At 38.8% G+C, this 576,716-nt stretch overlaps 2 protein-coding genes across 30 annotated transcripts; both read right to left on the bottom strand.

The window, feature by feature from the left end:
• Window positions 1-1,623: 1,623 nt before the first annotated feature.
• LOC149190439 (uncharacterized) lies at window positions 1,624-5,615 on the bottom strand. Its single transcript, XM_089410514.1, has 4 exons — window positions 4,781-5,615; window positions 2,651-4,420; window positions 2,355-2,479; window positions 1,624-2,142 (listed from the first exon to the last, which is right to left on the bottom strand). The coding sequence occupies exons 1-4, from the start codon at window positions 5,613-5,615 to the stop codon at window positions 1,624-1,626; spliced, it is 3,249 nt and encodes a 1,082-aa protein (XP_089266640.1).
• A 160,977-nt stretch (window positions 5,616-166,592) lies between these two features.
• Window positions 166,593-528,755, bottom strand: LOC149190438 (uncharacterized). Of its 29 annotated transcripts, none has more exons than XM_089412153.1 (8): window positions 528,454-528,755; window positions 527,761-528,085; window positions 503,410-505,229; window positions 416,696-417,787; window positions 339,290-339,515; window positions 338,597-338,737; window positions 335,954-336,164; window positions 278,564-278,928 (listed from the first exon to the last, which is right to left on the bottom strand). In XM_089412153.1, exons 3-7 carry the CDS (start codon window positions 504,280-504,282, stop codon window positions 336,004-336,006), a joined length of 2,493 nt encoding a protein of 830 aa, XP_089268279.1. In that variant the 5' UTR covers window positions 504,283-505,229; window positions 527,761-528,085; window positions 528,454-528,755; the 3' UTR covers window positions 278,564-278,928; window positions 335,954-336,003. The 29 variants fall into 29 exon arrangements, with proteins under 29 accessions (XP_089268305.1, XP_089268285.1, XP_089268296.1 ...); XM_089412163.1 differs by lacking the exons at window positions 335,954-336,164; window positions 527,761-528,085 and adding an exon at window positions 338,839-338,905 and having other exon boundaries at window positions 278,564-278,623; window positions 278,815-278,928; window positions 338,597-338,716; window positions 528,454-528,754; XM_089412159.1 differs by lacking the exons at window positions 335,954-336,164; window positions 527,761-528,085 and adding an exon at window positions 166,597-166,847 and having other exon boundaries at window positions 278,815-278,928; window positions 528,454-528,754.
• Between the last annotated feature and the right edge of the window lie 47,961 nt (window positions 528,756-576,716).

Below are 576,716 nucleotides of genomic sequence, written 5' to 3'. Positions count from 1 at the left end.
CTTGGTATATTTAAATGCAGGAGCTAATGACATAGGCCCTAATAGTGCCTAGTAAGGCACGCGAACCACACAAGACATGTTAGAGAATCATTACTATTCCTAGGTGACTAGAAGGCCACCAAGAGATGATGTGTGTTTTTTCAATCATTGTTATTTTCCTTGGATATCTACAAGGCTTTTTTAGGGATTAAGATATAAGTTTTCACATGTGGTCACGTTTAAGGCCTCAAAAACCATAACTAGTTCTCAAGACATCCAAATGGTGCCAAAATACCCATTGGGAGGACAATGGTATCCTTAGGGGTTCACATGTGTTGGTTAAATGAATCTCAATATTGATGTGTAAATCAAGTTGGTACCTATAAACTCTATAGGATTAGTTATTGCCTAATAAGTATATATTATTAATTTTCTCTACCTTTGACCATGATATGTTTACCTTTATTCATTCTTAAATATATAAATATATCACTATATCTTATGCATTCTTATGTTATGTGAACATGTTTCCATTGTAATGCTTCACCCCTCCCTCCCATAGCTATCATATGAAGGGCCCAAACATAATAAAATTTAGAATTTGAGCTTTTGGCAAAATCATTAAAGATCAATATATTGTGCACATTAGTGTTTTCACTAAATCCTTGGCTATCATGACCAATGATTCTACTTGTTGTTCAACCTAACCTTGGATCTCCACACTTATTTTATGCATTTTGTTAAGCCCTACATAAATACCTATGTTAAGTCCTATATTAATCCCTAGATATTGAATATTTTCCAAGCTTTCTTCTCCTCAATCATTGGGATGACCCATTTGGAACATAAATCCTAAGCATGTGCCACAATAAATTCATTTTTCATTTCCTTATTAGGAAGTTTAATTTTTTCCATGTAACCATGCATACCACCCTCCAACTCAAAGACAGGGCTAAAATTTTCTTCAAGGCTCAAGGTCATTCAACAAGAAGGCTTGAAGTCATTACAACAATATACTCAATATGAACTCAAAATGTTAGTTGTGAGAATTGACCTTGGGACGGTAGAATAACAATAATTCCTCTCAACTACCTATGATAAACCCAATTTTCTCTATATTAGGAAGATTATACCATCATATACAATGAAAATATTTTCATGAGTGCTTCAATACCTTAGTATTTCTTATTGTGCATGGTCAAAAATCTTTGCCTAAAGGTTGAACCCTCAAATCTAGATCCTCCTAGTTGACTTTTCCAGTCGTTTTACTAATTTCTCTCCCACTAATCTATCTATCATTTTCAGTGATGATATTCTCTCCCATTGACCTATCTAATTCTCTCAATGATGGTATTCTCTCCAACTAATTTCTTTCTTTTTTTTGTGTAAATAAGCTTTTGTATTAACAAGTAAAACATATAGTACAAAACTTCTGCCGAGGCAGATTGCTGGCTGCATGGCAAGCCTTACTCAGTAGCAACAGATTGAAAAAGGAAGAGAGAGCTATAGAAGACATAGAGAGAACTAGAGCTGCCTAGAATAACACCACGCAGGGTGACTTGGTCCCAAAAAAACTGATTATCACATATCTGAAAAACACAGTAACAGAAAATATAGCAGAGTCCCGCAAAGGGACAGGGAAGACTAATCATGGTTGTTGGGAGGGGTTGCATGCGCCTCTCTGTGCCTGGGGGCCTGGGCCTGGTGGATGCACGACGGACCTCCCTTCGGCGAATCAGCGGGCTTGCTATCCTTCTCAATGGATTTCTGGAGGAGCTTGATCAGAACAGAGAGCTTTTTGCTGATGGAATCCATCTCCTGATGCAGAGCGCAGAGTTTAAATTCGCTGCTTTCGACCACAGCTCTGTGTTCCTTTGTCATCTGGGCTGCAAACTGTTGGAGGGTGCGAAGTTGCTCCACCTGTTCCCCCTGAACGTCCATGGCTTTTGCCAAGATGGTCTTTATCCGCCATGCTTCGGCTTGAGTGCGGACAAATTGAGTTGCTCTGGTGCTGGGCGTACTAGGGTCCTGCAACCAGTCCACTTCCTGGCTGAGCTGGTGATCTGAGAGCTTTGCTTCCTCTTCTTGAGCAGAGGCCTCCAAGTCTATAATTTTTCTCTTATTCCTCTGAGAAGTTCTCCGTTCAAACAATTCTCGGGCCGTCTGCAGATCTTTGTTTGTCGACTGATTTCAGCTGCTATTGCCCGCCATGAGAAACCTTTCGTGACTGATTCCCTCCTGGATGCAAATGGGAAAATTGAGACTCTGCCTTCTGAGCGCATGAAACATGATGCTCCAATGGAGAGCAGGAGCAAATATATAGAAATTGGAGGGGAGGTTTCGGGCTGGGGAGTGGAGTGCGGTGTGATCCTTGCCTGTCCGATCACCATAAATGCTATTGTGCGAAAAATTGGAGGGGTTTTCCATTGATTGGGAATGTTTGCCTTTGCCGCCTCGTGCACGATCTTGAGTGTGCCACGTGTCCCTCCGTCCAGCGCTTCTGCGTCGGGCTATGTCATCCTGGATCATGTTTATGTACAAATCCCTGTAATCTGCTATATTCATGAATGCCCTTAACCGGCTTGTCCTGCGGTAGTTGTTAGGAGTTGATGGCCCCAATCCCGTCGGCCTATCCATGTACCTGTGTAAGATTATTAAACGGAATGCTGACCTGCCCTTTCCGCAGCCACTAAATCTAAGCGAGCGAGTTGAGAGCATCGGTCTTTTAAATGATGATTTTCCACCATTTGCCAACAGCTGTCCACCATTTTAGCTGGGTATTTGATCCCGTGGTTAGCCAAGTGGTCGGCGACCGTATTTTCCTTTCTCCTTACCGCTTGGAAGACGAGGCCTTTCATTCTTCCAAGCAAATTCCCAATATTGTTTGTGACCATGGATAGGCGCCAGTGCTTCGTTACTTTGCTTATTGGAGTGCCCCTGTAAATTTTCTTGGCCACTGCTATGGCTATCTCAGAGTCGCCCTCAATTACTGCGTTTTCTGTGTGATTTCTATGAAGGATTTTTAACCCCTTTTCCATTGCTGCGAATTCCATTTCGTTGTTGGTGCCCTCACCCAGAGCTGTGCTGTAAATATGGAGTATTTCGCCTGAATGGTTTCGGATTATGCCTCCTATACCAGCTGGGCCCGGGTTTCCTTTCGAGGCTCCGTCGAAATTTAACTTCAGAAAACCTTCAGGGGGCCGAGTCCATCCTTTTAGCGTGCTGTTAATGTTCTTCTGTTTGGCCTGGGGGACGAGACTTTGGCCGGTGCAAATGTTGAAAGCGTTTAGGATTCGCTGTTCCTCAGGAGAGATTCGCCTGGCAGGGTCGGCTTTACTTTTTACCAGAATTAATTGGCGGATGTTCTGGAATAAGGTAATTCTCAAATGTTCCATATTCCTGTGTTCGCTTTGAAAAATCCTTCTGTTTCTTTCTTTCCACAAAGTCCAAGTAATAAAACCTGGTAGAGCTTTCCAGATATTGTTGATTTGAGGATTTTCTGAATAATTGCTTGGCCAATTGTTAATAGTGTTGTGTATGGAGTCTAAATCTCTGCTGTTTTGCTGCATAATTGCTTCTATCTCTTGCCAAATGAGGTTCGCCCACTCACATGTATTGAATAAGTGGTTCATGGTTTCAGCGGCTTGGTTGCACATAGGGCAAAAGGAAGGGCCTTCAAAACCCTTTTTCTGCAGGTTTTCCCAAGTTAGGGTCTTTCGCCGCATGAGAAGCCAAAGAAAAGTTTGAATTTTTTGCCAGAAGAGGGGGTCCCAAACCTTGATGTACCAAGATGCGTCCTCCCTCTGCTCTGTGAATTCCATCTGCCTTCTGGCTTCTTTGAGATTGAAGTTGCCATTGCCCTTCAGCCCCCATCTCAACTTGTCCTCATCTGCGGTTATTCTGATTTTTCTTTTGTTTAGGATTAGAAGCAGGTTTTGAAGGTTAATATTTTCTTCATTAGGGTTTGCTGCGGCTGGGAGGGCCCATTCTCTCCATTCCTGATCCTGGCTATCAGGGTTCCAGTAGTGATGGACGGAGTGCTTTCCACTGTTCTGACAGTTAATTTTGTACGCTGCAAGATCTGGGTTTTCAAGCTTTGGGTGCTGCTGCCAGGAGTCTTCCCAAAAGAGGGCAGATTTCCCATTCCGGATCTCCCAAAAACTGTGTTCTTGGATTAGATTTTTATTCTTTTTTGCCAAATTCCAAATTGGGGAACCTTCTGGCAAAGCCTGAAGTCTTATGAGGTCCTGGTCTCTGCAGTTGGGAGTGTATTTCTCTTTCCAATGTCTGGCCCAGGGGAGGTTAGTCTCCTTCAGCCAGCGCCACCACAGCTTCACTCCACCAGTATTGTTGCTAGTGTCGGGGTCGATTAGGTTTAAACCTCCAGCTAGTTTTGATTTACAGACCTTGTCCCAGGCCACGAGAGTCCATTTCCTTTTCTCTGCGTTGCCACTCCATAGGAAGGATCTTTGAATGGATCGGATTTTCTACAGGATCGCTTTAGGCGCCGGGAGGATGGAAAGCATATATTGAGGTATGGCCTGAAGAATAGCTTTAGTTAAAACTAGGCGTCCCGCAAAATTTAGTGCCCTGTGAGTCCAATGCTTGCATCTTTTTTCCATGTTTGCTATGAGCCTTTCCCAGTGAAGCTTTTGCCAAGGCTTAGTGGTGAGCGGAGCTCCCAAATACTTCGAGGGAAGAGAACCTTTTCGAAAGCCTAGGATGCTGGTAAGATGGTTCTGAATTGAAACATGAGTATTAAAGAAAAATATAGTCGATTTGGAGTGGTTTATGTCCATACCTGATGCCTTGCTAAATTTAGATAAGATGGATTTGAAAGCCTTGGCATCTTTGATCGTTGGAGAGCCATGCAGCATGGTATCATCGACAAACTGCTGATGGGTGGTTGTAGGGGTGGAGGGGAAAGGGCGCAATCCATTGATTTTTCCTTCCGCTTTGGCTTTGTGAATATATCTGCTGAGCCCTTCCATGACTATCACAAAAAGGAAGGGGGACAGTGGGTCTCCTTGCCTTATGCCGTGGGTAGGAGAGAAGGGGGCCGAAGGGGAACCATTAACCAGAATAGAGAAATTTGTTGACTTGACAAGGGCGAGGATCCAGTTGATCCACCAAATGTCGAATCCAAAAGCACTTAAGGTGGCCTCCAGGAAATTCCAATTTACTTTGTTGAAAGCTTTTGAAAGGTCGAGTTGAATCATCATACCAGGGATTTTTCTGGATTGTAAAGTATGTATCATCTCCTGAGCCAAGAGGATGTTGTCCAGAATTTGTCTGCCTTCCACGAAGCCTGATTGCTCCTCTGAGATGATGTCAGGGAGGATTGGTTTAAGCCTGTTAGCAATGACCTTAGAAATAATTTTATAAATCACGTTGCACAGAGCTATGGGGCGAAACTTTTCCGGAGTTCTGGATTCCTCTTCTTTGGGGATTAGGGCTAGGAATGTAGAGTTTAGGGCTTTAAGAATTGAGCCAGATCGTCTTGAATCTTCAACTACTTCCCATATCTCTGTTCTGACAGTTTTCCAACAAGCTTTGAAGAAGTTTATAGTAAAACCATCAGGTCCCGGGGCTTTATCATTTGGCATGTCCTTTACAGCCTCATCCACCTCCTCCATAGAGATCTTTCTCCAACTAATTTCTTTCTATGGCCCTATTTAGAAAAATATATTGGAAAGGCCTCAACCTCTAAACATTGTTTTCATTATATTTTTATATTACTATTATTAGCAAGACCCTTTCACTATAATTGAACCATTTGTCTCCTATATATACCAAGGCAAGCTAGTTTTAAAAATCATCTCTTATTATACATTTGTCCTATTGTAAAGGAGATTCTCCCTCAAGGAGACTTCACATTCATTCATATCCCTTATTATCAAGGCATGAATTCACTTATATTTCTATTCTTATGCTATTTGGGTGTTTGGTGCTTAACATTTGATTTCAGAGCATATGATCCTAAGGCTTTGCTCCTTCAAACAACTCACCTTAGAATTTTTTCTATATATCTTTTTTGTGAGAAGTTTTAAATCACAATTTTTTCAAGAGAATAAGAAAACATATCAAGGTACTTGTGAAAAAATGGTCAATTTTCAATTCTCTATAATTTCATAGTTGTAGCCTATGGAAGTTATTACTAGTCCTAAAATTAGTCTCAAGTAAGTGTTCTTGGTAAAATAATCATAGATTTTTTGGGGTGATATATCAAACGAAAATTTTTAATAAACAAAGGAAACATGGCATGTACCATGTCATAACAATTTAAGATTCTAAGTCTTTATACTTTCAGGTTACAAACTATGGAAGTTAGGGTTTTCTACTAGTCTCAAACAAGTGTTCCAAGCAAACCAATCATATCTTATTCTAGAAATATACAATTTGAGTGCCACTAGTTTAATTGGAATTAGGACAAACCATAATATTTCAAGACCAAATTTCATAATTATATTATAAATATTAGAAATGCGGCTTTCCATAAAAATTTACTCTAAAAAGGCCTACGAATCAACAAGTTTGGGGAAAGTTAATATAACTTTCACATGACACATCAAACTTTGGTCAAACCTCTAACATTGCAAAGAAGACATACTACATGCTGAAATTTTAGACTCAAAAGGGTCAAAATTTTCTATGATAAATAAGAAAAAGGTTGGCTAATAAGACAATTTCCAAATCAAGATTTTAAAGGTAATGTAACTTACAATTGGCATAACCCTTGATTGGAAGATCTATTTTTAGTGATTTTAAAAACTGTTAAAAGGTATTAGTGTTGTCATTCTCTCACACGTCAAAGGTTTTTCAAGAATTTATATTCCTACTAAACCACCAAATAAGTCACACACAACATCTATAGAAAGTGAAGACTTCAAAGACAAGGTATCCTAATTGAAGAACCAAGTTAATGAAATGAATGGTTGTATGTTGAAATTTGAATGGATTTCTCACATTCGTGGGAAATCATTTAAAGGGAAATATGAGATCAAATGGAAAAGTTTATGGACCAAAAGATGGAATGATTACAAATTCCATTGAAACCATCCTCTCACAAAGGTTCTGTAAAAGGGATATTATGATCCAAGGAAATCATGAAAATATGGGGAAAATAGTGTTGAACCTCAGTCACATATGGGGAATAGTTTAACACATTTAAAGAGAATGAATATTCAATACAATAGTCGTGATCATTCATTTCTCTAAGATCCACATCATCAAGGGCTCAAATCAGGATCAAGGAACTACTTAACAATCCTAAGCCCAGTATGAAGATTCAACTTGATTATCAATATCTTATAACATGGATAGTCTAGACAGAGTAATTATTTGGTCTACACTTGGTGCCAACTTTACAAAAGGTAACTTTTACATATTTGTATAAATTAGAACTTGATTAATTTGTCTAGTATCAATGGATTTGTGAACGAAAAAAGGATTCTATCATATCTTGGTCCATTTTCAAATATGAATTCATAGCACATTATGTGAATATTAAGAGAAACACATTCCACTAACAAATATATACAATACCATGTTCCTATTCTAACCTCACTCAAACTACAAGGTTGACATCTCAAAAAATGAATAAAAAAAGACCAAAGGGAGTATGCTCAGTGTGAATGGTTGGAGTTGGGTTACACTTTTTGGGGAGAAATGGAGCGTTTGGGTGGAAAAATGATGGATCGATTGAGCCATTTAAGCGCTTGATCAAGCCTTTTTAAGCGCTCGATCGAGATCTTTGACCGCTAAAAAACATCTCAATCGAGCATTAAAACTAACTCTCGATCGAGCTCTTGTGTAACCCCAGGTTCGGAGCTCGATCGAGCCCTAAAGCTCCATACCTTAAAGATGGAAATTTTAAAATTTATGTAAATATCAATAATGATATGCAAACTTTAAAATTGTAAGTTTTTGATGGTTAAAAAAACTAAAAATAAATTAAATTACTAATTAAATTTGAATAGGTAATTAACAATGGTGTGGATTCATTTCTCATTACATTTCTAACTTTTTGGTGTATAAATTTGAAAAAGGATTCTATTCCACTTGCAGTTGAGATTGTAATATTCTTATATTTATAATTTGGTAACCTAAAAATTAGTTTTTAATATGATTTAAATTTTATAATTTAAATAATAAATTGATTAAACATAAGAAAATTTATCAAATTGATTTAATAAATATTATAATTTTTTATATGAATAAGTGTAACTCAAAAATGTGAATTTGACGTTGCTGGAAATGTATATTTTATAAAATTCACTAAAGAGTTAATAAACATGATTCCCTCAGTCATAATCATATCTATTAAAATCCAACTTATATATATTTGTTGAAGAAAAGAAATAGTGCAATAATAATTAACATACTTGTAAGTTATAATTAATATAGTTGTAATGGATGCAATGGTATATGTGGTTATAAATCTCTCTCAACTTGTAAAATGTGATTGCACTCAATTTTTTCCTTAGTTTGCACAAGTGTGAAGTATATATAGAAATTTTTACTTGTGACTTAGGTTTGCAATATTTTTAAAATAATGAAAATATAAGGAAATCATAAATTTTAAAACAGTGTTTGATTAATTTGAAATTGAGTAATCTTGATTTAAATGTTATGAAATTATTTTTAAAATAATAATATTATAAAATTTAGTTTAGTTTAGTTTGTTGTTTTATTTATTATTATAATTTGATTTATTTTTATTGAAAATTTCTACATAAAAAAATTATAAAATGATTAATTATAAAAATATGTTATATTTAAAATCAAAACAATAAACAAATTATAATTTTTAAGAATTTCAAAATTAAAAAAGCAAAGTTAATTTTTTTATAGAAAGTTATCTATATGTTATTATAAAAAAAAAAATTTGTAAGCTTGGCAGGACTACATCTTCATCATGTCCAATGTATCACCCCGATCAAGGCAGAGAATTGAACCGATGACTTCACATCAAGGGGTGCTTTAACAGAGCACCCGATCATTGTCTATCCAAGACCCCGTGGACATCTATATGTTATTATAATTATTTTCTTGGTAAAATAAAATAAAATTTGGATTTATAATTAAGGAAAATTAGAGTTTGGAATATATTTGAATATTTATAAAAATTATTTTTGTGGAATAAATAAATTTTATAATTCGCTTATAGACAAGTATTGAGAGGCTTCGTTTCTTTTTTATTTTTTCTTTAAGATAATTATGATAGCTCAATCTAGCTATAGGCTCGATCCATCCTATAGCTCGATTGAGCCTCTATTTAACCATGTTAAGGGCTCGATCGAGGGTTTATTAAACCCTTGATCGAGCAATTTAAGCGCTCAATCGAGCTGTTGAGGGCCTAAAACATAGAGTTTTAGCTCCTCTTTTGCATATTTCTCTACAACACCATTTTGTACCCTAGCGGACTCTAAGAAAAAATTGTCTTTAAGTGGCAAAGTTGATCATGTTAGATTCGGGAAGGAACCCTCTATCCAATGACATATGAGTTTGACATGTTTGAATTCATAAGATTTTTTTTTTATCTAATTTCTTTTAAATATAATGTTTGAATTTTTTTTGAACAGTTTTAAAGAGTTTGAATAAAAAATCAGTATCATACAATATACACAATGATTTTTTTTCAAAAATACCACTATCTTCGTTTACAAGTCCTCTTCAAAAGCGTAGTTTTAGTTTTTTCAATTTATTTAAATAGTTGAAAAAATCTTACGTGAACACATGTGTCTGCAAAATGCAATTGATATATTACTTTGCCAACTTCGAAAAATAATAAAAATTATAATTTTACATGAAAAAAGAAAATAATATGAAAAACTTACCTCTCTCTGTGTAGATCATGCTTATATATATATATATATATATATATATATATATATATATATATATATATATATATATATATATATATATATATATATATATATATAATTACACATTGTAGACTAAGTTATGCTATGTGAGCACACACATACCTCTTAAGATGTGTGAAAATTTGCAAGGACAAGCATTTCATTTAATGAAAAATTGACATACTATATGAAACTAAATATTTTTGCAAAACATATCATTAGGATAACATCATAATTCTCCACAATTTTTCTTTTTACTCTGAATCAAAATTCATAATGCTTATATGAATTTTGAGGGCTTTAATTCGATAAAAGAGGAAAAAATTGAAATTTCATTGCTACATTTGGCCCAAAAGTGTAACCCAACCTCATGATTTCACCCGTTAGTTCTAATATAAAATACAATATAAGGCATGAATGTAGTACGAACAAATTATTACAGACAATCTGCGAAGACAAAAAATATCAAGAGTCAAAACCATCACAAGATATAAAACTATAAGAGACTACTCCAACCATATCTTGGCATGCATTGATTGAAAACAATACTCAACAAACCCTCAAGATAAAATGATATATCAAAAAGAAAAAGGTAATAGTCTTTTTGATTTCAGGGAAGTGCCATGGTATAAAGCTTAATATGGAGGAGCATGTATTGGATTATTCCATGCTTGCAATCCAAATGGGTGGTGTTAATGTTGTATTAGAGGTCCAATGGTTACAATCATTGGCAATACCAACTCTTAAATTTTAGAAACATTTCATGAGATTTGCCTAACAAGGAAAATAAATTGAACTCAAAGGTATCCAATGGAAATCCTATAAAGTGATCATCTCTAACATGAAAAATTTACTCAAAAAGGGACACCATGGTTTAATTACACAATTGTTCTCACTAGATGTTCAAACATATAGACCCTCTTCTTTAGAAGATCTCCAAAAATTTATCATCAATCATTCCAGGATATTTGGAGAGATACCTAAGGGTCTTCCAACTAGTCAAGATCATCACCATCTATTCATTTCCATCCAAGAAGTGTACCACCTAACATTAGGCCTTACAAGTACACATATGCATAAAAGAGTGAGATTAAACATATAGTTCAAGAATGCTAGAGGTTGGCATCGTTGAACCTACCCAAAGTGATTTCTTTTAATTAGTGGTGACAGTTCAAAAAGAGGAAATTGTTCATATCATATGTGTCCAGGTTATAGATAGCTCAACAACATGAGGATTAAAGAAAATTTACATATACATGTCAATGATGAATTACAAGATGTATTACAAGGATAAATTGTGTTTACCAAGTCATATATTCATCTAGATATCATCGAATTAGAATGAGGCAAGAAGGCATACCAAAAATAGCCTTTAAAATGCTTGAATGCCATTATAAGTTTTTGGTGATGTCATTTGCCCTTACTAATACACCTTCAACTTTTCAAAGCCTTATGAATTGTATTTCCAAACTCTTTCTTAGAAAACTTTTGTTACTATTTTTCGATGATATACTAATCTAGATCAAATCTTTAGAAGAGCATGTAGAACATGTTGATATGATGATAAAAATAGTGGAAGAGAAACAACTATGTGCAAAGCTTTCTAATTGTTCCTTTAGAGTCCAATAATTGGAATATTTGGGACATATTGTATCTCATGAAAGTATCAAAGTGGACCCTAGGAAAATTGAAGCTATGATGGAATGATCAATTCCCCAAACCTTAATGAATCTTAGAGGATTCTTAGGATTGACAAGTTATTACCACAAATTTTACAAGAAATATGGCCAAATAATAACACCTCTAATATGATTATTAAAAAGGAGGAATTTTTTTGGACTTAAAATACAACCAAAGATTTAAACAACTTAAGGAGGCTATGTGTACAACTTCTACCATGGCCATGCATGACTTAACAAAAATCTTTATTGTGGAGTGTAATCCTTAGGGTGTGTTATTAATGCAATTTTGAAGCAAGAAGGAAGGCTTGTTTCCTTTGAAAACAAATACCATAAATCAAAGAGCTTACTCAAACCTGTTTATGGAAAGGAAACGTTGTTCAGATTACATGCAGTTAAGAAATGACACCCTTACATAATAGGAAGGCACTTCAAAGTAAAACAAATAATTAAAATTTGGAATACTTCTTGCAACAATGATTATCTTCATAAAAACAACAAAAATGGGTTACAAAGATGATAGGTTATTTGAAATTATTTGCAGTAAAGGAAAATAAAATATGTTGGCATTGCATTTTCAAGGAAATATGAAGACATAAAGGGCTTACTTGTGTTATTTCAATTTCGTAATCTAATTGGATGGAAGAATCAAGGAAAAAATGGAAGAAATATCATTCAACAACTACAAAATGACCCAATTGCATATATAAATTTGTGTGGAATAATGATTCACTATAGTATCAATATTGCCTATATTTATGTAAGAATTCCAAACTCAAGTAGAGGATCCTTTTGAAATTGGACACTTCTTCTATAGGAGGATATTCAAAGTTCTTGAAAACTTGCCACATGATTACGAAGGATTTTTATGGGACAATATTAAAGTTGATATTCAAAATTTTGTTGTTCAATATGTGATCTACCAATAGAACAAGGGAGAGACAATCAAGACCCCAAGTCCCCTAAAATCATTGGCCATACCAAGTCAATGTTGGGAAGACATTTCAATGGATTTTATTACATGTATACCCAAGTCTAAAGGAATGAATTTCATTATGGTAGTGGTGTATTGACTCACAAAGTATTCCCATTTTTACTATATTTCTCATCCTTTTAAAGCAATTACAATGGCCAAAACATTCATGGAAGGAATCCATAAACTACTTGGAATCCCGAATATTATTATAACTAATAGATATCCATTTTTCATTGATAATTTTGGACTAAATAATATTCTTGTTCAAGTACTCAATTAGCTCGTAGCTCCTCTTACCATCCTCAATTCAATGGGAAAACTAAGGTTGGGAATAAATGTCTAGAAGGGTATCCTTGTTGCTTTGCATATGATAAATAAGCACAATGCATCAAGTGGTTTCCCTTTGTAGAATGGTGGCAAAACACATCATTTTATACTTCATAAAGGATTGTTCCCATTTATTTCACTTTGTGGATATCATCCTCGATCCATCACATCACCTTTAAGAGGGAAAGTAAAGGTTAATGCAGTGGAAGACCACATATACCACCAACAAGAGGTTCTCAAACTATTGAAGCACAACTTAATTACAACACAAAATAGGATGAAACAACAAGAAAATCAACATTGCAATGAAATAAAATTTGAAGTGGGATATTGGGTATTCTAAGGCTACAACTCTACAAATAGATGCCCTTCTAGCAACAAAAGGACAATCAATTAGGACTCAGCCAATATGGTCCGTATAAGATGTTGTAGAGGATTAAAAGTATGGATTTCAAATTGGAGTTTCCCCCATATTCAATATACATTAAGTATTCCATTTTTATTTCTTAAGAAGGTAATAAATGATAAGATCTCATTTCAAACTAGTTTACTAGATTAATGAAAAAGGGAAAAACATACTAGAACAAAAAAAAAAAATCTTTGAAACAAGGATTGATTATATATGAAATTAAGTAATTATTAAGTACATCATCATGTAGAAGAACCTACCAGTAGAAGAGGTGACGTCAAAAAATGAGTTTTTCATGCGAAAACATTTGTAGCTAATAAAGTGTCGAGGGAAACACTTGTTTGAAGGGGAAGCATAGGTTCTCATTCCAGTTATGTTAGCCTCAAAATTGCAGATACATGTGTCTTGTAGAGGAAACCACAGTTCAAATAATGGTTGGTCTAGTTAGCCATGCAAATAAAAAAGAGAGTGATTGATTTGGTGGACCCATGCAAATTGGAAATAAGCGACATTTCCACAGTAACCGTGCTTAATATTTTTCCTTTGGGTTCATATGATATATTGATTGACATGAATTGGATGGAAGCCCACAAGACCAAAGTTGATTGTTCTAGTAAATCATTGGAATGCATCAATGATGAAGGGGAGGAAAAGGTATTGTAGGGAATAAGAAATATTTTTTTAGTAAGGAAAATTTCAACATTTCAAGTGAAGAAATGCAACTGAAAAGGTTGTGCCTTGTTTATGATCCAAGTGACTAGTGTAATAGAGGGAAACTAACTCATAATTGAATATCACCCATGTTATCTCCCTATAATACTAGTGTATTCCCTTATTATTATTTTTATTGTAGCCCCTTATTGTTATTGTTGTGCCCTTACATTATTATTGTTATGTCGGCTCTGATTATATTGTGACCCCTTAGACTCATATATATAGAAAGGAGGTTTTGTCATTTGTATCATCCAAGAATTTTTCATTTGTGTAACGTAAAGGATGTTCACCCCTTGAATAGGCTACTTTCGAAGTCATTTATCTATCTCTTTCTTATATTTTGTGAGTTGGTTGCGTAACAATTAGTATCAAAGCTTTGGATTATAGGGTTTCGTTGCTTCAAATAGGTCATCGTGGAATTTTTGCTATAATTTTTTATTTTTTATTTTTATTTTTATTTTTATTTTTTTATTTTTATTTTCATTTTTTTTAAATTTTTTATTTTATTTTATTTATTATAATTTTTTATTATTTATTATTTTATTTTTTATTTATTTATTTATTTTTATTATTTATTTATTTATTTTTATTTTTATTTATTTATTTTATTTAATTTTATTTATTTTTTATTTATTTATTTATTTTTATTTTTATTTTTATTTTTATTTTTATTTATTTATTTATTTTATTTTTATTTTTATTTTTATTTATTTTTATTTTATTTTTATTTTTATTTTTATTTTTATTTTTTATATTTTTTATTTATTTTTTATTTTTTTATTTTTTCTGCAAAGCTTCAAAAGAGGAAATTAAAACCCATTTGAGACGAAATAGTTATGAACCTACTGACTAAATTTCATATGTTTTATCGCAACATGTTAGGAGATATGAACTAAGGAAGTTAGGGTTTTTGCAAGATCCTGAATTCGATTTCAAACGGGTCACCTTGGGAAAATTATCATAAATTTCTCTCTGAGCATCAGATTCAAATTTCGTAAAAATTAAAAGAAAGAGGACAGATTGTAGTTTGTTCGATACCATTTCAGAGCTGAAGATTGAAACAATGACATGTGGCACATCGTACAAGTTAACTCTACTAAGCTAGTCTATAATTAGGTCATCGCGGGAGATTGGTCATAACTCTTTCTTGGAAAATCAAATCGCGATTAGAATTGTGGGGTCAGAAAGAGGACTCAAAGTGCTATAACATGCCAACATTTCAAAACTTGGAGATCTGAAATTACATAGTTACAGTCATTTCAAGATCGAGCTCATACAAAACGGGAAAAAGAGTGTGTAGTTTTTGAAAATTTGCATAAGTTTTGTTTGAGAAAGTAGTTTTAAGTGATTCAAAGGGAATTGTGAAGCATAATTATCATTCATTGATGCCCTGAAGAAAGAAAATGGAAACACCTAGTAAGTAGCCTGGAATCTCTACTATGACACATGAAGAAGAGGAAGAAATGCAACATGATATATCAAAATTATGAGACCAAGTGCAACAAATTTCGCTCTCACAAAAAGTAACTGAAGCTAAGATGGATGGTTTAAAAAATGGAATGGAAGCTAATATGGATGTCATAGAAGAAAAACTTAAAGGAAACATGGAAGATTTTAAGATAGATTTGACAAAGTTGCTACAAGAAATGCTTACTAATGGCTAAATGGTAGTAAAGGAAACTCATGATGAGAACAAAATAAATGTTAGTCATGATTTCATAGACTCTAACATTGGATTGAAGACCCACGATGTTCCAAAGATTGATATGAGGAATTTTTATGGCAAGGGTCCCGTAACATGGATACTACAGATGGAGCAATATTTTGATCTCCATAATGTGCAAAACACACAAAAGGTATGCATTGTAACTTTATATTTGGAACCCAATTAGTTTGTATGGTATCGATTGCTTTTTTCTTGTAAACAAATTGTCACTTGGGCAATTTTTACGGAAGAAATGATAACACATTATGAAGATACAAAAAGCAACACCTTTTTAAACCAATTGATAAATCTCAAACAAAAAGGTGAATAGTGGAGCACATTGAGGACTTCCAAAATTTGAATAGAATGGTAAAAGATAATCCAAAGGAGCATAGGATTGATGTGTTGATAGGGAATTTAAAGGATAACATACAACATGAGGTTCGCCTTTGGGAACCTGATTCATTGGAGAAGGCATTCAGGTTGGCAAGAAAAATTGAAAGCAAAATTACGGAAACAAGGAAGCCTACCACTCACAGCTATAAAGATGGAAGTGTTGTTGCCCTTAGCCTTCCACAACCTACAAGGTTGACACCACAAAAATTGGAAGAAAAAAGAGAAAAAGGGCTTTGTCATAGTTGTGATAGCAAATACACTAAAGGTCATAAATGTGTTCAGAAGAAATTATTTTACATAGATTGTGAAGAGGAGGAAGAAAAGGAACAATAAACATCAAAAGAAGAGGATACACAACAAGAACAAGCCCTAGAGAAAGAAGAAATGAATCTGACCATATCTTGTAATGCATTGGCCAGAATTATAACTCCTCAAACTATCAAGGTAGAAGGACATATCACGAAGAAAAAGGTAAGAGTGTTGATTGATTCGGGCAGTGCCCATAATTTTATTCATTGTAAGATAGCCAAGGAATTGAATTGCTTCCTATACCCGGCACCAAAGTGTCAAGTGATGGTTGCAAATGTAGGAACCATAAATTTCTCTCGAAAGTGCCATAATATCAAGCTATCCATGGGAGAATATGTGTTGAATAGTCCAATGCTTTCCATTCCAATGGGTGATGTTGATGTTGTATTAGGAGTCCAATGGCTACAATATTTGGGTACGATAGCTTTTATTTTTCAAGAACTTTTCCTGAAATTTTTTTCGAAAGGAAAGGAAGTTGAATTAAGGGGTATCGCAAAGAAACTGGGAAATATAATCAGCTCTAACGACATGACAAAGCTTCTAAAGAATGAACAACGAGGTGTAATTGCACCATTATGTTCGCTAGAGGTTCCCACATCGAAATCATCCATTTCTCCAGATCTCCAAAAAGTATTGGACAATCATTCCAAGGTGTTTGAGACTCCCAAAGTCCTCCCACCTATTCGTGATCATGATCATGCTATTCATTTGATTCTGGGAAGTGTTCCTCCAAACATTAGGCCTTACAGATATCCCTATGCCCAAAAGAGTGAAATTGAACGTATGGTTACAAAAATTCTAGAGGCTAGTATAATTCAACCTAGTCAAAGTTCTTTCTCTGTTCCAGTAGTATTGGTGCACAAGAAGGATGGATCATGGTGCATGTGTCCAGATTATAGGGAGCTCAACAAGCTCACTATTGAAGATAAATTTCCCATTCCTGTCATTGATGAATTATTTGATGAATTGCATGGAGCAATTTACTTCACCAAGTTGGACCTTTGTTCAGGATATCATCAAATCAGAATGAAGATTGAAGACATTCCAAAAAAAGCATTTAGAACTCATGAGGGTCATTATGAATTTTTGGTCATGCCTTTTGGCCTTACCAATGCACCTTCTACATTTCAAGGTTTGATGGATTCCATTTTCAAACCCTTCCTTAGAAAATTTTTGTTAGTATTTTTTGATGATATACTAATCTACAACAAGTCTTGGAAGGATCATGTTCAACATGTTGACAGAGTGCTAAAACTATTGGAGGAGAAACAATTATATGCAAAAACCTCCAAATGCTTCTTTGGAGGACAAGAGGTGGAATACTTGGGTCATATTGTATCTCATGAAGGTGTTAAGGTAGACCCTAGAAAAATTAAATCCATTAAGGAATGGAAAATCCCCATATCCATAAAGCATCTGTGAGGATTTCTCGAGTTGATATGGTATTATCGCAAATTTGTTAAGAATTATGGGAGAATAGCAGCACCTCTGACAACATTACTGAAGAAAGATACATTTTATTGGACTTCAAAAACAATGAAGGCCTCTGAACATCTTAAAGAGGCAATGCGCCAAGCACCGGTCTTAGCTACGCCAGACTTGACAAAAACCTTTATTGTGGAATGTGATGCGTGCATGAAATGGAATTGGTGTTGTTTTAATGTAAGAAGAAAGACCCATTGCTTTCAAAAGTCATCCAATCAGAGGAAAGCATTTAAACAAAGCTATTTATGAGAAGGAAATGTTGGAAATACTACATGCACTTAAGAAATGGCGACCTTACCTAATGGGAAGACACTTCAAGGTAAAAATAGATCATTATAGTATTAAATACATTTTAGAACAAATATTATCTTCAGAACAACAACAAAAATGGGTCACAAAGATGTTGGGTTATGACTTTGAAATCATCTACAAATAATGGAAGCAAAATGTTATTGCAGATGCACTCTCAACAAAGGATGAGGATGTGAAAGCATTTCTTTGTTCCATTTCTATTATCCAACCAGATTGGATAAATGAAGTAGGGAATGAATGGAATAATGACGAAGAACTGTGGGCAGTCATTCAAAAGTTGCAGCAATATCCCAGTACATATGATACATTTAGCTTGAAAAATTATTCGTTATGGTACAAATATCACTTATACCTCTGTAAGAATTCCCAACTCAAACAAGATTCTTCTAGAATTGCACACCTCTCCCTTAGGAGGGCATTCAGGATTTTTAAAAACTTACCATGGGGTTAAGAAGGATTTTTTTTTGGGATGGCCTTAAATCTGATATTCAAAAGTTTGTGGCAAAATGTATGGTTTTCCAACAAAATAAATTTGAGATAATTAAGACCCCAGGTCTATTACAACCTTTATCCATTCCAAGTTAATGTTGGGAGGAGGTTTCAATGGATTTTATCACAGGTTTATTCAAGTATGAAGGAAGGAGTGTCATAATGGTGGTAGTTGATATACTTACCAAGTATGCACACTTTTGTGCATTATCTCATCCATTTAAAGCTAGTACAGTTGCTACTGCATTTATGGAAACAATTCAAAAGCTACATGGAAACCCAAAGATTATTGTAACCGACAGAGATCCTATTTTCTTTGGAAATTTTTGGACATAAATATTTTCTTGTCTGGGTACTCAGTTAGATCATAGCTCATCTTATCATCCTCAATCTGATGGGAAAATTGAGATAGTGAACAAATGTTTGGAAGGATATCTCTATTGCTTTGTATCTTATAAATAGACATAATGGGTCAAATGGTTACCTTTGGATGAATGGTGGTATAACACTTCCTTCCATAATGTAGCAAAAATGACTCCATTTATGGCACTTTGTGGATATCATCCACTGTCCATCACATCATATTTAAGAGAAAATTCTATGGTTCAAGCATAGGAAGATCACATCGAGCATCAAAAAAAATTTCTCCAACTCTTAAAGGATAACCTCACTTTGGCACAAAATAGAATGAAAAAACAGGTAGATCAACATCACAATGAAAGAAGTTTTCATATAGGTGACTAGGTATTTTTATGACTACATCCATACAAACAAATGTACCTCAAGCAAGACAATAAGGATAATAAATTATCACCAAAGTATTATGGTTTATACAACATAGTTCAAAACATTGGTACTATGGAATACAAATTGGAACTTCCTGCATCTTCCCGAGTGCACCTAGCTTTCCATGTTTCATGCTTAAACAAGGTTATAGGTGATGGATCTCAGTTCAAACATTACTGCCAAAACTTGACGAGGAAGGAAAAATCATAGTGGAACCTGAAGCAGTCACAAAAACAAGAACTTGACAACTACAAAATAAATCAAATTCAGAGTATCTCATTAAGTGGAAGAACTGCTTGAACTGAGGAGGTCTTTTCATTGGAGATTCAGTCCTGCGTAGGCTGAATATAACCCTAAGAATTTGGCCATTTTCACCCCTCTTTTTATATATATAGCGCGGAGGTTTTTCAAGATTCCCCTCAATTTACTTATTGGGTGGGGGGGCTTATGGTCGAGCACCTAAAGGTCCTATTATTTCATTTTCAGGAGATATCAGAGACGGGGCATATATCCTAGTTCTTTTCATTGTCATTATCATTCCATCATCATCATTGTCGTCACTGTCACCGTAAGCCGATTGCATCAGTTTCATAGGCCTTGCATTTGACTCTGGTCATTGCACACCGTCCACTCAGCTGGACCCTTAGAACTCTTTTGGAGACACATCATCAGTGCACACTATCCACATCAGCCTTGCTCAGCAGGAATTTTCACCTGGGTCACCCACTGAAATGAGGAATGAAGTTAGTTAGTTACCTGCTAAAGATTCCACATGGGAGGATGAGAATTTTATATAGAAGCATCCAAAACTACTCCAGTGTTGAGGACAACACTTTTTTGAAGGAGAGGGGCATGTTAGGTCCCTATAATACTAGTGTATTCCCTTATTATTATTGTCATTGTATCCCCTTATTGTTATTGTTATGCCCTTACATTATTATTGTTATGTCGGCTCTGATTATATTGTGACCCCCTAGACTCCTATATATAGAAAGGAGGTCTTGTCATTTGTATCATCCAAGAATTGTTCATGTGTGTAATGTAAAGGAGGTTTCCCCCTCGAAGATGCTACTTTTGAATTTGTTGATCTATCTCTTTCTTCTATTTTGTGAGCTGGTTGAATAACAACCCCATTATGAGATAATACAACAGTGTGTTCCCTGAGGAAGTGTTGGGATTGCAATTAGGAGAGAAATCAATTTATCCATTGAATTAATTCTTGGTTATGTACCAATTTCTAAATCCCCATGTCACATGAGCATGCCAAATTTGGTGGAAAACTACAACTAAAATAAATTTTGGATAAAGGATACATCAAACCCATTGTATCACCCTAGAGAGACTCGATGTTGTTTGTAAAGAATAAGGATGGAGCACTACGACTATCCATTAATTACATGTCGTTAAATAAAGCTATAGTGAAGAATAGATACCCATTGCACAGAGTCAATGATCTATCTGATCAACTTAGAGGAGCCATAATGTTTTCAAAGATAGATTTGAGATCTAGCTATTGTCAAGTTATAATTAAAGATGAAGACATTCACAAGACATCTTTCAGAATAAGATATGAGCACTATGAGTTTGTGGTGGTACCATTGAGCTCACAAATGGCCTATGCACATTCATGTGTTGGACGAAAAATGTCCTTCACCAGTATTTGGACAAGTTCATGTTAGTTTTTGTTGATGATATTTTGGTTTACTAAGAAGCCAAAGAAGAACATGAATAGAACTTGAAGATGGTGTTGCAATTACCATGGGAACATAATTTGCATGCCAAACTTAACAAATGTGATTTCTTCCAAACACAAGTACAATATTTGGGACATGTCATCAAAGGAAGGAGTATTTGTGGATCCAGAAAAGACGAAGGCCATAATATAGTGGCCCACTCTCCAAAATGTTATAGAGGTCGGATTCTTCATGGGATTGGCCAAATATTACCAACAATTCAATTAATGTTTTTCCAAGATTGGGCATCCAATCACATAGTTACAGAAGAAAAGAGTAAAATTTAAATGGACATCAAAGTGCACATCTAGCTTTGAGCAACTTAACTACTTGCTCACACATGAACCTATTTTAAGAATAAAATACCCAAAAAAATGTTTCTTAGTTTGCATAGATGTTTGCAAGGAAGGACTAGGTGGAGTTCTAATGCAAGGACATGTAATCTGCTACGAATTTAAGAAATTGAATGGGCATGAGATTAAGCATGTTACTCATGACTTTGAGCTATAAGAATTTGTGCATGCACTAAAGATGTGTAGGCACTACTTTCTTTGGATGAGGTTTGTGTTGATCTCAAACCATGGAAAAATGCGATATTTGTTTGATCAACCTAAGCTAAATACTAGGCAAGCCATATTGTTGGATTTAACTAGTGAATTTGATCTTGAAATCAAACATATTAAAGGCAAGGAAACCTAGTTAGAAAATGTACTTAGTGGAAATGTACAAGTAGCTCACTTGGAAGCCATGACCACTCGTGAAATTGACACCAAAGAAAAGATTAAAGAAGTGTTGTTAGATTATGAGAATTTTTAGTATGTGCAGGAATTTTTATATCAGGAACCAAAGGGAACAATAAGAAAGAATTACAAGATAATCAATGATGATATGTTGATGTTCAAAGACATATGTTATGTACCCTATATGATAGACTTGAAGAAACTCGTAATGGATGAGTTTCATAAAATAACTTATTCAAGTCATCCTGTTTAATAGAAAATGATAATAGCCATAAAGAAATTATATTATTGGCCAAGAATGAAGAAGGAATAGTTGAATACATTGTCAGGTTCCTGGAACACCAACAATTCAAAGTAGAATGCAAACATTCAATGAGATTATTACAACCAATTCCAATTCCTGAGTGGAAATTAGAAGTCATATCCATGGACTTCATCAAGATTTTATCGAAGACATCTAAAAAACATGATGCCATTATAGTGGTAGTGGAAAAATTAAGCAAGAAAACTCACTTCATAACTATTAAGTCCACCCAAAAAGCTATTGACATAGCTCAGGTTTTTATGAAGGAAATATTAAAATTGCATGGAATATCTAAGAAGATCATTTTATATTGGAATGCCAAGTTTAGTTCAATTTTTTGGAAAGCAATGTTTGCAGGCTTTGGCACTTAACTAGTTTTTAGCATAACCTACCATTTTTAGATAGATGGTCAAACTAAAATAGTATGAAGAATTGCAGAAGAAATGCTAAGGATGTATATCATGCATTATCCAAAGAGGTGGGAAAAATTCCTACCATTAATTGAATTTGCATACAACAATGAGTACCAAGAGTCACTAATTATGAGTCCTTTTGAGGCGATGTATAGTAAAAAATGCAATACTCCCATTGGTTGGGATGACTCAATGAACAAAGTGGTACTTGGACCTGATATGCTAAGAGAAATGGATCAAGAAGTGATTAATATCAAGAAAACGTTGAAAGCATCCCATGATATGAAAAAGAGTTATGAAAACCAAGACAGAATGCACAAAGAATTCCAAGTGAGAGAACATGTATATCTCCATATCAGACTAAGGAAAATCTCACTAAAAGTGGGGTCATGTACTAAATTACCACCCAAATTTTGTGGAACATTTTAGATTTTGGAAAGAGTGGGACCAATAGCTCATAGACTGGCCTTTCCACCCACAATGAAAGCACATGATGTATTTCATATTTATTTTCTTAAAAATTATGTATATGATACTAATCATGTGATTGTTTGGAGTATTATATAGGTGGAATCTAAGGGCGAATTCCAACTTGAACCATTATGCATCTTGGATCAGAGACAGGCCACGCTCCAAAATCAATAGAGTAGGTCAATGTGCAATGGAAGCACTTTGGACCTAGTGAACCACTTGGGAATTTGAAGACCAAATGATGGAGACTACCTATTTTTTGTTTAATGTACAGACTAATGGAACATCTATTAATTATAAAGTTTTGTTTTTTTCGGTTTATAGAAGATTGGGGACAGTGTTCCTTAAAGGGGGTGGGATTTCTTGCTTGGTTTCTTGAAAGATGATGAAACACTACCTGCATGCTATTATTGAAGTTAATGAGCCATTAGTTGGAAACTATTAACGAGCTACTAGCTAACAAGCACATTATGTGATGTGATTGGGAGTGAGCTAGTGGATAATAAGAAAATAATGAGAGGTGATTAGAGGTGATGACAAGAGGACAATTCCCATTCCCCTAGTAGATCAAGGAGATTAGTTGTTGCCTCTCTAACATAGGATGAAGCATTGAGAAGAATGATATGAGCATATAACTGAAGGGAACCAGCTCCCTAATTGGTTGGTTGACTCTCTCTCTCACTTAGGCATTGGAAAATTTTTAACGTTGGATATCTAAGGCGAAAGAGCATTTTGGCTCTTGTTTTAGATCATTGAAACATGAAATTTATTTGGAAATTAACAGTAGAAGACATAGTGATGTCTAAGTTATTTTCATAACCCTTTGTAAGATTTAAACCTCTATGAACCTTTTTCAAATTCTTGTGAACTGTGTGAGGCCATTGGAATTTGTTTTCTAAGTTTGTGTGGTTAGTGGGAAGCTCAGTGGATGACTAAATCACTACGGCACTTGTTGTATACTTGATAAACCACTTAGACAAAGAATTTTGGGTTGCGGTGGTGCTTGTTGAGTAGCTAATAGACCACCTGGACAATGGATGTCAGACCCCAGTGGTGCTTTCTATGAAAATGTAGGTGATAAACCACATAAAAAGTGGATGTCAAACCCATGTGGTGCTTGCTATGAAAATACAACTAATAAACCACCCAAGCAGTGGATTCCAACTCTTGTGGCTAGGAAATACCTTATTTGAACCTTGTGTGAATCCCTGCAAATGAACTCAAAGGAAAGAGTGAGTCAATATGGTGCTTATAGACATGAATGGTTGATAAACCACCTTGATTCTTACTATAGGTACAAATGATAAATCACATTTGTTCTTACTGTTAAAGAGAAATTGATAAACGATGGGCTCCATATTCTAAATGTTTAACTAAGCCTTTGGTGTGAATTCCTTGAGAAAGCATTCCTCAGACAATGGATCTAGCTAGGGGGTGTAAAGTTGCAAGAAATATGTAGTGTAGCTAGCCTATGGTTGGGTGGAGACAAAGTCCCTCCTTCATTTTCCAACTAGTTTGATACATACATATAAGTATATTTGCAAGTGTACAATGTTATGTTTGTGACTACTATGAGATCATATATGCCTGTGATTTTCTAATGAGTGTCTGGAATGTGTTGCTCAATGTTATGTTTACGGTTGAAATATGAACTTGTATGTTTATGTTTATTTAATTGATAAATCATATCCCTATGATAAAGTTTAACTAGTTTCCAAGAGGTCGGCAAGGTTTATTTGAAAGGTATCAATTCTCTTGTTGTGTTTATATAAAATTGTATGAATTCGATGTTTTGGGCCTAGCCCCTCTTTATCTCTTAAAGTGAATTTTGGTAAAGGGGCCCTATCCCTGTTGCTGGTCAATACTTAGGAAATTGGAGTTTTTGGGTTTCCCCTTTTGTTATAGAAATTCATTGAAATTTGAGGTTTCAAGACCTTGAGATTTTGTGCCTTAATACATAGATATTTTTGGATTTGGAGAAATCACCCTTTATTTTATAAAACCTTGAGCTTCAACTCATCTATTGGTCACCAGACTGGTGGAGCAGACGGGTGCAACATACATGTAAGTATAGGTAAATTCCTTGAAGTAATGTGATTCTACATAAAAAACATCAAATGGTATACTTGGATTAGTTTGTAGTATTTTAATTATGGTGTTTAATCAATGTTTAGCCAATTTTTTAAACTTACCATCCTGGTAATGCAATACCAGAAGAAACACAGTACTCGGGGAAAGAGATCTTGAGGGGTATGGTATCAGGGAAAGATACCCAAGGAGATATAGGCTTAGGTAGATATATACTGAGGTATGTAATCCCTAGGAACATGACACCATGGATATGGTAGCGAGGAAAATGTGATAACGAGGGATGTGGTCTTGGGGGTTACCAGACCAGGGAAAGGTTGTACCGGGAAACCATGATACCAGGGAGAAAAGCACATGTCAATATAGGTATGACATGTGTGCCATATGGATCCCCACGTGGTGGTGGTGTGGCACCATGTGGGTTAGTCATGGACACATGGGTGCCACACAACCTTCCCTGAATGACATTGCCTCTCAAATGGGCTAAATTTCTAAGGGAAATAATTTTCTACCCATAAATCAAATTGAGGTAAAATATATATTGTCTAAAATCTCTCGACGAGATTAACGTAATGGTGACATTAGTTTAAGGGTTTGAATATTTTGAGAAAAATATATTGATGTAACCCCATCTTCATAATAGGCCTTAGAGATCAGGTCAAATGAGTAACACTCCCACAACCTAAGATGATTTAAGGGGGTGGGAGGTGTCACTGAGTGGTATTGGAGCAAGATGGTAACACTTCCATAGCCCGATATGGCATAAGGGGGTTAGGAGGTGTTACAATAAATTTTGTGTATTGAATTTACATTGAAGTCATATTTTCAATGATTCCTTATTGACGGGTTATAAAGATTCAATATATATATTAAAGTGCACATGCTAATTTTTGAAGACCTATCTTATGATGAATTTTGGAGTTTAATTGGGTAATAATGGATCACTTGCATGGATTTGATGAGAAAAAATGTGGTAATAGTGAATTCAAAACACATTAAAAAATACATGGTTCTTTTATTGTAGCCTAGGTGCTTTCTGAATCATCGCGCAGGCCACCACAAAGTTTCTAAAAAAACATTCACAAGAGCATGCACACACTTTAGAAGGGTGCATGTGTGTTCCAAAATGCATGCATGTTACTTTTAGCACTGTGTGTGTGTGTGTAAAGATAGGAAGATAGATACATAGTAATTTTTCCATATCTCTTTACTTTGAATTTCATTTTGACATACATTAATTCATTAGGTAGATCTTAAAGGGCTTTGCAATATTTATGTTATGATATTTTTATGTTTTTACATAGAATGTTGCTTGTTTAAAAAAATATATAAATGAATTTTAAGGCCATGATTGATACTTAAAACCACCATATAGTCCCTTTAATGGATCTATTCGACTTCCCATGGTAATATTGGTGTTTTAAGGAGTTTTTGCACACAAGGGATGAAATTTGGGGATTTCACCATTGTAAGGGGATGAAAACAAGGGAATTCGGTTTTAAATTATGATCTTAGGGATAATAGTACTTGAATAAAGATTCAAAACACCACGTGGGCCCTATAAAGGAGATATTAGCCTCCAATGGGAACGTGATTTCTCCTATAACACATTGGATAGTAGGGATAGGTCTTAAGGACTTGCTAATGGGTATGTTTCTTTTCTTTTTTCTTTTTCTTTTTTGGTGGGGGGTGGGGGTGATAAGGACATTATATCTATATGGAGCAATTTAGGGAGAAAGGATCATGAATGAAGCCACAAACCATAAAACATTCCCTATAAATATGATATTCGTTCTTAGAGTGGAATATGGGTGCCACTAAAAGGTTTTGTGTAGTAGGAATGGGTCTTCCCTCCTTCACTATGGCTGGGGAAGAAATCAAAGGAATTATGTCCTAAATTAAAATTATTAAGCTAACAGACCATGATTAGGGTCTCAAATCATGACATAGACCCATTAAAGTGTATTTTTCATATAGGTGGGATATGGACATGACTAGTAATTTTGCATAGTAGGGATGGATTTTAGGACCTTAACCATAATCATTGGAGGAAAACAAGAAAATTTTACCATAAATGAATCAATAAGGTTAATTCACCATGAACATGACATCAAACTACAACATAAGACCCGTAGAGGAAATGTTTTTCCAATAAGTGGAATATGGGTACCATTGTGAAGTCTTGCATTCTAGGGATGAATGTGTTAAGCAATTGGCCATGGTAAAGGGAGGAAAGTAATTCCTTTGGATCGGAAATGAATCCTTTAGGTATTAGGGCCCACAAATGATCCCATAAACCACATATCATCTCCTATATGGGGCATGATTCTCCCTCGAGCGAGATATTGATACCATTATGACATTTTGTGCCTTAGGAATGGGTCTTGAGGCCTTAACTATAATTGAGAGTGATATCCAAAGAATTAGATGATAAATGAATATTATTGGGATAATGGGCCATGATCAAGGCCTTGAATTGTAACATAAGCCCTCTAAAATGAATTGTTTACATATGTATGGGATAGGGATACTATAAAGGGTTTTTTCTACAACATGATGGATTTCAAGGTCTTAGCCATGGTTGGGGGAGGAAAATAAGGTCCTTTACCCCTAAATTAATCTTATAGCTCTTATGAAACATGAAATATTCCTCAAAACACCATTGAAATTCTTTAGAGAGTAACATTTTCCTTAATTAGGATATGAGTAGTGTTGTGCCATAAAGTTTTCCCTACTCTAGGTGTTGCACCTTAGGTGTAGACTTTGGGTGATAACAAGTAGCATTAGGAGGTTTTTGATGCAAGAAATGGCTCATAAGCCTTTGCCCCAAAATGAAGTTTTTATATCCTTGTTCCTTGAACTAGGTTTAAAACCACCATAAGGACCTAAATAAGTGGCCTCCTGATGGCATGTGGGCATTATTATATTAATTTATATTAGGCATGGGTCTCAAGGCCTTGACCATGTTCCATGTAGGAAAAAAATGATAATATGATCTAAATTAGTTTTCTGAGGTTCGTAATATTTGGCATTTGAATGAAAAATGGGCACAATTAAAATGTTTTAGATACAATGGATGGGTCTTGAGACCTTGACCATTATCATGGGATAAACTAAAGGGTTTTATAACTTAAATTAATGAATATTTTAAACTCTAATGAGCCATGAACGAGTCCTCAAACCATGACAAATGCACTTTTAAGGGAATATTTGACCTCTAGTTAGGATGTGGGTGCTATTAAGAGGTTTTTTGCAGTAAGGATGTGTCACAAGGTCTTGACCATGGAAAGGAGAGGAAATAAAGGGCCTCAGTACATATATAAATCTTTTAAGAATTTGGTCCCTGCATGGCCTCAAAGAACCACACATGCCTTCTGAAAGGGATATGTTATTCCTAAGTGGAATATGGGGACCTATAGGAGGTTTTTCATGCTAAGGATGGATCATGGGGTCTTAAACATTGTTAAGCAAGTAAAATAAGGGTTATGTGACATAAATGAATATTCTAAGGTTCATGGGACAAAAGGAGGTCTTGAACCATTACACACCCTTTAGACATAAGCCATATAAAATTCATTTATGGAGTAAGGACTTCATTTTACTCCCCCAATCATGGTTATCATCTCGATACCCATTACTATTGCACAAAGCTCCTAATGTCAATATTATCCTACTTGTATGAAAATGATCTCTCTAACAGAGCACATGTTATAATTGAAGGCGTTAAGCATTTCCCATCAGACCAAGAATCCTCATTTATGATCTAATCCCTAGAATTCTCTCCAAATCATGGTTAAGGCCTTGAGACTCACCCTTGAAGCACAAAATCTCATAATGGTACCCATATCTCACTAGAAGGACAATAATCTCCTATAAAGGTCAAGTAATGTGGTTTATAGGTTTGTTTACTTCCATTGATCATAAAGGCTTCATATAAGGCCAAAGGTCTTATTTTCCTCCCTTAACCATGGCCAATGCTTTGAGACCCATTCATATGATGAAAGGCCTCATAATGGTACCCATGTTCCACTTGGATGCCAAAGATCAAGTCTAAAGGTTGTGTGTTGTGGTTTAAGGTCATATTCATGGCTAATCATTCTTAGAAATCCATTTATGATTTAAGACCCTTTTTTTTTATTCCTTGACTATGGTTATGGCCTTGAGACACATCTCCACTACATAAAAACTCTTGGTCGCTTCCATATCCCACTTGTATGCCATCTATCCACTTTAAAGAGTCTATGTTGTGGTTTGAGGCCTTGATCATCGCCCCTTAACTCAAGAATATTAATTTAGAGCCTAATCCCCTCAATTTCTCCCTAAATCATGGTTTGAGACTCATCCCTAGTGGATGAAAAGCTCATATTAGCATCCCTATCCCACTCTAAGGACAATGACCTCCTATTCAGGGCTTATTTTGTGGTTTATGGCTTTATTCATACCAATTGATCCCTAGATTCTTCATCTATGACATAAGCACCTTATTTTTTCTCTTGCTCCTTTTAGCGAAGCCTCGAGACCCATCCCTACTATCCAAGGCATTAAAGGTACATCTATATTCCACTTGGAGGAAAAATGTTTGATCAAAATTTATGAAGGAATGAAATGAAATATAGATTCAAACAAAGGCACAAAGATACAACAAAACTAAACTTTAATTAATAAATAGAAAATATGGAAAAATGTTTACATGGATAATTAAAGCAAACTAAATCGGGTAGTGGTAGCTTATCTCTGAGAATATATGTGACGGATACATGCCTTCTCAACTATTTTATAATGAAGCTTTGAAGCCTTTCTATTATGAAGAAACAATGAGAAACCCTAAAAATCCAAAAACGTAACCCTAGGAGAGGAAGTGTCAAAAGCTTATGGGCCCCGATGGTGTTAGTTGGGACGTCCCTTTCCCAAGGTCGTAAATTTGGCATACGATCTCTATTTGGCACACACAATAGCCCATTATAAAGGTCTATCGGAGGACAACATTTTTTGACTACAAACATTTTATTTGAATTATGTTTTCCCGTTTCCGCAAAAAACGTCGTTTAGGGCCTCAAAACGGCTCCAGAAGTTGAGGACTTGAAAACTACCAAAAATAGAAAAATTTCGTAATAAGAAATTGTGCTAAAAAATAGGAAACTAATAGGAAATAGTGCCAAGAGTCCAAGTGGAATAGGCGGGTTGTCACCAATATCAACTTGGATCAATGTCCCATTTAGAGGGCCTTTGTGGTGTTTTGGAGCCTTCTTGCTAGCCCATGAGCCCTAAAAATTACATTTAGAGCCCAATTCCCTTGTTTTTATCCCCTTATAATGGTGAAGTCCCCAAACACATCCTTCATGAGCTAAACCTCTTAAGAGCATCATATTACCATTAGAGGCCAAATCTCGTTGCCAAAGGGACTATGTGGTGATTATAGGTATTCATCATGGTGTAGACATAAACACAAAAATATCGTAACATAAACCTTCTATAAGTAGATATTTTCAAGGACCTTTCAACTAACTAAGAAAGGAAAAAAAATCAAATGTCAAATTATAAAGTTATGAACAATTTCCTAATTTTTTTGTTGTTGTTGTTAAAAGTAACGTGGAAAAATTACTAAAATAAATATTTAATGTTCAAAATATTGTGTGTTATTAGTGTTTGAGTTATAATATTCGTTAAAAATAATTCTAATGTGATTATTTCTACTCATGAAAGTGTTTTGTAACTTGGTTTCTTCAAACTTGGCTTTAGTATGATCATCCTAGTGGTTCAAAGTGCAAAAACAACAAAAACTCTTTTCTTCAAAAAGTCTTTCAATATGTCCATATTTACATTGCTTTTAGGTAGGATACACAAATTCATCACAGATACAACTACAACTACATATAGTTCTCACTATACAAATTCGAAACATATGATTTTAAAATATAATAATTTTTTTAAATATAAATTTTGAAAATATTTATAAGTCAAAGTATTTTTAAAAATTTATATAAAAATAAAAATTAATTAAAGAATATTGAGCATATATTAATGTATCTATAGAAAATCCTGTAGATTCACAAGATCATGCAATTTACTAAATCACACGACAGGAATCTACTTCTACTTTCAACGAGTGGAAGCCAATAGATCGATGAAAACAATAAGAAGAAGAAGAAGATAAATCAATGGCACATAACACAATATGTATGTGGGGAAAGACACTGCTCAAAACCTCTCTCTCTATATTGCAGATATCAGAAATATGAGTGAAGATACAAAGCTTGTTCTCACTAGAACAATTCCGCACAAATATGCTCAACTCTCTTAGCTCACAAGCAAGCTCAAGCTAAATCCTTAGCATATTCTGCAACTCTCTAAGCCCCTATTTCCTTGCGCAATTCCTATGGTTGAATAGCCCATATTAATGGGAATCCAGTGCTTCCAAAATTGTGCAATGCAAACTAGGTCCAGTTCCTGATTGCATGCATGATCTATACAACTGATAGTACACTATCCCTGCACTCTAGTCTCAACTGGGTCTTTCTATGAACTGACATGAATAAGTTTATCATGTGTAAATCTTTAGTTAACTAGAATAGCACTAGTGGATGCATTAGTGCACCAATTGACGGTTAGTCCTCTATTATTTCCAAAAGCAATTTAGAACTATTTTAACTGAACTTAACTCAGTAAACTGAGTGATCTAATTTCCAACTCAATTTAAATTCATACTCGACCCCTAAAACTTAGGGAGAACATGTACATGACTACGAAAAGACTTCCAACTTGAAATTCCTAAGCTAATTAAGTTAATTAAAATTAATTAACTATTTACAAGTTGCCATGAGAATAGAATTTGATTTTAATTCTCAGTTTAATTCAAGGACAAATTATATTGGAATTTCTTGCCATTTCTCAACACTCCCTCTCAAAAAGAAAGGGATTATCAACTACCATGATCCTGTCTCTGTGAAACTCGAATTTACATCTTGATAATGCCTTTATCAAAATGTCAGCATCTTGCTCCTCCATGTGAATGTACTCTAACAACATAATCCGCCTCAATACACAATCTCTGAGATGATGATATCGGATATCAATAGGCTTGGACAGATCATGAAAAACTAGATTTTCAAAGAGTTTGATACAACTATAATTATCGGAGTAAATCACAGTTGGATCCATCTGCTGACCAAACAAACCAACCAGGATCTTCCTCATCCATATGGTCTCACATGCTGCCTGACTCATAGCCATGTACTCTGCCTTTGCTGAACTGAGTGCAATCGATCTATGCTTCCTGTTGTACCAAAAAACTACCACTGACCCAATACTGAAGATCCCTCCTAATGTGCTCTTCTTGTCGGATGGACTCCTTGCCAAATCTGCATCGGTGAAGCCTTGAAGCTTCACTCCCTCTGTTTGTATGTACCATAATCCATACTGAGAAGTGCCCCTGAGGTATCTCAACACATGATTTTCTGCCTTCCAATACATCTTGGTAGGCCTAACCATCACTTGACTAAGATGGTTAACTGCATAGCACATATATGGTCGTGTGTTCACCAAGTACATGAGTGAACCCACAAGATGCTTGTAAACAATAGCTTCCACTACTTCCCCTGAAGTAGCATCCTCCTTCCTCCAGTTACCTGCTAGAGGAGTCTCCATGGGTTTTCTTCTCTCCATGTGGAATCTCCTGAGTATCTCATTGGCATAATTACCCTGAGACACAAACAACTCCCCATCTCCCTGCCATACCTCCATGCTAATAAAGTAATGCATGAGCCCCATGTCCTTCATCTCAAACTCTCTTGCAAGGTCCTCCTTGAAAGATTTGATCAGTTGATCATCCCCTGCTAGTATGAGATCATCAACATAAATTACAATCATCAACAATTTACCTTCCACCACTATGTGGTACAGGTTTGCATCTGCTTCACTCTTCGTGAAGCCCAACCTGGTGAACTAGCTATATATCTTGGTGTACTAAGCACAAGGTGCTTGCTTCAACCCATACAACGCTCTCTTGAGCCGACACACATGCGACTCATGGTCAAAGGTTTCAAAACCTTCAGGCTTCTTTATGTACACCTCTTCCTCAATCATGCCATTAAGGAAGTCTGGCTTCACATCCATCTGATGTATCTTCCAACCCATCTATGCTGATAGTGCCAATATAGATCTGATTGATGAGTACCTTACAACAGGAGCAAAGGTCTCATCATAGTCAATCCCCTCTACCTGTGAAAATCCACGAGCCACAAATCTAGCCTTATGCTTCTCCACACTACCATTTGCAGCTTTCTTTACCTTGTAAAGCCAACGAGATCTCACCACTGACTTGTCCTCTGGTCTCGGGACCACATCGCAAACACTATTACGAACTATGGAGCCATACTCCTCCACCATGGCATCAACCCAAAATGGTTGTTGCACTGCTTCCTTAAAGGAAGATGGCTCTGTCACAACACATTCTGCCATAAGAGCCAAGTATCCAGTGTACTTCTCAGGTGACCTCCTCTGCTTGCGCTGAGAAGTGGGTGCTCCCACATTCTCCTGTGCATCATCCAACAATTTATCAGCCTCTTTGGTGTACTTTCTTCCCTCTCTAGAAGACTCAGCTTGAGTGGATGTCTCCACTCCCAGATCCTTTGCATGTGGTTGCTCCACATCAATCTGAGGCTCCTCAACCTTAGGAGCTAAAAACTCCTCATTTGCATGTAGCTTAAGCTCCCTCTCAAGGGAAACTCACATGGCCTTCTCCTTATCGAATATGACATCCCTGTGAACCACTGTCATCATGTTGGTTGACAAGTACAACCAATAGTTGTGAGGTGTATCAGTGTACCCCACAAATATCCGAAGATCCACTGTCAGCTCAAGCTTGTTCTGTGCATCTTGGTGAGATGGCAATATATCAATGACCCAAAAATATTGAAGTGACCAACATCTGGCCTCTTACCGGAAAAAGCCTCCTCTGGTGTCTTCATCTCAAGTATCTGATGTGGGATATGGTTCTGAACATAAACCGTTGTGTTGCATGCCTTAGCCCACAAGTGTAGTGGTAGGCCCTGATCATGAAACATTGCCCTCGCTGCCCCTACTATGCTTTTGTTCTTCCTCTCAGCCAACCCATTTTGCTGAGGGTTACGGGGTGTCATCAACTCCTATTTAATCCCTTATACTGCACAAAAGTTCTTAAACTCGTTTGGGACATACTCACCACCATTATCAATCCATATAGCTTTAACCTTCTTGCCTGACTCTTTCTCCACCAATTCTTTAAACTCACAAAACTTTGTGAAAGTTTGATCATTTTTCTACATGAAAAATATCCAGCATTTACGAGAATAGTCATCAAAAAATATAACATAATACTTGTGTTTGGTCGTGGATGCTGTCGATAACGGTCCACACACATCTGAATAGAATCTTTCTAGAATAGCCTCTGCTCGACTGTCTTTGTCGTGAAAGGAAGAGTATTTTCCTAAAGTACACCCCTTGCATGTATCAACTTGCTCAAGTGTACCTTTGGGACGACTGGTAGAGATCTGCTGCGATATCTTCAAAGCTCCATGATGCGAGTGGCCCAATCGCCTGTGCCACAACTCACCAACGTCTCGTCTCTACACCCTTTCTTCTTTTGTGCTCAAAGAAACACACTCCTCTACCTTCAACTTATAGATATTATTCACCTGAACCCCTATCTTCTTTACTTGACCCATGGCTATGTGTCGAAGGAACGCCTTTCCTTTCGAGAAGATCACATCATAGCCTCTATCCTCAAGCATGGAAACAAATACCAAGTTCTTCTTTAGCCTGGTCACATACAAAAAATTCTTCAAGGTTAGTGGAGCCCCCTGCTCCCTCTGAAAAGTAATCATGCCCAATCTAGTAACACTATACTTCATGTCGTCACCCACCTCGATATGCATCTAGAGATCTTTTTCCTCCAGGTCACTAAATAACTCTTTATTGCCAATCATGTGGAATGAAGCTCCACTGTCTAAGTACCATAAACTTCCCATAATTGATGACACCATGCATGCAATGAGGGAAAATTCCAATTCGAATTGAGAGGCCAAAGCCTCACCCACCACTCCTCCTGAGGACTTCTTCTTGGACTTCTTGAGTGGACAATTTGTAGAAAAATGACCCAGCTCATGACAATGAAAGCACTTAACTTTCTTCATGTCTTTCTTCTTACCTCCATGATAAGAATCCAATTTGGAATGGGAATCTTTCCCTTTCCCCTTCTTCGCCTTAATCGCTAAGGCACAATTCTCTTCATCATCAGTCTTTGATGAAGATCCATCCCTGGTGTTCCTCCTAATCTCCTCCTGCATCAAATCCAACCACAGTCGTTCCAAATTTGGTAACTTCTCCTGACCATTGACAGAGTCCTGATAACTATGCCAACTCTTTGGGAGTCCTAGAAGAGCAAGACTCACCATATCATCCTCGACAACTGTGATTCCAACACTTCCAAGTTCATCATGACATTGAGTGAACTTGGTCAAGTATTTTGAAATAGTCTCACCTTTCTCCATTTTGATTTTTCGAAGTTTGTCCTTCAATGCCAATTTCCTTTGGTCACTGATGTTTTGATACAAGTTCTTCAATGCTTTCCACATAGCATACGAATTTTCCTTGCCATAGAGACTCAAGACAATGTGGTATCGAACTCCCTCAAGGATTATCTGCCTTGCCTTTGCCACACTTCTTCCATTCGGCCAAAATCTATTCATCTGATGCTACTGGCTTAGGAATTTCTTGATCAACGAATTCCTTCAAACCATTATCCTCTTGCACAACTTCCATTTTGTCCCTCTAGGTTATAAAATTTGAGTTGCCTTCCAAGGCATACTCGAGCCACAAACCGTAGAATGCAATCTGCCGATCCTGAAGTATGTATTAGAAATTCGAATTTCACCTGTAACCCAAAGCTCAAAACTTCGAAATATCCTCTAGTATATTTTTCTCAACTCCGATACCAAGTAGAAAATCCTGTAGATTCACAAGATCATGCAATTTACTAAAGCACATGACAAGAATCCACTTCTACTTTCAACCAAAAAAGCCAATAGATCGATGAAAACAACAAGAACAAGAAGAAGATAAATCAATGGCACATAACACAAGATGTATCTGGGGAAATCCACTACTCAAAACCCTGCTATATGTATTGCATATATCAAAAATATGAGTGAAGATACAAAGCTTGTTCTCACTAGAACTATTCCGCACAAGTATGCTCAACTCTGTTAGCTCACAAGCAAGCTCAAGCTAAATCCTTAGCTTATTTTGTAGCTCTCCAATCCCCTATTTCCTTGCACAATTCTTATGGCTAAATAACCCATATTAATGGGAATCCAATGCTTCCAAAACTGCACAATCCAAACTAGGTCTAGTTCCTGATTGCATGCATGATTTATACAACTCAATAAATCATATAATTGATAGTACTATGTCCCTGCACTCTAGTCTTAACTAGGTCTTTCTATGAACTGACATGCATGAGTTTCTCATGAGGAAATATTTAGTTAACTGGAGTAGCACTAGTGGATGGATTAGTGCACCAACTCATTGTTAATCCTCTATTATTTCCAAAAACAATTTAGAACTAATTTAACTTAACTTAACTCAATAAAATGAGTGATCTAATTTCCAACTCAATTTAAACTCATACTAGACCCCTAAAACTTAGGGAGAACATATACATGACTAAATAAAGACTTCCAACTCAAAATTCCTAAGATAATTAAGTTAATTAAACTTAATTAACTATTTACAAGTTGCTATGAGAATAGAATTCGATTTTAATTCTGAGTTTAATTCAAGGACAAATTAAACTGGAATTTATTGTTTCCATTTCTCAACAATATCTACATATACCAAAGTAAATTTGTCTTAACTCACATCATTTAACATTAATTTTGTATCTTAATTTCTTTTTTATCCATTTGGACAATTAATAAATATAGAGTTAAGATGAATCTATGGTAGGAGGTTAATGGAAAAAAAATCATTTTTACAACATTCCAATGACATAAACTTACATATGAAAAGATCGAATACAACTCATCCATTATCAATAATGGTAATACAATAAAACATCAATCATGTATTTGTATATTCAAATTTGTCGAGTCTTCTAAGCAAAAGGAAAAAACCAGTGTTCCAAAATTCTCTGTACAACGAACTATTCAAGTGGTCCTTCAATTGATGGTACCTTACTTTAGCTTATTTAGTTTCATCTAGTAGCAAGGTTATTTCCATGGAAAAATTTAGGGGCTAATATTCATAGGTGGGCTAATTTTCCATGATTTTTCCAGAAAAAAAAGATTCGTCAATTTAAATTTTTTATAAAAATGATTTGCCCAAATTTTACAATATAAAATTATTTTAACTTAAAAATCATCAACATTATATAGAGTACATATAAAATCATTATAAATTTTAATAATTTTACAAATACGTCAATAAACATTTTATAGTTTGCATATTAGGGACTAGTGAGATTCGTCGATGTTTTTAAACTTTAAGATAATTTTCCATCCTTAAATTTTGCCCTCGTTATCGCTTCTACACTGTTTTTATTTCCTTTTATCCTTTCTAAATTTTCCATTATGTTTGAACAACTATACATTCTTATTTTTTAAAGTGTTTTCAAAGTGAAAACACTCTTTGACAATATCTTCAATGCTTGGCATTCAATTGTTGGGAATAATACTGAGATGGGGGAGGGGGGATGAATCAATATTTATAAATCAATAACTTTTTCAATTCACAATCAAATTTATATACGCTACTTGAATGAAGGGAACTCACGTATGCACGCAACTGTTCTTAACGAAACCAACATATATCTAGTGGACTTATGATTTAGTTAATTCATCATATGTTGATATTTAATCAGTGCATCAGTACTTTTTTAAACATTAAACAGTAACCATGTGCAGTAATAATAGAATAAACCATCACACATAAGCAACACACATGAACACCAAGATTTAGGGTGGAAACCCAATGCGGGAGAAAAACCACCTGCTACTGTTGTCTCTATCTTCTTTTAATATAAGAAAAACCTGCTTACAATCTTGTATTGGTGCAGACTCATACCAGTATGCAGGCACCCACCTGTAGAAGGCTACAACCTTCTCTCGTTCTCAAGCTTCTAATGGAAGGGAGCTACAACCGCCTAGCTCTTGTACTAGCTGATATGTTTACTAGTACGTAGGCACCAACCTACAGAAGGCTCCAACCTTCACTCTTTCTCTAGCTGCTACTGAAGGGAGCTCCAAGCCCCTGGCTCTTGTACCGGCTGATATGTTTACCAGTACGTAGGTGCCAACCTACAGAAGGCTACGACCTTCTCTCTTTCTCCAGGGACCACATTTCATAAATTTTTAGATTGGATACTCCTGGTACTCAACAACACAATATGTAGGCCATATTTCATCCAATTTTCATACTGGACCCATCAGTAACATTGAAGCTCAAAATCATTCACCATTGCAATACAACCAATCACTAAAACCCATCAACAATGAAGCAAATCACAATCAATCAATCTGAACAATCATATCATTGTCACCAAAACACAGAGCTGAACCCAGAACTCTGCATCAACAACCAACACCAACTGCAAATTCAAAAACATATGTCATAATGTATATGCTACTTCGAAGTGTCGAACCAGCGTGTATACGTGCCTTCACCAAGGCAAACCCAAAAATATATTGGCAAATAATAATTCATAACTTCACATCTATTCCAGACTTCAGACATACTCAGATCATAACATTTACAGGATAAAACATGCATTAGAACTCAGATCTAGCCGATCCATTATTAGATCACATAATGATAATTCATTCTAGGTCTCATGGTCCTTATCCATCATTGGATCTCATCCATCATGAAACAATCAGGTGCATACTTAGTTCAGATAAAGCAAAGCATAAACAACCCATAACATGCATATTTTCTTTTCATCTAACTCTTCATAAGATACATTACTTGCACACTTATCCCTTTTATCTTCTCCTTCTTATATACTTAGATCCTTTTTCAATACCTTAGACCAAAACCATAGTTATGCTATCAATATTCTTTGATGGTATCAATATTCTTTTCCACGCTCATTACCATGGGTCAAAACCATGGTAGGAACCCCTGGTATTCATTAACCTTAATTTTCGATCCCATACATGCTTTTCCTTCTGTGAAAGTGTGTGCATACGTATATTCTCTTTTTGTTCAATGAACCCACTTATATACTCTACTTCGACTAGATGAACTTGCGTATACTTCTTAAAACATTCTATTTCTTCAGTCTCTAGAGTTTGATCTATAATCCTTTGTTGTTACTTCTGAATTGACCTGTTTTACTGTGAACTGCCATCATACATCACTAATTCATTCTTGGTATCATATATGTGATTTTCCATCAAGGACAACACCTGTATCATAATGCCAAAAATCTCCCCCTTTGGACTTGATGGCGTCCATATTGGTTTTTATTACGTCAAGCTGTAGAACCTGTTAGATATATCAAACAACAACAAGATACTCTCCCCCTTTGAAATCAAGGGTAAATGGTGGACCAAGATATTCCCCCCCTGTCCATTCTCCCCCTTTGCACATGCAGAGTCCGCAGAGATAATTTTCAAAAGAATAACATGTCTCTATAACTCAACTACGTGAGTATGACCTTCCTATCACCAATGGCTCATACATACATCAATCACCCAACCAAGTGGGGATATACCAAGTGTGACATGATCTCAAAAGTCCTTACATGACTGAATATAAAAAATTATTACATCATAGGTCTTTACATGTCCTTTACATTAAATGATATACATGACATTTATAACAAAGACCAATGATCTAAACAAGACCATGATAGTCATTAGCAACTATCATACACCATATATGATCTGAACCATAAGCATATGTCAACAACGTTAAGATTAACCACTTGTATATGTCCATCATCAAAAGAGTCAACTGAATCAAAACAACTATGTGGATCAAGCAATATAAGTATCATCTGATATTTCATCATAGGCCACCTCTGTCTTCAGCATAGTATGATGCAACATTTCAACAACATAAGAATCATTATGTACCAAGGTCTTCTAAAGCAAAACATAATGCCAACAATGCATTATTAGAAGCATAGCATATTCTCCCCCTGAACCTGTGCCAACTGTTCACTGTCAGATTTGATCATTGCATTTTTCGGTAAGAGTCATCAGGATGTCATCATCAACCAGTTATTCATCAAGTCATTAATAACTTATGAAGGCCAAAATAACTTCTACATATCATCAATAGGATGTAATCATCATCAATCATAACATTAAAATATAATTGACTAAACCATATCAGACCCCTTTTCTTGAGTCAATCCCACTGCTTCTTCATCAAACCAACATATACGCTATTGTGCAGCTTATAACTTGCATATATACGTGACTTGTCTTCATGATAACTACGTATAAGAATTAGAACACCGAAATCACATATTTTAAGTTCCTCCGGAGTCTATTATGTCTATATATTGAGCTATGCCACATCTTTATTACCGTAATTCCTTCATCTTCCATACCTTGGAGTGTGATGATGTTTGCTCCTTTTGGTATGTTGGCTGAAATTTTCTCCTGCATTCCTTTGCTATATGCCCAAACTTGTTACAATCATAAAATATTATATGTTTCATATCCCTTCTATGGCAATCAATGGATTTGTGACCAAACATATTGCAAGAAAAACAATATCCCTTAAAGTATTTGGAAGTTGATGATCTTTCTGTGAGATAGTTATTAGCTTGAAACATTCTACTTTTGCATCTAGCTGCAAAATGTCCAAAATTATGACATCTAAAACATTCAACACTATTTATTTTATTAACTCTTCCATAGTTAGGAGTAAATTATTTTCATTGAATACTTTCTTTCCTTGGTTGTTGATGGGGTTGACCTCTTATCTCCTGGTTGAGCATATTAAAGTTCCTTGCCTCATCTTGTGAGTTATATTCACCTTCAACAGTTTCATGAAAACCAAGACCCGTTTTGATGGTAGGAGACCTTTGACTACTAAGAGTATTATCCAAAATCTTAGTACTATCTTGAAATCATAACAATTTATCCTTTTCTTCTAATTTACCTTTTAAGATATTTACCTCAACCTAATATTTCTCTTCCTTTTCCAAATATCACTTCCTTACTTTGTTTCCTTCCTCCAACTGAGCTTTTTATCTGGTAACTTCTTCTTTGAAGGTACACTCCCTTTTGTTAAATAGATCTTGTTGATCTCTAATTTTATCTGTGAGTCTTTTAACTTCTGCCTCTATATTTCTTTCACTATCACTTTCAATATCTTCAACATGGCATGAACGGAGAAAAGTATCACTAGAAGACCAAAAATTTGTTGGGTTGTGTTATATTCTTTCCACGACTAGCCCACTTAGTTAACCGGGGGGTTAGAGGGGGGGTGGAGCCCCCCCCTTCATTGCACCGATTGTGTAGCAGGGGGTCACAGGGGGTTTGAGGGGTGCAGGTAACCCCCCTCTATGGGGTTCGAGGCAGCGCCCCAGAAAATTTTGTTTTTTGGACCCTTATATATTAGGTTGGGCGGACCTACCTATGGTTTTGTGCATGATTTTCGCACATGGTTTTGGACGCGATGGTTTTCCGTCCATGGTATTTGATGCTTCGACATGTATAAATATGTATTGTAACATTAAAAGGAACATAATGAAAAATCAAGCTGGTAGTCCTGGTTTTGGGATCCAGGGGAAAATCTCTGTGTATATGTGTTTTATGTGTTATGCTCTCGCATTGTTTATTTTCTCTGTTTTAGAATTCGTATGGAGGTAATTTCTGTACGGGGCTAAAACCTACATTTGGTATCTGAGTTGTTTTGGCTTCAAGGGGACGCCTTTGTTACTGAGGGGTTTCACTTGGGCCTGTGGTAGACCTTGTTCAGTGGGAGATCTGTGAGATCGATTCTGGTGGTGAAAGAAGATGGTGAGCAGTGGAAAGATAGAGATCAAGAAATTTAATGGTTAGAGTTTTGAGTTGTGGAAACTCAAGATAAAGGATCTGTTGGTGGATAAAGATCAGTGGATCGTGGTAGATCCGGGTACTAAACCAACGGGAGTGTCCGATGAAGAATGGAAGAAGTTGATTCAGAAGGCAAAGAGAACAGTACGATTGCGTGTCTCAGATTCATGAAGCTACGACGAAGGCTTTGTGGGACAAGTTAGGGACTTTGTACCAATCTAAGTCTCTGGTGAATAAACTATTCTTGCGGAAAAAGTTGTGTAACATGAGGATGAAAGATGGAGACTCGGTGACAGAGCATCTAAATGCATTTAATACTGTGGTAAGTCAGTTATTATCTATTGATATTAAAATTTCAGATGAAGATAAGAGCATCAGTGGTTGTGTTCTCTACCAGATTCATGGGATAGTCTGGTTATTAAAATAGGTATTAATACAACTGCCTTGTAGTTTGATGAAATGGTCTCATCCTTGCTAATGGAGGCAATGAGATGGAAAAATATGGAGAGCTAGAATGGTGATGCCTTGTCTGTATGAGGATGGTCCTAGAACAAAAAAATAAATAAATCATCAAGTGGGATGTCTAAATCTAGAGAGAGATTTAAATCTCCAGGAAAACATGTAAAGGTGGTGTGCTGGAAATGCATAAAGGAAGGGCACTACAAAAGGGACTATAAATCTAAAGCTCCTGATAAAGGAAAGGGATTTGACGATGCTCCTTCTGTAGAGGTGAAAACCACCTCAGATGAAGGTGGGGATGCGTACTTGGCTTCTTTAAGTACACATGTAGATCATGAGGCATGCTTGATTGACTCAGGTGCATCCTTTCACTTCACTCCCTATAGAGAGTGGTTCTGCGAGTATGAGAGATACGATGGTGGTGATGTCTTCTTAGGGGATGATAGGAAGGCTAGAATCATTGGTCGCGGAAAAGTAAAGTTGAAGTTGCAAGGTGGAAGGGTTAGAACACTTCCGGGTGTTATATATATTCCTGCATTGGCCAGAAATATAATTTTGTAAGCAAGCTGGATGATGCAGGTGTAAAAATAGTGTTCGAGAATGATACCTGCAAGATGGTTTGAGAAGCACTGATATTGATGCGGGGAGTTTGAATTGGAATTCTGTACAAGTTGCAAGGTAGCACTGTTGTTGATGGGTGCAACAGTTCTGTGGTTCCTGAAAGTGGAGCAGAAAATCTAGTGGTCTCTGGAGAGAAGACCATGTTGTGGCATCAAAGGCTTGGACATATTGGATAGAAGGGTCTTCGAATACTTCATAGTAAAGGTATGGTAGAAGGTATGAGTAATAGCTCTCTGGATTTTTATTTTGTGAAAATTGTGTATATGGGAAGAAGAATCAGGTGAGTTTCCCCTCTGGTGGTAAGAGGGCGAAACAGATATTAGAACTTGTGCACAGTGATGGGTTTGGACCCGTGAATGTTCCATCACTAGGTAATTCTGTGTACTATGTATCATTTATAAATGACTTCTCAAGGAATATATGGATATATTTCCTTAAGAAGAAATCTGAAGTCTTTGACAGGTTTAAAGAATTTAAGGCTCTGGTGGAAAACTAGACAGAGAAGAAGATAAAGGTGTTGAGGATAGATAACGGTGGAGAGTTTTGCAGTAAGGAATTTGGAGAATTCTGTAAGAAGTGTGGTATAGCACGACATAAGACTACTCCATACAAACCTGAGCAAAATGGAGTTGTAGAAAGAATGAACAAGACATTGATGGAAAGGGCAAGAAGCATGTTCAGTGGTGTCAGGTTAGGACATGAATTCTGAGGAGAGGCGGTGGAGACAACATGTTACCTGGTCAATAGATCACCTTCATTAGCGTTGGAGGATAAGACTCCACAAGATGTATGGACTGGTAAGAAACCCTCTCTTTCACATCTGAAGGTATTTGGATGTGATGCATATGTACATGTTCCAAAGGAGAAAAGAACCAAGTTGGATAGTAAATCTGAAAAGTGCATCTTTATTGGGTATAAGGATGGTTTAAAGGGTTATAAGATTTGGAATCCAGTAACAAGGAAGGTTGTGTAAAGTTGAGATGTGGTGTTCAGAGAGGTGAAAAATGTTATTAAACATGAAGTCCAACCAAAGGAACCTGAGAAGATAGAGTTTGAGCTTAAGGAGGAAGAATAAGACTCTACAGCAGAGGAGGAATCAGAATATGAAGAGCCAAAAACTCCGTGTGTGAGAAGATCAGTTCGAGAAAGAAGGTAGCCAGAAAGGTATAGTCCATCTGCTTGTTCAAATTTTTCTTTATCTGTTACTGATGATGATCCTAGAACTATGAAGGAAGCAGTAGATTCAGAGGATGGAAAACTCTAGAAAGAGGCCATGGTTGATGAAATGGCATCTTTGCATAAAAATGAGGCTTGGGATCTGGTGGAGTTGCCGGCTGGAAGGAAACCCATTGGCAGCAAATGGGTGTTCAAGAAGAAGACAAATGCAGAAGGAAAGGTGGAGAAATACAAAGCTTGGTTGGTAGCAAAAGGTTATTCCTAGGTCCCAGGAATTGATTTTGGTGATATTTTTTCTTCTGTTGCCAAGGTAGCTTCTATTAGATTACTTTTATCTGTTCCTGCTGCTTTTGATTTTGAGGTAGAACAAATGGATGTGAAGACAACATTTCTTCATGGGGATTTGGAAGAGGAGATCTACATGAAGCATCCTAAAGGTTTTTCGGTGAAGGGTAAGAAAGAAATGGTATGCAAGTTAAAGAAGTGTTTGTATGGGTTAAACTAGTCACCAAGGATGTGGTATCAGAAATTTGATACATTTATATAGGGACTTGGCTTCACCAGAAACAAAGCAGATCACTGTGTGTATTTTAAATTAATTGTGACCATGTTATTTATCTGGTCTTGTATATGGATGATATGTTGCTGGTTGGAAATGACAAAGAAATTATCCAGGATTTGAATACCCAATTGTCCTCCAAATTCGACATGAAAGATCTTGGTGCTGAAAACTATATTTTGGGCATGGAAATTAAAAGAGATCGAGAAAAGAAGAAGCTCTGGTTAAACCGGAGGAAGTATGCTGAGACAATACTGCAGAGGTTTAATATGCAGGATAGTAAACTAGTGAAGGTTCCTATTCCTATAGGTGTGAGGTTATTTAATGAACCGTTTCCCAAGACACAAGAAGAGGAAGAGGACATGTCCCGTGTTCCATATGCAAGTGAAGTCGGTAGCTTGATGTATGCAATGGTCTGTACTAGACCAGACATTGCACATGCAGTGGGAGTATTGAGCAGGTTTATGTCAAAACCAGGGAAGGAGCACTGGACAATAGTGAAGGATGTTTTTAGGTATTTGCATGGCACTAGTGATTATGGTTTGTGCTACCAAGGAAGACCAGGATTGGACAAAGTGTTGGATATTCGTGGCTTTGTTGATGTAGATTGGGCTGGAGATATGGATCAGAGAAGATCTACAAGTGGGTATGTGTTTAACCTATTTGGAGATGCAGTCAATTGGATGAGTAAGAAACAATCTGTAGTGGCACTATTAACTACAGAGGCAGAATACATGGTAGCCACTCATGCAAGCAAGGATGCAGTTTGGTTGCAGAGATTGTGTTCAAGTATCGGGTTAGTACAGGGAGCTATAAGGATAGACTGTGACAACCAAAGTGTAATTTTCTTGGCAAAGAACCTTGCATATCATTCAAATAAAAAGCACATTGATGTTTAGTATCACTTTGTGATGGATATGATAGAAGAAAAAAAGGTGTTGTTGGTAAAGGTGGACACTTTGAAGAATACTGCAGATGCATTGACAAAATCTGTGAGCTCTGAGAAGTTCTCTTCGTGTAGAGAAACAATGGTCATTGCAGGGCTGGATAAATGACTAATCTCTCTTGTGGCCCCTTGTGGAAAGAAAACAACAAGTGGGAGAATGTTGGGTTGTGTTATATTCTTTCCACGACTAGCCCACGTAGTTAATTGGGGGGTTAGAGGGGGGGTGGAGCACCCCCTTCGTTATGCCTATTCTGTAGCGGGGGGGTCACAGGGGGTTTGAGGGGTGTAGGTAACCCCCTCTATGGGGTTTGGGGCAGCGCCCTTGAAAATTTTGTTTTTTGGACCCTATATTAGGTTGGGCAGACCTGTCTATGGTTTTGTGCATGATTTTCACACATGGTTTTGGATGCGATGGTTTTTGGTCCATGGTATCGGATGCTTCGGTATGTGGTGGGCTCCAGTATTGTAGCAATAATGCTGCAACTCTTGGGACTCCCTTCTTTACTTTTATCAACCCGATGGTTCGTAACAATCTTGGAAATGACGGTGCTGTATGCACAAGTACTAGCTCTTGCCGCAGCTGTCACTTGGTGAGCTGGCACAAGTCCGCTAGGGGCTTAAGCCAACTTCTATGAGCTCTTAGAAGAAGATTTTTAATCATGGATGAAAGCTAACTCAAAGGAAGATAATCTACTTGCGGAAAGAAATTGAAAGCCAAAAAGTAACGCAAACCCTAGCAAACCCTAATTCTACCAGCTAGTCCTACTGATGCAAAGGAGAGAATTCAAACTACTGGAAGGGATGCCATTACTTCTATGAAGGTAAAATACATGTGTCTAGGCTACCTCTACCTGAAGAAAACATCTTTTTGTATTTTTGAATAAGTTATTAGAATTATCATGCATGTGCTTTTAATTTGCTTTTTACTGTGCAGGGGTGGATCAAGTAGGAGAAATGCTTGGAAAAGGTTGGGAAGGTTCAAAGAGGGTCTAAGGAGACCCTAACATCCTTCCGGAGAGTTTCACAAAGTTTGGCTATCAAGAAACCTCATTTCTGAGCTTCTACAGGAAGTCTGCAGGGGTTCTACAGGATGTTCAGAGATTTCTACAGGATGTTCAGAAGTTTCTACAGGATGTTTAAAAAGTGGATTTTAGAGGATGGGTGAGTGAGGGAAGATGCATGAATGGATAGGGAGGTAGGATAGGGGCTTGGAGTGACCCAGGGACTGGTGGATGGAATGCTGAGAGGGTGTATAAGGCTGACTTGGCTTAAAGAAGGCTAAGACAATGATGGAGCAAGAAGGTAGGGTTACGTGGGCAAAAGGACAGGTGTGAGACGAGGAACCTAGCTAGGAGATGGAACAACTGGCTCTGACGAAGCTTAGGCGGATGAGAGAGTGGTAGAGATGCCCTGCACGGTGTACATTTAACCGAATCAAAAAAGTCATACAAATAATCAAAGTCCTAGCTAATCTAATGTAACTGTCAATAAAACGAATGAACAACAGCTTTATTTGGAAAGAAAACCATGTACATCAATCATGCAAAGAAACATTTCAGAGATTTGAACCCATAACTAACTTCTGCAAATGAAAATAGTACAATAAGGATTGCATGGTCAAGCAAACTAGTGTTTTTGTTGGGGCAGCACTATTTCTTCAATTCCAGCCCCTGATCCAATAAGGATGAGGTGAAACTGAGAGTGTTGTTGACCATTTTCTTGGAGCTTCTTTTCCTGTTATTATCCTACCAATCTATTTTAAACATCTGAAGCAATTCTATTCATAAACAATGACCTATTTAACCAACATAACTAAATCTACCCAACAGAAATACGTTTCAAATGCATAAAAGGAAAACAACGATGCATAAGGGAAAGGTAACAGTACAAAAAGGAAGCCCTAGGCTCTCAGGTTGGGCCCAACCCTGAGAGCTATGGCTCCTATAGAAAACTCAGAGTTGATATAAAATCAGACTGCTTCTCATTATCAAAAAATAGTCATAAGTCAAGAGTTATGCCAAAATGGCTACAAGAGAACAAAGTAAAGCTAACAGCACTGTAGTGCAAAATATGCAATGGTTTCAAAAGTCCCTTATGAAGGCTGAGGCCTTAACATTTATACACCATGAGGGCCCTAGCTGGCCTCCTAAATCTATGGGACTTGGCTGTCCAAACTGTGAGTAGACAACCCCTTCCAAAATCTGCTTGGCTGCCTTCTAGATCCGGTTTTGGTGGCCTTTGGAGCTCAGAGTTGGGGGTGAAGATCCCGAGGAAGGGCTATTTAATGCCATAGACAACCCCCCTACGAATCCTCACCTCAAGCTTGGTTGTCTTCTAGCCCATGATTGCTCAGTTTTGCTCCAACATGTGTCAAAAAACCTGAAATGAGCACGTGTTAGCCACCTAGGAAGAGTGACTACCCTTATTCGTACAAATGACATAAACATACTGAAAAATAATGCATAAGCTATGAAAAATGAAGGATTGAACAAGGACTGAACAAGGATAATTAGGCCAAATGAGCCCAACAAGTTACCAAATTTAGGGCTCATCATCACCCCCCTGCTAAAAGGGTTGCTCATCCTCTGAGCAACTAGTCCAACTCCTCATCTTTCATTGCTTTAATCGCCACCCTCACATCCCAGGCTTCTGAAGTAGTATCCTCCTCACTGTCATGGAATTTGGCCTTCCTTTCCACCTCTTCCCACTGCTTATGCTCTTTTTCTTCTGTGCCTCCTTCTAACAATCCCAAAAGCAAAGGTGGACTTAGCTTGAGGCCTATCCAGCTGGCCTGGAGGTTCTACATAGCCTTCTTGTAGAGAGGCACTCGTGCCAAGGCCTCCCTCATTCTAGTTGGAGTGTGATATTCCCTGATTTTGAGGCTGTGGGATAATGTGTTCCACCTATGGGTGCAAGCATGAACACAATTGTCCCCTAATAATCGCTCCATATCCTTGAAGTGTGCTATGGCCTGAGCCTGCCGATCCATGTACTCTAATAAAGCCTGAGAGTTGGTTGCTAGGTGCTGGTGAGCGGATATCAATGCTGTGGGGTCCCCTGGCTCTGCTCTAATCAGCAGTGGTTCATGTAGTTCTCGGTCCATGACATTTCTGACCTCTACCGCTCTCTTTTCTTCGTGGTTTAACCATGAGGTCATTGCCATCAGCTGCATGTCCCCTACTGTTGTGTTGGGGTCCCACGAGGTTATGTTTGGAAGGGCCAAATTATGAAGGTAAAACTCTAAAAGCTTAGCCTTATCTTCCGATGAACTGTTGTTACATAAATCCATGAATTGCTGGGGGTTTTGGATTTGGGAGATACCCCTTTGTGCCAATGTGTTGATTTGGAATTACAACCATTGATCCCTTAGGTATAGGCCATAGGATTTGGCCGGCTGCCTACATCACAGAACTTCCATTTCCCAACTAGCCATGCAAGCCAGTTGTGCCTCCTTTTCTTGCATCTGCTGTTTTAGAGATTGTATCTCTATGCCTGCCTGCAATTCCCTTTCCTATAGTTGTCGATTTAGTTCCTCAAGTTCAGCTTGCATTCCTTCTTTTTCTTGAGGTTCTGTTGTGGTTTCCTTGGCTGTTGTGTCCTCTTCTTTCCTCTGTCCCTATAGCTGTAGCTGATGTTTAAGCAGCTCATTCTCTTCTCTTAACTTGGCCTATTGGGAGCTTTCCACATGTCGTACTCTTGCCAACTCCCTTTGTGTTTCCTTGAGCCTTTCCTCTAGAGGCCCTATATCTGCTACCCCCTTGGATTTAGCGATCCTCATCCAAGTGTGGGTTCGTACTCTTTCTTCCTCTAGTGCTAGAAACAGTGGCACTGTGAATTTTTGAGGAATAATTTTGCCGGCCTCCAAAAAGTTATAATAAGAGCCCAGGCTGGGCTGGGGGCTTGGTTCCATGATGACATCGGTCTTCTCCTCCTCCTGTGGTGACTTGGCTGCTCTTTCCTCCATCTGCTCAGTTTCCTTCAGCCTAGCCAAAGTTTCCTGTAGAACCACCTCAGCATCCTGTAGAGAGGCTTCCGAGTTCAATTTCTCCATCCTTTCCCTCCATGAGGATGTTTTCGGGCTCCCCCGCTCATAAGTAATGGATGCCTTGGAGGGGGACCTATCCCTTGGTGTGGTAGGGGTATCCACAATTGTGATTGGCTCTTTTGATGGAGGCTGGGGTCTGCCAGTCTTAATTCTCACACTCCTTCTTGCTTTAAAATACAGAGGAGTCTCCCTCTTTCATTTTTCCTTTGGCTTGGGAGAGGTACCTAGGGTGGCCAGCACAGCTGCTACCTCCCTAGCTAGAATTTCGGCCGATTTCTCCTTCTGTTTTCCTTTTTCCAGACTTCCTGTAGAAATTCCTGTAGTGGCTGGTTTCTGGCTTCCTGTAGAAGCCGTTTTTAAACTTCCTGTAGAAATAGCCTTCTGGTTTTCCTATAGAAGCATATGGCACCATTTTAGCCTGCTTGGCTGAGGGTGCTTTTCCTTTAGCTTGGCTGAGGCTACCTTAGGGGTGCCCTCACTGGCTTGGACTTTCTCAGTCCTTTCTACCCTGCTTTGTAGTCTTTTCTCCCTGGGTGTTGGTGTAATTTTACCAGCCCCTGTTTTGGCAGCTTGGCCTTTTTCTTGTGTTCCTTTCTATTCTTTCTTTGGTGTTTTTCCCGGGGGTTTCTTGTCCTTTAGCTTTCTTCTCTGCCTGAGTGTGCTCCTTCTCCTCGCTGCTAGAGGAAGTGAGCCCCTCAGCCAAAATTCGGATGTCATCATCCTTAGACATATTCTGAAAAATTTCCCAGGAGAGAGGGATAGTGTAAGTGTGGAGTGCATCTTCCACGAGGAGCTTGATAAGCCCATGATGGGCTAGCTGGTCTGGTGTCCCCTCTCTCAGTTTGGTGGCACACTCAATCATGGATTGCAGGAGGAAGTAAGGAATGCTCAATTTTTGTTCTGAGGGTAGGTCCATTTGGTGCCTGAGTTCTGTGAGCAACCGGAAATGATAGCCATACACGATGCTAAATCGCCCCTCACATGTAATATACTTCATAATTTGGAGGTTGACTTCACTCCAAAATGGTTGTAGGCTAGTTCTTTGAACTCCATTCTTGTCCTTTGAAAATTGTTCCTCTGACAAGAAGAACTCTTTTTTAGCTTTCTGACCCAATTTTCTCTCCTCCTTATCCCAGGGTACCCCCATCGGTAGATCAGTTACTCTGCTAATGAGCTGTGGGGTGAGTTTGAGGGTCAATCCTCTGAAGTTGACAACGGCCAATGTCTTTGACTTCGGCTTCAAGGACCTTAGGAATTCTTTTGTAATTTCGTCATCGTGACCTTGAAGCTTGTCACAGAATGACATCCAGTGTGCACGGGAAAACAAGTCCACCACCTCAGGGGTTTCCCGTAATTTCTTGGAGTCCGAAGGTTCTTTTCTAATGAACCCTCCCGGCATGGTAAAAACTCTGTTTTTGTTGTTCTGAACTTGCCTGCTCGTGTACAGAAGGAGGACTTCGGGATTTCTCTACATAGAGCACAGAGCTACGTCTCCGTTATGCACACAGTCATATAAAGTTCACAATCTTTCACCGGTGAGCCTTGACAGTGTCTCAATTTTTCTACAGGAGGGAATTTAATTCAAGACCCTGGAGAAAATCTCGCATGCAGACTACGAAGACAATTTCATGCAGCGATAAGAAAACGACTTTTGAATTCATAGACAGACTTGCATTCACATTTTCCCTACCCCCTCAACACGTCGAATTCACCACCTTTTGAATTATTTGCATGGGAAAGTTATGTTCAGGCCTACCTCACTGAGAATTGCCACCCTCGATGTGAACAGTCCAAGCTTCTTTGTAATGCCGAGCTCCCTGTAGCGCAGCTTCCTGTAGAAATCGTACACGGATTCTGGAGGACATTACGGTGGTTCTGGCTGAGTCTGAGCAGCAGTAGGACGTTGGAACAGACCGAGAACTCGGGCTAACAATTTGAAGAGGAGGAGGACACGTACTCAGCTGCAAAACGGTTGTGAGTGTAAATGACTGCAGTGTATCATAAGTTATTCAACCAACTGATTTTGAATTGCTGCGGAATTCATGGCGCGGGGGTGAGCTGTCCCGGTCGATCCGTTGGCCGACGTCACAACCATCATTCCTCGGCGTGTCCCTGACCGCCGAATTCTTCCCTCTGCATTCACCGTCGCCATTCCTGTCATACTGCCGCTTCTCCCCGACTGGACACTTCCCACGTGTCAATTGCCCATCTTTTCGGCATAACCAAGCCCATTCGGATCCTACGAGGCCGTCTGACTGGTTGTGGTGGCCAGTTGAATGGCTACCAGACTTGTTCAATCCATCCATTCTCACAGTCATGCACATTTAGAGTATAGCTTATGTAATTTGATGAAATAAGGTTAGGCACTTACCTGTGCGGCCGTGGACGTGGTTTTTTCAGGTTTCGGGACGAGGAATGTTGGATCTGCTTGCTACTGCTTTGTGCACGGGTGCTGGAGCTCCTTTTCATTGGCTGCTACTGGCTACGAGACCTTAGACCCGATTCCCTGGTGGTGAATGTTGCATGCAACGGATTCAGGAGCTGCTGGTGTCTCCATGGTATGTGCTCCAGCCGGATCAGCTGCTACAGGATTCCTGTAGGACATCCTGTAGCCGTTTCTCCTCCTGGGGTGCATGCTGAAATAAATGAGTCGCGTTCACAGGTGCAGGGTCCTGAGGTCGCCTTGACAGGTAAAGTGTGCGAGCCTCTGCATGCTTTATTTCCCACTTAAAAAAAAATTTATCTGAGAAAACAGGGTTCTGGTATGACTGTGCAGGTATATTCGACCAGATGGCAGCAATGGTGGTGAAAGGAGGTGAAACAAGTGGAGGATGGAAGAAAAGAGTGGTTGCATGCCTCCTCAATGGACTTCAAGCTTCAAATCCTTCTCCATAATCGATCCTGGCCCGCCCAAAGGCTCTACAGGATGTTTCCTGTAGAAATACAGAACTTCCTGTAGAAAGTCCTATAGCTTCCTGTAGAAGGCTAAACCATGACCAGATTGTGTCCAAACCTTGGAAAAAATGAGTGTTCATGGAGGGAGTGTATGTGAGGTTGCCTGGTAGCTTGGTAGGGACCCTTGTCCTTGAGTTGAGAGGCCTCCTTTTTGCATTGTGTTCCTACAACCTGCAACAATTTCCAGAGATTAAACTTGTTTTTTTTTTTTTTGTTTCTTCCTTCTTCTTCTCTTTTCTTTTTATTTCTTTTTGTTTTGTTTTGTTTTTTTTTTAAGAGATAGCAGGGGCGCCTCAATGAGATTTTCACCCCTACTATCTGCCTTGGGCGCCTCAGAGAGGTTTTCACCCAAGGATCATTTTATTCCAATTCTTTTTTCAGAGAGACAGCAGGGGCGCCTCAATGAGGTTTTCACCCCTACCATCTGCCTTGGGTGCCTCAGAAAGGTTTTCACCCAAGGATCTTTTTTTATTGCTTTTTTTTTTATATATATATATATAATGATGCTCAGGGTGTGCCCAAAACAGAGGCAGAACCCTTCTCTATGACCAGCACTGATTTTTCCACAGTTTTGATGAACTCTTGCCTCGAAAGAGGTTTCCTGTAGATCTTTAGTCGATGCCCATTGACGAGCATGGGGATGGCTTCTTCATCAATGGTCCGGATAAGGACAGAACCATTGTCATTACACTTCTCCACTGCATATGGTCCTAGCCATCTTGTCCTCAGCTTCCCCTTGAAATCCTTATGTCTGGAATCATACAGCAGCGCCCAATCTCCCGACTGGAATTGTTTGTCATTGAGGTGTCGGTCATGCCATATCTTCCTCTGAAGTTGAACCACTTCTAAGTGGAGGAGGGCCTACATTCGGTGTTCATCTAACCCATTCAGCTGCAATAACCTTTCTTGTTGAGCATGGCTGAGATCTAGGTCCAGCTGAGCTGCCATCCTCAATGTGTTGTACTCAAACTCGATTGATAGCAAATCTCTCTTCCCATAGACCAGCTCATAAGGTGTGAAACTGGTTGTGGTCTTCCAAGTGGTGTTGTAGGCCCAAGTGGCCTCAACCAGGCGATCTACCCAATCCTTTCTGCTGCTGCTCACCACCTTAGTCAAAATCCCTTCTAATGCTCTATTGGTGACTTCCACCTGCCCATTTGCTTGAGGATGATATGGGGTGGAAGTCCTATGCTTGATCTTGTGATGAGCGAGCAATTCTTCAATTAAGTTGGGGGTGAACTGGCTTCCTTGATCGGTGACTAACTCTCTTGGGTAGGCAAATTTGTAGAAGATGTTTTCTCTTAAAAACTTAGCCACCTTTTCTTCTGTTGCTGCTTATTTCCTTGGTTTCCGCCCATTTTTTCAGATAGTCTATGCACACAATGATGTAAGACCTTTTCCTTGAAGGAGGGTTGATAGGACCCACAAAATCCATACCCCACTTCTCAAATGGCTCAAGAGTCACTTGAGGTTGGAGAGGCGTTTCGTCCCTTGGAGTCAGTTTCCCCATCCTTTGGCATCGGTCACATTGGCTGATATGTCTTCTGACATCTTGATGAAGAGTGGGCCAATAGTAGCCTGCTTGTAGAATTTTGAAGGCAGTCCTCTTGGCTGCAAAATTTCCTCCACAAGGCCCATCGTGACAGGTTAGGAGGATGTCAAAGACTTCCTCCTCCCTTACACAATGCCTTAAGATCTGATTGTGGCCAAGTTTGAACAGGTTGCCCCCGATCTAAGTGAATGAGGCACTCTTCCTCACGATTCTGATCTTCTCCTTTGAGGATAGATGCAGAGGGAACTATGCTGAGACCAGATAGTTTGCTATATCAGCAAACCACGGAGAGAGTACTGAGATAGCAAATAGATGCTCATCTGGCATCTGGTCATCCACTGTTCCTTCTTCACCTGCAGGCAAATCCAATCTAGACAAGAAGTCAACAACAACATTTTCTTTCCCTGGTTTGTCAACGGTAGTCAAATCAAACTACTGCAACAAAAGTAACCATATAATAATACGAGCATTCACATCAGGCTTATTCATTAAATATCTAATTGCAGCATGGTCAGTATGTACAAATGTTTGATAGCCAGTGATGTAGTGTCGGAAATTGTTCAGGGAATGGACCACGGCGAGGAACTCTTTCTCAGTTACAGTATAATTCATTTTTGCCCTGGATAAGTTTTTGCTGACAAAGTATATGACATATGGAAGATTTTCTTCAACTTGTCCTAAGGCTGCCCCTATGGCGTTGTTCGAGGAATCAGTGTGGATGTGGAAAGGTAGGGTCCAGTTTGGGCCTCTCAAAATTGGGGCAGACACCAACTTATCCTTTAATTCATTCAGAGCCCTCTGTCAGTCGTCCGTCCATTTAAACTCAACATATTTTGCTAAGAGGGCAAACAATGGCGAGGCTAGCTTACTGAAGTCTTTAATGAATCTTCTATAATATCCCGCTAAGCCTAAGAAACTCCGAACATCTCTTACCTTCTGAGGAGGTGGAACCTTTTTGATGATAGCAATTTTATTAGGATCCACCTGTAATCCTTGGCGAGAAATGGTATGACCTAACACAGTCCCTTCAGTCATCAGGAATTCACATTTTTCAGGGCTGAGGGACAGGTTCATCTCAATGCACTTGCTTAAAACTTTTCCCAGGTTGGACAAGGCTTCTTGGAAGCTAGACCCGTAAGGAGTAAAGTCATCCATATAGATTTCCACCGAATCATGAACCAACTTGGCAAAGACACTCAATACAGCTCTCTGGAAAGTGGCAGGGGCATTGCATAGCCCAAAGGGAAGGAATTGGTAGGAAAAGGTACCCCATGGACAAGTGAAGGTGGTGTTATCTTAGTCCTCCGGGCTGATTTGGATCTGATTATACCCGTTGAACCCATCTAGGAAAGAGAAAAACTTCTTTCCTGCCAATCCATCCAACACTTGATCTATGAAAGGAAGAGGGAAGTGGTCTTTCTTGGTGGATTTGTTCAGTTCTCTGTAGTCCATATAGATTCTCCACTTCCCATTTTTCTTGGGTACCAACACCAGAGGGGAAACCCATTCGCTGTCTGATATGGGGTAGATGAATCCTGCATCCAACAATTTTTGCACTTCTTCTTTAACAATGTCCTTAAGGGCTAGATTCATTCTCCTCTGAGGTTGCCTGACTGGTTTGCAATCCTCCTTAATGTAAATATGATGGGTACAGACCGAGGGATGGATTCCTTTCATTTCCTTGTAGCTCCAGGCAAAAGCCTCCAAATGGTGGGTCAAGAGGCTACATAGCTCCTTTTCCTGAGAGGGAGAGAGAGAGGAGCTGATCTTTAAAGTTCTTTCAGAGAAAAACTCCACATTCTTAACTCTAGGAGTGGTCGGATCAGTCGCACATAGGTCCACTAAAGCATTGGCTTGGGTATCTTCCACCAACTCTTCCAAGGATAGTGCACCAGGGGGAGGATTTTGGATTAAGTTCTCAATCAAATCATCCTCGGTTTGAGGACCTCCCCTGGTGGCCTCTACTGTGCATAATGGTGCAGAGTAGACCTCATCCTCTTCTCCTTCTTCCAACCAGAGGGGTAAGTCATGTTATAGCAGAGGTTGGGCAGGAGGGTATAGGACCAACTGTTTGGAAATAGGCCCATTTTTTATGGTCATGCTTCCTGCTTGACAACTGATGTAAGCATCCGCAGTAGCTAGCCAAGGCCTTCCCAAAATGAGGGGATATCCTGTGAGTTTTTCCTTTGGCTGAAGGACCAAAAAGTCCACAGGGTACTCCCAGGAGTCGACAAAGACCAAGACATCTTTCACAATCCCTTCGGGAGTCACAGTGGAGTGGTCTGCCAATTGCAGCACTGTCGAGGTCTTCCTTAAGGAACTCTGAAGGTTGAGTTTAAACATGGTGTCCCTGGTCATCACATTAATGGCGGCCCCTAGATCAATCAAGGTGTGGGGTATGATGATTCCATTGATGTGGACATCAACTACAAGACTCCCAGGGTCCAAATACTTTGGACAGATTACTTGCCCCAACATGAGATCAAACAGTTGTCCTATGACATTGATGGTTGAGGCATCTCTCTTTCGCTTGCCTAGGTGCCTGAAACACTTCTCCTTAATCAATTTGTTGTATATCGGTACATCTTTTATGGCCTGGAGAAGTGATATTTTCACACACTACTGCTTGAGTTCTCCCAGAAGCTCATTCTCTTCTGGTTTGGGTTGTGTGGTTACTGTGAGTCGCTCAGGAAAGGGTGGAATTGCTTGGGGTTCACTTTCCTGTTTCTCTTCCTCCTCCTATAGGGGAGGAGGTTGGCGCTCTGGAAGGACCTTCCCAGATTGCAGGTTGATCTCCTGGATCTCCACAACATAGGTAGGGCATGTTGTCTCCCCGATATATACCTGCTGGGCCAATCTGTTGTTGGGGTTCGGGTTCAGTTGAGTAGGCATCTGGGGTTGTCTTGGAGGAGCAAGAGGTAATGGTTGTGTTTGAGCTGGTGGTGGAGGCAAAATGGCGGGAGGAGTGTTGTACTGGGGCCTCCACCCCGGTTGAGGTGCATTCCACTGAGGTTGTGGCTGGGCATGTGAGTGAAACGAATGAGAAGGAGGTTGAGTATGGTATGGAGATGGATAAGACCACGGAGGAGGTGTGGACCAGGAAGGATGAGCAGGGGGGCCCAAGAAGGTATATGAGCGGATTGGTTGGGGTTATAATAAGCTTGGGATGTCCCTTACATCCCCTGCTGGTAAGGTCTGGGTCCATGTGGCCTCCTCTGGTTGAGGAAGTAGAGAGGTTCAGTAGCCACCTCAGCCCCTAGATACATGGCTTTAAATCTAGGTAAGGTAGGGCATTGGTTGGTGGGGTGGTCTTCCTCACAAACAAAACATACCTCTACTGAGTGCAATGGGCACTCATTCTTGGGATGCTTCCTCGTGCATCTAGGACAAAAAATAGCCAAAGCCCTCTCAGCTTCTTCTTTCTTTTGCTGAATTCGGAAGGTATCAATTTGCATGGCAATAGTCTGTCTCATCTCACTCTTGAGGTCTTCCATCTAGTTAGCAAACTCATGCTTGGAGAAGGTGGTACTAGCTGAAAGATGATTCCCCTACCTCTCTTCCGGGCCGCCCTAGAATGGTTTCTAAACACGGTCTTTATGTCCTCATAAGGTAATTGGTAGATGTCTCCTCCAGTAAACATGTTAAGGATGTCCAGAAGGTCTTCAGGGACTCCTCAGAGCAGAACCAGCGTCAGAGATTCCCGGTCAAGTGTGCACCTGGCCCGTTTATAACTGAGTTGGAACCTTTCCTCATAGTCTTCTAAAGATTCATCGCTTCCCATGGTCATCTGGAAGATTTCTCCCTTAGTTTCCATGGATCTACAGTAGTCCCGGTATTTGGCATTGAAATCTTGCTGCATCTGAGCCCAAGTGGTGATATTGTTTCCAGGTAACCCCATGAACCAGCGTAATGCTATGTCCTTGAGGGTAGAGGGAAAGAGTTTCAACTTTTGCTCATCCTCAGCATAGTCATAAGTTCGACAAAGGACAACAAACTCAAACAGGAAGGTATCAGGGTCTTCAGTAGTCAATCCATGGAAGTGAGGTAAAGCGGAGGGGCTTATGTTTTTCATTTTCATGTCTCCATTGGTCTCTCGGATGGGAAAGGCACCTTATATTCTCTCATCTTCTCTTCTACCATTTCGTTTTTCAGCCATGGCTTCAGATGGAGTGTTCTCTAACTCTTCTTCTGTTATAGAATCTTTGTATATCTCAGGAAGTTCACCTATAGGGTTCTTCTAGCTCACTGTCACTAGAGAAGAGAGAAGGTTGACTCAGTGATGTGGTGGGGGTGTTGGGTAAGAATTTGCTGGTTTTATCTCTGTTCCTACGAGGCATGAAATGGAAAGACTTTTGATTGCTTTTGTTTTTTTTTTCTTCTAGTACCTGCAAAACTAAAATATATTGAACTGCAACTAACTATCTTGCTGAAATGAAAATGTGGAATTGAAATGAAAGCACGAAAGGACTAATCTATCTTGCTGAAATGAAATTGCAAGAATTAAATGCTATTCTATGCTTGCTGAATTGAAACGCTAATCTACACTTGCAGAATTGAAATTGCGGAATTGAAATGCTAATCTATGAAAGAAGGAAATATCTACTCTACTTTTGCGGAAATGAAATGAAATAAACTACTTAGTAGAAGGTTGTAGGATAACAATCACCAATACTCTGACGCTTCCCCGGTAACGGCGCCAAAACGATGGTGGGCTCCAGTATTGTAGCAATAATGCTGCAACTCCTGGGACTCCCTTCTTTACTTTTATCAACCCGGTAGTTCGTAACAAACTTGGAAGCGATGGTGCTGTATGCACAAGTACTAGCTCTTGCCGTAGTTGTCACTTGGTTAGCTGGCACAAGTCCGCTAGGGGCTTAAACCAAATTCTATGAGCTCTTAGAAGAAACTTTTTAACTGATGGATGAAAGCTAACTCAAAGGAAGCTAATCTACTTGCGGAAAGAAACTGAAAGCCAAAAAGTAACGCAAACCCTAGCAAACCCTAATTCTACCAGCTAGTCCTACTGATGCAAAGGAGAGAATGCAAACTACTGGAAGGGATGCCATTACTTCTATGAAGGTAAAATACATGTGTCTAGACTACCTCTACCTAAAGAAAACATCTTTTTGTATTTTTGAATAAGTTATTAGAATTATCATGCATGTGCTTTTAACTGGCTTTTTACTGTGCAGGGGTGGATCAAGTAGGAGAAATGCTTGGAAAAGGTTGGGAAGGTTTAGAGAGGGTCTAAGGAGTCCCTAACACCCTTCCAGAGATTTTCACAAAGTTTTCCTATCAAGAAACCTCATTTGTGAGCTTCTATAGGAAGTCTGCAGGGGTTCTACAGGATGTTCAGAGATTTCTACAGGATGTTCATAAATTTCTACAGGATGTTTAAAAAGTGGATTTTAGAGGATGGGTGAGTGAGGGAAGATGCATGAATGGATAGGGAGGTAGGATAGGGGCCTGGAGTGACCCAGGGACTGGTGGATGGAGTGGTGAGAGGGTGTAGAAAGCTGACTTGGCTTAAAGAAGGCTAAGACAATGATGGAGCAAGAAGGTAGGGTTACGTGGGCAAAAGGACAGGTGTGAGACGAGGAACCTAGCTAGGATATGGAACAACTGGCTTTAATGAAGCTTAGGTGGATGATAGAGAGTGGTAGAGATGCCCTGCACAGTGTACATTTAACTGAATCAACAAAGTCTTACAAATAATCAAAGTCCTAGCTAATCTAATTTAACTGTCAATAAAACGAATGAACAACAGCTTTATTTGGAAAGAAAACCATGTACATCAATCATGCAAAGAAACATTTCAGAGATCTGAACCCATAACTAACTTCTGCAAATGAAAATAGTACACTAAGGATTGCATGGTCAAGCAAACTAGTGTTTTTGTTGGGGCAACACTGTTTCTTCAATTCCAGCCCCTGATACAATAATGATGAGGTGAAACTGAGAGTGTTGTTGACCCTTTTCTTGGACCTTTTTTTCCTATTATTATCCTACCAATCTATTTTAAACATCTGAAGCAATTCTATTCATAAACAGTGACCTATTTAACCAACACAACTAAATCTGCCCAACAGAAATACGTTTCAAATGCATAAAAGGAAAACAACGATGCATAAGGGAAAGGTAACAGTACAAAAAGGAAGCCCTAGGCTCTCAAGTTGGGCCCAACCCTGAGAGCTATGGCTCCTATAGAAAACTCAGAGTTGATATAAAATCGGACTGCTTCTCATTATCAAAAAATAGTCATAAGTCAAGAGTTATGCCAAAATGGCTACAAGAGAACAAAGTAAAGCTAACAGCACTATAGTGCAAAATATGCAATGGTTTCAAAAGTATCTTACGAAAGCTGAGGCCTTAACATTTATACACCACGAGGGCCCTAGCTGGCCTCCTAAATCTATGGGACTTGGCTGTCCAAACTGTGAGTAGACAGCCCCTTCCAAAATCTGCTTGGTTGCCTTCTAGATCCGGTTTTGGTTGCATTTGGAGCTCGGAGTTGGGGGTGAAGATCTCGAGGAAGGGCTATTTAATGCCATAGACAACCCCCCGACGAATCCTCACCTCAAGTTTGGCTGTCTTCTAGCCCATGATTGCTCGGTTTTTCTCCAACATGTGTCAAAAAACCTGAAATGAGCACGTGTTAGCCACCTAGGAAGAGTGACTACCCTTATTCGTACAAATGACATAAACATACTGAAAAATAATGCATAAGCTATGAAAAATGAAGGATTGAACAAGGACTGAACAAGGATAATTAGGCCAAATGAGCCCAACAAGTTACCAAATTTGGGGCTCATCAGTATGTATAAATATGTATTGTAACATTGAAAGGAACATAATCAAAAATCAAGATGGTAGTCCCGATTTTGGGATCCAGGGGAAAATCTCTGTCTATATGTGTTTTGTGTTATTCTCTCACATTGTTTATTTTCTGTGTTTTAGAATTCGTATGCATGTAATTTTTGTACGGGCTTAAATGTTGGAAATAATACTGAGAGGGGGGGTGAATCAGTATTATCAGAAAAACTTTTTCATTTTATGCTTAGAAACATATACGCTACTTCAGTTAAGTGAAACAACGTGTACACGCTACTGTGTCTAAAGAAACCAGCGTATAACAAGAAAACTTATGATTCAGTAGCTTATCTTTAGTAAATGCATCAGGACATTATTAACCATGATAGTAAAACAGGTGCAGTATAACAGAACAGATCATCACACAGAAAACACACACATGAACACCATGATATAAGGTGGAAACCCAATGTGGGTGAAAATCACCTGCTGCAAGTCGTCTCTATCTTTCTTTAATATGAAACTTTAGTTTACAATCTTTTGTACTGGTGCAGCCTTATACCAGTACGCAGGCTACAACCTGCTGAAGGCTTCAACCTTCTCTCGTTCTCCAAACTTCCTTGGAAGGGAGCTCCAACCCCCTTTGCTCTTGTACTAGCTAAGATACTAGTACGTAGGTGCTGGCCCACAATCTTCTTTCCTTCAGGTACCACTTTTCATACATTTTCAGACTGGATATTCCTGAAGCACAACATTACAACCTGAAGACCACAATTCATTCAACTTTCATAACGGATCATTGAAGCACAAAACAACCAATACTAGCATCATCAATCTTTGAATCACTGAACCACTGAAACCCTGTCAACACCAGTCACCAGAACACAGAGCAGACTACAGAACTCTGCAATAGCAGTCAGACCCAACTGCAACCCCAAAAATCAACCTTCAAAAGATATACGCTACTTCAATGAGAGAAACCCGCGTATACACGCGCTTTTACCAAAGACAACCTGTGTACAGATCTAAAAATAAATTCTCTTAACTTGCAGCTGTACCAGACATCAGTTAGTCCCAGAACATAACATTGCGTCAGTATGCAGATCTAGAAATAGGCATAATCAACCATATCATAATAGTGCATTTCAAACCATTAGATCTCGATCTGTCCTTAGATCTAGTCTTCCATCAACCGGTGTGATCTCTCCTTAGCTTAGATCAAGCAACCCAGAACCTGCATACCAGATCTCTTTCTTTTTTCAGATCGCGTATACGCTGGTTCACTATATACCAAGAGCCAAAACCATAGAAATCCAATACCATCAACTTCAAAACTAGGGATCAACACGTCCGTCGAGACACCATGGTCCAAAACCATAGGCACAAATTCCAAGGAATAACCGCCACGGACCAAAGATAAGTTTTCCACATACACGCTCTTTTACTGAAGCCAACCTGCGTGTACACGTGACTTGGTATATAGCGAACCTGCGTATACGCGACTTGGTATATAGTGAACCTGCTTGTATACGTGACTTGGTATATAGTGAACCAGCGTGTATATATTTTCTCTTCATACTTGTAGTCTGATCATCAATTCCTTGCTGCTATCCTTCTGCACTATGATTTGTCATCAGTGAGATTTGCCATCAAGGCCAACACTTGTCTCATAATGCCAACATTAAAACCTACAAAATTTGTACTTGATACTTCTTTTTCTTGTTCATCTTCAATCTGAGGTGATTATGAATCTGAATACTTACTTCCACCTAATGGCCAATTGTCTCTCCTATTGTCACTGTTCCTTTGAGATGTCTTCTTCTTCTAAGGTGCTTTCTTCTTTTGCTTCTTTCCCATTTTCTCAACAGATCTCCTTCAAGCAATCAAGATTTTGCCAAAGGACCACCTCTAATACCAATTTTTGGGAATAATACTGAGAGGGGGGGTGAATCAGTATTTACAAATCAATAACTTTTTCATTTCATAATCAGATTTATATACGCCACTTCAGTGAAGGGAACTCATGTATGCATGCAATTGTTCTTAAGGAAACCAACGTATATCCAGTGAAATTATGATTTAATTAATTCATTATATGTTGATTTTTAATCAGTGCATCAACACTTTATTAAACATTAAATAGTAACCATGTGCAGTAATAACAGACTAAACCATCACACATATGCAACACACATGAACACCAAGATTCAAGGTGGAAACCCAGTGTAGGAGAAAAGCCACCTGTTGCTATCGTCTCTGTCTTATTTTAATATAAGAAAAACTTGTTTACAATATTGTATTGATGCAGACTCATACCAGTACACCGGAACCCACCTGTAGAAGGCTACAACCTTCTCTCATTCTCCATCTTCTACGAGAAGGGAGCTACAACACCCTAGCTCTTGTACAAGCCGATATGTTTACCAGTACATAGGCGCCAGCCTACAGAAGGCTCCAACCTTCACTCATTCTCCAGCTGCTACTGGAAGGGAGCTCCAACCCCCTGGCTCTTGTACTGGTTAATATATTTACCAGTATGTAGGTGTCAGCCTACAAAAGGCTACGACCTTCTCTCTTCCTCCAGGGACCATGTTTCATAAATTTTCAGACTGGATACTCCTGGTACACAACAACACAATATGTAGGCCATGTTTCATCCAATTTTCATACTGGACCCATCAGTAACATTGAAGCTCAAAATCAATCACCACTGCAATACAACCAATCACTGAAACCCATTAACACTGAAGCAAATCACAACCAATCAATCTGAACAATTAGATCACTATCACCAAAACACAGAGTTGAACCCAGAACTTTGCATTAACAACTAGCACCAACTACAACTTCAAAAACATATGTCATAATGTATACACTACTTCGAAGTGTCAAACTAGCATGTATACGCGCCTTCACTAATGCGAACTAGTGTATATATCTGCAAATAATAGTTCATAACTTCACATCTATTCCAGACTTCAGACATACTCAGATGATAACATTTAAAGGATAAAACATGCATTAGCACTTATATCTAGCCTATCCATTATCAGATCACATAATGATAAGTCATTTTAGGTCTCATGATCCTGATCCATCATTGGATCTCATCCATCATCAAACACTCAGGTACATACTTAGTTTAGATCAAGAAAAGCATAAAAAACCCATAACATGCATATTTTCTTTTCATCTAACTCTCCATAAGATATTCATTACTTTTACACTTAGCCCTTTGATCTTCTCCTTCTTATATACTTAGATCCTTTTTCAATACCTTGGACCAAAACCATAGTTATGCTACTAGTATTCTTTGATGGTATCAATATTCTTTGTTGCGCTCATTACCATGGGTCAATACCATGGTAGTAACCCCTAGTATTCATTAACCTTAATTTTCAATCCCATGTGCGCTTTTCCTTCTATGAAAGTGCGTGCATACGTATACGCTCTTTTTGTTCAGTGAACCCACTTGTATACGCTACTTCGACTAGGTGAACTTGCGTATACTTCTTAAAACATTCTCTTTCTTCAATCTCTAGAGTCTGATCTATAATCCTTTGTTGTTACCTCTGAATTGACCTGTTGCACTATGAACTGCCATCATACATCACTGATTCATTTCTGGGTACCATATATGTGAATTGTCATCAAGGACAACACCTATATCATAATGCCAACAATCTCCCCCTTTGGACTTGATGGAAACCATATTGGTGTCTATTACGTCAAGCTGTAGAAATTGTTAGATATATCAAACAACACCAAGATACTCTCCCCCTTTGACATCAAGGGAAAAGGGCGGACCAAGATATTCTCCCCTTGTCCATGCTTCCCCTTAGCACATGCAGAGTCTGTAGAGATAATTTTCAAAAGAATAACATGACTCTATATCTCAACTACGTGAGTATGACCTTCCTATCACCAATGATTCATACATACATCAACCACCCAACCAAGTGGGGATATATCAAGTGTGACATGATCTCAAAAGTCCTTACATGACTGAATATAACAATTATTACATCATAGGTCTTTACATGTCCTGTACATTAAATGATATATATGACATTTATAACAAATACCAATGATCTAAAAAAGACCATGATAGTCATCAACAACTATCATACACCATATATGATTTGCACCATAAGCATTTGTCAACAACATTAAGATCAACCACCTGTATATGTCCATCATTAAAAGAGTCAACTGAATCAAAACAACTATGTGGCTCAAGCAATATAAGTATCATCTGAGATTTCATCATAGGCCACCTCTGTCTTCAGCATAGTATGATGCAACATTTTAGTAACATAAGAATCATTATGTACCAAGGTATTCTAAATAAAAACATAATGCCAAAATTGCATTATTAGAAGCATAGAATATGCTCCCCCTGAACCTGTGCCAAATGTTCACTGCCAGATTTGATCATTACATTTGTCAGTAAGAGTCATCAGGGCATCATCATCAACCAATTATTCATAAAGTCATTAATAACTTATGAAGGGCAAAAGAAATTTGACATATCATCAACAGACTGTAATCATCATCATTAGAATAGGAAAAGATAATTGACTAAACCATATCAGACCCCTTTTCTTGAGTCTATCCCACTGCTTCATCAAACCAACATATACATGACTGTGCAGCTTATAACTCGCGTATATACGTGACTTGTCTTCTTGATAACTACGTATGAGAATTAGAACACTGAAATCGCATACTTTCAGTTCCTTATGAGCCTATTCTGTCTATATACTAAGCTATGCCACATCTTTCTGTCTATAATTCCTTCTTCTTCCATACCTTGGAGTGTGATGATGTTTTCTCCTTTTGGTATGTTGGTTGAAATTTGCTCTTTCATTCCTTTGCTATATGCCCAAACTTGTTACAAACATAAAATATTATATGTTTCATATTCCTTCTATAGAAATCAATCGATTTGTGACCAAACATATTGCAAGAAAAACAATATTCCTTAAAGTACGTGGAAGTTGATGATCTTTCTGTGAGACGACTATTAGCTTGAAACATTCTACTCCCACATCTCGCTACAACATGTCCAAAATTATGACATCTAAAACACTCAACATTATTTATTTGATTAACACTTCCATAGTTAGGAGTAAATTATTTTATTTGAATACTTTCTTTCCTTGGTTGTTGATGGGGTTGAACTCTTATCCCGTGGTTGAGCATATTAGAGTTCCTTGCCTCATCTTGTGAGCTAGATTCACCTTCAAAAGTTTCATGAAAAACAAGACCAGTTTTGATGGTAGGAGACCTCTGACTACTAAGAATATTATCCAAAATCTTAGTACTATCTTGAAATCGTAACAATTTATCCCTTTCTTCTAATTTACCTTTTAAGATATTTACCTCAACCTAATATTTCTCTTCCTTTTCCAGATATCACTTCCTTACTTTGTTTCCTTCCTCCAACTGAGCTTTTAATCTGGTAACTTCTTCTTTGAAGGTACATTCCCTTTTGTTAAATATATCTTGTTGATCTCTAATTTTATCTATGAGTATTTTAACTTCTACCTCTATATTTCTTTCATTATCACTTTCAATATCTTCAACATTGCATGAATAGAGAAAAGTATCACAAGAATACCAAAAATTTGTACTTGATACTTCTTTTGCTTATTCATCTTCAATCTGAGGTGATTCTGAATCTGAATAATTGCTTCCACCTAATGGCCAATTGTCTCTCATGCTGTCACTGCTCCTTTGAGATGTATTCTTATTCTGAGGTGCTTTCTTCTTTTGCTTCTTTCCAATTTTCTCGACAGATCTCCTTCAAGCGATCAAGATTCTGCCAACAGACCAAGTCTGATACTAATTGTTGGGAATAAAACTGAGGGGGGGGTGTGAATCAATATTTACAAATCAAAAACATTTTCATTTCATAATTAGATTTATATACACCACTTCCACTAAGGGAACTCGTGTATGCATGCAACTATTCTTAAGGAAACCAACGTATATCCAATGAACTTATGATTCAATTAATTCATCATATGTTGATCTTTAATCAATGCATCAGTACTTTATTAAACATTAAACAGTAACCATGTGCAGTGATAACACAATAAACCATCACACATAAAAAACACCCATGAACACCAAGATTTAAGGCGGAAACCCAATGCAGGATAAAAACCACCTGTTGTGTCATCTCTGTCCTCTTTTAATATAAGAAAAACCTGTTTACAATCTTCTACTGACACAAACTCATACCAGTACGCCGGCACCCTCCTGCAGAAGGCTACAACCTTCTCTCATTCTCCAACATCTACTGGAAGGGAGCTACAATCCCCTAGCTCTTGTGCTAGCCGATATGTTTACCAGTACGTAGGCGCCGACCTATAGAAGGCTCCAACCTTCACTTGTTCTCCAACTGCTACTGGAAGGGAGCTCCAACCCCCTGTCTCTTGTCTGGATGATATATTTACCAGTATGTAGGCATCAACCTACAGAAGGCTATGACCTTCTCTCTTCCTCCAGGGACCAAGTTTCATAAATTTTCAGAATGGATACTCCTGGTACTCAACAACACAATATGTAGGCCACGTTTCATCCAATTTTCATACTGGACCCATCAGTAACATTGAAACTCAAAATCAATCACCACTACAATACAACCAATCAATGAAACCCATCAACACTGAAGCAAATCATAACCAATCAATCTGAACAATTAGATCATGGTCACCAGAACACAGAGTTGAACCCAGAACTTTGCATCAACAACCATCACCAACCGCAACTTCAAAAACACATGTCATAATGTATACGCTACTTCAAAGTGTTGAACCAGCGTGTATACACGCCTTCACTAAGGAGAACCAGCATATATATCTGCAAATAATAATTCATAACTTCGCATCTATTCCAAACTTTAGACATACTCAGATCATAACATTTAAAGGGTAAAACATGCGTTAGCACTTAGATCTAGCCTATCCATTATCAGATCACATAATGATAAGTCATTTCAGGTCTCATGATCCTGATCCATCATTGGATCTCATCCATCATCAAACACTCAGGTGCATACTTAGTTCAGGTCAAGCAAAGCATCAAAAAACCATAACATGCATATTTTCTTTTCATATAACTCTTCATAAGATAACTTGCACACTTAGCCCTTTGATCTTCTCCTTCTTATATACTTAGATCCTTTTTCAATACCTCGAACCAAAACCATAGTTATTCTTCTGGTATTCTTTGATGGTATCAATATTCTTTGTTGCACTCATTACCATGGGTCAATACCATGGTAGGAACCCCTGGTATTCATTAACCTTAATTTTCAATCCCATGCGCGTTTTTCCTTATATGAAAGTGTGTGCATACGTATATGCTCTTTTTATTCAGTGAACCTGCTTGTATATGCTACTTCGACTAGGCGAACTTGCGTATACTTCTTAAAACATTCTCTTTCTTCAATCTATGGAGTCTGATTTGTAATCCTTTGTTGTTACCTCTGAATTGACTTGTTGCACTGTGAACTGCCATCATACATCACTGATTCATTTCTGGGTATCATATATGTGATTTTCCATCAAGGACAACACCTGTATCATAATGCCAACATCAATGATTGTAAATATGGTAATGGAAGCCATTTCTCTAGTTTCTATTTTAGGAAATTGCTCTAAATTTTATATTTCAACAAGTGAAAGTATTTCTAACAAAGAAAATGCAGCTATATTTCCAAATTCCTCAGAAAAAATCTAAACTTGGAACTTTTAAATATCTGTAATGTCTTAGACTTTTGAGTTGGTGTAAATGTGAAAGTTCTTCTAACAATAACAATGATATTTTTGAAATTACAAAAGGTAAATTCTCTATTTTAACCAAATGAGAACATTCCAATGAGAACATTCTCAACTCTAACATATTAGTCATATCACGTGGGAGACTTTGCATGTTTGTGAGTGTTAAATCAAGGAAGTCCATTTGAATCAATGTCCCCAATTTGCCCTTAGGAAAAATTTCTTGATTGTTTGTGAGTAGTAATATTTTAGGTTGCTTTAAATTGGAAAAATTGTTAATGGAGGCCAATTTTTTGGATATTTTGTGCATTCATTCTCTTTTAAAAAGAGTTTCACTTCCATACATCAACAAATATTGCAAAGAAGTAAGCCTTGAGATAGCGTAGGGTAGGTATTATAAATATTCACAATGGTTGAGTCACAGAAACTTCATGGTTCTCAACTTATAAAGTTCACATGGTATTTGTTAATGCTAGAACAAGCAAGATCAAGGATCTCTAGGTTTATAAGTTTTGTAAGAGATGCAGTTAGTCTCTTGATGGGCATGCTTCTTAACCTAAGGAAAAAAGGTTGTTTCAAATACACAATGCTCTCTAGAATTGAATACATTGGCGTGCAACTCAAATCCAAAACCTTAAGAGAGATCATACTTACAAGAACCCTCTTTCAAATTTTGGTTGAATTGTGTTGGTGTATATGCACATTAACACAACATAAATCACACTTAGCTTTAGTCGATTTAGTTCTTTCATGTGGTGTACATGCACACTAACATAGCATAAATCACACTTAGGTTTAGTTAGCTTTAGTTAGCTCTAGTGCTTGCATGTAGTTAAACTTAACTTAGTTGCTTTATGTATTGATTATTTTCTCACTAGTAAATATGGCATACTTCATTCCCTCTTCCATTTTTTCTTAATTCTTGCAATTTTATGCAATTATTCTCTAGCTAAGTCCTTACCTATGCAGACCCTAATAATTTAACATGGTATCAAAGTAGCGAGGGGCCTAGAGAAGGTGCATGAATATTTTTTTTCATATTTTAAGATCAAAGCATTGGAAATTATTAGGATATTGAAAGTGCCAGAATTTTCCACAAATTGAAAGTGTCGAAAATTGTTGGAGAATTGAATTGGTGAAAGAATGGAATTCCCAACTTCCATCATTCTCACTCCATACAATTACTATGAATGGAATCCGATGACTTTGCTTCATCTTAGGAGCAAACTATATAGTCATGGGAATTGCAATGAAACCAATGTCAGAGGACGGAAAGTTTGATTGGATTAACAAATATGTCATGGCTTATGGATGATTGCGTCTATCTATGTCTCCTCATATTCTTTATCAGATCATAGATATTGAATTTCCACATGAAATATCTACTACATTGAAAGGATTGTGGTGATGAAGGTGATCTAGAAGAACACCATTTGGAGACAGAGAGCTCTATCTATCATAGTCGTCAAGAAACCAATGAATACTTCTTCAACAACGTGGACAAATAATATCGAGACAATGTTGAACATGAATACTTTTCTTCTTCTATTGTTGATGAGGTTTTTGCAGATGGAAATTTTATATTGTCCAATAATGAAGATGTTACACATGAGGAAATCTCTTCCTCCACTAGTGATGAAGATTCTACTATAGATGAGATACTTCTTTTGAAAACATAGGAGAGGACTTTGATTCCTCTACTATTGATTATGTTGACGATGTATATATGACGAGGTTTTAATTTTATGAGGCCCCACATGCACTCTCAGCCACAGAGCCATGCATGCCCATGCATGCATCCAAGGAGGCATCTATAACACCATGCATGCACAATCACATAACATTATTCTTCATTATAGTATGAGAAAAATGATCATTGTTTTGATTTCATCACTCGACATCTACAATACTCTGATTTGGTTGTCATTGCCCAAATTCAAGATCTAGTCACTAATTTCGAGCAGATGACAACAACGGTGGAAGCTCACTTGGCTTCAACATTAATGAGTCCTGCAACCACAGCCTAATCTGGTGCTCATGCTCCAAGGGGCACTGTAAGGATGAAGTTGATCGAGGAACCCTTTATAGTGGGATAATATAAGGTCGTTGCAAATCTAGACAAGTTGGTTATAAAAAATGTAGAGGCCACGAACATTGGAGTTCTTAGTAAGGGTGGATCTAGAAAAACTTTTCTTCTCAAAAAACTCTTCAACGGCCCAAAGCTACACAATCATTTCAGCCACACTTTATTTCTTTCGCTCACTGTCTCTGAAAATTTGTTCCTTACAAGTCTTAGGGAGGAACTCCGTGCACAAATAACCATACAAAAGAATGGAAATTTGGGGCGAAATATGGATGAAGAAGATTTGAAAATATGGTTGAATGAAATGGTTTAGTAGAGTAGAAGTTTTAAATTATTTTTAGATCATGTATGGAAAGGGAATGCTGCAAAATTGTTGGAGGGGTTAGGCATACTATGGCCTTTAGGAAATCACTCCAATTCCAAAGTTATTGTGAGTTCCAGGAATCAGAGCGCACTATTAAAAATAAAAGTGGTGGTTAGACACAACAACAATGGAGGACTTAATTGAAGATGGTGATTGGAAGTTATTTATTATAACCATCGAAGGAAGGTTATATTGTTTTTTATTTTGGTCAAAATTTTTTGACTTTCTATTAATTCTAAAAAATTTAAGCAGATTCTATGAATTTTAATAAACTTTTGCAAAAAATAAATATTAAGGTCAATATTTTGAAAACTATTTTTTTTTCCAAAATGTAAACTACTTTTTTCTAATTGGTTGATGACTAATTTTAGGTGGTCTGAAATTTAATTGTGAGATATAAAAATTATATTAAAAAAAAGTCTAAAAAACGTTTCTATTTGTCAAGTGTCATAATAATGATTGTTATTGCATTCTTTGCACAAAACAATGCCATATGGATAGCTTCCAACCATAATTTAAGCAAGTAGTTACATAAAAAATGGATAGGAAGAAGATGTAAAAAAGTGTAATATGAAGTTTATTAAGCTCTTATTATATTGAATTTTTATATTAGTTTTTAATATTTTTTTTCCCAGGAAAAAAGCGTAATTTTCATTAAATAAATTAAGAAAATTACATGTTGAATCTCTAGCATGTATGAGATGCATTCACTTATAGTCAGAACAGACAGTGTTCAGATACAATTACAGATATCAACTTGATATTACAAAAATTGTCATAACTATAATAAACCATATAGTCCATAATAACTATAATTTAAGCAAAAAAAAGGAATGATCATAAAGATCATTCTGATAGGTTTCCATCCCAATCGATGAAAGGACGATGGAAGAACTAGAAGAAAACCCCATCCTTGAATTCCTGAATCAACCAATGTGCTCTGTTCAGTTGCGCGACCTCTTTGGATAGCAGATCAAAGACTTCATTCCTTTCCTTGTATATGTGAGAGCATACAATAAAATCAAATTGTGATTTTAAAGAGAGTGCATCCTCCAATAAATCCCTGAGTGTGTGCAAGTGACAGTGATAAACAACATTGATTTAATTTATAACAAGATGTGAGTCCCTAAATATTTGAATCTTGTGGCAGTTTTGTTCCAGAGAAAAAATGAGAAGGCGTCTTAAGCTGTCTAACTCTGCAAAGTTGTTAGTGCCCCTCCCAAGACCCACTTTGATTTTGAAACAAAGGGATTCATTAACGTGGAGAAAAACACCCCCCCACAGCCCTCTGCTTACACCAAACCATCAAAGTAAGCTGAGGGGATGCTTTTGTCAATAACGTCAGGAGAGATGAGCCTGTTGCTGTGGCGGGCATAATCCTCAAGAATCAGGTTGTAAATGGCAAGAACGTGGTTACATGTGACAGACCAGTGAATCGAGGTCTCATGAGAAATAAGGTGGTTCCTGTTCAGCCAGATTCCTTAGCAAACGATCAGAGGCAGAGTCCTGTGTTTTTGGGAGGCTGCCACCATCCACCAACGTAGCCAGGCTTCACCTATATTTTGGCCCTCCCATTTTTATCTATGTTGAGAGGTGCTGTAATGAAAGACCAAACTTTGGCCAAAACCGAGCATTGGAGAAATAAGTGGTCTATATCCTCTGCTTTAGATTTACATAGACAACATCTGGAGGGACCTTGGAAAGTACGTTTGCTTAGATTTGATTCTGTAGGGACTTTATTTTAGAGGATGCACCACATGAAGAGCTGACTCTTGTGTGGGGCTTTTAGTTTCCATAAGTGACACCACCACCAACATCCCACACCCAATGCCAGAGCCTCCATGATGGCAGAAAAAAATTCTTTTGGGGTGTACCTGCCTTTAGGTGCATTGGCCCAGATGAACTCATCCTCCTGGTCTAAGATTCTGATGTTGGCTACCTCCAGGGTCCTAACAAACCTATGCTAGAACCTGCGCCATTTTTCTGCTAAACTTAGAGTCCCAAATTCCAACCATTGCAGCCTAGGCTAGTTAGGGCGCCCCACAGCCGAAATGTGTGCTATCTGGGTGAAGCCAACCTCCGACAAGCAAAGACACATTTCCATGGGAGAATATGCGCATTCGCTTCTAGCCCAAGAATCCATGCCAATTCTAACCTACTCGCCATTTCCAATTTTCCAAACTAATACATACTTGATAATGGTTAGGGATTGGGAGATGGCTTTTCAAATGATCAATGCACTTGGTATATTTTGACAGGGCCTTCAGATCCAATCTATAATAGATAAGGGGTGGATGTAATTATTATAGATCACCTCCTTCTAGAGAATCTCAAAGATGATGATTTGACAACCCATCTTAGCCTCCAGGGCTTTAGCAAAAACTTGGGGTTCCTTTAGCCCCCATCCACCCCACTTTTTTGGTTTTGCAATCTTGTCCCAATGAACCCAGGCAAAAGTACACCTCGTGTTTTGAACCCACCAAAGGAAGTGGAAACAAATATGTTGAATCCTGCTAAGAATACCCTTTGGGATCTAGGCAAGGGACATCCAATATAAAAGGATGGTCTCCAACATTGCTTTTATCGAAGTAAGCCTTCCAGCTCTGGAGAGCCATATTTGCTGCCAGATGTTAATTTGACTTTCAATTTTTTCTATAAGCTATGACTAGTCTACAATATGGTAACCATTTTGCTTCAACCTAAATCCTAGATATTTGAATCCAGAATCTAGCTCTTTCCTGATGAAAGAGAAATTTTGTGAAGCATATCTTTGCTCACTTTGTAGACATGAATTGAATCTGATGGTAGATTTGTCATAATTTGGCTCCATACCTGTCACTTTACAAAACAGTGATAGAATGATATTGAAACAAGAGGAATCACGGTATGAACCATTTAAAAAAATAAATACATCATCTACAAATAATAGATGTGAGAGGGCGGTCTTGTCAGAAATCGAAACCCCTCCCAGGGCTCCAGTTGAGAGAGCATTTTTTAACAATCTACTTAAACCTTCCATGATCAAAAGAAAAAGCAATGGGGACAGAGGGCATCCGTAGCTCATCCCACGTTCTGCATGGAAGAAACTAGATGCAACCCCATTTATAAGAATACTAAAGGAGGCAGAGGTGAAACAACACATGATCCAATTTATGAAGAGATGGGGGAAACCAATATGTGTGAGAATGAGTTGAAGGTAGGACCAACTCTCACGGTCATACGCTTTGAATAGGTCAATCTTGAGGACAATATCATTTTTGAAGAGAGATTTGATCGAGTGTAAGCCTTCTTGAGCGGTTCCAATGGCTTCATGGATCTGACGGCGACGGAGGAAGGAAAATTGCTCCTTGGAAATAATCCTGGATAGGATAGGCTTAATATGTAAGGCTATAATTTTTGAAATGAGCTTATAAATACAATTGCAGAGTGATATGGGGCAAAAAACATCAAAGGAAAGGAGCTTGTCAACCTTTGGGATGAGGGCCAGGAAAGTTGAGTTGAAACCCTCATACGTCTTGCTAGAAGTTCTGTACTCTTCAATGGCCAAAACAAGATCCAACCTAATGAGGTCAAAGAAGAAGATGTAGAATTCCATGGGTCAACCATCCGGCCCTGGTTTATTGTCCGTGTTGAAACATTTCATAGCTGCTTCCATTTCCTCCATTGAAACTGGCATGTTTAGAACCTCCACTTCTTCCTCCTCAACAAATCTAGGAAGGACCTCAACAATGCAAAGAATCTCAGTGATGGAGGACCCCCTCAGAGCCTTGTAGATATTTGAGAAGTGTCGCATTTCCATGCCAGCTAGTTGATTGAAAGAACTGGCCTCCCTACCAGAATGGTCTCTCAGCTCCCAAATGGTATTAATATATTTCCTTCCCCTGGCATAATGCTAAAAGAATTTTGTGTTCTCATCACCCGCCTTTAGCCAAGTCGCTCTACTTTTCAAGCGCCATGTCTCCTCTTTCTGTCACAAAATCCTGATCTTCTCTCTTTCCAATTGAATTAATTGGTCCTTTGTATCCGAGGATGCATAGCTGGATAGCCCAGTTTCTTCCAACTATTTGACAACCCCTTCAATTCTTTTTCACTCCTCCCCGTATTTATTATGTTTGATCCTAGCCCAGATGATGGTTTTCGACTTTAAACGCACTAGGTTATTGGCAATAACAACGACCGATGAGGGATGAATGTCCAGGCTGTAATGATTCCAATTCTCTCTGATAATTTCATGGAAATCGACTTCAACAAGCCATGTCACATTGAACTTGAAGGGAAAGTGGGGTTTGTGGTTGGAATCCTTAATCTCCAAGAAGATTGGGGAATGATTAGAGTAACCACCCGATCCCACCTATTAACGAATGTGGTCCATCAAGGCTAGCAGGGGAGCTCTAATGAGGAAACGATCCAACCTTCTAGCTAATGCATCCACCCCAGTCCTATGATTCCTCCATGTCGGCATGATTCTTTTTGAGTCAATGTTTAGCAGGTTATGATCGTCCAACAAACCCTCAAAGGAACCACTTAAACTGTCTGTCTGGGCTCTCTGACCCCAAGATTCTTCTAACCCAAGTGAGAAGTTAAGATCTCCTCCAATAATCAAATTCTTAGATTGCATAAAATCGGCTTGCAGAAGGTTTTCCCAATAAATCTCTTTGTTATGGCAACGCCCATAGATGTTTATGATTCTCAAGGGGATGTCGATGTCCGATGAGGTAATATTCGCCCCCAAGAAACCCTCACCACCCCATGCATTTTCCAATATTATCAATCTATTGTTAAACCCCAGTGCACAACCACCCGTTCTCCCTCTAACATCCAAAAATAAGAAATCCCAATTCGGATTAAAATTCTTGAGTACTTTATTGATATGGTTCCCATCTCCTAGATTTTCTTACGGAAAAATAACATCCAATCTCTCCGGCTTGCACAATCTTTGAAGCGCCAATTTTTTTATCCGAGCTGGCCAGACCTCTATAGTTAAACGAAAGGTACTTCATGGAAACCTTTGCAGGGTTCCCCTTTGCTCTAAGGACCTGATCGATTGGAGTCTAGATGCTCGAAGCCACTTGAATGGTAGCCCTATTAATGGATTTTGACAAGTGAGATTGTCTGCCCTTGGGGGGCTTCAGATGTAAGGATGGGTGAGGGTAATCATCTAGGCTAAAGGAAGAGTGCAAGGAAGGGGGTAGAGAACGCAGGTTGTACCAGTGAGCTGCACTAGAGGCAGGAATCTCCCTAGAAACCAGGGAATGGACATCCTGATCAATGGCTTGGGTGGGGAGTGCAGAGGGAAGGAGAAGGAGCGGATGCCACAGGACAGATTATGGGACACATTTTTCCAACCCCATAACCCAGACCCGAAAAACACACAGAAGTAGATGCTACAGAAAACTGACAATCATTTGAAAACAGAGGAGAGGGAGGAATTATACCCGAGAACAGAGCAGAGTCTCTGGAGCGAGATCTGGTGACCAGTGCCATAGAGGTCCCAGAGTCCGTCCTAGGAAGCTCCCCCCCAGCAACACCCTGGTCATGTACTGCCGCAACAGGAAGGGCTGGTTGTGAGGATACCTCCATCTCCACCATTTGGGTGCTTGTTGAAGCAAAGGATTTCAGGGGACTCGGCCGCCGACCAATTATTAGGGGGCAATTTTTGAATAGATGGCCAACCTCATGACAATGCCTACACCTAAACGGGATACCTTCATAGTCCAAATCCTGCCATCTGATGATCTCACCCATTTGAAAGTGGTAGCTCTCAACTAATCCTTCTTGGGTATCCAAATGCAGAAGGATTCTGGCCATTGCCAGGCAGCCAGTGTCCTAGTATGATATATCATGATCCAGGTAAACTCCCAAGTCATCCCCAATACACCTAAAAATTTCCTCCACTCAGAACTGAAGCAGGAGTCTAAGGAGGCATACCCATATCAACCCGACCCCAAATTTTCCTTTTCTGGATCAAAAAGAGGCAACCAATGCTTTAGTAGTACGAGAGTCATCTCTATGTAACAATATCACGTCAACAGTCCACCGGCACCGACAAGGGAAAAATAAGTGCAAACTAGCTCCGAGACATGGTTAGAATTGCTGGACGTTTCTCCATAACATTTCCCCAAACCTCTACTTTCCATTTTTTCAACCACCCCAGGGAGTAGTTCCTACCACGAACCCTGCCCACTAGCACCGTGCTTTCTGTTAGGGTTGCTTGCTCCACACCTATGCCTGCCCCAAAAACCAGCAGCCTACCACATTCCCTTGTCTTCGATATCTTTGACTTCTTTCCCTCCCTAGGGCTAGAGTGCAGAGCTTCACTTTGTTGAGGACCTTCTACTAGTGGGTTCTCATTTGAGTCAAAAACCCTTATCTCTTTCGGCTCTGAATCCCTTAGCGCAATGCCATTAAAAAACCCCGAGAGGTAAGTATTGCAGGCGGAAACCGAGTTTGGGAAACCTTTTGTGTAAGCCTCTAAATCTCTGAAGGGATTGTTCGAGGAGTCCTCAAGGCCCAAAACCATTCCACTTGTCCCCGCAATTGAAACCTTCGTACTTCCTAGAATCTCCTCTGCACTCTGTTAGTGGTTTGTCCAGGTCTGAAGGTCAGAAAGCAACAAAATAGAAAGGAAAGGTGAGGCCGACCCTTCACCAATGTTTAACAACCCCTCCATCACCACCGATGCTGGTTGAGAAAGACATAAACCCTGCAATGTCACCTCCATGTCATCCATTATTGATGAGAGAACAACAACCTGCACTTCCGGCAAAGGAGGTGTTTCTAGTTTGTGCCTAGAACATGACATGGGTCTATATTCCACCCAAATGTCTAAACGAGTCAAGCTATTTAAGGAATAACAAATTAATTCCTCCCCCTCCATACATAAAACAAACTAACACAGGAAATGACATCATGATGCCGTGGGTAGTTCCCAAGAACCCCGGTCAAAACCCCACCGTAACTGACCCTTGTTGATTCTTGTGAAAACAATGATACCACCTCTGATAAACTGTCTAAAACCGCCATGGATAACCTCAGAGACCCCAAGAAAGATGAGGGTCGTTCAAACCACACCCAAAATGAAACCGGAAAATATTAGAAAACTGCCAGACGATTTGTCAGGTTAAACCAAACTTCACCATAGCTCTGTTAGAAAATTATATATTACGGAGCAATGGAACACATAAAATATTGCAGAAATATAAACATAGAAAACACACAAAACAAGAGAGACACAGATATACGTGGTTCACCCAGTTTGGGCTACGTCCACCCCGAACAGCCATTCCTTCCTTTCTATTATCCAGCAAAATGAAGAGACACAACCTACAGCAAATCCGCTGTAATATCCTCTGTTTTCTCTCACAGTCTCACCTCTCTGTCTCTCGCTCACAGAATACACATCTATTTCACAGCCTCAAATACAATACCCTCATACAAATGGAGGGGTTTCCTTCTAGGGCAAAAAACCCTAAAATAAACATAATTTCTACCGTCAGATCATCCGCTAATGAACAGACTAGATTGAATAGAAATTACTATACTTTTACAAGGCAATTTTACATTTGTTTTTAGCTCCGGGGGCGTTTCCCCCGAGCCCCCGCCGGGGGACCGCTGGCCCTCGGACCCCCCAGCCGGGGGATCGGCCCCCCCGGACCCTCGGCGAGGGACATGTCCCCCCCACACCCCCCTCGTGGAGGGGTGTACAAGACTTCCTGGGGTATACATCCGACTGAAACAAAGACCTTTGAAGAATCATGCTCCACACACAACAAGCTCCATTATAAAAACCCCATGTGAGCACGAGGAAGCAAAGAGTTACTCTCTGTGGAAGCCTCCATCCTGACACAACCCTTCAAAGAAAAACCATTAAGAAAACCTAGACCCAACTTCGAAACCTGCGACCATTTTCGAAAATCGTCGGAGCTCCTCCATAACTCATCGTAATTTGCTTTGAAGCTTCTAGTTTTTAATATTATATTAGTTCAAAATTATATATATATATATATATATATATATATATATATATATATATATATATATATATATATAATTTTGTATATATACATATATATATACATACATATATACAAAATTATATATATATATATATATATATATATATATATATAAAATTATTAATTACTTTTTGCATAAGAGGAAGGTTCTAAGTAGAAATGTTGCATATTTTTTTGAATCTATGAAGAATTACATCAAATTTTTTCAAAATTATATTTATCACCAAATAAATAATTATGATAAAAAAATCATTAATAAACACATTACAATAAAAATGGGCTAAAATAATATATAAATTAAAAAAATAATATATATATATATATATATATATATATATATATATATATATATATATATATAGTATGCAAGTTAAGAACTTCATATTAGCAAAAATGATATACAGAATTTACAGAGCCATAGTGATGTTGGTGTGATCAAGTTTGGGACCAAGTGCCCATCATGGGGAAACCAGAAGGTCCATGAGTGAAAACATGAGTCCAAGAAAACTTACTCCTTATACAGAGCCAAAGAAAGTAACAAACATAATTAGTGACCAAAATACAAAAAATATTGTTATGATTTTCCTAAGAGTTGAGCATAGGAGCCATTAAGAAAGATAGATTAAACAATTTTCTTGCCTCTATAGGTCACAGAGCCATCTAACACATTGCTAGTCTGCCTTTGAGAAACAATGTCTTCCAGTTGTTCCTCAATAATGAGACATCCATATGGACTTGAAACTTGCTAAGTCAGAGCCTGTTCTTCTTCCCCGCTCACTTGACCATGTTTTTGTGCATCTTCTACCCAGAAAGATGGGGAGGGAGAGGTGGGTGAGATGGATAGGGATCCATTTCCATCTTCAGATTTGTAAGAGGAAGGGGAGCGCTAGGACAGGCGAGAAGGAGACACTGAAGTAGTGGGATAGTTGATGTAGGGACTGGTGGAGGTGGTTGACCTAGGCATTGGCCTCAGAAACCTTCCTCGTTTCAACGTATTTGGCCTATTGATACTTCCATAAGTCTCTAGCTAGTAAATTTTTGAGGGCCTAGTGCCCATTTCCAAGGCGCATGCTTTCATCAACTTCCAGATAAACCACATTGTGTCAAATTCTCATTGGAATATTTAGGTTGGAAATAATAGAGTTCTCATCAAAACCTATAGCACGAGGGGGGCGCCCACTACCACATCCACAACCTCCACACCTGACACATACGTGCTTGTGAACCATACTAGCGAGTTGGAGAATGAGGAAGGGAAAAGCAGAGTCACAGGGGGAATGACAATGGTTCTCCAAGTAGGTGAGTAGAGTGTAGTTGTATAAGAGATAGAGGCATATCATGAAGAATTTGGCCAGGAAGGGGTCAGATAGCCAAAATGTTTGTCATCGTCGGGGAAGGGGATTGTAGAGTAAATGAGGTGTGAGCTCCAAGTACAGGGATATCGCACAGAGGATATGGAGCACCGGATCAAACTTCATCGGGTTCGATGGATATGCAAGTTAGGAGGGAGAATCAAAGGCATTGGATAACCACTTGTGGTGCACTTGAATGAAGGCCATCAATGCAATCAAGATAGTCATTGATAGATGCCACCTACATCTGAGGTTTAAATAAAATAATATTAATTACAATATCCTTATAAAATTTATTAATAATAAAATTTCTTTTAAATTATTTCGATAATCTCTTTCACACGTACATAATGGATAATATATAGGGTAGTATAATATAGAGTTACTATATTAAAAAAGCATGGAACATTTAGTTAATTAAAATTATCACCTACATGCTCATGGGCATATAATAGACAGTGACATGTGTTCTTTTTAATTTATGAAGAGAAATGAACCACATGCCACATGAATATGGAATACAACATTTTTCCCATCTAATTTCTACTAATACCGTCCATGAATTTTAAACCCCAAATCTTCACTATTTCTTACCAAACCCTAGTGTTATTGGTTCTTCATAGCATATGTTGTATACATTTCAACAAGGAATATTAGAATGAGAATTTGAAATGACCAAATATTCTTTAAAAAATGAGGGCTAACAGTCATATATGTGTGTGTGTGTGTGTGTGTGTGTGTGCACGCGTGTGTGTGCGTTAGGTCCCTATAATACTAGAGTGTTCCCCTTATTGTTATCATTGGTGTAGCCCCCTACTATTATTGTTGTGCCCATGCATCCCCTGTGTTGTTACTTTTGTGCCACATACAATCCCACTAGTGTTATTGTTGTTCCCTTACATTATTATTGTTATGTAGGCTCTGATTATATTGTGACCCCTTCGAATCCTATATATACCAAGGAGGTATTATCATATGTATCATCCAAGATTTTTTCATTTATGTAATGTAAAAGAGGTTTCCCCCTCGAAGAGGCTAATTTTTAAGTCGTTTATCTATATTTCCTTTTATTTTTTGAGTTGGTTGCATAGAATTTGGTATTAGAGCTTTGGATTCTAGGGTTTTTCTTCTTCAAACGGGCCATCTTGGCATTTTCGCTATAAATTTTTTCATATGAGGCTTTAGAAGTTGAAATTTCAACCACATGAAGACAAAATATTGATGAAATTTTGTTTGAATTTCATATCTCGGTTTGCTATATTTTTCGGAGATATGATCCAAGGACGTTATGGTTTTTGCAGGCTCCATAATTACATCTCAAACAAGTGACCTAGGGACATTGTCATAACTTTCTCTCTAAGAATCATATTTGAATTTCATAAAAAATGACTAAAATTGTGCGGACTGTAGTTTTTGGAGTATCACTTTTAGGGCCAAAGGTTTAAACAGTGACACATGGCACTTCACACAAATTCACTCTACTGAACTAGTCTATAATCAAGTCATCGTGGGAGATAGGGAATAAATCTTTCTTGAAGAATCCAATCTCAGTCTGACTTGTGGGGTTAGAAATAAGACTTAGAGGGATACCATAAGATTAAATTTCAGACATCAAAGATCTAAAATTACATAGATATAATAGTTATAATATCGAGCTCCTAAAAAGCAAGAAAAATGTGTGTATTTTTTATTAAAAATTAAACAACTTTTATTTGAAAAATCAGTTTGAAGTGATTCAAAGGGCATAGTGAAGTATAGATATTATTTTTTGATTTCAAAATTCCTCGAAGAAAAAAAATGGACACACCTAGTAAGAAGCCAGAAATCTCTACTATGACGCATGAAGAAGAGGAAGAAATGCAACAAATTTCACTCTCGCAAAGAGTATCCAAAAATGAAACAGAAGCTAAGATGGATGGTTTGAAGAATGATTTAAAATCAAACATGGAAGGTTTTAAGGATGGATTAAAAACAAACACAGAAGCTAATATGGATGGTTTGAAAGTATACATGCGAGGTTTGAAGGAAGGTTTAACAAAGTTGCTACAAGATATGCTCCCTAATGGAAAAAATATATTCCATGAAACTCATGAGGAGAACAAAAGGAATGTTAATCATGATTTTAGAGACTCTGAATTTGGATTGAATACCAACCACGTTCCAAATATTGATATGAGGAAGTTTGATAGCAAGGATCTGGTATCATGGATACCACAGATGGAGCAATATTTTGATCTCCATGATGTGCAACAAACATAAAAGGTACACATTGCATATTTACATTTATAACCCAATTATTTTGTATGGTATCGATGAATTATTTCTCATAAAACACTTGCCACTTAGTCAATTTTTACAGAGGAAATGATAGCACATTATGATGATACCAAGAGAAACACCTTCTTTAGCCAATTGATAAATCTCAAACAAAAGGGTTCAATGGTGGAGCACATTGAGGACTTCCAAAAATTGAATATCAAGGTAACTTCTATTCCATAGGAGCATAGAATTTATGTCTTCATAGGGACTTTGAAGGATAACATCCAACATGAGGTTCGCCTTTGAGAACCTGATTCACTAGAGAAGGCATTCAGGGTGGCAAGAAAATTTGAAAGCGAAATTATGGAAACAAGGAAGTCTACCACTCACAACTATAAAGATGGAAGTGTTATTTCTCTTATTATTCCACAACTGATCTGAAATGGAGAAGATTAGTAATGTTTTGCTAATTCCCCATTCAGAATAAAACTCAAGATGCTTATAATTTTCTTATAAAGTGCTTGAGGATTCAATAATTTTGCTTAATTAACTGATTCCCATGAGTTTCTTATGTAAATGTTATAAAAAATTTAACATAGAAATATATACTTAAAAAATAACAAAAGAATAAAAAAAACATCAAAATATAACACACAACAAGCACATGATAAAGGAGTTCACCCCTCCTGGGCTACGTCTCCTTGGTCCAACTTCTAATTTCTTGGGCCTCTCTATTATGCTCAAATTACAACAAAAGTGTTTTTATAATGCTCAAATCCCTGTGCAACCTGTCTCAATGAGTTCAGAATACCTAAAAATGGCCATCTAGCCTCATTTTTCATCCAATTTGGATAAGAACTGAAGAAGTTATGACTTCTCCCAATTCCTCCACTATTTGTTCCACAAATTACTCTAAAACCAACCGAAAACCCCATTTCCGCTCCAAAATATGCTAATGGAGCAAGGAATTCACCGTTTGGCAGACTATACCCTGTTGGCCTTATCGCAATCACAATCGTGAACTTTTGCGAGCTCTCAATACAGCAAAGTGTTGCGATTGCAGTATTGCGGACCCGTTGGGGTATTAAATTGCAATGTATAAGAGTATCACGTTTGGAACCTCCCTCTTATTGTAATCGGCGAAGTTCAACAATTGAAGGTTTTGTTAACACAAAAACACTGTGATTGCGGTATTGCAGACCCGTCGGGGTAATAAACTGTGATATATAAAGTTCCCGCGTTCGAGTGTTATCGCAATCGACTGCGGAAACATAACCAGTGTGATATGATGGACCCACCAGTACATTAAACTGTAGCATAAAAAACTATCGCATCCAGGGTCTATCACATTTCGGAAACCAAATTGCGTTGGGGTCGATTCTTGTTGCTGTTGTGATTGCGATAAGCGATCGCATCGCATCTCCTAACCTTGTTGGGGCCAAAACCGAACTGACCTACATCCTTAGTTTTTCCCCTATATGCGATATGCGGGACCCAGTGGCAGATTCCTGTGTTTTTTGGAGGCTTCCACCATCCACCAACGTAGCCAGGCTTCAACTATATTTTGGCCGTCCCATTTTTGTCTATGTTGAGAGGTGTTGTAATGAAAGACCAAACTTCGGCCAAAACCGAGAATTGGAGAAATAATTGGTCTATATCCTCGGCTTTAGATTTACAGAGACAACATCTGGAGGGACCCTGGAAAGTACGTTTACTTAGATTTACTTCTGTAGGGACTTTATTTGAGAGGATGCACCACATGAAGAGCTGAGTCTTGTGCGGGGCTTTTAGTTTCCATAAGTGACACCACCACTAACATCCCAAACCCAATGCTAGAGCCTCCATGATGGCAAAAAAACATTCTTTTGGGGTGTACCTGCCTTTAGGTGCATTGGCCCAGATGAGGTCATCGTCCCGGTTTGAGATTTTGATGTTGGCTACCTCCAAGGCCCCAACGAACCTATGCCAGACCCTGCATCGTCTTTTTGCTAAACCTAGAGTCCCAAATTCCAACCATTGCGGCCTAGGCCAATTAGGGCGCCCCATAGCCGAAATGTGTGCTATCTAGGTGAAGCCAGCCTCTGACAAGAAAAGAAACATTTCCCGTAGGAGAATATGTGCATTTTCTTCCAGCCCAAGAATCCATGCCAATTTTAACCTACTTGCCATTTCCAATCCGTCAGGATAATCCATCCTTGATAATGCTTAGGGATTTGGAGATGTCTTTCCAAATGATTGATGTGCTTGGTATATTTTGAGAGGGCCTTTGGATCCAATCTATAACAGATAAGGGGTGGATGTAATTATTATAAATCACCTCCTTCCAGAGAATCTCAGAGATGATGACTTGCTAACCCATCTTAGCCGTCAGGGCTTTAGCAAAAACCTGGGTTCCTTTAGCCCCCATCAACCCCACTTTTTTGGTTTTGCAATCTTGTCCCAGTGAACCCAAGCAAAATTACGCCTTGTGTTTTGACCCCGCCAATGGAAGTGGAAACAAATATGTTGAATCTTGCTGAGAATACCCTTTGGGATCCATGCAAGTGACATCTAATATACCAGGATGGTCTCTAGCATTGTTTTTATCAGAGTGAGCCTACCAGCTCTAGAGAGCCATATTTTCTGCCAGATGTTAATTCAACTTTCAATTTTTTCTATAAGCTATGACCAGTCTACAATATGGTAACAATTCGACTTCAACCTGAATCCTAGATATTTGAATCCAGAATCCAGCTCTTTCCTGACGAAAGATAAATTTTGTGAAGCATATCTTTACTCATTTTGTAGACATGAATTGAATCTGATGGTAGATTTGTCATAATTTGGCTCCATACTTGCCGCTTTACAAAACAGTGATATAATGATCTTGAAACAAGAGGAATCATGATATGAACCATTTTAAAAAATAAGTACATCATCTACAAATAATAGATGTGAGAGGGTGGTCCTGTCAGAAATCGAGACCCCTCCCAGGGCTCCAGTTGAGCGAGCATTTTTGAACAATCTACTTAAAACTTCCATGATCAAAATAAAAAGAAATGGGGATATAGGGCATCCCTAGCTCATCCCACGTTCCGCATGGAAGAAACTAGATGCAGTCCCATTTATGATAATACTAAAGGAGGGAGAGGTGAAACAACACATGATCCAATTTATGAATAAATGGGGGAAACCAATATGTGTGAGAATGAGTTGAAGGTAGGACCAACTCGCACGGTCATATGCTTTGGATAGGTCAATCTGGAGGATAATATCCTTTTTGGAGAGAGATTTGATCGAGTGTGGGCCTTCTTCAGCGATTCCAATGGCTTCATGGATCTGACGGTGATGGAGGAAGGAAAATTGCTCCTTGGAAATCATCCTGGATATGATAGGCTTAATATGAAAGGCTATAATTTTTGAAATGAGTTTGTAAATACAATTGTAGAGTGAGATGGGACAAAAACCATCAAAGGAAAGGAGCTTGTCAACCTTTGGGATGAGAGCTAGGAAAGTTGAGTTGAAACCCTCATACATATTTCCAGAAGTTTTGCACTCTTCAATGGCCAAAAGAAGATCCGACCCAATGAGGTCAAAGAAGAAGATGTGGAATTCCATAAGCCAACCATCCGGCCCTAGGTTCTTGTCCCTGCTAAAACATTTCAGAGCAGCTTCCAATTCCCCATTGAAACTGGCATGTTTAGAACCTCCACTTCTTCCTCCTCAACAAATCTAGGAAGGACCTCAACAATGCAGAGACTCTAGGTGACGGAGGTCCCCCTCGGAGCCTTGTAAATATTTGAGAAGCGTCGCATTCCCATGTCAGCTAGTTGATTGAAATAACTAGCCTCCCTGCCAGAATGGTCTCTCAACTCCCAAATGGTATTAATATATTTCCTTCCTTTGGCATAATGCTAAAAGAATTTTGTGTTCTCATCACTCGCCTTTAGCCAAGTCGATCTACTTTTCAAGTGCCATGTCTCCTCTTTTTTTCACAAAATCCTGATCTTCTCTCTTTCCAATTGAATTAATTGGACCTTTGTATCCGAGGATGCATAGCTGGATAGCCCAGTTTCTTCCAATTATTTGACAACCCCTTCAATCCTTTTTAACTCCTCCCTGTATTTATTATGTTTGATCCTAGCCCAGATGATGGTTTTCGACTTTAAACACTCTAGGTTATTAGAAATAACAACGATCGACGAGGGATGAATGTCCAGGCTGTAGTGATTCCAATTCTCTCTAACAAATTCATGGAAATCGACTTCAGCAAGCCATGTCGCATTGAACTTGAAGGGCAAGTGGGGTTTGTGGTTGGAATCCTTAATCTCCAAGAAGATTGGGGAATGATCAGACTAACCCCCCGATCCCACCTATTGACGAATGTGGCCCATCAAGGCTAGCAGGGGAGCTCTAATGAGGAAACGATCCAACCTTCTAGCCAATGCATCCACCCCAGTCCTATGATTCCTCCATGTCGGCATGATTCTTTTCGAGTCAATGTTTAGCAGGTTATGATCATCCAAAAAACCCTCAAAGAAACCACTTAAACTGTCTATCTGGGCTCTGTGACCCCAAGATTCCACTAACCCAAGTGAGAAGTTAAGATCTCCTCCAATAATTAAATTCTCAGATTGCATAAAATCGGTTTGCAGAAGGTTTTCCCAACAAATCCCTCTGTTATGGCAAGGCCCATAAATGTTTATGATCGTCAAGGGGATGTCGATGTCTGATGAGGTAATATCTGCCTCCAAGAAACCCTCACCACCCCATGAATTTTCCAATCTTATCGATCTATTGTTAAACCCTAGAGCACAACCATCTGATCTCCCTCTAACATCTAGAAATAAGAAATCTCAATTCGGAATAAAATTCTTGAGTACTTTGTTGATATGGTTCTTGTTATCACCCTAAAATTTTTGCTTCTAAACTTTGCAAAGTTCACCTTGTTTCTAGTCATAGTCTTATCATAGGTTTTGAATCATCTCATATCAATAGTGTCATTCTCTTTTCCAAATAAAGTTTGACAACCTCATTCCATGTCCTAGAAGCCTCACCATGTGTTTAAATGTCATATCTCACACCATTTTGAAGAAATTTTGAAATTAGCTACGAATCCACATTTTCGTAGTGCAGACAGTGTAAAAAGCCTATTTTGCACTATGAAATCACTGAACTAGGAGTTTTTGTAGCGAGCTACGAAACCCCTGAAAAAGCCTGTTTCAGCATAAAAAACTCTGTTTTCTACTTTTACTAGTCAACTTCTAGAAGGGTTTTTGAGCACCGGAGAACTAAATTTTGAAAACTGAAAGAGGCTTTTCTTCCTAACATACTGAAATACAAAAACCTCTTTCATTTTCTTCAAAAACATTCTGAGGTTGGAGTAATTTATGGTTAAACTTGCGCTACGAAACTGCTGAAATTCAAGCTTTGTCTTCTGTTTGAGCAGTCTTTTTCAAGATCAGTTTCTGGTCACAAGAAAAGGTATTTTGAAATTTTTAAGGATGTTTCTATTCATAAACTCTCCAGATACGATAACCTATCTCACTTTCTTCATAAGTGTTTTCACTTGGGAGATACTAAGCTTTTTTTGAAACCCTAATTTCAGAGAACAAATTTTTCCTGTTTTACACGTGTTTTTCAAGGATAGATTCTGGACAGTTGGAGAAGTGTTTTAAAAAACCAAGAGAGGTTTTTGTTCTAGATAGCATGGAATACAAAAACCTCATTCATTTTTGTAAAATATGTCATGGATGAGAAGATAAAGGCTCTATCCCACGTGCCAATTTTCAAGGATCTTAAACCTAAAACAAAGAAACATGTTCCCTAATTTCTAGGGTTTATCATCAGCAGTAAGGTGACAATGTGGGAGGCTTCATCAAATTAGACCTCATGAGGTTGCAGCTGTCAAATAATGCTTTCAATGTTTAGATAAGGTTGTTGTAATCATAATAAGGAGTTACATTCCTAGTTATATTAGGTCACTAGCACTGCTAGTTAACAACTAGTTCTAATTAATGGTTTGCTTTATGGCTAGAATAGGTGTCACTCATAGCAAATTCGAATTCTATTGATGAGGGATGAAGAATACATGTTGTAAATGCTATATATAAAGCAAGAGGTCGAATTAGCAAAGGGTTGGAGACTTTTTGACCCAGCTGCTACTTTATGTGAAGATATACAATCAGTAATGCAGAGAGGTTTTCTTGAACAAAACTGAGTTTAGATAGAGTTTAATCCTTTCTTGACCTATATGTTATTTTAATTTTTTGTAGTAGATCTAATTGTTAATACTCAGAATTCATAATCTAATTCTCTGTTTTCCTTTAACAATAAGATGACTGTGTTTTATATTTGAACCACCAGCACTAGATTACATTGCTATTGTTCAGAATTCACAAGCATGTGCTTTGATTTCTTTTAGTAATGGAATGATTGTGTTGAGCAGTAGATCTCATTGCTATTACTCAGAATTCATAATCTTATGCTCTGACTTCCTTTAGTAATGAGATGACTGTGTCTTTTCATAATATTGTGAGTAACCACCTTTGAACCATCAGCAGTAGATTTCATTACTATTACTCAGAATTCATAATCCTATGCTCTGACTTCCTTTAGTAATGGAATGACTCTTTTGGCCTATGTTATTGAGTGAACTGTCTTTGTTTAAGAACCTTATTTGTCTCAGCTTTCATGTCAAGAAACCTTGCCACTAAATTTATTGACTTGTTGAATCCATAGCCTAATGGTAGCAAGCCTTCATCTTTTCAACCTACAAACACACAAAACCAAGATAGAGCTAGCCATCTATCCATATCTTTAATCAATATCATTGACCCTTTGAGAGAGCCCTCTCAGGTTGAGGAGGCTAAGCCTCAGCCAAAAGATTGGTTTGAAATAGTTACACTGAGATAATCTAATCAGCAGCCTATCAGGGACCTATTTTGGTGTTAACAGTTCCCATCTCCTAGAGTTTCTTGTAGAAAAATAACATCCAATCTCTCCGACTTGCACAATCTTTGAAGCGCAATTTTTTTATCTAGGTTGGCCAAACCCCTGCAATTAAAAGAAAGACACTTCATGGAAACCTTTGTAGGGTTCCCTCTTGCTCTAAGGACCTGATCGATGGGAGTCTGGATGCCCGAAGCCACTTCAATGATATCCCTCTTAATGGATTTTGACAGGTGAGATTGTCTACCCATGGGGGGCTTCATATGTAAGGATGGGTGAGGGTCCTCATCCAGGCTGAAGGAAGAGTGCAAGGAAGGGGGTAGAGAACGCAAGTTGTACCGGTGAGCTGCACCAGAGGAAGGACTCTCCCTGGAATCCAGGGAATGGACATCCTGATCAATGGCTTGGGGGTGGAGAGGGAAGGAGAAGGAGCGGATGCCACAGGACACAGTTTTCCAACCTGTTGTGGTAAAAACACAACCCCCCATTTTTTGACTTGCTCAACTCAAATAATGGGGACCCTTTCTATAAAAATTTGGCTAAACACCTTTTTGGATTTTTATTTAGTTGATTGCCCTATGCTTTTGGTTAATTTTTCATTTTCTTTGGATTCTTGTTTTGATTTCTTCGTTAAAATCGATTTTTTATAAGCTTTCCATTGACGCTTGTTTTGCCTCATTTGGTCAACTGGTTTGAAAATGGTACTCTTTTGAAGTCTCATCATTTATCTAGCATGGGCTAAAAATGCATAAAATGTACAATATATCATTTTGTAAATAAATTAGTTCAATAATGCATTTATTTTAAATACCAACACTTAGTGAGTTTTTACTAACATTTTTCATTTTCCATTTTTACTTAAGCAGCCAAATTATTAAGCATCGGGATTTAAGAAATTTACTCCAATTTCCAAAACAATTACTAATCTTAAAAAACCCATAATATCCAAGTGGTTGTAGTTTATTTTTATTTATTTTCCAAGTGGCTGTAGTTTAGATAATTTCATAACTAAATTTCATTAAAATAAAATTAAAACAAAACATTAATTTTATATATTAAATCTCAAATTAATTAAATTAATTATTATATAAAATATAATTAATTAAATTAAATTAAAATTTAATATATAAAATTAATATATATATATAATAAATTTAATCGCATCAGGGATTTTGTATTGTGACAAGTTTAAGAACCTCGATACCCTCCCGACGCCGATTGCCGATTTGCTTTACATCGCATCGGGGACTTTGGCATTGTGACAAGTTTGAGAGCCTCCATACCCCGATTCTCCGATTGCAAAAGTCAAACCATGGTGCATTAACCAAAGGGGCATTAAGGCATAAGTATTATAACATGCATTTGTTTGAATTTCAAAACTCACTCATACGATGAGTGAATGAGTGAGGAAAGGTAAGTGAAGTAAGATAGTGTAGGGTTAATTTAATATTATAAATAATATTTATTAGTTTAAATATTAATATTTAAATTAATTAATATATGTAATATAATTAATTTAAATAAATTAAAATGTAATTATTATTTAAGATTAATATTATATAGTTTGTAAATAATTAATTATATATTAGTTAGTGAGATTAATATTAATTAATTAATTAGTTTAGTTTATGATTAATAATTAAATTAGGATTAATTAAAATTCTAATTTAGGATTAGATTTTTAACTAAAATTCTGATTTTTAGCCTAGCAATAGAATTTCCAGATTTATGCCAAATTTGATCCATCAACTTTAGAGGCTCATAGATTGAGTTATACTTGGCCAAATGAAGCCCAGGATGGCTCATTGGAAAGATAAAATCAAGGAGAATATTTTTGAGGAGGTTTCACTAACAGATTTGGTCATTTATTGGGTCAAAAATCAAGCAGAAGATCAAGCTACGAATTTTTAAAACAAAATCAATTTTCTGAGTTTTATTTTCTGCATTTTCATTTGTTCAAGCCTCTTCTCAATGCAGATCCATTCGTCAATAATATCCTTGGCCAATCAAACCATCCCATGCATCAATAGAAAGCTTATATTTTATTTTCAATTATTGATTTAAATAGAATTCGATCGGATTTGATTTAAATGCCAACAATGCCATTTTGATTTTATCGTTGCATTTTAATTTATTTTGATTTCTTCTTGCAGAAAAACAATAGAAGAGATATGGAGAAAATGATTTCAATCAATGAGAATGCTCCAACAATTAAAGATTGAAATTTTGAACAAATAAAATTGTATTTGGCAGATTTCTCTTTAACGAACTCTCCTTTCCAAAATTTATTTGCAAATAATATAAATAATAGATTGCAGAATGTAATAAAGAGCTGCTCTCCTCTGCAATTCTAGACTTCTAAAAGCACTACTGTAATAGGAATTTAGAGTGGTAGGAGAGAGGAAAGAAAATCTCAGATCTAGGGATTATTGAGGATTTTTCCTTTTTATCTTGAATTATACATGAAGGGCAAAGTTTGCACTATTGTGGCTTTAGCTTTGAAAGTAGAAGTTCAAGCAATGTAAAGAGCTGTTGGAGACCAGGGACAGGGAGATGGATGCAATAAATTGATATTTCTAATACTACTGTTTCAAATATCAATTTTATTTTTATGGTAACAGAAGTGTGTCATTTTATTCATGTTTGTGCACTATTGTCAATATGGGTAATTTGTCTCAATCTTATTATTATGTATCTCTGTTTTTATAGATTAATTTCCCATTTTTGAGTAACTACTTACTCAGGAATTTGTCTTATAAAACTGATTTATTGAATGGTAATGTGTTGTGAACTATTTCCACATATCATTATTCAATTATTGGATTTACTGATTTGATAATTAATATCATTTTTGTGAACTACTTCCTGAATGTTGTTGGTTTATTATTTCAGTTAAGATGTCTCAATAGGGTGTGTTTTGGTAACCATAATATCAGTTAATTGAACTACTTCATTAACTTGATATTTATTATAAACAAGACATATTTAAATCCCAATACTTTAATTATTTTGCTTTTAGTTGGGTTAGATCTATATCTGTCTAATTAAGATAGGATTTAGATTAGTTTCTTTTGCTTTCATCATAGAATAAGCTTGCATTTAGAGTAAATTCTACATTCTTTTAAGTCCTCTCCTCAAAGAGGCAAAATTTTAGTTGTGGCTTGGCTGAACCCAAATTAGCTTAAGGGTCATTCTCTTGCTTGATCAGCAAGAAGAAGTGATCTAATATCCCTGTCTATTGGTAGGAAATGATACATCATAAACCAATAACAATAGGGAGAAGGTAACTAGACCAGTCGGAGCCACCACACCAAATGGAAAAGGAGTTACTTTAAGGTCCGGACCGGGTGGTTATCCTCCATTGTTGTTGCAGCAATTTTCGAGGCATCAACATTTTTGGCGCTAGAAGGAGGGCCTGAGACTTTTTTCTGTTGGAGTTTTTTCAATTTTAACATTTTATTTATTGTGATGGCTCCTCTTAAGTTTCCAATTTGGAGTTGTATTCATGGACGTGCATCTTCCAATACTCCACCCGAAGTGGTAAGACTCTTGTCTCAGGTAAAATTCAATGGTAAGAGAAATTCCTCTATTTTTAATCATGTCCTTCAATTTATTCAAAATGTTTCAAATTATGATTTTCAAGGAATTGATAAAGGCATCTTATTCAAAATTTTTACTCTAACATTTGCGGCAAAAGCCAAAAACTGGTGTAGAATTCTTCCAGTTACTTCAATTCATACCTGGGATCAATTTGTTACAATTTTCATTTCTAAATTAGATGGCTATGATTATGAATAGGTATGTGATGAAATTGAATATCTACGAAAGTTTGAAAATGAATCTGTTAATGATTTTAATATTTGAATTCACTTGAATAGAAGAATTATTAGATTGGTTTGAATATATTTGTTCTCTTCCAACCATTTCCAATCCATATGAAATTAATTCAAGCTTTGTTCCATCCCCTTCCAATATAAATGAGAATCCCAATTTGGATGTGCAAATAAATTGTGATGAAGTGGTTTCACAAAGCTTAAAAGATATTTCTAATCAAATGAAAGAAGACAACAACAACAATTTTGAAGAAAGAGCTGCCTTGGAATCTGAAAATTACTCTGCAGTTAATTCAGAAAATCAGATTGTAAATCAACAAGTATAAGCAGCAATCAAAGTAAATAAAATGCAAACTGCTGTACAATTTTCTGAATTTCATCATGACGAGTAAATGCCGAAGTCACAGCAGCAAAGTAGCATTCTTCAAGAAAGCATGAGCATACAAAGGAATGATTTAGAATCTGAAATTTACAATAAGCATAATGCACAAGAGTTCTCAAACAGAGACAATTTTAGATACATTATTTCAGGTTCACATGTTTCCCTTTATCTTGATATTTTTAATGATGGTAATTTTCTCCCTCTTGGTATTAATGATATTTCAGAAATTAAAAAGGCTGATCTAAATAAATTACCATTAAGTTTTTATCAAGATAGAGAAGCAATTAATGATCATTCTTTTGTCATTAATGAACATGAAATTCTTGTTCCTCCTTGTCTGGATATATTGGATGAGATTGAAGGGAATTTTAAAGAATCTTGTAAAGTCATTTATGATAATTACTCTGATATTGAGGATTTTGATTTCTATTCTTCTCAAGAGAATCCTCATGAGAAAATTCAAATAACCTCTATGAATGAGGAACGTTTCAATTTAGAAATTATTCCAACTTATCCTCATTTTAGAGTAGCAAATTATCTTCATGATTTCACCATTCAAGAAAACATTGCAGTTTATGATTCATATCATGATCAAGCTCTCATTCCTACTCATAATTATAATTCGTTTTCTAATTCACAAGTTGGAATTCGAAATTACTCAAATTCCATAATTTTGGCCAATCCTTGTGGAAAAGAAATCATTTCAAAACGATCCCAATTGTGCTGTAACATTAGTTGTAAAAATAGTGATTTCATTTTATTTTGGTTTCCTTACTTCTTTTGTTTGAAATCAGATTTTATTTCTAATGTTATTTTAAATATTTTTGATACTTTACGCTGGCATATTGAACACTTTACTATCAAACATTCAATTGATGCATTGTCCTATTGGAAAATTGAAATTTCATATTATAATGATGAGCATCAAAAGCTATTTCAACTTTAATTTCAATCAATGATAATGTTTCATCAAAAGCTTCTATCTTTTCAAAGACAATATCAACAAGAGAATGTATTTTTACAATCTGGCCAGCAATCCAATTCAATTAATAATTTTCCATTTTATTTGAAAGATTTCCATTCATTTTTCGTTGACTCATTTGAAAAATATTTAGAAGTTTTTCCTTTAAAGAAGATTGTTAATAATTTAACATTTGTACATAACACTAACAATTTTTTCCAGGCCTTTGAATTGAAAAGCTCATCTTCACAATCTGGCCTATTATCTCCTCTTCTAAACATTTCTCAATTATTAATAGAAATCCATCCAGATTTCTATGATCCAATTGGTATCCAATTGGAAAGGAAAATTCAAGAGAAAAAGATTTTAAATAAGTTACTAACAATAACAATAACTGTACATTCTGATTTCATATTTAATTTTCTTAGTTCAATAAGATTTCTATTTTTATTACTAACATTTGAACTGTACATACATGCAGGAATTAAAATGAGAAAATGGTTACACTGGAAATATGACTATACCTAGTCATGTTCATGTATATGGTTAGAATAAGAGTAGAATAAATTTTAGTTAGTTTGTTTTATGTAGTTAATTTATTTTCAATAGTTTTGTAGATATAAATAAAACAAAGCAATCAGCCCTTCTCATTCATGTTCAGTGAAAACATTTTCTTCCTATCAAAAAGTTTTATTTTTGTTTTCCTTTTTAAATCAAAATTTCTTACAACAATGCCTCTACCCATGAATACATCTCTGCCTATTTCGAATAATGTATTAACAAAATTTAATTGAATATGCACCTGACACACATTTAAATCTGTGTTGATATTTTTCTACAGTTAGTGGCTTTATCCCATTCTAATCTTTAGTTTATTATTTGATGCTGCAAAACACCTCATATTTATTTACTGAAGGCATTATTGAACAGTGACTATAACAATACATATTTTTCTCAAAATTATTCATAATAAGCGGGGGTAATAAATTGTTGTTTCAATTCAAAAGGGAAGTCTATTTTTATATTTATTTCTGATAAATTATATATTTCTTGAACATGAATAATTGATTTCCTTTAGCTTGATTGCCCACTCTAATTTAGAATAAATAATGAGATGATTTTGAACAAAGTTAAAATTGTAATCGAAGGAAGGATTCAAAGATTTATGAGGTAAAATCTGCAGACAATTTCCTTCCAGGTACGCGTTTACAAGTTCGTTCTCATCTCTTATTAGTTTCTATTTTTCTTAGTTTATTTTTAATTCGTGCTCTGTTTTATTTGCAAGTTTTTATTTCTTTTCAAAACATAAAGTAAGCAGTAAACCCATTTCAAATTTGCAACAGGTTCAGGGAAATTTTGTTTGTGTTTCATTAGAATTTAAGCATTTTTTAACTTTTCTTTTATTCACTTAGAAAACCCAATTGAAATTTCAAGGAATATCATAAGACCATTCACATCATAAGATTTCATTGGAAGTAGTTCTTAGCATTTCTTTTGATAACAAATTGTTCATCAAAGACCTCCGATGTATTATCTTACTCATATGCCATATCACATTTCGCATATCGGAGCTTTGCAATTGAAGTATATTTCCATTATCGTGAATCACCGATCTCTGATAATCGACTTTACCGATATTGCGATGACCACATAATTCCAGACCTGATACGAAATTCAAATCAAATTCATAAAAAATATCGCGTCTGTTCAATCGCAATAAAAATAAGGGCATAATTTTAAAAGGCCGATGTCTTAGATCCGATATGTTATTAAATTTTTATCATAAAATTATTGGGTCCACTCTTCATCGCATATCGGCATCGCAAGAAACATATTTGTTACATCAGATGCTTAAGATTGTCGATCGCTGATTAGTTATGTCATTCATCGCATCACCAATATCGCAATTGTCTCCTCGCATTTTTATTTATAGCCATACCATTATTCCGAATATGTGATGCGCAATGTACAAAATACAAATCGCGAGATGCAATGTGCGATATAAGAATTGCAGCATGACTGTCCCCGATTCACAATATAACAACTCTTCAATAGTGTGATCACTACATCTCATCGCACATATTTTCTTCGCATGATCTCATATCTACAAGTTGATATTTCAACCACCGATGCAATAACTTCCAATACATGCTTTTGAACCATTAACATTTAATTGATATATGGCATATCAACAAAGGTGAAGTCTTGCAAATTAAACTTTAAGCATGGTGAAGAAACATGTTATGTGAATCATCCAATACGACGATGTGTTATTTTAAAAGTGAGCTTGGGTAACCACTATGGGAAAAAAGCAATTGATGATAAATTTGCAGCATACAAAAATCATTTCAATTTCTCATATATTTTAGTTTTAAATATATAATTCCATAATTAAAAATGGAATTCAAGACCTCTCTATCTTCATATTTAAATTTTATTATCTTGGATTTGGTCTTGATTCTAGACAATTTATAAAATCATGGAGTTTATATGAAACTTATAATATTTTGAGAAACAGTCATTACTGCAAATTCTCATTCTCATTTCTGATGCATTTGTTTTAATTTCGATTCCCTTGAACATAAAGCATTCCCTTTTTACATTTTACTGCTTGCTTTAGTGTAAATAAAATAAATAATGATTTTGGGTTACAAGATTTTGGTTAGTTTAACTTCTTCATGTTTTTAATTGTTAATTAAAATAAGAAGTCAGCTAGCTTGGAGAAACTGATACCTTTCAGGTAAGATCAAAATCAATTATCCAATGCTCTTCATAAAAAGCTTCCAACTTTCTGCTGGATCATATTTTCAAAGTCCTATACTCTTTTCTTGACTTTATTTCAAGAAGCAGTGATAATCTTCATTGAAACAGCTACATCAGGAAGTTTCTGAATTTTTAGTTTGTTTCTTTAAGCATTCCTTTTATTAGAAAATGATCAAGATGATGCTTTGAAACAAGAAGATTGATATCAGACAGAAAGTTTTCATTGTGGCTGAGTTTTATCGTCACTGTTATCCAAAAAACCTAAAACACTTACAACCCTGCAAGATATGATTTTTCTAAATCTCAACATAAGAAGGAATGATTACATGCTTATTTTCTTTTTCTTCATATTGTTGAAGAGATTGGTATAAACATTCTTGTTGGAGTTTATCTTTTGAAACTTGGATTTTCCTTCATTTTTCAAATTTCTTCATCTTTATTTTTGTTTGTTGATTTCTTTTTCACTTTAGCATAAGAATTCTTTTCTTTTGGTTTTCAGTGTTGATTTTGGTGACTTTGCCATGATTTATATGGAAGGCCTACTTGTTACCTAACAATGGTCAGCATACATAGAGAAGGATAGTTAATAGTCACCTATTAGCTTTTTCTAAAATATCTTAGTAATGTTTAATTTTCTTATTAAAAAAGTCGACATATTTAAGGAAGAGATTACCAATCAAGAGAAGTTGGCAAAGTATCATAAAATCTGATTTTTTTTTTTTTTTTATCAAATTGTAATCATTTTGAGATTTCAAAATTTCATTAGGATCTTTCAAAGTTCTATTATTAGTCAAGAAAAGTTATTTTTAACCAAGTAAAGACACTTTATAGCAAAACACCTTTAACTCTAAAATTGTCACTCTTAACTCTTAAGGAGTCAATGATTCTCCCTGTCCGAAAGAGTCTTATTTTTCTAGAATATAATCTAGAAATATATTTAAACTTAAAAGATAAGAGGTCTCATCATGAGCTTGCTTACCATGATCATAGGGGAAAAATAGGCTGACATTACCAACACTGCTAAACAAACCAGGGTAATGGCTTATTATTGCCAACAATTATAAGACAAGGGATCTCATCACGAACCAACTTGTTCAATCCAATTATAACCAGTGAATGACATTGTCAACTATCTGGCTACCAAACCAGGATAATGGCTTTTAAGAACTAAAAAAATAAAATAAAAAAATAAAAATAAAAAATAATAATAAACATATATAATGGATTTATCTCTAGGTCAATAATTCTTAAAAAAGATGAGATTCTGAATCATTGATGATTAAAAGGTAACCCTGTCAAGACTATAGATGTTTGCCGGCAGTAGTGGCTCTACCTGTGACAAATGAGTATATTTTAAAAGCTAAGCTGTAAAGTGACCCCTGCTTTATCTCTACAACTAATTAAGGATTGATATAGAGTTTTGAAATATTTTAATTCATGAGAAATTTTGAGAAAAATTACAGTTAGATGATTCTTGTTTTTATTCAGATTAATGAACCTAGTCAAGCATTTCAAGCATAATTCTCTCTTCTTTAATTATTTTTACTTTGATTTTAGGAAAGTCTTATTTATATCAAACAGAGATAACTGGTTCTTCTCCCGTGTGTCGCCATTGTTGTGGTAAAAACACAACCCCCCATTTTTTGACTTGCTCAACTCAAATAATGGGGACCCTTTCTATAAAAATTTGGCTAAACACCTTTTTGGATTTTTATTTAGTTGATTACCCTATGCTTTTGGTTAATTTTTCATTTTTTCTTTATTATTGTTTTGATTTCTTCGTTAAAATCATTTTTTTATAAGCTTTCCATTGACACTTGTTTTGTCTCATTTGGTCAACTGGTTTGAAAATGGTACTCTTTTGAAGTCTCATCATTTATCTAGCATGGGCTAAAAATGCATAAAATGTACAATATATCATTTTGTAAATAAATTAGTTCAATAATGCATTTATTTTAAATACCAACACTTAGTGAGTTTTTACTAACATTTTTCATTTTCCATTTTTACTTAAGCAGCCAAATTATTAAGCATCGGGATTTAAGAAATTTACTCCAATTTCCAAAACAATTACTAATCTTAAAAAACCCATAATATCCAAGTGGCTGTAGTTTATTTTTATTCTTTTTATTTATTTTCCAAGTGGCTGTAGTTTAGATAATTTCATAACTAAATTTCATTAAAATAAAATTAAAACAAAACATTAATTTTATATATTAAATCTCAAATTAATTAAATTAATTATTATATAAAATATAATTAATTAAATTAAATTAAAATTTAATATATAAAATTAATATATATATATATATATATATATAAAATAAATTTAATCGCATCGGGAGTTTACATCGCATCGGGGATTTTGTATTGTGACAAGTTTAAGAACCTCGATACCCTCCCGACGCCGATTGCCGATTTGCTTTACATCGCATGGGGGACTTTAGCATTGTGACAAGTTTGAGAGCCTCCATACCCCCGATTCTCCGATTGCAAAAGTCAAACCATGGTGCATTAACCAAAGGGGCATTAAGGCATAAGTATTATAACATGCATTTGTTTGAATTTCAAAACTCACTCATACGATGAGTGAATAAGTGAGGAAAAGTAAGTGAAGTAAAATAATGTAAGGTTAATTTAATATTATAAATAATATTTATTATTTTAAATATTAATATTTAAACTAATTAATATATGTAATATAATTAATTTAAATAAATTAAAATATAATTATTATTTAATATTAATATTATATAGTTTGTAAATAATTAATTATATATTAGTTAGTGAGATTAATATTAATTAATTAATTAATTAGTTTAGTTTATGATTAATAATTAAATTAAGATTAATTAAAATTCTAATTTAGGATTAGATTTTTAACTAAAATTTTGATTTTTAGCCCAGCAACAGAATTTCCAGATTTATGCCAGATTTGATCCATCAACTTTGGAGGCTCATAGATTGAGTTATACTTGGCCAAATGAGGCCCAAGATGGCTCATTGGAAAGATAAAATCAAGAAGAATATTTCTGAGGAGGTTTCATTATCAGATTTGGTCATTTATTGTGTCAAAAATCAAGCAGAAGATCAAGCTACGAATTTCTAAAACAAAATCAATTTTTTGAGTTTTATTTTCTGCAATTTCATTTGTTCAAGTCTCTTCTCAATGCAGATCCATTCGTCGATAATATCCTTGGCCAATCAAACCATCTCATGCATCAATAGAAAGCTTATATTTTATTTTCAATTATTGATTTAAATAGAATTCGATCGGATTTGATTTAAATGCCAGCAATGCCATTTTGATTTTATTGTTGCATTTTAATTTATTTTGATTTCTTCTTGCAGAAAAACAGTAGAAGAGATATGGAGAAAATGATTTCAATCAATGAGAATGCTCCAACAATTAAAGATTGGAATTTTGAACAAATAAAATTGTATTTGGCAGATTTCTCTTCAACAAACTCTCCTCTCCAAAATTCCTTTGCAAATAGTATAAATAATAGATTGCAGAATGTAATAAAGGGCTGCTCTCCTCTGCAATTCTAGACTTCTAAAAGCACTACTGTAATAGGAATTTAGAGTTGTAGGAGAGAGGAGAGAAAATCTCAGATCTGGGGATTATTGAGGATTTTCCCTTTGTATCTTGAATTATACATGAAGGGCAAAGTTTGCACTATTGTGGCTTTAGCTTTGAAAGTAGAAGTTCAAGCAATGTAAAGAGTTGTTGGAGACCAGGGATAGAGAGATGGATGCAATAAATTGGTATTTCTAATACTATTGTTTCAAATATCAGTTTTATGTTTATGGTAACAGGAATGTCTCATTTTATTCATGTTTGTGCACTATTGTCAATATGGGTAATTTGTCTCAATCTTGTTATTATGTATCTTTATTTTTATGGATTAATTTCTCATTTTTGAGTAACTACTTACTCAGGAATCTGTCTTATAAAACTGATTTACTGAATGGTAATGTGTTGTGAACTATTTCCACATATCATTATTCAATTATTGGATTTACTGATTTGATAATTAATATCATTTTTGTGAACTACTTCCTGAATGTTGTTGGTTTATTATTTCAGTTAAGAGGTCTCAATAGGATGTGTTTTGGTAACCATAATATCAGTTAATTGAACTACTTCATTAACTTGATATTCATTATAAAAAAGACATATTTAAATCCCAATACTTTAATTATCTTGCTCTTAGTTGGGTTAGATCTATATCTGCCTAATTAAGATAGGATTTAGATTAGTTTCTTTTGCTTGCATCATAGAATAAGCTTGCATTTAGAGTAAATTCTACATTCTTTTAAGTCCTCTCCTCAAAGAGGCAAAATTTTAGTTGTGGCTTGGCTGAACCCAAATCAGCTTAAGGGTCATTCTCTTGCCTGATCAGCAAGAAGAAGTGATCTAATATCCCTGTCTATTGGTAGGTTAAGATACATCATAAACCAATAGCAATAGGGAGAAGGTAACTGGACCTAGTTAAACCAGTCGGAACCACCACACCAAACGGAAAAGGAGCTGCTTTAAGGTCCAGACCGGGTAGTTATCCCCCATTGTTGTTGCAGCGATTTTCGAGGCATCAACACAACCCGAGAACCCAGACCCAAAAAACACATAGAATTAGATGCTACAGAAAACTGACAATCATTTAAAAACATAGGAGATGGATGAATTGTACCTGAGAACAAAGTAGAGTCTCTGGAGCGAGATCTGGTGACCGGTGCTGCAGAGGTCCCAGAGTCCGTCTTAGGAAGCGCCCCTCCAGCAACAACTTGGTCATGTACTGCCGCAACAAGAAGGGTTGGTTGTGAGGATACCTCCATCTCCACCGTTTTGGTGCCTTCCGAAGAAAATGATTTCGGGGAACTCGGCCGCCAACCAATTATCAGGGAGAATTTTTTGAATAGATGGCCAACCTCGTGATAATGCCTACACCTGAACAGGATACCTTCATAGTCCAAATCCTGCCATCTGATGATCTCACCCATTTGAAAGTGGTAGCTCTCAACTAATCCTTCTCAGGTATCCAAATGCTTAGGGATTTTGTCCATTGCCAGGCAGCGAGTGTCTTGGTATGATCTATCGTGATCCAGGTAAACTCCCAAGTCGTCCCTAATACACCTGAAAATGTCCTCTGCTTAGAACTGAAGCGGGAGTCTAAGAAGGCATACCCATATCAGCCTGGCCCCCAAATTTTCCTTTTCTAGATCAAAAAGAGGCAACCATTGCTTTAGCAGTACGAGAGTCATCTTTATGTGCCAATATCGTGTCAACACCCAGTCCACTGGCTCCGACAAGGGAAAAATAAGTGCAAACCAGCCCTGGGACATGGTTAGAACTGCTGGAAGTTGCTCCATAACATTTCCCCAAACCTCTACTATCCATTCTTTCTATCACCCCGAGGAGTAGTTCCTACCACGGACCCTGCCCACTAGCATCGTTCTTTCAGTTAGGGTTGCTTGCTCCATACCTATGCCTACCCCAAAAAGCAGCGGCCTACCATGTTCCCTTGTCTTTGATGTCTTTGACTTATTTCCCTCCCTAGGGCCAGAGTGTAGAGCTTCACTTTGTTGAGGACATTCCACCAATGGGTTCTCATCTGAGTCAGAAACCCTTATTTCTTCCGGCTCTGAATCCCTTCACGCAATGGCATTAAAAAACCCCGAGAGGTAAGTATTGCAGGTAGAAACCAAGTTTCGAAAACCTTTTGTGTAAGCCTCTGAATCTCTGAAGGGATTGTTCAAGGAGTCCTCAAGGCCCAGAAGCATTCCACTTGTCCCCGTAATTGAAACCTTCGTACTTCCCAGAATCTCATCTGCTCTGTTGGTGGGCTTGTCGAGGTCTAAAGGTCAAAAGGCGAGAAAATAGAGAGAAAAGGTGAGCCCGAGCATTCACCCAGGTTTAAAAACCCCTTTGTCACCACCAATGCTAGTTGAGAAAGACCTAAACCCTGCAATTTCACCTCCATGTCATCCATTATTGACGAGAGAACAATATTTTGCACTTTCGATAAAGGAGGTGTTTCCAGTTTGTGCCCAGAACATGACATGGGTCTATATTCCACCCAAATGTCTGAACGGGTCAAGCTGTTTGAGGAATAATCAATTAACTCCTCCCCCTCCATACATAAAACAAACTAACACATGAAACGACGTCATGTTGCCGTGGGTAGCTTCGAAGAACCCGGGTCAAAACCCCACTGTAAAAGACCCTTGTTGATTCTTGTGAAAACAATGAGACCACCTCTGGTAAATAGTCTGAAACCACCACGGATAACCTCAGAGACCCCAAGAAAGATGAGGGTTGTTCAAACCACACTCAAAACGAAACTGAAAAATATTAGAAAACTATCAGATGATTTGTCAGGTTAAACCAAACCTCACCATAGCTCCCTTATAAAAACCCTATGTGAGCATGAGGAAGCAAAGAGCTACTCTCCATGGAAGCCTCCATCCTGACATAGCCCTACGAAGAAAAAACATTAAGAAACCCTAGACCCAACTTCGAAACCCGCAACGATTTTCGAAAATCGTCAGAGCTCCTCCAGAACTCATCATAATTTGCTTTGAAGCTTCTAGTTTTTAATATTATATTAGTTGAAAATTATATATATATATATATATATATATATACTTTTTGCATAATAGGAAGGTACAAAGTAGAAATGTTGCATATTTTTTTGAATCTATGAAGAATTACATCAATTTTTTTTCAAAAATATATAAATTTATCACCAAATAAATAATTATGATAAAAAAATCATTAATTAACACATTTCAATAAAAATGGGCTAAAATAATATATAAATTTTAAAATAAAATAAAATCATATATATATTTTATCAATAATATGATATGTATATATAATTTTTTGGCGAATCTCTCACCAGGCATGGCGAATATTTTACTCAATTATAAAATCTTGTTTAAGATCTTGGCGAGTCTTTCACTAAATAATAAAACTTTGTAAAGTCCTAGTGAATCTTAGCATAGGCTACATGATGGTTTAATTCCCCCATTTAAATAGGCTACATTCCAGGTGAATACCATGGGTCAATACCATGTGCCATTTTGGTGAATACCATGGGTCAATACCATGTGCAATTTTTATTTTTATTAATTCTAATATTAGGGTTAATAATGGTATTTTGGCCATAAGTTTCACCTAAATATAACCCATTTTTTGAGTGTTCGTAAATATAAGGTGACTTATGGAGTAAATATAAAAAAAAAGTTTTATTTGTTTACCATACCTCTCGTTTATTTATATTTTTATTAATTTACCATACCTCTTTTACAAATATGGTATTTACGATACGTCTAGTTTATTTATATTTTTATTTATTTACCATACCTTTTGAGTAAGTATAAAAAGACGTTTTATTTATTTACCATACCTCCACTTTACATATATTTTTATTTGTTTACACCCTTACATGTATATAAGGTGACTTATGGAGTAAATATAAAAAATGTTTTATTTATTTACCATACCTCTCATTTATTTATATTTTTATTAATTTACCATACCTCTTTTATAAATATGGTATTTGGCCCATAGGATTCACTTAAATAAAACCTATTCTTGAAAATGGGCGAATGGATTCACTTAAATAAAACCTATTCTTGAAAATGGGCGAATGGAAGGTTGTAAGTCCTAATTTCAAGGGCTAAATTTACCTTTTTTACCCTCTCCTTTAAAATAAGGTGGACTATTTGAGGTGATTTGTAAAAATGTACTATGATACAAAATATTCGCCCACTAAAAATTTAAAACCCCTTAATTTCGCCAAAGGGCGAAGATTCGCCCCTAAAATGATCCTTGATATATATATATATAGTATGCAAGTCAAGAACTTCATATTAGCAAGAATGATATACATAATTTGCAGAGCCATTGTGATGTTGGTGTGATCAAGTTTGGGACCAAGTGCCCATCATGGGGAAACCAGAAGGTCCACGAGTGAAAACAGGAGTCCAAGAAAACTTAGTCCTTATACAGAGCCAAAGAAAGTAACAAACATAATTAGTGACGAAAATACAAAAATTATTGTTATGATTTTCCTAAGAGTTGAGCATAGGAGCCATTAAGAAAGATAGATTAAAAAATTTTCTTGCCTTTGTAGGTCACAAATCCATCTAACACATTGTTAGTTTTCCTTTGAGAAATAATGTCTTCGAGTTGTTCCTCAATGATGAGACATCCATATGGACTTGAAACTTTTTGAGTCAGAGCTTGTTTTTCTTCCCCGCTTGCTTGACCATGTCTTGGTGCATCTTCTACCCGAAAAGATGGGGAGGGATCCATTGCCATATTCAGATTTGGAAGAGGAAGGGGAGCGCTGGGATATGCGAGAAGGAGACACTGAAGTAGTGGGATAGTTGACGTAGGGACTGGTGGAGGTGGTTGACCTAGGCATTGGCCTCAGAAACCTTCCTCGTGGCAACCTATTTGGCCTATTGATACTTCCATAAGTCTCTAGCTAGTAAATTTTTGAGGGCCTAGTACCCATTTACAAGGCGCATGCTTTCATCAACTTCCAGATAAGCCACATTGTGTCAAATTCTCATTGGAATATTTAGGTTGGAAATAATAGAGTTCTCATCAAAACTTGTAGCACGAGGGGGGCGCCCACTACCACATCCACAACCTCTACACCTGACAAATATGTGCTTGTGAACCATAGTAGCGGGTTGGAGAATGAGGAAGGGAAAAGCAGAGTCACAAGGGAATGACAATGGTTCTCCAGGTAGGAGAATAGAGTGTAGTTGTATAAGAGATAGAGGCGTATCATGAAAAATTTGTCCAGGAAGGAGTCAGATATAAAAAAATGTTTGTCATCATCATGGAAGGGCATTGCAGAGTAAATGAGGTGTGAGCTCCAAGTAAAGGGAGATCGCGCATAGGATATGGAGCACTGGATCAAACTTCATTGGGGTCGATGGATATGCAAGTTAGGAGGGGGAATCAAAGGCGTTGGATAACCACTTGTAGTGTGCTTGAATGAAGGCCATTAATGCAATCAAGACAATCGTTGATAGATGCCACCTACATCTAAGGTTTAAATAAAATAATATTAATTACAATATCCTTTTAAAATTTATTAATAATAAAATATATTTTAAATTATTTCCATAATCTCTTTCACACGTGCATAATGGATAATATATAGGGTAGTATAATATAGAGTTACTATATTAAAAAAGCATGGAACATTCAGTTAATTAAAATTATCACCTACATGCTCATGAACATATAATAGACAGCGACATGTGTTATGTTAATGAACTTTGTGGCCAAAAAATTAACAAATATTTTTTAATTTATGAAGAGAAATGAACCACATGCCACATGAATATGGAATACAACATTTTTCCCATCTAATTGCTACTAATACCGTCCATGAATTTTAAATCCCAAATCTTCACTATTTCTTACAAAACCCTAGTGTTATCGGTTTTTAATAGCATATGTTGTATACATTTCAACAAGGAATATTAGAATGAGAATTTGAAATGACCAAATATTCTTTAAAAAATTAGGGCTAACAGTCATATAAATATGTGTGTATGTGTGTGTGTTAGGTCCCTATAATACTAGTGTATTCCCCTTATTGTTATTGTTGGTGTAGCCCTCTATTGTTATTGTTGTGCCCATGCATCCCCTGTGTTGTTATTGTTGTGCGCCATACAAGCCCACTAGTGTTATTGTTGTTCCCTTACATTATTATTGTTATGTAGGCTCTGATTATATTGTGACCCCTTAGACTCCTATATATACCAAGGAGGTATTATCATATGTATCATCCAATATTTGTTCATTTATGTAAAATAGGTTTCCCCCTCGAAGAGGCTAATTTTAAAGTCGTTGATTTATCTTTCCTTTTATTTTGTGATTTGGTTGCATAGACTTTGGTATCAGAGCTTTGGATTCTAGGGTTTTCTTCTTCAAACAGGTCATCTTGGCATTTTCACTATAAAGTTTTTTATATGAGGCTTTAGAAGTTGAAATTGAAACCACATGGAGACAAAATATTGATGAACTTTGTGTTTGAATTCCATATCTCGGTTCGCTATATTTTTCAAAGATATGATCTAAGGACGTTATGGTTTTTGCAGGATCCATAATTCCATCTCAAACAGGTGACCTAGGGACGTTGTCATAACTTTCTCTCTGAGCATCATATTTGAATTTCATAAAACATGACTGAAATTGCGCGGAGTGTAGTTTTTTGGGTATCACTTTTAGGGCCAAAGGTTTAAACAGTGACACATGGCACTTTGTACAAGTTCACTATACTGAACTAATCTATAATCAGGTCATCATGGGAGATTGGGAATAAATCTTTCTTGAAGAATCCAATCTCATTATGACTTGTGGGGTTAAAAAAAATACTTAGAGGGATACTATAAGACTAAATTTCAGACATCAAAGATCTAAAATTACATAGATATAATAGTTACAATATCGAGCTCCTAAAAAGCAAGAAAAATGTGTGTATTTTTTAAAACAATTGCACAACTTTTGTTTGAAAAATCAGTTTGAAGTGATTAAAAGGGCATAGTGAAATATAGATATTATTGTTTGATTCCAAAATTCCTCGAAGAAAAAAAATGGACACACCTAGTAAGCAGCGAGAAATCTCTACTATGACTCATGAAGAAGAGGAAGAAATGCAACATGATATATCAAAATTACGCAACCAAGTGAAACAAATTTCACTCTTGCAAAGAGTATCCAAAAATGAAATGAAAGCTAAGATGGATGGTTTGAGGAATGATTTAAAATCAGACATGGAAGGTTTGAAGGATGGATTAAAAATAGACATGGAAGTTAATATGGATAGTTTGAAAACAGACATGCAAGGTTTGAAGGAAGGTTTGACAAAGTTGCTACAAGAAATGCTCCCTAATGGAAAAAATATATTCCATGAAACTCATGATGAGAACAAAAGGAATGTTAATCATGATTTTAGAGACTCTTACTTTGGATTGAATACCAACCACATTCCAAATATCGATATGAGGAATTTTGATGGCAAGGATCTGGTATCATGGATACCACAGATGGAGCAATATTTTGATCTCCATGATGTGCAACAAACATAAAAAGTACACATTGCATCTTTACATTTAGAACCCAATTATTTTGTATGGTATCGATGACTTTTTTCTCGTAAAACACTTGCCACTTAATCAATTTTTACAGAGGAAATGATAGCACATTATGAGGATACCAAGAGAAACACCTTCTTTAGCCAATTGATAAATCTCAAACAAAAGGGTTCAATGGCGGAACACATTGAGGACTTCCAAAAATTGAATATCAAGGTAACTTCTATTCCATAGGAGCATATGATTGATGTCTTCATATGGAATTTGAAGGATAACATCCAACATAAGGTTCGCCTTGGGGAACCTAGAGAAGGCATTCAAGGTGGCAAGAAAATTTGAAAGCGGAATTATGGAAACAAGGAAGTCTACCACTCATAACTATAAAGATGGAAGTGTTGTTTCTCCTGTTCTTCCACAACTGATCTGAAATGGAGAAGATTAATAATTTTGGGTTAATTCCCCATTCAGAATAAAACCCAATATGCTTATAATTTTCTTATAAAGTGCTTAAGGATTCAATACTTTTGTTTAATTAATCGATTCCAATGAGTTTCTTATGTAAATTTTATAAACAATTTAACATAAAAATATATACTGAACAATAAAAAAAGAATTAAAAAAAACATCAAAATATAACACACGACAAACACATGATAAAGAAGTTCACCCTTCCTGGGCTACGTCTCCTTGGTCAAGCTTCTAATTGCTTGGGCTTCTCTATTATGCTCAAAATACAACAAAAGTGTGTTTATAATGCTCAAATGCCTCTGCAACTTGTCTCAATGAGTTCAGAATACCTAAAAATGGCCATCTAGCCTCATTTTGCATCCAATTTGGATAAGAACTAAAGAAGTTATGACTTCTCCCAGTTCCTCCACTATTTGTTCCACAAGTTGCTCTAAAACCAACCAAAAACCCCATTTCTGCTCCAAAATCTACTAATGGAGCAAGAAATTCACCGTTTGGTGGGGTATATCTTGTTGGCCTTATCGCAATTGTCAAGTTTTGTGGGCTCTCAACATAACAAAATGTTGCGATTGCGGTATTGCAGACCCGTTGGGGTATTAAGCTATGACGTATAAGAGTATCGTGTCCAAAACCTCCCTCTTATCGCAATCAGTGAAGTTCAATGATTGAAGGTTTTGTTAACACGAAGACACTGTGATTGCAGCATTGCGGACCCGTCGGGGTAATAAACTGTGATATATAAAGTTACCGCGTCCAAGTCTTATCGCAATCGGCAATCGGCTACGGAAACATAACTAGTGTGATATGATGGACCCACCAGTACATTAAACTGTAGCATAAAAAAACATCAGATCCAGGGTCTATCACATTTTGGAAACCAAATTGTGTTGACACCGATTCTTGTTGCTGCTGCGATTGCGATAAGCGATTGCATTGCATCTCCTAACCTTGTCGGGGCCAGAACTGAACTGATCTGCATCCTTAGTTTTTCCCCAATATGCGATATGCGGGAGCCAGTGGAAACCTGCCACTTGGTGCTTCCCCATTCGCTGGGACTCTTTCCATGTCATCCAATCTTGCCACATAGACAAGTCAAACTTGAACTTTGTCTTGCATTATCTTCTGCATACAAACTTGGATTTGAATGCCATTTACACCATTGGATTCAGAATGATGAGATATTCAATCTGAAGCTAAGTTTGACAAGATTATGGCACTTTTAATTTTTTAGCATAATTCTGAGCACCTGATCACTCCTCCCCGTTGGAAGCCTTTTGGACCCCAAAAGATTTATATTAAGTTATTGAACAAATGAGGGTATCATTCCCTCACCTTCCCCACTTCAATCCATTTGGACTTTGATGGATGTGTACCTTTGAGACCCACCTAAAGATAGTCAATACTTCCCCTTTTAGTTATCCTTGTCCTTCTGTCAAGTATAGTGTCTTGCTGAAGCACATCAATGAATTCTGGAGAAAAGTCTTCAATAGATGGAATTTGAAAATTTTCTCCTTGATCTTGAATCAAATGAGGTTCATACAATCTCAAATTTTCAACATTAACAATGGAATAGATTTGCATATATGAAGGCAAATCAAGCTTGAAAGCATTATTACCAATCTTTTCCAGAATTTTAAATGGACTGTAACGAATTGGTTTCAACTTTTTACCTTCACCTTGAAGCCTTTCCTTGCTAATGTATAGCCAAACTTCATCAGCTACTTGAAACTTATGATCCACACGATGCTTATCATGCCTTGCCTTATACTTGCATTGACTCTTTTCTAATTGTTGTTGAACTGTTTGGTGAATCAACTGAATTTGTTCAATGAATTTCTTTGCTATGTCTATGTCACTGTGCCCATCTACAGCTACATCTTTCTCAAAGATGAAATCCAAAGGTGATTTAGGCAAATAACTAAGACATGCCTCCAAAGGTGAAGTTAGAGTAGAAGAGTGTTTTCCTTGGTTGTAAGCATGCTGAATATAATGCAACTGTTCATCCCACAACTTAGGATGTTTGCAGCAATATCCTCTTAAAAAATGAATAATTGTCCTATTAACCACTTCAGTTTGACCATCTGTTTCCGGATGAAAGGTTGTACTTTTCTTCAACTTGGTGTCCATCAAGTTCCATAAACTTGACCAATAATTCCCAACAAATCAAGAATCACGGTCACTTACAATAGAAGTGGGCAATCCAAAATGAACCCATACATTTTGAAAGAAAAGTTGAGCTAATTGTTCAGCTGTAATTTTCCTTTTACAAGACATTAATATGCCCATCTTGTTGAACCTATCCACAACTACATACAAATAATCATGACGTTTCCTTGATAAAAGGAAGACCTCCTACAAAATCCATAGAAACACTTTCCCATGGCCATGAAGGCACTGGAAGTGGTGTGTACAATCCTAGTTTCCTATTTCTAGGCTTACTGACTACACACAATGAACAACCTCTGATAAAACGTGACACACTTTCAAGCATACGAGGCCAATAAAAATACCTCTAAAGATTTTCCACTATTTTACTTACACTGAAATGTACATCAATAAGAGAAGTGTGCACTTCCCTTGTGACATTTACTCTCTCTTCCTATGGAATACAAAGTTTTCCCAAATGATACAACAGATTATCATGAACATGGTAGTCTAATTCCTCTACTTGGTGGCCTTGACTCAAGTTTAAATATACCTCTTGAAAGTCAACATCCTGTGCATATTGTTCAACATAGCTTTTAGGCATAACAGAATGGTTCTCAAGTAGAATGGCTACATTAATAATTGGTCTATAAAGCATATCAACAACTTTGTTTTAAATACCTTTCTTGTACCTAATTACTGTGGTGAAGGCAAAATTCTAAGTGTGGACACAAACAATTCCTCTAGCTTGAGAGCGGGCCTAGCCACAAACAAGACATTATATGGAGGATTTCCTTAGGTTAGAACCAATTAAGAGGGCCTACCTCTTAGTGCGCTATCTGTTTGATGATGACATTGCTTCCTTGCTCCAGCTATCTTCCATTTCTTCTTGTGAACACCTGAAACAAGTAGACAACAACAGACAACAACCATGATAATATACAAATTGTATTCATCCTACTTAACAAGTCAAGAAACATTAAGCCATAAACATGTGAAATGACATCTTATGTAGGAAATCAATCGATAGTTGCATCTTTATTAAATTAAGAAGAGATTACAACCAGTGCCTTGACGTTCTTGTTCTCCTCTGACAAATCTGGGTTCCCGCACACTTCTGCTAGCATTCCATGGATGGCCCCAACAATGATGGTCTCAAGGCTCTTCCCTTTAGGCTTGACACCAAACTAACTCACAATTCTCCCTTAAACACAAACTAGAGAGCTACAAAGTATGGATAACTTGTTGATTACTCCAAACATACATTAATTAGCACTAGCACACACACACTCGCTTGTGCTTGGAAAACATGGAGGTTTATATAGCTTGAATGGATGGGATATGGTTCCTCTTCTCATGGGAGAAGGTCTTATTTCTTGAGGTAGTTACATCCTAGTAGGGGAAAGGAGCCCAATTTGACCTCCTCGGCTCCATCTAGCCTGACCATTTACCAGAATTCTGTTACGAAGCTTCTAGAGCTGGAAGCTTTGGCTCCAAATTTAAAAAAACTTTCCAAAAGAGGATCGGTGTGCCTGAGAAAAGGATCATTCACTCCTATCGGCACGAGGGATAGTTGTAATCCCTGCATATTGTCACGGGGAGGACACAGGTCATTAGCGTCGGTCTTGTAAACTGGGAAAAACAAAAGATTTTGGGAAAATTATTCAAAGGGGAATTTTTCTACTCATGAAGAGGGACACAATGGGAGTTTCTTCATGATGGGAAAACATAAAGGGTTCACTATAGAGGTCCTCTAGGATCAATGAATTGGGAGTATAGGGACAATGACAAAATGCTATGTGACAATTACCATGTGGAATTGATGTAAAAATCCCATCCAACGAAAGTGCCTTGACTACTGCAATTTACCTTGAGATGGTAGATATTGCAAAGGGTGATGATCAGTGTGAATATTGGTTTCTTTTCCCATCAAATAATGCTTCCATTTCTTCACACTTTGTACCAATGCATAAAGCTATTTATCATACATAGGATAATTAATAACAACACCATTAAAAATCTCAGAATGAAATGAAATGGGCTTACCATGTTGTAAAAGAACTGCACCAATGGCGTAGTCACTTGCATATGTTTGTATTTCAAATGGTTTTTTCAAATCTAGCAATGCTAAAATTGGGGCTGAACTGATCTTTTGTTTCAAAGCATCGAATGCTTTTTGTTTTTTTCCTCCCCACTAGAAGACAACCTTCACGCTAGTCAAAGCATGTAGTGGAGCTGCTATGGAAGAGAAATTAGCAATAAAATTCCTCCCGTACTGCGTTGCTCCTAGAAAATTCCTTACTTTTGTGACTGATTTTGGTATTGGCCAATTCACAATGACCAAAAATTTAGAGGGCTCAATCTTCAACTCACATCCTCCAACTATGTGGCCCAAATACACTAAGGAAGTTTTCTCGAATTCACATTTAGACATCTTTAGAAATAATTGTTATTTTCTCAAGACATCCAACACTTTCGTAACATGATTGACATGCTCTTCTCATGATTTGTTGATTATCAAAATATCATCTAAATGGACAATTACAAACTTATCAAGAAATGATTTTAAAACATCATTCATAACTCTCATGAATGTAGTTGGAGCATTGCAAAGACCGAAAGGCATAACCAGCCACTCCAACAATCCTTGTTTGGTTTTAAAAAAAGTCTTCCAAATATCCTCCTCATCTATTCTTACTTGATGATATCCACTTCTCAAGTATAATTTAGTGAAATATTTTTCATTTTTTAATTGATCTAGCAAATCATCTATTCTGGGCAGTGGGTATCGATTCTTTATTGTAATATTATTCAAAGCTTGATAATATACACACATGTGCCAGGTTACATCTTTCTTGGGTACCAAAACAATTGGTGAACCACATGGTGAAGTAGAGGGATGAAGTACTCCTTTACTTAACAATTCTTGGACTTGTTTCTTAATTTCTAAACTTTCCAGAATTGACATTCGACACATACTGATGTTTGGGAGTGGACAGTCCTGTCGTAGCTGAATTCTGTGTTGAATTCCTCTTTTTGATGGCAATCCTTTTGGTTCTTGAAACATGTCTCCATATTAATTGACCACATCAACCAATTCAACTTTTAGCTTCATATCACAGCCTGCAAAGGGTTCCTGCTCCGTGCCATTCTTCTGCTTGATCATAAGGAGCATAAGACTCTTGCTAGAGTTGACCAGTCGCTTTATTTTCCCTGCACTTGCTAAAGTCAAACTAAGTTTTCTACGATGGGCTCTCACAATATTCCCCACTCCATCTCTGGAAAAATGATATTTTTCTCAAATCTGTGGAAAACGGCTTTCCTATCATACAAATATGGGCTTCCCAATACAATCCCATAAATATCCAATGGCACAACGTCTAATTCAACTTCATCAATGAAATTGGCAGTGATCAAAAAACTGAAAACACATTTCCATGTGACCTACAAATTGGTATCCTTAGTTATCCAACCCAATGGATATGGTTTATGATGAGGCATGGTTTCCATATTCAACTTCTTGACCAAGTCTGTAGAAATTGAATTTTCCTGAGATCCATTGTCAAACAGCATATCAATCTTGGTGTGTTTGGAAATAACTCTGATATGGAACAACTCAATTCTATTTTCCTCATTTGAAGCATTATTGGAGTTATTTTATACGCTAGTGCTTGCCACGGCTTCCTCTTTTCTTGCTTTTTCCATGACTTTTCCCGTAGTGACTGTGGCTACAATCTTGGTTTCATCTCCTAAGTCAGAACCTAATTCTTGTTGTGCAACACCATTTGTCCTCTATTTCGCTTTATTGTTAAATTTCTTTGGTCTTAATTCTGGATGAATCTTCTAGCAATGTGCTTCATCATGGCCCTCTTTGGAACAATTCTTGCACATGGGTTTCTCCCCTTCTTTCTTAGCAGGAGCATTTTTCTTCTTCTTTCCTTTAAATTTCTTCCCTTTTTCACTACTCTAAAATGGCTTCTTTTTACCTTCTTCTTGTACATTTTTCCCTCTTGCTTCGAGGTGTGTTGTTTAAACACAAACTTCATCAAGATTCGTGGGACTAAACATAAGAATGGTATGTCAAAGATAGCTATGCAAATCTACTATGTATTTCAATAAGATATCTTGTGACTGTAAGTCTACTCCTAGCATAAGAGCTATTTTCCTAAACTCTTGAGTATACTCTTGCACATTTTGACCTTTTAACTGTCTAAAATTTTGCCAATTCATGATAGCTTTTTGCATATGGGCTAAAGGGCAGAACTTTCTTTTTATAGCAGTAATGAGATCATTCCAAGAAATAGAGATCTTACCATGTTTTTTGATCTCATCTTGAACCCTTGATTCCCACCATACAAGTGTTGCACCCTCCATTCTCAATGAAGCCAACTGAATTTTGATATCATCCTCTTTAAGGTTCTAAATTATACAATACAACTCCAACTGACGAATCCAGTTATCCATCTTCTCTGCATTAACTTCACCATTGTACATAGGAAACTCGAATTTAACATCAAGATTTAAAAAAGGTGATTTACTAGTTCCTTTCAAAGAATGATTATGAGTATGATTAGCGGTGAGTAGTGGTGGTATTAGTGGAAGAGGGTGAAGATGCTTTCAAAGAAGAAGATGAAGTAGATGGTGGAGATGGTGGAGGCTTGCCTCCATTCCCATTACCTCCTTTTCCTTTATCTTCTTTTCCATTACCTCCTGAGTCCTAAAGAGTCTTCTCCATTGGGAGGCTTGGAACTTCCTCCTTGCAACCTGCTATTCCTCTCTTCACAGAGGACCTTAACCATCTCTGTCATATGAAACAAAGCCTTTCTGAAGGTCTTCTCATCTTCTGTCATGATAGGTTATCCTTCATGGGACATAATCTCTGGAGACTCAACTACAACTTCTGCAACTTGAGGATTTACTAGTGTAGAAGACTTTGGCAACCTTACTCTTCTTCCCCTTTACCCAATTTCAGGGCTTTCAACCAGCTTCCCTTATCCTGTTTTGAGTTTTAACCTTGTAAGCATGACATAAACTTGCAAACAATTAAATCCTTCTTTCACTAAGAAAATCTAATAAGCAAAAACCAGTGTTATGATACGAACTTGATATGAAATGGAGCAAATTAGTAATGTTGTGCTAATTCCCCATTTAGAATAAAACCCAATATTCTTATCATTTTCTTATAAAGTGCTTTAGGATTCAATACTTTTTCTTAGTTAACTGATTCCCATGATAGTTTCTTATGTAAATGTTATAAACAATTTAACATAAAAATATATATTGAATAACAGCAAAGAACATCAAAATATAACACACAACAAGCACATGATAAAGGAGTTCACCCTCTTGGGCTATGTCTCCTTGGTCCAACTTCCAATGGCTTGGGCCTCCATATTATGCTCAAATTACAACAAAAGTGTGTTTACAATGCTCAAATGCCTCTGAAACCTGTCTGAATGCCCAAAATGGCCATCTAGCCTCTTTTTGCATCCAATTTGGATAATAACTGAAGAAGTTATGACTTCTCCCAGTTCCTCCACTATTTGTTCCACAAATTGCTCTAAAACCGACCAAAAACCCCAATTCTGCTCCAAAATCGCTAATGGAGCGAGAAATTTTCCATTCGGTGGGCTATATCTTGTCGGCCTTATCACAATCGCAATTGGCAAGTTCTGCGGGCTCTCAACACAACAAAATGTTGCAATTGTGGTATTGCGAACCCACTGGGGTATTAAACTGCAACATATAAGAGTATCACATCCGGAACCTCCCGCTTATCGCAATAGGTGAAGTTCAATGGTTGAATGTTTTTTTAACATAGAAACACTAGGATTGCGGTATTGCAGATCTGCAGGGGTAATAAATTGTGATATATAAAGTTCCCACATCTGGGTCCTATTGCAATCGACAATCGGCTATGGAAACATAACTAGTGCGATAAGGCGGAACCGTTGGTACATTAAACTGTATCATAAAAAACCATCGTGTCTGGGGTCTATTGCATTTCGGAAACCAAACTGCATCAGGGTCGATTCTTGTTGTCGTAGCGATTACGATATGCAATCGCATTGCATCTCCTAACCTTGTCGGGGTCGGGACCACCTTTGACTTGCATCCTTGGTTTTTTCCTGACATGCGATATGTGGGACCCATTGGCAACCTTCCACTTGGTGCTTCCCCTTTCGCTGGGACCCTTGCCATGTCCTCCAATCCTGCCACATAGACATGTCAAACTTGAACTTTGACTTGCTCTATCTTCTACATAAAAACTCGGATTTGAGTGTCATTTTCACCGTTGGATTCATAATGACGAGCTCTTCAATCTGAAGCTGAGTTTGAAAATATTCTGACACTTTGATTTTTTTTAGCATAATTTTGAGCACCTGATCAACAACCTACAACGTTAACGCCACAAAAATTGGAGGAAAAAGGAGCAAAAGGGCTTTGTTACAGTTGTGATATAAAGTACACTAAAGGTTATAAGTGTGCTAAGAAGAAATTATTCTACATAGATTGTGAAGATGAGGAAGAAAAGGGACAAGAAACATCAAAAGAGGAGGATATACACTAGGAGGCAACCCCAAAGAAAAAATAAATGAATCAAACCATATCGTGTAATGCATTGGTAAGAATTACCACTCCTCAAAATCTCAAAATTTAAGGATATATCAAGAATAAAAAGGTAATAGTGTTGATTGATTCGGGTAGTACCCATAATTTTATTCATTGTAAGATAGCCAAGGAATTGAATTTCTTCCTATATCTAGCACCAAAGTGTCAACTGACGGTTTCAAATGGAGGAACTATAAATTGCTTTGGAAAGTGCCATAATATCAAGCTGACCATGAGGGAATATGTATTGAATAGTCCAATGCTTTCCATTCTAATGGGTGGTGTTGATGTTGTATGAAGAATCCAATGATTACAATATTTGGGGAAGATAGATTTTAATTTTCAAGAACTTTTCTTGAAATTGTTTGGGGAAGGAAAGGAAGTTGAATTAAGGGGTATCGCATGGAAACCGGGAAATATAATCATCTCTAATAGCATGAAAAATCTTTTGAAGAAAGAACAATGGGGCATAATTGCACAATTATGCTCACGAGAGGTATTTGAGACTCCCAAAGGCCTCCCACTATTTGTGATCATGATCATGCTATTCATCTGAATCCAGGAAGTGTGCCTCCAAACATCAGACCTTATAGATATCCCTATGCCAAAAAACGTGAAATTGAACATATGGTTGTAGAAATGCTAGAGGCTAGTATAATTTAACCTAGTCAAATTTATTTCTCTGCTCTAGTAGTATTGGTGCAAAAAAAGGATATATCAGTTGTATGTGTCCGGATTATAGGGAACTCAAAAAGTTCACTATTAATGAATTACATGGAGAAATTTACTTCACTAAGTTGGATCTTCGTTCCGGATATAATCAAATTAGAATGAATACTGAATACATTTCGAAAACAACATTCAGAACTCATGGGGGTCATTATGAATTCTTGGTCATGCCTTTTGGCCTTACTAATGCACCTTCCACATTTCAAGGTTTGATGAATTCTATTTTCAAACACTTAGAAAATTTGTGTTAGTATTTTTTGATGATATACTAATCTACATCAAGTCTTGGAAGGATCATCTTTAACGTGTTGACAAGGTGCTCAAACTATTGGAGGAGAAACAATTATATGCAAAAACCTCCAAATGTTTCTTTGGAGTATAGGAGGTGGAATATTTGGGTCATATTATATCTCATGAGGGTGTTAAGGTAGACCCTAACAGAATTAAAGCCATTATAGAATGGAAAATCCCCACAACCATAAATCATCTTTGAAGATTTCTTGGGTTGATAGGGTATTATCACAAAGTTTTTAAGAATTATGGGAGAATAACAACACCTCTAATAACATTATTGAAGAAAGATGCATTTTCCTAGACTCCATAAGCAACTAAGGCCTTTGAACATCTTAAAGAGGCAATGTGCCAAGCACCATTATTAGTTATGTCAAACTTCACAAAAACTTTTATAGTGAAATGTGATTCCTCAAGAAATGGAATTGGTGTTTTTTTAATGCAAGAAGGAAGACCCATTTCTTTTGAAAGTCATCCAATCAAAGGAAAGTATTTACACAAACCTATTTATGAGAAGTAAATGTCGGCAATACTACATGCACTAAAGAAATGGATACCTTACCTAATGGGAAGAAACTTCAAGGTAAAAATAGATCATGATAGTCTTAAATACTTTTTGGAAAAAATATTATCTTTAGAAGAACAACAAAAATGGGTCACAAAGATGTTGGGTTATGACTTTGAAATCATCTGCAGAGAAGGGAAACAAAATGTTTTTACAGGTGCATTCTCAAGAAAGGATGGGGATGTGGAAGCATTTCTTTTTCCCATTTCTATTATCCAACCTGATTAGATAACCAAAGCTAGGGATGAATGCAAGAATGATGAAGAAGTGTGGACACTCATTCAAAAGTTGCAGAAAGATTGTAGTACATCTGATACATTTAGCTGGAAAAATGATTCATTATGGTACAAATATCGCTTATATCTTTGTAAGAATTCCTAACTCAAGCAACAGATTCTTTTGGAATTTCACACCTCCCCCTTAGGAGGGCACTCAAGATTTTTTAAAACTTACCATAGGGTCAAGAAGGATTTTTTTTGGGATGGCCTTAAATATGATATTTAGGAGTTTTTGGTAGAATGTTTGTTTTGCCAACAAAATAAAGTTGAGACAATCAAAACCCTAGGCCTGTTACAAACTTTAGATATTCCAAGTTAGTGTTGGGAGGATGTCTCAATGGATTTTATCAAAGGTTTACCCAAGTCTGAAGGAAAGAGTGTCATCATGGTGGTAGTTGATAGAATTACCAAGTATGCACACTTTTGTGCATTATCTCGTCCTTTTAAAGTCAGTACAGTTGCTACTACATTTATGGAAATAATTCAAAAGCTATGGAAACCCAAATATAATTGTAAGTGATGGAGATTCCATTTTCACTGGAAATTTTTGGATGGAATTATTTTCTTGTCTTGGTACTCAATTAGCTCATATCTCATCTTATCATCTTCAATTTCAGGGGAAAACTGAGATAGTGAACAAATGTTTGGAAGGATATCTTCGTTGCTTTGTATTTTATAAACAAACACAATGGGTCGAGTGGTTACCTCTAGTTGAATGGAGGTATAACACTTCCTTCCATACTGCATCAAAAATGACCCCATTTATGGCACTTTATGGATATCATCCGCCATCCATCACATCATATTTAAGAGAAAATTCTATAGTTGAAGAAGTAGAAGATCACATCAAGCATCGACAACAAGTTATCCAACTCTTAAAGGATAACCTCACTTTGGCGCAAAATCGAATGGAACAACAAGAAGATCAACATCGTAGTGAAAGAAATTTTGACATAGGCAACTGGGTATTTTTACAGCTACAACCATACAAATAAATTTCCCTCAAGCACGCTAAGAAGGATAATAAATTATCACCCAAGTACTATGGTCCTTACGATGTGTTGCAAAATATTGGTACTATTGCATACAAATTGGAGTTTCCTGCATCTTCGCTAGTACACCCAGTTTTCCACGTTTCATGTTTAACGAAGTTTATCAGTGACAAGATCTTAGTTCAAAGTGTGTTTCCATAACGTGACGAAGAAGGAAAAACCATATTTGAGCTTGAAGCAGTCACGAAAACAAGAACCTGACAGCTATGTAATTGAATAATTTATGAGTGTCTCATTAAGTGGAAGAACTTACCTACTGAAGATTCCACATGAGGATGAAAATTTTATACAAAAGCATCCAAAACTACTCAAGTTTTGAGGACAACACTTTTTTGAAGGAGATGGGAATTTTAGGTCCTTATAATACTATTGTATTCCCCTTATTGTTATTATTAGTGTAGCCCCCTATTGTTATTGGTGTTCCCATGTATCCCCCATGTTGTTATTGTTGTGCCCCATAGAAGCCCATTATTGTTATTGTTGTGGCCTTATGTTATTATTGTTATGTAGGCTCTGATTATATTGTGACCCATTAGACTCCTATAAATACCAAGGAGGTCTTATCATTTTTATCATCCAATAATTTTTCATGTATGTAACGTAAAGGAGGTTGCCCCCTCGAAGAGGCTAATTTTTGATTCGTTGATCTATCTTTTCTTCTATTTTGTGAGTTGGTTGCATACACACACACACACACACACACAATAAATGAGAATTTTGTTTGCATAGACAGGCACATGCATTTATTTTAAAAATGATATATATTTAAAATAAATGAAAATTTTCATTTTTTATAAACATTACTTATACTAATTTATAATGTTTATTAGTTTAGTAGGTATGTTATTAAAGTTATTTATTTTTATAGTATGGAAGAGTTGTTTATGAAATGCCTTTGTTGTCTAGGCATAGCAAGGAATAATACTTATCAACGTTTTGTAAATAGGGTAACAAGTTAAGAGGACTTTACTCTAGGGGAAATCACTATGGTTAAACATGTTTGAATTAAAGTTGTATCAAGATAGTTGACCTTCACAAAAATTCATGGTTATTAAGTGAAAGTGTCGTAGGTGATAATTATTGCTATGTTGTTCATTTTGTCAATTTCAATCTCACTTATTTACCTTCTAAACTTTATGTGAGATAATAAATATTAAATAAAAAATACAAGGAAAACACATTCTAAGAGAGGCTTTTTTAAATATTTATACTCTTAAAAGATTGGACAAAATGATCCAAAATAACCCCACCATTGATACTAAAAGTTTTACTGATTTTTACTATAACTAGAAAATCTAAGAAAATTCTAGCAGAGGTTTTTTCCATAGTGTGCTTCAATTGGTAGTACTTATGTTTATATTAACGCACAAGTGAGTAAGGTACTAATATGCACTAGTGCTTTAAAATACCAACAATGAGCGCCAATAGTAGTATTATTTTTATCTTAATTACAATAACTTATGTTATCAATTACTTTCTACATAAGAGGTAGGTACTAAGTAGCAACCCTGCATATTACACATGTTTGTCATGATTTTTCCTATAATAATGAGAATTTTCCCTCAAACATTGATGAGGAAAAGGCCACGTTTTCCTATCACAAGTGTGGAGGACTTCCCCTTGCAATCAAAGTTGTAGGCAATGCCACGACGGGTAGTACTTATCAGCAACAATGGGAATGGGCTACACAGAGCCCACCAAATGTTGACAATGTCCATGATTTCCTAAGGTTAAGTTATGATCCACTCTAGAACGAGGATATTCATATGTGATTTTTCTTTCTCTACATAGTTGCAACCTTCTTAGAATATCAAATTATTCACCTTGAGTGGGTGGTTCCTTTGTGGGTAGGATAAATACTATTTGCCAAGAACATGATGCAACGTCACCATCAAATTCCTTATGACCCATTTGAGATGGCAAGGATTTATGTCTATCTTTTGGCCAATCATTTTTTGACTGAACCCATAAGGTGGGACATTGATGGCCATGTCTACTTGTTCAAGAATCATGATGTCCTACATGATATGGGAATCTGAATTGCAGAGGAGGAAGAAAATTTCTACTGTCATGTGGGATCTAGTTTGAAAGACTTAAACAAAAATTAATGCTCTGCGTGCACTTGTATTTTCTTGATGGCCAACCAAGTGAGTTCACTTCCTATCTCATTCAAAGCTCCAAAAATTTTCTCATTGTATTTCAATGATGTCAATTTCAGAGAGAGTGGGGTGTTTGAAACAACTCGTATGCCTTAGGTTAAGAAACATGCCCATCAAGAGACTTCCAACATCTCTTATAAACCTAGAGATCCTTGATCTCAGTTTATTTAGCATGAGAGAATTAACATCTAACCTTTATAAGTTGAGATCCATGAAGTTTCTATGTCTCAACCATTTTGAATATTTACAGTATCTACAGCACCATAGTAAGGCTTACTTATTGAGAGTATTTGTTGATGTATGGAACTGAAACTCTCTGTAAAAGAGAAACAGAGAACAAAATATCCAAAATAATTTCCTCCATTAACAATTTGGCCAGTTTGAAACAACTTAAAAAATTACTGCTAACAAACAATGAGGACACTTTTCTTGAGGGCATATTCAGGAGCATCCTTGGGTCATTTGCAAATTCCTGGAATATTCTAGAATCCACAATGACTTAAGCTTAGGGAATCTTGGGGCTATGACTCAAATGGACTTCCTGGACTTGACACTCACAAATATGAAAAGTCTCCCACGTGATATGACAAATATGTTAAAGTTTAAAAGGTTTTCCTTAGAATGTTCTCAGTTGGTCAAAATAGGTAACACTTTTTGTAAAATTCAAAACATTATTTTTCTTAAATTATTCGAGTGTGAAATGTTAGAAGAACTTTCACATTTTAAAAAACTCAAGCATTTAAGAGAGTTACATATATTTAAAAGTTCCAAGTTAAGAAAGCTCTATGAGTAATTTGGTGATAAATGACCATTCTCTTCGTTAGGAATACTTTCACTTGTTGAATTACAAAATTTAGAGGAATTTTCAAAAACAAAGAACACAACAATGTCTTCTCTTACCGTATTTACAATTATGGAATGCCAGGAATTGAATATATTGCCAAAGATTGTTTTCACTTTGAAAACACTTCAAAGAAAAAGAATTTATAGTTGTATAAATGTAATGGATAATTTAGAAAGGGTAAAGGGAAATAACAACTGTGTAGAAGTAATAACCTTGTCAATGGAGGATATAGTAAGGAAGCTAAAATAAGGTACCTTCAATTGAAGGGTCAGTTGAAGAGTTGGTTTTATGGAGAATTTTGGAGCAATGAATTTTTCCTTTTTATTAGAAGCCTTAACAAATTTTAATATAGAAATACATGATTGATGTTTTAATGGTTAGCATTGAATTTTCATTATTAACAATGGATGAGCAGTTGTATTTGATCTTTTCATATGTAAGTTTATGTCATTAGAATGTTGTAAAAATGATTTTTTTCTCCATTAACCTATTAGCATAGATTCATATTAACTCTATATTTATTAAACATCCAAATAGATAAGAAAGAAATTAAGATACAAACTTCATGTTAAATGATTTAAGTTAATATAAATTTACCTTGGTGTGTATATATATTAATAAATGCTTAATGTTCTTTTATTAGATTTTCTTTTTTATATTAAATTTCTCGCTTTTTTTTATCTTTTAACTTATAAATATTTTAGAACTTTATTCCTTAAAAAAAACCAATAATTATTATTATTATTTTAAAATCATATATTTGGAATTTGCATAGGGAGAACTATATAGGAACTTAGCTTGAGTGGTATGACACATGTTTCAAAACCCAACTGAGTGGGTTCAAGTCTCCGAAGACATGTTGGAAGCTAGCCCTTGTGGCCTTTATGAAACAATTGTTCTACTTGGTGAAGAACTTAATCTCTAAAATGTTTATGTTATGATCTTGTTTTTGTTTATGTCTAGCCCATGATCAATACCTTTAACCACCACATAGCCCCTCTAACAAGGAGACTTGACCTCTAATGGTAATATGGTGCTCTTAAGAGGTTTCACTCATGAGGGATGGGTTTGGGGACTTTACCATTGTGAGGGGAGGAAAATAATGGAATTATGACCTAAATGTAATTTTAGGGTTCATGGGTCATGAGCAAGTCTTCAAAATACCACAAATTCCCTCTAAATGGGATATTTTGCCTCCAAGTGGAATATGGTTGTTTTCTTAATTCCTGAGATAGTAGGGATGGTTATCAAGGCTTTGCTAATAGGAAAAAGAGAAAATGTAAGGCCCTTAGGTTCTAAATGGAGAATCTAAGGACCAATTTCTATGAATAGAGTCATAAACCACAAAAGAATCCCTATATAGGATACCATTTTCCTTAGAGTGGGATATGGGTGTTAACATGACCTTTTGATGCTCTAGGGATGGGTCTTAAACCATGGTTTTGGGAGAAATTGAGGGGATTATGCTCTAAATTAATATTATTGAGCTATTGGGCCATGATCAAGGCCTCAAACCATATCATAGACTCATTAAAGTGGATATATGTCATATAGGTGGGATATTTAAGTGACCAATAGTTTTTGTGTAGTGGGTATGGGTCTTAAGGCCTTAACCACAGTCAAGGAAGGAAAAGGAGGACCTTACATCATAAATGGATTTCTAGGGATGATTAGCCATGAAGGATAAACAAAGCATCAAACCACAACATATGACCTTTAGAGTTGATCTTTGGCATCCAAGTGGAACATGGGTACCATTATGAGGCCTTGCATGCTAGAGATGGATCTTAAGGAATTGGTCATGGTTAAGGGATGAAAATGAGACCTTTATACATATATGAAGCCTTTATGTTAAAGGAAAGTACAAAACCCCATAAAACACATTACATGTCCTTTATAGGGAATCATTGTCCTTCGAGTGAGATATGGGTACCATTATGACATTTTATGCACTAAGGATGGGTATCAAGGCCTTAACCATGGATGGAAGAGAAGTTTAAGGAATTATATCCTAAATGAATATTATTGGGCTAATATGCAATGTTTAAGACCTTGAATTGCAACATGGACCCACTAAAAGATATCATTTGTGTACAAGTAGGATAATGGTGACATTAGGTGTGTTTATGCAATAGTGATTGGTCTCAAGGACTTAACCATGATTGGAGGGGGGAATAAAGTCCTCAATATATAAATGAATGTTATATGTCTCATTGAACATGAAATATTCCACAAACCACCATAAAAAAAAAAAAAACATTTAATAACTTTATTTTTTTCTTTGAGTAGGGTATGAGTACCATTAGGATGTTTTGTACGTAAGTGATGGCTCTTAGGATTTTGGCCCAAAATAAAGCTTCAATGGTGCCATTTCCTTAAATAGGCTTGAAAGTCACCACACAAACCTATATTATTGGCCTATTGGTGGGATATGAGCATCATTAAGATAATTTACGTACCAAACATGGGTATGGAGGCCTTTACCATGGTGGATGAAGGGAAAAAGGGTTGTAGAATATAAATAAATATTTTAAAGGGTGTTATGACCTAGATGAAGTCATGATTGAGTCCCTAAACCACTAAAGAGACCATTTCTAGGGGATCGTTTACCTCTTATTGGGATATAGAAGCCATTATGAGGTTTTGTGAACTAAGGATGGGTATCAGTGTCTTGACCATTGTAAGGGGAGAAACTAAAGGGCCTCAATTCATATATAAATATTTCAAGGATCTATTCCATGAATGTAGGGCCTCAAAGCACCACATATGCCTTTTGAAATGTGATATTTTACCTTTAAGTGGAATATGGGTAGGGCACTTGCAAGATGATGATGGCCTCATAGGTGGCAATTGGGCCATCATAAATGTGCTAATGTAGGAATGAGTGTGCATTCTTAAAAATGTGCATGAATTCCTAATCATATAACCTTAGTGATCCCTGAATCACCACATGTGCTTAATATAATGGAATTTTTAGGAACAAGTGTGCATTTTTAAATGTGTGGATGCACTTTCAAGAATGCATATGTATTTTGAAAAGTGTCTGCAAACATTTAAAGGATGCGCACATTCCTGAAATCACATGCATGCTTTTATCGTTATAATCTCTGAGAGTGAGAAAGGGAGGGAGAGAGAGACAAATTCGAGGATGGTTGTTATAAATGAGTAGCTAAGGGAGGGAGGGATATAGAAATAAAGGAAGGGTGGAGAGAATGAGGAAGAGAGAGAGATAGGAGGGGATGAGGTGGGTAGATGGAGAGAGAGGGGGGGTAGATGGAGAGAGGGGGGGGGTTTGGGGAGATAGTTAGTAAGCATGAAAGAGAGAGAGAAAGGGAGGGAGATAAAGAGAGAGTGAGAGTGGAAGGATATGGAGGGGGAGAGAAGGAGGGAGGTGAGAGGGGGGAGCACAGAAGGGATAGAGGGATAAAGAGGTAAAGAGAAAGAATGTTTGTGTGTGGAGAGAAAAAGAGAGAGGGAGGATGAGAGGGGGTTTTGTTTAGTGAGAGAGAGAGAGAGCAGTGAAGGGAGATACACCCTCAACCCTTCTCCCCCTCTCCCTCTCTCTCATCACTCTATATCTCTCTCTTCTTCCCCCTATATTTTTCTTTTCTTCTCTCTCTCCCCCCCAACTCCATATTTATCGTCCTCCCTCTCTCCTTCTCTCTCCCCCTCTCCCTCCTCCCCCTGTGTCTCTCTCCATCTCTCCTACCTCCATCTTTGTCTCTATCTCCCTCCTTCTCTCCTTCTCTCTCTCTCCCTCACCCCCTCTTTCGCCCCACCTCCCTCTCTTACCCCATCTCTGTCTCTATCTCACTCCCTCTCTTCTTCTCTCTCACTCTCCCTCACTCCCTCCCTATCTCCCATTATATTCACCCCTTCCCTTGTCACTTTATTTATCTCTCACTCTTCCTCTCTCTCCCTCTCTTACGAGCGCCAATATTGTAGCAAAGATGCTGCAACTCCTGGGCTACCGACTTTACTTATCAACCCGGGGTTCGTACAAACTTGGAGGTGACAGTGTTGTATGCACAAGTAAAAGTGAAGGTCCTGCCTATTATCATTGTTCGTCTTGCGAGAGACCCTAGGGGTTCCAATCCAGACTTCTATAGAGTCAGAAGAAGCTTGATTATTTGATGGAAGAACAACAAATCTACTCTAAGAGAGCTACTCTACTGCAGTAATGAAGAAAACTAATGCTAAATTACACCATATCTTAATTAACCATTTAAACAATTATGCTAAGCAGAATTGCTAAATCAACACTAAACAAATGCTACTATCTAATTTTTAGAAGTAAAGAGCATCAAACCATACTAGTGTGTAAGCAAAAAACTAAACTAAATCTGTTTTCACCTTTTTGTTTTTTAGGCAAAATATAGTATGCAAATTAATTGTTCTTGTGGATGTGATAGGTGAATGGAAGGTGATGGAGGATGGCTAGAAGGTTTATGGAGTGGTTGGATGGTGTGGAAGGGTCCTAGGAGGCTTTGTGTGACTTCCTAGAGGTTTCCCATCAATTCGGCCTCAAAACAGGCCGTTTCAGGAAAACCTACAGGATGATCCTGTAGGAATTACAAGAAACCTACAGGATACAACTGAGAGATAATTGTGAGGTGTTGGAGGTGTTGGGAAGCTTTGGAAAGGTGTATGATGAGTGGAATGGGGTGTTAGAAAGTCTAGGAGCACTCAGGAGTCAATATCCAAGATAAGAGATGGCTAGATTCTCTCAATGTATCTAGGGGAATTTTAATGAAAAATGATAAAAAAATAAACTAGTGAGGGTGATGGTGGAACAAGAGATGGCTAAGGTGGATGAAGTGGAAGGTGGCTGCTGGTGATGAAGTCTGGGTCTCCTCCTGAAGTACCTGCTTTTCTTAAAACATGTGTGTCTTCCAAGAACTATGCAACAAGATACATTTTCATAAACTAGAAAAGCATGAATCAATTTCCTATATTATGCATGAAGAAAGTTGTTGAAGGGAATGAAAGAACGAGTGAGATATTGTTGTAGAAATGGAGATTGGAAAAAGATGACAATGAAATGTGCGTTGCAACATGAACCAAATACTGAATCAAAGACAACGGACTCCAAATCTCATGCAAGAACTAGAAATCTGTGTTTTTGGGGCTGTTGAAGGGTCCCTTCCTCAAGTCATGATCCCAGAGGGAGGAAGTGAGGCTGAGACACCTACTGACAACCTTATGGTGATCCCTTTCCCCCCTTTCTAGCCAGCTACTTGAAAGAAGGCACAAATGGAAGAAAACTATCACACAACCAATCTAATCTACACTGTTGTAATGGAAATGCATCTACTAAGCAAATGAACAATTAAACTATGAATCTATACTAGCATACATGTACAATAAAGAGGATCCTTGGCTGCTAGGGTTGGGCCCTAACCCAAGAGCTTCAGCCCTCTGAGTTAACTCAGTGTTGGCTCAAAGAAAAACTCATTCTTATTACCAAAACAATGGATTACATCAAAAACAGTCACAAGTCTTGCAGCTCAAAAATAGAGTAGAGTTTTACAATAAAAAATCTGAATCCTACTAAGGTCCTAGGCCTCTCTACTTATACATCTGAAGTCTCTAATGACTTCCTTAAAATTAGGGAGGCTCGGCTCCCAAACTCGAGATAAACTGGTGCTTTGTCTTTCACTTGCTCGGCTGCCTTCTAGTCCTCTTGATTTGGCTGTTTGCACTCCGAGCTGATGGAGGAATATTTGAATGGAGGGGTAGTAAATGAGGACAATTTACCTCCTATAATTCCTCTCCCATGTCCCATTTGAGTTTTTACCATGGTCTTTGCAAAAATTCCTTGCTTTTATCCTTTAATCTTGCATTAAATGCACATTAGACCACAAAGCAAAATATCCAACTCTAGCTCATCTCATAAACAAAATATAATCAAAAGTATGCAATAAGTTATGAGAATAATTGGTTTGACTAAGCTAGGAGGTGAATTAAGGTCCATATAATTACCCAATGATGAGGATCATCACTCCCTCACTTATTCTCTCTCACTCTCCCTCACTCACTCCCCATCTCCCATTCTCTTCACCCCTCCCCTTGTAACTTTCTCTATCTATCACTCTTTCTCTCTCTCCCTCCCTCTCTCCCTCACTCTCTCATTCAAAACAACACCCCATCCAACTGTCTCTCTCTCTCTCTCTCTCTCTCTCTCTCTCTCTCTCTCTCTGTGTGTGTGTGTGTGCGTAATGACCCCATTCATATTGCAAGTAGGTAGGGGTTGTGTTAATGGTAATAGTCATGGTACATTCATGTATGTAATGCAAATATTGTTTTGATGAAGTTTCATTTGTAGAGTCATTGTAATTATTTAGTTTTCAGTGTATACATATGGAAATATAATAAACAAACCTATCCATATATGTGTGTGTGAACATGCTTAAATGTGTAGTTTTTAATTGGAAATAATGTAAATATATATAAAGGCATGTACATGGATTTTGTAAACCCTACATGTCTATTTCAAGAAAATGTATACATTTGTTTACTTTAGATTTTACAAGTGGCTAATGTGAATACATTTGGTTACTTCAGATTCTACATGGCTAATGTGAATGTATGAATATATCTATACATGTGTTACCATTGTAAATTTCAAGAAGATAATTGCACTTAGCTATTGAAGACTTCATTTGGCTATGGGATTTTTATGCGAGATGGTTGGGTTGGCCGTAACGACGAAGGAACCTTAACTAACCAATAAATTTTGATTCGATTGGTAGAAAGGAAAGGAAGTTAGACAAGGAGGACACAAAGAGAGAGAAGGAAACAGTGGAGAAAAAAGGAAGGCATTCGAGAAGAAGAACTGAAACAAGGAGTGCAAGAGGGAAAACACATTGGCAACAAAATTAGGTGTACTATGATACGAAGAAGGAAGGGTGAACTAGCTTCACCTCAATAGGGTCTTGCGTTGAAGTTTATTCATTATGCTTTGCTTGTAATCTATGCCAAACAACTTAATTCTTTGTTCTTCACCATCGAAGATATCAGTTTTAGTGTGCATCAAGTAGGCAGGATATGTGTGGAGTAAGCTTGATAGAAGGTCATTTCATAACTTGTGATTCATTTTATGTTGTTACTTCAATCTCTATGTTGCCTTGATTCTGGGGGCACTCAAACAAATTATTATTATTTCATTGCTTTGTCCTATAGGAGGCATGATTGAAAAACAAGCTTGTCGGGGTTTCAATGCCCCAAACCCCTCTTTCCATCTTTAATTATGTGATTGTGGTCTGCAAGTTGCTATTTTACATGTTTCCCAACAAGAAAATGATTGTGACTTCCATGTCTGTGAGTGTGGGAATAATGAATTCAATAGGGTGTTAGTTAAGGCAGCGCCTGTTTTCCATGGTGCGGGTGGCCTTATTGGGCAATACAAGTTTGGGGCTAGGAATGGGGCATTTGTAGTATTTCTTGATTTATGTGAAATCCTAAGTTAGTTTTGTGTGTAATTAAATTAGTTATTATTGCATTGTTTTTGTTTCCTTTTGAAGGCATCACTGGAATACAAAACCGTAGAGCTAGACAACTGTATAACATGCTTACTGTAGAAACTGGGATATTAGGCTATTACTATGTGCTTTGATTTGAAATGAGGAAATTTGATTTATTTTCATTATCATATCTATTGGAGTGAATTTTTAGTTATCAAAGTGACTACACCTCCTAGTTTGAGTACAACTTGTTGAACTAGGGTTGGTTAACTTATGATTAATGGATTTGTAGACATGGAAGTGATTGAGGGTGGAGGCCTTACTTATAGACCTCCTCGTTGGCTAATGGGTGGAGGCCTTTGGCTACCTTGAATTAGCCTTCCTTTACGAGTACTCAAACTTCAATAGACTCTGGACACTACAAGTAGGGTGGAGTTTCTACTACAGGTAGGGTGGAGTTACTACTACAGTAAACCTAAGGAAGGATGGTTTTGCATTTGGAGCCAATTAACGATGGATGGGTGTAGGAGGTTTAACTCTGGAGTACCTGTACAAGCTTGTAGTTGATTACCTTTATGCAGGGTGGAGGTGGAATAGACCTCTGGATTCCTTGGTTTGTTCATTGAGACAAGTTTTTCAAGCTAGGGGGTGACAACTACATGTTGAAATATTGTTAGTGGTTGGGAGGAAAATTACTGGCCTTATTCCATACCCATTTCTAAGTCACACTATGTTGAGCATTTAATTGTGATACTCATATATGTTGGGTTATGTTATATTCTTTCAGGACTAGCAAGGGGGTCACAGGGGGGGCGGTAGCCCACCTGTTAGGGGTATGCAGGGGTCTCCCTTGCATGGGGTCCAGGGGCTGTGCCCTAGGAATGGGGTATGTAGGGGTCTCCCCTGCACGGGGTCCAAGGGGCAGCGCCCTTTTTTTTTTTTTTACACTATATTACCTATGGTTTTGTGCATGGATTTCTCACATGGTTTTGGGCGCGATGGTTTTCGGTCCATGGTATTATGTAGATCCGTTCAAGGGAACTACAGTTATATTCTAATCCAAGGTTAATGGATTAGGTTTTATGGATGCTTTGGCATGTATATATATGTATTGTAACATTGAAAGGAAAATAATGAAAAATCAATCTGGTAGTCTTGGGTTTTGGATCTATGGGAAAATCTTTGTGTATATTTGTTTTATGTGTTATGCTCTCCCTATTATTTATTTTCTGTTTTTACAATTCATATGTAGGTAATTTCTGTATGGGGTTAAAACCTACAATATATGTATACCTGTCTGCACAAGGTCACGTGATTGTAGTGTTGTGTGTGAATTTAGATTTCATTGTAAAAGTTGATAGACTAATGGATATAAGCTTGTCAATATGATATGGACTAATGAATATGAACATGTAAACATGACTTACAAGCTAAATTTATATGCTTCTGATTAGTATTAATCTAATGTTGATTTGTAGTTAACCATGAAGAATGTGGATCTTCGTTTGTCTTAAAACTGATCCACCAATAATGACTAAATATTCAAGAGTTTTTTTCTTAGTAATTGCTTGGCATTCAATCCCTTGTTTTAAGCCATATGAAATTTGGATTGAAATATAGTGGGGGCACTTGGACTGTCCACAATTTACTTGCATGTGCATGATCATAATATCGATGTGTTATGTGTAACCTCTAATGATACCAATATGGAGTCATGGATGTGTTTTACGAATTCTATGTAGTTATTCCAGGAAAAGTAAACCATTATATATTTATACCCTATTGATGGACAATATCACTCCTAAGCATGATGTAAGCTTCATATTCCTTGAGGCCATTATTACAATGAATATTTGACATATTAGAAGGACCCGTACTTGCGTGATTTCATTACTCCAATATGATATCATGGTGTTAGAGGAGCTAAAAAATTTCCATTGAATAAAACACGGGAATGTTATATATTATTCAATGGAAGTTTAATTAACATTTCTTATTTCATACATCAAAACTAAACTCATGACAGGTACTATGTGATCATAGGCCTACTATTCCCCCTATTCGTAATAATTTATGTGGATACTCATTCAAGCTTTCATACATATATATAGATATAGATAGATAGATATATTTGTATGAATGTTAAATACTATATAACTGTAAGAAATTTGTTCGTGATGTATGGTAATGTCAGTATATAGAATGATGTATATAACTGTAAGAATTGTTACCTACTTATAATCTAGCAATGTGTTGTCTCCATGCATAGGCATACAATATGTGTGAATAATCTCGTTGGAAAAACACTGTATTATTACTACATGTTGTCATGTGGACAACCTAATGCACAATATGACACAATAATACAACATAATGTCATTTGTAAATGTAAGCTCATCACAAGCATATGGATATAATAATGTGTACCAACAATCCCATAAACCATACTCTAAATGCATGGTTTGAGAGTTATATACTACTAGAAAATGTGTTGTTAATTCAAACACAACCAAGACCCAAAAATTGTATCTACCTCTTTAAACTTTATGAGTAGAAGTTAAGATGGTTATGTGCAGATAAAGAAACACATTTGCTAGGTTGTGATATGGGTACATATCGCCTTCTTGAAAGACTACAACATTTTTATTAAATAGACATTTGGCCTGGTGCATTAGGCGATCCTTGTCTAAGATATATTTTGGGCTCCGTGACTTTTACCATATGTGTCACTAAGTTTTAAGGGTCTTGTCACATAAAATTTTAAAGTCAATTACCCTAGGGCTATTCCTCAAGTTCTGAGACCTATTTTGTTCCTTTCGCTTATATGAATGAACATTCTCCCTACCTTTTTTCAAGATGAGATCAGAACAATAGTGGAAGCAAAGAATGACACAAATTAAGTGTATTTTTATTTCAATAAAACTACAACCCCAATTCTATAACTCTACGCTCCTGCTAGACGAGAGAGTTCTGGACTAGTGTGCTTTTTAATGTCACTTGAACCATTGTTAATATATGTCAAGCATATTTTTTTTGTTTGTCTTATCTTAAACTGCCTCAAACTAATCTAAGCATCACATTATTGACCATGTTTATTTAGTCTTGTAAGTAGGTGTGTTACAAGTGGTATTAGAGCCCAGGTTCCAACACTGGGTCTCGGGGTGAGAATAATAAATAAATATGTTATCGCATTAAAATGATCATGTATATGTGTGTGTGTGTGTGTGTGTGTGTTATTTGTTGTTAACAATTATGACAGTTGTACGATGTGCCACTATCTAATGTATTGATAGTTGCATGCCTTGATGTCAAAACATCACGACACTAACGGGACAAGGGAATGGAAAAAAATATGGTTGAGTACAACTCTGATAGATCCCAACATGAGCTAGAAGAAGGATCAGTTGGATGGAAGAAGTCAACTAAGCAGCAAGGAGAAGGAGGCTCTCATAATTGGGTAGACACATTGAGGAGTCTGAAGGTCGAATAGAGAAGCTACAAAACTGATAATGAAAGATTGGTCAAGGCCAAAGAAAGGCAAGTAGAAGTCAATGTTGTTATTCTACAATTCCTTTCATAATTTCAAAGGCAAGGGAAATATGGACCGAGAGCCAGTCCCATAAATAAATAGAGACATGTGGAAGTGGAGGAAGAGACAAATGGATCAGATGGAAGTCAATCCAGGAAGAAACACAGATTGAAAAGTGATGATACAATGAGAGGAGATACTCTAGTAAGTACTCCCGAGAGGGGAGATAGTACACAAAGACAACATTTTGATTCCCTCCTTAGAAGGTTTCATTCTTAGAACAGGAAGGAGGAAGGTTATGTTCCAGAAGAATTCAAGAAGGCTAAACCCCCTACCTTCGACAAAGAAATGAGGAAATCTGAAGATGCAAAAAATTGGTTGCTAGGAATGAAGAAGCTCTTCATAATTCACAATTATTATGAGAACATGAAGGTGAGGGTAGCCACGTTTAGCTTAAATGGAAAGGCTAATATATGGTGGGAAGAGATGAAATATGTGAAAAACATATAGGAAGACGATTTTACTTGGGGCGAATTCAAGGAACTATTTTAGAAAATTTACATGTCAAAGAGATATTTTGATAGCAGAGCTAAGGGATTTTATGATATTGGGATGGGATAAATGATAGATGATGAGTACTTCACCAAATATCTTGAGCTATTGCGATATCTACCCTACCTTAAGGACGAGAAAAAAAATTCAAAGGTTTATCAGTGGGTTACCCTAGACTTTCAAGCATCATATTGAATTTAACGAGCCTCAGACATTAGAAGTTTCCATCAAAAAATTGAAGCATTGATTTGAGTAGTCAAAACGTAGGTCAGAATCCATGGGTGGTTGGAAGCCAGAAGATAGTAGGAAGATTAAAGAAATATGGCATAAGAAAGGAAGGAAAATGCAAACCACAGGTAAAAAGGAAGGTTTAGCCTCAGCCAATACAAGACAACCTCAACAAAAGCTCGAACCAATTGAGAAAGGGCATGTGACCAACCTCTAGGAGGACTGAATAGATCGGATGATAAGAAACCATTAAAATATTGGAAATGTGGAAGAAACCACCATAAGATATATTGCTCATAGTGGAAGGATTCCAACCCACAAATTTACAACATACAAGAATCTCGCACTGTGGAGGATGTACCCCACAGTATAACTAGAATATATGTCGTTGTGGAAAAAAAACAAGTTAACCAACAGGCATCCATAATTGAAATGGAAGGTAAATTTTGTAATCAAAATGTATCTATTCTAATTGACCTTGGCTCCAATTATAGTTATATTAGCCCTGAGCTAGTAGATCACTGCCAACTAGCCAAATAAACCCATGGAAAATCATGGCTGGTCCAACTAGCCATTGGGACTAAAAGAAGAATAAACCAATGGGTAAAATCATGTGCATTTGAAGTCAATGGAATGGAAAATATAGAAAAACTTAATATGCTTCCCTTGGGTGCATATAATATGCTACTGGGTATGGATTGGTTGTATGCCCATCAGACAAAAGTAGATTGTTACGAGAAGGCTATTGAATGCCTAAATGAGACTAGGGAAAGAAGAATACTACAAGGCAAATGAAAACCTACTTTAGTGGGAACAACCATGGAGAAGAAATATAAGCATAGCCACAGAAAAGGGTGTACCCTATTTGCAGTACACATTTCTAGTAATGCAAAAGCTAACAACAATGAAGGAAAAGAAGACATTGAAGTCCTAGATAGATATCATGTTCCACATTGTTATCGGGATGTATTTCCTCTAGACATCCCTATTTTTCCCCCTCATAGGGAGGTATACTTTTCTATTGAGCTAGTTAATTCCAAGAACAACACTGACATCCAAGGAACCCTATAGGATGAGTACTCCTGAGTTGGTAGAACTAAAATTACAATTAAAGGAGATGCTTGATAAGGGCTACATAAGACCAAGTGTGTCTCTGTGGGGAGCACTAGTATTATTTGTAAAGAAAAAGGATGGCATGCTTATACTGCGCATTTATTACATGCAATTAAATAAGGTAACCATCAAAAATATATACCCCTTTCCATGAATTGATGATTTATTCGATCAGCTAAGAGGAGCGGCAGACTTCTCCAAAATTTATCTGACATTAGGATATCATCAGGTGTGCATCAAAGAATAAGACATCCTTTCAAACAAGGTACGATAATTATGAGTTTTTGGTGGTGCCATTCGGGCTTACGAATGCCCCTACCACTTTTATGTGCCTAATGAACAATGTGATGTGTCCTTATCTGGATAAATTTATGATTGTCTTTGTCAACAACATACTGGAATATTCAAAAAATAAGGAGGAAGATGAATATGACTTAGCAGAAGTACTACAACTACTAAGGGAACATAAGATTTATGTAAAATTGAGCAAGTGTGATTTCTTCCAATCCCAGATCCATTATTTAGGACACATAGTTTCAAAGATGGGATAGTTATGGATCCTAAAAATACCAAATCCATTAGGGAGTGTCCAATACCAAAAAATGTATTATAGGTTAGATCATTCATGGGATTGGTTGGCTAATATAGGTGCTTTATTAAAAGTTTCTCTAAGGTAGGCCATCCAATCACCGCCTTATATAAAAAGGGGAAGAAGTTCGAGTGGATGGCTGAATGTGCAACAAGTTTTGATCAGTTGAAGTAGTTTCTCACCAAGATACCAATTTTAAGGATCACTAGATATATACAAGGACTTTGTATTGTGCATTGATGTCTGTAAAGAAGGGGTCGATGGGGTATTAATGCAAGATGGTCAATTAGTTTGTTATGAGCCACGAAAGTTAAATGAGAATGAGCTAAATAATGTGACCCGTGACCTTGAGTTAGCTTCCATTATCCATGCATTAAAAAGTGGAGGCACCATCTCCTCGGCAGGAAATTTACCTTAATTACAGATCATGGGGGGATGAAATACTTGTTTGATCAACCTAAATTGCATGCAAGGAAAGGTAGGTGGTTGGAAACACTTAGTGAATTTGAATTTGAGATCAAATATATAAAGGGCAAGGAAAACAGCTTTGTCGATGCCCTTAGCAGAAAAGTTCAAGAAAACCACCTAACAACCATTAGTTATTATGGAACTAATTTGGAAGAAAAATTATAAATGCAAGATAATATGACAAACAATATCAACAGATAAAGGAAAATTTACAACAAGTGGGCAAGGGGGAAAGGAGTGAGTAATATCACCTCACAAAAGAGGGCTTGATCTTCAAAAATAGAATCTATGTACCCAACAACAATAAATTGAATGAGCTCATACTCAAGGAATTCCATGCCAAGGCATATTCCAGCCATCCAAGATATCATAAGACCCTCACAACCATAAAAAATGTTTTACTACTAGCCTAATTTTAAGAAAGAGGTAGCAAACTTTGTCGTGAAATGTATGGAATTCCAACAAGTAAAGGATGAATTCAAGCCCCTAGTAGGATTATTATAGCATATTCCCATTATGAAATTGATATGGGAAGTGATATCCATGGATTTTATTACAAGGTTGCTAAGGACATCCAAAGAAAACAATGAAACTATGGTGGTAATTGACAAATTGAGAAAGGTGGCTCACTTTGTAGCAGTCAAGTCCACCAATTCATCCAGCGAAGTAGCCAAAATATTCATCTGATAGATTATGAGATTGCATGGAATCCCCAAGAAAATCATCTAAAATACAGATTCTAAGTTCACCTCAAGATTTTGGAAAGAACTCTCTGCATGTCTGGGGACAGAGTTAGCCTTCAGTACAACTTATCATCTACAAACCAATGGAAAAATGGAGAGAACAAATAGGATCCTCGAGGATATGTTGAGGATGTATGTGATGCATCAGCCAAATAAATTGGAAGAGTACCTACCATTGGTAGAGTTCACATATAATAATGGGTACCAGGAATCCTTGAAGATGATCCATTTTGAGGTATTATAGAGGAGGTGTTGTAACACTCCTATTAGCTGGAGCAATCCAGTAAATAGGGTCTTAATTGGACCTGAAATGTTGAAAGAAATGGAACAAGAAATGCAGACCATTAAGAAAAATTTGAAGGTGGCACAGGACCAGAAAAAGAGTTACGTGGATCAACATAGAATGCATAAGGAGTTACAAGTTGGGGAACATGTATATATATGCATTAAACCAAAGAAAATATCCCTAAAGATTGGTCATGTGCCAGGTTGGCACCACGATTTTGCAGACCTTTAGAAGTATTGGAAAGGATTGAACCAGTGGCATACGAATTAGCTTTACCTCCTTCAGTAAAGATTCATGATGTTTTCCATGTGTCCTTGCCTAAGAGATATGTGTGATATACTAATGATGTCATTGATTGGTTTGTTCTACACGTGGAATCAGAGGGGGAATTCCAGCTCAAGCCATTACACATCCTAGAGAAGGGAGAGCTCACCCTCATGAACCAAACAATAGGGAAAGTTAAAGTACATTCGAAACACTTCAGACCCGAGGAAGCTACGCGGGAAATCACTGAGAAAATGCAGGAAACCTATCCATCTTTATTTGTTAGATAAATAAAATGTGAAAGACAATGTCAATATTCCATAAAACTATAACAAATGCATTGCATGTTTTGTTTTATTATATATGGTATTAGAGCATCGAGGGCAGTGTTCCACTCAAGGGGGAGAGGTTGTAATGAGCCCCGTCATCTTGCAACTAAGTAGAGATTGTGTTAGTGGTCTTAGTCATGGTACATTTATGTATATAATGCAAAAATTGATTTAACCACCTTGCATTTGTAGAGTCATTGTAATTATTTAGTTGTTAGTGTATACATATGGAACGATAATAAACATTCTTATCCATAAATGTGTGTATGAACATGCTTAGATGTGTAGTGGTTAATTGGAAATAATGTAAATATATATAAAGGCATGTACTTGGATTTTGTAAACCCTATATGGCTATTTCAAGAAAATGTATGCAATTGGTTACTTTAGATTTTATAATGTGAATTCATTTGGTTACTTTAGATTCTACATGGATAATGTGAATGCATTTGGATTTTATTTGGCTAATGTGAATGTATGAATATATCTATACGTGTGTGACCATTGTAAATTTCAAGAAGATAATTGGACTTGGCTATTGAAGACTTCATTTGGATACGAGATTTATATGTGAGATGGTTGGGTTGGCCCTAACTACCTAGGAACCCTAACTAACAAAGAAATATTTATTAGAGTAGTATAAAGGAAAGGAATTCATATGAGGAGGACATAGATAGAGAAGAAGGAAACATTGGAGAAAGAAGGAAGGCGTTGGAGAAGAAGGTCTGAAACAAGTAGTATGGGAGGAAAAACGCATTGACAACAGAATCGGGCATACTGTGTCATGAATAAGGAAGGATGAACTAACTTCACCTCAAGGGGGCCTTGCACTGAAGGTTAGTCATTATGCTTTGCCTATAACCTATTCCAAACAACTTAATTCTTTGTTTTACACCATCGAAGATATCAATCGTAGCGTACATGGAGCAAGTAGGATATGTGTAGTGTAAGCTTGACAGAGGGTCATTTCATAACTTTTGATATCAATTTATGTTGTTACTTCAATATCTATGTTGCCTTGATTTTGTGTGCACTTAAACCAATTATTATTGTTGCATTGTTTTTTCCTATAAGAGGAATGATTGCAAAACAAGCTTGTTAAGATTGCAATGCCCCAAACCCCTCTTTCCATCTTTAATTCTGTGATTTTTGACTACAAGTTGCTATTAGACATGTTTCCCAACAAGGAAGTGACTACGAATTCTATGTCTGTAGTGTGGGCATAATGAATTCAACAAGGTGTTAGTTAGGGAAACTCTTGTTTGCCATGGTGTAGGTGGCATTGTTGGGAAATACAAGTTTGGGGCTAGGAATGGGGCATCTGTAGACTTTCTTGATTTAGGAAGCCAACTAGTGAAATCCTAAGTTATTTTTTATTGCACTCAAATTGATTATTATTGCGTTATTTTTGTTCCCTTTTGGAGGCATCGTTGGAATACAGAACCATAGAGCCAGACAACTATATAACCTACTCACCATAGTAGTTGTGATATTAAGATATTACTATGTGATCTGATATCAAATGAGGAAAATTGATTGATTTTCATTATTGTATTTAAGGGAGTGAATGTTTAGTTATCATAGTGACTACACGTCCTAATCTGAGTACAACTTGTTGAATAGGGTTGGTTAACTTATGATTAGTGGATTAGTAGATCTGAAACTAATTGAGGGTGGAGGCCTTACCTCTATAACCCTTCATTGGACAATGGGTGGAGGCCTTTGGCTACCCTAAATTAGTCTTCCTTGACGAGTAGTTATACTTCAGTAGAATTTGGATTCCCTATGTAGGGTGGAATTGCTACTGCAGTAAACCTAAGGGTGGAGGGTTTTACCTCTGGAGCCCCTTAACATTGGATGGGGGGAGGAGGTTTACCTCTGGAGTCCCTGTATGAGCTTGTAGTTGGTTACCTTTATGCAGGGTGGATGTGGAATACACCTCTAGATTACTTGGTTTGTTCATTGGGACAATTGTTTCAAGATAATGGGTGACAACTACATGTTGAGAGACTGTCAGTGGTTGGGAGAAAAATTACTGACCTTGACCCAATACCCATTTCTGAGTCACACAATGTTGAACATTTAACTTTGATACTCATATATGTCTACCTATCTGCAGAATATTACGGGATTGTAGTGTTGTGTGTGAATTTAAATTGCATTGTAAAAGTTGATGGACTAATGGATATAAGCTTGTCAATATGATATGGACTAATGAATATGAACATGTCAACATGACTTACAAGCTATATTTACATACTTCTAATTAGTATTAATCTAATTTTGATCTATAGTTGACCATGAAGAATGTGGATCTATGATTGTATTAAAATTGAGCCACCAATAATGACTAAATATTCAAGAGTTTATTGCTTATTAATTTCTTGGTATTCAATCCCTTGTTTCAATCTGGATGCATTTTGGATTGAAATATGGTAGGGGCACTCAGAATGTCCACAAATTACTTGTCTACGCATGAGCATAATATTGATGTATTGTGTGTAACCTCTAATGATACCAATATGGAATCATGGATGTGTTTTACAAATTGTATAGTTATTCCATGCTAAATAAAACATTGTATATTTAGACCCTGTTGATGGACAATATTACTCCTAGGCATGATGTAATCTTCTTATTCTTTAAGTCTAGTATTATGATGAAGATTTGACATCTTAAAAGGACCCGCACTTGCATGATTTCATTACTCCAATATGGTATCATGGTGTTAGAGGAATTAAATGTTGTCTATTAAATAAAATTGTTATCTATTATTCGATAGCAATTTAATTAACATTGCTTGTTTCATGCTTCAAAACTAAATTCACGATAGATACTATGTGATCATAGGCCTACTATGTCCCCTGTTCGTAATACATTTTGTGGATAACTGTTTAAGATTTCATATATATTTGTATGAATTTTAAATACCCTATAACTGTAAGGAATTTATTTGTGATGTATGATAATGGCCGTATATAGAATTTTGTATATAACTGTAAGAATTGTTACCTACTTTTAATCTAGAAATGTGTTGTCTCCATGCACATGCATACCATATGTGTGAACAAGCTTGTTGGACAAACACAATGTATTATTACTACATATTGTCATGTGGACTACTCAATGTACAATATGATACATTAATACAACATAATGTTATTTGTAATTATAAACTCATCACAAGCATGGCATATGGATATAATAATATGTGCCAACAATCCCCTAAACCATACTCTAAATGCATGGTTTAAAAGCTATATACTACCAGGAAATGTGTTGTTAAATTTGAACATAACCATGACCCCAAAGGTCGTGGAGGCAGCGTAGTGGTAAAGTCGACCTCATCATGACGGACCAGTCTTGTGTTCGATCCCGAGAAAGGTCGTAGCTCGTCATGCGAGTAGTAACCGAACCAGGCCAAGCCCACTACCTTCAGGCGATTTTTGAACTGGAGCTCCTGCGCTTGCCTTCTGCGTCCTTGACAGGCCTCCCGTGGGCCCCTTGCCTGGCAGCCCTGCTGCTGGGCCCTCTCCTGCTCCTGCTGGCCTGCCTGGGCCCCTTTCTCATAGCTCTTCTTTGCCTCCTGTGGTCTCTTTCGGGCCTCCTGCTCGGCCCCAGCTGTGGGGCCTTTCCCCCTGCGTTCTTTCCAGCTATCGACCCTTTCTCCCTCCGGTCAGCGGTGAATCTGGCCTCCCTCCGTTCTCATGGCTGGGACTGACTCCACCCCGCAGCAAGACAATGAAGATCAGGCAGAAATTTTCGCTTCTCTCATTCCAGAAAATCCTACCTCAAGAATCCGTCCTTCAGCATCAAAGTTTGTCAAGAAGCTGGCTGACATTCCTGAAGTCTCTCTCCCTCCCAGTCTCCCGAGGAAGGCAACGATCTCTTTGGCTGAGCGGGGCCTTGTAGGTCAGTTTACTGGCCTCTAGCCTTCTCCCAGAGCGGTCCAGAAATGGGTAGAACGTAACTGGAATGCGATCATTCAAGGGAAAATCGCCATTAGATTCTGCGGAAGGGGCTTCTATACCTTCCTCTTCGAAACAAAAGAAGACCGAAACCTCATCTTTAGAAATGGTCCCTACTTCATGGATTTGAGAGGCCTCTACCTGAATAGATGGTCCCCTAATTTCGACCCGGAAATGGATATCCCAAATGTTGTTCCGGTCTGGGTTCGCCTACCTCACCTCCCTCTGCATTACTGGGGGGATGAATCTGTTAAAGCTATTGGGAATGTTGTGGGAAAATACATTGACAGATGTGAACCAAAGGAAAACATGCATGCTTGTGCAAGGATTTGCATTGAAGTCGACTTAGGGAAAGGCCTACCGGAAGCCATCAAGATCAAAGTGGACCAATGGACTCATATTCAGCAGCTGGACTACGAACAAATACCATTCAAATGCAAGGTATGCCATGAATATGGTCATTTCGCTAATAGATGTAGTAAGATAAAAGTAAATGAACTGAATGAAAATGCTGAAACCTCTGAAGGCACATGGGAGCAAGTTAAAAAAAAGAAATCAAACCCTACCCAGCAAGGCCCTAACCTTAAGCCCCACCCGGAATCCCAAGCCGCTCCCCCCCCCCATATCGACCCAGCCTTTCCTCTCCTCCTCCAATCCTTTTGAATCCTTGGTGGAAGAAGATCCCTCCTCCCCCCCTTCCTCTCCCTCAGCCACTGCTCTAGCAGTCATCCCTTCCCCCTCGCTGCCCCTCCCCTCCCCTCCTCCTACCATAGAGCATATTCTAACAAGAAACAAACTCAAAGAAGCAAGCTACACCTCTGAACCACTGAGAAAAGCAGGCAGGAAGTCAAATAAAGAAATAAGAGATGAAACAGCAGCAAAAGAAATGGCCACGGGCACACAACAGCCGATGGACTCATTCTTGGACAAGCAAAAAGGAAGCGGGGAAAAGACAAAGGAGAAGAGCGGGGCTCACCAAAAAATTAGTAAGTAATGATATTGGTCTCTTGGAATTGTAGGGGGCTGGGCTCCTCTCTAAAATCCAATGCAGCCCAGGATTTAATCATTCATGAGCAGCCAAACCTTTTCCTAATCCAGGAGACCAAAATGTCTAACCAAGACTTTCAAACATTCACAAAAAGACACAAAAGCTTTGCAGGTACAACAACATATTCCGTGGGCACCTCAGGAGGAATAGGTACACTATGGAATAAGAGAAAATGGGACCTCATCAGCCAAAACTAACCGGTGGGTTAGAACTGACCTCAAAAATAAAATCACAAAAGAAGAATATATTGTTCTTAACATTTATGCCCCAAATCACTACAGGGATAAAGCATATTGCTGGGACTCTATCAATTCAGAGCTGCAGGTCTGTCAAAATAGGAACACAATCATGGGAGGTGACCTAAACCTAATCAGGAACATTGAAGAAAAAATAGGAGGGAAATTCCTTGTTGATCCTTCAAGAGATACTCTGGAAACAATAATAGAAACTCACAAACTCATTGACATCCCCCCTAACAATGGTAAATTTACATGGAGCAATAAGAGAGCAGGAATTCACAACATCAAAGAGAGACTCGATAGGATATTAATTCATGAAAGAATAGTTACAGGTTTCTCCTCAGTTAAAAGTAAGATAGTCCATGCCACAACTTCAGATCACAAGCCTGTGGTCTTGATTCTTGACAATGTAAGAAATCTCGGCCCTATCCCTTTCAAATACAATAAAATTTGGGATAGCAAGGAGGGCTTCCGAAAACTCATCAAAGATCATTGGGAGATGGAAGTCATCGGTTCACCTCACTATGTATGGGAATCAAAATTAAAATCCTTAAGAGCAGCAATCAAACAGTGGGCCAAAGAGAATGCAATATTGGAAAAAAAAAAGAATAGAGCTACACCGACAATTGGAGCAATGGAATCAGGAGAAAGAGGATTAACAAATCTCAAAGGAAGAATAATCACAGGAAACTGAAATGTTTAAGGAACTCTACAGGCAGAACAAAGAAGAGGAAGAGGAGCAGAGACAGAAATCACCTCTTTCTTTCATAATAACCTTAAGATCAGAAGAGTTACTATTGAGGAAAGGAACTAAGTGAACAAGAGGAAATCAAAGAAGCTGCACACAGTCACTTCAAATCCCTCTTATCTGCAAACCCCCAGTACATGGATAGCGTGGATTTCCTACAACCAGTCGAGTGCAAAATCAACGTGCATCAAAATAGTGAGTTGGATCAGGATGTTTTGAAGGAGGAAATAAGGGTGGCAGTGTTTAGTATGTAGCCGGATAAGGCCCTTGGACCTGACGGCTTCACTTTTTCCTTCTTCAGGAACCACTGAGATATAATAAAGAAAGACTATGTAAGGATGGTTAAAAATATCTTCAAAAAAAATAAGATGGGCGAAAACACTAAAACCTCCCATCTGGCGCTTATTCCCAAGGATCCCAACCCCCTCTCCTTTGATCGCTTCAGACCTATCTCTCTTTGCAATGTCTCCTACAAAATAGTAACCAAAATCCTGGAAAATAGACTGAAAAAGCTTCTGCCTTCCCTTATATCAGAGAACCAAGGAGGATTCGTTCCTAAAAGACAAATAACGGACAATGTCATCTTGATCCAAGAGGAAATCCATAGCAGCATTAATAGAAAGGAAAGAGGTATGATCATAAAACTCGACATGGAAAATGCCTTCGACAGGGTCAATCATCAATTCCTAGCTGAGGTTCTCCGGAAGTTTGGAATATCCAACAAATTTATAAGCATCATTATGGAATGCATCTCAAACCCTTGGACAGCCCCCCTAATCAATGGTAGGCCCAACCGTTCCTTCGGAAGCTCTAGAGGATTGAGACAAGGCTACCCCCTCTCTCCCTTCCTATACATCATCATGGCAGAAACCTTGAGCATACACTTGGAAAATCTTTGAAAGCAAAAGGAGATCACAAGGATCAGCATAGTGAGAGGGATAAAAGAAATTAATCACTCGCTATTTGCAGATGACACCCTTTTAAATGGGGGAGCCTCAAGCTTAATGGCAAGAAGATTTAAGAGAAAATTGGACACCTTCCTGGTAGTCTCAGGGGGATTGCTAAACAACAATAAGTGAAAAATCTATACTTGGAATGTCCCTCTCCAAATCATGCAAAGAATCTCTCTGATCATGGACATCCCAATTCAAAGAAACTGGAGCCACTTTACATATCTTGGTCTTCCCTTGGCAAAAGAAGTTGTCAAGTCTGAGATTTGGAACAAGCAGATCGAAAAAATGAGAGGGCTTCTCCACAGTTGGGGGTTGTCATGGCTAAATCTGGCGGGCAGGACCACCCTCATAAAGGCTCTCCTCTCAGCTCTCCCCATATACCAATATGCTGTCACTCTAGCCCCTGCCAGCACTCACAAGCACTTGGAGTTAATCATGAGAATCTTCCTCTGGCAGGGAGGGAAGCAAAATTCAAAAAAATTTAGTCTGGTCAAATGGGATCAAGTCACCCTTCCTTTTGAAAAAGGGGGCATAGCAATCAAAATCCCAAGCCTCACCAACAAAGCGATGGGCTTCAAACTAGTGTGGAGAATGCTAATGGGAAAAGGTTCCTGGTGGGTTGAGTCTCTTGAAAGAAAATACCTCAACAGGCTGCACTCCAATGTCGTCACTGATGTAATAGTGGAAAGGCCTTGCACTCCAATTTGGAAACTTATCAAGAAAGTCCTCCCCCAAATTAAAAATCATATCTCTAAGTCGCCTGGAAATGGCAAAGAAATAAATATCTGGACTGACAGAATTATGGGATCGGAACCAAGAAACCTCCTTCAGCAGTTCAGTAATTTGAAATTATGGATGGAGGCCAAAAATTTGCATTCTTTATTTGACATTTCAGTTTGGGATCACAACAGTTGGTTAGCTTGGAGGGATCTCCCCCTCTCAAATAATCTCAGGAAACAATGGGCAGACCTCAAGATTTCTCTGACGGGATCAGCTCCTTTAAACAAAGATGCTTGTGATAGCTTCATCTGGGACCCCAGCGGAGGCCATTTCACTGTTAAAGATGGGTATAAACTCCTCCAGTCCAGCCCCACTCTAGGTAACTGGAATCTTTGGTCAGCTGTGTGGAACACTGAATGCCTTCCAAAGATCAAATTCTTCACTTGGACCCTCCTTAAAGGAAAGATTCTCACTACCGAGAATCTCAAAAAAAGAGGGATTCATGGTCCCTCAATTTGCTGCCTCTGCTGCGCAGAGGAGGAGAGCAGTCAACACCTCTTCATAGACTGTCCTTTTGCTCAAAACTGCTGGAATCAAATCATCAGTCCTCTGAGACCCAGAGAAACCTTCGACCAGCTCTCAACCCTCAACAAAAATTGGGAGAAAAGCTACCCCCACACAAGAAAAGGCAAGACTACCATCACTCGCTTGTGGAAATGTATCCCTTCAGCTCTCAGTTGGAAAATATGGCTCACCAGGAACAACTGCATCTTTAAAAATCAAAAACCAAACCCAGCTCGCACCCTGGCCAAAACTATGGGCCTAGTTGTTGAAATGATAAGTGCCAACTCTGTTTCTCAACCTGATCGATCCAGTTGGCAGAAGGAAGAGGAAGAGTGGTATAATAAATTCCACTTAAACTATGTCAAGAATATGCAACCTCCATCAATCGCAGGCAAGGGGGGGAATAATTGGAAACTCAGGGGATCACAAGAAGACATTGAACAATGGATACAAGAGCAAAAGAAAATTACTCTCTAGTTCGATGGTGCATCCAAAAACAACCCGGGGCAAGCAGGGGCAGGGGGAATAATCAAAGACCAGAATGGCAAAGTTATCATCACCTATGAATGGGGATTGGGTAACATGACGAACAATATGGTGGAGGCCTACAACCTTCTTCTAGGTATCTGCATTATGAAAAAACTGCAAGTCAAAAACCCAATCATAATCGGCGACTCGACAATTGTGATTGCTGCTATGGCTTCAGGGGGAGAATTCAAGAAACAGGCTCTCAACAGCATCAAGCACAGGATCAAGGACAACTCAAATCAGCTGGGGGACATCCTTTACAAGCACGTTATGAGAAATAACAACTCTAAGGCGGATTCACTAGCTAACAGGGCTGTCAACAGACCCACAGGACAGGTTCGTGAGAATGAACAAATCTATGACAAACCAATCCCATAAGTCGACTTTCTCCTCAGTCGAGCTCGTGAATCAAGACTACATCAGTCATCTCAACAATACTTCCGCCTTCCCTCACAATGCTGGCAACCAGACTGATGACTCCTCCCCTTCTGACAATGTACTTCATCATATCAAAGGTGCTGCCAATGAAATCTGCAGGGCTATGGGAAATCGGTACTGGATTATGGAATGGGATAGGTCTCGTGACAAAAATAAACAGAAGTTAGGCAACAGTCCTCTCATAATCCACATTGGCTGCACAAGAAATCCCCGAAATGACATCTGGGACAGGAAAATCTCTGAGCTGCCCGATCCGAATACTGAGGCCCAGCTCCTTGAGTTAGTATATATTCAGCATGATTCGTCTCAGTTCATCCAGCCCAGAGCTTCAGTCTCTCTCTGCCATAAGAGAAAAGATTCGTGTTTCAGTTGCGTTCCCTCCAGATCGTCTCAGGTGGTCATCAGCTCGAGTATCAGCCAGCCTAGATCGTGCCTAGTGCTCCTCAGCCGAAGAGGTGTACCAATCTCTGCATGGCACGGTAATGATCGTGTTTTTCGAGCATATTTTTTCTTTATCTCTAACAGTCTCTTTTTCTATTTGAAGCAGATTCTCCCTTCCTCGTCGGAACCCGCTCCTCAGAACTCTGTCTCTCCTTTTTATTGTCTCCACCCCCCCTTCTCTTTTGTCTCTCCCTGCAGCAGAAGTTGCTCTCCTGTCCCGGCTCCTCCCTGTTTTTCTTCTCTCTGTGGATCCTGTAATTTCTTCCTAATCAACACTCTTTCCATTCACCTGATCCGCCAGTCTTCTTCCTTCTTATCCTTTGACATCCCTTCATCCCACTTCTGTAATTCCTCTTTCAATCTCTGTCTCAAGATCCCCAAGTCTCCTCAAGGCCTGTCAGCAATGTCTGAGAACCCCCTCGAACGTGTTATTACCAATAACAGTTGCACTCTGTGTAAAGCTCATTGTTTCATGATCGCCCGTTTTGTCAAGCACTTCAATGATCTGAAGGAAGAAGTTTAGGCAGACAGCAAATCTAAGAGGAAAAAGTTGGAGAAACAGAGGGCAGAAATAGAAAGCCTTAAAGAAAAGTGCAATCACCTGGAAGAAGCTATCAATCACATAAAAACAATGACTCAAAGTATGCAAGGAGAGGCCTCTACAAAGATCAGTGAGAAAAAAGAGCCTCCGCTCGATGATTCAGTCAACCAATATATGTAAAACACCTTATGTTTTGTAAATACTGCTTTCTTTTAGGTCAGTTTATACGGCAATATAGCCGTTATCTCTTCCAAATCTCAAAACTCAAGTCTAATGATTCGGATCAAGGGTCTGCGCACCCATTTTGGATCCATTCTGCTTCGCTCCTCCCATCTTATGTAACAGGACTTGTTCCTCTCTTGAAGTTTTTATAATATAATAGTAATCGACCGTGTTAAAAAAAAAACCATGACCCCAAAATTGTATCTCTTTACACTTGATGAGCAGATGTTAAGATGGCTTTGTGCTAATAAAGAAACACATTTTCTAGGTTGTGATATGGGAACATATCGCCTTCTTGAAAGACTGGAACATTTTTATTAAATCGAAATTTGGCCTGATGCATTAGGTGATCCTTGTCAAAGCTATAGTTTGGACTCTGTGACCTTTACCACATGTGTCACTAAATTTTAAGGGTCTTGTCACAGAAAATTTTAAATTCAATTACCCTAGGACTATTCCTCTAGATCCATGACTTGTTTTGTTTCTTTCCCTTATATGAATAAATTTTCTCCCTACCTTGTTTCAATGTGAGATGGGAACAATATTGGAAGAAAAGAATGACACGTCTTAAGTGTATTTTATATCAATAAAATTGCAGCCCCAATCCTATAACTTTGATATAATGTTAGCCGAGAGAGTTCTAGACTAGTGCACTTGTTAATGTCACTTGAACCACTGTCAATATGTGTCAAGCATATTTTTTTGTTTTGTATTATCTTAAACTACCTCAAACTAATCTATGCATTGTATTAGTGACCATCTATGTTCAGTCTCGTAAGTAGGTGTATTACACTCCCTTTCTCTCCCACCCACTTTCTCTCACCATATCTATATTTGTCTATGACTCTCTTCCCCCCCCCTCACCCCGACTCCTCTCTCTCTCCCCCTATCACACACACACACACTCTCTACCTCTCCCTCTATCTTTGGTTTTATCTTCTTCCCTCTCTTCACCACCCCCCCCCCCCCCCCCACTCTCTCTCTCCAACCCACCCCACCACCCCATCCTCCCCCTCTCCCTCTTCCCTCTATATTTACCTCTCTCCCCCCTCTAGGCCTATCTCTATCTCCCTCCCTCTCTCATTATCTCTCTTGCTCCTTAAATATCACCCCCATCTCCCCCTACCTCTCTTTCTCTATCTCTCTCTTGCTTCCTAAATCCACTTCTATGAACATAGTAGGGTATGAATCTATAAAAATAGTTGATAATCAATTTCCACAGATGTTATTTCCTTCAATATTTCCTCAAAAATTTTTATAGACTCCTTCTGAATATCCTCTGTATTAGATACAATATCCCCATCTTCCATTTCAATTTTCCAATCGTATTGATTTTGCATCTGTGTGTGGTGAACTGTTGAAAAAAAAAATTGTATTCTTGTCACCACTAGAGATCCAAATGGGATGGATTTTTAGATGCCATGTGTCCTCTTGTATCTTAATAATACCTCTCTTTTTTATTTCTAGGGATTTTAACAAGCACAATTGATCTTGATTCAAACACTCAAGGTCCATCCGATCATGAATCTAGACCATTTCCTTTTCAATATGCATGAGGTCCTCTTTCATTTTTTTGTTTGTTCATTCTCTCCCATTTATTGACCTTCCTCTTCAGGTCTTGTAATTTGTCCATAACCAAAGACATCATTGAGTTGCCTCTATGGTTCTCATACACCTTCCAAGAATAATGGACAATATTACATAAACTTGGATCTTCCAACCATGTTCTATTAAACTTAAAGGAAGCCCTTGTCATGGCTTATCCCCCATCCACTATAAAATTATAAGCGCATGTTCAGAAAAACTAGATATTATTTGTGAAATATAGGTTTATTAATAGATTTAATCCACATTTGGAAGTACATTTCAAATCTAGATTTAATCTACATTTGGAAGGCCTATTAATTGTTTTCATTTTTTGTTAAAGAAAGAGAGAATAGAGTATTACAAGTATAGTAAGCCCTTGTACTTTGATTTAGTTTGTGTTTTCCTGAAGTCTATATTGTTTTATAGAAGTGTGAAGAAAGAATTGAGTGTTACCTTAAATTTATGGAATTTTGTTTTCTTTTTTTAAATTGGAGTTTGTAATTCATTGTAGTTTGTATTTTTTATATATTTAAATTTTAAGTTTCTTCTTACAAATATTTTTGTATTTAATTTTAAAAATTAGTTTATTTATAGTGAAACTATGCAATTTTGTAACTCTTTTCTTATTCTTTCCCATGTTTAAATTATTTGTGAAACATAGGCTTATTAATAGATTTAATATACATTTGGAAGTTGTTTTACCATTCCCATTATAGTGGTAACCATAGTTAGTATGATGTCTTAACATAAAAACACCCTAATCTTTAAAGGAGCTTTCCATTTCCAAATCAATTGATACCACCATTTCCTCTATACATCCTCATTGACTACAGTTAAGGCCTCATATTCTAATTTAGTTTCTAACATCCCTAGAGAGCAATTCCAATACCAAACTAGAGTATCAACCACATCTAACAAAGAGAGTCCAAATCTGGTAAGCCCACTAACAAATCCTTCCATTATGAAGCCAACACACTTACTAGCCCTACTTGAAGCCAAACCTATGAACCATCATTCCACACTCCAATATCTATGGAAGTATACAACCCACATTCTACATTTGATGTTGTTTTAGATTTGGAGAGAGCACCCATAATCACCCTTGTTCAATTTGTAGGACATATGGTTATTAAATCTCATCAATTTTATCACCGAAAATTTTACCTTGGAAATTTTATTGAATTCATTTTTTAAGGGGATCAGAAAAATCATTAAACATTGTCGAAAAATGGACATTATGTATTGAAGTTTCTTGTTATCCCAATCCAATACAAGCAGTGATTACATATGTGCTATACAATATTACGATGAACAAAGTCCTCCAAAGGAAAATGGATGTACCTGGAAGGAAAACAAATAATGAAGCATATTATATTGCACTTATAGAAGGCTTAGGAACAACTAGGGACTATGGATCCAATGGCATTGTAGTCTTCATCAATTTTGAACTTGTGTGCAACCAGATGAAAGGCGTGTACCAAGTCAAAAAGGAGAAGTTAAAACAACTACAAAGAGAAGAAAAAATTATTGCTAGTCAACTTCAATCATTTAGCATAAGTCATTGTGCAAATGCTAATAGGATGTCTAATGATATATTGCATGGGGCAATGCTAACTCAATATTTGTGTGTGAAAGATGAATTGGTATCAAGAACCACTCCATCAAAATTTATTGATGGACATTGTAAGATATCTTTGATATGTGTGTGTTTTTTAGTTATAAATGTGGTTTCTTTAATGACCATGTGGTTCTTTCAATATTATACTAAGTGTGCCCCCACTGTGTAATCACTACTTGGAGAATTATCAGATGAATTATCGGGGTGACAAGTTTAAGAAAATTTTGCATTTAATTCTCAAGATGTGCACTTTAGCATTTATGTTTTTAGTCTTGAGTATACTTGACTTGAAAATTTACATATTGAGTATTTACTTGTTGTTTATATCTATCTTGGGCCGAAGGGAACTATACACCAAATAATTTTGAAGAAACCCTTAAATAGCTTATTAATTTTTTGAATTCTTGATCTTTTTAAATAGTAATTTTAAATATTTTTAACTACATGAGGTAACTTTGGTTTTTTGAAAGATCATATATATATATATATATATATATATATATATATCCATCCATACATATGGATCAAGGGTTTGCATCATCGCATGAGCAATCACCACTTGGTTCTTTGAGGCATAAATAGGATAGAAAATCAAATGAGTCTCGAGCATTGACTCGAGCGCAACATACTATGAATGTTGACGAGATTGGTCGCAATTGAGGAGAGTATTTGACGAATCAGTGGAGGACCATCTTTCATTTCACATCATCGTGGTATATATAGATTTATGTGAAAAGTTACTTAAATGATATTGGTAGAATCATATGTACATACATTTTGAATTGATTTTTGTCAATTTATCTTTATTAATTTATAAATTCCATCTTTTTTAGAAGCATATCTCACTAGGTTGAGGAGAGTATCAAATGAATCAATGGAGAACCATCGTTCCTTACATTATCATCGTGGTATATATATGCTTATGTGTGAATTTCCTTTAATGATAAATTGGTAGAATCATATGTTCATACATATTGAATTGATTTTTGTCAATTTAACTTTATTATTTTATAATTTCCATATTTTTTAGAAGCATCTCTTGCTAGGTCATCGCGTAAGGGTGCTCAACCTTATCTCAATGGTAAACAAGCTCAATCAACTCATGTAGTTGGGCGTGATGGTGGTTGTGAATCTCAATCGGGTCATGTACCTCCATTTGGTAAATTATATAATTTAAATTTATTTATGTTAAAACAAATTTGTACGTAAATAAATTGTATGTACATATACATGTATGTTTATTTTGCATGTATATAAATATATTGAAATGTTTTAATATTTATGTAATTATTGAAGCAGGGGGTGAAAATGTCGAAGAAAGTCAACGTAGCTGAAGGATGGCGTTTCAAGAAGAAGACTATATGCTAAGTACCACCTATCTGTAAGATATTCGTGATGATCTTCCCTGGGAGACAAATATCCAACAGTGTACGTTACAAGGTGCACATCTCATTATTCAAAATTGAAGGATGTTCTTGGGAGGTTGGAGCTCCTTGCAGAGAGTTATCAAAACTTAGAAATAGTTTTGCACGCTCTAAGTACATTTCTTGATATTTACAAGAACCTTGGGCCAACAACTAATGGCTTTATAGATATGATGAGGCATCGTAAGGAAACAATGATGGGTCACGATAAATGGGCTAAGGTAAATAGGAGGGTTACTAAAGCACAAGCCAAATATATTTTTAATTTTAAAGAAGGGCCGAAAAGAAAGATGTTAAATGTGTAATATTTCAAGCACCCTGTAATAGCCCAATATTTGTATGACAGGTTCCTTGCAACATATGACAAGCTATAATGGAATGACGAGGTTCCACGTTATTTTTCCCAATACTTTTATGCATAGTTTTTTGATGGTATGAAACCTGATTATATCGACCTTTCGACCAAATATTATGGTACTGAAAAAGGTTAGACATGTGAGTGGAAGGGTGCATTTAGGAGTATTGAATTGCTTCATCTTCTGCCTCCTTTGGTATCTCAACCACTGCATCTAGTAACTTTGCGGTCAGAGATGGATGCCACTTCTCAGATTAGTCAAGAAGCAAGGGATGTTATTCTAGACAACATACATACTGCATTGACTAGAATTGAAGTTGGTTTAAATAAACAACGAGCACGAGTTGATGCACATGCTAATTTTGCATTTAAATCATATGTGCAATAGATAACATGAATATTGAAGAGCTTAGAGTGTACGCAAAGACTTGTCGTCATGGTTGGAAAGACCTAATTGGTTATGAGGAAGAGGGCATGGGATCGATATGTGTTAATGTTTAGGGTTGATGTTTTAATGTAATGTAATGTATGTGTTAATGTTTAGAAGAGATGTTTTAATGTTATTGTTTAGAAGAGGGAATTAAATTCACATACATTTTATAAATTCATTCAAATATAATTTAACACGAATGTTTCATATGTTTACCATTTGTAGTTAACTCGTTTGTTGAACGAAAATTTTTGATATAATATTATCGGGTTCTGGTTTAAATGAAGATATGTTGAGAGATGTTATTTTTTTTTAAGAACATGTCCACTAATAATTTACTTTTATTATATCGGTATTTTGAAGACATTTTTGTAAAAGAAATAATTACATAATTAAATGTTCACATATTTCCATTCCATTTGGCATTTTCGACACTACGCGACTCTCTTCCTCCCTATTAGGAGATGTGCCATAGATTGGCTTGTCATAAGTATTGAATATTTCAACTTTGTTTCGTTATAAATTGAAGCAAGTTTCGTTAAAAAACAAGATCTATCTTACAATTTTAAAATTTTCAAATTTTAGGTTTGTGAAGGCAATTTTCCTTCTCTAGGGACATTAGCAATGGAGTCAGCTATGGGGATTGGATCATCTAGACAATTTGAAAAAGTTGTTACAATTTTTTTAATATTACGAGTTCATGCATTTTCATGTGCAATTTTAAATTTTTAATATATACATGTACATGTGTTGTACCAGGCATTCACAAGGGCGAAATGCAAGGTGAACACCACGAGGTGTTACGTGGAATTTGAAACCTTTTATAATTTTGTTTTGATTACAAAATTCTCATTTAATTTTAATAAATTAAAATTTAATTTAAAAGTACACAATCTTATGTATATATGCATATTACACGTCGTGTAGGGCACCCATGAGGATGAGGATGATGATCGATCGTAGATGTGAGTGAGATTCTCATTGATGCATATTTGTTTTTAATAATCTTTTTATTATAAAATTTTATCATGATATAAATTTTGGACATATTTTTCATATAACTCTTTAATATGAATTGATCTTTAATTTAAAAAATTTGGAGTTTATACATTTTGCATGATGAATCTTATAATGTTGTAGAAGATACTATGGATGTGGGTTGATACTTAGGTTTTGTCAAGTTTTTCAATGAATATATATATATATATATATATATATATATATATATATATATATATATATATTGCAAATTATAAAACATGGCACATTTTGCATTCATGAATAGATTGCCATCTTTGTATAGAAGAGTTGCTAAGGATGTAGGTTGATATAAAACATGGTACATTTTGCATTCATGTATAGATTATCATCTTGTATAGAAGAGTTTCTAAGGATGTAGGTTGATACTTAAGTTGTAAAATCAAGTTCATGAATGTGAAGCAATGAAAGTAAATTTGCATTAAATAAATCGTGGTACACATTTTGCATGATGAATCTTATAATGTTGTAGAAAATATACTATGGATGTGGGTTGATACTTAGGTTTTATCAAGTTCAATGAATAAATTCAAAGCAATCATTTTACATTTGTGAATCAAATATCATGTTGTATAAGTCTAGAGCTACTGTGGATGTGGGTTGATACTTGGATTTTATCAAGTTCAATGAATAAATTCAAAGAAAACATTTTACATTCGTGAATCATCATGTTGTAGAATTATAGAGCTACTATGGATGTGGGTTGATACTTGGGTTTTATCAAGTCATTGCTAAATATTGAAAGCAATCATAACTTGAAATTGCATTATAAAACATGGTGTACATGTTGCATTCATGAATAGATTATCATCTTGTCTAGAAGAGCTACTATGGATGTGGGTTCATACTTAAATTTTAAAATAAAGTTGTTCAAAGCAAAGATACCATAAAATTGCATTATAAAACATGGTACATTTTGCATGATGGACGGTATGATACTTAAAGGTTTTACATTTAAGTTCATGAATATGAAGCAATGAAAGTAAATTTGCATTTAGTTGGTACTTTGTATGGCTCACATATGTAGAGTTTTAGAACCCAACTTTTGATATCCTTTATAATACTTACAACTTCCCCATTCCAACTTTGAGTGATTTTGTTTGAATTTAAATGATAAGTAGAATGCATCAAAATTGTGAACCAATGTAGTCACATATAAGTCATATTTTGAATGCCATTATTACCCACCAAATTTCTCATTGATCAACCTTTACTTGTGTTATATACCTAGGGGGGATAATATGGGGATAATAGGAGAAACATGTGGGTCTATTTCCTACTGGTATATCCTTATTGCAGGTTCATGGATTGATTAAGAAAGAGAAGATCATTGTTTCTATCAATCCTAGTTGTAAACATAATTTTATCAGTGTTAATTTGGCAAAAAAGTTGCAAGTTCCAACGAAACAAATTGAAAGTACACAGGTTGATGATGAGGTTGTTCAAATTTATAAGGATTTGAAACTTTCTATGGATAAGTATGTGTTTCATGGTGATTTTTATGCTTCAGATATGGATAACATGGATGTTGTTTTGGGATACCCTTGGATGGAATTAGTGGGTACTACCAATATTAATGTGCAGAAGAAATTCCTGAAGCTCTGGTATAAAAAGAAGAAAATTACATTGCAGGATATTTCCATTAATAAACAGGTAGAGCACATGGAGGCTGAAGCAGAAGATGTTCAAGGGACTGGCATATCAAATGATGAGCCCTTGATGATCAACAATTAAACAAAAACAGAGGCTGAAGAAGAAAAGGTTACAGGTGATGATACATCAGAGGAGGGCTCAGTGGTTGAAGTCATATTGAAAAAGAAGACACCACAACAGGCACCACAGTAGGGTGAAGTCCAGCAAAAGCCATCGGGGGTTAAAACTTCAACATATCATCACCCACATCACCCCGCAAGAAAACAACCAACAAGATGGCAACCAACTAGCCACAAGGACAACAACCCCCGTATGATAGATAGCAAGGAGCCTAGATCCACCTACTACACATCAACACAGAAGAGCTGCCATGGTCAACTTCCATCTCAAGCGAGCGAGGCACCAGCGAGATCGAGGGTTCACCTTTCTCTTGGATGGCTAGATGCACGTGCATGGTATCAGTGGACTACTCTTTTGAGTAGATCTTATTATTTGTGTTCTTCCCATGTTTCAGGGACGAGACATGCTTAGGGGGGTGGAATGTTATATACCTAGGGGGGATAATATGGGGTACCAAGGGAGGTACCCAAGGTAATAATGTAATAATGGGATGGGCCATAGTAATAAATAAGGTGGTTAACCCATGTCATGTAAGGGACCACAAGTAGTTAATAATAATGTAAAGGGCCCATGGTATTAGTTGATGGTATGAGGAAACCATGGTAATGATGCATGGTATTGTATGTAAGAGGCCTATATAGAGGCTAGAGACTCCACATGGAGAGATATGAAGAGAAGTACTATTGTATGAACAAGCATATGGCTTGTGGAGTGTTCTCCTTCCTTAAGGAGTGAATGTATGGTGTTGCCCTACCATAAGGGTTTTGATCAATAAAGAATCATTTCATCTTATTTCTGGGTTATTTGCATTATCTCATATTTTTATATCAGATCTATAGTATTTCTGGGTTAGATCTACAACAAGTGGTATCAGAGCTATATTTTTAGATCAGATCTACAACAACTTGGTTGCTCTAGTTAATTTCCAACTCTTTGTTTGACGTTAGGTTTCAAGTTATAGTTTGTGAGTTTAATAATTGTCTTTACTTAATTTTATTATGACATTTTTGGAAATCAAGTTATGCCCCAATCCTATACATTCCATTGATATACATTCTTGATCTAAATCCCATTCCTGAGATTGACGCCATTTGAAGTATGCACCATCCTAATTATCTAATCTCCTATCCATCTCGCATATTTAACGTAAACCCCTCGTAACCCTATCAAGATCTAATTATTAGTACATGACAAGACATTCATTTTCTTAGGTCTCTAGATCATAAATGCACCACCAACCCCCAATTGCATTAATGTGGTGTCATTAAAACTCTTCTATCAACTAACCCCTAAAGTGTGGTATTCAAATGCTAAGTTTTCCCTCTCAATGAGACTTGACCCTATGAAGACTCCCCTTGCTCTCCAATCCATTAGATTCATACTTCCTCATGTCATAACATCCAACCCATGTCCCATCCATATATCTCAACTCCTAGATACTTGATTATGTCTTAATTTGATTATAAGATATAATTGCCTTTTCAACCAGAAATTAAAGACATGTATACACCCTTTTATGACATGTCCACTTTTCACTTATTTACTTAATAAAACATGCAAAAAAAATAATCTTGGTTACAATAAAATCTTTTAATGCTTTCATAACCAATTTTTCTCACCCTTTGAACCTTTCATTAAGGTCTTCTACCTAATATAGTTGACACATCAAATTCTCATTATCCTCCTCCTTTTGTTAGAGGTAATGAAAAAATATAATGAATTTTGGTTACATTAGAATGATATTGACATTAATGGTTCATTCTTTAATTTATTAATTCTACTATGATATATTGAGTTGAGATGATCCCCATAGTAGGTGATCAAGAAGCACAAATGACAGGTAATTATGTGGTGGGATGTTACTGGGTGGTGGAAGCTTGTGCCACCTCCCAATTGGCATTGGCATGTACTAGACCCCCATGCATGTGATTGAGGGAAGAGGAAAATCACAGTAAGGGTTTGGTAGCCTGGAACGATGAACTCTTCATCATTATCTCGCAATTGTGAAGAAGGTATGTTTTTCCAGACAACTTTCGTGGTAGAGGAAGGGTTGCGAATTGGGAGAAATGGAACTCTTTGGAAGCCCATGTTAAGGAGTCCTCAAGGGTTTTGGTTAGTTGGATCTATATATATTTATTTTGGAAATCATTTTAGCATCTGAAATTATTTACTTTTCTAGATGTGTTTCTTATTTTAGCTTTACCGGATTTCTTCAGTTGGTAAAGTCTTTAGTTTTGGGATAATTCGTTTCCTTTATAGGGAGGTCCTTGCTAGACAGCTAGAACTAAGGCTACAATCTCAACTCTGTAGATAGGAATCTTAGGTTGTAAAGTCTTGGCAAGATTTAGTAGCTAGCACACTAATGTAATAAATTTTGATAGGTGAAAACCTCAGGGCGTATAATACCATGAACTAACCATACTGGCATCCTCTAGAAAAGTTTATTATGGGGTTCCATGTGGATTTAAATTAACTTTTAACAATGCTATCAACATAACAACAACTTTACCGTGTTTTCGTCTTTTTGTGGTCGCATCAAATCATGATTTTCATGCTAATTTTAAAAAGTGGTGATGCAACATCACCCTTTTTTACATTTCAGTGTTAAAATTCCAACATTTTTTAACCATGACATTAAAAACCAAATATCATGATTACGAAAAACATGAAAAATCACGTTGAAAAGCAAAAGTGGTAGTACAACATGAACCATTTTTTATTTAGAGTTAAAATTCAAACATTTTTCAATCATAGAATTAAAGACCAAATATCATCACTATGAAAGACATGAAATAACATGTTCAAATACAAAAGAAATGATGCAACATCACTCCATTTTTTTATGGTTTAAATTCAAACATTTCTCAACCATGGCTAAAGGAAAACCCTAAAACCCAATGCTTAAAGTTTGTCTACCTTTCTTTTCTTTTTTTCTAATAATGCTTGGCTTTTAAGTGCTTTTCAAATTTTTTTAGATTTTAATTTATTTTTGGTGTTAAAATTACAAATTAATTGACATTACAGCCTTGACCATTGGTACCATCAAAAAAATAAAACGTAAAATTGTCTTTGAATTTTTCTAGTTTTTATTTTATTTTTAGTGTTAAATTACAAATTAATTAACATTACAGCCTTGACCATTGGTACCATAAAAAAATAAAACATTAAATTGATTGTGAATCTAAACATGGCATTACATAATATTTGCTTAATTGTTAATTATTAATTATTTATTTTGCTAATAATTTACATTAAAAGAATTGAGAAAAAATTTGTGAATAATTTCTTTAATAAGGAAAATTAATTTTAAAAATAAAAAGTAATAAATCACCTTGTTATTTTAATAAATATTTGAAACTTTATTTTTTAATTAAAGGGAAAAAAATGAGTGGAAAAAAAAAACATTAATATGATTTTTAAAAATTATAATAAAAAACTAAAATAAATATTATAATATATATATATATATATATATATATATATATATATATATATATATATATATATATATAATATTAAATTAAAAAAAATAAAAATTAAAAAAAACCATTATAAAATTTAAATAAACAAATACTATATTGAATTTTAATACGGCGTTTTTCCAATATGTTTTTAACATGTAATTTTGTTTAAAACCTAGAGTTACTTCAATTAGTCGAGTTTTTGTCGTTAAAGCATTTTTCCTAATGAAACGTTATCGGATTAATTCTCTCGACACTTTCAGAGTTAGGCTTTGTGGTTGAGTCGAGATAGTGATCCCTTTGAATGGATCTGCCTAAAAATGTTATGTGGATATATTAGACATCGATCTCCAAAACCCATAAACCACATAAGGAAAAAAAATACAAAACTAAACCAAACAAAAGCAAAAACAACAACATACATTTTAAATAAATTTTATTTTTCTATTACATTTTTTAATTTCTTTGACCTTTATTTTTTTTGTTTTTTTAACTTTAATTTTTTTATTTTATTTTTTAATTTGTTTATTTTTATTTTTTTTATATTTAAAAAAATGATGTCTTCCTCAAAATATATATATATATATATATATATATATATATATATATAATTTATTTTATTTTATTTTGTATATAGGTTTTTTTGTCGTTCAACAAGATTCTATTAACTAATAAAAAAATTACATGAGATTTGCAATGAGGGATTTTCTCTATTGACCTCACTCCAACTAGATTTGTTGGCCAAGAGAGGTAAACTAAAACTGGTATCAAAATGCCAAAAATTGTAACGTGGCCATGTCATAAAAACACACAAGTTCCAAAAAACAACGAAAATTCATACTTAACCAACTTACATCAGAGATTACGAGGAGGGGTCGGGGCTTGCCCAACAATTACAGGATCAGGGGGTCGTGGACCCCTTGCACATGGAAATCCAAGTGATCTATCTTGTCCTCAATCCGGTCCAACCTCTCAACTAAGTGTCTTTGGCTCCTTCGGATCGAGTCCATTCTGTCTAGCATCACCCATTGAATGTCCTATAGATTTTTCATGAAAGAACTCATTTCATTCTTATCATCGTGCGTCTGTTGACACAATTCTATCAGGAGTGTCATTATACTATGCATTTGTTTGTCAAGCAACTCTAGTGAAGGTGGAGTCTCAACTAGGACGGACGCTGGAAAATGCTCGTGGGCTAATTCACCGTCGGAAGCCCCCTCAAACCCTCCCCCCCCCCTTGTCTCCGGCATCCCCAACACCTACCTTTCCTTCACACCCCAAAACATCACCATGGAGGGCCCCACCCCGGCAGTCCCAACCTCTTTGTCTCAACATATTCCATCCAAGAACTAACCACCAGAAAACAATAAAGAAAACCTATGGTAGTCCCTTGGTGCAAACAAAAACCACCACCATTACTCCCTCATATTTGTGCCCCTCCACTAGAGAGAATTCTCCCCCCATAGCCTAGGGGCTCAATTGAGGTAGCATCCCCTCCTCACCAGAGCCCCAAAAGAACAAGGAGAGACACAAAGAGCCCTATGACTCCAACCCGTCGTACAACAAGGAGACTAACAAACACCACATAAACCCAACCAAGCCTGCATAAAAATAGTTCCACCCTGACATGATTCCCAGGCTCTCAAAAGAAAAATCCCACCCAATACAATCTATCACCACCCCAAAAAAGCCAAATATGGAACAGAGTGAGAAGGTAAGAGTATACTGAAACTTACCAAATCCACAAAGACGAGCTCCCTTGTCTGAGTCACCACCGCCACTAAGCCACCCCTCATAGCTTTGCTCCACCTCACGCCTGGCCAACGTGTAAGGGATTCTTCACCTCTACTCTTGCCAGGGTTCCAAACCCTGCACCTCCTAGCTCGTGCGACACCCTTCTATCGAGCTACCTCAACACAATGCGCAAAATTCTAATGGATAGGCATGCACAGGCTAGCAACATGTGCATCGATGTTGATCGTTGCACCACCCTCCAAAACTCCCATAACTATCGTGAACCAACGTGATCAATTGTTGTATGAAGAACTCCCTCTACCCTTTAACGCTCTCCTGTCTCCTGAATTTTCTAGTCGACTAGGTAATTGGCCACAAATTGGCTCTAAGTATCATCATAGCTTGTCAAAGCTCCCTTGGGAGGCTCACCTCCCCATCACCTCCACTTAATGCATTGTGAATCATCCCCATCGGGGTTTTTTTATATATATTTTTAATTATGGTTTGGTTTTTGGACAATTTTTTAAATTCCTTTGTTTTTTTATTTTTTGTTATTAATTTTGTTTAAATTTTCATTTAAAATTACTTTAAAATTTTGGTTTTGATCATTTTTTATTAATTTAAAAATATATATAGATATATGTGGTTTGAAAAAAAAAATTTATTTAATTTGTTTACAAAATTTAATGTTTTTAATGAAAAAAATTAAAATTTTGGGTTACATCAATTGTATTTGTCATGATTTTCTGTACATTAATGATGATTTTATAAGTTATAGTTAAGAAAAAGTTACATTTTAGTGCCGCATTGAAAATGGATCAAGTTGTCTTAGGCTAGATTTCAAAAGAGCTATACTTTTAGACTTCCAAAAACAAATGGTCTAAGTAAAATACTCTTTGATTTAGGTCTTGATTTAAAATAAATAAATAAATAGTCGTGATCTTTGATTTATAATGTCATGGTTAATAATGTTGAAACTTTTATTTTTAATTTTTTTTAAAGATTAAAAAATTGTAATTTCATTCATTTGAATAAATGATAAAATTACGTTATGTACATGCACACCTTGAGTGCATTGATGAAGAGTTTTTGAAAGAAAAAAAAAATTGATGTGTAAACTCTTGAGCTTATTTAATATAGTTCGATATTTTGACCAAAATTTACTAAAAATATATATATATATATATATATATATATATATATCAGAAAATTACAACAAAAATGGAGTGAAATTTAGATATCCCCCGTGTTGGAAGGTGTCATTTAGAAGAATGTGATGCATGTAAAAAAATGTTCAACCAAAAGAAATTGTAGCAGAAGTTTTATGTCCTTATTGCCCCTGTAGAAAGACCCTTGTATGGCATGTGATAGAAAGAGAAAGAAGAGAAACCATCTGATTGTTCTATTATCTCCCAAGGGCCTTCTTCCATTGTCAGCACCTCTTTTGAGAGACGATCTACTTCCCTGTTTCGTTCCTTGTAGATGTGAGAACATGAAAAGAAATTAATAGTCTTTAAACTGGATTGTTTCTTCCAAAATAGGAAAGAGTGCGATATTTTTGCATGCTTGAGTATTGTTGAGCCAATTAATTATTAGCATGGAATCCTCAAATACTTGAATTTGTGTGCAACCTTTTTCTATAGCAAAGGGTAATAAATTTTTTCAAGCCAAAATTTCAACGTGATTGTTAGTCATTGTGCCAAAGCCCATTTTGATTTGAAAGAAAAGAGATTCTGAGAGAAAGAGAACAAATCTTCCTCCAGTAGACTACCATGTGTTACTTGAAGCTCCATCAAAAAATTCCCATGGCTTGGTATGATTTGGATTTTCTGTTATTATCACTCTAGGAGGGGCTACTCCTTTTTCCTATGGAAATTAGCCTAAGATAGCTAAAGCTTCAATGACTATGTGCTCAAGGGCTGAAAGTCTATCCTAGAAGATGACTTTGTTTCAGACCAACCACACCCCCCAACATATGATCATAGGGAATGCTTTTCATGCACAACACGATGGATTGGAGAGTCAGGCCCTCTAAGCCCCCTCCAAGTCCTCTCGTTCTCATACCCCTATATGACCTACAACATTTTTAGACACACTCCATACATGCTAATAGAATCAAAATATCATGAAGATATGCTTTGATGATTCATCATTGTTGTTGCACGGAGAACATCATCTTGGCCCGATCACTAATATTCTTTGAATGGAATCCCATGTGGGAACCTTCTTTTCCATCAGACACCACATGAATAGTTTCGAATTTGCAGGGCACTTAGATTTCCACACCACCTTCCACCACCAATTGGTTTTAGCAATGAATCTAACAACCATCTTATATATCGTTAATTAATATTTCAATACACATCAAATATTTGTCTCTAAAAAATATAATTTTTAACAGTTGACATAAAAATACACATTTTGAGACTTTTTTGCTAAATTGACATGTCCAATAAACAATTCTATAAGAAACTTTTAACAAAAAATGGTTAAAAATAGCATTTTTTATGAATTTCATCTCAAAAATGGTTAAAAGTAGCATTTTTTATGAATTTCATGTCAAAAAATAATAATAATCACATATTTTTTCAAAAAATAGTGATTCACAAAAAATTTAAAGTGAAAACCACAAATACTTATTCTTCTCATAAAATATCAAAGTCAAAACATTACAAGTATAACTAATTAATAGTTACAAAAAATGAACATGATTTCCAAACATAACTTAAATTTAATCAATAATATCATGTAATCCATACTCTTCGTCTTCTAGAGTTTTATCATTGTCTTCTTCCATAACATTTTTTGCTTCAGTTTGCTCATTTTCCTCTTCTGATGGATCTTTGATGTATGTGAATCTCCCAATGTATGACTTTCTAATCATTCCATCTAATGGTGGTTGAGGTTCATTTTTTTTTTTTGCCACAAGTGATTCATTAAAATCTCCTTTCCTCAAACCAACTTCTTGCATTGATTTTGGAAGAAATTGAAGAGCATTAATTCTTTGCTGAATAAATTTGCATTGTACTGAATCTTTTTCAATGGAAATGCAATTTCTTCCTTTTTGTAGGCAACATGCTAGTGTTGTACCTAATCATCAAGTACAAAAGAAATAATGAAGTAAATTAGTATAATCACATAAAAGTTAAAAAATTAAATATTGAAATCCAATTTTATATAATAAAACTTACCTGAGCCTGAGAATAAATCTAAAACACAATCTCCTTCATTTGAACATAAATCTACAAGATAGTTAATCAATGACTGTGGTTTTTGATAAATGTTAACTATATCTCATTTTGCTTCTTTATCTTCATATGTTAGTTTTTTTACAATAGCATCATGAATCAATATTTGGCTATGACTCTTTCCATCTATTTGATTCAGAAGCATAGGCTTAAAGCTATCATCTCTAGTCCAACTTTCAACATGGATGAACTCGCAATTACTTATAATTGGTTGATCTTTGTGGTTAATAAGTTTGACTTTTGCATGTAACATGAAATAGTAAAAGCTCAATTAACTTATACATAAATGATTTTTTTAACATTAATCAAACATACAATTTCAACGCCTTACCATGTAAGATGCATCCTTGAGTTTTATTTTCCCTTGAAGCTTGTCAATAACATTGCAAATTGTGTGTTTAAATGAAATGTCACAAATCTCCGTAATGGTGATGTTGTGACTTCTACAAATCCCACAACCACTTTACTAAGAGCTTGATAAGTATAAGTGTCACTATCATATTCAATGTTTGGGATATTTAAACCATGAGGAATACCTGCAATAACTAGGGAATAATCCATTTTAGGTATGAGTTTTGCAATGTCTTCACAATCACGTTGTATTATTTGATATTGGATAGTCTCGAGCCCATTCCAAATGAAATGAGTAACATTGGGATCAATTTCAACATTACTAAGACATTGATTTCTCAGCCTTTCCATCTTAATTTTTTCAATAAAGCTTCTGAAACTATCTGATGCTTCATTTGCATCCTTCTTCATCTTTAATGAAATAAACATATATATATATATATATATATATATATATATATATATATATATATATATATATATATATATATATATATATATATATATATATATATATAAGTATAAGTTATAAAATAAAAATAGTATACACATGAATAAAAATGAATGTATAAATCAATATACCTTTTTAAATGCAAGATAAAAATATTTTAGTGTTGATGTAGAACTTGAATCTGGGTAGTTGCGTACAACATCATCCCAGTTATATTCATCCAACAACTTAACCATTTGTTCTTGTATTCTCATGTAAACCTTGTGACTGAATAAATAAAGTAAAAAATGTTTATATAATGATATGTATAAAAAGTACTACCAACAACATGTTATATTTAAAAGAAACTTATAATCTAGAAATAAGTAAAAATAATTCAACAAACTTACTTTTGAAGTTCCTCACACATTTCGTCCAATGATAATTCCCCTGACTTCACACGAAATAATATTGTTTTGACAATTTTTTCATCTTTCACTCATTGCAATGATCTCCAAGGTGTGATAGTCATATCTTATGGAAGGAGCTTCATTTCAGGACTTGATTTACTGTTGCTACATATCAAAAGTTTAGACAGTTTGACCTTTCGGTTTTTAATGTCAATGTTCTGCCACATGTCGAAAATCTCATTAATCAATTTCCATATCTCTCTAGTTCTAAATGATAACTGGAAAATGTTATCCATACCTCTGAATGTATCAGAATTTATTTTGCTATCTTTTGAATTGATTTTAACTCAATTTGATAACATATTTCTATACAACACTCCTTCTGAAAGGCTATATTAATCTTTGTTTTATCCCCACCACATTTTTCTTCAAATTCATTATGAATAGATCTAACATTTTGGATCAAATTCATAGACATCCTATACTCATTATCTATACTATGATCCCATGCTAATAACTTTGCTCCCATATATGTTAAACTAGCATAGATGATACATTTCATTGTTTCAAAACACCGGTTATTGGGATATTCCTCCATCAATTGCCTTTGAGCTTCTATAAAATGGTTCCCACCAAGTACATAATATTTATATTCAAAACATTTTGACTTATCAAATTCTTCTTTGTTGGGAACTTGAATTAGATCAACAAGAAGAACATAATCAACCACATGAACATATGGATTGTACCTCATCAATGTATACAAGTTGTGAACATGCAAGTGGGGTGGCTTTCTAATATGATATTTAAATTGTCCTTCATTTGGCTTATAGATTTGGTTGACATTAAGTTGAAATGTACGACCACCCTCATGTTGGGTGTGGAGCTTGATTATCTTTGTTATTCAAAAGTATTGTCAAATTGGACCTCATTTCATAATGTGGCGACAACGCTGCTTGTTTTTGCGCATTTCCAGGGGGTCCAGGGGGAACCGACGGCGATTCTTTAGAGCCCCCCCCCCCCCTTGGCAGGGGATCGGGGGCACTGCCCCCGAAGCTAAAAATAGATGTCAAATTTCCTTGTAAAATGTTGTGATTTCGTAGTCAATCTGGGCCATTCGTTAGGCAGAAATCTGACGGTAAAATTTATGTTTAACTTAGGGTTTTTTGCCCTAGAAGGAAACCCCTCGCTATATATGAGGGAATTGTATTGTGGCTATGGAGACATGTATTCTGAGCGAGAAAGAGAGAGGAGATTGTATGAGAGCGAAGAGGGAATTACAACAGATCTATTGTCGATTGTATCTCTTCATTTTTCTAGATAATATAAAAGGAAGGACTGGTTGTTTCTCCATGGACATAGCCCAAATTGAATAAACTGCGTATATCTGTGTCTCTCTTGTTTTATGTGTTTTCTGTGTTTATATTTCTACAATATTTTATGTGCTCCATTAATCTATAATATATAATTTTCTAACACCTCAATTAACTTTGTCTTCGTCAACTAATGTCGAATGGAATTTTGTTTTGTTTTAATAATGCCATCCTCTAAATCATCTCCTTATGTAATGATTTCCTAGCTTGTAATTTCGTAGTCAATTTGGGTCGTTCATTAGGCGGAAATATGACGGTAGAAGTTATGTTTAATTTAGGGTTTTTTTGCCCTAGAAGGCAACCCCTCGCTATATATGAGACAATTGTATTGTAGCTATGGAGACGTGTATTCCAAGCGAGAAAGAGAGAGGAGACTGTGTGAGAGTGAAGAGGGAATTACAGTGGATCTGTTGTAGGTTATATCTCTTCATTTTGTTGGATAATATAAAAGGAAGGACTGACTGTTTCTCTGTGGATGTAGCCCAAATTGGGTGAACCACATATATCTGTGTCTCTCTTGTATTATGTCTTTTTTGTGTTTATATTTCTGCAATATTGTGTGTTCCATTACTCTGTAATATACAATTTTCTAACACTTCAATTAACTTTGTCTTCGTCAACTGATGTCAAATGGCATTTTGTTTTGTTTTAATAATGTCATTCTCTACATCACCTCCTTATCTAATGATTTCCCAGCTTCCTTTTGAGTTTTCAATAAGATCTTCGCTGTTGGCCATGATTTTTTGAGAATTATCAACTTTTAATTTCTTCCTCCTCTTGGTTACCATATTTTCTTCCACATAAGCAATCTCTTCATCATCAACTAAAAGGGAGATAATCTTGGGAATTTTTGTTGTCTTTTATGACTCTTCTCCTTTCTAAAATCAGTTCTAATCTCATCCTCAGCAATGGAAACATATTCTTCATCTTCAGCTTCCTCATCTTCAAAAGTAACATGTTTGGCTTTGCTAGATTTATCCACTATAGGAATTATTTGTCGATTATTTGGATGTAGTCATGTAGCATCATGAAGTACTTTTTTTGCTTGTTTGTCATATCTTCTCCTGACCCTAAGTAGAAACTGCAACAACATTCATAATATCTCACTCTATAAAATAAATTCCTCCCAACATAATTGAAAGACCTCCAGTAAAATTATGTCAAACAAAATATAATATGTCAATAAAAGCTAAGTTATAAAAAATATAATAATATAGTTACAATAATGCAAAACACATAAATATAAATATAAATACAAATACTTACGATATTTTGTGCAATGCCATTTATGATTTTTTTACATATCCTTGTATAATCATTCGTCATGTCATACATCGACAATGCAAACTGATATCTAATCTTGTCATGTGACTTGGGAAGTTTTGTAAGTACATAAACAACATCAATATCCAACATCAAACATATGTGTATTACTTTTCCCAACACCTCATAACTTCCACCATCGTAAATCATACCAGCATATCGATATATCTGCAAATCTTCTTCGCCTTCTCTATCTTTCACAAACCATGCAAAATGTGTATGCTTCACTTCTTGTGATTTCTTCCAGTAAGAAACCAACTTATTTTCCTTTGAGGAGCCACTTGCTAGATTTTTAGTCATTAGCTCAGGTCGAGTTCGTTCAACAATATTTTTTTAGGATCCACCTCTAGTTTTAGATGATGTAACTATTGTCTTTGGTCCAAAAAGATTCACAGAAACATTCCTTGATGTAATTTTCCTACAATATATATATATATATATATATATATATATATATATATATATATAAGTTACAAAAAACCAATATCTTAAGTAAACAAACAAAACAAAATGAAATCTAAAACCAAAAAAACACCAGAATCATGCACAACAAACCCCAGGACAAGTGGGTTGTTAGCTTCATCCAAGGTACCAAAAAAAAAACCATTTCTTAAAAAAAAAAATTACATTTGCCCTTCAGCCCCCTGGCAAGCCAGGGGCCGATTCTCATAATCGACCCCCTGGAAGGGAGGGGGTCAATTCCCAGAATTAGCCCCATGCCTGCCAGGGGGTCACTGTGTCGTAGACGGGCGCACCCGGCAATGCCTGTGCTTACCCAAGGCACAACACACCCATGGTACCACGGATGTGTTGTGCCTTGGGCGTGCCTACCCACGGCACAGCGAGCATGCAGTGTGTGCATGACTACATGCCCATTGTGTCGCGAGTGGTAACGCCCACAGTCAGGTAGCTTGTGCCATGGGTGGACGCGCCCAGTCTTGGGCGTGCTAGCCCATGGCACATTGGGCGTGCAAGCGCCCATTGTGCCACGGGAAGGCATGCCCACAACTGAGAGCGCCCACCCAAGGAATAGGTTGTGCCTATGCCTTGGGCAAGCGCACCCTCCTGCATCACAACAGTCATGTAGGAGACCGCTATGACGCGGGTGTGCCTAGTCATATGTTGGCATTATGATGCATGTGGTGTACTTAATGGAAACCCACTTGTAGCAGAACAAGTATATGGAAACTAGATGAATCTACAAGACAGATTAGAGGTGACAGAATGATGGAACAAAGATGAATCTACAGGTCAGAGGTGACAGAATGATGGAAGAGAATAATGGTCAAAGGTTTGATACAGGGAGATTGTTAGTGTGTGTTTTCCTTGATATTTGATGAATGAACTAATTGATAAAAGTATAAACAAGATGTGACAAAATGCATGGTAGTTGTGTTTACAAATGTGACAAAATGCAGGGCAGTTCAAAGAAATCAGTTCAGAAGTGATGTATGATGGAAAATCACATTATAACAAGTCAATTCAGAGGTAACAGGGAAATGGTATAGAAGAATAGGATGTTGGAACAAAGGACTACAGATCAGAATCAAGAAGTTGAAGAAAAATGATGTTTTCAGGTATGTTAAGTTGTATACGCGGGTTCATTGTACAAAAAGAGTGTATACACACGGGTTCACTGTACAAAAAGAGTGTATACGTATACATGCACTTTCACAAGAGGAAAAAGCACCTATGGGATGAAAAAATAAGGAAATTAAGGTGAAAGAATACCAAGGGTCCATACCATGGTATTAGCCCACAATATTGAGCGGAATAATGGTTACTTGATCTCGTCCACAAATACCACAAGTTTTAAGTGTTGTTTTGGTCCGAGGTATTGAGAAAGGCTAAATCTATATAAGGAGGAGAAGGTCAAAGGGCTAAGTGCACAAGTAATTAATATCTTATGAAGAGTTAGCTCAAAATAAAATTTGCATGTTATGGGTTTCTTATACTTTGCTTGATCTGGACTAAGAATGCACTTGAGTGTTTGATGATGGATGAGATCTAATGATGGATCAGGATCATAATAACTTATCATTATGCGATTTGATAATGGATAGGCTAGATCTGAGTGCTAACAAATGTTTTTTGCTTTAAATGCTATGAGATGGGTATATCTGAAGTCTAGAATAGCCGCGACGTTATAAGTTTTTATTTGCAGATCTATATGTTGGTTCGCCTTGGTGAAGACGCGTATACACAATGGTTCGGCACTTCCAAGTAGCATATGCAAATGAAAAGCTTGTTGTTCAAGGATGACTAATCTATTTGATCATTGTTTTCGTTTTACTGTTGTTTGTCAATGATGTCTTCATTAGATCTAAAAGTAAAATTGATTATATAAGGATATTGAGTCTAGTTGATTGAGAAAGAAGGGTGATCCTTGCTGCTATTTGTTTAGAACTTTGTAATATGACAGTAGATCTTCAGAATGTCATTGGTTGATACAATTTTGATTCAAAAGTTTTATGATTCGGTGTTTTTAGAGGTATATGCAGGTTGGGTTAAAGGAAGCAGCGTATACATGCAGTATGGCTTCATTAAAGTAGCGTATATATTCTAACACATGATTTTAGAGGTTACAGTTGGTTCTGAATGATGATGCAGGTTTCTGGGTTCAGCACAGTGCTCTGGTGACAGTGATATGACTGTTCAGATTGACTAATTGTTGGTTGATGCAGTTATTATTATAGAGTTTGAGCTTCAAAGTTTCTAATGGGTCCAACGTGAAAATTTGATGAAAGGTGGTCTTCATTTTGTATTGTTGTGTACCAGGAGTATCCAGTCTGAAAATTTATGAAACATGGTCCATGGAGAATACTGAGGGTTGGAGCCTTCAATGAGAAAGTCAAAGCTTCTTGCTAGTAGTGGTTAGTAATTAAATCTGGTGGTTCGATCTCCCTTCCAGTAGCAGCTGGAAAACGAGTGAAGGTTGGAGCCTTCTATAGGTCAGCGCCTACGTACTGGTAAACATATCGGCTAGTACAAGAGCTAGGGGGTTGTAGCTCCCTTCCAGTAGAATCTAGAGAGCAAGAGAAGGTTGTATCCTTCTGCAGGTGGGTGCCTGTGTATTGGTATGAGTCTGCGCCAGTACAATATTGTAAATAGGTTTTCTTTATATTAAAATGAGACATAGACGACATCAACAGGTGGTTTTTCTCCTACATTGGGTTTCCACCTTAAATATTGGTGTTCATGTGTGTTGCTTACGTGTGATGGTTTATTATGTTATTACTACACATGGCTACTGTTTAATGTTTAATAAAGTACTAATGCATTGATTAAATATCAACATATGATGAATTAACTGAATCATAAGTTCATTGGATTCACCCCCCCTCAATATTTTTCCCAACAATTGGTATCAGACGGGTCCTTTGGCAGAAGCTTGATCGCTTGAAGGAGATTCGTAGTAACAATGGGAAAAAAGCAAAAGAATAAAGCACCTCAAAAGAAGAAGACAACTCAAAGGAACTGTGACAGTGGAAGAGACGATTGGTTATTATGTGAAAGAAACTCTTCAAATTCAGAATCACCTTGGAATGAAGATGAACAAGAAAAAGAATTATTAGGTACAAATTTTTTGTCCTCTAGTGATACATTTCTCTGTTCATTTGAAGATAATGAATGTGACAACGAAACAACTGAATTTTCTCTTATGGGTGAAAGAGAAAGAAATCAAATAGAGGCAGAATTTAAAAATCTCACAGACACAATTAGAGATCAAAAAGATCTAATTGATAAGAGGAAATGTGCCTACAAAAAAGAAGTTACCAGATTAAAAGCTCAGTTGGAGGAAGGAAACAAAGTGAGGAAGCAGTACAAGGAAAAGGAAGATCAATGTCAAAGGTTATAGGATGAAGTGACATCATTGAGAAATGAAGTAAATGAAAAGGATACAACAATCAATAAACTTATAGAAAGATCCAGTTACTATAAAAGTCTTGAAGCTGAGATAGTCTCTCTAAAAGAAGATCTTGAAAATCAAATAGGCAGAATGAAGAACTACCTCAAGAAGACGAAGAACAAGAAAATGAGATTCTCAAATTAAAACAACGAGTGGAAGAAGGAAGAAAAGATGAAGAAATAATGAAGAAACGGTATCTTGAAAAGGAAGAGCAATATCAGGTAGAGGTAAATATCCTAAAAGGTAAATTAGAAAAAAATGATAAAATTTTACGATTTCAAGATAGTACTAAGATTTTGGATGATATTCTTAGTAGTCAAAGGTCTCCTGCCATCAAATTTGGTCTTGGTTTTCATGAAACTGTTAAAGGTGAATATAGGTAACAAACTAAAGCAAGGAACTCTAATGCAAAATCTGAAATGCTCAAAAAGGAGATAAGAGGTCAACCCCATCAACAACCAAGGAAAGAAAGTCTTCAAAGAAAATCATTTACTCCTAACCATGGAAGTGTTAATCGATTCATTCCTCTGATGAATAATGTTGAATGTCTTATATGTCATAATTTTGGACATGTTGCAGCAAGATGCAGAAGTAGAATGGTTCAAGCTAATAACGTCACAGAAATATCATCAGCTTCCAGGTACTTTAAGGGATATTGTTTTTCTTGCAATATGTTTGGTCACAAAGCCATTGATTGCTTTAGAAGGAATATGAAACATATAAGATGCTATGCTTGTAACAAGTTTAGGCATATAGCAAAAGAATGCAAGAGCAAATTCCAGCCAACATACCAAAAGGAGCAAACATCATCACACTCCAAGGTATGGAAGAAGAAGGAATCACAGTTACAAAAATGTGGCATAACTCAATATACAGACAAAACAGACTTAGGAGGAACTGAAATTATGAAATTTCAATGTTCTAATTCACATACGCAGTTATCATGAATACAAGTCGCGTATATACGTGAGTTAGAAGTTGCACAGTCGCGTATATGTTGGTTTGATGTAGAAGCAGTAAGACATACTCAAGAAAAGGGGTCTGATATGGTTCCTTCAATTATCAATTATCCTTTCTGTTATGATTGATGATGATTACAGTCCGTTGATGATATGTAGAAGTGACTTTGACCCTCATAGGTTGTTGATGACTTGATGTATAACTAGTTGATGATGATGCATTTATGATCCTTACTGATATATGCAATGATCAGATCTGACAGTGAACAGTCGACACAGGTTCAGGGGGAAAATATGATATGCTTCTAATAATGCATTGTTGGCATTATGTTTAGAAGTCTTTGGTACTTATGTTGTTGAAGTGTTTAAAAGATACATCATGCTATGTTGCAGTCATGAGTTGCCTATGATGAAATATCAGATCATACTTATATTGGTTGAGCCACATAGTTGTTATTCAGATAAGATTTATGGATGATTGTGGATGACTCTTTTGAAATTGCATACAGTACATATGGTATGTTGCTTACATGGTGATCCTCGTAAGGACAAGGAGAAGAATAAAGCTTGAGTACACAACTTCATTATTTGATAAGTGTCATTTCTTTTATGTTGTTGTCATCATGCCTTCAAAGATGCATAAACTTCATATGGTGCAGTTATGGATGAGGATTCCTATAGTTCTTGGTTCTCACATGGTTGAGGATTGTTGTTGTTGATGGTATCAAGAAAGCTTGAAAATGAATATGAGCTCATGGTTTGCTAGATACATATTTCTATCTCTTTGATGGACACACATTATGCTGGATACATGGCTTATTACTTAAGTTGAATATTGATAAATATTGTTGGTTGGCCAAGAGAATGGTGTTATTGCAGGTCTCATGAAGACATAGCTATTTGGAGACATGGATATAATGATGATGACTTCTTACTTTATGATGATAGGTTTGATACTCACATATGTTGATTATCATGGTTGATGCTTATCAGATGTGGGATGTTCCCTAGTGATGATACATGGTTGATATATTGAGGGTTCTGGTGGAAAGGTCATGCAGTTCTTGATGATGATGTTATGATCATAGAAGATGACTATGGTGTTTTCACATACATATGATATGATGTGAATGATTTTGTGTTACTGCTTGGAGATATGACATATGCCTAGTTGATTCATGGAAGTTTATGATAAGGCTCTTTCCACTAAGGAAACAAAGAAAGTTGATCTTGATGAGATCAAGAGGATGAGTTGATATTTATATGTGGCATACTTTGTCACAGGTTGATGATATTTACATTGTCATATATTGGGAACTGATGATGTAAATATATAGGTTGTTGGTCTGGATGTCGCTGACATATGCTTATGCTGCATATCATATATGGTGTATGATAGTTGTTGATGACTATCATGGTCTTGTTTAGATCTTTGGTCTTTGTTATAAATGACATGTATATCATTTGATGTAAAGTTCATGTAAAGACTTATGATGTAATAATTGTCATATTCAGTCATGTATGGAATTTTCAGATCATGTCAAATATGTAATCCCACTTGGTTGAGTGGTTGAGTCATTTGGTATATCCCTACTTGGTTGGGAGATTGATGTATGTACGAGTCATTGGTAATGGGAAAGTCATACTCACATAGTTGAGTTATAGAGTCATGTTATTCTTTGTTGACACCTAATCATCAGGATTGGGTGAATAACCAAAATTGATGTAAATAAATAATAGATAATATGAATAGTCAATGGGAGATGAAATGAACAGTCTCTCCCTCATGTATATAATAAAGACCAACCTGAACGAATATCAACGAATTGTTTTTAGGAGTTACTGCCTGGTCTGACATGGTATCAGAACCAGCGCCATTTTTGGCTTCTATCTGCCATTGTAACTCCTTCTGCCATTTTTTAGAAATCTGTTCTGCATTTCCTACAGTGTGCCATATTCTTCTCTGCGTGATAATCTAGGTCTGCCCTCTGCATGATAATCCGGGTCTTCCCTCTGCGTGATAATCTGGGTAACGCTTGGTATACCCATCGAAGACCTGCTCCTCATTGCAATTATCTCTCATCCAACGTTCAGCTTGTTGTTTTCATGAACTTCTCTTTTGGGCTGCAATCGTTAATGGTCTAGTCGCTTGATTTATGGAGGAAGTGAACAAATAATGGCGTCAATCTATATTACGCTACATCATAACTATTCATTCCTTTGCAACAATTTGAAAAGAATGCACTCTGAAATGTTCTGGTCTCTATGCCAATGTGGGGGAATGAGAAGATAGGGGAACCATTTGCCAGTCTTCGTTGCCTCTCTTCACTGTATTGCTCCTATAGTGCTGCTAGCGTTCCATTGCCAGACCTCCGTTGTCAAACCTCACGCTGCTCCCAACAATACGCATTGGTAATACGTAGACCTCCCCTCCTCTCTACTACCATACACAAGTTTTTCATTACCTTGAAGAAGTTCTGGTATTACACTGCCCCAGGGCTGTCTGTCCATTTGAATAATTAAATTCCGTGTTAATTGAATAATGGTGGTTGTTCATTGAATAATGAGTTGTTTCTTGGTGCGTGAGCATGGATATATCTCCTCGTGTGGTTATTTATATATGTGAATTGGTTTGAGCACTGAATGTTGCCTAACGTTGAGACAATGGTCAGCACCATCGGTTCAGAGAGGACCACATAACAACTCACGAGTTGTCAAGCACTAAACACCTGTCTGTTTGCATAACATAAAGAATCTTTATGTGGGTCAAAATTGCTGTGTGTTGGAGCTTCATCTGTCTCGTTATCTATATCTCACCTGCCTCGGCTTCATCATCTTTTCATTCGCCTGTCTGTGGTCAATGAAACTGTGACTTAATTGCTGCATTGAAACACTGCATTTGGTTCCCACGTTGTACCCACATACCACCATTAATTTCCTTTGTAAATACGTTGCGTTTGCAACTTCTCCCTCCATACGCTGCTCCATTCTGGTTTTATGGGGTTTTGAACAAAAACTCTAAGCTACAGGAGTCCTTTAAAGCCATGCTGGAAGATGATTTTTTTTACTAGAACTGCATTTTTATCAGTAATGCATTTTTTACCAAAACTGCATTCTTGATCAGAATTGCACTTTTTTTTCTTAAGAATATTGCTATTACAGTGTAGAAGTGAAAATATTTTATAGATTGGCAGCAGAAGTATTTTTTACAGCACTCAGATTTTACAATGCATTCAATCATATCCATTGTGGGAATAGTTCTCACTGCCAAGGAGAACTATCCTGAGTGGTCCCGGATGATAAAACACACCCTCATTTTCAATGAGTTGTGGAAAGGAGTGTGTATTGGAGACAGAGACAAAGAACCAGAACAACCTACCTCAGACAAAGGGTTCGCCATTTGGGAAAATAAGAACAACAAAGCCTATGAATTAATTGCAGCATCTGTAAGTGAAGAGGTGAGTTGCCATATTTCGCCATTTTCAACTGCTTTCGAAGCCTTACAAAAGCTTAAAGAACTCTATGACTCACATTCTGCACTTGAAGTTGTTCAACTCATGATTAAACTCTTCACTCTTGAATTACAAAATAATGATCTTCTTGCTCTTGCATCCGAAGTAAAATCTATTTTGCATGATATCAAAGCAACTAAGGTTGAATTGGATATTCCTCTTGTCGCTTTTCTCAAGGCACTCTATCCTACTTACTCCAATTATCTTGAGTCATTGCAAGCAAATGGAAATCTCAAAGATATTACCTTTGACTCTCTTGTGAAAAAATTTGTTGAAAGAGAGAAAACTTTTGGAAAGACGACATCCCCTGAATCTTCTGAAGAGGCTATGTGCCTTTCTTATAAAGAAAAGAATCTTACCCAAGATTCTTCCAGAGGAAGAGGTGGTCGAAGAGGAAGAGGAAGATATTTCAGAGGCAGAGAGGGCAGACACTCTCAAGGAGAAAAGTCAGAATTGCACTGCATACGCTGCAAAAGAAATGGATCACATGATGCCTCCACATGTAAGTTACCTTGGGACAAAATTGAGCAGTGAAGAAACCAACCCAAAGGTAAAACTAATGACACAGACAAAGGTAAAGCACCTGAATCTGCTCATTATGTTATGGCAAAATGTAATATCGGAGTAAATGAAGATTTATTTAATGCTTCACTTGCTTCTTGGAAAAATGATTGGTCGCTTGATTCAGGAGCAACTTGCCACATGACTCGTAGAAAATATTTTTTTGAAGAATTCACTGACAATGTTGATGGAGCAGTATACAATGCAAACCAATCAAAAATCAAGCCATCAAGGCTTGGCACAATCAGGCTCAAATTGCCTGGTCTTCCAGACTTTCTTTTGCATCATGTTCTATATCTCCCACAGCTTAAGAGAAACTTCTTGTCCTTGGTCCACATCCGCCAGCAATGTCACTCAATTCATATGTTTGATGGAAAGCTTGAGGTGAGAAAAGCATCTAACCACTCACTTGTCATGAGGGGAATAGAAGAAGAAAGGCTTCTCAAGTTGCAAGGTACCTCTGCTCGTGCACAACATTTCTCATACAATTCTCATTATGAAGAAGGTACACTTCCATCAAGTTTATTATGGCATGCTAGATTTGGACATTTGAACTATGACAGCCTCCGCTTGTTGAAGAAAAATGGTGTTGCTGGTTTGCCTACAATTCCTAGGAAACTTAAGCAATGTGATGCTTGCATTCTAGGAAAGCATAGAAAACAGTGTTATCATGATTCACATTCAAGAGCACATAGAAAAATCGAACTCATTCATTCAAATTTATGTGGTCCAAAACCTATTCCTTCTGCAAATAGAAATAAATATATGATGACATTTATTGATGACTACACCAGAATGTGTTGTGTTTATTTATTGAAGAACAAATCTGATGCTTTTCAAACATTCAAGAACTTTCATAAATGGATTGAAAATGATGCACAATCTCATATTGGCTCTATTCGCACTGATAATGGAAAAGAATACACTTCAAATGAATTTGAAAACTATCTTTACCAACATGGGATCAAACATCAAACGATTGTGCCTTATAATCCCCAACAAAACGGTGTAGCTGAAAGAATGAATAGGACAATCTTAAATATGGTGCGCTCCATGTTGTTTTTCAAAAATGTAAAATTGATGCTGCTGATATAGTTCTATGTGTTGTATATATAAAGAATAGATGTCCATCTAATGCTATCAGAAACAAGACTCCCTATGAAATGTGGTATGGGCACATTCCTTCGGTAAAGCATCTCAGGGTCTTTGGCTCCACCTGTTATGCCTTGATACCAAAGGTACATAGAAACAAACTTGGTGCAAGAAGTTGTAAGTGTATCTTCCTGGGGTATTCAAACACCTCCAAAGCATATCGTCTTTATGATGAAGTCAATAAAAAGTTTGTTGTATCCATAGATGTAATCTTTCTTGAAACATCCAAAACTGACAATGTTGTTGAGCGGCAACTTGATCGATTGGATAGATTTGCAAATGCAAAATCATTTCAAGAATTTGATAATCAGATTCCACATCTTGAAGGGGGGGATTCCTATACTAGATCAACCTGTGGAATCTTCTTCTGAAGCACTCTCTCCCTCGCATGAAACTCCAACAATGGATGATGCTTTAAGTGATGTGATTGATAGAATTGGGAGACTCAATCTTGATTTAGTCCCAACTCAATCAACGGAGCAGCCTGGACCATCTTAGAAAGGTCCCCCAAAGTAGTTGACAACGACACTTGAAAGTGTTCATCCTGACGAGGTTGGAAAGACAGGAACTAGAAATTCAAAACGAAAAAAATGGAAGTGATGTAGATGACTCTGATTCACCCGTTGATATGGATGTTTCTTATGATTGTGAATTGAATTTGTCTACAGATTTCGAACCAACTTCCTTCAAAGAAGCTGCTTCTCATGATGAATGGAAAGAATCAATCCAAAAGGAGTATGATGCCCTAATAAAGAATGGCACTTGGAAGCTGGTTGATCCTCCATTAGGAACCAAACCAATTGGCTGCAAGTGGGTCTACAAGAACAAGTATAAAGCTGATGGCTCACTTGACAAGCACAAATCTAGGCTTGTGGCAAAAGGTTTTTCATAGAAGGAAGGGGTATGAGGAGACTTTCCCCCACAACAAAATGGGCTACCATCCGGACACTCTTTTCCCTAGCAGCTCAGAACGATTGGAAAGTCCATCAAATGGATGTAAAAACTGCTTTCTTGAATGGAGATCTAAAAGAGAATGTTTTTATGTCCCAGCCTGAAGGATTTGCTGTGAAAGGACATGAACATAAAGTATGCAAACTTGTGAAATCCTTGTATGGCCTCAAACAAGCACCACGAGCCTGGTATGAAAAACTAACTGAGCATCTTCTGAAACTCAATTTCAAATATTATGATCTTGATGATGCAACTTTATTTGTCAAGAAAGTTGGTAAAATAGTTGTATATCTTGTGGTATATGTAGATGATCTTTTGATGGCAGGGAACAATGAAAGCTACATTGCATCCATAAAGAAGGAATTGAGGAAAGGTTTTGAAATGACTGATTTGAGCTATGCTCATTACTATCTTGGTATTGAAGTAACTCAACATCCGAAGTCGATATTTCTTTCACAAAATAAGTACATTGGAGATCTGTTGAACAAGTTTGGCATGACAGAATGCAATCCTCTTACTACTCCAATGGAACAAAACTTAAAGCTCACATCCATTAAAGGAAAAGAATTTGAGGATGCAAGAAAGTATAGACAGCTTGTAGGAAGTTTCAACTACCTAACTACTACCAGACCAAACATTTCGTTTGTTGTTGGAACCCTCTCCAGGTTTATGCAAAAGCCTTGTGAGGGACATTGGTCTGCTGCAAAAAGAGTTCTAAGGTACTTGAAGGGAACTCAAGACTTTGGAATCAAGTATACACAGGTGGACGATTTCAGCTTGATTGGATACGCTGATTCAGACTTCGATGGAGACAAAGAAACTGGGGTATCTAGTTCAGGATATGTTGTGAGTCTTGGATCAAGAGCTGTCTCCTGGAGATCACGCAAACAATCAGTTCCAGCAGATTCCACAACAGAAACAGAATATGTGGCAGTAGTTGAGGCAACAAAAGAAATTGTGTGGCTCAGGAAAATTCTTGAATATTTGCAGGTAAAATAAGTAAAATCAACTCCACTCATGATTAAAAATACCTCAGCAATAAAATTGGCCAAGAACCCAAAGTTCCATGATCGAATGAAGCACATCAATACTAAATATCATCTGATTGAGGCCAAAACAATCCATCTCTGCCATTGTTCCATTAATGAGCAAATTACAGACATCTTCACCAAAGCGCTTGGAAGAGAAAAGCTTGAAAGATTCAGAACGATGCTTGGACTCACCAACATCCCTTCAGATTAAGGGGGGGAATGTTGACACCTAATCATCAGGATTGGGTGAATAACTGAAATTGATGTAAATAAATAATAGAGAATATGAATAGTCACTGGGAGATGAAATGAACAGTCTCTCCCTCATGTATATAATAAAGACCAACCTGAATGAATATCAATGAATTGTTTTTGAGGAGTTACTGCTTGGTCTGACATTGTTTTGGAAAATATTTTTACAGACTCTACATATGCTCACGAGGAGCATGGATGGTATAGTGCATCTCAGCATGTACAAAGGGGGGGTTTAATCAGAGAATTCAACATGTACCTAGGGCGAGCATGATCAATGTTCATATTCAGTTGTTCAGATATGGAAGTCTTTCATTTAAACTTGGCCAGTCAGCGCTTTGCCCTTGATGTCAAAGGGGGAGAGTAGCTTGGTGTTTGGAAAGTGGTGTTTGGAGAGTAGCTTGATGTTATTTACAGGTTGTGGTGAGCAAACACCAAAGTGGTTTCCATCAAGTCCAATGGGGCACATTGTTGGCATTATGATCCATGTGTTGTGCTTGATGGAAACCCACTTGTAGCAGAACAAGTATATGGCAACTAGATGAATCTACAAGACAGATCAGAGGTGACAGAATGATGGAACAAAGATGAATCTACAGGTCAGAGGTGATAGAATGATGGAAGAGAATAATGGTCAAAGGTTTGATACAGGGAGATTGTTAGTGTGTGTTGTCCTTGATATTTGATGAATGAACTAATTGATAAAAGTATAAACAGGATGTGACAAAATGCATAGTAGTTGTGTTTACAAATGTGACAAAATGCAGGGTAGTTCAGAGAAATCAATTCAGAAGTGATGTATGATGGAAAATCACATTATAACAGGTCAATTCAAAGGTAACAAGGCAATGGTATCGTGAACCTGCATAGAACAAAGGTTAAGTTGTATACGTGGGTTCATTGTACAAAAGGAGCGTATACACACGGGTTCACTGTACAAAAAGAGTGTATACGTATGCACACACTTTCACAAGAGGAAAAACACGTATGGGATGAAAAATTAAGGAAATTAAGGTGAAAGAATACCAAGGGTCCATACCAAGGTATTAGCCCACAATATTCAGTGGAATAACAGTTACTTGATCCCGTCCACAAATACCATAGGTTCTAAGTGTTGTTTTGCTCCGAGGTATTGAGAAAGGCTAAATCTATATAAAGAGGAGAATATCAAAGGGTTAAGTGCACAAGTAATGAATATCTTATGAAGAGTTAGATCAAATGCATTATGATACTTTGCTTGATCTGGAATAAGTATGCACTTGAGTGTTTGATGATGGATGTGATCTAATGAAGGATGAGGATCATAATGACTTATCATTATGCGATATGATAATGGATAGGCTAGATTTGAGTGCTAACAAATGTTTTGTGCTTTAAATGCTATGATATGGGTATATCCGAAGTTTGGAATAGCTGCGAAGTTATAAGTTTTTATTTGCAAATCTATACATTGGTTCATCTTGGTGAAGACACATATACAAGTTGGTTCGACACTTCCAAGTAGCTTATGCAGAAGAAAAGCTTGCTGTTCAGGGATCACTGATCTATCTGATCATTGTTGTTGTTTTACTGATGTTTGTTAATGATGTCTTCATTAGATCTAAAAGTAAAATTGATTGTATAAGGAGATTGAGTCTGGTTGATTGATTGATTGAGAAAGAAGGGTGATCCTTGCTACTCTCTGTTTAGAAATCTGTAATATGACAGTAGATCTTCAGAATGTCAGCGGTTGGTAGAGTTTTGATTCAAAAGTTTTATGATTCAGTATTTTTAGAGGTATATGCGGGTTGCGTTAAAGGAAGTAGCGTATACATGTAGTATGGCTTCATTAAAGTAGTGTATACATTCTGACACATGATTTTTTAGGTTACAGTTGGTTCTGAATGATGATGCAGGTTTTCGAGTTCAACACAGTGTTCTAGTGACAGTGATCTGACTGTTCAAATTGACTAATTGTTGGTTGATGTAGTTATTATTATAGAGTTTGAGCTTCAAATTTTATGATGGGTCCAACGTGAAAATTTGATGAAATGTGGCCTTCATATTGTATTATTGTGCACCAGGAGTATCCAATCTGAAAATGTATGAAACGTGGTCCCTAGAGGATACTGAGGGTTGGAGCCTTCAGTGAGGATGTCAAAGCTTCCTACCAATAATGGCTAGTGATTAGATTAGGGGATTGGAGCTCCCTTCCAGTAGCATCTAGAGAACGAGTGAAGGTTGGAGCCTTTTGTAGTTCGGTGCCTATGTACTAGTAAACATATCGGCTAGTACAAGATCTAGCGGGTTGTAGCTCTCTTCTAGTAGACGTTGGAGAACGAGAGAATGTTGTAGCCTTCTGTAGGTGGATTCCTGCATACTGGTATGAGTCTGCACCAGTACAAGATTGTAAACAAGTTTTTCTTATATTAAAATAAGACAGAGATGACAACATCGGGTGGTTTTTCTCCCGCATTGGGTTTCCACCTTAAATCTTGGTGTTCATGTGTGTTGCTTATGTGTGATGGTTTATTCTATTATTACTGCACATGGTTACTGTTTAATGTTTAATAAAGTACTGATGCACTGATTAAAGATCAACATATGATGAATTAATTGAATCATAAGTTCACTGGATATACGATGGTTGCTGTAAGAACAGTTGTGCGGACACACAAGTTCCCTTCACTGAACTAGCGTATATAAATCTGATGATAAAATGAAAAAGTTATTGATTTGTAAATATTGATTCACCCCTTCCCCCCTCTCAGTGTTTTTCCCAACGTCATGCGTATGTCGGCGGCACAGCGAGTGTGCCTACCCACTGTGCCACAGGCGAGCATGCCAACAATCGGCCGCACCCGCCCAAGGCACAGGGGGCGTGCTCGTCCGTGGGAATTCCTGCTCACAGCACAACGCCCCCCTGGCCTCGCCTGCCAGGGGTCGATTCCCAGAATTGGGCACCGGCAGGCCAGGACTGTTAGGAGCCCATTCCCGAAATCGACCCCATGGCAAGCAGGGGTTGATTTTGAGAATCAACGCCCTGGCAAGAAGTGGGTCGATTCTGAGAACTGAACCCTGGCAGGCCAGGGGGCAATTCTCAAAATCAGATCCCCTGACCTGCTAGTGGATTCGATTCTCCGAATCAGCCCCCTGGCTTGCCAGGGGCCAATTCTCATCATTGTCCCTTAATTCCGAGAATCGTCCCCTGGTAGGCCAAGGGGATGATTCTTAGAGTCAACCCCCTAGCTTTTCAGGGGTCAATTCCCATAATCAGCGCTCGGTAGGCTAGGGGAGTAGATTCTCATAATCGTACCCCTAGCAGGCAGGGGCTGATTCTTAAAATCGGCCCCTTAGCAAGCAGGGGTTAATTCTTAAAATAGGCCCCCTCCCTACTGGGGGGTCGTTGTGCCACCAATGGGTGCGCCCACCCAGGGCACATTGGCCGCTTGCCTGCCAAAGGGTCGATTCAGAGAATCAACCCCTATTAGGCTAGGGGGTCAATTCTCAGAATCGACCCCCTACTTGCCAAGGGGCCGACCCGAGGCACATTGACCGCATGCCTGCCAAAGGGTCGATTCAGAGAATCAACCCCTATTAGGCCATCCCCTTCCTGCCAAGGGGCCGATTCTGAGAATCAGCCCCTAGTAGGCCAACGAGTCAATTCTCAGAATTGGAACCCTAGCTTGCTAGGGGCAGATTCTCAGAATCAGCCCCTGGTAGGCTAGGGGGTCGATTCTCATAATCGGCCCCTAGCTGAGAATTGGGCCCTTGCCTGCTAAGGATTTGATGTGCAGACCCCTTGGCCTTCTAGGGGTCAATTCTCCGAATCAACCCTTGTAGGCTAGGGAATCGGCCCCTGGCTTATAATCGGGCCCTAAGGGTTCGATGTGCTGTCAGTGGGTGTGCCCACAACACAACGGGCATGTCGGGCTACACACCCATTTTGTCGTGGGCGGGCACGCCCACGACCGAGCCTGATTTCCCCCTCCCTGCAAGGGGGGCGTTGTGTCACTGGTGGGCACACCTTCTCGGGCCACAACAACCCCCTAGCAAGGAGGGGGTCCCCCTAGCCTGCTAGGGACCTCAGAATCGACCCACTGGAAGGCAAGGGTTGATTCTCAAAAGGGGGTCGTTGTGCCCCAGGCAAGTACACCCATCAGCAACACAGCAGCCTCCTAGCAGGCAAGGGGTTGATTCTTATAATCAACCCCCTACTTGCTAGGGGGTCGATTCTCAGAATCAGCCCCTGGCAGGCCAGGGGGTTAGCTGGCCTACCAGGGGGTCAGCTGGCCTACCAGGGACTGATTCCTGGAATCAACCCCTTGCTTACCCGGGGTCGTTGTGCCACCAGTGGGACTACCCGCTCAGGGCACAGGGCCCTTGCCTACCAGGGGTCCGCCAGTGGGCACGTCCCCCCGGGGCATAGGACTCTTGTGCCTTAGGCGAGCGCACTCAACCATGGGCGTGCTCGCCCATTGTGCCACGGGTGGGCATGTCCATGTCCGAGCACACTCGCCCAAGTCACAAGAGGGCATGTCCCTTCCTGTGCCTTAAGCAACCGTGCCCGGCCATGGGCATGCCTGCCTGCACGTGCGTTGTGCCACGGGAAGGCGTGCCCGACCATGGGCATGCCCGCACGTAGCATAGCAAGTGTGCTTCCATGCCCACTGTGCATCTGGTGGAGACGCCCACGGCCAGGCGCGCCCACCCAAGGCACAGGTCCTATGCCCTGGCCGGGCACAGCAGGCGTGCTTGCACGCCCACTGTGCATCTGGCGAAGATGCCCACGGCCAGGCATGCCCACCCAAGGCATAAGCCTTGTGCCTTGGGCGGGTGTGCCCGCTCATGGCACAACAATCGTGCCTGGCATGCCCATTGTGCCGCGGGCAGGAACGCCCATGGCCAGACCTGTCGCGCACACCAGTGACACAGCGGCCCCCTGCCTGCCAGAGGGTCATTGGGCAAGCCTAGCCCATGTCAATTTTTTTTTTTGAGAAGGAACCTATGTTAACTAAATGTTAATTTTTTTTTAATAGAATGGGTTTTTTGTTTGGTATCCTGCATGAACATAACAACCCAGCTGAAATGTAAATACTAGTAAACCTATGGAGATTTAAGACCAGCACTCGATGGGATTTGAACTTAAGTCTACCTAGTTTCAAAATTTTCCTAAATTTTGAATTAATAAATTGAGTTGCTCCCCAAGAAAAGAAAATAAATTTAAAAAAAGAAAATGATTTGTCAACATCTAACAAACTATTTTCCCGAAATTCCTCATTGAATGGTCGAAATAAAAGGGAAACTAACCTTTGAAATGTGATAATCTCCCGTTGAATGTGTTGTTGATGACAATGTAGCTACTCCACAAAATCGCTCCAAGATTTTTAACGAAACCTCGAGAAGTCTTGATGTGATGTGAGGAATAGTGATAACGAAATTTATTATATAGTGGAAATTATGGAATTGTTTTATCGCTTCTTGAATGTGGTATATATATATATATATATATGATGATACATTAATTTATGTGACATGTGGGATAAAAATATAATAAAAATTAAAAAAAAAATCAATTGTCTAGTAAATGTTATATAATTTAAGTAAAATATCAAATTTAATTTTGAAGGAATGTATTAAACAAATTTTTTTGGAAATTTTGAATGGAAATTAGAGTCAAAATTTTCTCTTAATTTTGGAGGGAAATGCTTCAAACGAAATTGTTGAAGGAAAATTTTTTGGACGGAAATTTTCATTCTTTAAGCTATATATTATCATTAGGAGAGAGTGCATTTGTATCATTCAACCTCTTCTGTTTGAAATTCATGGATTCTTCTGATAGTGAAGTTTCACTTTGTGAAGCATCAACATCTTCGTCGCGTAACAACTCTATTCATATTGATGAATATAATGAAAATTATTTCACTATGAATAGAGAGTCAAATCTTCCACTTAGTCTTAATCCTAAGGACTATGAGAGCAGCACCAACGAAGGGTAGGATGAATAATTTCAAATAAATAGTCACATTTTCCACTTAGTCCTAATCCTATGGACTATGAGAACAACAGTGATGAAGGCCAGGATGAAGAATTTCCAATAAATCGAGAGTCACATTTTCCACTTAGTTCTAATCCTAAGGACTATGAGAGCAGTAGTGACGAAGGGCAAGATGAAGAATTTCCAGTAAATAGAGAGTCACATTTTCCACTTAGTCCTAATCCTAAGGACTATGAGAGCTATAGTAACGAAGGGCGAGATAAATAATTTTCAATAAATAGAGAGTCACATTTTCCACTTAGTCCTAATCATAAGGCCTATGAGAGTAGCAGTGACGAAGGGTAGGATGAAGAATTTCTAGTAAATAAAGAGTCATATTTTTCACATAGTCTTAATCCTAAGGATTATGAGAGCAGCACTGACAACGCACAGGATGAAGAATTTCCAGTAAATAAAGATTCATATTTTTCACGTAGTCTTAATCCTAAGAACTATGAGAGCAGCATTGACAACGCACAAGATGAAGAATATCCAGTAAATAAAGAATCAAATTTTCCATTTAGTCCTAATTCTAAGGACTATGAGGGTAGCACTGGCGAAGGGCAAGATCAAGATGATGAAGAATATCCTCCAAGTTAGTATTTCAAAAGCACAGATGATGGTAGTGAAAAATTTCCTGCAACTGAGGATGGTAATGAATATTTTTCAAACAATGATGGTGATGAATTTCCTAACTATGTTCAAAATTATCATAGTGATGATAATATTCCTCCTAATGATGATGAAAATGCTTATACAGATGATGATGAAATGATGGAGACATTTCCAGCAAATATTGTATCTAGGAGTAGGAGTAAACCTTTTTGTATCAATCCAAGATGTTCTAGTTATACAAGGGGTAGAGCAGAATATCTCATGAAAAGAAGCTCTAGCAGTGATCTCATTTCAATTGAATGTTGTCAAAAGGATTGCTTGAAACATATGGATTTCAAGTTTTCATTGGAGAAAAGGAAGAGATATTGTCAATGAATAAAAGCATGCAAAATTCATATTTAGTGGGGTGAATGCAATCTAGATTTTCAGGTTATGATTATCGTATTGGGTCTTTATTTATTTGTAGAAAGGATTTCAAAATGTCTCATTCAATTGGTATTTTTGTCTGTCAAGAATCCAAGAAAATTTGGAAAGAGATCTCACATTTTATTCAGAAGTACATCGTAAATGAGAGGTTGGGCCATTAGCAAATACTGCAATGTGATGGATGAAAGACTTATTTTCAAATCATGGAGAGTTTGTGCCAAATAGAGACACAATACATATTCCATATAATTTCTCAAGACAATAAATCTACAAATTATACAAAGAATATGCAGAAGGTGTTGAGGGAAATGGTCGTTTTATTACATATCAATATTTTGTGAAGATATGGAAGAAAGCATTCAACAATGTTTGTATTCCTAAGAAGACAAGGATAGGGGTTTGCAGTACATGTGCTTCTCTTAAATAAAAAAGGGATAAATGTCAAGGGGCAGAAAGAGGTAAACATTAGTAACATTATTTTCTTAAATTTTATAGTCATCAACTATGAAAACGTATTATTAATAGCTTTTTTTATGTTATGTGTAGATTCCATTGTCAAAGCACTTCAAGAGCATCTCAAACCGCAAACAAGTGAAAGGAAAAAGTTGTACAAGCATCAAAAGAAGTGTTATAATAATCCAAATAAATATTTGGGTTTGATAATTGATGGTATGGACCAGAAGAAAACACTTCTACCACATTTTGTTCACACACCCAAAAATTTACAAGAGGAAAATTTTATTCAATTTCACTTGGTCGGTCGTATGGTCTTCAATGGGAAAATGTTGCCCAAGGGTTTACTTCATAGCTCCAAACATCCATAATGATGCAAATCTGACAATAACCATAATTCATGATGTGCTTTCTCATTGGTCTGGTAATCTTCCTCAAGTTTTGTATCTACAATTGGACAACACTTGTCATGAAAACAAAAATCATATTGTTTTTGGATATCTAAACATGCTTGTAGAATTGAGAATTTTTCAGAAGGTAAAAGTTGGTTTCCTTCTTATTGGGAACACTCATGACCATATTAATCAGATGTTCAGTCATTTTTTAGTCACATTAAGGAGGAAGGATGTTGAGAGCTTGTCATCATTAATTAAATGTATTAAGAAATCATACATGCCAGAGGCTATTTTTCATGTGTTGGAAGAAATTGTTGACATGCGAAGGTTTATTCTGGGATCGCATGGTGAGGAGAAATGCATTGAACAACTTAATGGCATTAGCTTCCAACATTAATTATGTATCAAAAAAATTTATGGGAAAACACTAATGTGGGGCAAGACGTATTCAATCACTGCAGAATGGGTGTCGTCATCAGGTTTTGCATTTTTGAAGTTCATTCCAAATCATCCATTATTTGCATCAAATATATTGTTATTACAATCAATTGTTGAAGTTCATAATACACGAAGGCAGAAGAGAAAATATAAATTATTCTGATTGCTTGGAAGAAATTAAAAAATGTATTAGATATACATATGAGAACTTTGATGTTGTTGATTTACTTTGGTGGGAGTCTTTTTTCAATAATCAGAGTGATATCATTTCAAGGTCAACAAATGAAGATATATTTTTGAAGACTCCATTTATTTGGCCATAAAATGTGTCAAATGAACATGAGGAAAGAAACATTGTTGAACATCAACAACTTCACGGTATTATTAATTCTTCACATGTAGAGGAAAGAGAAATGTATATTGGTTCCAGAACATCCAATGCATAATCTGAAGCCATGAAATACCTTTTCAGGGGTTTAGTATAGGATATTAAAGAGGGTTGCATGATCACAGTGTTAGCAGATAGAGATGCACATGGCTATCCATTCTGGGTTGCCAAGGTTATAAAGGTCATTATAGAAAATGAAGATGTTACAAGTGTTGAAGTACATTGGTATGCCACAAATACACACCCATTCAATGGTGTGTACAAGCCAGAGATGGTAGTTGATAAACAAATTGGGGGAAAGAGAAAAAGAAAGGGTACAAAGATAAATCATCGCCACACGGACCTCTTAAAATTGGAGGATGTTGACATACTTGTTTATGACTTCAATTTAACAAAGAGAGGAACTCTTCGTTTTAGGATGATAGAGATTTTGAAGAGGTTGCTACTAGAAGAAACAGTGTTGATATGGGAGTCTGTTGAACCCATTCGTAGATCTAGAAGACTTTAGAAACCTGAAATGGTGGACATGCATGTTGACTCAGATGGGGCACTAGTTGATGAAAGAGAAGAATATGGAACATATTCATCTGCATCCAGTCATTCATTTGAAGATGTGAATTCTAATGGTGTGCAAGAAAATATGAGTGATTTTGAATAATTGTCTAAGATAGTTTATATGACAGATGTTTGCATGGTGACCCCAATCGGGGTGGCGAAAAGGGAATTGTACAGAGAAATTATGGTGGGCAGTGCACGGCAGCACAAGCCACATCTCAGGGTAATCATATCAAGGGATGCAATGATGGCATGCAGGAAAGGCCGAAACCCGAGACAAGGAACCGAGAGAATAATGGAGAAGGCAGGGGAGAAGAACGGCGGCGCTCAGTCGGTGGATTGCAGGATAGGTGGCGATAAATCAACAGGAGCAGGAGAAGGTAAGACAACTGATAAACCGAAGATTAGAAAGGTGGCGAAGGTTGAAGCTATCTGGCAAAGAAACCCTGGTTACCGTCTCAGAAGAGGGCAGGAGGCTATGGCGGAGGGAGGAAGGAAGGAAAGTGGAAACATTGGAGAGGATGGCAGATGGATGGAGCAGGGGAAGAACAAGCAGGAAGTCCGGAACGCGAGAAAGAATGCTAAGCAGCAGACAGAGGAGAAAGAAAGCTTGCAGGAGACTAAAAAACATCAGCTGTCCAAGGAAGGAGAGGTTAGGAACAAGAGGATGGAGCAGGAGCTGACGGAAGAAGAAGGAAATCACAGGGAAGGAGAAATGGAGACCGGGAAGGAAGAATGCATGGTGAAGGGGACTTTCGAGGTTGGTCAAGGAAGTCGGGGTAACACCAGAGGAAGACCATCCAGAAGAGGTAAGGGCAGAAGGCGCAGGGGTCGTGGGAGAATTTGGCAAGCTGAACGCTATGAAACTGAGACACCGCCTCCAAATCAACAGAAAAGAGGGCGTCGAACCACGGAGCAGATAGCTCAGGAAGCAGAACGAGCGTACTACGAAGGGACCAACGCGGAGATAAGAAGGATTATTGATGACTTGGAAAATAAAGTTCTGGAGGAGGCCTCTGATCCAGAAATGGAGGAATGGAGCTTTCTTATTCCGGACCCTGGGAACACAAGGGGACGCTTATCGCTGTATAAGCAGGCATTGCATGTTTATTGGGTTGTGAAGCGTCTATTAGCAAAAGCCATGGAACAGGTCGCCGAGGAGATGACAGAGATAGCTCAAGGATTCCCGAACTTGAAAAAGGAAATGAATAACCTGCAGATCACGCTCCTGAAGCAGGACAACGGACTAGAGGAAATTTGAATCATGCTGAAAGAGATAACCACCGCGCAGCGCGAGGAGGAGATCAAACATGAACTCATGGTAGATTGATTTGTTTTGCTCTGTTTTCAAATGAATTCTCAGCTAGGCCTAAGAGAATCAGTTTTGTGGGCAAGTTTTTGACCTGTAATAGCTGATAGGTATATAGAAATAGTTTGTTGATAGGGTGATGCTTATGGTTTAAACATGTTTCTGCACTTGCATAGGTTATAAGTTGACATTCTCAGACTTTGGTGACCAACAGACCCGGTTTCCCTTCGGGGCGGGTTGAGGTCACCAGCGACTGTACATATTTTATTTTGGATGTATATAATAGAAAAGATCCTGCCGTAGCTTACAAAAAATAAAACAGATGTTTGCATGGTATCTTGAAATAAAAAATTTAACTTCCATATGATGTTACATGAAGTTGAGTCATTTTTTATGTTTATTGGATTATATGTTTTAATTATGATGAATTTATTTGTTTAGAATATCCACAAGTCAACAATAACTTAGAGAAATCATTTATGTTTCATTCAATCTATAAGTATTGATATTTTGATTAATTTAGTCATATAATTTGTTCATAATGTCATGGTTGAAATATGTTGAAAACTTAAAGTTTTTTAATTCTATGGTTGAAAATTTGTCAAATTTTTTTATCTTTAATGTTATGGTTGAAAACAATTAGAATTTTAGTGATCTTTAGTGTCATGTTATTATATGTTTAACGACATGGATGAAAATTGTTGGAATTTTAATGTGTTTCGGATCCCATTATTTTATCTTTAACATCATTACTAAAAAATGTTGAAATTGTACCCGGAAAAGAAAAATGTTATTCTACCAACAACATTAGTGTGTTTTTTTCATTTATTTTGCACAAAAAAATTGGTTTTACTGCCATTTTTTTAAAATGTTGAAAATTAACCCTAAAAAAATAAAACATCATTCCAGAATACACACTTTTCGTTTTTGGGTTGTTTTTCATGTTTTTTGGGGGTTTTTTGGCTAGAGTTCTCGTTTTGAGTTTACAGTTCCCGTTTCAAAGTTTACAATGTTCTATCTAACAGGGGTATATGACTAGCTGATAGAGCATTCAAATAGCCACTCCATGCTTCTCATAACTCCTCGTCTAAGCCCAATTCATCAACAGAGTACTACCCTTGCCTTCATCAAGATGAGTTTGGTGGGTTGGAAATATGAGCTAGTTTGGATAGACCTTTATCTCTCAAGTAATCAATTAAAGGTTTGGGAAGAATATGTCCTTAACCACTGCCCAACTATGGTTCAAGGCCAATTCTCACCTTGTCCCCACTACCAACTTTTCATGCCAACCCATTGGTGATGAGTTCGAAGGAGTTTAGAACATCCATCCATATCACTTAGTTGTTTTCCCGCAACTTATCCACCCTTTTAATCCAATCTTCCAACGAACTTGAGGCTATATATTTTTGAGTAACTATCGCCAACCATAGACTTTGTGTTGAGATTAGTCTCCATCCACACTTGACAGATGGAGCTTTTGAGATCAAGAAGATATTCTTCAAGCCCCGTCCATCTAGGAGCTTTGGCAATGCTAATTTATGCCATTTGACTTAGGGGAGCACTCCATGTTCTAGCTTTCTCGACCAAAGGAAATCGAAGCAGATTATTCAGATTTTTTCCAGGATGCATTTTGGAATCCACACAAGAGACATCCAATATAAAAGGATGGCTTCTAATACTAACTTGATCAACACTAACTAGCCTGCGCTTGATAGCTCCCAAAAGCACCAGCTTTTCATTCTTTTCTGCACCTTGGAAATAATCCAATACTAGTCCTCCTTGCTATAACAATCTGGTTTGAGATTGAATCCCAAATACTTCAAACCCTCTTCCAGAGGCTTTATTCGAAAGGGAGAATTTGGTTTAAATGACGGATCTCCCCATCTTCTAAGTTGCATGGAGATTTTTGATTTTATGTTGTTTATAGTTGTTCTCGTGGCTTTCCCATATAGAGAGAGAATTTTCTTCAACATGTTCACTTCTCTAAGAGATCCATTACAGAAAATGAGGATGTCATTGACAAAGAGAAGATGTGTGATGGCCAGAGACCAAGCTATGAGACTTCCTTGGAAATCGCCACGTCTTTTTCCCTTTGCCAATAGATGACTAAGCCCTTTCGCTACTAGCAGAAACATGAGAAGGGAGAGGGGACACCCCTAGCGCAGTCCTCTTTGTGCATCAAAGAAAGGAGAGGTTGATCAATTTATTAATACTGCAAATGATATTGTTTGTATACAACTCATCACCCAGGAAATGACCTCTGGGTTGAAACCCACATGTGTCGTAAGAAGCCTTAAATAAATCTAGTTGACTTTGTCATAGGCTTTAGACAAGTAAATTTGATGACAACCCTTTTAGGTTTTGAATTTTTAGGTTGTGTAAGCCTTTTTGTGCCATGACTATTGCTTTTTTATTTGCCACCCCTGCAAAAATGCAAATTATTCTTTGGAAATTGATTTTGAAAGAATGGCCTTTGATTCTATAAGCAATTATTTTTGCAACTTCCTTATATATGACATTGCACAAAGAGATTGGGGGGAATCATCAAAGGATGCAAGATGTTCCACCTTGGGGATGAGAGATATGAAGGTCGAGTTGAAGGATGGAAACATTTTCCTCTCTTCTAGATTCTTCAATCAACACCAAGAGGTCGTTCTGAATAGTATCATACAACCGAAGGAAAAATTCAATAGCCTAACCATCTGGACCTGGGATCTTGTCTATCTGAAAACTGTGTAATATCATTTTTAGTTCTTCCTCTGAAACTTTGTCCATGATGGCCCTGTTCTCCTCAACAAGCCTTGGAAAAAGTTGTGCAATTCTAATAACTTATGCAATTGAGACATTCACTAATGCTCAAAGGAGGTTCTCGAAGTGACTCTTTCCCATTGTTGCTAATCTTTCAAAGTTCAATACCTCCCTACCATTTGGATCCTTGAGACTCCATATGGTGTTATGCATGTTCCTTCCCTAGGCATAGGCCTGGAATAATTTGGTGTTTCCATATCCACTTTCCAACCAAATGGCCCTATTTTTTAGGCGCCATTCCATCTTTCTTACTTCTAGGATCATTTTTTTCCTTCTTTTCTAGGTTTATGAGTGCCTCTCTAGATTCTAAAGAGTTGAACCCTTCCTCTTCTTGATTAGCAAGATCCTAAAGCTAATTTTTGGTCTCTACCAATTCATGAACTTCTGCCATCTTCTTCTTATTTTCCCATTCCTTTGTTTTATGTTTGATGAATTTTAAATTGGCCTTGAATTGGAAAGCCGCAGAGGAAACTTGATGGGGATCAAAATATTTCCAATGGGTGTTAACTAGGAATAGAAAATCCTCCTCTTTTAGATAGGCGAAGTTCATCTTGAAAGGGTTGGTCGGCTTCAGTGAGGCCCCTTTGATTTCTAGAAATATAGGGGAGTGATCTGATTCTCCCCCTACCCCTATCCATTGTTTGATCAGAGAAAATATTTCCACCAAAGCCTCTGAAAGTAAGAATCGATTAATTCTCTTAGCCACCCTATTTGTCCTAGTACAACAATTTTACCAAGAAGGAGCTTGTTTAGTTGGTTCCATATCCATCAATTTGCTACATTCAAGTTTATTCGAGAAGTAATCATCAAATGGATCCAACCTTTGCCTTGGACCCCAAGATTCAGATGCACCAAGGGAGAAGTTAAGGTCACCACCAAAAATTAGTGTTTGTGACTTTATTAAAGATTTTTCAAAGAGTTTATCCCAAAACTCCTTATGATTGAGAGAGGGCCCATATAGAATTAACATATTGATAGATGGATTGAGATCCTTAGAAAAGGCCTATACTCTTATATTAGAGTCCATGCTCCAGAAGTTTGGGACATAAATGTTCCTAGATTTCCAACTAATTGTTATCCCCCCGCCCCCCCCAAGATCGCTCGCTGGCATCTATGGCCATGAACCTCCAGCCATTCAAAAGAGATTCAAGACACTTGACTATAAAGTCACCTTCTCCTAAGGTTTCTTGAATAAATATCACATAAGGACAGGGACTTATATCAACCTTCTAAGAGCACGTTTTTTATGTGGACATGTTAGACCCCTACAGTTAAATGAGAGCAGATTCACTTGGAAACCCCTTCAAGGGAAAATAATGCTCTAAGGTCCCCTTGAATAAATTGTTGTTTTCTCGTAACTAAGTATTCTCGATCTTTTCTTTGGCCTCGGTCGGGTGTGATTTCTTGCCTCTTCCTCTCTCGTCGATAATGGAAAGGGAGAGCTTCCCAAGGCCCCAGGAATTGCTCTCCTTTTGGGGAAAAACTGACTGCGAGCGAAGATTATACACCGTAGCCCTTGCAACTGACTTCTCAGAGCGAGCTAGAGAGGGAGATGACCTAAGGGAAGAGAAAACGCTCAACATAAATGGGCATGAGCATACGGCCTGAGCTAAAGAAGGAAACCCGGAGAAGGGATAAGAGGAGGGAAGGGACATAGTGGTTTCCACAGAAGCCCCAGGACTCCTTTCGACTAGCTTAGGAAATTTTATTAAGCATTCATTAAAAACAGGGGGAAAAGATGAGGGAGGAACCAAGGAAGGGTGGGTAGAAGGAGGGGATATAGTAAATTCCAATAAAACCCCAGGACTTATATTGATAGACTGGTTATTTGAGCACACATTAGAAATAGGGGAAATAATTAAAGAGGGAGGAACCAGGGATTTACCTTCTTTAGTTTTCGCCAATCTTTTTGTCGTCGATGCTTCAACTGTATTGTCCTCCTACGTCCCTAGGATATCTTCTCTAGTGATTTCATGGCATCCCGACTTCGGTTGAGCGTTGAATTCCTCCAAGCCTTGTGTTGAGTCATTTCCCGTGGTACCAAATACAAGTTTATTGCTACTAATTATGTATGCCTTCTTGAATAGCAGGAGCTCATCATCTTTGACCAAATGCCCATACTTTATGACACCACTTACGTATGAAGGGGATGTCTTTGCAGTCTGGAGTCTATATTCTTTCCTCCCCTAACCTTATATCAATGTCATTTTCCATCCCTTCGGGAAGATCAATGTTTACCAAAATATGAGCAAGGGACATATTCCCTGTCATCAGGTAAGAGGATTCATGTTCCAAATAAGTACCTAGAGAATTCCTTATCTTTGAAAATTAGGGCATCCCAATAATTTTGAGAAAGGTCTAGGAGTCTTACCCAAATCAAGACTACGTCAATTCATTCTCACTTGGCATCAAAAAGTGGTATCCAAAAGTTGAAGACTATCGGTGTTGAATCAATCTTCCAGACCCTTTGAGATACCCTTTGAGTGTCATCCTCTTCTTTGAATCTTAGAAAAATCCACCCTCTAGCCAGTAGATGAACTTTCAGATGGATTTTGACTATAGGTGTAATTTCCTTGTTCGCCTAGGATTTTAGGGATGAAACACTGAATTTCCTACCCCGCACCCGACCAACCAAATATTTCTCAGCCATTTCCTCAACCTTTTGCACAGCTATGTCTACCCCCAATACTAGGGATAATCTAAATCTTTTTCCCTTTCAAGACATCGATTTTTTCTGTTTTCCTACCTTCTCTTGTTTCGCTTTCTGACTCATAATTGCTCCAGTGGCTAAAAGGGGTTCCTTCCCTAATAGCCTTTCTTCATTCCCTTCTTCATTTTGTCCCTCTCCTTTCACTGACACTAAGATTTCCTTCAAGAAGTTGCTTGAGGATGGGGTGGGTGAAGGCACCAAGGATGGAAAAATGACTAGTAAAGCCTCTGTGAATAAAAACCTTAACGAAGTCCTATACCCTCAAAAAAACTGAGGTTTCCTAATAAAACTGAGCATCTATCCCGATATTCAAATTAGTTTGTGGTAGAATAGCCAACAAACGAGGGGTTGATTCTAGAGATCCCTGTGTAAATTTTGATAAACCCTAACTCCAGGCCTCTGATACTCGACTCACCATCCTCTAAGTTCCCATATTTTGTGGGCCTGAGGCTAGGGTGAGAACCTCTGAACCTCTAGTTGGTAGCCCAATCTTGTTTGTGGATTCATCTTCATATAGGGATGCAAGATAGACCTCTGGAGCTATCTAAACCACAGTATTGTCACCTTCTTGTTCATGGGTGATGTCTAGAGTGCATATCCATATCTGTTGGTGATTTCTCTCTTCCAGTTCGCAATCAACTAGTTCTTTGTCCCTCATAAGACTCCTTTGATTGGTGACCAACTAATCATCCAAGGTCGTTGTTGGTGTGCCTCTAATGCATCCTGACCACCATCCAAATATAGAATTAAACAATTATTTTGAGGTTGAAAATGTAGGGGAAAACATCTTATCGTTAATGAAAACTATCTATAGTGAACGATCTGATTGAAACTAATATTTTTGCCACCTCGCTATGTGTTTTTTGCTTGTGGCCTTCATGTTGAAAACCCTCTACCTTTAAGATTTTTTGTATTCATGATATTTTGTTTTAATTCCATGGTTGAAATGTGTCAAAATTTTGAGGTTTTTTGGATTCATGCTATTTGATCTTCAACGTCATGGTTGAAAATTGTTGGATTTTTAAGGTTTTCCATTATCATGATTTTGGTCTTTAATCCCATGGCTAAAAATTATTGGAATTTTAACTCTAAAAAATGGGGTGATGCAACATCACCACTTTTCGATTTCAGGGTGTTTTTTGCACAAAAATAGGGGTTTTAGGGAGCTAGAGTTCTTATTTTGAGGTTACATATTTGATAAGTTGGTAACATGGTTTTTTACTTAGTTAAAACATACTTTTTAGAGCACCCAATGTTGGAGTTGGATTGTGGACCCAACTATAATCTACTTATCTGAAAATATTTAACCCATTTAGAGGGTTTTTTCTGGCTAGTTAAGAAGGTGTGGTTGCACTATGTTGATCATATAAAGCATGTAATAATCATGAGAAAGCTACTTTTCTATCTAAATTTAGACATGGAAAAATTGCATTGGTATAACATTACTCTCAAAGAAAACTAAAGATTAGACCATTACATCCAATAGAATAACCATAATTTAAATAATCCATTGCATTCACTAAATATTAATCCAATATCACTAGAAGCATGTAAACCTTAACATAAAGTTTTAAATGATTCTTTAACACTTGAAAAGTAACTCTAAAATAATATCATAAAGTGATCTATAAAGAAGTATTGAAACAACAAAGGTATACACCCTAGTGGTAATGTGTGTAACATCGGGCTATAAGACCAATTCTAATTAATATTTATAATGTAAAAATTTAAACAAGGTAAAATTATACTCTATTCAAAATATACTCTACCAATCATTATCCCCCTACACTCACTGTTCTCCTTGCACAACCCAAAATATGATTTTCTTGGCATTCCTCGACCATGCAATTGTTCTTTTTGTAAATGGTTTCTAGGTATGAATTTTATTTTATTTTTGTAAATGGTTTCTAGGTATGATTTTCTTGGCATTCCTCGACCATGCAATTGTTCTTTTTGTAAATGGTTTCTAGGTATGAATTTTATTTTATTTTTGTTGGCTTGACCCACATGGGATTTGAACCTTGAATCTCATGATTTACATAATACTCCATAACGTGATGATTGCTAATTGAGTTTTCCCCTATGGGATGGTATCTAGGTATGAAATATTTGTTGATTTTTCCAGTACAGTAGATGTAATTACTTTATTTCTTCACTATGTTAATTACGTCCAATGATATATATGTTGTTTAGCACAACAAACAGATCATTAGGTAATTATACTTCAGAAATTCAACCAAATAGACAATAAAGAAATAGAGATCACAATGCACAAGAAGACAAGAAGATTTTACCTTGGGAAAACCCAACCAACCTTTTCCTTAGAGAATCAATGCAAAAAGAGATACATCAAAGTCAACTAACCAGCAAGATGACCAACAATCAAGGACCAAGTCAACCCTTCACAATTTTTTCCAAGGAAGCACTACAATAAGGTCAAGTAAAGTCCTCCAATTTTGCCTCAGAACTAGAACTATGCCATAGATATCAGCCTCAAAATGCACACTATAGCACAAATATTTACCACAGAGATAAGGTCTCCAATAGAGACGAAGGTGTCCTGTAACTCTGCCTCAATATGCGCATCGTACCACTAAGATATGCCACAGAAACAATGTCTCAAGAGGGTAAAGATTCAACCTTTGTATCAACCTCAGAAATTCGAATGTTACCTCAAAACTTATACCTCATATCTTTGCACTCTTCCATAGGAATTTCGCACCCTGTGATAGAGAGATATATCTCAGAAAATCTTCCAAAATTCAGCCTCTTTGATTGCTAGAGAGAGCAAGTATATTCCTTTGATATTCATCCTTATGATCCTTGTCTTCTTTGCACAAAACAAAGATATATGAGGTGATTCGAAGTATGTCCTTGGAGGAGAGTGAATAGGCTCAATTTATAGTCTTTCATCCAAGTGAAAGGGTGTGTCTCATGGGTGGGCCAACTTGGTCACTTATGGAAAATACAAGAATTCAAAATTTCATTTTTCCCATTTTTCATAGTTTTTCTTTCAAATATGAAATCAAATAAATAAATAATTTTTCTTACAAGCATGAAGAGCATGCTTCATATAGTTTTTTCTTTGTAGAAAGGATACATTATGAATACCGTGCATAGCTACAAAATTCCACACTCCCTCTTAGCTAGGAAGGTATTCATAATGATTATCCAAATGTTCTTTGTATGCATGATCTCTTTAAGGAAAGGTTCAACTCATCGATAGTGTTGTAGCATCCATTGTCATTTAAATTTCGTTTTCAATTTTATCGCAAAAATAAAGAAATCAAATATTATGTTCTAACGGAATTAAGATTTGTTTTATATTATTGATCGCTTTCGAACGTGAAAAACCCAGGGGAAGATCTGAGTCGTCCAATCAATAGGCAACAGATCTAACGGTAATCGCATGCTAACAAGCGTGGAGGATAACTCCAAAATCGGACGCAATAAATTATAAAACTGAGTTAAAACCTTAGTTAATCGGGACCGTCTGCTTGAAGGATTCAGATCCAACGGTAATCGCATGGTTAACAAGGACGAGGTTTAATCCAGAAAACGGACAGGATGGTTTATGGAATGTGATTTAATCCGTTGAAGTCTGGATCGATCACAGACGCTCATCAAGAAGGGACGAGATCTGACGGATATCGCATCAAAAAGTGCACGGGTTTTATTATAAATTTCGGACCCAATAAGTCTATGAACTGTAGTTTTGTTTCCTTTTGGTTCCGTGGGGAAGGTAAAGGTTTGTGGAAAAGGCGGGCGCTATAATATTATGAACCAGAGTCTTAATTCCTTTGGTTCCAGCCATAAACGTTTAAGGAAGGACCGACAGTGATTGGTAGGGTTTCTGTTATGAAACCAGCTCAAGAAAAAGATAGAAAAGATAGATCAATGCCTTAGAATTCAGCCTCTTCGAGGGGGCAACCTCCTTTACATTACATAAATGAACAATTCTTGGATGATTCAAATGACAAAACCTCCTTTCTATATATAGGAGTGTAAGGAGTCACAATATAACCCAGCCGACCTAACAATAATAATATAAAGCCGCAAAAATAACAATAGAGGGATTCTATGGGGCACAGTAATAACAATATGGGGATAATAGGGGCACAACAATATTAATAAGGGGTACAACTACAATAGTAATGGGGTAATCACTAGTATTATAGGGACCCAACATGCCCCTCTCCTTCAAAAAAGTGTTGTCCTCAACGCTTGAGAAGTTCTGGATGCTTCTGTATAAAATTCTCATCCTCCCATGTGAAATCTTCAGCGGATAAGTTCTTCCACTTGATAAGATACTCCGAAATTGATCGATTTCGTAGCTGTCGAGTTCTTGTTTCTGTGACTGCTTCCGGTTCCAATATAATTTTTCCTTCCTCGTCAAGTTCTGGCAATATTGTTTGAACTGGGAGCTTGTCGCCTATAACCTTCTTTAAACATGAAACATGGAAAACTGGGTGCAATCGAGAAGCTGCAGGAAGCTCCAATTTGTATGCCATAATACCAATCTTTTGCAACACCTTGTATGGACCATAATACTTTGGTGATAATTTATTATCCTTCTTAGCTTGCTTGAGGGACATTTGCTTATATGGTTGTAGCCGTAGGAATACCCAATCACCTACATCAAAACTTCTTTCGCTGCGATGTTGATCTGCCTGTTGTTTCATTCTATTCTGTGCCAACACGAGGTTATCCTTTAAGAGTTGGAGGACTTGTTGTTGATGTTCGATGTGATGTTCCACTGCTTGAACCTTAGAATTTTCTCTTAAATATGATGTGATGGATGGTGGCTGATACCATAAAGTGCCATAAATGGGGTCATTTTTGTTGCTGTATGGAAGGAAGTGTTATACCACCATTCAGCCAGAGGCAACCATTTGACCCATTGTGTCTGTTTATCAGATACAAAGCAACGAAGATATCCTTCCAAACATTTGTTTACTATCTCAGTTTTCCCATCAGATTGAGGATGATAAGATGAGCTATGAGCTAACTGAGTACCAAGACAAGAAAATAATTCTGTCCAAAAATTTCCAGTGAAAATGGGATCTCTGTCACTTACAATAATCTTTGGGTTTCCATGTAGCTTTTGAATTGTTTCCATAAATGCAATAGAAACTGTACTGGCTTTAAATGGATGTGATAATGCACAAAAGTGTGCATACTTGGTAAGTCTGTCAACTACCACCATGATGACACTCTTTCCCTCAGACTTGGGTAAACCTGTGATAAAATCCATTGAAACCTCCTCCCAACGTTGGCTTGGAATGGATAAAAGTTGTAATAGACCCGGTGTCTTAATTGTTTCAACTTTATTTTGTTGGCAAACCAAACATTCCGCCACAAACTTTTGAATATCTGATTTAAGGCCATCCCAAAAAAATTCCTTCTTAACCCTGTGGTAAGTTTTTAAAAATCCTGAGTGCCCTCCTAAGGGAGAAGTGTGCAATTCCATAAGAATCTTTTGTTTTAGCTGGGAATTCTTACAGAGGTATAAGCGATCTTTGTACCATAACGAATCATTTTGCCAGCTAAATGTATCAGACATACTGGAATCTTGTTGTAACTTTCGAATAAGTGCCCACACTTCTTCGTCATTCTTCCATTCCTCCCTTGCTTCGTTTATCCAATCTGGTTGGATAATAGAAATTGCGCACAACAATGCTTCCACATCCTCATCCTTTCTTGAGAGTGCATCTGCCACCACATTTTGCTTCCCTTTTTTGTAGATGATTTCAAAGTCATAACCCAACATCTTTGTGACCCACTTTTGTTGCTCTTCAGAGGATAATCTTTGTTCTAAAAAGTATTTAAGGCTATCATGATCCGTTTTTACCTTGAAGTGTCTTCCCATTAGGTAGGGTCGCCATTTCTTAAGTGCATGGAGTATTGCCAACATTTCCTTCTCATAAATAGCTTTGTGTAAAAACTTTCCCTTGATTGGACGACTTTCAAAAGCAATGGGTCTTTCATCTTGCATTAAAACAGCACCAATTCCATTTCCTGAAGCATCACATTCCACAATAAAGGTTTTTGTGAAGTCCGATGTAGCTAAGACCGGTGCTTGGCACATTGCCTCTTTAAGATGTTTGAAGGCCTTTGTTGCTTCTGGAGTCCATGAAAATGCATCTTTCTTCAATAATGTTGTTAGAGGTGCTGCTATTCTCCCATAATTCTTAACAAACTTGCGATAATACCCTGTCAACCCGAAAAATCCTCGCAGATGCTTTATGGATGTGGGAGTTTTCCATTCCTTAATGGCTTTAATTTTGCTAGGGTCTACCTTAACTCCTTCATGAGATACAATATGACCCAAATATTCCACCTCTTGTACTCCAAAGAAACATTTGGATCTTTTTTCATATAATTGTTTCTCCTCCAATAGTTGTAGCACCTTGTCAACATGTTCAACATGATCCTTCCAAGACTTGCTGTAGATTAGTATATCATCAAAAAATACTAACACAAATTTTCTAAGGAATGGTTTGAAAATTGAATTCATCAAACCTTGAAATGTTGAAGGTGCATTGGTAAGGCCAAAAGGCATGACCAAAAATTCATAATGACCCTCATGAGTTCTAAATGTTGTTTTCGGAATGTCTTCAATCTTCATTCTGATTTGATGATATCCTGAACGAAGATCCAACTTGGTGAAGTAAATTGATCCATGCAATTCATCCAGTAATTCATCAATGACAGGAATGGGAAACTTATCTTTAATAGTGAGCTTGTTGAGCTCCCTATAATCCGGACACATGGGCCATGATCCATCCTTCTTGTGCACCAATACTACTGGAGCAGAGAAAGAACTTTGACTTGGTTGAATTATACCAGCCTCTAGCATTTCTGCAACCATACGTTCAATTTCACTCTTTTGGGCATAGGGATATCTGTACGGCCTGATGTTTGGAGGAACACTTCCTGGAATCAGATGAATAGCATGATCATGATCACGAATAGGTGGGAGACCTTTGGGAGTCTCAAATACCTTGGAATGATTGTCCAAGACTTTTTGGAGATCTGGAGAAATAGATGATTCCACTGTGGAAACATCTAGCGAACATAATTGTGCAATTACACCTCTTTGTTCCTTTTTTAGAAGCTTTGTCATACCATTAGAGCTGATTATCTTTCCCGGTTTCCCTGCAATACCCCTTAATTCAACTTCCTTTCCTTCCACAGAAAATTTCATGAAAAGTTCTTGAAAATTAAAAGCTATTGTACCCAAGGATTGTAGCCATTGGACTCCTAGTACAACATCAGCACCTCCCATTGGAATGGAAAGCATTGGGCTAGTCAATACATATTCTCCCATGGATAGCTTGATATTATGGCACTTTCCGAGCAATTTATTGTTCCTCCATTTGCAACCATCACTTGACACTCTGGTGCTGGATATAAGAAGCAATTCAATTCTTTTGCTACCTTACAATGAATAAAATTGTGGGTACTTCCTGAATCAATCAACACTATTACCTTTTTCTTCTTGATTTGTCCTTCTATCTTGATGGTTTGAGGAGTGGTAATTCCCGCCAATGCATTACAAGATATGGTCGGATTTATTTCTTCTTTATCTAGGCTTTGTTCTTGGAGTATATCCTCTTCTTTTGACCTTTCTTGCTCCTTTTCTTCTTCCTCTTCACAATCTATGTAGAATAATTTCTTCTCAGCACACTTATGACCTTTAGTGTATTTTCTATCACAACTGTAACAAAGCCCTTTTGCTCTTTTTTCTTCCAATTGTTGTGGTGTCAACCTTATAGGTTGTGGAAGACTAGCGGCAACAACACTTCCGTCTTTATAGTTGTGAGTGGTATGCTTCCTAGTTGCCATAATTTTGCTTTCCATTTTTTTACTAACCTGAATGCCTTCTCTAATGAATCAGGTTCCCAAAGGCGAACATCATGTTGGATATTATCCTTTAAAGACCCTATGAACACATCAATCCTATGCTCCTCTGGAATATCTTTTACCCTTATGTTCAATTTTTGGAACTCCTCAATGTGCTCCATTATTGAACCCTTTTGTTTGAGACTTATCAATTGGCTAAAAAAAGTGTTGCTTTTTGTATCCTCATAATGTGCTATCAATTCTTCCGTAAAAATTGCCCAAATGATAAATTGTTTACGAGAGCAAAGCCATTGATACCATACAAACTGATTTGGTTCCAAATATAAAGTTGCAATACGTACCTTTTGTGTGTTTTGCACATTATTGAGATCGAAAAATTGCTCCATCTGTAATATCCATGTTGCGGGATCATTGCCAAAAAACTTCCTCATATCGATTTTTGGAATATGGTGGGTCTTTGATCCAACATTAGAGTCTATGGAATCATGATTAACATTTCTTTTGTTCTCATAATGAGTTTCCTTTACTATCCTTTCACCATTACTGACCCTTTCTTGTAGCAACTTATTCATATTTATCTTCAATTCTTCCATGTCTGTCTTCAAATCTATCTTCAAATCATCCATCTTAGCTTCCACGTCATTCATCTTAGCTTCTACACCTTTCTTTAAACAATCCATCTTAGCTTCTACGCCTTTCTTTAAACCATCCATCTTAGATTTTGTTCCTTTTTTTGCAAGGGACAGTTGTTGCACTTGGTCTTGTAATTTTGATATATCATGTTGCATTTCTTCTTCTTCTTCATGAGTCATGCTAGAGCTTTCAGGTTCCTTACTAGGTGTTTGCATTTTCTTTCCTCGGGGCATCAATTACCGATAATAATGCTCTACTATGCCCTTTGAATTCCTTCAAAATAAATTTTCAAACCAAGCTTAAGCAAAAATTTAAGAAAATCTACACACCTTTTTTCACTTTGTAAGAGCTCGATATTACCTCTGATGTATCTCTGTACTTTCCAATCATCTAGATCTGAATTTGTGACCTGCAGTAGCCCTCTGTTTCCTCTTTCCAATGCCACAAGTATGACCCAAATTGGATTCTCCAAGGAAGAGTTATGTGAAATCTCCCACAGTGACTTGATTATAGACTAGTTCAGTAGAGCGAACTTGTACGACATGCCACGAGTCACTGTTTCGACCTTTGGATCTGAAAAATGCATACAAGAAACTACAGTCCGTCCTCTTTCTGTACCTTCTTACGAAATTTCAATATGATCCCCAGAGAGAAAGTTATGACGCTTTTCCCTAGGTCACCTGTTTGGAATGTAATTCAGGAGTCTGCAAAAAGACCAACTTCCTCAAATCATATCTCCGCAAATATATCGCGAAAAGCTCTGAAATTCGAACCCGAGGTTCAACACGATTTCTTCTCAAATGGGTTTTTTTTTGCAACTTCTGAAACGTCGCAGAAAAAAAGTTATAGCGAAAATGCCATGATGACCTGTTTGGAGCAGCGAAACCCTAGAATCCAAAGCTCTGATACCAAATGTTATGAAACCAGCTCAAGAAAAAGATAGAAAAGATAGATCAACGCCTTAAATTTAGCATCTTCGAGGGGGAAACCTCCTTTACATTACATAAATGAACAATTCTTGGATGATTCAAATGACAAAACCTCCTTTCTATATATAGGAGTGTAAGGAGTCACAATATAACCCAGCCGACCTAACAATAATAATATAAAGCCACAAAAATAATAATAGAGGGATTCTATGGGGCACAGTTATAACAATATGGGGATAATAGGGGCACAACAATATTAATAATGGGTACAACTACAATAGTAATGGGGTAATCACTAGTATTATAGGGACCCAACAGTTTCTTTGTGATTCCGCCAATTAGAACGCTTCTGATATATACGTGGGTCCATAACCCATAGGTCCACGCATGGAATTTTGTAAAGAGACAACTTTGTTGCGTTAAAGCAGTTTAGTTGTCGTCAGACCACCTACTCAAGCCATAGATTCGAACAGCGAGCAACAATCACCAATCATATTCTAATTTCTGTTACTTCTTGTTATCTTGTTTTCCTGAGAATAATGATATGTCTTTTACCCTCCAATGTAATATTCTGTAAAGAATTTTACTTCAGATAGTTAGGAGATAGTTAAGCAGTTTGACAGTTTTGGCGGTTACCAACTATCCCATGATGTATAAAAAGAGGCAAAATTATAGAAAAAAGGTCTGAATTTTGAAAATCCTGCAGGCTATGCTATTTTATTCTTGATAAATTGATGATTAATGAAAGAATCAGGAGTTTTCCACACATTGTTGGGTATGATTTTGTAATTTCTTTGTTATGTGTCATCGTGTGTCTTCCTTTCTTTAAGTATGGTAATGAAGTTGCAGGTCTTTGTTTACTTATGTGAATGAAGTTAAAATTCCTTAAAGAGCACTCCTATATTTAAAGTTCCTACTTCTACATTTCTTCTAAGTTACAGATAATAGTTTCTGTGAAAAACAACATATTGTCTCTAACTTCTCAAAGCATTCTTCACTCAACATTTATATTCAGCAATCACATGGCATTCTGAGACTTTCATATCAGCTAAATATTAAGGGTTAAAAGTCAGGCCCTTTAGGTCCTTCACTTGAGGATACATCATACAAATAAGTGACAAGAATAATAAACATTAATGTCTTAAGCACAATTTCTACACAGCCAAGAAATTGGTTTCTTAAGGGACAACATTAATTGGCGTCGTTGTCGGGGAACGAAATCAAGAACACTTTTCCCTGGGTTTTTAATATTTTCCTCTGGTTGTTCAGTGAGGAGGAAATATTTGGCTGTATTGAACAAAAAATAATAACTCTAGCTTCAAAGAGGCCTCATACGAGGTCAGATACCTCACAACAAAAAGTTCAAGTCCTTTTAGACTGTGAGAGACTAGTTTCTAGGAGGGTTGGAAGGTCAAAAACTCCAGTTACACCAAGTCCTACACTATCTGCACCTGGCAGCAATTCAACATATCTTTCATCCAAACATTCACCTTTTATTGACCAAGAGCTACCTTTTACATCCACTTTATTTCAAGAACCTAACTGTCAAGAATAGTCTTTAGAGTCTGTTTCTTTCTGAGTATCTGCTATAGTTATTCAACCTGAACCTATAACTACATTGCCACCTTTTCATACTCCATTTACTCCTCAGTCAAGTTCTACATCTGCTAGTACTCAAGGTTCAGTAAGTTCAGGAACAAACATGGTTGCACCTGCGTTCTTGTTGAATAGGTATGCACCTTTTCAGTTGCCACAACAGTTGAATCAAATGCCTCAATAATACTTAAAAAAAATTCCTCGTTTCTCAGGGGAGGATGAACAAACATCAGAGAAGCATATAGTAGTGTTTTGTAATTTTGCAGAAAATCTCAATGTTGAACACCTGGATGTTGTTTTAAGACTTTTTGTGCAATCCTTGGATGGTGAAGCAAGAAAGTGGTTTAAAGGACTTCCTAATAACTCTATTCCTACATGGGAAAAGATGGAGCGCCTATTCACCCAGAGATGGGGAGAGAAACAAGACCATGGGTATTCACTCACAGAGTTTAATGTTATTAAGAAGAAATATGATGAAAGTGTTGTTGAGTTCATCAGAAGGTTCAATAAACTTTACAATAGTCTTCCAGTGGAGATCAAGCCCCCTCCTGCTGGTGCAAAAATAACTTTTGCAGGGGCATTTGAATCAGATTTTGGGTTCACATTGAGGGAGAGAAGATCCACAACCCTTGATCAGATCCAAACTAATGCCTTAGAAATAGAAGCAAATCTGGTGGCTGCAGGTAAAGCACCAGAGACACAACCTACTCAAGATAAGGGAAAGGCTAAAGTGGAATCCTCTCAAAGTCAAACATTAGAGGATATGAATAATGTAATTAAAAATTTGTCTAATAAATTGATTAAATTGGAATTGGAGAGTAAGAATTCTTAGAGGCAAGCACAACAGAACAGAAACTTTAATCCTCAATATAGAAGACAACCTCTACAAATTTTGCAGAAGGAGAGAAAAGACCAAGATCAGGTTCAAGCACCACTTTACTTAGAGGCAGATCCTGATGAAGTGATAGAGCATTCCAGGGACCATGATGATCATATTTCCACACTGTATGCAGTAGATGAAGATGAACTAGGTGTTGTGGGATAAGAATATGTTGAAACAGACGCTATTTATGATGAGAATGAAATTGATGAATATTGGAAGCAGTTTACTAATTTTATGCAGGTAGAATTACATAAGAAATATGACTTGAGATCAAGGAAAATATCTAGAATTCAAGAAAATGAAGGTGAGCAGCAAGTTCCAACTCCCCTACAAAAGGCGACTCCACAAGAACCACAACTTGCAAAACAATTAAATAAAGGAAAGGAACAACAGAATACAAATAGCAAGACTCAAATACTTCAAGGTGAGTCTTCTCAAGATAAAAGTGAAAAAATTTCTTTAGAAAAAATTGTTTCCATTCCACGAGATATTTCAGTGATGAAGAAAAGTGAAGATGAAAATGAAAGGAATACTAAACAAGTCCATGTATTTAGTCTCACTAAAGAGTTAGAAAAAAATTAGAATTCAGGTGCCCCTCATAGAGTTGGTCAAAACACCAGTTTATCAAAGAGAGATCGTTGAGTTTATCAACCTGTCTCATAATGTTAATATAAATGACACTGTGAATCTACAAGAGGACAAATCAGTAGTGGTTTTTGGTCCACATGTGGAGGAAGTAGATTCTTCAACACCTCCTTTCTACATTTATTTATTGATTCATGATTTCCTCTTGCATAATTGTATGTTTGATTCAAGAGCTTCACATAACCTTATGCCATTATCAGTGATGAAACAACTAAACCTACAAGTTACTAAACCTTCCAGAGACATGTATTCTTTTGATTCAAATAAAGTCAAGTGCCTCGGGGTCATTAAAGATATGGTGGTGTCACTAACCTGGATCCCAGCTGGAAGCTTGGTAATAGATGTAGTGGTAGTAGATATCCTTGCTAGGCTTGGAATGTTGCTATCTAGGTCATGGGGGGCTAAATTGGGTGGTGTTTTGAAACTGGATTTTACTTATGCTATCATACCAATTTTTGGTGGAGAAGAAAGGAGGTTGTACAGAGAAACAAGATTTGTTAAAACAATCACAAAGAATGAAGCAAGTAATTCACCTGTATATAGCCAAAAGAAAGATTAATTTTCTTGCTTCATGCTGCATGACAATGCAGAGTTGGCTGAAGATAACTAGAGGCAGCTAGTGTAAATACAAAGTTGCAAACAGAAGGGGTGTGGAAGTGCTTCTTTGATGGAGCCTATTCTAAAGAAGGAACGGGTGTTGGTTTCCTTTTAATTACACCTGGAGGTAATATGATCCCCTTTTCTTTTAAAATGGAGTTCGAAGTGACTAATAATGTGGCAGAATATGAATCCTTAATCATTGCTCTGCAAACAACAAAACAAATGGGAGTCCAGTCAATTTCTGTTTTTAGAGACTCAGAGCTGATTATAAAGCAAATTAAGAACCACTGTCAAACAAAACACCCTAGGCTTAGGGCATACAGAAAGGAAGTGTGGGATTTAGTTGAGAACTCATTTGAGGCTTTCAACATACAGTTCATTCCAAGAGATGGAAACAAATTAGCAGACTCTTTAGCTGTGGTTACTAGTACTTTTAGGCCTCTTATAAATCCAAAGCTAAGATATGAGGTTGAAATGAGGCACGGGCCTTCTATTCCGGACAATATAAAACACTGCAGATTTTTTAGGATGATTAGTAGATTAAGGAATTCTTGACTATGATTGAAGATTTTCAGGGCACCGAGATTGATCAAGATGGAGATGAAGTAACAAAAGGTGCAAAAGTAAGTGGTTTTAAAAATTCCATAGTCAATAAAAAATTATTCAATTGAAAGATAATACTCTTCCAAGGGGGCTTGTCCCTCTTGAAAGACTTTTTAACTCCAATGATGTAGCTGTTAGTTCAGAGAAAATTCCACAAGGTGAACAGAGTCAAGATCACAATATTGGAACCCAGAAGGGGCCTAAGTTAGTCAAATTATTTAATGGAGTTCCACTTAATTATAAGGAGAGATGTATTGAGATTTTCAGGGACTATACTGATGTTTTTGCTTGGTCCTATGAGGATCTCAAGACATATGATGTAAGTATTATTCATCACAAGATTCCCTTGAAAGAAGGGATTAAACCATTTAAGCAGAAACTCAGGCAGATAAACCCTTTTCTTTTACCATTGATTGAGAAAGAATTCAAAAGGTTACTTGATGCCAAGATAATAGTTCCACTCTGATACTCTGACTGGGTGGCCAATCTAGTACCTGTGAGGAAGAAAAATGGAGAAATAAGGCTATGTGTGGATTTTAGAAATCTGAATAGGGCTTCCTTGAAAGATAACTATCTGTTACCTAAAATGGATCATGTGTTGCAGAAGGTAACATGATCATTCAGAATGTCAATGTTGGATGGGTTCTCTGGGTATAACCAAGTGGTTGTTGATAAAGAAGATCAGAAAAAGACTGCATTCACAACTCCTTGGGGAACCTTCATGTATGCTCGAATGCCTTTTGGGTTGATGAATGCAGGTGCAACATTTCAGAGGGCTATGGACATTGCATTTGTAGGTGATAAGTTTGTAGTGATATACTTGGATGACATCACTATTTTCTCTAAGTCCGATGAGGAGCATCTGGACCATCTTAAAAAGACTTTTGAGAAATGTAGAAAATTTGGGCTTTCTTTGAATCCTAAGAAGTCTATTTTTGCTCTAGAAGAAGGCAAACTGTTGGGGCACATTGTTTCTAGAGATGGAGTGAAGATAGATCCAGCAAGGGTGCAAGTTGTGCAGAAAATACCCCTGCCCAGGAGTAAGAAAGACATTCAAAAATTTTTGGGAAAAATATTTTTTTAAGGAGGTTTGTGTCCAATTATGCTGAAATTGTAAAAGAAATTACCAATATGTTGAAGAAGGAAAATGAGGTGCATTGGACCAAGGAAGCCAGAGAGTCATTCTCCAGGATTAAAGAAGCATTACAAGCAGCTCCAGTTTTAATTAGCCCTGATTATCAAAAGCCTTTTCAAATTTTTTCATTTGCATCACTTAATTCAATAGTTGTTGTTTTATTGCAGAAAAATGATGAAAAAAAAGAGCAGCCAATTGCTTTCTTTAGCAAGATTCTCAAATATGCTGAACTAAAGTACAATATTGTTGAAAAATAGGTATATGCTTTGGTAAAAGCCCTAAAGGCCTTCAGGACTTATGTGTTGCAGTCACAGATCATTGCTTATGTGCCAAATGCTGCAGTAAAGGATGTCTTAGTCCAGAGTGATGTGGAAGGCAAAAGAGGAAAATGGATAGCCAAGATTCAAGAGTATGACCTGGACATAAAGCCCACAAAGCTGGTGAAAGGGCAAGGATTGGCAAAGATGTTGACAGAGTCAAATTTTCAGGCATTGGGAATCAACTTGCTAACACCTGTAAATGAGGAAATAATTGAAGAAGGTGAAGAAAAATCAAACCCAGGTATGAAGATCCGATATAAATTTTTATGTTCAGAATGGTACAAGCACATAGTCCATTATTTATGTTTTCTCTCTTGTCCTCAATCTTTGGATAGAACAAGATATAGAGCATTAAAAATCAAAGCACATCCATATGTGATTGTAGAGGGCAGATTGTATTGGAAGGATCCTGTGGGAATTTTATTGTTATGTTTAACAGAGGATGAATCTATAGAGACCATTAAATATTATCATGAAAATTTATGTGGTGGACATTATAGTTGGAAAGCTACTGCACATAAAATCCTCCAGGCAGGGTTTTATTGGCCCAGCCTATTTGGTGATATATATGTTTGTCAGAAGCTGTCAGAATAGTTAGCTTTTTGCTAAGAAGAAGAGGTTAGTACCCTTGCCTTTGATCCAGTCTTCATAGAAGAACCATTCAGACAATGGGGACTAGATTTTGTTGGAGAAATTAACCCACCTTCAAGTAGATAGCACAAGTGGGTTCTTACAGCTACTGATTATTTCACCAAGTGGGTGGAAGCTATACCTACTAAAAGGGCAAATGACCAGGTGGTGATGAAGTTTTTAGAAGAAAATATTTTCAACAGATTTGGATGCCCTGTCAAAATCATAACAAACAATGCTCAAGTGTTCAGTTCAAGTAAGTTTGTTGCCTTTTGTCAAAAGTATAATGTTATTTTATCTCATTCAACAGCTTATCATCCACAGGGAAATGGATTAGCTGAATCCACTAACAAAACATTGATGAAAATTCTTAAGAAAACTATTGCAGAGAATCAGAAAGACTGGGATTTGAAATTAAAGTTTTCTCTATGGGCTTTCCGAGTGACTACAAAAAGGTCTACAGGGAAATCACCTTTTGAGTTAGTGTATGGAACTCAAGCTCTGTTCCCAAGTCAACTTGTGAAGCCTGTGATTGCAATGATTCAGGAGGCAAAAGAAGAGCCCAATGCTTTGATAAGAAGGATGCATAAGGTAGTGGAGTTGAGTGAACGCAAGGGTAAGGTAAGAGATAATTTGATTATGTATCAATCAAAGATGAAGTGTATTTTTGACAGAAAGGCCAAGGAAATTGATTTTAAAGTTGGAGACCTGGTATTAAGGTGGAATACTAGAAGAGAAGATAAGGGCAAACATGGGAAGTTTAATCCTCTCTGGTATTGCCCATTCAAAATTATAGAAGCAAGGGCAAATAATACATTCTTCCTGGAGAATCTTGATGGTGAAACTTTATAGCTGCCTGTCAATGGGCAGTAACTCAAACATTATTTTCAATTCTAAAGCACAATCATCCTGTCATTGTAGATACCGGAGTGAATTCAATGTACAAATTCCATAGAATTTAAATTGGCTAAGCAATATGTGACTCCATGCTCGAGGTGAAGGCACTGATCTGCGGTTCTTAGTGCTTCTGTGGCAAAATCACTATCCCCAGGTGGAGCCAGATGTTGTAGCATCCATTGTCATTTAAATTTCGTTTTCAATTTTATCGCTAAAAATAAAAATAAAAAATCAAATATTACGTTCTAATGAAATTAAAAGAGAAAGAAGTGATTTGTTTTATATTATTGATGGCTTTCGAACGTGAGAAACCCAGGAGAAGATCTGAGTCATCCGATCGACAGGCAACAAATCTAACAGTAATCGCGTGCTAACAAGCGCGGAGGATAACTCCAAAATCGGACGCGAGAAATTATAAAATTGAGTTAAAACCTTAGTTAATCGGGGTCATCCGCTTGAAGGATTCAGATCCAATGGTAATCGCGTGGTTAACAAGGACGAGGTTTAATCCAGAAAATGGACGTGATGGTTTATGGAATGTGATTTAATCCGTTGAAGTCCGGATCGATCACAGCCGCTCATCAAGAAGGGACGAGATCCGACGGATATCGCATCAAAAAGTGCACAGGTTTTATTATAAATTTCGAACCTGAGAAGTCTATGAACTGTAGTTTTGTTTCCTTTTTGTTCCGTCGGGAAGGTAAAGGTTTGTGGAAAAGGCAGATGCGATAAGATTATGAACCAGAGTCTTAATTCCTTTGGTTCCGGCCATAAACGTTTAAGGAAGGACCGACGGTGATTGGTCGGGTTTCTTTGTGATTCCGCCAATTAGAACGCTTCCGATATATACATGGGCCCATAACCCACAGTTCCACGCATGGAATTTTGTAAAGATGCAGCTTTGCTACATTAAAGCAGTTTAGTTGTCGTCAGACCAGCTACTCAAGCCACAGATTCAAACAGCGAGCAACAATCACCAATCATATTCTAATTTTTGTTACTTCTTGTTATCTTGTTTCCTTGAGAAGAATGAGGTATTTTTTACCCTCCAATGTAATATTCTGTAAAGACTTTTACTTTAGATAGTTAGGAGATAGTTAAGCAGTTTGACAGTTTTGGCGGTTACCAACTATCTCATGATGTATGAAAAGAGGCAAAATTATAGAAAAAAGGTTTGAATTTTGAAGAGCCTAGAGGCTATGCTATTGTATTCTTGATAAATTGATGATTAATGAAAGAATCAAGAGTTTTCCACACATTGTTGGGTATGATTTTGTAATTTCTCTGTTATGTGCCATCGTGTGTCTTCCTTTCTTTAAGTATGGTAATGAAGCTGCAAGTCTTTGTTTACTTATGTGAATGAAGTTAAAATTCCTTAAGGAGTGCTCCTATATTTAAAGTTTCTACTTCTACATTTCTTCTAAGTTACAGATAATAGTTTTTGTGAAAAACATCATATTGTCTCTAACTTTTCAAAGCATTCTTCACTCAGCATTTATATTCAGCAATCACATGGCATTCTGAGACTTTCATATCAACTAAATATTAAGGGTTAAAAGTCAGGTCCTTCAGGTCCTTCGCTTGAGGATACATCATACAAATAAGTGACAAGAATAATAAACATTAATGTCTTAAGCACAATTTCTACACAGCCAAGAAATTGGTTTCTTAAGGGACAACATATAGCATCATCATCTATGTCAACACCCTTGACCTACATCAACATCATCATCAATTTGTACCAAAACTCGGGTTAGTTCTCCTCGTGGTACTCCGACTAGTTCAGGGTTGCCATCACCCATGGTCAAACCCTAGGGAAACCCATGTCCCAAATCTAAAGGCCTCACTTTAGGCCATGATGTTGAAAAGGCACCCACTTCATTGAGTGTCTAGGCCTTAGGGGCCATTCTCTCTGAATGTTCATCCCTCATGTTATCTCGCCAACAGTTTGGGCCATGCTCCTATTATCCCTACCAATCCAAACCATGCCCCTGTTGATAATCATCAAGATTAAAATAAGCATCATCATCAATATCATAATCACCAACATCAATATAATCACGCTTCACCATCAAACAAATATAGACATAGTCTAGGTGAAACACCAGAGGCCTCATCAATGATAAACAAGCTCACTCTAGAAAGAGATATGAGCATGATGCTAGGAGGCTCCTGCTCACTCTAGAAAGAGATCTGAGCGGCCTCTAGGAATATTCTCCAACCAAGGTCTAACCGACATAGGGAGAATATCCTTTGTTGAACCATTCTTCAAACCAAGGTCAAAGTGACACAGGAAGAATGTCAATTCGTAGGACCATTCTTCGACCAAGGTCTATGTACTTGACATAGGGATAACCTCCCTAATTAGGTCAAAGTACACGACACGGGAAGAATGCAAGTCCATGATGTTATCTAATTTATCAAACCATTCTCCAACCAAGGTCAAAATGACACAAGGAAAAATTCTCTAACCAAGGTCATGATGACACATTGAGAACTTCTCCAACCAAGGTCACGATGACATAGGGAGAATATCGGACCATTCTCCAACCAAGGTCATGAAGACACAAGGAGAATGTCCATGAAGTCTCATCATCTCTCCCTCTCAATGAGAGAGGCAATCTCCACAAACCCAAGCTTGTCCTGGAACTAGCAATAATCAAGTAAGAGAGATATAAGATACTTATCTTTTTTAGAAGAGGATCAACTTCGTCTTGATGTTGAGTCTTCTTACATCCATCAAGCACTTTTATCAGTTACACCCTTATCATCATCATGATGTCATCTTTTGCAAATGTTAGGGTTTTTGCTTTTAGTAGAAACATCCAATCCTAGGGTTTGTCCATAAACCCTAGGGCTTTCTTTTCCAAACCCTTTTTTCTTTCTAGGGTTTACTAACCTAGTTATCTTAAAACTTTAGAATGTTCAATTTTCAAACCCTATATTCCAACATAGAATTCAAATCCTTCAGCAGATCAATGATTTCTAGACAACAATATGGTCCTTAGTCCAAGTAATATTTGCTTCACAGGTACCACACTTCAACCTTTAACCTTGGAAAGAACCAAGCCTTTGTTCCATCTAGAGAATAGACTTCAGGTTTGGAGATCCCATCAGTATAAAAATTCATTCAATCCTTTCAACATTTGCCATCACAAAGCTTCAGTGGGTCATTTGGAAACTTTCGGCCTTTTAAGATTTTAGAGGTTCCTCCTTTTTGGCCTTCCTACTGAAGACAAGTTGAAGCATCAATATAAGACTTCAATCTTCTTCAAAGGGGGTTCGGCCTTCAAACTTAAGCATGATTCCAGTTTTTTCTCTACAAACTCTAAGATCTGAGACCTTCGAATCATTAAGAAGGAATACTTTACAAATTTAATGAGATTTGGTCTTTGGTCTTAGCAATAGGTTATGCATCGTCTTTATATGAAATGAACTAGGGCCTATTGAGGCAAATAGATTGAGATTTTAAAATAGGAATTTGGTCATCTTTCTATTCTACTACATATCCCTTTTCATGACCTATTTTGAGATGACATCTTCATTATTGATTTGGTAGAATGGAAGACCTGGGACTACTTCCTTTTGTAATGTGATCTTGAACTCGGGTTGCTCGTCAAAGTGATCTAAAGGAGCTCTTCTTCACGAATGATCTCTATGCTCTTTCCTAAACCAAAGCTTTGGTTCCATGTCAAATAGGGTGATCATTAAGTAATTATACTTCATAAATTTAACCAAATAGACAATAGAGCAATAGAGATCATAATGCACAAGAAGACAAAAAGATTTTACCTTGGGAAAACCCAACCAACATTTTCCTTAGAGAATCAATGCAACAAGAGATACATCAAAGTCAACTAACCAGTGAGATGACCAACCATCAAGGACCAAGTCAACCCTTTACAATTATGTCAAAAGAAGCTTTGCAACAAGGTCGAGTAAAGTCCTCCAAGTTTGCCTCAGAACTCACACTATGCCACAAAGATCAGCCTCAAAATGTGCGCTATATTATAGAGATATACCATAGAGATAAAGTCTCCAAGAGGGATGAAAGTGTCCTGAAACTCTGCCTCAGAATGCACAGTGTACCACAGATATATGCCACAAAAACAATGTCTCAAGAGGGCCTAGATTCGACCTTTGTAGCAACCTCAAAAATTCATGTTATCTCAAATCTTCGCACTCTTCCACGAGAATTTCACACCCTGTCATAGAGAGAGAGCTGAGAAAATCTTCCATAACTTGGCCTCTTTGATTTCTAGAGCGAGCAAATATCTTTCCTTGATCTTCATCCTTATGATCCTTGTCCTCTTCGCACAAAATAGAGATATATGAGGTGATTCGAAGTCTGTCCTTGGAGAAGAGCGAATAGGCTCAATTTATAGTCTTTCATCTAAGTGAAAGGGTGTCTCTCATGGGAAGGCCGACTTGTCACTTGGAGGGTAGACTTGGTCACTTGTGGTGGCAAATACAAAAATTCAAATTTTCATTTTTCCCATTTTTCCCATTTTTCATAATTTTTCTTTCAAATATAAAATAAAATAAATATATTATTTTTCTTGCAAGCATGAAGAACATGCTTCATATAATTTTTCTTTGTACAAATGACACATTATGAAGCCCAACCATAGCTACAAAATTCAACATTATTTTATAAGTCTTGCAACATGTTTTAAAGTTTTTGGCCTTCCATGAATATAAATGGATGCTCATTTGATTTGACTCCTTTTTTTCTATTGTTATAATTTCTCGAAAGCCCATATATTCATGAGTTTCCCATATTTGGTAAAAATTATCCAATCTCCATATTTGTGAAATGGGCAAACATATTGTATGAATTCAACTTCATGTCTATATGAAACTTTTACACCATCTATTCAAAATAATCCCTACCCATGTATCAAAGATGGAGTAATGTAATATGTGTGGCTATTAAGTACAAAATTAGTATCCAATTCAAGAAGTGGGTTGGGGTTCCACTTCTTCACAAGATGTTTCAATTGTGTTAACACATTAATAGAATCCTTTCTATCATTCTCATAATATTATTACCCTCCTTTAGAATGAGAATATTTCATACATCTTTGAAATTTTCCGTTAATAAGATCACCTCTAGATGATCACACAATCAATCCTCCTCACCCTAAGCCCTTAGAATTATCATTTCTATCATAAGAAATATTTAAAATATATCTATTTGGTCCTACCTAAATCACATTAATGTATGTATATACATAATATTATATCAAATCTAAAATGGTAAGGAAAAAAACAAAACCATAGGTTTGAAATAATGAAATCATGAGAATGTTACCTTTTGCTTCATTATCGAGCATGAACTATTTGCAATATACATGGATAGTTTCTTTGTAATGATTTCATTGGCATGCTTGAACATATCTTTAAAGGACTAGAATTTATGGGAAGGTATCTTGGCCCACTTATAGACAATGGTGTGCTATTAGTCAAATGTGCAAGACAAAATTCCATTCATGAGAGGAATTAACAAGAAATAATTAACACAAAGGCTTGTAATAAATATATAATGCACCTTTTTTTCACTATGGCACTTGTTACATTAGGATAAATATTATACTTCTTTATTTCTGCCATATTACATTAGGATAAATACTATACTTCTTTATTTCTTTTGAAATGATTTATCAAAATGGTTGCACTTATCTTTAAGAGACTTAGACATATAGGAGGATTTTGGCTTATTTGTGAAAAATGGTATGATATTAATTTCATTTGCAAGACAAGATTCCATCTATAAAATATATAAACAAATAAATGTATCAACCCAAAAATGTAGTAATAAATAGAGAATGAAAACCCACCATTTGTTTCACTATCGTGCATATTGGATCCTTCATATTCGTCTCCTACAAGTTCTTAAAATAAAGGGGTTGGAATGAGGAAACACAAGCCTAGTTTAGGTTTTTATTTCTCTCATTTAATGTATTTTGGCATTTTATGTTTGACATTTTAAAGGGGCTTTTAAGTTGTTGAAATATGTAACTAGGTTTGGTCTTAATGACATACGTAATCACAATTTTATGTATTTGATGTAAAGAGAAAAATGAAATTATTATTGTTATTCTTGAGGCATGGGTTTCATGCTCAAGATTATTTTATTTATAGGTCAAGCACCCATCGAGTGCTTCTAGGGCTTGTCATTGAGTCAACAAGTCATAAGAGTCATTTTCATGTATAGAAGACCCTTTTCAGCGTGTTACATATTCTAAAGAAAATTTATTTGAGTCAAAACTAGAGTCAAAGACCCTCCAAGACCTTGTCAACGTGCAAGCAACAAGTCAACCTGTCAAACAGTGAAGTCGACCTCTTAAATATGACATGCTTGCCTAATGAGGCTCTCTAAAAGCCTATATATAAGAGGGAGGTCGATCACATTTGAGATCAATCCAAGCAACTCACAAGAAGTTCAATCAAGTGATGAGAAGAAGGCTTAAATTAGCGTAGAAGAAGAGGATTATATAGAAGAAGAAATCAAGTTTTGGGGACTATCTTTAGGCCATCATTCTCGCACGTGCAAAGGATATTTAGGGCACATTAAAGTTGCAGCAAGTTCAAATTGCAGCTATCAAAAGAGCCAATTCTTGGGTCAAAAAGAAGTCCCTTTGCAAGTCGAATTTCCTAAGAGAAGGAACAATCTCAAGCGAAGGAAAGAGGAATAAAATCACCATATTCTCCCACACATGTATAAATTAGGGTTTTTGCAATGGCCGAAATTGCAGTCAGAAATTGAAGGGCAGAAAAAGAGGTCGAAGGAGAAGTTGCAGTTGCTAGTTTGACTGAAGTTGACTTTGTGGAAGAGAAGCTCATCAAGAAAAGCTTGAAATGGTCTTGGAGGGATCTTGGTCAAGGGTCATAGGTCCTGGAATTTGTCATTTGAAGTTCTATAAGAAGAGAAGAGTTCTTGTGGGTTTTCCTCTCAAGTGGAAAGGTTTTGGCCCTGGCTGATCACCTACATCGTGTGTCCTCTTGTCTCACTATTCTTTATTTTTTGGCAGTTGTTTAATGATAAGAAAATTAATTATAATCAAGTAAAAAAAAAAATCAAGTTAAGTAAAATACATCACAAGCAGTTATCAAAAGTAAGAGAAATCACCTAATCTAGTTGCCCTAGATTTCTCAACATGGTATCAAAGCTAAGGTGACAAGACAAGGAAAGGCAACTTGAAGAAGGACCATCAAAAGGAATATCAAGAAAGGTCAAGGAATCAAAGAGGAAATCAAACCATCAAGAAGGGATTCATAAGGGTCAAGCAATCTAAGGAGTATTAAGGAAGGAACTAAGGAATATCATAGAAAACCATAGCTCATACAAAGAAGGGTTCCATACTTGAAGCATTCTTGGGAAGCTCACACATTTTACAATCATCATCTCAAGGAGAAGAAGATCTCAAGGACCCCACCTCCACTCAAAGAAAGAAGGATTACACATTGAAGCATATTGAAGTCTCTACATCAAAGAAGAAGCATTGACATCATCATCAAAACAATCAAGGTGATCTCCCTCTCTCTGAAGAAAGGATCACATCACAAGCATATTTGAAGAAGGACATCTCGAGAAGAAGCATTGTCATCTTCAAAGAAGCAAACATCATCATCAAAATCAAGAAGGCAGCAAGTTGAAGATATCACTGTCAAAGGAGCATCTTCACTTGACAAGTAAGTACCCTTATATCTATGACTAGATCTACTATCAAAATGACGTCATTTTACAAGGAGAGAAATAAATTGGTTAGGTCATCAAATTTCCTTGCATGGAAGAAGAGGACAGATTTGAAGCTCATAGAAAATGAATTCATTGGACATGTTAAGGGTTCAATCACTGAACCACCAAAGGAAGAAGCTCAAGCATTAACGAAGTATATGAAGGGGGAGATAAGGGCTCAAAGAATCCTTGTAAAATCAATCAAGGATTCTCTCATCCCTTATATAGCAAAATTGGAGAAGTCAAAAGACATCTATGACAAATTGGTAGAATTATAATCCATAAGCACTATAGGAGAAATGATATCTTTGAGAACTAAGCTATATACGATGAAGGTATCAAAGGAAGAAAGGATAACCTCATATTTTATGAGGGTGTCACAAATAAGAGACCAACTACAAGAGTTGGGGGAAATAATGTCCGACAAAGAGATGACCATCGTGGTGCTCAATGCACAACCTAATGAATGGGGCAACTATGTATCAAGCATCTATGGAAAGAAGGGAGCCACCCCATTTAATGAACTTTGGTCATTGTGTAAGATTGAAGAAACCAGGTTGAAGGCAAAAAGTGATGTAGGATCAAATGAACAAGTTCAAGCATTTGCTACCATGGCTAGGAGAAAAGGAAAGTTTCGGAAGATTGGTCCTCAGAAAAAGAAGAAGGTTGATACATCAAAGATCCAATGCTATGGATGTCAGTGATATGACCATTTCAAGAGAGATTGTCTGAAAATCAAGAAGGATGACAATAAAAGGAAAAAAAAAGGAATTAAAGCCCATATCACTGAAGAAGTAGAAGAACCTGATGAGAAGAAATCCAAGAAGGAAGGGATAGATCTTCACTATTAAGGTCTCTCAAGTACATAGCAAAGGATAAGTAGGAGGTGAAAAGACCTCTACCATGGTTAAAGGACTATGGTCAGATAAGAAGCATTGTAAGTATGAAAGGATGCATCATATTAGAATCATATGATTGAAGAAAATGCTCATGACATCAGTACAGAAGCTTGAAAGAACAGTTGAAGTAGAAGTCTACATGGTTGTAGCAATCATCATAGAAAGGAAGTAGCTCTTGGTAACCTCATTGAAATCATAAGTAGTATATATGAATAAAGTCATCTAGCATGATAGAAGATAGAAAGAATTCATCATACATCATCATCATTAGGAGGGAGCATTTGCAGGATGAGGATAATCAAGATCCTTCGTTGGAATCTTCATTAGAAGGTTCACCTCTACTTGGGAGAAGCAAGTGTCTCACTGATCATTCCACCTTGTGTGGGATCTATGGTTTAGAAAGAAGATGGTATGATAACGAAGAAGTGCAGCATGTCAAAATGGTTGAATAACCTTCAAACAAGGAAAGGAAGTTGTCGAAGGAAGTCTAGATGACCAACAGGAGAAAAGAGGTATGTATATGTTTGATAAATTAAGTTTGTCATCATATAGTTGTTGATAAGAAAAAGTAAATGCTCTACCTCATAAGTATGATCGAAGAAGAAGGATATCTTCCTTTGGAAAGATGCATGAAGGCATATGTTCACATATTGATAAGATGAAATCAACATAATATGTCCTCACATGGAATATGAGGTTGTTGACAAAATGAAGGAACTATGTATAGAAGTTCCTCAGAACAATATGTGAAGAAAGGAAGAGGAGTTTGTGAAAAATGCAACTATTGTCACATGAGATAAGAGAAAGTGATCAACATCCAATGACTAAAATAATTGGCTAGGACATCTCCATGGAGAAGGTATGAAGACTCTGATAAACTCTGTAAAGGAAGGAGACCCTTGACATTGAATGTCTTGGAGATGTGTTTATGAATGTGCAGGATGTTGATGTTGCAAGCAAGCAGATGTCATGATAAAAGGCCATCATAAAAGGTAACTTTGATTTGATGATCATTTTGATTTTTGAACAATATCTGGTTGGGTTGAAACGGACCTACCGAAAGAGAGTAGTAGATGTCACCTACAACAAAGAATGGATGGAAGATCCTAAAAGTAACATGACTTGGAAAAGGTTGTTGGATGAAAAGCCAAATGTGGACTAGAAGATCAATTTCATATGAAGAGAAGGATGACATAATTGATATGGTTTGTGAAGGAAAGTGATGGATGGTCGATGCCCTATGAAGAAAACCTAGAAGATGAAGGCTCCATAATGATGAAGATGAAATGCATGACATTGAAAGGAGGAGCTCTACAAGCAGTTGAAGGTACCATGATCTCCACCAAAGAAGCAGAGAGTTGTTATTGGAAACAAGTCTCTAGTTAAGAGGGAGCTTGGACAAGTCCCTGGATAAGAGGGAGCTTGGGTATATTCCTTTCATAGGAATGAGTATATCTTCCCTAGTTGAGAGGGAGAGATAGACACATCATTTTTTTCTTCATATTGTGAAGAAAGAATGGAGGATTCGGTAAGAATCTGAGATTCATTTTGATACTCTTTGAGGATGTGGTAGGGCATCCAATAATAAAGAGTAGTCGAAGAGGAAATTCCTTGAGGATGTGTTATTCCAATATAGGAATTGTCCTAAAAGGACATACCTTGTGAACACTTGGGTGGGGTGTCTGCCTTGAGAGACAATAATTATGGTGTCTATCATTCATTGGTCTCACCAACATTGTGCTCTGATCTTTTGGAGAGATAGAGTTGTTAGTCAAGGCCTTGTTATGTGACAATGTTGGTTGGTATGATGAGATGCTCTGGTATAAGCTGATAGGATAGCTTATGAGATGGCTTACCAATCTGGCTCTTCTTATGAGAATTATTCAATTTGAGAATGTCCAAGTACCTTGTATGGATTATGAATACCTGCCTAGTTAAGAGGGAGTGTTGAAATATCTAACAAGGTTCGGTATTCATAATGACATATGTAATCATGATTTTATGTATTTAATGTAAAGAGAAAAAAAAAATTATTATTGTTATTCCTGAGGCATGGGTTTCATGCTAAAGGTTACTTGATTTATAGGTCAAGAACCCATTGAGTGCTTCTAGGGCTTGTCATAAGAGTCATTGATGTTTAGACGACACTTTGGGTCATGTTACATATTGTAAAGAAAATTTATTCAAGTCAAAAATAGAGTCAAAGACCCTCCAAGACCTTGTCAACAAGCAAGCAACAAGTCGGTAATAAAATAGTGAAGTCAGCCTCCTAAAGATGACATGTCGGCCTAATGAAGCTCTCTAGAAGCCTATATATAAGAGGGAGGTCAATCACATTTGAGATCAATCCAAGCAGCTCACGAGAAGTTTGATCAAGCGATGAGAAGAAGACCTAAATTAGCGAAGAAGAAGAGGATTCTAAAGAAGAAGAAATCACATTTTAGTGATTGTTTTTGGGCCATCATTCTCACACGTGCAAACGAGATTTAGGGCACATTAAGATTGCAGCAAGTTCAGATTACAACTATCAAAAGAGTTGAGTGTTGGGTAAAAAGGAAGTCCCTTTGGAAGCCAAATTTCCTATGAGAAGGAACAATCTCAAGCGAAGGAATGAGAAGATTAAAATCACCATATTCTCCCACACATGTAGAAATTAGGGTTTCTACATGGCCAAAATTGCAGTAAAAAATTGCAAGGCCGAAAAAGAGGTCAAAGGAGAAGTTGCAGTTGTTCAAAAGCTAGTTTGACTAAAGTTGACTTTGTGGAAAACAAGATCATCAACAAAAGCTTGACTTGATCTTGGAGGGGTCTTGGTCAAAGGTCATAGGTCTTGGAATTCATCATTTGAAGTTCTACAAGAAGATGAGAGTTCTTGTGGGTTTTCCTCTCAAGTGGAGAGGTTTTGGCCTTGCTTGATCGCCTACATCTTGTGTCCTCTTGTCTCACTATTATTTATTGTTTGGTAGTTGTTTGATGATAAGAACACTAATTACAATCAAGTAAAAAAAACAGCTAATCAAGTTAAGTAAAATACATCACAAGCAGTTATCAAAAGTAAGAGAGATCACCTAATCTAGTTGCCCTAGATTTCTCAACATAAGCCACTTCTATTTCAATCTTTTTGGGAAGAAATTTCTAATATAGTTTTGATCATGTCCTTGATGGGATCATATATATCCCAAGATATTATAAACAATGAAAGATATTTTCCCCAAGGGGTGTTTAAGTTTTCACAAAAATATAAATAGTGTTGTAAGCAACTAGTGATGCAATACTTTATTCTCCTAGGTGTTATACTCTTTGTTAGGATATTCTGACACATAGGAAATAGTTAAGTATAACTTGGTCTAGTGTAGAGTTAGATAAAGTGTGTTTCTTTACTATGTACTTTTGTAACTTACAATCCGACAGTCACGATATGTTCTAGACATGAAGTGATCTGACGGTTCATTCGCTCCTCAATATTACCGACACTTGATCTGTGGCTTAACACCCAATTGGTCCATGATCTCTATTTAAAGAGCATGGAGGGTCACTTGTAGGGCAACCGTTCATGAGAGAAGCTTATGTAAATTTTCATTCTTTTATTAATAAATTTCTTGTAGTGGCCGCGTTGGCTTAGGTCGTGGACTGTTTCCCTCTTTGAGGGTTTTAACCACGTCAAGAATATTGGTGTATTGATCTGTGGTCTGTTTGTGAGTGGTGTCCTTTGGTGTTCTGTCTGAAGAACTTACTCTATAAATTCCTACATGGTATCAGAGCTATTTGAGGGCCACATCCGTTTGTGATCCAAATCTGAAGCCGATACGACTGCATCCGACTGTCGTTTCCTAGATCCACTGTTTCTGACTGCTTTCAGGCCGAGAGGACTACTCTATTGTGTTAGAATCATATGTTCCAATGAGGAACCCCTTTCGTTTCACGCGAAAAGGTTTCTAGTAGCCCTAGCTATGTCAATTTTAAGATCTGGAGGTATACAGTCTTTATTTGCAGTGCTAGTTATTCATTTCTCTGTTTATTTTGATTTATTTAGCTCTGTGTTTTTTATTACCAGATCTATACCTTTCATTTCTACGTATGCTCTTTGCCCCGCGACCCTGTGTGATCTAGGCAAATCAGAAACAAAAGGAAAGATTTTTCTCATGTGTATGCTTTTTTCCACCTTGCCTTAGTGTGATCTCGGAAAATCAGAAACATTGAGGAAAATAGTTTCCGGCTAAAGTTAACTTCAAGTCATAAGGTTTGTTTTTTTTTTGTATGTCCGTGTTGGATTTCGTGGTTTTTGTTTTGTAGGCAAAAAATAGTTTTTTCAAGCAAGCACGCACCCCAAAGCTTCAGTGACTAAAAACAAAACAAAACAAAAAAAACCCTTCCTCTTTTCCAAAAATTACTAACCTTTTAAACTAGCTCACTTGGTCCAAAGTTACTTTATGAGAATAGAGGTCTTGAGTTCAAGTCTTTCTTTTTGTTGAGTTACTTTTTGAAAAAGCACATGTAACTTATGTTTTAAAGTTACTTTATGTAAAAGTGTTCTCACCCATTAGAAAAAGTGAGCCATTTATAATTCTAAAGTCTCTTTATCTTTTATTTAAGTTACAATTTAGTGGGTAGCTCATAAAGTACCATTGTAAAGGTGACTTTCACTTATTTATAAAAGTGAGTCACATAAAATCTTCTTTTTTTTTAAGTGAGCTAATTAGATTAAGTTTGGAAGGCGGGGGGTGGGGATTTTTTTGAATATAACATTATCATTCATTTCTGCACATTCACGCACTTCGTCGGCATCTTCAACAACTTTTCAAAAAGCCATAACTTCTTCATCCAAAAGCCGTCTTCAGAGCCGTTTTTTTTAATGAGCCTAATTTTTTGAGATCTTTCCATTGGAACACTTAGTTTCAGCATCTACAGTTCAATTTCTATTAAAATGGAAAGTCCATGCCAAGTTATTCTTGACAGCACCAACTACTTCCAATGGTGGTCCTACATTGTGGATTTACTTAGAAGTAAAAGACATTACAGAATAACCTCAGGCCAAGAAACCAAACCTCAAGATGAAGATAAGGCAGTCAAATGGGAAAATAGGCAAGATCAATCACGTGGGTTGATAGGGATGTCTATTTCTTTAGACCTTAGATTCCATATCGCAAAACCTGATACTCCTAATGAAGCAATGAAACAACTCACTAAAGTTTTTGGAATTAAAAATGAAATTAGAGCCCATCAACTCGAAAATGAGTTGCTTACATTGGACCCCAATAATTTTTCTTTTGTTGAAGATTTTTTGTCGAAGTTCAAGACCCTTAGACTTCTCTTGGAAAGTGTTAAGGTTAAGAAAGAAGATGGTAGCCTTATCTATTCCATTCTTACTAAATTGGGACCAACCTACTCTGTGTTTGTTTCCACCTTCCATTCTACTAGAGAAACCTTTATTTCTCAAGGACAAGACTACAAGTCCCCCTCTTTTGATGTCTTTTGTGATTCTTTAATAAGAAAACAAGAAAATCTCTTATATCTTGGTCTTATTAATCTTGGAAACTCTTCTAAGAAAGCCTTAGCCGCCCAGCAGCAACCAAATTCAAAGAATCCTAAGAAGCAGTATCCTAAAAAGAATGGTCCTAAACCAAACAAGGGTCCTAAGCAATTTCAGTCTCAAAATGATAAGGCAAATAAAAACAAAGGGAAGAAGACTGATAGACATTGCCACTTTTGTAATCGAGATGGCCACTTAGAATCCAAATGCTTTAAAAAGATGGAAACCTTAGAAGCAGCAATGAAGAAGCATAACATCCATTTGGAGCACTCTTCAACTTCAACTTCATCTTCAGGAATAACACTTTCTGCATGTGGTTGTCAAGCATCTCGGTCTGGTTATGCACTAAATGTATCTTCTTCTTCTCATTCTCATGAGTGGCTCATTGATTCTGGAGCTTCTTATCACATGGCCAAAAACAAAGCCATGTTTTCTTCTTTAAATGATTGTAACACCAAAAAAATATATGTTGGTGATGATAGATCTCTTAGTGTTGTAGGGACTGGAACTGTTCATCTAGACAATGGTCAATTTAATGATGTATTATGTGTTCCAACCTTATCCTGCAACCTTTTATCTATATATCAGATAACTCATTCAGGTGAAGGTAAAATCGTTGAATTTTCACCTCACAATGTTGTAATTAAGGACCTAAGATATCCTACACAGATTTTAGCTACTGGCATTGCTGATGATTCTACAAGGTTGTATAAGTTTAACAACTTTGGGTCATCAAATCTTCCCTCAGTATTTGTTGCTCATAATGATGAAGTGAGCAAACTTTGGCATGAGCGATTTGGTCACTTAAACTATTGCTCCCTTCAGAGTCTATGTAAAGAAAATATGGTGACAGGTCTTCTAATGGTATCTTGCAGAGATGGTGTTTGTTCCGGATGTGTACTCGGAAAACATCAACAGGATAGTTTTGAAAAACGTGCCTCTTGGCATGCCTCGACCCCTTTACAGCTTGTGCATAGTGATTTATGTAGTCCAGTTCCAATTGTTTCTTTCTCTGGCTACAAGTATTTCTTAACTTTCATTGATGATTTCTCCAGACACACTTGGGTATACTTCTTAAAACTCAAGAGTGAAGTATTTAACATGTTCTTGGCCTTTAAGGCCTTTGTTGAAAAATAATTTGGACATCAAATTCTTAAGCTAAGATCTGATAATGGCAGAGAATATGTTAACAACAAATTCATCACCTTTGCACTAAGAATGGAATTCAAATGCAACATACTATTCCATATACTCCACAACAAAATGGTGTAGCTGAAAGGAAGAATCACACCTTGAAGGAAATGGTTAATTGTATGCTTCAATCTAAAGGACTTAGTCTTAATTTTTGGGCAGAAGCAATTAACTGTGCAAATTACATAGTAAATCGCACTCCTACTAAGGTTTTAAAGAATATCACTCCAGAAGAAGCATGGAGCTCAATTAAACTAGATGTAAGTCACTTTCGTGTTTTTGGAAGTAAAGCATGGGCCCATATTCTAGATGAGAAACATAAAGCCTTAGAACCTAAGAGTGAAAAATGTATTTTGTTGGACATTCTGAAGATGTCAAAGGATATAGACTTATTCCACTTAAGTCCAAAAATGTTATCATTAGAAGAGATGTAAAGTTTGTTGAAAATATATCAGCCTACGAGCCTAGTTCGGCGAATGTGCCACCTCTCTCTATCCCTTCTACTTCTGAAAATATTTCTTCTTCAGATGATGACATCGAGGATGACAATCCTCCCCCACCTTCTCAGGATCCTCCTTCAGCTCCTCAGCTTCCAAAATGGGTCCGTGTTACTCGGGATGCAGCAGGTGCTCTTGTCGGTGATCCGACAGATCAATGACGTACACGTTCTCAGCTCGATAGAGCCTCTTCTTTACTGGCTCAAGCTTCAAGGAATTATGATCCTGACACCTTTGCAAAAGCTTCAGGCCATCCAGATTGGGACACATCTATGAATGAAGAATATCGTTCATTATTGGCAAATGATACGTGGGATCTGGTTCCTCTTCCAAAGGGACGAAAACCTGTTAGATGCAAATGGGTTTACAGAACCAAGTATGGACTAGATGGAAAAATTGATAAACATAAAGCTCGTCTTGTTGCTAAGGGTTTTTCACAATTTGAAGGCATTGACTATACTGAAACCTTCTCCCCTGTTGCCAAAATGAACTCTATTCGTCTTGTTTTTTCCCTTGTTGCCTCTTTCAAATGGAAAGTCCACAAGATGGATGTTAAATCTGCCTTCTTGCATGGGGACTTGCATGAAGAAATCTATATGGAACAACCTACTGGCTTTATACCAACAGACTCCAGCCTTGTATGCCGGCTTAAGAAATCCCTTTATGGTCTCAAGCAAGCGCCTTGGGCTTAGTATGCCAAAACGGGTCGCTTTCTTTTAGAAACTAGCTTTTCTAGGTGTCATTCTAGCAAAACTGTCTACACCAAGAAAGTGGGCAAGTCTCTTATCATTCTTGTTCTTTATGTTGATGATCTTATCCTTACTGGTAGTGATCTCAACCTTATAAACCATGTGAAGTCCAACTTTAAAAAGAAGTTTGATATGACAGACTTAGGACACTTGCATTATTTTCTTGGTCTTCAAGTCTTGCAGTCCAAGGAAGGTATTTCCTTTCCCAGTCCAAGTATGCCTGCGATCTTCTATGCCATTTTCACATGGAAGACTGTAAGCCAGCACCTTCTCCCTTTCAGTCTAGAGCCAAACTTTCAGTCACTTGTACTTCCCCTGAAGTTGATGCTACCTTATACCGTCAACTTGTAGGAAAACTTTTGTATCTGACCCATACTCGTCTTGACCTTTCATTTGTTGTTGGCCTTATTACTCGGTTTATGCAAAACCCACATGAAAGTCATTAGAAAGCAGCTAAAAGAATACTTTGTTATGTTCGAGGTATAGTTAAATTTGGGATTCATTACAGTGCAGAAGCATCTCCTCTATTGGTTGGTTTCACTGATTCTGATTGGACTGGTGACCCTGATGATCAGAAGTCTACTGCAAGTTATGTGTTCACTCTTGGTTCAGGACCTATTACATGGGCTTGCAAGAAACAAAGTGCCATTTCTCTTTCTTCAACAAAAGCAAAGTATTGTGGTGTCGTAGAAGCTAGTAAAAAATCCTTGTGGCTTCGTCAATCCTGTCAGAGTTTGGCTTTCAGCAACAACATCTGACTACACTTTGGTGTGATAATCAAAGTGCCATTCAACTATGCAAAGATCCAGTCCAACATCAGCACAGCAAACACATTGAACTGCACATCCACTTCATCAGAAAGCTCATTCACGACCATGTTCTTGAAGTGCAATATTGTTCAACAGATGATCAAGTTGCAAACATCTTTACAAAGGCTCTCACAGAGGCGAAGTTTACTAAACTTTGATTTATGGTTGGAGTTCAAGAAGTCGTCACTAAGGGGGGATAGGCTCTAATGCCTCCTTCCTTCTCCTATTGTGTCATATTTGTACATCCTTCAATCATATCCCAAGTTGTTCTTAAGGGGGGATGTTAGGATATTCTGACACATAGGAAATAGTTAAGTATAACTTGGTCTAGTGTAGAGTTAAGTAAAGTGTGTTTCTTTACTATGTACTTTTGTAACTTATAATCTGACGGTCACGATATGTTCTAGACATGAAGTGATCCTACGGTTCATTCTCTCCTCGATATACCGACACTTGATCCATGGCCTGACACCCGATTAGTCCATGATCTCTATTTAAAGAGCATGGAGGGTCATTTGTAGGGTAACCGTTCATGAGAGAAGCTTATGTAAATTCTCATTCTTTTATTAATAAATTGCCTAAAGTGGCCGCGTTGGCTCAAGCCATGGACTGTTTCCCTCTTTGAGGGTTTTAACCACGTCAAGAATACTAGTGTATTGATTTGTGATCTGTTTGTGAGCAGTGTCCTTTGGTGTTCTGTCTGAGGAACTTACCTTGTAAATTCCTACACTCTTCTCGAAGCACTTCACCCGCCAAGCCATGCAAGGGTAAGATATTCTTCAAGGATCAAAGTCATATAACAATAAGGCTTGAAGTGATTGCAACAATATACTCAATATAAGCTCAACATGTTACTTTTAGGAACCGAACTTGGGTTGGGAGGATAACAATAATTCCTCTCAACCACCCAGGATTAACTCAATTAACAATATATATACATACATTATATGTATGTGTGTGTGTGTGTGGAATCCTCCCCACCCAAGTTCAATTTCATAAGCTTTTTTCTATTAAGTTGATACCATATTACATAATATCAAAATCATTTTTCAGTGGTCTGCCAAATTGGAAACCAATCCAATGGCAAAAGTTAATGTATTTTGTCTCAAATGTTCATATACTAACCAAATAAATACAAAAAGGTCTACTAACCAAGACTTCATTATGTAAGACATTATGCCACAATACTAGTAAATTCCAAGTGAAATAGAAAAACCATAATTTAACTAAAACCATCAAGATGACGTGGAAATATCAATGGTTCCCAGAATGGTTGGATTGACTGGAGGTGCAGGACTTGATTTATTGTAGAGTTGTTCCTTAATGCAAACTAGTTCTTCATGTTCTTTGTTTATTAGATCAATAAGTCCAGATTTCTAGTCCTCCAATAAGTGGCTATTCTAGCTTGTTGAAAGATGAAGGTGAATGTCATTGCATCCCAAGTTGGCCAAAAGGTCCACTACCTTATTTCTTGTTCTCCTAACATGAGAGGGAATAATGATTGGAATCATATGGATCAAATGGTTAATATGTGTGATATATTTTTCCAATATCCATTGATCAATTTGTTTACTCTTGAGATGACCAACTAAGAATTACCCACTACAATCATCCTAGAGAAGCCTTGCAATGATACAATAACAAGGTCGATCTCTAGAGGTGCATTGTTACTTGAATGTCCCATACTCTCTACGAATAGAAACATTGGTTGCCCATAGTTGTCATGGAAGATTCCTCCAACACCATCAAAACTTGGATTGCCTTTAGAGCCCCATCAAAATTAAGTTTAAGTACCAAGGGGAGGAGGCCCCAAGAGGTCGGAGAACTAGAAGATGGGCTTCTTGGAGACAAAGGATTGATAGAAGGAGACAAAAACAACTGGAGATTACACAAAATTTTTGCATCCAAACCTTCAGTGTCCCAGTCTTGTTAATCAAGGTTGTCGTTGATGTCAATATGGAATTGACTGAAATGTCAATATTCTTGAGATACCCAGTCCCAGATGATGATGTCAGGACTCTTGTTTGACAAGGATACCATCAATGAAGATGTCAAGCCACGAAGATGTCAAACCATTAATGAAGAAGTCCTAAGGAGCCCTTGAACTAACTATAATGTTGCATGTGCCTTGATGATCTAGACCTTAACCCTTGATGACATATGGAGTCATACACTTGATGATGTCATACTCTTTAAAGAATGACCACACTTTGACATAATTGGAAGACTACTTTGGTGTCTTTGACAAATTAATGAAGGCTGCACTATGACGTATTATTGCACTATCATTGAATACATGATGTTATACCTTCATCATGATGCTGGATACTATCATGATGATATTATTGGTGCAAAACAATGGAGAAGCCATGTTGTCCCAAAACTATTCCAAATATTCTATGCACAGAAATTTAAGGACAGTCACAAAGAAAATTAATTTTCACTACCTTAGAGGCAGCCTCTCAATGTGATTCCTAGACCATCTTTTAGAGCATAATTTTTCCTTTCCAATGAGCTATTACACAGCCCGAAACTCCAAGCGGTTTGAAAGTTATGAATTTTTTAAGTTAATTTATTAAATTTGGACATGGAGCTAACCTGAGCAGCCGACACAAGTCGGCCTCCAAACAGGGATGTGTCTTTTTGTTTTGTTGTGCGAAAAACACTATATATAAGGATTTCAGACCTCATTTTCACCAAGAAATTTCGATGAACAATAACAGTACTTGGAGAAGTGTTAATTTTAGGTATGTTCTATGCTAGAGCAATTTATTTAAATTTTCACAGTTAGCAATCACATCAACATTAAGATAAACTACAGATAGAACATAGATATAAATCGCAGAGGACAAGCCAAGATAAGAGGACACAAGATGTGGCGCTATCCAGGGACAAACCCCACAATGTGGGGAAACCCTTGATCAATTCTTCTATTATGTTCTTCAAAGTTCAGCAGAGAAAGAGAGAGAGAGATAGTACATTTACAATAGAAGTCAACACTTTGACTTTTGATATCGACAGAGATCAATTGAAGACATATTGCTTCAACTGATTCTCTAAGGTGACTTCTTCACCTATCATAGTGATGCATCTCATCCATTTGCTGCACCTTACCGTGTAGCACCATCATAATGCATCATGCATCATCATGTTGCTCATGATCACTATGTTGCCCATACATAATGATGTTCATGCATCATCTATCATGCTGCCCATGATCTCTTGCATCATGCTGCCCATTATGCTGCATCATGTATCATGTAGCCTTATTTATGCAACAATAAGTAGATCAACCTTAGCTGCTTGCTATGGCTTGCAGCCTAGCAAAGCAGCTAGGCTATAGTTCCAGATACCTTCCAACAGACCCATCTTAAATTATCCTTCTATTTTTATGCTGTCACCTACAGCAATCCGATATTATGACAGCAGCTTGATCCTCAGACCTATTCTTGTTGCTGCGTATATATATTCTCATGTATAGCGGTTCCATAGGTTCTCACCATGACAACGTTAGGTTGCACAATATTCAAACCCTTGTTTCATGACAGCCTTAGATTACGGCTATTTATGACAGCGTATAGGTCTGCGTAAACCTTCACACTGCGTATTGGCTTGGCAGCTACATGTCTCCTTTTAACTATGGCCAGATCTCCTTGACATGACTGCGGCTTCTTCTTCCTCCACTGACTGCGTGAACAGGGCTGCGTTTAGGCTGCTACAGGCAGCGTATGAAGACTTCTAGGACAGCGTATCAATGTTTCCCTTGATTGTGTTTTAGGTTGCTCCATCACTGCGGCCAGATCTCCTCTAACTGTGGCTCCATGCCTTGACAGCGGTTCCCTTTCATGACTGCGTATAACTGCATCTAGGGCATCACATTGTTGTGCGTATAGTTGCTTCCCATTACTAATGGATTAGGGCATCATATGGTAGCTAGGGCATCATACTCTTTAGTATCTCTCCTTCTCCAAAAACCCAAGACGTGGAGAGGAGATCACCTAAAGAGTGTGTGTTCAAGTGACTTCAAGTCCTTGCCAATTTATACTAAAACGTAGATGATGAATAGGCATGTCTATTGGGCCTCTGAGCCTACTCAAATCGCTAAGATAATAATTCCATAATCAAAATAAATTCATATCTTCATAAATACTTATCGAAATCGGATGATCTTTAGATCAATCCTACACCTCTCGACGAGAGGGATCCAATAAAAATATCAGTTGCCATAAATAAGCTGACCCACATGGAATTTGGCCCTAGTTGCCAATTTTAACACTCCCTCTCAACTAGGGAGAACTCCATCCGATGATCCATATGTTCAACTGTACTATCTCTGCCATCAGTGCCCTGCACTGCTCTGCTCAGCTCTGCCTAGCTCTGCTCAGCTTTGCTAGCTCTGCTGGCTCTGCTCTGCTCTGCTAGCTCTGCTCTGCTCTGCTCAACTTAGCTCTGCTAAACCATGAAGAAGAAGAATTGATCGAGAATGTCTCATACCATTCTCCATTGACCCGAAGTCGGTCTCAAAGTGCGTACCACTGGTCCCATACCAGTCTCAACCGACCCAAAGTCAGCGTCATAGTGGGTACCACTCCTACTACTGGTCCCAGACAAGAGTCATTAGTCTCAGAGAGTGTACCACTGGTCCCAGACCAGTCTCAACCAACCCAAAGTCAACGTCATAGCATGTACCACTCTCATTGGTCCCAAACTAGTCTTCCATTGACCCTAAGTCAGTCTCAGAGTACGTACCACTGGTCCCAGACCAGTCTCAACCGACCCGAAGTCAGCGTCATAGTAGGTACAACTCCTACCACTGGTTCCAGACTAGTATCATTGATCCCAGATCAATGAAGGTCATCCTAGCATAGGGAGTACGGTAGATACAGTGATGCGTCCATCAGTACTACTATGGTCCCTATCCTCATTTCCCTGCTCATTGATCAGATGAGAGGTACTTCCCATGAGTCCCATACTGCATGGGTAGGATGCCTTGACAGGAGAACTTAATCAATCCTGTCCTCACAGGAGAACTAATCATCCTGCTACACAATCGCCATGGAGAACACATCATCCAGACTTCACAGGAGAACTAATCATCCTGCTACACAATCGTAATGGAGAACACATCATCCAGACCTCAGGAGAACTAATCATCCTACTACACAATCATCATGGAGAACACATCATCCAGACCTCACAGGAGAACTAATCATCCTGCTACACAAGAGAGCGAATCATCCTGTCCCACAAGAAAGCGAATCATCTTGTCCCACAAGAGAGCGAATCATCTTGTTCACAGGAGAGCGAATCATCCTATCCCACAAGAGAGCGAATCATCTTGTCCCAGTGCACACCACCAGGGGAGGGTGAGTCACCATGTGGTCGTATGTTGCTCCAGTAAGAACCGCAAGCCCCCAGAGCTCCCAGAGCTCAATGTATGCAACATGCAAGATCCTTTTACAAGGGTCTCTCGACGACTCCAAGTCGTTCAAGAAAATCACATTTGATCTTTCCCCGGGGCTCTGACAAAGTGTAGCGACCTGTACATCATCTTAGTACGATGGAGCCTCCTTGCTCATCAACTTACCATATCCCAGATAAGGCAGTATCTGAAGTCTATCTGCTGGAGCAATCATTGAATACGGGATTCCTCAATAATTGAATCCCACCTCTGGTTGTCATAGAGAATCACAGTGGTATTCATCATGTGTACTCACTGAAGAGTTTCCACAACCAGGCAACTTCATACAAGGTCATACTCGTAGTTATGTATCCGGTCTCTACTATACTTATAACAACCGACTTTTGCTTCCTGCTCATCCATGATATCGAAGCAAAATCCAAAGAGAACCAGCACTGAAAAGTGCTCTAGTGATCCTCCACACTGCCTGACCAGTCAGCATTCGAATACTCATGCAATTTTCATATTTCCGGCAGTGTATCTCAATCCATGAGAGATTGGCAGCAAAGATATCTCAGAAGATTCTTGGCACCAATCTAGTGAGGCTCAACCAAATATGAGCTCATCATGCTAAAACATATGTCCAGAATCCAACTCCCTCTTACTTCTGCAAATGAGAGGGTCTGCACTTGTCAGAAATAGTTCGTCCGTATAAGGTGCCGATATGAGAGGTCTATCATCCACAACCTTCGGGTAATGGTTTGGATCGGTTTCACTCCTAGTGAATCTTAGCTTCATCAAACAGTTATCAATCCTCTCATACTACGCCCGGGGTGTTTTGCTTCAAGCCATAGAGGGCTTTCTTCCACCTGTATACATGAGATTCCCGTTCATGAATCTCAAACTCCATGGGTTGTTCCAAACATGTGGACCTACTACATGAGGGGAATGGTCCCCTTGTAAGATTTTCCTTCGGTACACCTCAAACATGTACCTTCATGCTCCTTTTGAATTCAGGCATCCCAGTCACCATCTGACTCACAGACCTCCAGTGCTGAAACAATGGACATGGTCCCCAGTGGACTTGATACAACCCTGAACTCTAAAACATCTTTGAAAAATCTATTTTCAAACACATACCTTTCCATCGATGAGTGCCACCCTAAAACCTTTGACTTCCATTTCCGAGATGGACACCAGATTCTTCTTGCGATCAGGTGCATAAAAGAGATTCTAAGGTTCCTTACTTTCTTTGAAGAGTTGACCATTTCCTTGATGACCTACTTACTTGTCATTCCTCTGATCATTGAATATGTCCCTGGAATGATTATTATCTTCATCAAGAGATGTGACCCTGTCCTTCGGACACTCCTTCGCATAATGGCCAAACTTATTTCAAGGCATTTGCCTTTCCTTCCACCCTTTGATCCGAACTTCCCAATGAAGTGATCTTTAGGTAGGCCATCAGAAACTTCCGCTGCTCCATTCTGATAATATTCACTGCTTCGACTTCACCCTAGGTGAATTAGAAGAGGGATGAGGAACCCATTGATCCTTTTGTCCTGTCCCAGCTGTCTTCGGTGATTGCTTCTTTCACTCTTGCTTGGGCATTGTCTTCACCTCAGCTCTGATACCATGTTAATTTTAGGTATGATCTATGCTAGAGCAATTTATTTAAATTTTCACAGTTAGCAATCACATCAGCATTAAGATAAATTGTAGATAGAACATAAATATAAATCGCAGAGGACAAGCCAAGACAAGAGGACACAAGATGTGGCGCTAGCCAGGGACAAAACCCACAATGTGAGGAAACCCTTGATCAATTCTTCTTTTATGTTCTTCAAAGTTTAGCAGAGAAAGAAAGAGAGGGAGATAGTACATTTAAAATAGAAGTCAACACTTTGAATTTTGATATCGGCAGAGATCAGTTGAAGACATACTGCTTCAAGTGATTCTCTAAGGTGAATTCTTCACCTATCATAGTGCTGCATCTTGCTCATTTGTTGCACCTTACCATGTAGCATCATCATGTTGCATCATGCATTATCATGCTACTTATGATCACTATGTTGCCCATACATAATTTTGTTCATGCATCATCTATCATGCGGCCCATTCATCATGCTGCCCATGATCTCTTGCATCATGCTGCCCATTCATCACGTTGCCCATGATCTCTTGCATCATGCTGCCCATTCATCATGCTTCCCATGATCTCTTGCATCATGCTGCCCATTATGTTGCATCATGTATCATGCAGCCTTATTTATGCAGCAATAAGTAGATCAGCCTTCGCTGCTTGATATGGCTTGCAGCCTAGCAAAGCAACTAGGCTATAGTTCCAGATACCTTCCAGCCGACCCATCTTAAATTATCCTTCTATTTTTATGCTGTCACCTACAGTAATCCGATATTATGACAGTAGCTTGATCCTCAGACCTATTCTTGTTGTTGTGTATATATATTCTCATGTATATCGGTTCCATAGGTTCTCACCATGACAACGTTAGGTTGCACAATATTCAAACCCTTGTTTCATGATAGCCTTAGATTAGGGCTATATATGACAGCTTATAGGTCTGCGTAAACCTTCACACTGCGTATTGGCTTGGCAACTACATGTCTCCTTTTAACTATGGCCAGATCTCCTTGACATGACTGCGGCTTCTTCTTCCTCCATTGACTGCGTGAACAAGTCTGCATTTACGCTGCTACAAGCAGCGTATGAAGGCTTCTAGGACAGCGTATCAATGTATCCCTTGACTACGTTTTAGGGCTGCTCCATTATTGCGGCCAGATCTCCTCTAACTGTGGCTCCATACCTTGATAGCGGTTCCCTTTCATGACTGCGTATAACTGCATCTAGGGCATCACATTGTTGTGCGTATAGTTGCTTCCCATTGCTAACGGATTAGGGCATCGTATGGTAGTTAAGGCATCATACTCTTTAGTATCTCTCCTTCTCCAGAAACCCAAGACGTGGAGAGGAGATCACCTAAAGAGTGTGTTCAAATGACTTCAAGTCCTTACCAATTTATACTAAAATGTAGATGATGAATAGGCATGTCTATTGGGCTTTTGAGCCTACTCAAATCGCTGGTCGGCTTGATAATAATTCCATAATCAAAACAAATTTGTATCTTCATAAATACTTATTGGAATCGGATGATCTTTAGATCAATCCTACACCTCTCGACGAGAGGAATCCAATAAAAATATCAGCTGCCATAAATAAGCTGACCCACATGGAGTTTGGCCCTAGTTGCCAATTTTAACATGAAGATTACTTCATAAATACAGAACAACAAGACAAAAAGGCTGAGGGGGGCATAGTCATTTTTGTTTGGGCTGTTGGGTTATCATTCTAGCTGAATGTACAGTCACTTGTAGATGTGAAAGACCTCACACAGACCTAACTTGGATTTTTTTTAAGGTTGAACAGTGATCAGATAGCAGTTCGATACTTGACTGTGTGAAGAGAAGTAAACACCTTTGGATCTGTGGAGAATTGCAGCTAAGACTTATTAATTACAGTCTCGGACCTGTTGTGGCAAGCATAGATTACAGTGCCTCAGACTTAAAGAAGGCATGTAGATTGTCTCCAACAGCTTGGATAAGGGTTACAAGACCTCAAAATAGTTCCTTACTCCTCAAACCTGTGTGAACTCGTTTATTGACAAGTGGAGAGCTTGGATCTGTGATAGAAACATTAAAGTTCGAACCTGTGCTCAAGACTTCAGGACCTGTGGCTTAAGTACTAGGACTTGTGACATCTGTTGTGCTTAGACTTGTGGAAACTTTGGATCGGACTTGTGCTTTTCTTGTGGGTAGACTCCTACCAGCTTGGACTTGTGAGTTGTGGCACTTAATAATTCAAACCTGTGGCACTTGGTTGGGAATTTGGCATCTCTTGTGAGCACTCTATTAGGCATCCTTTGGAGCAGCCTAGTGACAATGTTTTGGGAGTTTTGAGGATAGTGTTTTATGATCCATTAAAGGAAGATTATTAAGATAGTTTGTGACACCTTTGGAGCAGAGTTACAGTAGAGAGAAGTCTTGGTGAAGTATTGAATAAACCTTATTATAACTGTTGTAACAGAATTGCAGCATTGTTTGATGAGGTCCATGGAGTAGCTCTAATGAAGTATCTTGAAGGTTTATTGAAAATATTTTATTGAAGGATCCTTGAAGTCTTGTTGAAACAACTTCTTAAGAGCATTAATGACTTAATCATCTTGGAGCATCTACAGTAATGTTGGAGGTCTCTTGAAATCTAGTGTGTAGATTTTGGGAAGACTTGTTGATAGATGAAAACTTGAGAAAAGTATTGAAGACATTTCTTAGGACACTGATTGAAGACATCTTGAGGCATCACCAAGCATTAATTGAAGTCTTGGAGACACCCTTGGAGATCATGATGCATTGAAGATATCATGAGGTGACCTTGAAGAAGTTTTGTTTGGGTAACATGAAGAGCAATGGTGACACCTTCATGTGAAGAACAAGGTTGTCATTGATGACGTGACGTGGAGACTAAGTGAAGGCATTGCTGAAGATTGATAGGGCTCGGTGAAGAAGACATTGGGAGCCATGAAGTACAACTAAACACATCTTGATGAAGTAAAGCAAGGGTTGGAGCCTCGAAAAGACAAGGTTGGTGCCTTGGAGGATAGGGTTGGAGCCCTAGAGGATTGGTGTCCTCAAGAAACCAGGTTGGAGCCTGTACCAGAGAAGGGTTGGTGCCCTAGGGGTTGGAGCCTCTAAACGCAAGGTTGGTGCCTTGAGAAGATAGGGTTGGTGCCCTAGAGGTTGGAGCCTCACAAAAGTCCAAGTTGGTGCTTGGCAACAGGTTGGAGCCTGGGAGATTGAAGATTGGTGTCTTCATCTAGGGTTGGAGCCCTATATACATTGTACATGATTTATTGTAAATAAGAAATTAATAAAAGCATTTATTCTTATTGTTCATTTTGTGTTCTAAATATAAGTGATCTAACTGGTAAAAATAACAATTGAAAAGAAATATTTATTCACCCCCCTCTCAGTATTTCCAACAAGTCTAACGATGACCAAGGGTGGAGTAGTACTATTTCACAAACACTCTGCAATGATTTTTCCCAAATTACCTCCTCTTGTGATGATTGGTTATTAAATATGTGATTTTCCCCTCCTTCCATATATTCCATAGCAAAAACCATAGAATGGGGGTTGAAGCTCAATTTACAATAGGATTCTTTGTTATAGACAATCGCCAACTTTTAATTGTTTCTATGATGTCATTGCTATCCCTATCTCATTGTCCAAATAAGTTGAAGAGTTGATACCATAGAGTTTCAAAAAAAGCAAATGAATTGAGCAGGGGCCCCAAGTCCTCTACATCTAATCAACACAAAAAATAGATGGAAGGACCTTCGAATCCTCTACAGACAATTTTATCCCATGAAAGGGCTATTTTATGTACTGACAACAAAAATAAATGGGCAACTTTCATCCATAAGGTTTGAGCCCAAACCTATTTCCAGAGCAATTGATGAGGAATATTAGTGTGACCTGCAACTAGTTGAGATGTCTCTTTGATTGTGAACATACCCTCTAGCTATAGCCCCATCAGAGTTTGTCATATCCTTCGAAAAGTGGGATATTTCATTTGTGAAGTTATTCCATTAATGTGTCCATATTGGCTTGATCAAGAGTTTGAGGCCAGCTTTCCTTATTTTTCCACTATCTTGTGATGTGTGCTTTGTTATTTGGTTTCAATAATTTACTACTATCAAGGGACCTCTAGATTTCATAAGCTCTCCTATAGCGATAAATTATGCCCTTCTGCTAAGCTTTGGATATTGTTGTCGTGAGTTCGTCCAAAACAAGGCATCCTTTTCCTATCAAAGCTCCCAAAAATAGTGTTGATGTACAATGAACTTATTAGTGTTGGCCAAATTCCATATTGAAGATTCTTGAATAGGGTTTTGAGCTCTCAATTACCGTTACCATGATTGAGAGGGTTTGTCCCTAAAGAATGTCACACTGACTAGGGATACATGATAACTATTAATTTTTGCAACTGCAATCAAATTCCACCTTGGATAGCGTAGATGACCGAGATGATGATTGCATTAGATTTCTCTTTTCGAGAGGACCAAAATCGACCTAAATATCACCCAATTTGGTCAAGCGGAAGTTGAGTTTTGAATAATTTTATTCCTACATGTATTATGTAATGAGTTGACCCTAACCACAGAGTCACTGCTTAGGTCGGCCTCAACCCCAAGTGGGCCTTCATGAAAGCCTATAAATAGAAGAGACCTCAAGCTCATTTGGACATATTGATCAAGCCATCTTCTCTTCTCTTATTGTCTTGTTTCGCACAGGTTTGTCAGAGGAAAGTTCGCACAAGGGTCCGCAATCTCAGGGTCAAAGCTTGCATTGATCTAGGGTTTTCTAGTTCCTGGACACTAGCACAGAACTGGGAATTTTAGTCCCTGGATGCTGGCACACAAGCTTATGAGAGCATCCAGAGACCCATAGACACTGGCATAGAAGCTTATGAGAGCATCCAAGGTTTCAAAGGAAGATCTGAAGGTATCGGTCCCAAGACGCTCGCACAGAGTGGTCCTGAGAGCGCCCAGGCCATCCTTGACGCATGCATAGCAATTGGAAGAGAGTGTTCGAGGTTTTTGAAGCATATCTTGTGAGTTTGACCCTAAACGCATGCGCAGAATGCTCTAGAAGAGTTTGCCATAGATGTTGGCATTCAGTTCATAGAGAGCGTCTAGATCTACTATAGATGCTTGCACAACTCCTCTTGCCTGCGTCTAGGACTCAAAGATGAGATTTCAATATTCTGAAGATTCTGCACAGTGTTCAGTAGTGTTCGACACAGTGACAGTAGTACCCAGCAATTGTCTACAGTCAAAGACAACATATTACAGTCATCAGAATTAGGGTTTTTTTTTCAAGAATGATTAGATCTATTTCATGGATATCATAGTTGTTTTGTTGCATAGATAAATTATGGATCATTGTACTCTCTTTTGCTGAATCATTTGATGATGATCTAAGAAGAAGAAGATTTGCAAGGGTTTTCCCCATAATGGTTTTTGCCATGGTCTCGGACCAATCCTGGTGTCTCTATGTGTGTGAATGTTTTTTCTTCTATTGTTCCTTTATGTTCAACTACATTGATGATGATGATGTTGTTCCATCTACATAATTACATATGTTGATGGATAATAGTGTAGATATGAATAATGTAATGATGATATGGGGTGAACTTAATGTATTAATGATGAAATGAAATTATCAAAGCAAAGAACAATGTAGCCCTATGAAAAATTAACATGGTATTAGAGCTGGGCTGAAGAAAAGCCATGGAGATCACCCTGATGATGACACCTTATATGGAAGCAAGCAGAGGATGGTGGAGACCTAATAGAATTCTAGGGTTTGAAGAAAACCCTAGGCAACTTGATTATTAGGTTTTGATGGATTATATGAGGTTAGGGTGGCATAGAAACCTTGGTTTATGGAATCAATATGAGATATGGAACCTAGTATGGTCATCGTGAAGATACTCAAGCACTTGTGGGAGATTTGATGAAGCCCTAGATAGGATAATCCTTAGCAAATCTGGTTGGACAACTGAAGACAACAATGGTATATGCCAACCATGGAAATTGATGGCTCTTGAAGATTGGTTCAATAGGGAGAGGATTGCCTCTCATTGAAGATAAGTATTTCTTGACTTATGATGCCTCTTACCTTTGTTTAGACCTATGCATCTTATTATTATGTTTATTGCTTATACTTCCAGCATATGTATTTGAGTATATCAATGATTCTAACCTCCTTGATGAGATGTGATGAGCAGATCCTTCTTAAGGATCATTTGAGATGCAGGAACGAAAAGCTAGATCTAGAAAGAGGTAAAAAGGTAATTTATGAAAAGGTGACAAGCACTACTAGCTGCCTATGAAAAGGTGCACAGGTATTTGAATACCACAAGGTATGCATGGTATGTTTTATTTCAGTAATAACAGCGATGGCTAGGTAAGCCCTAAGGTATGATGAGAATGTCTCTTTCTTTGATGCCTCATACATGCATATGAAAGCAACTTGTATCTATGTTTCTTATGATGAAATAATGCACCTAGTGTTGAACATTTTGATCTTCTTGAATTCTATGAGGTTATCCAATGTTGACACTTGATGTTTGGCTAACATCCATCCGTTGGACATCTTGATTCTATAAAGAAGGCTATCACCTTGGCTCTAGTAGATGCTACTCTTGATACTTGTCATGCATGGGTCACGTTGGATTTCACATAGAAGGATAGCTCATTGACTACTATACATGGGTTTATTGATAAATAATGCTTGTTATAAGCATGATGAAAGCATATGGAAAGAGAGATTGACAATCTTATTGTTTTGATGAAGTTTTTTTGAATGACCTTACTTGATCTTATTGATAATGAAGAGAACGGTAACCTTGATGTTAGAGGTATAAGTGTAAGATTGATATCTAGATCTCTTACTAACTATGGTATTGTCTTGATTTGACGAGTAACTATGGCATATCTAATTGTCCTAAATTGATATGATGTTGCCTCTATATGTTGCTTTGAGTCTAACCTTTGATGAAAGATTGATGTCATGATGTTGATGGCCATGATAGATATATGTTTATGAACTAACATATCTGTTGTTGCATGACTCGAGGAGAGACAGGTTGATGACATAGATTCCCAGTCAAAGGGAGAATCTCTTCTCAAGATTCTTACTCACACAACTATTTGCATTATGTATTGTTGAAATATGATTTATGTGCATTTGACATTATTGATCTATATCAGAGTCTCAAATTTGAAGCTTGTACAGAAATTAGGGTTTCTGCTACGGACGCAGTCACAGAACTGGGAAATCTCATCCCTGAATGCATACATGCTAAGGCCCAGAGAGCCTCCACGCAGCTAAGGACGCTCCCATGCTAACCTAAAGGGAGCGTCCAGGGGTTTGACTATAGTTAACCATCATCTGAAGATTTATGAAGTTGTCTAAACTCTGAATCAAAATGTTTCTGACATATCCTACCATTGTAATCTGATTTCTGAAATTGTTGGGTTAAATTGTTGATCATTGTGCATGAAATTAGATGTTCACCTGGAATATGTCAGTACCACAAATGTGTTGCAAATAACAAGAAGATCTGCAAGCAGGAAAAGCTTTAATGTTTGCCATAACATGAACATGCAGACTGAACTTGTGTTTGCAGGTCACTGGGACATACATATAGATATGTCACTATGTTTATGCTATAAGAGGTTAGAATGATTTGGCTTATTGATATATATGAACAATGTTTTGTCATGATGCTTGACAATAACTTTGAATTGATGATTGAGAGTTGCTTTGACTATAGATCTCTCTACGAAAGCGAATTAGGACTTGACCGAATGATTGATGGTCTGATTTGACAATTGTTGATTTGCCCTGATGTCTATGTTATGTGGGAATAATGACTTATGTGGGTATTTGGAAATTGGCCTCCTCGTTCCTAGCACAATGGTTGAAGTACTGATAGTTGTGATTCAGCATGGAACTTGCATGACTCATCCTTGGTGTATGCATTTGCATCTAGTGATGAAAATGACTTATGTTATGATTATGACCTAATAAAGTTTGGATTGATATTGCATAACTGAATACAACTTGTTGGCATGATGAAGTCATGATTTGATATAAGCTCCACCTATCTCCTGGTTGAAAGTATTGATATTGTGAGAATAATGACTTTGATAATAGTTGTGATCCGACTTCTAAGCTTTGATACGCTGACTTTGTTGATGTGATGGTATAACATTGATTTATGTAAGGTTGATTATGTTGACTTAGTAAGGCATTATGCTTAGAGCATTGCATGAAGCAAGCTCCCCGATCCAGATATGACCATAAGTGGACAGTTAGGATTATGAGTTCCAAGGTATGGCTTTGATTTTGACTATGTTTTTGGTTTTATATCCTAATGGTCTACTCTTGACTTCGATTTTGACTATGTTTTTGGTTTTATATCCTAATGGTCTACTCTTGACAGGTGATGAGCCTTTAATGATCTAAGAAGGAGGGAGATGGCTTCTGAAGCTTGGAATGATGTATCTGTTGAAGAAAATGTAACTAGGTTTAGTGTTTATACATGTAATTTTGATATTTGTACTTGTAAGAAAAGAAATATTATTTTTGACAATTATAAGAATGAGTTTCTTGCTCATTCCATAAGTCTAGGAAAGTCAATGATCTGGAATTTATCCAGGACAAAGAATTAAAGGTATTATAGACTCATGTGCATGGATGTGCCTATGTTACTTTATGCAATGGATCGATAAGATTGCAGAATACATAGACACTGAGGCAGTTAGAGAAAACATAACAGGTAAACATGCAAACACAACAAGTTTAATAAGGAGTTCACCCAATGCTCCTGGGCTACGTCTCCTGGTCCAGCCTTCAGTGGTGGCCTCTCTATTATGTTTTCAAAGCAGAGTTTTACAACAGTGAGCTCAATTTGAGTCTCACTTAACAGATATAAGTCAGTAGGACTGGAGTACACAGACTCTCCTTACTGAAACTCGACCTCTACTGGTCACAGTAGTATGACAGGCCTATGCCGAGGAGTTTGCTTGAACCTCTCAAGCCTTCTCTGGAGTACACAGACTCTCTGACTCTCTCTAGCTCTATCTGGCTCGATGCTACCTTCAGGTCAGCTCGGCTTCTACTCTCTGTTCTCTGCTCTTAGCTTTCTTACTGCTCTCTCTTGTTGTCCTCTGCTTCTGTCAGTTCATGGCTTTAGAGCCAGTCTGTTCTCTGACTGTTCGTTTCCACTTCCCAGCTTTCTGGTTTCCTGCCTCTGTCCATTCGAATTCCTCTGCTCTGCGTCATCATCACCGGGTAACGCCTCGCAGGGAGGTGGCCACCTGTTTCATAACGAACTGAGTGTGTCAGATTCCTTGAATCGTATTTGAATGGTCGTTATTTCCGTTTGCTCCAAGATCACCCGCGAAACACGAATCTTTTGCCAACTCATTGTCCACGTCAGACTTCAAATCCCATGTAATCTTGCTTTATGACTTGTCAAATCCGGTCATTTATCGGGACGCACCTCTGCCATTGATCTGGGCCCCCCAAATCCTATGGTCGTCGTTCATATCGGGCGGGTAAGTTGCATGGCATTTACCCATCCGATACGGGCGGTTTTCTCTCTCTTCCGTCGGACGCGTGTCACTCAATGTGTGGCATCAGGCAGGACTCAGTAAAAACTGCTTACCACCTCAAGGCCTTCCGATATCCTGCCGGTTTGTGGAATCCCGCCCTACAGAACCGAAGTAATTACTTTTCCGCATTTCATAGTAATTTCGGGTCCAGGCGCTTCGGGGCTTTCCTTCACTGAGGGGGACGCCCTGCGAATCACGTATCAGAAACTACCCCCGTTTCTTGAATTAGCCTCTGGTTTCACCAGTTTGTGCCAGCGCGCGTTACCATGGGCCAACGGTCTGCGCACTCGACCGAGGGTCCTCATTGCTCCGCGCTAATCACAACTGCAACTGTCACGAGGATTCCTTCTGATAGCTTGATCTTTCTAGGACTTGAATCTTTTTGGCATAAATTGAAAGGGTTTATGAAAACTTAGAGAGTGTTTAGGATCCGATTCGGATCAGTCAAAGACTTAGATCTTTTCTTGAGCATTTATGAAATGTATATGAGTCAACCTAAAGTCAAGAACAACCCTCCAAGACTAGCACAATCCTTTTGAAAAACAAGCAAGCAAAACGATGAAAAGAACAATCAACTCGGCCAGCAAAATTGACATAAAGAATAAACACGTCGGCTCAAATGACATGACATAATAATTCATTAATTCATGTCGGCTTGCATGCATGGACATACACCTCTAAAAATGCAGTTAAGGTCACCGCAAAAGAACACAGAAGTATCTCGCATCTCTCTGAAGAAACTCGGATGGGTATAGGTCTGGACTTTGCATATTTTAAGAAGCACTCCCTCGGATAAGCACAGTAGAGATACCATCTCGAACTCACCTAAAATCTCGCTAAGAAGTCTCAGTCTCCTCCTTGTTACAAGCCTCAGTGAAAAAGAGATGATATGAAATTTGGAGTCATAATAAGTGCAGTCACAAGTATACACCCTCGGCAAGAAGGATCCCTATCAAACTCTGCCTCAGACTCCATATATCATAAGCACAGTCATGATTTTGATGATCACGGTCTCACTGTCTTGGAATATACATGGCAAACAAGATCGATGTGATCTCTGTTGTGATGAGGTAGCCATGAAGCTCATAGCTATGATGAGTCTCTCAGTGGAAGTACAGGGATATTCTCAGTGATGTTGTGGCAGTAATGTATGCCTCCATGGTGTAATGAAGATGATGATTTCAACAATATGAAGAAGAGGATTGGTGGCTTGGTCTTGGAGTGGCTCAATTAGTCAAGGGTCATCGTCTTGGTGTTCGTCAATTGGAATTTCTATAAGAAGAATTTTATGCGGGTTTTCCTCTCCAAGAGGGAGAGGTTTTGACCCTGGCAAAATGACAACTTATTGTGTTCTTGTCTCTTTGTTATGGTAGCTATTTAATTATTAAATAAGACACTCTAATGATTAACAAGCTAAGCATTAATAGTTATCATGTAAAAAAGAATCTCATTAACTCCATGCCCTAGATTCTTCAACATGGCATCAGAGCTATGGTTGCAATCTAAGGAAGGGCATAAAAGAGACACTTATTGATCAGCTTCGAGGACATCAGAACAAGTTGAAGGAATTGAAAGATCAGTCTTCAACAAGCAGTATACAACAGCAAGACAATTCAAGATCAATCTCAGTTAAAGTGAAGTCTCAATGCTAGTACTCAGAAGTCGGATCATTCTAAATCTTCAGATGGTACAAATAGGTGCAGGACCTCGATGATGAAGTTCTCCTCTATCAATCTCAATGAGCATAGCAAAGTATGATATCTCAGCATTCTTGTGATTACAATCACTATCTCGACCTCCTCATAATCGCAGTCCTCAACATACGAAATGATGTCACCGCGTAATATATTATTAGCATGCTCATCATGGAGAGATACTAACAAGTCTTGGTATCTCTATCTCAGTAATCTCTCGGCATAAGAATGATGGTTTCAAAGATCCTATAGTATCACTCAGTTTCGATGGAAAGAATCATGGTAATCCCACAATAGTGAACAACCTCATACACAGTCTCGAATAAGAAACTTAGCAATAATACAATGATATATATATATACTCAACACAGCCATGACAAGTAAGATCTTAATGATAAACACACGTACATTCTTGGTCAAGGAGAAATCATGATCCTAACATAGGTTATGATCTCAGTAAAAACTATGAAGAGACAGTCAGGATCTCGGTAGATCAAAAGGCAGATCTCCAATACACATATCAATAAAATAACGGTGATGAATTCGGTGACAAGCTCGGGCTCACAACACAGTGCACAATCCAAATGAACAACACTCATAAGACATCATTGTCTCGGTGTAGTGTTACAGCAATATACATGTCATAGTTACGAATGTTGTACTATGATGCTTGGATCAGAGCATGAACTTATTGATGCTAAAGTATAAGGTCTCCAAAGAAGTTTTGGTAAAACGATACTAGTGGTTCATGATGGGAAGCTCAAGCAAAAGAAGCATCAAGGTGAAGATCTCCTCTTCACATGCCAAGTAAGTATCTTTCATGTTTTTGGTTTAATAACTTTGTTTTGCAATGAAATAGAAATATTGAAGGATAGTCATATTCCTCATGAAAAAGGTCCTTGCATAAAATAAGCAAGATTGCCATAATCCTCATAGAAAAGAGAAATCATTGATGTATATGGAAAGGTCTCTGAAGGTCAAACAGTGCTTGAATGTATCAAGAGACTCATAGGAATCATATGAAATCGCTCAAAGGTCCTCACATGCTAAAAGAGGAGACATAAAGAGAGAAATATGAAATTATAGAAGATACTCTCTGAAATTATAGTAAAGAAGGTCACATCACTTAGACCAACACAAAAGCTTAGTCCTCAAGCAAAGAAAGAAAGAATAAGTATAGCTAAGATTCAATGCTATAGAAAGATTTTGGAAGCTCATATCACTGAAAGATGGAAGACGCTAAAGAAAAGGGCCAAGGAAAGAGGGAGTAAAAAATCTCTCCTATAAGTAAGATAGTATCCCTCACAAAAAGGGTCCTATCATACCTCCTAAACCTTGTGTTATAAGATATGACAATGATAATAAGATGCACCATGGCATCATGGAAGCATTAAAAACAAGAGCTCGTGATATCACCATGGGAATCATGAAATAAAAAATCCATGGGAGACAAACATGTATGATATAGCTCTTGGGAACCCCAGTGGACATTGAAAGAAGGGAAGAAGTCATCAAAGACAAGGCTAAATTTACACCGTCCTCGGTGTATTACTTCATCTTACAATACTGTTCATAGGTAGATGCCTTTTAATCCACAGCTTCTATGGCCTTGCCATCTAATGCAAATCTTCCGATATATATATCGATTACAAGGAGTGTTCCCAACACATTTCCTTCCATTGCTACCTATAACATTGGTTTCAAACAATTTTGTAAGAAATTTTAGACGCAGAAACTCAACTAGGTCTACCACAATCAATATCATAATTGATATACAACACTATTATTTGAGTAGCTACAGCTTATATCTTTCGTCATTCATTTTATTTGAAGAATGCATGTTCTCCCCCTGCATTCTTCCAAGCCTTTGTGTTCTTGCCGAACACTTGCTTCCTGCAATTTCTCTACATACAATGGCCAACTAGTACATTTTCCAAATCAATATGTACAAAATACCATAACAGGTTAGCTCACACATAACCATCATAATCATATGTTTTCATCAGAATCATAATCATGTGTATACAAACTGCAAATAAATCATTGTTACTTATCCTTGAAACACTTCTTAGCTTCCTTCTTCTGTGCACACTCCAGGTCGTTTGCCATGCCATACAACCACCTAGTGTCTTTGTGCATATTATGTATTACACACACAACTATATATGTCATATACCATTCTACAATACTTGCATTCATATTGGTACCATATTTATAGTACCATCTGTACCACTGGTACACTATACCAATGTCCATAGCATCACATGCATGACATATATTTCATCCACGTGTTTCCAACCATGTTAGTATTATGCCAAAAATTTCTTCATCTATTTGTATTACCTTTAGGTAAGTAGAACAAATTGTGCTCAGTTTTTTTGCTAAGGGATTTCATGGACCTATTCCATTTTTTCAACCAGTGAAAAGTTTTATGTCATAGTATTCAATTGCTTTCATTTAGCAAATCATTTTCATGTTTCATGTGTACTAAGCAACACAGCCACATTAAATTTGAAAGACAAATTTAAGGTACTTAGTCTCATATTAACAACAAGCCTCGTCTTTCACATCTCCCATCCCTTCTTAGGTTCTTTTAAGCATAACTTAATTTCCTACAGCATACAACTCATAATTTGATTTCAGATAGAATAAGATGACTTATTACTATATTACCTCCAAGAGTTTGTATTTCATTACACTTTGCCCTTGCATAGCAACGATACAATCTCATAATCTGATTTTTATATATGAGTAAAATGATATGGACCATGTCATTAAATCCACCAATCACTATTACTTATTGAACTAATTAGTTTGATCTTGTTCCAGTATAGCTTTCCAGGGAGTCTCTCTTCCCCATGCACTATAATTATCCAACAACTTGAATGTTTATCATTGGTGTAATGATTAATTTCCACTTTGTTAATATACTCACTTAGGAATTTATTTAATGATTTTTAAGATAAACATAGTTTAATATTTAACCCTTACACCACATATTCTCTACATACATGGTAAATTTCCTTTTTGGTTTATTATCATAATTCAGTTTGTGAGAATTGTGATTCCTTCACGCATGAAAGCATATCCATGCATCTCATTGCATTCCCCACAATGAGTCCTACATGCAGGTCACACATGCAAATGTACAATCTCAAGTAATCATATTCTTCTCATATGTGCATTCCTTGTTACCAAGCTTTATATTGCATTAATATGCTGGCCATGCCTTACCATGATTATCAATTATTGAACTATCCTACTCTGCTAGGCATATTTGCAAGTATTATTTTTAATCATGATATTATATAATAAATATATTTATTTTTTTTATTTTTTTTTAAGTTCCTCATTTATGAGGGGACAATAAAAGTAACTTATTAACATTAATAACATGTTAATTCTCCACTTAGTACTGCTCTATGCATGCAATCATACCAAAGCAACTCCTGGGAACCATATACCAGATATGCTCCCTTCGGGCATCATCTCATCATTAATCTATAATCAAAGCTTATTTGTTGATAGGTCTATATGCTAGCAGTAATAAGTTAAATATACTTAGATTCACATTACATATGACCATATTACATGTGAGACTCCTCAAAGTCTCAAATCATCATTACTCTCGATTCAAGGCAACAATATCATTCTAAATCAACAAATCAGGAAAAAATCCTCATAGCAATATGCAATGCTTAGCAACATAGCACACCATCAATTCTTTATGCAATATTTGAATACCATAATCATACTTATTTAAAACAAGGTCTATCATCATTATTTTAAACCACTTGTTCATTATGGTATATAGTTTTTGTGTGCTCCCAAAGCATTCAATACTAACTTAGTTTTGAGAATTTTCATATACCTTCTCACTTACTCATCCAGCCCGACTCTATCTCTTTCAAATTATCTTTAAATCTATTATTTTAAACATGATAGATATACAAGAAAAAACTGCCAGTTGGGGATACACAAGATCCTAAAAATTCTCCAATGGAATCATCATCGAAGAGTTCACTAATCTAGAAAGGAAGCAAGTGTTTCAACGGGAACTCCAACTTATGGAATCCATGAGATGATGATGTGATGACAAAAAGTAGATGAAGGGATTGAAGATCTCTTCAATCAAGGAAGATGTTGGAAGAAGCCTCGATGACCTGAAGGTAAAATAAGGTATGTATGCTTGTGTTTAAAAGGCATGTCATATGGTTGCAGGTAACATGGATCATTGCTTCTATCTTAAGAAGCATGATCAAGAGAAAGAAGATCTCCTCCTCTGAAAGGATGCAGGAAGGCATAAGTCACACTAGATGAAATCAACATAATATGTCCTCATTTGAAGTATGAGGTGGTTGACTACAATGAAGAAACTCTGATTAAAAGCTACTAAGAATGGAATGTGTGAGGAAGGAAGAGATCGTGAGATATGCAACCCTGATGAAGGCAATCAACATCCAAAAGATCAAGAAGACTTGACTAGAAAATCTCCTGGAAAGATATGAAGACTCTAATGGAAAAGATGAAGACCCTTGACAATGGATATCTTTGGGAGATGTGTCAACATGTATGCAGGATGTTGATACCTACAGAAAGATGTCATGATGAAGAGCCATCTTGTAAGGTATGATTTGATGTAATATGATGTTTTGATTTCTTGAATAATATCTGGATAATGTAGGGCTACTCGAACAAGAGTTGTAAATACAAGTACAACTAGAATTCATGTGATGGATGGAAGAAGCATGATGAGAAAGAGGTAGCCAAATAACGAAGGTTCGAGATATGAAGAAGGCCATTTTCCATGAAGAAAGGAATGACATGACGAACTGAGGAAAGTGATCGATGGTTGTTTCCCTACAAGGAAGAAGCTCAACTAACTTTCATGACATCAAGGAGAAAAGTTGATCAAGCAGCTGAAGGACCCACAAAGAAGAAGTTGTTGATGTATGGAAGAGTCCCTAGCTAAAAGGGAGCTTTGACTGGTCCCTGATCAAGAGGGAGATTGGATTAGATCACCCCTGATTACAAAGGGGTGATAGTTGTGTTTTTCTATTTCATGTGTCATGCACTAGACCAGGACTAACAACCATAAGTCTAAGTGAAGGCCATGAATGGAAATGTAGACACATGATATACACAACATTCTTGTCTTCACCTGGGAAGAAAGAAAGGAGGATCGGGTAATCATCTGGCATCCGATGCTCTTTGCGGATGTGTAGGGAATCCAAGATAAGTGTAGGCAAGAGGACCAATATTCTTTGAGGGCTGGGAACCCAAGATAAGAATAGTCCTAGAAGGTCATATTCAGTGAACACCCATGTGGGTATGTACCTTGAGAGACAATGATGAAGTTGTCTATAGTCATTGGTCTCGCCAGCGTTGTAGCTCATGGTCTCGTGAAGAGATGAAGTTGTTAGTCAAGGCCTTGCACTGTGACAATGCTAGATGATATGATGCTATACAGATGGGTTACCAATCTGATTCTTCTTATGAGAAATTCCTTAGATTGAAAATAACCAAGTACCATTATAATACCTCCCTAGTTAAGAGGGAGTGTTGAAGAAAATGTAACTAAGTTCGGTATTTATACATGTAATTTTGATCTTTGTACTTGTAAAGAAAAGAAATATTATTTTTGACAATTATAAGAATGAGTTTCTTTCTCATTCCATAGTTCTAGGAAAGTCAAAGAGTCAAAGAGCTCTTCTTGAGCATTTATGAAATGTATATGAGTCAACCTAAAGTCAAGAACAACCCTCCAAGACCAACACAATCCTCTTGAAAACAAGCAAGCAAAACGATGAAAATAACAGTAAAGTCGGCAAGCAAAATTGACATAAAGAATAGACGCGTCGGTTCAAATGAAGTGACACAACAATTCATTAATTCATGTCAGCTTGCATGCATGGACATACACCTCTAAATAGGCAATTGGGATCACCGCAAAAGAACACACAAGTATCTTGCATCGCTTTGAAGTAACTCGGATGGGTATAGGTTTGGGCTTTGCATATTTTAAGGAGCACTCTCTCGGATAAGCACAGTAGAGATACCATCTCAAACTCACCTGAGATCTCGCTAAGAAGTCTCAATCTCCTCCTTGTTACAAGCCTTGGTGTAGTATTTAAGCAGTATACTCAGTGAAAAAGAGAGGTTATGAATTTTGGTGTCATAATAAGTTCAGTTACATGTGTACACCCTTCGCAAGAAGGATCCCTATCAAACTTTGCCTTTGCCTTCATATATCATAAGCATAGTCATGATTTTGATGATCATTGTCTCGGAATATACATGGTAAAGAAGATCAATGTGATCTATGTTGTAATGCAGCAGCCATGAAGCTCATAGCTATGATGAGTCTCTCAGTGGAAGTATAGGGATATTCTCAGTGATGTTGCAGCAGTAATGTATGTCTCCATGGTGTAGTGAAGATGATGATTTCAACAGTATGAAGAAGAGGATTGGTGGCTTGGTCTTGGAGTGGCTCAGTTAGTCAAGGGTCATGGTCTTGGTGTTTGTCAATTGGAATCTCTATAAGAAGAATTTTATGCGGGTTTTCCTCTCCAAGAGGGAGAGGTTTTGGCCCTGGCAGAATGCCAACTTATTGTGTTCTTGTCTCTTTGTTATGGTAGTTATTTAATGATTAAAGAAGACACACTAATGATTAACAAGCTAAGCATTAATAGTTATCATGTAAAGAAGAATCTCATTAACTCCATGCCCTAGATTCTTCAACAATATCATGGTAGGATGAATTGATTTCTGGAATTTGGGAAAGAAATTCCATATTGCAAAACTATTTGAAAATGTTTTTGAATAATGAAAATGCAAATCCTTGGATACTCTGATTTTAAGTTCAAGATGTTATTGAATTTGACATGGCACCCGACAGTTGATTGAAGCATTGTTGTTCCATTTCGAACATCCATCTGTATATGTATGATGTGCATAGAACCTGAAAAAATTCATGAGTGAGTCGCTTCATTCACATAGAGCTGCCCCCAAGCATCCTTTGAAATATTTGCATGAGATATTCTATTTTTGAGGCTGAGATATTTCTCCTATGATATGTAACTACATGGATGTATTGTTATTGATAGAGACTATTGTTAAGCACATTTGGATGCTATGTTAGTATGAGATCTGCCATGATATCTTGGATGAGAGGTTCACAGCACAATTGAGGATGAGTACGATGTTGCTAGCATGGCTAGTTGTGAGGCAGGATGAAGAAGCTCCTTAGAGAGTTGTTTGAGCATGATCTGGATATGACATGGATACATTGTGATCTGATTAGCATAAAGTCCCATATTTATAGTTGGGACCGAGATACTCTCATATATTGAGATAGTGCAGTTGTTCGAAATAAGCTCAGGCTTGTGGTTGGCACCTCCTTGAGAGGGAGGATGATTATGGTATCCTTTTGTGATTTATATGATTATTTATGTTATGACATAATATTTGATTTGATGCCCTGTATGAACAGGAAACAACTGTTATTGAGACAAGTTAATACCAAATTTGAGTATGATGAGAGCAACGTTGATCGAGGACATTGAGCCAACTCTTCATCCCTGTCTGAGCTCCCAGGGTGAGGAATTGAGATGGAGGGCTCCTAGAGTTGAGGGAACTCTGGACAATAGGGTATGGCCCCTATATGTTACCCATAGGGTTGGAGAATGTTTCTCCCCTATCTTCATAGGTTCAGATAATGTTGCTCCCCCGTTTGGTCTTTGCAGAGTATACCCTAGTTGGCATCCTACCCACAAGCAGGTCGGCTTGTCGAGAATACTGCTCCTTGGTTGGCCAACAAGTTGAGAGTGTACTTGGGGTGTACAACCCAAGTTGATTATGATGCAAGTGTTCTACCACATGACTATTCAAGGTCATCAATGGGAAGATCAGTAGGAAATAGGATGGGTTGAGATAACCCTATGCAATTCCAGGTTGAGATTGAGCTCCTTGATGAGATCCCAAGGTCAAGATGTGCTCCCCTGTGTGTTTGGATATCCTATTGCTCGATATGGGGTTGTAGATGTATAGCTCCCCCATGAGATTCTGAGTCGAGATGTGCTCCCCGATGTGGTTCCAAGTTGAGATGTGCTCCTTGATGATATGCTCTCCGATGACGATTGATGATGATATTCCAGGTAGCAGCCCACTGGCAGAGATTCTAGGTAGCAGCCTGATGGATAGAGGGTGGTAGCTTAAGCTCCCCTCCGGTAACAAATTCTTCTTCTTCTAGATTCAAGAATGTTCAGCATATGAGCAAGAACAATCAAGAGATAAGAAGGAATAAGCAAAGGATAGATCGAGATGTACAATGATGATTTGTGATGATGAGACACTTGAGATGGACATGGCATAATGACTACATGACAGAGATGATTCGTGATGATACGTAATGACACTTGAAGATTCCAAAATGGCATATTGATCGATGGACAGATATTGGCAGGTGGAATTCTCCCTAGTTGAGAGGGAGTGTTAATTTTTGCAACCGCAGTCAAATTCCACCTTGGACAGCTCAGATGACTAAGATGATGATTGCATTAGATTCCTCCTTTCAAGAGGACCAAAATCAACCTAAAGATCACCCAATTTGGTCAACCGGAAGTTGAGTTTTGAATTATTTTATTCATACATGTATTATGGAATGGGTCGGCCCTAACCACATGAGTAACTACTTAGGTCGACCTCAACCCCAAGTGGACCCTCATGAAAGCCTATAAATAGAAGAGACCTCAAGCTCATTTGGACACACTGATCAAGCCATCTTCTCTTCTCTTATTGTCTTGGTTCTCACAGGTTTGTCGGAGGAAAGTTCGTACAAGGGTCTGCAATCTCAGGGTTGAAGCTCGCACTGATCTAGGGTTTTCTAGTTCCTGGATGTTGGCACAGAACTGGGCATTTCAGTCCCTGGACGCTAGCACACAAGCTTATGAGAGCATCCAGGGACCTATAGACGTTGGCACAAAAGCTTATGAGAGTGTCCAGGGTTTCAAAGGTAGATCTGAAGGTATTGGGCCCTGGACACTCGCACAAAGTGGTCCTGAGAGCGTCCAGGCCATCTCAGAGACATCCATAGCAATTGGAAGAAAGTTTCTGAGCGTTTTGAAGTAGATCTAGTGATTTTGACCACGGACGCATTCACAGAATGGTCTGGGAGCATCTGGGTTGTCAGAGACATTGGCATTCAGTTCATAGAGTGTCCATATCTACTATAGACGACCGCGCAGCTCCTCTTGCCTGCTACCAGGACTCAAAGATGAGATTTCAGTGTTCCGAAGATTTTGCACAGTGTTCAACAGTGTTCGACACAGTGACAGTAGTACCCAGCAGTTGTCTACAGTCAGTGACAGCATATTACAGTCATCAGAATCAAGGTTTTGTTTTCAAGCATGATTAGATTTGTTTCATGGAAATCATAATTGTTTTGTTGCATAGATAAAGTTATGGATCATTGTACTCTTTTACTGAATCATTTGATGAAGATCTAAGAAGAAGAAGATTTGCAAGTGTTTTCCCCATTATGGGTTTTGCCCTGGTCTCAGACCAATCATGGTGTCTCTATGTGTGTGTGTTAATTTTAGGTATGTTCTATGCTTAGAGAAATTTATTTCAATTTTCATTGTTAGCTCAATATCTTTTCCAGATTAGCAATCACATCAACATTAAAGTAAACTACAGATAGAACATAAACATAAATCGCAGAAGACAAGAGGACACAAGATGTGGTGCTAGCCAAGGACAAACCCCAATGTGGGGAAACCCTTGTTCAATTCTTCTTTTGTGTTCTTCAATAGTTCAGCAGAGAGAGAGAGATAGTACATTTACAATAGAAGTCAACACTTTGACTTATCTAGATAAGAGCATAGATCATCTCTAAGAAGATGATACATGAGATTAGTTGAAGACATGCAGCTTCAACTAATTCTCCAAGGTGACTCCTTCACCTATCATTGTGTTGTATCCCGTCATCATGTTGCACCTCACCGTGCTGCACCATGTTACACCCATCATCACAATGTTGGACCTCATGACCATGTACACATCATACTGTTGCACCTTATGCTACATTGTTGTCCCATGTGTCATAACCATGTTGTCATACAGCGTGTCTCATGTGTTTGCAGCACCATGCTTGCCACTATTATCCATGTTGTCCATGCTTTCCATGTTGCACCATGCTTGCCATTGTGTCCATGCTTGCCACGTTGCACCATGCTTGTTGTTGTCCATGCTTGCCACGCTGCACCATGCTTGCCATGTTGTCCATGCTTCTTGTTGTCCCATGTACCTTTGTTGCCATGTCACAGCTATCCCATGTATCTATACAGCACTATGTACCTTGTTGTCACATGCATCTATACAACACTATGTACCTTGTTGTCCCATGCATCTATACAGCGCTATGTACCTTGTTGTCCTATTTACTTTGTTGCACTAGTTAGCAACTATCCCACTTGTCCCACTGCTGCACAATTGTCATAGTTATCCTATGGCATTGGGTTGTCCCATTAAAGTTGTCGTCCCAACATGTTGTTGTCCCATTGTCCTATCTGTTAGTCCTATATGGCAGTATCCAACACCGTTGTATTGTTGTTCATGGATAGAATTCTATCACTGATTAGGGCACCCTCCTGTAACCTACAACAGTCCAACGATCAGCCCATAACTCACCTTGAATTATGCGGCCTCCCTTTCTTTACAAGGTAGGTGACCTTGCTGGTTGAGGAGACACCTACTGCTCCATGTAGAGGGTTGTTTTGACCATCAAAACAATACTTACAAGCCTGCGGCTTTCACACGGACCTTTTTGCCTCTTCAAGTGGTCACAAGGGTGACCTTAACATCCCTTCTCCTTCGCTGAAGTAGGCCTTGAATTGCTGCCTTCTAGCCCAGCTCCTAGGCCCTCCTAACAGCAGCTCAGTCCTCCAAAAGACCCATGACTTTGCTACGACGAGGACCTATTAGGGCATCGTATATCCTTATCTTGATTGCAACTAGGTTACCCTTGAGATACCATAGGTTAAGGTTGCCTTACGATAGTGTTAGGGTTGCCTTTCATCTGCGTTTAGGTCTGCCTTCTATCTACGTCTAGGGCAGCCTGTTTTCCTCCAACGTCTAGGGCTTCCACTCCTAGATTTCTCTTCCACTAAAACCCAAGACAAGTGGAGATAAATCAAGATAGAAGTGTGTAAGAAATGACTCTCAAGTCATCTCCTTTTATACTAAAACGTTGAGCATATATGGGGTTTATTTGGTTGTTGGCCGACCTTGACGAATTGTCTTATAACACAAATAAATTCATAACTTCATGAATACTTATCGAATCGGATGATCTTTAGATCAATCCTACACCTCTCAATGAGAGGGATCCAAGAGAAATATCAACTATCATAAATAAGATGACCCACATGGAGTTTGGCCCTAGTTGCCAATTTTAACACTCCCTCTCAACTAGGGAGAACTCCATCCGCTGATCCATATGTCTGACTGTATTACAGTGCCCTGCACTACTCTGCTCTACTCTACTCTACTAAGCTTTGCTGAAACATGAAGAAGAAGAATTGATCGAGAATGTTTCATACCATTCTCTACTGACGTGAAGTCAGTTTTATTGATCCCAGATCAATATCACTAGAGAGTGTCTCAAACCACTCATACTGATCCTGAATCAGTTTCATTGATCCCAGATCAATGGAGGTCATCTTAGCATAGGGAGTACGGTAGATACAACGATGCGTCCATCGATAGTACTACTATGGTCCTTAACCCCATTTCTTTACTCATTTGGCCAGATGAGAGGTACTTCCCATGAGTCCCAGACTGCATGGTTAAGATGCCTTGACAGGAGAACCATTCATCGTGTCCCTAAGTCTCGAGGTATCACAGGCGAAGGCTGAGCCATTCACCCTGTACACAATGCACCATTAGGGGAGGGTGAGTCGCCCTATGGTCGCTTGTTGCTCCAATAAGCACCCCAAGCCCCCTAGAGCTCCCAGAGCTCAATGCATGCAACATGCAGGACCCTCATAAGAAGGTCTCTCAACAACCCCAAATCATTCGGGAAAGTCACAAATTTGACCTTTCCCTGGGGCTTTGACAAAATGTCTGTGACCTGTACATCAGTCTCAATGCGATAGAGCCTCCTCACTCATCGACGTACCATATCCCAGATAAGGTAGTATCTGATGTCTATATATTGGAGCAAGCATAGAATCCCTCCCTGGTTGACACAAAGATCATGGAGATATCCATCATGTGTATAAACAGCGCACTGAAGAGCTTCCACAACCAGGCAGCTTCACACGAGATCATACTCATAGCTATGTATTCAGTCTCAACGGTGCTCAAAAGCAACCGTCTTCTGCTTCCTGCTCATCCAGGATATCGAGCAGAACCTAAAGAGAACCAACACTCAGAAGTGCTCTTGCACTCCTCCACACAGCCTGCCCAATCAGCATTCGAATAATCATGCAGCTTCACATTTCTGGCAGTGTACCTCAATCCATGAGAGATTGTGCCCTGGAGATATCTCAAATAATTCTTGGCACCAATCCAGTGAGGCTCAACCATACATGAGCTCAACGTGCTAACTGCAAAACATATATCCGGATGGAAGTTCACCAAGAACATCAATGTGAATGAGTTTATGAAACTCAGAGGTATTTTCCAAATCTGGTTCAGCATCACTACCACATAACTTCTAAAAGTTAACCTCTATCGAGGTAGTCATGAGCTTGTAGTTTACCATTCCAAATCTGGAATCCAAATCCCTCTTACTTTTGCAAAGGAGAGGGTCTACACCTGTCAGAAAGAGGTCGTCCTCAGAAGGCGTCAGTATTAGAGGTCTATCATCCACAACCTTCAAGCAATGGTTTGGATCGGCTTCACTCCTAGTGAATCTCAACTTCATCAGACAACTATCAATCCTCTCATACTACACCCAAGGTGTTTTGCTTCAAGCCATAGAGGGCTTTCTTCCACCTGCATACATGAGATTCTCGATCATGAATCTCAAACCCCTCGGGTTGTTCCAACCCTGTGGACCTGCTACATGAGGGGAATGGTCCCCTTGTAAGATTTTCCTTCGGTACATCTCAGACATGTACCTTCATGCTCTTTTTGAATTCAGGCATCCCTGTCACCATCTGACTCACATCGAGTAGGGCCCCATAAAGTAGACCTTCGATGCTATAGATGAGATGTGTCAACTGACATGGTCCCCAATGGACCATCCTACAACTTGATACAAATTGTCAATCCTGAACCCATGAGTAAAAGCATCTTTGAAAATTCTATTTTCAAACACGTACCTTTCCATCGATGAATGCCACCCTAAAACCTTTGATTTCCATTGCTGAAATGGACACCAGGTTCTTCTTGCGATTAGGCATATAAAGAGATTCTCGTAAATGAATCGAGTTACCCTCATCCAATTGAGGGGTAACATTCCCTACACCCTTTCCGGCATAGTGTTATATACCTAGGGGGGATAATATGGGGTACCAAGGGAGGTACCCAAGGTAATAATATAATAATGGGATGGGCCATAGTAATAAATAAGGTGGTTAACTCATATCATGTAAGGGACCACAAGTAGTTAATAATAATGTAATGGGCCCATGGTATTAGTTTGATGGTATGAGGGAACCATGGTAATGACCCATGGTATTGTATGTATGAGGCCTATATAGAGGCTAGAGACTCCATGTCAAGAAAGAGTGAAGGATTATTGTATGTACAGGCATATGGCTTGTGGAGTGTTCTCCTTCCTTAAGGAGTGAATATATGGTGTTGCCCTACCTTAAGGGTTTGATAATAAAGAAGAATTTCTATCTATTTCTATCTTGTTATTTCTATTATCATAATATCTTAGGGTTAGATCTATAACAAGTGGTATCAGAGCTATAACAAGTGGTATCGGAGCTATAACAAGTGGTATCAAAGCACTTTCTTGGGCAAACAGTGGAGAATTTTTATTTTATTTTTTGCAGGATTTCAGGGGCGGCGAGTTTGCGGATCAGATCTGTACATTTTGGTGCAAGATCTAAAAAATCTAATTGCAGATCTATTTCTATCTTGTTCTTTCTTGGGTTATTTTCTATTCTCATATATTTTTGGATCAGAGCTAATAACAATTGGTATCAAAGCTATAACAAGTGGTATCAGAGCACTTTCTTGGGCAAACAGTGGAGAATTTTTTTTTTTTTTTTGCAGGATTTAAGGGGTGGCGAGTTTGCGGATCAAATCTGTACATTTTGGTGCAAGATCTATAAAATCTAATTGCATATCTGGATTCTTTGTGAAAAAATAGCCGATTTCAAAAAAAAAAAATCAGTTGAATCGGAGTCCGAATGAAGGAGATATCGCTGATCTAAAAATCAGTGGGGTTGCAGACAATTTTTCAGGGCAGCGAGTTTGCGGCGCAGATTTGGACATCCTGGTGCAAGATCTGCAAAATCTAATTGTAGATCTGGAATCTTTGTGAAAAAATACCTAATTTCAAAACAAAAAAAATCAGTCAAATCGGAGTCCAGATGAGGGAGATATCGCTGATTTAAAATCAGCTCTTTTTGCAGAAATTTTGGTGATGGCGGGAGAGTTGCAGTGCAGATCTGAAATTCTAGTGCATGTATCAAGATTTCTATCACATGAGCAGATGCAGAATGATTGTTCCATTTCCAAAAACAGGTCATAATACGAATTCTGAGCAATATTGACTAAACTGTGACAACTTCAAATTTTCGCCAAGTAAGTGAAATTTTTCCAAACCTTCATGGCTTCTAGCAAGGAATTTTTTACAGGGAAAGATAATGGTCCTACTATTGAAGAATACATAAAAGAACAGAAATCATTATGGAAAAACAAATGGAAATGGTTTGCAGTGCAATTCTTTAGAGATGATGCAGCCACATGGTGGGGATTACTTAACCAAAAGAAGTGTTCCAACCTGCCCGATGAAGAATTTGAAAAATTACTTTTAGACAGATGGTCTCATACCAGAAAACAAGATAAGGAGAAACATGTGGGGTTATTTCCTACTGGTATATCTTTATTGTAGGTTCATGGATTGATTCAGAAGGAGAAAATCGTTGTGTCTATAAATCCTAATTGCAAGCAAAATCTTATAAGTGTTAATTTGGCAAAAAGATTGCAAGTTCCAACACAACACATTGAAACTGCGCAGATTGATAATGAGGATGTTCAAGTTTATAAAGATTTGAAGATTTCTATGGATAAGTATGTGTTGCATGGTGATTTTTATACTTCAGAAATGGATAATATGGATGTTGTTTTGGGATATCCTTGGATGGAATCTATGGGTACTATCAATATTAATGTGCAGAAGAAATTCCTGAAGCTCTGGTATAAAAAGAAGAAAATTACATTACAGGATATTTCCATCAATAAACAGGTAGAGTCCACGGAGGTTGACACAGAAGATGTTCCAGGGACTGACATATCAGATGATGAGCAGTTGATGGTCGACAATCAAACACAAACAGAGGCTGAAGCCGAAAAGATAACAGGTGCTGACACATATGATGAGGGTTCAGTGGTTGAAGTCATATTGGAAAATAAGACACCACAACAGGCACCACAGCAGGGTGAATTAAAGAAAAAGACATCGTGGGTTAAAACTTCAACATATCATCACCCACATCACCCCGCAAGACAACCATCAAGATGGAAACCAAGTAGTCACAAGGACAACAACCTCCGTATGACGGATAGCGAGGAGAGAAGATCCACCTACTACACATCAACACAGAAGAGCTGCCACGGTCAACTTCCATCTCAAGCGAGCGAGGCATCAGCGAGATCGAGGGTTCACCTTTCTCTTGGATGGCTAGACGCACGTGCATGGTATCAGTGGACTACTCTTTTGAGTAGATCTTATTATTTGTGTTCTTCCCATGTTTCGGGGACAAAACATGCTTAGGGGGGTGGAATGTTATATACCTAGGGGGGATAATATGGGGTACCAAGGGAGGTACCCAAGGTAATAATGTAATAATGGGATGGGCCATAGTAATAAATAAGGTGGTTAACCCATATCATGTAAGGGACCACAAGTAGTTAATAATAATGTAAGCCATGGTATTAGTTTGATGGTATGAGGGAACCATGGTAATGACCCATGGTATTGTATGTATGAGGCCTATATAGAGGCTAGAGATTCCATGTCAAGAAAGAATGAAGGATTATTGTATGTACAGGCATATGGCTTGTGGAGTGTTCTCCTTCCTTAAGGAGTGAATGTATGGTGTTGTCCTACCTTAAGGGTTTGATAATAAAGAAGAATTTCTATCTATTTCTATCTTGTTATTCTTGGGTTATTTATATTATCATAATATCTTTGGGTTAGATCTATAACAAGTGGTATTAGAGCTATAACACATAGGTGGCATCGACTCCAAGTATAATCCCACGATTGTTTCCATCTCTACCAAATTAGAGAGAGCACCCTTCTATCTGATGAAGTGCCTTGAAGCACTACAATCAATAAGCCATATTCCCAAAGAGTCTGAAGGAGAGGTCCAATGCAAGATAACGCTTCTTTATCTTATCAAAAAAAACATTTGATTCGTCATACCTAGGGTTCCTTGCTTTCTTTGAAGAGTCGGTCGTTTCCTTAATGACCTGCATTACCTGTCATTCCTCTGGTCATTGAAGATGCCATTGGAATGATTATTATCATCATCAAGTGATGTGTCCCTACCATTCAGACACTCCTTTGCATAATGGCTGAACTTATTACAAACAAGGCATCTGTCTGTCTTTCCACCCTTAAATCTGGTCTTCCCAATGAAGTGGTCTTTAAGTAGGCCATCAAAAGCTTCTATTGCGCCATTCTGATAATGTTCTCTGCTTCGACTTCACCCTTGGCGAATTTGAAGAGGGATGAGGAATCCATTGATCCTTTTGTCCTTTCCCAATTGTCTTCGGCGATTGCTCTTTCACTCTTACTTGGGCATCGTCTTCACCTCAACTCTGATACCATGTTAATTTCAGGTAATGCTCCATGCTTAGAGTAATTTATTTCAATTTTCACAGTTAGCTCAATATCTTTTCCAGATTAGCAATCACACTAGCATTAAAGTAAATTGCAAATAGAACATAAAGATAAATCGCAGAAGACAAGCCAAGACAAGAGGACACAAGATGTGGCGCTAGCCAGGGACAAACCCCAATTTGGGGAAAGCCTTGATCAATTCTTCTTTTATGTTCCTCAATAATTTAGCAGAGAGAGATAGAGAGATAGTACATTTACAACAGAAGTCAACACTTTGACTTATCTAGATAAGAGCATAGAAAATCTCTAAGAAGATGACACATGAGATCAGTTGAAGATATGTTGCTTCAACTGATTCTCCAAGGTGACTCCTTCACCTATCATTGCGCTGCATCCCATCATCACGCTACACCTCACCGTGTTGCACCATGCTGCACCCATCATCACAATGTTGGACCTCATGACCATGTTGTACACATCATATTGTTGCACCTTAAGCTGCACTATTGTCCCATGTGTCATAACCATGTTGTCATACAGCATGTCTCATGTGCTTGCAGCACCATGCTTGCCACTATTATCCATGTTGTCCATGCTTGCCATGTTGCACCATGCTTTCCATGTTGTCCATGCTTGTTGTTGTCACATGTACCTTTGTTGCCATGTCACAACTATCCCATGTATATATACAGTACTATGTACCTTGTTGTCCCATGCATCTATACGACACTATGTACCCTGTTGTCCCATGCATCTATACAACACTATGTACCTTGTTGTCCTATTTACTTTGCTGCACTAGTTAGCAGTTGTCCCACTTGTGCCAATGTTGCACAGTTGTCATAGTTGTCCTATGTCATTGGGTTGTCCCATTAAAGTTGTCGTCCCAACATGTTGTTGTCCCATTGTCTTATTTGTTAGTGACATTGCAGCTCCTATGTGGCAGTATCTAACACCTCTGTATTGTTGTTCATGGATAGAATTCGATCATTGGTTAGGGCACCCTACTGTAACCTACAGCAGTCCAACGATCAGCCCATAACTCACCTTGAATTATGCGGCCTCCCTTTCTTTACAAGGTAGGTGACCTCGCTAGTTGAGAAGACACCTACAGCTCCATGTAGAGGGTTGTTTTGACCATCAAAACAATACTTACAAGCCTGCGGCTTTCACACGGACCTTGTTGCCTCTTCAAGTGGTCATGAGGGTGACATTAACGTCCCTTCTCCTTCGTTGAAGTAGGCCTTGGATTGTTGCCATCTAGCCCAGCTCTTAGGCCCTCCTAACAGTAGCTCAGTCCTCCAAAAGACCCATGACTTTGTTGTGGCTAGGACCTATTAGGGCAGCGTATATCCTTATCTTGACTGCGGCTAGGTTACCCTTGAGATAGCATAGGTTAGGGTTGCCTTAGGATAGTGTTAGGGTTTCCTTCCATCTGCGTCTAGGGCTGCCTGTTTTCCTCCAACGTCTAGGGCTTCCACTCCTAGATTTCTCTTTCACTAAAACCCAAGACAAGTGGAGAGAAATCAAGATTGAAGTGTGTATGAGAAATGACTCTCAAGTCATCTCCTTTTATACCAAAACATTGAGCACATGTGGGGTTTATTTGGTTGTTGGCCGACCTTGACGAATTGTCTTATAACACAAATAAATTCATAACTCCATGAATACTTATCGGAATCGGGTGATGTTTAGATCAATCCTAGACCTCTCGATGAGAGGGTTCGAAGAGAAATATCATTTGTCATAAATAAGATGGCCCACATAAAGTTTGGCCCTAGTTTCCAATTTTAACAGTGTGCATGTTTTTTCTTCTATTGTTCCTTTATGTTTCGCTGCATTGATGATGATGATGTTGTTCTTTCTATATAAGTTCATACGTTGATGGATAATGGCGTAGTCCTGAATAGGATAATGGTGTAGTCCTGAATAATGTAATGATGATATGGGGTGAACTTAATGTATTAATGATGAAATGTAATTATCAAAGCAAAGAACAATGTAGCCCGATGAAAAATTAACAATAACCACTAAGGTGAAGTAGGGGAACAAGTACACAACCAATAGCGGTCTATTATCCAATTTCATCTTCTAATCCATACTAAAATGCCTTAAACATTAAATGAAAGCACTTGAATGCAAAAAAGGTTGAAGTACCTCACAATAAATGACCCACCCTCATCGGATGAATAAGCTAGATCAATGAATACACTGATCAGATCAGATGAGAAGCATTTGAGGCTGGTTATTTGTAGATCATGGTAGGACCACTGGGTGGCAAGCTTAAGTGTAGGAGAAATTTTTTTCTCCTAGGGTTACCCATGAATCTAGATAGGTAACAAGTCCTATTAAGAGATTCCTAATAATTTGTAATATGGCATGCTTCTGAACACTACACAAATGCACATGAAACTTTTCTAATCACTAGAGCACACGTAATTCATGATTATTGGGTTGAAACAATCTTTTGTAACAGATTGAAAAGTAATTTGGTTTTTTTAGTTTGGTGGAAAAGTTAGGACTCATAATTCAACTTCGCCCTAATCCATGCAGTTGAGGATATGCAAGCACATTGTTCTTTCATATAAATCCACACAATTAACATTGCCTTTCGTCCTCACTTCATTAATCAGGTCGCTTGTGATGCATCTTAAATGGATTGTCGTGGAATGTCGTTTAGAAAACTTTATCAATGTGATAGAAGGATGCATATGAATCCTATCATAACATATAGTTTGAACAAAGATGGAGTCACTTATACCATTGAGTCTGCTTCTCAATCACAAAATTTATTGCTCATTTCTAATCAAGCTAAGAAAGCAATTGAACAAGGATTACTTTTGATCATACCTCACAGTGAAGAGAAGAATAAGGAAGCATATAACCTTCCTATCCATCAAATAATTCTTAAGCACAAGAAAGTATTTCAGTATCTATGAAAATTCTATCACTGCAACATTTGATTTACTTTGCCTACTTATTTTCAATAAGTTATTTATGAAATTCCTTCAATAAACATTAAAATAAATTCTGATACAGATATCACACCATAATACAAAAACAAACACATGCACAAGAATCAACACATCGACATAGATATTTTGGACAACAGTCCCTAGAAAAACCCAATGTGGGAAAACTGGTGCAGCAAGGGAGGATTTTATTATTCAGCGATTCTTCAGTACAACCGGGTGCCAAACTAACTTACCCAACAGAGAGAAAATTTCTCTAGCACTTCTCCCAGTCCCAGCGTCAGCCTAGCTGACCTCTATGTAGCTTCCAGACACTCTGCGTCAGCGTTGGACCTCTCTATGTCACCCACGCAGGCCCTCTAGTGACTGCACAGTCTCCTGCTGCCTCAGCGTCTACCTAAAAGGCCCTGCGTCTGCCACTGCGTTGGTCTTCTGTTGTTGATCCTAGCTCTTTGCTCCGTACTTGTTGCCTCTTGGTGCTCTCCAGACCACTAGTTCGAATTTCTCAGCTAACCCTGCTCCAGAAATTGAACTGACTGGTCTCCCTCAATGTGTTTTCCAACTAACCCTCAAGCCTCTTATACTTTTCTCGGTGGTCCATCAACGGCCGAGATTAAGTCCCTAATCAACAAATAAGAATAGATCTAGCTTGATCCATGACTTTTGGACCATTCTAACTTATTTTTATATTAATTCACATTAATATTTTATTTTCCCTAAGTTTAGACTTAAGGACTCCATTAAAAATATTAATTATTTTAATATCTTCCAAACTGCTTAGATTCTGCCCAACCATTTCTAGGTCTTGGAGAGCACATGTGCTTTAGCCTCTCCACCAATTTTCGTGGCTAAACCACATCTGATGCTACCCCAAATCAACACTCTCTCTTATCGAGGATTGTGCTCTAATAATACTCCTCACTGAGTATCACCCTAATCATCCGGCATCAGTCCCTGCGCTGATGCTAAGCCTCCCTGCCCAACATCCTCTGCACTGTTGCATCCTCTGTACTGCTACCCATGGCTCTGCTACTACCACTGTTGCATCTGTGCTGTTGTTGGTCCTTTTCTCCCAACACTACATCTGCACTATAACTCCCTTTGCATCTATGTTGTTGTTGGTCCTTTTCTCCCAACACTGCATCTGCACTGCAACTCCCTTTGCAACTGTGCTGCTATCACCCCCATTTCTGCTACTGAAACGGGTTCTCTATCATCCCCATCTTTTCCCTGAAGTAATCAAACTTTGTCCTTCCAAGGGCCTTGGATAGGATATCTGCCACCTGTTCTCCTATAGGAGTGTAGCTCAACTGTACAGCTCCTCATTAGACACAGTCTTTGACAAAGTGACACCAAATATCAATACGCTTTGACCGATCATGAAACACTGGATTCTCACAGAGCTTGATGCAACTCTGATTATCACGCATGATCTTGGTCGCCTCAATTTTCCTTATGAATAGGTTCACAACCAATTTTCTAAGCCATATGGCCTCACACGAAGTTGTGCTCGCCGCCATATATTCTGCCTCAGATGAGCTCAAAGCCACAGACTTCTGTTTCCTACTGCACTAGGAAGTCATTCTTGATCCAGTGTTGAAATAGTACCCAGAGGTACTTTTTCGATCCACTGAAATTCTTGCCCAATCTGCATCAGTAAATCCACTTAATCTAATATCCTTACCCTTGGTGTACAAGAGTCCATAATTGATTGTTCCCTGTAAATACCTGAGAACGTGTTTGGCTGCTGCCCAGTGCGCCCTCTTCGATTCCACCATGATCTCACTGAGGGTGTTGACAGCGTAGCAAATGTCTGGCCTCATATTGCCCAGATACATCAGGGACCCTATGAGCTGCCTGTATAGGGTGGGATCAACATCCTTGTCTTCTAATGCATCAATCTTCTTCCAGTTGGTGATCATTGGAGTAGCCATGGGTCTACAGTCCTCCATCTTGAATATTTTCAGGATTTCTGTAGCATGCCTCCTTTGCCCAAGGAAGATCTCTCCCTTCTATTGCCAAACTTCCAACCCTAGGAAGTAATGCATTAGTCCCAAATCCTTCATATCGAATTTTGTGGCTAGATTCTTCTTGCAGTCCCCAATGAGCCTGGATGATGCTGTCAGAAAGAGATCATCCACATACAATACTAAGATTAGCGACTCATTCTCTATAATCAGGTAGTAGAGATTCGGATCTGCGTCACTCTTGACAAATCCCATCTTTTGCAAGTAGCCATCGATTTGGCCATACCATGCTCTAGGTGCCTGTTTCAGCCCATACAAGGCTTTCTTCAATCTGCATACATGAGACTTCTTCTCATGTGTCTCAAAGCCCTCTGGTTGTTCAATGTATACCTCTTCTTCTATTACCTCGTTCAGAAAAGTCGTTTTGACATCCATCTAATGAATCTCCCACCCCATCTGAGCTGCCAGAGATATCACGGTCCTAATAGATGTATACCTGGCTATCGGGGCAAAGGTCTCCTCGTAGTCAATTCCTTCCTTTTGAGCATACCCCTTAGCCACAAACCTAGTCTTGTATTTCTCAACAATTTCGTCTACAGCGGATTTGATTTTGTAGATCCATCTTGAACCTACTACTAATATGTCTTGAGGTCTTAGCACTATCTCCCAGACATCGTTCACCATTATGGAGTTGTACTCCTCTACCATCGCATCTAGCCAAACCTGATGTTGAGTTGCCTCCTGGAAACTGGCAGGCTCCCCATCCTGAGCTACTAATGCCTGATATCTATTTGGTTGTTTTCGCTCCCTCTTATTGTTTCTTGGCGCACCAATGAAGTCCTTTGCATCTCGCAGAATCTAACGAAGTTCCCTACTAGTTCTTCGTCTGCCAGCAGGTGCCTCTGTTAGCTCCTCCTCATCCAGTGAATCTTCCTGATCCGAGGAAGAATTCTTTACTTCTGTTGGTTGAAGAGGTTTAACTAACAGCTCTTCTTTTGACTACTCCTCCGAAGGCATCTCACGAGGATTTCTTAAAGCCCTATCCTCCATGAACTTTACATCTCGTCAAACCATTACCTTCCTGCTCCGTGGAAGATAGATTTTGTATGCCTTAGCATTCTCGTTATATCCCATTAGATATCCATTTTCCGCAGTTTGATCCAGCCTTTTCCTCTTTTCCTCGAGTATGCGGCAATATTCTAAACTCCCAAATACCCTGAAATGACTGACTTCAGGCATCTTCCATGTGAAAACTTTCTCTGGAGTAATCTTGCCCAACGCCCGATAAGGAGTCCTATTCTGAACATAGACTGTTGTGTTGCATGTTTCTGCCCATAGGAATTTTGGCATATCCTGATCATACATCATGGCCCTAGTTTGCTTCTACAATAGTCTTGTTCTTCCTTTCTGCTCCAGATTGTATAGAGTTGTCCACTATCTTCTGATGCCCTCCTTAGTGCAAAAATCAATGAAGTTCTTATCGACATACTCTCCTCCATTATCTGAACGCAAAACTTTTATTTTCTTCCTAGTTAGATTCTCCACCAAAGCCTTGAACTCTTTGAATCGACAGAAAACCTCGTCCTTGGATTTTAGAAAATAAATCCAAGTTTTCCTTGAGTGGTCATCAATTAAGGTAAGGAAATACTCGGCACCACTAAGAGCTTTGGTGGACATAGTTCCGCAGATATCTGAGTGTATCAATCCTAGTACACTCTTGGCCCTGTGTTTACTCCTAGGAAATGTTGCCTTGGCATACTTTCCTAGAGCACATCCTCTACATACATCATCTCGTTCCATACTAAGATCCGGAACTCCTGTTACAGTGCTCCTGAGAATTCTCAGAGCCCCATGGTGCAAATGTCCCATTCTTCTGTGCCATAGTTCATTCAAGTCCTTGTCTCCATGACTGCCTATTAGTGCCATTGGTGATTCTAGTTGTAATCTGTACAACCTGTTACTTTTGATCCTGATCTGCACTTTCTTTTTCCAGCTCAGGTGTTTGACGTATACCTTCTCCTTGATGAAGTAGACGTCATAGCCCTTGCCTTGAAGTTGCGACACGGAAAGTAAGTTCATCCCCAATCCTGGTACATGCAGCACATTTGTAGCGCGGAACCATTCTCCCGATTCTGTTTGAAAAACTATGGTACCCTTCCCTACTGGAGTACACTTTGCCTTGTTCCCCATGGTGATCTGAAATTTCATCTTCTCTTCTCGATACTCTGAGAAACATTCCTTGATTCCCGTCATATGCCAAGAGGCTCCACTGTCTATATACCATACTTTTGATGATGCAGAACTAGTCATACAAGGCACTTCTTCTTCCATCCTGGAAGCGAACATGGAGAAATAGAAATCTCTTGTGCAATTTTCTGAAAATTTGTGCGATTCCCCTAACATGGATGCCTCTGCATCATGGTCTCGACCCATAACTGATTTTCCCTTCTTATCTCTGATTACTCGCTCTAATACCATGTGAAAATTCTATCACTGCAACCTCTGATTTACTTTGCCTACTTATTTTCAATAAGTTATTTATGAAATTCCTTCAATAAACATTAAAATAAATTCAGCTGCAGATATCACACCATAATACAGAAACAAACACATGCACAAGAATCGACACATCGACACAGATATTTTGGACAACAGTCCCCGGAAAAACTCAATGTGGGAAAACTAGTGCAACAAGGGAGGATTTTATTATTCATAAATTCTTCAGTACAACTGGGTGCCAAACTGACTTACTCAACAAAGAGAAAAATTCTCCAGCACTTCTCCCAGTGCCAGCGTCAGCCTGCCTAACCTCTGCGTAGCTCCCAGACACTCTGCGCCAACACCTGCTTGTCTACGTCAGCCCTGGGCCTCTTTGCATCACCCACGCAGGCCCTCTAATGACTGCACAGTCTCCTGCTACCTCAGCATCTGCCTCTCCTGCCTCTGCGCCGGTCTTCTGTTGTTGATCTTGAATCTCTACTCCGTACTTGTTGCCCCCTGCTGCTCTTCAGACCACTAGTTCAAATTTCTCAGCTAACCCCGCTCCAGAAATCAAACTGACTGGTTTCTCTCAGTGTGTTCTCCAACTGACCCTCAAGCCTCTTCTTATACTTTTCTCGTTGGTCCATCAATGGCCAAGATTAAGTCCCTAATCAGCAGATAAGATTAGATCTTGCTTTATCCATGACTTTTGGACCATTCTAACTCAGTTTTATATTAATTCACATTAATATTTTATTTTCCCTAAGTTTAGACTTAAGTACTCCATTAAAAATATTAGTTATTTTAATATCTTCCAAACTGGATAAATTCTGCCCAAACCATTTCTGGGTCTTGGAGATCTCATGTGCTTTAGCCTCTCCACCAATTTTCGTGGCTAGAGCACAACCGATTCTACCCCAAATCAACACTATCCAGCAAGTTAAGGAAGCACATAACCTTCCTATCCATCAAATAATTATTAAGCACAAGAAAGTATTTCAGTATCCAGCAAGTTTCCTCCACATCAACAAACTGAAATTCAATTGGTTAGATTTCTGATGCAGCTTTATGTATTCACATGTGTCAGAGGCAAAAGAAATTAAACGAGAAGTTGGAACACAGAAGGATCAAGACCTATTGTCTAACCTTGTGCTTCTCCTATTCTCCTTGTTAAAAACGAGGGAATCAGTGAATATTTTCAAGCTCTTAATAAGGTGAATATTAAAAATCAGTATCCACTTCCACGCGTTGAAGATTTGCTTCATCAGTTGCAAGGTGCGAAATATTTTACTAAACTTGATAACAAGAGTGGATACCATCAACTTAGGCTGAAGTAGATAAAACTTGGAAAATCTATTTTAAAACAGAACAAGTAATGCCTATTTCATTAAATTTGGTTTTATAACTTAGAATCTAGACTATAAAAGTGTGAATATTGGGTTCCCACAGTGCCTGAAATTGTGATGATCAAATTCCAAAAGTGTGAAAACAGATTCCAATAGTGTGCATATCAGATCTGGAAGTATGAGAATCAGATTCTCAACATTTCTGAAATTGTGAATATTGGATCCAACAGGTTTACACTGGGTACAAGGTTTCCCTACAAGGTTTTTCCTTGGAGTAAAAAAAAAATATCGTAGAGGCAGTCAGGAGCTTCCATTAGAAATTTTCAAAATGGGTGTTTTTAGAAGCTGCATACATGTTCTAGACAATCCTCATTGAATGGGCCTGAAACATTATCTCCTCCTTTGCAATTAAAATTACGTGGCATTCATTCCAGATTAACTTTCCACGGATGGTCTGCAAGACTGCACCACATTATTAATGTGGGGTGTGCCTCTGCTCCATAGCCAAATCGATAAACTTGATAACTAACACTTAACGTTATATAATTGCAACAGGCACTAGAAGCTTTTAGCAACCATACAAGTTCTAGTCAGTTTATGTTGTGGATATGATAGTAGCCTGGAAAGCTTCATTAATATTAGTTATTTACAAGAAATCTCGAGAAGATCTCTTTTCAAACTCCAATAATATGGCTAACGGTACTTGAACACACATGGTTAAATGAATGCAGCTGAGACCACAAAATTAAAAATGGTGAAAATTGGCTGAAGAAATTATCATAGAATGTTCAAAACATATTGGAAATAAATTTTTCTACATTATGAAAAGAAACTTCATGTGCTTTCGTATTAAAATTATTTATTTTATCCTATGATTAGCATCATGTCTATCATCTACTGGTACAAATTCTTTAAAAGGATACTCTTAACATCCTGAATAACCCTTGACATTTCTCAAGCAAGTTTGGTGATATATCAACCTACATGAATGAGATGCATCCAATCTTTATTCCGTTCACAGCAATTAGAACAAACTCAAATAAATTAGAAAATACACCTGACTGTAGGTCAAAGCAGCATAGCAGATATGAAGTAAGCTCGAGGGTTAAAATCTAATATACAAGAGTTAAAAAATTTCAAACCTAGAAAGGGATGACAAAGCTCGAAGTACCTACAGCCTTTCAACAAACACCACAAGACTCTGCCTCTAGATGACATGTGGAACACAGCTGTGTTATATGTATATGAATCTTTTTCAACATATCCTCCATCATGATGAGAAGATCTGCAGCAAATAGACTCAGTTCAGTTGCAAGACTTCATACTACACGTACTCTAGCTGATGAAACATGCTACCATACAAATGGAGACTGCACTTCTGTTTAAGATTTTTCGTCATAATTTAGAAACAACATTGACATCCTAACAAAACAACATCCAAGAAACCAAATGATTCAAGAAAGCACAGTATGGAAATATCAACCTTTTACGGTCTATTATTTCAATTTGCAGTTGAGAAATTAGAATCAAAATTATAATTTTTAGCTAGCTGCTGGAAATTACAACATACATCACTTGAACTTCAGATATAATATAAGATGAATTTGTAACACCCATGCAGTCATTGCAGATCCACTATCAGAAATTACTTCAAAACAGTATACTTCACTTTTCATATTACTAAAAGAATGGTAATAAAAATGTATATGCATTTCCATAGTAGAACATATACTACATCTCACTTTCTGACATTAACAAAGTTCTGAACCTAAGGTCATTCGGGGCCTTGCTTTCCTAGATGGTCAATCATGAGAGAGCCTTCAGCCTAGTTCAACAAAGAGGAATAGGAGTGAGACATGTAGTGATCAGCAGAAAGAGAGTGTTCCAATACCTCCAGTATCCAGTCCAACAAATGAATAACCCCTAGGATAACCATTGCATAAGCCAAGATACAGACTACCCCATTATATAAGATTATAAGGCCAGGTTGTCATGTCAGGCCTGAAGTTGTATACCACTGTTGCAATGAAGTAGAGGGATTAAATTAGTTTTGATTTTTCAATTCTGCTATTACAATCAGTTACCAATCAATTTTGATTTTTCAATTTTTATTACAAATACTCGACAATCATGTTAACTGCACATTTCCAGAGTCCAACTGCCATTCAATTACTTAAAAGTTAATGGTCACTCTTAAGTTTGCAATCATCATTTCCCTCAAACTAATTTACAATCATGGTTGTATTATAGGCTCCATCTATAATTGCTGTCTATATTTTTTTAAAGTAATTCCTAAAAACATGACCAAGGGATTGCATCACATAATACAGAACTCCTTCAGCCAGGTTCTGAGGGGTATCTATCCTGCCAAATTCACCTTGTACTGAACCTGCCCTTGGGCCCTTTTATAACTACATGTCATTTAGGTGGGATAGAAGTTAGAACACAGCGTGAATGGAACCATGGTGGATGGGTTAACAGCCTGAAACCTTATCAGTGAACCAAAAGGCCCATTGGCCATTTCTCTCTGCTTTCACCTATTCATCTTTCTCTGACAACAAAAATTCTTTTGCAGTAACATGCTCTAGGTATAGGTCTGATTTTTTCCGAGTTCAGAAGATAATATTGGGTTCTGTGCATAAATGAATGATGTTGATAACTTGATTGATATGTTGTTGTTCCCAATGGCATTCCAAGTACGTAGGTGCCATTTTAGAAGTGTCACCTTCATTATTGAATAATAAACGTTTTGAATGTTCCAAAGGGGATGACTAATTTTTCTCCAAGAACATTTTTACTTCTATGTTTTAATCAATCTTTCAAAAAGAAAAGAAATCTTCCAAGGGTCTTGGATAGTGTGACCTACTTATGTGGACCACTAACCCCTCTTGGAAAGATGTCATACTTGAGTTGCATATAACATAAATGAAACCTCATTTATAAATCATTTTTTTAATCATCGAGAAACATATAAACCTCTCTAATGCAACTGCTTTAAGAGCATGTGCACTACATATTTGGTGTTCTCTTGTGGTTGGTATATTTTAATTTTTCTCTTTCATGTGATTTTGTGCATCTCATGTGCAATGACTCGTTCTTGGGCATCTTTCACTCTCTAGCACATTTTTTATTCAAATATAGCACACTTCTTTAGTGCTGTTTTTCCACTTTTGACTGCAGGTTTTTGGGTTGACCTTTTGGATGCATTCATCCCGTCTTTTTCTTTGTGATCTCACCATGGTTTCAAAGTAGGTGTGAACCTTCCCTACTCATTTCGCTACTGTTTTTTGGGCTTCTTCTTGGTGGTTCACACTCATATTTGTGATCAGACTTAGCACGTAGAAGAAACCCTAACCAGAGGAATACTGGGGTTGCTCCTTGTGTTTGAAAGGATGGAATGCACCATAATAGGATTGTTTATGCCCCTCTTGTTATAATTACAATTTTTTGTCTATTGAAATTAGTGTGCCTAGCATTGGGGTTTACTTGCTAATTTACTTCAGCATTTTTTTCAGCCATTGTTCTAGGGCTATGTGCTAATAGCATCACTATATTTTCCAACTGCATCGGACCTGATTTTTCAGCAATAGTCTGGAGGTTTTTGGCTAGTGGCATCACCTTTTGTGATTGCATAATTAGGGTTTCCAAATTTAATTTTTCAGCAACAGTTTAGAAACTTTTTGCCAGTGCAGTTATTTTTCTTGTGACTGTTGAACAAGGGTTTCCAAATTTGATTTTACAATGGCAGCTTTTAAAGGATTTTTTGGCCAGTAACATTTCCCTAAGCACTGCAGAACTAGAGCTTCCAGATCTGATTTTTTGTACAGCTGATCAAGAGATTTTTTACTAGAGGCATTGACGTAAGCCTATAGATCTAGAATTTCTCAAATGATCTCTTGTTTAGGGTCTCCTCCGGTTTGAACCCATCTTCAGGGACTAACTACAGTCGTTGATCTAGAAGTTTCACTGGTTCATGTCTTTTCAGGGCTCATTTCAGCATTTGGTCTAAAATTTTCTGAATATCGCCTACGAGGTTATGGGTTTCAGATCTCTTGTTTCAGGACTTTACTATTATACTAGAATTATGCTTCCCTTCTAAGGTTCCTTGGCTACATCTAAGGATTTTCACCATTGTTACAAGATGAATGCTTCCCTTCCTAGGGTTTTCCCTCCCTTTAAAACTAAAATCCAAAACTATCTTCCCGTTCATTTTGCAGCAATCTTTTCTCTCAAGCTATGCTTTTTGGCTATGGCTTGTGTTGCCCCATTACAGAAACAGTACACTGCAAATTTCTTGGAAGCACCAATACCATTTTCTTCTTGGGTCTGTACAAGGGATTCCCTCAAGACCAATGTTCCACCAAGTTTCCGGAACGTGGGGACGAGGGAGCGGGGATACGCAGGAGCAGCCTATGCAAAAGCTCGCCACCAATTTTTAGGAAACGTGGGGGGACGTTGGGGTCTTAAAAACTTATAAATATAAAATATATGATATATCATTGAAATTTTAATATTTATAATGCAACTGTCTTCATCATTATATAATATATAGCACCTACATCATAAAGGATAAATGATAAATCATATAACTGAAACAAATTTAAAACGAAAAAGCATGATATCATATAATCATACATCATACATGTAAGTTTGTAACTTTACAGTGTAACTACCAACAATGTACAATGAAAATAAATGTTTAAAGTTTTAAAGTTTAAATCATATTGATGTTCCAACTATGAATACTGAATACTGAAATAAAAGTAAAGTTTGTTACATCAAGAGTCAAAATTTTATAGAGTCAAGACTCAAATCTAATATATGATATATCATATGACATATATCAAGATTCAAAATAAACTGAAGTCTGAAACAGAAAAGCAAATAAGTTAATAACATAAGAACATATCAAATGATAAATGAGCATAATTGCTCAAGGTAATGCCCCGCTAGTTTCTGCATCCCGCTGCTGCATGAATAAATCAGGCTCAACCATGTCACCATCTGAATCAGAATCACTTGCATTCTCAAACATGCTAAGTGGCACACCAACCAACCCCATCTGTGTCTCATCAAGTCTCTCCTCCATATCTACATGTACATCATCCTTTGGATCAGCATCCCATCGTGTTGTTGGTCCCTTCAAATACTCAGGTGTCTTCCTATGCTCAAGACATAGGGCACTGTGCACAGCAACTAACTTCTCAGCTCTTTTAGAGGTAAGCATGTTCCTCTTGATAGAGTGGATGAAGCTATATGTGGACCAATTCCTCTCTATTGCAGAAGAACTAACAATCTGTGACAACAAACGCATAGCTAGATGTTTGAGCTCTGGAGCACCATCCCCATGCATCCTCCACCAACCAATCAGGTCATCTTGGGCTAGATCTATGCGATCTGCCCGAGCACCACGTGTGTTGAAGGGGCCACTAAGAGATGCAAATTGAACAAACTCTCTTTGAAATTTTGCCCCCTCCTCTTCATTGTACATCTTTGCAATTGCATCTAGGAAGCCATTCTTTACATCAATATCATCAATAGGAGGCACTCTCCTAGGCCTTTCAACATACCATTTTGGGTTTAATGCATACGCTGCCATGTGCAAAGGTGTGTTCATGTGATTCCACCTATGCTGAATTATGGGTCGAATCTAGGATATATAGAACTCTAATGAGGGCTCCCTCTGCTGAATGGCTGCCTTCACACGACCCAACATGCTATCAAAGGTCTCATAGATTTCTCCTAGACTAGGAGCATATGAATTAGTGGAACGAATGACCTCCACAATAAGGCATAAGAATGACACCAAATAAGAACAATCGTCCCACCAATCATTGTCAAACACCTGAAGCATAACCTTCTTCCCCTAGTCTATCTTTGATTCTGACCACCTTCCCCACTCTGAACTCATAATCAAGGATTGTAGTGGTGCTTGTACCTCTAGCATCCTCTCCAATAAGAGAAAATAGCTAGCATGTCTAGTATCGGTGGGCTTGAGGAATTCCTTCCTCGTGTGAGCCCTGTACATGGCCAAGGAGGTGTGGTGATTGTAGATAAACATCTGCACATCTCTAGTAGTTGTAACCAAGTTTGATATCCACTGAATTTTGTCGATGTCCTTCAGTGCATTATTGAGTGCATGCACACAACAAGGAGTCCAAAAAATATGTCGATACCTGTTTTGAATCAATAACCCAGCTGATCTACAAACTATTGTTGCATCTGTCACAACCTACACCACACTATCAGCCCCAACATCCTCTATAGCTTCTCGAAGAAGCTCAAATTGGAAAGATGCATCCTTGTGCTTTCCAGAACAGTCAACAGCTTTAAGAAATAAGGGACCTTCTACAGATGTCATTATGATGTTGATTAGTGGGTGTTTTCGGATGTCAATCCATCCATCCATAACAATATAGCAACCAAACCTCAACAATGTTTGTCTCATTCTCTCTTTTTGCACATTAATTTTGGACATTTGTCTATCTAAAATTGTTGTTCTTAGCTTATGTTCTCCGGGTGGTACATATGAAGGCCCTATTCTTGCCATTGCTTGGACCATTTCCTTGTAATAAGGAAAACGAACAACATGGAAGGGAATTCCATTGGCAAAAAGAAATTTGCCAATTGCATCATTTGTGTCATCTCAATCTAGAACATAGTACATGTTATGAATATAATTCATAACAATTAAATAAATAAAATAAATATAAATATTAAATAATTAAATATTAATTAGGTTAAATAGTCATTAAGTTAGGTGAAAAGGCATGTCTAAAAGACATGCCCATTCACGAAAAGACACCTGCTTAGGTATATAAATGCGGGTCATTGTAACATTCAAATCCTCTTAAATCATCTTGTTCAATTTTATATATTAATAAATTATTATTTTAAATACCTTGTGTATTTTAACATATTAAGTCTTCAAGCTATCAGTTTTCTTGCTTCAGCCATAGTTTTTATGCTACAGTGGTATCAGAGCCATGGCACACGATATAATCATGTGGGTCTTTGAACGTAGTTCGCCGCACAATGTGCCATTACGTTCACATCCTGATTACGTTGAACAGTTTAGTATTCAAGAAGCATTTCAGCGATTAGAAAAATCATGTGCAGAAATTAAAGCATGTCAAAAGAAAATCAATAATAAGGAAGATAATTGGGACAGTGAAGAAACAAAACAAGGTGAAGCTGATATAAATCAAGATGAGGATTATCTTGACAAACAAAGAGATTTTGTCAATAAAAAACTATCATTTGTGTCTCTAGAGCAAAAGCAGGCTTTTAAAGATGTGGAGAATGTAAATTCCTTCGATAAAATAGGCATGGTGGGTGAAGACAATTCAATTCTTATTGCTCCAGAGGTCGAGATTGATCAAGAAAAAAATTATGAGATATGTACAACCCATGTTTTTGATAGGAATGAAGGTGAAAGAGACTTTCAAAAGCATTATGAGAGGATGCCATGGCTGGCTTTGCCATTTGGAGACAGGACTATAAAGAAATTGTTTCGCTACTTCCGACTTCCATTTACCCCGTTTACCCCAAACGTGGTCATTGTACATCCAAATGGGAAATTAGCGCCGGAAAGTGCAGATTTTTACATAGCAGAACATGGAACCAAGTATTACCCATTTACAAAAGAGCGGTTGGATGAGATTGAAGCGGCGGAAGCGAAGGAGAAAGCCAGAAGAGAATCACAGACACTTGAGTCACTCTTGGTTTCTGATGAGCGTGACTTTGTGATCAAGCATGGAGGTGCCCAGGTCCCCATAGCTGAGCTTGTGGGCAAAACAGTTGGTCTGTATTTCGATACCCTTTCGGGCTCCTCCTGCCCAGGTTGTATGACTGCAAAGATTGTAAAGGTATACAAGGAAATCAAGAAAAGAGGAGAAGCTTTTGAGATTGTTTTCATCTCCGGTGACAAAGATCAAGAGACTTTTGAAGACCACTACAAGAGCATGCCATGGTTGGCTCTTCCATTTGGTGATAAAACCAGTCGGCATCTTGAACAGATTTTCGGTCGTAGAGACATTTCCTTGATTGTGATTGGTCCAGATGGAAAAACTGTGAGAGATGAAGCCCTAGATCCTCTGCTTACCTATGGAGTCGTGGCTTTTCCCTTCAGTGACGCTCATATTGAAAGGGCGGTGGAAGAGCTAGCTCACACATCACCCAAGGAGATATATTCCCGCGTGTAGCTAGGGGGGTCCCTTTGTATTGACACGGATTCGTAAATTTAGCTGTGAGCATTGCTATCAAGATGGATTTGCATGGTGCTATAGTGTTCCATGCGAAGCAAATTTCAATTTCAAATTTCATCTGACTTGTGCTTTGAAGTATCAAACAGACAGCGGAGAAGACACAAGTAGTGGGACGGAAACGGAAACCGGAACCGAAACCGAAACCGAATCACTTATCGTCCCCGTAGATATTCATTCTGACTATTCCTTCCTCAGTCCAATAGCAAGAACATGCGCAGGCTCTGAGTCCGAGAAAGAAGAATTCCAAACAGGACTGATAAACCTCATGCACGCACTGGTCATAGACAACGCTGATATTTCTGTAATGGCGGAAAAATTGGGAGGAATTATAGACACACTGGTCTCTTATCTATGGCCTGTAGAGGAATATATGGCAGATTGCTACTCAAAACTGTTGGCCACTCTAGAAACCCCTGAAAAAATCCGTGAGAATCTCCACATTAAAAATGACCTCCCTCCGGAAGTGAAGGAGGAGATCAGGCGTTCGAATCAGTGGGCTTTTGCAAACTCTGGCATATCCGCACGATTAGTCAAACTAGAACTATTCAAATTGGTTGTTGTTCTGGACGCATTATATGGCTTTTGCCGAGGAAATGTTCGAGTCACAGCGTTTGCAATGGCCAGAGCAAAGGGAGTTTCGCTGGCATTCATGGCGGTGTTTTCCTGTTGCGTTGTACAAGGAGCAGGATGCGTGACCATTGAGTTTCTGAATGAGTGCCCATTCGGCGTTTGGCCAGCCGCAACACAAATGGACGGCCAAAGATATCTGGAAACAGGACACTCGTGGACGATTCCACTCACTGCCGGTTCGACAAATGACAGTTCAATACTCCGCCAGTTTTTTGGGGGGCTGCCGTCAAACGTTGTGACCTTCGGGTTGATTTCGGTATATAATAACTATATATTATATATAGTACATAATAATATATCAAAAATTAAATCAATCATATAATTAATATATATATATATATATATATATATATATATATTAAAAAAAAAAACGAGAGAGAGAGAAGGGAACAAAAGAAGACAACCTTGGACTCAAAATAGAGTTATTAGCGAATTATAGACACTAAGCCACCACTCACAGAAACCTTCCACCTTCCATATGCCGAGACGACAACCGCAAAGACAATTGCCATCAATATAGCTTTGAGGACAACGCTTGTGAAGAAAGGGGCTATGTTATAAATATAATTCATAACAATTAAATAAATAAAATAAATATAAATATTAATTAGGTTAAATAGTCACCAAGTTAGGTGAAAAGGCATGTCTAAAAGACATGCCCATTCACGAAAAGACACCTGCTTCAAAGAAAATCCTAGGATTTGTCATGAGTCAATTATCCTTGTCAAATTGTAAAAGTCCCATTCGGGCACTTGTATCAAAGCAAGAAAAAATATTTTATCTTTGGGAGTGTCTAGTAGGCTCCCAAGACCAAGTTGGCCAGCCCATAATAAGTTGGCCTAGAGAGGGCTTATGGAGCCTCTTAGAAGGCTATAAAAAGGCCTGACTTCGACCTCATTTGAGATACAATCAATCACACATCTCTTACATTCAATCTGCCATTAAAAAAAAGGAGTGCAAAAATCTTGAAAGAAAAAGAGAAGGCCATCGAAGAAGAAAGAAGCCCTAGCGAGATTCTAAAGTCCGTAATTTTCTCTGTGACAGCTCTCACATGCGAATTTGATAAGGTTTCTAGGCCGAAGATTGCAGGAAGGATTGCTAACCTCAAGGCTAGACTAGCCTCCTTTTGGAAAAATTTTGATTTGCTGCTCTTGGAAGATCTTGATCTTGTCTTGAAGAAGAAGTAATGGTGGTTGGCTTGCTTCTTGGTGAAGTCTTAATCTTCTGTTTTGGGTCTTGGAAGTCTCATTTGAATTGATTCTACAAGAAGAGAAGTTCTTTATGGGTGTTCCCCTTGGAGGGGTTTTTCCCTAACATGGAGCCTACATCTTGTGTTCTCTTATGATCTTCATTTTATATGATTTGGTAATTGTTTGATGCACAGAACTTACAACAAGAAGAAGAATATTAAAATAATCACAAGCAATTACTAAAGTATAGAGAAATCACCATAATTTGTTGCCCTAATGGATTTCTCAACATGGTATCAGAGCTAAGGTCAAAAGAATAGGCAGATGGAAGATCACTATTTTTTGAAGTCAAAAGAAGAGGAAGGGACTGTTTGTGATCTCCAAGAGGACAGAAGAAGAGCCAAGTCAAATCAAGAAAATTTATAATCACTGTTACTATTATACCAATTACAGCGAATATAAACCTTTGGAACTATTCTGAACTCCTGTGTAAGAAATCTGTGGGTTCTGAGGTTATTTAAGAAGTCTGAAAAGCATAATAAGACGACCATCTCAAGGCTGCAATTCAAAGCATAAAGGCCAAAGGTTATGAAATATTGAAAGAGGCCAAGCAGCCCAAGAAGAGGTCTATCCTATGTCAAAGGTTTTGTCCTCCTTGTCAAGAAAAGCGAGTTTTGTAAACTTAAGTTTGGGAGGCCTTCAGTGGTATAGTAGCAGTCCTTTAAGTCAACAAAAGAGTCACCTTGAAGAGGATACAAGATCGCAGATTGGAAAGGCATTTTTATCCTTGTCTCAAGGTTTTGTAGTCACTGTGGTAAGCCCTAGCTAGAGGGCCAAAGTTGGAGAGTAAAAGCATAAGCTTGATTCCAGATCTATTGTTGAAGGCACTAATAAGTTGCACGAAACGCTGGAACATTTCGAAGTTTCAGAAACGGGTACCTTTAGAAATGTCACCTCCCAAAAATGTAAACGTCGTGTATATATATATATATATATATATAGATATAGATATATATATATATATATATATATATATATATATATATATATATATATATATATATAGATATAGATATATATATATATATATATATATATATAAGTGAATAACACATTATCTTGCAAGAAAAAAGGGAAAAAAACCCATAAATGACAATTTATAAGAAAAACCAAGTCTATATTAACTCTCATATATGAATACATGATGGTCAAATTTCAGAGTTTCTGATACGGGTACAGCCTGAAACCCCAGGTTCCTAAAAGTTTCGTGCAACAAAGAGGCACTGAAATAAGAAAATTCTTTGATAATATTTCCAAGTATTGTATGAAGCAAGAACAAAGTAATAGAAGACAAATTAGAAGGACTGTCAAGAGGAGCAGCAACTGGTCTCCTTGGGAAAAGCATCTTGAATTAGCATTTTACATTAATTCTTAGAAGACACTTCTCAAGGTAAGCATCTTGAGGCCATTTTTAAACACATTATCAAAGTTAAATCTGTGAAGCTAGAAGTCCAACTTCCAAACCCATAACAACAATGATCCAAAATCATCATTATCTAAAAGAGATATGAAGTATAGTTGGCAAAAAGTGATGCCAGTTATCTCCATTAGACTTGGTAAATGATCCAAAATAAGCGAAATCCATCCCAATTCTTAAATCATTGCAAATCCCTCAGTGATCAATTGACATGCAATGATGAAAGGTTTCTCTTGACATGAAAGTTTGATAACTAAGTGATGTATAGCAATGAGGCGAGATTGTAATAAGGGTTATCTACTGAAGTAATCTTGATGAGACTGTGTTGCAACAATAATTACTGACCTTACAGTACTCATAATCCTTATGAAGATGACCTTGAATATTTGGCTATGGCATCTTGATCTAAAAGTAAAACCTACCACAAATATATATATATATAACAGTGAGCTTGACTTGACAGCATGTCAAGTGGTGGTTAGTCGACTTGATAGTAGCTTGTAAAATTTGACAATTAAGCCATACCAAGTTAAGAAAGTTGTCAGCCAAAGAATCTGTACTATGAAGTAAAACTTGAATAAGGTACGTATATCTATTTGCTATAGCACTGATATAGAGATTCTTGCATATATTCAATAAGTTCATACTCATAGAAGTGATGCCTCTAAGGTTTCTTTATAAAACTTGATAAGTATCAAGATATGATTTCCAGGGCTTGAGTGATAAAGGTAGAACCTAGGGTTTACAATCCCTAGTAAGGATTTAAAGACTCTAGAAACCCTAGATAACTAGAAAAACTATAGCTCTCAAGAATGATAGAACTAATATCAAGTTGAGACAAGCATCCTCGTGATTTTGCTCTCTTGTTTTGTATATTTTTGTTTGGTTGTGCTTGGCGGTGAAAATTGCAAGAACATGTTGAAGATTGTCTAAAAATTTTCGGATAAGTCATGAATTCAGAGGGAGCTTCAAAGGGAACAGTTCAACTCTAAAGTCTTAAAGTTAGTAGTTAGAATTGCACATACGGTAGCATCGATAAAAGAAGTTTTGGCATCTTTGTTAAAAGCAATCATCCAACAAGGAAGTCTCAAAAGTTGTAATGTTCCTAATTGAAATTTACAGCAAATAACAAAGACACGTACAAGAAAGCGGCAACAATAAACAAATTCCAAGCATGCACATCAAAATACAAAAGAATTGAGCGAAACAACTTAGCTATTTTATTAATATAGAAATCTGAGTACATAAATGGCAAGGAATGATAGAACCTGGGCCTGCTAGGCAAGCTAGACAAACCCCAGGTAAAATCTCACTAATCCAATTGTTGAAATGGCTCCAAACTGATAATGTGTACTACCCAGAAAATCTACTACAAACTTCCATGAAGAAATGGATGTCCTACTCAAAATAATGTTTGGAATGCTCTGAAATTGCAGACACGGGTTCCTCTCCTAAAACCCAGAAAAGTTTTGGCTCAATTCCAAGCAAAAACTGAACCCACAAAATGATGCGAACTCCCCAGCTAACCAACAATACGCCCTGCTAAAAGAATAGAGGATTCTGGCCCGAATATTTCCCAGAAAATTTTGTAAAATTAACTAGAGCTTCCTCTCAATAAACCCAGAAAGTATTTGGGTTGAATCCAAAGTACCCCGGTGACCGCAAGAAATGTGTATGGCTCTAAATAGTTGGGAAAACACCCTATAGAAAGAATTATGTTGTAGAAAGCCAATAAATTCCTAGAAAAATCTCCTCCAGCCCTTACAAGTCAATCCTCCAAACCTCTTTATTTCTCCTTAAGCCTGAACTCCCCAAATCTCCTTGTCAAAATGTATGCGCAATAGTTGTCTAGAAACCACTGCGCAGACCCTAAAATAGATAAATTCAGCCCTCCAAAATGCAACACACTCAGCCCTGCAAATCACCAAGGAAAAACTCGTCCTCCCTATGGATAAATCTCTACAAATTCTCTGGCCAAAACTCCATTGTTTGTTAGCTTCTCTCAGCCCTTCGAATTTCCTTTTGCACCCAAAGAGAAGCACACACCAACTGCAAATAGTCTGCAATGTAGCTCCTAGAGAAGCCCTGAGATGGACTCCTTACTTCCCTAGGGTGACAGTCACAGTTCACCGAAGGTAAAGGTGGAATTCCTACTCGGAAATTCTTTTTGTTGAATAGCACGGTTGTCTTGGCTAAGCAGCTCAAGAAAACTAATGTTGAAATTATAAAATGACCAAAGGTATCCAAATGAGAGCCTCCATGCTCTATTTATAATTGTTGGCCCTCTTCTTCTTGGTGGCCCCCACTCCCCACTAGTTCACACCCTTTCCCTTTCTCTCTCCTCCTGGAAGTGTGAATTGCTCCATTGGGTTGAATATTTTTCTCTTGTGGCCCCCACATTCCATTAGAGCTGTAATTTTCCACTTCTCCCAAGTCCCATATGCCAAAAATGTCCCCAATGCCCGGATTACAAAATTGTGTTATGCTTAGCACCTTCCCAATAAACTTTGTTAATCCACTCAAATGAAAAATCCAAATTGGGGATATTACAGTCCTCCCCACCAAAAATTTCTTGTCCTCTAGTAATGTTGAGCAAGCGCCCTCTCTAACTGTGTATCCCCACTGTCACTGCAAACTATACCAGGATCCCAAATGTGCCACTAGATCGTCCATGATCTTTGCACTGTCCTATCATGAACAAGTCCCTCGATACCAAGATCCCAAGCCATATTGATCAACGTGAAGCACCCCTTGCTCCACTCACTATCCCACCAAGTATAGGCATCAAAATCCATCTACCTACTGCCAATGAGTAGAGCATCCTAACAGAACTTTGTCCAACTCCTCATGAAGTTGCCCTACCAAATAGTCCATCTCATGCACTTCAACGGTCAGCCCCTAAAGATACAACCTATCCCCTGTGGAGATGAATACTTGCCTGCATGAGCTTCCCCTGTACACCAATGAATTACCCTGCCTGTTGTTGTAATACCTTGTATTGTCAAGTGTCCACATGCACCAATGTATTTGTCACTCCACTAACAAACCCAATGTGGTGTGAGTCGCTCCCCCTACTCCATGGTGTAAATCCATGCACCGTAACACACTGCCATGCACCTCTGTGCTCATTCGCAAACCACTGCTCAACGTTGTATGCTCCTACACACCATTGGATGCCATGATCTAAAGTTGAGACAATATACATCACCTGCACCCTGCCTCTGATGCATGGGCCTCACCTCCAAATCCTCCCTAAGATACACGAGAGGTAAATCCCCCTATGCACCAGTGGCGATGCCACCACCATGATACTCCTTTGTGACCATTGTGCCCCACATAACTGGGGAGAACCCTCAGACCCATACAAGACATTGTCTGGTGGCCTACTAATGCCACCTCCTCCAACAAACTCTTGCCAAAGTATGTTGATCATCCTGTGATCCCATGTACAACCATAATACCAAGACAACCCAAGGGGTTTGTCCATAAACTGACTAGCCACTGGTGCTGACTAAAACTCCCCTAGCGAATGCGTGCACTCAACCGCTAGGTCAACTATACCAACAATATCGTAGTCAACCGACATATATGAATGATAGGTAGTCCCACCTGGATCCCAATGCCAGTCTGGGCTTCCGGTATCCCTAATGTCTGGAAGCTCCTGTTGAGCTTCACCCAGGTCTATTACCATCTCCATAATCCTAGCCCATTCCTCCGGGTACCAGCTCAGAATCTCTCGCAATCCAACCTCAAGAGACAAATCGAATGTATGAACTCCTATACACAGAACAAACCCTCCATCCTGCGAATGTTGCACCTTGTGCAGCTCATGTCACCTCATCCCACTATCCTAGTCAACACATAAAATCTATCAAGGTAACTCTACCTCTCCCTCTCCAATGTGCAGAGGCAACCTACTAGTGCCACAAGCCCCATCTATGTATGTCTAAAGAGGGCTTCTTCGATGCTCCAATGTGTACTCTAGCTGTACCATTAGGTAATCCAACTGTTCCCCAACATAATTCAGTTTGACCATTGACTCGGCAAAAACTGCCGTCATGTCCTCCATCTCCTTGTTCTGTTGTAGAACGACCTCTCATATTGTCATGGCCTTCATTTTCAATGCTAAAAACGTCAGCCTGGAACTAATGAAACTGTTGTGGGCGGCTATCATCTGTAAACTCGGTCACAACTCTAGACTCCTCTATGTCTTTTGGCACCTTGTCAGCGGCGGATATGTTTCCAGGCACCTCATCCATGGGTGGCACCTCCTGAATAAGTGACCCTCTAAGTGTATGCTCTACTCTCTCCACTAAGGTATCAACCGGAGCTAGCAAGGGGATCTCCAACAAGGGTGACTCTTGCGTCACACTGGGTGTATCTTCCTACTCCTCACAATCTTGTGTGTCCTCTACCTCATGCTCAACCTCCTTTGCAGCCTCCCGATATCTAAAGTCGGGCCTCCACCAGCAGAAGCACCCCCTGGTCTCACCCTCTAACTTCCCCTGTCCTGTACACTCCTTTTGAGGAGGTATGGTGCCTTGATTCTATCAACTTTCCCCATAAGGTGTAAATGGTTGCACCCCCATGGCCTACACACTTCTAGTGTCTTTGTTGTAAGGCTAAGGATGGATCTGGTCCATCACCTTCATGATCTTGCTAGCTTCCCCAAAGCTGACCAAGATCATGCTCTGATACCACTATAATGTTCCAAATGGAAATTTACAGCAAATAACAGAGGCACGTACAAGGAAGTGACAACAATAAACAAATTCAAAGCATGCACATCAAAATACACAAGAACTAAGCCAAAAAACTAAGCCATTTTATTCATATAGAAATCTGAGTACATAAATGGCAAGGAATGATAGAACTTGGGCCTGTTATGCAAGCTAGACAAACCCCCATAGTATTATAAATCGGTCGGTCTGAACCAAAAACTGGTCAAACCAATCAATCCACTTGCTAAACCAGCCAGAGTGGGCAAAAAAGTCAGTCAAAGGGGCAATTTCGCCCATTTAAAAAAAGCGGGCCTAACCGGCTAGTGTATGACGAAATCGGTCGATTATGGGTAAACCAATCAGTTTCGTCATAAATAGGTCGATTCATTGCCACGTCAGTCATGGACCCACCAAGAGGCTTTTTTGCGGCTTCTAAGGTGGTTTAGAGGGATACTAAGTGTTGTTTCCCTCCAAAAACACCCCCTCCAAGCTAATAAAAACAGGTCTCCCCTCTCATTTGTCTCACATCTCATTTGGGGTTTTTGTGAGTTTCATTGGGAGCTTGGAAAGTGTTGAGTTTTTGTTGGAGTAGTCATCTTGGAGGCCTGGAGTTGGACTTTGAGCTATTTTGGAGATAGTTCGGAGATGTCAGTAGACTTGGCATTTTCAAGAGGAGGCTAAGGAAGCTAGTTTGCATTTCCAAGTAATGATTTTCACTTGAAAAAATCCATATTTCACTGTTGTCCACGTATTTAATTTTTTTGTGTGTTATATGCTACATTGTTATCAAATCTCTAGTTCTATGCTATCAAATTTTGTAGGTTAAATATGCAATTCTTTTCCCAAATTTATCTTTGGTTTTCCATTTTTCTTAGCTGCATTTTTTTTTAAAGGCAAATTTCTTTGCAAATTTCAAATATTTCTAGCCACCATGCCTCCAAAAGCCAAGGATAGTGCATGGGCTCATTGTGATGTGATTGATGGAAAACTTATATGCAAATTCTGCAATAAATCTATTGGAGATGGGGTTATTCTCAAGTAGAAACAACACTTGGCCGAGATAAGAGGCCTAGTAAAGTCATGTGATGCACCAAAGGAAGTGATAGGTCTTGTTAGTATAGAATACCTTGCCAAGTTTGAGAAGTTTAAGGAGAATAAGGATAGGAAGAAGGCTATCCAAGAAGAAATTGCAAGGAAGAAGGAAATTTTACAAGACATGAAAGAGAGTGGGTATGATGATTTTGAGATTCAAGACTCCTCTTCTATCCCTTCCACCAATGACCCCTTTCACTATGTTCCTCCTACTTTTGGGTCTTATCATCAAGGCCAAAAATCATAAGGAAAAAAGAGGACAAACATCTAGAGTTATTTCGCATCCTCTACCACCACTGCCTTTGCTAATCCCACTTCCTCCCGCCAAGTCGTCAACCCACTTTGGATGAACACTGGAAAAAACAATCCAAAGAAACTTCTTTTCAATACATTGCTAGATGGTGGCATGATGCAGATATCTCATTTAATGTTGCTCGCTCACTTTATTACCAACCTATGTGGGACTCTGTTATAGGCACAGGAAAGGGATTCAAAGGCCCTACTATGCATGACTTGAAGGGAGTTATTTTGCAAAAAGAGTTTTCTTCCATTGATGAGTATTTGGCTGAGTATAAAGAGTCATGGCTCAAAACAGGTTGTTCCATCATGTCAGATGGAAGGACCGATGGAAAGAACCGCACTATCATTAATTTCTTTGTTTCTTCCCTCAAGGAACCATGTTTTTGAGATCAGTTGATGCATCTAATAAGGTGAACGATGCAACCCTTCTATTTGAGCTTTTGGATGAGATTATTCAAGCAATGAGGGAGCAGAATGTTGTGCAAGTCATCACAGATAATGCCTCAAACTATGCTCTTGCTAGAAAGATGCTTGAGTCCAAATATAAGACCATATTTTAGACTCCATGTGTTGCACATTGCATAGACCTCATGCTTGAGGACATAGGCAAAGTGGAGTGGATAAAAACCATTGTAGAGCATGCCAAGTGCATTACAAAATACATCCACAACCACTCATGGGTATTGAGCTTAATAAGGAAAAACATTGGGGGCAAAGAGCTTGTTAGGCCTGCAATTACGAGATTTGCAACTCACTTCCTCACGTTGCAATGTCTCAATTCTCAACAAAAAAACTTGCAGAAAATGTTTTCTTTTGATGATTGGAATTCATCTCGGTGGGCTCGTAGACAAGATGGCAAAGACACCAAAAAGAAATTTTTTGACAATTCCTTTTGGAAAAGGTCTGCAAAGCTTGTGAAAATTACCGAGCCCCTCATTAAGGTGCTACAGATGGTGGATGGGAAAAATTGGCCATGGGCTACACTTATGAGGTTATGGATCAGGCAAAGGAGCAAATACGGGGCTAAGTATAAAGAGTCATGGCTCAAAACAGGTTGTTCCATCATGTCAGATGGAAGGACCGATGGAAAGAACCGCACTATCATTAATTTCCTTGTTTCTTCCCTCAAGGAACCATGTTTTTGAGATCAGTTGATACATCCAATAAGGTGAACGATGCAACCCTTCTATTTGAGCTTTTGGATGAGATTATTTAGGCAATGAGGGAGCAGAATGTTGTGCAAGTCATCACAGATAATGCCTCAAACTATGCTCTTGCTGGAAAGATGCTTGAGTCCAAATATAAGACCATATTTTGGACTCCATGTGTTGCACATTGCATAGACCTCATGCTTGAGGACATAGGTAAAGTGGAGTGGGTAAAAACCATTGTAGAGCATGCCAAGTGCATTACAAAATACATCCACAACCACTCATGGGTATTGAGCCTAATAAAGAAAAACAATGGGGGCAAAGAGCTTGTTAGGCCTACAATTACGAGATTTGCAACTCACTTCCTCACGTTGCAATGTCTCAATTCTCAACAAAAAAACTTGCAGAAAATATTTTCTTTTGATGATTGGACTTCATCTCGGTGGGCTCCTAGACAAGATGGCAAAGACACCAAAAAGAAAGTTTTTGACAATTATTTTTGGAAAAGGTCTCCAAAGCTTGTGAAAATTACTGAGCCCCTCATTAAGGTGCTGCAGATGGTGGATGGGGAAAAATTGGCCATGGGCTACATTTATGAGGCTATGGATCAGGCAAAGGAGCAAATATGGGGCTGAGTATAAAGAGTCATGGCTCAAAACAGGTTGTTCCATCATGTCAAATGGAAGGACCGATGGAAAGAACAACACTATCATTAATTTCCTTGTTTCTTCCCTCAAGGAACTATGTTTTTGAGATCATTTGATGCATCTAATAAGGTGAATGATGCAACCCTTCTATTTGAGCTTTTGGATGAGATTATTCAAGCAGTGGGGGAGCAGAATGTTGTGCAAGTCATCACAGATAATGCCTCAAACTATGCTCTTGCTGGAAAGATGCTTGAGTCCAAATATAAGACCATATTTTGGACTCCATGTGTTGCACATTACATAGACCTCATGCTTGAGGACATAGGCAAAGTGGAGTGGGTAAAAACTATTGTAGAGCATGCCAAGTGCATTAAGAAATACATCCACAACCACTCATGGGTATTGAGCCTAATGAGGAAAAACACTGGGGCCAAAGAGCTTATTAGGCCTGCAATTACGAGATTTGCAACTCACTTCCTCACGTTGCAATGTCTCAATTCTCAACAAAAAAACTTGCAGAAAATGTTTTCTTTTGATGATTGGACTTCATCTCGGTGGGCTCGTAGACAAGATGGCAAAGACACCAAAAAGAAAGTTTTTGACAATTATTTTTGGAAAAGGTCTGCAAAGCTTGTGAAAATTACCGAGCCCCTTGTTAAGGTGCTACAGATGGTGGATGGGGAAAAATTGGCCATGGGCTACATTTATGAGGCTATGGATCAGGCAAAGGAGCAAATACGGGCAGCTTACAAGGATAAGTTAGCTAAATATGGGCGTATATGGGAGATCATTGATAACAGATGGAACAACCAACTCCATCGTCCTATACATGCAGCTAGGTATTTTTTGAACCCAGAGTATCATTATAAAGCTCTGTTAGGAGATCTACATGTTGGGGCGATGAGAGATGGATTGTATGATTGCTTGGAGTTCATGGTCCCTAACCATGCAGACCAGTGGGAAATACATAAACAGCTTACTCTTTCAGTATGGCAGTAGGTACCTTTGGAAAAAACTTGGCAAAGATGGCGAGAGATGTGGATCAATCAGGTAAGCAATTCCAATTTGTTTTTCTTTTAAAGTATAAATTTAAAATTCAAATTGTTTGTAAATACCTGTAAATAAGTAATGAAATTAACTAAGTTACTAATTAATGTCTTTTTCTTTGCAACCCAATGGTGGGAATCATTTGGCCGCCAATGTCCTCAATTGCAAAAGTTTGCAATTAGAGTCCTTAGCCAAACTTGCAGTGCTTCAGGTTGTCAACGCAATTGGTTTGTTTTGGAGTGCATACACATGAAGAAGAGAAACCATTTCGAACAAAAACGGTTAAATGATCTTTTCTTCGTGCAATACAACCTTCGACTAAGGCATAACCAAATGATGAATAGAAGCCCTGATCTAGATCCCATTGTGTTGGACGATATTGATCCAAATCAGAATGGGTGTAGACTGGAGATCCTGAGTTTGATGCTAATTTTGATATTGACATGGTGTTGGGGGGGATGAAGCAGATTTGGTAGCGCCATCAAAACCAGAATTAGTAGCTGCATCAAGCAAAGGCAAACAGCCAATGGAAGACACTAGTCATGCAGCTCGACCAACTCGTGCTTCCATTAGGTCCACTTCTATTGTTATTGGCGGCAGTGCTACTACTGAGGTTGCAGATGAGGTTGAGGCATCCTCAGACTCTGATCCAGATGCTGCTTATGTAGCTCCTATTGACGATGATCTTGTGTCTAGCAGTGGTGATGAATTTGATCATGTTGATCACTGATATGTACCAGTAGACTTGTAGTCTTGTAGTAGGCTAATGGCCCCATAGCTTGTAGCATTGTTTTTGGACTTTATAGGCCATTTAGAGCCTCATTGCTTATGTATTTTGTCAATGATATGTATTGCACCCGGCGCCATTTTGATATATTCACCTTTACATTGTATATAGATGAGCGAACTTTGCATATTTTGTCTCTATTGGTTTGGAATCATGGTTTTAAATCTTAAAAATAGCCTTTTTTCATTAAAAATAGTTATTTCATGTCTTTTTTAGAAATCAGTGCATTGAGATCTGACCAGTGTCAGTTTGACCAGCTCCAGATTGAAACCCAATTTATTAGGCGGCCTGGTCTGGTTACTAGTTTTGGTTTTTAATACTATGCAAACCCCAGGTGAAATCGCGTTGATCCAACTACTGAAATGGCTCCAAACTAGTAATGCGCACTACCCAGAAAATCTGCTACAAGTTGCCAAGTAGAAAGGGATATCCTGCTCAAAATAATGTCTGGAATTCTTTGAAATTGCAGCCACGAGCTCCTCTCCTAAAACCTAGAAATACCCAGAAAAGGTTTGGTTCAATTCCAAGCCAAAACTGAACCCACAAAATGATGCTAACTCCCTAGTTAACCAGCAATACACCCTACTATAAGAATAGAAGATTTTGGCCCAAATATTTCCAGGAAAAAATTGTAAAATTAACTGGAGCCTCCTCTCAATAAACCCACAAAAACCCAAAAAGGGTTTGGGTTGAATCTAACGTGCCTCGGTGACCTTAAGAAATGCGTATGGCTCTAACTAGTTGGAAAAACGCCCTATAGAAAGAATTTTTTTGTAGAAAGCCAATCAGTTCCTGGAAAAATCTCCTCCCACCCCTACAAGTCACTCCTCCAAACCTACTTATTTCTCTTTAGCCTAAACTCCCCAAATCTCCTTGTCAAAATGTTTGCGCAATAGCTGTCCAGAAACCCTTGCGTAGGCCCTAAAATAGATAAATTCGACCCTTCAAAATGCAACACTCTCAACCCTGCAAATCATCGGGGAAAAACTCATCCTCCCTATGGATAAATCTTTGCAAACTCTCTAGCCAAAACTCCATTGTTTGTTAGCTTCTCCAACCCTTCAAATTTCCTTCTACGCCCAAAGAGAAGCACACACCACTTGGAAATAGTTTGCAATGTAGTTCCTATAGAAGCGCTGAGATGGACTCCTTCTTACTCTCCTAGGGTGCCACTTGTAGTTCATCTAAAGTAGAGGTGGAATTCTGCTCGAAAAATCCTTGTGTTGAACAACATGGTTGTCTTGGCTAAGCAGCGCAAGAGAACTAATGCTGAAATTATAAAATCACCAAAGATATCTGAATGAGAGCCTCCATGCTCTATGCATAATTGTTGGCTCTCTCCTCCTTGTTGGCCCCCACTCCCCACTAGTTCGCACCCTTTCTCTTTCTCTCTCCTCCAGGAAGTGTGAATTGCTCTATTGGGTCGAATGTCTTTCTCTTGTGGCCCCCACATGCCATTAGAGTTGTAATTTTCCATTTTTCCTAAGTCCCATATGCCAAAAATGTCTCCAATGCCCGGATTACAAAATTGTGTTGTGCTTAGCACCTCCCCAATAAACTCTATTAATCCCCTCAAATGAAAAAATTGGGGATATTACAGAAGTATAGTCCAAAAGGAAGTAGAAAATTGTTTAAGTTATGTTTCCTATATTATGTCTTTGTGATTATTTGAAAATATTTATGTAGAGTATCTATGAGGTTTTTGAAGCTATTTTGTAGATCTTGAGAATTTAAGGTTTGTCGGTAGTTAGGGTTTCCGAACCCTAGATGGAAGCAAACCCTAGAAACAAAAAAAACCTTAGCCTAATTGATTGTTACCTCTATGAATCCCTAGTTCTTGATATGACATCTAGGGTTTGCTAGTTGAATGTTTCTTTGATAAGTATACCAAAACCCTAATAGAGTTTTGAGCAGGGTTCTAGGGTATCTAATAAACCCTACCTAAGGTTGGGATGGAGATGGATCTTAGGACCCTAGGACCAAAATGTTTCCACTATAAGCAGAAACCCTAGACTAACAAAATTGACATCATGCTTGATTGTGCTGAGAATTGAGGAACATAATAAAGGACTGAAGAAAGACAAGAAGAATAAAAGTATTCAAGCTTGTTGATAACTTTGTCAAAGATGATAAGCATGGTCGAAAGAGGAAGATGTAAAAGATGCTTGTTGATATTGGTCAACATTCGTTGTAGATTCTTGAAGAAAGGGAGAAAAGACAATTTCTATGGGAGATATAGAATCCTGCTTGGATTAGATAACTGACTAGTTCATTCCAGAAACATGATGATTGATATATGAAGGCTGAAAATATCTAGATCGATGTAAAGTTGAGCTATGCAAGAAACTTTGACCTCCGAAGAGGCAAGCAACTGTAGAGGAAACTATATTGGCTTGGCATTGTTGACCCAATATTGATAGGACATGGTTTTTCTACCTGAAATAACATGTTGGGATGTAGATGACAGAATAATGTCTGGATTGAGCGAATGTGGCAGTGACATGTGACACAGAGATAATTGGACTTGAGAAGTTGATGAAGAAGTTCACTCCCTCAGATGGATAGAGGAAGCTTCGGCTAAACTCTATATTGGTACATTGGCAGATGGATTAGATGGTACCAAGATCTGTAAGGGTTGGTATCTTGGCAGGTAGCCTAGATGATACCTAGATCCTAGTTAGGGTTGGCACCTTGGCAGGTAGCCTAGATGGTACCTATCTCCCTGTTGGTATCTTGGCAAGCAGCCTAGATGATACCTAGATGTTCCTTGGTTGGTACCTTGGCAAGTGGCCTAGATGGTACTTAGATCCCTATTGGTATCTTGGCAAGTAGCCCAAATGATACCTGGATCCCTGTCGAGTAGGTGTCCTGGCAGATAGCCTAGATGACATAGATCCTTGTTGAGTTGGTGTCTTGGCAAGTAGCCTAGATGATACCTAGATCCTTGTTGAGTTGGTGTCTTGGCAGGCAACCTAGATGACACCTAGATCCCTGTTGGATTGGTCCTAGATGGTACTTAAATCCCTTGATGGGTTGATACCTTGGCAGTAACCTAGATCCCTGGAATAGTATATGTTGGTAAAAGACTAGATGGTACCTAGATTCCTAGATCAACATGTCTTTTGGATTGGTGTCTTAGCACCTAGAATCCTGTAAAAGAATATTTGTTGGAATGGCACCAAAAACAAAATGAAAAAATTGCTATTATAAGTTATCACCTTTACAAATTTGTTCCTCATAAGGTAATCATTAAAGCCTTATATACCTTGTTAATCACGAATGTTTCTTTGTCATCTGCTTGGACCTCATACTATTGATTTTGGGTAGCATCGGATGTGGTCTAGCCATGAAATTTGGTGGAGAGGCTAAGGCACATGAGATCTCCAAGCCCCAAAAATCGTTTGGAGAAATTCCACCCGAATGAAGAGTTATTAAAATAATTAATATTTTTAATGGGTTCCTAAGTCTAAACTCAAGAAAATAAAAATATTAATGTGTATTAATAAAATATGGGTGAGAAATTTCTAAGTGACAAGGATCAAGCTAGTTCTAATCTTAATCGTTGATTAGGGACTTAATCTCAGTCGTTGATTCGTCAACAAGAAAAGTATAAGAGGAGGCTTGAGGGTTAGTTGGAAAAACAACAAGTGATCAAAGAATTCAATTTTCTGGGGCAAGGTTTGCCGAGAAAATCGAGTAGTGATCAGACTTGCAGTGAGGGGCAGTTCAGCAAGGGATTTTCATCCGAGGCTGAAGAATACATAGCAGAGAGGCAACGCAGGGCTGGGAGAGACAATGCAAAGGTCGAAGAGCTGATGCAGAGGGCTGACACAGGCATCGCAGAAGCCGTAAAAGCTTACACTGGGCCTCAGAGGCGGCACTGGGGAGATTTTGTGGGTCAAACTGGGAGCAAATCAACAGATTCTGAGCCGGGAGAGGGTGACACAGTTCTAGAGTGGTGCTTGGAGCAGCTTTCGTTGTCCAAGACATGGAACAGAGAGACATTGAGGGGTTTGATCATCCGCTTGCTGATTTGACGGAATATCTGTCTCCGGATAGAGGTACTACTGCCAAGGATATTCTTTGTTGGATGAGCCATTTCTAGCACCCTAGTTATATTCACGAAATCTGCTTAATAATACAAACCCTCTATATGCTGCACCGGTTTTACCGAATTGGGTTTTTCCAGGGACAATTGTCCAAAAATAACGGTGTCCCTTGTATTATTGTCTCAGTTTATTTCAGTGCATGATCTGTATATTTGTGAAGGTTGCAATAGTGTTTACTTCAATGTTTATGCAACTAAATAACCTGTTAATGTAAAGAACAAGTAGGAGGTTGTAAACCAGTAATTGCAGTAGGGCTTTCTGGTGTGTTAGATTCAGGAATTTTCACAAATACCTGTTGGAATTATTCATGTAATTTGTACAATTGCCCATGGCCCATTCATATGGATCATTAGTGTACTTGTAATGATGATGGCTAAGGCCAAACTTTATTCTTTTATTGTATTACCAAGAGTGGTTTAAGGACAACAAAGTCAACTTTGATATGTAGGCTTAATAACCCTCTTGGATAGTGTGACCTACTTATGTGGACCACTGACCCCTCTTGGAAGGATGTCATACTTGAGTTGCATATAAATACATAAATGAAACCTCATTTATAAATCATTTTTTTTTAATCATCGAGAAACATATAAACCTCTCTAATGCAAGTGCTTTAAGAGCATGTGCACTACATATTTGGCGTTCTCTTGTGGTTGGTATATTTTGATTTTTCTTTCATGTGCATTTGTGCATCTCATGTGCAATGCACTCATTCTTGGGCATCTTTCACTCTCTAGCACATTTTTGGTTCAACAATAGCACACTTCTTTAGTGCTGTTTTTCCACATCTGACTGCAGATTTTTGGGTTGACCTTTTGGATGCATTCATCCCCTCTTTTACTTTGTGATCTCACCATGCTTTCAAAGTAGGTGCAAACCTTCCCTACTCATTTCGCTACTGCTTTTTGGGTTTCTTATTGGTAGTTCACACTCATATTTTTGTGATCAAACTTAGCACGCAGAAGAAACCCTAACCAGAGGAAAAATAGGGTTGCTCCATGGATGGAAAGCACCATATTGGGATTGTTTATGCCCCTCTTCTGTTATTACAAAGTTTTTGTCCATTGAGACTAGTGCACCCAACATTGGGGTTTACTTGCTAATTTACTTCAGCATTTTTTCAGCCACTGTTCTAGGGCTATGTGCTAGTAGCATCACTATATTTTACAACTGCATCGGACCTGATTTTTCAGCAATAGTTTGGATACTTTTGGCTAGTGGCATCACCTTTTGTGATTGCATAATTAGAGTTTCCAAATTTAATTTTTCAGCAATAGTTTAGAACTTTTTGCTAGTGCAATTATTTTTTTCGTGACTGCTGAACAAGGGTTTCCAAATTTCATTTTACAACAGCAGCTTTTAAACGTTTTTTTGGCTGGTAACATTTCCCTAAGCACTGCAGAACTAGGGCTACCAGATCTGATTTTTTAGGGCTTCCAGATCTGATTTTTTGTACAGATGATCAGGAGATTTTTTACTAGAGGCATTGGCGTAAGCCTATAGATATAGAATTTCTCAAATGATCTCTTGTTTAGGGTTTCCTCGGGTTTGAACCCATCTTCAAGGACTAACCACAGTTGTTGATCTAGAAGTTTCATTGGTTCATGTCTTTTCAGGGCTCATTTCAGCATTTGGTCTAAAAGTTTCTCGGTATCGCCTACGAGGTTATGGGTTTTGGATCTCTTATTTCAGGGCTTTATTATTATACTAGAATTATGCTTCCCTTCCAAGGTTCCTTGGCTACATCTAAGGATTTTCACTATCGTTACAAGATTAATGCTTTCCTACCTAGGGTTTTCCCTCCCTTTAAAATTAAAATCCAAAACTATCTTCCCATTCATTATGCAGCAACCTTTTCTCTCAAGGTATGTTTTTTGGCTTTGGCTTGTGTTGCCCCATTACAGAAACAATACACTACAAATTTCTTGGAAGCACCAATACCATTTATTTCTTGGGTCCATACAAGGGATTCCCTCAAGACCAATGTTCCACCAAGTTACCGGAACGTGGGGACAAGGGAGCAAAGCTACGCAGAAGCGGCCTATGCAAAAGCATCCCACCAATTTTTAGGAAACGTGGGGGAACGTCGGGGTCTTAAAAACTTATAAATATAAAATATATGATATATCATTGAAATTTTAATATTTATAATGTAACTGTCTTTATCATTATATAATATATAGCACTTACATCTTGAAGGATAAATGATAAATCGATGAATCATATAACTTAAACAAATTTAAAACGAAAAGCATGATATCATATAATCATACATCATACATGTAAGTTTGTAACTGTACAGTGTAACTATTAAAAGTCTTAAAGTTTAAACCATATTAATGTTCCAACTATAAATACTAAATATTGAAATAAAAGTAAAGTTTGATGCATCAAGAGTCCAATTTTATAGAGTCAAGACTCAAGTCTAATATATGATATATCATATGTCAAGTCTCACTAGCACAACAGGTTGAGGATGGGCCTCGTCAGCAAGGCGACCCTGGATCAAACCTCACGGGGGTGGTTGTGCCCTGTGTTAGGGGGAGGAGACATGCTAAAACATCTAGTCAACTAAGGGTTGGTGTGGCCCATGCCGAGTGCGATCCTCGGGTGACTTTGACGGCTTAGATGCCCTTGGATCGCGGCTACTCAAGCCACAAGTCAAGCATGGAAGATCACAGAGAACTTGACAAACAAAAAAATATATATATATATATGATATATCATATGACATATATCAAGATTCAAAATAAACTGAACTCTGAAACAGAAAAGCAAATAAGTTAATAACACAAGAACATATCAAATGATAAATGAGCATATTTACTCAAGGTAATGCCCCGCTAGTCTCTACATCCAGTTGCTGCATGAATAAATCAAGATCAACCATGTCATCATCTGAATCAGAATCACTTGCATTCTCAAACATTCTAAGTGGCACACCAACCAACCCCATCTGTTTCTCATCAATTCTCTCCTCCATATCTACCTATGCATCATCCTCTGGATCAACATCCCATCATGTTCTTGGTCCCTTCAAATACTCAGGTGTCTTCCTATGCTCACGACGTAGGGCACTATGCACAGCAACTAACTTCTCAGCTCTTTTAGGGGTAAGCTTGTTCCTCTTGATAGAGTGGATGAAGCTATATGTGGACCAATTCAGCTCTGTTGCAGTGGAACTAGCAATCTAAGACAACAAGCGCATAGCTAGATGTTTGAGCTCTGGAGCACCATCCCCATGCATCCTCCACCAACCAATTGGGTCATCTTGGGCTAGATCTATGTGATCTACCCCGAGCACCACGTGTGTTGAAGGGGCCACTAAGAGATGCAAACTAAACAAACTCTCTTCGAAATTTTGCCCCTTCATTATACATCTCTGCAATTGCATCTAGGAAGCCATTCTTTACCTCAGAATCATCAATAGGAGGCACTCTCCCAGGCCTTTCAACATACCATTTTGGGTTTAATGCTTTCCTACCTAGGTTTTCCCTCCCTTTAAAATTAAAATCCAAAACTATCTTCCCATTCATTTTGCAGCAATCTTTTCTCTCAAGGTATGTTTTTTCTCTATGGCTTGTGTTGCCCCATTACAGAAACAGTACACTGCAAATTTCTTGGAAGCACCAATACCATTTTCTTCTTGGGTCCATACAAGGGATTCCCTCAAGACCAATGTTCCACCAAGTTTCCAGGACGTGGGGACAAGGGAGTAAGGCTAAGCAAGAGCGGCCTATGCAAAAGCTTCCCACCAATTATTAGGAAATGTGGGGGGACGTCGGGGTTTTAAAAACTTATAAATATAAAATATATGATATATCATTGAAATTTTAATATTTATAATGTAACTGTCTTTATCATTATATAATATATAGCACTTACATCATGAAGGATAAATGATAAATCGATGAATCATATAACTTAAACAAATTTAAAACGAAAAGCATGATATCATATAATCATACATCATACATGTAAGTTTGTAACTATACAGTGTAACTACTAAAAATGTACAATGAAAATAAATGTTTAAAGTCTTAAAGTTTAAACCATATTGATGTTCCAACTATAAATACTGACTATTGAAATAAAAGTAAAGTTTGATACATTAAGAGTCAAATTTTATAGAGTCAAGACTCAAGTCTAATATATGATATATCATATGTCAAGTCTCACTAGCACAACAGGTTGAGGATGGGCCTCGTCAGCAAGGCGACCCAGGATCAAACCTCACGGGGGGAGGTTGTGCCTTGTGCTAGGGGGAGGAGACATGCTAAAAAATCCAGTCAACTAAGGGTTGGTGTGGCCCAGGCTGAGTGCAATCCTCGAGTGACTTTGACGGCTTAGATGCCCTTGGATCGTCGCTGCTCAAGCCACAAGTCAAGTCTGGAAGATCACAGACAATTTGACAAACAAAAATATATATATATATATATGATATATCATATGACATATATCAAGATTCAAAATAAACTGAACTCTGAAACAGAAAAGCAAATAAGTTAATAACACAAGAACATATCAAATGATAAATGAGCATATTTACTCAAGGTAATGCCCCGCTAGTCTCTGCATCCAGTTGCTGCATGAATAAATCAAGATCAACCATATCATCATCTGAATCAGAATCACTTGCATTCTCAAACATTCTAAGTGGCACACCAACCAACCCCATCTGTGTCTCATCAATTCTCTCCTCCATATCTACCTGTGCATCATCCTCTGGATCAACATCCCATCATGTTCTTGGTCCCTTCAAATACTCAGGTGTCTTCCTATGCTCAAGATGTAGGGCACTATGCACAGCGACTAACTTCTCAGCTCTTTTAGAGGTAAGCTTGTTCCTCTTGATAGAGTGAATGAAGCTATATGTGGACCAATTCAGCTTTGTTGCAAAGGAACTAGCAATCTAAGACAACAAACGCATAGCTAGATGTTTGAGCTCTGGAGCACCATCCCCATGCATACTCCACCAACCAATTCGGTTATCTTGGGCTAGATCTATGCGATCTGCCCGAGCACCACGTGTGTTGAAGGGGCCACTAAGACATGCAAACTAAACAAACTCTCTTCGAAATTTTGCCCCTCCATTGTACATCTTTGCAATTGCATCTGGGAAGCCATTCTTTACCTCAGGATCATCAATAGGAGGCACTCTCCCAGGCATTTCAACATACCATTTTGGGTTTAATGCATATGTTGTCATGTGCAAAGGTATGTTCATGCGATCCCACCTACGTTGAAGGATGGTTCAAATTTGGGATGTATAGAACTCTAATGAGGGCTCCATCTACAGAATGGTTGCCTTAACACGACCCAACATGCTATCAAAGGTCTCATAGATTTCCCCAAGACTAAGAGCATCTAAATCAGTGTAACGAATAACCTCCACAATAAGGCCCAAGAATGACACAAAATAAGAACAATTTGCCCACCAATCATTGTCCAACACCTGAAGCCTGACCTTCTTCCCCAAGTCTGTTTTTAATTCTGACCACCTTCCCCACTCTAAACTCACAACCAAGGATTGTAGTGGTGTTTGTACCTCTAGTATCCTCTCCAATAAGAGAAAATAGCTAGCATATCTAATATCAGTGGGCTTGAGGAATTCCTTCCTCATGTGAGCCCTGTACATGGACAAGGAGGTGTGGTGATTGCAGATAAACATATGCACATCTCTAGCAGTTGTCACCGAGTTTGATATCCACTAAATTTTGCCAATGTCCTTCAGTGCATTATTGAGTGCATGCACACAACAAAGAGTCCAAAAAATATGTTGATACCTGTTTTGAATCAATAACCCAGTTGATCTACAAACTGTTGTTGCATTTATCACAAACTGCACCACACTATTAGCCCCAACATCCTCTATAGCTTTTCGAAGAAACTCAAATTGGAAAGATGCATCCTTGCACTTTCCAAAACAGTCAACAACTTTAAGAAAGAATGGACCTTCTGCAAACTAAACAAACTCTCTTCGAAATTTTGCCCCTTCATTGTACATCTTTGCAATTGCATCTGGGAAGCCATTCTTTACCTCAGGATCATCAATAGGAGGCACTCTCCCAGGCATTTCAACATACCATTTTGGGTTTAATGCATATGTTGCCATGTGCAAAGGTATGTTCATGCGATCCCACCTACGTTGAATGATGGGTCAAATTTGGGATGTATAGAACTCTAATGAGGACTCCCTCTACAGAATGGTTGCCTTAACACGACCCAACATGCTATCAAAGGTCTCATAGATTTCCCCAAGACTAGGAGCATCTAATCAGTGTAACGAATAACCTCCACAATAGGGCCCAAAAATGACACAAAATAAGAACAATTTGCCCACCAATCATTGTCCAACACCTGAAGCCTGACCTTCTTCCCCAAGTCTGTCTTTGATTCTGACCACCTTCCCCACTCTAAACTCACAACCAAGGATTGTAGTGGTGTTTGTACCTCTAGTATCCTCTCCAATAAGAGAAAATAGCTAGCATATCTAATATCAATGGGCTTGAGGAATTCCTTCCTCATGTGAGCCCTGTACATGGACAAGGAGATGTGGTGATTGCAGATAAACATATGCACATCTCTGGCAGTTGTCACCGAGTTTGATATCCACTGAATTTTGCCAATGTCCTTCAGTGCATTATTGAGTGCATGCACACAACAAGGAGTCCAAAAAATATTTTGATCCCTGTTTTGAATCAATAACCCAGTTGATCTACAAATTGTTGTTGCATTTATCACAAACTGCACCACACTATTAGCCCCAACATCCTCTATAGCTTCTCGAAGAAACTCAAATTGGAAAGATGCATCCTTGCACTTTCCAAAACAGTCAACAACTTTAAGAAAGAATGGACCTTCTGCAAATGTCACTATGATGTTGACTAGTGGACGTTTTCGAATGTGAGTCCATCCATCCATAACAATAGAGCAACCAAACAACAACCATGTTTGTCTCATTCTCTCTTTTTGCACATTAATTTTGTACACTTGTCTATCTAAAATTGTTATTCTTAGCTTATGTTTTTCGGGTGATACATATGAAGGCCTTGTTACTCCTACCATCTACACCTATCTACAGATTAGTGAAAAAAGCCTTCAACCCCACAAGATGTGCTTGGTGGCAAGGAACTAAGAGAAGGGGTCGTCACACTAAATCCCTACTCTCTTTGTTTAAGTTATCTCCTAGGTTAGCTATGGGGGGTGGTCCCTAAATGGAAAACTAAGTTAAAAGAAATGTGAGGTTCTAGGATAGATGTTAAAGTGAAAGTGAATTATTTTTAAGAATTGTGAGCAAAATATGATATGAGCAATAAAAATCATTAACATGATAAAACCATAAAACCAGTGCCTTAGGATAAAATGCTCAACATGAATGAAAAACAAATTTGCTCAAAACAAAAGTAGAATGCTTCCAATAATGAGAGCAAAAAAATCCTAAATTGGAAACAAAAGATGTTAGCACAAGATGCAAAACACACAAATGCTTTTAAAATAAACACATTGATGAATCAAAGCATGTGAAGATATCTTGCTAAAATACTCACAATTAGTGATCTAAATATAAACAAGATGATAGAAAGACTTGAAGGTTAAACCAACATGCAATTAACCTTGCAACATGAAATAAGAGTACTTGAAAAGGAAATGAGACTCATCAACCATTCATGAACATGATGATCATTAAACATGAAATGGAGCTTGCTAAAGTAGACAATGTTCCAAGTACAAGAAAATTAATTTGTTGCAAAGGAGATTACAATACTTGCATGAAAGGAAATGCTTCTTGAAAATAGGAAATGATGTTGCATGTGAGACTTTAAACCATAAAGAAAGCAAAAATTTGAAACTAGCAAGGTAAATGTGATGAAGATTGCGATTGAACTCTTAAATCCCCAGGCCTCACCTTTGCCAAATGATATGGATCTCACCGTGAGGAGTCAATAGAGGAGTAGAGGGCCCCTAAGATGTCTACTTCAACCAACTTATGTTAAAGGTAAAATTTTAATGAGGCTTGGGGTCTTCCTATACTAAAATGCCTAGATGAGAGTGCAGATTGTGTTAACTCCCCAATTAAAATATACTTACCTGCAAATGCTTCACAAATAGAAAATGAAATTGCTTGTAAAACTTTGAGAGTTGAGCATGTAAATGAATTCATATGTGTTTGCATGGAAAATAAACAAATGAAGTAGATTGTTTTAAAACTACAATCGTTTTAATAGAATTGTTTCAAAAGTTACCAATGTGTTTAATCGAAAAAGTGAAGCATGTACTTGAAAGAATAATCAAAACTTGCCACAATGTTCGCACAAGAGATCAAATTTACTCAAAATTTACAAATTGAAACTTATGCATGTGAGAGATTTAAAATTAAAAAATATTGCATGTGGATTGGAATGAGTTAATTCTTAAGCATGAAGTTAAGTGTCTAGAATTTAAGAAAACTAGAAGCAAAAATCAGTCAAACCATAAGAATTCCCTCCTCAAATAAGGAAGGGGGTGCCATGGGAAAAATCTCAAGCTCCCTAAAAACAAAAATTTTACTTTATTAGTGCTTGAGATCGGTTAAAATGTTTCTAAAGGGTTGCCCACAATATGAGAAAGACCTTTACAAAGTGCAGAAATTTAAAAAGGCTAGATTATCTCTCAAGAATATACAACAACAAGCTACAAGACTCAAAAGACCCTTCAAAAGATAGTTGCAAGGCTCAATAAGGCCCACAACCTAAATGAACTTGCAGCTTCTCCCTTGAGTGCTCATGGCTTCCCTTGAAAAAATCAATCAGCATGCACACAAGTAGGTAGTTTCTCAATGTTTCTCCTCAAAGCTCTTTGTTGTCCAATGTTTCAAGCTTATGGGCTGCAAAATGAAAACCAAGAATTAGTTGAAAATAAATCAAAACAAACAAACTATAATACAAATTTAATGTACAAAAATACTAACTCAAGTATTGGGAATAGACCCCCATACTTGCCTGGTTTTGATAATGGCTCTTGAATAGAAAATATGACTTTGAAAAGCTATAATCAAAGAAGTATTTAAATGATGATCAAGTAACTATAAAGTAAAGAAACTCTCTTGCTTTATTGAATGGAAGACTTTGGAGTGGAAGATGGCAAAGTCTTGGATCACTATGGCTCTAGGAGTTGATTGATCTCGTGAAGATTTATCCCACATCCAAATGGATTCTGCACACAACACAAAAATATTTCCTACACACTTGAAAGAGTTTAGTTCATACTTCATACATGGATTAGAGCAATATAATAAACAAGATAACCAAACATTCCTCCGAAAATGACTTAGAAACCCTATTCTTAGAATATTACTCTAAATCAATGGGAGTGCAAGATAGTTTGCAGACACCAATCCAAATAAGATGGAAAAATATAATCTAATACTCATTCAACATGCAAAATCAATAACATGAAAAGAAGTAACCTCATAATGCCAAGAGAACATAAGCCATGTAGCCCCAAAGTCTTGATTATGTTAAGAATATGCAAGTACAAACAGGCTGAGTCTCCTCAAGCCCAATAGCTCATAACATCATACAATATGAGAGCCCATAGCCTCATTATATAGAGAGTTGGGAGAAAATCCGAAGGAAGAATGCATGTGAGAACTGAACTTGGAGCAAATCCCAAGGAAAGATAAGTCAAGTTCGATGTGGAGTTGATAGAGACACCAAGGCAAATCGAATTCCTCATTTGACACCCAAGGAAAATTGAATTCTCTATATGGCATAATAAACATATCCATGAGTGAACCAAAGCAATGAGATAACTCCAGTCAGACCAATCAAACTCGAACCAAGATTTGCCACCTCAAATGATGATCCCAAAGATGCTCTGTGCAGATCCCTATGAACTGCGTGATCTCCTCCAAAGGAACTACGTAATCCTCCAAGTGAAGTGCTAAGTGTAGAAACACTCGAGCTAACAATGAAAGAAGTCCCCACGAAATCCTCAGTCCAAATATTCCATCGAATATTCCTTCAGTGCATGAGTTCCTCTAATAAATTCAATTTTCCACATGTGCAATTACTGCTTTATCTCTGGGAAATTCGATTTTGTGAAATAATGGTGTATTTATGATGCAGTGTGCTCAGTCATACTCCACACGTCTGTTGACTCAACTCTTTGACTTAGAATAATTTCCAAGTCATTTCCATGTCATTTTGTGTGTCATAGTAGAAAGTAGAGGGTGAGAGGTGTAATTTTTATTACTCATACCCCATAAAAATTCTCTAGACTACACTTATTACAATTTTATTTGCAATTTCCTCAGTTCGAAAAATCTAAAAAATTAAAAAATGAGTACCTAGACCTAACCAAATTCCACGAATTTTTTTGTGATCTAGTATGGTAATATACATCGACTCTAGACACTAGGATGTGTTAGGGGCTCAACCTTCAAACCATCACCCCGGCTTTGGGGTAAAAAGTGAGTGAGAAAACCTAGAAAATTATTTGCCTCTAAAAAAGAAGGGATAATTAACCAGATTAAAAAAAACACTCCAAGGTTTACTCGTTTGTTGATCAAGTCCCAACATCCTAGGCCTGTTACAGACTCAAAACTCATCATTACTAGTATCACTTATTACAATTCCCCGCAAGGTGTGGAATCTGGGTACTAGAAAGATGATGAGAAATAGAAATAAAGTTTAAAAACTTTGTTGACTGATGAGAGATGATTGTACAAGTGTCCTTTGGATCATCCTTAGGCATGGAGTCTTCATATAATCATCAAGTGCCAATCCAGTGGTCAACGGGCCTTATTATTGCAATTGCTTGGACCACTTCCTTGTAATAAGGAGAACGAACAACATGGAAGGGAATTCCATTGGCAAAAAGAAATTTGCCAATTACATCATCTATGTCATCTCAATCTAGAACATTGTACATCTCAGACACTGTAGCACCCATTACACAAGAACGATATGCACCAATAGAACCCTTTGTCTTTTTTGATGAGGCACTGGATGGTGGCATATTTGTGCATGCAACAACATTTTTGCTAGAGAACAGTCATTTTCCACTAGTTGGCCTTTCTAGCCTCCAAAGTTGCTCTCTTTGAGTTGGATTCAGGTTCTTTGAGGAACATATATTGACTCCTTTACCTGTAATGGCCAAAAAATGTAGCTTTACCCTGGTATAGCTGCCAACAAAGTGATGCCCACAAATATTGCAGACCCAATCACATGAGCCACCACCAAACTTTGGATTTTTTTTCGGAAGTTTGGTTACATAGATTAGAAGCAATTTTAGAGGATTAAATGACCCCTTTACAATTTTTTCCAAATCTCTTGGTCGGCCTTCAGAATCTACACCATGCAAAGACCTACTCTGATTTCCTGCCCTCCTAAGACTACTTTCAATTTCTTCTTGTACATCATGTGACTGACTACCACTGTACTTGTTGTCACTGTTCCCACTATTCCCAAAATAACTCTGACTCATAGTTGTAACTTGTAGGCTGCAACAAGAGTTTTAAATTTTCAATTTTGAAATAATAAATAGTAAATTTGATTCTTGAATTGATTTAAAAAAATAAATTAAAAAATTATAACTATTAAATTTTATTTTTAATTAAAAAGCAGACATTTATGCATATGCGGTTATTTGAAAATTTTAAATTACAGTGAAAAATTAAAAATTAAAAAATTAAAATTAAAAAAATTTGCACAGGTTAGTCGCTACACTGTACAACGTTACTAACTGTGGATGGGGCCGATGGGCTAAGACTCCAGAGGTTGTGGGGTTGTAGGTTGACTCAAGACTGAGTGCAGCAGGCTAGTAGTTGTTCACCGTTCAACAAGAAGAGTCAGCCTTCAGGAGTGAGCGGGTTCAGCGAGAGGAGTCGTCGGTCGAGCAACTTGGACTGAGCGAGAGGAGGAAGCTGTCGGCAGAGGTCGACCGAGCGGTGAGCAATGGTGGCTGGCCAGTAGAGGTTCACCAAGTCAGTGGGCAACAATAGTCCGATGGACGACTCACCCTAAGCGAGAGGAGCAAGTTGCTCGCAGAGGTCGACCGAGCGGCAAGCAATGGCGGCTGGTGATGGCGAGCGATGGTGGTTCACCAAGTCAGTGGGCAACGCCGAGAGGATGTGTCTTGGACTCTTGGCAATGGAGGGCAGCATTCAGCAAAAGGACGAGAGTGTGAAATGAACATTGAAAATAAGCTTTAAAGTTTAAACCCTTACCGATTCATAGAAAATCTGATTTTTTTGTTTCATTAAAACAATTTGCGATTTTTTTGTCTAGGGAAACGACCCCTCGTGACCCCTTTCACCTCGAAAATGACCCGATTTGGAGGATTCGAACCCGAAAATCGAGGAAACACCCCCTTACAAGTTTCCGCGCATACCCTGCTTTTTGGGAGCGTGGGAAAATGACACCCAGACGTCCCCAAGTCCCCGAAGCGTGAGGGAGCTAAGAAATTTGACCCTCAGGTGGGGGGACATTGTTGAGAAATTAGGGGCAATACAATTATTCTATTTCTCTTTACTATGATAACTGTTTGAGATATTATTTTCTTCAGATTTGATTGATATTATTAACATGTATTGATATCATCAACTAGCTATCAAAACAAGAAGATCAATTATGCACGAGTACACAAGATATTGGCACCAAGCCAGGGCAAAAACCTCTCCAAAATCTGAGAGGAAAAACCCTTGAACTCTTTCTTATAGAATCTGTATTGACGAATTCCAAGACATTTACAAAAGACACTAGAAAGCCTTCAACATCAAGATGACAAACGTTCCGAAATGTACCCAAGCGTAGAATCCCTTTCTGCAACTTTGCATTGTATGGTATCGCTGCACCAACGTGAAGACAGTCACCAAATGATGTCTAGATCAGCGTCATTTAAACCCCTTCCACCCTCACATTTCATGACAACTAAACAATCATGAAACAGCTCATTGAATTGAGCTTGATTCATATCAATATATGTTGAAATGTAAACTATCCAGGAGCAACGAAAATGTTACAGTCACCTTTGGATTGCGGAAGCACGTGCGAGGGGAAGAGAGGCCCTTCTAGCCCTTCCTGTACTTCGATCTTCAAGATACTAGATCTGCCTTATAGATTAAGGCTAGATCTATCATGAAACCCAACCAATGCACCTTCGCTATGATGCCCTAGCTCAAAAACCAGACCTCCACACATGTGAAGACAATCTCGGGTGAGGGAACAGACTTCCTCTTGCTGCGGCTCTCATCCTTTGTCTCGGCTTCCCTTGATCTAGATGCGAGAATGAGAGATTGTATATTATGTTTCAAGGTGAGATCATAGTGGCCTATTTATAGGCTTGTATCCCCTTCTCCAAGCTGACGTGATCCCTTCTCTTAGGCCGACATTCCAAGTGGATACCATTTCTTTTGATTTCGGTGGGCATGAATTCGGTGGGTACATTTCGGTGGTTTTCATTTGATGATCTGGAAGGACTCTTTGACAATTATTGACTTTACAAGTGTAACAACTCATGGTTGTCTTTTAAACTTCAAAACAAACATTTGAGCATGAAACCCATGCTCAAATAATAATAATAATAAATACAAAAATTACATTGTCACATCATTTGACATAATGAAGACCGAACCTAGTTACACTATTTTCAACAAATGCGACCCCGTGGAACACTGCTAAAGACTTTAAGCCTTTGCATTTGCTCAACCTAATGACCTTAGAATGGCTTTTCACACTATTCAATGTAGCCACTTTTATAGAAAATTGTGTTTACAAGTCTTGCTTAGCTTGTCTTCAGGTGATTGAAGAACATGTGAGAATTGTTATGTGACGAGGTCTGGTCTTCGTATTGTTATTATACATATGTCATTGTATATTATTGTAAATTGCAAAAAGAAGAAAAAGAAAATTATTTTTGTAATGCATGTGTTTCATGCTCAAGTCATTAGGTCAAGCATCCATTGAATCCTCCTAGGATTTGTCATGAGTCATGTATCCTTGTCAAATTGTAAAAGTCCCATTCGGGCACTTGTATCAAAGCAAGAAAAATTATTTTATGTTTGGAAGTGTCTAGTAGGCTCCCAAGACCAAGTCGGCCAGCCTAGCATAAGTCGACCTAGAGAGGGCTTATGGAGCCTCTTAGAAGGATATAGAAAGGCAGGACTTCGACCTCATTTGAGATACAATCAATCACACATCTCTTACATTCAATCTACAATTAAAAAAAAAGGAGTGCAAAAATCTTGAAGGAAAAAGAGAAGGCCATCAAAGAAGAAAGAAGCACTAGCGAGATTCCAAAGTCTGTAATTTTCTCTATGACAGCTCTCACGTGTGAATTTGATAAGGTTTATGGGCTGAAGATTGCAGGAAGGATTGCAGACCTCAAGGCTAGACTAAACCCCAATGGAAGATCTGAATGATATTCCCCTGTGGGAACCAATGCATCCCTAGGGTAGCTGGACTGATAGATCCTTTGATGCTCGGATCCCATGCTAGTTTAGAAAGGGTGTCACCATGTTGTCGCTATGCCACTCTAACAATGATAGACTACCCAACGTGTGCATGTTGTTTCCTCCTCTTCTGAAACACGATGGCGAAATATCGGTGAAAGCCAAGCTCTTCCTGCCCAGGCATCTCCATAATGTCAATATCTGCCCATCCATCGCTAATCCCGATCTTAAGTAGCGACAGGAAAAATTTGCCTCGCCATATAATGGAGGCCTCAACGATCCCCCATGTGTCAACCCCAAAGTGAGCTAGATCACCCTCTGCCCTGATCATGCTCATCACGAAATGGAGCAACATGCCATCCAACTGAATCCCTAGATCCCATAACCAGATTTGTTGCAGCAGAGTCCTGACCACTACTGGAATCCACTTGTCTTGTGTCTTTGCTCCCTGCATGTAATCAATATATAGACTCCACATATTATAAATCAATTTGGTGCATGCAAAACTACCCTGCGCCTGCCATGCTACACCATGAGCTTTCCTACCCTGTCTCCCGAAAGCACACCCCGATATTTCTTGGAGTCTAAACATTTGCCTATAGACGAGGTCTACCATCCACTGCACCTCACGCTCATATAACGCCTCAGACTCGTGCAACCACAAAATGTCTCAACTAGAGAGTCTCCCTCCTGCCCATGACACACTGTGTCTCATCCAGCTGTCTAGGGTGAGCCTCCCATGTCCTACTGCCTGTACTGAGAGTATCAAGGGGTAGCAACCAAACGCTCTGCGACTGTATGCAACACTAGAGGTATATGGGTGGGTAGGTCCCCAAGGGTATGATCAAGAGCATGCAGGGATACTGAATAGTAATCCTATGGACGTCCCTCTCTCCGCCTCAGATTTGTTGATAACCCAATCGAAGACCTACCTCCGCTGAACACGACATGCCCAGATGCTCAAAAATGACCTCATCGATCCTAGGCAAGCTACACCCAATGGTACACCTGATGTCCCTGTCCATACGTCTCCTTGGAGGCAACGCTCCAAGAGCCCGTTGTGTCGCACCATATGCCACTGCATACTACCAAGTATCCCCATACTCCGCAGCATGCCACTGTGCACAGCGACCTGTTCTTGTACACCATTGAATTACCCTGCCTGCTGCTGTAACACCTTGTACCATCGGGTGTCCCATATGCACCAATTCATCTATCACTCCCCTAACAAACACAATGTGCTATCAGTTACTCCCCCTACTCCATGGTGTAAATCCATGCACTATAGCACACCGGCATGCACCTCTGTGATCACTTGAAAACCACTGCTCAATGTTGTATGCTCCTACACGCAACTAGATGCCATGATCTAACGCTAAGACAGTACGTGTCAAACCGCACCCTACCAGTATCGCCACCTCCACTGTCGCATCACCATACCCTCTGATGCATGGGCCTCACCTCCAAATCCTCCCTGAGAGACATGAGAGTTGAATCCCTCGATGTACCAGTGGCGATGCCACCACTGTGCTCCTCCTTTGTGACCACTGTGCCCCACATAACTGGGGAGAACCCTCGAACCCATATAAGGCACTGTCTGGTGACCTGCTAATGCCAACTCCTCTGACAAACTCTTGTCATAGTATGTTGATCATCTTGTGATCCCATGTACAACCATCATACCAAAACAACCCAAGGGGTTTGTCCATAAATTGGCTGACCACTGGTGCTGACAAACTCCCCTAGCAAATGCATGTGCTCAATCGCTAGGTCAACTATACCGCCAATATCGTAGTCAACCGACAATCTCTGAATGATAGGCAGTCCCACCTGGATCCCAATGCCAATCTGGGCTTCCAGTATCCCTAATGTCTAGAATCTCTTACTGACCTTCACCCAGGTCTATTACCATCTCCATAATCCTAGCCCACATGTAAAGTTTTGTAGATGTTCTATGCTAAGAGCAATTTCACTTTTCTCAAAGCAATCATACAAGTAGATAAGCAAAATGCAGATAGAACATATAAGCAGATCTTACAGAAGACAAATCAGAAACAAGAAAAATGTATGTGTTCGTTTCGGTGGTCAACAGGATGCTTCAACCAGCAAAGTCTCCTTTGGTCAGCCAGCCCAGCATGTGTCACAACAACCCTCCAACCAGTAGATGAGTCAACCCAAGTCAGTTCTACAAAAGTCAACGCTGTCATGAAACTTCTGCGAAACCCTAGCAGCAGAAACCCTCTTCGTCCTTCCCACGTGTGGCTGAAATTCGTCCTCCAGGAAGCTCGTACTTTTAGGATGAGAGAGGAAGATGTGAGTTGTGTTGTGTTCAAATTCTCTCCAACTTTTCCTGTATATATATCCATCAATGAGGGTGTGTGACACATCTGTTGGGCATGTGAGCCTACATTACAAAACTGGCTGACCTTGCACATATAATTTATTAAGAATAATAAATTCAAAATATAAGTTCTGCTCATCGGATTAAGACTATTTTTATATGGATTTTACACCTCTCAGAAAGAGGAATCCAACAAAAATATTAGCCTCTTAATCTGAGCATCAGAACATGGAGTTTGGACCTAGTTGTCCAATTTTAACACTCCCTCTCAACTAGGGAGAACTCCATCTATTAGTGCAATTAACATCGTGAGTCATCCCGCCGAAACTTGCTTTGCTGGCTTCTTTATTTCAGAACAGAAGTGGGTCAGTCACAAAGACATCATTCCCCGACTGACATAATCAGTCCAGAGGTCCCAGACCTCACAAATCTTGATCCCAGATCAAGTGGTTGGACCATGCCATCCTAGATAGAGAGTACGGCAATCTCTGATGCGTCCATCAGTCTTTGCTAATAGTCTCTAGCTTTTCCACACCTCATTGGCCAAATGAGAGGTAATTCCCATGAGCCCTGAACTCAATGGGTAGGATGCATACGGGGCACAGATTAAATGAGTGGCGAACCAGCTCAATAATCACAAGGGTGGGGCAGAAGCATTATGAGTGCTTATAGCTCCGAGAAGCTATCCCCAAAGCCCCCCAGAGCTCCCAGAGCTCATCGTCCAACAGGACCCACATCATAGGGTCTTTCCACGACACCAAGACTCTCACGGAAGGTTAGGAACTTGACCTTCCCCAGGGGCTTAGTGAGAATATTCGCGACCTGCTCATCAGTTCCTATATGATCGAGCCTTACGGCGCCTCGCTGTACCATATCCCGGATAAAGTGGTACCTGATATCAATATGCTTGGATCGGTCGTGGAACACAGGATTCTCAGTCATACGAATCCCACTCTGATTATCACAGAGTATTACGGTGGTATCTAGCACATGTTGGAACAGCTCACTAAAGAGCTTCCTCAACCAAACTGCTTCACAACAGGCCATACTAGCAACAATGTATTCGGCCTCCGCGGTGCTCAAAGCCACCGACTTCTGCTTCCTGCTCATCCATGAGATCGAAGCAGAACCAAGATTGAAACAGCATCCAGATGTGCTCTTACGATCCACCACACTGCCAGCCCAATCGGCATCAGTATATCCCCGGAGTATCACACTCCCGGCAGTGTATCTCAGCCCATGGTTTATCGTGCCCCGAAGATATCTCTAAAGATTCTTGGCACCAACCCAGTGAAAATGATGAGGCTCAACCATCTGTTGACTCAAAGTATTCACTGCAAAACATATGTCCGGACAGGTGTTCACTAAGAACATCAAAGCTCCTATGAGTTGACGACACTCAGTAGGATTGGCCAAGATAGGCCCTGCAGCGCTACCACTCAACTTCTTAAAGTTGAGTTCCATTGGTGTCGACACGGACTTACAGTCCACCATCCCAAATCTTTCCAGAAGCTTCACAATATACTTTCCTTGAGAAAGGAAAATCTCTCCAGGTCTCTGCCAGACCTCCAGGCCTAGGAAATAGTGCATCAGTCCTAGGTCTTTCATCTCGAACTCAGCAGCAAGCTACCTCTTACATTGATGAATGAGAGGGTCATCACCTGTCAGGAAGAGGTCGTCCACATACAGCACTAGAATGAGAGGCTTTCCTTCCTCAACCTTAAAGTAAAGGTTTGGATCAGCATTGCTTCGAGTGAAGCCCAGCTTCATCAAGTAACTATCCATCCTCTCATACCAAGCTCTGGGTGCTTGCTTTAACCCATAGAGGGCTTTCTTCAACCTGCAGACATAAGTGTCTCGATCTTGAACTTCAAATCCCAGAGGTTGTTCTACATACACCTCTTCCTTTATTGCACCATGCAGAAAAGCGGTCTTGACATCCATCTGATGAAGACTCCATCCTTGCGTAGCAGCAAGGGCTATGATGGATCGGATGGTGGTATATCGAGCCACAGGTGCAAATATATCGTCATAGTCAATTCCTTCCTTTTGAGAGAAGCCACGGGCAACAAATCTTGCCTTAAACTTTTCAGCGCTCCCTTCAGATCCATGTTTAATCTTGTAGAGCCATTTAGTGTTGACAACAGATTTGTCCTTCGGTTTCGGGACCACATCCCAGACATCATTCTTCATAATAGCCTCATATTCTTCATGCATAGCATCCTTCCAGACTTGATGCTTGATGGCTTCCTCAAAAGATCCAGGTTCAGATTGTATAATAGTACTCATGGCAGCTAGATACCCTTGGTATCTACACGGCTTCTTGCTTTCTCGGAATGTTCCCCTTGGGGTAGCATGACCCTCAGCATCTTCGAGGGTGTCCCTGAGCCATGATGGCCTCTTTCCTAGAGAAGGGGAAGGATCAATAGGGTCCATTGGCCCTTCAACATCAGGCATAGTCTCATCCTGGGGTTCTTCCAGATTTCCAGGTCTTTCTTCATGGTTTTCTTCAGATCTAGGAAGATCTACTACTTTCTTCAGGGAAGCATCTTCGTCAAAAGTGACATCATGGCTTATCTCTACTTCCCTTTGACCAGGTACATAGACTCTATATGCCTTAGAAGTCTCACTGTAGCCCACAAACATTCCTTTCTTCCCAGTAGCATCCAACTTACTTCTCTTTTCTTTCGGCACATGAAAATAGACAGGACATCCAAAAATTCTAAAATGTGAGACATCAGGTTTCTTACCAGAGAAAACCTCTTCGGGAGTTTTGGAGTCCAAAGCGGAATGAGGGCATCGGCTTTGAATGTACACAGCAGTATTTGCAGCTTCTCCCCACAGAAACTTTGGAAGACCCTGGTCACATAGCATGGCACGGGCAGCTTCCACAATAGTCCTATTCTTGCGTTCAGCAACACCATTCTGCTCAGGAGTATATGCAGTGGTAGTCTCCCTCTTAATGCCAGCTTCTCTGCAAAAGTCTTTGAACTCATTTGACTCATATTCAGTGCCATTGTCAGTCCTCAAAATCTTGATCTTCTTTCCGGTCATATTTTCCACCGAGGCTTTGAAGGTACGGAACCACATGAAAGCCTCATCCTTCTTCTTCAAGAAGTATATCCAGGTTTTGCGAGAGAAGTCATCAGTAAATGTCATATAGTAAGAACATCCCCCCAAGGATGAGATCAGTTGTGAGGGGAAACCCTTGATCAATTCTTCTTTTATCTTCAAAGTGCAGCAGAGAAAGAGAGAGAGTGTACATTTACAACAGAAGTCAACACTTTGACTTGTCTAGATCTGAGCATAGATCATCTCATATAACGATGAGATCAGTTGAAGACATTCTGCTTCAACTGATCCTCCAAGGTGACTCCTTCACCTATCATCATCCTACATCAGGTTCTCAAGCTGCACCACTGCATATGCATCATGCATCATCATGCTGCTCTTGATCTCATGCATCACTAAGGTTGTTGAAGTAGAACGTCCTCTCATAGTGGTCATGTGATGGTACCAAGCTGAGGTCACTCTAATAGTACTGAATCTTGTGGTCACTGAGTTTATCTCTACAATGGCACTGAACCTCTCCTTCTACAATAACACCGAAACTGAAATTACAACACTGAATTGAAGTCACTGTCCTTTGAGGTAGCACCGAGACTTTTTCTTGAGATAGTAACAAGACCTTGTCCCTGAGATAGCACCGAAATCCTTTACTGAGATTTCACCGAGACTGTATTTCAGGACTGTTGTGTGAGATAACTCAGTCCCTTCATTCGAGATTTTCATCCAACCGAGATCCTTACCCTTGTCACTTCTTGTAATTCAGATCACTGTTTGCAATAGATACGTTACTGGATTATCTTCATACTGTTATTCAATATACTTAAACATCTATAGAAGAACCACCAAGATCTGGTGTCAAGACTGCTTCTTCTCATAGACAACGTTGGATTTTACCACGCTGTCACCTACAGTTACGTGGCATTAACACGGATCCCATGCTGTAGTATAACTGCTTTATAATAGATCAACTACAGGTATATCGTTGGAGGTCGAGGGTATTCATTCATGGTGACTGCGTCCTTATGCCGAGATCATTTAATACACGCTGCCTGATCTATGTTGCCAGATCCCACGCTGCCAGATCAACGAACGTTACAGGATGCCGAGAGTGTCATGACTGCACCATGGTGCAGTCAATACCTTGCTGCGGATGCGGCTCCCTTATGCGAAGATTCTCCATTGCTGCGTATAATGACAGCGTATAGATTTGCTGCGTATGCGTATAAGGTGACAACGTATAGTTTCCATAACTGCGTATAAGGTGACAGCGTATAGACTTGCTGTGTATGCATATAAGGTGACAACGTATTGTGTCCATAACTGCGTATAAGGTGACAGCGTATAGTTTCCATAACTGCGTTTAAGTGTCCACGCTGTGTGTATAGTTTCCTTAATTTCGTATGCGTATCATGACAGCGTATAGTGCTGTGCATACATAACGTCTTCTCCTTTACAGCGTTTAGGGACGTGGCTGAAGTTTAGGGCTACGTGAACCTTCACACTGCGTATTGGCTTGGCAGCTACAGGTCTCCTTTCAACTGCGGCCAGATCTCCTATGAATTCTTCTATGCTTGATGACTGCGGCTCTTCTTCCTCCATTGACTACGTGAACAAGTCTGCGTTTAGGCTGCTACAGGCAGTGTATAAAGGCTTCTTGTGCAGCGTAACAATGCCTCCCTTGACTGCGTTCAGATCTCTGCGGCTAGGGCAATGTACAGCAGCTAGGGCATCACTTGAAGACTAGCGTATCACTCATGGTGTCTCTCTCCTTCACCAAAAACCCAGACGTGGAGAGGAGGAGACTACACATGAAGAGGTTGTGCTTATGACTCCAAGTGATGACTTCCAGCTTAGAGGAATCCATTTTCTTCGATGATGATTGCTATAGATAGAGTTTGTCTTCACCTCAGCGCTGATTCCATGTAAAGTTTTGTAGATGTTCTATGCTAAGAGCAATTTCACTTTTCTCACAGCAATCATACAAGTAGATAAGCAAAATGCAGATAGAACATATAAGCAGATCTTACAGAAGACAAATCAGAAACAAGAAAAATGTATGTGTTCGTTTCGGCGGTCAACAGGATGCTTCAACCAGCAAAGTCTCCTTTGGTCAGCCAGCCCAGCATGTGTCACAACAACCCTCCAACCAGTAGATGAGTCAACCCAAGTCAGTTCTACAAAAGTCAACGCTGTCCTGAAACTTCTGCGAAACCCTAGCAGCAGAAACCCTCTTCGTCCTTCCCACGTGTGGCTGAAATTCGTCCTCCAGGAAGCTCGTACTTTTAGGATGAGAGAGGAAGATGTGAGTTGTGTTGTGTTCAAATTCTCTCCAACTTTTCCTGTATATATATCCATCAATGAGGGTGTGTGACACATCTGTTGGGCATGTGAGCCTACATTACAAAACTGGCTGACCTTGCACATATAATTTATTAAGAATAATAAATTCAAAATATAAGTTCTGCTCATCGGATTAAGACTATTTTTATATGGATTTTACACCTCTCAGAAAGAGGAATCCAACAAAAATATTAGCCTCTTAAATTGAGCATCAGAACATGGAGTTTGGACCTAGTTGTCCAATTTTAACCTGACCACTGGTGCTGACAAACTCCCCTAGCAAATGCATGTGCTCAATCGCTAGGTCAACTATACCGCCAATATCGTAGTCAACCGACAATCTCTGAATGATAGGCAGTCCCACCTGGATCCCAATGCCAATCTGGGCTTCCAGTATCCCTAATGTCTAGAATCTCTTACTGACCTTCACCCAGGTCTATTACCATCTCCATAATCCTAGCCCACACCACTAGGTACCAACTCAGAATCTCTCACCATCCAACCCCAAGAGAGGAATCGAATGCACAAACTCCCGTATACAGAACAAGCCCTCCATCCTGCGAATGTTTCACCCTGCGCAGCTCATGTCGCCTCATCTCACCATCCTAGTCAACACAAAAAATCTGTCAAGGTGACTCTACCTCTCCCTCTCCAACATGCAAAGGCAACATTTTAGTGCTACAAGCACCATCTATGTATGTCTAAAGAGGGCTTCTTCGACGCTCCAATGTGTACTTTAGTTGTACCATTAGGGAATCCAACTGTTCCCCGACGCGAGTCAGTTTAGCCACTACTTGACACAAACTGCTCTAATGTCCTCCATCTCTTCATTTTGCTGTAGAACGACCTCTCGTACTGTCGTGGCCTTCTTTTTCAATGCTAAAAGGTCAACCTGGAAATAATGAAACTGTTGTGGGCAGCTATCATCTATAAAATCGGTCACAACTCTAGACTCCTCTATGTCTTTTGGCACCTCGTCAATGGTGGATATGTTTCCAGGCACCTCATCAATCTGTTGTGTGTTGCCATCGTCTGAAAACTGGGTCACAACACTGCATACCTCATCAACTGTCGGCACCTCATCAATCTATTGTGTTGCCATTGTCTGAAAACAGGGTCACAACACTAGGTACCTCATCAACTGTCGACACCTCATCCATGGGTGGCACTCCTCAATAGATGACCCTCTGAGTGTATGCTTTACTCTCTCCACTAAGGTGTCAGTCGAAGCTAGTAAGGGGATCTCCAACAAGGGTGACACTTGCATCACACTGCGTGTATCTTCGTGCTCCTCACAATCCTGTGTGTCCTCTACCTCATACTCAACCTCCTCCGCAGCCTTCTAATATCTAAGGTCGAGTCTCCACCAGCAGAAGCACCCCCAGGTCTCACCCTCTAACTACCCCTGCCCTGTCCACTCCTTTTGAGGAGGTATGGTGCCTTGATTCCGTCGAATTTCCCCACAAGGTGTAAATAGTTGCACCGCCATGCCCTACACACTTCTAGTGTCTTTGCTGTAAGGCTGAGGATGGATCTAGTCTGTCACCTTCCTCAACTGGGTCAACCTCTCATCACTCCAACAGATTCCACCCTAGAATTCCTGCATACTGAATCTTCCTTGAGCCATGGGTTTGTTTGTGGTTTCACCCATCACTTTGCATACATGCCCAATACCTTCATAATCTCGCTAGCTTCCCCACAACTGGCCAAGATGATGCTCTGATACCACTGTAATGTTCCAAATGGAAATTTCCAACAAATAACAGAGATACGTACAAGGAAGTGACAACAATAAACCAATTCCAAGCATGCACATCAAAATACACAAGAACTAATCCAAACAATTGAGCCATTTTATTAATATAGAAATATGAGTACATAAATGGCAATGAATGATAGAACCTGGGCCTGCTATGCAAGCTAGACAAACCCCCATAGTATTAAAAATCGGCTAGTCTGAACTGGAAACCAGTCAAACCGGCCAATTCACTGGCTAAACCAACAAGACCGGGCAAAAACTCAATCAGAGGGGCAATTTCACCCATTTTTCACAAAAATTGGGCCTAACCGGCTGGTTTATGACGAAACAGGTCGATTTATGGGTAAATCGGTCGGTTCCATCATAAATCGGTTGGTTCATTGCCACATCGATTACGGACCCACCGGGAGGCTTTTTTGCAGCTTCTAAGGTGGATTGGAGGGAAACTAAGGGTTGTTTCCCTCCAAAAACACCCCCTCCAAGCTCATAAAAAGAGGTTTCCCCTATCATTTGTCTCACACATCTCATTTGGAGTTTTTGTGAGTTTCATTGGGAGCTTGGAGAGTGTTGAGTTTTTGTTGGAGTAGTCATCTTGGAGGCTTGGAGTTGGACTTGGAGCTATTTTGGAGATAGTTTGGAGTTGTTAGTAGACTTGGCATCTTCAAGAGGAGGCTAAGGAAGCTAGTTTGCATTTCCAGGTAAGGATTTTCACTTGAAAAAATCCATATTTCACTGTTGTCCATGTATTTAATTTTTTTTGTGTGTTCTATGCTACATTGTTATCAAATCTCTAGTTCTATGCTATCAAATTTTGTAGGCTAAATATGCCATTTTTTTCCCAAATTTATCTTAGGTTTTCCATTTTTCTTAGCTGCATTTTTTTTAATGGCAGATTTCTTTGCAAATTTCAAATATTTCTAGCCACCATGCCTCCAAAAGCCAAGGACAGTGCATGGGCTCATTGTGATGTGATTGATGGAAAAATGATATGCAAATTTTGCAATAAATCTATTGGAGGTGGGGGTATTCTCAAGTTGAAACAACACTTGGCTGGGATAAGAGGCCAAGTAAAGCCATGTGATGCACCAAAGGAAGTGATAGGTCCTGTTAGGGTAGAATACCTTGCCAAGTTTGAGAAGTTTAAGGAGAATAAGGATAGGGAGAAGGCTATCCAAGAAGAAATTGCAAGGAAGAAGAAAATTTTACAAGACATGAAAGAGAGTGGGTATGAAGATTTTGAGATTCAAGACTCCTCTTCTATCCCTTCCACCAATGGCCCCTTTCATTATGTTCCTCTTGCTCTTGGGTATTATCGTCAAGGCCAACAATCTAAAGGAACAAAGAGGACGAACATCCAGAGTTATTTATCATCCTCTGCCACAACTGCCTTTGCTAATCCCACTTCCTCCCAGCCAAGTTGTCAACCCACTTTGGATGAAAATTGGAAAAAACAATGCAAAGAATTTGTTTTTCAATACATTGCTAGATGGTGGTATGATGCATATATCCCATTTAATGTTGCTCACTCACCTCATTACCAAGCTATGTGGGACCTTGTTACATCTACGAGAAAGGGCTTCAAAGGCCCTACTATGAATGACTTGAGGGGAGCTCTTTTGCAAAAAGAGATTTCTTCCATTGATGAGTATTTGGCTGAATATAAAGAGTCATGGCTAAAAATAGGTTGTTCCATCATGTCAAATGGATGGACCGATGGAAAGAACCGCACTATCATTAATTTCCTTGTTTCTTGCCCTCAAGGAACCATGTTTTTGAGATCAGTTGATGCATCTAATAAGGTGAACGATGCAACCCTTCTATTTGAGCTTTTGGATGAGATTATTCAGGCAGTGGGGGAGCAGAATGTTGTGCAAGTCATCACAAATAATGCCTCAAACTATGTTCTTGTTGGAAAGATGCTTGAGTCCAAATATAAGACCATATTTTGGACTCCATGTGTTGCACATCACATAGACCTCATGCTTGAGGACATAGGCAAAGTGGAGTGGGTAAAAGACATTGTAGAGCATGCCAATGGGTATTGAGCCCAATAAGGAAAAACACTGGGGGGAAAGAGCTTGTTAGGCCTGCAATGACGAGATTTGCAACTCACTTTCTCACGTTGCAATGTCTCAACTCTCAACAAAAAGACTTGCAGAAAATGTTTTCTTCTGCTGATTGGACTTCATCTCGATGGGCTCGTACACAAGATGGCAAAGAGACCAAAAAAAAAGTTTTTGACAATTATTTTTTGAAAAGGTCTGCAAAGCTTGTGAAAATTACAGAGCCCCTCGTTAAGGTGCTACGGATGGTAGATGGCGGAAAATTGGCCATGGGCTACATTTATGAGCCTATGGATCAGGCAAAGGAGCAAACACTGCAGCGTACAAGGGTAAGTTAGCTAAATATGGGCGTATATGGGAGATCATTGATAACATATGGAACAATCAACTCCATCGTCCTATACATGCAGCTGGGTATTTTTTGAACCTAAAGTATCATTATAAAGCTCGGCTAGGAGATCTGTAGGTTGGGGAGGTCAGAGATGGATTGTATGATTGCTTGGAGCGCATGGTCCCTAACCATGTAGACCAGTTGGAAATACATAGACAACTTACTCTTTTCAGTATGGCAGCAAGTACCTTTGGCAAAAACTTGGCAAAGATGGCAAGAGATGTGGATCAACCAGGTAAGCAATTCCAATTTGTTTTTCTTTTAAAGTTCAATTGTTTACAAATTTACAATTCAAATTGTTTGTAAATACTTGTAAATAAGTAATGAAATGAACTAAGTTACTAATTAATGTCTTTTTCTTTGCAGCACATTGGTGGGAGTCATTTGGCGGCCAATGTCCTCAATTGCAAAAGTTTGCAGTTAGAGTCCTCAACCAAACTTGTAGTGCTTCCAGTTTTGAGCGCAATTGGTTTTTTTTTGAGTACATACACACGAAGAAGGGAAACCGTTTCGAACAAAAACAATTAAATGATCTTGTCTTTGTGCAATGCAACCTTGGACTAAGGCACAACCAAATGATGAACAAAAGACCTGATCTAGATCCCATTGTGTTGGACGATATTGATCCAACATTAGAATGGGTGGAGACTGAAGATCCTAAGTTTGATGCTAATTTTGATATTGACATGGTGTTAGGGGGGGATGAAGCAGATTTGGTAGTGCCATCAGAACTATAATTAGTAGTTGCATCAAGCAAAGGAAAACAACCAATGGAAGGCACTAGTCGTGCAACTCGACCAACTCATGCTTCCATTAGGTCCACTTCTATTGTTATTGGTGGCAATGCTACTACTGAGGTTGCAGATGAGGCTGAGGCATCCTCAGACTCTGATCCAAATGATGTTTATGTAGCTCCTGTTGATGATCCTGTCTAGTAGTGGTGATGAATTTGATCATGATGAGGAATGATCATGTTGATCACTGATATGTACCAGTAGACTTGTAGTCTTGTAGTAGGCCAATGGCCCCATAGCTTGTAGCATTGTTTTTGGACTTTATAGGCCATTTAGAGCCTCATTGCTTATGTATTTTGTCAATGATATGTATTGCACTCAATGCCATTTTGATATATTCACCTTTACATGGCATATAGATGAGCAAACTTTGCATATTTTGTCTGTATTGGTTTGGAATCATGGTTTTAAATCTTAAACATTGTTTTTTTTCATTAAAAAACAATCATTTCATGCCTTTTTTAAAAACTTGGTTCATTGAGATCTGACCAGTGTCGATTTGACTGGCTCCAGTTTGAAACCCGGTTTATTAGGCGGCCCAGTCCAATTACCGGTTCTGGTTTCTAACACTATTCAAACCCCAAGTGAAATCTCGTTGATCCAACTGCTAAAATGGCTCCAAACTAGTAATGGACACTACCCAAAAAAATTGCTACAAGTTGCCAAGTAGAAATGGACGTCTTGCTCAAAATAATGTTTGGAAGGCTCTGAAATCGCAGCCACGAACTCCTCTCCTAAAACCTAGACATACCCAGAAAAGGTTTGGCTCAATTCCAAGCCAAAACTAAACCCACAAAATGATGCAAACTCCCCATGTAACCAGCAATACACCCTGCTATAAGAATAGAGGATTCTAGCCTGAATATTTCAAGGAAATTTTGTAAAATTAACTGGAGCCTCCTCTCAATAAACCCACAAAAACCCAAAAAGTGGTTGGGTTGAATCTAACATGCCTCGGGGACCTCAAGAAATGCGTATGGCTCTAACTAGTTGGAAAAATGCCCTATAGAAAGAATTTTGTTGTAGAAAGCCAATCAATTCCTAGAAAAATCTCCTCCAACCCCTACACGTCACTCCTCCAACCCTCCTAATTTCTCCTTATCCCGAACTCCCCAAATCTCGTTGTCAAAATGTCCGCGCAATAGCTGTCCAGAAACCCTTGCATAGGCCCTAAAATAGATAAATTCAACCCTCCAAAATGTAGCACTCTCAGCCCTGCAAATCACCATGGAAAAACATGTCCTCCCTATGGATAAATCTTTGCAAATTCTCTAGCTAAAACACCACTGTTTGTTAGCTTCTCTCAGCTCTTCGAATTTCCTTCTGCGCCCAACAAGAAGCACACACCAACTGGAAATAGTCTGCAATATAGCTCCTAGAGAAGCCCTGAGATGGACTCCTTCTTACTCTCCTAGGGTGACACTCGTAGTTCAACGAAGGTAGAGGTGGAATTCCCGCTCGAAAATTCCTTGTGTTGAACAACATGGTTGTCTTGGCTAAGCAGATCAAGAGAACTAATGTTCTATTTATAATTGTTGCCTCTCTCCTCCTTGGTGGCCCCCACTCCCCACTAGTTCACACCCTTTCTCATTCTCTCTCCTCCAAGAAGTCTGAATTGCTCCATTAGGTCGTATTTCTTTCTCTTGTGGCCCCCACATTCCATTAGAGTTGTAATTTTCCATTTCTCATAAGTCCCATATGCCAAAAAAGTCTCCAATGCCCGGATTACAAAATTGTGCTATGCTTAGCACCTCCCCAATAAACTTTGTTAATTCCCTCAAATAAAAAATCAAAATTGGGGATATTACAGAAGTATAGTCCTAAAGGAAGTAGAAAATTGTTAGGTATGTTTCCTATATTATGTCTTTGTGATTATTTGAAAATATTTAGGTAGAGTATCTATGAGGTTTCTGAAGCTCTTCTATAGATCTTGAGGATTTAAGGTTTGTCGGTATTTAGGGTTTTCGAACCCTAGATGGAAGTAAACCCTAGAAACAAAAAAAATCCTTAGCCTAATTGATTGTTACCTCTATGAATCCCTAGTTCTTGATATGACATCTAGGGTTTGCTAGTTGAATTTTTCTTTGATAAGTATCTTGAAACCCTAATAGAGTTTTGAGTAAGGTTCTAGGGTATCTAATAAACCCTACCTAAGGTTGGGATGGAGATGGATCTTAGGACCCTAGGACCAAAATGTTTCCACTATAAGTAGAAACGCTAGGCTAACAAAATTGACATCATGCTTGGTTGTGCTGAGAATTGAGGAGCATAATAAAGGACTGAAGAAAGACAAGAAGAATAAAAGTATTCAAGCCTGATGATAACTCTATGAAAGATGATAAGCATGATGGAAAGAGGGTGCTATAAAAGATGCTTGTTGATATTGGTCAACATTCGTTGTAGATTCTTGAAGAAAGGGAGAAAAGACAATTTCTATGGGAGATATAGAATCCTGCTTGGATCAGATAACTGACTAGTTCGTTCCTGAAACATGATGATTGATATATGCAGGCTGTAAATCTCTAGATCGATGTGAAGTTGAGCTCTGCAAGAAACTTTGACCTCCGAAGAGGCAAGCAACTATAGACGCTATCATATTGGCTTGGCATTGTTGACCCAATATTGATAGGACATGGGTTTGCTACCTGAAAGAACACGTTTTCGGGATGTAGATGACAGAATAATGTCTGGATTAAGCGAATGTGGCAGTGACATGTGACACAGAGATAGTTGGACTCGAGAAGTTGATGAAGAAGTTCACTCTCCCAGATGGACAGAGGAAGCTTTGGCTAAACTCTATATTGGTACCTTGGCAGATGGCTTAGATGGTACTAAGATTTGTCAGGGTTGGTGTCTTGGCAGGTAGCCTAGATGATACCTAGATCCCTGTTAGGGTTGGTACCTTGGCAGGTAGCCTAGATGGTACCTAGATCCCTGTTGGTATCTTGGCAGGTAGCCTAGATGATACCTAGATGTTCCTTGGGTTGGTACCTTGGCAGGTGGCCTACATGGTACCTAGATCCCTATTGGTATCTTGGCAAGTAGCTTAGATGATAGCTAGATCCCTATCGAGTAGGTGTCTTAGCAGATAGCCTAGATGACAGCTAGATCCTTGTTTGAGTTGGTGTCTTCGCAGGTAACCTAGATGACGCCTAGATCCCTGTTGGGTTGGTACCTTGGCAGGTAGCCTAGATGGTACTTAGATCCCTTGATGGGTTGATACCTTGGCAGTAACCTAGATGGTATCTAGATCGCCGGAATAGTATATGTTGGTAAAAGTCTAGATGGTACCTAGATTCCTAGATCAACATGTCTTTTGGATTGGTGTCTTAACACCTAGAATTATGTAAAAGAATATTTGTTGGATTGGATATAATGAAAATTGTTATCCTAATTGAGTTGCTCAAAAGTCTTGATGATGAAGTCTAGGATTTATGACAAAACCCTAGCAAGAATTGAAGTATAAAATTATGTGTCTCTTGGTGAATATGAACATAACTAAGTTTAGGTATTTGATGTCTAAAGTCTAATGCTTCCATTATTATATGATTTGGATATAGTTAACTTCATGCTTCTATATGTATGTATTTGGTTGTACTTGTTGTCTAAGTTGTGCAAGTACATGATCGTTAAGATGATGAAGATGTTCGTAAGAAAAGTTGATTTGATAAGCATGATAAAGAAGTTATATGAATGATGATGATCAAGAAGGATGGAAGCCATGAAAGATTTTTCGATGTCATAGAAAACAATTTGATATCCCTGAGTTAAGAGGGAGCCTGGATAAAGAAAAGAATATATCTCCCAAGTTGAGAGGGAGGGCATATTATAGTCATGATGAATACCTTCAAGAAGAAATTTGAGAATGAATATTGAGGTGTTGCTGAAAGAAGGAAAGCAAGATTTGATTGTTGCATGTGAATTAGGAAATGAAGTAGAATGATTGAGGAATCCTTTGTCAACATTTGTTTGGGAAGCCACGAAATCCTACTATGATGAATTGTAAGGCAGCATCAAGATGTCAGAAGACCCCAAAGGTTTGTGTTTACTCATGAGTATTTGAAATATTGTTACTGATTGCGGTTGTGATTGTTCAGGTAAATCTCTTGAAGTTTTTGAAAAGTGTGCTTGAGGTTAGAGAGATTTGACGAGCCATTATGTGTGTAAAATTCTTGGGAGGACATCTGGCCGGCATATGTGTTGATGTCTAGTTCCCAAAGTAGAAGGGAGGGTGGCGTTGGTCACAGAGCTCTGACCTTGCATTACGCACCTAGATCCCTAGGTTGATGGTTAGTAAGTAAGCCTAATGGTATCTAGAGAGGTTGAAAGCTTTAGTCCATCTTAGTCCCACCTGGATACATTGTCCTGATCAGGAATCTAGTCTGTAGCACTGTAAGTACCTAAACTCTTCATGATTCATGTGTTTTGAGATCTTCCATGTACTTGTGTATGTATGTATGAATACCTCCCTAGTTAAGAGGGAGTGTTGAAGAATGTAACTAGGTTCGGTCTTCATAAATTATATTTGAGTCATAATGAAATGTATTTATCAAAAGAAAGAAAAAGAAATTATTATTATTATGACTTATTAAAGCATGGGTTTCATACTTGGGTCATCATAGTTTAGGTCAAAGTCCCCAGTGAGGACTTCTAGGATTTATCTTGAGTCGTTAGAGTCATTGCCCATTCAAGAGACCCTTCTTGGGCTTTTGAATCATGTAAAACGATTTATTATTGAGTCAAATAAGCTATTTGTCACCTTCACACCAAGTCGGCCTCAAACTGGGTAATTCGACCTCACCAGAAGCCTATATATAGAAGCAGTTCGAATTCATTTGAAGGCTTCTTACACACAAGTTCGATATCCAAGAGGAGGAGGCAGAAAAAGTGCGAAATTCCAAGAAGAGGAGAATTGCTAGAAATGACAAGATCGAAGTTTTGGGTCATCTCTATCTCACACATGTTAATTTTCTGGTCTACTACTAGGGGGTCGAAGTGCTGCTGCTGGTTTGAAGTCTAACTGATGGGTCGAATTGCTGTTGGATCGAAGTCTAACTGTTGGGTCGAAGTGCTGCTGGATCGAAGTCTAACTGTTGGATTGAAGTTTTACTGGGCTAACTGCTGGGTCGAAGCTGCTGCTGCTAAGCCGGAGTTGCTAGGTCGAATTTATTGCTGAAAGGGTTGACTTGGTGTGGAGGAAGTCTGTGTCTAGGTCAAGAGTCTTGGATCATTTCGTGAAATTATGAAGGAAGAGTCATTGGCTGGGTTTTCCCCTAGATAGGGGTTTTTCCCTGGCTGTCCGCCTACATCTGCTGTCTATGATCTTTGCGTTATTGTCTTGGCAATTGCTTGATGAACTAAAGATAAAAGAACATAAGAAAATATAAGCTTATCACAAGTAATTATCAACATAAATAAAATATTTCTGCCTTTCTGGTTTTCTAACAATTACAGCAGATAGAAACAAGACTTCAAAAATTTATACATGCATTAATGCTCAAAACTCTGAGAATTTGAAAATGCAAGTTGCTCCCCCTCAAATTGGAATTCTGTGATCCCAATCCAAACTGTACTCATGTCTCTGTTGCATTCACATCACTTTGAGTGCACTCAATCTTCACCTTTTGGTCTAGGTGATATATCATATCACCCATGCTTCAAATGATGGAAAATATACTAGTTACCAATCTGTCAACATTACCTATATGAATCTTCACCAATTCCTGTTCACAACACCTTATCTTGGCAGCTTCATCCACTATATGTATGGAAACAAATCATTAGCAATATATTGTCACACCAATTATGGTGTGAGAGTAATCTCTCTCCAGGTCCTATGCCATAAGTTGAAGATGCATCTGATAGTGTGTACATGTAGTGTTCTGCACAACATCTGTCATCTACTTCAAAAACTGCATCACAGCAATCAATTATCACTATCAACAATCTGCAACAAGCATACAAGCTTACGACAATTTGTCTTTTTTCAAGGATATCTAAGGCATTAATCTTACTACCAAGAAAGTCTGCTGCGGCAATAATGCAATCCAAAATAATCTGTCTATTGAGAATTTCTAAGATGCCACTGCCTACAACCACAATGTAGTTTAATTAAGAAACAATACACTAGCTACAATCAACTGGATCATACAAGGATCATTATTGCATGTGACATCCTCTAATTTGATGTCTAATCAATGTTTCAAATTTCAATTGAATTTCTCAGTTCCCATGCAGGACCCTTCACCTAGAAATTTATATAATTCCACAAGTGCTCTCATGGCCTTCTCTAGGAGTGTGAACAGCAATTCCACTCCTCACCTTCAAGCCATACAACTGAAGAGATTCTTTATATTGATTTGACATTTGTTGCAACACTCCATCAACACCAATTCCTATCTTCTGGGCCTCTGCCCTCAACTTCTACTACATCTTAGTTCAGCCATTGTCCTTATCCATAATTGTATTCTAACAATTCATTATAGTTTAATCTCATATTAACCAATCAGTCAAGCAAGGGAGTTACTAACTTACTACCCAACCACCTGAGACAAAAGAATGTCTTCCTTGCATAAGATCTGTCCATGCTTTCGTTGTGCTCAAATCATCTCTCAGTTATCATTTATCTTTGTTGCATATATCTAGCCACTATCTCTTCCCACCATTGTCTTCAAACCTTGTGATGTTGTGTTCCTTGCTGAACTGTACAAATTCAAACTAGATAACCTATGCACTAGGCTGGTAAACCCAATTGACATCCTTGTGCCATGACCAACCTAACTCAACAGAAAACCAAATGCTTCTAGATCATATGGCTTTAATAGGCCTATTGTTTCACTTGCATCCAGACTCTCTGGCTCCTTTAATCTCATTGCCTATATAGAGAGTCTGGAGGATCAATCTCTACTTTCTTCCGGTATCTTGACCAGAGATGCCTAGCCCTCTTCATTAGGGGGATTTTTAGACATAAAACTTAGATCCTACATACATCGGCTCACTTGGGGACTATTCCGATGATCACATCATACTTTTACATTGATCCGACTGGGAGGAGCAACAAGCAATGAGTTGAGTTCCATGGTATTTCAGATAGTAGAGCAGTGAGACCTTGGGTCTCCCCTCAACCACCCTCCTTGGGAAGCCAATCGGAACCCTTGATGCTATTACAAAGGTGTCAAATAGCACATCAGTTCACTCACACCTAGAGCATCAGAGGGTCCAGTACCAAACAGTTCCTGAACATCCCCCCAGCCTCAGCGGAGCAGCCAAAGACTCATCCAGAGCTTCTTTCCTTTGGCCTTGGATGTTAGGAGTATCCATCGTTCCTACACCGCTCCCCCCCCCCAAAAGATCATGCAGACAGACTCCTCATTGGATCCAGGGGACTCCGATAGCGAGCCAGCGCCACTATTGCCCCTCTTGTCGTCGGCTATCAGAGTCGGCATTCTTGACATCATCAACCTCCAGCCCTATACTTATTCACTTAGCCTTCTACATGATCTAGTTATATACATGTTTATGAGGCTGTCCTATTATTGTATACTTTTTAAAATTCATTTTTCCCTAGATTTAGGTTTGTTATAGAAGTTATGTTTGCACTCCCACATTGTACTCATACTGGTTGTATCCTTCAGTTCCATTGACCTATTTATGGTCATTCATTGGACATTATCTTATCTTATCTTACGTTATGCTAGGGAACATGACAGGCCCCATGAATTTCCCCAAAATTTGGGGGTGCTTCCACACATCCCTCATGTTCATCTACCCGTTCTCATGCTCCCCCATCCTGGAAATTTGGTGGAACATTGCTTTTAATGTGTTCAAATTTCTACTTACAATGCCCAACAAATTTCACGTTAACCAAACTTCCAAAAAGTATTTCATAACTAAAGTCAACAACCTGGCCAAACACTTGCGGTGGCATGTTGCTTCATATATTGTTTATTGAGTCAAAAATTGGTGGAAGTAGTTTTGTCAATTAAATATTTTACAAGTTCATCAATTATCAATTTCACATCACCCAATCTTCCAAAAAGAATTTCATAACTAAAGTCAACAACCTGGCTGAACACTTGTGGTGGCATGCTGCTTCACATATTTTTCAAAAACCAAATTATTGCCAGTAGCAGATCCTTCCAATGAGCTTTTATGTTTGTTTATGAAAAAAAATAGATCTTTTTACTAAAACTTAGGAAACATGTACTATAAATATGTAGAAACAACTTAAAGGAATGCATAAATAGGAAACCACTCCAAAAATAGTAAGCAGAAAAAGGAATATGTTAAAGAAGATATCAGTTTTATGCCATTAAGAACAAGATATGAGTGGAAGCCATAAAACCTTGTCCTTCTTCAAAGCTGGGGAATTTCAAGTTGCAGACAGAGACAGATGCCATAGGATAAATGCAAGCTTTTACATGCTCCCCTAAAAATTTTAGGAATTCGGCAGCATATCCAGCCCCTGTATACAATGCAGCAGTACCTATAACAACGTTCTCACAACTGCTTGAAGTGAGAAACCTATTGCTAAAACAAAATACAATGGGTGAGCACAAAAGAAAAATAAATAGAAAGAAAAGTTACCTAATACAGAATATTTCAATTGATAAGATAAACAATGTACTCTGACGTACTTTCCAGTCCCGTTGACCTATTTTGGTTATCAGTGGAAACTAATATAATTTCATTTCATTCCTGTGTAGGGTAAAAATTAATGGACTAAAATGATAGTATGGCTTAGAAAAAACGGACTTATAGCATTTCTAATATGCTCAAGTTGACCCTAAGAAATCTACAGGAATTCAAAATTGTTTGACCAAAAGAGTATATCAAAGATCAGACCTTATTTAATATTTAATTCTTAAGATATTTGAAGTGTTAGTCTCTGCTAAACAGAAGAAAGGTTGCAATTCTACTTAAAAGAGAGCAAGTAAAATAGAAACGAAAATAGATGGCTGTCTCATTTTTTATTTTAGTTTCAAACCCACAGAAATCTTCAGCTTGTAAATAGAAATCTACTTAATATGATGTTCACCTGAAAATGCACCTTTTGAAAGATCCACAAGGTCACGCAGAGCGAAAAAGTCACTACTCTCAAGAAGATATCGACGTGACCCAAGACTTTCATGTATGGATGCTCTTGCAGGACAACGAATACAAGCAAACATTTTGCTCAGTTTCTTACGCATCTCCATAGCATGCACTAAAACAGGTGCCTTTGAAAGTATGTAAGGATTAATGGCACTAACACAGAGCATTGGCTGCAGACGGAAGGTACTGATATTATTAGAACAAAAAGGCTAAACCCATACCATTAAAGATTTGAAAACATGCTTTTATAAAATTACTTTGGGAAGAGGTAAAACCCTAACAAAGAAATGACAAGAAATCCATTCAACATAGTGGAACTTGAGAGAGAGAGAGAGAAAGGTACATGCGCAACTCAAGTATCAAAATAATGCACACACTAAACTGCAATGTCAATCTGCACCTAGATGGACAATATAATCTCTCTCAAACTGCTAAAGTTTATCAAACATCAATTGCGGTTACTAGTTATTACATATTATTATATTATTATGATTATGATTATTTTCATCATTATTACAGTTTTGGTGGCAGCGGCTAAGGGGATCGACTGCAATGATATACGGTGGAGGCTGAACAAACATGGACAGAATGGTCGAGCTTGCGGACAAGGCGACAGACTGGAACTGCAGCGGTTGACTAACATTGGAACGGCGGCTGATCCGGATTTAAGCAGGAACGCAATAGATTACAGAGATAACCATAAATACAGAGATGCGATAACCATAAAAACAGAGATGCAGCGGAAATAATACTTCAGTTCATTAATGGAGAATACTGAAATATGCTTACAAATAGAAATAACCCAGCTAGGGCGATGGTAGCTTATCTCTGAGAAGAGATGTGTCGACTACATGCCTCTGAACTGTTTTGAACTGTGTTTACAATGAGGCTCGAAGGCCTATTTATTATTGAGAAACAATGGAAAACCCTTAACATTCCAAAACCTAACCCTAGAAGATGAAACGCCAAACTATGGGCCCCGTTTGGGTAAATTGGTACATCAACTTCCCAGGGTCGTAACTTTGGCATACGATCTCCGTTTGACGCTCATGATAGCCCGTTGGAAAGATCTCTCTACCTGGATCAGCGGCTGCGGAGGATGAGAATGTTGTGACTGCGGTACTACGACTGTGTGGCGTCAGCTTAGGAATGTTGTGATTGTGGTAAACGGCGACTGTGGTTGTGTGGTCGTCCAATAGTTTTTTTGGTTGTTTTTTTTTAATATATAATTTTTCCCTTTTTTTATTTTTTATTTTGTTTTTATTTTTATAATATTTTACATTTTTAAGTTGTTTTTGTAATTGTAATTTTCTATAATTATTGGAATTTATTTTTCAATTTTTTCTTTTTTAATATGCTCTTCTTTTTTTCTATTTTAAATTTGTTGTTGTTTTTTTTTTCATTTTTTTGTTTTTTTTCTAATATTTGGCCAAAGACCTAATAGCAAAAATGGAGAATCTCCAAAAGCTTGTAGTGAAACACTTCAACGACAGCAAAGTTGACGAATTTCGATGACCAAGGACAGGATAAGACAAGCTCTGTGCAACGGTTGAGCGGCCAGAGGATCAAACGGCTCTGATACTAAATGGAACGAACAAAGTTCATTCTTCAGGTTAAATACCCCAGAAGACTTGGAATATAAAGATCTCCATTGAGATACAAGAATATATATTACAATGTATGAATGAGAATGATTTAAAAATTGAAATTGAGGGCCTGCTTATATACCCTAGGCAGGTGTCCCTTTGTGAACGGTCATGTCTCTTAAGACATGCCTCTTTGTTTAACTAATTATTATTTAATTACATATTATTATGATTACTATTTATTATCTATATTTATTACTTTTACATAAATTATATTCATAACATTTGGCTCATATAAGTTTTCCACAGGAACAGGGAAATTGATAAACTCCTTGAGATAGCGAAGGGTCAAATTTACCTTTGACACTTCTAAATAACAGCCTATGGGTTTTATGAGGATTGAAGACTAAGCTCTATGCTATAGGGAAACGAGTATGTGTTTTCGAAATGGAAATGCACTGTAAACATGACCCCAAAAAAATTTGGAAATAAAGTGTATATATATATAGAGAGATAGATAGATAGAGAGAGAGAGAGAGAAGCTTGGAAAGAAATCATTATGAATAAATGAGCAAGAATATTTAAATGACAAGCAATGTTCCATCATCGCTTACATTGGGATCCTCATCATTAGTATCACCCTTTGCCTCTACCTGAATCCTCTAGGGACATCAATCAACACCACCCAATTTTGCTAAAACTATCTAATCCATACTTTAAATTATGGTACAAAAAGTTTAGCATGCCTAAATCAATAATTTTGGTTTGAGTGAATGGAATATTTTTACTCAGGCCATGACAGATGAGTCCAACAATCAATATCACTAAATATAGGTAGATAAAGGGCTTGGTGCTCTTGATTCACTGCCAATTTGATAAGCTCATACATGATAGAATCTAATGAAAATGCTACGATCCTACCAATCTTGAAATCTTGAAAAATATTCAGTTTGTTGAATTTTAAATGGGATATGAAATTTTATTTTCTCAATATGAAGTTCAACGAGGTTGGAACCACTCTCGAATAATCTGAAACAATTAATGGTTATGTTAAAAATTTAAGTAGAGTTTACTTTAAGAATTTAACATTACCATTAATTACCAGCACTTTGGTGCAAACTGAGAGTGAAACCCTCTTTTAAAGAAAATTTTCTACTCTTAGAGGTTTATAGAAGTCTCATTAGTTCATAATTAACCTCTAATTAGGTATTAAAACAAAAAATGTGGGTCCTATGACTCACGAAAAGTGGGTAACCCTATAAGAGAATTTTTTTCTCCTACTTTGGATAGTTAACCAGTCAGCAACCCTACATTTTCTCAACATATGATGATATGCCACATTCCTCTGCCATTTGCATTAGTCAGACACCCCTCTCCATCTAGCATTCCTCTTGGAGGAAGGTGGGTCACCACTTGGCAAGTACTTTAACCATTTTGCAATCATGTGCTTTCAATTAATGTTTTGGGCATTCTAATGTGAATTAAGGGGTGATATGGATGATTGATCAATATTGATTGTAAACTTGTTCTCTCATCTTACCAAGGGGGTTAGGTTTTGCCCCTAGTCCTGTGGGACCTCCTCTACGGCCTTAGGGTTATAGGAAGGGCACTACTTGGGAAACTTGGATTGAAGTAGCATGTCTATAACCTCTCCATACTCACCATTTTTCACCATTCCCCTTATTTGATGTCCATCCTTCGGGTTTGTTGTCATTAATTCATTGGGATTGGCACCCTCATGTCCTCATCCTTGAGTTTGGGCCAGAAATTTTTCCCTGAAGGTTGAAGCAGCTACAAGAAAGGTAAAAGCATAAAATGGCCACAATGAAAGAAAAAGAAAAGTTAAAATGCAAAATATGGCCAAGAAATTAATTAGCATGCAGGGAAAATCCTAACATGTGCTCTACCCCTCTCATTAGCCATCACCCGGTTCCTGAGCATCTTGTGCTCCATCACATAATAAAGGAACCCTTGCATGTCCCTACCCTAATGATTGGGAAATTGACTCATCATTAAGGGGTAAATAAATGTTATATCATTCAAAGCAAGCTTGAACACCTAAACTATGCTCCATATCAAAGCATTATCAAAAAGGTGTAAAAGGTGCACCAGAGGGGTGGAAAAGGCAAGCTGAGGAAAGGGGTAACTCATGCCTCCGTAATTTCTCCCTCCATACATCTCAATATGATGGACCTCCATCAGCTAGTCTCATGACCAAGGAACCTTGCCATGAAGAACTTCCCCTTCATTGCCACATCATCACAAACACCTATAAATTGAAGGGTTGACCTAGGACATGTCATTTCCCCTTTGGGGATGGAAGAACCTAATAGGATTAACGATCCAGCCATCCCCAACACAAGTAGAGAACACTTTTATGAGACATGGTTTAGTTAGATATTTGAAGTTGATCGCAGTTTGAAGTATTATTATGCCCTTAACAATTAAGTATGGTCCACTATGATGCATCTATGGTCAATGTCCCTAATGATTGGAAACTTTCACTTGATTTTGACATGGTTTTACCAGTTGGTCTTTCACACAACAGCAGAGGCCTTGAGGGCACACTTCATGGCTCCACTACACATTATGCCCAAGTTGTACCACACTTCCAAGGAGCAATGAAGCCCTTGCAGATGATGTGTTGCCCCTATAGAGCAGAGCGTTAGGCACTTTGATGGCTCCAACAAATGATTAACACCTCAGAGAACCCCTAGACATTGAAACATTGAGCTCCTCTTTCTTGATGTTGGAGATTCTTGATGATGTACCCAACAGACCTAGCATGCCCTTAGGGTGGCCTTGACACTGTTTGATGGGCATGATTTGATAAGGAGTCCAAATGATGATGGTCATTCCTAGGATGACAAGGGAGGGCTTGTACTGCTGCTTGTACTACCACTTGTATATCCAACATTGGAGAGAGATTGTATCACGTCATACTTCTAGCCATTGTATCATGTCATACTTCTAGGACACAAGGCACCCAAAGCATGGTTTTGACACTTGGAGGCATTTTGGGGCACTTCTTGAGAGCTTCCCCTCAATGATGGAATTGATAATGATGATGGTGTTGAAATATGTAACTAGGTTCGATCTTCATAAATATGAAATGTACTCTTGATTCTTGTATATTGTAAAAAGAAAGAAAAAATATTATTGTTATCTTTTGAAGCATGGGTTTAATGCTCAAGGTCTTTCTATATAGAAGCCAAGCACCCATTGAGTGCTTCTAGGCAATGTTGCATTAATCGTTATCGGGATTAAATCGGCGCGGGGAAAAAATCGGAAAAAATCGTAAAAATCGGGAAAAAATAGGTAAAGATCGGGAAAAAAATCGTAACATACAAAAATATTCATTTTTATTCAATTTTTTTAATATCTAAAGCATCTACAACATAAAATAAATGCATTGACACATAAATATGATAAAAGAACTAATATATAAGATGTTTAATATCATTTCTAGTGCTACATCACACATAACAGTGAATCATGTCCTGAATAGTAAGTCCTGACTCATGATATCAACAAAAAATATAATAATGTATTTCATGAGTCATAATGTCATATACAATGAAATGAACCAAATAACTAAAGTCTAATACTATTGATTTCCTCTGCCCGTCTTGCAAAAAAATGCAATAGCTTTCCCTTTCTCTCTAGATGTAGATGTCGATGGAGTTGGCAGGGGACTCTACTGTGCTCTAGAAGCTGAAGAACTAGGAGTAGGAGCTATAGGAGGTAGACCACGTCCTCTACTGGTGGCAGGGGTAGCCCAGGTAGGTGGTGTCACCTCCTTCTCTTGTTGCTCTGCCTCCTCCTCCTCCTCCTCCCCCCCCTCCACTACCTCCTGCACTAACCAATCATCAGCAGACTGCATGAGAGGCCTCTCGGCCTCAACCCTCCATGCAGCAGTGGTGTCAACCCCATCCAATGAGATGGCCTCCATATCAAGTGTCCTCTCAAGTTGCCTCACCCATAATTGAAGATTGTAGTAAACGTAGACCATGTCATTAAGTCGTTGGGAGTCCAACCTGTACAAAGATCATGAAATAATAATTATAAAAAAAAATATTGTTTAATGAATTCAAAAAATCATTTGGAAATTTGCAATATTTTAGGTGTTACCCTGTTGCGCTTCTTGTTGTGTATTTTTTCAAATACACTCCAGTTGCGCTTACATCCTGAGGAGCTACATGTTTGGCTGAGGATTCAAATGGCAAGCTTTTGCAGAAAGAGTACCCTGGCACCATGCATCTACAACAAAATTACAAATAAAATTTTAAATAAACATAAGAAAAAAATGAAATTTGAAAGTTGAATCAAAGTATGAAGTTATGAACTTGAAGAGACAATGAAATTTGAAACAAACTAATAAATACCTGGCATTTTAGTCATCCTATCAGTCAACCATGTCAAAGCCAAATGTGCTACCTGCCATCTTGTATGTCTCAATTTCTTTGGAGATTTCAGTACGTTTTGCTAGAGATCGCACCATCCTCTGAACACAGGTTAAGAATCCATCCATGATCTTAGCGTCAAATACGAGCCCACATGCGTAAGAAAATGCGGGGTTCAAGTAGATCCCAGCAGTATGAATGGGACGATGGAGTGTGTTGTTCCATTGTTTATCAATCACTCCCCATAGGAGGAGTTGTCTCTAAAACCCCTCATCTCCCTTATCATCATAGTAGGCCCGAATGGATTCTTTCGCCCTGTCCATGGCCCCATACAAATAGCCCATTGTGGGCTTCTCACCATCAACTAATCGAAAAACCTTTACCAAAGATTCAGTAACGGTGCACACCTCCGGCACTCCCGCCCAGAAGTCTTCCTGGTATGAAACTAGTCTGCATATGGCCTCTCCCTCTGGTTTGCGGCTCATTTTCAAAGCACGCCACTCCTCTAAAATAAACATTCTCTTCACATCCCACATAGAATTCAAGAGGGATTGAAGAGATATAAAACTGATGGAAAACCGTGTAATGTCAGGGTGCACCAACTCTTTGTTGTTGGTGAATTTTCTCATCAAGCTAAGCACAGATGTATGATTATATATAAATTTTGTAATGCTTTTTTATGAGTCAACAATATCTTTGACAAAGGAAATTTTTCCTATGTCCTTCAACATCAAATCAATACAATGTGCAGCACAAGGTGTCCAAAATAAAATAGGCTGCGTCTCCATAAGCATCCTGCCAGCAGCAACATAATTTGCAGCATTGTCTGTTATGACTTGGACAACATGTTTTGCACCCACCTCCAAAATAAACACATCTAGCAAATCACATAAAGTTTTTGCATCTTTGATAAGTGCAAATGCATCAACAGATTTCATAAACATAGTCCCCTTGGGACAACTAACCAAGAAGTTTATAAGGGTTCTCCCCTTTTGGTCAGTGCAACCATCTGACATCACAGTGCATTCTGTTTGTACCCATGATTCCCTAAACTCCTCCAATCTTTTGGTGCAGTCAACCTTTTCATTTTGAAGAATTCGGCCTCTAAAGTCATGATAAGAATGGATTTTGTACCCTGGGCCAACAGTTGCAATAGCATCAACAACAGGTTGGAAAAATGGATTATTCCTTACAATGCTGAAAGGAATATCACTCCAAAGGAGAAATTTGGCCAACAACTTGTCAGCTTGTTCTTTCTTAGTTTTTTTAATCATTGAAGTGATAGATGGCTGTGAACCAGGCGAGGTTCTAGGAACAAAAAATGATGAGGCAGCTACCAAGTTGGTTGATGTTGAAGTAGAACCAGTGCCACTTCCTTGTTCACCTGACTTTGTTAGTTGCTTCTTCATTTCTGCTTTGGCCTCTCTAGTGTGCTCTATATTTTCCAATGATCTCATGGCTCTTCGGATGATTTCCAGATTTGTATTTGAGCAAGGCCCTACATCAAATCCAGGGATTTGTGCAAGGTGATACTTCAATCTGTACACCCCCCCTGACATATGTTGCCCATACAACTTGCAAGACAAGTTCATTCTATCAATCCCTTCATCAGTGTCACTAAATTCCTACAGAAGGTCCAATTTCCTTGGCATATTTGACTTTGAACTTTGAACTTTGAACTTGAAGTTGAATGGTGATTCGGTGAACCTATGGCAAAATAACTATAAGGATTACAATTTACATTATACAAAAACTAAAAAAAAAATTACATACATGAGTAACATAAATTATAACAAAAATAAAAGTTAAAACACATGGAATTTTTAACAATTTAAGAAATTTTAACAAACAAAATGAAAAATCAAATGACAAAAACCCCATCAAAATTCAAATCAATTCAAAAATATTTGATAACCCATTGAATTCTTTTGATAAACAATGGGTTATCCAAATTCCAAACCCAACCAAAAACATAGAAAAAAAACCAAAACAAAGCTACAAAACACAAAATTTTGGTGCCCATACATGTTTGATGGAGAAAATTTGTCTCCTCCTTAGCTCTCACTCCGTTTTTCTCCTCCAATCAGCAGATTTAGCTCCATTTTTCTCCTCCAAGTCTCCAAAACCCCGTCACTGTCAACATGCCTCTCTCTGCTGTGCAAATGAATTATAAAAATCGTGTTTTTTGGTTATATAACGCGTTGCCGGATAGACCCACTATTTTTTGAGGTCAAATCGCGATTTTTTCATAAAAATTGCTGAAAAAAATAAATATATAAATAAAATAAAATAAAAATATAAAATAAATAAACAAATTGCGATTTAATCGGCCGATAATATCGCCGATTTGAAAAAATTGTGATTCTCTGATTTAATCACGATTAGTGCAACACTGCTTCTAGGGTTTGTCATAAAGTCAAGAAGTCAATAGTCATTGTCATATGAAGAAGACCCCATTGGGCATATTGTAACATGTCAAAAGAATTATTTTTGTATACTCAAAATACCCCTCCAAGACCAAGTCGGCCTGGTTACTAAGAAGTTGGCCTCATTAGGGCATGTCTTCCTCCTTGGAAGCCTATATATAGGAGAGAACTCGACCTCCTACGAACACACCCTCACTTCTCATCATCTAAGCAAAGAAGAGGCAAAAGAAAGGCAAGCGAAGAAGGATAGAAGGATGAAGGACGAAGTTTGTGGGTTAATTCTCTCTCTCTCTCTCTCTCTCTCTCTCTCGTGCGAAGACAAGGCTAGGGTTTTGCAGCTGCAAGATTGAAGTTGTCAAGTTGCAAAAAAAAGGTCGAAGAAAGGACTTTTATGTCACCTTCTAGCCCTAGAAAGAGAAGCAACCCAAGCGAAGGAGCAAGGAAGCCTTGGAAGCCCTAAATTTGCTCACATGTGTGGAAGCAGCAACTATTGCAGGGGCCAAAAATTTCAGACCTACAGTGGAGGCCGAAACTTTGTAGCGAGGGATCGAAATTCTATAGCTAGAAGAGATTTGACTGGGTTTGACTTGGATAGAAGAAGCACATCATCAAGAAGGTTTGGCTTGGTCTTGGAAGGGTATTGGTCTTGGTCTAGAGGTCTTGGAATTCGTCATTTGAAGAATCTATAAGAAGAGAAGAGATTTGTGGGTTTTCCTCTCAAGAGGAAAGGTTTTGTCCCTGCCTTGCAGCGTACATCCTGTGTTTTTGTGTATTGTTGATCTTTATGTTTTGGTAGTTGTTTGATGATAAGAACAATGTAATAATAAGTGAAGAAGCTAATAATCAAGAAAAAAGTAAAAATACATCACAAACAGTTATCAAGTATAAAAGAAATCATCCTCATAGTAGCCTTATCGATTTCTCAACATAGTATCAAAGTTAATGTTGACAAAGGGCATGATGAAGGTCACTACACCTTTGAAGAAGTCATTGAAGCAGTTTTCTATGATGGAAAGTCATCTCAAGCAAGGCATCAAAGCATTTTGGGATCTCTTATTATTTATCAAGAATCATACAACCAAGACTTCTACTACAAAGGACAAAGGGTTGTTCTCAACACTTACAAGTATGTTTGAAGATGAAAATATATGGGTAATTGATAGTGGAGCATCCAAACATATGACAAGTGAGCACAAACAACTAAAGACCCTATCAAGAAGAAAATATTCCTACTATGTTGAACTTGGTGACAAGAAGAGCTATCCTGTAAGAGGAATTGGATCAACCTTCCTGGAGCTGGAAAATGGAGGAAACACACATCCCAACAACATTATATTCGTACCTGGTTTGAAAAAGAATTTACTTTCTATTTCATGTCTAGAAGATAAGGGAGATAGAGTCGCTTTTATAGATGGAAAATTTATGGTTGGGATAAAGGTTCTAGCATCAACAATGCAAAAAATAATTGGGATTCGTGAAGGATGACTCTACAGATTACTCACACCTCTCTCCCAAGCCTTGCTTCACATTGAAGTCAGCCCATGTGAGCTTTGACATAGAAGGTTTGGACACCTTCACTACAAAATCTTACCAACTCTAAACGCAATGGTAAATGGCATCCCTGAACTTAAGGAGGATCTTGAAGGAGTTTGCAAGGGATGTGCATTAGGTAGAAATGTTAAGAAACCATTTGGAAGCAGTGCTTCAAGATCAAAAGAAATTTTGGAACTCATTCACTTAGATGTTTGTGGTCCTATGTATACAAAGTCTCTTGGAGGTCAACTATACTATGTAACTTTCATTGATGACCACTTAAGGAAAACTTGGATCTATTTGCTGAAGTCCAAGGATGAAGTATTCGAAAAATTTCAAGAATTCAAAGTTGAAGTAGAAAATATTACAAAAAGAAGGACAAAAATACTGAGATCTAACAATGGAGGAGAATACACATCAAAGGAGCTCATGGCTTTATGTAGGGAGGTTGGAACTAAGAGGGAGATGATAGTTCCATATAATCCAGAGCAAAATGGAGTAGCAGAACGAAAGAATCGCTCAATTGAAGAAAGTGTTAGAGCTATGTTACACAATCAAGACTTACCTCAATTTTTGTGGGGTGAAAGCATCCAAAATAGCTGTCTACATTCAAAATCAAAGTCCTCACAGATCACTTGACAACATGACTCTTGAAGAAGCATTCACTTGGAAGAAACCATGTGTAGACCATCTTCGAATATTTGGTTGTCCTGTCTACATTCACATTCCAAAAGATAAAAGAAAGAAGTTGGATCCTACAAGCATGAAGGGCATATTTGTTGGCTATAGTAACACTTCAAAGGCATACAGGATCTGAGAAGAAAGTTGAAATATCTGAGGATCTGGTAAGCCATCTTATAAGCTATTGTTTGGTATGATGAGATGCAATGAGATACGCTGAAATAATAGCTTATAAGATGGCTTACCAATTCGACTCTTCTTATGATATCTCTTCAATATGAGAATATCTATGTACCATTATGAATACCTCCATAGTCAAGAGGGAGTGTTGAAATATGTAACTAGGTTCGGTCTTCATAAATATGAAATGTACTCTTGATTCTTGTATATTGTAAAAAGAAAGAAAAATTATTATTGTTAATTTTTGAAGTATGGGTTTCATGCTCAAGGTATTTTTATATAAAGGTCAAGCACCCATTGAGTGCTTCTAGTGTTTGTCATAGAGTCAAGAAGTCAATAGAGTCATTGTCATATGAAGAAGACCCCATTGGGCATATTTTAGCATTTTTCTTCTTTTCTATGTTTCTAAGCCTTTCAAGGCAAGCCACTAAGGGATTTATCTAGGACCAAATTAATTTAGGGCATTTGTAGATGAGTGTTTGTGGTAATAAAACCTAAGTTTTATCTTGGTGATCCTTTTAACTCAAAATCTAGCCTTTTGCATGGTAAAACTTCCCCTTGGAGAGTTGACATCATCCTTCCCTAGATAGTTTTTGCCCTAGAAACCTGAACCCTAGTAGTTTCAACTTGAGGCGTAATTGGAAGGTTTGCTTTGCTATTTTGTTGATCTTAGTTTTTAGTAAACCCTTTCTTCGACTGATATGTGCCTAGGTATTCCTTTGTTGCTACATATCAAGAAACCCTAGGTCATATATACCTTGCCTAGTCTTGGTGGATGATACACTATTCCTTATTAAAGATTCTTGAGCCTTTGTCCATCATTAAAGTATCTCCACCTAGCCTATGCTTTTATCACCTTGAACCATATAACATAGAATATCCTCTTAGGTGATCACTAGGAAGCCTCCCTTGTGGTGAAATTCCACTAAAGAGCAGGAGGAAGATTGTTGAGGTGACAGTGGCAATCTACCTCATTGTTGCAACAAGTTTTAACCCTTTCCTTGTGAGTCCCCTCACAAGGCCTACTAGATTTTGAAACAACATTTCTAACATCATTCTTGGGGAGAAGTTGAGTCAACTTACTCAGAATCCTTAGCCTAAGATTCAATTAAATTTTGGTGAGAATACCTTGTAGAATGACGACATAAATTCTCATCCAGTGACTCCTTTGTCGTGAGGGGAGAAGACCAAAGCGTAATCTTCACATATCAAAGAAGGATGAGTGCTTCCCTTGTGTTAAACATTGATGTAAAAGTGAAACCTTCGTTAAATTACACCATGTCTCCTCCTAACTTAGGAGGAATCTTAGTATATCCACATTCCATGCCCAAGAGCTACAAATGGCCACCATTGTTCCATGGAAATGACTTTGATGATCCAAATAAGCACTAAATAGACTTTGGAATAGCCTACTCCAATCTAAATAGGGAAATAGAAGATGATCTCATCATGAAGCTTTTCGCTTTATCCCTAGAAGGCTATGCCAAGGAAAGGTAGTTGGTTTCAAACCCTTCCCAACAAATGTATACACTTATGGAGTGACCTTTCAAATGCCTTCTCATTTAGATGGATTGAAGAAAGGAACATTGTGGACCTACATAAAGATTTTCTCCTAGTCAAGAAAAGTGGACTAGAAACTATTAGAGAATTTAATCAATGGTTTAACCACTTAATAGTTATAACACCTAAAAAATTAAAACCCCTTGATGATTTGGTTCTCTCCTCATACCTTCTGGCATTTGAAGGGGAAATGGCATATCGCCTTAGAAATAAGGATCATACAACAAGTACACAAGCCCAAGACAGTGCTATCTAGGTGTATGATCTCATTAAACAAGAACATAGTGAGCCTAAGATAGCTTGTGTTTCCCCAATAGATTTCACCAAAAATGCCGAAAGCATATTTGGAAAATGGATGCCTATCGTAATAAAAAATTAAAAAACCATCATTACTCAAGTTAACAAGATAGAAGATCAATGAAGATTAGACCTTTCTCCTTGATGGTGTTTACTCCCCCTGCTTCTGAAATTCTTTCTTCCACGTCCTCATTTGTCGCCACTTCTTTTAGTAGAATCACGTGATTGATTCTTCCCTTTTTAAGCAAGGCACACTACATCTTCAGGGGACTAAGTTGCTATCTTCTTCTTCCCGAATGCTTTCTCTCATTATGCAAACTTCTCCACCATGGTGTCAAAAGTAATGGACTTTAGTTGCTCACTAGCTTGCGAGGATTCAAGATAATTAGAGTATGTAGAATAGAAGGTCTTGACAAAGGTTGTGAGAGGAATGTCCATCTTGATTCCAGTAGCATCTACATCATGCATGATGGTTTCAATTTCACAGGCTTGGCCCCATTGTCTTTCAACTCAAAGTTGAAGAGTTTGACCATCAACTGGTTACTAAACAACTCCCAAATCTGAGAGATCTTTCAACTTCTTCAATGCAGCATAAGAATTTGTAACTGGAACTATATGACGACTCACCTCTTCACTTATAAAGCAACAATAAAGGCATAGGCTTTGTTGTCCTTGTTCTTCCCCCAAATGGCTATCTTTTACCTAATTTGGGCTTGGCAAGTGCATTATCATTCTCTCCTTCATAGATCCCCTTCCATAAGTCATTAAAAATGAGGGTATGCCTAATCTTTCTTGACTGCTCTTTGTAATTGTCCTTTTCAGTCTACACATGCCAACTATAGAAATGAGTGAATGCATTTTCATCAATAATATTTTGTGTTGATGCCTCTCAAAGGGATCAAAAACCTTATAAATATAACCTTGAGAACCATTTGCTAGTTTATAATACAAATTACATATAATATTCCATGCTTGACAGTATTCCTACTAATATACGTATCGCATTGCTCACTCTAACATTTTAAAAGATTATCATATTAAGTATTATATTACCGAAAAACAAAGAACCATGTGGTTTCTCAAAACCGCAAAGATCCAAACCTCAGCCAGCACAATATATATCAGACAACAAAAAAATAAAGCTTCAACAGAAGGGTTTCATCAGCGGAAAGATAATCCTTCAAAGAACAACTAACATAGAACTAAAAACTCTCGCCTTCAAACCCTCTCGATGCCTCTCCTACCCATAACAATCTTTATGTCCCTCGAAACCATATCTTCTTTACGTCCATCAAAACCATGTCAAATCTGGCCTTTATGTCCAATGAAACTCTATGAACATTGCAATCCACTACTACGTTGTCCTTGTAGGAAGAACGAACTGCAACGCCTTGGATGTGATACACACCATGGAGGGGCCTCAAATGTGAAGAGATTGCAAAGCAGAGAAGAAAAGAAATGTTAAAGTCTGAGATCAAGGCCTGACTGGAAGGGATGCAAGGGATAAAGACAGAGAAATAAATGACTAACAAAGAACCAGAACCAGAACCAGAAATGAACTGCAACAACAAGAATTCCGACAGCAATGTGGCTCGACCGAAGTATGGAAGTCTAAATCCGATGGAGTCAACTAACAAAACCATTAAAGGCCCAACAAAACAATTAAACACCCAACAGGTTGCAACTCTAAGAGGAAAAGAACGTGCAGAGTTTGGCCACAATAGCAACTCTAACAAACAGAGGTATGTGTTTCTACAAGGCATGGATATCAGGTGTTGAACAGTGCTTTGATACCACTGTTAGAGGTAATTCCCGATTTGATTAATTTGTATTGATGTGAATAGACTTATATAATGTTACAAAAGTGACCTTTCATCTTCCAAGGTCAGTGCCTATTCTAATTGTTCATCTCCCCTATTTATATATTTACAAAATATTCACCAAATCCCCAAGGATTAGGTGTCTAATGGTCTAGAGACTCGCATGTTAGAGATAATTGTATATTTACATTCCTTGCAAGATTATGAGTTTGATGAACTACTTATGGGTGACATGCAAACACTTTCTATTTTTAGTAGTACTTGCATGTTGATTCTAATCACGGATTCGGATTCCTTACTAAAATATGAATTCAATGAATATGGTTATGTGGACATCTGAGATACTGTTAGTTTTAGCAGTGGTCACATGTCAAATCTAGTTACGTATTTGAACTCTCCATTGAAAACTGAGTCCAATGAGGGTGTTTTCCTAAGAATCCAAAATATCTCTATTTTTAGTGTTAATTTAGCAGCTCAGTGACAAATTCCCTCCTTTGGACAGCCTTCCTCATCAAGAAAGACCCCTCCTAGCCCTTGAAAGAATTTAATTTGGTTGAGGAAAAATGTATTTTTGATGAGGAAACCCACATGTGCACAAAAGTATAGGTCAGCTTTAAAGAGAGATTTGGCTCCCTTGGAAGCATATAAATACAATTCAACCTCACTTGGACATCATCAATAATCATCTTCTTTTGCTCTCTTCTTTGGATTGGTTCATATAGGCCTGAGATTGGTTCGTACAGGTCTAAAATTGTAGGGTCCAAGCTCGCACATGTGAAAAGAAGTTTTTTGTCTGGAGCTGCAAGCTTGGTTCGTGAAAATCTCAGTTGTAGTCGCTCACTTGATAGGGTGCTCCCCACCGCTGGAGAGCTTCAATCACAATTAGCGTCACTATGTCCATCTAGTTGTGATCTTGACCCAAATTTTGTTGACCGTTGGCTGCAGACTTCAGAGATTTTGACTTTGATTTGATTTGTCTACTAGGCTCATCTCTTGGATATTGTTGGATTGGTTTCGTTGGATAGTCTTTTGATTGGTGAATTGGAACATTGTACTCTCTCTTTGCTAAACATTTTATGACAATCTAATAAGAAGAGGAATTTGAAATGGTTTTCCCCATTGTGGGTTTTTCCCTGGTCTTTGACCAAATCCTTGTCTCTTATTACTCTTTAATGTCTTCTATTGTCTATTGCATTTACAATTCTATCTACAATTGCCATTGATCATTGAAAGATTGAATTGTTTTGAAAGATTGCTAGTTGAAGAAAAGTATTGGGCTAAAGTGATTGTAACAGCATAAAACATTGGAAAATTAACATGGTTTCAAAGCTAAGGTGAAGACAAGCCCAAGGAGACAAGATAGAAGAGCAATCATTCTTGAAAGAAGTTGAAGGGGCCTATTTAACTTGGACAAGATGTCTACCTCCTACTTCAAAGATAATGAGAAGTTGGGTGATTCATCAAACTTCGCCACACGGAAGATCAGGTTGGAAGTTATATTAGATGGCAATGATGTTTTGGAATATGTGCAAGGAAAGGTACCTGAGCATCTGTCAGATGCTTATGTTGTTGCCAAATCCAACTACAAGAAAGGTTAGTTGAAAGCCAAGAAAATTATCATTGATGGTTTGCAAGATCATTTACTTGTTTATGTTGGTAGTTTGAAGAAGTCTAAGGATATTTATGACAAGTTGGTCAGCATGTATGAAGTCAATAATTTGAATCACATACTCTCTTTGAAAAATCAACTCAAAGAGATGAAGATGAACAAGGGAGAATTTGTGCAATCCTATATCATGAGAGTATCTCACCTAAGGGATCAATTGCAATCTGTTGGTGAACAAATATTTGACAGAGAGCTGGTGGTAGTGACTCTTCAAGGTCTTCCTCCTATTTGGGAAAACTTCATTACTATATTAAGCAAAAATAATGTTCTTTCTCCATTTGACGAGCTCGTTGGCAAATGCACTCAAGAAGAGGCCAGGATGATTGCCAGAGGAAGGATTCAAAAGCATGAAGAAGGAGAGCCCTCTGCATTTGTTACTCAAGACAAGAGGAAGAAAGGTAAAGGGAGACCATCCAATCCAAGAAAGTCTTCTCCCGAATCCAAGGACTCCAAGAGAAGGTTTAGAAAAGATAGGCCTCAAGTTGAATGCTTCAACTGCCACAAGTATGGTCACTATGCCTGAGACTGTTCGAAAAAGAGAGATGCTCCAAGATCCAACTGAAGCTACAACAACAGGTTCAATGATAAGAGAAGAAACGATGATAGAAGAAGAGGAGATGATAGAAGAAGAATGGATGATAGAAGAAGAGAATTCAAATGATTATGAAGAAGGCCATCATCCTCAAAAGAGAGAAAGAAAACCCAGATATGAAAATAATGCAGTGGCTAGTCAATCTGAATATATTCTTATTTTTGCTCTTTCTAGTTCTTCCCCTCCGGATTCATATGATAGTTGGTTGGTAGATAGTGGGGCTTCTAGACATTTCTCTGGATACAAGGAAGTCCTCTCTAACCTGGTTGAGAGGGAGATAAGTTTGACAATCATCCTTGGAGACAACTCTACTCATCCTGTGAAGGGTTTTGGTTCTTTCAAATTTCATTTGGACTTTGGTGAATTCGTTCTTCTTCATGATGTGGTGCATGTTCCGGGATTAAAGAAGCACATGGTATCTATTTCTGCTTTTGGAAGACAAGGGTATGAGAGTAGCTTTCATCAAAGGAAAAGTCATTGCATGGCCTATAGAATATCGCATGAGAGGTGCTTTCACCTTGGGATCTAGAATTGAAAGACTCTATAGAGTCAATGGAAGACCTCCACTAGTGACGATCCACGATACTAATCATCAAAGTGAGCTATGGCACCAAAGATTGGCACATCTACATTATGAAGCCCTACCGAAATTGAAGAATTTAGTCTTTGGGATGCTTGATGTTCAAGCTAACCTTGATAGAGTATGTCCGGGATGTGCCAGTGGAAAGAAGACAAGGGGACCATTCCCCTCTAGCAGGAACAAGACAGATGATATCCTTCAACTCATTCATTCTGACCTATGCGAACCTATGCATATGCACTCTATTGGTAGACATCTCTACTACATAATCTTCATTGATGACTTCTCCAAGAAGACATGGATATACTATTTGAAGCATAAGGATGAGGCTTTCCATATGGTCAAGGAATTCAAAGCATTGATAGAAAATCAAACAGGGAAGAAAATCAAAGTCTTCTGATTCGACAATGGTGGAGAGTGTTGAGAAATCAACAGTAGTAGGATTTAGGGTTTGATTCCTCTTTCTTGATAATTACTTGTGAATTATGTTGGCCTCTTTTACTTCTTAATTAGTTTATCTTTCATCAAGCAATTACCAAATTATGTGTGTATGAAAATCACAAGAACAAAAGACATAAGATGTAGGCACGCAGCTAAGGCAAAATGCCTATAAGGGGAAAACCCAGTCAAGGACTCTTCCTTCAATAGATTCAATTCAAGATGAGACACTTTCAAACTTCTTAGACCTAGACAAAGACCTCCAGCCACCAAGTCAGCGCTTCCCTGCAACAGATGATCTTCACAAAATACTCCAAGTGATGGCCAGAGGGCTGACGCAAGGCATCCCAGGGCTGACGCATACCCATCCGAGGTGACGCAAAGCCAGAATGTGGCAGAGAGGGGCTGACGCAGTTCACAGAGAGGCAGTTGTTGGGGTCTAGAAGGCTGCAGGAATATTGTAAAGTGAAGCTGCTGAGGTACTGTAGTCAGAATAGTACCTGACAAAGTAGGGCCAGAAGAGTTGTTACCGAGGATTTCTAGGCGAGGAACCCAGATCAGCAATGCAGTTGCACAAGACGATCAGAGTAGGGGGCATCTCGATAAGCAGCAGAAAGATTTCCAGGAGGGAAATCAGCACTCAGAGGGAGTCCAGAAGAGAACTTCCAGATGAGAAGTAGAGACTCAGAGGAGTCGAACAGAGAACTTCCAGGAGGGAAGTAGAGGAGCATCATGGCACTACACGGGGTAAGAGACCAAGATAGACTGGACGGAGCATCGAACTTCGCAGTCTAGAAGGCCAGAATCTTATCAGTGCTTGACAAGAATCGTGTCAAGAACTTCGCCTTGAAGGTTATAGCTATCCCAGTCGACCCCAATGATAATGACAAGTACGAAGAGGCGATGGCGAGGGCCAAGTGCATTGTCCTTGACAGGGTCAAGGATCATGTGGTACCACACATAGCCGAGAAGGAAACGACAGTTGAGATGTGGGAGGCTCTCAAGAACCTGTACCAGCATACTTCTGTGTAGAGAAGAATGTTGCTCGAGAACCAAATGAAGTCATATCAGATCAAGAAGGGTCAATTGATTGACACCTTCCTCGGAGGACTAAATGAAATCCGAGACCAGTTGACTGCTATAGGAGCGACACTGGATCAAGAGCTTATGGTGAGGACAGCCCTGAATGCTGTCTCAGAAGATTGGGAAGTGTTTGTCCAGAGTATCCTAAGCAGAGAAACTCTCCTACCTTGGGACGAGATGTGGGCAGCTCTTCGCCAGGAAGATATCAGACGGCAATCAAAGACAGGTAGCAGCAGCAAAGGGATCAAAGTTCAGCAGGAGGAGGAGGATGTGGCCCTAGCATATGAGGGAAAGCAGGAGAAGCGGAAAAAGAAAGATCTCTCCAAGATCAAGTGCTTCCACTGTGGGGAGATGGATCATTATGCGACCCAATGCCCAAGGAAGAAGAGTAAGGGAGAGTCTTTTGAAACTAAGGCAGCGCCAGGAAAGGAAGAGAAGGAAGTTTTGACAGACGATGACTGTGCCATGAGTGCACACACGCCACTTGAGCGGAAGTGGGGAGACATCGAGTTGTAGTCAAGCGAACTACAGGCGATGAGGGGCAGGATCCTTGAGGTACCCAGCCTCTTGGATTAGACCTTGCTACGGGAGCCCTGATGAGGAGTAGCAGGACTGGCTGAGTGGGTAGAGACAGATGCGGATGGAGCGGCAGAGAGAGCTACAGTGCAGGAGTCCCGAGACAACGCAAAGCTAGCAGGCTGCAGCAGTGCGAGAGGCACAGGAGTGTTGCACCAGTGCAGGAAGGCACAGAGAGGTGTGCAATGGTGCGAGATGCAGGGAGCTGTTAAAGCAGTGTAGACGTTAGAGATAGGGAGCACTTGTCAGCAGCAAAGGGAGCTTCAGCATCAGTGGGTGTTTCTAGCCCAACAGGGAGGTCAGTTGGGAGATCAGTTACTTACTTCTTAGTAACTGAGTTGCAATGCAACAGTGGGCAGCACGATGCAGCATGATGAGAGGAGGTGCAGTGCGGATGCAGTGCTGGGAGAAAGGACCAACAGCAGCACAGATGCAGAGGGAGTTGTCGTATAGATGCAGCAGTGGCAGTGGCAGAACCATGGGCAACAGTACAAGAGGCAGCAGTGGCAGTGGATGTTGGCCAGGAAGGCCTAGCATCAGCACAGGTACCAATGCTAGATGATCATAGTAATACTCAGTGAGGAGTATTGCTAGAGCACAGTCCTCGCTAAGAGGGAGTGTTGATTTGGGGTAGCATCGAATGTGCTCTAGCCATGAAATTTGGTGGAGAGGTTGGGGCACATGATATCTCCAATACCCAGAAAGGGTTTGGGCAAATTCTAAACAAAATAGGAGATATTAAAATAATTAATATTTTTAATGGAGTCCCTAAGTCTAAACTTAGGAAAAAATAAAATATTAATGTGTATTAATATGAATCTGTGTTAGAATGGTCCAAAAGACATGGATCAAGCCAAATCTAATCTTAGCCGTTGATTAGGGACTTAATCTCGGCCATTGAGATGTCAACAGGAAAAGTATAAGAGGAGGCTTGAGGGTCACTTGGAGAAGACACAAGATGATTAGTCATTTTATTCTCTAGAGCCGGGTTTGCTAAGAGAGATAGAATCAGTGATCGGGAGAGCAGCTAAGGGGCATTGAATACAGAGAAACAGAGAAGGCAGAGATTGTGTCAGGAGAGCAGCGCAGCAGCCAAAGGGGGTGACGCCAACAAGGGCTCACGCAAGGCCACGCAGAGGCAGCCAAGTGTTGCGCAGAGCACCAGAGGGGCCAGCGCAGCTGACGCAGAGGATTTCAAAGCTAACACAAAGCCTCTTGGGGTTGATGCAAGCCTAGAAAGGCTAACGTAGGGCCAACATGAGACAGAGAGGGGCTGACACAGTCCAAATTGGGCAAACACTTAGGTTGCAGGAGCAGTTTTGTGCTGGAGAGCTGCTGAAAGGATTTTTCGAGGTTTTAGCCAGGAGATTTCTCTCAAACTATGAGGTATAGCTACTAAGCAAATTCTCTGTTGGTTAGGCCAGTTTCGGCACCCAGATTGTACTCTGATATTGCTTAATAAGAAAAACCTCAGATAGCTGCACCGGTTTTCCCGCATTGGGTTTTTTCGGGGACATTGGTCCAAAAATAATGGTGTCATGTGGTGTGTTTGTTCTTGTTTCTTTTAGTTGCTGATCTGTAATAGGTTGAGCATGCACTGGTGTTTATTTTCAGTATTTACTTTGTAAATAACTTGTTAAAGAAAAATAACAAGTAAGTAGGAATATATCAGAAAAGGTGGATGAAGGGTTTCTAAACTAAGTAAACATAGAAACTTCAACAGTTCCTAGAGGCACCTAATAGGTTTTAAGCCTCGAAACTTCATCTCTTTGGCAAATTTGAAGTATAAATCCCCATTGACCTAGTTGTTTCCCTTGGAGAGGCTAGCAAATATCAATAAGGGCTCCTTAGCTATCGAAAAATCTCGATCTATGTGTATCTTGACTCCATTAAGCCCAAGTAATAAGGCACTGATCCTCGGATCCCTTTGGTGGTCAAATTTTCCTCTCTTTCCTTCACTTTTCAAAATTCTAGGCCTAACCATAGAGGGTCACCTAAGGCATCAAGCGAAATTTTGTGTAACCATCCAAACACCTTGAAAATTGGTCTACAACTATGTTGAGGTCTTTTCAAGGGGTCCTCCAAATTTGAGCACAATCCGACGATGGAATCCTGAGATATCGCAAGCCCTAGCTCGAGGACCATTTATCTCCCTTGGCCGATTTGGGTTAGTGTCCTCATTTGGATCATTGCATTCAAATTTCAAAAGAAGATTAGCCCTTTGATCCTATTCTCTCTCCTAACTAGGTCCAGCCCCTCCTATTCTGGATCCACTTGGGTTCTTTGTGGTCCCACAACTCTACAACTCAAATTGCATAAGGATTACATAAAATCCATTTCTCCACAAGGATCCTTAGGCCTAGGAAGCCCCTTGTCAAGGCATATCCTCCAAACCTAGGCTCAAGTGTCCTCTTAGCCCTTCCTAGAAAGCCTACCGCCTTTCTTCTCAAGCAAGTAAGCTATTTAATTGAGTCTCCCTTGTGAATAGGCTTTAGGAATCACTCCACATCTTGTGATTCATCTCATACCGGGACTCCTCCCATAGGTGAAAGTCTGTAAAGAGCAAGGAGTCTTCGCTGAGGTGACAGCGGGCTATTGCTCCATTGTTGCCCCTTGACTTAGTAGTTGCTCTATAAGATCCCCTCCTAGGACCCCAGTTCGTTTGAGCAGTAACATTTTGGCATCGATGTCAGGGAAACAAGACGTGTGTTTTTTTTTTCTTACAACATCATTAACATATCATTCTTGGCGACTCCATTGGAAGAACGAAGCCCTAGTTCTTCATTGAACTTCAAAGCTAATGCTTGTAGGGTGAAACAAGCATCTATAAAGGCATTTCTTTAATTCACCTAGCCGACTCCATTTTAATCCTAATATGCAAAATCATGAAAAATGGACTATCGTCAAAGAAAGATTAATCTTGGTCTTGTTGACCACTGGAGTGGCACCTGATGATTAAATGAAAGACACCATGCCCAAGGATGATCCATAGGACACTTGTACCATCAAATATCATCAATCAACAGAGTTTTTTAACTCTACTTCTATCTTCTCATCATCTTTCTTGTACCCAGATTCCACACCATACAAGGATTTGTAATAAGTGATACTATTAATGATGAGTTTCCGAATCTATAACAGGCCTAAGATGTTGGAACTCGATCAGAAAATGAGTACACCTTTGGTGTGTTTTTTTTATCTGGTTAATTATCCCTTCTTTTTCAAAGACAGCTAATTTTCTAGGGTTTTTCACTCACTTTTTACCCCAAAGTCGGGGTGACAATTTGAAGGTTGAGCCCCTAACACATCTTAGTGTCTAGAGTCGATGTATATTACCATACTAGATCACACAAAAAATTTCGTGGAATTTGGCTAGGTCTAAGTAAGATTTTTTAAATAATTAAAAATTTCCCGCAAAACGAGATTTTTTAATAATTAAAAATTTCCCACAAAACGGGATTTTTTAATTATTTTCTATGTAATGATGTAAATAAGTGGCCTTAGGGAAGGTCTGGGGCATGTGACTACTCGAAATTCATCTTCAAAGTCCCAACATTATCCTAGGACCCACTTTGAGGGTCAAAAGGCGACTTATAGTCCCTCAAAAGCCGATTTTCCTAGTGACATTGGCAAAAAATGAGAAAAAATTCAAAAAATTCAATAATTGGAAAATTTTCTAAATTTTTCCAAAGTCAAAGAAAGCCAACCAAATGACATGGCAATTCCAAATGAAATTCAAAGATGATGTGGCAATTATGTGGGGCCCACCACATGAAGCCACAACTTAAGTCAAAGTTTCAAGTCAAAGTCAAAGGGGCCCACATTGAGCTCATGAGAAGTACGTACAAGCAAATGTATGAAGTGACTTTGATTTAATTTAAATCAAATGTTAATTAAAATCTAAAGTGAAAAGTTCAAAAAAGAAATTGAGGGGACCCACTTCACCTCATTCCTTTGAGTATGTATAACTCAACAAGGAGATAAATAAGCACATGCCATAAAAGAGATCCACGTTGGCCCAGTCAAAGTGTCAATGCAACAGTTCCTACAGCTTGTACGCAGCAATTAGAGGCAGTTTTATGTTGATGATAACACAGATTTCACACAACAGCAAATAAGACTCCACGCAGGTAGCAGTCAACAGTGAATGCATGGACAAATTTACACATGTTTGGATGATTGTGGGTGCATGGGACAACGCTGATCTAATGGTAGTTCACAGCGGTTACGTAATTGTTTATGTGGCAATCTTCAATAGAAAATTGTGGGATATGTTTCCCTTCTTTCCCACATAGATGCACAAATGTGCCACTTAAACACATACGATGCCATCCAAGGAAGACTATGCAAACCATCTACAGGTATGCTTCAGCAGTTTGATTGCCATTTGGAGGGCTCATCTTCATTGGGATCTCAGTGATGTGGCCACTTGGAAACTCAGTTTATCATTGGGATTATCTCCATTCCACACTTGTCATTTGCACTCACATTGGGATTGGCTCCCAATTGCCTATTTAAATGAGCTTTGGCTCTCATCTTTGTAATCATGTTATGAGTTATTGGGCTTGAGGAAACTCTGTCATTTTGTACTTGCATACTTTCTTAATATAATCAAGACTTTGGGGCTATCTGGCTAACGTTCTCTTGGCGTTATGAGATGATGTCCTTTCATGCTATTGCTATTGTGTTTAATTTCTTTTGCATATTGAATTAATATTGGTTTATATTTTCCATCTTGTTTGGATTGACATATGCAAGCTATCTTGCACATATCATTGATTTAGAGTAGTATTCTAGAGATAAGTTTGCCAATTCATTTTAGGAGGAATGCTTGGTTTATCTTATTCATTATATTGCTCTAATCTTGTGCAAACTAATACATGTTCAAGTGTGTAGAAAAGATCATTTGTATTGTGTACAGGAATCCATCTAGAAGTGAGAAAAATCTCAATTAGATCAACTCAGTCCTAGAGTCATAGTGATCCAAGACTCAGCCATTTTTTCACTCCAAGTCTTCCATCCAATGAAGAGAAAAAGGGAGTTTTCTTACCCTATAATTATTTGATCATCCATTTAAATTCAAAATACTTCTTTGATTATAATTCTTTCAAAGTTATATGTCCTATTCAAGAGTCATTTCCAAAGCTAAGCAAGTATGGGGGTTCACTCCGGTTACTTGAGCTAGTACTTTGTATATTAAATTCTAAATCTAGTTTTGGTTTATTTTTCCTAATATCAAATGACAATTGGTTTTGTGTTTTGCAGCCCATAGGATTCAGCGTTGGGCAGCAAGGAGCTTGAGGAGAAGCTTTGGGAAACTACTCACTCGTGTTTATGCAAAACCCCCTCACATTATCCAAAGACTGATTTCTAAGGAGGCCATAAGCACTTGGGAGAGAGTTGCAAACCGATCTAGGCCGTCGACCTTTTGAGCCTTATGAATCTCTTTTGGAGAGTCTTTTCTATTTTCAAGTTTGTTGTTGTTATATTTTTTTGAAGAGAGTCTAGTTTTGTTAGATTCCTATCTTTGTGAAGATCTCTCTCACATTGTGGGCATCCCTCTTAGAGGCATTTTTACCCGCTTTAAACACTAATAAAAGATAATAAAAAAATTGTTGGAGGGAGCTTGGGATTTTTCCCATAACATCCCCCTTCCTCATTTAGAAGAGGGATTCTTGTGGGTGGTGTAATCTTGCTTCTAGTTTTTCTTAACTTTCTAGCTTTTAATTTCTTATTGTGCATGCTTAAAATCAACACATTTCACTCCACATGCAGCATTTTACCAATCTTGTATTGAAATTCCCACATGCATAAGCTTCCAAATTGTAAACTTGAGAAAATCTCATGTTATGTGTAAACACTTCATACTTTGGCAAGTTTTAATTGTTTCATAATTTCTTCAAGTATATGTTTCACTACTTGGTCAGTTTATGTTATATGTCATGAAAACTATTGGAGCGCTATCATTTATTTGAAACAATTGTAGCTTAAAGCAAATTATTCCATTTTACTTGTTTATTTTTCATGCAATAGTGCAAACACATATGAGCTTATTTACATTCTAGCCTCTCAAGTTTTGCAAACTATTTCTCTTTGAAGCATTTGCATGTAGCATTAGTTTAATTTGGGGAATTAACACAATTTGCACTTCATCTAGGCATTTTAGTATAGGAAGGCCCCAAGCCTCATTAAAATTTTACCTCCAACATAAGTTGGTTGAAGTAGACATCTTAGGGACCCTCTACTCCTCTACTGACTCCTCACTGTGAGTTCCATATCTTTGGGCGAGGGTGAGGTCTGAGGATTGAAGAGTTAAATTGTAATCTTGTTGTAGAGATAATTGATCAAATTAACCAAGAGCACTTTCAATTACATTTACTTTACTTGTCTCTTGATGGTTTGAGTTTTCATATGCAAAGTCTATTCCAAAAGCAAATATTGTAATCCTTTCAAACAAGTGCTTTCTTTTCATGCTTCAAGTCTAATTGCATATTGATGCCTTGGTTTAGCACTTCCTTTCTTTTACATTTCCAAGTTAATTACTAATTTTTGGGTTTTGGCAAGATATGTTTCACATGTTTTGATTCATAAAGTTGATTATCTCAAAAGCATTTTGTATCTTACATATCTTGTGCTAACAATTCTTGTTTACATTCCAGGGTTACTTTGTTTTCTCTTTGGAGAGCATTGCATTTTACTTTGAACAAATATACCTTTAAATTGTTGAGCAAATTCCTTATAAGGCACTAGTTTTATGGTTTTTCTCATGTTAATGATTGGCATTGTTATTTCAAGTTGCTCACATCATATTCGCTCATAAATCCTTAAAATTAATCCATTTTCACTATAACACTCTCCTAGAAACTCACATCTTTTAACTTAACTTTTCATTAGGGACCACCCCCCTTAGCTAACCTAGGAGATAGCTCAAACGGAGAGAGTCGGGATTAGTTTGACAGCCCCTTCTCTGAGTTCCCTGCCACCAACCACACCTTGTGGGGTTGAAGACTTTTCTCACTGACTTGTAGGTAAGTGTAGGCAGCAGGGTCAACAGGTTCCACATTAGCAAAACTCGATGATCAAGATCTTCAAGAAGTACAAAAGAATGTGGAGAACTATGTTGAGTTTTATGAAGATTTATTGGCACAGATAAGGAATTCATGCCCAAGTTTCATGGGTCAACACAAAGACAACTCTACATAATGATGTGTGCCTATGAGAAGGATCCTAGTCGTCTCTTTGACTTTGCTGGCCTAACCTCTGCTTTTAGTATTCTGACTGACCTAATCAATGAAAAATATTATAATCAGTCGCAAGGCCCCACACAATGTAATCAATTGGATGATCAAGGTGACATTAAAGAAAGATCAAGTGTAAGGGACCATCATGAAGGTAACGAACCTATGGAAGAAGGGGATCCATCTAAACAAGATCGTGATAGCCATAATGCCACAGTGGACCTTCAAGATGCACACCTAAGGATTGAGAATGTGCATGACATGAGTGAGGGTCCAATTGAAGATCATAAGGATGAACATGATGAAATGGATGTTTACATTCAAGAAAAGAGGTTTGAGGATATGAGTAGTGTAGCTTACTGTGAAGAAGACATTTCTCATTTCTTGTGCATTAAAGAGCGAAAATGGGATGTGGGCATCTATCACTTTGACAGTGACCCTATTTATGACACTGACACGGAAAATGAGGTTGAAATTAATTCTCCTTTTCTCTAAGACATTAATCATAAAGATAGCCCTGCTAACACCGTCGAAAGGGAGGATTGTGGTTTTCCCTCACATGAAGAAGGGCTATTGGAAATGGCAGGCCCCATTTATGACACTGATGATGACACTAACAAAGGCCTTGTTTTCCCATACGTTCTCCAAGATCCTGATGGCATAACTACATTATCAACGAACCATCACCTTTCCCTTTCTCACATTAGCAACATAATTGATGATCCTTTTCCCCTCCGAGGTATGATGTTGAGGAAGAACCATACATTAGTTGTATCTGTCTTCCCCCCTCATACCCTTAGGATTTTGAATATGATCATCATGAGTAACCTGCTTGTTGGGTTTGCCCTTGTCATCGGTCTCCCTTTCCTCCCAGTCATAACCCTATAGTGCTCATAAAGCATGACATTAATGATTGGGACCATAATGGGGATGATATGCCTGAGGTTGCTAGCCATGGAAAGTTTATGAGCTTGATCGTTGATATCTCTATCTTTTGGTTGGAAGAAAGGGTATTTTGTAATAGATTACATCCCTTTCCTTTGTCTTCCCCACAAAAACATGTTGCCCCATGTGCTTGGTCTTTGATATGTGCAGGTAACATGTCTATGGTACCAATACATTGCTAGTGTTCTCATGACCTCTCGTCTGATTAGCTTTGCACACTGCTCTAAGAGCTCATGTCCCAGTTGGAGCCAAATGTTAACCACCACATGTGGGTAGTGTATATAGGAGAAAATATTTCTCCTAGATGGTCCTCGGTCGGCAGCCAGCAGCCCCTTCCAACCACCAGATAGTTCAATGTGCCATTATCCTCGCAACCTGAGCTGACCATGTGGTCCCTCGCCCACTTGTTATGATTGTATGTTTGAAGGTGGGCCTCCTGACCCCGAAGGTATGGATTTTCATTGGTATAGTTAAGTCATTTTCCTTACTTGTCATGGGCACTTTGGGGCATGGCTTGGTGGGGGGATTCGGCGGAAAGAGTGGGTTAGGTTTGTACTCTTGCCTCCACTGCCCGATTTCGTGGTTAGCCTCGTATCCTAGTCTCGTGGGATCTCCTTTACTAGCCATTAGCTTTAGGATTGACACTACACGGGAAATCCCGGTTTTGGCTGTGGTCCCTCTTTCCGACACCATATACATCACCCTCTTCCACTCATTTTAACCCCACTCATCTCTTTTCCCATCTGGGTCCACGTGTGTCCACTCAATCCACATAGAGTTAGCCTCCCCCTCCCCTTGTCCACACCTTGGGTCGGGCCTAGAATGATGCTCGGAGGTTGATGAAGCTAAAAAGAAAAGAAAAATCATAATTTAGCCACTCTCAACAAAAAATGTACCACAAAATGAAAAAGATGGTCGGGACATACAAATTTAGCACATGGGCAAAAGCCAAACATGAGCTCTACCCCTTATCCATGGCCATCACCCTGGTTCCTATGGGCCCTAAATGAGCCCCCTCCATCATTAACGAACGCATGATTGTCCCAACCACTGGTGGGCGATGAACTGCCCCACCCAAAGGGGGTATTCACTGCTATATATCAAACAACGTGCTCTCATTCCCTGGAGCACCGAGCAGTTATGAAGAAAAATAAATCAAAGGCAAAAGGCATATGAAGAAGGGTGGAAAAACAAAGGTCGAGGTAACTCATGTACCACGATTTGTTCCCTCCTGCACTCATATACCCAGGTATGGGCTTCCCTTATTATAGCTACCCTTGTACCATGACATGTGGTCTGGATGAACCCCCGGATCCCCACTCCCTTTCGTTACTATATCATCTACCACCTACCACTTGAGGGATGTTCCATGGACATGTCACCCTCTTTAAAGGTTGAAACCATCTAATAGAGTCCTTGATTAACCCCTTATTAAGCTTGGAGACACTTGTACATGCCAAAGCCCACTATGGAAGGGCATGCCACCACAAACTGCCCCACTGATTCCATGACTTGTAAGCTCTTTTACTTGATTATTCTAATGATTTGTTGTATTGGAGGACAAGGGTACACATTGGATCTTGTGCAGGATTGCAGGGGGGTCTCCATTTTGGGCTTGGTCACCCTATACAGGGTCCTAGCCCTCCAAAAAGCCACATTGGCACTTGTAGGGTGAGCATTGAGAGCCATGGGCCTCCACCGTGTTAGTTTTTGTAGCATTGGATCGTTCTAGCCATGAAATTTGGTGGAGAAGCTAGAATACATGAGATCTCCAAAACCCAAAAAACGTTTCTGGAAATTCTGCCTAAAAGTGTCTCAATTAGATTATTAACCGTTTTTAAATATTTCCTAAGTCTAAACTTAGGGAATATGGTTAATTAATCAGTATTTATTGAGATAAGGTGAGAATCATCTAGAAACTCACACGGATCGATCAAGAGATAATCCTATCCATCGATTATGTTTTAATCTTGGTCGTTGGTGCTCCAACGGAGGATTATAAGAGGAGGTCGATGTGGTGATGGAGAACACACTTGAGCAGTTTGATTTCCTTGGCAGATCGATTTCCTAAGTAGCAATAGTTAGTTGTCGGAAAGAGAGCTAGAGATCGAAGTAGCGCGAGAAGGGTAGAGACAGTGACGCTGGAGGAGGCATTCCAGATCCAGCGAGTGCATTTGCAGAGAGGAAGAAGAACCATAGAGAGGTTGATGTTGGGGCAACACAGCAGCCTCTACACGCAAGATCGATTTGCTGAGAGGGAGAGACATCTTTAGTTCTTGAGGCCGGGAAGGTGTCCTGAAGTGTCGAAGAAGCATATTTCCAGCGAACAGAAGGCAGAATGACTTCATCAAAGACCAATCAAAGGCTAAACGTCGATCAGGTTGCGCAGAGCAGTGCAAAAGCGTCAGTAAAGGGTCAGAGGGCTGAATTTCTGAAGGCAAGTCGTGCCGGGAGTTTGCTTGTGGGGTGATGAAAATTCCTCACTAGATTTTTGTCAGTATTTTTCTCTATAGGATTGCCAGATTTCGGCATCTAGTTGTACTCAGAATTTCTCACTGTTGCTTAATAATAAAACCCTCAATTGCTGCACCAGTTTTCCCAAGTTAGGTTTTTCTAGGGACTTTTGTCCAAAAATAATTGTGCTATTTTTATGTGTGTACTACCATTTCTCATTTTCCAGCATATTATTTTTTCCGCAGTTTTATTTGTGAAGGTTGCAATGTATTTATTTCGATATCTTTCGTCGTAGATAAATTGTTAATTAATTAACAATTAGGAGAAATAATATCAGTTGTTGCAATGGGATTCTGGTTTTTGGAATTTTCACATGGTATCAGAGCACAGTTGATCATCCAGAGAGCTCAGAGGCGAAAAGAGAAGAAATTTCGTTGCTCAGTGTGGGCAGCAAGCCAAAATTCCCAAGCACATTGCAGTTTTCTGCTAAAGAGGCCGAGTTACTTGTGGAGGTTTGATTTTTCTGAGTTAGGGGCAGAAAAATTCGATCTTTCGAGATCGAGTGATTCTAGAGGCAGAGGGAGCAGCTGAGATTTTTCGTTGGGAAGATCTCTAGCTGGACGCAGTGGTTTTTGCAGCAATTTGCTAGAGCGGAGCCAGCGTCGATGTGGAAGAGAGAAAAACACACCCAGAGGGAAAATTTTCCTCAGGGAACTTCTAGTCTCAAGAAGTTCAATTTTCCTTGCAGATCAGCAGTAGTTGTGAGCAGATATTCTCGCTCCATAAAGGAGTGCGAATAGCAAAGCAGCAGCCGAGCAGAAGGAAAGAGGAAGTTTTCGACAGTTCGTTGAGATGGCCACTGCTGGACTTCGTGACCAGGATAGGTTGGAGGAGCTTCCAACTACATCATCTGTAAGGCAAGGATGTCCTTCCTTCTAGATGAATATGGCCTGAAATCCTATATTGATGCAGTGATGGCAGCACCTCAGGATACAGATCAGCTAAAAGAGTACAGAAAGGAGATGGTGCAAACGAAGCAATTGATCCTAAACGGACTCCGGGATCATATAGTCTCGCATATAGCTGGCAAAGATACTGCGAAGTAGATGTGGGATACTTTCGCCACGTGATATCAAGGTACTTCCGAGCAGCGAAAGATGTACCTCGAGGAGAAGTTGAGGCTCATCCAAATGCAGTAAGGGGAAGACATAGACCCCGTCCTCACCAGGATTCAGGAGGTCCGTGACCAATTGTCATTTGTTGGGGCAACACCTCAATCCACAAAGCTAGTGAGATTGGCACTCAACAGTGTCTCCGAGGACTAGCAAGTCTTTGTCCAAAGCATACTGGGTAGAGACAAGTTACCAAAGTGGGACAGGATGTGGGCTGACTTGCAGCAGGAGGAATTGAGGTGAGCTCTTCTAAAGAGCTCCATCAATGGCAGCATCAGCAAATCGAAGCAGGTGAAGGAGGAGGAGAATGTGGCCCTCGCATCAAAGGATCCCAGTCAGGGATAGGGAGAGCAGAGAAAGAAGAAGGACCTATCAAAGGTCAAGTGCTTCAGGTATGGTGACCTCAGTCACTACAGTACCCAGTGTCCTCTCAAGAAGAAGGACAAGAAGGAGAAGTAGGACCAGCAGGCAGCTTCAATAAAGATCGATAGGCTTTCCTCCAAGTTGGAGGAAGACTTCGCCATGTTTGCTGATATACCTCCAAGTGTGAGGTGGGGAGATTTGATGTTGTAGCTCTAGAGCACTGCAGATTAGCAGAATCCTTGAGGAGTCCACCTCTTGGATCAATACCTTGCTATAGGGGCCCACAGTATTCAGTAGCATGATGGATCAGTGACAGTTAGTGCAGTCAAATGCCAGAGTGACAGTTGCAAAGAATAGCAACAATCAGATACTAGGGAGCGCAGTGTAGAGTTGGTAGCAGTGCAGTTGGCACAATGCGGAGTCAGCAGCAACGCAGAGCCTTCAGCGACAATGCAGATGCTGGTAGCAGTGAGAGACTCGGTAGACAAATGCATCATTCTGATCACAATTAATTCAATATTTTGGATACTTTTCAGTTGCAGATGTTGTAGTTGCAGCAGCAACAGATGAGAGGGAGTTGCAGTGCAGATGCAGTGTTGGTAGTAGTATAGCAAGGTCAGCGGCAGCACAGATGCAGCATATATCAAAGTTACGTGGTGGTTGGTGGGCAGTATGGCCAGACATCAGCAACGTGACAGGAGATGATGCAGAGATAGGGTGTTGTGACAGGGAGTGCAGCATTAGAAAACATTCCTCGCTAAGAGGGAGTATTAGTTTTTGTAGCATCGGATGTGTTCTAGCCACGAAATTTGGTGGAGAGGCTAGAATACATGAGATCTCCAAAACCCAAAAATCGTTTCTGGAAATTCCGCCTAGAAGTGTCTCAATTAGATTATTAACCATTTTTTAAATATTTCCTAAGTCTAAACTTAGGGAATATGGTTAATTAATCAGTATTAATTGAGATAAGGTGAGAATCATCTAGAAACTCACACGGATCGATCCAGAGATTATCTTAGCCATCGATTATGTTTTAATCTTGGTTGTTGGTGCTCCAACAGAGGATTATAAGAGGAGGTCGATGTGGTGACGGAGAACACACTTGAGCAATTCGATTTCCTTGGCAAATCGATTTCCTGAGTAGCAGCAGTGAGTTGCAGGAGAGAGAGCAAGAGATCAAAGCAATGAGAGGGGGCAGAGATAGTGAGGCTAGAGGAGACATTCCAAATCCAACGAGTGCATTTGCATAGAGGTAGAAGAGCCACAGAGAGGTTGACGTTCGGGCAGCGTGTTGAGAAATCTAGGGCATTAACATTAGGTGACTTCTCTTCTTGTAGTGATTGCTTGTGAATGTTTTTTACTTGTTTAGGATCTTCTTCATCTTAGATTATTAGTATTCTTCTTCATCAAAGAGTAACCAATGCATGAACATAAATAGACAAGAGACACAGCATGTAGGCTATCAGCCAGGGCCAAAACCTCTCACTCTTTGAGAGGAAAACCTGCACAAATTCTTCTTATAGAGATTCCAATTGACGAATACCAAGACCAAGACCCTTGACCTATTAGCCACTCCAAGATCAAGACACTAGTTCTCTTGACTGTCTTCTGCTTCTTTCTTCTTCTTTGTGACTCCTCTTCCTTCTTGTCACTACTTCATCGAGAGCCTCCTCACTGCATGAACTATGATGGCACTGAAGCGAAGAGGCAGCAAACCCTTCTCACTGTGGAAGCATCAAACTGTAAAGAAACCAAACTGTGAGCCCTTCAAACTCTTCTTCACTTGTGGCAACTTCAAACTGAAGTGACACTGAATTTGTCACTGTCATTATCATTCGAATCTCAAAGATAGCATTGATATTATTTCTGCAAAGTTGTCTTCTTATTTGAGCTCCTGTCTTCTTACAATATACCCGACTTTGTCTCTTCTTTTGACACCCGAATTTGATAGATGTTTGAACCTTATTTTATTGTGATCAGCCCTAAGCAAGGCTTCGTTGTCCCTTCATTACAAAGCTTTGTTATCCCTTTATTATAGAGCTTCGTTGTCCCTTCTATCCGAATTTGTCTTCGTACTAGAGATCCAAATTTGTCTCTATTTTTACCCATCCGAAAAACTCAGAAAAATAGTGACCGAAAATATGCTTTTGTGAAATAGGCCGAGGTGCCTATTTGTAGTGGTTTGTCCATCATATTTAGCCAACATGAATATGTGAACCAATGTGTCTCTTAAATAGGTAAGCCAACTAGATCTTCAATTCGTTTAGAGGTCGACTTCAAGAGAGAGACTAGTGTTGTTCGTTGGAGGGCTATCTAGACATTTTATAGACTCATATCCATTGTTATATCCCCGAGAAGGGTTCTTCATACATGACATAGACTCTTTGACTTTTAATGACCAATCCTAAGGCTCTCAATGGGAGCTGTCTAAAATAAAATCACTTGCTCATGAAACCCACGAAGCAAGGCTACAATAATAATTTTATTTTCTTCATTATAGCATTTACAAAAGTCACAATTACATGTCATTATGAAGACCGAACCTAGTTACACTTTTCAAAACTCCCTCTTAACTAGGGAGTTATTCATAATGGTACTTGGTCATTCTCAATCTGAAGAATTTCTCATAAGAAGAATCAGATTGGTAACCCATCTGTCTAGCATCATATTAACCAGCATTGTCACATAGCAAGGCCTTGACTAACAGCTCTATCCACATGATCAAAGCACAATGTTGGCGAAACCAATGATTCATAGACACCGTAATCATTTTCTCTCAAGGTACATACTCCACCCAGGTGTTCACGGAGTATGACATTCTTTGGACTATTCTTATCTTGGATAGCTAGTCGTCAAAGAATATCGGTCCACAACTACTCTTATCTTGGATGCCCTATCTCATCCTCAAAGAGCCTCGGATGTCAGATGGTTACCCAATCCTCCATTCTATCTTCCCAGGTAAAGACCAGAATGATGTGTCTATCTCTCCCTCTCAATTAGGGAGGACATATCAAATTCTAATAACGGAATGTACTCATTCCTATGGAAGGAATGTACCTAAGCTCCCTCTTGGCTTAGGAATTTCCAAGTTTCCTCAAATTAAAAAACTTGCTTCTAGACTCCCTCTTAATTAGGGACCTACAGCAACTCCTCGACCAGCTACTTGAAGAGCTCCTTCTTTCGATGTCATGAATTTGTTTGTCCAAGAGTCTTCATCTTTGTGGTTTCTTCATTGGGCACAAACCATCCATCACTTTCATCCATGGGTCAGTCATGTCATTATTCTTTTCATAGGCAAGTGATCTATTCGTCTTCATTTGTTCTTGCTTCATGTCATGTTGCCTTCTTCATGCCATATTTTCCGGAAGGATCTTACATCCTTCTATATGGTCTTTTTGGAAGTCATCCACAATTCTTCCCTTTGGCAGTCATGCATAAGCCCATCCAGATATTTGCTCAATAATAAGAAATGAACACTTAAATCAAAATTACCTTTGTGATGGTCTTGCATCATGACATCTTCCTGTAGGTATCGACATCCTGCATACATGTTGACACATCTCCCAAAGATATCCATTGTCAAGTGTCTCCATCTTTTTCAAACTTCCATAAGAGTTTTCATGTCTTTCCGGGAAATTTCCTAGTCAAATCTTCTTGGTCTTTTGGATGTTGATTGCCTTTATCATGGTTGCATATCTCACAATCTCTTCCTTCCTTTCTTCACACATTCCATTCCCAGGAGCTTCCAATCAAAGTTTCTAAATTGTAGTCAACCACCTCATACTTCATATGAGGACATATTATGTTGATTTCATCTAGTGTGACTTATGCAAAGAGGAGATCCTTTTCCCTTGATCATGCTTCTCAAGATAGAAGTAGTGATCCATGTTATCAGCAACCATATGACGTGACATTATAATATTAAATACAAGCATACATACCTCATTTACCTTTAGGTCATCTAGGTTTCTTTCAGCGGCTTCCTTGATTGAAAAGATCTTCAACCACTTGACCTGCTCTAACTCTTACGTCATCATACCATCATCCCATGAACACCAAAAGTTGGAGTTCCTAATGAAACACTTGTTTCCTCTCTAGATCGGTGAACCCTCCAATGAGGATTCCATCAGAGATCCTTGAGGAACTTGCATATCCCTATCTGGCAAATGTTTCCTTTTTGACTGGATGTATGATAAGCCTTGTCCTAGATGACTTATTCCTTTCCTTAAGTTTGCAATGAAGTTCCCAAGGGTTATATTCTTCATATTTGACTGCCAAGGATTTTGTTCCAGACATCCTTCATGTTTCCTATGGTGATGTCAGGAGATCTTGTTTCTAATGCTTTCATGATGCCACGATGCATCTTATTATTTGTTATATCCATATCCTATAACATAAGATTTAGAAGTTATGTCAAGACCTTTTGTGAGGGAGACTATCTCAGCATAGTAGAGATCTCTTACTTCCTCTTTCCTTGAACTTCTTCTCTTCAGCTTCCTCCACTTCTTTGGTGATATGGGCTTCTTCTCTTTCTTTTGATATTGTCCATTTAGGTCAATATTTCCTGTAATATTCATAATTGTTACATCCATAGCATTGAATCTCATCTATGCTCATCTTTATTTTCTGAGGACCAAATTTTCCAAATTTCCCTTTCCTTCCTGCAAATGTTCAAGTCCTTTAACCTTTAACGCTTTTGCCCTCAACTTGTCTTCTTCTATCTTCCATAGAAACCACAAGTTGTCGAATGAGGTAACTTTCTTATCCCCATGGACATTTGTTACCTTGTTCATCAATTAGTGCATTTAGAACAATGGTGATTATTTTCTTGCCATCTCTCCCAGATCTCGTAGTTGAGAACTTATGAAGATATCCCTTCATTCTTTGATACCTTCAATTTTGTGTAGATCAGATCTAAGTCATGTGACCTTCTTTATCACATCTTCAAAGAATATTCTTACGAGCTTATCATATACATCTCTTTGATGTCTCCAATATTGCTATATGAGGGGATCTTTCATAAGAATCCCTTTCCATGAATTCAGAGGAGACCTTTTTCATTGATGTGTTCAATGACTTCACTTTCTTCGAGGACTATATCTATCCTCCTTTTTCATGCAAGGAATTTTGATGACCCAACCAGCTTATAGATCTCCTTGCAAACACGAAGTCATTTTACCAAATTTGATTAAAGAATGAAAGATACTTACTTGACAAGTGAAGATGAAATCTTCAACTTGATCACTTTGATGATGGTTGAAGAAGATGTATTAGTGCTCCCTCTTGGATGATCTTCTTCCAAATGAAAAAGCCTTTCTTCAATAAAGGAGATTGCTCCTTTTATGATGACAACGCCTTTTGATCTAGCTCCTTTTGATGATGGTGATTGATGAGGATGTCCTTGCTGCTTCCTTGGATGATCTTCTTCAAGGACAAGGAGAGGATCCTTGCTTCAATGAGAGGGAACTTGCCTCATAGCTTTGAAGATGATGATAATGCCTTCTTGCTTTCAACATACTTCAACTACTTTGGTAGTGAATGAGTGCAGATCAGAAATGCTTCTAGGGTTTCAACTTTCTCCAAGATGATGTGATCTTTGTCTTTAAAGTCCTTTGAGCTACCTTGCTTTGTAGATAACTTGATGAGGGTTTTTGTGGTCTTTTGATGATGACTAGAGGATCCAAAACTTTTGTTGTTGTAGACTGCTTCTTCAATGTAGATCTTGATCTTTTGCTTTGATAACCTTCGACTTGCTTAGATGCCTTACTTGAAACTCGATTCATGAATGTCTCTATGATTAGATGCCCTTCCTTTGACTTTAGCTCCTTAGCTCTGATAAAATGTTGAGAAATTTAGGGCATTAACATTAGGTGATTTCTATTCTATTAGTGACTACTTGTGATTTTTTTTACTTGTTTAGCTTAGGATCTTCTTCATGTTAAATTATTAGTATTCTTTTTCATCAAACAGTAACCAATGCATGAACATAAATACACAAGAGACACAACATGTAGGCTATCAGCTAGGGCCAAAACCTTTCACTCTTTGAGAGTAAAACCCACACAAATTCTTCTTATAGAGATTCCAATTAACGAATACCAAGACCAAGACCCTTAACCTATCAGCCACTCCAAGATAAAGACACTAGTTCTCTTGACTGTATTCTGCTTCTTTCTTCCTCTTTGTGACTCTACTTCCTTCTTGTCACTACTTCACCAAGAGCCTCCTCACTACATGAACTATGATGGCAATGAAGCGAAGAGGCAACAAACCCTTCTCACTATGGAAGCATCAAACAATAGAGAAATTGAACTGTGAACCCTTCACACTTCTTCACTTGTGGCAGCGTCAAACTAAAGTGACACCAAATTTGTCATTGTCATTATCATTCGAATCTCAGAGATAGCATTGATATTATTTCTGCCAAGTTGTCTTCTTATCTGAGCTCCTATCTTCTTACAATATACCCGAATTTGTCTCTACTTTTGACACCCGAATTTGATAGATATTTGAACCTTCTTTTACTGTGATCAGCCCTACGCAAAGCTTCATTGTCCCTTCATTACAAAGCTTCGCTATCCCTTTATTACAGAGCTTCATTGTCCCTTCTATCTAAATTTGTCTCTGTACTAGAGATCCAAATCTGTCTATGTTTTTACCAATCCGAAAAACTCGAAAATTTGCATCTCTAATAGGCCGAGGTGCATATTTAAAGTGGTCTGTCCATCATATTTAGCCGACATGAATATGTAAACTGATGTGTATCTTAAATAGGTAAGCCAACTAGATCTTCACTTCATTTGGAGGTCGACTCCAAGAGAGAGACTAGTGCTTGTCATTGGAGGGCTATCTAGACATTTTATAGACTCAAATACATTGTTATATCCCCAAGAAGGGTTCTTCATACATGACATAGACTCTTTGACTTTTAATGACCAATCCTAAGGCTCTCAATGGGAGCCATCTAAAATAAAATCACTTGCTCATGAAACCCATGAAGCAAGGCTTACAATAATAATTTTATTTTCTTCATTACAGCATTTACAAAGTCACAATTACATGTCATTATGAAGACCAAACCTAGTTAAACTTTTCAACACAGCGCAACAACCTCTAGAGGCAAGATCAATTTGCTAAGAGGGAGAATCGTCTTCAGTTCCAGAGGCCGAGAGGAGTCCCAAAGTGTTGGAGAAGCATCTTTCCAGCCAACAGAAGGCAGAACAACTTCATCAGAGACCAGCCAGAGGCTAGACATCCAGCAGCCTGTGCACAGCAGCGCAAAAGCTGACGTAGAGGATCAGAGGGTCAAATTTTGAAGGCAAGTTGCGCCGGGAGTTTGCCTGTGGGGTGAGGAAAATTCCTCACTAGATTTTTGCAAGTATTTTTCTATGTAGGATTGCTAGATTTCGTCATCCGATTGTACTCGGAATTTCTCACTATTGCTTAATAATAAAACCCTCAGCCGTTGCACCAGTTTTTGCAAGTTGGGGTTTTCCGGGGACTTTTGTCCAAAAATAATTGTGTTATTTTTATGTGTGTGTGCTAGCATTTCTCAGTTTCCAGCGCATTATTTTTTTCGAAGTTTTATTTGTGAAGGTTGCAGTGTATTTATTTCGATATTTGTCGTAGCAAATAAATTGTTAATTAATTAACAATTAGGAGAAATAATATCAGTTACTGCAATAGGATTCTGGTATTGGAATTTTCACACACCATAGCAGAGAGTACTTCATGGATCCCCAACACCGCTCATTGATTGCTCATCTTCCACCTTTTGGATGAGGATGATGCACCTGGTTCACCATGCCCAGTTAGGGCCACACATGCACCATACACTTGGCAGATGTTCCAGGGTCTAGAGGATGTCTCCACCGCAGAGGGAGGTCTTATGTCATCATCCTAACCCTTAAAGATAGTCTACAGGCATTTCCGATCCACTTGGAGACCCATGAGGATGTCATTGTGCCCCCACACCCACTTGGGAGCACCACAGGTTCTTGCTTGGAAAACAAGGGACCAACCCCTTGTCCACTATGTTTGGAGTCTAGTTTTACATCATGGCACCCCTAGGACTTCATTAGGCCTCCTCAAAGGCCCAAGGACTCACTATATTGATCATTCTGCCCTCTTGAGATATTATTGTTTTATTAAGCTATTTTGGTGGGCTTGTCACCAAAAGTATCGTTATTATGCGAATTATTTTATTTTAGGGGTTTTATTAATCCAAAAAAGACCATTCAAATCCCATATAGGATTGTATAAATAGAAGTGAGATGATTCATTTTCATCATCATCACTTGGATTGGATAAGTATCCCTTGAGAGATTTTCACACTTTTTGCTTGGTGAACTTTTTGAGCTTCCTGATGCACTATGATGTTTGGATTTTCGCTATTGTCTTCGGAGCTTCTTTCTAACGCAAAGTTGATGAATGGATATACTCTCTCTCTCATGTAAGTCAAATTTTAATGCTATTCCTGTTATTTTACTGGTTTACTACATGTTATTGTTATCATTATTCATGTATGGGTTGAAGTAAATGCGAAATTCTTCTAAAAACCTTGAATAAGTGATTTAATGCATGTGTGGCACTTGAAGAGAGTGGGTGAATGTTCCTAGAGGCACCTAATAGGTTGTAAGACTCAAAACTTCATCTCTTTGGCAAATTTGAAGTATAAATCCCTATTGAACTAGTTGTTGCCCTTAGAGAGGCTAGCAAAGATCAATTAGGGCTCCTTAGCTCACGAAAAATCTCAATCTATGTGTATCTTGACTCCATTAAGCCCAAGAAATAAGGCATTGATCCTCGGATCCCTTTGGTGTTCAAATTTTCATCTCTTTTCTCACTTTTCCAAATTCTAGGCCTAACCCTAGGAGGGTCACATAGGGCATCAAGCGAAATTTTTTGTAGCCATCCAAACACCTTGAAAATTGTTCCACAACTATGTTGGGGTCTTCACAAGGGGTCCTCCAAATTTGAGGGCAATCCGACAATGTAATCCTAAGATATCACAATCCCTAGCTCGAGGACCATTTCTCTCCCTAGGCTTATTTGGGTTAGTGTCCTCATTTGGATCATTGCATTCAAATTTCAAAAGAAGATTAGCCCTTTGATACTATTCTCTGCCATAACTAGGTCAAGCCCCTCCTTGGTTGATCAACTCCATAACCTTGACCTATTCTGGGTCCACTTGGGTTCTTTATGGTCGTGAATCTACAACTCAAATTCCACAAGGATTACATAGAATCCATTTCTCCACAAGGATCCTTAGCTCTAGGAAGCCCCTTGTCAAGGCATATCCTCAAAACCTAGGTTCAAGTGTCCTCTTAGCCCTTCCTAGAAAGCCTATCCACTTGCTTCTCAAGCAAGTAAGCTATTTAATTGAGTCTCTCTTGTGAATAGGTTTTAGGAATCAATCCACATCTTATCATTGACCCATCTATCCCTGTGATTCCTCTCATACCAGGGCTCCTCCCATCGGTGAAACTCTGTAAAGAGAAGGGAGCCTTAGCTAAGGTGACAGTGGGTTATCTCTCAATTATTGCCCCTTGACATAGTAGTTGCCCTATAGGATCCCCTCCTAGGACCCCTGCTAGTTTGAGCAGTAACATTTTGGCATCGTTGTCCGGGACACAAGATGTGTGCCTTGTTTTCCTTACGACATCATTAACATATCATTCTTGGCGACTCCATTGGAAGAACGAAGCCCTAGTTCTTCACTGAACTTCAAAGCTAATAATTGTAGGGTGAAGCAAGCATCTATCAAGGCATTTCTTTAATTCACCCAGGCTACTCCATTTTAATCCTAATATGCAAAATCATGAAAAATGGACTATTGTCAAAGAGAGATAAATCTTGGTCCCACATTTGCAAAACTCAATGATCAAGATCTTCTAGAACTACAAAATAATGTGGAGAAATATGTTGAGTTTCATCAAGATTTCTTGGAGATCGTGGATAACGAATTCATGCTCAGGTTTCATAGGTCAACACAAAAACAACTCTACATAATGATGTGTGCCTCTGAGAAGGATCTTAGTCGTCTCTTTGACTTTGCTGGCCTAAACTGTGCTTTTAGTATTATGACTGACCTAATCAATGAAAAGAATTATAATCAGTCACAAGGCCCCACACAATGTAATCAATTGGATGATCAAGGTGACATTAAAGAAAGTTCAGGTGCGAGGGACCTTCATGAAGGTAACGAACATACGAAAGAAGGGGATCCATCTAAACAAGATCATGATAGCTGCCACAAAGGACCTTCAAGATGCACACATAAGGCTTGAGAATGTGCATGACATGAGTGAGAGTCCCATTGAAGATCATAAGGATGGACATGATGAAATGGAGGCTTAAAGTCAAGAAAAGGGGTTTGAGGATATGAGTAGTGTAGCTTACTGTGAAGATGACATTTCTCATTTCTTGTGCATTAATGAGGGAAAATGGGATGTGGTCATCCATCACTTTGACAGTGACCCTATTTATGACACTGACACGGAAAATGAGGTTGAAATTAATTCTCCTTTTCTCTAGGACATTACTCATAATTGAACCCTACTCACACCATTGAAAGGGAGGATTGCGGTTTTCCCTCACATGAAGAAGGTCTATTGGAAATGGCATGCCCCATTTGTGGCACCGATGATGACAGTAACAAAGGCCTTGTTTCCCCATACCTTCTCCGAGATCCCAATGGCATAGCTACATTATCAACTAACCATCACTTTTCCCTTTCTCACATTAGCACCATCATTGATGATCCTTTTTCCCCTCTGAAGTATGATGTTGAGGAAGAACCATCCATTAGTTGTGTCCCTCTTCCCCCCTCATACCCTTAGGATTCTGAATATGATCACCCTGAGCAACTTGCTTGTTATGTTTCCCCTTGTCATCGATCTCCCTTTCCTCCCAGTCATAACCCTATGGTGATCATAAAGCATGACATTAATGATCGGGACCATAATGGGGATGATATGCTTGAGGTTGCTATCCATCGAAAGTTTATGAGCTTGATTGTTGATATCTCTATCTTTTGGTTGGAAGAAAGGATCTTGTGTAATATATTACATCCCTTTCCTCTGTCTTCCCCCATGATACTACATGAGTGGTTGCTTCATTTTCCCGCCTCCCACCCTTGTGACCTTCCATGTTGTCATTCTTGCCCTTGCCTATGGATCTGTTGCATGAGTAAGCAAAAGCGCAGTTGTTTTCATATTAATTGGATGATATGTTGGTTGCATCGGATCTATATGATTATACCTAGTATTTCAGTTATGTAACATGCATGTTGATTTTCTCATTAGAACTAACATCATATGATATTATCGCGATAGATTAGCTATATTTTGATTTAAATTGCATGAAAAAAAAAAAATTATTTTCTTGTTGATTTTATGGCCTAATATTAAGCATGGGTGATCATAAGACACCATAAAAACATGTTGACCCGTGTGCTTGGTCTTTGATATGTGCAGGTAACAAGTCTATGGTACCAAAAGGTTGTTGGTGTTCTCATGACCTCCCGTCCGAATAGCTTTGCACACCGCTCTAAGAGCTCATGTCCCAGTTGGAGCCAAATGTTACCCACCACATGTGGTTAGTGTCTATAGGGGAAAATATTTCTCTTAGATGGTCCTCAGCTGGCAACCAACAACCCCTTGCAACCACCAGATAGCTAGACGTGCCATTATCCCCGCCACCTGAGCCAGCGATGTCATCCCTCGCCCACTTGTTATGATTTTATTTTTGAAGGTGGGCCTCCTAACCCCGAAGGTATGGCTTTTCATTGGCATAGTTAAGTAATTTTCCTTATTTGTCATGGCAGTTTGAGGCATGGATTGGCGAGGGGATTCGGCGGATTTCGTGGTTAGCCTTGTATCCTAGTCCCGTGGGATCTTCTTTACTAGCCATTAGCTTCAGGGTTGACACTACACGAGAAATCTCGGTTTTGTTTGTATGGTCTGGCTTTCTAACACCATATACATCAACCCCATCTACTCATTTTAATCCCACTCATCACTTTTACCATCTGGGTCCACATAGGATTAGCCTCCCTCTCCCCTTGTCCACGCCTTGGGTTAGGCCTGAAACAATGCCCGGAGGTTGATGGAGCTCAAAAGAAAAGAAAGAGCATAATTTGGCCACTCTCAACAAAAATGTACCACAAAATGCAAAAGATGGCCGAGACGTACAAATTTAGCTCGTGGGCAAAAGCCAAACATGAGCTTTACCCCTTATCCATGGCTATCACCCTGGTTCCTATGGGCCCTAAATAAGCCCCCTCCATCATTAAGGAACCCATGGTTGTCCCAACCCCTGGTGGGCGATGAACTACCCCACCTGAAGGGGATATCCACCACTATATATCACACAACATGCTCTCATTCCCAGGAGCCCCGAGCAGTTATAAAGAAAAATCAATCGAAGGTAAAAGGCATATGAAGAAGGGTGGAAAAACAAAGGTCGGGGTAACTCATGTAGCACGATTTGCTCCCTCCTACACTCATATACCCAAGTATGGGCTTCCCTTATTATAGCTACCCTTGTACCATGACATGTGGTCTGGATGAACACCCTAATCCCCACTTCGTTCCATTACTATATCATCTGCAACCTACCACTTAAGGGATGTACCATGGACATGTCACCCTCTTTAAAGGTTGAAACCACCTAATACGGTTCTTATTAACCCCTTATTGAGCTTGGAGACACTTGTACATGCCAAAGCCCACTATGGAAGGGCATGCCACCATGAACTGCCCCACTAATTCCATGACTTGTAAGCTCTTTTACTTGATTATTATAATGATTTGTTGTATTGAAGGGCAAAGGGACGCATTAGATCTTATGCAGGATTGCAGATGGGTCTCCATTTTGGGCTTGGTCACCCTATACGGGGTCCTAGCCCTCCAGAGGGCCACATTGGCACTTGTAGGGTGAGCGTTGAGAGCCATGGGCCTCCACCATAACAGAGAGTACTTCATGGATCCCCAACACCACTCATTGATTGCTCGTGTTCCACCTTTTGGATGAGGATGATGCACCTAGTTCACCATGCCCAGTCGGCTCCACACATGCACCATACACTTGGCAAATGTTCCAGGGTCCAGAGGATGTCTCCGTTGCAGAGGGAGGGCTTATGCCATCATCGAAGCCCTTACAGATAGTCTACAAGCATTTCCAATCCACTTGGAGACCCATGAGGATGTGCTTGTGCCCCTATACCCACTTGGGAGCACCACAGGTTCTTGCTTGGAAAACAAGGGGCCAACCCCTTGTCCACTATGTTTGGAGTCCAGTTTTACATCATGGCACCCCTAGGACTTCATTAGGCCTCCTCAAAGGCCCAACGACTCACTATATTGATCATTTTGCCCTCTTGAGAGGCTTATTCTTGTTTTATTGAGCTATTTGGTGGGCTTGTCACCAAAAGTATTTTTATTATGCGCATTATTTTATTTTAGGGGTTTTATTATTCCAAATTAGGCCTGTTGACCACTACGTGTCAACTTCCCATAGCAAGTACACCCCCTTTTCTTCGCAAAAGGGATAGCGCTTGATTGACATGTCCGTGCCATTCGACAGTCATCGTCAACTTGATCATATTATGTTGTAAACCCAGTCTGCATGTGTGAATTGTAAATAATCTTAGCAGATATGAGTCATGTATGTAAATTGCCTAGGTGGACCTAATTTTCTAGTGATAATCTACGTTCCAGAAGGTTTTTTGTCTCACCGATCCATGATCAGCAGAGTTTTCCTTCAGCCTAACCCCAAAGCCGGAATGAATTTTGTCATTAGAATCTTAGAGGAATCCTAGTGTGTTAATCTGCTAGATTATAGTTGTGTCGCAGCACTGAGTGGTTTATGAGGGTCTATGTCAAATGGGTTTTCCCCCTTGAGATGTAATAGTGTAAAAGTCATGATGTAAAGTGTCTTGAGGGTTAGAAAATGTTTTAATCCCCTCATAAGTCCTAGGTCCTAGGTGATTTTTCCAAAGGCTTACTTCGAAGATCCATTTAAAAATAAATTAAAAATTAAAAAATTGAAAAGATAAAAAACAATAAAAAAAGAATATATATATATAAAAGATATACAAAATAAAAATAAAAAATAAAAAATAAAAATAAAATAAAAACTTAAAAATAATAAAATAATAATATTTTTGAGTAAATAAATGCAGAATTTCAATTTTTTAATGCATTAAAAATTCGACGGATGAGATTAAGAGATATCTTGATCCTCATCGACGGTCGAGATCATTTTGACATGGATCACTCGAACTAGCCGTTGGGAATTTTTCCTTTAAATAGGGTGCTAGGGGTCATTTGAGATCATTCGATCTGTGAGTCTTGTGCTGAAGAAAGCTCTCTTGTAAACTTTTTCTGGTGCAAATAAAGAAAGACTTTGGGGTTGAAATCTTGCTGGTGTTACTCTCCTGAAAGTGTTGTGAGCTATTTTATTTTCTGCATAATTTTATTTTCAGCCATTAGTAATAGCTTGATGTAGAGTATTGTTGAACACAGGTATCTTGTTCACTTACTAGGGTTTGAATGGTATTAGAATTTCTGAAATAATGGCAGGTATCTCCATTGCATCTGGGATCTAGTACTGTTTTTCTCTCTTTATTGATGGTTGAAGTGAGCTGTGCAGGAAACCCTTATTGAGAAAATCAGTGGGCGTTTGGGGAAGTTCTCGGCTGAACCAGCCAACTCCCGCAAAGCACTCTCTTGTAGAGCCCAGCCAGTTTTGATTCTGGGTTTATCATTTAGAGTTTATTTCTGAGTTGCATGAGAGTTTTTCTAAAGCATTTCATAGCAAATCTGAAGTTCTGAAAATATTATTGATGATAACTGACAAATCTAGTTGTTGTAGAGCTATAATTCTGTAAATATTGTAATTTTTTACCAGTTTGCAGGGTTTTAGTTTTAATATTTGCATATATTCTCCAGGTGCTTGTCTTCCATTACAGGTTGCAGAGTTTTTCAAAGATTTCTGAGGGTTTTGACCAGCTCCTTGCTAATGCTCAGGGTTTCATTGTGTTACAGGGGCATTTTTTTTTAATTTTCTAGGCAAATCTACATCCTGTTATTCCGCAGTGACGGCCCTCAGCAATCTCTCAATCTCCTTCATTCCGCTCCCTGCCTCAGCTCTCCTCTGCACAGCCTTGTTATTTTCAACGTATCAGCTGCTCCCATGCAACTCTTATCACCATTCCTAAGTTGTCCAGATCAATAAAGTTGCTGCCATTATTCGAATTAGCGATTCAGCCAATCAGCATTGCTGCCCAGATCAGCAAATCCTCACGCTTTCTGCCTGTCCATCGCCCATACGTTTCATTTTTCTTACCTCTGCGTTTTACTCCAACGTATCATCACCAAAGCTCCATCGTTGCAGTTCCAGCATCCATTGTGCAGTTCCATCTGCAAGCAAATCACTGTAATCCCTGCGTCCTCTCATCCCTCATGCGAAACCCCACTCATCTCCAGCGTTTCGTTTCAAATCTTCACGCTGCCATCCTTTGCTGGCATTGCGCCCATCTCTCCGCGTGAATACTTTTGCTGCCATCGTGAATCCATCCCTCTCCATTGTTGCGGCTTCTCAACCCACAATCCTGTGTCGAACCCTCCACCATCGAGCTCCTCCGTTCAGTGGTTCTTCTGCCGCCGTCAAGCTCCCTGCACATCCGCAACAGCTAAAAACAAAACAGAAAAATCGATTTTGGGTAAGCCGTATCAGTTCAGGTTAGCGTATTGTTTTTTTAATGTGAATCGATTCTCATTTTTTAAGATTAGGCATTAACTTTATTTTATTTCTTTTGGGCTTTGATCTTAGGTTTAGAATAGAGTATTTTAGTTAACGTATGTTTCTTTCTTTTTTTTTGAAGTATGTAAATATTTAAAAAAAAATATCGATTTTTTTTTTTTGGTTTTGAATTGTAGCTTTAATTTTTAGATTTCATAAATTTTACCCTTTTGCATATATTAGATCATATTTTATAGTCTTCAGATATATTATAGTTTGTTTTTGTTTTAGTTTAATTTTAAAAAAAATAAAAATCATAAAAATATTAGTTTAGATTTTAGTTTTTAGTTTAGATTTTTTTGATTTAATTTAGTTTAGAATTAATTTTGTTTAAAGTTAGATCTAAAAAATAAAAAAAATAAAAAAGTTTAATTTTTCTAGTTTTCTTTTCTTTTCTTTTCATTTAGATTTAAACCTTTTTTTTAACTTTAACAAAACAAAAACCAAAAAAAAAAAAAAAATAGATTTAAGTTTTATTTATTTAGATTTCTGTTTTATTTGAAAAATATAAAAATATTTTTTTGAGAAAGTTTTTGCCAGATTGAGTCTTGGCTCAAGAATTTGTCATGTTTTATCTTTTCTGTTGAGGCTAAAATTTTGATGTGGGAATTAATGTTTATCATTTTTTAACATGCTTAAATGTTCATTCGAAGATTAACTACATGAATGTAATCTCTGGCTAGCATCTTACGTGGTTGTTTAAAGCACTTTAACTTTCGAAATTTTAATTGCTGGAGTATCATTAAGCCATTAAGCATTTATTGATTATCTCGCATGTGGTAAAAGTTAATCTTTGTTGTTTGATGGTAAAACGATTGTTAATGAGTTCATATCTCTGCAGCATTTGATAAATAATCATTTAATCAGGCATTGGTCTATTAATTTAATAAATTTAGTTCTGGTTTCCCTTCGTGTCTCCCAACCCAACTGGTTCACAGTTGGTCATCCATTTTCCTATAGGGTCTACCCCCCTTAGCCGCGAGAGACAGGCTTAAACGGAGAGATCGGGGATCAGGGTGACAGCCCCCGGTCTGAGTGTTGTCGTGACAATTTGTGCGACAACAAGGCCATTTGAATCCCTTAGAGGATTGTATAAATAGAAGTGAGATGATTCATTTTCATCATCATCACTTGGATTGGATTAGTATCTCTTGAGAGATTTTCGCACTTTTTGTTGGGTGAACTTTTGGAGCTTTCTTAATGCACTATGATGTTTGGATTTTCGTTATTGTCTTTGGAGCTTCTTTCTAATGCAAAGTTGATGAATGGATATACTCTCTCTCTCATGTAAGTCGAATTTTGATGCTATTCTTGTTATTTTACTAGTTTACTGCATGTTATTGTTATCATTATTCATGTGTGGGTTAAAGTAAATGCGAAATTCTTTTAAGAACCTTGAATAAGTGATTTAATGCATGTGTGGTGCTTGAAGAGAGTAGGTGAATGTTCCTAGAGGCACCTAATAGGTTTTAAACCTCGAAAATTCATCTCTTTGGCAAATTTGAAGTATAAACCCCTATTGACCTAGTTGTTGCCATTGGAGAGGCTAGCAAAGATCAATTAGGGCTCCTTATCTCATGAAAAATCTCAATTTGTGTATCTTGACTCCATTAAGCCCAAGTAACAAGGCACTAATCCTTGGATCCCTTTGGTGGTCAAATTTTCCTCTCTTTTCTTCACATTTCCAAATTCTAGGCCTCACCCTAGCGGGTCACCTAGGGCATCAAATGAAATTTTTTGTAGCCATCCAAACACCTTGAAAATTGGTCCACAACTACATTGGGGTCTTCTCAAGGGGTCCTCCAAAATTGAGCACAATCCAACAGTGGAATCCTAAAATATCGCAAGCCCTAGATAGTAGGCCATTTCTCTCCCTAGGTTGATTTGGGTTAGTGTCCTCATTTGGATCATTGCATTCAAATTTCAAAAGAACATTAGCCTTTTGATCCTATTCTCTCCCCTAACTAGGTCAAGCCTATCCTTGGTTGATCAACTCCATACCCTTGACCTATTCTGGGTCCACTTGGGTTTTTTGTGGTCCCGAAACTCTACAACTCAAATTCCACAAGGATTACATAGAATCCATTTCTCCACAAGGATCCTTAGGGCTAGGAAGCCCCTTGTCAATGCATATCCTCCAAACCTAGGCTCAAGTGTCCTCTTAGCCCTTCCTAGAAATCCTATCGCCTTGCTTCTCAAGCAAGTAAGCTCTCTCTTGTGAATAGGCTTTAGGAATCACTCCACATCTTATCATTAACCCATCTATTCCTGTGATTCCTCTCACACCGGGACTCCTCCCATCGATGAAAGTTCGTAAAGAGCAGGGAGCCTTAGCTGAGTTGACAGTGGGTTATCGCTTCATTGTTGCCCCTTGACCTAGTAGTTGCTCTATAGGATCCCCTCCTAGAACCCCTACTAGTTTGAGCGATAACATTTTGGCGCCATTGTCGAGGACACAAGACGTGTGTCTTGTTTCCCTTACGACATCATTAACATATCAGTCTTGGTGACTCCATTGGAAGAACGAAGCCGTAGTTCTTCATTGAACTTCCAAGCGAAGAAGGAAAAACTAGAAGAAGATTTGTTTGTGTTTGTTTTTAGGGCTAATCTCCACTCACACGTGCGAAGAAAGAGGGGTGTTATTGCTGTAGAAAAGGGTCAAAGTCCTTGCTATTCTAGAAGCCGAATCAAGGAGTATACAAGTCAATACAACAAGCCGAGTTGAAGAAGAAAGCCTCTTAGTCCAAGCGAAGGAGATTAAGGGGTTAGATCAACATATGTGTTGCAACTAGGGTTTCCAAGAAGGCCGAAATAGGTTGCAGATCTGAAGTAGAATCAAGGAAGTTGAATTCTAAAGGGTAGGCGAGAAGGAGGAAGGAGCATATGTTTGATTATTGTTGACTCAAGCAAGAAGAATCTCATCAAGAAGGCTTTGTGTCTTGGTCTTGGAGTGGCAAATAGGTCAAGGGTCTTGGTATTCGTCAATTGAAGTCTCTATAAGAAGAAGAATTCGTTTGGGGTTTCCTCCCCATTGGGAGAGGTTTTCGCACTCATTTTTCTGCTCCAAACCTTAATCGAATTGCTTGCATCTGAAATGAGGCCGAGTTTCCTATTTATAGTGGTTTGCCAAGGTAAATAAGCCAACTTGACAGTTTTCTAGTCCGACATGTCATTTGGAGGGGTTACATTATTCCTTCTTGAAGCCGACTTGTAGGAGGTATTTTTGCTTAGTCGTGGAGGGCCATCTTATTCATTTAATGGCTTATACAAAAATGTAACATGCCCAAGAAGGGTCCTTCATACATAACATTAACTAAATTTGAATTTTATGACTTGATGACAAAACCTAAATGTTCACAATGGAAACCTTAACTAAAATAAAATTCCTTGATCATGAAACCCATGATTCAAGTACTACAATAATAATTTTATTTTCTTCTCTACATCAATTACATAAAATCACAATTACACATGTCATTACGAAGACCGAACCTAGTTACACTTTTCAACACTCCCTCTTAACTAGGGAGGTATTCACAATCCATACAAGGTACTTGGACATTCTCAATCTGAAGAATTCTCATACGAAGAGTCAAATTGGTAGCCCAATTGTTTAGCATCATATCAACCAGCATTGTCACGTAGCAAGGCCTTAACTAACAGCTCTATCTCTCCACAAGATCTAAGCTCAATGTTGGCCAGACCAATGATGTATAGACACCCTCATCATTATCTCTCTCAGAGCATACCCCACCCAGATTCTCAGGGTCTATTCCATCAAGAATATTCTTATCTTAGATTCCCGTCCCTCAAAGAATATCGGTCCTCTACAACTAGTATTATCTTGGATGCCCTAATTCATCCTCAAAGAGCATCGGATGCCAGATGCTTACCCAATCCTCCATTCTATCTTCCCAAGTGAAGCCAAGAATGATGTGTCTATCTCTCCCTCTTAATTAGGGAGGACATACCTATTTCAATGAAGGAATGTACTCATTCCTACGGAAGGAATGCACCTAAGCTCCCTCTTGGCTTAGGAATTTTGCTTCCAAATTTCTACCAAGTAAGAAGCATGTTTCCAGGATCCCTCTTAATTAGGGACCTACAGCAGCTTCTCAGGTGGAGATGATGGGACAACCAGCTGCTTGAAGAACTCCTCCTCACGATGTCATGAACAGTTTTCATGTTTAGGGACTTCTTCGTAAGGCACAGACCATCCATCACTTTCATTCATGAGTCAGTCATGTCATCATTCCTTTCATCGGAAAGTGATCCATCAGTCCATATATGGCCTTCCTTCATGCCATGTTGCTTTCTTCATGCCATGCTTCTTGAAGGAACTTCCTTCTTGTTACATGGTCAACAATGGTGGAAGACATCCATAGCTCTTTCCTCGACAGCCCTACATAAGCCCATCCAAATATTTGTTCAAAAATAAGAAATGAACACTTAAATCAACATTACCTTTGTGATGGTCTTTCACCATGACATCTTCTAGTTTGCATCAGCATCCTGCATACACTTTGACACATCTCCCCAAGATATATGTTGTCAAGGGTCTTTTTCTTTTTCCAGACTTCATCAGAGTCTACATATCTTTCATGGAGATATCCTAGTCAGATTTCTCAGTCCTCGGATGTTGATTGCCTTCTTCATGGTTGCATATTTCACAATCTCTTCCTTTCTTTCTTCACACATTTTTCTTGCCAAGAACTTTTAATCAGAGTTCCTCCTATCACTGTCAACCACCTCATATTTCATGAGGACATATTATGTTGATTTCATCTAGACAATGTGTGACCCATGCCTTCCAGCATCATTTCAAGGAGGAGATCCATGCTCTTGAGATAGAGCATTTGTCTATGTTATCTACAACCATATGACATGACTCTGCAATATCGAACACAAGCATGCATACCTCATTTTCCTTTAGGTCATCCAGACTTCCTTCAGCAGCTTCCTTGATTGAAGGAACTTCAATCCCATGATCTGCTTCACCTTTTTTTGTCATCATACCATCATCCCATGAATTCCACAAGTTGGAATTCTTGATGAAACCCTTGCTTCCTTTTGATTGGTGAACCTTCCGACAAAGATTCCAATAGAGGATCTTAAGTATCCTCATCTAGCAGATGTTTCCCTTTTAACAGATGTATGATGAGCCTTGTACTAGATGACCTTTTCTTTCTTTTCCATAAGTACCACCTATGTTACAAATGAGGTTTCCAAGAGTTATAACCTTCCATTGGTGACTGCCATAGACTTCAATTTCAACCATCTTTCATGCTTCTCTATGATGATGTCACGAGATCTTGCTTTCAATGCTTTTATGATGACATGATGCATCCCATCATTTTTCTTAGTGAATCATGATGGCCATATCTTACAATAGAGGAACTTAAAACGGGAATTTGAAAAGAACTTAGGTGAGGAAGACTATCTCAGTCATAGTAAAAATATCTTACTTCCTCTTTCTTGGACTTCTTCTTTTCAGCTTCCTCCACTTCTTCAGTGATATGGGCTTTTTCTCTACCTGTTTTATTATTGTCCTTCTTGAGCTTAGGACAATCTCTTTTGTAATGCCCATATTCTTTACATCCATAGCATTGAATCTTAGCCATGTTCCTTTTCTTTTTCTGAGAACCAGACTTTCCAAATTTTCCCTTTCTTCTTGTCATAGTAGCATAAGCTTGGTTTTGCTCACCTAACCCTACATCAAATTTGGCCTTTAGTCTAGATTCTTCAATCTTACATAGTGACCATAGATCTTGGAAATTGGAATGGAGTAGCTTCTTTCCTCCCATAAATACTTTAAGTAAAGTTACCCCACTCCTCTGATAGTGCATTTAGTACAACTATAGTCATTTCTCTATCAAACATGCCTTGTCCCAGATCTTGTAGTTGATCCTTGATTTCAATATCCTCATAGAGTATGAGGCTATTCCTTCTTCTCTTGACATCTTTAGATTGTAGAGTTCTTTCCTTAATGAGATGACTTCTCCTACAGTGCTTATGGAATACAACTTTACCAGTTTGTCATAAATCTCTTTTGAAGCTTCTAGTTTTGATACTTTGCAAGTGCTTGAGCATCTTCCTTTGCTGATTTGGTGATAGATCCTTTAACATGTTCCATAACCTCATTTTCAATGAGATTCAGAGCAGTCCTTTTCTTCCATGCAAGATAGTTTAAAGCCCCAAACAATTTGTTGCTTTCCTTGCGAAAAGACATTTTGACAAATTTAGATGTGGACATAAATATACTTACTTGAGAGGATGCTCCTTCTTCTTTTTGCTTCCTTGATGTTGGTGATGATATAGAGGATAGAAAACTTCTCCTTGATGAAGATAGTTTTCTTCAAGAATGATCCTTGATCCCACAAAGAGGAAGATCTCTTTGGATCCTTTGATGGTTATGTGTTTGATGAAGATCAATGATGACTTCTTGATGATATCTTTAGTAATAAGGACCTTGCTTCAACGAGAGGGAGATTGCCTTAGAATCTTGATGACAACATTCTTGGTCTTGCTTTTCTAGAAAGGAACTTGATGTATAAGTCCTTCAACTTGAAAAGGGTCTTTGAGGTCTCTTGAGATGGTTTAAGGATTCCAAGACTTCTTTTTACTATATACTTCTTTGATCTAGGGTTTTTGATACTTCTTTTGCAGAGCTTGACTTCAAGGTGATCTTCTAGATTTGCTTTGATGCCTTCCCCGAGATTTGGTCCTTGAGTGTCCCTTGATGAGATGTCCTTCCTCGACTTTGTCACCTTAGCTCTAATTCCATGTTGAGAAATTTAGGGGAAAGAAATTAGGTGATTTCTATATGAGAGATAACTGCTTGTGAATGTTTTTTATTTCTTAGATTAGGATCTTCTTTTACTTATGTTGTTATGGTGTTCTTCTTCATCAAACAATTACCAATGCATAAACCATAAAGAGACAAGAGACACAAAATGTAGGTTATCAGCCAAGGCCAAAACCTCTCCCAATTGAGAAGAAAACCCAAACGAATTCCTCTTCTTATAGAGACTTCAATTGATGAATACCAAGACCAAGACCATTGACCTATTTGCCACTCCAAGACCAAGACACAAAGCCTTCTTGATGAGATTCTTCTTGCTCGAGTCAATAATAGTCAAACCTTTGCTCCTTCCTCCTTCTCACCTACCCTTCAGAATTCAGCTTCCTTGACTCTGCTTTAGATCTGCAACTTATTTCGGCCTCCTTGGAAACCCTAGCTACAGCGCATATGTTGATCTAACCCCTTAATCTCCTTCACTTGGACTGAAAGGCTTTCTTCTTCAACTCGGCTTGATGTATTGACTTGTATACTCCTTGATTCGGCTTCTAGCATAGCAAGAAGGACTTCGGCCCTTTTCTGTAGTAGTAACACTCCTCTTTCTTCGCACGTGTGAGTGGAGATTAGCCCTAAACATAGACACAAACAAATCTTCTAGTTTTTCCTTCTTATGATATTTCCGCACTCCTTTTTCTGCTTCAGACCTTGACCGAATTGCTTGCATCTGGCATGAGGCTGAGTTGCCTATTTATAGTGGTTTGCCAAGGTAAATAAGCCGACTTGACAGTTTCCTGGGCCAACATGTCATTTGGAGAGGTTTCATTATTCCTTCTTGAAGCCGACTTGTAGGAGGTGCTTTTGCTTCGTCTTGGAGGGCCTTCTTATTCATTTAATGATTTATACAACAATGTAACATGCCCAAGAAGGGTCCTTCATACATGACATTGACTCAATTTGCCTTTTATGACTTGATAACAAAACCTAAAGGTTCACAATGGGAACCTTAACTAAAATAAAATTCCTTGATCATGAAAGCCATGATTCAAGTACTACAATAATATTTTTATTTTCTTCTTTACATCAATTACATAAAATCACAATTACACATGTCATTATGAAGACTGAACCTAGTTACACTTTTCAACAAAATGGACTACTGTCAAAGAGAGATTAATCTTAGTCCCACATTTGCAAAACTCAATGATCAAGATCTTCAAGAACTACCAAAGAATGTGGAGAAATATCTTCAGTTTTATGAAGATTTATTGGAGATCATGGATAAGGAATTCATGCTCAAGTTTCATGGGTCAACACAAAAACAACTCTACATAATGATATGTGCCTACGAGAAGGATCCTAGTCGTTTCTTTGACTTTGTTGGCCTAACCTGTGCTTTTACTATTCTGACTGGCCTAATTAATGAACAATATTATAATCAGTCGCAAGGCCCCACACAATGTAATCAATTGGATAATCAAGGTGACATTATAGAAAGTTCAAATGCAAGGGACCATCATGAAGGTAAGAAACATACGGAAGAAGGGGATCCATCTAAAGAAGATCATGATAGCCATAATGCCACAGAGGACCTTCAAGATGCACACCTAAGGATTGAGAATGTGCATGACATGAGTGAGAGCCCCATTGAAGATCATAAGGATGAACATGATGAAATGGAGGCTTACATTCAAGAAAAGGGGTTTGAGGATATGAGTAGTGTAGCTTACTGTGAAGATGACATTTTTCATTTCTTGTGCATTAATGAGGGAAAATGGGATGTGGGCATCCATCACTTTGACAGTGACCCTATTTATGACACTGACACGGAAAATGAGGTTAAAATTAATTCTCCTTCTCTCTAGGACATTGCTCATAATGATAGCCCTGCTCACACCATCGAAAGGGAGGATTGTGGCACACCTAATGATTGAGAATGTGCATGACATGAGTGAAAGCCCCATTGAGGGTCCTAAGGATGAACATGACGAAATGGAGGCTTACATTCAAGAAAAGGGGTTTGAGGATATGAGTAGCATAACTTACTGTGAAGATGACATTTTTCATTTCTTGTAAATTTATGAGAGAAAATGGAATGTGGGCATCCATCACTTTGACAGTGACCCTATTATGACACTGACACGAAAAATGAGGTTGAAATTAATTCTCCTTTTCTCTAGGACATTACTCATAATCATCGCCTACTCACACCATTGAAAGGGAGGATTGTGGTTTACCCTCAAATGAAGAAGGTCTATTGGAAATGGCATGCCCCATTTGTGACACCGATGATGACAGTAACAAAGGCCTTGTTTTCCCATACCTTCTCCAAGATCTCGATGGCATAGCTACATTATCAACAAACCATCACCTTTCCCTTTCTCACATTAGCACCATCATTGATGATCCTTTTTCCCCTCTGAAGTATGATGTTGAGGAAGAACCATCCATTAGTTGTATCCCTCTTTCCCCCTCATACCCTCAAGATTTTGAATATGATCATCATGAGCAACCTACTTGTTGTGTTTCCCCTTGTCATCGGTCTCCCTTTCCTCCCAGTCATAACCCTATGGTGATCATAAAGCATGATATTAATGATCGAGACCATAATGGGGATGATATGCTTGAGGTTGCTATCCATCGAAAGTTTATGAGCTTGATTGTGATATTTCTATCTTTTGGTTGGAAGAAAGGATCTTGTGTAATAAATTACATCCCTTTTCCTCTGTCTTACCCCATGATACTACATGAGTGGTTACTTCATTTTCTCGCCTCCCACCCTTGTGACCTTCCATGTTGTCATTCTTGCCCTTGCCTATGGATCTGTTGCATGAGTAAGCAAAAGGGCAGTTGTTTTCATATTGACTGGATGATATGTTGGTTGCATTGGATCTATGATTATACCTAGTATTTCGGTGATGTAACATGCATGTTAGGGTAGGATGCATTGCATGTTGATTTTCTCATTAGAACTAACATCATATGATATTATCATGATAGATTAGATATATTTAGATTTAAATTGCATGAAAATGATTTTATTTTCTTGTTGATTTTATGGCCTAATACTAAGCATGGGTGAAAATAAGACACCACAAAAACATGTTGCCCTGTGTGCTTGGTCTTTAATATGTGCAAGTAACAGGTCTACAGTACCAAGAGGTTGTTGGTGATCTCATGACCTCCCGTCCGAGTAGCTTTGCACACCGCTCTAAGAGCTCATGTCCCAATTGGAACCAGATGTTACCCACCACATCTGGGTAGTGTATATAGGAGAAAATATTTCTCCTAGATGGTCCTCAACCGGCAGCCATTATCCCCGCCACCTGAGCCAGCCATGTGGTCCCTTGCCCACTTGTTATGATTGTATGTTTGAAGGTGGGCCTCCCGACCCCAAAGGTATGGCTTTTATTTGGTATAGTTAAGTAATTTTCCTTACTTGTCATGGGCACTTGGGGGCACAAATTGGTGGGGGGATCCACTGCTCGATTTCGTGGTTAGCCTTGTATCCTAGTCCTATGGAATCTCCTTCACTAGCCATTAGCTTTAGGGTTAACACTACACCGGAAATCCCGGTTTTGGTTGTGTGGTCCCGCTTTCTGCAACCATATACATCACCCCCTTCCACTCATTTTAACCCCACTCATCTCTTTTCCCATCCGGGTCCACATGTGTCCACTCGGTCCAGACTCCACATAGGGTTAGCCTCCCCCTCCCCTTGTCCACACCTTGGCTCAGGGCTAGAACGATGCCCGTAGGTTGATGCAGCTAAAAAGAAAAGAAAAAGCATAATTTGGCCACTCTCAATAGAAAATGTACCACAAAATGCAAAAGATGGTCGGGATATACAAATTTAGCACATGGGCAAAAGAAAAACATGAGCTCTACCCCTTATCCATGGCCATCGCCCTAGTTCCTATGGCCCTAAATGAGCGCCCTCCATCATTAAGGAATCCATGATTCTCCGAATCCCTAGTGGGCGATGAACTTCTCCACCTGAAGGGGGTATCCACTACTATATATCACACAACATGCTCTCATTCCCTAGAGCCCCGAGAAGTTATGAAGAAAAATCAATCAATGGTAAAAGGCATATGAAGAAGGGTGGAAAAACAAAGGTCGGGGTAACTCATGTAGCACGATTTGCTCCCTCCTACAGTCATATACCTAGGTATGGGCTTCCCTTATTATAGCTACTCATGTACCATGACATGTGGTCTGGATGAACCCCCTGATCCCCACTCTATCCCATTACTATATCATCTGCCACCTACCACTTGAGGGATGTACCATGGACATGTCACCATCTCTAAAGGTTGAAACCACCTAATAGGGTCCTTCATTAACCCCTTATTGAGCTTGGAGACACTTGTATATGCCAAAGCCCACTATGGAAGGGCATGCCACCATGAACTGTCCCACTGATTCCATGACTTGTAAGCTCTTTTACTTGATTATTCTAATAATTTGTTGTATTGATGGGCAAGGGGACGCATTGGATCTTATGCAGGATTGTAGGTGGGTCTCCTTGTTAGGTTTGGTCACCCTATACGAGGTCTTAGCCCTCAAGAGGGCCACATTGACACTTGTAGGGTGAGTATTGAGAGCCATGGGCCTCCACCATAGTAGAGAGTACTTCATGGATCCCCAAAACCACTCGTTGATTGCTCATGTTCCACCTTTTGGATGAGGATGATGCAACTGGTTCACCATGCCCAGTCAGCTCCACACATGAACCATACACTTGGCAGATGTTCCAGCGCCCAGAGGATGTCTCTGTTGCAGAGGGAGGGCTTATGTCATCAACCTAGCCCTTACAGATAGTCTACAGGCATTTCCGATCCACTTGGAGACCCATGAGGATGTCCTTGTGCCCCCACACCCACTTGGGAGAACCACAGGTTCTTGCTTGGAAAACAAGGGGCCAACCCCTTGTCCACTATGTTTGGAGTCAAGTTTTACATCCTTGCACCTCTAAGACTTCATTAGGCCTCCTCAAAGGCCCAACGACTCACTATATTGATCATTCTGCCCTCTTGAGAGGCTTATTCTTGTTTTATTGAGCTATTTTGGTGGGCTTGTCACCAGAAGTATTGTTATTATGCCATTTGAATCCCTTAGAAGATTGTATAAATAGAAGTGAGATGATTCATTTTCATCATCATCACTTGGCTTGAGAGATTTTCGCACTTTTTGCTAAGTGAACTTTTGGAACTTTCTTGATGCACTATGATGTTTGGATTTTCACTATTGTCTTTGGAGCTTCTTTCTAATGCAAAGTTGATGAGTGGATATACTCTCTCCCTCTCTCTCATGTGAGTCGAATTTTGATGTTATTCTTGTTATTTTACTGGTCTACTACATGTTACTGTTATCATCATTCATGTATGGGTTAAAGTAAATGCGAAATTCTTCTGGGAACCTTGAATAAGTGATTTAATGCATGTGTGGTACTTGAAGAGAGTGGGCGAATGTTCCTATAGGCACCTAATAGGTTTAAAGCCTCGAAACTTCATCTCTTTAGCAACTTTGAAGTATAAATCCCTATTGGCCTAGTTTTTGCCCTTGGAGAGGCTAGCAAAGATCAACTAGGACTCCTTAGCTCATGAAAAAATCTAGATCTATGTGTATCTTGACTCCATTAAGCCCAAGCAATAAGGCATTGATCCTCGTATCCCTTTGGTGGTCAAATTTTCCTCTCTTTTCTTCACTTTTCCAAATTCTAGGCCTAACCCTAGAGGGTCACCTAGGGCATCAAGCGAAATTTTTTGTAGCCATCCAAACACCTTGAAAATTGGTCCACAACTACGTTGGGGTCTTCTCAAGGGGTCCTCCAAATTTGAGCACAATCCGACGGTGGAATCCTGAGATATCACAAGCCCTAGCTCGAGGACCATTTCTCTCCCTAGGCTGATTTGGGTTAGTGTCCTCATTTGGATCATTGCATTCAAATTTCAAAAGAAGATTAGCCCTTTGATCCTATTCTCTCCCCTAACTAGGTCAAGCCCCTCCTTGGTTGATCAACTCCATACCCTTGACCTAGTCTAGGTCCACTTGGGTTCTTTGTGGTCCCACAACTCTACAACTCAAATCCAACAAGGATTACATAGAATCCATTTCTCCACAAGGATCCTTCGGTCTAGGAAGCCCCTTGTCAAGGCATATCCTCCAAACCTAGGCTCAAGTGTCCTCTCAGCCCTTCCTAGAAAGCTTATCGCCCTCCTTCTCAAGCAAATAAGCTATTTAATTGAGTCTCTCTTGTGAATAGGCTTTAGGAATCACTCCTCATCTTATCATTGACCTATCTATTCCTGTGATTCATCTCATACTAGGACTCCTCCCATTGGTGAAAGTTCGTAAAAAGCAGGTATCCTTAGTTGAGGTGACAGTGGACTATCGCTCCATTGTTGCCCCTTGACCTAGTAGTTGCTCTATAGGATCCCCTCCTAGGACCCCTGCTAGTTTGAGCAGTAACAATACCTTTGCAGAGATGTGATCTATGGAGCATTTTGTGTATTGGAGCTATATTCTTGTCTTTGGAGAAGTTGCTTTGGATCAATAATTGGATAGTTCATGCATATTGTCTTGTAAGTGCTTTATTATTGAAAAAAAATATTTTGTCTAATGTATGGAATAAATTGATGCTCTATGGTTTTCTATTGCACTATAGTTATTGAAGATAAATTGTTTGGAAGCTAGGTCTCATTATTGCATGCATTACTCATTATATGATATGTGAATGGCAATCCCCTTGGTGAATCTTACATTAGCTCTCCCAAGTGAAGTTTGATCCCTCACAAAGGTAATAGTTAGGGTTTTGTTGCTTGGGCATCAAGACATCCTAACTCCTTTGCAAGTTTTAGCTAATTCTAAGAATCCATAGACACCATAAACCCTAGAACTAGGCATTGGCCAAGTCTTGTTGATGATCAAGTCAACTTTCATCCACAAATTGAATCCTCTTTCTCTCTCTTCTCTAATTTGGCCCTCTTAAGGCCAAGCAACACAATTAGGGCTTCGTGCGAATTTGCTTGGAAAGGGAATTTTGAGCCTTGGAAGTATTCAACATCAAGGGTTGTAGTGGTTGCCTCAAAGTCATTCTTGGTGGCTAATTTTTCCATTTTTCCTCCATAATTTCTCTTGCCCTAGGAAGTAACCCTAGTTTGGTTAAAGCTTCAACTTGAGGGCATCTTGAAGGTTTCATGGGCCTTTGTTGCGCTAATACTCATTGTTGGGAACCTTTTCTTTACACCTTGACCTTGGGACATTCCTTTTTCCACACTATTACTCAAACCCTAGGTCTAGTATGCCCTAGTTTGGCTTGTCTAAGGGAAGTGCATTGCCATTCCTTCATGTTAACACCTAATCCGAAACGGATGGGTGAACTAGACAGTCATCTAGAAGATGAACTGATCCGTTTTTATTTTTGTATATAAACATGAGTTACCTAATGAATAATATCACTCAGTTTTCTCTCTTGTTCAATGTGGAGTTACCCTGGCCTGACATGGTATCAGAGCACAGGTCCCAAAATAGTGTAACTCCTGCTGAGCGCTGCATCATCCTGAGCGATTCCCTGACTGCAATACGTTTCTGATTTTTATTGAATGCCCTGCGCTCTCTGACTGCCAGAGACTGCGCATTGTCTTTTATAAACGTTTGCCCCTCTCTGCGCATACCTGAATTCGCTGCAGGAGAATTGATGCCGACCTGCAGCACGTTACTCTCAGGTACATTCCTGACACTGCGTCCTCTACGCTCTCTATTCCATTTCCGATTCAATAGCTGGGACCACCTCTCTTTTGTTTTTCTCTTCTGCGAAATTTGAACTCAGCATCACTTATCTGAGAGACCGCGGCCTTGATTATTGTGAGTGCTCGACTATTAGCTGTGGTAAAATCCGTGAATGCTGAGAGTGGATTCAAGACGAGCATTTGTGCTACATAAATCTGATGCGTGGAAGCATTGACGGAATATAGTGTTGTGCCTGAGGTGCCTCCTGGTTAATGCAGTCAAATTTTATATGCCTTCTTAATGGTTATAACAGAGTAACTTGCTACTTGTTTATTCGGGAAAGTAACTGCTCTGAATTTCCCTATTTTCACTATTTGTGCCTGATAAAGTGACTTGTAGCTTCATAAATCCACGTGGTATCGCTCAGTTTTTAAAGAGACCTCAGTTTTATTATTCGCTGCGTTTTTTGTAAAGACTGTGGTATCGACTGCGTTTTTTTGTAAGAATTGTAGTTTCGCTGCGTTTTTTGAACTGTGGTATCGCTGCGTTTTTTTTTTTAAAGACTGTGGTATCGCTGCGTTTTTTGTAAAGACTGTGGTATCGCTGCGTTATAATGTAAGAACTGCTCCTATTGTTGCACGGTCTAACCGCTGCGCCTCTATCAGGTGTAGTAATAAGGAGCCTCAAATTATGGTTTTCGATTATGGTTTGAGATTTTTGTAAGTGAAAGTGATATTATTGCAACAGCAAATAGGAATGAAGTTCCAGATTTTTATTATTTGGAATGTTTGAAGTCAAAGTGATGTTATTACAGCAGTAAATGAAGTTCGATTTTTTCATAAGTCAACATTATGATATTTAAGGACAAGAAAGAGGATTGCTTGAGATTTTATAAGGCAGAATGATGATATTTCTGGGTTGTGATTCATATCACGATATCATTTCACCGACAAATAACAACTGTACATTTTGGTTTTACCTCCACTAACCTAGAAGTCTTTTATCAACAGAAGTTTTTTGCCAGAGATATTTTTTTACAGAATGCATTCAATCATTTCTATGGTCGGAATAGTTCTCACTGGCAAGGAGAACTATTCTGAATGGTCTCGGATGGTAAAACACACCCTCATCTACAATGAGCTGTGGAAAGGAGTGTGTGTCGGAGAAGAAGACAAAGACCCTGTGCAGCCTACATCAGATAAAGAACTTGTCATTTGGGAAAACAAGAACAGCAAAGCCTATGCATTGATCGCAGCATTTGTAAATGAGGAAGTAAGTCGTCATATTTCATCCTATTCCACTGCCTTTGAAGCTTTACAAAAGCTGAAAGAACTCTATGATACACATTCTGCACTTGAAGTTGTTCAGCTCATGATTAAACTCTTCACTCTTGAACTGAAAAATAATGATCCTCTTGCTCTTGCATCTGAAATAAAGTCTATAATGCATGATATTAAATCCACTAAGGTTGAGCTGGATATCTCTCTTATTGCCTTTCTCAAAGCACTCTATCCTACCTACTCTAATTATCTTGAGTCTTTACAAGCAAATGGAAATCTTAAAGATATAACCTTTGACACTCTTGTGAAAAAGTTTGCTGAAAGAGAGAAAGCCTTTGGAAAGAAAACAGTCCCTGAATCTTCTGAAGACACTGTTTGCCTTGCTCATAAAGAAAAGCATCCTGCTCAAGATTCTACAAGAGGAAGAGGTGGACGAAGAGGAAGAGGAAGATACTTCAGAGGCAGGGGGGGCAGACATCCTCAAGCAGAAAAGGCAGATCTGCATTGCATTCGCTGCAAACGAAATGGATCACATGATAATTCTACATGCAAGCTACCATGGGACAAAGTTGAGCAGAGAAGAAATCAGCAGAAAGGTAAAACTGATGACACAGACAAAGGTAAAGCACCTGAATCCGCTCACTATATTGAGGCACAATGTAACATTGGAGTAAATGAAGATTTGTTTAATGCTTCACTTGCTTCTTCGAAAAATGACCGGTTGCTTGATTCAGAAGTAACCTGTCATATGACTCATAGGAAAGATTTCTTTGAAGATTTCACTGACAATGTTGATGGAGCAGTATACTTTGCAGATCAGTCAAAAATCAAGCCATCAGGGCTTGGCACAATCAGGCTTAAACTGCCTGGTCTTCCAGACTTTCTTCTGGATCACGTTCTATATATCCCACAGTTCAAGAGAAACTTGCTGTCCCTGGTCCACATCCGCCAGCAAGGTCACTCCATTCACATGTTTGATGGCAAGCTTGAGGTAAGAAAGGCATCTGACCACTCACTTGTCATGAGGGGTGTTGTCGCGCGGATTGACACGACAACCCTCAGACCGGGGGCTGTCACTCTGATCCCCGATCCCTCCGTTTAAGCCAGTCTCCCGCGGCTAAGGGGGGTAGACCCTGTGAGATGATGAGACCAACTATCGACCAGTTGGTTGGGAGATCCGATAAATGATATGATAAGCACTAGATGGATTTAGAAATTTAAAGGACCAGTGCCTTGTGGAGTTAATGTTTAAATGATTAAGTACCAGATGCTGGCAGGAATATGATCTCATTAGGAGCAATCGTTTATCATTTAACTTTTATCAAGTGAGAAAAAATGCTTAACGACTTAGTGATACTCCAGCAAATTTAGATTTTCGAAATATAAAGTGTTTTGCATGACCATGTAAAATAACAACAGGAGGCCACATTCATGCAATTAATCATCAGCTGAAGATTGAATCAAATTAAACACTAATCCCCACGTTAAAAAATTCAATCTCAACATAAAAGATGAAACACAGGTAATTTCCGAGTCAAGACTGAAAATGGCAAAAATATCCCACAATATATTTTTTTATGATTTTCAGGCAAAATTTTAAACAAAAATTCCTAAATCAATCTAAAACTTAAATGCATAAAAAATTAAACTAAGCCTAAAAAAAAATTTAAGAAATCCTTTTTTATTTTTTTTATAAAAAAAAAATCTATACAAAGGAAAATAAACGATTTATTTAAAAAAAAAAATTAAAATCTAAAGAAATTTACCCAAAATCTAACTAAAAGAAAACCTAAAACCCTAACATTTTCATTTTTTTTTTTATGAAACTATTTAGAAGGAATTAAAATCCAACTACATGAAAACTATAAAAAAAAGAAACTATGTAAAACGAAACTAAAAAAAAAAAAAATTGAAATTTAAATCTAAAGCAAAACCTAAAACTAACCTACGCAATGCAACCGATTGAGCTTACGCTGGCCTTCACTGAAAAACGATTTCATATAACACAAATACGCATACCTGTGGCAGTCTTCAAACGATGGCGGATAGTCGATGATGATACGTGACTCCGGCAGACCAAGAAATATACGCAAAGGGTTCCGCAGGCAATTTCTGGTGTGATGTGGAAAAATAGACCCTCGACCAGGCAAATCTATGGATTGAGATCTAATAATCGATGAAAATGCTGGTCACGTGCTTGGTTTGTCCGTTCATGTCTTGTGTTTGCTGGGTATGAATCGCCTCAAATCGTTTCTGAATTTGCCCATATGCTGCTGCAGATAAGCACTTAAATCGGTTTAGAACATACCTGGGCAATTTCGACTGAGCTCTACCTGGTACTCGATGGAGAAAAACGGACTTTCAGGAATCTCCTCATGCAAAACCCGTGAGTCACTCAGCCCGCGTGAATTGTTTGAAGATTTGCAGACGGCGGGTATGATCTTCGAATTTTTGTTTGAAGGGCCACGAAACTCTCCTCACGGCAGCCACTAAATCGAAATTTGTGTTTCTGTATGACTGGTATGGGCACCTTGTTTTTTGGAAAGCCGCCACAGAGAGGGATAACTTGATTAATACAGCAGACCCGCAAAACCCCTGAAGCCACCGGGCAGATTTTTCGAATGGCAGTTTTAGCTATTTCTTCACACGACACTTCTTGTTCTGCAGGGTCAGTCACCAGGTATCCTTGATGGCAACGAGTTTTAGGCTTGTCTTTTGCCACTAGAATCTACTGATCTGGAACCGAGAGCCTGAAAATTTGATTTATCAGTGCACAGAATGCTGAAGCTACAGAAAACTGGTAGAAAGCTTATGATCCCAATAACAATTTAACTTTCCTGCCAACATTGTACCTGCAAGAAGAAAAACAAAAACCCGGCAGATAATATGCAAAACCTAAAAGTAAAACCCTTCACAATTAACCTAGAATCACAAAAAATTTACAGCTCTGGACAGCCAGATTTGACAATAATTGCAGTAATATTTTCAATATATCAGAAATTTGAACTTTACTGTGAACATAAGAAAATCTCTCAATGTAAAACACGAAATAAAATTTAAAAGATTAACCCAGGGCACAATCAGCTGGGCTCTGCACAGAAAAGCCTGTGGGAGTCGGCTGGTTCAGCCCAGAACTTCCCCAAACGCCCACAAATACCCTTCACCTAAAGATTTCCTGCACACCTCAAGCAAACATCAGCAAAGAGGGCAAGAAATGCTGCTAGATTTCAAGAAATAATGGAGATACCTGCCATTATTTCAGAAACCCTAGCAACACTCAAACCCTAGCAAGTGAGCAAGATACCTGTACTCACAATACTCTGAAAACAAGCTATTATTAACAGCTGAAAACTGAAATATGCAGAAAAATAAACATCTCACAGCAATTCCAGAGTAACACCGACCAGATTTGGACCCCAAAGTCTTTTTTATTAACCAGAAAATCAGATTACAAGAGAGCTTTTTCAATACAGACTCACAAATCAGATAATCTGAAATGACCCCTAGCACCCTACTTAAAGGAAATGCCTCCAACGGCTAGTTCGAGTGATCCATGCAGAAATGATCTCGACCATTGATGACGATCAAGACATTTCTTGATCTCATCCGTCGATTTATTCACTTAAAATATTATTATTTTATTAGTTAGGGTTTTTGCTTTATTTTTTAATTTTTTATTATTTTTTATTTATTTCATTTTTCAATTTTTACTTATTTTATTATTTTATTATTTTTATTCATTTTTTAATTTTTTAATTTATTTTAAAATGGATCATCGAACTAAGCCTTCGGAAAACATCACCTAGGACCTAGGACTTAGGACTCATGAGGGGATTTAAAACATTTTTCGACCCTCAAGACACATTACATCATGACTTTTACAATTTACATCCTAAGGGAGAAAACCCCCTTTAACATAGACCCTCACAAATCACCCAGTTCTGCGACACAACTATAATCTAGCAGATCAACACACTAGGATTCTCCTAAAATTCCAATGACAAAATCAATCCCGGCTTTGGGGTCAGGTTTGAAGGAAAACTCTGCCGATCCGTGGATCGGTGAGACGAAAAACCTTCCGGGACGTAGATTATCATCAGAAAGTTAGGTCCACCTAGGCAAATTACATACATGACTCATGTCTGCTAAGATTATTTACAATCAATACATGCAGACTGGGTTTATAATCAAAAAGATCAAGCCGCTGATGATGGCAGGATGGCACGGACATGTTGATCAGGTGCTGCCCCTTTTTGCCAAGAAAAGGGGGATGTACTGCATGGGTAGTTGACCAGTAGAGGTCAACATCTGGCTCTACTTGGGGACACGTTGTTGCTTGCAGGAATGTGAGAATCCAGAATCTGCATCCATACAACACAAAAATAAGTAGCGTCCATCCAAAAAATCAGCATATACATTAAGCACATAAAAGCTCTTCATTTATTAACTATCTAATAACATGAAAAGTAAATCTAATCCTAAAACAGAAATGAAACGCTGAAAAGACGAGGAGTAGAGTTAGAAATACAATACAAAAAATGCCCCACGGCATCAGATGTGTTCAATATAGTGCATACTGAGCATTTGCCTGCTTTCAGGCAAATCTGTCGGCTGCTTGTCGGATGTGCCATGTCCAATTTTGCATATGGTAGGACTTTTTCCTATGCGAAAATCAAGCAGCTCGCGGCCGTCTGATGCGTCAAATCTTCTTCTCATTTTCTTCCTCTTGCGCTTTTTCCTTCTGGCAGGATGAATTACTGATGAGCTGGAAATTTCTGTCTCGAAACTATCAGATGAAGTATGCGTGATATGTCTCTCTTTAGCCCGCATCTCATCTTTATCATTCTTAAGTCCATCTTCAATCAACCATCTTTCAACTGAACTAATAACCTCCTCATAATAAGATGGAGCTTGTTGCAACAAATGAGAAGGCTCCTGATCTATTGATGTTATCTGGTTTCTTTCATTTTCCAATTGCTGAAATTTTTGAACCTGTATTCTAATGGCATCTATCTGTCTAGAGTGTTCAACCTTTATAGCACTAATTTGTCTGGCATGATGTTCTTCCATGTCTTTTATTACTTTAACATTTTCTTCCTTTATGTTCATCAAGCAATGCTGCATGGAATTTATTTCTTCTTCATGATTCGCTTGCATGTTTCCAATTTCTGTTTCATGTTTAGTTTTCATGGCCTCAATTTCCTTAGCATGCTGATTTTGCGTGTCCTCAATCTCCTTATTACGTTTTTCCAGATGGGTGCGTAAAGTTTTAACATCATTGATAAGATTAGTTTGGTTGCTTTCCATATTTTTCACCAGCATCATTAAATCTTGTATTATTTGCTTTTGCTCTTCCTTTTGATTGTCATTTATCCCTGATTTTTTACTATCATGAACTTGATCTGCAATAGTTCCGGTTGATGACACATTCTGATCTTGAACTCTTTCTTTTTGTTGCACAATTTTAGGGGCAGAAGGCAAGCTGTTTGGACTATCATATCTATCTTTAAAAGCATTGAGAATGTCTTGTAAAGAAGTGAAAAAATCATTAGGAAAGTTATTAAACCAATTCAAGGCATCACCCTCAAAAGAATGGACAAATAGACGCATCTTGAAATCTTCATGATTATATTGAGGAAGTCTACAATATATGGTCATTACACAAGTAAACATGTTTAAATGATGTCTAACAGCGACCGGATCATCACCCGAGAACTTAAATAATTTAGAAATGGCCTCTTTCGGAAGATCATGGAGATTATTAGTAAAATGACATGGTTTACATGAATAATCCATGATGAACAACAAGGGATCAAATGGATGATAGAAAGAGATTTATGCTCAAGAGAATTAAGAGATGAGAAAAGTGGAGTCGCCACTTGAACAATGAATCTGATTCTAGGATCCAAAAAGTAACCACAAGCAGATATGAGGAAAGCTTCTTGTCTGGGAAAAATGAGAAAGTGGAGTCGCCACCCAAACAGGAAACAAACCCAAGAGGCGCTGCTGATATGTGATGAAAAGATGCCAAGATATTGAATCTGCCAGCTCAACTGAGAGATGAGAAAGATGAGAAGATGAATGATTGTCGTTTAAAACACCGAGAACAATTCGTCCCCGGCAACGGCGCCAAAAAATGTTGTCGCGCGGATTGACACGACAACCCTCAGACCGGGGGCTGTCACTCTGATCCCCGATCCCTCCGTTTAAGCCAGTCTCCCGCGGCTAAGGGGGGTAGACCCTGTGAGATGATGAGACCAACAGTCGACCAGTTGGTTGGGAGATCCGATAAACGATATGATAAGCACTAGATGGATTTAGAAATTTAAAGGACCAGTGCCTTGTGGAGTTAATGTTTAAATGATTAAGTACCAGATGCTGGCAGGAATATGATCTCATTAGGAGCAATCGTTTATCATTTAACTTTTATCAAGTGAGAAAAAATGCTTAACGACTTAGTGATACTCCAGCAAATTTAGATTTTCGAAATATAAAGTGTTTTGCATGACCATGTAAAATAACAACAGGAGGCCACATTCATGCAATTAATCATCCGCTGAAGATTGAATCAAATTAAACACTAATCCCCACGTTAAAAAAAAAATTCAATCTCAACATAAAAGATGAAACACAGGTAATTTCCGAGTCAAGACTGAAAATGGCAAAAATATCCCACAATATATTTTTTTATGATTTTCAGGCAAAATTTTAAACAAAAATTCCTAAATTAATCTAGAACTTAAATGCATAAAAAACTAAACTAAGCCTAAAAAAAAATTTAAGAAATCCTTTTTTATTTTTTTTATAAAAAAAAAATCTATACAAAGGAAAATAAACGATTTATTTAAAAAAAAAATTAAAATCTAAAGAAATTTACCCAAAATCTAACTAAAAGAAAACCTAAAACCCTAACATTTTCATTTTTTTTTTTTTTTTTTTTTATGAAACTATTTAGAAGGAATTAAAATCCAACTACATGAAAACTATAAAAAAAAGAAACTATGTAAAACGAAACTAAAAAAAAATTAAATTGAAATTTAAATCTAAAGCAAAACCTAAAACTAACCTACGCAATGCAACCGATTGAGCTTACGCTGGCCTTCACTGAAAAACGATTTCATATAACACAAATACGCATACCTGTGGCAGTCTTCAAACGATGGCGGATAGTCGATGATGATACGTGACTCCGGCAGACCAAGAAATATACGCAAAGGGTTCCGCAGGCAATTTCTGGTGTGATGTGGAAAAATAGACCCTCGACCAGGCGAATCTATGGATTGAGATCTAATAATCGATGAAAATGCTGGTCACGTGCTTGGTTTGTCCGTTCATGTCTTGTGTTTGCAGGGTATCAATCGCCTCAAATCGTTTCTGAATTTGCCCATATGCTGCTGCGGATAAGCACTTAAATCGGTTTAGAACGTACCTGGGCAATTTCGACTGAGCTCTACCTGGTACTCGATGGAGAAAAACGGACTTTCAGGAATCTCCTCATGCAAAACCCGTGAGTCACTCAGCCCGCGTGAATTGTTTGAAGATTTGCAGACGGCGGGTATGATCTTCGAATTTTTGTTTGAAGGGCCACGAAACTCTCCTCACGGCAGCCACTAAATCGAAATTTGTGTTTCTGTATAACTGGTATGGGCACCTTGTTTTTGGAAAGCCGCCACAGAGAGGAATAACTTGATTAATACAGCAGACCCGCAAAACCCCTGAAGCCACCGGGCAGATTTTTCGAATGGCAGTTTTAGCTATTTCTTCACACGACACTTCTTGTTCTGCAGGATCAGTCACCAGGTATCCTTGATGGCAACGAGTTTTAGGCTTGTCTTTTGCCACTAGAATCTACTGATCTGGAACCGAGAGCCTGAAAATTTGATTTATCAGTGCACAGAATGCTGAAGCTACTGGTAGAAAGCTTATGATCCCAAATGACAATTTAACTTTCCTGCCAACATTGTACCTGCAAGAAGAAAAACAAAAACCCGGCAGATAATATGCGAAACCTAAAAGTAAAACCCTTCACAATTAACCTAGAATCACAAAAAATTTACAGCTCTGGACAGCCAGATTTGACAATAATTGCAGTAATATTTTCAATATATCAAAAATTTGAACTTTACTGTGAACATAAGAAAATCTCTCAATGCAAAACACGAAATAACATTTAAAAGATTAACCCAGGGCACAATCAGCTGGGCTCTGCACCGAAAAGCCTGTGGGAGTCGGCTGGTTCAGCCCAGAACTTCCCCAAACGCCCACAAATACCCTTCACCTAAAGATTTCCTGCACACCTCAAGCAAACATCAGCAAAGAGGGCAAGAAATGCTGCTAGATTTCAAGAAATAATGGAGATACCTGCCATTATTTCAGAAACCCTAGCAACACTCAAACCCTAGCAAGTGAGCAAGATACCTGTACTCACAATACTCTAAAAACAAGCTATTATTAACAGCTGAAAACTGAAATATGCAGAAAAATAAACATCTCACAGCAATTCCAGAGAGTAACACCGGCCAGATTTGGACCCCAAAGTCTTTTTTATTAACCAGAAAATCAGATTACAAGAGAGCTTTTTCAATACAGACTCACAGATCAGATAATCTGAAGTGACCCCTAGCACCCTACTTAAAGGAAATGCCTCCAACGGCTAGTTCGAGTGATCCATGCAGAAATGATCTCGACCGTTGATGACGATCAAGACATCTCTTGATCTCATCTGTCGATTTATTCACTTAAAATATTATTATTTTATTAGTTAGGGTTTTTGCTTTATTTTTTAATTTTTTATTATTTTTTATTTATTTCATTTTTTAATTTTTACTTATTTTATTATTTTTATTCATTTTTTAATTTTTTAATTTATTTTAAAATGGATCATCGAACTAAGCCTTCGGAAAACATCACCTAGGACCTAGGACTTAGGACTCATGAGGGGATTTAAAACATTTTTCGACCCTCAGGACACATTTCATCATGACTTTTACAATTTACATCCTAAGGGAGAAAACCCCCTTTAACATAGACCCTCACAAATCACCCAGTTCTGCGACACAACTATAATCTAGCAGATCAACACACTAGGATTCTCCTAAAATTCCAATGACAAAATCAATCCCGGCTTTGGGGTCAGGTTTGAAGGAAAACTCTGCCGATCCGTAGATCGGTGAGACGAAAAACCTTCCGGGACGTAGATTATCATCAGAAAGTTAGGTCCACCTAGGCAAATTACATACATGACTCATGTCTGCTAAGATTATTTACAATCAATACATGCAGACTGGGTTTATAATCAAAAAGATCAAGCTGCTGATGATGGCAGGATGGCACGGACATGTTGATCAGGTGCTGCCCCTTTTTGCCAAGAAAAGGGGGATGTACTGCATGGGTAGTTGACCAGTAGAGGTCAACAAGGGGTATAGAAGAAGAAAGACTTCTTAAACTGCAAGGAACCTCTGCTCATGCACAACATTTCTCATATATTTCTCATCATGAAGAAGGTGCACTTCCATCAAGTTTATTATGGCATGCTAGATTTGGACATTTAAACTATGATAGTCTCCGATTGTTGAAGAAAAATGGTGTTGCTGGTTTGCCTACAATTCCTAGAAAACATAAACAATGTGATGCTTGCATTCTAGGAAAGCATAGCAAACAGTCTTTTCATGATTCACATTCAAGAGCACATAGGAAGCTTGAACTTATTCATTCAGATTTATGTGGTCCAATGCCTGTTCCTTCTGCAAATGGAAATAAATATATCATGACATTTATTGATGATTACACCAGAATGTGTTGGGTTTATTTTTTGAAGAACAAATCTGATGCTTTTCAAACATTCAAGAATTTTCATAAATGGATTGAAAATGATGCACAATCTCATATTGGGTCTATTCGCACTGATAATGGAAAAGAATATACATCAAATGAATTTGAACACTATCTTCGCCAACATGGGATTAAACATCAAACAACTGTGCCTTATAATCCTCAACAGAATGGTGTAACTGAAAGAATGAACAGAACAATTTTCAATATGGTACGATCCATGCTTTTCTTCAAAAATGTAAAGACAATGTTTTGGGCTGACGATGTTCTATGTGCTGCATATATAAAGAATAGATGTCCATCTAGTGCTATAAGAAACAAGACTCCTTATGAATTGTGGTATGGACATGTTCCTTCGGTAAAACATCTCAGGATTTTTGGTTCCACCTGTTATGCTTTAATACCAAAGGTACATAGAAACAAACTTGGTGCTAGAAGTCGTAAGTGTATCTTCCTAGGGTATTCAAACACATCTAAAGCATACCGCCTTTATGATGAAGTAAATAAAAAGTTTGTTTTATCTAGAGATGTCATTTTTCTTGAATCATCCAAATCTGACAGTGTTGTTGAGCGGCAACTTGATCGCTTGGATAGATTCACAAAACCGAAATCATTCCAAGAGTTTGATAATCAGATTCCACATCTTGAAGGGGGGATTCCTATACTAGATCAACATGTGGAATCTTCTTCTGAAGAACAATCTCCCCTGCATGACACTCCAACAACGGATGATGCTTTAAGTGATGTAATTGATAGAATTGGGAGACTCAATCTTGATTCAAACCCAACTCAATCAACAGAACAGCCTGGACCATCTCAGAAAGGTCCCCCAAAATGGCTGACAAAGACACTTGAAAGTGTTCATCCTGATGAAATTGGAAAAACAGGAACCAGAAATACAAACAGACAAGATGGAGGTGATGTAGATAACTCTAATTCACCTGTTGATATGGATGTTACTTATGATTGTGAATTGAACTTGTCTACAAATTTTAAACCAACTTCCTTCAAAGAAGCTGCTTCTCATGATGAATGGAAAGAAGCGATGCAGAAGGAGTATGATGCCCTCATAAAGAATGGCACTTGGACGCTGGTTGATCCTCCATTTGGAACCAAACCAATTGGCTGCAAGTGGGTCTACAAGAACAAGTACAAAGCTGATGGCTCACTTGACAAGCACAAAGCTAGGCTTGTGGCAAAAGGTTTTGCACAGAAGGAAGGGGTCGATTATGAGGAAACTTTTGCTCCCACAGCAAAATGGGCCACCATCCGGACACTCTTTGCACTAGCTGCTCAGAACGGTTGGAAAGTCCATCAAATGGATGTAAAAACTGCATTCTTGAATGGAGATCTAAAAGAGAATGTTTTTATGTCCCAGCCTGAAGGATTTGCTGTGAAAGGACATGAACACAAAGTATGCAAACTTGTGAAGTCCTTGTATGGCCTCAAACAAGCACCACGAGCCTGGTATGAAAAACTAACTGAGCATCTTCTGAAACTCAACTTCAAACATTTTGATCTTGATGATGCAACTTTATTTGTCAAGAAAGTTGGCAAAACAGTTGTATATCTTGTGGTATATGTAGATGATCTTTTAATGACAGGGAACAATGAAAAGCTATATTGCATCCATAAAGAAATAATTAGGAAAAAATTTTGAAATGACTGATTTGGGCTATGTTCATTACTATCTTGGCATTGAAGTAACCCAATATCCAAAGTCCATATTTCTTTCTCAAAAGAAATACATTGGAGATTTGTTAAACAGATTTGGCATGACAGAGTGTAATCCCCTTTCTACTCCAATGGAACAAAACTTGAAGCTCACATCTATTGAAGGAAAGGAATTTGAGGATGCAACAAAGTATAGACAGCTTGTAGGAAGTCTCATCTACCTCACTACTACCAGACCAGACATTTCATTTGCTGTTGGAATCCTCTCCAGGTTTATGCAAAAGCCTTGTGAGGGACATTGGTCTGCTGCAAAAAGAGTTCTAAGGTACTTGAAGGGAACTCAAGACCTTGGAATCAAGTATACACAGGTGGACGACTTCAACTTGATTCGATACTCTGATTCAGACTTCGATGGAGACAAAGAAACTGGGGTATCTACTTCAGGATATGCTATGAGTCTTGGATCAGGAGCTGTCTCCTGGAGATCACGCAAACAATCAGTACCAGCAGATTCCACAACAGAAGCAGAATATGTGGCAGCAGCTGAAGCAACGAAAGAAATTGTGTGGCTCAGGAAAATTCTTGAAGATTTGCAGGTAAAACAAATACAATCAACTCCACTCATGATTGATAACACATCTGCAATAAAGTTGGCCAAGAATCCAAAGTTCCATTATCGTACTAAGCACATCAATACTAAATATCATCTGATCTGACATCATGTTGACGCCAAAACAATCCATCTCCGTCATTGTTCCACAAACGAGCAAATTGCAGACATCTTCACCAAAGCGCTTGGAAGAGAAAAGCTTGAAAGATTTAGAACGATGCTTGGACTCACCAACATCCCTTCAGATTAAGGGGGGAATGTTAACACCTAATCCGAAACGGATGGGTGAACTGGACAGTCATCTAGAAGATGAACTGATCCGTTTTTATTTTTGTATATAAACATGAGTTACCTAATGAATAATATCACTCAGTTTTCTCTCTTGTTCAATGTGGAGTTACCCTGGCCTGACAGCTTAAGCCTTGTACTTACATTGAGTCTTCCCCTTGAAACCTTTTATGCCACCTTATACCTGTAAGTCTAGAATATCCATTAGGTGACCTATATACCAATACTCCTCTCATTGGTGAAAATCCATAAAGAGCAGGGGGTAGTAGCTGTGGTGATAGTGGGATACTACCTTATTGTTGTCACTTGGTCTAGTGATTGCCTTGTAGGGTACCCCTCTACAAGGCCTGGTAGATTTTGTGACAACAATATATATATATATATATATATATAATCAGGTACAGGTTCAAAGAACCTGGTACAGTCCCCCAAAATTAGATAGATAGGTATGGTCATATGGCTGGTACTATACTTGAATGATCGCAGTGTTACTCTCAATCATGTGGAAGTCTATAGTTCGTAAGAAGTACTACTCTCAATCATATGGAAATCAATAGTTTGCAAGAAGTATTACTCTCAAGCATGTGTTACCATGACAAACTGTTTAGATTTTTGCAGTACAGTTTTCTAAGCTTGTGAATGCCCATTGTCTACAAATCAAAAAGTGAACTTGTGAACTTCTAAATTTCTATTTTTAGTGTTTTTCCCTGGGGATATGGCCATCAATCACCCCATTGATACATCCCTTCAACTCTGGGGTATGACAGAGTACTCCTAGAGCCATCCCAGGGTATCTAGTATCTACCATCCTCATTTTAGGGTACAACCAGCCCAGGTACACTACCCATACAACATTGCAAAACCGCCATTAAAATAGGAAAACACTGATAATACATATTACAGGCAACCAACTCCTCGATATTAGTACAAAGGAATCACATATTGATTGTTGCGAGTGCTGCACATCTTATCAAGTCATACAAACATATTAAATACAGCTGATTCTGATCATTACATATTTTATCCAGACAAAAATTCATATCTTTGAAGAATGCAATAATTAATCTTTTGTGACCAGAAGAATATGCATGTAAAAGTTGTATAATGTATCCAAAAGAAACCTGTCAAATACTTTGTTATTTTATGGGTAGTTAGAATGTCTAAAACATACCCCCTGCAATTGGTTGCCATCTGCTTGAATTCACTATTCCAAATTCAGATTTTGATTTCTCATGGCTCTCCATAATTGCATTATTCAACACCTATCCCTCTCAAGGGAAAAATGTTGTAAATCTTATAAAATTGCCAAGGCATGTTCTCCCACGGTCTATAAAGTAGATGCAGACCAGAGTTTCCCATATGCACGGATGGACATGCATGTAAAGCAAAATTTCCTCTATCAACATTCTCAACATATAAACTTGGGGAGGTTGCTGATATAGAATTACATAGTTGGTACTAGGTAGCAGCCTTCTCCTAAGAAAGAAACTATTGTTTTCTTCAAAGTTCACACACGCACACATAAATTTTAAACACATTATGCAATCAAATGGATACAAACATACATAAAAAGAGAGCAAGAGGGACAGGTATAATGCTATAGAGAAATATAAGAAGTGCAAGACTAAAAACTGTCTTAATTTTTGCTCTCAAGCTCTATTTTCTGAGTGTTTGACTATCAAATGCCACAGTGCTAGTATTGACAATTCAATCTTAAAGCCTTAAAAATTCAGTTACCTGCTCATAAATAGAATCCAGATAAGTTTTGGCTAACTGAGAAACAGGACGAGGAGTGAAATCCCACAGTTGAAGAACCCAAGCTGGCAGCACCGCAGTTTCATTTGAATGACAAGAAGTACAAAACAACTGACCCATGTATTCACACAGTCGAGGCTTCGACGAGATAATATTCTGGACAAATCCTTCGATCAAGCTGTTTGCTACATCCAATTGTTTGTAACAACCTGCACATAAGTAGTGTTGACTTTCCAGTAATTGTTTGAAAGGCTTACAAGGATGAATTTGTAAATTAAGCCTTATGGTCTTCCCAAAAGCTGAAATTTCTTCTATCTCACTCTGTTTTCCCAAATGTCTAATCTTCCCAGAATGGAATATAGGCAACAACTGGTCTAAATTTTGGAAATTAAAGCTAGAACCTTTTTCTCCAGAAACCTTTTCCATATTTACATATTCCTTATCTTCAGATGCAGGAGTGGTGTCATGGGATTTTCTTTTTGGTAGCAAAAACAGAAGGAGGGGTGGTGCTGTATCAAAAGGAGCTCCAGCTTCAAGCAGAGAAGATAAGCATTCTTCAATAAGTAAACTTCTTTCTTCCACCAAATTAGAAGCAATGCTAAATATTTTACGAGACTCCTTTTCAACATTTTCCCATGGGGAAGGAAGCTGTATGTCATTTTGGGCAACAAACATCCCTTTTAGTTCATGATAAAGATGAATAAAATCACGATATCTTTGTTCAATCTCCCACTCGTTTCTTTCACTCCTTACTCTTATTTGGTATACCATATATTCCTTCAGACCAACCAACTTTTCCCCAAGAGAAGCCCCTCCCTTTCTATGTTTTGCACCAACAACTTCAACCGAATCAATCTTTTGGAAGGACAAATTCTGTTGACACAAATTATGGCTATCTGAGGCATTTGAACCACTCTTCCAATAAGTTTTTGGAGACTGCAGTAATGAGCCTCTATTAGCACAAACAAACCCAGCTCCATTGTTCTCACCTGAATCAAAAAGCACCTCCTCCATATCATGTAGTGTGTCAACGTTGGACTCATTAATGTCCATTGCTTCAAGAGTTTGTGAAAGCTGCAAAGTATAATAGTTAGATATTGCTCTTTCACTGTCTAGTGAATAATAGGACTGAAATATCTATCGTGACTTTATACTCAAGAACATACAGAAAAAATAAAGCACTTCCCACAAAGTTAAAAGATATTGCAGAGAGTCCACTCTACATTATCATCAGACAAAAGAATACAACGCATATAAAAAATGAGATAGCTTCCAGCACACCAAACACTGGTTAGTGAATATAAGAATAACTTATACCATAGAAATTGCTATTACATTCTTGTATGCCAAAGTGAATCAGAGAAACCTTATGTGCAATGCTCCTTTTCAGCCAGTTCCAGAGGATAAAGGCAAAATAAAAAAAATATAAATTTGGACAGGAGACTGCAATGGCGTTAAGGAGTCTGAATTTTGAAATGGATCACTCATTGTCGCATTGATTCCAATAGAAAGAGATGTAAAAGGTGTTTCTACAACTCCTTTGAAATATAGGGGTAGATTTGGAGTTCACCAGTTTCACTCCATGATGTCATCAAGGATAATGACCTTTTCATCTTTATAGGGAGAAACGAGAGCACATAATGCCCCTTGTCAACGAGCTTCAAAGTATCCTTGGGTTTCAGATTTTGGGACAAAAACTATGTAATCATATAAAGGGGTTTTTGATGTGTCCCTTGCCTTATTCCTGCTTAACTTCATTCAGATATCTTCCTGGTTTCTTTGGACATTCCCCATTCATTTATGGATGAATTCAAAACGACTTCAAGAAGGCAATGTTTCTACCTATGGTTTGCTACTCTTCCCCAAGATGTTAAAATCTTCTACTTGTACTAATGGCAATCTCTACCTTGATCTTTACACAAAGATTTCTTGTTTCTTAGAAAGTAACCATGTTAATGTTATTCTTTGAAATTTCAGTGCCTGCACAAAGAATTAAGAAATTTCTATTCATCACAACATTGTTGGTGAAGAGTCACAATTGGATGAATTTGACTTTGCACAGTTTGTTCCCATAAGGCGCTCAACTGACCCACATCTGTTTCCACTTATGCCTGTTATCTTTTAGGCACAGATAAGTCTCAAAACTTGGTTATCCTAAATGGTATCTTTACATTTCTTAAACCTACAGCACTCAAATGTTACCCTCAAAAGGTAGAGCCAATGTTATGGAGCAGGTAGTCATGAGTCTTTCTTCATTGCCCCACATCCTTGACCTCTGAAGTTTGTATAACTTGACAACTCCCACTCACTAATCATCCTTATCTTTCTTTTACACTATTTAGATCAATCGTGTGAGACTCAAATTCAGCAAAAACTGGGCCATTCTGGGGCCTGCCAAAACTCAGCTCAAGACGCAACGAAACTCAGCAAATGAAAGGATTCAAAATAATAATGACAGTGTTAGGCAAGTTTTGCCGAGTTTTGGGTGAGTCTTGCAGAGTTTCAGCTGATTCTTGACAAGTTTGATTGCTAGTGAGTTTCAGGGCAAGTTTGGTGCCAATTGCTCGTTTCAGAACAGAATGGAAAAGACATGTGAGTCTCTGCCGAGTCTCACGACACTGATCTAGATCACATTCCATAATCATTTTCACCCACTTCTAACAGCATTCTCAACCTCCTGTTATAGTCAATTTTTATTAGTCATGTGTATTGAAATAGGTAATAACTAGGTTCAGTTTTCATAAATATGAAATGTACTCTTGATTCTTGTATATTGTAAAATGAAAGAAAAAATATTATTATTATTTTTATAGCATTGGTTTCATGCTCAAGGTCAATTTTATTTATAGGTCAAGCACCCATTGAGTGCTTCTAGGGTTTGTCATAGAATCAAGAAGTCAATTGAGTCATTGTCATATGTGAAAGACCCTACTGGACATATGTATCATGTCAAGAAAATTATTGCAACTCAAAAAGGTCACAAGACTCCCTCCAAGACAAGTCAACCTAGCCATCAACAAGTCGGCCTAAAAGGAAGGACAAGTCGCCCGACAAAGTGACGAGTCGACCTCATGAAAGGGCTGTTCAACGGCAACCTCCTCAAGTAGCCTATACATAAGAATGCCATCAACCTCATTGAGAAACACAAGTTCGATCACAAGAAGACAACAAAAAGAAGCCGAAATACCTAACGAAGAAAAGAAGAAGGAAGTGAAAATTTTAAGGACTGTTTTTGGGGCAGAATCTCTCACACATGCGAAGGAACTAGGGCAAATTCTGTTGCAGAAAGACCGAATTGCAGCCACTACAAGAAGCCAAATTTAGCGTCAAAAAGAGTCAAGATTGCAAGCCGAATTGTCAAGGAAGAGAAGGCTGACCAAGCGGAGGAAGGAGGAAGGATTCACCATTATTTTCTCACACGTGCCAACTAGGGTTTCTGCAGTTGCAATCAAAGAGTTGCAGGTCCGAAATTGCAGTCGAAGAAGCAGTTGCAGCTATTGTGAAGCAAGGTTGACTTGAGTTGACTTTGGGAGGAGCAAGTTCATCAAGAAGAGGTTTGACTTGGTCTTGGAAGAGTCTTTGTCAAGGGTCATAGGTGTTAGAATTCGTCATTTGAAGAAAAACCTTATGGGGTTTCCTCTCAAAAGGAGAGGTTTTGGCCCTAGCTTGCAGCTTACATTTTGTGTCTTTTTGTCTCATTGATCTTCATTGTTTGGTAGTTGTTTGATGATTAAACAACACTATAAGAAGAAGTTAACCTCTACATCAAGTTAAGTAAAAGAATATCACAAGCAGTTATCAAAGTAAGAGAAATCACCCTAATCTAGCTGCCCTTGATTTCTCAACATTGAATCAAAGCTAAGGTGACAACAACAAGGAAAGGCAGCTTGAAGATCATCCAATTTTAGAAGGATACACAAGGGCCGAGCACAAGGAGATCATCAAGGAGGACTATCAATCACAAGGATCATATCATCTACACGTCATCTTGAAGGAAACAACTCATGAAAGATGAAGAAGACCTCAAAGACCCTACCTCCGTTCAAAGAAGGATTCTACATTTGAAGCATTCTACTGTCATCAATCAAAGGAAGCAAGAAGAGCACTTCATCATCAAATCAAATTGATCTCCCTCTCATTGAAGAAAGGATCACATCTTGTCATGTCCCCATTTTTATTCTTCTTCATAGTACAGTGAGGGTGGGTTTCCAAGACAGGGAATGGCCAAGTCAGTGGAGCAGGTTTATGTCATCATGAGTCCTGATGGAGTTTTGGGGAGTTTTTATGGGATTTGATGGCATTCGCTTGGCATATTCCATCATTAGCACAGTTTGTCTTTCATAACGTTGCATTCTGACAACTTTCAAAAATCAGCATTATTATTGGGCATAACTTAATTAATTATGCTCGAGGTGGCATTCCGAGGAGATTAATTGATGGAACACCTCAGTGTAATAGCTCATTGGAACCAGAACAAGAAGATCTACATGATGGGACTTTTGGATGGGAGTTTCATTGACCTGAGGAGACATGGCGACCAATTTACCCTTTTTTTGCGTTAAAAAGAATATTTAATTAAAATAAAAGAGGGAAAAGTGCTCCATGAATAAAATAATAATATGACAGAAGATTCTAGAGGGGTCCATCAAATCTATAAAAAGGGAGGAGGAGGCCATTGGAGGACATCTTGGTTTTGATATTGTTTCTTGTATGTGAGGTTGAGAACCCGATTCTCTACTCCAGCAGTAGCCCCAGGACGGAAACCCTCGGGTGATTCAGTGAGAGTGGGCAAGCGCCCATCTCTTCCCTTGGTGAATCCATTCAGGGTTCACAGGTTGCAGTGTATTGGTTTTTCAGTTTTTTCTGGAGGCCGATTGCGGCATTATTGTAGATCTGTTTGAGGCCATTCATCTCATCTATATGGGTTGTATTTGCATGTAAACCCCAGTTCTTCTAATATAATAAAGCTGAGAATTTCTTGTTCATTATGTTTTGAAATTGCAGTGCTTTATTTGCTCATTTTTACATGGCAATCTTCTGTTAAATGTATGATAAATTTTATGTGAAGAGCTTGTTCCAAATTTTTCTCATTTAGGACATTACAGTGGTATCAGAGCATATAACTTGGCTCAGCCTGCGGGTTTTCCGTTTTAATTGCAGATTGTCGAAGGTCTTGTTTGGAAGGGGCCAGTTTGTTGGTAACTCAAAATCATTCAACAAATCCGAGGGCCAAATTACAAGGGCCCAATTATTATCTCACGTTTCTATGAAGGCGTGGAGCAATTTTGTGAAGGGTCGTAAGATTCACCCATCTTGTAGAGCCCAAAAGTTTACTTTGAAGACGGTTGGTTGTTGACAGCTATAGTTGCGTTGACCCAACGTGCAATCTCACCATATCGAAGAGTTTAAAAAATCGTCGATCAAAAGGACCGAGTGCATAGTCGAATTATTAAAGGGGCAACAAAGGAGCAGGTATTATTAAATCAATTTTGATGGGTATATATCATGGGCCAAGCACTTTGAAGTCGTGACTGCATGCATGCTTTCGATACAACGTGGGTATAAGCCAGAGACACATGTAATTACAGTGAAAGTGTTGTGTGATGAATACCCCTGTGTGTTGTATTGATTTGGGATAGCATCGGATGTGCTCTAGCCACGAAAATTGGTGGAGAGGTTGGGGCACATGAGATCTCCAATACCTAGAAAGGGTTTGGGCAGATTCTAAACAGATCAAGAGATATTAAAATAATTAATATTTTTAATGGAGTCCCTAAGTCTAAACTTAGGGAAAATAAAATATTAATGTGTATTAATATGAATTTGTGTTAGAATGGTCCAAAAGACATGGATCAAGTGTTATAGATCTGATTTTAAAATATAAGATAATACAAATATACCCAAGAATAACAAGATCTGAATATAGATAGAATGTTTCACTTTATTAATCAAACCCTTAAGGTAGGGCAACACCATACATTCACTCCTTAAGGAAGGAGAACACTCCACAAGCCATATGCTTGTTCATACAATAATCCTTGACATCTCTCAATGGGGAGTCTCTAGCCTCTATATAGGCCTCATACATACAATACCATGGGTCATTACCATGGTTCCCTCAATACCATCTATCTAATACCATGGGCTTATTACATTATTGCTAACTACTTGTGGTCCCTTACATGATACGGGTTAACCACCTTATTTATTATTATGGCCCATCCCATTATTACCTTATTCCTTTGAGTACCTCCCTTTGTACCCCATATTATCCCCCCTAGGTATACTACATCAAGCCAGATCTAATATTAGCCGTTGATTAGGGACTTAATCTCGACCGTTGAGATGTCAACAGAAAAAGTATAAGAAGAGGCTTGAGGGGCACTTGGAGAACACACGGACGGAAACCAGTCAGTTCAATTTCTGGAGCGAGGTTTGCTGAGAAATTGAACCAGTGGTCTGGAAAGTAGCTAAGACGCAACAAGTATGGAACTGAGAGACAGGAGATTAGCACAAAAGACGCAGATGCAGAGCCAGAGGAAGCCATGCAAAGGCAATAAAGACTGCGCAGAGCCAGAAGGGCCTGCGTCATCCACGCAGAGGCTGTAGGAGTGACGTAGAAGCCTAGAGAGGCTGCGCAGAGCCTCAGTGGGCTGACGCAGAGGGTTTCAGGCTGATGCAGAGGGTTTGTCTATCTGTGGGTAAGCCAGTTTGGCACCCTGTTGTACAAGAAAATTGCTGAATAATAAAATCCTCCCTTGTTGCACCGGTTTTCCCACATTGGGTTTTTCCGGGGACATTAATCCAAAATAATTGTGTCAATGTGTGCATATTTTTGTTTATGTATTACGATGTGATATCTGCAGTAGTATTTATTTTAATGTTCGTTGAAGTAATATCATGAATAACTTATGATGAAATAAGTAGGAAAAGTAAATCAGTTGCTGCAATAGTAGAATTTTCACATGGTATCAGAGCAAGTAATCAGAGATAGAAAGGGAAAATCAGTTATGGGTCGAGACCACAATGCAAAGGCATCCACCTCAGGGGACCCACGCAGATTTTCAGAAGATTGCACAAGAGAGAGAGATTTTGATTTCTCTATGTTGGCTTCCAGGTTGGAAAAAGAAGTGGCGTGCATGACTAGTGTTGCATCATCAGAAATATGATATATAGACAGTGGAGCCTCGTGACATATGACGAGAATCAAGGAGTGTTTCTCAGAATATCGAGAAGAGAAGATGAACTTTCAGATCACCATGGGGAACAAGGCAAAGTGTACTCCAGTAGGAAAGGGTACCATAGTTTTTCAGGCAGAATCAGGAGAGCGGTTTCGTGCCAGAAATGTGCTGCATGTGCCAGGATTGGGGATGAACTTACTTTCTGTGTCACAACTACAAGGCAAGGACTATGACGTCTACTTCATCAAGGAAAAGGTATACGTCAAACACCCGAGATGGAAAAAGAAAGTGCAGATCGGGATCAAAAGTAATCGGTTGTACAGATTACAACTAGAATCTCCAATGGCACTAATAGGCAGTCATGGGGACAAAGACTTGAATGAACTATGGCACAGAAGGATGGGTCACTTGCACCATGGAGCTCTGAGAATTCTCAGGAGCACTATAACAGGAGTTTTGGATTTGAGTACGGAACGAGATGATGTATGCAGGGGATGTGCTCTAGGAAAGTATGCCAAGGCAGCATTTCCTAGGAGCAACCACAGGGCCAAGAGTGTACTAGGATTGATACACTCAGATATCTGCGGACCTATGTCCGTCAAAGCTCCTAGCGGTGCCGACTATTTCCTTACTTTCATTGATGACCACTCAAGGAAGACTTCGATATATTTTTTGAAAACCAAGGATGAGGTTTTCTGTCGATTCAAGGAGTTCAAGGCTCTAGTGGAGAATCTAACAGGTAAGAAAATAAAAGTATTGCGCTTCGATAATGGTGGAGAATATGTCAATAAAGACTTCACTGATTTTTGCGCTAAGGAGGGCATCAGAAGAGAGTGGACAGCGCCCTACAATCCGAAGTAGAATGGGGTGGCAGAAAGGAAAAATAGGACTATTGTAGAAGCAGCTAAGGCCATGTTGTATGATCAGGATATGCCAAAATTCCTGTGGGCAGAAGCATGCAACACAGTTGTCTACATTCAGAACATGACTCCTCATCGGGCATTGGGCAAGATTACTCCAGAGAAAGTCTTCACTAGGAAGACACCTGAAGTCAGTCATTTCAGGATATTTGGGAGTTTGGCATATTGTCGCATACCCGAAGAAAAGAGGAAGAAGCTGGATCAGACTGCAGAAAAGGGGTATCTGGCAGGATATAGCGAGAACGCTAAGGCATACAAGATCTATCTTCCAAGGAGCAGGAAGGTAGTAGTACGACGAGATGTAAAGTTCATGGAGGACAGAGCTTTCAGAAGATCTCGCGAAATGCCTTCCAAGGAGCAGTCGAAAGAGGATCCGTTGGTCATGCCTCTTCAACCAACGGAAGTGAAGAATCCTTCCTCAGATCAGGAAGATTCTCAGGATGAGGAAGAGGAGCAAACAGAAGCACCTGTTGGCAAAGGAAGAACCAGTAGGGAACTTTGTCAGATTCTACATGATGCAGAGAACTTCATTGGAGAGCCAAGGAACAGTAAAAGGGAGCAAAAACAACCAGACAGGTATCAGGCGTTAGTAGCTCAGGATGGAGAGCCTGCCAGCTTCAAGGAGGCAGCTCAGCATCAAGTCTAGCTAGATGCGATGGTGGAGGAGTATAACTCCATAATGGTAAACGATGTCTGGGAGGTGGTGTCAAAGTCTCAAACAGATTTGTCGTAGGTTCAAGATGGATCTACAAGATCAAATATGCTACGGACGCCAGTATTGAAAAATAGAAGGCCAGGTTTGTGGCTAAGGGGTATGCTCAAAAGGAAGGGATTGACTATGAGGAAACCTTCGCCCCGGTAGCTAGGTATACATCTATTAGAACCGTGATATCTCTTGCAGCCCAGATGGGATGGGAGATCCATCAGATGGATGTCAAGACTGCATTTTTGAACGGGGTAATAGAAGAAGAAGTATACATTAAACAACCAGAGGGCTTTGAAACTCATTAGAAGAAGTCTCATGTATGCAGACTGAAGAAAGCCTTGTATGGGTTGAAGCAGGCACCAAGAGCATGGTATGGTCGAATAGATGGCTACTTGCAGAAGATGGGGTTTGTCAAGAGTGACGCGGATCCGAATCTCTACTATATGGTCGTAGAGAGCGAGCCACTTACCTCAGTATTATATGTGGATAATCTCTTCCTGACAGGATCATCCAGATTCATTGAAGACTGCAAGAAGAATCTAGCCACAGAGTTCGATATGAAGGATCTGGGACGAATGCACTATTTTCTAGGGTTGGAAGTTTGGCAGCAGAAAGGAGAAATCTTCCATGGGCAAGGAAGGTATGCTATAGAAATTTTGAAAAGGTTTGGGATGGGAGACTGTAGACCTATGGCTATGCCAATGATCACCAATTGGAAGAAGATTGATGCATCAGAAGACAAGGATGTCGATCCCACCCTATACCGACAGCTCATATGGTCCCTGATGTATCTAGACAATACCAGGCCAAATATTTGCTATGCTGTCAAAACCCTCAGTCAGTTTATGGTGGAACCAAAGAGGGCTCACTGGGCAGCAGCCAAGCACGTTCTCAGGTATTTACAGGGAACAGTTGATTATGGGATCTTGTACAACAAAGGGAAGGATATCAGGTTGAGTGGATTCACTAACGCAGATTGGGCAGGAAGTTCAGTGGATCGGAAAAGTATCTCTGGGTATTGTTTCAACATTGGATCAAGAAAACCTCCTAGTGCAATAGGAAACAGAAGTTCGTGGCTCTAAGCTCGTTTGAGGTAGAATATATGGCAGCAAGCACAGCTTCGTGTGAGGCCATATGGCTTAGAAAACTGCTGGTAAACCTATTTTGAAGAAATATGGAAGCGATCAGGATCATGTGTGATAATCAGAGTTGCATCAAACTCTCTGAGAATCCAGTATTTCATGATAGGTCAAAGCATATTGATATCCGGTGTCACTTTGTCAGAGATTGTGTCCAACGTGGAGTTGTACAGTTGAGCTACACTCCTACAGGGGAACAAGTGGCAGATATCCTCACTAAGCCCCTTGGAAAGTCAAAATTTGACTACTTCAGAGAAAAGATGGGGATGGTAAAGAACCCCTTTCAGAAGTAGTGTGTTAGCAGCACGAATGAAGAGGGAGTTGCAGTGTAGATGCAATGTTGGCAGAAAGGACGAACAGCAGCACAGATGCAGAGGGAGTTGCAATGCAGATGTAGTGTTGGGAGAAAGGACCAACAGCAGCATAGATGCAGAGGAAGGTGCAGTGCAGATGTAGTGCTGGGAGAAAGGACCAGCAGCAGCATGGATGCAGAGGGAGTTGTCGTACAGATGCAACAGTGGCAATGGCAGAACCATGGGCAACAGTACAGGATGCAGCAGTGTAGAGGATGTTGGGCAAGGAGGCCTAGCATCAGCATAGGTACCGATGTCGGTTGATCAAAGTAATACTCAGTGAGGGGTATTGCTAGAGCACAGTCCTCGCTAAGAGGGAGTGTTGATTTGGGGTAGCATCAGATGTGCTCTAGCCACGAAAATTGGTGGAGAGGTTGGGGCACATGAGATCTCCAATACCCAGAAAGGGTTTGGGCAGATTCTAAACAGATTAGGAGATATTAAAATAATTAATATTTTTAATGGAGTCCCTAAGTCTAAACTTAGGGAAAATAAAATATTAATGTGTATTAATATGAATTTGTGTTAGAATGGTCCAAAAGACATGGATCAAGCTAGATCTAATCTTAGCCGTTGATTAGGGACTTAATCTCGGCAGTTGAAATGTCAACAGAAAAAGTATAAGAGGAGGCTTGAGGGGCACTTGGAGAGCACACTGAGGGAGACCAGTCAGTTCAATTTCTGGAGTGGGGTTTCCTGAGAAATTGAACCAGTGGTCTGGAAAGTAGTCAGGGGGCAGCAAGTACGCAACAGAGAGACGGGAGATCAGCACAGAAGAGGTAGACGCAATACCAGAGGAAGCCACACAAAGGCAACAGAGACTGCGCAGAGCCAGAAGGGCCTGTGTCATCCACGCAGAGGCTGCAGGAGTGATGCAGAAGCCTAGAGAAGCTGCGCAGAGCCTCAGTAGGCTAACGCAGAGGGTTTCAAGCTGACGCAGAGGGTTTGCTATCTGTGGGTAAGCCAGTTTGGCACCTTGTTATACAAGAAAATTGTTGAATAATAAAATCCCCCCTTGCTGCACCGATATTCCCACATTGGGTTTTTCCAGGGACATTAGTCCAAAATAACTGTGTCAAAGTGTGCATATTTTTGTTCTTGTATTACGATGTGATATTTGCAACAGTATTTATTTTAATGTTTGTTGAAGTAATTTCATGAATAACTTATGATGAAATAAGTAGGAAAAGTAAATCAGTTGCTGCAGTAGTAGAATTTTCACATGTTGAAATGCAGATGATTAAGTTGAGTCACTAAATGCTGGACGCAGAGGACCCTGTAGCTGACGTTTATCCATAGCCAATTATTCAGCAGAAATTGCAATTGACAGGTTAAAATTTTCTGGAAAGTGGGCCCACTTAAAATAAACACTCGCGAAGATTTTATGAAACTTCTGCTACTGTGATCAAGCCAAAATGCCAATTCACATGATCGCAAGGAGCTAGTTCTTTCTCAGGGTCGAGCTCATGTTGACAAGGAAGGTATTGCACATTGATGTTTCAAGAAAAAATTGACAGGTAAAGTTAAGGCGAATTCCATACATCCTCGGGGCAGAATTGATATCCCTATAACAGAACGTCAAACCGTTGAATGGAGAGACAAGTGGAGTTCCGTGGGATTTGAATGACGTAGTAGGAGAAACGTCAACGCAAGGGAATACCTCGATTCTGTCAATCAAATCCAGTGATCGAAGGAACCAAGAAATCAATCTAAGTGTGCACGTAAAAGAAATTTTTGTCTTAGTTGCAGGCGGAATTGGGTGGCGGTTGTGTCACCGAACCTACCGTCATTGCCACGATGAAGGAAAGTCGTGTAAATTAGAAATCAAGTTTTGCGCAGACCGAAGCCGATTGTGGAAAAAGCGGTTGCGAGAGACCACAGGGCCGAATTTGCTAACGGCGAGTATATCATTGAGTTTCATTTTGGTCAACGCACATTGTCATGAGACAAAATTTACACCAATCGACTTAACCACAAAGGGAATCGATTGGAAATGCATGTGGGGAAAGGCACAGGCCAATTTGAGCTTCTGTCAAAAGAAAAAATAAAAAAATAAACCCAGAATTTGTCTACAACGACACTGAATTCGTTGTTCAAAAGCATTGATATGTGCGTTGGTGTGAGCAATAAGGTTAGTTGGGGCATTTTCCAAGTCTGCGGGATCATATTAGTGGTTGGACAAGATTAACACTGTCATGGACGTGAAGTATTTACTATTAACCATAAAAGAATGGTGAAGGGGTCGACTATTATTTGCAGAGGACCACATTAACAATTTGAAGTGCCCAAATTAAAGATTGCAAGGAACATGAAATCTGTCTCTTGTGACAGATTGCCATACGACTCTTTGCGGGCCAAATCTGAGACTGGTGCTAAGCGTATTCACTGTCAAGTCAAAGAAGAAACACATCACATACAAATCCAGCAAAGATTCAAGCTTGAGGTTATTATTCCTGGAAGGCATCATCATTTGAGTGTATTAATGTTGTAGCAAGACTCTTTTGATCAAAGTACACAGTGCGCTGAAGCGGGTCGATCCTTGCCACCTTTTGCTGAGTTCAGAATGTTGAAGGAGGACGGGTTTTCACATCATCAACAATAGAAACTGATATATATTTCATGCCTCAAATCAGGTTCCACTGTTCATTTATAAACCCAACTGAAATGTAATTCTCACAATTGTGAAAGTTCCATAACTCTAGTTATTACTGTTCTTGCTTAATCGTGCTTATATCATTCTAGAAACTTTAACACAAACCCAGAAATTGTTGAAATTATGAAAATTGGAGGAAAGGGAATTTTACAGTCAGCAAACTCATAATAATAATAATAATAATAATAATAATAAGTGGCCTCATTATCACAAACATTCTTGTCATCATTGAACTAAACCATGGAGGATCTACTAAACAGATTGAGAACATTAACCACAGAAATTGGTTACTTGAACCGCCATGCGTCATTAGACCAAAAAACAAAATTGACCAGCAGACCTTTGTCAAAAAGGATTTATGCTATTCTTCCAAAAGAACCACCAAGAGATGTGCAAAAGGGGCAAGAAATAGGACACAAAATATTTTCACTTGGGACAGAATTGAAACACATGAGGGTCAGAGTGAAAGCCCTTTTCAAACTAGATGAATTGGATGCACTTCTTTCCGAAGTGAACCAATTAGAAGGGAAGAAGTTGTTGTGGTCTTTGAAACCTGCCATGCTAGCTTTGATATGGCCCAAATTTTTGGAGTACCCTTGTGAAGGGGTCACACTTCCGATTGCCTCTTGTCTTAGCAGAATCATGATGCTGACCACCCCTATAGCTCCTTACAATGATGATGTTATGAGGATAGTTTTCAAGCTGATAGTGGATACTTTCCAGGATTTGGACAACACTGCAGGCTCTACCTTTGGGAATAAGCTTGAGATTTTAGGAGTTATGGCCATGACTAAGACTTATGAAGTCATGTTCGATCTAGAGTGTGATGGTTTGATCTTGCAGATGTTCCAATGCTTCTTCAACATTAGGAAACATCATCCTGATAGAGTCATAGCCTACATGCATTCCATCTTGTCCTCATGTATGAGAGGTCGTGATGCCATCTGTTGGGAGTTGCAGTCTCAATTGTTTGTTGTTTGGAGGAGAGAGCAATTGGTCTCACTTGTTGCTTATGGTCTAGCTGAGAGGTTGGTTGAGCAGAACATTGGGTTGTTCAAGAGACAACTGACCAGGGAGGAGCAGCTCAGGTTTGGGGGCTCATTCAACAAGAATGAGATGAGGAGGAAGGGACTTTGCTTCATCTGCAAAGGACCTTGGAGACCTGACCACTCATGCTTGAGTGACACTGAGGAGATGATAGCGGTAGAGCAGGGAGATATTCTTTGTCTATCAGGATGAGGACTGTTCATTGGACGAGTCCATGGGTTCATACGATGATACCTTAGAGGAGCATGAGCAGTCATATGGAGTTGATGACAGTAGCCCAAATATGCATCCATGTGTGGTAGAGGAGTACGAGGAGCAGCATATTGTTCCCATGTGGGAAAGAGATCAGCGAGCAGATGAGCAGTTGATGATTCAGCATAAAGAGCACATAGAGGAGCATGAATCATGACGAGTCATTAACATCAAGCCAGATTCATATGATGAGCAGTCTGTGGGTCCTAGTAGAGACATTCAGGATAGCATATCATCAGTGATGAGTCAACATGAGCAGCATATGATGGAGCGTGAGTCAGTTGAGGAGGATGAGGTGCACAGTATGCATGATGAGCCTTTTTGGGAGAGCCAGTTGGAGGTTCATATTGAACCCATGATGATGGAGGATGAGCAGCCACCCTTGGGGTCAATCGTTGATGAGGAGCAAACAGATGTACAGATAGTTGGCAGGGTGACGATGTTCATTAACACTTGTCCTCAGGAGATGTTGGAGTATGACAGGACAGTTTGGCAAGAGATTGGTGGATTGGAAGAGCGTGGAGTTTCCTATCAGGCGAGGGAGATGGCAGTGCATCCATCTTTGGGTCTACCCATTGATGAGGTGCAAACAAGGGTAGTGGCAGCTAGCCGAGCTACAACATTTTCAGGCAGCAGCCCTCTCCAGGAGTACATAGACAGGGCTTGTAGCATAGTTTGGCTACTTGTACCCATTATAGGGGGAGAGGCAAGACATTCTTGGAGGATATTATAGACCAACCAAATAGGGCAGCATGAGTTGAGCATGGACCAGCATCAGCATAGTAGACTTGTTCCTTACATAGAAGTTCATGACTTAGATTGATGGGAGATCATGAGTTGGTATCCTATTGATGGAGTATCATTCTTAGTCGGGAGTAGTGTACTGCAGGAGCCCTTAGAGGTGGGGGATATTACATGCTCCAGTCGGCAGCAGAATGTGGGTTGGCCACTCATCAGTATCTCAGCGCAGCATCAGTATGGTGAGACTGACCTTGGGGTATGCCAAGGATTGGATTGGAGAGAGGTGATGAGATGGTACATAGTTGGTAGGGCAGCATTCACAGCCGGAGTTACGGCATAGCAAGAGCCATGTAGCATTAACGCTCCTTCGTGGAATTGGGATCCAGGTGGATCTACTGGCAGCAGGTTGAGTCAGAGATGGACATGGGATCCAGGTATTGGAGGATCCAGTCATGTTTCGATAGCTTGGAGACGTGACGTGGACCAGTGGTTCGTATGGGATCCGGGCATTGGGTCTCAGTGGCGTTGGGCCACCAAATTGGTCCACAGATTTGGATTGCTTGAGGGCAAGCAATCTTGGGGCAAGAGGACTGTCATGTCCCCATTTTTATTCTTCTTCATAGTACAGCGAGGGTGGATTTCCAGGACAAGGGATGACCAGGTCAATGGAGCAGGTTTATGTCATCAAGGGTCCCGATGGAGTTTTGAGGAGTTTTTATGGGATTTGATGGCATTCACTTGGCATATTCCATCATCAACACAATTTGCCTTTAGTTTCGTTGCATTCCGACAACTTTCAAAAATCAGCATTATATTGGGCATAACTTAATTAATTATGCTCGAGGTGGCATTTCGGGGAGATTAATTAATGGAACACCTCAGTGTAACAGCTCGTCAGAACCGGAACGAGAAGATCTACATGATGGGACTTTTGGATAGGAGTTTCAGTGACCTAAGGAGACATGGCAACCAATTTACCCTTTTCCCACATTAAAAATAATATTTTAATTAAAATAAAAGATGGAAAAGTGCTCCATGATTAAAATAATAATAAAACAAAAGATTCTAGAGGGGTCCATCAGATCTATAAACGAGGAGGAGGCCATTGGAGGACATCTTGGTTTTGATATTATTTCTTGTATGTGAGGTTGAGAACCCGGTTCTCTACTCCAGCGGTAGCCCTAGGACAGAGACCCTCAGGTGATTCAGTGAGAGTGGGCGAGCACCCATCTCTTCCCTTGGTGAATCCATTCAAGGTTCACAGGTTGCAGTGTATTGGTTTTTCAGTTTGTTTTGGAGACCGATTGCGGCATTATTGTAGATCTGTTTGAGGCCATTTATCTTGGCTATATGGGTTGTGTTTGCATGTAAACCCCGGTTCTTCTAATATAATAACGCTGAGAATATCCTGTTCATTATGTTCTGATATTGCAATGCTTTATTTGCTCATTTTTACATGGCAATCTTCTGTTAAATGTATGATAAATTTTATGTGAAGAGCTTGTTCCAAATTTTTCTCATTTGGGACATTACACATCTCAACCATCCTTGAAGAAGATCATCAAGGAGGCATCTTCCATTGTCAAAGGAGTAGTGGAAGTCAACATCATCAAGAAGGCATCAAGTTGAAGATATCATCATCAAAGGAGCATCTTCACTTGACAAGTATTCTATATTTTATGTCTCAATCTACAATGACTTCTTTCTGCAAGGAGAACAACAAACTTGTTGGGTCATCAAATTACCTTGCATGGAAGAAGAGAATAGATTTGATCCTCATAGAAAATGAAGTTAGTGAATATGTCACGGGATCAATCACCAAACCTTCTCAAGAGCAATCTCAAGCACTATCAAAGTACATGAAAGGAGAAATAAGGGCTCAAAGAATCCTTATTGAATCAATCAAGGACTCCTTCATCCCTTATGTAGCAGAGTTGAAGACAGTGAAAGAGATCTATGAAAAGCTAGTAGAATTGTTCTCTATAAGCACTGCAAGAGAAATTATATCGTTGAGAACCAAACTATACAAGATGAAGGTATCAAAGAAAGAAAGGATAGCCTCATACCTTATGAGAGTATCTCAAATAAGAGATCAACTACAAGAGCTAAGAGAGATAATGTTTTATCGAGAGATGACCACCATAGTGCTCAATGCACTACTCAATGAATGGGGCAACTTGGTGTCAAGTATTTACGGAAAGAAGGAAACTACCCCATTCAACGATCTGTGGTCATTATGCAAAATTAAAGAAACCAGATTAAAGGCGAAGAACAATGTTGGGTCAAATGATCAAACACAAGCATATGCAGCAATGGCAAGTAAGAAAGGGAAATTTGGAAAGTTTGAGCCTTGGAAGAATTTTCAAAAGAAAATTGATATGTCTAAGATTCAATGTTATGAATGTAATGAATATGGCCATTTCAAAAGGAATTGTCCTAAACTCAAGAAGGACAACAAGAAGAGAAAGGAAAGGAATGAAGCCCATGTCATCGAAAAAGTAAAAGAACCTGAAAAGAAGAGGTCAAAGGAGGAAGTAAAAGACCTTTACTATGACTGAGATATCATCATATACTTAGTTCCTTTCAGTTTGTAGAAGATAGCAATCATGATGGAAAGCATCACAAGTATGATAGGATGCATTATAGTAGAAATTGAGATGACGCCATCATAGAGGCATGGAAGGATAGCCGAAGTAGAAGTCTATATGGTTGAAGCAATCATAGTACATGATAAAAAGGAAGTAGCTCATGACATCCTCATTGGAAGCATAGTAGGATAATCGAAGTAGCAAGCAAGTCATCTAGCAAGATAAGAAGATAAAAGTTTGTCTCATTTCATCATCATTAGAAAGAAGCACTTGCAGAATGAGGATCATCAAGATCCTCCAATGAAAACATTGTTGAAAGGTTCACCTCTACTTAGAAGAAGCGTCTCGCAAATGGTCTACATTCCACCTTGTGTGAGATCTATAATTTGGAAGGATGATGATATGATGACAAAGATGTGCAGGTTGCAGCATGTCAAGTTGAAGAATTTTTATCTTCAAGCAAGGAAAGGAAGTTGCCAAAGGAAGTCTAGATGACCACATGAAAGAAGAGGTATGTATATTTGGTAATAAATAGATAAATTCGTGTCATCATATGGTTGCGGATAGTATGGTTGAATGTTCTATCTCATGAACATGAATGAAAAAGAAAGGACTCTTCCTTATGAATAATACATGAAGGTATGAATACAATGTACCTTGAACTCTTCTACATATTGACAAGATGAAAGCAACATAATATGACTTCATGAAGAATATGAGGTGGTTGGGAAATATGGTTCCTATGATGAAGGAACTATGTATAGACGATCATGTGGAAGCCATATGCGAAGAAGGTGAGAGAAGAGTTCGTGAAAGATGCATCTATAAGATAAAATAAGTGATCAACATTTGATAACTAGAAGGATTAGTTATAACATCTCCATGGAAAAGATATGAAGGCCCTAATATGTATGCTGGAAAAGGAAAACCTTGATAATGTATGTTTTGGAGATGGATTCATACAGTATGCGAAAGGATGTTGATGTTGCAAGAAGTTGATGTCATGATGGAAGGCCATCTTAAAGAGGTAACTTTGATTTAATGTTCATTTTGATTTTTGAGAAAGTATCTGGTTGGGTTGAAACAGGGCTATCGAAAGAGGGTTGTAGAATTCACCTACAACTTGTACTCATGAGATTGGATGGAAGATGTTGAAAGAAACATGACTTGAAAGAGGTAGTTGTATGAAGATGTGGACAAGAAGGTCACTTCTCGATGAAGAGAAGGATGACATGACTATTGGTTCATCACTATGTTTCGTTGAAGGGAAGTGACGGAGAAGATGGTCGATGCCCTATGAAGAAGTTCCAGAAGAAGAAGGCTTCATGATGAAGAAGTTGAAGTTCATGATATGATGCTGAAAAGGAGGAGCTCTACAAGCAGTGGATAGTACCATAATCTCCACCGAAGAGCAGAGAATTGTTGTTGATAAGAAGTCCCTAGTTGAGAGGAAGCTTGGGTATATTCCTTTAATAGGAATGAGTTGATTCTCCCTAGTTGAGAGGGAGAGATAGAGACATCATTCTTGTCTTATGTATGAAGAAAGAATGGAAGATTGGGTAAGCATCTGAATTTCGATACTCTTTTAGGATGAGGTAGGGCATCCAATAGGTAAGAGTAGTCGAAGAGGAAATTCCATGAGGATGTGTAAATCCAAGATGGGGATGATCCTAGGACATACCTTGTGAACATATGGATGGGGTATGTGCCTTGAGAGACAATGATGAAGGTGTCTATAAATCATTTGTCTCCCTAGCATTGTGCTCTAATCTTGTGGAGAGATAGAGTTGTTATTCAAGGCCTTGCTATGTGATAATGTTGGTTGCTATGATGAGATGCGTTGATATAAGCTGATAAGATAGCTTATGAGATGGCTTACAAATCCGACTCTTCTTATGAGAATTCTTCAGTGTGAGAATGTCCAAATACCTTGTATGTTTTATGAATACCTCCCTAGTTAAAAGGGAGTGTTGAAATAGGTAACTAGGTTCAGTGTTCATAAATATGAAATATACTCTTGATTCTTATATATTGTAAAAAGAAAGAAAAATATTATTAATATTTTTGTAGCGTGGATTTCTTGCTCAAGGTCAATTTTATTTATAGGTCAAGCACGCATTGAGTGCTTTTAGGGTTTGCATAGAATAAAGAAGTTAATTGAGTCATTGTCATATGTGAAAGACACTATTGGGCATATTGTATCATGTCAAGAAAATTATTGTAAGTCAAAAAGGTCATAAGACTCCGTCCAAGACAAGTCAACCTAGCCATCAACAAGTCGACCTACAAAGTCACAAGTCGACCTCATGACAAGGATGTTCGACCTCCTCAAGTAGCCTACATATAAGAATGCCATCGACCTCATTGAGACACACAAGTTCGATCACAAGAAGACAAGAAAAAGAAGTTGAAATACCTAATGAAGAAAAGAAGAAGGAAGTGAAGATATTAAGGATTGTTTTTGGGGCAGAGTTTCTCACACGTGCAAAGGAACTAGGGAAACTTTTGTTGCAGCAAGACTGAATCACAACCACTACAAGGAATCAAATTTAGCGTCAAAAAGAGTCAAGATTACAAGCCGAATTGTCAAGGAAGAGAAGGTTAACCAAGCGAAGGAGGAAGGAGGCAAGATTCACCATTATTTTCTCACACGTACCAACTAAGGTTTCTATAGTTGCAGGTCCGAAATTGCAGTCGAAGAAGCAATTGCAATTGTTGTGAAGCAAGGTTGAATTGAGTTGACTTCGGGAGGAGCAAGTTCATCAAGAAGAGGTTTGACTTGGTCTTGAAAGGGTTTTTGTCAAGGGTCATAGGTCTTGGAATTCGTCATTTGAAGATTCTATAAGAAGAGAAGAATTCTTGTGAGTTTTCCTCTAAGAGGAGAGGTTTTGTGTTACTTTTAGGCAACAATGGTATGTTCTATGCTTTACAGCAATTTTACTTCAATTTCTTTATTAGCCCAATATCAATATCCAGTTTATCAATCACATCAACATGATAGTAAAATGCAGATAGAACATAAACATAAACAGTAGAAGATAAGCCAAGACAAGAGGACACAAGATGTGGCACCAGCTAGGGACAAACCCCAATGTGGGTTAAGCCTTGATCAATTCTTCTTATAGTCTTCAATAGTTGAACAGAGAGAGATAATACAATTCAGTGTTGCGAACATCTCGATAACATTCCGATTTTATCTCAAAATCATGATTTTTTGGCCTAGTTGACCTTTTTCCAATTTTTACCGATATTTTTATGGTATCTTAATTGTGCCGATAATTGTCGTTTTTTATCGATATTTTCCTGATTTTTACGATTTTTTGGTTTTCTGGACCCTTGTCGATTTTATCCTGATGTCGATGTTCACAACATTGGTACAATTTACAAATCTAATAATTTATAATAGCAACAAAAGAGCCCTAACCAGAAAAGTCATCGCTGGTCAACAAGGCAAATTTGACCCTACACAATTTGGTCAACTTCAGTCAACTTTGGCCTCCAAACAACAAGATGAACCAGCCCTCAAAACAGCCCAAAAACAGCTCAATCAAAGTCTGGTCAAACAGCGCACCTGCAGTCAACCCTAGCTGCAGTCAACACTGGTCAACAGTGAATGTTTAGCCTCGATTTCTATGCCCAGAAATGCGGCTTGCCCAAACAGAGATAGCCCTCACATAAACACAGTCAAAGGAGGTCAACGCATGTTGGTCAACCTTGGGTCAAAACTGTCCAGTAATTCGGTCTCCTAAAATTTCGGCCTCCTGAAATTTTGGAAGTGTAGAGAGAGAGAGGCCCAGAAATCCGTACCCAATCAATGAGGACAAAGAGAGAGAAGTGTCTTCAAATGAGGCTAAGTCACCTTCTATTTATATGCCACGTTGAGGATGAATAAACGTAACTGTTGGGCTTCTGAGCCTACATAATTTCGATGGCCGACCTTAACAATTTGTCCATAATGAAAATAAATTCATAACTTCATTTGTACATGTTAGAATCGGATGATCTCTAGATAAACCCTACACCTCTCGGAGAGAGGAATCCAAGAAAGATATCAGTTGTCATAAATAAGATGACCCATGTAGAGTTTGGCCCTAGTTGCCAATTTTAACACTCCCTCTCAACTAGGGAGAACTCCATCTGCTAATCCATCTGCCAATCTGTACTATCTCTGCCATCAATGCACTATTATGCTCTGCTGAACTATGAAGAATAAGAAGTGATCGAGAATGTATCATACCATTCTCTATTGACTCGAAGTCAGTCCCAAATAAAAAGAGAGTGTCTCATACTACTCTTACTGACCCGAAGTCAGTTCCCATTGATCCCAGATCAATATCGGTCATCCTAGCATAGGGAGTATGGTAGTACATGATGCGTCCATCGATAGTACTATGGTCCCTATCCTCATTTCCCTACTCATTGGCCAGATGAGAGGTACTTCCCATGAGTCCCAGACTGCATGGGTAGGTCTCAGCAGGAGAAGGATGAACCACTCATCCTACCTACATGTCGCCGAGAGGTATCACAGGGGAAGGTTGAACCACTCACCCTATACACAACAAACCACTAGGGGAAGGCTGAACCACTCAGCCTATGGTTTCTCACCGCTCCAAGAAGTACCCCAAGCCCCCCCCAAGCTCCCAGAGCTCAATGTCCATCTCATACAAGACCCTCATAAGAGGGTCTCTCCACGACTCCAAGTCATTCTCAAAAGGCCAAGAATTTGACCTTCCCTAGGGGCTTTGTCAAAATATCAGCGACTTGCTCATCAGTCCCAATGTGATGGAGCCTTATAGCTCCTCGTTGTACCATGTCCCGGATAAAGTGGTACTTGATATCTATATGCTTGGAGTGATCATGAAACACGAGATTCTCTAATAATCAGATCCCACTCTGGTTGTCGAAGAGGAACGCGGTGGTATCTAGCACATGTCCAAACAGCTCACTAAAGAGCTTCCTCAACTAGACAGCTTCACGGGAGGCCATACTAGCAGCTATGTATTCGACCTCGGCGATGCTCAAGGCAACCGATTTTTGCTTCGTGATCATCCACGATATCAAGGCAGAACCCAAAGAAAAGTGGCATCCATAAGTGCTCTTGCGATCCACCACACTGCCAGCCCAATCAGCATCAGAATAACCATGCAGCCTCACATTTCTGGCAGTGTATCCCAGTCCATGAGTGACTGTGCCCCCAAGATATCTCAGAAGATTCTTGGCAGCAATCCAATGTATATGATGAGGCTCAACCATGTATTGGCTCAATGTGTTAACTGCAAAACATATGTCCGGACGGGAGTTCACCAAGAACATTAGTGCTCCTATGAGTTGATGATACTCAGAAGCATTTCCCAATTCAGGTCCAGTAGCACTACCACATAACTTCTTAAAGTTAAGTTCCATTAGTCACAGGCTTGCAGTCCACCATTCCAAATCTTTCCAATATCTTCACAACATATTTTCCTTGAGAGAGGAAAATTTCACCTGGCTTTTGCCAGACCTCCAACCCTAGGAAAGAGTGCATCGGTCCTTGTCCTTCATCTCAAAATTCAGAAGCCAACTCCCACTTACATTTGTGAATGAGAGGGTCTCTACCTTTCAGAAAGAGGTCGTCCACATAAAGTACCAGAATGAGAGGTTTATTATTTTCAACCTTAAAGTAAAGGTTCAGATCGACTTCACTTCCAGTGAATCCCAGCATCATCAGATAGCTATTGATCCTCTCATACCAAGCCCGAGGTGCTTGCTTCAATCCATAGAGAGCTTTCTTCAACCTGCATACATGAGATTCCCAATCATGAACCTCAAACCCCTCGGGTTGTTCCACAGACTTCCTCTTTGATTGAACCATGCAAGAAAGCGGTCTTGACATCTATCTGATGTAGGTTCCATCCTTGCGAGGCAACAAGGGTTATGATCGAGAGGATGGTGGTGTATCGGGCAACGGGTGCAAATATCTCATTGTAATCTACACCTTCCTTTTGAGAGAAGCCTCGAGCAATAAAGCGAACCTTGAACTTTTATGCACTACCATCAGTTCCATGCTTGATTTTGAAGAGCCACTCGGAGGTGACAACCGATTTGTCCTGGGGTCTAGGGACCACATCCCAAACATCATTCTTCATAATTGACTCGTATTCTTCATTCATAGCATCCTTCCATAATTGATGCATCACGACTTCTTCGAATGATGAAAGCTCATTTTGAATGATAGTGCTCATGATGGTCAAGTATCCTTGATACCTATTCGGCTTCTTTCTTTCACGGAAAGTCCCCCTTGGTGCAATATGTCACTCGACATCTTCGAGAGTCTCCCCAAGCCATGAGGGTCTCCTCTTGGAGGAGGAAGGCTCATGAGGAGGAGGATCTATAGGATCCATAGGTTCATCAACATCAAGAATCGTTTCATCCTCTTTTTCACCCTGATTTCCGGTGTTAGCTTCTTTGTCCTTCCTTAGGATAGGAAGGTTGTCGATCTTCCTGAGGGCCATATCTTCGTCAAAGGTGACATCATGACTTATCTCAACTTCCTTTTGACCAGCCACATGAATTCTATATCCCTTAGAATTTTCACTATAGCCCACAAAGATTCCTTTCTTCGCAAATGCACCCAATTTACTTCTTTTCTCTTTCGGCACATGAAAATATACGGGACTTCCAAAAATTCTAAAATGAGAGACATCAGGTTTCTTACCAGTGAACATTTCTTCAGGAGCCTTGGAGTCCAATGCTTGATGAAGGCATCGATTTTGAACTTACACGGCAGAATTTGCAGCTTCAGCCCATAGAAACTTTGGAAGCCTTTGATCATGAAGCATGGCACAAACAACTTCTACAATAGAGTGATTCTTTCTTTCAGCCACACCATTATGCTCGGGAGTGTATGGCGTTGTAGTCTCCCTCTTAATGCCAGCTCCTTTGTAATAATCTTGGAATTCATTGGATTTGTACTCAGTCCTCAATATCTTGATTTTCTTCTCGAATTGGTTTTCGATCAAGGCTTTGAAATATCGGAACCAGGTGAATACTTCATCCTTCTTCTTCAAGAAGTAGATCCAGGTCTTGCGAGAATAATCATCCGTAAAGGTGAGATAATATAAGTATCCTCCCAAAGAGTTTACGGGCATCATACCAGATATGTCAGAGTGGATCAATTGCAATATGTCTGTGGTCTTGCTATTACTTGAGGGGAATGGTCCCCTTGTAAGTTTTCCTTCGGCACATCCCGGACATACACCTTCATGCTCTACTTTGAACTCGGGCATACTTGTCACCATCTGTCTCACATTGGGTAGGGCCTTATAATGAAGATGGGCGAACCTCCGGTGCCATAGTTCAGATTGTAGAGATGTGTCACAAGACATGGCTCCCAATGGACTTCCTCCAACTTGATATAAAGTGTCAACCCTAAACGCAAGAGTAAAAGCTTTAAAAAAAAATCCAAACACGTACCTTTCCATCGATAAAAGCCACCTTGAATCCTTTGTCTTCCATTACCGGAATGGACACCAGGTTCTTCTTGAGATCGGGTAAATATAGTACTTCTTGCAAATGAATAGTGTTACCTTGATTCAATTGAAGGGTAACATTCCCTACTCCCTTCACAGGATAGGTGGCATCATCTCCAACGATGATCTCCAAGTTTGTCTCCTTTTCTATTAGATTAGAGAGAGCTTCCTTGTATCTGGTGAAGTGCCTTGAGGCACCACTATCAATCAACCAATTTTCCAAAGTGTCCGGAGGAGAGGTAGTGGAGAGGGTCGATATAAGATAGTACTCTTTTTGCTTATTGTTAACAACATTGGATTCTTCATACCTGGAGTTCCTTGATTTCTTGGAGGGTCGACCATTTCCTTGATGTCCCGCATTCCTTTTTCCTTTGCCATTGGACCCACCATTCCTTTGATCGTTGTTGTTGAAGTTGCCCCTAAAATGATTATGATCATCATCATGCGATGTGTCCCTTCTATTTGGACACTCCCTTGCATAGTGGCCAAACTTATTGCAAACAAAGCACCTGCCCTTCCTTCCTCCCTTAGATCCAGGCTTTCCATGGAAATGACCTTTAGACCCTACATTATTTCTCCTTTTGGCATGAGTGGAGAATGCAGTGGGGTTGCTTCTATTAGAAGGCATTTCTTGCTCCACCATTCTTGTTTCTTCTTGAATGCATCTCGACATCAATTCTTCAAACCCTGGAATTCGATCATTGTTGAGGACGGTGGTTCTAAATACATACCACTCAGGTGGGAGTCCTCCAAGGGTGGTGAGAGTAAGTTCCCTGTCAGGAATGACTTCTCCAATCGAGAGTAGATCATTCTTGATCTCAGTAATCCTCAAGAAATAGGATTGAATATCCTCATCCTTGCCCTTCTTAATATCCTTCAACTTATTCTTGAGAAATAGAATTTGATTAGCATTACTAACCTTGAACATGCCGACCAACCTGTTGTAGATCTCCTTGGAGGTCTTCAATTCGGAGATGTAGGCCACCAGATGCTTATCAATGGAATCCCTGATAATCTTCTTTGCTTTGACTTCATCCCTATTGTACTTGGTCTTTGTAGCAACCAGTGCATTTGAAGGAGGTTCAGGGATTTTACCCTGCACATAGTCCATCACTTCTTTTTCTTCCAAGGTCAAATCAAGAGACATCTTCCATCCATGATAGTCAAATCTATCATGGAGCTTGTCTTCAGCCGGGAAGTAGGATGAGAAACCCATTGAGCTTTTTGTCCTTGTCCAACTGTCTTTGGTGATTGCTCTTTCACTCTTGCTTGGGCTTTGTCTTCACCTCAGCTCTGATACCATGTTAATTTTAGGCAACATGGTATGTTCTATGTTTTAGAGCAATTTTACTTCAATTTCTTTATTAGCCCAATATCAATATCCAGTTTAGCAATCACATCAACATGATAGTAAAATGCAGATAGAACATAAATATAAACAGTAGAAGACAAGCCAAGATAAGAGGACACAAGATGTGGCACTAGCTAGGGACAAACCCCAATGTGGGGAAACCCTTGATCAATTCTTCTTATAGTCTTCAATAGTTCAACAGAGAGAGAGATAGTACAATTTACAAATCTGATAATTTATAACAGCAGCAAAAGAGCCCTAACCAGAAAAGTCAACGTTGGTCAACAAGGCAGATTTGACCCTCAACAATTTGGTCAACTTCAGTCAACTTCGGCCTCCAAACAACAAGATAAATTAGCCCTCAAAACAACCCAAAAACAGCCCAGTCAAATTCTGGTCAAACATCCCACTTGCAATCAGCCCTAGCTGCAGTCAACAGTCAACGTTTAGCCTTGATTTATGTGCCATGCAATACAGCCTCCCCAAATAGAGATAGCCCTCACAAAAACGCAGTCAAAGGAGGTCAACGCATGTTGGTCAACGCTTGGCCAAAACTGTCAAGAAATTCAGTCCCCTGAAATTTCGGCCTCCTGAAATTTCCCTCTCCTGAAATTTCGCTCTCTTGAAATTTCGACCTCCTGAAATTTTGCTCTCTTGAAATTTCGGTCGTGTGGAGAGAGAGAGGCCCAGAAATTCATACCCAATTAATGAGAGAGAGAAGTGTGAAGATGAGTGTGTTCAAATGAGGCTAAGTCACCTTCTATTTATATGCCACGTTGAGGATGAATATACGTGAATGTTGGGCTTCTGAGCCTATATAAGTTTGTTGGCGGACCTTGACAATTTGTTCATAATCAAAAATAAATTCATAACTTCATTTGTACATGTCAGAATCAGATGATCTTTAGATCAATCCAACACCTCTCGAAGAGAGGAATCCAAGAAAAATATCAGCTATCATAAATAAGATGACCCATGTGGAGTTTGGCCCTAGTTGCCAATTTTAGCATTTTGGCCCTGGCTTACAGCCTATATTTTGTCTTTTTGTCTCATCGATCTTCATTGTTTAGTAGTTGTTTGATGTTTAAAGAACATTATAATAATCAAGATAAGAAGTTAACCTCAAGTACATTAAGTTAAGTAAAAGAATATCACAAACAGTTATCAAAGTAGGAGAAATCACCCAAATCTCGCTGCCCTTGATTTCTCAACAGTGTGACATAGCTTATGGATTTGCATTAGCCAACATCATCCTCAGTTCTACACACCTACTAGATCACCTAGATATCTGAGTTATTCACCTTGACCTTTTCAAAGATTGCTCAAAAATTATTTACTTCTATAATCCATCTTATATGGCACATCAACATTCAGCATGTTGCCTAATGAACAAGTAGTTTGATCATGATATAGCTCTCAACGGAAAACTCAAGCATGGCATTATTTATAATCCACACTTGTCTAAAGCCAGTTACACATAGTAGTGGAACATTATCAAATGAAATTATAATCAAGTTCTTTGAGTGAGAAGATACAAAATTCTTTGGCATTTAAGGACACACCTAGAATATTTTGCAGCAAAGTTCTTCCTCAAAATCCTTCTTACCCAGATGTGGACCTGATAGTTTGGAACTCAAATTCCTCACTGCTCTATGATATCCATATCAACTCAACAATTTCTCATGTTAATTACTTGATCGCAGTTACACAAATTTATCTATATAGTATAAACTATAGACACAATACCAAGTGCTTTGAATTAATTTTTTCTAGAAAAAAAACTAGTCTTATGTTACAGGCAATGATACAAAGTACGTCGAGCCCTCGAGGGGCATTTCAACTGGCGATGGCCATGTAAATGAAGTATAATGTGTGAGGAGGTCCGGTGTCCAAATCCCCCGATTCACCTGTAAGTGCAGAAGAGGCATATGTACAGGCCTAGAGTTTATATTGGTAGCAGATGGAATCGACCCCATGTCACACGAATATGAGACTGACCCAGTGGTTGATTCCTCTAGTCACAAAAACAAATGATACAAAGTACATCAAAAAGAACAAGCTTGTGAAGTGTGTTGTAGCCATTTCACTTTTGTATTCTTAAAAAAAAGATATATATATATATATATATATATATATATATATATCAAAAAAAAAGAGCAGAAGAGGAACGCAAAAAGAAAAAGGAAGCATAAAATATGGCACTGTTACCCACCACCTGTGGGTAGTGTATATATGAGAAATTTTTCTCCTAGATGCTCCTTAGCCGGCAACCAGCAGCCCCTTGCAGCGACCAGATAGCTTGATGTGCCATTATCCCCGCCACCTGAGCCAGCCATGCAGTCCCTCGCCCACTTGTTATGATTGTATGTTTGAAAGTAGGCCTTCCAACTCCGAAGGTATGACTTTTCATTGGTATAGTTAAGTAATTTTCCTTACTTGTCATGGTATGATGAATATAATTCAATTAAAAATAATAATAATTAATTAACTAATAGTTAGTTAGTTAGTAATGAAGAGGCATGTCTTAGAGACATGACCATTCATGAAATGGCATCTGCCTATGATATATATGTAGGCCCTCTTTCTCATTTGTAATCATCTCATATCTCATATCAATTATTTTTATATAATATTCAATATACAGTTACATGTCTTACAATGGGCATTTACGTCTTTGAAGTATTTTAAAGATTTCCGCTGCGTATACAACTTTTGGTCGTTACATTGGTATCAAAGCCACGTTCGCTGATCACTAGGCCTTTGGCCATCAACCTCCCGTCAACCTTGTGTTGTGTAATTGAAGCATTTCGCTTAGAGTTTGGAGATTCTCCATAACACCATTTAGGCCTTGGCCCCAAAAAATTAAATTAAAAAAATATCTTTGGCCATTGACATTTCAATTATTCTAGTAAAAAAAAAGTAGTCTGATGTAAATTTTGAAGGAGAACATTCATATATATAAAAAGGTTCTATGTTATTGATAAAAAGTGCATGATAAAGTCAAAAGGGAATCTTTCCAAATATCTTTAAAACTATATGTAAGAGAATGAAGAGTAGACAAGATTATCTTGATTCTTTATCAAGTAGTTTACAAGAAACCAACTCGTGGTAACTGCCCATTGTATTTTCAAGATAAAAGAAGAACCAAAGGAATACAAAATCTCTTAATGTGAATGGTAAGTTTTACTTTTAGGTGGAGAAAACTAACCGAGTCAAAGGCACATAAGAGGACATATATTTTATATTATACCCCAAAGAGGTGAATAGCCACGTTTCACTAGGGTTGTAACTTTTCAAAAAGAGAAAAGAAAAAAATTAAAAATATATATAGAAAAAATAAAAAATAATAATAATAATAAAACAAAATAAAGTTAAAAAAAAAAAAAAACAAAGTTAAAAAAAGAAGCGTTTAAGAAAATGAAAAAAAAACAATTGTTGAGAATAAAAATAAATAAATAATTATAAAACAATACTTTTATAAAAGTATTAAAAAGGGCAATATTCATTCAAGTTTAAATAGTGGTACAAGAAGTGAAGAAGTGAAGTTTGACAAAGAATAAAGAAATAATAAAAGGGTTACCACAGAACCCTAAGGTCGAGCAATGGAGTTTAATTTGAAAATGAACGACGATACTTACGATTCCATATATAATTATGTGTTTTGGACCAGATGTCCATTTTGTCGAACAGAAGATCAGTGTTTATCGATTGTTAAAAATCGCACAATACCTTGTCCAAGATGTCAAAGATTGTTTACTTTGGAAGAATATCAAAATAATACCCAGATGCAAATAAAAAAATTAAAGGAAGAAATCGCAAAACTTCAACAAAGGAACGAAGAATCAAAAAAGAAATATAAAGATCTCGAAGATCGGTTTCACGAAAAATCAACAGAAAGAAACGAAGAAATTTGGCGTCTAAGGACCACAATGAGAAATTACTTTCACAGATAAAAAAGTCCAAGTTTAAGAACAACGACTAAAACAAGAAAAGGAAATTGTTGATAAGAAACTAAAGGAGAATCTATCAGAAAAAAGAAAAAGAAATTTGTGCCTAAAAACCCTTCATAAAAAATTATTAGAGCAAATCAAAAATTTAAAAGAGAGAGAAAGATACTAAAGACAAAGTCAACGATTCAGAAAATGGCGAAATTTCACGTCTAAGGAATGATAACCAAGTATTACGCAAATAAAGAAGCTTAAAAGTGACAAAAAATCACTAAATGACAAGTTAGAACAACTTCAAGAAGTAGTATCAAAGTCTCCAGTTGTTTCAGTCCAAATTGAAGATAAAGAAACAAATACCTATCCAGTCAAAATCGTAACTCAAGTAGAGGATAAACCTACTGAAGTGAAGACACATGCAGAGGTTGCAATTCAAACGATGGACATTCCAAATGATGATTCGATAGCCAACTCAACAACAACAACGCCTGAAGGAAATCAAGAAACAACCACTAACATGATAAGGGAAAGTCCACCTAGAAGAACTATTCATCAACATCTGAATCATAAAGAGCAGACTTTCCAATCAATCTACGTACCAATATCACTCAAAACATAAACGACAAATTTATGTTCCCAAGAATACTGAAGTTTGCATAATCCAGTCCTACAATAACTATTCATCACAAATTTCTAGAGATCAGAAGATTTCAGAGAAGATTAATCTAGGATGGTCCAATCTGTTCTCAATACGACAATTTTGTCTATCAAAAGATTCCACAGAAGATATTCTCAGTGAGCTTTGGGGACAAAGCTTCTTGAAGAGTGAGACAATGTTATCTATTACACAACATGCTCTCATCCCCTGGAGCCCTGAGCAATTATGAAGAAAAATCAATCAAAGGCAAAAGGCGTATGAAGAAAGGTGGAAAAACAAAGGCCGAGTTACCTCATGTACCACGATTCGCTCCCTTCTACACTCACATATCCAGGTGTGGGTTTCCCTTATTATAGCTACCCTTGTACCATGACATGTGGTCTGGATGATTCCCCTAACCCCCACTCTATTCCATCACCATATCATTTGTCACCCAACACTTAGGCGATGTACCATAGACATGTCACCCCCTTTAAAGGTTGAAACCACCTAATAGGGTCCTTCATTAACCCCCTTATTGAGATTGGAAACACTTGTACATGCCAAAACCCACTATGGAAGGGCATGCCACCATGAAGTGCCCCTTTGGTTCCATGACTTGTAATCTCTTTTACTTAATTATTCTAGTGATTTGTTGTATTGGAGGGCAAGGGGACAAATTGAATCTTATGCAGAATTGCAAGCGGATCCCCATTTGGGGCTTGGTCTCGCTATACGGGGTTTTAGCCCTCCAAAGGGCCACATTGGCACTTGTAGGGTGAACATTGATAGCCATGGGCCTCCACCATAGCAAAGAGTACTTAATGGATCCCCATCACCACTCATTGATTGTTCATGTTCCACCTTTTGGATAAGGATGATGCACCTAGTTCACCATGCCCAGTCGACTCCACACTTGCACCATACACTTGGTAAATGATCTGGGGTCCAGATGAGGGCTTATGTCATCATCCTAGCCCTTACAAATGGTTTACAGGCATTTTCGATCCACTTGGAGACCCATGAGGATGTCCTTGTGCCCCCACACCCACTTGGAGCACCACAGGGATTTGCTTGGAAAACAAAGGGCCAACCCCTTGTCCACTATGTTTGAGGTCCATTCTCACATCTTGGCACCCTCTGGACTTCATTAGGCCTCCTCAAAGGCCCAACGACTCACTTTATTGATCATTCTACACTCTTGACAGGCTTATTCTTATGTTATTGAGCTATTTTGGTGGGGTTGTCACCAAGGGATGTTATTATTGCACAGTATTTTATTATTTGGGGCTCAATTAGGCAAATCAAACTCATTAGTGATTGTATAAATACAAGTGAGGTGATTCATTTTGATCATCATCACTTGGATTGGATTAGTATCTCTTATGAGATTTTCGCACTTTTTGCTGGGATGAATTTTTGGAGCTTTTCTTGATGCACTATGATGTTTGGATTTCACTATTGTCTTTGGAGCTTCTCTAATGCGAAGTTGATAAATGGATATACTCTCTCATGTAAGTTGAAATTTTGATGCTATTCTTGTTATCTTACTGGTTAACTGCATGTATGTTGTTATCTTTATTCTTGTATGGGTTAAATGTAATGTGAAATTCTTTTGGGACCTTGAATAAGTGATTAAATGCATGCATTGACCTTTGAGGGATTGGGTGAATGTTCCTAGAGGCACCTCTTAGGTTAAAAACCTCAAAACTTTGTCTCCTTCGCAAATTTGAAGTATAAATCTCTATTGATCTAGTTGTTGCCCTTGGAGAGGCTAGCAAAGATCAATTAGGGCTCCTTAGCTCACGAAATTTCATGATCTATGTGTATCTTGACTCCATTAAGCCCAAGAAATAAGGCATTGATCCTCGTATCCCTTTGGTGGTCAAAATAACATTTATTTTCTTTGTTTCTTCCAATTCTAGGCCTAACCCAAAAAGGTCTCCTAGGGCATCACACAAAATCATTTGTAGCTATCCAAAACCCTTGAAAATTGGTCCACTACTGCATTGTAGTTTTCTCAAGAGGTCCTCCATATTTCAAGCAATTCCGACAGTGGAATCCTGAGATATAGCAAGCCCTAGACACGACCATTTCTTGCCCTAGGTTGATTTTGGGTTAGTGACCTCATTAAGATCATTGCATCTAAATTTCAAAAGAAAATTTGTCTTTTGATCCTCTTCTCTTCCCTACTTAAGTCAAGCCTCTCCTTGGTTGATCAATTCCACTTCCTTGACTTGATTCTAGGTCCACTTGGTCCTGTGTGGTCCCACAACTTTACAACTTCAACTCCGCAAATATCACATAAAGACCAAGTCTCCATAAGGATTTCTAGGCCTACGAATCATCTTTACAAGATACATTCCCAATCCTTAGCCTCGAGAATCCTCATAGCCCTTCTTAGAGAACCTATCACCTTGCTTTCCAACCAACAAAGCCACACAATTGAGTCTCTATTACGAATAGGCTTTCGGAATCACCCTTTATCCTCTCATTGACACATCCATTATTGTGATTCCTCTTATACCGGGTCTCCTCCCATTGGTGAAAGTCCATAAAGAGCAGGGAGCCTTAGCTGAGGTGACAATGGGCTCTCTCCATTATTTCCCTTGACCTAGTAGTTGCCCTATAGGATCCCCTCCTAGGACCCCTGCTAGTTTGAGCGGTAACAGGGACTCTTTAAGTTTATATCTTGTAAATCTTTTACATGTTTGTTGTGAGCCTAATGTTACAGGCTCAAAGACTTTGTCAATATTTATGTGTATTTAAAGATGTGGGCCATCCCGCACATTCATAAAACGGTCGAGAGATTAAAAAGTCTGCAACTTTCAAAGCGCATCACCATGACTCAAAAGTCATGCCTAGAATGAAGTTCAACACCACAAAATGAATGAATGTTATGTCAAGAGGTGCCCTCGAAGGGCGGTTTCAAAGAATCAACCATCGAGGAGGTTGACGGTTGTGATCTACCCCAACACCATACCAAAACAAAACTACTTACCACCTAAGGTGCCCCCAAGAATGGTAAGTGGATTCTATCAATCCTACCAAGTGGCAGTAAGCGAGCATGAGCAAGCGAGCAGGTTATCCTTCCACGTCATTCCCATGTCACTTCCCTACCCTCACGTCATCTCGTACGTCATCTTGTACGTCATTCTTTCATACCTTTTTGTTTGTATTGCCATAGCTCCCATTTTTCCTGCTTTATCATCCAAAAACCCCATTTTTTGCCCATTTCTTTTGTTTTGTTCATTGATTCCGCTCCAACCTTTAGTTTCAATTGCAGCGATTGCGCCAGCAACTGCTTCGAAGGATCCCAGCTACTAAAATCCCCCGGCCACCTTCTTTTGCTTCAAACAAAAATTTAAAAATGGCCAAAAAGGTTTCTTTGTCTGGTTCATTTACTCATATACCCTTAATGGGCATGGAAAGGGATATTTTTTTATCCCGATTTTCAGTTAAATTTAATGGAAGTTCGTCAAAATTCATTGGTCAGTCAAATTGAGTCTGAAATGTCTCTACAGGTAGTTAAATCCAGTCTTTGTGCTGCAATTATTCCTCATACATGCTCTTTCCTTGAATTTATTAGCTGGCTTACCTCGTCTTTGTATCCTCAGAAGTTTTATGTTAAGAATTCAATAGGAGAAAACATTTTGCAAATTTCCTCCTTACTAATCCGTCAAGCTTTAGATTTTCCACAGTCAGACAATTATACAAAATTCACTGATGAACCTCTCTTGTCCGTTTATCAAAGCCTTGCAGTAGAGGATAAAAACAAATTGTCTAGTCTTATTTTTGCTCCCAATGTTGTGCTTTCACCAGAGTCTACAAAGTTCCCTATTGCTTATTTTTCTGAGAATGTCAAATCAATTTTGTCTGTAATTATGGGTGTTTTGGGAAGAGATGATACCTCAGTCATTGATTGTCAAGCCTTAGGGTTTTTCCATCTGATGATGCAGCCTAATGTTGTGTTGGATATTCCCACTTATTGGGAACATTCCATTAACTTGCAGCTCCTCAATTTCAGCATTTCTGGATGTTTTAGGTTCCCTTCATTGATGGTTTACCTCTTTCTATATGCACATGTAGACCAGTTCATGGATCTAGGTCTAAACATTGTTGATACAAACAAGTAGAAACAGACCATGGTGAATTGGACTAACATGGTCCATGTAAAGAAAACAACGAAGCTTTCTCCTACTATATTGTTGTTTTCATGTCAGTGATGTATAAAAATCATAAATAACACATTTGCTCCCAGAATTCTGCTAGAGGCTCAATCTCTGTTACAATTGAGCAAAGACCTGAAGGTTGGTGACTGGTATTTATTTGAAGGATATGTAGAGATAAGATTGTATGGTGTAGAAATCCCACCATATAAACTTCCTATTTTTGTGCCCATGAGGATTTTTGCATTAGAAATCATCAGGCGAAGCTTGAATGTGGATCAAGTCCACTTTGTCGCAGCCAAAAAGGGGTTTTTGTTCAAATTGCCAAGAACAGTAGGCCCATTTATTGTCAATAACAGGCAAGCTACAGAGGAGATTGAGAAAATGTTGAACGAGATGAATTTTTAGCAAGGAGAGAAATGGCACTATGATCCACACCAAATTATTTCTAAAAGGAGGTTAGAAATATCATGTGCCCCTTATATTCATGAATCAAGACCAGAAATTGAGAAATTAGCAAATCATGGTATGGTGGAGACACAACAAGGTGTGGATGTCGAAACCCCTTTGTCTACAGAGATGGGACTGAAGAGAAGTGTTGTCGATAACATGGACATTGATGTGGAAAATTCTCACACCAGCAAGAAAGCAAAAATTCAGGGAGGAGAAACAGAGTGTTCACAGCTGACAAAGAGGCCCTTAAGTGAGGTTGGATTCCAGCTGCAATTGGGAGAAATAAGGTGTGCACCCTCATCCCCAATACCCAATGAAGAGGATCAATCTTCCTTAAGTACTTTAGAGGAGAGTTTTCAACAAATTGAAGAGAAGAATGTTAAGGTGAAGACTAATGTCATGACACAATTGGAATCTTAGTCAGTTTCTGGTTATCAGACCAGACTCCTCTCAGCCATGGATCTTGAGAGAAACTAATTGAAATTGTCTTTTAATCATCCAGTCTCTCAGTCCATTTCTTCTGGTGTGGATTTCAAGACTATAAATCTTTCTGCTAATACCAAAGATATCCCATTGCCAGACAAAATAAACTTGCACAGACAAACAGGGGAGTTGATTTACAATGATCTCAGTAAGACCTTAGCAGTAAGTAAGTAAGGTAGGAGCACTGCTGCGAAAAGTAACAGATCAGCTTAAGCTTGAAAAGGCAAACCCCAGATCTCTTCATACTCAGAATGAAGAGTTTAAGAAATTGATTATTAAGCTACGGATAAATCCAAAAGATAAGACAACCATTCAAGCCTTAATTCAAAGTAAAGAATCTGAGGTTCAATCTTTAAGGAGGAAGTTGAAATTGCCTGCAACAGAACATGTACAAACTCCAAAGTTAGATCAGGGAGAAAAAGAAAAAGGCATCCTGACAAATGAATTGTTGGAAAGAAATCAGGAAGTTGCAGCCCTCAAGGAGCAAAATGCTGAGCTATTGCAAAAGATAGAAAAACATGTTTGTACAATTGTGGTACAGCCTAATTCAGAGGACCCAACTGATAAGTTGACTAGGGTCATGACAGAGCTAAAAATATCAGAAAGTGAATTGAAGAAGTTGCAGAAAGATTTGGATGACTCTAAGGAGTAGCTAAAGCATAAGAAGAGACAATTGAAGATGGCAAAAGAATCTGCAAATCATAATAATACCCAGTATTAATGAGCATGTGATGAGATCAAAGAATTAAAAGAAAAGCTAAAAGGAAACATGTCCTTGATCCAAGCAAGAGGAATTATATGGGGAGATATAATCCAGCAAATTAGAGTTGTCTGGGATCATATGGTTGTCATAGCTGAAGAAAAATCTATGATCAAGGCCTCTGAAGTTATTATTCACACAAATAAAGATCAAGTATAGGAAGTAGCGCAGCTGGCAAAAAAGATCATCAATTATTTAAATGTCAAATCCTCCCAGGAACTTAGAGCAATAGACATTGTAGATAGGACAGATGTGGTCTTGGAAATAAACAAAATGGCTGAGAGAAATGTATAGAAAACAAGCAGAAAGCATGCTTGAGGAAGTCAAAGAATCAATGACATCTTTCAATTCTAATATTGACAAATGGTTCAGAGCAGGGTTGCCAACATGTTGGGATCAACAGGGAACCTTCTCTCCTAGGAACAGTATGAAACACTGTTGGTTGAAGCAAAGAGAAAAATCAACTCCTCGCATGAGAAAACAACAATATTAAAGGAATCAACGATTGTCAACTACTTGCAAAGAGACTTTCAGTTGTTGTGGTTAGTTAAAATTGTATTCACTGATAAACCCAACTACACCAAGTTGACAAATTTGGGGATGGCCTATAGTAGAATGCTTCAGTGCCCAATCGCTGATTTGGCACTTTGGAAGAAATGTCAGAATTTGGTCACACCTCTGAATGTTCAGAGATGATCGTAGTCGTTGATGAGGATTTAATCATGGTCGTTGGTGAGCCAACGAGAGATTATAAGAGGAGGTCGATGGGGTTGAAGATAAACACACTTGAGGTCAAGTTCCTTGCCAGAAATCCAATTTCCCAGTTGCAGTGATTTAACAGCAAGAAGTTCAAGCCAAAGAGGGGACACAGAGATAGTGAAGGGGTAGAGACTGCAAGTCTGGAGGAAGTTTTCCAATTCCGGAGAGGTAGTGAGAGGAGGCCGAGTTATTTCTCTAGGAGACTACGCAGGGACTGCGCAGTAGCCTTGAGGAGGCAATTCAATTTCGCTAAGCAGGAGGTGGATTCAGTTGCCAGGACCTAGGATGATTTTCCAGAGGGTCAGAGGATCATTTCCAAAGCAATAGCAGACAATCAGAGGCAGATTCGTGGCAGATCTGGGTAGTGTGTGTGAGTGACTACGCAAGGCTTACGCAAAAGTTGTGCAGAGGGGTCCGAGTTAGCCAATTCGAGTGGCCAAACTAAGTCGGGATTGCTTGTGGAGGAGGGTAAATTTGCCAATATTTCTCTGAGATTGGATTGCCAATTTGGGCATCCATAGATTGTACTCACAATTTTATTGTTGCATAGTAATAAAACGCTCATCTACTGCACTAGTTTTCCCACATTGGGTTTTTCCAGAGACAATTGTCCAAAAATAAAGGTGTTATATTTCGTGTGTGTGTGCTCTATATTTCTCAGTTTCCAGCATTTTATTTCCGCAACATATTTTATTTGTGAAGAATTACAATGTGAATTATTCATTGTTTGTCGTAGCAAATAAATTGCTTAATAATTAATCAGACAGAAAAATAATTTCCAATTGTTGCATTTCATGGAAAATTTCACATGGTATCAGAGAAAAGTTGATCAAACAGGAAGCTCAGAAGCGATAGGGAGAAATCATCCAGATTCAGAGGGAGTCTAGGATTGTGCAGAGCCAGCCAGGCAATGCGAGTTGTTGGGCAAGGGTTTGATTTTCCAGTGGCAAGTTGCAAGAAAAATTCGAATTGCCCAAAAGCAATTCCAGCAGGGAGCAGGTTAGCAAATCAGTATTTTCGCAACAATGATTCTTGGTCTGGGCATAGTTGTTTTTGCAGCAGTTTTGCAATTGCAAAATCAGTGCCAAGTGGAAGAGAAATTGCACACACTAAGGGATTTTTCTCAAAGGGTTTCCAGTTTCAGTCTTGAAGGAAATATGAAATTTCCAATTGCAGAGGTAAACCCAGCAGGCAGAAGTGCGCATTCCAAAAAGGAGTGTGAATTGCAGAGCAAGTAGCCAAGCAGGAGAGTAGGAGATTCCTGTTTATTTCCCAATTGTGGATTTTGCAAAAAATGGCCTCAACGGGACTCTGAGAGCAGGATAGGCTAGAAGGTGCATCCAACTACATTATCTGGAAAGCCAAAATGTCTTTCCTGTTAGATGAGCATGGTCTGAAGGATTACGCAGAGAGAGCTATAGCCATAGCTATAGACCCGCAACAGCTAGAGAATTACAGAAAGGAGATGGCCAAGGCAAAGCAGCTGATTCTCAATGGTGTTCGAGATCATATAGTCTCACACTTATCAACCAAGAATACTGCCAAAGAAATGTGGGAAGTTATTGCCACGCTATATCAAAATCCTTCCGAGAACCAGAAGGCATATCTGCAAGAGAAGTTGAGGACCACCAGCATGCAGAAGGGTGAAGGGGTCACTCCTATCTCACTAGAATTCAGAATATCCGAGATGAGTTATCAGCAGTTGTTGCAACACCTCAAGAGGGTGAGCTGGTGGGTATAGCCATTAATAGGTTCTCACCGGAATTTAGAGATTCATTCTCAGTTGCAATAGTAGTAGCCAGGGTTGCGGGGGAGCCCCCCCCCCTTCACATCCCCGCTCCCAATTCGCACTCCGGTAGGAGCAAGTCAGCAGCTAGTCAGGAGTGCGCTCCTGGCAAAAAAAATTGCTCCCTAGTTTTGCCAGAGCGGTCGGGAGCGTTCGCTCCTTGACCACTCTCGTACGCTCCGGGAGCGTTTTTAAGAGGGGGAGCGATCGCTCCCGTCTGGCGAATTAAAAAAAAAAGGCCGCGCGGCCGAGAGGGAGGGCAACGCCAACGACAGAGGAGAGAGAAATGGAAGGGAAACGGGAGAGGAGAGAGGAAAGGGAGGGAAAGAGGAGGAGGAAAAAAATAAATAGACCCTCTCCCCTCCCATTATTCACTTCATCCATTGAGAGCAAGAGGAGCAAAGAGAGTTTGACGCTTGGAGAGAGGAGCTTGGAGTAGCTTGCAAGGGGAGATTGGAGCTTGGGATTGAAGGCCAAAGAGGTAGGATCTACACTCTAATCTAGCATTTTTTTACGTTCATTGCTAACTAAATAAATAAAAAATTTCTCTATTTCCCATTCCCATTCCTCCATTTTTTTGTAGATTCAAAACTTCAAATTTCAAACATCATGGTTATATGGCTTGGCATTTTCTTCTTCTTGGTTCCTTTTTAGGTTATTATGGTGTTGGAGAGTAGAAGAAGGAGGGTTGATCATGAAGAAGAGGATGAAGAAGTGGTTTATAGTGGATTTGATGAAAACCCCAAAGAGGAGTACCTTCATGAGGAGGAAGAGAGTGAACATGATTCAGCGCAAAAAGCTAAACAAGACCAAACCCCATTGTGGAAATATGTTTCTAGGCCTGAAACGGGGAAAGGGGGTGGAACCACTAAATTTGACTGCCCCCATTGCAACAAAACTTACACAGGTTCATACACTCGTGCCAGAAGGCACCTCTGTGGGAAAAGGCCATGGGATGAAGATAAAGCAATAGGAATCAAAACTTGTGCAAGTGTGTCAGCAACAGATGGAGCCAAATACATAAGGGAGGAGGAGGAAACCCAATACAAATCTAAAAAGTCAAAAGGTTTCTTTGAATCAAGCTCACAATCACATCAACATGCACAAAGAACTCCTTCAGCATCCTCCCATGGCAGTGGATATGGAGGCACAGGGTCACCAAACATCTCTTTAAGGCATAGAACCATATCAGATTTCCTTGATGAAGGGTGTAGGAATGATGTGGATTCAAAAGTTTACCGGTTTCTCTATGCATGTGGGATACCATTCAATGTTCTTCGCTCACCTTATTGGCATGAAATGGTTTTTGCCATAAATGATGCCCCTAAAGGATACAAGAGCCCTGGGTATGACAAGGCTAGAACCGTTGGACTTGATCATGAAAAAGCAAAAATATCACATTCTTTGAGTAGAATGACAAATTCTTGGACTAAACATGGGGTGTCCATTGTATCTGATGGATGGACAAATGTAAAAAGAAAGCCATTGATAAGTGTTCTTGTTGTGTTTGTTAGTGGTTCCATCTTTCTTTCAGCATATGATTACTCAAAGAAGTTCAAGACCAGCATCAACATTGCACAGCCATTACTTGAAACAATTGAATGTATTGAGCCATACAATGTCATCCAAGTCATCACTGATAATGTGGCTAATTGTAAGGCAGCGGGAGCAATTATTGAGGATACATAACCCAACATATTTTGCTTTGGGTGTTTGGTTCACACAATGAACCTTTTGATGCATGATATTATTAAAAACAAAAACCAACAATACAAATGGATTGGTGATTTGTACAAGAGAGGCAAACAAATGATAAAATTTATTACAAATCATAGCAATACCCATGGGATTTTCTGCAGTCACTCAAGATTGGAGCCGTTGAAGATTGCGAAGACTAGATTTGCTAGCTATTACCTCACCTTCAGGCGCCTTTTGAAGGTAAGAGAGTCATTGGCTAGCATGGTATCAAGTCCACACTGGCAAGTATTAAAGGAAAGGGCTACAAATGCAGCTAACAAACAAGGTTTTGAACAAGTGGAGGAGACCGCTCTTGATGGTCAGTTTTGGGCACGTGTGAGGCAAGTATTGGAATTCGCCAAGCCCATTTATCACATGATTCGTTTTGCAGATATAGATAAACCAGTGATTGGGGAGGTGTATGAGCAGATGGATACCATGTTGGGGCAAATAAAAGATAATGTTCAGAAAGATAAACTCAACTCGTATACATTGATTCACAGTTGTGTGTACACGGTGGAATAAACTTAATGTTCCACTACATGCCTTAGCATATATCCTTACGCCAAAATACTACTCTCCATCTTGGTTGGGCCAACTTGCACCTATGGGTGGGGTTAGGGTCAAACCCCATACAAATCCATAGGTATCTACAGGATATATGCAAGCATTAGACAAGTTGGTACCTGACAGGGAGGAGTGTGCTAATCTGCGTCTTGAATTAGGTAGATATTTCAGTTGCACTGGTTTGTTTGGTTCTTTGCATGCAATGGAAGATAGAGATAGATTTGATGCTCTCACATGGTGGGAAGCATATGGCAGCATGGGATTTTTGCCAAAATTGGCAAAAAAAATTCTCTCACAGGTTGTAAATACTTCTTTTGCAGAGAGGTGTTGGAACACCTACAGCTTCATACATAATGTGAGAAGAAACAAGTTCAATGAAAACCAGGCAGAAAGCTTGGTTTATGTGCACTACAACTTGAGGTTGTTGAGTCATTATTGTGATCGAGCTTATGAGGATCCAACAAATAAAATTTGGGACAACCACCCAGAGGACCATAATTTGGAGGATAGCACTATACATCTTGAAGAACTAGAAGCAGAATTTATGAGAGATGAAGATGAAGCAACAACAACCATGCCACCCCCACCATCTAGTAGCAGTGCTCGAGTTCCAAGTCTTGTTCCTTTGTTGTCGCCGCCTCCATGTACATCCACACGTGGAGGGCATTTGCCTTCTGGTTCTGGTCGTGGGACTGTGCGGGAGGAGACTCCTAGAAGATCACCACGACCTGCTCAGAAATTAGACATTATCTATGGCGGTTGTTAGTGTCCAATAGTCACAATGATCAAAAGTACTCTTTTCATATTGTGGATAGGTTCTTAGGGTCAAATTATTACATTTTCAAATAAAATTTGACATCTCTCTTGGTTAGAAAAAGGTCTTGAGTCAATGTCTAAATGTATAATGTATATGCTACTCTCATCACAAGCCTAAGGTCATGGTCATCATCAAAAGTATCATCAGAAAATCTCATGGGTCTTTTGAGGTCATTTGCTACACACAGGGATAGTTTTATTTCAAAATCAATTTCTGAAGTAATGGAAATGAATTTTAAAAAGTGAAAGAGGTTTTTGTCAATCACAGACCAAAGAACAAAAACCTCCTTCATTTTATGCACAAGTGTTATGATTTGGGAGATATGCAGCGAGATTTGAGGCTTATGTTCAAAAAATCAAATTTTGAATTTGTTTTACTGTTTTAGTAATTTTTTTTGGCGCGCTTTTCTAACAACTGGAAAATAAATTTGAGAAACCCAAGGACATTTTTGTCAAGAACGAGCCAAATATCAAAAACCTCTTTTAGTTTCTTCACAGGTTTCGTGGATTGGAATATTTGATTGGATCTTTACAGCCTAGTTTTACAGATTTAAACATTTAATGATTTCTTGTTTTAGTCATGATTTTGCGGCACATATTCCGAGGAGATGGAGATGAATTTGTGAAAACTGAGAGAGATTTCTCTCAAACACAAGCTAATATACAAAACCTCATTCGGTTTTGTAATAGATGTCATGATTCAATAGATACAAGTTAATATTTGACCCCTATTTTCAGAAATTCAGTCCCTATTCCTAGCAAGGAGTGCCAAATTTAATGCAATTGTTTCTATCTTTAGGGAGATGGTTGAGCTCAACTCCCTTAGTCCAGGGATGAGCTAATTGTATATATTTCATGAATTTCAGAGTGTGAAAGGGGTTGGAATTGAGAGGAGAGAACTATTGTAGCTTGTACTTGGGCTTTTTCTGGAAATCAAAGGATACAGTTTGCAGCTATTATCTAGGAATTCATGTGCAGTAAGTTTGTGGTGTTGTTTTTCCTCTATTATTACTTTATATGAATGATATTTATCTTCCATTTCCATTCATCATCTCTTCAATCGTTTTCCTTACAGTTTACAAACAGAATTCTTTTCACTAAGCTCTGTTTTGATGGAAAATTATTATATGTTACTTTCACTCTTGCTTAATGAATTCATGTTTTATGCTCGTTAAGATCCTTATGCTTCATCTGAACACCACACTACACCGAAAAACCCTAAGATTCATCACAAAAGTGTTGCTACCTTGCTCCTTCATATCTTTGCAGATGTAACCCTTTGACCCTCTGATCTAGCTACCTGGTTTTTCTCCCTTATCCAGCAAAAAAACCTTAAATTTCCCAAAACTCACCTGAGCCTAGCTATCTAGCCTAAAATCCTTTACATCTCAGTGATCTGTTGGTTGTGATTTCATAGAAAGAGCCATGTCTGGTTCAGTAGGGCTAGCTACCAAACTGAAAGCTTGGTCTATGGTTACCTCCATCGATTCCTCTCAGCCTGGGACATTGTGGGGGATAACAGCGGCAAGAGGAAGCTGTAGATGATAGATTTACTTGTCTTTTCTAGTTTCTAGTAGTTTTAACTTTTAATAATTGTTGACTCTTTCATATTTATTATAATATTTTTTGTAAACAATATATGACAATTTAAGTTTGAAGTTGGCAATTATAACTCATTAGTAATGAATTATGAATATGATGCTTCGTGAAAGTTGAAAGTTGTTTCATTTCATTTCATTTTATGTTAGATATTCTTTGTTGTAATGGTTACACTTATCTTACAAGTACAACTTTGGTGATCAATTATGATAAATGTTATATATTGAAATTTGAAAGCTTGAAACTTTAGGATTGATGAATCATGAGACTCAATATGTTGTATGTTACTAACTTGTGGACGTGGTTGATGAAGATTATAACTTCTAGATGATTGTTGTTATATGGTTCAATCTATGTTTTATATGCTTTTTATATCTAATTCATCATTCTACGTGCTTTTGTTGACATATATGCGTCAAATATAAAAATTATATATATTATATAAAAAAATGCTCCCAGAATCGCTCCCAAACAGAGAACTTCTAAAAATGTCGCTCCTGCTCCCACTCCCTGTTTTCGCTCCCACTCCCAAGTAACCTTGGTAGCAACAGCAAGAGATCAGTTGCAGCGCATAGCAGAGTTGGCAGCAGTACAGGGTGTACAGTGCAGAGTTAGCAACAGCGCAGATGCATGATTGGTTCAGCTCAGAGTAGCAAATGAATTAGAGTTGCGAAGTGGTTTGGTGGGAAGTGGTAGATTGTCACAGTTGTCAGAGTAGCAGATGAATTAGAAATTACGGGTTTTTTCTACAGAATAAAAATATAAAATATAAAATTAAATAAAAATTTTAAAAAACAAAAAAAAGGATGAGGGAAAAACTAATGGGTAAAGGACACCCTATGAAAATTCTAATAAAAAAAGAACAATGGAAATTGATGCCCATACATGGAAACGCATCCACGATTGAGGGAAATCAATCCACACTCCAAAAAAACACGTGATGGCAAAGGAAAATGGTGTCCTGTTCATCTGTGGCTTAAGCAAAATTGGCCTCCTCCTCCTTTGCTCTCTAAACCCTTATTTGTGTTTGCAAAATGAGTCCAAAAAACACTTAGAGTGCCTTTCCCCATGGCACAACAATATTTTGGATTGGTGTGCAATATCATCGTGATTTTTAAGATAATATCACGATATTATCACAACAAATGAAACTATCGTCGAATTTTACTGGCAATAATATCACCAAGTGGTAAATTTCTTCGTATCGTGATATTATTACAATTTTCATGACGTTGTAGTTCACCAAATGGAAGAAGGTATGTAGGAGATGGTGAGCTATTACTACATGGTTTTGTTGATTCTGATTGGGTGGGAGATGTAAGTGCTAGGAAGAGCACTTTTAGTTTTCGTTTTAGTTTGGGCATAGGTTATGTTTCCTAGTTTAACAAGAAGTAAGCAACAATTGCACTCAATTCAGCAGAAGCTGAGTATATGGATCGCATAGTTAATGATCAGACGTTGGAGCTCAATGTTGTTTATTGTGACAATAATCTAGTGTTTCATGTTCTTAAATGTGTAGCAAGACTTGTGCCTTAGCCAAAAAGACCAAGTTATCTTTCCTTTAACCATGAAGCGAATCATGGAGATGGTGAGCTTAGCTTCCAGTTTGCAGGAATAAGTTCACAAATCCATGCGTAGTGTTGGAGGACCAGTTAGGTGGACCTTCTTCAGTTTGACTACAGGTATAAGTGGCAGTTATAAATTTAGATAAAACGACTTGGAGATACGGTCTTGATTGAGGCAAGGATGAGATGACTAGCAATTGACTTAATTAACTAGTCAATCAACAACTTGTGTTCTAAATTTGTACTCTCCAAATTTAGCATGAATTGAATTGATAAAAGGAGGACGAACGCGCAATTGTAATTCAATTTGTTTTGTGCACAAGGTTGTGAAACAAGAAAATAGCTCATGAGTTTGTGAGAGGTTGCACCAGTTTGTGTGTGAGAGCTTATTGTTGTGAGTGTGTACTATGGAGGAGCCAATAAGCAAAGGTTAGAGGAACCTTCTTACTGCCAAATTGTGCTAGGAGTTAGGGGCTACATCCTAGACAGTAGGAGGCATGTGCGCATAAATTTCGGGCCAGCCAAAGGAAACCTGTGCGCATAGATTTCAGGCCAGCCAAAGGAGGTCTGCGCACATAGATTTTGGGCCAACCAAAAGAGACCTGTGTGCAGAGAATTCGAGCCATCCAGTGGAGGCTTGTGCGCAAGGATTTCAAGCCAGGCAGTGGCCAGGCAGGCAGCAAAGAAGTAGGAGCTAGGTCAAGGTTTTGCAAGGTGTTTCCAAGCTAGGCTTGCAGTGAGAACTAGTGTGTTTTCTAATTGAAACAAGTTGCCTTGTAAGAGATTTATATGCTCAAATTCTATCAATAAATTCTACAGCAAGGAAGAAGGGGTTTTCCCAGTTGGGTTTCCCAAGAAAAATCATTGTGTTATTGTGTGACTATGTTTTTATCTTTGGGATTATTCTGTTGCTTATATGTTAAGTAATTTTGTGTCTTGGTGAAAGGAAAATCAAATTGTTCATTCAAGCAGTTACAGAATTTTGTGGAAAATTAAAATGGTATCAGAGCAGAGATCCACATAAAGACCAGCACACAAAGATCAGTTTGTGAGGACGATGTTAAGGGCTGTCACAGTGTGCTTCGGGTATCAAGATTGGTCACAGATTTTGAGAAGTGTATCTACAACATGACAAGGTTAGAGAGTATTTTGATGCTCATGTTTTGTGGAGAAAATTGCTGGTGGAATAGGCTCGTCCTGAAGGGTTTTTAGGGCAGCAATTTGTGATATCCACAAGTGCAATTCTACTCAAGAAAACAGGGAGCAAGGAGCAATGTGAGGAACCTAAGGTGTCTCGAGCAAAGAGGAGGGAGTCTATAGTGAATCCGAGCTGCTTGAACCAAGCAATATTATCTTTGTGCATCAGAGTTTTTTTTTTAAGGCACGGATTAGAGTTTGAAGAGCGGAGCAGAACAGTTCCTTGGATAGCAGTATGGCATTCTTAGGACTAAGGTCAAATCACAGTTTAGAGGGAGCCTCAACTTTTAGTGCATGGAAAGAGCGAATCACAATAGTGTTGGAAGATAATGGGGTGGGAGAGTTCGTCAAGAATGTAATACCGCCAGCACAAGATCCCCCAATAGTTGGCCCATCATACTAAGAATGATGCCAAGGCAAAGAGGATCATTCTAGAGGGGGGTCAGAAATCATATTATTCGTCATCTCCATGAGAAGAAGACAACATATGAGATGTTTCAAGCCATCTTACAACTGTGTCAAGGTTCTAGTGATGCCAGGAAGTTAGCTCTCAAATAGAAGCTAAGAAGCATCTGAATGAGCAAAGATGAGCTCATTGTCACATATCTTTCAAAGTTCACTTAGGTTCGAGATAAGCTAGGTGGTGCGGGGGTGACTACACCAAAGAGTAACCTTGTGAGTTTTGCATTACTAGGACTTCATAAGTCTTGGTATAGCTTCTAAGATGCAGTAAGTGGTAGAGAAATTTTTCCTAGTTGGGAAAGGCTATGGGGTGACTGCATTCAGGAAGAAATCCAAAGAGGGGCCAAAGATAGTAGATCGGCAAAGGCAGACGACAAGGAGAACTTTGCCCTTGCAGGTAAAGCCAAGGGTAAGAAGGTCCAAGCAGAGGCTAAGTCCAATTAGAAGGGAGAGAAGAAGAAGAAGGATCTAAGTAAGTGTTGTAGCGGCTACAACCACCCTCCAAAATTTTGCCTTAGCCTGTTTTCGAGCCAACCTACCAACCTTAAACAGCGCTTTGTCTTGCTTCGTCAAGTACTCAAGCTTCAGTATTTCCTCACACAAAGGCAGCCTGTCGATCACAGTTGATCCATTCCCCTCACAGGCTGCTCACCCGAACTTGGACAACTGCAGGCTAAGCAGCTTCGCCTTGAAAATTGCGCATTTCTAGAGGACAACCAACATTCCCTCTAGGAATTGCGCAATCCTCTCTGACAGCCTGTTGGGTTCTAGGATTGCGCAATCCTGCCAGCCAACCCTCCCAGCAGGATTTGCGCAAATTTTCCCAGTAGCATGTTGTTCAGCCCAGGATTTGCGCAAATCTGGGCAGCAGTCAGCTGCTCTGCCCAGAAATTGCACAAATCTCCTAGGCAGTCAGCCCATCTCCCAGCCAGAAATGCGCGTTTTTCTCTAGCAGTCGGGCAATCGCTTACATGTGCAGCTGAGTTGACCGGTTCCATCCGGAACCGAGCAAAACAAACTTGCATGCATAGGTTGCTTCTCCCAAGACAGCGCAAAGGCATCCCTTGTCTCAAGGATCTATGTTTAGCAGTTGGAGGTTACATGCAAGGAGCAATTCAGAAACCTCCAACCAATTGTCGCTCCCCCTAGATTTGTGGCATGCACGTCATAACCTCAATGTTATCAAAACTCATCAACCAGACACTGCAGAGCTCATTCCTCACATCAACCTTGCAGCTCTAACATCCCACATCACATCTAGGAGCAGTCGGCACATTCAGCTCAGCTGTTTTGGGGTAAGCCCGCTTCCCATGCCTTGTGCTGCATTTCTGTCACTTTTTGTGTTTTCGCTTGTGGGAGTATTGTTTGCTTGATTTCTTTGAATGCTTGCTATTGTTTACATATATACTAGCTTGTCCTAGCTTTGTTTCAGTTTTCGTTGCTATCTCACTGTTGTCGCATGCATGAAACTGTTTTGCACGGATGTTCGCCCAATCGGCGAACTGCCTCACCCACATGCATGTTGATCTGTTTGTTGAATCTTTCATTCATGTTTTGCATGCACTATTAATCACTTCTGCTATCACTTAGTATCGCCATGCATTCACTAATTTACTTGCTTTCAGTTGCCCGTCGGTGAGTCGGGCCAACCTTGGCCCGGGCTCTGCCTTCACCAAGGCTGCATTGCGCAGTTTGGGAAAAGAAGTCTCACCTTCCTCTCTAGATTTGTGCATTCCTGCCCAGCACTGGCCTCCATGACTGTTTTGCACATTTCTAGAGGACAGTGGCTGCTTGGCCCAAGAAATTGTGCAAATATGTCCCTATGCCAGCGGTCCTTCCGAATTGGAATTGTGCATAGTGCAATCCCAGCAGTCAATAGCCAGACTGGACTATGCATTACGTAGTTCCAACAGTCAGTCAGTCTCCCAGCAGCCCAAACTGTGCCTTGTGTAGTCTTGGCAGTCAGTCTCCCGACCTCCCAGCCGAACTTGCACAACCTTCATGATCATTCACCCAGACATGTTGCAAGTCAGTTCTCATATTCATTTTGGTTTTCGACTGACAGATTGCTTGCCATGAGTGTTTCCATGTCTCCAGGTATCACAGGTGTTCATCTACCTCTCAGCAATACGGGTACAATAGTTTCCAGGAGCGCAGAGACGAAGACATGGTTCAAAGCACACTTGGGGATGCAGTCGATCAAGTGTCTATGGACTTGCCTACCCACAAAGACATCAAGTTGTTCATAGACAAGGACATCAAGATATGACAACAGCAGCATCATGAACAGCAGTTGAAGACAGCATACCAAATGCAATGAATGCAAGAGGAGGGTTGTTGACAACACGGAGGAAGAACAAGGTTGCAAGCTCAAGTAGATCCATTGATGATGAAAGCAACTTTGGAGACTTCGGCTATGAGGTGATGGCGCGACATGAAGATCGTGCGAAGACAGAGAATGGAACAAAGAAAGAGTTGCATGTGCTAAAGCAGCAACTCAAGGAAGAACATGAAGTTGCACAGATAGACGAATGAGTTGCAGCAGGATCAGGAACAGCAGTGGGTGCATCGTGCACTCATGGATGAAACTGTGCCCGTACAAGTTAAAGATCCATCCCAGCAGCTAACACAGAGCAGACATGGTGAGAAGTGTTGGTGATCGCATGCAAGGGATTCAACAACATGCATGTCATTGTGCGCACGCATGCAATCCACCCCATTCAACACACTCACCAAGGCAAAGACCAGAAGCAAGTCCAACTGGAGCTGAAGATGTACTTCGGCAAGTTGATGTGCATGACCACCAGCACACACTTGAAGATCAGCACGGACACTATGCATCAGTGTGTTGCTGGTTTAGCCGCACCTAAGAAAACCATGCGCATGTTAGCAAACAAGTTGGATGAAAGGGGCTGAACCAATGCACCGGTTGCAACGGAGACAAAAGTTCGCTTTAGCAAGATGTCACCATTAGGTGCATGCACACCATCACGGACGACAAAGCTTGGCATCAACTCACCACCTTCACTATCACAAGCATGTCAAAGAGTTCGTCTCACCACGGCGGACCGAGTGTCAATGATGTCTTGCAAGGCTTGCTCAAGCCATGTTGTCTCACATGAGTACATATGCATTGTGATGTTGAGTCATGTCAAGTGTAAGTCAAGTGTCAACAGTTGGATGTAACAGTCATAGAGTAGGTGAAGAGTCAAGAGGGTAGTTGAACTGTCACAAAGAGGAATGTCAAGGGTTACCCCACCCTTTGCTATAAATAGTCCCTCATAACTCATTGTACAGGCTTTTGGTCAGCCAAGCTTCTACTAAGACTATCTTGAAGAAGGCTTGGACAGTATTGTAACGCACCTTGGCTTCTCCACTGCACGGAGCTAGTATATCTCTTTTGAGGAGCAGGCAGAGGTGGCTGTAACGTTCCACTATTGGGGCTAGCAGGTTTACATGGATGTATTTTATGATTGTGACTTACACTTGTTTATATAATAAGAGCCATCACATTTTCATGAATATGTTGTTATTGTAGTTGGACTGCTCTGGTTGCTTTAATGCTATGTGTTGTTTAACTTACGTACTTGTGTATGAACTGATTCACATGCAATTATATGGATCATGTTGTTAATGTGTTGCATATGTTGTTAATGTTGTCATCGTCCATGTCGACTGCTCTGCTGGACATCAGACAGACCTTTCACTTGAACCTTGCTATAACAACCATCACACTCATCTCAAACTGATCCGTGAGTGTTGTACGTGTTATCTTACCTTGTATGATGTGACTGCCGCATCCGAGTGGACTACTCCGCCGGAAGCTGTGCATGTCCTTTGTGTTGTGTGTTCCTAGTCGAATTGGCACTGATCCCTTTCAACCTGGAACTCACCTTCACCTCCTTCCCCTTTCGAAGTGTTTGAACCTCTCATACGCCTTCCCTGACTCACTGCATCAGTCACACCCTTGCTGCTGACAGAGTTATTCTACTTCCCTCTATTCGACACCGCGGTCAAGGCATTACCTTACGACCCACTACTAGGACTCCTACACCAAACGGTCTGAGGTCTAATTGGGACTTCTTACCGGGGAGATCCCCTTGACATGTTGGCAGGTCTAGCACCGTCAACATTTTTGGCGCTAGAAGGAGGGCCTGATGACAAGCAATGTCCTCTCATCCAGTTTTGAAACTTTGCATATCTTTCATGGAATCTTGCATTCTTCTTCCCCCGAGGTGTTTTTCGAATTGTGAAGATGTCTCCATCTCGGGGAAGCTTTTCAATCTCTTGTCCACTCACACGTATGATGGTGAAGGCGAAGTGGCCTAGCATAAGCACTTACATAACTTTCTTTCCATGATTTATGAGGAAGATGAGTTTACTGACGAACGGGCCAGGTTGTTGCTTGCATACACACTTCCGAATTTCCATCTCGTTGGGTGTTCAGCCTACCAGCTGACACCGTGCACTCATGTGAGCACTTCTGTGATCTTATTCAAGACACGTTCTATCATTTTGATCCAGACCATCTTGATCGGAAACTGTTACAACAACGGAGGGCTCCACAAGAATCTGATATTGATTTCTGGCAGCACTTCCGTGACTTACAGTTTCAAGCTCCAAGGAGCCAGATGAAGTTCGCTTATCTCTGGGACCAGTTCGAGTACTATCTTAAGAAATCTACTCGTCCCAAGAGAGTTTGATGTCAAGCCTCGCTCAACCTTCTTCATTGATGGAACTGCACAATCCCATGTGGGAGCAGGAATTGTCTCAACGAACTATCCGCCTCCCTCTCATTCAATAGTTCCACCATCGCCCAGTGATGCTGAGGATCATGTTCGCACATCTATTCATCCTTCACACCCTCCCAACATCACTCCACTCAATTTTTGCGCAAAGTTGGTTGTGAGTCCTTCAAGTTCCCATATGCATCCTTTTCTTTGACCTCCGTCTTTGCACTCAGGTGTTCCTCTAGATGTCGTTGTCTTGTGTTCGTCCATTCTCGACTCTTCACTTGTTGTGAACGAGGAACAACCCACTGACGGAATTGGTGTTGCACAACCAACAAGCGCTATCATTCATGAAGAGTATCAGTGGGAGCTTGAGCGTCAACACTCGGCGAAGGATGATCCCCTTCCATCCGAGCCCCCTCCATTCTTTCCTAACATCATTGGTGAACCTGCCATCCATGATTTCGCATGTGTGTCTTCATCGACTGATGCACCCATTGTTGATCTTTCGCCCATCATCCAACAATGGAGAGGACCAAGCATTCATTGGAAATCCACTTGATCTTTCATCTGTTTTTTCCGGAAACGCAGAGGGTGAACATCCTTCCTCCTCATCTACCCCTCTGTGTGATTCATCAAACCATGAGGATGCCGACCAACATTCTGAATTTTTTGATCTTGGTTTTCGTAATCTCTTCACTTCATCATCCGATCACGATGTTGATTCACTCGTTAATTTGTCTAAGCCATTGGTCTACGAAGATCCATCTATCAACAAATTCAAAACCCCATAGATCGTCGAGGCACTTCAGCCCGAGTTGATGGTTAAGTCAGGCCCTCGCTGTCCTAAGGTTGGTTTCGCTTCCGATCAGGAAATTGTTCAATCACTCAAGGCTCCTCCTCACTCATCTGTATGCACTCAAGATTGTTAAAATTGGCAACTAGGGCCAAACTCCATGTGGGTCATCTTATTCATGGCTAATAATATTTTTCCTAAATTCCTCTCGTCGAGAGGTGTAGGATTGATCTAGAGATCATCCGATTCCGATAAGTATTTATGGAGATATGAATTTATTTTGATTATGCAATAATTATCAAGCCAACCAGCAACTCATGTAGGCTCAGAAGCCCAACAGACACATCTATTCATCATCAACATTTGCATATAAATACAGGAGGTCTTTTCCTCATTTGGACACACATTGATCATCACATCTCTCTCTCTCTGGTGCGCGGCGAAATCTTGCACTAGAGCGCGGCGAAAACTTGCACTGGTGCGCGGCGAAATCTTGCACTGGTGCGTGATGAAATCTTGGACTAGAGCGCGGCGAATCTTGGATTGGTGCACAGCAAGGTCTTGGAATGGTGCACGGTGAACAATTCACCGGTGGAAACTTGACAAGTTCGACCTAGGGTCTGCTGCCCTAGTTTAGGGCTGATCTAGGGTTTGCTGCTGCTGACATAAATAAGATCTTTGTACTATTTCTCTCTGCTAAATTATTGAAGATAAAGGAAGATTTGATCAAAGGGTTTCCCCATATTGGGGTTTGTCCCTGGCTAGCCGCCACATCTTGTGTCTCTTGTCTTGGCTTGTTTTTTGTCGATCGTTTAATGTTCTATCTGCACTTTACTTAATGTACATGTGATTGCTAATCTGTGGATAATAATAAGAAAAAGAAGTAAACTGCTCTAAGCATAGAACATACCATAATTAAACATGGTATCAACGCTGAGGTGAAGACAAAGCCCGAGCAAGAGCAAGAGCAATCACCGAAGAGAAGATTGGCAGGCTATCCAAAAAGAATTCATGGGGTCCTCAACGCACTTCCTTGCTGAAGACAAGCTCCGTGAGAAGTCTGACTACCACGGATGGAAGATGTCTCTCGATATAACATTAGAAGAACAGGAAGTGTTGGACCATGTGAAAGGCGGAATTGCTGAGCCTCCATCAAATGCATCTGCTGCTACTAGGAACAAATGGACCTAAGGGTGGAAGAAAAGGACGATGTTACATTTGCGATAAAGTAGGTCACTATGCAAGGGAGTGCCCTGATAGAAGGGACTCACACCGGGACAATGATCAAAATCCCTCTCATGGCAATCAAAGGAATGGAAAATCTAATAGCAGAGGAGTGTTGGAAATCAAGGAAGAGGACAATCATTCAAGAAGGCTAGAAATTCCAGGTATGAATCCAACATTGTTGAAAATAAGCAGGATGAATATTATCTACCAGCTGCTCTATCTACCTCTGCTCCTTCGGACTCAATGGGAATTTGGCTCATTGATAGTGGTGCCTCAAGGCACTTCACTGGTTACAAAGAAGTTCTCCATAATCTAGAGAAAGAAACTAACCTGGAAATTGTCCTTGGAGATAATATGAAATATCCCGTGAAAGGTGTAGGCAATGTCTCTCTTAAATTGAATCAAGGTAATACGATCCACTTACAGGATGTATTATATGCACCTGACCTCAAAAAGAACCTGGTGTCCATCTCGACAATGGAAGACCAAGGCTACAAGGTGACCTTCAGTGATGGCAAGGTACGTATATGGAAAAATAATGTTAAAGATGCCTTCACTCTTGGGTTTCGAGTTGATTCATTATATCAGGTCGGTGGAAGTCCGCTAGGTGTCATGTCTTGTGACGCATCTCTTCAGTCTGAACTTTGGCATTGGAGGTTTGCCCACCTTCATTATAAAGCTCTACCCGATGTAAGACAGATGGTAACAGGGATGCCCGAATTCCGAGTAGAGAAAGAAGGTGTATGTCCGGGATGTGCCGAAGGAAAGCTAAAAGGGGACCATTCCCCTCAAGCCAAAGCAAGACCTCCAATATATTACAACTGGTTCACTCAGACATATCTGAGGCTGGCATCAAGAGGGAGACTACTACACCATATACTCCTGAACAAAATGGTGTGGCAGAAAGGAAGAACTATACGATTGTGGAAACTGACCGTGCCAAGCTCCATGATCAAAGACTTCCGAAGTTTCTTTGGGCCGAAGCTACAAGCACTACCGTATATGTACAAAACTGATGCCCTCATCAAGCATTGGGTTCCAAGACTCTTGCAGAAATGTTCACCGGTAAGAAACCTGACATATCTCATTTTAGAATTTTTGGAAGCCCTGTATATTTTCATGTGCCGAAAGAGAAAAGGAATAAATTGGGTGCATCTGGAAAGAAAGGAATCTTCATGGGCTATGGTGAAAATACTAAGGGCTATAGAATCTATGTATTCGATCAAAGGGAAGTCATGATTAGTCATGATGTCACCTTTGACGAAGATATGGCTCTCAGCAAGGTGAACAATCTTCCTACAATGAGGAGCTCTCAAGAAGCTGACACCAAAGTACCGAAAGAAAAAGAGTGTGACAAGATATTTGCACTTGTTACCAGATATACCACCATCCGCTCGATCATAGCCCTTGCGGCTTCACAAGGATGGAACCTACATCAGATGGATGTCAATACCGCGTTCTTGCATGGTTCGATCAAAGAAGAGGTCTACGCGGAGCAACTCGAAGGATTTGAGATTTATGATCGAAAATCTCATGTATGCAGGTTGAAGAAGGCTCTCTATGGGCTGAAGCAAGCACCCCGAGCATGGTATGAGAGGATCGGCAGCTACTTGATGAAGTTGGGATTCACTAGGAGTGAAGTCGACGCTAACCTCTACTTTAAGGTTGAAGATGACAAACCTCTCATACTAGTGTTGTATGTGGATGACTTCTTCCTAATAGGTGCAGACCCTCTCATTCACAAATGTAAGAGGGAGTTGGCTTCTGAATTTGAAATGAAGGACCTAGGACTGATGCATTATTTCGTAGGACTTGAAGTCTGGCAGAAGCCAAGGGAAATTATCCTATCTCAAGGAAAATATGTGGTGAAGATATTGGAAAGATTCGGTATGGTGGAATGCAAGCCTGTTACTACCCCGATGGAGCTTGACTTCAAGAAGTTAAGCGGTAGTACTGTTGGACCTGTTTTACTAAATGCTACTGAGTATCGGCAACTCGTCGAAGCATTAATGTTCTTAGTGAACTCCCGTCCAAATATATGCTTTGCAATCAACACATTAAGTCAACATATGGTTGCACCTCATCACATACATTGGATTGGTGCCAAGAATCTGCTAAGATATCTTTGTGGCACAATTACATATGGGCTAAGATACACTACCGGAGATGTGAGACTACTTGGATACACTGATGCTGATTAGGCAGGCAGTGTGGTGGATCGTAAAAGCACTTCTGGGTGTTGTTTCTCCTTGGGATCTGCTTCGATATCCTGGATGAGCAGGAAGCAGAAGTCGATGGCTTTGAGCACTGCCGAGGCAGAGTATATTGCTGCTAGCATGGCCTCCTGTGAGGCAGTCTGGTTGCGGAAGCTCTTCAGTGAGTTGTCTGGATTTACACTGCATACCATCGTGATCCTATGTGACAACCAGAGTGGGATCCGTTTGTCAGAGAATCCCGTATTTCATGATCACTCCAAGCATATCGATATCACGTACCACTATATTCGAGATATGGTGCAGCAGGGAGCTATAAGGCTCCAACATATCAGTACAGATGAACAGGTAGCCGACATTCTGACAAAGCCCCTAGGAAAGGTCAAATTTTTTACTTTTCGAGAACGACTTGGTGTCGTTCAGAAACCCTCTAATGAGGGTCCTGTATGATGTATTGATCTCTGGGAGCTCCGGGGGGCGCGGGGTACTTCTTGGAGCGACATATGACCTCAAGGTGATTCATCATCCCCTAGTGGTGTACATGTACAGGGTAAAAGAATCAAAACTTTCCCTATGACACCCCGTGGCGACTATGTAGCAGGATGATTAGTTCTCCTGTGAGGTCTGGATGATGTGTTCTCCATGACGATTATGTAGCAGGATGATTAGTTCTCCTGTGAGGTCTGGATGATGTGTTCTCCATGACGATTGTGTAGCAGGATGATTAGTTCTCCTGTGAGGCCTGGATGATGTGTTCTCCATGGCAATTGTGTAGCAGGATGATTAGTTCTCCTGTGAGGACATGATTGATTAGTTCTCCTGTCGAGGCATCCTACCCATGCAGTCCGGGACTCATGGGAAGTACCTCTCATCTGATCAATGAGCAGGGAAATGAGGATAGGGACCATAGTAGTACCGATGGACGCATCGTTGTATCTACCGTACTCCCTATGCTAGGATGACCTTCATTGATCTGGGATCAATGATACTGGTCTGGGACCAGTTGTAGGAGTTGTACCCACTATGACGCTAACTTTGGGTCGGTTGAGACTGGTCTGAGACCAGTGGTACATACTCTAAGACTAACTTCGGGTCAGTGGAGGACTGGTCTGGGACCAGTAGTAGGAGTGGTACCCTCTATGACGCTGACTTCGGGTCGGTTGAGATTGGTCTGGGACCAGTGGTACATACTCTGAGACTGACTTCCGGTTAGTGAAGGACTGGTCTGAGACCAGTAGTAGGAGTGGTACCTACTATGACGCTCACTTTGGGTCAGTTGAGACTGGTCTGGGACCAGTGGTACACACTCTAAGACTGACTTTGAGTCAGTGGAGGATGATACTGGTCTGGGACCAGTGGTAGGAGTTGTACCCACTATGACACTGACTTCGGGTCGGTTGAGGACTAGTCTGGGACCAGTGGTACACACTCTAAGACTGACTTTGAGTCAGTATGATACATCCTCGATCATTTCTTCTTCTTCATAATTCGGACAAAGCAGAGCAGAGCAGAACAAAGCAGAGCAGAGCAGATCAGAACAGGGCAGAACAGAACAGAGCAGTGCAAGCAGAATAGAGCAGAGCAAAGCAAGGGTCAAGCTATATAGGGCCGTGCATTTGATGGATGAATATTAGCGACCGACAAACGAATTGCGATGGAGTTCTCCATAGTTGAGAGGGAGTGTTAAAATTGGCAACTAGGGCCAAACTCCATGTGGGTCATCTTATTCATGGCTAATAATATTTTTCCTAGATTCCTCTCGTCGAGAGGTGTAGGATTGATCTAGAGATCATCCGATTCCAATAAGTATTTATGGAGATATGAATTTATTTTGATTATGGAATAATTATCAAGCCGACCAGCAACTCATGTAGGCTCAGAAGCCCAACAGAGACATCTATTCATCATCAGCATTTGCATATAAATACAGGAGGGTTTTTCCTCATTTGGACACACATTGATCATCACATCTCTCTCTCTCTGGTGCGCGGCAAAATCTTGCACTGGTGCACAACGAAATCTTGCACTGGTGCGCGGCGAAGACTTGCACTGATGCGCGGCGAAAACTTGCATTGATGCGCGGCGAAATCTTGGACTGGAGCGCGACGAATCTTGGACTGGTGCACGTCGAAGTCTTGCACTGGTGCACGGTGAACGACTCACCGGTGGAAACTTGACAAGTTTGATCTACGGTCTACTGCCCTAGTTTAGGGCTGATCAGGGGTTTGCTGCTGCTGATATGAATCAGATCTTTGTACTATTTCTCTCTGCTGAATTATTGAAGATAAAGGAAGATTTGATCAAAGGGTTTCCCCATATTGGGGTTTGTCCTTGGCTAGCAGCCACATCTTGTGTCTCTTGTCTTGGCTTGTTTTCTGTCGATCGTTTAATGTTCTATCTGCACTTTACTTAATGTACAAGTGACTGCTAATCCGTGGATAATAATAAGAAAAAGAAATAAAATGCTCTAAGCATAGAACATACCATAATTAAACAAAGATCAACCTAACACTCATATTTTACTTCCTCCACTCGAACTACACGATCCCATTGCTCATGCATTGGAGGAGTCTTACATTGCAAGCACTCGTGCGCGACGCAAGTTATCTTTGTTTCTTTCATTTGCTTGCATGTCACAGTCAAGAGTGTGCTTATGCTTCAAAGTTGCACGTAGTGTCACACAGCACCATGATAAGTCCGCAGACTGCCCGTCATGCACATGCACTCACTTATGTCCCGTGGGCACTTTGAATCACGAAGTGTGGTTGTCTTCATTGTTATATCTTTCTTGCTTGCTGGTTCACACAACTGGGTTGCTCACGGACCAAGCCTTCACCAACATGGGTCTACCAATGCGTCGGTGGCTGCATTGGAAGTATCACTTCACGTGATCAGGCCCATGTACTGTTAGTGTAGGAGTAGGAGTAGTGTTTGCTTTCAATTGTTTGCTTGCATGCTTGTTTTCTTACGTGCTTTGTTTGCTTGTTTGTTTACTTGCTTCGCTTTCATTTTTGCTTCTGCTCTTGCTTTAGTTTGATTGTTAGTTCGTTCGCTTGTTTCGTTCATAGGTTAGTTTTGCATGAAACCATGTATGACTCTTGAAGCGAGCTGGGTAAAGTACAAGAGGGCTTGTACAGCTATCACTACTTGGTTATCTGTCATCTTGCCTTTGTATGATGAGCTTGTTACTTTTAGTTCATGATATGTCGAAGGAAAATACGCATTGTTCGAAGTAAACCTTGGTGTAAACACAACGCTTGCGCGCTAACTAGTGTCACCTTCTCTGGTCGATTGTTTTTTGTTTAACCCTTGTCAGCGTAGTCAAGTAAAGTAAGGTAAGGGGGAAAACCTTAACAGGCATATCAGAGATATAATAAACTACTTCTCTGCTGAAACAACCTCCTCTGCACTCAATAAGTCGGGATCCCTCTTCCACCTCTGAAATGAATAAGTGCTATGCACAGTGAAAAATGAAAAAATGAAAGTCAAAAAAGAAAAATGAAAAATGAATAAGGCAAAAGAAGAGAAAGGTTTCCTGCGCAGGGAGGTGATGCAAGTAACTCCGCCGAGGTACTGACCAGGCTCACTGGCAGCGGACCCATGCTTGTGTTCCTATGTGACTCCACCGGGGTATTGTCTAGGCCTGTTGGCAGTGTAGCAACACCAGATATGAAACTAAGACTCTAACGACTATACTGCTTGTGCACCTATATACCCCTCAACCCCAATCGAAACAACTGTGTTGCCTTGGCTTGGAATGTGTGTCAATCAACCAAGGGCTTGGTAGATGCTACATCTTACAATCAAGTTAGTGTGAAACCAAGATGAGCTAAGAACTGAACAATACTTCCGGAGGTGTTAGACTTGCTTTTCACGAACAAGGTCTATGCAGAGAGCTGGAGTTCTACCAGTGTGTCACCAAGTGTTGTAGCGGCTACAACCACCCTCCAAAATTTTGCCTTAGCCTGTTTTGGAGCCTCCCTACCAACCTTACACAGCACTTTGTCTTACTTCGTCAAGTACTCAAGCTTCAGTGTTTTCCTCGCACAAAGGCAGCCTGTCGATCACAGTTGATCCATTCCCCTCACAGGTTGCTCACCTGGACTTGGTCCAGCTGCAGACTGAGCAGCTTCCCCTTGAAAATTGCGCATTTCTGGAGGGCAACCAACATTCCCTCTAGAAATTGCGCAATCCTCTCTGACAGCTTGCTAGGCTCCAAGATTGCGCAGTCCTGCTAACCAACCCTCCCAGCAGGATTTGTGCAAATTTTCCCAGTAGCAGGTTATTCAGCCCAGGATTTGCGCAAAGCTGGGCAGCGGTCAGTTGCTCTGCCTAGAAATTGCGCAAATCTCCTGGGCAGCCAGCCCAGCTCCCAGCCAAATTGCGCATTTTTCTCTAGTAGTCGGGAAGTCGCTTGCATGTGCAGCTAAATTAATTGATTCCCTCTGGGACTGAGCAAAACAAACTTGCATGCATAGGCTGCTTCTCCCAAGACAACATGCAAAGGCATCCCTTGTCTCAAGGATCTATGTTTAGCAGTTGGAGGTTACATGCAAAGAGCAATTCAGAAACCTCCCATCAATTGTCGCTTCCCCTAGATTTGTGGCATGCGCGTCACAACCTCAATGTTATCAAAACTCATCAACCAAACACTGCAGAGCTCATTCCTCACATCAACCTTACAGCTCTAACATCCCACATCACATCTAGGAGTAGTCACCACAATCAGCTCAGTTGCTTTGGGATAAGCCCGCTTCCCATGCCTTGTGTTGCATTTCTGTCGCTTTTTGTGTTTTCGCTTGTGGGAGTATTGTTTGCTTGATTTATTTGAACGCTTGTTGTCGTTTACATATATACTAGCTTGTCCTAGCTCTATTTCAGTTTTCATTGCTATCTCATTGTTGTCGCATGCATGAAATTGTTTTGCACGGACGTTCGCCCAACTGGCGAACTGCCTCACCCACATACATGTTGATCTGTTTGTTGAATCTTTCATTCATATTTTGCATGCACTGTTAATCACTTCTGCTATCACTTAGTGTCGCCATGCATTCACTGACTTACATGCTTTCAGTTGCTCATCGGCAAGTCGAGCCAACTTTGGCCCGGGCTCTGCCTTCACCAAGGCTGCATTGCGTAATGTGGGAAAGAAAGTCTCACCTTCTTCTCCAGATTTGCGCATTCCTGCCCAACACTAGCCTCCATCACTGTTTTATGCATTTCTAGAGGACAATGGCTGCTTGGCCCAAGGAATTGCGCAAATTTGTCCCTATGCCAGCAATCAGCAGCCAGACTGAACTATGAATTGCGCAGTTCCAGCAGCCAGACTGAACTATGCATTGCGCAGTTCCAGCAGCCCAGACTGTGCCTTGTGCAGTCTTAGTAGTCAGTCTCCCGACCTCCTAGCCAAAATTGCGCAACCTTCATGATCATTCACCCAGGTATGTTGTAAGTCAATTCTCATGTTCATTTTGGTTTTCGACTGACAGATTACTTGCTAGGAGTGTTGGCATGTCTCCAGGTATCGCAGGTGTTCATCTGTCTCTCAACAGTACAGGTACAATGGTTTCCAGGAGAGCAGAGACGAAGACACCGTTCAAAACACACTTGGGGATGCAGTCAATCAAGTGTCTATGGACTTGCCTACCCACGAAGACATCAAGTTGTTCGTAGACAAGGACATCAAGATATGACAGCAGCAGCATCACAACAAGCAGCATCATGAACAGCAGTTGAAGACAGCATACCAAATGCAACGAATGCAAGAGGAGGGTTGTTGACAACACGAAGGCGGAACAAGGTTGCAAGCTCAAGTAGATCCATTGATGATGAAAGCAACTTTGGAGACTCCGGCTATGAGGTGACGGCGCAACATGAAGATCGTGCGAAGACAGAGAATGGAACAAAGGAGTTGCATGTGCTGAAGCAGCAACTCAAGGAAGAACATGAAGCTGCACAGATAGACGAATGAGTTGCAGCAGGATTAGGAACAGCAGTGGGTGCATCGTGCACTCACAGATGAAATTACGCCCGTACAAGTTAAAGATCCATCCCAACAGCTAACACGGAGCAGACATGGTGAGCAGTGTTGGTGATCGCATGCAAGGGATTCAACAACATGCATGTCATTGTGCGCACGCATGCAATCCAACCCATTCAACACACTCACCAAGGCGAAGACAAGAAGCAAGTCCAACTGGAGCTGAACATGTACTTTGGCAAGTTGATGCGCATGACCACCAGCACACACTTGAAGATCAGCACGGACACTATGCATCAGTGTGTTGTCGGTTCAGCCGCACCCAAGAAGACCATGCGCATGTTAGCAGATGAGTTGGATGAAGGGGCCGAACCAATGCACCGGTTGCAACAGAGGCAAGAATTCGCTTCAGCAAGATGTCACCATGAGGTGCATGCACACCATCACGGACGACCAAGCTTGGCATCAGCTCATCACCTTCACTATCACAAGCATGTCAAAGAGTTGATCTCACCACAGTGGACCGAGCGTCAGTGATGTCTTGCAGGGCTTGCTCAAGCCATGTTGCCTCACATGAGCACATGTGCATTGTAATGTTGAGTCATGTCAAATGTAAGTCAATTGTCAACCACTGGATGTAACAGTCATAGAGTAGGTGAAGAGTCATGAGGGTAGTTGAACAGTCACAAAGGGGAATGTCAAGGATTACCCCACTCTTTGCTATAAATAGTCCCTCATAACTCATTGTACAGGATTTTGGTCAACTAAACTTCTACTAAGACTATCTTGAAGAAGGCTTGGACAGTATTGTAACGCGTCTTGGCTTCTCCACTGCACGAAGCTAGTACATCTCTTTGGAGGAGCAGGCGGATGTCGCTGTAACGTTCCACTATTGGGGCTAGCAGGTTTACATGGATGTATTGTATGATTGTGACTAACACTTCTTTATATAATAAGAGCCAGCACATTTTCATGCATATGTTGTTATTGTAGTTGGACTGCTCTGGTTGCTTTAATGATATGTGTTGTTTAACTTACGTACTTGTGTATGAACTAATTCACATGCAATTATATGAATCTTGTTGTTAATGTGTTACATATGTTGTTAATGTTGTCACCGTCCATGTCGACTGCTCTGTCGGACATCAGACAGACCTTTCACTTGAACCTTGCTATAACAACTGTCACACTCGTCTCGGATTGATCCGTGAGTGTTGTACATGTTATCTTACCTTGTATGATGTGATTGTCGCATCCGAGTGGACTGCTCTGCCGGAAGTTGTGCATGTCCTTTGTGTTGTGTGTTCCTAGCCGAGTTGGGACTGATCCCTTTCAACCTAGAACTCACCTTCACCTCCTTCCCCTTTCAAAGTGTTGGAACCTCTCATACACCTTCCTTAACTCACTGCATCAGTCACACCCTTGCTGCTGACAGAGTTATTCTACTTGCCTCTGTGCGACACCGCGGTCAAGGCATTACCTTACGACCCACTGCTGGGACTCCTACACCAAACGGTCTGAGGTCTAATTGGGACTTCTTACCGGGGAGATCCCCTTGACATGTTGGCGGGCCCAGCACCATCAACAGTAAGATCAAGTGCTTCTATTGCCATGAGTTTGGACACTATGCCACTAAGTGTCCTAATTGGAATAAGGATTCCAAGAAGGATCATGTCGCTGCATCAACGGAGGTAGATGCATTTTATAGTCTCAACTTTGGTCAGAGAGTCTAAGAAACACATGATTTCCAAAACCCAGAAAAAATTTTGGGAGAAAATACCCAAAGACAGCTCAGTTAAATTAATTGATCGATAATTAAAAAATGAGTAACTATAACTTGGGGAAATCGATTAATTAAAGGGAATTAATTCACGAAAGATGAGAATGCTCTAGAAACTCACACGGATTGAGTTTGAGATGATCTTAGTCGTTGATGGAGATCTAATCATGGTGGTGAGCCAACGAGAGATTATAAGAGCAAGACGATGGGGATGGAGAAGAAGCATAGAGTGCGTGGGTGATCTAAGCATATTGAATTTCCCAGAGAGTGGAGATTCAGCGGGGAAGAGAATTCGAGCCAGAGATCAATAGCAGAGATTGAGGAGCAGTAGCAGTGTGATCCGATGGAGATTTCCAGTGCCATAAGAGTCAGCGGAGAGAGGTCGGGTTATTCCACAGGAGGTTGCACAGGGGCTTGCACAAAGCCTCAAGGAGGCAGTTCGAACCAGTTGAAGAAGAGGTTGATTCAGGTGTCAAAGATCGGCATAATTTTCCAGAGAGTCAGAGTATTACTTCCAGAGGCAGCGACAGACAAGACCTCTGATTCGGAGGCAGTTTCGGGGATTGTGTGTGAGAGACTACGTAGCATCTGTGCAAAGGCCTACGCAAGGGTATTCCGAGAGCTAGTTTATGTGGCTAGTTTGTTGTAGGATTGCTTATGGAGGAGGGAAATTTTCCCTTAATAATTTTTCCAATGATTTATCAAGAGAGGATTACCAATTTGGCATCCAGATTATTGTACTCAGATTTTGTTGCTAGAGAATAATAATAAGTCCCTCATTTGTTGCACCAGTTTTCCCACATTAGGTTTTTCTAGGGACATTTGTCCAAAAATAACGATGTCAATCTTTTTTGTGTGTGCTCTATTTTCTCAATTTCCAATTTATTTTCTGCAGTATTTTTATTGTGAAGAAATTGTAGTGTGATTTATTCGTTATTTTTCATAACAAAATAAACTACATAATTAATCAGTTAGAAGAATAAATTCCAATTGATGCATTTCAAGGAATTTTCACATGTTGTCAGAGCAGTTTGAAGACAGGTCGGAGGCTCAAAAGCGAGAAGGGAAATTTGTGCAGGTCCAGAGGGAGTTCTGAGCACAGTTTTCAGGATCTACACAGGTCAACCAAGAAGTTCAAATAGTTGGGCAAGAAATTCGATTTCCAAATCCAGACAGGAGGAAAAGTTCGATTTGCCCAGTCGCAGTTCCAGCAGGCAGTGGATTTTTCGGAAAACAGTTCTGGTGAGTAGATTTGGGTGCAGTGATTTGGCAACAGGTTTTGCAGTAGTAGATCAGCGTCGAGCGTGTTAGCACCAAAATCTGCCTTAGGTTGAAGGAAGGCAAAATTCAGGGTAACCACAAACCACGCTCAGTCTGGTAGCTAGCCCTACCAGAACAGGAGAGGGCTCTCTCCGAGTCACGCTCAGCGAATAAGTAAACGGAATGGTCTGAGATGATTAACAGTGAAATATTGATATTAGGCTAGTAAGTAAATATGGATACAAGAAGCAATTTTTTATGAATGACTAAGTTTCTGGGATGGTATGGGACCAACGAACAGCAATGAGCAGAGAATTTAATACAAAGGCACAGATTACTTCGTGAGGCAAGACAGGCGGAAAGTCTAGCAATTTAGTTTGAAATAACGCGGAATGGAGGAATTGCTTAGGAGGGTGAAAAGGGCATAAGTACATGAATCCTTTTCAACAGAAAAAGAACAATGAACATGAAATTTTCCCACAGGCAGAGCAATAAAAATGAATTCTACCTTATCTAACTTAGAAAATTTCAATGGAAATGAATATGAAATGAACTGTGAAACATTACGAAATGCATATGAAACATAAGAGACACATTTTATACACTCACAACCACATGAATCTCATGAAACAGAGCCGTTGCCTTTCATTAATCCTCTGTCAAAATATACAATGAAGAACTGAGTTTCTCTCCCACAGTCTCCCAGAAATTACAAGCCAACCAACCCTTTGCAAATGGTTTGCATACAACAAATAGACTATGCCATGAAGAAATAGAACGACCAAGAGTTTGGGAGTTTTCGAATCATTACAAAGTGGAAGTGGAAAGCCAACCATTAGTTACAGGTGCAGCGTTACAAAAATGACAAATGGCTTGGGTGACTGCTCGCCTTCCTTTGCCACTTGGATAGAAGCCAACCTTTAGTGGAAATACTTTAAATTTTGCCTTAGGTGCCGAAAAAAGTGTAGTGTAGATGAGCGGGCCCACTTGGAGAAAGTCGCGAATCGAAATTTCGCGAAACGGAGGTGAATTTGGCCCTTTTCTCTATATGCACCGCGCCACTTTGGAGGTTGTTTTGAGGCACCTGCAGGAGTCCAAAATGTGCCCAAGTGTACTTGTTGGAAAGCCTGGCCTGTCTACTTTCCAACCCAAGTGGAATTTCTGAATTTGGTGCTCATTTGCCCCTCCAAATCTTCATTCTCCCAAGACTGCTTCCTGTGTGTCAAAATAGGGGCAGAGAGGTCATTTTTGAGTGTTTTTGACCTCCTGGAGACTCAAATCATGCCCAAATTTCTTGTCCAAGCACCAGTAGTCGTGATTTTGCATGCTGAATCCAAAAATGCAAACCATTTGTGATTTGGAGCTCCCAATCCTAAGCGCCGCGCCAGTGGCACGGCACACAGGGAGAAAAACCCTGTTTTGTGCCCAAAAATTTGTCACGTGACCAAAATTGCCCCAAATTTTTTGAAATTTGGGTTGGAGGTTCTCTATAAAGTGCTATGCTGGGCCAAAGAGGCTTCGGCCAATATCTGAAGTCGATCGAGCTCCCTTTGCCTCTTTTGCTTCTTGATTGCCTTCCTCAATTTCGCTTTCAAATTCCTGATTCGGACCTTGCACACTTTGTTTCGCACCATGTAGTGGAAAGCCATGTGTCTCAGCAATGCATGGTCCTTGTCGGCCTTGTCCAGCAGCCTCTCCAAGTGCATGTTAACTCTCTCGAGATTGGCCTCTCGATCCTCATTAATCTCTTGCTCCAGTGACGTGAGCTCAACTCTTCTCCTTTGTGCAGCTTGGAGATGCTCACGAATGTTTTGTAGCTCCATGATCGTTTGTTGATCCTCACGCTGTTTGTTCCTCTGCTCCAGATATTTCATGTTCCACTTAGCCCTCTCCAAGTCAAGGGATAAGGCTTCGATCTCTGATTGCTGCTCCTGGATGATCTCTCTAAGCTGTGCACTTGGTGGATCTGTATTTGTATCATCATCATGAAGGAGAACGAATTCGGTCTCTCGTTCACCTGATGGCTCAACTGAAGGCCCCTCATCCTGCATTGGCTCCTTACCTCTGTCCTGTACCTGTAGTGCTGATGGCAGAAGCGAGGCCCCTTCCACCCCGGGTGGAGATAACACTCGCTTTGCTGCTGCAAACAAATGTCTAGCACCCCTCTGATATGTGATGAAAACCGGCACACTAGCAGTCTCATGGCGCTCATAATGATGAGAAGGTTCACCCTCATGCTTAACCTCTGATAATACCTGTGAAGTGTTGAAGAGGTCACGGGAGATGAAATCATCCCAAGTAATGCCCTGCAATCCCAGCTGATGAACCACCAAAATCTTAATAAGAGCAAAGTGGTAAACACTATTGAGTTGCTGCTGAGGGGTCTCGTGCTGCATGAAGGTGTTCATCCTCTCTATGTTCCTGCAAATGAAATATGGGATGTTCATCATCCTTACCCTGGTAAAGTGCATGAGCAACCTGATGTGATAGACATATAGACAGAGAACCTCCCCTCACAGGCTACAGCTGAAGTACTTCATCATCAACTTCGTGAGTGGAGCATATTCATCTTTCAAATATCGGAATGGAAAGACTCTTGTGAGCTGCCTCAAGAAACTGGCTTTGATGTAAGGCTCATAATGATGCCGATCAACCTTCTGTTTCTTGTGCCATGGTTCGCCAACATTTGGTATGCCAGTTGCTAATGAGACAGTTTCAGGTGTCAGTGTGAAGGTGACACCGGCCAAGATAGAGTGATCTCCATGTAGGTGAAGCACAAAAAGACAAGCCAACTCATGATGAACTCGAACATTAGCCACCCTTTGACAAAATTCAAAACATGATAGATGCTGGAAGCATGACATGGCAAGAGGGCAGGCTTGCAATTCAGTGAGGGTGGTTGGCTCATCCCTAACATGTTTGCCACTCTTGTGATGTCTCCTGGGAGCCTGTTCTTCCGAGGATGAATCACTTTGTGTCTCCATCTCATACTCTGATGAATGCTCAGATGCCATGACTGCTGTGTGTACTGTACTTGGGCTGCCCTTTGATGATGGTGTGAAACTAGGTGTTGTTGTGATATCTGCCACCAAGGGGAACAATGAAAAAAAGGGAGTATTAGGAGGGGAATAATATGATGGGAATAGGGGTTATGGGGAGAGGTTTTGTTTAGGGATATATAGGAGGGTTTGGGGATTTGATAGGGTAGGGTTTTGGGGTTTTGATAAGGTAGGGTTTTGGGGTTTATATTGACCAAAGAGTGGAGGGATAAGGAATAGGGGTTTGGTAATATTTTAGGGTAGGGAGAATAGGAAAAAATGGGATAGGGGGGATAGGGAAAAATGGTAAGAAAGGGAAAATGAGGGGTGATAACGGAACCTTGGCATCAACACCACAATTATGCAACCCTAGCAACAATGGCTTTTGGTGTTTTCTTGTGGTTGGTTTTATGAGTTTTGTTGCAATTAAACATAGCCATGAACCACCATAACATTCACAAAATTTGATGAGCAAGCCATGATATAGAGCCTACCTGTTGATTTGAGGGGTTTCACAGGCAACTTGAGGCAATTTGGCACGGTTTCGGGCCTTTGTGGGTGTGCGCCGTGCGCCAAACCCAGTGTGTCGCGCCCGTAGAAATTTTGCACTACGGGGTGGCTCTGTGTGCGTCGCGCTCTGTGTGTGCGCCGCGCTCTGTGTGTGTGTCGCGCTCTGGAAAACGACTCCCACTCACTCTTAAACACGCACTTTGCTCTCCTAATCACTTTGCAACGTTTCTCTATGACCTTGATTTGCACAATGACCTTGTTTGCTTGTGGAAACCTCTATTTAAAGGCTTTGAAGTCATGGGTTTAATTTTTTCTTCTCCAAAAACCCACTTTGCTAATGTTTCATTTTGGCTTTTTTCACTGACTTAAAGCAACACTTGAATTTCTCTTTTCCCTTTGGAATTTTAGGTCAAATGATGAAGTTTTCGGCACTCTTTGCAGGGATTGCATGACAGGGCATTTGGCCACGGAAACCATGACTGCACCTGAAGAAATCAACTGACGACTTTTTTGAAAATTTTATCACAAATGACACTGTTTGACTTTTCTTCAAAACAGAGTTTTGAAGAACAGTCGAAATTTGTCCACATGACGATGAAACTCTCTGAATCATAACTTTGTAAGGGCCTCACTCTGGCCTGCATGGCTTTATTGGACATGGTTGAAGACCAAATTGATTAATCCCTAGACCTAATTATCGAAAATGACTTTTGTCCATTAAAGGACCAGACCTTGACTGTCATGGACTTTAGTGATCATTGACAAAAGACCTAAGCCAGCAGGAGCCAGACATGAGGGGAAATGACTAGCATGACCTTTTCCATCAGATTATGGCATGCTCCTAGCGGAATGCAGCTGGGTGAATGGAGCGGGACTCCTAAAAATGAAATGCATAAAGAGTTTTGATCTCTGACGGAGGACTGACCAGACCGACTCTAACATTGGCTCCAATGGGGGATGGTAGCTCCTTGGAGGTGCCAAGAACAGCAGATCTCTGGAAGAGCTAGACAGTGCCTTCGTCCATTGGGCTATGGAGTCATTTTTTCGACAAACAACACAGGACTCTGACTCATTTATGAAACTAAAATGACCAAAAAATTGACTCAAACTTGACATTGAAATGACTTGAAGACTAACTTGACAAACTCAAACCAAACTGAAATAAAAATGGTATTTACAATGACAATGGAAGCAGCGTTAATAACTCAGAAATGGTACCGCTTGAGCAGCCGACCATTGATCGGCCCTCCTGGACAATCTTCCCCGTTCATTTCCTTCAGAAGAAAGGCATTCTGACCCCGATATGCTGCAATCTTGAAAGGACCTTTCCAAAGATTCTCGAACTTACCGTGCTTACATTTTCCTCATTCCTTGCATCCCACTTCAGCACCACATCATCCAACTGAAATTTATCCGCCTTTACTTTTCTGTCATAAATTTTCTTGATCTTCTCCTGCAATTTGGATGTGTTCTTGAAAACTTCATCTCTGGTCTGCTGCAAGTGGACCATTTGATTCAACCTTCTCTGCATGGGATCTTCTTCACTGCCGGCCTCCTGAAGAAGTTTGACTACCGGGGCAGCGAGAGAGGTAGGAAATACTGTATCAACTCCATAAACAAGCTCAAACGGTGACGTACCAATGGATTTCTTCTGACTAACCCGATCTGCCCAAAGTGCATTGACCAACCTCTTATGCCAGCTCTTCTTATTTATTTCCAGCAGCTTCTTGATGATGTTGACCAATGATTTGTTCGAAGAGGCCAATCCATTGCCTTGCGGATGATAGGCAGTTGAGTGACCCAAAATGATGTGATATTTATGACAAAACTCTACCATCCTTTTTGATTTGAAAGCTGTTGCGTTATCAGTGATTAACTTATTCGGGCAACCAAAGCGAGACAAGATGTTATTTTCAAGGAATGAAATGATTACCGCATCAGTAGCTTGTCTGGTGGGAATTGCCTCGATCCATTTCGTGAAATAATCTGTTGATGTGAGGATCCATCTATGCTGACCGGAAGAAGCGAGATGAATTTCACCAATGAAATCCAATCCCCATTGCTGGAAAGGAGCACTCACCTCAATAGGCTTAAGTGGCAAAGGCTGTAACTTCTGCTTTCCTTCGAAAATCTGACACTTATGACAGCGCTTGACCATCTTATATACATCAGCGAACAATGTCGGCCAATAGTACCCTGCTCTCAGAATTTTATTTGCTGTTGACTTCCAAAAAAGGTGACCACCACAGTCTCCTTGGTGGCAGTCCTCCATGACCTTCTTTGCTTCCTTTTCCACCAAGCAATTTAACAGAACGCCACCGGGATCTTTCCAATACAGTGCGGAATTAAGAATGCAAAACTTGGCAGCTTTCAACTTGAGTGTTCTCGCTTTGTTTCTAGTCATGCCGGCGGTGGTGACAAATTTTTAAGCACATATATGATATCTGAATACCACGGAGAGAGAGCAAACATTTCAGATACCTGAATTGATGATGCTTCCTCATTCTCATCGGACATAGCAGCGATCAGATTTATGTCCAAGGCGTGCAAGTTTGATTCGGCCATTAACTTTGCCAATCCCTGTCCTTTAACCAGCTTTGTGGGCTTTATTTCCACATCATATTCCAGCAAGGCTACAATCCATTTGCCTCGTCTTCCTTCCGGATCGGTCTGCACTAAAACATCTTTGACAGCAGCGTTAGGAACATAGGCCAAAATATGAGAATGTAGAATATATACCCGGAAATCTTTCAATGCCTTCACAAGTGCAAGGGCTTGCTTCTCAATGATGTTGTATTTTAAGGCTGCATCTCTTATAGATCTGTTGAAGAATGCAATGGGTCTTTCATGATCATCTCTTTTCTGCAATAACACAGCTGCCATAGTGTGCTCCGAAGCAAATGAAAACAATATGAAATCCTGAGTGTAGTCCGGGCTGACTAGAACGGGAGCTGAAGAAAGAGCCAATTTGACTAAATTGAAATATTTTACAGCCTCCTCCGTCCACTTCACTTGGCTGTCCTTCTTAAGCATGTTTGTCATCTCTCTTAGGTGCTCAGCAAGATTAGGTACAAAGCGGCGTAGAAAATTCATTTTACCATTGAAAGATTGTATCTCTTTCTTATTCCGGGGTAGATCGATTTGCTGAATTGCTTGCACACGTGCTGGGTCAATACGAATGCCATCTTTTGAGATAATGTGCCCGAGTAGTTTGCCTTCCTCCATGGCGAACAAGCTCTTTTTCGGATTCAGCGACAAGCCATATTTTCTGCACTTTTGAAAGACAGTTTTTAGATGGTACATGTGCTCTTCATCAGATTTGGAAAACACCGTCAAATCGTCCAGGTACACAACCAAAAAGACATCCTTCTCATTTGCAAAAGCCAAGTCCATTGCACGTTGAAATGTGGCACCCGCATTCTTTAAACCGAAAGGCATTTTAGCGTAATGAAAGGTTCCCCATGGAGTGGTGAACGCTGTCTTGTCTCGGTCATCTTCATGGACAGAAACTTGGTTATATCCGGAATAACCATCAAGTAGTGACATACGAGATGCTCCCACTACTCGCTGAAGTATATGGTCCATTTTGGGCAGTGGATAATTATCTTTCAACGAAACTTTATTGAGATTTCTAAAATCAATGCATAAGCGAATCTCACCTGTCTTCTTTCGTACGGGCACCAAATTAGAGATCCAATCTGAAAATCTGATGGGAACAATGATCCCTGATTTGTACAACCTGTTTATCTCCTTTTCAATAGATGGCAGCAACTTTGGATTTAGCCTTCTCAACTTCTGTCTAAATGGTTTTTGATTGGGCTTGATGGGTATAGTGTGCTGAATTATATTGGTATCATATGTCTTTAAGTCAGAATAGTCCCAAGCAAACACATCTACAAATGAAGACAACAAACTGATATATTTGTCCTTGATCTTTGGTGGCAATGCTTTAGACAGTTTTACCAATTTAGGATTAGCAGTTGTTCCGACATTGACCTCTTCCACACCCTTCTCTGTTGGCTGCAATGTTGGTTTGCGGGCTACATCATCTTGATCAAAGAGTTCTTCTAAAGGTATCAAGCCTTTAGGAATAACGTTATTCTTTAGCTGCAACACGTCCATTTGATTGATCTACACATCATCTGTACCATTACCTTTACCATCGTCATTTTCTACATCAATTGAGGTTTCTTTGAACTTACCTTTGTTTTGCAGAAAATCATCAATCTCCTCATCATCTTGGAAAACTTGCCAATATCTCTGATTGTCTGGGACAGTCGGACGATGCTTGACATGGATTTCGAATTTATTACTAGAGTTCATTGGGATCTTCAAACTACTTGCTGCCTTAGCAAGAGCATCAGCAATACTATTTTGTATACGAGGCACACATGTCAAGGTGTATTCTGAAAACAATTTTAGGATGTCTAGGACTGCATTACGGTAAGCCCGCATCCGAGGATGCTTTGCTTGATATTCGCCTCTGACCTGCTTAATCACCAATTCGGAGTCGCCATATACTGAAATCCTCTTAGCATTCAGCTTTCTTAGAATCTTTAGGCCAGCAATCAGAGCTTCATACTCAGCTTCATTGTTTGAACAATCAAAAGCCAACTTGTAAGAGCATACCCGCACATTACTAGGCACTTTGTTCGGGGCGGAGAAAGGACTACGTACCTAAATTCCAATTCCAGCGCCATCATTTCCCACTACTCCATCGAAATCCATGGTCCACAAACCTTCTTCCTCCTCTTGCAAGTGTTGAAAATCTGTTTGTTGTGCTTGGTCTACTTGCTGTCCATTACTTTCAGCTGATCGCTCAACGGTGCTCTGTTGTTCTTGTCCTTCTTTCTTTAAAACTCCTCTGAAATTTTCTGTTATTTCCGGAATATCATCTGCTTCTACTAACTGACTATCTATATCATTGAAACTATCAGAATACAAAACAAAAGACTCTAAATCTGTATGTACATAATTAATCGGATGATTTATTGGTTTCTCCTTGCTTGTGATCATGTATTTCATTTTTTGTTCCCGATACAATTTCCTCATTTGGCCAAACACCGGAATCGTTGCATAGGAGAAATCTAGCTGTAGTGTCCCTTTCAATTTCGCTACCCAAGACCTGGAAAGAAGCATGCCAAACCTGGGAGGAATATCTGCTACAACAACATCCATCAAAACATTCTTCATTGGGAGCTGATCCAGACTCACAACCAAGTCTTTGATGAGTCCTATACATCTTACTCTGCTGGAATCAAACGAATAGAGATCATGGTATTGCCGGGTGATGTCCAGACCAAGCTTATCCATGATAGCCTTGGGCATGAGATTGTGAGAAGCTCCGGAATCGAACATGGCATTATGTAACACAAAATCATGCAACCTTAAACTGATATAAAAGGGTGGCACATCACTATCAGGAGACTCACCATTCGATGCTGGCCCAAAAATCATTTCAGGTTGATCGTCTTCGACATTCACCATGTCGGACATTGGGTCCAAATTCAACATTTTAGATACTTGCCCTCTATAACTGTTGTTCCTCATTATTTCAGTCAAGGGGATGGATACCTTTAATTTAGAAATCTCATTCTCTAAATTAAAAGCGGGAATCTTTTCTACCTCTTTGACTGGGATTTCTTTCTTTTCCTTTTCTTTCGATGCAACTTGCTGATGTGATTGTTCTGCTGATGGTGATTTGCTGCTCTCCGGACCAACCGCCTCCTTTCCTTTCCTTTGTGTAACTGATGAATCATTCTTTGATGCCTCAACATCCTTCCTTTTCTGAATTGGTTTGACCGGCACATCTCTGTTTCTAAGTGAATATCGCTGCTGCTGGGCGGACAGAGCATTCATATAGCCTCTTTGGTACTCATCTGATTCTTCCTCCAAGACGGTGTCGTTTGCTAGAATGAAATCTACATCTTTGTGTACAGCCGAACTTTCTGCATACTCCTCATCCTCAGTGAGATAAATAGGCAAATCATCAGGAGTAAAGAGGTGGTTTTCTTCACCTATTATATTCCCGTCCTCATCTGACTCCGGTCCATGCACAAAATTTTGCTGCAAAGGTGTTTGTACTGGCTGTTGTGTTGTCTGCTCTTGGGCTCGCTGATCTCTCTGTCTTATTCTATATTGTGGTTGTTGCTGACCACGAAAGTTAGGATTTCTAACTTGTGGCTCCGGTTTGTCAAGTTTCACCCTTTCAAGCATCTGCTCTACCTTCCGGAGTAATTGATCTACCGAGGAAGACTCTTCTTTTACGGTGACCTTCTTCTCTGCCTTTGCTCTAGCTCTCTTGGTCAGCAGATTCGCTTCAACGCTGACCGCTATCTTCTGCATGTCTTCCATTGTGGCCGGTTCTCTCTCTCTTAATTGATAAGCCATGTCAGCATCAAAACCATCCGGGAACTTCACCATGGCTAGTCCCACAGGTGGCCTTAGATGATCTGGAATTTCGTTATAAACTAAATTGAATCTAACGCAATAGTCTTGGACCGACTCACCAGCGTTTCGTTTGATTTGCTCATATTCAGCCAGAATTTGAAGAGGATTCTTTTTCACTTCCCATCAGTTTAAAAATTGTCTTTGTAGGTCGGCCAAGGTAGCGATACGTGCCGCCGACAAACCTCTAAACCATTTCCTCACTTCACCTGCAAATGTCTGTACAAAGAGTCTCATTGCCACATTCTCCGCATTGATCTCATGAAGTTCATAGAAATCTGCCATTCTGTCCACATGTTGCTGAGCAGTAATGCTGTTAGGAGTGCCATCAAAAAACGGGATTTTGCTTTGATAATCTGCGGGCATATCATCTAGAACTTGAGGCAAAACCAGGGGTGCAAAACAGGCAGCCATCACTCTTTGTGGATTTGGCCTTGGAGGTGTTGGAGGAGTGTGCACAGTTTGTAAGGGGCTAGCAATTGGAGTTTGAAGCTGAGCTATAATGTAATTATCAATTGACCAGTTAGCCCTTTCCGTCTCCAAGTCTACAAGAAATTGTGGATTGGGGACAGTATAGTCAACAGCCCTTTCAGATTTGGTCTCGAACAATGATATTTCAAACCGCAAATCAAACTCAAGCTCTTCAAGATACTCAAAAATGTCAAGACATGAATGGGATTTGAACACTGGAGTTATAGTGCTCTCTTGACGAAGGAGTCTTGGAATCAAGTTGGGGTTTTCGTAAATATGAGGAGGATCCGGATCTGGATTGGCTCTGGTATATCGTCTCGAAGCCAGCGTGCTATTTTCGAAAAAATCAGAAGGACATGAACAACTTACTCAGCCTATCAAATCCTAAACTTATCATCCGAAAGCTTAGAATTATCAAGAAGTAAGGGGATTAATTTCGTTCCCCAGTATGGTCGCCACTATGTTAGCACCTAAATCTGCCTTAGGCTGAAGGAAGGCAAAATTCAGGGTAACCACAAACCACGCTCAGTCTGGTAGCTAGCCCTACCAGAACAGGAGAGGGCTCTCTCCGAGTCACGCTCAGCGAATAAGTAAACGGAATGGTCTGAGATGACTAACAGTGAAATATTGATCTTAGGCTAGTAAGTAAATATGGATACAAGAAGCAATTTTTTATGAATGACTGAGTTTCTGGGATGGTATGGGACCAACGGACAGCAATGAGCAGAGAATTTAATACAAAGGCACAGATTACTTCGTGAGGCAAGACAGGCGGAAAGTCTAGCAATTTAGTTTGAAATAACGCGGAATGGAGGAATTGCTTAGGAGGGTGAAAAGGGCATAAGTACATGAATCCTTTTCAACAGAAGAAGAACACTGAACATGAAATTTTCCCACAGGCAGAGCAATAAAAATGAATTCTACCTTATCTAACTTAGAAAATTTCACTGGAAATGAATATGAAATGAACTGTGAAACATTACGAAATGCATATGAAACATAAGAGACACATTTGCTACACTCACAACCACATGAATCTCATGAAACAGAGCCGCTGCCTTTCATTAATCCTCTGTCAAAATATACAATGAAGAACTGAGTTTCTCTCCCACAGTCTCCCAGAAATTACAAGCCAACCAACCCTTTGCAAATGGTTTGCATACAATAAATAGACTATGCCATGAGGAAATAGAATGACCAAGAGTTGGGGAGTTTTTCGAATCATTACAAAGTGGAAGTGGAAAGCCAACCATTAGTTACAGGTGCAGCGTTACAAAAATGACAAATGGCTTGGGTGACTGCTCGCCTTCCTTTGCCACTTGGATAGAAGCCAACCTTTAGTGGAAATACTTTAAATTTTGCCTTAGGTGCCGAAAAAAGTGTAGTGTAGATGAGCGGGCCCACTTGGAGAAAGTCGCGAATCGAAATTTCGCGAAACGGAGGTGAATTTGGCCCTTTTCTCTATATGCGCCGCGCCCAATTCTATATGCACCGCGCCACTTTGGAGGTTGTTTTGAGGCACCTGTAGGAGTCCAAAATGTGCCCAAGTGTACTTGTTGGAAAGCCTGGCCTGTCTACTTTCCAACCCAAGTGGAATTTCTGAATTTGGTGCTCATTTGCCCCTCCAAATCTTCATTCTCCCAAGACTGCTTCTTGTGTGTCAAAATAGGGGCAGAGAGGTCATTTTTTAGTGTTTTTGACCTCCTGGAGACTCAAATTATGCCCAAATTTCTTGTCCAAGCACCAGTAGTCATGATTTTGCATGCTGAATCCAAAAATGCAAACCATTTGTGATTTGGAGCTCCCAAGCACAAGGAGAAAAACCCTGTTTTGTGCCCAAAAATTTGTCACGTGACCAAAATTGCCCCAAATTTTTTGAAATTTGGGTTGGAGGTTCTCTATAAAGTGCTATGCTGGGCCAAAGAGGCTTTGGCTAATATCTGAAGTCGATCGAGCTCCCTTTGCCTCTTTTGCTTCTTGATTGCCTTCCTCAATTTCGCTTTCAAATTCCTGATTCGGGCCTTGCACACTTTGTTTCGCGCCATGTAGTGGAAAGCCATGTGTCTCAGCAATGCATGGTCCTTGTCGGCCTTGTCCAGCAGCCTCTCCAAGTGCATGTTAACTCTCTCGAGATTGGCCTCCCGATCCTCATTAATCTCTTGCTCCAGTGACGTGAGCTCAACTCTTCTCCTTTGTGCAGCTTGGCGATGCTCACGAATGTTTTGTAGCTCCATGATCGTTTGTCGATCCTCAAGCTGTTTGTTCCTCTGCTCCAGATATTTCATGTTCCACTTAGCCCTCTCCAAGTCAAGGGATAAGGCTTTGATCTCTGATTGCTGCTCCTGGATGATCTCTCTAAGCTGTGCACTTGGCGGATCTGTATCTGTATCATCATCGTGAAGGAGAACGAATTTGGTCTCTCGTTCACCTGATGGCTCACCTGAAGGCCCCTCATCCTGCATTGGCTCCTTACTTTTGTCCTGTACCTGTAGTGCTGATGTCGGAAGCGAGGCCCCTTCCACCCCGGGTGGAGATAACACTCGCTTTGCTGCTGCAAATAAATGTCTAGCACCCCTCTGATATGTGATGAAAATCGGCACACTAGCAGTCTCATGGCGCTCATAATGATGAGAAGGTTCACCCTCATGCTTAACCTCTGATAATACCTATGAAGTGTTGAAGAGGTCACGGGAGATGAAATCATCCCAAGTAATGCCCTGCAATCCTAGCTGATGAACCACCAAAATCTTAATAAGAGCAAAGTGATAAACACTATTGAGTTGCTGCTGAGGGGTCTTGTGCTGCATGAAGGTGTTCATCCTCTCTATGTTCCTGCAAATGAAATATGGGATGTTCATCATCCATACCCTGGTAAAGTGCATGAGCAACCTGATGTGATAGGCATATAGACGAGAGAACCTCCCCTCACAGCTGAAGTACTTCATGATCAACTTCGTGAGTGGAGCATATTCATCTTTCAAATATCGGAATGGAAAGACTCTTGTGAGCCGCCTCAAGAAACTGGCTTTGATGTAAGGCTCATAATGCTGCCGATCAAACTTTTGTTTCTTGTGCCATGGTTCTCCAACATTTGGTATGCCGGTTGCTAATGAGACAGTTTCAGGTGTCAGTGTGAAGGTGACACCGGCCAAGATAGAGTGATCTCCATGTAGGTGAAGCACAAAAAGACGGGCCAACTCATGATGAACTTGAACATTAGCCACCCTTTGACAAAATTCAAAACATGATAGATGTTGGAAGCATGACATGGCAAGAGGGTAGGCCTACAATTCAGTGAGGGTGGTTGGTTCATCCCTAACATGTTTGCCACTCTTGTGATGTCTCCTGGGAGCCTGTTCTTTCGAGGATGAATCACTTTGTGTCTCCATCTCATACTCTGATGAATGCTCAGATGCCATGACTGCTGTGTGTACTGTACTTCGGCTGCCCTTTGATGATGGTGTGAAACTAGGTGTTGTTGTGATATCTGCCACCAAGGGGAACAATGAAAAAATGGGAGTATTATGAGGGGAATAATATGATGGGAATAGGGGTTATGGGGAGAGGTTTTGTTTAGGGATATATAGGAGGGTTTGGGGATTTGATAGGGTAGGGTTTTGGGGTTTTGATAAGGTAGGGTTTTGGGGTTTATATTGACCAAAGAGTGGAGGGATAAGGAATAGGGGTTTGGTAATATTTTAGGGTAGGGAGAATAGGAAAAAATGGGATAGGGGGATAGGGAAAAATGGTAAGAAAGGGAAAATGAGGGGTGATAATGGAACTTTGGCATCAACACCACAATTATGCAACCCTAGCAACAATGGCTTTTGGTGTTTTCTTGTGGTTGGTTTTATGAGTTTTGTTGCAATTAAACATAGCCATGAACCACCATAACATTCACAAAATTTGATGAGCAAGCCATGATATAGAACCTACCTGTTGATTTGAGGGGTTTCACAGGCAATTTGAGGCAATTTGGCACGGTTTCGAGCCTTTGTGGGTGTGCGTCGCGCGCCAAACCGAGTGCGCCACGCCCGTAGAAATTTTGCACTGTGGGGTGGCTCTGTGTGCGTCGCGCCCCTCTATGTGTGCGCCTGCATGGCTTTATTGGACATGGTTGAAGACCAAATTGATTAATCCCTAGACCTAATTATCGAAAATGACTTTTGTCCATTAAAAGACCAGACCTTGACTGTCATGGACTTTAGTGATCACAGCCAGACATGAGGGGAAATGACTAGCATGACCTTTTCCGTCAGATTATGGCATGCTCCTAGCGGAATGCAGCTGGGTGAATGGAGCGGGACTCCTAAAAATGAAATGCATAAAGAGTTTTGATCTCTAACGGAGGACTGACCAGACCGACTCTAACAGAGCGGAAGAGAAAAAGCACTCAAAGGAATTTCTCAAGGGGTTTCTAGAGCCAGTTTCAAGACCATAATTTCCAGTTGCAGAGGCAGTTGCAGAGCAGATATGTGCATTCTAGGAAGAGTGTGAGTAGCAGAGTAGGCAGCCAAGCAAGAAAGGGAGGAGATTCCTATTTATTTTCCCAGATTTGAGTTTTGCAGAAATGGCCTCAGCAGGACTTCGAGATCAAGATAGGCTAGATGGAGCCTCAAATTATTGTATCTGGAAAGCCAAAATGACTTTCCTACTAGATGAGCATGGTCTGAAGACATATGCAAAAAGAGTTATAGCCATACCTACAGACCCGCAATAGCTAGAGAACTACAATAAGGAGATGGCCAAGGCAAAGAGGATGATCCTCGATGGAGTTCGAGATCATATAGTCTCGCATTTAGCTACCAAGAATACGGCAAAAGGAATGTAGGATGTTGTCGCTAGCTTTTCTAGAATCCTTCCGAGAACTAGAAGATGTTCTTGAAAGAGAAGCTGAGGACCACCAGGATGAATAAGGGTGAAGGAATTAATCCTTATCTCACTAGAATTCAGAATGTCCGAGATGAGCTTGCAGCAGTTGGAGAGACACCTCTCGAGAGTGAGCTAGTACATACAGCTCTCAACGGTTTCACCAAGGAGTGGGAAACTTTCGTCCAAGGTATTACTGGACGAGATAAACTACCTGGATGGGATCGATTGTGGGTCGATTTCACTCAGGAAGAGATGAGGCTTGCTCTGGTCGAGAGTAATATCAGCAGCAGCAATAGCAAAGGACCGAAGAGTGTGAAGGACAAGGAGAATGTAGCCCTTGCATCGAAGGGGAAGGCAAAGAAAGGTCCCAGTCAGGGACAAAGCTCAAAGGGAGAAGAAAAGAAGAAGAAAGATTTGTCAAAGATCAAGTGCTTCAGATGTGGTGAATTTGGTCACTACAGTACCCAGTGTCCCAAATAGAAAAAGGAAAAGAAGAAGCAGGAGTAGGCAGCAGCTTCGGCTGAGATCGATAATTTGTCCATTAGGTTGGAGGACGAATTCACTTTGTATGAAGCTATACCTCTAGGAGAGAGGTGGGGAGATCTTGAGCTCTAGTTCCCAGAGTTGCAGAGATTTGGGCAGGATCCATGGAGGATAGCATCAAAGAGATGTTTCCTCGTAGATCATTACCTTAGCTACAAGGGCCCACAAAATTTCAGTAGCAAATGGATCAGTGTTCAAATGGCGCAGTCAGATATTGAGAGACAGTTGCAGGACTAGTTGCAATCAGTTATTAAGGGGAGTGTAAGCAATCAGGGAAACAGTTACTCAGTAGACAATGCAGAGACCAGTTGCAGTCAGTTATTGAGGGGGCGCAAACAATTACTCAGTAGACAATGCAAAGACTAGTTGCAGTCAGACACTCAAGAGACAATTGCAGTATAGGGACACAGTTGATTCAGAGTTTTGTTCTTAGTTGCAGTAGTTGCAACAGCATGAGATCAGCTACAGAGCAAAGCAGAGTTGGTAGCAGTGCAAGAGGCACAGTATAGTGTTAGTAGCAGCACAGATGCAAGGTGGTTCAGTTGCAGGGGTGGCAGATGAATCAGAGTATGCGCAATGGTAGATTGTCAAAGTTATCAGACATCAGCAACATGAGGGAAGATGTTATGGGAGAGAACACCTTCCTCGCTAAGAGTAAGTGTTAGTATTTGTAGCATCAGACAAGTGTTCTAGTCTCGACTTTGGTCAGACAGGCTAAGAAACACAAGAACTCAAAAACCTAGAAAACGTTTCGGGAGAAAACACCTAGAGACAACTCAATTAAATTGATCGATAATTAAAAAATACCTAAGTCTAACTTAGGGAAATCAATTAATTAAAGGGAATTAATTAAGGAAATGTGAGAATGCTCTAGAAACTCACACGGATTGAGTTTGAGATGATCTTAAGTCGTTGATGGAGATCTAATCATGGTCGTTGGTGAGCCAATGAGAGATTATAAGAGCAAGAAGATGAGGATGGAGAAAACACATCGAATGAGTATGTGATCTAGGCAAATTGAATTTCCCAGCGAGTAGAGATTCAGCCGAGAAGAGAATTCGATCCAGAGATCAGTGGCAGAGGTTGAGGAGCGGCAGCAGGGTGATCCGGTTGAGATTTCCAGTGTCGGAAGAGTCAGCTGAGAGAGGTTGAGTTATTCCACAAGAGGCTACACAAGGGCTTGCACAAAGCCTCAAGGAGGCAGTTTGAACCAGCTGAAGAGGAAGTCGATTCAGGTGTCGGAGACGGGGATAATTTTCCAGAGGGCCAGAGAATTACTTCCAGAGGCAGTAGCAAGCAGGATGTTTGATTCAGAGGAAATTTTGGGGATTGAGAGTGAGAGACTACGCAACATCTTCGCAAAGGCCTGCATAGGGGTATTCCAAGAGCCAGTTTTTGTCGCTAGTTTGTTGCAAAATTGCTTGTGGAGAAGGGAAAAATTCCCTTAATAATTTTGCCAATGATTTCTCAAGAGAGGATTACCAATTTGGCATCCAGTTTATTGTACTCAGATTTTGCTGCTGAAGAATAATAATAAAACCCTCATCTGTTGCACCAGTTTTCCTACATTGGGTTTTTCTAGGGACAATTGTCCAAAAATAATGGTGTCAATTTTTATTGTGTGTATGCTCTATTTTCTCAGTTTCCAGTTTATTTTCCATAGTATTTTTATTGTGAAGAAATCGCAGTGTGATTTATTCATTAATTTGCCGTAACAAAATAAACTGCATAATTAATCAATTAGAAGAATAAATTTCAGTTGCTGCATTTCAAGGAATTTTCAAAGGGTTCTCCCAATTTGATTTCCCAAGAAAAATCATTGTGTTATTGTGTGACTGTGTTTTTATCTCTGTGATTATTCCGCTGCTTAGATGTTAAGATATTTTGTGTCTTGGTGAAAGGAAAAGTAGTTTCTAGATTGTTCATTCAAGCAGTTGCAGAATTTCGTGGAAAATCAACATCATGATCACTCCAAGCATATTGATATTCAAAGCCATTTTTTGAGAGGTAAAGTTCATAAGGGAGCAATAGTTCTTGACTATGTTCCTTTAATTTTGCAGGTGGCTAACATTTTGACAAAGCCCCTAGCCAAGGAGATGTTTGAGATGTTGATGGAGAAACTTAGTTTGGTGGAGAACACCGTTCCCACAAAGAGGGGGTGTTAGCTTTACCTGTTGCTCCAAGCTGTTCTCCTTCAACAATAGATACAATTATGCCTCAATCCTTCAGCAGAATTTGTTTGTTGTTGGAGTGAGGGTGCACTAAAGAGATTCTACTAAGGGCGCAGTAATTTTGTAGGCATCTATTGATGTGTGTGATTTACTGCATGAGGAGCAGCTCCTACGAAAACAAATCCCAATACTGGGAAAGTATTCATCATAACCCTTTCTTCTCTTGGTCTAAAACGAAAGGGCACTTAAAGGTTTTGGTTAGACAGTTAAACATTTGAGTTCAGTGTGTTGTTTGAGATAAGTGTATAGCTGATGTAATTTTTCTTGTCTAACAGAGAGAAATGTGATTGGCAGCTGCTATTTTAGCTTGCTGTTCAAAATCCAGAAATTTGTTTTATGCATATCTAGTCTTTTCTGTTAGCTGTTTTAATTCCTTTCAAAGCATGCAGTCTCTGTACTATTGAAATTTCTGGACAGAGTTTTCAGGACAGGCAGATCTCAAGTGAGAGACAGTTACTAGTTTTCAGAAACCTAGCTGTAGGTTCTATTTCTGCAAGTACACATCTGCTTATCATGTAATGAGAATTTAGCATCTACTATATAGAAATGTAAGTTGTCTTTTCATTTTTCTTTCTCCTAAACATTGTAGATGTTTGGAGGAGAAATTATGGCAAAAGAGCACCACATTTATAGAGATTTTCTATTTGGGTGCTTAGCCAAACGGGTAGTTCCTCATGCTGCAAGTGCAATTGAAGTGTGTATTTGAAAAAATGCACACCAGAAAATGCAAGAAATTAGGAAGTTTTCAATTTAAGTTTATTATGGCTGTCTAATATTTCTCATAAATTAAGACTCTTGAGGCTCATTAATGAACTGCTAACAGGTTGGATTCCCAACACCTTAATGACATGGACAACATCTACTACAACCTCCAGTTGTAGGTGAGGCAGCTTGAGAGAACCCATGATGTGGAGGCCATTTCCGTGGATGACATTGACATCATCGCTAAGTGGAGGTCCAAGGGTGGTGGCCAAGAGGCTTACTATAAAGGACGGACATGAGTGGTCAGAGGAGAATGCACTAGCGGCGGTGGATCGGGAGGATGTCCCAATGCTATTAACTTTGGTGGAGAAGCGAGGATTGAGAATGGGATAACCTTATTACTATATCCACTACCTATACAAAGTTACAAACTGAGACAATGAGCAGAAGATGTTTTACTACAGCCATTGGAGCTTCCTCTTCCAGAGGAAAAGCCATTACATTTGGCCATAAACAGTGCGAAGGCAATCAATGGCATATCGATCAATGGAGATGACTCCATGATGATGAGATACATTTATGATATTTTTAGAGTAAATTTGTATTGTGCATTCAATTTTGAATCCCAACAGTACAGCTATCAGTGTCAACAAGTGTTATTCTCAATTGACACACTATACATCTTATATACAAGTATTGTTTTCATATTTATGTGGCAATGTGAATATTTGATGTTGTTGATAGTTTAGATTTTTTTTTAAATTAATAATGAATATATCTTTTGTATATACTATATTTTGAGTTTTTTCAATATTTCTTGCCAATGTTTTCCCCAATTTTTCTGATATACAAATTCATGATCCTCAGTGATCTATTGTCAACACAAATATTTGCAACATTGATCGACAAAGATTCTATTTTCGGGATTTTCCACAATAATGATCTTTGTTGTCAAATATTCAAGATTTGACTCTGAAATTCAGATTTTCCATTTCAGATTTCAGATATTTCTGAACATTTAATTGTCTATGTTTCAACCTTAAAATGTCCTGCCGTTGTTTAAGTTGTTTCAGAAATTAGTTTAAAACCCCATTGCAAATATCAACAATATATTCTGATCCTCTCAGCTTAGCAATAATATTGCCTGAAAAAATCGAGACTTTTTCAGACCTTGAATGTATCTCAATATATTCAAAAAATCATGATATATCGCTAAAAATTACAAGGCAATTGAAAAAAGCACCATGTCCACAACAGACTGTCTATAAAATCCATAGTTTTACATTTTTTAACTCGTTCCGAAAAGAATCAGGACATTGAAATCAAAGGAGAACATCATAATTTTCCGTCAAGCTGAGGGGAATCAAAAGCTGCCATCACCATTAGCATATGTATTGTGGAGTGGTGATTGATACACTAATACCATGGGGACTCAGTGGAAATTGTGTAAAATGGGCTTAGAACAAAAAAACGGGTTCTTGACCTACCATGCCACCCCTTTGACCCCCACAATGGCCCCCGAATGTCAAAATCCCCTAAAATATCATCTTGGACCAATAACAGTCAAATGTACAGGATAAATTCATACTGTGTTGGTTATAGCATCCAAAAATAGATCCATGAAGAAACAAGAAGATAACTCAAAGATATTGTTAACTAACAAAAAATTCCTGTACATGAGTTATGGAGTCCATATTGGGAGATAAATTCACTTAAGCAAAGAGTCCAATTTATTATATTTCCTGATGTAAGTTTGAGACTCAGGAGTCAAAACTCAGCCAAAGATCCAGTATCAGCAGGTGATGTATCACTTGACAATGATCTTATATATCTTACATGTCAGTTTTCCTTTCATATTTATGTGGCGATGTGTCTATTTGATGTTGTTGTTGCTTTAGATATTTAAAAAATGGAAAACAAATGAATATTATTGTATTTTTTTTTAAGTTTTTCAATATTTTCCAATATTTTCAATATTTTTCCACAATGTTGCTAATAAGTTTCTTTCCAGAACCTCGGTGACATATTCGCCAACAGGATGTTTGCAACATTAGTTTTAAGTATAATTATATATTCCAGCTTTGTTAATCAGCAGGTATCTGATCAAGAACATAAAATTGTTTCCCCAATATATATATATATATATATATAGCAATAAAAAAAATGATGTCTCTTCAAAAACCACTTCCTCATATTTTTAGATAAAAATAAATATTCCGTATTTTAATATTAGACACCATGTGTAAGCACCATGATTCATATCATAAAAAGCAGTTTCCTAGAAATCAATAAACACTGCACTTAGTCAGGGTGACAAGTTATTTGGACACCATAGCATAGACCTAAATCACCATGAAAAAAACAACAATATGCATGATTTAAAAATGTGTCAACAGAACTGCAGAAGAGACTTGATCATAAATTGCAAGCCATAAGAATTGGCACTGCTCCAATTTCCAAAGCATAAACTAATTAGTGCATCTATCTTATGATTAAAGAACAGTCCATCTACGTAAGTGTTACCTCCTTTAGTCCCGGATTCTTCCGTCCTCTATTTAAAACACTGTTGACCTCTGAAGTCAGGCATGTGTCTTTAGAAACCGTTGATGCTGAGCTGGAAATTCCCAAGTGAACAGTAACACCATTTCTTTCCACTATTGGTGGCTTACATATAGTTCTGCTTTCTGTAGTATGCAAATCTATAGAATTTAAAGCAGCTGAAGCACCCAATGCTGAACTTCTCTTAAAAACAGTGTCCTTTGTTGAAGATTCATCAAATGCCAAAGGATGCTTTGGTTCAACCTCCTGCCCTTCAGTCTCTAATAGACCAGTGTACTCCCTTTCGTAGGTAATATACTGGGCTTTTCTCCATCCATGCAATGGAAGGAAACCTCTCTCTATGTCCTGAGATTCATGGTAAAAAGCTTCAACATGTCGGTTCTGCAAATCCAAGTGTGTTTCTTCATCTGCCAAAGTGCTGCCTTCAAACACTGAGGAATCATTAGTGTCTTCTCTAACTGTTTCTACAAAAGAGCTGAGAGATTCTCCATCATCAGAATGTACATTCTGAAATTCTTTCCCCAAAATACTATTTTGTAAAATCTCAATTCTATGAGTGTTAACAGGAGACAATAACCTGCTCTCCCCAGAAATGTCAGGAGCAATATCTTCATCTCTCCGACTACCACGCACTGAATCAAAATCACTAGAACTATCCAACTCAGAGCACCACTCTTGCTTTAATTTATGTGCTGTCCATGAAGATAACTGTGTCTTGCACACAAGCTCGGCCATTTCCTGTTCATGAGATTTAAGTTCCCTTGAATGCTTGCTCAAAGAGTTTAGAGGCACAATAACATCCTTTGTTCTTTCCTTCCTCTCCATGAAATATGACATAATAACAAGCACCTCCCTTCATGCAATTTCAAATTCTACATAGTTCTATTAACTTTCACATTAGAAGAGTCCAAATCAACCATTTTTGTCTTTTCCTGATTTCAGTGCTAGACTCGTCCTGAACAACTTGTTTGATGTATCATTTCTATAGTACCTGAACCCTGTTTTTCAAACCTTAAGCAACCTCTTTCAGTGCCCTAATGTTGTTGGAACACAAACTTAGATATGATAGTACATTGCCTAAACTCTTGAGCGATGAGGAATCTCAATCTGCAATTCCTTCCATTCAGCTGTTCCCTTACTGATGTCTCAAGTGAATGATACATTTCAGCATTCTTTATGGCTGTGGATGGCTTCCCAATGAAGCTTTTGATATCCATATCATTTGTCAATTTCTGAGTATATAAAGTAAATGCTGACAACAGATTTTTGAATTGTCGTTGTAATTACTCACATGTCATTCGCAAATTTTCAGGTTCAATAGTAATTTTATTAACAGGGTATATAACTACATAATCCTAGCATTCTAGAATCAACCATTCCATTTTATAATGGCTCCATTCCACATGATCCTAGCTTTTTGATATCCATGTCAAATAATTGTGTTAGTTTCACTTCTTCAGTAGTCTGCTTCTATACAAGATGTAACAATTCTTTCTCATTACTAGTATCAAAACCCCTCTTGAACTTCTGAACTATATCAATAACCTGGGTCATGAAATCATAAACTTGTACTAAAGTTCTAAAGTTCCCTCTGTAAATGCTTTGATGGTGAGCAAGCTTCATAGACAATGACCTCATTGACTCTGTAGGTTATCTTTCGACCTTGAAGTTTCCTGAACATTTCCTTTGGCAAAATGGCTATGAAGATGTCCTCATTAATGATAAGGAATATGCAGTAATGTCAAGTTTCAACAGCCACTGGCACAGTAAAACGCCTTGTTGTCCTTGATCACCAAACAATATAAAGAAACGATTGTGATTTGCATTACACCAATATAAGATATTATTCACACTGATATCTAAACAATTTTTCCTTTGACAAAACAACTTTATAAGACAATAACTTAAAGAAATTCACATCCACCTAGAATGATATTGCTGAGAAAAGAGCCAAAGCTTGAATGTATTATTCTACTATGTTCATAACTTCAATGCTCCTTTATACATCATAAGTCAAATAAGTGAAACACCAAGAGTCTCATAGTAAATGAATCAGCAAGAGACAACTGATTTTTATTATATTAGTCACTTAAAAAAATATGACTTATTTAACATAAATATATTTATGTTAAATATATTTAACATACCCAAGAGGGTCTTATACAGAGTCCCCTGACCCACAAACAAGGGGCTCTCATACACCAATTTGGTGTTTGGCTTGGCCATGACATTATTATTATTATTCTAAACTATATACAATAATATGATCATTATTTGAAGTTCACTCATTCTTCCTGTACAGAAATTCTCCTGTGTCATAGACAACATGTCTTGGCCAATTACCTTCCAGATCCTTTTAAAAGACCGTCCAAACAATCCTTCATCATGCATTATTCCATCAGGGATACAAATAGTGCATGGCAGCCGATCACATAGATTAACATGTCCTGCCAAGGTTCTTGCTTTTAGAATCGAGAAGATAGCAGCACAGATTGCTTGTCCTGCATAATCAGGATTTAGTTGGGGCATATTCATTCTTGGTATGGTCCTGACAACGTGCGTGAGTGTGGAAAGGAGACTGATCAGCAGATCATCTTACTTAAAATTGATTTTTATTAGGCTTATGGCAGGGTCCACTGGTCTTTCATCACAAACATGTTTTCAGGGCTAAGTTTTGGTCAACAGTTTGTTTCTACGGTGAAAAGTTGAAAACACTGTTCTCTAATGGTTCTTCGGCCTTTGTCTCTATCAATGGTACTTTATCAGATAGAATTACTCTGAATAAATCCATCAGACAAGGATGCCCCCTAGCTCCTTATTTATATGTATCAATTGCGATACCCTGGTTAATTGTTTGATGTTGCTAGAGCTCGAGGTAGGATCAGGGGATTCCTATTCCAGGAGAGTGAAGTGAACACTAATCACTTTGCCAATGATTCTCTCCTTTCCATTGAGCTTTCGTAGGATTTAGTTGATGGAGCATTGGATCCTTTGGAAATATTTTGCACTGCACTTGGGACGGTAGTAAGTGATTCCAAGTCCAAGTTTTGGTTGATTCTCACTGAAATAGACCAGCATAATTGAGGCACCCTTGGCATCACCTTAGGGATGGTGACATCGTGTGTTACCTGAGGGATGCTAGCATCGTGTGTTACCTCTAAGTACCCTTCAAGGGCAACTTTTCTCTCTATCGATGCGAAAATGGAGATTACAGGTACTTCAACACAAGATACAAAATTGGACGTTTAGAGACCTTCATCTAGCTGGCAAACTTGTGGATATTGGAAAAATTCTCCAGGCTCTTCATGCTTGTTGTTATGTCTCTTGTTGGTTTTCTTCAACTTCTCACTTCGGTCAATTGGAAGAAATACTTAGGAGCTTCTCATGGTCCAAGTTTGGAAGTGACCATCCGTTTCCTTTAGTAACCTAGAGGGTTTGTACTCTTGCTAAACAAGGAGTCAGGTTGTATCTCATTAATATAAAACTTGTTAAATTATGGTATGTTCTATGCTTAGAGCAGTTTACTTCCTTTCTTCTTATTAGCCACTGTTTAGCAATCACATAAACATAAAGTAAAATGCAGATAGAACATTAAAAGATCAACAGAAATCAAGCCAAGACAAGAGACACCAAATGTGGCAGCTAGCCAGGGACAAACCCCAATGCAGGGAAACCCTTTGATCAATTCTTCTTTAATCTTCAATAGTTCAGCAGAGAGAGAAATAGTCCAATATATCAGATCTGTAATTTTATGACAGCAGTAAGAGATGCCCTAACCAGCACTTGCAAAGTGAATCAAATGATTCACAAATAGTCTAGGATCAACCTTAGACAACCCAGCCTTCAACGGAGATGAAGGACAGCCCAAAACAGCTCAAGAAACATGGTCAAATCTGGTCAACGTTCAGGCAGCCCTGCGGTCAGCCCTAACCAGATTTGCGTTGGTCACTTCATGGTCAGTTCAGCCCTCCAAACAGCGGATCTGGATTGCGGCTTGCTTGAGGGAGACTCCCGAGTCCCCACACCAGGCCGCAGTCAAAGGAGGCTTCACGCTGGTCAAGACTGCCCTGGCTGCACCCTAAACAGACCTGCGTCCCTTCCTTTTGCTGCGTCCTTCTTCCTTCCCTAGCTATTCCTTTGTTAACCCAAACAAGAAAGGAAAGTGAGAGAGAAGAAGAGATGATGAGATGAGATTAGATAATGACTCAACCTCTCCTCTATTTATATGCAACGCTGGGCATGTGTGCCACACACTTAACTGCTGGCCGACCTTGACAATTTGTCAAGTAATTAGAAATAAATTCATATCTCCATAAATACTTGTCAGAATCGGGTGATTTTTAGATCAATCCTACACCTCTCGACAAGAGGAATCTAGGAAAAATATCAACTGCCATAAATGAGGTGACCCACATGGAGTTTGGCCCTAGTTGCCAATTTTAACACTCCCTCTCAACTAGGGAGAACTCCATCTGCAATCCGTCTGACCATCGCTACTATCCCAGCCATCAAATGCACTGCCCTGCACTGCTTGGCCCTGCTTTGCTCTGCTCTGCTCTGCTCGAACTATGAAGAAGAAGAAATGATCGAGGATGTATCATACCATCCTCCACTAACCCGAAGTCAGTCTCAGAGTGTGTCATACCACTCTCACTGATCCCAGATTAGTATCATTGATCCTAGATCAATGGAGGTCATCCTAGCATAGGGAGTACAGTAGATACAATGATGCGTCCATCGATAGTACTACTAATGGTCCCTAACCCCATTTCCCTACTCATTGATCAAATGAGAGGTACTTCCCATGAGTCCTAGACTGCATGGGTAGGATGCCTCGACAGGAGAACTAATCATCCTGTCCACAAGAGAACGAATCATCCAGTCCAACAGTCGCCACAGGAGAACTAATCATCCTGGCCCACAAGAGAACTAATCATCCTTAATCAATGAATGAATTGAATTGATTCACAATGAGCAATGAAGCTCAATAAATAATACAGATGTATTTACAGAAATAGAAACAGCAAGTTTCTTCTAAGAAACTGCTAATAAGATCATAGACGATCTTATCCGAATGAGCATTAAACACTAAAATAGCATTATTCTAATACCCTCCCTTAATGCTCAATCTATTTACAACACCTATAGACCCTCTGAATTTTACGAACTTATCAGGACCAAGGGGCTTGGTGAAGATGTCTGCTAGCTACTCCGTTGTGGGAACATACAGCGACTAAACGGATCCGTCTTCAACAAGCTGTCAAATGTAGTGACAATGGGTTTCCACATGCTTTGTTCATTCATGGAAGACTGGATTCTTAGCAAGTTTGAGCACTCCCTGATTATCACAGAACAAGGGAGTAGGAACCGCCTGGGAAACATGCATATCCGCAAGCATACGTCGAAACCAAACTACCTCACAAGATGCCTTAACTGCTCCCCGATACTCTACTTCTGTCGAGGAGAGAGCCACTGCCTATTGCTTCTTACTAGTCCAGGTGACAGCACCGGATCCCAGACTAAACACATACCCAACTGTAGATTTACGGTCATCAACTGAACTGGCCCAGTCAGAATCTGTGTAACCACTGAGAGTAGGATCGGAACTCCAAGTGTACAGAAGTCCATAATCAGGAGTGCCACGCACATAACGCAGCACACGCTTCGCTGCTATCCAATGATCAGCCTTAGGAGCTGACATGAAGCGTGAAATGTAGCTCACTGCAAAACTGATGTCAGGTCTAGTGGCAGTAAGGTAGATGAAGCTGCCCACTAATTGCCTGAATAAAGTTTCATCCACAAGTGGTGAGGATGACTGAGCTGAAAGTTTGAGCCCTGGTTCCATAGGAGTCGTGGCAGGTTTGCAATCCTGCATTCTGAACCTGTCCACAAGATTTCTGGCATACTTGGACTGAGAGAGAAAGATGTTGTTCTCAGTCTGCCAGACTTCAACCCCCAAACAGTAATGAAGAAGTCCCAAATCTGTCATATCAAAAGTGCTGCACAAATCCTGTTTGATCCCATGGATCAAATGTGCTGAGCTGCCAGTAATGATAAGGTCATCCACATAGACAACCACAAACAGAATATCATCACCAGTATGCTTGATATACAGGTTTGCATCAGATGGACTCCGCTGAAAGCCATGATCTGTTAGGTACTGATCAATTTTCATGTACCAAGCTCGAGGAGCTTGTTTCAGACCATAGAGTGCTTTGACTAATCTACAGACTTTCTATTCTTGACCGACAACCTTGAATCCTGGAGGCTGCGTCATGTAGACTTCTTCCTGTAAGTCACCATTCAGAAAAGCACTCTTTACATCCATCTGATGGACTTTCCAATTGAACTGAGCTGCTAAGGCAAGGACAAGCCATATGGTACTCATCTTGGCCGTAGGAGCAAAGGTATCCTCATAGTCGATGCCTTCCCTCTGTGAGAACCCTCGAGCAACAAAGCGAGCTTTATACTTGTCTAGGGTTCTGTCAGCTTTGTATTTCACTTTATACACCCATTTGCAGCTAATGGGCTTCTTCCCTATAGGAAGATCAGAAAGAGTCCAAGTGTGATTCTTCTGAAGACTCTGGAATTCAACTTCCATAGCCTGTTCCCACTCAAGTATACCCTTAGCCTCTGAATAGGTTTGAGGCTCAAAAACAGTGTGTAAGTTAGCCATAAAGGCAAAATTTACGGTAGGCTGTTGTTTGCTCTTATTTCTGGAAGTTCTACCTTCAAGGAGCTCATTATCCCTGAGATCACCAATAGTTTTAGCCCACCATTTAGGCCGAAGAGTAGAAGTACCAATATCAGGAGTAGCTGGAGGAGGCTCAGAAACAACAGGAATAGCAATAGGAGGATTATTTTCCATAGGAAGGTCAGGTAGTGCATCATCAAATACTGATGCTGCATTATCCCTCCCATCAGGTGGACCTAACGGAAGAAGAACACTGTGAGGCGGATCCTCAGAACACTGCTCAGAAGAAGGAGTGTTACACAGTAATTTGTCACTGTCTCTCTGTCAGTCTCCCTACTGTGTCATGAAATCAAATCCATCATGCTCATGCTCTCTAATCTGGCCAAATGACCCACTTTGCTAAAGTTTATTCCATCATCGCTCGTCATTGTCCCTACTGTGTCATGAAATCAAATCCATCATGCTCATGCTCTCTAATCTGGCCAAATGACCCACTTTGCTAAAGTTTATTCCATCATCGCTGAGCGATGATGGAATAAACTTTAGCAAAGTGGGTCATTTGGCCAGATTAGAGAGCATGAGCATGATGGATTTGATCGATGATGGAATAAACTTTAGCAAAGTGGGTCATTTGGCCAGATTAGAGAGCATGAGCATGATGGATTTGATTTCATGACACAGTAGGGAGACTGACAGAGAGACAGTGACAAATTACTGTGTAACAAGGAGACTAAAAGAACCCTTTGTCTTCATCAAATACTACGTCCCGACTGAAGCTAAGACGACCAGTGTCTATATCTATCAGCCTATAGGCCTTGTGGTGATCACTGTACCCTGTCATCATGAGTTTCTGGCTTTTGGAATCCAACTTAGAGCGCTTAGCAGCTGGAATCCAAACATATGCAACCGAGCCAAACACTTTGAGGTGACTGATCTTAGGCTTACGGCCAGACCAAACCTCTTCTGGAGTCTTCCCCTTAACAGCCTGAGTAGGTGATCAGTTAAGAAGATAGACAGCAGTAAACACTGCTTCAGCCCAAAATTTGTTCGGAACACTCCTGTGTTGTAACATGGAACGAGCCATTTCAACAACCATACGGTTGCGACATTCGACAACACTGTTCTGCTGAGGAGTGTAGGGTGTAGTTAACTGGCGTTTGATGCCATGGGTATCACAGAAGTTGGAGAAAGCAGAAGAACAAAATTCCCCCCCATTATCTGTCCTAAGAGTTATGATATTACAGCCAGACTCTTTTTCAACTAAGGACTTAAACTTCTGAAAGATACTAAATACATCAGATTTATTTTTTAGAAAGTACACCCACATCTTTCTACTGAAATCATCTACAATAAGCAAAAAATATTTGCAACCAGTAATAGAAGATGTATTCATAGGACCACAAATATCAGCATGAATTAACTGGAGTACCTTAGATGCGCGCCAAGATTCTCCATCCTTGAATGAAGACCGATGTTGCTTGCCAGCTTGACAGGCGCCACACACTCCCAACTGCTGAGTCTGAATATCAGGTAACCCTAACACAAGTCCTTCCCGAGATAGCTGAGAGAGATACTGAATGTTTAGATGCCCATATCTTTGATGCCACAGAGTGCTGATGGGAGAAACACGGGCTGCTAGAGCCACTTCTGGAGAATCACCAGTGTCAAGAAGCCTGTATAGGCCATGGTCTTCTAGGCCAACAGCAACCGTAAGACGAGTTTCCCTGTCAATAATGGAGCATTTGTGTGCACTGAACACTACATCGAGCTGGGGAGAGTTCCTCATAATCTGGCTGACAGACAGCAGATTAATTTCCATACCAAGGACATAGTACACATTCAGGAAGATGAGTGTGCGCCCACCAGACTGGATCTGAATTGTACCTCTGCCAACCACTGTGTACTCCTCACCTCCACCGAATACCATGGAATCACTAAAAGACGAGAAGTCAATGAACTAGTCACGCCTATGAGAGAAATGACGTGATGCACCAGAGTCAATGTACCAGGCAGAAGACGAGACATGATCTAAGGACTTCTTAACCATAAAGGCATAAAAGGCGATTCTGTCTGCTCGGAATGTTCTGCAACATTTGCTATCTGATGAGACCCTCCCTGTTTCTTCTATTCAAAAGCAATCCTCTGTCGGCAATCTTTCTTCATGTGGCCGAACTTGTGACAGTAATTACACTGCACATTTTTCTTCCTAGCAGGATCAGAAGGCTAAGAAGAGCCTTTCTGCTGAAAGGACGGAGAGGACTGATATTTTGCAGCAAAAGCATTTTCTGAGGAGGCTGATGAAGCACCACTACCAAACTGTTGTTTCCAACAATCCTGCTGCATGAGTTTGGTGCATAACTCCGGAAACTTCAGATCAACATTAGTGGAGGTAATGTTGAGTGTTTCTATGAAGTGCTCATAAGGTTTCGGTAGACTTTTCAGAGTGATGACTACCATATCTTCTTCCTCCATGGTCCGACCAATGGCTTCGAGTTGATCTCGAATGTCTTTAATCTTGCTAAGATGTTCCTGTAAAGACATATGTTCGTCCATCATGATGGAGAACAACTGATTCTTTAGAAAGAAAGTTCTGCTCTTGTCAGATGTCTCGTGTAGTTCCTTCAAATGTTGCGAGATTTCGGCAGCTGTCTTGCCGAAAGGAATCTGTGGTAACTGATCATCAGTCGCAGAGAGTTTGAGAAGCATAACAGCCTCTCGATTTCAATCATCAAATTTATCTTGATTGGCACCAGCTATACCAGGACGGAGTTCTTTGCCCAAAACGAGCTGGTCAAGACACTTATATTCAAAAATGGTCAACATTTTCTGTTTCCAGATGTTATAATTAGCGAGGCCATCTGCACGTTTCCCAAGACACAAAAAAACAATAAAGAAGTCTAGTACGAATTTCAAATGCAAATGGCGGCTAATCGTGGAGAAAAAAATCTGACAGGTGTTGGTGCAATATAAAATAGAACCAGAAATCGTTCTAAGAAGCAGGTTCAAGTAAATATATAGAGCACAATCTTTTACCAAAATAACTTACCCGGCAAGAATCCCCACAGACTTTCAGTAGTATCCATCCATTGTAAAATAGGTTCTGTTTGTCTGTGACAGAGATAAAAAAATTCTCACGAATTCTATATTTTGGAACAACAGATTTCTATATCCACAGATGGAATTACGTTAAACCTTGAGAATAACTCTCCAATCGCAGCTAGGACGTCTGATTTTGCAGCAGCTTCAAATGGAATCCACTCGGTCAAAGAAGAAGGAACAAGGGACTGTCAGTCCTTTCGATTATATAATGTTGAAACGCTGTGAAATGGCGGAGATAAAAAAATTTGACCAGAGCTTTTCTTTCACGAAACCCCAACTGTGGTTAAGCCACGGGAATACCAATACGTAAACAGAATACCGAGCGAGACCGTTGAATGATTATGGGCTCGATGGATCGAACAACGACGTCCCCCGTGCTATTCGTGACAGGGAAGCAAAAGATGGGCCGCCTGCTATTGGTTGGGAATCTGCAAACCTTGGAAGAGGTTCACCACCCGCCCCTCGACCAAGCCACTGTCACGCGGGCCGCCGCCAATTTTGCTGAGGCTGACCACCGTGTAGCCGCCGATGCTGCTGAGGCCGAGCTCAAGAGCGCTAATTCCGAAATCAAATCAACCAAGGCTGAAGCCAAACCCGTAGATGTCGAAGCTGCGCGTGTGCATGCGGAAGCCTACGCATAGCGCATGGAGATTGAGGCCCAGCACATTGACGACAAGTCTCAAGCTTAAGACGCTGAGGTTGAGGCCAAACGTATCAACGCCAAGGCCAAGTGTGCAGCCACCGATGCCGAGCACGCCAGACAAGACGCCCAGCTTGCCGATACTGAAACCAAGTCGGGAACTTCCGATGCCGACACGTCAAACGTGAAATAAGGTAAAGCGCGACGCCCAAAAACAAAATGACCAAGTTCCGCTACTGACTGGAATGATTATGTGTTAATGAACAGAATCGTATTCACATTCTTTCGGCTGCTCTCAACACTCGCGAACAGCAACCCCTCTTTCAACGAAAAACCCTATGAAGCGTGTTGATGCAATTCAGCTGCGTCAGAACAGTTCTCTGCTTGCGGAGTGCCCAGAAAAAAATTTCAGACTAGAGAGTAATTTCGAAATGAAGCAAGAAATTTTTCAAACATTGAAAAATTATTTCGAAGAAATACCCTAACTCTGATACCATAATCAATGAATGAATTGAATTGATTACAATGAGCAATGAAGCTCAATAAATAATACAGATGTATTTACAGAAATAGAAACAGCAAGTTTCTACTAAGAAATAGAAACAGCAAGTTTCTTCTAAGAAACTGCTAATAAGATCAAAGACGATCTTATCCAAATGAGCATTAAACACTAAAATAGCATTATTCTAATAATCCTGTTCCACAGTCGCCACAGAGAACTAATCATCCTAGCCCACAAGAGAACTAATCATCCTGTTCCACAGTCGCCACGGAGAACTAATCATCCTGGCCCACAGGAGAACTAATCATCCTGTCCTACAGTCACCACGGGGTGTCACAGGGGAAGGTTGAACCTTTCACCCTGTACATAGTGCACCACCAGGGGATGGTAAGTCGCCCTGTGGTCGCATGTCGCTCCAAGAAGTACCCCGTGCCCCCTTGGAGCTCCCAGAGCTCAATACATCATAAACAACACCAAGTCGTTCTCGAAAAGTCAAGAATTTGACCTTTCCTAGGGGCTTCGTCAAAATGTCGGCGACCTATTCATCTGTACCGATATGTTGGAGCTTTATTGCTCCCCACTGCACCATATCCCGAATATAGTGGTACCTGATATCGATATGCTTGGAGCGATCATGAAATACGGGATTCTTTGATAAACGAATCCCGCTCTGGTTGTCACACAGGATCATGGTGGTATCCAATGTAAATCCAAACAGCTCACTGAAGAGCTTTCGCAATCAGACCGACTCACAGGAGGCCATACTAGTAGCAATGTACTCTGCCTCGGCGATGCTCAAAGCCACTGACTTTTGCTTCCTGCTCATCCAGGATATCGACGCAGATCCCAAAGAGAAACAGCACCCGAAAGTGCTCTTTCGGTCCACCACACTGCCTGCCCAATCAACATCGGTATATCCAAGTAGTCTCACATCTCCGGTAGTGTATCTCAACCCATGAGTGATTGTGCCACAAAGATATCTCAACAGATTCTTGGCACCAATCCAATGTGTGTGGTGAGGCTCAACCATATGTTGACTCAACGTGTTGACTGCAAAGCATATATCCGAACGGGAGTTCACCAAGAACATCAATGCTCCGACGAGTTGACGATACTCGATAGCATTTCGTAAAACAAGTCCGGCAACACTACCGCTTAACTTCTTGAAGTCAAGCTCCATCGGGGTAGTTACGAGCTTGCAGTCCACCATACCGAATCTCTCCAATATCTTCACCACATATTTTCCTTGAGATAGGAAAATCTCCCCTGGCTTCTGCCAGACTTCTAGTCCTAAGAAATAGTGCATCAGTCCTAGGTCCTTCATCTCAAACTCAAAAGCCAACTCCCTCTTACATTTGTGAATGAGAGGGTCTGCCCCTGTTAGAAAGAGGTCGTCAACGTACAGCACCAGTATGAGAGGATTGTCATCTTCAACCTTAAAGTAAAGGTTAGGGTCGGCTTCACTCCTAGTGAATCCCAACTTCATCAAGTAGCTATCGATCCTCTCATACCACGCTCGGGGTGCTTGCTTCAGCCCATAGAGGGCCTTCTTCAACTTGCACACATGAGATTCTCGATCATGAATCTCAAATCCTTCGGGTTGCTCCACATAGACCTCCTCTTTGATCGAACCATGCAAGAACGCAGTCTTGACATCCATCTGATGTAGGTTCCATCCTTGTGAAGCAGCAAGGGCTATGATTGAGCGAATGGTGGCATATCAGGCAACAGGTGCAAATATCTTGTCATAGTCTATACCTTCCTTCTGAGAGAAGCCACGAGCGACAAAACGAGCCTTATACTTTTCCGCACTTCCATCAACTACATGCTTTATCTTGTAAAGCCATTTCAAAGTGACAACTGCTTTGTCCTAGGATCTGGGGACCATATCCCAGACATCGTTTTTCATGATGGACTCATATTCCTCAGTCATAGCATCCTTCCATACTTGATGCTTGACAGCTTCTGCGAATGACGAAGGCTCATTTTGGATGATTGTGCTCATGATGGTCAAGTATCCCTGATACCTGGTCGGCTTCTTACTTTCCCGGAAGGTTCCCCTGGGTGCAATGTGCCCTTCAACATCATCAAGTGCCCCCCTAAGTCATGAAGACCTCTTCCTAGAAGAGGAGGGCTCTTGCGGAGGGGGATCAATAGGATCCATAGGTTCTTCCACATCGGGCATCATCTCATCTTCCTTTTCCTTCGATTCCCTAGTGTCAGCTTCTTTAGATCCCCTTAGAGTAGGAAGATTGTCAACTTTGCTAAGAGCCATATCTTCGTCAAAGGTGACATCATGGCTAATCTCGACTTCCCTTTGACCAGCCACATAGATTCTATAGCCCTTAGTATTTTCGCTATAGCCCACGAAGATTCCTTTCTTTCTAGATGCACCCAATTTATTCCTTTTCTCCTTCGGCACATGAAAATATACAGGACTTCCAAAAATTCTAAAATGAGATACGTCAGGTTTCTTACCAATGAACATCTCTTCAGGAGTCTTGGAACCCAATGCTTGATGAGGGCATCGGTTTTGTACATATACGGCGGTATTTGCAGCTTCGGCCCATAGAAACTTCGGAAGTCTTTGATCATGGAGCATAGCACGGACAGCTTCCACAATCGTACGATTCTTCCTTTCCGCCACACCATTCTGCTCAGGAGTATATGGTGTAGTAGTCTCCCTCTTAATGCCAGCCTCTTTGCAAAAGTCATGAAACTCATTGGATTCATACTCAGTCCCATTATCAGTCCTTAAGATCTTGATCTTCTTTTCAGTTTGATTCTCGATCAAGGCTTTGAAGTGACGAAACCAGGAGAACACTTCATCCTTCTTTTTCAAGAAGTATATCCAAGTCTTGCAAGAATAATCATATGTAAAAGTGAGGTAATATAAATATCCTCCCAAGGAGTTCACAGGCATCATACCGGATATGTCTGAGTGAACCAACTGCAATATATTGGAGGTCTTGCTTTGGCTTGAGGGGAATGGTCCCCTTTTGATCCTTCCTTCAGCACATCCTGGACATAGACCTTCTTGCTCTAATCTGAACTCGAGCATCCCCATCACCATTTTTCTCACATCGGATAGAGATTTATAATGAAGGTGAGCAAACCTCCGATGCCATAGTTCAGACTGAAGAGATGTGTCACAAGACATGACACCCAGCAGACTTCCTCCGACCTGATATAATGAATCAACTAGAAACCCAAGAGTGAAAGCATCTTTAAAGTTCTTTTTCCATACACGTACCTTGCCATCAATGAAGGCCACCTTGTAGCCTTTGTCTTCCATTGCCGAAATGGACACCAGGTTCTTTTTGAGATCAGGTACATATAATACTTCTTGTAAATGAATTGTATTTCCCTGATTCAATTGAAGAGTGACATTCCCTACGCCTTTCACGGGATATTTTGAGTTGTCCCCAAGAACAATTTCCAAGTTGGTCTCCTTCTCTATCAGATTAGAGAGCTTCTTTGTAACCAGTGAAGTGCCTTGAGGCACCACTATCAATAAGCCAATTTTCCAGCGAGTCCGTGGGAGCAATGGTAGAGAGGGTAGCTGGTAGATAATATTCATCTTGCTTATTGTTAACAACGTTAGATTCATACCTAGAGTTTCTTGCCTTCTTGAAGGGTTGTCCTCTTCCTTGATTTCTGGCATTTCTTTTACCTCTGCCATTGGACTTGCCATTCCTTTGATTGCCTTGAGAGTGATTTTGATCATCGTCATGGTGTGAGTCCCTTTTATCAGGGCACTCCCTCGCATAGTGGCCCATTTTGTTGCAATTGTAACATCGACCTTTTCTTCCACCTTTTGGTCCAGCCTTTCCTTTGGATTTAGCCCCAGAATTGTTTCTTCTTTTAGCATGAGAAGAAAAGGCAAAGGGATGGCCTTTAAGTGTGGGCATTTCTTGCTCTTCCATCCTTGTTTCTTCTTGAATGCATCTTGCCATCAATTCCTCAAATCCAGGAATTACATTATTGTTGAGAAGAGTAGTCCTGAATATATACCATTCAGGTGGCAGTCCTCCAAGAGTTGTGAGTGTCATTTCCCTGTCAGGAACTACTTCCCCAATAGATAGGAGATCATTCTTGATCTCGGTGATCCTTAAGAAATATGCTTGCATACTCTCATCTTTGCCCTTCTTAATTTCCTTCAGCTTATTTCTAAGGAACAAAACTTGATTTGCATCATTAACTTTAAATAAACTCACCAGTCTATCGTAGATTTCCTTGGAGGTGGTCAGCTCGGAAACATAGGCCACCAGGCGCTTGTCGATAGAGTCCCGGATGATCTTCCTTGCTTTGACTTCTCCCTTGGTCCACTTGTTCCTTGCAGCAGCGGATGCATTTGATGGAGGCTCAACAATTCTGCCTCTCACATGGTCCAACACTTCCTGCTCTTCTAATGTTAGATCGAGAGACATCTTCCATCCATGATAGTCAGACTTCTCATGGAGTTTGTCTTCAGCAGGGAAGTGTGCTGAGGACCCCATGACTTCTTTAAGATTGCTTCAACAGCCTTCGGTGATTGCTCTTGCTCTTGCTCTTGCTTGGGCTTTGTCTTCACCTCAGCTCCGATACCATGTTAAATTATGGTATGTTCTATGCTTAGAGCAATTTACTTCTTTTCTTCTTATTAGCCACTGTTTAGCAATCACAAAAACATAAAGTAAAACGCAGATAGAACATTAAAAGATCGACAGAAAACAAGCCAAGACAAGAGACACCAGATGTGGCGGCTAGCCAGGGACAAACCCCAATGCAGGGAAACCCTTTGATCAATTCTTCTTTAATCTTCAATAGTTCAGCAGAAAGAGAAATAGTCCAATATATCAGATCTGTAATTTTATGACAGCAGAAAGAGATGCCCTAACCAGCACTTGCAAAGTGAATCAAATGATTCACAAAAAGGCTAGGATCAACCTTAGACAACCCAACCTTCAACGGAGATGAAGGACAGCCCGAAACAGCTCAAGAAACATGGTCAAATCTGGTCAACGTTCAGGCAACCCTGCAGTCAGCCCTAACCAGATTTGCGCTGGTCACTTCGTGGTCAGTTCAGCCCTCCAAACAGCGGATCTGAATTGCGGCTTGCTTGAGGGAGACTCCCCACACAAGGCCACAGTCAAAGGAGGCTTCACGCTGGTCAACACTGCCCTGGCTGCACCCTAAACAGACCTGCGTCCCTTGCTTTTGCTGCGTCCTCCTCTTATGGTTGCGTCCTTCTTCCTTCCCTAGCTGCTCCTTTGTTAACCCAAACAAGAAAGGAGAGTGAGAGAGAAGAAGAGATGATGAGATGAGATGAGATAATGACTCAACCTCTCCTCTATTTATATGCAATGCTGGGCATGTGTGCCACACACTTAACTGCTGGCCGACCTTGACAGTTTGTCAAGTAATTAGAAATAAATTCATATCTCCATAAATACTTGTCAGAATCGGATGATCTTTAGATCAATCCTACGCCTCTCGACAAGAGGAATCTAGGAAAAATATCAGCTGCCATAAATGAGGTGACCCACATGGAGTTTGGCCCTAGTTGCCAATCTAAACAAAACTCCAAGGTGTTCATTTATTGGCCAAAATTCCAAATGGAGATGTCTTTTTGGTCACAAACCTTTGGTCAATTGGAAGAAATACTTAGAGGCCTCTCGTGGTCCAAGTTTGGAAGTGACTATTCGTTTCCTTTAGTAACCTAGAGGGTTTGCACTCTTGCTAAACAAGGAGCCAGGTTGGGTCATATTAGCCAAATGGAGATGTCTTTTTGGTCACAAACATTTGGTCAATTGGAAGAAATACTTAGAAGGTCCAAATTTGGAAGTGACTATTTATTTCCTTTAGTAACCTAGAGGGTTTATACTCTTGCTAAACAAGGAGCTTGGTTGGGTCTTATTGATATCAAACTCCAAAGTGTCGTTCTATTGGCCAAATGGAAATGTCTTTTTGGTCACAAATCTTTGGTCAATTTGAAGAAATACTTGGGGGCTTCTCGTGGTCCAAGTTTGGAAGTGACTATCCATTTCCTTTGGTAACCTAGAGGGTTTGTACTCCTGCTAAACAAGGACCCAGATTGGGTCTTATTAATATCAAACTCCAAGGTGTTGTTCTAATGGCTAAATGGAGATGTCTTTTTGGTCACAAACATTTGGTCAATTGGAAGAAATACTTAAAAGCTTCTTGTGGTCCAAGCTTGGAAGTGACTATTCGTTTCCTTTAGTAACCTGGAGGATTTGTACTCTTGCTAAACAAGGAGCCAGGTTGGGCCTTATTGATATCAAACTCCAAGGTGTTGATCTATTGGCCAAATGGAGATGTCCTTTTGATCACAAACCTTGGAAATAGTTGCTTAGACACAAGAACACCACCTAAACAAGATCAGAAGCCAATTTTTCTGGGAAGATTACACATTCTTTGAGGTTACATTCCCCTCGGTCAAGTCATAACTACTCTGCAGGATTTTAGAAGTGATGGCTCACCTGCGTTACAAAGTATCTACAAAGGGTGGAAGAAGTTGCTATTATACACTCTTGGCATTGGTGTGGCCTTAGGAGAGGATTGGATTTAGCTCGTCATTTGATTTGGACAAAACAACATTTTACTCTTGCTCATGTGGAAAAATCCCTCCCTCCTTAAAAGACTATCCAAGAAAGGGGTTTCACCTTGAGAGACCTTTGAGATGAGACCATTGGATTGTGAAAAACTTAGAATAGTAACGAGAATTCACATTAATTCCATCAGAACATCCTATTATTCAAGGTATTTCAACAGTTGATTCCATCTGTTGACGTATACAAGCCCAATATGTTCACTCTGGGGCCTACTTGGCAGGATTTGATGCGGAAATATGATAAACCCACATGGATCTACAGACCTATATGGATATATCAGTACCTCAATAATTGCATCTCTCTTCAAGAGAAGTTCAACAAATGTTGGAGTCCCTCAAATGCGGAAGCACAATATGTGAATCATCTCCGTGCAGTGCAACCATTCAAACTCTCCTGCAGGGTGCAAGGCTTTGTGTGGCAGCTAGTCTTTCAGGCATTACCCTAAAAGGAATGCCTAACACAGTCAAGGTTCACAAATGACACATATCTGCATTCTGGCTAGGTTGAGACACTTCACCATCTATTCTGGAAAGAGATACATTTTCTTGAGCAAGATCAACTGGAAATCTGCCCTCTTAAGTTGCAATGATTCCATTGGTCCTTTCCACTATAAAGGGGTTTAACATTGTAATGAGTGGTTACTCTTTGTACAGAAAATGTAGTGTGAAGTAGCAATTAATTGTAGTTGATTGTCTGTTTTTTGTTTTAGAGAGCATCTGCATAAGGATATGTTTATGCATTTTAGAGTTCAAAGTGCTCTCCTTCTTAGAGATGCGCATGGTTGCTTCATTAAGGTACAATGTTGAAAATAGTAGCGAGAAAGGCCCTTCTTTAACTTGTGCCTTAGTAAAAGAGACCAAGAAGTAGTTTTTCCTTAGCATGCACGAGTTCCTATAAGTTAGGACGAGTTCCTAAAAATTAGGGCGAGTTCCTATAAGTTAGGACAGTTCATGAAGCAGTTTGACTTATGCGTGGAAATAGAAGGCTCAGTTTGTTGTCCTCTAGTGCAAGTTATTTTTGGGAAAAGACAAACGAGTGAGTCAAAACTTCTAATTTGAGGCAGGACGAGTTGCATGAGTTAGTAGTTAACTCATCAATCACTAGTTTTAAGGCGAGTTCCTATAAGTTAGGACAGTTCATGAAGCAGTTTGACTTATGCGTGGAAATAGAAGGCTCAGTTTGTTGTCTTCTAGTGCGAGTTATTTTTGGGAAAAGACAAACGAGTGAGTCAAAACTTCTAATTTGAGGCAGGACGAGTTGCATGAGTTAGTTAACTCATCATTCACTAGTTTGATTTCCAAAAATAGAACTTGCCAGAATTAGCTAATTCGAAGTGCTTATAAGGAGATCGAAAGGCACAATTGTATTCATTGTTTTGTGGGCACGAGTTGGTGAGACAAAGCAATAGAGAGCACAGGTTTGTGTGTGAGAGCTTGTGAGAGGATCAGCGTACCAAGAGAGGCTTGTGCGCCGATTTATAGGAGAATTTTCTTGGGATTTGCACAAGGAAATAGGGAAGCAGGGATCAGAGTCTTGCAGGTGTTTCAGCTTAGTACAAGCAGAGAAAACCAGATTGGTTTCTATTGAAACAAGATTGTTTTGTAAGAGATCTATTGCTCACTCTTCTATCAATAAAATTCTCAATCAAATAGAGGATTTTCCCAGTTGGGTTCCCTAGAAAAACAAGTGTGTCTATATCTGTGTAATTGTGTTTTTAATTCTGTTCTATTCCCCTGCAAATTAGTGGAGAAACTATGTGTCTTGTGAATAGAAATTAGTTTTTCATAATTGTTCATTAAGCAGTTGCAGAATTTCGTGGAATTTCTACATGGTATCAGAGCAGTGAACAGAATCTAGACCAGCACACGGAGAATGCAGTTGGAAGAAGACTGTCCTAAAGTTTTTTTTTGGGCAGCAGTTTTGCAAAGCCAAGCCAAGAAGAAGATAAGGACGAGTTTTCTAGTTATGTTTTTGTCTTATGTTCTGGAAGATTGACTCTAGGAGACATGTGCGAAGATGTTATGGACATAGTTGTCTGAAGTGTGACAGTTTTGTGATCAGGCCGCGGAGTTTTTTGCATGAGAGAAAAGAAGGTTGTCACCTTTGTTCTGGGCTATAAGTAGAGGCTAAGAAAGGGTCGAAGTTCTCTCCATGACAAAGCAAAGATTACAGGCTAGTTGGAGGAGTTAGCACACAGGTTGGGTGATTGTTTATCCACAGATTTGGAGGTGGCCACAGGCCTGAACCTTCCTCATGTCTGAACTGTAACTTGGATGTGGATTACAGTCATGTATGCTCAGAACTGTGGTTATATCAGCTGAGGACAGTGAGATAAGTAAAGTGCCCTTTTATGTTAATTGAATGCTAGATGATGAGGGTTGTTTGATGAGTATGAACAGTAGTGACAATAGCCCTAGTTCAGTGGATAAGTAGCAGATTTATCACTGATAAGAGGGTTGTGTATGTGAGCCCAAAGTTTAGTCACTTTACAGTGGGTTAAAGGATTGATGGAGGGTTGATTGGATGCCCTAAGGATTGGCTTTTAAGCAGTCAAAAAATCAGTAAAGAGGGCTAGTGTAACAAGCCCTAGTACAGTGAGCAAGTAAGCCGACTTGTTACTATTAGTGGGAAGATTCTGTTGTGCCCTAAGAAGCATTCTTTCAGAAAGGTTGAAAGGGTGTTTAGAGGGCTGATTGTGTAAGCCCTGAATACAGCATCTTGGTGCCGCAAGAGGTCTGTAAGTGAGCAAAGTTAGACAATAAATAAATAAATAAACCTCATGTACAGTGCTCATTGGAGGAGCAATGGGCTATTCGGAAGCAAATTCGTCTGCCCTAGTTCAGTGGGTTGCACGAGGGCAAACCAGTAATAAGAGGGCAGTTTGACTAAGACCCTAAGAATGTGATCCTTTGGAGCAGCAGGGGACATTGTTAGTGGGCAGCTTGGAATTCCCTAAGAGCTGACGATCTTGAAGGAGCAAGAGAGAAGATAGTGGACAGTTTGAGTAGCCTATGTTCAGTCTTCTTGGAGCAACCAAGAGAGATTGATAGCAGCAGATTTGACGGTTGGAGATGCAAGCATTCTGAAGTAGCAGAAGTTGCAGTTACCAGCAGTAGAGGAGGCAAAGTACCTGCCAGATTTGTTCAAAGAGCATCCTTCCACATGACCGGGAACAAGAAGAATTTCAGCCACCTAAAGGAGAAGGTCATGCAGTTTCAGATTGAGCTAGGAGATGATGGTCAGTGTACAGCTAGAGGAGTTGGTATTGTCAGTTTTTAGAGGGAATCAGGTAATCCTCTTCATCTTAGAGATGTCCTCTATTTTCCAATATTAAAGCAGAATCTTGTTTCGGTAGCTACCCTTGAGGACAAGGGTTATGATGTCATCTTCAATAGAGGTAAGGCTTACCTCCAGCACTTAGCTTCTGGATGTAAAAAGCAGATAGGTGTAAGGGAGAAGAATCTCTACAGGTTCCATGTAGAAACAGGTGTAGCCTTGAGCAGCAACGCAAGGAGAGCTCAGAGTAGAGAAGTGGTGGTTGAACGAGAGCAGGATAGAGCTCTCAAGATGGAGCCTCAACCAATATCTCAGTTTCAGTCTAAACTAGTTGGGGGATCAATTTGTCCAACTAGGGCCAAATTCCACTTTGGACAGATCATTTGCAGAAGATGATTATTGGATTGAATTCCTCTTTTCGAGAGGACCAATATCAACCTAAGGATCACTAAATTTGGATAAGGAGAAATATGTTTTTGAAGACAGACACACACATGTGCATTTGGTCAAGGTCGACTTGGGGTCAAGTTGGACAAATTGATCCCCCTCCAACGCATATAAATAGAAGAGACCTTCATCCTCATTTGACACATTCATCACACAACATATTCTTCTCTCTCCTTCATCAATTGGATTGTACAAGTCTGAGACAGCCTGTTCTTCCTTCACACGTGAATTTTTGGAGCTGATTTGACCTGCATTGACTTTCTGTTTTGGGGAGACTTTGACCAGCGTTGACCGAGGCATTTTAAGGACTGTTTGACTGCGTTTTGACCAGGGATAGGTCTGTCCAAGCAGGCCGCATTATCTGGCACAGAAACCGAGGCAAAAGGAGTTGTTTGACCAGGGTTGACCGCAGAGTTGCAGGACTGTTTTGACCACAGGTTGACTACATGATTTGACTGGGTTTGACTGCTGATTTGTTGATTGTTTTTGCTGTTGTTTGACAACCAAGGAAGACCGAGTTTGACTAAGGTTGATCAAGCTCAATAGGGACAAGTTTTACTGTTGCATTGACCACTGTTGATTTCTGGTTAGGGTTGTTTGACTGCTGTTGCCTTTTCAGATTTGCAGACCTCCATCAAGCAGATCAAATTTGAAAGTGGTATTGGATCATCTAATTGGAAAATCAAGTCACATTGACTTTAACTTCATCATCATTGTACATTATTGTACTCTCTCTCTCTGTTAAACATTTGATATTAGATAATAAGAAGAATTGATCAAGGGTTTCCCCATCTTGGGGTTTTTCCCTGGCTTGAGCCATATTCTTGTGTCCTCTTGTCTTGGCTTGTCTTCTGCATTTATTGTTTATGTTCTATCTATAATCACTGTCAATGTGATTAATGGTTAATGTGATTGCTATTAGAAAATAAGTGGAAATTATCATTGGGCTAATAAAAAGACATTGAAGTAATTGTTGCAAGCATGGATCATACCATAGTTATCTAAAATTAACAACTGACCAGCAGGATGATGAGGAGCATAGCCTAGGGCGAGTGGAGGAGCCACTCAATCAGAGACTCTTAGTATAGGGAGAGTTCGAGCCAAGTGGGCAAAGGATTTGGTTCAGGGAGATCAGAAGAGAGTTGAATCTTCCAGTATCACTTCCAGCCAGAGGAAATAGCCACAAAGGTACACAGGGTACATGGCACTTATGACTGAAGTGATGGACTTGCAAAGCATGGTGGGAAAGAACAGGTCTTCAGATTAGGTTCTACAAAAGAAAGCAGGGAAGTCTTCTAGTTTAGAGGGATTCGCTGCAGCGGCAGAGAACTTGGTAGTGTTGGAGACAAATCCGGGTGGACGAGGTTCTTCCAGAAGCACCTTCCTCACTAAGAGGAAGTGTTGAAAATAGTAGCAAGAAAGGTCCTTCTTTGACTTGCGCCTCAATCAAAGAGACCAAGACGCAGTTTTTCCTTAGCATGCACGAGTTCCTAAAAGTTAGGACAGTTTCCTAAAATTTAGGACAATTTCCTAAAAATTAGGCGAGGTCCTATAAGTTAGGACAGTCCGTGAAGCAGTTTGACTTATGCATGGAAATAGAAGGCTCAGTTTGTTGTCTTCTAGTGCAAGTTATTTTTGGGAAAAGACAAACAAGTGAGTCAAAACTTCTAATTTGAGTCGGGACGAGTTGCATGAGTTAGTTAACTCATCAATCACTAGTTTGAGTTCCAAAATTAGAACTTGCCAGAATTAGCTAATTCGAAATGCTTATAAGGAGATCAAAAGGCACAATTGTATTCATTGTTTTGTGAGCACGAATTGGGGAGACGAAGCAATACAAAGCACAAGTTTGTGTGTGTGAACTTGTGAGAGGATCAGCGTACCAAGAGAGGCTTGTGCGCAAATTTATAGGAGAATTTCCTTGGGATTTGCGAAAGGAAATAGGGAAGCAAGGATCAGAGTCTTGCAGGTGTTTCAGCTTAGTACAACCAGAGAAAACCAGATTGGTTCCTATTCAAACAAGATTGTTTTGTAGGAGATCTATTGCCCATTCTTCTATCAATAAAATTCTCAATCAAGCAGAGGGTTTTCCAGTTGGGTTCCCTAGAAAAACAAGTGTGGTTATATTTGTGTAATTGCGTTTTTAATTCTGTTCTATTCTGCTGCTAATTAGTGGAGAAATTTTGTCTCGTGAATAGAAATTAGTTTTTCAGAATTGTTCATTAAGCAGTTGCAGAATTTTGTGGAATTTCTGCATACAATATGACCTGAAGGCCTTTAGTTTTTCCCTTTTGCACATTTGTTATATCATATTTTATGTTTGTATAAGTAGCTTTTTTTTGTCAATTGGGTCTCGCCTGGACATTGAAATTTGAGAGGTGAAGAGTTATCCTCCCCGGCCAGATTCAATTCCCACAAGTGACATGTTGAGCTCTTAATGAGTATATTGTTTTAAGATCCTTGAGCCCTGTGTTGACAGAGACTCAAGCTTCTGCAAAATCTGATTAATCTTGGGTACCATTCTTGGAATGAGGGGAAGTGTCAAGCAGATGCCCACAAGATATGCATTTTATGGAAAGAGAGAAGATAGAAAAAGAACACAAATAAGGTAGCATTTTTCAAAAATAATAACCAATAATCATATGACCATTCTATTACTATTCTCTTATAACTTTTGTGCTACAATGTTCCATGCTTTCACCTCAGTCATTCGCTAATGCTATTCAACCACCCGTTTCACTCTTATGATTCCACATCATTAGTTGTTTTTAGAATCAAGTTAACTGATACATCGTTAACCTTATCTGTAATTGTCAATACAACTCCACGCCAGAAGACCGAACTGGGTCTTCTATAAGGCACTTGAATTCAATCAAATAAGTATGCATCACCCATTAAATAAGCTTGCATCCCCCGATGGGGATTGCGCTTGCAATCAATAGGAAACAAGTTCATTTTCTCCTTCCCTTCAGCTAACGAGGATAGATGCAATTGGACCAAATTCAATTCTGAATAGAACAACAATTAGGCAGTGGAAGCATACCTAAGGGGTGGATTGTCACAGACCAAGGCAGGCAAAAAACATCATTCCATTCGTTGAGCAGTAAACTTCCCTCTTCTACTACACCAAGCTATCAAATTCCACAAAGACCACCGAACAATTGACAATTTATCAGGAACGACATAATCATCGAACCTATCGCGACTCCAGACATCTGCTGAACCCTTGTGCAAGTCCTCCGGAACACCTCAATCCTTCACAGTCAATTGTCCTATGATAGCCTTTCCACGTTGATTGTGCCCTCTTATCACTCTCTAAATTATATCATAATTAGCTCCACATCTATATTTCTACAGAATATTTACGACTGGGTTTTGTAAACAGAAAGCAAATATTGTTAGAATAATGTTATAATTTAGCAACACAGATAAGGCCATACATTAAACTTCGATCGACACAAGGCACTGTATATGTTAGAACCTTGTTTGAAACGGAGAATTATATACAATATACCTCAATTGGTTAAGTTCTCAATGACTACTATCAAACTAACAGGGTTCATATGAAACTTTTGGGTATAAATCTAGATACGACTACCAGCTAGTAAAACCTATACAAACATATTTTAGTTCTGTGGGAAAATAATTTAAGGATTTTTACAGTAATTTTTCGTCTGTCAAGGAACGCAATGAAAAATTAACCTATTAATTGGAAAAATGAAATAGCAAAGCTCACCGGTTATGGAATTGAAGGCTGACCTGTTGTGGAATTGAAATGCAGCACAGTGAGAGCCGAAAGCAGAGCGCGATATGAAAATCAATGGCAGCAATCTCTGTCTAAGACGTACTTTCCTACGATTTGACGTCGCTCCGTATAAATACGTCAATTGCGCGATGATTCATTGCCGGTGTTATTCCACCCATAGATATTTGTTTTTAAAAATAAGTTTAATCCATTTCCCGGCGGGGATAAGCAACCCGTTTTCTTGGCTGGGAAATACTTCTGCGTTTAGTTCTATTTTCCTCAGTTTTGTTAGTTGAAATTGCATATTGCGAAGTATTTGTTCTTTTCTTGGAAAAGGTACGAGAACATTTATTCTGTTGTAAGAAAACATTTATTATGTTCGTAGGGTTAACTATTTTCTTTAACTTACCTTAAAAATAGAAGTTCCTTTAAAGAACGACATTAGTGAAATGGACTATCTAATGTCATTCTATACCTTTAATGACTCTCCAATAATACAACAAGCTTGGCAACATCATTATAGCAAGAAGACATCGTTACATGATTTTTTTTTAATGGTTACACAATTTTTTAAATGGCAAAATTATATTTACAAAAGTTCTTTTAATTGTTGTCATTACTAACAATCTCTACTTTGATAACAATTTTCCTAATCTCTTGCACATGTCCATCTATCATTTTTTCTACAAGCCAATAGAAGTCAAACATCACCGCAACTTCTCTACCAATATTGGTTTCATGAACATGTTTGCACAATTCTCATGCGTGTGGACCTTCTTGAGAGCTACTTTGTTGCCATCAATTACACGTCTTACAAAATGATATCTTACATAAATATGTTTAGTCTTGTTGTGATAAGCCAGATTAGTAGCCAAATTAATAGCACTTTGACTTTCACACAATACATTCACTTTCTCCTGCATCCCTCCAAGCTCATCAAGTAGACCTTTCAACCAGATTGCCTCTTTACAAGCATCTGAAGCCGCTATATGCTCTGCCTCAGTAGTGGACAAAGCAATTGTTTCTTGAAGGTTTGACATCCAACTAATCGCTTCACTTGCAAGAGTAAATACATATCTTGTAGTAGATCTCCTCTTGTCCAAGTCACCAGCATAGTCAACATCAACATATCCGCATATTGAACCTCCACAACCATTAAAGATGATACAATGGTCACTTGTGCCTCTCAAATATTGAAGCACCCATTTCACTGCTTGCCAATGTTCTTCTCCTGGATTTGCAGTGAATCTACTGACAACTCCAACTCCATGTGAAATGTTAGGCCTTGTAGACAACATTGCATATATTAAGTTGTTTATTGCATTTGCTTATGGTACACGAGACTTATACTTCTTTTCTTCATCAGTTCTAGGACTCAAACCCAAAGAAAGCTTAAAATGGGAAGCTAAAGGAACATTAACATGTTTCACATTGTTCATACAGAACTTTACAAGTATTTTCTCCACATACTTCTATTGTGAGAACCAAAGCTTTCCATTTTTTCTATCTCTATGTATCTCCATGGCCAAGATCTGTTTTGTAGCTCTAAGATCTTTTATATCAAACGTCATAGAAAGTTGAGATTTTATCATGTTGATCTCTTCCATGAAGGCTTCACTGGGGGAGTAATATCATACCACGTGCATTCATATTGGGGATATATATTGAGGAAAAAATGACATAATATATTGGGGGATATATAGGGGGTAAAAGGTTTTTATATTGGCACGCATAAAAAACAGAACTCAAAGTTAATGAAAAAATATAAAGGGGCATAAAAAATGTTAATGAAAAATGGATGCCCACAATCTAGTGAAAGTCGTGATTTTTTAAATTGAGAAGGATTGGGTTCGTATTGGTAGGGGGTTAAATGATGTGAATTTTAGAGGTATTTTCCAATATGTAGTCAAATTAAAGGTATTGTTTAATATGCCATGAATGCACATGATATGTAAGAGGTTCATTGAGTGAAGCCCCTGTGATCTCTTCCATGCTTTTGCTTGCAATAAGCATATCGTCAACATACAAAACCAAGATAATGAATATACCATTGAAACCTTTAAAATACGCACAATGATCATATTCACTTCTAGTAAAGTTTTGGCTCACCATGAAGGAGTAAAACTTCTTGTATCATTGTCTGGGTGATTGTCTTAGGCCATACAATGATTTCCTAAGCTTGCAAACTAAACTCTTGTTACGATCTTATATAAAACCTTTTGGTTGTTCCATATAGATCTCCTCATCCAAATCTCCATGACAAAAAATTATTTTAACATCTAATTGTTCTAACTCAAGGATAAGTAATGCACTTAGTGCTAACATTATACGAATAGAAATAAGTTTTACAATTGGTGAAAAAATCTCATGAAATTCAATACCTTATAACTAAGAGTACCCTTTTTCTACCCATCTCACCTTATATCTTTCAATACTTTCATCAACGTTTCTCTTCAATTTGAAGACCCATTTACATCCAACAAGACTTCTCCCTCTAGGAAGTGCTACAAGATCTTGGGTTTTGTTCTTGGCTATGGAATCCATTTCATCATCCATAACCTTCTTCCATTTTTTACTATTTGCATCATCCATTGCTTCTTGATAATACGAAGGTTCCCCATCCTTAGTAATCAACATAATAGATGAAGCAAATTCTTCATACCTCTTGGGTGTTTTTCTTTCCCTTGTAGACATCCTAAGAGTGACTGGTTGTTGAACTTCTACAGTTTCCTTTATATCTTCTTCACCTTTTTCTTCAAACATTTCTTCTTCCTTCCAACTTTCTGAAAAAGGTTGCGCCTACGACTGAATTTGTGCCTAGTTTAAATATAGCTAAATCAAAGTAAAATATTATGAAGATTTGGCAAAATGGAAGCTTATATAAATGCATGCAAGAACGTGAAACCAACACTAAAAAAAAAAGAGGTAAAATTGGAAAACAAGAGATTAAAAAAAAAAGAGGGATAAGTCATGGTCAATGAAAAAAGACGTTTGATGACCAAAATAAGTCATGAAGGGAAATTTCACGATCAAATTCCACCCTTCATGGACATATTAATTTGACATCCGAAAGGGACTCATACAGTTAAAGAATTTTACATTCAATTTGAACTCTTTTTTTATGAATGGCTCTGGAACAAGTTATGCAATTTGTAAAGTTTAAAGATTTTGATAACAAATCATTACTTATTTTCCCTTTATAAATATACCCCATTTTATGAATTTTCTTTTAAATACAAATTTTGGTTTTTTTCATAAAATTTAAATTACTTAACATAAAAAGCTTACATAGTGCTTAGTTTATTATTATCTTAAACCTACATAGTGCTTAGTTTATTATTATCTTAAACCTTTATATTACTAGGTCCCACATGGATGAAGTAGTTCATAAATGAATTTTATTGTTATTGTCCATTTCTATCTATGTTATGCTTTACACATGGTGCTTGCAACTTTTATTTTAATATCAATTTAATTTTTTTTAATTTGGGATTGTGATTATTGTTCAACATACTCATCATTTTTTCATATATATTTATTTATTTTAACAACTTGATGAATTGAAAATTTAATATAGTAATAAAAATAAAATAAAAAAATCTTTTATAATTCTTCATTTGCCTATGACTTTCACTTTTGTTCACAAACTTTCATCGGACTAATGGTCTACTTTGGCCCATGAACGCTTGAATTCTCTACTCACGTACTCACATACACACATTATTAATGTTTAATTATTGCTTAGAGAATGTTTTTATACATAAGCAAACCAGATTTGTTAGAAAAGTGTAAAATAAAATATGCACAACATAACAACTTACAATTTAATAAATAAAAAAAATTAGGGAACCAGAATCGTGAGATTACTAAGTACACTAATACACAGGTGCAGGCAATTGAAAATTTGAAATAGTTGTCAATAGTCAATAATGAACAACCCTTCGTTTTCACGCATTAAGAGGTGGAAAACCACCGTCCCATTTTACATTAAATGTTAACTAATCCATCTTTTATTAAATAATCAAAATAATGTGAAACTAATAATATTTGAGATAAATAAATTTAAATGATCTTTTAAATTTTTATAAATTAAATATAAAAAAATAGATTAGACATTAAATTAATAGATAGATTTTCTTAAAAAAAAAAAGTATTACGCTTTATGCCTATCCTACTTCTTTTGAACTTAAATTAAAAAAACAACTACAACATGCAAGATAATTATAATTTAGGTGTATTTTTAATGTAACGTTACCTCTAGATATTAGTTACATGTCATTATCCTATTTCAACCTCACGAAAACAAAAAACACCCCATTTCACTTTCACAAAAGCAGAGAAGTATGAACAATTAGATGGACGTGGGTAGTCGGTGAAAGAAAGAAAGAAATTATTTTAACGTCCATGAGGCTAAAGATAGCCTATGGGACAGATTGCTTCTTCATCTGCTTGATGTATTCAACCCTTTTTCTGTGAAGCTTCACAATAAATGCTCCTAGCTTCTCGACAAACCCCTCGCTAAATAGATTATCCCAAGAGCTAGCTGCCAGCATACCTACATAACTTTCCCTGTTGTCTTTGAAGGCCTCACATTCTAAAATGAAATGTTTTTCTGTTTCCACTTTTTCGGAAGAACAAAAAATGCATACCCTTTCCTCCCACACTTCCTTTGGCCTTTTCCAGCACCTTGTTTCACAACGGAGTTGATGAGAATTAGTCCTTAACTGAGCAATAAGAATTTTGGCTCTCCAAGAGATATTGGCCTCTATGTATGCTTTTGGTTGATGACTATGAGTGGGATTAAACACTTCAATATAGTAATTTTTCTTTCTTCCTAGCTCCTTATCCCAAGTACGTTTGTGGAACTTTTCCGTAACAAAAGCTTTTATCTCTTTGATGTTTATGGGACACGCGTTCAAGCAAATACCCCATTTACTAAAACATTTGTTATTTTGCTGCATCCAAGTTTTTTTGCTCTTGCACAATGTATCATTAAAGACAACCTTAGGCCATCTACCCTCTTCCATTTGCTCAATTTGTTGGAAATAATACTTAGAGGGGGGGTGAATCAGTATTATCAAGTCAATTATTTCCTTTGCAAATCCAGATCATATACACTACTTCAGTTAGAGAAAACCGTGTATATACGCAACTACGTATAAGGAAACCCGCGTATACCATGCAAACTTATAATTTACTTTATCTTACAGATGTTGATCATTAATCTGTGTATCATAATCAAATAAACAGTAACCAGAAACAGTGAAACAGAGCAGAAGACAATCACACACAAGAACACAAGATATAAGGTGGAAACCCAATGTGGGTGAAAACCACCTGCTGCAATTCGTCTCTATCTTCTTTTTAATTAGAAACTTCTTTTTACAATGATTTTGTACTGGTGCAGTCCTTTACCAGTACGCAGGCTGCAACCTGCAGAGAGCTACAACCCTCTCTCGTTCTCCAGCTTCTCCTGGAAGGGAGCTACAACCCCCTTAGCTCTTGCACTAGCCAAGATACTAGTACGTAGGTGCTGGCCTACAGAAGGCTACAACCTTCTCTTTCTTCCAGGGACCACGTTTCATAAATTTTTAGACTGGATCCATCAATCAATCATCAAGAATTTTTCTGCATCAAACAATCTCCTTTTCACCAATTAGAACTGAATCAAGTAGACACTTCTCTGATAGCTGTACCCAGAACACAGTAACAATAGCCACACACCAAATCCTGAACCCAGAACACTGCAGCAATAAACAGAAGCAGCTAGAACACAACTCAAGAGATGTACGCTACTTCAATAACCTGAAACCTGCGTGCATACGCTTCTGTGTTTAGACCAACCTGCGTATACGTTGTTTTTATTCACTGAACCAGCGTGTATACGCGCCTTCGCTTCACTGAACCTGCATACAGATCTATAAAGGATAATTCACTCTTTCAAATATCCAGACATTAATTAACCCAGATTACCAAATTTATAGATCAAGCATGCGCCGCATATAACAGATCAAAATCATACAAAGATACTATTATTCAAGCCTTAAGATTATGACCCATCAATAGAACTTATCCTTCTCTTTGTGCTTAGGTTCCTCCTTCATTCAGATCCAGATCTGCACCATAACCCAATCACCAATATTTCAGATCTAGCACTTTATCAGATATTCAATAATTCAAATCATGCTTTGCCAAATGATCTCCTTCCTCTTTTATAGTCTTAGGCCTTTCACAATACCACGGTCCAAAACCATAACAAAACAATACCATGGACCCAATACTTTGGATCAACACTTCTGACGAGATACCGTGGCCCAAAACCATAGGTTCAATTACCAAGGACTAAATACCACGGACCAAGAGTAAGTTCTCCAACATGTATGCGCTTTTCCTTGCATGAAAGTGCGTGTATACGCATACGCGCCTTTGAAACGTCTAACCTGCGTATATACGCGTCTTCGTCTAGATGAACCTGCGTATATATCTTTTCCTTCATTTTGAGAGCCTGAACTGAGATCTGTCACCAGAGTGAGTTGCCATCAAGGACAACACCTGTGCCATAGCTCCAAACCTGTGCCATAATGCCAACACAATTTTTTTAAATACCTTATGACACACCATAACAATTGCTTCAATAAGAGCAGTACCTATTTCACTTAACAAGATATCATAATAAACTTCACTTTTAATCTTAAATTTGTTTGTAATCAAACGCTTCTGAATTTTCTCAATTTGTCTCCACTGCATGTCGGAGGTACTACTAGCCCACAGTTCACAACCATAGAGAATCACCGGAATCACTAGAAGCCCAAAAAGAGTTTGAGTGGTCTTCCAGTCCCATAACTCTGCCTCCATACACCTATTTTGAAAAGCATAAAATGCTTTCCAACCCCCCAAAGTTCTTTTCTTTCTACAACCATTCCAGCTTAGATTTTTGTTGAAGTCAATTCCAAGGTATTTGTAATCCGCAACTTCTTCTAGAATGTTGCCTTCAAAGTAGAACTTATGTTGGTTATGTTTTCTTTTCTTAGAGAATACCACTGCTTTCGTTTTGCTAATATTGACTTGCATCCCCACACTTCTACAAAAATGCTCAAGGGATAGTAACTGCTCTTGCAAACCAAGAGTCGATTTAGCAATCAGAATAAGGTCATCTGCATACAAGAGAAGCCTTATAACAAACTTGCACAAATAGATACCATCACCCCCTTGCGAATTTAACCACTCCTCAAGCTTGTCGATATATAAACCAAAAAGGGTAGGAGATAATGGGCAACCTTGCTTGACCCCGATATTGCTTCTAAAACTTTCAGAAATTCCTACTAAAGTTCTAATTTTGACTTTCACCTCTTCATACAGCCTATGCACAGCTGCTCTCAAATGTTTAGGAACCCCAAGTTCCTCCATTCTCTACCAAAGTTTATCCCTAGGAGCCGAGTCAAACGCTTTTCTGAAATCAACAAAGCAACAAAAGACTTCTTCCTTTTTCTCCCAAACTTTTTCAATGATGTGCCTTAAAGTTATGCAATGATCAACTGTGGAATGTTTAGGTCTAAAACATGCTTACCCATTAGCACGCTTATCTCTTTCTTCTGCCCACTTGCTAATTTGGTTTTCTAGCATGCTTCCAAATAGCTTTGAAAACAAAGGGTTTATCATGATGGTCCTATAATTGGAGGGATTATTATCGTCACCGCTCTTGAAAAGAGGTGAATGAAAATCTAAGTTGTCCTCTTTAAATGCAACTCAGCATAATGATATGCTTGATCTTGTTTGACGTCTTCTTATCCAATCCAGCTGGGAGGCAGACTAGAACCGGGTTAGCTTTTCTGCTTTTCACGTGTTGGGCGACCAATAAATCACTAGTGTTTGGATTATTGGGAAGGACGACACTCAAACATTCAATGAATTCCGTGGGAGCCTGAATGTGAAAATCTTATCCTCTTAAATATTCATATATTCATATTATGTAATTCTCTCATCTTGGAATTTGAAACAGAATTTATAGCAAAATTGTACTATAGTAATTAATTTGAAACATAATTTATAGTAAGATTGTACAGTAGTAATTAATATGCAATACTTTGAAGTCAGTTCTGTCATCATTACATAACAAGACATAACATATTTGAACCAATAATATTTGAGATAAATGAATTTAATTTTTATTTAAAATTAATAAAGTTCATTTCATAATGTTAAACTTTAAATTTTTTTAGTCAAAAGGAAACTAATAGCAAGTCAATGAAAAACTGAATATGTTATATCCTAAGAGCAACAAGTATAATAATAAGACATTATTACATAACTTTCTATTGTTACACAACTTTCTAAATGGCAAAATTACATTTACAAAAAGTTCTTTTAATTGTTGTCATTACTAACTATCTCCACCTTGACAACAATTTTCCTAATCTCTTGCCCATGCCCATCCATCATCTTTCCTACAAGCCAGTAGAAGTCAAACACCACCGCAGCTTCTCTACCAATATTGGTTTCATGAACATGTTTGCACAATTATCCTGCGTGTGGACCTTCTTGAGAGCTACTTTGTTGCCATCAATTACACGTCTTACAAAATGATATCTTGCATAAATATGTTTAGTTTTTTTGTGATAAGCTAGATTAGTATCCAAATGAATAGCACTTTGACTTTCACAAAATACATATCCAAATGAATAGCACTTTGACTTTCACAAAATACATATCCAAATGAATAGCACTTTGACTTTCACAAAATACATTCACTTTCTCCTGCATCCCTCTAAGCTCATCAAGTAGACCTTTCAACCAGATTGCCTCTTTACAAGCATCTAAAGCTGCTCTATACTCTGCCTCAGTAGTGGACAAAACAATTGTTTCTTGAAGCTTTGACATCCAACTAATCGCTTCACTTGCAAGAGTAAATACATATCTTGTAATAGATCTCCTCCTGTCCAAGTCACCAGCATAGTCAACATCAACATATCCGCATACTGAACCTCCACAACCATTAAAGATGATACAATGGTGACTCGTGCCTCTCAAATATTGAAGCACCCATTTCACTACTTGCCAAGGTTCTTCTCTTGGATTTTCATGAATCTACTGACAACTCCAATTGCATGCGAAATGTTAGGTCTTGTAGACACCATTGCATACATTAAGTTGTTTACTACATTTTCTTATGGTACATGAGACATATACTTCTTTTCTTCGTCGATTCTAGGACTCAAACCCGGAGAAAGCTTAAAATGGGAAGCTAAAGGAACATTAACATGTTTCACATTGTTCATACCGAACTTTACAAGTATTTTATCCACATACTTCTATTGTGAGAACCAAAGCTTTCCATTTTTTCTATTTCTATGTATCTCCATGGCCAAGATCAGTTTTGCGGCTCCAAGATCTTTTATATCAAACGTCCTAGAAAGTTGAGCCTTTACCTTGTTGATCTCTTCCATGAGGGCTTCACTGGGGGGCAATACCATACCACATGTGTTCATATTGGGGGATATATATTGAGGAAAAAAATGACATAATGTACTGGGGGATATATAGGGGTAAAAGGTTTTTATATTGGCAGGCATAGAAAATGGAACTCAAAGTTAATGAAAAAATATAAAGGGGCATAAAAAAGTTAATGAAAAAATGGATACCCACAATATCTAATGAAATTCGTGATTTTTTAAATTGAGAAGGATTATGTTCGTATGGGTAGGGGGTTAAATAATGTGAATTTTAGAGGTATTTTCCAATATGTAGTCAAATTAAGGGTATTGTTTAATATGCCATGAATGCACATATATGTAAGAGGTTCATTGAGTGAAGCCTGTGTGATCTCTTCCATGCTTTTGCTTGCAATAATCATATCGTCAACATACAAAACCAAGATAATGAATATACCATTGAAACCTTTAAAATACGCACAATGATCATATCCACTTTTGGTGAAGTTTTGGCTCACCATGAAGGAGTCAAACATCTTGTACCATTGTAGTGGTGATTGTCTTAGGCCATACAATGATTTCTTAAGCTTGCAAACTAAACTCTTGTTGCGATCTTGTACAAAACCTTTTGGTCGTTCCATATAGATCTCCTCATTCAAATCTCCACGAAAAAAATTTATTTTAACATCTAACTGTTCTAACTCAAGGTCAAGTAATGCAGTTAGTGCTAACACTATACAAATAGAAATAAGTTTTACAATTGGTGAAAAAATCTCATGAAATTCAAACCTTAGATCTGAGAGTACCCTTTTGCTACGAGTCTCACCTTATATCTTTCAATACTTTCATCAACATTTCTCTTCAATTTGAAGACCCATTTACGTCCAACAAGACTTCTCCCTTTAGGAAGTGCTACAAGATCCTGGGTTTTGTTCTTGGCTATGGAATCTATTTCATCATCCATAACCTTCTTCCATTTTTCACTATTTGCATCATCCATTGCTTCTTGATAACAAGAAGGTTCCCTATCCTTAGCAATCAACGCAATAGATGAAGCAAAATCTTCATACCTCTTGGGTGTTTTTCTTTCCCTTGTAGACATCCTAAGAGTGAATGGTTGTTGAACTTCTACAGGTTCCTTTAGATCTTCTTCACCTTTTTCTTCATACGTTTCTTCTTCCTTCCAACTTTCTGAAAAACCTTGCATCTGCGACTGAATTTGTTGATTCGACTATACTTGTTCTTGTTCAACTTTTTCAACATCTAATTTTAGAAGAGAAGATTCATCAAACATTATGTCTCTACTAATGATGATCTTATGTGTAGAAGGATCCCACAACCTATATCCTTTCATAACATCGTCATACCCAACAAAGACATAACATTTTTCTTTTGGGTCTAACTTAGAACGTTGATTCTTTGGAATAAGAGCATATGAATTGCAACCATTAAATATAAATAATCACAAGACTGACCCGACCAAACTTCTTTAGGAATTTTACAATTAATAGAAACTGAAGGTGATCTATTTACCAAATAACAAGTAGTGGATATTGCTTTTTCCCACAACTCATTCTACAGATTAGCATTGTTGATCATGCTCGTGGCTCTTTCCATAAGAGTCATGTTCATACTTTCAGCAACGCCATTTTGCTAAGGAGTATAGACAACATTTTTGTGTGTAACAATCCCTTCATCCTTGCAATATTGCTCAAATTCTAAAGGTGTTAATTCATTGTCATTGTTAGTTCTTAAATATTTAATTGTATTGCCATTTTTCTTTTCCACCATAGCTTTAAATTGTTTAAAAGCATTAAATACATTAGCCTTTCCTTTTAACATATAAACCCAAAATTTCCTGGAGTAATAAAAAATAAGCATTACAAAATAGGATGCACCTACATAGGACATTGTAGGAGATAGTCCCTAGAGATAGTAATGAATATAATCCAAAGCTCCTTTAGTATTATGACTTCCATCTTTAAATGTGTGTCTACATTGTTTTCCATATACACAATGTTTGCAAAAATCTAAACTCAACGATTTAAAATTAGGAAGTAATTTGTGATTTATCAGTACCTGAGGCCCTTCTTGCTCATGTGACCCAACTGCTGATGCCATAGGCAAGTATCTTCTCTTGCCTCCTCAGATATAGTCGTTGCCTCATTGACCTGAATACTTCCTTTAAGTTTCCAAAGGTTTATGATCTTCTCTGCCTTCATAACAACTGGAGCACCCTTTGGAACTCTCAACATTCTAACTTGACTTGTAAATTTATAACCTTTTAAGTCCAATACTCCCAAAGAAATTAATTCCTTTTTCAACTCAAGTACATGTCTAACATCAGTCAATGTTCTAATCATACCATAATTCTGACATTTCCCACCCCAAAAGTTTGACAAGATACATTATTACCCATAAACACAAGGCTAACAGTCACAACTTGATACGAATAGAACCAATTTTTGTGTGAACTCATGTGATGAGAAGCACCAAAATATAACAACCAATAGTCAAAGTGTCGAGAAACATTGCAATGAGACAAAGTTTCATCTATCATACCTAACTTAACAGACAAAACCATATCAATCATCCCTGATTCGACTTGATTTTATTCCTTCTTTGGGTTTTCGCTGGACTCTTTTCTTTTCCAACAGTCCTTCTTGAGATGCCCTATTTTGTTGTAGAACCAACATTTGGTTTTGTTGACACTTAATCTTTGGGATTTAGGTAAATCCATGTAAATATTGTAAATAGTAAAATAAATGGAATTGGGAGATGAAGAGACATTGGGAAATGAAACCCAATAGCCTCCCTCTCCATGTATATATCCATGTTCTATATTAATGCAAAATCAATAAGATACATGAATTTACTCCTAGCCTGACATGGTATCAGAGCCAGCTCCAAAATTTAGATTTATGCTTCTTGTAACTCCTCTCTCCCTTGACAAAAAAATTGTCTTTGATTCCATGCTTTGTGCATTGAATGCTCTGTTGATTCTCTGTCTCAAACCATATGCTGTCTCATCTCTTCACAATTGATTTCCTTGGGTCCTCCTTGCTCGCTCTCCCTTTGAATGCTGGACTAAACGCTGCCAAGAGAAGGATTAAGCGTTGCCTACCTGAATCACATATGTTGTGGATTTTATTGAAGGTCGTGCAATATTTTCATTGAGGTTATGAGCATTGGTATGGTGGTACTGTCGTGTTGTAGAGCTAATACTGTGAATGGTTGTGCGATGTTTAAATTTGGAGAGACCAGACAACATTCGATTGTGCCACGTTTGAAGGCGTTGAATGGCTTGAGGCCTGTTCTGAAAGCGTAAGAGCCAGCGATGTTGATGCAGTGGATACAATGTGGAATGTTAATTCTGGTCAAAATGCAAAGAGGAACGTAGAGAGAAGACCTTTTCATACCCACCTCCAGTCAGAGATCTGACTTAGCAGTGTGTTGTATTTGGAAGGTATGTTGACCGGTTTTGAAAACCATGTATGCAGACAAAAACTGTGACATGTGGGTTGAGTTTTTTTTTGAGTGGTGAAATTATTTAAGGCTATGGTCGTATGGTATTTTTTAATGGTGAACAATGATACATATGAACGGTCATCGTGCATGTGGTGTGTTTTATTTTTTATACATAAAATGTATATGAAGTGAAGTTTATTTTATATATGTGTTGAGTTTTTCAAAGGAGGCCTTGTGATTATATTATGAGCGGTTGGCATATAAAGGTTGTATACACTTATGAAGATGGTAATCATTTATGAAGGCATATTTGGTACACATGAAATATGAAAGTGTGTTATATGGTATAATGATCATATACTATACATAATTCTTTTATGTTAAAACAATACGTTGACTTCTCCCATTATTAAGCACATATGTATGTTGTAAATATATTATGGAGATGTTTAATATATGGTGTGAGTAGTAGTGAGAGTTGGACCATACTTTTTTAAATTTGAGTTGAGTTTTTTTTTGGGTACATATTCCACTTCTTAATCTCTATTGTGGCAGTAGTTCTCACTGGCAAAGAGAAATATCATGAGTGGTTGAGGAAGATGAAGCACACTTTAATTTTTAATGAGATGTGGAAAGGAATTTGTGAAGGAGAAGGAGACAATGCACCTGAAAAACCCACTTCAGACAAGAATCTTTCCATCTGGGAAAATAAGAACAAAAAGGCCTATGAATCGTCATATTTCACCATTTTCAAATGCTTTTGAAGCCTTAAATAAGTTGAAGAAATTGTATGGCTCACACTCTGAACTTGAAGTTGTTCAAATGATGATCAATGTGTTCAATATTGAGTTGAAAAATGATGACCCTCTTGCCTTAGCATCAGAAGTAAGATCCATTATGCATGACATAAAATCCATTGGTGTTGAAATAGATATTCCTCTCATAGCTTATGTCAAGGCACTATATCCCACCTATTCACATTATCTTGAGTCATTGCAAGCAAGTGGCAACCTTAAGGAGATTACCTTTGACTCCCTTGAGAAGAAGTTTGTTGAAAGAGAGAAGGATTTTGGGAAGAATACAACTCCTCAGTCTTCTGAAGAAGTTGTGTGCCTTGCACAAAAAGAGAAGAATCATGCACAAGATTCTTCTAGAGGAAGAGGTGGCCGAAGAGGAAGAGGAAGGAAGAATTTTAGAGGCAGGGGGGAAAACATTTCCAAGGAGAAAGGTCTGATATTCATTGCATATGATGCAATAGAGATGGACATGATGCTTCCACATGTAAGCTGCCTTGGGACAAAATCGAGTAGGAAAGAAATGAAGAAAAGGGTAAAACACTTGGTAAAGGGAAAGGAAAAGCACCCGAGTCCGCTCATTATGTTGTGGCACATTGAAACATTGGAGTAACTGAAGACTTATTCAATGCTTCACTTGCTTCATGGAAAGATGCTTGGTTGCTTTATTCATGAGCAACTTGCCACATGATTTTCGAGAGATATTTCTTTGAAGAATTCACTGAAAATGTCGACGGAGCAGTATACTTTGCAGGCAAGTCAAAAATCAAGCCATTAGGGCTTGGCACCATCAAGCTCAAACTGCCTAGTCTTTTAGACTTTCTTCTACATGATGTTCTATACCTCCCGAAGTTGAGGAGAAACTTGTTGTATTTGGTCCACATACACCAGCGAGGACACTCCATTCACATATTTGATGGCAAAGTTGAGGTCTTAAAAGCATCAAATCACTCACTTGTCATGACTGGGATAGAGGAAGAAGACTTCTAAAGTTGAAAGGATCCTCTGCTCGTGCACATAACTTTCCATACAATTCTCACTATGATGAAGGTACATTTCCATCAAGTATTTTATGGCATGCTAGATTTGGACACTTGAACCATGACAACCTCTATTTGTTAAATAGAAATGGTGTTACTAGTTTGCCTACACTTCCTAGGAAACTTAAACAATGTGATGTTTGTATTATAGGAAAGCACAACAAACAATATTTGCATGACTCTCATTCTGGAGCACATGGAAAACTTGAATGCATTCATTCTAATTTATGTGTTCCAATGCATGTTCCTTTTGCAAATGGTAATAAATATATGATGACATTTATTGAATACTACACTAGAATGTGTTGGGTTTATTTATTGAAGAACAAATATGAAGCTTTTGAAACATTCAAGAAATTCCACGCATGGATTGAAAATGATGCACAATCTCATATGGGATCTATTCGTACTGATAATGGAAAAGAATACACATCAAATGAATTTTAAAACTATCTTCACCAACATGGGATCAAACATCAAACAACCATGCCTTATAATCTCCAATGGAATGGAGTAGCTAGAAGATTAAACAGGACAATCTTAAATATGGTACGTTCCATGATGTTTTTCAAGAATGTTAAATTGATGTTTTGGGGTGATGCAGTTCTATGTGTTGTGTATATAAAGAATAGGTGTCCACCTAATGTTATAAAAAACAAGACTCCCTATGAAAAGTGGTATGGCCACATTCCTTTAGTGAGGCATCTTATGGTTTTTGGTTCTACCTGTTATTCCTTAATACCCAAGGAACAGATAAACAAACTCGGTGCAAGGAGTCGCAAATGTATCTTCTTGGGGTACTCAAATACCTCTAAAGCATATCCTCTACATGATGAAGTGAATAAGAATTTTATAATATCTAGAGATGTGGTCTTTCTTGAATCTTCCAAGAATGACAATCTTTTAGAATTTATACTCGGATATTCCACAGTTTCCATTTTTGCTTTGTCGACGTTTCGAGTCTAGACCCAGACTCATCATCAGGACTTGATTTACAAAGGAGAGAGACAGAATAGATAAATAGGGTTCAGCTGTCAAGTATGTGAACCGACAGCCTACTAATTTGAATTAACTAGTTTTATAATATTTTTATAATTTTTGATATGAATAAACTAGTTTTATAATATTTATTTATTTATTTATTATTAATTATTAATTATTAATTTATTTATTATTATTATTTTTTTAATTAATTATTTATTTATTTAATATTTTTTTATATTTTAGTTTTATTTTTTATTTACTAGGGAGGTTTATGTAGTACAAAAGTTTTTTTATAGTTAGGATAATATTCATGTTTTAATATTCCATAGTTTTTATTTTATATTTATTATTATTATTATTATTATTTTTTTGAGTTAAATTGTTTATGCATTAAGTTTTATATTGTATTATATTTAATAAAATAATTATTTATTCCTAATGATTTTGATTTAACTGATTGTATTTTTAAGGTGATTATGTTTATCTTATTTTATTTATTTATTTATTATTATTATTTTTAATTAATAGTTTTGTTTATGTTTTAGTTTAATTTTTTTATTTACTAGGGAGGTTTATCTAGTATAAAAGTTTTTTATAGTTAGGATAATATTCATGTTTTAATATTCCATAATTTTTATTTTATATTTATTATTATTATTTTGAGTTAAATTGTTTATGCATTAAGTTTTATATTGTATTATATTTAATAAAATAATTATTTATTCCTAATGATTTTGATTTAACTGATTGTATTTTTAAGGTGATTATGTTTATCTTATTTTTTATTTATTTATTATTATTATTATTATTATTATTTAATTAATAATTTTGTTTATGTTTTAGTTTAATTGCGTGGTTCAGTTCTTTCATTTTTGTCTGTTCGCAATCCCTCCAGCGTCTGCAATTTGGCTTTATGTTTTGTTTGGGCTGTTTGCCTTTCCTTGTCAGCTTTGAGCGCTGCGCAGGCATCTATGACTGTCCAGAGGTCTTCTCTGATTATTGCTGCAAGTTTTAAGTGGGTTTCCAGGGCTGTTGTGGATAATCGCCATAACAAATTTCTGCACCTGCGTATTTCAAGGCGGATTAAGGATTTGCTGAGTCTTTCAAATGCTTTATGGTTGTGCTGGTTGTGTAATTTGTGTTTGATGCAGGCAAAGGTAGGGGTTAGATTAGAATCTCTACATTGCTTGAGAAAGTGAAGGTCTGACTCTTTCCTTTGTATTTTAACCCTTGTCTTTTCGAGATATTGTAGATTTCTATGGTCAGGTTTTTTAGAATTTATACTCGGATATTCCACAGTTTCCATTTTTGCTTTGTCGACGTTTCGAGTCTAGACGCAGACTCATCATAAGGACTTGATTTACAAAGGAGAGAGACAGAATAGATAAATAGGGTTCAGTTGTCAAGTATGTAAGCCGACAGCCTACTAATTTGAATTAACTAGTTTTATAATATTTATTTATTATTTATTATTATTATTATTATTTATTTTATTTACCAGAGAGGTTTATGTAGTATAAAAGTTTTTTATAGTTAGGATAATATTCATGTTTTAATATTCCATAATTTTTATTTTATATTTATTATTATTTTATTTTATTTATTTATTTTTTGAGTTAAATTGTTTATGCATTAAGTTTTATATTGTATTATATTTAATAATTTATTCCTAATGATTTTGATTTAACTGATTGTATTTTTAAGGTGATTATGTTTATCTTATTTATTTATTTATTTATTTTAATTAATAATTTTGTTTATGTTTTAGTTTAATTTTTTTATTTACTAGGGAGGTTTATGTAGTATAAAAGTTTTTTATAGTTAGGATAATATTCATGTTTTAATATTCCATAATTTTTATTTTATATTTATTATTATTTTATTTATTTTTTTGAGTTAAATTGTTTATGCATTAAGTTTTATATTGTATTATATTTAATAAAATAATTTTTTATTCCTAATGATTTTGATTTAACTGATTGTATTTTTAAGGTGATTATGTTTATCTTATTTTTTATTTATTTATTTATTTTTAATTAATAATTTTGTTTATGTTTTAGTTTAATTGTGTGGTTCAGTTCTTTCATTTTTGTCTATTCGCAATCCCTCTAGCGTCTGCAGTTTGGCTTTATGTTTTGTTTGGGCTGTTTGCCTTTCCTTGTCAGCTTAAGCGGCAATTTGATCACTTTGATAGATTCGGACATACAAAGTATTTTCAAGGGTTTGATAATGAGATTCCACATCTTGAAGGGGGGATCCCTATACTGGATCAATATGTGGAATCTTCTTCTAAAGCACTCTCTCCCCTGTATTAAGCCCCAACCACTGATGACACTTTGAGTGATGTGATTGACAGAATTGGGAGACTAAATCTTGATTCAACCCCAACTCAATCAATTGAGTAGACTGGTCCATCTCAAAAAGGTCATCCAAAATAATTGACAAAGACACTTGAAAATGCTCTTCCTGATGAGGTTGGAAAGACAGGAATAAGAAGCTCAACCAGGCATAGTGGAGGTGATGTAGACAATCCTGATTCATTGGTTGATATGGATGTTTCTTATGATTGTGAACTAAATTTGTCTACATATTTTGAACCAACTTCCTTCAAAGAAGTCGCTTCTCATGATTAATAGAAAGAAACAATGCAAAAAGAATATGACACTTTGATAAAGAATGGCACCTGGAAGCTGGTTAATCCTCCATTAGGAACCAAACCAATAAGCTACAAGTGGGTCTTCAAGAACAAGTATAAAGTAGATGGCTCACTTGACAAGCACAAATCCAGACTTGTGGCAAAAGGTTTTACACAAAATGAAGGGGTCGATTATGAGGATACTTTTCCCCCACAACAAAATGGGCTACCATCCGGGCGTTCTTTGCCTTGGCAGCTCATAACGGTTGGAAATTCCATCAAATGGATGTAAAAATTGCTTTCTTGAATGGAAATATGAAAGAGAATGTTTTTATGTCCCAACCAGAAGGATTTGTTGTGAAGGGTCAAGAAAACAAAGCATGCAAGCTTATAAAATCCTTGTATGTCCTCAAGCAAGCACTGTGAGTCTAGTACGAGAAATTGACTAAGCATCTTCTGAAACTCAATTTCAAACATTATGATCTTGATGATGCAACTTTGTTTATCAATAAAGTTAGAAAAATAGTTGTATATCTTATGGTGTATATAGATGATCTTATGATGACAAAGAATAATGAGAGCTACATTGCATCCATAAAGAAAGAACTGATGAAAGGTTTTGAAATGACAGATTTAGGTTATGTTCACTACTATCTTGGTATTGAAGTAACCCAACATCCAAAGTTTATATTCCTCTCTCAGAAGAAGTACATTGGAGATATGTTGAACAAGTTTGGCATGGATGAGTGCAATCCTTTGACTACTCCAATGGAACAAAACTTAAAGCTCACATCCACTGAAGGAAAAGAATTTGAGGATGCAACAAAGTACAAACAACTTGTAGGAAGTCTCAACTACCTAACTACTACAAGACCAAACATTTCATTTGTTGTCAGAATCCTCTCCAGGTTTATGCAAAAGCCTTGTGAGGGTCATTGATCTGTTGCAAAAAGAGTTCTAAAGTACTTGAAGGGAACTCAAGACTTTGGACTCAAGTATACACAGGTGGGTGACTTCAGCTTGATTGGATACTTTGATTCAAATTTCGATGGAGATAAAGAAACTAGGGTATCTACTTTAGGTTATGTTATGAGTATTAGATCAGGAGTTGTCTCTTGGAGGTCACTCAAAAGTTCCAACAGATTCCACAACTGAGGCAGAATATGTGGCAGTAGCTAAAGCAACGAAGGAAATTGTGTGGCTTAGGAAAATCCTAGAAGATTTTCAGGAGAAACAAGAGCATTCAACTCCTCTTTTGATTGACAACACTTCTGCAATAAATTTGGGCAAGAACCCAAAGTTTCATGATCAAACAAACCACATCAATACAAAATACCATATTATTCGACATATTGTTGAGGCCAAAACAATCCACCTACGACATTGTTCCACAAATGATCAGACTGCAAACATCTTCACCAAAGCACTTGGAAGGGAAAATTTTGAAAGATTCAGAATGGTGCTTGGACTCACCAACATGATTAAGGGGGGAATGTCGACACCTAATCTTTGGGATTAGGTAAATCTATGTAAATATTGTAAATAGTAAAATAAATGGAATTGGAAGACGAAAAGACAATGGGAAATAAAACCCAATAGTCTCCCTCTCCATGTATATATCCATGTTCTATCTTAATGCAAAATCAATTAGATTTGTGGAGTTACTCCTGGCTTGACAGGTTTTACACTTCTTGCCTCTTGACTTTGATCTGGAAGAGCTTCTTGATTTTTCTTCTCTCTCCCTGGATTGGCCTATGGCTACCATAGCTTATGGCGTGGAAGTTTCAATGCTAGATTTCCTTAATTCTTTTTTATATAAAATATCTCCTACAACGTAGTGATTCTAAAGATTCAATTGTTCTCAAACTGATAGAAATCACAAAGTGATCTCAAGATTCAGGCAAGGAGCATAACAAAGTAATGGCTTTATCTTCTTCTTCAAATTTGACCTCCATATCAGTCAACTGACAAATAAGTGTATTAAATACATTTAGGTGTTCTGTAATTTTAGTGCCCTCCTTCATCCGAAGGCTATACAACTATCTCTTCAAATAAATTTTGTTGGTTAAAGACTTGGTCATGTACATAGTTTCCAATTTACCCCACAAACCTATTGTTGAGGTTTATTCAACAATGTTGAAGAAAACATCATCCGCCAGGCACAACTTGATGGTACTGAGAGCTCGAGCGTCCAAGTCCTCCCATTCCAAATCTGTCATGCTAACAAGTCTCTTTCTTACCCATCTAATGCTTTGTGCAACCCTTGTATGCACTAGCAAATTTCGTACCTTCAATTTCCACAATGCAAAATTGTTTTTACTAGTGAATTTCTCCACCTCAAACTTGGCATTAATCATTTTTAATCATTTTTGTCATTTTCCTCTTACACAGGCTCTCTTAAAAAAATTATTGGGTTATGTCAAAAAAATTTGCTATGAATCCTTCAACTAGCATTTTTGTTTTTTAATTTTTTGCCCTCAACTAGGGTTTTCCCCTATTTTTTTTTAATTTTATTTTTCTAAATTTGGGTTTTTCACTAGAGTTTAAAAAATAAATTGTTTTCCACTAGGATTTTTTTTCTTTTCTTTTAGTAAATAAAAACTGCTTCCAAAATACCCAAATAATTTGTTTACTCTTCTTCACATACTTTACCCTACTTCCTTTGAAGAAACCAACAACGAATTCTTAAAAAAAAAAAAATCCTTCCACGAAAAATTCTTCAGTGATACCACATTTAAAAATGAAGCTTTTTTAGGTTTTAAAAAATACCCATTCTGCTATAAGCCCGAGATTTTCAAGAATTTATCAGTTGGCATAACCCACTCTATTGCTTGACTTTTCTTTGGTGGCTTGTCTTCACACTTGACGTCAGTGACTTAGGGTTATGGTGACTTTCAGTATTTCGTGGCCACCTCCTCTTTTGTTGCTTGTATGCTCTTTTTACAAGATTCAGACAAACTCGGCTCCAAGTATCCTCTGCGACCTTGCTCAACAAATTTTTGTGGCTCTTCTCGACTACTCCTCTACAGCCCTACTCGACTCTTCGTCTACTCATGTACGTGCTTTAGAGTTCCAGGAAATGGTGGTTATCTCTCTATGTGATAACCCAAACAAATAATCTAACAACTTGATTATTCGCACAATTCATCAAATGTGGTTCTTACGCTCCTAGCAACCATAACACTTTGATATTAATGTCAAATATAGCTGGAAATGTTGAGACTCATCTCGAACTGTTGACAAAACCACCATGAAACTTTAACACAAGGACTCCTTTTCACATAGACGACAAAGGCTTTGCTTTTTCTTTATATCTCACGACCCTCACAACCAACTAAGCTATGATACCACTTGTTGGTATTTTGAGCCGGTAAATTTCATAAACAAGAAAGAAAATGTACACAAGAAACAAAAACTAAATTCACACAAATAGACATGAAATTTTACGTGGTAAAATCCTGACAATGTGTCAAGGAAACCTCCATGGGGCAAGGGATTCGAATTCTTATTATTCAAGATCAACAATGACTCTCCAACAATATAACAAGCCTCGCAGGCAACATCATTATAATAAGAAGACATTGTTACATAGATTCATATGATTACACAATTGTCTCAATGGTAAATTACATTTACAAAAAGTTATTTTAATTGTTGTCATTACTAATAACCATCAATGAGCACATTGTACATCCAATTGTATATGTTCAATATCAAGGAGAAAAAATAAACAAAATTCCAGTCCCAGACAAAAATAAAAAGGTCACCATATGCCCAGAAGCCAATCCATAATTATTATAAAGAATAAGTCCAATCCTATTGTGGAATAAACGGGTCAAAAATGCACCGTGAACTGAAATTATTATTTAAGATGTTGCACCATTAGAGAGCATCGACCACCTGTTCCACTAAATGGAAGATATATGCCCTGCCATCAGCCACAAATAACCAGAAACCCATTATGTTGTTGTCGTAGCGGCTACAACCACCCTCCAAAATTTTGCCTTAGCTTCGTTTTGGAGCCTCCCTACCAACCATCCTTAGCAGCATGTCTTGCACTGTCAAGCACATAGGCTTCATTGGTTTTTTAGTAGCTTGCCAGCATGTGCATGTAAATTTGCTTCACTCCATTCACAGGTTGCCATTCCAAACTTAAGCTAGTTACTGGCTGAGCAGATCCCTCAGAAAATTGTTCAATTCTGGAGGGGAACCAGCCTTCCCTCCATAAATTGTGCAAATCTGTTGGGAAACCAGCTGGGCTCAAAATTGCGCAATGTAGTCAAACAGGCTTTCTTGAGAAAACTACACAATCTGGACTATCACTGCAGCTCAGCCCAAAAATTGCACAATTCTAGGCAACAGTCACGTGCTGAACCCAGAAATTGCGTAATACCTCTAAGACACCCAGCCCAGCTCAACTCAGAAATTACGCAAATCCCTCTCTCAGTCTTGCAAGTTGTTACATGTGCCTTCAGGTTGACCAGTTCCACCCAGGACCCAACAAACTTGATTTGCATGCATGGGTTTCTTTTCCCGAAATAGAAAAAAGCAACATGCAAAAAAGAATCCCTAGATTTTAGGGATCTATTTTTAGCAGTTGGAGGTTACATGCAAAGATCGTTTTAGAAACTTTCCTCCAAGTGTCGCTTTTTCCTAGATTTGTGGCATGCGTGTCATGAGCCTCAAACTTATTTATTCGACACTTTAGAGCTCATTCTTCACATCGATCTTGGAGCTCTAACATCCCACAACACATCTAGGAGTCTTTGGCACATCCAGTTCAACTATTTCTAGGTAAGTCTGCTTCACTTGTCTTTTGCAACATTTATATCACATTTTGTGTTTTGGCTTGTGTGAGTGTTGTTTGCTTGATTTCTGTGAACGCTTGCTGTCGTTTGCATGCATGTTAGCCTATACAAGCATCGTTTCAGTTTTCATTTGCATCTCACCGCTGTTGCATGCATGACACTATTTTGCACGGAGGTCGCCAATTCAGTGACTCATTTCACACACATGCATGTTTTCTCGTTTTCTAGATCTTACATTCGTTGTTTGCATGCATGATCATTCACTCTTGCCTACACTGAGTTTTGCCATGCATTCAAATATTCATATGTTTTCAGTCACTCGTCGGCGTTCTGGGCAACCTTGGCCAGGGCCTTGCCTTGCCAGGACAACATTGCGCATTTCTCAGAGGGAAGGCTCTACCTTCCTCCCAGAAAATGCACAAATCTCGCCAGGCACTGTCCTCTAGGCTTGCTTTGTGCAATTCTGAGAGGCAGTGTCTACTAGCCCAGAAAATTGTGCAATTATGAGAGGCAGTGTCTACTGGCCCAGAAAATTGTGCAATGTAGTCCCTGGGCCTGTATGCCTTGCTAACTGAAATTGCGCATTGCGAAATCTCACCACCCAACACTGAAATTGCGCATTGTGAGTCCATATGCTCTGGTATGTTACATGTGAGTCCTCAAGTTTGCTTCGTTTTCAACTGACAGATTTCTTGCAATGCATGTCGCCATGTCTCCAAGTATAGCAGGTGTTCGTCCGTCTCTCAGCAGTTCAGGTTCAATGGCTTCCAAGAGAGCAGGGTCAAAGGACACCGATAGAAGCGCAACTGGAGAAGCAGTTGAGAAAGTGTCTATGAGTTTTCCGATTTACGAAGACACCAAACTGATCGTAGACAAAGACATCAAGCTGAAATGGAAAGACATCAATGATGCATTCTCAGGAACATTTGAGGAAGATCTTGAAGACCGCAGGGTCTATGTGAACATTCACAAGTCCGGCTTGTACCGGATTGCATGCAGGTACCCTGCGTTTCCATGTGCGGACATGATACATTGGATCTTATCACACACTTATTTCGAGACAATGGTGTTAAGTAATGTTAGCGGGAAAGAGAATGCTACCTTCAGGGCATATGACTATCAGTAGATGTACCACTTGCTGAAGCCAATGATCACAATGGAGACACCCTTCAACATACCCAACAGTAGTGCAAACTCTAGGGATATCTTGAAGAGCTGGGTGAAGGAGCCAGCCAAGTTCAAGATGACACCTAACCAGATTTACAAGATGAAGATACTGCAGAAGGCATATCAGTACTTGGTCATTTTTGCATGCCACTTGTACGGCCAAGAGAGCACGGAGACCTTCCCGCAGAGTTGGGTGATCACGTTGGACCAACTGGCCAGTGAAGGCAAAGCATGCAACTGGTCTGACATGTTGGCTCACAGGCTGAAGGAACAGGTAACAGGAGCTCGGTAGCCGCCCAAAGGTCAGCAAGTAGAAATCTACATGTCTGCATACATCTTGGATGCAATCTGTGCCCGTCAGAAGTTCCCAAGCTTGAAGTGGGCATGGACATCAATGGAAACCTCTGTAAACACTTATTGCAAATTGTTTTCTGAATGCAGCTTCCGTGGAGTCATCACATAGTTGTTAAACCATTTTGTCACCCCAGTGTACAAGATGATATTTGAGCAAGATCCACCTTGCATGTCGAAGGCAACAAAGAAGGCACTTATCTACATAGCGATTGGTATAACTCACCTTTTGTCACCTTCATACAGATGTACAATGCGAAGAAGTCTCTGCATGTGTTTACCGAAGTTTTCCAAGTACAAGCTCATCATGCAAGAAGTGTCATACCAAATCTCGGTAGGACTATCAGCTAGACTGCATCAAAAGAAGAAGGCACCTTGGCCCACTCTTCCGTTACAGATCGGGTTGTATGAGATAGAAAATCTCAAGCATGCGAATGTCGAGACATAAGAGTTCAAAATATTTACTTTCAGCACTAGAAGCTTCAATTCGTACGACCCGCATTGTTTTGTAAAGGATCACTACGTGAGAGTGGAATTCCCTTGGATCCACGAGGCGTGTCATTGGGCTGAGGAAGACCCATGGAGATACTGTCACAACTTCTCCAAGCCCAATATTATGGAATGGTTAGCAAAGTAGCATGAAGCAGCATCTAGGAGAGCACCAACTGTAGCAACAATAGAGGGTAACATACCTGCACATGACAAAGGAAAGAGAAAGATTGTTGACATCGTAGAGGCAGAACAAAGCTGCAAGTTCGAAGCAGACCCACTTGTGGAGAAAGCAGCTTTAGAGATAGAGGTGAAGAGTCGATAACACGACAAGATGACCGCGCAAAGGCAAAGAGATAATTAGAGGATAGAGGAAACAATGAAGGAGTTGCAAGAGTTGAAGGAGCAACTCCGGAAAGAACATGAGTTACGCAGATAGGAGAATCAAGTGTAGCAGGGACAGACACAACAAGGGGGGCAACATGCACAGACTGATGAAATTGCGCCCATACAGGTAGTAGACTCATCCAAGCAGCTGGAACAAAGCAGACAGGGTAAGCAGTCGTAGGAGCAGAACTTCGCTCAAGAGAATGAACGAGTACTTGAGCAGATGGATACAGAGATGGAGAAACCAGGGTTAGAGCTAATGTTGTATTCCAGATTTGGTACCATGCATAAGGGAGTTGTCCATATCAACAGTTAGCAGTAGCGTTGTGCTAGGAGAGCACGTATCTTGTCAAACTTGCATACTGTTGTTGATCGCATGCAAACATGGACAATGAGATACAAGGGAGCCCCGTTACACTTGCCCAAGACGATGAAGCCCATGGTGGTTGAGTTGAAGGCACGCACCCAGAGTCAGATCTGGAACTATGAGGAACTCCCGCAACTCATCACTAGTTTGTAGGCTTCCCATGCATGGGTGTTTAGAAGCATGGATGTTGTTGTGCACGCGCATGCGATCCCATCTATTGGGACACTCACCGAGGCAAAGACAAAGAATCAAGTCTGATTAGAGCTGGACACGTATTTTGATGAGTTGATGAGCATAGTCACCGGTGTAGACTTGGCGATCAGTGCAGACACTACGCATCAGTATGTCATTGGTTCGCCCGCTCTCAAGACAATGATGCGCATGTTATCAAACGAGTTGGAAAGAGGAGCCAAATTAGTGTACCCGGATGCAACGGAGGCGAGAGTTCATCTCCAAAAACATGTCACCACAGAGTACACGAACACCATCATAGATGATCTGAAAATGGGGCTCTCAAGCTTCTTGTCTAACTTACAAGAACCTCTCCCACTTCCAAAGCTTGAATATTCCCAAGTCTATTTGATTAACCAATTAGGAATTAAGAAATGCTTGAAAATATAGGTGTATTCTTACATTTGTTTCAACTGATTATTTGCTTTAAAATCTATTGTTTGTGTTGTAAGTTGATGTGCTGAAACTGATGTATGACTACATGTAACAGAAAATGAAGCAGCAATAAACAATCACACAGAGACAACAATTTAATTAGGAGTTCACCCAAAACTCTTGGGCTACGTCTCCGTGAGCTCTAGTCAGCTTGACTAGGCTCTCTGGGATTATGGTGTAAGTCTTTTTTACAAGCTCTTGGCTTAGCTCCTGCTGTTCTACACAAAAACAGTGGGTTCAGACACCATTTTATCCCTTGGTTCTTGAAGCTCTGGCTCTTGAATCAGGCTCTTTGACTCTTGGTTTTGGCTCTTGGCGCTGACTCTGGCTCTTTGGCTCTGGTTCTGGCTCTTGGCTCTGACTCTGGTTCTTGGCTCTTGGCTCTTGGCTCTGGCTTCTTTGGCCCTCTGGCTATTTACAGCTCTCTTTGGGCTTTTCACTTTAACTCCAAGTGACTCCTTTGGCTTCTCTGCTGCCTCCTTTGCCTTGGTTTCCTGCCTTGGCTTCAATTTCAGCAACAAAAACCCCCAACAATCAACAATAGCAACTAACCTCCGTCCTCTATCAGTATGCACTTTTTAAGCCAAATCGGCGCTGTTGGTTCATCTTCCCTCTCGGGCTCTCTGTCTTCTAGCCACAGTCTGCTCAAATCCCTTCTCTGAGCGTTAGCAATCATTGCTAAACGACCTCAGGAATAGATGCCACCTATTCCACAACGGAAGGAACTATCGGCGCTTTAAATTCTTCGTAAACAATCGTTTTCTGTTAACACAGGAAAACGCTGCAAAACACGGGAGAATCCGCAGAAAACACTGTTCCTGGACTTCAAATTTTCATAATCCTGCTTCATAGCACTATCGGGTTCGCCCTTAGTCGCTGTTGCAAGTCGCAGTTGGCCTGTTCCCTGGTTTCCCTTTGTATTTCAAAAATACGTTAAAACAATGACACAAAGAGAAAATGGCTCCCTCCGGACTTGAGACAATATACATTTCCATTCATGAACCCTTTCGGGTCTGGTTTATTGCATCGACGCTTTATCCTTCGCATTTCGTTTAATAAATGAAACATGTGAAAATGCATTAAAAATGCCCTTTGGCGGATCTCAAATCTCATGGAATAACGTTTATTGTCCCATCGAGTCCGTAATATCGCATCGAGCATATATATATATATATATATGTATGTATGTATGTATGTATGTATGTATGTATATGTATATGTATGTATGTCGGCCTCGTTCCTCTGTAATGTGCCAACGTGATACTGTGATCAGATTACACAAGCCTTAAGTCTTTCCCATATAGTATGGTGTATGCCAGTGTCGATTGCGATCCGCCGATATCAGTGATCGCGATATTGCATCGACCTGGTCCCATCGCACGTTATGCCTTCGACTGCCTCCGCCTGTCACGACCGATTGTTATTGCCGATCAGATCTGGACCATTGATCAGCCAGATCTGATGGCCCCTGTTCGCTATTGACTTAAGCCTCCGATTGGGTCAATTTCATGGTTTTCTTCATGTTTTTTGCCTCTTTCCCAAGGAATAAAAGGGGAACCTCTTTTTATGATATCTCCTTCATCTGAAGTCCCTTTTCGCCCATTCAAGTTGCGTTGGATTCAAAATGAGGAGATCTCTGCAATGAGACTATTTCCGAGAGCAGCTTGTGATTTTCATTTTCCTCTGATTTACAGAGGATTACTGCCATTTGGCACCTTTTACCTCTTATATGAAGTCTTTTAGACTTATAGGTTTATCTAGGATCCAATTTTGGATCACACCTTCCCACTAAAAGAACTTTTGGTCTCCAAAAGATTGATATACTGATCTGAACAGTAAATGGGAGTGACTCACCCTCTTCTTTCAGCCTCCCTACACTTGCCTTTGCATAGTGCCTCTGAAGCAAAGTTTCTGACCACTTCCCTTCTTGGATGGACTGGTCTTCCTGGGAAGAACTATCTTCCTCCTTGCCTTCCTGCAGAACTTCTACTGAAATGGTCACAGAAGGTAGTTGGGGCTTCTTTTCCTTGATCATAGATCCAAGGTGCCTCAAACAAATGTGAAGTACATCTGCTCCACAAAATTTCATTTGTACCTGTTTGACAAGCTGCCAACAACAACTGTTAACAACAATAGGCATACAGACAACAACTAGATGGACCAAACTCCTGCTTCAACAAAAGAAACAGATTTCACATTTTGTGAACACCTCCATGTCTTATATCTGCATACAAATGATGGACTAGATAACAAGCCCACAAAACATGCCTTTAACAAATGACCCTTCAAGTCAAGCATGTAGAAAAAGACCATTAGGACTCTTTTTCAAAAGATGAAACTTTCATCATTATCTCCATTTGGAGACCAAGTTAACTTCTTCCAAGTCAACATGGCATCACATGCATGTCAAAGCAATCAACCCTGCAAGTTAATTACACATACATGTTCAAAAACAAGCAAAATCATCAACATCCCCGTGTTCATGCATCTCAAGCTCATGCATGCATTTCATCCTTCAACTTTCACTTAAGCATATTGTACTTCGAAGCTGAAATGAAATATAATGTAGATGCATCAATAGACATGCAATCTCAATCAGATAAGAACTCTATCCGTTCCTTACCAATCCCTTTCAAAGGTACTACCTTTGTCTGCACATCAGCGTCATCATGTGAATCATTCTGAGACACATCATTCATGGAATCTTCACTTCCATTTCTGCCATATTCTCCTTCCACTTTCTTCAGCTTTGGTGGAAGCATTATTGGATTTAGAGTCCAACATTTTACAGCAAGATGTCCTCGCTTATGGCAGTAAATGCACTGCATGTGCATCCTCTTGACAACATGATTTGCCTTGTCTAATAGACCTTTGGCTTCTTGCTTCTTTTCCTTCTTCTGCTTCCTGTATGTGGCCATTCTCTTCCAACATCTAGAAACATTATGGTTATCCAAACCACAAAAGGAACAAGCAATTCTTTCCCCATCTCTATGTGGAAATTTATCATGCTTTGTAAAATCAAAGGGAAAATGTTTGGAACCAGATTTATACCTTTCTCTTTCACCTTTATTGCCTTCATGAGGAGGTGAAGCAAATGAAGAAGTGGCTCCCTTTCGAACACCATCAATCTCTTCAAGGCTGTTGGAGTCTCCCCAACTCTCTGGTTCAAGTGTGTGCTTCTGAACACCTGCATCTTGCAATTGATATTTCAAGCTATTGTATTCCTCTTGAATACAACCTTCACACTTTTGAGGTAGAGGACATGAACTGAAACTCCTTCTTGGGACTGTTTCAATGGCCTTCATGGCAGCTTTGGAACTATCTCCATAAGACTGTCCATAGCCGAGATCTAGATATTTAGGGCTTTCCTCAACCATTATTGGTTCAACAATACCTTGTGCATGCTTACCCAAGCATTTTCCTTCATAGCCCATCTTGGACATTAGCTTGGAACCCATGCCTCTGGTATGTTTTTCAAAAGAACCAATATAAGCATTCTCATAAGAATTTGAAGACAAACTGGAATTGTTTACCTCTTCTTCAAGCTGATACTTGACTAAGGGTTCTTGGGCAACAAATAGCTGTGTCTCCAACTCATGCACCTTTTCCAGCTTCAGATTTGCAGTATGAAGTTGGCTTTCCACTTCCTGCAATTTGTTAGAAAGCAACTGCTTCTCTTCCTTCATGGAATTCAGTTGTTCTCTAAGTATGATGCTCTTCCTTCCATCCTCATACATTTCTCTCACCATATCCATCATGGTGGACAACTCTTGCTTCATGTCTTCATCAAAGAATCTTGTGAAGAGAGCAGAATTTGAGGACCCACTTGTAGAATTTGTCATTATGCCAATGAACAAAAAAACTTCAACAAGATAAATAAAGAGCTTATTTAAGCAACCTTTTGCAACAAACCTCTTGTGCTTTAAGGACTGCCTTGAGGTCCTTGGGATAGAAGAATGCCTTCAACACTTCTTCCTTCTTGTCCTTCCTAGACTAAGTTATCAACAACCTTCCCTTTACCTCTGCAAACTCAGAAAATAGTCAGTCTGCAAAACAAGCATACAATCAGCCTCTTGCTGTTCAAACACCTTTCAGACAAGCAGTCTTTGCTTTGTCAATCAAGCATTCTGATATAACCTTCCTTGAAGGTGGGGTTAACCAAACTTAGGCTCTGATACCACCTGATCTGAAAATGGGGTTCTCAGGCTTCTTGTCTAACTTACAAGAACCTCTCCCACTTCCAAAGCTTGAATATTCCCAAGCCTATTTGATTAAAAAATGTAGAATTAAGAAATGCTTGAAAATATAGGTGTATGCTTGCATTTGTTTCAACTGATTATTTGCTTTAAAATCTATTGTCTATGTTGTAAGTTGATGTGTTGAAACTGATGTATGAATACATGTAACAGAAAATAACGCAGCAATAAACAATCACACAGATACAATAATTTAATTAGGAGTTCGCCCAAAACTATTGGGCTACGTCTCCGTGAGCTCTAGTCAACTTGACTAGGCTCTCTAGGATTATGGTGTAAGTCTTTTTTACAAGCTCTTGGTTTAACTCCTACTGTTATACACAAAAACAGTGGGTTCAGACACCATTTTATCCCTTGGCTCTTGAAGCTCTGGCTCTTGACTCTGGTTCTTGGCTCTGGCTCTTTGCTCTGACTCTGGCTCTTGGCTCTTGGCTCTTTGCTCTGGCTTATTTGGCCCTCTGGCTGTTTACAACTCTCTTTGGGCTTTTCACTTGAACTCCAAGTGACTCCATTAGCTTCTGTGTTGTCCCTTTGGCTTCTTTGTTGCCTCCTTCACCTTGGCTTCACTTTCAGCAACAAAAACCCCCAACAATAAAAAACAGCAACCAACCTCCGTCCTTTGTCAGTCTGCGGCTTTTTAAGCCAAATCAGTGCTGTTGGTTCATCTTCCCTCTCGGGCTCTCTGTCTTCCAGCCACAGTCCACTCAAATCCCTTCTCTGAGCGTTAGCAATCATTGTTAAATGCCCTAAGGGATAAATGCCACCTATTCCACAACGGAAGGAACTATCAGTGCTTTAAATTCTTCAGAAACAGTCATTTTTTTGTTAACACAGGAAAACGTTGCAAAACATGGGAGAATCCGCAGAAAACACAGTTCTCGGACTTCAAATTTTCATAATTCCGCTTCATAGTACTATCGGGTCCGCCCTTAGTCACTGTCGCAAGTCACAATTGGCCTGTTCCCTGGTTTCCCTTTGTATTTCAAAAATACGTTAAAACATTGACACAAAGTGAAAATGGCTCCCTCCAGACTTGAGACAATATACATTTCCATTCACGAACCCTTTCGGGTCCGATTTATTGCATCGGCACTTTGTCCTTCGCATTTTGTTTAATAAACAAAACATGCGAAAATGCATTAAAAATTCCCTTTGGCGGATCTCAAATCTCATGCAATAATGTTTATTATCCCATCGGGTTCGTAATATCACATCGGGCATACATATATATATATATATGTATGTATATATATATGTATATATATATATATGTATGTATGTATGTATATACATACATACATACATACATACATACATACATACATACATACATACATACATACATACATACATACATACATACATATATATATATATATATATATATATATATATATATATATATATATATATATCGGCCCCGCTCCTCTGTAATGTGCTGACGCAATACTGCGATGCAAGAAGTCGCAATCACAAATCGCACAAGCCCGAGGTCTTTCCCATATAGTATGGTGTATGTCCGCGCCGATTGCGATCTGCCGATATCGGCGATCGCAGTATCGCATCGGCCTAGTCCCATCGCACGTTATGCCTCCCACTGCCTCCGCCTATCATCGCCGATTGCAATTGCCGATTGGATCTAGACCGTTGATCGGCCGGATCCGACGAACCTTGTTCGCTGTTGACTTAAGCCTCCGATTGGCTCGATTTCATGGTTTTCTTCATGTTTTTTGCCTCTTTCCCAAGGAACAAAAGGGGAACCTCTTTTTATGATAACTCCTTCATCTGAAGTCATTGAACTATCCCTAGAGTGAAGACACTCTGTGATGGAAGAGATTGAGGTCGGCCTCATGTTTCTCCTTATTAATTTGAGCCTGAGTGTCAATTTTGGTATCCAAGATCTTCTGTTGTGCGCGGATTTGCTCCAGCTCTACCTGGAGATCAACACAGTGGAAGCAATCTTCGCTTCTTGCCATGCTTTGAGAGCAATTTGTTGAACCTGAGTGTAGCACAAGCCTGTAAAAGCGCAGCTCCAATGGGCAGAGATCTGGGATAGAGAGGTAGCAGGGGGCTTTGAAAAGCAAAGGGATGGAAGATCGGGATGAAGAATGATGAGGGAGATGCGAACACATAGAAGGGGAATGCAAGAGCGGAAGAGGGAAGAGGGAGGAGTGATTCAAATCGAGGGGGACCATGATTAAATACAAGTGCTTGGCCAGAGAATCGAGGAGGTATGGAAATGCATTCACATGAAAATTGAGAGATAGTTCACGGGAATGGTATGAAGACAGCAGGAGCGCTTGTGAGAAAAGACGGAGGTTGAGTATTTGGGTTGAATTCAGAGATTTTATGACATTGATATCCTCTGCAATAGATTCGGAGGAGATTTTAGGTGACCTGTGAGCTAAATCAATCATGAGAATAATACAAATGTCAGCGAGGAGGGATCCGATGGAACTGGACACCTCTGCAGATAATCTGTGAGGTGATTTATTTCTGATTATGGTAGAAAACATTGTGACTCAGAGGCATTACAACGAAGAATGCCAATAGGGTGGAAGCAGGCTCTGTTTGCACGCGTATCTGCCTCCTTGTTGAGAGTGCGGAGTACATGATAGAATCAAGCTTCTTTCATCTGATGGGCAAGTGCTTGGCATCTACTGATTGATTGTTGTAGGATCACATTGGAGGCGCTTTGGTTGTGTACCATCAGGTTAATGATAATAGTCGAGTCTCCAATGATCATTGTTGTGTGTATGCCAAGTTTTTGAAGCTGGAGGAGACCTTGGTAGAGGGCAAGAACTTCGCCCCTTTTATTGGATAGATTGCCTAGTTCCTAAGTCACCGGATTCGTCCTAAACCCCCTATGAATCCCGAATCCAGCGAGTCCGACACGATTCGGTCCGGATTCGTGTCCAAATCATATGACACGTCGAATCCGAGGTCGTGTCACGATTTTCAAAAGCGTGTTGCGATTTTGGGACACGTGTCCTATTTCCAGGACTCGCTAAGCTCAGTGCGGGAAAGAAAAGGGCGTGTTTGCTCATTAATATTTTCATTTGGCAAGTGATTTGTGCTGTTGCAGCAAGCAGTAGAGCATTTTGGCAACTTCATAATCAAGTCTAGGCCCTAGTATTGATATGCTATTCATGGTAATGTTAAATTCTTAAAGTAAAAGTGACATTTTCCTTAATCTTCATTTTCATCCTTTTACTTAAATTTTTAACATTACCATGAAATGACTCAGGATGTTTGAGAGTGGTTCCGGCCTCATTGGATTTCATATGGAGAAAGTAGAATTTTAGATTTCATTCAAAATCCAGCAGACTTATCAGTTTTTCAGGATTTTAGGATTGGGGGATTGCAATGTTTCCATTGAATTTTGTCATATATTAGGGTATGGAACTCGTATTTAATCAAGAGCACCAAACCAAGAGCTTCTGAATATGTCGCTCCCGCTCCCGTTTTCGCTCCCGCTCCCAAGTAACATTGTTCCTGATGATATGGGTCTGGACACCACTGTTGAGTTGGCATTGGCCAACATGGATCTCAATGATCCAGTGCTAGAGCCTGTTAGATTTGATGACTTAGAGGGGTCAACCTCCATACCAGCAGATGCAGAGGTGACTATGGATACAGGGGAGGAGGAGGATGCAGAGGAGAGCAGTGGGGACCATGATGATGGGGACAGTGATGCTGATTCTGATGCTGATTGATGCCTTGAGGCTTGTATACCTGTAGTTGTTTTATATTTTCTATTTCTATTTGCCATTGGCATTGCACCAACACTACCTATGTAACACATTTTGATTTGATGACTTAATGAGAAAACTACAATTGTCAGTGTGTTTATCTTACTATCTTGTAGTTGTAAGTCGTCTTTCAGTTATGCATAATAATCATGATTTAAATTTTTAATAGATTTATCATTTATGTGACCAGTACCACTGACATTTATTTGAATTTTGTATGTACTATGCATGCTAATAGCTATAGATGAAGATCTATGTTTGAAATCAATAAATTTGTATCATTAATTAAAATTTGTGTAAGAAATATGATAATATCTAATTTTTAATATATATATATATATATATATATATATATATATATATATATATATATATCTATATATATATATATATATATATTTTAATAAAATAATATATAACGTGTCCTGTTTCGAGGGGTCAGCGTGTCTGAATCCGACACCACAAATCTCGAATCCTACGTGTCCCGAATCCCTGTGTCAGGTGACTTAGCCTAGTCCCCATTCATAGGCAATTATGATGTCTCCATTGGCGTTACAGATGATTCCTCCAGCCTCGGCCATTCCTGGGTTAGATTTAGAGGCACCATCAAAGAAAAGATAATGGGTGTTGCAGTTTTTGAGCCATAAAGAAAACTCCTCATCTTTCATTCTAATTTTCCAACTGTAGCTAGAGTTGTTGCTGCTGTTGGTGTTACTCCTGCTATGGGCGTTGTTGTTTTTGTCCAGCAAATACCCTATGAAGTTCCTTTCTTCCACATAGAGATCGGTTGTGTCAAGTTTCCCTTGACTTTTAGCAGACATTGCTTCCAATGTGAGACTCCATGCCTTATTGTATAACTTCCTGATGCTGGTTTCTTTGTCCTTGAAGACCATGCGATTTTGAGCTAGCCATATGTTCCACAAGAGAGAGCATGGTAAAGAATTCCATACTCTACGTGCAATGTTGTTTTTCTTATGCTGCCAAGGGTAGTTTCTTTTCCATAGTTGCAGGGCTTCAGCAACAGAGCTGTTGGTACCCCAAGGTAGGTTGATGTTCTGGAAAGCTTCTCTCCAATAGGCTATGGCAAAGGGGCAATCTATGAACAGATGCTGAATGGTTTCTTCAGCTGCTTGACAATTTGGACAGCGGGATGGGCCAATTACCCCATGTTTTTTTAGATTCTCAGAGGTGAGGACTTTCCCTTTTAGGAGGACCCAAATAAAGAATTTTATTTTTGGGAGGGTCTCCGTTTTCCAAGCTATTTTCCACTGCGTCCAAATGGGCATGGGGTGTTCATTGCTGCAGATCTGTTGGTAAGCGGCTTTGACTGTGTAGTTGGAGCTTGAGGGGTCCCAACGAAAGCCATCATCACTGTTGCGTTTGGTGGGGGCAATGCCATGTAGATGGGTTTGAAGATTGGTGAGGCTTGCTTCCATTTCAATGGGTATATTTGGGAAGGTCCATCCTTTCCAAATCTGAGACTGGGCGTCCCACTGAGATATCTGATCCAAATTATGAATCCCCATGCTGTTAAGAAATCTACTGCTAATGGTTTGTTGGCCCATTATCTTGTCTGCTCCAATTCTAATATTACTGCCACCCTTGGGAACCTTGGAAATGTTTTGTGCAAGGAGGGGGATTGCTTTCTTACACAGCCCCCAGATTTTAGAACAAGATCTGCTAGGGATCTCATGATCCAAGAGTTGCTGCCTTGGGGAATTGAGATATTTGGTTTCTAACACTTTTTTCCACCAAGCAGGCTTGCCATTAATGAGCCTCCACACAATCTTGCCACCAAAGGCTAGATTTAGGAGTTTTGGTGATCTAATTCCAAGCCCTCCTTGCTCCTGAGATTGAATAACCTGTTTCCAGTTTATAAGGTTATATTTCTTTCTTTCATTTTTCCCCCCTTGCCAAAGAAAGTGACGGAGGATGGCCTCCACTTTGTGATGAAAACTAGCTGGGGCTTGCAGGAGCGAGAATTGATATAAGGGTAAGGAGGAGAGACTTGATTTTAGAAGAATTAGGTGCCCTGCTGGGTTAAGCCAAGAGGTGCCCCATTGCTGCAGTTTCCTTTTCATTTTGTCAATAATAGTTTCCCAGATTGCAGCTTTTAGATTGCCAGCACTCACTGGCATGCCTAGGTAGCAAAAGTGCCCCCAATCCAACTTGCAAGGGACTCCAAAAGTGTTGGCAACGCTGTGCAGAGTTTGAGAAGAAGTGTTCCAGCCATAGATGCAGCTCTTGAGGTAGTTGACCAAACCTCCGGAGTAGCTCATATATTTATCTAGGAGGGATTTGAATCGATGAGCTATGATGTTGGAGGCTCCTCCCATTTCCAAATTTGATCCCAATAATAAGTCCCATGCGACGATTGTAGTCTAAGGCCTTGCAAAAGGATTCAGCCATCAAGATGAAAAGGTAAGGAGAGAGGGGACAGCCTTGTCTTAGACCTCGGGAAGATTGGAAGGAAGGCCCTGGTCTACCATTAATGAGAGGGGAGATCCAAGGGCCAGTAATGCATGCTTTGACAAGGTCAATGAAGGGCGCGACAAATCCCAATTTGTCCAAAACAACAAATAAAAAGGAGTGCCTAACTCGATCGAAGGCATTGGCTAAGTCAAGTTTTAGGATGAAGCCTTTTTCATTTCTAGTTTGGCTGGAATGAATGGCCTCTTGGACTAGAAGGATGGAGTCGGATATTTGTCTGTTGGCCAAGAAACCTCCTTGGTTTTCAGAAATGAGAGAGGGAAGGAGAGGTTTGAGGCGCGAAGCAAGGATTTTGGTCAAGATTTTATAAGAAGAGTTGCACAAGGAAATGGGCCGGAAACGAGAGAAGGATGAGGGTCTATTCTCTTTGGGAATAAGGGCAAGATGAGTGGCATTAGTGTATCCTCCGATTTTGCACTTGCGTTGAGCCCATCTTATCATTTTGACAAGGTCTTTTTTCCCCATTAAGTTCTGTAAAAACAAATGGGGAAACCATCTGGCCCAAGGGCTTTGTCTGGCTGGAGCATCCAGATGGCATTTTGAATTTCATCCTCTTCAATTTATTTGATTAAGCTTGCATTTATTTCCTTACTGATTCCCGTGGGCAAGTGTTGAAGAAGATCTTAGTAGTCTTCTGCTGCTTTTGTCTAAGTTAGGAGGACGTTGTAATAGTCTGAGGCAGTCTTCTTAATAGTGTCTTGAGCAGTTTGGAGATGGCCTTCCTCGTCAGTGATGGAGGTGACATTATTCCTAATTTTCCTGACTATGGCCTGCTTGTGGAAGAAGGCAGAATTTTTATCCCCTCCTTGCAACCAAAGCTGTCTCGATTTTATTCTCCATTTTTTTTCTTCATCTCTATTGGCACGATAAAGCTAGAAATAGAGATCGCCTTCTAATGCTCTGTATTCTTGGGAGAGTCCTTGTTCCTCTATTTTGTTGTGGACCCTTTCTAATTCGCTTTTTATTTCAGCTTTGGCCTTCTCCGGTTCTTTGTAATAATTCTTTGCCCAATCCTTTAAGGCACATTTGGTCCTCTTCAACTTGCTTTCCCAAATGAATCCCGGCGATCCTTCTATGTGCTGACTCCATGTGAGTTTGACAATCTGATCTGCGGTGGGAATGCTGCTCCAAAGTGAGCTGAATTTAAACGGAATGGGCCCCAAGGGGCAGTGGGCCTCAAGGACTAGGACTGTAGGATAATGATCAGATGTCGAATAGGGAAGGACAACAGCGTAAGCAGTGGAGTAAGCGGAAAGAAGAGAGACATTTATCATAATCCTGTCTAGCCGCTCCATAATGTTATCTTTGCCCAATCTGCGGTTGTTCCAAGTGAATCTGCGGTTTTTTGGAACAACGTCAACTAAATCGTGTTCCTGCATGATAATTTCCAGCTTTGTTCTGTGGGGATCATGGGTAAAAATACCTCCTCTCTTCTCATTGGAGTGGAGTATGAGATTGAGATCTCCGCCAAGAATAATATTACTATTATCTTCATCATCTATGTCTGTTTTGAGAGAAGCCCAACATTGCTCTTTATCTCTGAAGTGATTTGGTGCATAGATATTGTAGATGACTATCTGTTTGTTATCTGATTGATTCTCTAGAGTGACTTTAATCCAATACTGACTGATTGTATTGGATATGCATGTCCAAGTACTTTGGTTCCAGATGGTGGTGATTCCGCCGGAGGCGCCCCTTGATTCACAAATGTAACCTTCATACTGCTTGAGCTGATCAATGATTCCTTTCATTTCTTGATGTCCTTGTTTTGTTTCTTGAAGCATTAAGATTCCTGGTTTCTCATGAGCTATCAGGTCTTTCAGGGCAACAATTTTAGAGGGGTGCCCTAGTCCCCTGCTATTCTAGGATAGGACCTTCATCATTGAGTATGGGGTATACGGAGAGTTGCTCGCCCTCCTTGCTCCTTGTGTGCTACTTCTTTGCTATTTTTCCCCAGAATGTAGGTTTCTATGGGGTTTTGTGTACCCATGGCTATGTCTTTTTGGGCATTTTCATCCCTCTGCTGCTTTATGGATTTTCTACCTGGTCCTTGTTTTTTATGCGTTTCCAGATTTACACCATGCTCTTTGGAGGAGCTCCTGGTTGTGCGGGTAAGGGGAGGGTCATGAGATGAAGAGGGAGAAGTTTGCGAAAGGGGGATGGGGATGGGGGGGTCATTTTCAGGGAGGGAAAGGGCATCAAAGGGGTTAGATGATTCCAAAGGAGTCTCAGAGTGAGGAGTAGTGGCAAAAATGTTAAGGAGAGGATCCAGGGAGGAGGTGGAGGGGGGAGCTGAGTGATTAATCTTGGGAGGAGCAGCTTCAGGGTTTGCCTTAGGAACAGAGGCAATCTTCTTTTTTTTACAGTTTCCCATTGCTCATCTTGTGTAGCATTTTCAACATCAACTAACTTAGAGCAATGGTTGGCAAAATGGCCATATTCGTGACATACCTTGCATTTAAACGGGATCTGTTCGTAGTCCAGCTGCTGGATGTGAGTCCAGTCATCCACTTTGAGCTTGATAGCTTCTGGAAGACCCTTGCTGAGATCAACTTCAACACAGATGCGTGCACAAGCTTGCATATTGTCCTTTGGCTCGCTGCGATCAATAAACTTCCCAACAACATTACCGATGGCTCGAACCGATTCATCTCCCCAACAATGGAGAGGGAGATGAGGAAGCCGGACCCAGACCGGGACTGCACTAGGGACATCAAGTTCGGGATCGAAGTCCGGAGTCCATTTGTTTAGATACAATCCTCTGGAATCCATGAAATACGGTCCGTTCCTGAAGATTAGATCCTTGTCTTCTCTTGATTCAAAGTGGAAGGTGAAGTATCCTTTCCCACAGAAGCGAATAGAGATTTTGCCGCTTATTTTGTCAGCCCAGTTCCGCTCGATCCACCTTTGTACTGTCTTTGGGGAGGGCCACAGGCCAGTGAATTGCCCGATGAGGCCTCGTTCTGCTAGAGAAAGAGCCGCCATATGAGGAAGGGCAGGAGGAAGAACTACTTCTTGCAATCCATCCAACTTCTTTACAAATTTCGAAATTGCAGGACGAGGACGCTGGGGCGGAAGGGATTTTACCAGGGCGGAGAAGGCCATTTGGGCAGCTGCCGCCTCTGGGGTTGCATCCGGAGGGGCCATGGCAAACAGGAGGGCCGAAGGCCGCTAGCGAAGAAGGACGCAGGCTCAGAGCAGAGCGGCGCGACCTAGCTCAAAAATTCGCGATTATATCCACTTTATTAGTGAAAATTATTTTTGATAATTTAATAATTAAGAACTATATTTAAAAAAATATAATTAGAATTTTATAATTAATAAATTGTAAAATATTCCTTGAATACATAAAATTTTAAATTATTTTCAAACTTCACAACAACATAATAATAATAAACTATTTTAACTTTGAGGCAAAATAAATTTAAGCTTTCAATTTGAAATATAATGAAATTTGATACTTCTCCGCATAGACTTGTGTGTCTGCGTCTGAGGGGTAAGGTAAGCTATTGGTATTGCTGTGTAGGCACAGATGGAGGAGGCGAGGGCCCCCTCATGCTGGTGGTGCTACGAATGCAGAAAGGAGGTTACGCCAGAGCCTGGGGTGGTCCTCGACCTCAATCTGACTCTGAACTCGAACCCGAACCCAGTCTGCTGCCTTTGCCAAGAAGGTTTCTTGGAGCAAATTTATGCATCATCATCAGTTGCAGCTGGAATTGGACTTGGAAGTGGAAACCCCCATGAAAGCTGTCTTCTCGGGAATGAACCACCCCAAAGCCGTTCCTCGCCTTACAGAGCCCTGTCCCTGGATAATCATGAGCGCGATCACAATTACTCTGATGAAGGTGAGGGAGAGAAGGCTATCGATTATTTGGACTGCTTCTCTGACGGGATTGATTCTAATGGCCACTTCTTGCCGGACGGCCGAATTGTAGAAGTGTTAAGCTCCATTAAATTTTTCCCAACTGCTGCCTACAATTATGGAAGTAAACTGCAGTGATTTCCTTAATTTCTGGAAACCAATTGCAGTAATTTCCTTAAATTCAGGAAATCAACTGCAGTTAATTAATTTTCAGGTTGGGAGCTTCTGAAGTGGTCCATTACTCCATTTGGAGTTCTCTACCATGATCTGTAGAACACCTGACACATAGCCAATAGAAGCTTGATGGAAGCTTGGCTATATATGTTTCTGTTTGGTCCCCAAGCTTGCATCTCAATCCCCTTCAGTTTTACACCATCAAGTTGAGAGAGCAGAGCTTGGAAGTGCCTTCAGATTTTCTTATCTGCCTGCTTTGGCGTATTCCTCTTAGGCGTGATTTTTAATACTGTTCTTGGTTGAAAAGTGGATATGTTTTTCATTCTCACGAGTGAACAGTGATTGCCGGCGAATCAAATGCCAGTGAAACAACTGTGGTTGTTTCCCTTCATTGTCGACAGCCATGGTGTGTTTAATTCGTAGTTGAGGTTTGGTGACATATACTTGATTTGGCATCATCGAGGAGTCTTGTCCACTGTCTATGCTCCTTTTACCGTGACCTAGTGCTGGTATTGTGTTGTCATGGTTTCATTCACCATGATATTTGATGTATTTTACAATTGATTTAGCAGCAACAAATTCCCCTCTCGCTATTTCTGATTTTGAGCGCACAGAGAAACTGTTCCAAGAGGTTCTGTTCTGCGTTAAGCATAAATTGAACAGCTGAATTTCAGGCATTTCGTTCTTAGGATAGCTTTTGCTTCAACGGTTCTGAAATTAATTGAATCTTCTTCAAATCACTGGTTTGATCGAGCGAACAACGCCTGCAAACTCAGCGCTGGTGGAGGCTTCCAGAATCAAAAATTATTACTGGTATTAACATCAATGGCTGGAGGTAATTTATCTTGGGCATAAAAGTTTATTCCGCATTTACGATTCTTTATGATAAGTAATTATTCTGCATCAAAGAATCATTGTTTATCGAAAATTTTAGAGTTTGATTTTTCGATTTTTAATTCCGCATATTAAGAATGGTTGTTTATGCTAACATCTGGTATCAGAGCCCGGTTTTATCTTTGCTTTGGTGTGTGTAAATTTATAACTGTGCTCATATTTAATTTTCCTAAAGTAGTGCTTTAATTTTAATTTTATTTATCTTGTGAGGAATTATTACTGTCGTTTACAATGATACTTTATGGCAGTTTTTTACAAGAAACAGTTATATGGAGTTTATTTAAAATGTCATTTTGACTTATTCTTTTAACCAAACATTGTTTTTTACTCTGGTTAAAGAAATGTTTATAATTTTATAAGTAAATTTTGAAGTGTTTGGTCAGTGCGGTAATTGTTTCCGCTTTCCATATTTTTTAAATGTTTCATATTAAACTGTGTATACGCCATTTCACGTAGCATGAAATGTGAAGTACTGTGTATATTTTTGTTTATGCAATTTATAAGAAATAATGTCTAGTGATCCATATAATTTTAATTGATTAGAGAATAGCCACAACATCTCTAATTAAATAATATTATATATTATGATAGATTAGGATCACATAAAGATTATTTAGACATTAATTGTAATTAATTATATTAAATATAATAAATTTTATCCCACAGGAAATTTTATTATATTTAAGTAATTAATTAGGATAAAATTTCATAACTTACCCACAGGAGTTATGAATTAATAGTTTTATCATAAAGTTCAAAACTATGAATAATTGAATAATTAAATTTGCTTGAATTGAAAATTTAGCCCACAGGCAATTTTTATGTCATTAGATTCAATTTTGAGCATGATTTACATTGGTAAAACATGAAATTTTATTTAAGCCTCAATTTTAACATAAGCATGTGATTTTTTAATTTTGATGCAGTTGTACAACCTGCAAATTTCTCTGAAATTCGTTGTGATATCCCTGAACTTAAGGGAGATAACTATAAGGTTTGGAAGGAGAGGGTTCTCCTTCATTTGGGGTGGATGGACATAGACTATGCTATTAGGAAAGATGAACCACCGGCACTCACTAATACCAGCACTGCAGCGGACATCACACTTTATGAACGATGGGAGCGATCCAATCGCCTAAGCATGATGTTCATTAAGACTAAAATTTCAGCTGGTATTCGTGGTTCTGTTGATCAGCATGAAAAGGTCCGAGACTTGCTGAAGGCCATTGATGATCAATTCGTCACTTTAGACAAGGCACTAGCAAGCACCCTAATCATGAAGTTCTCATCCCTAAGGCTCACCAGTGTGAAAGGTGTGCGCGAGCACATCATGCAGATGAGGGACATTATGGCTCAATTGAAGAAACTCGATGTTGAAATATCGGAGTCCTTCCTGGTGCACTACATCCTGAACACCCTTCTGCACCAATATGGACCTTTCAAAATCTCATACAACACACATAAGGATAAATGGTCAATAAATGAACTCATGACCATGTGTGTTCAAGAGGAAGAGACACTGGTGATGGAACTGGGAGAAAGTGCAATGCTGGCAACGCGTGGAAAGGGAAAATCTCAAGCCAATCGGAAAGGGAAAGGTAAAGTACCTCCCCAAGCCGATATCAAGAAGGATTCCAAGTGTTTCTTCTGTAAAAAGAAGGGACACATGAAGAAGGAATGCGCCAAATTTCAGAAATGGCTTGCGGACAAAAATAATTTAATCTCGTTTATTTGTTATGAATCTAATATGGTTAATGTCAATATTAACACATGATGGATTGATTCTGGATCAACAATTCACATTTCGAATTCCTTGCAGGGTTTGCAGAACCTAAGGAAGCCAGTGGGAAGTGAGCAAAGCATCTTATCAGGAAACAAGATGGGCTCGCATGTGGAAGCTATAAGAACATGTTATTTAACTTTAAGTAGTGGCTTTGTTTTAGAATTAGAAAAGACCTTTTATGTTCCAAGTTTTTCTAGAAACTTGATTTCAGTTTCAAGGCTTGTACCTTTTGGATATTCCTTTAACTTTTCAGAAAAATCCTTCAGTATATTTTATAAATCTGATTATGTTGGGAATGGTATTTTGTCTAATGGTCTTTACTGCATTAATTTACAAAACAATGTCACTTATAATTCAATGCATGTTCACATTGGCACTAAAAGATGTGTTATTAATGAAGATTCCTCTAAATTATGGCACTGGAGACTAGGTCATATCTCCATAGAAAGAATTAAAAGATTGGTAAATGAAGGGGTGCTTAACACTTTGGATTTTACTGATTTTGAGACTTGTGTGGATTGCATAAAGGGAAAGCAGACCAACAAGTCAAAGAAAGGTGCCAATAGGAGTTCGAACATATTAGAGATCATACACACTGATATATGTAGTCCAGACATGGACTCACATGGTCAGAAATACTTCATCTATTTTATAGATGATTACTCACGATATATGTATCTCTACATGCTTCATAAAAAGAGCGAAGCATTAGATGCCTTTAAGATCTTTAAGGCTGAAGTAGAGAAACAATGCGGCAAACAAATTAAGATCGTGAGATTAGATAGAGGTGGAGAATATTATGGTAGATACACAGAAGATGGACAAGCACCTGGGCCATTCGCTAAATTTCTTCAAGAGCATGGGATTGTTGCCCAATACACCATGCTTGGTTCACCCGACCAGAATGGTGTAGCAGAAAGAAGAAACCGAACATTATTGGACATGGTGCGGAGTATGCTTAGCAGCTCCAATCTTCCTAAATCCTTGTGGATTGAAGCACTTAAGACAACAGTGTATATATTAAACCGAGTTCCAACCAAGGCTGTTCCTAAAATGCCATTTGAATTATGGAAAGGTTGGAAACCGAGTTTGCGACATATGCGCGTTTGGGGATGCCCGTCTGAAGTGAGAATATATAATCCACAAGAGAAGAAGCTGGACCCAAGGACCATTAGTGGGTATTTCATTGGATATGCTGAAAGGTCTAAAGGTTACAGATTTTATTGTCCATCTCACAGCACTAGGATTGTGGAATCAAGAAATGTAAAGTTTCTTGAAAATGACTTGATCAGTGGGAGCGATCAAACCAGGAACATAGTTTCTGAGAAGGATCATTCAGAATCTCAACCTTCCACCTCAAGTCATAGATTGGTTATTGTTCATAGCACCCCTCAAGTACAAACTGGTGTTGAACAACCAATTGTTGAAGTTCCACAAGCTGCTGACGACATTCCAGTAGATCAGGTAGTTCAAGAGTTGCTAAGAACTTTTGAACAACAAGTTGAACCACATACTTCTCAGGGAGATAATGGTACAACATTAAGAAGATCTACTAGACCAAAGAGATCAGCAATTCCTGATGATTATGTTGTGTATCTGCAAGAATATGACTACAACATTGGAGCCGAAAATGATCCTGAATTCTTTTCACAAGCCATGAGTTGCAAAGAATCAGAGTTATGGTACAATGCCATGAAGGAAGAGATGAATTCCATAAAGAGTAACGAAGTCTGGGATTTTGTTGAGTTGCCTAATGATGCAAAAGCCATTGGATGTAAATGGGTCTTTAAGAGAAAGAAAGACTCATTGGGTAACATTGAGAGATACAAGGCAAGGCTAGTTGCTAAGGGATTCACTCAGAAAGAGGGAATCGACTACACAGAGACTTTCTCTCCTGTATCTAAGAAAGATTCCTTGCGCGTTATTATGGCATTAGTAGCCCATTTTGACTTGGAGTTGCAACAAATGGATGTGAAAACGACATTTCTCAATGGAGATCTAGAGGAGGAGGTTTACATGAAACAACCTGAAGGATTCCCCTCTAGTGACGGTGAGCAATTGGTTTGCAAGCTCAAGAAGTCATTATATGGTTTAAAACAAGCATCCCGCCAATGGTATTTGAAATTCCATAATGTAATTTCTTATTTCGGTTTTGTAGAAAACATTATGGATCAATGTATATACCTGAAAGTTAGTGGGAGTAAAATTTGTTTTCTTGTTTTATATGTGGATGACATTTTGCTAGCGACTAATGATAAGGGTTTGCTACATGAGGTAAAACAATTCCTCTCTAAAAATTTTGATATGAAGGATATGGGTGAGGCATCTTATGTCATTGGCATTAAGATCCATAGAGACAGATTTCGAGGCATCTTGGGTCTGTCACAGGAAACCTATATTAATAAAATTTTAGAGAGATTTCGGATGAAGGATTGTTCAGCAAGTGTAGCTCCCATTGTGAAGGGTGATAGGTTCAATTTGAACCAATGCCCGAAGAACGACTTTGAAAGGGAACAAATGAAGAACATTCCATATGCTTCTGCTGTCGGAAGCTTAATGTATGCTCAAGTCTGCACAAGACCTGACATTGCATTTGTTGTGGGAATGTTGGGACGATATCAGAGTGATTCAGGTTTAGACCACTGGAGAGCTGCAAAGAAAGTAATGAGGTACCTTCAAGGAACCAAAGACTGCATGCTTATGTATAGACGGACGGACAACTTGGAAGGAATTGGCTACTCAGATTCTGACTTTGCTGGATGTGTTGATTCACGCAAATCAACATCAGGATACATTTTTATGATGGCCGGTGGAGCTGTATCATGGAGGAGTGCCAAGCAGACCTTGATTGCCACTTCCACTATGGAAGCCGAGTTCGTCTCCTGTTTTGAGGCTACTTTACATGGTGTATGGCTTAAGAGTTTCATTTATGGGCTTAGAATTATGGATTCTGTCTCTAAGCCATTGAGAATATATTGCGACAATTCCGCTGCTGTTTTTATGGCTAAAAACAACAAAAGTGGGAGTCGAAATAAACACATCGACATTAAGTATTTAGCTATAAGGGAACGTGTTAAAGAAAAGAAAGTGGTCATTGAGCACGTCAGCACTGAGTTGATGATCGCTGATCCTTTGACTAAGGGCATGCCACCATTTAAATTCAAGGATCATGTAATGAATATGGGACTTGGTTCCATTATGTAGTTTCTCATTGTATGGACAATGTTATTTTAATGAAATTCTTAATTATTGTGATGTTTTTCTCATATTTATGTGCACCTTAATTTGATTTGAGAAAACTCATTTGTGTAGGACCAGGAATAAACATAAGGTTTATTCATTAAGAAATTGTTGCCACATAAATTATAATAAGAATAAATACATAGTAATATATGGAAGATAAGACTCGTCATTAGAGGACTTATCGCCATGATTCATGTATCTATTACTTAATACAGATTATCAATGGGTTTTAAGATGAGACATTAAGTTTGGAAGTATGGACCAAGTGGGAGAATGTTAAGCTCCATTAAATTTTTCCCAACTGCTGCCTACAATTATGGAAGTAAACTGCAGTCATTTCCTTAATTTCTAGAAACCAACTGCAGTAATTTCCTTAAATTAAGGAAATCAACTGTAGTTAATTAATTTTCACGTTGGGAGCTTCTGAAGTGGTCCATTACTCCATTTGGAGTTCTTTACCATGATCTGTGGAACACATGACACATAGCCAACAGAAGCTTGATGGAAGCTTGGCTATATATGTTTCTGTTTGGTCCCCAAGCTTGCATCTCTATCCCCTTCAGTTTTACACCATCAAGTTGAGAGAACAAAGCCTGGAAGTGCCTTCAGATTTTCTTATCTCCCTGCTTTGGCGTATTCCTCTTAGGCATGATTTTTAATACTGTTCTTGGTTGAAAAGTGGATATGTTTATCATTCTCACGAGTGAACAGTGATTGCCGACGAATCAAACGCCAGTGAAACAACTGTGATTGTTTCCCTTCATTGTCGACAGCCGTGGTGTGTTTAATTCGTAGTTGAGGTTTGGTGACATATACTTGATTTGGCATCATCGAGGATGTAACAACCCATCTTTAAATACACATATTATATGCTCGTGAATAAAATAAATAAATAAATAAAAATGATATTAATAAAATGGAATAAAAATTAAGTATTAGTATCAATAATTACTTAATCTAAAGTTCTAAAGTTTATATTAAAAACAAACATAAATAAAGTAAATATTAAAAACAAACATAAATAAAGTAAAGGTATACATGAATATAAAAAGGGCAAAGAGACAACGAATATGATAAGGTACATATCAGTGTTATAAAGTTATAAAAGGATACGTATATGGTTATATAGAGGTGTAATAATATTATAATAACCATAACACATATATGAGGGTTAAACATTATAAAACCTTAATGCTGCATATGAACACCTGTAACG

Source organism: Pinus tabuliformis, chromosome 3_1 (assembly GCF_031772625.1).
Source record: "Pinus tabuliformis cultivar Carrire ecotype Pingquan chromosome 3_1, CPIR1, whole genome shotgun sequence".
Classification (NCBI taxonomy): domain Eukaryota; kingdom Viridiplantae; phylum Streptophyta; class Pinopsida; order Pinales; family Pinaceae; genus Pinus; species Pinus tabuliformis.
The sequence above is the reverse complement of the archived record's forward strand: the minus strand, read 5'-3'. Positions and strand labels throughout refer to the sequence as shown.

Bases quoted from the DNA above. Each gene is read 5' to 3' on its own strand.
- LOC149190439 (XM_089410514.1), bottom strand. From the start codon at position 5,615: ATGGAGGAGGTGGATGAGGCTGTAAAGGACATGCCAAATGATAAAGCC. The intron at 4,421-4,780 runs GTATGGACATAA...GTGGCAACGCAG, and splicing joins TAAATTTAGCAAGGCATCAG to AGAAAAGGAAATGGACTCTC. The intron at 2,480-2,650 runs GTCAGCATTCCG...AGCCCGACGCAG, and splicing joins AGTGGCTGCGGAAAGGGCAG to AAGCGCTGGACGGAGGGACA.
- LOC149190438 (XM_089412153.1), bottom strand. From the start codon at position 504,282: ATGTCATATTTCATGGAGAGGAAGGAAAGAACAAAGGATGTTATTGTG. The intron at 338,738-339,289 runs GTGAACATCATA...ACGTTGTTATAG, and splicing joins TTCAAAAGGTGCATTTTCAG to GTACTGCTGCATTGTATACA. The intron at 336,165-338,596 runs GTTTTATGGCTT...GCTGTGATGCAG, and splicing joins CAGCTTTGAAGAAGGACAAG to TTTTTGAAGTAGATGACAGA.